A 576,716-nucleotide genomic window follows, 5' to 3' on the forward strand; every position below is an offset into this window, starting at 1 on the left:
ACTGCAATGCCTCATGGGACTTGTAGTTTGGTAACAGCTGGAGGGCCACCAGTTTGACAACCGTCACTAGAGTAACCAAGAGGCCTCCACCCACTCCAGAGTGCAAGGGAATAGTAGACCATTGTTATGGCAGTAAAATAGCGGTCTACAAATCCAGAAAAAAAAAAAAACATAATATATAAGCTGAAAGACAAAGGAAAAAAGGGGGTGGAGGAAGGGACTGGGCAACCACAATCATTCATGGTAAACGGCATCATATGTGCAGCAACCTAAACCTCAGTTCTAGGCTCATACTAATCCTGAAGGTATTAATCTCATTATGTCTGTGTGTTAACTGCGAACTTCTCCCTGAAGCCGTGGCAAGGCATGTGAAAAAGAACCCTACTCATTCCTAAGATTGTACTCATCTGGCTGCCATTTTGCATGTTTTGCAAACTTCCAACTGACTGCTATAGGCCAGTAGAGCCCTTTCCTGTTGCATAAATTTTAACCATTTCAATACCGGGCACTTTTACCCCCTTCCTGCCCAGGCCATTTTTCAGGTTTCAGCGCTCTCACACTTTGAATGACAATTGCGCGGTCATACAACATTGTACCCAAACGAAAATTTTAGCATTTTCTTCACACAACTAGAGCTTTCTTTTGGTGGTATTTAATCACCACTGGGAAGTAAATTGTTTGCTAAATTAACAAAAAAAACCCGAAAATTTTGAAAAAAAACCAAGTTTTTCTTTGTTTCTGTTATAAAAGTTTGCAAATAAATAATTGTTATTCATAAATTTAGGCCAAGATGTATTCTGCTACATGTCTTTGGTGAAAATAACCCAAATTAGGATGTATTATTTAGTTTGTAGGAAAGTTATAAAGTTCACAAACTATGGTATAGATCTGAAAATTGATCAATCCTGAAGTACTGACGGCCAATCTAATTTCTTGAGGTCCAAGAATGTCAGAACAGTACAGATATCCCCCAAATGACCCCATTTTGCAAAGTAGACATTCCGATGTACTTCATAAGAGGCATGGCGAGTTTTTTGAAGTTGTATTTTTTGTCATAATTTTTCGGAAAATTAAAAAATTAAAAAAATTATTTTCACTATTTTATTTTTACATACTGTCACCAGTGCAGTACAGTGTCATCATATAACTGGCATGGCGGTGATCAGGGACACTGACTGGTGACAGTATGAAAAAAATTATATAATTTTTTTTTTTTTTTTTAAAGATTTTTTTTCATATTTCACTATGACCAAAGAAGTACAATGTTACCATAGTAACATTGTACTACTTTGGGGAAGTGATCAGTAATTTTTTTTTTACACAATTTGCTTATAGCAAAGAATTACTTTGTTATAAGCAAGCATTTACCTGAATGACATCGATTCATTCAGGGTTTTTTTTTTTTTTTGTGCTCATCTGTTATTTGGCCACGGCTAATCACATGACACAGCTGGGCTGTGATTGGCCCAGCTTGTGCATATGATCGCTGTGACCAATCACAGCTAGACACACTAGAATACAATGGATGGCATGAATGAAGCCATCCATTGTATACAACTGTCATGTGACCTGCTGTGACACATGGTACCGGCAACGGGGTCGGTACTCAGATCTGTAATCGGCTGTGTCTAAGGTACACGGCCGGTGACAGATCGCACTGCTGTGCGGCTCTGCGGGGACGCCATATGGTGTCCACCCGGGACGCTGAGGGACTTTGCCGGCTGCCAAACAGCCATTAGCCGGGTGGCAAAAGGTTAATAAATGAGTCTCTCACCTTCATTCATGTCTCTAAATAACTACGTGTACCACTAAAGTTGCACCCACAGTACTCCTCTGGCAGCAAGTGGGCAATTTTTCAATATTCTGTTTTTTATAATAGTTGTATTAGTATATTTTTATCAAACATACTTTTGTAATAGGAAGTATGCTAATTCAATAAGACTGCATCATCAGAAAACTATTCTATAGAATGTATCCTTTTGCGTGATCATTTTTCCTGACATGCATTGTGTAAAGGATCCTGTTCGGATAAACTGTTTCAGTGTTTGGATAATACATGAAAGATAAGCGTCTTCCAGAAGATCAGCAATCAAGAAAAAATGTCTATTTCCTTCAGGCTGATATCTGTCATTGTGCCAGTTATTGCATTATTAAAGGCGGATTGTAGTTTAATCTATGTTGTTTTTACACAATAAATGTAAAAACTACAGCTCTGGGAGGAACCTGCAACATGGTATAAGACAAATTACACACCAATAATTTGTGTTTTATAGTTATCTTAAAGGATTTGTATAGGCATCGCCCAAGTTTACCCCCAAACCTTCCTCACCCCTTCTAGATCATGTTCCAATATTTTTTTTTAATTTATCTGTAGTGAAAAAAAAATGCTTTTATTACTACATGTAACATCATCACCAGGCTAGTAAAATTCTTGCAAAAAAAAGTTCCTGAGAGGAGGGATCAGTATGGTGCCCCAGGTTAGTTCCCATTGATGCACTGATGTCCTGAGAACTATATCAACCATGAGGCCTTTTGCAATACACGGTGTGTGGGTAGGCTCTTGGGAATAATGGCAGCAGCATTGTTTTGCTGGCAAAGAAACCAACATGCAGATGCAACATTGTCAGCTTACTACAGGGAGTTAGGAGCTCATTAGATCTCTGGCAGAATCAGCAAAAATGTTTCTGTACATGAAGCTTTTTTATAGGACTAAAACATGGAGAAATATGAATGCTTTTCAACCCAGGCATACACTTTCAGATGATCACCTCAATTCCTAGGCGCAGGACCCTCAAATCTCTCTTGTATTGAACTGTATTGTTACTGTATTGTCTCCCACTATAATGTAAAGCGCTGAGCAAACCGTTGGCGCTATATAAATCCTGTATAATAATAATAATAATAATTCCTCCCAATCAGTTAGTCTAAATCTGTAAGGCTATAGTTGAATAGTCTTTTAAGTCTTGCTGATGATAAATGCCTATTTTCTCCTGTCCTTGAGATCATCATCGTGTTATTGTACTGGGAGATTTCCAGCTTGTTGGAAGACTTTCCTGTGAATAGGCCTTATCCCTTCATATGCTATGAGCCACAAGAAAGGTTTAAAGAATCCCAAGTACACCATTGTCATTATTGGATTAGTACTGCATTGTGTACAGGCTCTCAAGCAATTTGTACAAGAATGGCTAGATATCTGTCTCTTTCTGGCCAGCCTAAAAGTACCCACTGCAGACAATATCAGCTTTGGACCTCCTTTACCCATCATGGCCTACACCAGCTCTGGCAGTTTCACAATCATCTTCTTGAGATGGCAAGCAACAGGGTAATGCACCTGTGTGACTATAGGGCCCAAAGAACAAACTATCTCCTTGCAAGTTGAAAAAAACTCAAGAGTTTTAAAAGTAAAGTTATCAATGGTATCTACAGATTGATAACTTCTATTACAGACTTAATCCTCACACCTGCTCCAGAACTTGCAATATTAAGTATTGGCACATATAACATCCCAACTCAATGAAGACCATTAACTATACATATATTGATGGCTGCTAGATTAGCTATAACTCGGCGCTCGAAATCCAATGAGCCCCCAAGCATATTGGAGGTTAAAGAACATTTGGTATTAACTATTAGCCGCCTGGCCAATAGCCACTTGGCGGCTGGAAATATGCTTTAGATTTCCGGGTGGACGCCATATGGCGTCCTCCCGCACATGCGCAGTTTGTGCGCTTGCAGAGCCGCGCAGCAGCGCGATCTGTCACCGGCCGTGTACCTCGGACACGGCCGATGACAGATCTGAGTGCCGACCCTCCGTTGCCGGTACCATGTGACCTGCTGTGACCAATCACAGCAGGTCACATGACAGTTGTGTACAATGGATGGCTTCATTCATGCCATCCATTGTATACTAGTGTCTAGCTGTGAATGGTCACAGCGATCACATGCACATGTCATGTGATTAGCTGTGGCCAAATCACAGCTAAGCACAAAAAAACCCCTGATGTCATTCAGGTAAATGCTTGCTAATAGCAAAGTAATTTTTTGCTATAAGCAAATTGTGTAAAAAAAAAAAAAAAAAAATGATCACTGCCCCAAAGTAATACAATGTTACTATGGTAACATTGTACTACTTTGGTCATAATGAAATATGAAAAAAAAATCTTAAAAAAAAGAAAACAAATGTAATAAAAAATTTAAAATAATTAAAAATTAAAAAAAAAAATGTATATATATATTTTTTTTTTCATACTGTCACCAGTCAGTGTCCCTGATCACCGCCATGCCAGTTATATGATGATGCTGTACTGCACTGGTGACAGTATGTAAAAAACAAATAGTGAAAATTATTTTTTTAATTTTGTAATTTTCCAAAAAATTATGACAAAAAAAATACAACTTTAAAAAACTTGCCATGCCTCTTATGAAGTACGTCGGACTGTCTACTTTGCAAAAAGGGGTCATTTGGGGGATATCTGTACTGTTCTGACATTCTTGGACCTCAATAAATTAAATTGGCTGTCAGTACTTGATTGACAGGATTGATCAATATTCAGATCTATACTATAGTTTGTGAACTCTATAACTTTCCTATAAACTAAAAAATACATCCTAATTTAGGTTATTTTCACCAAAGACATGTAGCAGAATACATCTTGGCCTAAATTTATGAATAACAATTGTTTATTTGCAAACTTTTATAACAGAAACAAAGAAAAACGTGTTTTTTTTTCAAAATTTCCGGTCTTTTTTGGTTAATTTAGCAAAAAATAAAAATCCCAGTGATGATTAAATACCACCAAAAGAAAGCTCTAGTTGTGTAAAGAAAATGATAAAATTTTATTTTGGGTACAATGTTGTATGACTGCGCAATTGTCATTCAAAGTGTGAGAGCGCTGAAACCTGAAAAATGGCCTGGGCAGGAAGGGGTAAAAGTGCCCGGTATGGAATTGGTTAACATATGAATATGAAAAATTGTCCCTAATACATATATTTCATGCACAATGGTCTCCTTGGGAAAACGTGAGGTAACCAATTCATGTATTCTAGTGTCATTACAATCCATAGTACCCTTACTACCATTTCTCTTTCCTAGTACATTTAGGGCTAGTTCACACGTGACTTTTTTTCCAACTCCTTCCAAACGCCCCTATAGCGTTTGACAAGCGTTGGTCCGGCGTTTGTGAAGCGTTTTTAACGATCCGAAAACGCTCCCAAAATGCCGTATGCGCGGTTTATCAGCGGTTGTTAGGCTTTTGCCAAGCGTTAAAAATGCCCCACAAACGCCTATAATGAAGTTTGAATGGTGTTAATGCTCTGCAAACGCCTCGCAAACGCCGGCTAGGCGTTTGCGGAGCGGCACTATGTGCTGCAATGTGCAGAATTTTCAGAAGCGTTTGGAAAGCGGTAAAAACACTTCCCAAACGCCTGTCTGCCACCTGCTGACAACGCTAGTGTGAACGTAGCCTTAAAGTGAAGCTCCATGATAAGAAAACACACAGCAGTTTGGTCTTACCTTTTTCTTTTTTCTAGAAAAAAGCTATAAGGAACGTTATGACAAATGTATTTTTTGAGTAGGCCTAACAAATACGATCCTGCTATGCTGTAAACAATTTTAAAAGGTTACTACCTATATTGTATTAACCATGTTTGGCTTGGTAAAATGGATGTGTCCCTGCTATAGCTGACATTGTGTGTACTATTAATCTTTGTGAAAATCAATAAAAATTATTAAATAGAAAAGTAAAGTTATCATTTAACCACTTGCCTATAGGGCACTTACTGTATACCCCCTTCTTTACCAGGCCAATTTTCAGCTTTCAGTGCTGTTGCACTTTGAATGACAATTGCGCGGTCATGCAATATTGTTCCCATATGAAATTTTTATGATTTTTTTCACACAAATTGAGTTTTCTTTTGGTGGTATTCAATCGCCACTGGGTGCTTTATTTTTTGCACTATAAACAAAAAAAGAGCAAATAATTAAGAAAAAAAAAGTTTTTCTTTGTTTCTATAATAACATTTTGCAAACGGGTAATTTTTCTCCTTCACCGATGTGCATGATGAGGCTGCACTGATAGGCAGCACTGATGTGCACTGATAGACAGCACTGATGGACATTGATGACGTGGTATGGATAGGCAGCACGGATGGGCACTGATAGGTGGCACTGATGATGCTGAACTGATATGCAGCAATGATGGGCACTGATGGGCGGCACTGACTGATGGCACTGACTAGTGGCACTGCTGGGTGGCACTGTTGGGCAGCATTGAGGGTTTGCACTGATGGGCACTGGTGGGTGACACTGCTGGGCACAGGTGGTTGGCACTGTTGGGAACTGGTGGGTAGCACTGCTGGGCACTGATGGGTGGCACTGCTGGGCACTGATCATCAGTGCCCTGATGATCAGTGGCGATCTGTTCTCTGACAGCTGCCGATTATTGGCAGTACTTTCCTCATGCTGTGACAGCATGAGGAAAGTGCAGCCGCCAACCGGCAACTGTTTTTACCTTGTGACCTGCTGTGTCATTGGACATAGTTGATCACGTGGTAAAAGGCAGCTGTGATTGGCCTTTTACCACATCACGTGATCAGCAGTGTCTGGAGGCGCATGGGAGGGCATGTTCTGGGAAGATATCATATGATGCCCTCTCAGAACTGGACAACTGTCATTCGGCTATAGCGTGGCTGCCAAGTGGTTAAAAAAGGAATAGACATACAGTATATACATGTAGAGAGCCCCTTTAAGGGTGCATCCAGACCACATCAAAGGCTCCAGCTCTTTAAATTTCATGTATTTGCCCACTCTTTTATGGAGGCTCACCCTCCCAAAGCAGGGAATGTCTCTTGTAGTCCATCATAATCTAAAAAGAGAGTCACATCTCCTGATAAGTAAGAGTACACACATTGATGAATCTGGTGCTCAGGTGAAAATATGTGTCCCCACTTCTCCAGAAGATCAGGAAACAGTATGAAACAAAGCCTTTGCAATCCAGGGCTAAGTATGGGATAGCAGTGAAGAACTGGATGAGATGGCAGGGGATGGAATCCAAGGGGTTGAAAGCCCAAACGGTCTACTCTACTGAAGAGTGAAAGATGATTTGTGTTTGTTGCTACTACACATTGCCATCCACATTCTTCTAAGCTGTTGTAGTGAGATTCCAGGGTAGAGCACATAAAGACTGTGATTACTTTAGCTCGGGTTTTACAATGAGTTGCCTATGGCAGATTCCACCAGTCCTGAAATGCACTCTCTTACACATCCCTCTGGTACCACCCTGAGGTTCCAGGTGGCCAGTTTGGGCCAAATTTAAATACAAGCCCCCCCCCCAAAAATGCAGTGTTTATAGAACGTAAACCCATGTGGGTGACATTCAAGGTCCTGGTGATCATGACCATGTCTCACCGGAAGCTGAATTATTCAGAATGCAACAGATTAACAGAACATTGAACAGACAAGTGCTGCAAGCCAGGGTAGTCTGTTTATATTTAATATAATTGTTTCAGGCAGTGCGGTAGTGGAGTGAGTCAGTTCACTCTGAATTCCAGAATTATGAAGACATCTTATATATTGCTGAGAACAACGAGCTGAGCTGTTCCTCTTATCTATAGTAGCCAGAAGATACAAATGCAAACAAATGACAGGGTTGCCAGAAGCATCCAACCAAATTCTCTTATATTCTAGGGCAGGATGGTTGCTGTGGGCACTACCCATTACTTTTATTTTTGTAGTTTGGATTAACCCAAGATAAGTATTTGTGGAGAAGCTGATACTCCAGCCAAAGTAGAAAAGGTAAATCAGCCACTGCATCAATGCTGAGAACAGGCAAGTCCCACATCAATAAGAGTGCCAAACATATCAAACGCATGGTAAATTCATCCCCTTACATAGTGGGCACAGGCCCACAGACTGGATAATGGACAAATGGGGTGATCAGGGCAAAGAGCATATTGGAGAAACACACCCTCTTACAACAGTACCTTCATTCATTACACTAAAACCACTTGCAACAAAACTTAAAATGAAAAGCAACACTTTGGTCAGTCTAGTGTTGTGGCCAGTTCTAATTTCATTTCTAGTGAGTTTTATTGGACTTAAAAAAAGTTAAAAATATTTTTTCAAAGAGGGTTTGTCCTCACTATCACCCTACTTCACCACTCCATTGGAACCTTTGGTAAATACCCATTTCTTACAAGTATAAGGGAGTATTGATTTCTTCCCAACTTGCAGTGCTTGCGTCCGAGCAGTCAATTACCAGGGGAAGGTGAGTATCAATTGGGAAGGGGGGAAATATTCTTTTAAGAGAACTTGTCACTTTGCCATTCTCTTTAAGCCATTTTTTTAAATTTTGTTCTACAGATAGCAAAATAATTGATATATTTTACATCAATTTGCTTAGTTTATTGCTTGTTTTGTTGTAAAATACAAAGGTCCTGAAAAAGTTTGATCACATAAAATATCTGAAATGTAATCAAGGTGTTTCATAGCCTGAAAAATATTGGGAACCACTGTGGTAAAGCTCATCAATATTTAAGATGGTGTAATAAAGTCATAGCTTCCCCCTCTGGAGGGTCGCTGTGGTTTTTTTTCTTGATGTCCCAGCCAGTAATTTAGTTTCCTTTCTTTTTTCCTTTTAGCTCCTGGGACATTCATCACAGGGGCTAAAAAAAATAAAGTAGTTGAGGGAACCTAGAGGAGGGGTCTATAGGTTGTCTCATTCTATATAAAAAAAAAACACACACACATATATATATATATAAACAGAAAGAAACTGCATTGCAATATTCTCCCTGCTTTCCTTTTTGAAAAATGATGCCCCTTTGCTTTTGGTGCATCTTTGCATCTACAACTGACAGGCAAGTTAGAGAGGCATACTGGGCCACAGAAACACAGCTGGTTCTTACTGAGGTATTATTGTGTTGGTTGTGTTAATTATTTCCCTGTTGAAGTGTATGATTTGCTGGGTAATTTGTATTATTTAGTTAATGTGCCCAGCACAGTGGTGCTGCCTGAGATGTAAGGGTTAACCTTGCTGTTTAGGTTTTCCTGGGCTTTTCTGAGAAGTACCACCCTCTGCTGGACAAAACATATAAAAAGGCACACTGTAGCTAGGTCAAGGCTCTTGTTGGTTGCTCTATGTATGGGAAGAGACGAGTGCTGCTGAGGGATGTAATTATCACTTTGTTACTTTACCACCCCTTGTGTAAGTCCAGTTGAGGACTTTGCTGCCAAATGGACTAAAAGACATTCTCACCTAATTCAGGTATGACTTAGGGCTCGTTCACACTTGGCTGTTTTACCAACGCTTGCCAAACACCCCTATAGCGTTTGGCAAGCGTTGGTCCGGTGTTTGCGGAGCATTTTTTAATGCTCGGCAAATGCTCCACAAACGCCGCATGCGTGGTTTAGCGGCGGTTGCTAGGCGTTTGGCGAGCGTTAAAAACGCCCCTCAACCGCGTGAAGTTTGAATGTTGTTACAGCTCCGCAAACGCCCGCAACCGTGTCGCAACCGCACACGCCGGACAGGCGTTTGCAGAGCGGAACCATAGACTAGAGTAGGAGGCTTCAACGCCTCCTGACTCAACCAGAGGCTTCCGTTTTGCCGCACCGTGCCGCGACGCTACTGCTCCCGTTAGAACAGCACCATGTGCTGCAATGGGCAGAATTGTCCGAGGCATTTGGGAAGCAGTAAAAACGCTTCCCAAACGCCTTTCTGCCGCTAGCAAACAAGGCTAGTGTGAACGTAGCCTAACTCATGGGGCAAAAGGGAGCACCAGGAACACACTAAATGAGCACTTAGAGGACTTTGTACAGGAAAGTGTATGGAAGATGTTTCTGAGAACTGCTCATCTGTTACATTTAATATGTTACTAAACCCACAACAATAAAATCAGCCTGTATATGCAGTAAAGCATGCTTGTTATACTTACTGTGGAACCTAAGGGATTAATATTCTGCATTGTGTAAAAAGGCTTTTTGATTCTGTCTTCTCTCCTTCCCTTCTTCTACTGTCCCCAGCTCATCTGCTGATAGTACAGAGCTCTAGTTATCACTCTGTACATGCTCAGTTTAGTGTGTATGGCTAGAGAATTTATTTTCTTTGGGAGGGTCCATGTGATCAGCACAGAGCCAATTAGCACTGTCCAGACAGAGGGTCAGGGGTTATGCAGCTTCATAGAACAGTCGGAGCAGAATGAAAACTCCTCCTACAAGCTTTATTCAGTGCTCAGCTGGACACTGATAGAAGTCACAAGACTGCAATATACTGCTGATAAGAAAAGGTATTTAGCAGTTTATATTTACTAAAATAATTGCAGTTTCATATTGTGTGTACTGCGAGAGACCAGATATAGCAATTGCAGGGTCCTGGGTTTAGTAACATTTTAACTACTTCAGTAAAAGAACTTTGTTGTAATTGAATTGCCTGGTCTGAAGTCACTAAAGGGGTGCATGCATGACATATCAAAGAGCTAGAGCTTTAAAAGGGGAAAGAAGAGAGTGGAGGAAGAAACTGTATCCATGTCTAATAGGAAAGAAGCTATCCAGGGAAAGCAGAACTGTTGCTAGTGATAACCGGAACAGCGGCAGATGCATAAGCAGCCAGCCAGACTGGAAGCGGGTGACATGGCCCAGTTGGCGGGCACCCTAGGAGTAAAGGAGCTTGTGAGCTTGGCTCCATCCCTAGTGATCAGTACCCCACATACTGGGTCCGATATCACAGCTCGGGGTGCCCTAGGAACCCAGCCTATATGTCACACTTGTATGTGAAGTAAAAACTGCTTCATGGTGTTTAAGAATGTTGTAGAAATATAGAAAGGTGACAGCAGAAAAAGACAAAGTAGTCCATTGAATCTTCTTGTTTTCTAAATTTGTTTTGTGTTTTTTTCTTTTGTTTCTATGTTTGCCCCATGCATGTTTGATGCCACTTATTGTTGACTGACTCTGATGGAAGTCTGTTCCAAGCATTAACTACCCTTTCAGTAAAATAATGCTTTCTAAGATTAGTTTTGAGAGCATCAAAGAAACCAGCACCGTGAGAGTTACTTGTAGTTAACCCCACTGGGGGTTGTACCGTTATTGTAACAAGAATCAGTGTGGATCACAAGGGAAAGCTTGGGCTGGGATGGACAACCCGTCTGCTCCTGATGTACTGTGGAGTACTGTGAGGCGGAGAGTGCTCCTGTCACAAGCAGTGAACAAGATTGGCAGTGATCGAGACTGTAACAGGAGCACTCTCCGCCTCGCACTACGCCATCAGGAGCGGACAAGCCGTCCATCCCAGTCCAGGCTTTCCCTTGTGATCCACACTGATTCTTGTTGAAATAAAGGTACACCCCCCAGTGGGGTTTAAACTACAATTAACTCTCACAGTGCTGGTTTCTTTGATGCTCTTGGATTCACTATACAGGTGTTAACACGGCAGCAGTGGAGTGCTCATGTTTATGCATTTCTACACATGGATGGCTCTTTTGTGCGCTTGAATTTATTGACTGTTTAAAATTAGTTTTGAACTTTCCTCCAATTAGTTTAAGGTCATGTCCCCGTGTTCTTGATTTTGGTTTCATTTTGAAAATACTGCCCTCCTGAACCCTATTGACCTCCTTGATGTATGTAAAGGTTTCAGTCATGTCTCCCCTTTCCTTTCTTTCCTCCAGACTGTACACATTAAGTTCCTGAAGTCTCTCTTGATATGTTTTATCCCTCAGACCTTTCACCATTTTTGTAACCCGTCTCTGGACTCATTCTATCTCATCAATATCTTTTTGTAAGTGAGGTTATGGGTAGGTGCAGCGTAGTACGACGGCAGTAATAGCACAGAGTCCAGTTGCAGGTATCCCAAACTTGTATTGAAGAGAATGCTGAAGTTACAGTCAGCCCCGTGGCAGAATACCCCACCAGGAAACACTCACAGTCCTGTGCAATTCAGATATACAGCGGGTAAGATGTACCGACAGTGTCTCTCTCAGAGGGCGGAATGTGGCCTGGCTATTCCAGTCTCAAATGGGAGACTTCGGTTGAAGGATGGTGTATCCCAACTGGTCTGGAACCTTTCCCTGCCACTAATTACTTTCCCTAGCAGACGGGAGCACTTTCCACTTCACAAATGCGTGCCAAAACCTAGGGGTAGGGACTTAAGAAGACTCTGTTGACCCAAGATGGCCACCAGTAAGTACCTGAATGCGAGCACCACCTGCAGTGGAGAAAGCAGACTGCACCTTCCTACAAGGTCTCCAGAACTGGACACAGTATTCTCAATGACGTCTCATTAATGTTCTATATACGGGAATCAGGACCTCCTTGCTCCTGCTGATGACCTCTCTAATTCTAATTTTTTCTAATATTCTAATAATTCTTTTTTGCTTTTCCCACTGCCTGGCCACACTGTTTTGCTCATTTTGCAATCATCTGAGATAAGTACCTCTTTAATGTTGGCTATCACTGTACCCCCAATTTTGTACTCTGTCAAGGGATTCTTTTTCCCTAGGTGCATTATTCTACATTTAGAAAAATTGATCTGCAATTTCCACTGTTTTGACCAATCTTCCAGCAATGCCAAAACATGTTCCAAGTTACAGACACCTCCAAAGGTATAGTATTAACCCTATTTCACACCTTTGTGTTGTCAACAAAAAGACATACTTTACCCAGTGGACAGAACTCACTGGGAGTGAGATGAATGGAATCTGTGCTGGTGGGGTTTGGTGAAAGCTCTGTTAGAAATTCTGTATATAGCGCTACAGAACAGACAATGTACAGTCCACATGTGCTTTTCTCTGCTTCACTGCAAGAAGGAAACAGGAAACTTTATTTAAAGAAAAAACATACAGTTTACCATAGAAGACTATATCTCTACTGAATACTGATGTAGTTGTTGCACAAAATACATGAACACTGTATTCCAACAGCCCCTCGCAAAAACTACTGCTATTAGTCCCATTTAAGATCTCAGTTCTAGACATTTGTTTCTTGTAAGTGGTTTTGTCAAAGCATCTGATCCACTTTTATTTCCCAAGGTATGGAAGTCTTTGCATCTCATCTCATGAATTTGGATCTGGTTTTAAAGCTATTCAAGCAACACAGAGAGACGTTTGGCTGGGATGCTTTTATTGCTTCTGGTGGATTTCCTGATTGAAGCCCCTTGTAGAATTCTATATCCCTTTTGAGATTCAGTGTACCCCACAAGTACCCCTTCCTTTGTGCAAGCATCCCATTGTGTATGTTTTTCATTTGAAAAGTGCACATAGGCTTTGTTTACAAAACATTTTCCTCAGTTGATTTTCCTGGTAGTCAATTTTAGAGATAGCATGCAGTCATAATTGCCTCCCTCCAGTATGTGGTTGGCATATCTGCATCAAACAGCATGGTTACTCCACTCTCACATAGAGTATGGTTCATTCCTTCTGCAACCTCAGTTTGTTCTGGGTTGTATTGTACAGTAGTTTGAAATATTATGTCCAGCTTCCTGAGAATCGCCTGTGTGTTATCTCCTATATATTCAGTTCCATTTTCTGTGTGCAATACAGAGGGAAGTGACGTCAGACGCAAACGAGAAACCGGAAGTTGAGTGGCGGCCATCTCGGAGAGGGGAATACGGACTGTTACAGGCGGTTGGACTCTCCTGGATTGGTGACGGCAAACAAAGCTATGTATACTATGCGATAAACAAGATTTTAACATTATGACGGATATGTCGGAGAGTGGTCTGAGACACTAGTGTGGATGGATCCACATGGTGTTAGGAGGTGGAAGTGAAAATCGAGGATACTGGCAGGAGGAAAAATTCATCCCATCATACAGTCCTCTTGATGTGTGTTTCTAAGGCAAAAGTGGTTTTGGAACATTGGTAAGGGTATTGACTCCTTACTCTAGTAGAAGTGTACTCTGTCGTGTGTTTGGAGCACATAAAGAGTGGTTCACTTGCACAGTTTTGCACTACATCTTGTGTTTGCACATGTGTTTATATATATATATATATCTTTTTGCTTACACTTTTTTTCACTTGGGTGAATTATCACTGGAGGAGCTTTATATAATTTATATTTACTAAGGATAATGCACTATGTGGCTCTTATGTTTTTTTCTTTGAGGTAAATCAAGTTGCTACAAGAGGCTGAGGATTTGAACATAATTTTTTTGGACACAAAATAATTTTGGACACTTGGACTTATTTTTCAAAGGGACATATGACTTTTATTGAGAGCTTTTGATTGCTTTATGGGACTTTATTTTTCACAAATTAGGGTATAGGTTTAATATTATTTATTATTGAGCATATTATTGTTTATAGTTTGAAATATTATGTCCAGCTTCCTGAGAATCGCCTGTGTGTTATCTCCTATATATTCAGTTCCATTTTCTGTGTGCAATACACTCGGCATTTTGCCAGATTTATTGCTTAATTGAGCCAAATACTGTTCAAATTTCTCCGGTACTTCACTTTTGTTGTGTAACAGATATAATTTAGTATACCTGGAGTAACCATCTAAAAAAGTGAGAAAACACCTCTTCTTTCCTGGAGTCAATTTTTCCATTGGACTGCAAAGATCTGAATGAATTAGGTCCAGAGCTCTGCTATTACTTTGCTTTGGAAAGGCTTTGCTTGTCCTTTTTTTCTTTTATACAGCTAGTCCATTTCATTGTTCGATCACATGGACTAATTTTTATTCCACTTGCATAGTCATTCTCAGTTCATTTCTTTATTATGTCAGGCCTTCTGTGCGCAAGTCAACTGTGCCAAGTGTGAATGCAGTTTGAATGTTTTTCCTCCTTGGTATCCACCTCATTGCAGTTCAGCTGATACAGGTTACCATAATTTTGTAATTTATGTAATTTTAGATTTTGCAAGTAAGATATTCCCTTTTGTGATAGCAAAACTGTCACCTTGGAAGGTCACTACATTGCTTTGTTTTCTGAGCTGCTTTACTAACAAAATATTAGGATTTCAAAAGCAGAGGCATACAGGACATTTTTTACAGGCATATTTCTGGTGACACACTAGGAAATAGGACAGTAAAGAAAACCATCTCCTATTACTTCTGATTCAGTTATTATTTGCTCATTAGCTGTGGTATTTTTTTCTGCTTTTCTCTGGTCAAGGTGCAAAAAGACATTTCTGTCATTTGTCATGTGACCTGTAGCGCTTGACTCAACACACAATGCCTGAAAAGATGAGGCGCAACTTTTGGATTGAAAAACATATTCCTTGTCTGAAAAAAAAAATCAGTTTCTTCCTTCACACTTTTGGCCTTTTGTAGTATAGTTTCTTTTTGCATTCTAGCTTTCCAGATTCTGCAATCTATTTTTAAATGGTCTTGTTTCTTACACACAAAACGTCTTGCATTTTGCTGTTTTTATTCCTATTTTTCATTTTTAAAGCAGACTCTGTTATAGAAGCACATCCACTATTAATGCTTTCTGTTTTATTGATATTCATAAGCTCACCCTTAACAAATTCCAATGTCAGTTCATCATCTGGACGTACATCAAGTGCTGTGACAAACATTTCATATCTTTCTGGTAAACCACTAAATAATAGTGCTGATACATGAAAGTCTTTTATTTCTTCTCTCATACCTCTCAGGTATTCAACCATTTTCAAGGTGTGCCTTAGAAAATCCTGCATATTCTATCCTTTCATCAGTTTGGTTTGATATAGATTTCTAATCAAATACAGTTTATTGCTGAGATTAGCTCTTTCATTCACCTTTGGTAATCCTTTCCACATATCTTTAGACGTTTCACACTTACATACAGTATATGTATGATTTTATCATCTATGCTCTATGCTAAGAGAGGTTGTGCACTGAGCTTTCTGATCTTTCTCTATCCACTCATCTGAAGAGTGTTCTGGCCTGCCTTCATTTATACATTTTCACATACCTTCTTGTATTAGCAGTATTTCATCTTGAATTTCAAAAACGGGTAGTTCTGGTGTCACGGTATAGGGACCCCTGCCAAATGGCCAAATTCCATCACAGTGGCTTCCCCCCTCCCGGCCAGCTGGCTGCATGTCCTCCACTAAATTATTTCCTGCACCAGCCTCTCTGATGTCCCCGGGGGTTCAGTGTCATCCTGGCCCCCTCACTGTGTCCCCTGTCGCCAGCCCGATTACCTAGACGACCAGGGAGCATCCCGCATCAGCTTAAGTAGCTGACGCCGGGTACTCTGGGTAGTTGTTCACCACTGCACCAGCCACCAAAGGAGCCCGGCTGCGGCGGGACCTTTGGGGGCCAGACTCTGCAGACCCCCCTAGCCAAACGGGGAACCGCACTCAGCTGCCAGAGACCCCCAGCAGGGGAGAGATTGCCTGCTAGCTGCCCAAGACCCCAAGTCCAGGGGAGGGATTGCCTGCCAGCTGCAAGAGAACCCCAGCCAAGGGGAGAGATTGCCTGCTAGCTGCCCAAGACCCCCAGTCCAGGGGAGAGATTGCCTGCCAGCTGCCTGAGGACTCAGCCCAGAAGGGGAGACCACCCGCATGATCCGGACTCCAACAGATACCTGTGTTCCACTTTCTATCCCTGGGAGACCAGGTACCCTGTCGGATCCGTGAGTATATGCGTTCTCCCTGTTTTACCTGAACCGTTCCTGTACTGACCCCCCACCCCCCCCTGTTGGATTACAGTTGCTACAGAGAATCTCCCTTGGCTCTCGGGGTTGGCCTATAAGTGTTTTAGCGCCTCCTTGCTACCCTGTACTGGAGAATTTACCCTCCCCGCAAGTCCCTCTATTGCGTGACTGTCATCTGTTTGTCTCAATAAAGCTTTTTGCATTTGCCATCTACACTGTGTGTTCTGTCCTGCCTACCCCCTGTCACATTTGTCTGGTTTGTCAGATTTGCATATGAAAGCATTTTTGCGGTTGTGTTGCTGGCCATTACAGAATAGACAGTGCACATGTGTTTTTTCTGCTTCACTGCAATAAAGAAACAGGAAACTTTATTCAGAGAAAAGACATAGAGTTTACCATAGATTCAGCTACAAACTTATCAAAACTGCCATCTACTGGTTGAAGAATATATCTCTACTGAATAGTGATGTAGATGTTGCACTAAATACATAAACACTGTATTCCAGCACTCTGCAGCACCAGCTCAAAATGCTGCAATAATCAAGGGAGAATCCGTGTGGAGTTTTGGCGCATACATGGGACAAGGTGCTGTGTTGGAGTCTAAAAAGTTAAATAAACACATGGTGGAGCCACATTTTAAGATGGAGTGCTGCTTTAATGATGATATAATGTGATAGCAGTCTCACCCCACCACTAGGGGCACTAGTGAGAGTCCACTCCAGGTTCCCCAACTGGGCACATTGAGCCCTGTCCACATGCTGGCCATGTGGATGCAAGGATGTGGTGACATCAGTGCTATTTGAGAAAAATTAAAGAGGTGTGTTGAGAAGCCCAGCCATCCAGTGTACAGGGAACTGGCTTGGGAGACCTGTACCAATTCAAAATAAATCAGTTGCCAATGCACCAGCAGGGACCTGCACTATTTTTCATGACACAGTGCACCAAAATGTCCAATAGTGCAAAATGAATGACACCACAACATATCAATCTGTGCACAAGGCAGTATGATGGGTTGCTGAAGCCTGCTTGTTACCATAATACAAAGACGTGAAAGACCTGAAGCCATTCTCACAGTGTATCTTGCACTAAAAATGTGAGGTCTGCTTATTTACCAAAGGCCCACTTCTCCATGCCAAAATACTACATTACAGTTAAAAAAAATAAACCATGACTTAGTGGTTAGTCCTTCTGCCTTGCAGCACTCTGGTCCTTGGCTTGAATCCCAACTAAGACAGCACCTGCATGGCGTTTGCACATTCTCCCCATGCTTGTGTGGCTTTCTTCTGGGTACTTCAGTTTCCTCCAACATTCCAAAGACATGCTGGTAGGTTATGTGGCTCTTGTTTAAATTGGCCCTAGTATGTATGTATGCATCTAAGATACTAACCTTGATAGTAAGCTCCTTGAGGGCAAGGACCGATAAGAATGTACAATATGTTTTTCTTAAATTGTTACTGCTATAAACGTACCTGTGAAAAATAATGTAAAGGCAATTTTTTTTTTCTTTTATGGATAGAGAAGAGAAGTGTTAAACCTTTTGTCAAGTTTCAATTGCTGTCTGTGTCACCACTGAGGATATTCACCCCTTTATTTCTCCTGGTGTCACCGAGAGAAAAAATGTTATAGCTGTCATTAGATCAAGAGTTGCAGGAAACCTTTATCTATCTCAATAAACAATTGTCTGCAGCGCTACCCCCCACTTGTATTTTTGCCCTTGTTTCCCCCTTACTTCACCCAGCAGCCAGGCACAGTGTATTTCTTCAGCCAAATACACACACATTTCCGCTCATTGTCCTCAATGACCAGTCTAGGGTATATTTGTTTTTGGATTTTATTGTAGAACTAGGGATAGGGGATTTAGTACGATACCCCAAAATTAGAACTATTCATACTGAGGATAGCTGAATTTATTTCTTAGTTGAGCAGTATTATTGTTATTATACAGGATTTATATAGCGCTGACAGTTTGCTCAGCGCTGTACATTATGGTAGGAGACAGTACACGAGACAGTACAGTAACAATACTATTCAATACAAGAGGGGTTTGAGGGCAGTATTGACTGAAAGCAGATAGCAGACTTCTCTTTAAGGTGTAATAACAAGTAGTTTCAGGAGTGAGCAAAGTCCCTTTAGCAGTAGTAGTAGTTGCAGGGCTGAGCTCCTCAGGTACAGGCCAATTACGGTGGACTATAGCAGTCCAGAAGTAACAGAACTGAGCAAAGTCCTTTGCAGTAACACCAGTTGGACAAGCTCTTCAGAACACTAAGCAGTGTTCCCTTTTATCAGACCCACATTGACTATCAAGCTCTAGAGGGATAGCTAAGCACACAGAGTCCCCAAGATCTCTCAGTGTGTGTACAAGTCCAAGGACAGAATGGTTGCCCTTGGTTCTCTCCAGTGATACCAGACAAATTTTTGGCAGTCAGCTACCCTCAGTCAGCGTACTGTAGAACCAGGGTCACTCTTTCTAACCTCAGGCCCTCAGGTTGACCCCTCTGAGGCCGCATGGCAGCAAGTGCCAGGAGAGGCAAGCCTGCCTCCAGCCTGGCTTGATGCAATCCACTCCAAGGAAAGACACAAAACCCATGTACTCACAGAACATAAATACCGCTCCCAGCATGTAACGAGACCACCCTCCCCTGTAATTGGCTAGGGCTGTATCCATATTAATGCTGTTCATTTGTCTAACCCCTACCCATGATCTGGAAGGCTCTCATAACTTCCAGAAGGTAGGCAGAACTCAGACAAACTCAACAGCACCAGCGCATCATAAGCAGACCTAAGTAATCACAGCACTTTGTTAAGCAGAGAAACACAGCTATGTTTAACTTAGCTATACAAATCCTAGCACCTGACAAGGAGGGTGCTACATGTCTATGGCCGATTTCACACTGCTGCACCAAGGTTTGGTCGCAGTGTGGGTGTACCCACACTTTTCCTGCCGTTAACCCAAGGTTTCCCTTAGACCAGGTGTATCAAACTCAATGTTGCAGGCCGCATCAGCATTACAATTGCCCCCAAAGGGCCGGTTGTATCTGTAAGACTAGATGTTCAGTGCCCCACACCCCCCTTACATCAGATGCCCCACCACCATCAGAAATCAAAAGTCCCTCCCCTCCCTTACATCACAGTGCATCCCCCCATTACCTTGTTCTGCTGTCAGGAAGAAGTAGAGGGCAGAGCTGGGAAGCAAAAAGTGCAGAGTCTGGAGGAGGACTAGAAGAGAGCTGGAGTTGACTGGTGGAGTCTGATGAATGCCAAGACCAGGGGAAGCGGAGACGAGGGATTGCTGTGGAGGCACAGAGAGGCGCAGGATCTGCAGGAGGAGATCTGTCCTCCTCTCTGATGCCAATTTCTGAGACTGCTGCAGGAGAGGTGCGAGGGCCAGATGAAATGTCCTGGCAAGATGGATTCGGCCTGTGGGCCTTGTGTTTGACAATTTGCCTTAGTCTTTCTATTAGATTGCATGTTTTCCGAGCTTTTTTCTGAAAGCGCACCAAAAGTCGTTCATGCTGCATCTTTTCTGCGCTTTCAAAAAATGCACAAAAAACATGCAATCTAATAGAAAGTTTATGGGAAACCACAGGTTAACCGCAAGAAAACTGAAGGTATACCCACGCTGTGGCTAAACTGCAGTGCAGCAGTGTGAAACTGGCCCAAGAGTGGAATTCCCTGTTTGCTATTACCTCTCCATAACAGAAAGTGAAATGTTCTCAGCAGCACACAGGCTGCAGACAATAACTTGACTTTCTAATCTGACTTCTTCTTCCAGGTTATTGATTTCTAAAGATATATATTTTATAACTGGGGGACAAACAAATCTTTTTATTGGCAGTATTATACTCCAAGAATTGTCTATATGACAAAAAAGTGAAAAAAAAAAGTATTTTTCCAGTTTGACCATAATAGCATTTGTTACTGTAAATACTAAGCATAGATTTTATTTTGAAATATGCAGGGGCACACGTACAGGGGTCACAATTGTGACGAGGCCACATACTCAAGTGAGCCTGTGCGGCCCTCTGTATTCCTGGATAGGAGGGGCAGCGGGGTCAGCATGTAGAGAGACCAATCCCCTCCATTTTCCTCCTGCAGCCTTTCAGTGGCTGCAGGTGAAAAATGGAGGGGATCGGTTCTACCACATGCTGCCGTGCTGCCCCTCCTATCCACCTCCTGCTGTTATCAGGTTCCAGTGTACTTCCCCGGCCCCCCTCATACCCCGCAGTGCTGCCAGGTTCCCCCTTCCCCTCTCCTGCAAACTGCTGTGGGGGATCTGTCAGGATGAGAAACAGGGAAGGATCTGGTAAAGAGTCATTTTCCGGCCCCTTCCTTATCTTAATGAATAGAGTCAATGATCTGTACTGATCACTGGCTCTGTTCATTCATAACTGAAGCATAGTAAACTGTACACAGCTATTACTGTTCATTCATTCTGTGCAGCTGAGGCTGCAGAGAAGGAGATTGAGGGCTCTGTCTTTAATCTCCTTTCTCTGTCTCAAAGGTGAAACATCAGAGGTCTGTTTAGAACCCTGATATCTCACAAAAGCCCCCAAAGGGGCTCCTATAAAATTGTAAAAAATAATAAAAAATAAAATACTAAAAAAATAAAATGGTAAAAAATAATAAAAAATAAAATAACAAAAATAAAACACTACTGACACCAGTGGTGGAACTACCAGGGTCTGAAAGGTCTCACTTGCGGCCGAGCCCCGATCAGTGGTCAGGGGGGCCCTTTATGGTTTTTTGCACCAGGGCCCTGAAGGTTGTACAGTGCCTTGAGAAAGTATTCACACCCAGGGGCAGACTGACCGTTCGAGCACTCGGGCACTGCCCAAGGGCCCGGGGTCAGTAGGGGGCCCCATGAAATGCCCCTGGTACCTTTGTTATAGGCTTTTTTGAGTGTGGGTAAGGACACAGGGGCCCCATGATCCCCTATTGCCCGGGGGCCCCATGAGTTGTCAGTCAACCCCTGTTCACACCTCTGAAATTTTCCACATTTTTACATGTTACAACCAAAAACATAAATGTATTTTATTGGGATTTTATGTGATAGACCAACACAAAGTGGCACATAATTGTGAAGTAGAAGGAAAATGATAAATGGTTTTCAAAATTTTTTACAAATAAATATGTGAAAAGTGTGGCGTGCATTTGTATTCAGCCCCCCTGAGTCAATACTTTGTAGAACCCCCTTTCGCTGCAATTACAACTGCAATTCTTTTTGGGGATGTCTCTACCAGCTTTGCACATCTAGAGAGTGAAATGTTTGCACATTCTTCTTTGCAAATAGATTAAGCTGTCAGATTGGATGGAGAGTGTCTATGAACAGCAATTTTCAAGTATTGCCACAGATTCTCAATTGGATTTAGGTCTGGACTTTGACTGGGGTATTCTAACACATGAATATGCTTTGATATAAACCATTCCATTGTAGCTCTGGCTGTATGTTTAGGGTCGTTGTCCTGCTGAAAGGTGAACCTTAAGTCTTTTGTGGACTCTAACAGGTTTTCTTCTAAGATTGCCCTGTATTTGGCTCCATCCATCTTCCCATCAACTCTGACTAGTTTCCCTGTCCCTGCTGAAGAAAAGCATCACAGAGCATGATGCTGCCACCACGTTTCACGGTGGGCAGGGTGTGCTCAGGGTGATGTGCAGTGTTAGTTTTCCACCACACATAGCGTTTTGCTTTTAGGCCAAAAAGTTCAGTTTTGGTCTCATTTGACCAGAGCACCTTCTTCCAAATGTTTGCTGTGTCTCCCACATGGCTTCTCACAAACTGCAAATGGGACTTCTTATGGCTTTCTTTCAACAATGGCTTTCTTCTTGCCACTCTTCCATAAAGGTAAAATTTGTGGAGTGTACGACTAATAGTTGTCCTGTGGACAGATTCTCCCATCTGAGCTGTGGATCTCTGCAACTCCTCCAGAGTTACCATGGGCCTCTTGGCTGCTTCTTTGACTAATGCTCTCCTTCCATGGCCTGTCAGTTTAGGTGGTCGGCCATGTCTTGATATGTTTGCAGTTGTGCCGTACATTTTCTATTTTCGGGTGATGGATTGAACAGTGCTCTGTGAGATGTTCAAAGCTTAGCCTATTTTTTATAACCTAACCCTGCTTTAAACTTATCCACAACTTTATCCCTGACCTGTCTGATGTGTTCCTTGGCCTTCATGATGCTGCTTGTTCACTAATGTTCTCTAACAAACCTCTGAGAGCTTCACAAAACAGCTGTATTGATACTGAGATTAGATTACACACAGGTGGACTTTATTAATTAGGTGACTTCTGAAGGCAATCTGTTCCACTAGATTTTAGTTAGGGGTATCAGAGTAAAGTGGGCTGAATACAAATGCATGCCACATTTTTCATATATTTATTTGTAAAAAATGTTGAAAACCATTTATCATTTTCCTTCCACTTCATAATTATATGCCACTTTGTGTTGGTTTATTACATAAAATCCCAATAAAATACATTTACATTTTTGGTTGTAACATGACAAAGTGTAGAAAATTTCAAGGGGTATGAATACTTTTTCAAGGCATTGTAGTTACGCCTCTCGTAATATGTCCCATTTATTGTGACACTAAACTTTAGTAAAACGTTGTTTTATCCATGCATGGAGTTTGCATGTTCTCTCTGGGCCTGTGTGATTTCTTAAATATATCATTGAAAGTGTGTTGTTTTATCCAGTGGTGTATTTTTGGTTGTGTGCCGCCCTAGGCAAGAGTAAAATTTCACCCCACAATGCAAGCAGTGAAAGTACTTTAACTTGACATGGCTTCAGCCTCTTGTAGTTCCTGAGAACTTAGGGTGGGAGAAAAAAAAGTGGTACAAGGAGGTAATCAGTTTATGTCTGGGGTAGGCAACCTTAAAGAGGTGGAGCTCTACCTGAACAATATGCGAGAAGTCAAACAGCACAGTGTTGCCTCCTTACTCCTGATTTAAACCTCTAATTGCCGTACTATTGTGTCACAATCATGGACATTGCAATCATGGGTTTAAATCAGGTGATGAGGAGACAACATATTGTCAAACGGCAGCAGCAGCCAAAGGTGTACACATGCCGCAGCAGGAATTACATTCACCTATTGCTTTTGGTGGGTGCTACCGCCTGTCAACCGAGACCCATTCAAGTAAGTGGGCCATTCTGCAAGTGCTCTGCAACTGCATGCTTCTGCAGGGTCCAAGGGCTTAAAGCAGGTGGTGAAAAAGTGACACACTACTACCTGTTTAACCCCTTGTTTGCTGTACTGCACATGGTTGCGGGACAGTTACAGAGTGGTCTCATTCACTTGAATGGTCATGCTTGGCAGGTGCTACACCCACCAACCATGACAGGGCGTATGAGCCAGTGCTACAGAGGAGACATTGGCTCATGATGCTTTTTCTCCCTACTACAGCTCCAACTTTACAAGTAGTTCCTCTGCATTGCATTCTGATGCTCTGGGATGGTGTGTCAGCAAGCCCAGACCGAGATCTACCAGTCACCTGGTAATCTACTGTTAGATCACGATCTGCTGGTTGCTGACCCCCGGTTTATGTGCTGACAAGGAGCATGCTTACATATAGTTACATAGTTAGTCCGGCTGAAAAAAAGACAAAAGTCCATCCAGTTCAACCATAGGAAAAAAAAAAGAAGTTATAATCCTATACCCACAGTTGATCCAGAGGAAGGCAAAAAAACCCCAGCAAAGCACGATCCAATTTGCACCTGCTGGGAAAAAAAATTCCTTCCTGATCCCGTGAGGCAATCGGATATTCCCTGGATCAACTTTACCTATAAATATTAGTATCCAGTTATAGTCTGTGTATCCAAGAAAGAATCCAGGACTTTTTTGAAGCAATCCACTGAGTTGGCCAGAACCAACTCTTGAGGGAGTCTATTTCACATTTTCACAGCTCTCACTGTAAAGAAACCTTTCCGTGTTTGGAGATTCAATTTCTTTTCCTCCAGACGTAAAGAGTGCCCTTTGTCTTCTGTGATGACCTCAGGGTGAATAGCTCTACACCGAGTTCACTATATGAACCACTGATGTATTTATACATGTTGATCATATCCCCCCTAATCTCCTCTTCTCAAGAGAGAATAAATTCAGTTCCTCTAATCTTTCCTCATAGCTGAGCTCCTCCATGCCTCGTATCAGTTTGGTTGCCCTTCTCTGTAATTTCTCCAGTTCCCCAATGTTCTTTTGTGAATTGATGCCCAAAACTGAACTGCACATTCCAGATGAGGTTTTATGAATGATTTGTACCGGGGTAATATGATATCTCTCTCTCTGGAGTCTATACCTCTTTTAATACAAGAGAGGATTTTGCTCGCTTTAGAAACCGCAGCTTAGCATTGCATGCCATTATTAAGCTTGTGATCTACCAGAACTCCCAGATCCTTCTCCACCATTGATTCCCCCAGTTGTACCCCCCTAGTATGTATGATGCATGCATATTCTTAGCCCCCAAGTGCAGAACCTTACATTTATCAACATTAATCCTCATTTGCCACATAGTTGCCCAATTAAACAGTGCATTGAGGTCGGCTTGTAAGTTGAAGACATCCTGTAAGGACGTTATTCCACTGCACAGCTTGGTGTCATCTGCAAAGACTGAAATGGTATTTTCAATCTCAGACCCTATATTGTTTATAAATATATTAAAAAGTAAGGGTCCCAACACTGAACCTTGGGGTACACCACTGATGACCCCAAACCATTCAGAGTAAAAAATCATTAACCACTACTCTCTGAATACGATCTTTTAGCCAGTTATCTATCCATTTACATATGGATTTTTCCAAGCCTGTAGACTTTACCTTACACATTAGCTGTGTGTGAGGTGTCAAACGCTTTTGCAAAATCTAAGTATACCACGTCCACCGCTGTATAGGAGGAGAGAACAGAGTGGCAGAGAGATGAGCGCATCACTTGCCAGTTACTAACTGGGGCTGGTCCAGGACAGTCTGGGGTCAGAGGAAGTGGGCTAAATGATACTGGCCATCAGATTGAGGACATATAGCGGAAAAAAGAAGTTCTTTGGAGCAGAGCTCTGGATTGAAAGTAACTCTTTTAACAAAAGTTGCTTTTATTATTTTATTTTAAGTTATCCCTAATGGGCTATCCATCTTTATCTTATTATTTTTGACTGGAGGAGTTGTACTTTAAGGTTCTTTATTTTACTTTACTCAACTCCACAGTAGTAAATCAGGCCCATAAAATTATTTTTACTATATTCTACAAAATATTCTATTGGTTTTTAGAACATACAAAAGAAGAACAATACCAGTGAAGTCACAGAAAAGGCTCATTTACAGTCATATGACAAAATTATTTTTACTTTCATGACAAACTAGCAAAAGTGTGCCCATTTGGAAGCGCATGTCACTACATAGACACCACACACAGAAGTCCATATTGGTACAGTGGCAGCGAACACAGCGTGCACAAGTGTGCATTAGTACAGTGGTGGCAACACAGGTACAGTCAGTTGCAGTAGTGGGAACAAAAGGAGAGGATAGAGGTCATGATGGGGTTCAGGTGTAGCGTTGTGGCAGAGGAGGGGGATGGAAGTCATGATGGGGGTGAGATATGCTAGTGAGAGCAGAGGGGGAGGATGGGGGGACATGATGGGTGTCAGGCGAAGTGGTGAGGCAGACGGGGAGGATGAGGTTCATGATAGAGGTCAGGTGCAGTGATGAGAGCAGTGGGGATGGATGGGAGTCAGGATGGGGATCAGGTGCAGTGATAGGAGCAGAAGGGAAGGATGGAAGGATGGGAGTCATGATGTGGGTAACGATGGGGGTCAGGCACAGTGGTGAGAGCAGTGGGGGAGGATGTGGGTCATGATGGGGGGTCAGACGCAGTGGTGACAGCAGAAGGGAAAGATGGGGGTCATATTGTGGGTCATGATGGGGATCAGGCGCAGTGGTGAGAGCAGAGGGGAAGGATGGAGGTCATGATAGGGGTCAGTTGCAGTGGTGAGAGCAGAGGGGGAGGATGGGGATCATGATGTGGGTCATTATGGGGTTCAGATGCAGTGGTGAGAGCAGAGGGGAAAGATGGGGGGTCATGATGGGGGTCAGGCGCAGTGGTGAGAGCAGAGGAGAAGGATGGGGGTCATGATGTGGGTCATGATGGGGTTCAGGTGCAGTGGTGAGAGCAGAGAAGAAGGATGGGGGTCATGATGTGGGTCATGATGGGGTTCAGGTGCAGTGGTGAGAGCAGAGGGGAAGGATGGGATCATGATGTGGGTCTCGATGGGGTTCAGGTGCAGTGGTGAGAGCAGAAGGGAAGGGTTGAGGTCATGATGTGGGTCATGAAGAGGGTTAGGCGGAGTGGTGAGAGCAGAGGGGAAGGATGAGGGTCATGATGTGGGTAATGATGGGAGTCAGGCGCAGTGATCAGAGCAGAGAAGGATGGGGGTCATGATGGGGTTCAGGCGCAGTGGTGGGAGCAGAAGGGAAAGGTGGAGGTCATGATATGGGAGCCATAATAGGGTTGAGACAAAGCGGTGAAAGTAGAGGGGGAGGATGGGGGCCATGATGGGGGTCTGGCGTAGTGGTGCGCGTAGTGGGGGTCATGACGGGGGTCAGGCGCAGTGGTGGGAGCAGTGGGTAAAGATGAGGTCAGGCACAGTGTTGAGAGTGGGGGAATGGGGCTGTTGATATACAGGTTTCTATATATGAAAATTGAAGAAGAGCACAAGCCTCACTTCCTGTCCAGATGAAAGACGTCACACAGAACAGGAAGTGAAGAGTAATTTCCTCTATGGGGACAAAGGCAACATTAAAGCATGACAAGCTTTATCCCTTCCCCTTTCTATCCAAAACTAAAAACTTTACCATTTTTTCATTCATTAGCAATTATCGTTGTACAGAGAAAATGAGAGCTGTCTTTGCTTTTATCATATCTTCATTGAATTGTACATGCAATCACCCAACGCATAAGCATCTTTCAGCCCCATTATGCTCCAGCCTAGCTGGCTCCAACGTCGGCGTGTTCTGTAGCTGCAGCACACCTGTGATATGGAGGCAACCATCCAATGTGAATTAGCATGAAACAAACTAATAACTGATTGCTGGCCAGGAATGTTTATTTTGGGTAAAGGCAGCACATTCCATGCAATAATACAAATTACTGCCGGCTTATTTTCACATTACGCCACAAGGAATCTCAATGCACAGAGCCGCAGACAGTCTGAGGAACGATATCCTCACAAACACTGCACATTGTTGTTATAATCAGAGCCCGAGGAAACATCTGATTTCTACCCAGGGCAGAGAGAATGGAAGGTAAACATTCGCACAACTGCCCTGATTTAGGTTTTCTTTGTTTCCCCGGGCTCAAGCAAATAAACGTTTGTAGAGGAAAAACATTTGGACCTATTTTCTAATACTGGAAAGATAAAAATGTTCAGTTCAGAGCTACTAAGGCCAAATTTGTTAATGAAGATATGTAGATACATCCGTACATAGTGGCATCTGATTCTGCAGAATGCTTTTGGCCTTTGGGACCTTGCATCTTGAACTTTTTTTTGTTGGAACAATAATCGGTGTACCATTGTTAATTAAAACAGTCCTTATGGCCCAAATCTCTTTTATATTCTTCTAAATGAGGGATTCCCATAGCTCTGATATCTGGCAGTATGATCATACTTTGTGAGATACTTACTGTAATGTGACACTAAACAATATATTTATTCTGCACTCATAATCCATGCATGTCCGCTACTTAAAGAAGAACTCCAGGATAGGCAAAAAAAAAACTCATTAGTACACCCCTACACAAAACACTAAACATTTAATACAATTCTGAAAATCCTTACCATTTAGGAGAAAAGTCTAATAGAATTTCATGACATCATCTCTGTAATTCTAAAGATAACAGCATCTGCTCTGGAGGAGGTGTAACAGCAGGGATTACATCATATCCGCTCCTCTCTCTTTGCAATAAAAGGAAACTACAGTCCCCATCAACCACAGGGAATTGTAGTGAATGTAGGCAAGTACACTAGGCCTGTACATGCTGAATGTGTCTGAGAGTCCCAGTCCACCCACCAATGCAAGTGGGGCTGAATGACATCACTGCTTCCTGGATAAAGAACTACAGAAGGGATGTGCCAAGACCAATGGCTGGGGGAATAGGAGGCATAGCAGCCACTGGTCTTACAGACAGGAAATCAAAGAGAATTAACGGTATGATCTGAAAATGAATAGGCTATTTCAGAGCAACTACTGAGTGAACCAGAAGATGGAGGACATATTCAGTGAAGGTAGGAAATCAGCAACAAGAACATGTAAAGACGTTTTTGCCCAGAGTTCTGCTTTAACGGCCCTGTTATCTATTTTTAATTAAATTGTTTCTTAGCATTTTTTTGGCTCCAGTCCCAGCAGAGAGTGTAGGAATGAAGGAATGGCACAAGGATGATGATGACACTGATGGCATTGTGTGGCTGGAGATGATAGGAAATGCAAGTCACTAGGGGGAAGTGTCCAGGAAAGGGACAAGGTCAGCAACAGTCAGACAAGATGGTAACCAAAAAGGAGATAGAGGCAGAGTCCGGAACAGGCCAGGTTAGCAACTTATGGGCAACAAAGTACTCATAGCAGGCAGAACTCATGGCCAGGGACATGCCACAGTCAACAGAGGAGCGGAACAGTAGACCAAGAGGAAGCACAGAGTCAGGGAACAACCTGGGTTTATAACAGTAGATCAGGATCAGATGCAGATTCACAGGGCACAGATAAAGAGCTCTCAGCACTAGAGTCCTGCAGGTGTTAGCCTTAAATTAATTGTAAAGGCTTAACTTTTCTTTTAAATACTAAATATGTTATACGTACCTGCACTGTGCAATGGTATTGCACAGAGTGGCCCCGAGCCTCCTCTTCTGGGGTTCCCAGCTGCCTCCTTCTCTTCTGTAAGTGCCACATAGCAAGCCACTTGCTAGGGGGGCACGCCCGTGGGCTTGCTCCAGAGAAAGGCTGTGTGTGTCCATAGTCACACACACATAGTGTGACTTAGCCCCGTCCCCTGCTCCCACCTCACAGGATTTGATTGATAGCAGCAGGAGCCGATAGCTCCCACTGCTGCCTCTGTGCCCTGTGAGGAGAAGAATAATATCAGCGCCACTGCAGATGGACCGAGGGAGGACTCAGGTAAGTATATTGGGGGTGGGCGGGGAGGCAATACTAATATTGGGACATTTTTTACCTAAATGCAGGGAATGCATTAAGGTAAATCATATCTTGCCTTTAGAACCACTTTAAATAACACACCTCACTTCACTATATGTGGTGAGCGTGCATGTATGCCCATGCACGTGCTGCAAGACGTGCATATGAATGCACCTGCTCACAGATGGGCGGCCATACACAAGTGGAGTGGCTAGAACTTCCTGACACTTTGCCAAAAGCAATCTTATAGCTAGCAAACAATCTTCTGTGGTGGTTGGACTACATGGTCTTCTACTGCACATTGTTGCAATGAGCCATGGTCACATTAGGTGGTGAGGGGTACTTGGCCTACAATTTGGTATCTGAACCTGCAGACTCATGAGATGTAACAGGTGGAATACGACTAAACAACGGCACCAGCTATTAAGCTGTCTGTTACCAAAGGCGCTATTTGATCTATACTGTACACATGGAATACGGTTGGGTATGGGCGTTTGGAGACTCATCACCACTACTGTGCAGGAGAGTATAGTGTGACTGTATGAAACAATGCTGTTCAGAGGTTTTTTTCAATCTATGGTGGTTGTATTATAACTATGTTTTATGAATTTTGTATGCTTACATTTTTTGTGATCAGTAGTTAACTCTTTGAACAAATAATTATTATTTTTTTTACTAGTTTAAAGATTTCTCTGTAGCACCACCACAAAAGGAGCCACCATAGCTTGAATGGTTCTCTCCCTGCAGATTAGTGTAGGGGCAGCCAGGCACCCAGCATTTTCTCTCTCTGGCTCAAGTAGTCTAGGGTCTAGGGGCTATCTTTTATGCTCTTTATTGCTGTAGAAACTTTGATGGGGTCGTGAAAAGCATGGGATACCCCAGGAACACTAGATAACAGGAGGACACTTCTCCTTCTCTAAACAGCCTTTGTACAAAGGCCAAGAAGGGTAACTGAAATCAAGTTCTCAAAAAGGGCCACCTCAGCCAGAACAATTACAAAGGCCTTTTTAGGGATAGAGAGAACTGCAAACAGTGGGGGTTGATTTACTAAAACGGGTGCACTCAGAATCTGATGCAGCTGTGCATGGTAGCCAATCAGCTTCTTCTTCTTGTTCAAATAAAGCATTGACAAAAAAAAACCTGGAAGCTGATTGGTTTCTATGCAGAGTTTCAGCAGATTTTGGACTTTCTAGTTTTAATAAATAAACCCGTCACTAGGTTTCTAAATTCAGGTTGGTACTCACAATGCCACAGGATCACCAGCTGCCTCCTTCTGATATCCACCGGGCACTCTTCAGTGCGGGAGAAAACAAGACCCACAGTGCTACAGGGTAGTTAGCCACCCCCTTCCAACTTCCACTGGGCACTCTTCAGTGAGGGAGAAAACAAGGCCCACAGTGCTACAGGACAGTTGGCCACCCCCTTCTAACTTCCACTGGGCACTCTTCAGTGAGGGAGAAAACAAGGCCCACAGTGCTACAGGACAGTTGGCCACCCCCTTCTAACTTCCACTGGGCACTCTTCTGTGAGGGAGAAAACAAGGCCCACAGTGCTACAGGACAGTTGGCCATGTTCTTCTAACTTCCACTGGGCACTCTTCAGTGAAGGAGAAAACAAGGCCCACAGTGCTACAGGACAGTTGGCCACCCCATTCCAACTTGCACTGGGCATTCTTCAGTGAGTTCTCCAGACCAGGACCCCAGATGAAACCCTTCACATATTCCCCACAGCTATGCTACAGCTGGGACCTCAAAAAGCATATGGCAGCCTTCCAGAAAACTGCCCTTATGGGTAGGGACCCCTCAAGTGAGGGACTCCTTCTGCAGGACTAGATCCAGGACCAACTCCTTCTCCAGGCTTCAGACTATTTATTGGCTCTCCAACCACCTATTGGACACACCTTAACAGGAATTGCCTGGGCCTCCATTAATATTCAGAATGCCCACCAGCCTTTCCTCCGTTGTAATGCAAGAACCCTCTAGAATGCAGGGGGAAATTTCCAGACCGGCAGTCTGTGACACACTGAGCAGGCTAAAGCAATCAACAACTGCTCCACTGGCTACAGAGCAGCCAGACTATATATACCTCTCATCCTATACTCTATCCAGGAGGGTGCTACACCTCTATAAGCAGTTTGTGTTCTTTACAATTACTGGTACCTAGGCAGGACTGTTGATTCTTGCAATTTCTGTATATATTCAAAAGCCATATAACTGAACCTAAAAATAAAATACAAAAATAGTGCACTGGACAATGCAAGTAAAAGACCTTTTAATGAAAAAAACTGATAAAAGGATGACTTGATATGACTTGATCAGGACAAAAAATCAGGAGACACCTTCCCCATAGAATACAGGGACACATCTGCAGGTGCTGAACTCACTCTCAATCGGCAGCCAGCAAAAAGAGAGATGAAAGCAAAGATGGAATACACTGGGGCAAAATTAAATGTTATTAGGTTACTTTCCTGCCAGGTTAAATGATATTCATTTATAGAATAGTTCAGGAAAATGCCACTAGATGGAGCTGACAATCATAGTAAATAAATATTTATGTCCTATGATCAGCAGCACCATCCAGTGGACATTATAAGGTATTTTCCTGATTCACTATATTCTATATAAATGAATAAAATTCATCCTGGACAGAAAATAGCCTAGTAACATTCAAATTTGCCCCCATTCCAACAGAACAATTACATGCAGTTTTACAGGATGAATAAGTATATGTAAACCTAAACTTGAACTTCTTTTTTTTACTCCTTTTGGTCTGTTACATATACCATTGAAAGTGTTAAGCACAAAAAATATCTGAGCTGTTAGCTTCTTGTGCTGTCTTGTCATTTGGTACATTGTTTCCAGCTTTCTCTGAGAACTACAGAGCCCCCCCTTTCTCTGAGAACTACAGAACCCCTCATATTATTGAGTAGAGGGGTGGAGTCTTGTAGTCCTATCCTGTATTTGTTTCTTTATACAGTAGGGTGAGTGAGTGTTGATACCCTAGATTAGTAAGTGTGATACTGGCAGAATCATCAGGTGAAAATAATGGAAGAAAAAGAAAACTAATACAGCCACCACATCTAAGGACTGGTAAGCTGCAATACATTACATTTTTATTTTGGGATTTAGATACACTTTAAAAGTTTCAAATAAATAGCATTTGTGTATTTAAATATGCAGAAATATGACATTTGAGGTGCCCCAACGTTTGCCATGGCTGTAAATATGCTAGTATTATGTAGGTTTACTGTTAACATTGATCCAGGCTGGAGTTCTCCTTTACACAGAAGATAGCCAAGTAGATGATTTTTCACTGTTAGCTTCCCAGCAATTGCACATGAGAACATACAGGGGTTAGACAAAAAAGGACATTGTGCAGGATTGTGACCCGGAATAAGAAAACAACTGCTGCAAAAGTGGCTGCAGAGCTCAATTTCAGTCTTCATGGGATGCAAGAGAAATCGCCTGCAGGAATAAAAGCATTTTATCTGCAATCCACTGATCCTGGTTGCTATCGCTTGCAGGATCCAATGAAAAAAAAAATTTAATGTACATTTTTTATTATTCAGTATGAGTGCATTTATTAATATTATTTTTTTTTTCAAATTCTGGAGCACAAGTGACATTATTATTATACAGTATTTATAAAGCGCCAATAGTTCACTCAGCGCTGTACATTACAAAGGGGGACAGAACATGTGACAGAACAATAGCAATACAATGCAAAACATGAGGGGATCGAGGGCCCTGCTCTCACTGCACTTGTAGTCCCTTGCTACCACAGGAGAAAAAGCCTGCAGGAGCAAGAGCATTGCACCTGACAGCGGTTGTAATGGTTTGCAGGCTCCAATGCAAAAAAATATTAAATGTTCAATTTTTTTTTAAATCAGTATGCATGCACTTATCAAGTCCCTTGATACTTACCTCATAGAGACCTGCTGGAGAAGTAGCTTGCAGGAGTGAGAGCACCGCACACACGAAACACTGATAGTAGTTGCAATGCTTTGCAGCCTCCAATGCAAAAAAAAAAAAATATTAATTAAATTTACTTTTTTTATTAATCAATATGGGTGCATTTATTATTATTATTTTTTTTATCAAATGGTGGTGCATAAGTTACATCACTGCACTTGTAGTCCCTTGATATTTAATTAAATGTACATTTTTTTCTAAATCAGTAGGGGTGCATTTATTGCTATTTTTTTAAAATGCTGGAGCACAAGTGACATCACGTACTTGTAGTTCCTTGATAATTAACTCATTACAGCCCTGTGGCTGGAGAAATAGCCTGCAGGAGTGAGAGCATTGTACCTGCAATCCACTGATCATGGTTGCAATGCTTTGCAGGCTCCAATGACAAAAAACATGAAATGTACTTTTTTTTTTATTAATCAGTATGGGTGCATTTATTATTAATATTACTATTATTTTTTTTATCAAATGGTGGTGCACAAGTGACATCACTGCATTTTTAGTCCCTTGATATTTAATTAAATGTACTTTTTTATATAAATCAGTATGGGTGCATTTATTATTAATTTTTTTTTATGAAATGGTGGCACACAAGTGACATCACTGCACTTGTAGTCCCATGATATTTAATTAAATGTACATTTTTTTTTATAAATCAGTGTGGGTGCATTTATTGCTATTTTTTTCCCAATGCTTGAGCACAAGTGGCATCACGCACTTGTAGTTCCTTGATAATTAAATCATTACAGCCCTGTGGCTGGAGAAATAGCCTGCAGGTGCGAGAGCATTGTATCTGCAATCCACTGATCATGGTTGCAATGCTTTGCAGGCTCCAATGAAAACAAAAAAAATTATGGGTGCATTTAATATTATTTTTTTGCACTGCACTTGTAGTTCCTTGATAATTAACTCATTACAGACCTGCGGCTGGAGAAATAGCCTGCAGGAGTGAGAGAACTGCACCTGCGATTCACCTATTGCAGTTGCAATGCTTCAGGCTCCAATGCAAAAAAATATTAAATGCACATTTTTTTATTAATCAGTATGGGTGCATTTATTATTATTATTTATTATTATTATTATTATTATTATTATTATCATATGCTGGAGCACAAGTGATATCACTGCACTTGTAGTCCCTTGATATTTAATTAAATGTACATTTTTTTTATAAATGAGTATGGGTGCATTTATTGCAATTTTTTTTTCCAATGCTGGATCATTACAGACCTGCTTTTGGAGAAAGTCTGCAGGAGCGAGAGCATTGTACCTGCAATCCACTGATCATGGTTGCAATGCTTTGCAGGCTCCAATGAAATAAAAATATTAAATGTACATCACTGCACTTGTAATCCCTTGCTACTTAGTATGGACCAGTGGCTGGAGGCATAGCCTGCAGGAGCGAGAGCACTGTAATCCCCCCCTGCAAATCCATCGCAGTTGCAATAAAGCAGGCTCCAATAATAATAAAAAATTAAAATTAATTAAAAAAAAAAATATATATATATATATATATATATATATATATATATATATATTAAACGCACATTTTTAATTAATCAAAATAGTTGCATTTATTTTATTTTATTTTTCAAATGGTGGCCTTTAAGTAAAAAATTCCCTAAAACCAGCATGGGAAGAAGAAAAGCATAAAGGAGTCGTAAGGATTTTGTCAGCCATTGTTTTGTAGAAAGGGCCAGCCTGTTGAGTCATCCTCCGAAATTCCAGGATGACTGGTCCCCACCACCAGGAGATGGGAACGGTCGCAGCCGCAGGTATCGCCTGAGCAGTGCCCTCTCTCGCCCACTAGGGGGCGCCATCCACCCTGTCTGCCTCCCCTTCGCAGCAGGTTATTAAGACAATCTTAGGAAAGCAACGGGGGAGTTCCCAAAGTCATCAAACCCCCTCCAAGTCTCTCATTCCCTAGCAGAGTGCACTGATAAAATGGATCTAAGGAAGGCTGCCGCTCTGTGTCTTGGGCTGTGGAGCGCCTGGCTCTGGGCTGCTCAGAGCCCCCAGGCTGCAGCAGTGCTGCCCGGCGCACACAGGCAAGGAGCCGCCAGGAGGGCGCTGCCGACCAGCCAGGAGACTGGCAATCCTCACAGGGATACCCACCACCACTTCACCTCCAGGAAGGAGAGCTGTGCCAGGGCTGCCGTGGTGCCCCATGAGTACATGCTGTCCCTCTACAGGAGACTATCCCGCAAGGGACACAGAAACAGCACCCGGGACAGGGCAGCTGCCAACACGATTGCCAGCTTCGTGGACCAGGGGCACGGTGAGTGTGATGTCAGGGTGTTGGTTGGGTATTGGTGTCAATGGCAGAGCCTCCTCTGAATCACAAATGTAACAAATAGGCTGACATCCAGGTGGCATAGTAATTCTAGCAGGGGCACTGCCAGCTTGGGTCACCCTATCTGCCTATAGACAACACATCCACAAGTCTCTCATCATCCTCATACCATTGGTCATTTAAAGGGGATATCCACATCACCGGTCATTAGGGACATCCGAAATCTCCCTACAATCCACCTGTCACCGACCAGCCAAATCCGACAGATAATAATGGGCACCAGGATGGCAAAAGCCAAAGCGGCCAGTGCCAAGGAAGAGGTGACACCTGTCCTGTGTAGTGCCCGGTCTGCCGACACCTATGCGCCTTTACAGATCGGCTGCTTCAATCCACAGCCTGTTCTTTATTACTAGTCCATATGTATAGTATAATGACATATCATCATATTCACAACTAAATCCCATCAGAGGCTCAGGCTGGGGTCCCTGGGAGTCTCGGGAAATGAATGGGTACCCTGGATGGTAACTTACCTTAGGCATGTATGCTTGGAGTGACCTTAACATGTACACAAATGTGCAGTGATGACATATATATGACATTTGTATATGCTTTTATAGAGGAGTCATTGAGACCCTTAACCCTTTATATATATAAATGTTCTATTGTACTATAAACATAAATGTACTAAACAATTAGAATTTACTATAAACAGAGAAAGAGTAGTAATATACTCATATATATGTCGTATACATAGATGCAGTATGTACTATAGAGTAGTGATGCAGTGATGGTATAGATACTTATCATTAGTCTTTATAGTACACACACACATATATATATATATATATATGATGAAGGTAAAAAATAAATAAATATATATATAAAATCATTAGTCTATTTATATATAGAGAGGGAGATCGATCTCTCTCTCGCTCACTCTATCTATATATATATCGCCATCTCTCTCTATATATATATCCATCTCTCTCTCCCCGTATCTCTCTCTATATATCTATATCCACATCTCTCTCTCCCTCTCTCTATCCATCTCTCTCTCTATATATACCCATCTCTCTCTTTATATATAATATCCATCTCTCTATCCATATATCCATCTCTCTCTCTCTATATATATATCCATCTCTCTATCCATATATCCATCTCTCTCTCTATATATATATATATCCATCTCTCTTTATATATAATATCCATATATCCATCTCTCTCTATATATATCCATCTCTCTCTATATATATATCCATCTCTCTCTCTATCCATCTCTCTCTGTATATATATATATCTCCACATCATCTCTTTCTATGCATCTCTGTATAAATATATATATCCAAATGTCTCTCTCTCTCTCTCCATCTCTCTCTTTATATATATGTCTCCATCTCTCTCTCAATCCATCTCTCTCTCTCTCACTATCTATCTTTCTCTCTATATATATATCCACATCTCTCTCTATCTATATCTATATATATCTCCATCTCTCTCTCAATCCATCTCTCTCTCTATATATATATACATACATATTTATATATATATCCATCTTTCTCTCTCTATATATATATCCATTACTCTCTCTCTATAAGCCTCCAGTAACTGTCCAGATTGTATATTTCACCATCTTAGTCATTTCAGCGCAGTGGAAGCCAATGGCTTCGTGGATGCTGTGGCTTAGTGCACGTTTTACTATGATAAGTGTATATAGAATAGTATTTTTGCTGTGGATTTTAGTGGTCTTGCGTCTTCTGTTTGTATATAACGTCATTCATTGAACATAGGTAGTGTTCCTAATAAATGCAGAGAAAGGTGTTGGTGTTTTCTCACCATCCTGATGCCAGCATGGCACTTTGCTCCCCATGTGATGCTTACGGTTATTGTTTTAGCTGCAGTTGTTTTACTTTTTATAAATTGTTTTCCACTTTATATATCATTTTACCTGATAAGGTTACTGAGGTTTGTAGAGAGAGAGTTTAATAATTGATTTGCCGCTTTTCCCATCCTTGTAGCATTTTATTGCTCTTTTATATATATATAATAAATAGGGCAGTCTTAATTGATATACCAGGGCAAAATGTAAGCCCTCCTAAACAAACACATTTCAGTATACTGTAGTGAGTTAAGGGGTCACTTCTGATGAGTTGGGGTGGGTTACTGAATTTTGGGCATTGCTATGAATAAACCACATAGAGAAGGTTCAGCGATAGTGGTTCATCCCCCTACTCTTGTGTATTTGGACTATTTTACTGCTTGTTGTTCCTTGTTTTGATGTTACATTATCAGTCCGTGTTAATGGTTGTTTTAGCTCTTTGTGTAGATGGCAAGATGTAGTAAATTAAATCTAGAGGACTCCAGGTTACTGTTGGGACATCTGTGGTTGCTGTAGAGTTCTCCTCCCTCATCTGGCCGCATTTATTGCTCCTTCTGGTGGGAACATTGCACCTAGGGGTAGAAAGGCATCCCTGTGTCCATATGTCCTCTCTTCCTGTGTGGCTGGGATTGGCTTGACCTGATGCGCCTCCTGTTGGTTTTAAATTGCAATCGTGAAGATTTTGGTTAGGATGCCTGGAAAGCCTCACACTGTCACCATGGAGAGCTTCAGCACTCAGCCCATTCCCACCAGCAGGTTCTCCCCCTGCAGATAACCTGAGGGGCATAGTGCCCTGTTCTGCTACCGTGTCACCTCCCCCTGCCTCTACTTAATGACACTTCCATGGGGTCCCCTGACTCTCATCAGTCTCAGCTACAAGAGCTGCCCCAGTGTTGTCACTGGGATGACCATATATGGAAGGTGCGCTCTGTGCTGCGCACCTGTGACCCCAGCCAGGGCAGCAAAGGAAACCTGTATAGGGGACAGGTAGAGAGCATAGTACACATGCAAAATAATACGATATATATATCATTTTTTTTTCTTAAATATCATTTTTTATATAAAACTTTAAAAACTGTAGAGGTTCAGGAACTCAGTCAATTCTTTTTTTTCATGTTGCAAGCAGTCTCAAAACATATCGGCAATACAAAATGGAATTTTATATTGTGCGACTATATATTTTTTGTGTAATACATTTATGTTTCTGAGCAATTTTTTTAAATTAAAAAAATCATTTTTGAAATCCTGTAACCCAGGTGGATGAGGTCCACGTTGTCAGGTATCCGTTTATGTAATTTGTATATACTGTATATATTGTTCTAATATAAAACATATATTATTATTTTTTCTCCCGAATCCTTTGTTACATTTACATACAGTGCTTGCCACACTATCGCACAGCGATCACATAGGAGGTATTCTATGTTTCCAGTCCATTTTAGATTAGAACCGGCCGATGTCATTGAAGATTTCCAAAGGCACATAGGGACGATGTGTTCACAGTTGATTATTAACAAATAAACTGGAATACCTATCCGAAATTATCCAGTTATTTCCTTTTTCCCATACGCACATGTACTTGTGTACATTTTCCCCACACACAGATCGATTTTTTCTTGTATGTAAAGATCTGTGAGATCTGTCATTTCAGGGGATCCCCAATGTAATGGGATTGATTTACTAAAATTGGAGAGTGTGAAATCTGGTGTAGCTGTGCATGGTAGCCAATCAGTTTCTAACTTCAGCTTGTTCAATTAAGCTTTGACAATAAAACCTGGAAGCTGATTGGTTTCTATGCAGAGCTGCACCAGATTTTGCACTCTCCAGTTATAGGAAATCTCCCCCCATTGTGCGGCAGAATACGGGGAATATCCCTCTTTTTTATTACAGTGCAAAGGACAGTAATCTCACGTCACTGTATAGGATATATATGTATCCCAGCATATCCAGTAATCTCACCTCACTGTATAGGATATATATGTATCTCAGCACACCCAGTAATCTCACCTCACTGTATAGGATATATATGTATCTCAGCACACCCAGTAATCTCACCTCACTGTATAGGATTTATATGTATCCCAGCATACCCAGTAATCTCACCTCACTGTATAGGATTTATATGTATCCCAGCACACCCAGTATTCTCACCTCACTGTATAGGATTTATATGTATCTCAGCACACCCAGTAATCTCACCTCACTGTATAGGATTTATATGTATCCCAGCATACCCAGTAATCTCACCTCACTGTATAGGATTTATATGTATCCCAGCATACCCAGTAATCTCACCTCACTGTATAGGATATATATGTATCCCAGCACACCCAGTAATCTCACCTCACTGTATAGGATATATATGTATCTCAGCATACCCAGTAATCTCACCTCACTGTATAGGATATATATGTATCTCAGCACACCCAGTAATCTCACCTCACTGTATAGGATTTATATGTATCCCAGCATACCCAGTAATCTCACCTCACTGTATAGGATATATATGTATCCCAGCACACCCAGTAATCTCACCTCACTGTATAGGATTTATATGTATCCCAGAACACCCAGTATTCTCACCTCACTGTATAGGATATATATGTATCCCAGCATACCCAGTAATCTCACCTCACTGTATAGGATATATATGTATCCCAGCACACCCAGTAATCTCACCTCACTGTATAGGATATATATGTATCCCAGCATACCCAGTAATCTCACCTCACTGTATAGGATATATATGTATCCCAGCACACCCAGTAATCTCACCTCACTGTATAGGATATATATGTATCCCAGCATACCCAGTAATCTCACCTCACTGTATAGGATTTATATGTATCTCAGCACACCCAGTAATCTCACCTCACTGTATAGGATATATAGGTATCTCAGCACCTCCAGTAATCTCACCTCACTGTATAGGATATATATGTATCCCAGCACACCCAGTAATCTCACCTCACTGTATAGGATATATATGTATCCCAGCATACCCAGTAATCTCACCTCACTGTATAGGATATATATGTATCCCAGCATACCCAGTAATCTCACTTTACTGTATAGGATATATATATATATATATATATCAGCATACCCAGTAATCTCACCTCACTGTATAGGATATATAGGTATCTCAGCATACCCAGTAATCTCACCTCACTGTATAGGATATATATGTATCTCAGCATACCCAGTAATCTCACCTCACTGTATAGGATATATATGTATCTCAGCACACCCAGTAATCTCACCTCACTGTATAGGATTTATATGTATCCCAGCATACCCAGTAATCTCACCTCACTGTATAGGATATATATGTATCTCAGCACACCCAGTAATCTCACCTCACTGTATAGGATTTATATGTATCCCAGCATACCCAGTAATCTCACCTCACTGTATAGGATATATATGTATCCCAGCACACCCAGTAATCTCACCTCACTGTATAGGATTTATATGTATCCCAGCACACCCAGTATTCTCACCTCACTGTATAGGATATATATGTATCCCAGCATACCCAGTAATCTCACCTCACTGTATAGGATATATATGTATCCCAGCACACCCAGTAATCTCACCTCACTGTATAGGATATATATGTATCCCAGCATACCCAGTAATCTCACCTCACTGTATAGGATTTATATGTATCTCAGCACACCCAGTAATCTCACCTCACTGTATAGGATATATAGGTATCTCAGCACCTCCAGTAATCTCACCTCACTGTATAGGATATATATGTATCCCAGCACACCCAGTAATCTCACCTCACTGTATAGGATATATATGTATCCCAGCATACCCAGTAATCTCACCTCACTGTATAGGATATATATGTATCCCAGCATACCCAGTAATCTCACCTTACTGTATAGGATATATATATATATATATATATCAGCATACCCAGTAATCTCACCTCACTTTATAGGATATATAGGTATCTCAGCACCTCCAGTAATCTCACGTCACTGTATAGGATATATATGTATCCCAGCATACCCAGTAATCTCACCTCACTGTATAGGATATATATGTATCTCAGCACACCCAGTAATCTCACCTCACTGTATAGGATTTATATGTATCCCAGCATACCCAGTATTCTCACCTCACTGTATAGGATATATATGTATCCCAGCATACCCAGTAATCTCACCTCACTGTATAGGATATATATGTATCCCAGCACACCCAGTAATCTCACCTCACTGTATAGGATATATATGTATCCCAGCATACCCAGTAATCTCACCTCACTGTATAGGATTTATATGTATATATATATCAGCATACCCAGTAATCTCACCTCACTGTATAGGATATATATGTATCCCAGCATACCCAGTAATCTCACCTCACTGTATAGGATATATATGTATCCCAGCATACCCAGTAATCTCACTTTACTGTATAGGATATATATATATATATATATATATATATCAGCATACCCAGTAATCTCACCTCACTGTATAGGATATATATATATTGATTAGACGTATTTATAATGCCGCGCTCCTACTATAAATACTTAATAATGTATTGTATATCACTCATATACATCAATAAACTAAATAAATTAATAATAAATATTAATAAAAATCAATAAATTAATTAATGTGATATAGTGAATGAAAAATCAAATCATGAATATGCTAAATTGTGCCATTAGTGCTCAAACAATATTGTCCATGCCATATTCCAATTTCATGATTAAATAAAGAGTCTTTTATATCTTTGTGCAAAGGTGCATACAGAAATGAACAGTCTTATATATCTTTGTGCAAAATGTGCAATGTGCAGGTGAACTCCTTAATCCCTCTTTCCAGGTGCCGTGTAGTCTCAATATGTGCTCACCTTAATATTTGCCCAAATAAATTTAGGCAAATAGACTTGTAGTCCTTCTAGGACTGGTGGGATAGTGCTCCTTTATGCAGTATTCCAGATAGATGTGCAGACCTGCTCAGATCCTCCTCCTATAATCTCCTCTTAAATCATCCACGTGGCCACTCATAGATAGATTTTTGAAAAGGGGGTATCAGTATCTCCTATTTCCCCTCCTGGGGACACCTCCTTCTTATATCCACCTTTCCTCAATGTTGAGTATATAGATCAGATGGAGCAAAAAAAGACCATGGTGTCTTATCCTTTTGAATAAGCGTATTTATTGCTACCAGATGCGGTGATACAAGCATATGAGGCACTTATCTTATGCAGATATGCAGAGCTGGTGATTCCCTCTGCCTCTCTGTCTGCCTCTGCTAGAGTCGCCGAGCCTCTCCGATGCAACGTCGTGACGTCAGAGCCCCTCACCTACGCGTTGCGTCACAGGGTCACGTGACTTCATCAGGGGGAATTTGATTGGACATCACAACTATCTTGTGTTGGTATATATACATAGCGGCCGCCATTTTGTTGAAGACCGCATGGGCGCGGCCATTTTCTAACTGATTTTTCCTATGTTGAATTAACACAGTATTATCCCAGGTGTATGTTAATTTTCTGCCTGTCAGACGTTGCTACTCGGATCAGCTGCATGCCATACTCTTATATCTAACTCGGTATCCATATATAATATATGATCCAGCAGATTTGTGCCTCATAATCTGATTAATATACCTAACATTAAAATGATAAACTTTAATATGCCTCATATTTAAATTTATATAATATATCATAAAATAGCCTTTAATATAAAAAAATAATGAATATTACATAACCTATACATAAATGATCACATACAAAATCCCTCTGGTTTACACCTATTATGTCTATTTTATTACTCTTACATACTATGTACTAATCCTTTGTTACCATATTCATATACTAAGATGTATATTATCCCCTTGTTACAATACTCAATACATGTTTGATTTAATTTAATTAAAAATGATTATTATCTAAAAATCATTATTTACCAACATCTTTATATACTTATTCACATAAATATAACAATAAAAAATATCTTATATTATAAGATTATTTTGTAAAATAATTTTGTAAAATATCCGTGATGTGTAATTAAAAACATACCCAGTAATCTCACCTCACTGTATAGGATATATATGTATCCCAGCACACCCAGTAATCTCACCTCACTGTATAGGATATATATATACAGTATATATATATATCAGCATACCCAGTAATCTCACCTCACTGTATAGGATATATATGTATCCCAGCATACCCAGTAATCTCACCTCACTGTATAGGATATATATATATATATATATATCAGCATACCCAGTAATCTCACCTCACTGTATAGGATATATATGTATCCCAGCATACCCAGTAATCTCACCTCACTGTATAGGATATATATGTATCCCAGCATACCCAGTAATCTCACCTCACTGTATAGGATATATATGTATCCCAGCACACCCAGTAATCTCACCTCACTGTATAGGATATATATATATATATATATATATATATATATATATATCAGCATACCCAGTAATCTCACCTCACTGTATAGGATATATATGTATCCCAGCATACCCAGTAATCTCACCTTACTGTATAGGATATATATATATATATATATATATATCAGCATACCCAGTAATCTCACCTCACTGTATAGGATATATATGTATCCCAGCATACCCAGTAATCTCACCTCACTGTATAGGATATATATGTATCCCAGCATACCCAGTAATCTCACTTTACTGTATAGGATATATATATATATATATATATATATATATATATATATATATATATATATATATATATATATCAGCATACCCAGTAATCTCACCTCACTGTATAGGATATATAGGTATCTCAGCACCTCCAGTAATCTCACCTCACTGTATAGGATATATATTTATCCCAGCATACCCAGTTATCTCACCTCACTGTGTATATATATATATATATATATATATATATACAGTGTATATGTATGTGTTATGTTATGTACTGCAACGCCTCTGCTGCACTGTATAGTATAGCAATCAATATATGATATGCTGTAAATGGGTATGCCAGCACTTCCAGAAATCATACCTCATTGTATAGGATATATAGATATCTGAGCACCCCAAGCATCCACATCTCACTGTATAGGATATACGGGTATCCCAGAACCCCAAGCATCCCACCATTTCACTGTATAGAAGAACTCCCATAAATCACACCTCAAAGTAGTATATATAAGTAGCCCAGCAGCTCCAGCAATCACACCTAACTGTTTAGGATATGGCAGTATTTTAGCACCCCCAGCAAACATATCTCACTGTATAGAACATATATGTACACTAGCACTCCTAGCAATCACACCTTAATGTATAGGATTTATATGTATCCCAGCCCCCACCCTCAGCAATCACACCACAATGCATAGGACTTATAGTTATCCTAGCAATCACACCTCACTGTATAGGATATACTGTATGTATATATCCCAACACCCCCAACAGTCACGCCATATTGTATAGGATATATACTGTAGGTATCCCAGCACCCCCCCCCCCCCCGCTATCACACCTCAATGTATGATATATAGGCATCCCAGCTATCATACCTCAACGTATATGATATATATGTATCCCAGCACCCCTGGCAGCCATACCACTTTGTATAGGATTTATATGTGGTCAGCAATCACACCTCAATGTAATCCCAGCAATGACACATTATTATATAGAATATACACTATATTGCCAAAAGTATTGGGCCGCCTGCCTTTACACGCACATTAATTTTAGTGGCATCCCAGTCTTAGTCTGTAGGGTTCAATATTGAGTTGGCCCACCCTTTGCAGCTATAACAGCTTCAACTCTTCTGGGAAGGCTGTCCACAAGGTTTAGGAGTGTGTCTATGGGAAGGTTTGACCATTCTTCCAGGAGAACATTTGTGAGGTCAGGCACTGATGTCGGACGAGAAGGCTTGGCTCACAGTCTCCACTCTAATTCATCCCAAAGGTGTTCTATCAGGTTGAGGTCAGGACTCTGTGCAGGCCAGTCAAGTTCCTCCACCCCAAACTCACTTATCCATGTCTTTATGAACCTTACTTTTACTTTACTGGTGTGCAGTCATGTTGGAACATGAAGGGCCCCCCACAAACTGTTCCCACAAAGTTGGGAGCATGAAATTGTCCAAAATTTCATGGTATGCTCATGCCTCAAGAGTTCCCTTTGCTGGAACAAAGCCAAGCACAATCCCTGAAAAACAACCCCACACCATAATCCCCCCTCCACCAAACTTTACACTTGGCACAATGCAGTCAGGCAAGTACCGTTCTCCTGGAAACCGCCAAACAAAGACATGTCCATTGGATTGCCAGACAGAGAAACGTGATTGGTCACTCCAGAGAACACGTCTCCACTGCTCTAGAGTCCAGTGGTGGCATGCTTTACACCACTGCACCTGACGCTTTGCATTGCACTTGGTGATGTAAAGCTTGGATGCAGCTGCTCGGCCATGGAAACCCATTCCATGAAGCTCTCTATGCACTGTTGTTGTGCTAATCTGAAGGCCACATGAAGTTTGGAGGTCTTTAGCTATTGACTCTGCAGACAGTCGGCGACTTCTGCGCACTGTGTGCTTCAGCATGCCTGATCCCGATCTGTCATTTTACGTGGCCTATCACTTCATGGCTGAGTTGCTGTTGTTCCCAGTTGCTTCCACTTTGTTATATTACCACTAAGAGTTGACCGTGGAATATTTAGTAGCAAGGAGATTTCACGGATGGACTTATTGTACAGGTGACAACCTATCATGGTACCACACTTGGAGTCACTGAGCTCCTGAGAGCGACCCATTCTTTCGCAAATGTTTGTAGAAGCAGTCTGCATACCTAGGTGCTTAATTTAATACACCTGTGGCCATGGAGGTGATTGAAACACCTGAATCCAATGATTTGGCGGGGTGTCCCAATACTTTTGGCAATATAGTGTATATGTATCCCAGCTCCCCCAGCAATGACAGCACAATGTATAGGATATATAGGTATCTCAGTACCCCCAGCAATGACACCACAATGTATAGAATATATAGGCATCCAAGCTCCCCCAGCAAAGACAGAACAATGTATAGGATATATAGGTATCCAAGCTCCCCCAGCAATGACACCACAATGCATAGGATATATACGTATCCCAGCACCCCCAGCAATCACACCACAATGCATAGGATATATAGGTATCTCAGCACCCCCAGCAATGACACCACAATGTATAGGATATATAGGTATCCCAGTACCCCCAGCAATGACTCCACAATGCATAGTTTATATAGGTATCCCAGCACCCCCAGCAATGACACCACAATGTATAGGATATATAGGTATGCCAGTACCCCCAGCAATGACAGCACAATGTATAGGATATATAGGTATCCAAGCTCCCCCAGCAATGACTCCACAATGCATAGGATATATAGGTATCCCAGCAATGACACCACAATGCATAGGATATATAGGTATCCCAGCACCCCCAGCAATGACTCCACAATGCATAGGATATATAAGTATCCCAGCACCCCCAGCAAGGACACCACATTGCATAGGATATATAGGTATCCCAGCACCCCCAGTAATGACTCCACAATGCATAGGATATATAGGTATCCCAGCAATGACACCACAATGCATAGGATATATAGGTATCCCAGCACCCTCAGCAATGACACCACAATGTATAGGATATATAGGTATCCCAGCACCCCCAGCAAGGACACCACAATGCATAGGATATATAGGTATCCCAGCACCCCCAGCAATGACTCCACAATGCATAGGATATATAGGTATCCAAGCTCCCCCAACAATGACACCACAATGTATAGGATATATAGGTATCCCAGCACCCCCAGCAATGACTCCACAATGCATAGGATATATAGGTATCCCAGCACCCCCAGCAATGACACCACAATGCATAGGATATATAGGTATCCCAGCACCCTCAGCAATGACACCACAGTGTATAGGATATATAGGTATCCCAGCACCCCCAGCAATGACACCAAAGTGTATAGGATATATAGGTATCCCAGCTCCCCCAGCAATGACACCACAATGTATAGGATATATAGGTATCCCAGCACCCCAAGCAATGACACCACAATGCATAAGATATATAGGTATCCCAGCACCCCCAGCAATGACACCACAATGCATAGGATATATAGGTATCCAAGCTCCCCCAGCAATGACACCACAATGTATAGGATATATAGGTATCCCAGCACCCCCAGCAATGACACCACAATGTATAGGATATATAGGTATCCCAGCACCCCCAGCAATGACACCACAATGCATAGGATATATAGGTATCCCAGCACCCCCAGCAATGACACCACAATGCATAGGATATATAGGTATCCCAGCACCCCCAGCAATGACACCACAATGTATAGGATATATAGGTATCCCAGCACCCCCAGCAATGACACCACAATGCATAGGATATATAGGTATCCCAGCACCCCCAGCAATGACACCACAATGCATAGGATATATAGGTATCCCAGCACCCCCAGCATTCACACCTTACTGCTCATGTTCACCGATCCCCAGCAGACACTGACAGGTCACAGTGTGCAGGGCTGCACCAGGCAGTAAATCCAGCCAGTGAAATGGCTCATCAGGCTTAGTAAATCCAGGAAAAAGTATGTGGAGATGGCTTGTAATAAGATGATAGAAGAGAGGAGGCATTGTTAACCAGTTGTGTGTCACCCTTGACTGGTGGCCACCAGTGAGAGCACTGCATGGTGAACGTTCCTGAGCAGGAAGGGTTAATGAGGCCAGCTCTGACCTATCTTTTCCCCATTTAATAGAAAATGAATCCAGATGACCCTTCAAAGGACTCCTTATCTCCAGCATTGCAGGAATGTCAGGCTGGGGAGGAATGGATGACACAGAAATTCTGCCTGTTGTAGTGTGTGTACATTCTGCAGAGCTCACACCTCTGGGTATCCTCACCTGACTACACACACATAGCTGGAATTACTGCCTGCTGGCCTGGGGACTGTGTAATGCCTCTAATGGAACGATTGGCCGATTTAGCGATCATTTCAAAAGCATCTTCTAAAACTGGCACACTACACATTACAATCAGATTGTACAATCTATTTAAGATTTATCAGCAACTATATTTGGTGAGAGCCTACTGGATTGTATGGATTATTTGGGTTGGCCCTCACACCACATGTGTTGGTATATCTCAAGGTGATTGTATAGAGATTGTACAGTCAGATTGTAATGTGTATGGCCAGCTTTTGTTTTACTGAAAACCGTGTAGAGCGAGGGACTACCTAGATATAACTATATTGGAGCTGATTTACAGAAGGAGTGGGGCAGTGGTTCCCAACATCAGTCCTCAAATGCCCCAACAGCTCGTGTTTTCAAGATTACCTTTCAATTTGCACAGGAAATTTTAAATCAAAGTCAATGGCTTAGGCTGGTCATACAGGAGTCACTTTTTTTTTTTTCATTTAACCAGCGGGATGAATGAAAGAAGATGACTGGATTCCCCCATCCACACATTCAATGTTGATGGGGGGAATCCCACCCACTGAGCTATTGTATTCTGACAGCAGGAAGACTTCCTCACCATCAGAATACACTGATCAGCACCTCCAGCTATGGCCGATGGCACTGACTGGGAGACATTTTTTGATCAACTTTTCTGATCAACTTGTGTACAACCAATCTGCCCATACATGCATCAAATGTGGTCAGTTCACCAGTGACTGTCTGAATTTCAGTCCATGTGTTGCCACCTTTAATATTTATGACAGCTATCTTAAAGCGACAAATAAAGCTTCCTTTTTTAAAATTAAAACAACAGTCAGGTCTTTACTTACCTGCTGTGTACGGTGGTTTGATCCTGATCCTCTTCTTCTCGGGTCCCCCCCGCTTGCCAGTGTTGTATTTAGCTTTTGTGCTGCCCTAGGCAACACAAAATTTGGCGCCCCCTTCACCTGCAGAGCCTTCCACTACTACTGCCTCCCATACACCAGCCATCATCCGCCATGGGGAGACAGAGAAAGACACTCGCCTTCACAGCTCCGGACATCCATGGAAACAAGAGTGGGGCTGTGCATACACCGTCATGAAACCCGCAGCCTCTCTTGGAACCCACCAGATCACCATGCCACGTTTGTCCCTTCTTCAGAGGGACAGTGCTGCCCCCCTTGAAAAATGCCGCCCTAGGCAAATGCCTTGTTTGGCTTGTGGTAAATACACCCCTGCCACTCACGCTCCTGGTTCCTCCTCTTCAGTGAGTGCCTCCATTGAAAGCCTCTTTCCATGGGGGCACCTGAGTGGGCTTGCTCCTGAGCCATCATGTGTGCGTCCATTGACACAGAGCGGCTATCAATCTGTCTAGGGAAGAGGGAGACAGCGGCGAGATCGGGTTCAGGTAAGCAAACGGGGGGGGGGGGAGACTTGGGGGGGGTGGTATTCTGCAACACAGAAGGTTTTTCACGTTAATGCATTAATGAAAAACTTTAAGGCTTTAGAACCACTTTAAGTAATGCTGGCCATAGATGGTTTCACCCGAAAAACAAATCGGCCGATTTTCGCACTGTTAGTGGGTTAATTGGTCAGCCGTTTTTCTGCCCAGTTTTTTTATCGTTCATGATTTTCACAATCGACTGATTTTCCCAGCAATGATGGGCAGATCGGCCGATCGTTTAACCGATTAAAAATCTGCACATGAGCCGTGAGCTGCAAGGTACAGAAGTTATGGAGTGAACTTTATGATTTAGTCTGCCGTTTTTTTTTATCGTTGGTGATAACGTCGGCCGAACAAACGACCGTTTTTTTGGGGTTTTTTTGGAAAAATCGGCCGATGTTCGACCCGTCTATGGTCTGCATAAGGGAAATGTTCAACACGTGGCTTGTTGGGGGAAGAAAACGAGATTTGGTAAATAAAGTGAACCTCCTGTGTTTTCCCTGAATACCCATCTCTGTGCTAGATAAAGAAAAAAAAACGCTATCACATGATTGGATGATTGAAATGAAGCTTCACCCTATTTAATAAGCTCAGTGAGCATTGCAAAGTGAATAGTCTCTACTCTTTTCTGGTAAATCAGCCCCATTGCTTACCCCAGGTTCACACCTTTTCTGCAGCGTTTTTCAGAAATGCAGTACAGTCCATTTACCATGATTTCATATTATTATTATTATTATACAGTATTTATATAGCGCCAAAGGGTTTACTCAGCGTTGTACATTATAGTGGGGGACAGAACATGAGACAATACAGTAACAAAACAATACACAAAGGGTTCGAGGGCCCTGCTCTTTCGAGCTCACAATCTAGGAGGGACATAGGACAGGTTCACATCTGTGCGTTTCCACCTGGTGCGTTTTTTGGAAAGGGTCAGGGACTTTTTTTTAATGCAAAAAGTTGCGTTTTCGGTTCTATAGACTTCAATGGAAATGCTGCAGAAACGCACGTATTGCAGTTTTAGTGCGTTTTTTATGTGTTTTGCTTTTTAAATCTGCCTAGCAACAAGCAAAATAAAAAAAAAATCAAAACGTAGCAAAACGCAGGAGCAAAAATGCAAAACGCAGTGCAGAAACAGCTCAAATGCAACCTGCATAGGTGTGAACCTAGCCTTAGGTAATTTTTTGCACAACTAAATGAGGTTGTAAAATCAGATTGCAATGTGTGTGGCAATCTCCGTACTGCCCAGATTCATACTGATTTAGATGATTAATCAATTCCATACCGGGCACTTTTACCCCCTTCCTGCCCAGGCCAGTTTTCAGGTTTCAGCGCTCTCACACTTTGAATGACAATTGCGCGGTCATACAACATTGTACCCAAACTAAAATTTTATCATTTTCTTCACACAACTAGAGCTTTCTTTTGGTGGTATTTAATCACCACTGGGGTTTTTATTTTTTGCTAAATTAACAAAAAAAGACCAAAAAATTTGAAAAAAACACACGTTATTCTTTGTTTCTGTTATAAAAGTTTGCAAATAAATAATTGTTCTTCGTAAATTTAGGCCGAGATGTATTCTGCTACATGTCTTTGGTGAAAATAACCCAAATTAGGATGTATTATTTAGTCTGTAGTAAAGTTATAGAGTTCACAAACTATGGTATAGATCTGAATATTGATCAATCCTGAAGTACTGACGGCCAATCTAATTTCTTGAGGTCCAAGAATGTCAGAATAGTACAGATATCCCCCAAATGACCCCTTTTTGCAGAGTAGACAGTCCGACGTACTTCATAAGAGGCATGGCAAGTTTTTTGAAGTTGTATTTTTTTTGTCATAATTTTTCGGAAAATGAAAAAATTATAAAAATTAGTTTCACTATTTTATTTTACATACTGTCACCAGTGCAGTACAGCGTCATCATATAACTGGCATGGCGGTAATCAGGGACACTGACTGGTGACAGTATGCAAAAAAAATTTCTTTTTTTTTTTATTATTTTTTATCACATTTATTTTCTTTTTTTTAAGATATTTTTTTTCATATTTCACTATGACCAAAGTAGTACAATGTTACCATAGTAACATTGTACTACTTTGGGGAAGTGATCAGCATTTTTGTTTTTTTGTTTTTACACAATTTGCTTATAGCAAACAATTACTTTGCTATAAGCAAGCATTTACCAGAATGAAATCGATTCATTCAGGGGTTTTTTTTTTGTGTGCTTAGCTGTGATTTGGCCACAGCTAATCACATGACATGTGCATGTGATTAGCTGTAACCATTCACAGCTAGGCACTAGTATACAATGGATGGCATGAATGAAGCCATCCATTGTATACAACTGTCATGTGACCTGCTGTGATTGGTCACAGCAGGTCACATGGTACCGGCAACGGGAGCCGATCTGTCATTGGCCGTGCCCGAGGTACACGGCCGGTGACAGATCGCGCCGCTGCGCAGCTCTGCAGGAGCGCAATCTGCGCATGTGTGGGAGGACACCATATGGCGTCCACCGGGAACGCTGATGACATTTGCCGGCTGCCATTCGGCCATAGGGCGGGCGGCAAATGGTTAAAGCAGTGTTAAACCCAAAAACAAAAATGTATTATTTCGCAGCTTGCCAATTTTTAAAGTATAACTATTATTATACAGGATTTAGATAGCGCCAACAGTTTGCTCAGCGCTTTACAATATAACGGGAGACAATACAGCAACAATACAGTTCAATACAAGAGGGTTAGGAGGGCCCTGATCCTTATAGGAATAACCTTTTTTTTTGGATAGGGTGGAGAAGGATTAGACCCCCTGCTTTTATTGTTGTCTGTGCCCTTAGGGAGATTCCCTCAATTTTTCCTGTTTACAAAAGGAGAGATTGACGGAGGGATTCCCTCAATTTAGACAGGTTTCCTCTCACTTCCTGTTTTGGCTATGGTACAGGATGTGAAGGGAAATCTCCCCAATGGGACACAGATGGCACAAAAGACAAGGATTATAACCCTCCCTTACTGTATCCAAAAGAAAAAAAGTTTGCCTTTGGTTCTACTTTAAGTGTGGCAGCAGCATTAGTTTTCTTTTTTACGATTATTTTCTTTTATTTTCACCTGGTGATCTTGTCAGTAACTCTAATAATTTTCAACTTCTTTTAACAGACCAAGATGTCCAGCAAAAATGTCCATTAGAGGGTTTTAGAGGATTGAGACACACCATTTACCACTGACAGGGGTGCTTACAATGATCAGCTTTTATTTCTTTATATAAAGCCTTTATCCCAAAAGGAAACAAAGCACTCTGTTACTGCAACTGCTTAAAAAGTGTTAGCTGGAGTTCAGTTTTATTTGTTCGTTAAGTCCATCTAAAACTGCTGGTTCCTATCCCTGGACTGACAATACTTCCGTCCAAAGGTGTCTCCATTGCTCCTCCAATGGAGACACCATAAGGCTAAGTTCCCACCTACGCAGTTTGCTTTTGATCTGTTTCTGCAGTGCTTTTTGCATTTTTGCACATGCGTTTTTGACGTGTTTATACTGTGTTTTTGAGGCTTTTTCTTCAACTTGTTGCTGAGCAGAATAAAACGCATCAAACACGCGTCAAAAACGCACTACATACTTTTCTGCAGCATCTTCATTGAAGTCTATAGAACCAAAAATGCAACGTTTTGCATTTAAAAAAAGTCCCTGATCCTTTTCAAAAAACGCACTGGATTTACATGTGAACCTGTCCCATAGGAAATCATGTTAAATGGACTGTTGTGCGTTTCTGAAAATCGCAAAATGCAGCGGAAAACGCTTAGTCGTGAACGTAGGTTAAGGCTAGGTTCACACCTATGTAATTTGCGTTTGATACGTTTCTGCAGTGCGTTTTGTATTTTTGCACATGCGTTTTGACGTGTTTTTGCCACGTTTTTGAGTCGTTTTGTTTTTTTTTTCTTTTTTTTCAAATTGTTGCTGGGCAGAATAAAATGCAAAATGCATCAAAGACAAATAAAAAACGCACTACATGCTTTTATGCAGCATTTCCATTGAAGTATATAGAACCAAAAACGTCCCTGACCCTTTCCAAAAAACGCACCGGGTGAAAACGCAGAGATGTGAACCTGTCCCATAGGAAATCATGCTAAATGTACTGCTTTTGCGAAGCGCAGCGGAAAATGCATAGGTGTGAACCTAGGGTAAGACAGGAAAGTGTATTACTGGCCAGATCAACAGGTGAAAATAAACTAAGAAAAGCCTAAAAAAGAAAGCTAATGGAGCCACCACATTTAAAGTGGTTATGAAGTTAAAACTTTTTTTAATTCAAAGCGGTTGTTCACTCTGGAACCAAAAAATGAAAAGTCAGCAGCTACAAATCCGACAGCTGCTGACTTTTATTAAAAGGACACTTACCTGTCCAGAGATCCAGCACCATCCTCACCTTCGGGTTCCTGGCACTGGCATCCTAACTGTGGGCAGCTGGCTATTCTGCTTGCGGCTTCATGGCAAGCTGCCTACTGCACATGTGCAGGTTGTGTTCCACTTTGTGAATGGTCCCGCAGTCTTCAGGGACCTGTGAGGTGTCCCAGAAGACTGTGAGGAGGGAGGTAGGGAGGAGAACTTCCTCTCAAATCGCTCCCTAGTGGGAGAGGGTACCTGTCAAATCTAGGTACTCCCACCTCCCCTCCAAAAATGACATGAGACTCTGAGAGCAGCGGGGAGGCATTGGCTTCTGTTGCTGTCAGTCTGTGAGGAGGGAGTGGCTGAGCTGCGCTGTGTATTTCTATAGATGCATAGAGCCTGGCTCAGGAACGGGCGGACTGACAACTCATGGGGCCCCTGGGCAATAGGGGATCATGGGGCCCATATGTCCTCACACACACTCAAACCACACCCAAAAAAAGCCTCTGAAAGGTACCAGGGGCATCTCATGGGGCCCCCTACTAACCCTGGGCCCTCGGGCAGTGCCCGAGTACTTTAATGGTCAGTCCACCCCTGCATGGGTGCCCCCAGAACACATGCCTTGCTGAGGGGCTATCCACAAGAAGAAGGAGGAGCAGACAGTGGAGGACCCCAGAAGAGAACATTCAGGGTGACTCTGTGCACAACCATTGCACAGAGCAGCATCTTTTTTATTTTTACTAAAAATTAAACAAAAAAACCCCTTTAATATTGCTTTAGGGATTAGTAAACTGCATTATAATCAACTTTAGCTTTTGGGTTTAATACTGTTTGAAACGATCAGTTTAAAATTCTGAATCCAACAAGCCTCCATCACTTTCAACCAATAACACAGGATCAGATGAAAGATGAAAGCAATCTGATGGGTTTGGGAAGTCCTTTCATTTTTCACCCTGCTGTGTGATGTATGGAGCAACCCATTCATTCTTCCTTTTTCAATAAACTTTTGATTTTATCGTGGTTGGATCGATGGCGATGGATTCACCATTTGTGTTGCATTGAATCGTTGTCTCAGACAAACAATTGTATAAAAATGCTGATCTTTTGTACAATGAATGCATTTATAGGTGATACTACTTATGTGCCAAATAATTAAACTGATCAATAAAAATCATCAGGAAGTAATAATGATTTTTGTCCAAAATCCAATCAAACTGTAGCAAATCAATCCATTTGTTGTGTCAAACAACAGACTTTAAACGCAACACAAAAACGGGTCTCCAAACTTTCCAAACAAAGTTCAAGTTCACTGTCCTTCAGACTTTAGGTAGGGAGGCCGGACTGTGCCCAACGGGAGTAATCAATACCTCAGACTTGGTATTAGGGGGAGAAATAGTGCCCCATCATTGGTGTCAGTGGCAGGAATTATTCCCCACCATTGGTTTCAGTGGGAGGAATTATGCCCCAGTTTTGGTGTCAGTGGGAGGAATTATGCCCTATCTTTGTTGTCAGTGGGAGGAATTGTGCCCCATCATTGGTGTCAGTAGGAGAAATTATGCCCCATTTTTTGTGTCAGTGGGAGGAATTATGCCCCATTTTTGTTGTCAGTGGGAGGAATTATGTCCCATTTTTTTCAGTGGGAGGAATTATGCCCCATTTTTGTTGTCAGTGGGAGGAATTATGCGCCATCTTTGTTGTCAGTGGGAGGAATTATGCCCCATTTTTGTTGTCAGTGGGAGGAATTATGCCCCATTTTTGTTGTCAGTGGGAGGAATTATGCCCCATCTTTGTTGATATCAGCGGGAGGAATTATACCCCATTTTTGGTGTCAGCTGTTGGAATTATGCCGTTTTTGGTGTCAGCGGGAGGAATTATGCCCTGTTTTTGGTGTCAGTGGGGGGAATGTTGCCCTGTTTTTGGTGTCAGTGGCAGGAATGATGCCCCATCTTTGGTGTCAGTGGGAGGAATTATGCCCCAGTTTTGGTGTCAGTGGGAGGAATTATGCCCCATCTTTGTTGTCAGTGGGAGGAATTATGCCCCATTTTTTGTGTCATTGGCAGGAATTATACCCCATTTATGGTGTCAGCTGTTGGAATTATGCCGTTTTTGGCGTCAGCGGGAGAATTATGCCCTGTTTTTGGTGTCAGCGGGAGGAATGATGCCCTGTTTTTGGTGTCAGTGGCAGGAATGATGCCCCATCTTTGGTGTCAGTGGGAGGAATTATGCCCCATCTTTGGTGTCAGTGGGAGGAATTGTGCCCCATATTTGGTGTCAGTGGGAGGAATTGTTCCCCATAGTTGGTGTCAGTGGGAGGAATGATGCCCCATCTTTGGTGTCAGTGGGAGGAATTGTGCCTCATAGTTGGTGTCAGTGGGAGGAATTATACCCTATTGTTGGTGTCATTGGCAGGAATTATACCCCATATTTGGTGTCAGTGGGAGGAATTGTGCCTCGTTTTTGGTGTCAGTGGGAGGAATTGTGCCCCGTTTTTGACGTCAGTGGGAGGAATTGTGCCCCATAGTTGGTGCCAGTGGGAGGAATTATACCCTATTGTTGGTGTCATTGGCAGGAATTATACCCCATTTTTGGTGTCAGTGGGAGGAATTATGTCCCATTTTTGGTGTCAGTGGGAGGAATTATGTCCCGTTTTTGCTGTCAGTGGGAGGAATTATGTACCATTTTTGTTGTCAGTGGGAGGAATTATGCCCCATCTTTGTTGTCAGTGGGAGGAATTATGCCCCATCTTTGATTTCAGTGGGAGGAATTATGCCCCATCTTTGTTTATATCAGCGGGAGGAATTATGCCCCATTTTTGTGTCATTGGCAGGAATTATATCCCATTTTTGGTGTCAGCTGTTGGAATGATGCCGTTTTTGGTGTCAGCGGGAGGAATGATGCCCTGTTTTTGGTGTCAGTGGGAGGAATGATGCCCCATCTTTGGTGTCAGTGGGAGGAATTATGCCCCATCTTTGGTGTCAGTGGGAGGAATTGTGCCCCATAGTTGGTGTCAGTGGGAGGAATGATGCCCCATCTTTGGTGTCAGTGGGAGGAATTGTGCCTCATAGTTGGTGTCAGTGGGAGGAATTATACCCTATTGTTGGTGTCATTGGCAGGAATTATACCCCATATTTGGTGTCAGTGGGAGGAATTATGCAATTCTTTTATGTGTCAGTTGGAGGAATTGTGCCCCGTTTTTGGTGTCAGTGGGAGGAATTGTGCCCCATAGTTGGTGTCAGTGGGAGGAATTATACCCTATTGTTGGTGTCATTGGCAAGAATTATACCCCATTTTTGGTGTCAGTGGGAGGAATTATGTCCCATTTTTGGTGTCAGTGAAGGAATTATGTCCCGTTTTTGGTGTCAGTGGGAGGAATTATATCCCATTGTTGGTCTCAGTGGCAAGATTAATGCCTCAAGTGCCTTCATCAAGGCAAGCAAGGGTCCGCAGTTTGGAGACCGCTGGTCTAAACAATAAAATATATGATCATTGTAGGCCAGCACTAGATTTAATGCATATCTATAGCCAGATTTGGTTAGATTGGTGAGGGAACACCAAGCTTTTTCTTTCCTTCTTCCCCTTTAGTAACAACCTCTGCTTGTTACTGAATGTGATGGGAAGATCCAAAAGTTTGAGTTTTCACCAGGACAGGAATATTGGGGAACTTGTTCTGGTGTCTGCTCTTGAGGGGAATTACCTCACTAACAGGGGCAGACTGACAACTCATGGGGCCCCCGGGCAATAGAGGATCATGGGGCTCCTGTGTCCTTGCCCAAACTCAAAAAAGCCTATGAAAAAGGTACCAGGGGCATCTCATGGGGCCCCCTACTGACCCCGGGCCCTCAGGCAGTGCCCGAGTTTCCAATGGTCAGTCCGACCCTGCTCACTAAAGAGCTTTACTCTCACCTTCTGTTGTGTCTACAGGACAAGAAGTGAAGGCAAATCTATGAAATGGGATAGAAAAAAAAAAGCAGACAGGGTATTAAAGTAGAACTCCAGTGACCACCGAACTAATCTTAAAACTGCTTCCTCCGTCCTCTAACACCTATGCTGACTAACCTGTGTAAGAATCTGTATACTTACCTATTTTCAGCCCTCTCAGGTCACATGATCTCCCCTGTGTCAGCCAGCGCTGGCTGCAGAGGAGCTAGAAGAGTGAGGACAATGGCTGGGAAAGCTGGGAGTAGTGATGTACCCATAGGCTTCAATGTTCAATCTGTTATTGGTGCTTCCTCCTCTCCCCTGCAGAAGTACTGGCTGCCACAGGGGAGCCGGATCACGTGACTGGGGCAGCCTGAAAATAGATAAGTATACAACTCTTTCATATGCAGATTAGCCATAAGGGAAGGGGGAGGGAGTTTGCCTGGAATGCTAATTTAAAGCTGAAGTTTAATCTCCTCAGATTTTGCCTTCCCTAGTTTCTCTCTCCCCCCTTGTCAACACGCTAATGTAATTTGTAAATAAAATATTTTCTTATTTTAGACCCAATGATGACATCACTGGGTCTCTGTGCTTTTCTATGCAGTGCAAGCAGATTATGGCTGGTGGGAGGGGCTGGCAGAGCGCTGTGCATTGCTTCCTGAAAACATCACAGCACCCTGCCTTACTATTCCTCTCAAGTGCTGATGCTAGCAGTGGGCTGAGTTTTGGAAGGCGTATGCACATAGAAAAATGCCTTGGTGGGTGGATATTGGCACTGATGAGTGGGTGTTGCTAGGCAGAATATATTTGAGACCACTCTAGGTAGCTCCCAGATATAATGCTGAGCCTTCATGATTGAAAGAATTGAAATCCAATGAAAGAAAGGGGTGGGCCAAGGACAGTCAGGCTTAGGAGGAAAGACTTAGATGATGCTGGACATTTTGCAGGTAGGAAATGATCCAATTTGCTGCAGCTGCTAATGCACACTATGAAAAGCTCACAGTGTGCAGTAAAGCAATTTTATTACAGGAGAGGAGCCTGTGCAACTGTGCAAGACTGACGGTAAGGCTGGAGTTCAGCTTTAACTCCTCCTTACTCTATACCAGGGTTTGTCAACCACGGTTCCCGGGAACCCTAGAGCTCCTCCAGAGGTTGCCAGGGGTTCCTTGAGCAACGAGCAATATCCGCCTCTCAGATAGGTTCCTGCTGACCCCATTGATCTTTTTAGCAATCTATAAGGAGGTAATTCTTCTCAATGACCACAAGTGTAAGGAACATTCTTCCCACCGACCATCACACGAATGTACCATGAGCTGTAGATACAGTCATTTTTAGCAGGGGTTCTCCGAGACCAAAAAGTCATTTCAAGGGTTCCTCTGTGTTGAAAAGGTTGAGAAATGCTGCTCTATACAAAAAGAATTAAAAAAAGTTTTGGCTTTCCATTTATAGTTAGGACTACAAAAAAAAATAAAAAAAATGTTTTCTTGTTTTTAGGTAAATACGAAATATTGCATCTTATTAGTTTGCCCTTTGATAGCCAGGAGGTGGTACTCTGGCTCCTTTTCATGGAGGTGCCATCTCCTGCAGCCTATAGAGAAAACCAGATGTGCACAGAGATGGATAGCTCAAGCTGCAATTTACAAACAGAACTGAATGAGTCTTCCTCATAGTACGGTGGGAGTCCTGTGTCTTGTATGAAATGTTTATTTGTTAAGAAAATATCATACATACTGTAACTATATGAAGTATACAGATTTAAAACAACAGTGGACAAACTCATGTACTTAAAAAAATGACAGGTTCTCTTGACAAGGCAACCTTCTCTTTGATACCTTCCCTGTGCTACTCCAATACTCCATTCATCCGTCAGTTCCCTGAGTCTAAATTATGGGTGAGCTCCATTCCATTCTGTGTAGAAGCTTACATGGGGTTAAAAAGCTTCTCCCCTCCTTACATCACCAACAACGTTTGGGCCTGATGATTTGTCCCTCAACCCCAAGCAAAGCATTTTTGGAGTAATGAGGAACAAGTCACATGTTCCCCCATATCTGGAAGTACTGAGTATTACTGGGGGCAGTACAGTGATGGGGAAACATGAAACTGGTACCAGTGGGTATGGGGAGGTCTATCAAAAGAATCTGTCACTTTGTTGGGAAGTGGGGTGCAGTATGGCTTAATAGTGACAGGCCTACAGGCAGAGGCGTATTTTCCACAAGGCAAACAAGGCACTTGCCTAGGGCAGCAGCTTTCAGAGGGGCAGCACCTAGCACTTCGCCCAGAAGAAGGAATGAAAGAAGGGACACGTTTGCCATGGGAACCAGCTGGGATCCGAGAGAGGCTACGGGCTGCTTGATGGTGTATGTAGAGTCTGACTATCGTTCCTGGGGAGCTGTGAAGATGAGTGTCTTTTTCTCTATCGCAGGGGAGGGGGGGGGGTAGTGGAAGGTCAGTGTCAGCATTGTCAGGTTCTCTCTGCGGGAGGGGGAAGGGGGGTGATGCTGGTCGGTGTCCATGTGAGCAGACGATTTTTTTGTTGTGTAGAGCAGCACAAAACCTTAATACACCACTGCCTACAGGGGATAACATTTTACCATTATGGCTCTCCAAACAAACAGCAATGACTGGCAAGATGCAGGCAAAAAAATGGCAATTGTTGCAATAAGTGGCAACAAACAGCAAACCACTACAATGTGTGTACAATTGGTGGGCAACAAACTTTTGTTTGAAATTACGACAGTTCATGGCAACAAACTGGACATTATTACAATAGATGGGCAACAAACAGGACATTATGACAGTGAATGGCAACAAACTGGACATCATTACAATAGATGGTCAACAAACAGGACATTACGACAGTGCGTGGCAACAAACAGGACATTATGACAGTGCATAGCAACAAACTGGACATTATTACAATAGATGGGCAACAAACAGGACATTATGACAGTGCATGGCAACAAAGTGGACATTATTACAATAGATGGGCAACAAACAGGACATTATGACAGTGCATGGCAACAAACTGGACATTATTACAATAGATGGGCAACAAACAGGACATTATGACAGTGAATGGCAACAAACTGGACATTATTACAATAGATGGGCAACAAACAGGACATTATGACAGTGAGTGGCAACAAACTGGACACTATTACAATAGATGGGCAACAAACAGGACATTATGACAGTGAATGGCAACAAACTGGACATTATTACAATAGATGGGCAACAAACATAACATTATGATAGTGAGTGGCAACAAACTGGACATTATTACAATAGATGGCAACAAACAGGACATTATGACAGTGTATGGCAACAAACTAGACATTATTACAATAGATGGGCAACAAACAGGACATTATGACAGTGCATGGCAACAAACTGGACATCATTACAATAGATGGTCAACAAACAGGACATTACGACAGTGCGTGGCAACAAACAGGACATTATGACAGTGCATGGCAACAAACTGGACATTATTACAATAGATGGGCAACAAACATAACATTATGACAGTGAGTGGCAACAAACTGGACATTATTACAATAGATGGGCAACAAACAGGACATTATGACAGTGCGTGGCAACAAACTGGACATTATTACAATAGATGGGCAACAAACAGGACATTATGACAGTGCGTGGCAACAAACTGGACATTATTACAATAGATGGGCAACAAACAGGACATTATGACAGTGCGTGGCAACAAACTGGACATTATTACAATAGATGGGCAACAAACAGGAAATTACGACAGTGCATGGCAACAAACTGGACATTATTACAATAGATGGGCAACAAACAGCCAATCATTACAATATCAAATCAAAATAAGTCCACACTAGGCCAAAGACAATCCAAAAACAGTGTATAAGCAGCTGCTATGCAATTGTGATACTAATTAAACCATTAAAATAATAAATAAAACAATAAAAAAAAACAGCGCTCAGTAAACAAATAAATCACAAACACAATATCATATATGAAAGTCCATAGCAGTCCATGTGTAGATAAATAATCAACATAAACAATCTAGTCCCATGTGAATGTGCAAATGTAATCACTTCACAAAAAGACCTTGTATAGAAAACCGCAGCTCATCCGTTGAGTAATATCCCACCTTTAGACTTGAAACTCCACCATCGTGTATCAGAGAAGCCTCTTCCCAGATCTGGTGGACCATAAAGTTCTAAATGGTCAAATTTGCTTAAGTGGTTTGTTCCTTCAATGGCTCCCATCTCGTCAATGTGGTTGAAAACAAACGTCCATTTGACTCAATTATGGTTAGAAAAACAGACAAACTTTCTTAGAACCTTCCTTTCAAGGAGAAGGATAGAAAGTTTTTCTTGAACAAACAAATTCCTAACAGTGAATGTGGTTTTCGTTAGATAAAGTCCATTCATTCCAAAATCCAGATGTTAAAAGCAAACAAATCTTTTGAATGGCAAGTGAATGTTCTACGAGTTTTTGTACAATTTTCTAAGACTTTTTCTAAGAATTTTAATTTGAAATTCCAACCATCTTTGCCAGCTTACATGTTCCAGATGTTTGGAGGTAATCGGGAGCTAGGAGATGGGCCTTAGGTTGTTCAGACTGGTGGATGAAAATGTGAAAATGTAGCCATCACATGTCACTAACATGACCTCATTCTAAACCAGGGTTCTCCAAACTTCCTAAGCAAGGGGCCAGTTTACTGATCTTTAAGCTTTAGGAGGGCCAAACTGTGGCCAGTGAAAGGAGAAAATGCCCTCCTTCAGTGCCCCATCATTTGTTTTAATGGGAGAAATAATATCCCATTGTTGATATCACTGAGATGTATAGTATCCCATTGATGGTGTCAGTAGGAGGAATGGTATCCCATCATTGGTGTCAGTTGGTGGAATAGTGCTCCAAGGGCCAGATAAAGGCAAGCAAAGGGCCACATCTGGTCCCCGGGCCGCAGTTTGGAGACCACTGTCCTAAACTAATCATTTACTGGAATGTAACTTTGAAATTGGAAAACAGTTATCCAAAATAAAAAGCTTTTTCATTCCACTATGTTACATATAAATCAAATTTATGTAATGTTCTTTTAGTCAAAAGGCTTTGTAGATAATACTTCGGGGCAAATAGATGGGGCTGCACCAATTAAGGTAAAATTAGGAAAAATTACATGAAAATTAATGTTTCTCATAATTTTGACTATCTCTACCTATAAAATATATCCAAATCTGCTACCAAAGCCTGATGTGTCCCAAAAATGATGTATAATATGTTAGACTACCAAAGCCAAATAATACCATCCCAATAATTCATTTACAAATGTACAAAAATGAATCTATCTTGTTGCCCTCTTAGCATGCCAATCTAAAGTGGTTCTAAATGCAAAAGGTCCTCCTTCGATCCAGCACTGTGCCCATCTGCAGTGCTGCTCTCTCTTCCTGTATTCACAGGAGACTCTGAGAGCAGTGGGTCATGCTGTTGAAGAAAGGGGTGGCAAGCTGTGCTGTGTGTGTCTATGGACGCACACAGCCTGACTCAGAAGTGCAACTACACGTGTGCCTCTCAGCATACAGTTTGAAGATGAGGATCAGAGGGGGGGGCCCCAGAAGTTATTATTTTTATTAGAGCAGTATTAAACCCTAATAGATTGTAAGCTCCAAGGAGCAGGGCCCTCCTATCCCTCTTGTATTGAACTGTATTGTTGCTGTATTGTCTCCCGTTATATTGTTAAGAGCTGAGTGAACTGTTGCCGCTATATAAATCCTGTATAATAATAATAATAATCCCAAAATCAAAAATGAAATTGCAGATTATCAAACATTATTTGTGGTGGCTGCATTAGTTTTCTTTTTTTAAGCTTTGTTCCCTCTGTTTTCAGCTGGTGATCTGGCCAATAACACACCTTCTGTATTAGAGCGCCCCTACTCTGGATTACAGCACAGGAGCACAGGGGCACCATGGGACAGCAGCATTGTCAGTCTAGGGGGAGGATAGTGTTAATGTACTAGCAGATTTAAATATACACTAACAAACTGAAGCCAAACCAAAACCAAAGCCAAACTCCAGCTCACAGCGAAGTTACACAAGCAGTTACCGCAACAGTTTTGTTTCTTTTGGGATAAAGGCTTTACATAAAAAAAAAATGAAAGCTGATCATTGTAAACAATCCTGTCAATGGTAAATGGTTTGTTTCAACACATGTGTAGGAAAGCTTGTTCTTTTGAAAACCAACAGACTTACTGACTGGATCACCACTAATGCTGGTGTGCAAAGGTTTCTGTGTTGCTCCTCCATCCAGAGCACCCTAAGACATGAGCTGTGTTACTGGCAGGATCACCAGGTGAAAATAAAGGAAAGAAAGCATTAAAAGAAGATGAATGCAGCCTTCAGATCTAAGAATTAGTAAGCTGCAATATAATAAATGCTTTTTTGGGTTTAATACCACTTAAAAAAACACATGCGCACAAGAGTTCACAAGAGTGTAGTGTACAATGCACAGGTAAGAAATAATCCTTCTCATTCTTTATAATGTATGTAGGTTATGAGTCAAATGCAAACCTTCATAATTAATTATATTGCACTACTGAGATACCCTAAATCGTAAGTCAATTTTTCTATGAGTGAAGGAAAGGGGGGCAGCTCTCGGGATAAGGTACGTATTGCAGTGAAATCTGCTTTAAAAAAAAAAAAAAAAGAAAAGAAAAAAACTGGTGTTTAACTTTAACATAATCCACCCATTAGACTCAATTTACTAAGCCATAATGCATGTGTTATATGCCATAATGATTGTTATTTTCAGCCTTCATTACTTTCTTTGCTGAGAATAATTGTTGTGGGAGATTATGATCATTTAGTGCATTCAGCCAGCTGTCAAAATCTCTTTGGTGGTGGCAGTCATGTGACATGGCAGAGTTAATCCCATGAAAGTGTATACTCGACGCTCAGAAGAGATATTGAGAATACTACATTGCCTAAATGTTCAGGTGACTTTAATATCTACATACAGTATTTAGCACTCAACTCTAGGAATTATCTTTTTTTTTAAACTTTCATTGCTCTAGCTTGGTTACATCTAAGGCCCCTTTCACATGGGCATTCCATATGTCCTTTTTTCATCTGTTCGTTTACAGATGAAAAACAGACACCTGTGTATTTCTGTGGACTAGTATGTAAACGGATGATTATCTGTTTACATCCATTAATGTCTGCATCCGCTAACATCTGTTTTTTTGTTAAAAACCCTATTTTTCTTTCGTTAAAAAACTAGCACAGACGAAAAATAGATGTAAATGGTCAAGAATGGATGTAAACAGACAAAAAATTGATGTAAACGGACAAAAAGGGATGTAAATGGCCAAAAAACAGACGTAAACAGACAAAAACGGATGTAAATGGACAAAAATTGATGTAAACGGACAAAATGGATGTAAACGGATGAAAAACAGCTGTAAACGGATGCAAACATATGTAAATGGATGAAAAATGGATGTAAAAAGACGAAAAGATGCAAATGGACAAGAACTGATGTAAACAGACAGAAAACTGATGTAAACAGATGAAAACCGATGTAAATGGACAAAAAACTGATGTAAACAGACAAAAACAGATGTAAATGGACAAAAAACGGATGTAAACGGATGAAGACAGATGCAAACAAACAAAAAATGGATGACAAAGCATGTAAATGGATGAAAAACTGATATAAACTGATGAAAAACTGATGTGAACTGGTGAATAACTGATGTAGACTGATGAGAAACTGACGTGAACTGATGAATAACTGACGTATATTGATGAATAACTGACATGAACTGATGAAAAACTGATGTGAACTGATGAATAACTGACGTAAACTGATGAAAAACTGATGTGAACTGATGAAAAACTGACGTAAACTGATGAAACACTGATGAAACACTGATGTGAACTGATGAAAAACTGCCGTAAATTGATGAATAACTGATGTGAACTGATGAAAAACTCATGTGAACTGATGCATAACTGACGTAAACTGATGAAACACTGATGTGAACTGATGAAACACTGACGTGAACTGATGAAACACTGACGTGAACTGATGAAAAACTGATGTAAATTGATGAATAACTGACGTGAACTGATGAAAAACTGATGTGAACTGATGCATAACTGACGTAAACTGATGAAAAACTGACATAAATGGATGAAAAACTGACGTAAACGAATGAAAAACTGATGAATAACTGACATGAAATGAATAACTGACATAAACTGATGAAAAAGTGACATGAACTGATGAATAACTGACATAAACTGTTGAATAACTGATGTAAACTGATGAATAATTGACATGAACTGCTGAAAAGCTGACGTAAACTGATGAAAACTGACGTAAACTGATGAAAAATTGATGTGAACTGATGAATAACTGACGTAAATTGATTAAAAACTGACGTAAACTGCTGAAAAACTGATGTGAACTGATGAAAACTGACATGAACTGATGAAAACTGACATAAACCGATGAATAACTGACATGAACTGCTGAAAAACTGACGTAAACTGCTGAAAAACTGACGTGAACTGATAAAAATTTATGTAAACTGATGCAAAACTGACGTGAACAGATAAAAACTGATGTAATCTGATGAAAACTGACATGAACTGATGAAAACTGACATGAACCGATGAATAACTGACATAAACTGCTGAAAAACTAACGTAAACTGCTGAAAAATTGACGTGAACTGATACAAATTGATGTAAACTGATGTAAAACTGACATGAACAGATAAAAACTGATGTAAACTGATGAAAAATGGACGTGAACTGGTGAAAAACTGATGTGAACTGATTTTTCTTGGAAAAGAAGTGACTGAACTGATGAAAAACTGATGTATATTGATGAATAACTGACATGAACTGATGAAAAACTGATGTGAACTGATGAATAACTGACGTAAACTGATGAAAAACTGATGTGAACTGATGAAAAACTGACGTAAACTGATGAAACACTGATGAAACACTGATGTGAACTGATGAAAAACTGACGTAAATTGATGAATAACTGATGTGAACTGATGAAAAACTCATGTGAACTGATGCATAACTGACGTAAACTGATGAAACACTGATGTGAACTGATGAAACACTGACGTGAACTGATGAAAAACTGCCGTAAATTGATGAATAACTGACGTGAACTGATGAAAAACTGATGTGAACTGATGCATAACTGACGTAAACTGATGAAAAACTGACATAAATGGATGAAAAACTGACGTAAACGAAAGAAAAACTGATGAATAACTGACATGAAATGAATAACTGACATAAACTGATGAAAAAGTGACATGAACTGATGAATAACTGACATAAACTGTTGAATAACTGATGTAAACTGATGAATAATTGACATGAACTGCTGAAAAGCTGACATAAACTGATGAAAACTGACGTAAACTGATGAAAAATTGATGTGAACTGATGAATAACTGACGTAAATTGATTAAAAACTGACGTAAACTGCTGAAAAACTGATGTGAACTGATGAAAACTGACATGAACTGATGAAAACTGACATAAACCGATGAATAACTGACATGAACTGCTGAAAAACTGACGTAAACTGCTGAAAAACTGACGTGAACTGATAAAAATTGATGTAAACTGATGCAAAACTGACGTGAACAGATAAAAACTGATGTAAACTGATGAAAACTGACATGAACTGATGAAAACTGACATGAACCGATGAATAACTGACATAAACTGCTGAAAAACTGATGTAAACTGCTGAAAAACTGACGTGAACTGATACAAATTGATGTAAACTGACATGAACAGATAAAAACTGATGTAAACTGATGAAAAACGGACGTGAACTGGTGAAAAACTGATGTGAACTGATTTTTCTTGGAAAAGAAGTGACTGAACTGATGAAAAAAATGGAACGCCTGTGTGAAAGGGGCCAAACTCTTTCTATCTCCTACCCATAGGGCTGCTGGGGATGCAGAAATTCAGTGTAGGAGCCTGTGCTACATACAGCCAGCGCTGGTCTCTTCGCCCCGGGAGTTCACTATACACAAAGCAAGTCGCTTGAGCAGCATCAGTTACAGACCAACTCTGACTGTATGTAGCTCAGACTACAACACTGAATTTCTTCATCTCCAGCAGCCCCTTTGAATGGACTACCATGGCCACATTTCCTGTAAAAAGGTTCCTGTACCATTCTATAAATGCAGTGGCTGGGAAATCGCATGCTGCTTTTGCACCATGAGACTTCCCTGCAGCTCCCGCACCCGCAAATGCGCTGCGTTTTTGGATGCATGGGGGTGCCACATAATTAATGGCAGCCTTGTGCATTTTCAATCAGCAGCGTGTTTTAACTTCAGGTGGGAGAATCGCTGCAATTCCCGTACCCGTAGCCACCCACATAGATGTGAACCAACCTGACAGAAATGGTCTGCCACACCACCTCTGTCTACATACAGTACTGAAGTAGGGAACGTTAGAAGGCGGCATTTTCACTTTATCCTTTCTTATACAGATCTTTTTTAAGTGTAGATAAAGTACAGACGGCCTTTAACCTCTTGGCGTCGGCCGCACACAAATGTTCGGCCTCCTGGCATCTGGGCCTTGACGCCGAGCGGCCGCACATTTGCGTGCAATTAAGAAAAACATATGTGCTGAGAGCACGCACCCTGCATGCTCCCAGCACAGATGTCCGGTGCTCACGGAAAGGTCCCAATCTCCTCTTGCAATCGGGACCTTTCCCGATCATGTGACCCCTGTGACAGCGAATCACGGCAGTCACATGACCCTAAAATCCCGCCCCGCCTCCAGGCTTCTGAAACCCTGAAAGGGCTGGGAGGTGCCAGCGCCAAGGGGTTAAGTTATTTCCAAGCAGAAAATTGGTTGCAAATATTTCCACATAGGGTGCAGGAATATATAGCGATACAAAAATGTGGGCTTTAATTAGTGCATGTCCAAGACTCTTCTGTTAGTGAAAGATTATCTTTCATTTTGTCTTTTCTCTTTTAGAAACAGTCATTCATTCATCTTTATTTCCAAATTACTTAAAGTGGACGTCCAGTGAAAATGTAAAAAAAATAGAAGCCAACAGCTGCAAAAACTGTAGCTGCTGACTGAAAAAACAGCCACTTACCTTTCCCTTGATCCAGTGATGTCCTCACCACCACTGGTTTCACCAGCCGTCTTCTCTCCCTGGCGCCAGCATCTTAAGTGTGGGCACCCGGCTGTGACAGCTTGCGGCTTCACAGCCAAGTGCTCACTGCGCATGCGTGAGTATTGTTGCACCTTGTGAATGGTCCTGTAGTCTTCTGGGACCTGTCACCTGCCCCAGAAGACTGCAGGAAGGGAGGGTGGACAACTTCCACTTCCGATCGTCTAGGCAAACGCAGCAGAAGTGAGAGCAGGAACCTGTCAAAATCAGGTACCCACTCCCCAAAGGTGCCAACCCTTAACAGGGAGTGGGGGACAAGGCCTTAAAGCAGAACCTCCCCTTTTGAATGGAGCTCCACTTTAAGTAATTAAAGTATTTTTTAATCAAATTAAAACAGCCCTGACCATAAGCAGGCCTGTACACAAAGTGCAGTATGTTCAGTACAAGTAAAAAATATTGAAAACAGCTTTTCTTCTTTAAAAGAAACATCCTACCTCTTGTGTACATGGCATTCTCCAAGGATGAAGTTTGGAATTCTTGGAAGCTTTTTTAAGCATCAAATGGTCAGCTGTTGGACTAAATTTGCTGGTCCAGCCAGTCTTAGATAAATTAGACACTTATTCATTTTTCTTACAGTGCAATTATTACCTTCTATGTATATTTCCTTTTGCCATACATAAAGTTATAGAAAAGAATTCCAAGCTATATGTTTCGGTAAAATGAGAAGCAGTATACTATACAAATTACAAAAGTCAGGACCCAGAAATCATAGGTCTATATTACTCAGATACCACTCAGATACCATATCATATTGTCAGGGGCATATTTACCACAAGGCAAACAAGGCATTTGCCTAGGGCGGCATTTTTCAGGGGGGGCAACTCCGCCCCCTGGAAGAAGGGACACTTGCAACATGGGGACCAGGTGGGATCAGGGAGAGGCTGCGGGTTGCTTGATGGTGTATGCAGAGCCTGACTCTCATTCCCAGGGATGTCCGAAGCTGTGAAGATGAGTGTTTTTCTCTCTCTTGCCAGAGGGGAATGTATGTTAGTGGATGACTCTCTGGGGGAGGGGCATCCAATTTTTGTGTTGCCTAGGGCAGCACAAAACCTAAATACGCCGCTGCATATAGTGGGCTCTTAGGTTGCCGCCCATGTAAATACGGCAGCCACAGTACAAGATACAGCTATCATGGTTTGTTGTGGCAAGTCATAGTTATATTGTGCGTTCAAGCCAAGTTATTGTTGGTATCATGCAAGTGAGGAATGTGGAAAAGGGGCAATAGTGGGAAACATAGGCAAAAGAGGGGGCTGTAATAAGAAAGGCTAACAGAGGTAAGGGACTGGGTAATGGGTACTGCACCATGTGGAACACAGATCCTTCAAGAAAGTTCTGAAATAATGTCACGAAAGCAGGATGAACCCAAGAACACAATCTAAACGGTCCATGTGTGAAATACCTGTCATGACTTTGTGTCGTTATGTAGCACTACCCCCTTAGGAGTTGCTGAAGATTTGGGTCCCTCTATAGTCCTGCACAGCCAGGCATCACGCAGTTTCACAACAGCTCGCATCCTGATTCAGAAATCAGTCATTAAGCTTTGGTTTTGTTTTTTTTTTTTTTGAGGGATTTAAACTGTGATAGGGTTAGGGGTGTACAGGATTCCCAAGGGTACCGATCAACTGAGGACAACTTCATGGAACTATTTACAAGCCTTCTCTGTAGCACAATGCTTGTCGGAGAGCTAGCGAGTGTCTCCTTAGTTTACCACTCCAGACCCTAGATGAACTTCTCTTCACCCACAAATCTGGAGGTATCCCTGAGCAGGGGATCCAGCTCATGTACCTTTAAGGAGGTGAACGGTCACAAGTAGGGGGCTTATCTGGTTTCCCACCATAGTGCTGCTTCCCCTATCCACCTCACTTAGATCCTCTCTGTACCGCTTGTGGGTTGGCTGCTGCTACCAGGCCTATCAGCTGGGCTACTCCTTCTCTGCCATACAGGTGGTCCCCTCTTAGGGGGCCAGTGAGTTCCAAGCTTTTCTACCTTTCCAGCTCCAGGCCTGCAGGTGGGCTTCATCCTACTGGGCCTCCTTGCAGCCTCCTTCCTCACGGCCTCACATCTTGCCCTCTTCTTCCACTCTCTCCTTACTGGACAGGCTCACTCATATTTAAGGGCTATTCTGACCTTTGCCAAGCCACCTGTTGGGGATACAGTGGTGGAAGAGTGGTGCTAGGGTGAGGCAGAAGTGGGCATTGGTAGATGAAAGGAGCAGAGAAAAGTGGTGAAGTAACAGAGGTGCAGATATTATCAGTGGTGAATGAGGGGGTGCAGGGGTGAGCAGTGGATGAAGGGTACAGAGGTCATCAGTGGACAAGGGGGTGAATAGATAACTGGTGTATAAGGGGGTGAAGAGGTAAGCAGTGAATGAAGAGATACTGTGGAGAACTGTGGCCAAGACATGGATGAGGGAGTGCAAAGGTAAGGGGTAAGCTGGGGTTTACAGATGATAGGCAAGGGGTGCAGAAGTGAGCTGTAGTTATTGTCTGTAGAGGTGAGTGATGGACTGAACAGTAGAAATTTTCCTTTGGGGAGAGAGAGATTTTTTGGGGGGTAGGGGGGTAGGTTTGCTTGAGAAAGTTTTTTTTTTTTTTTTTTTTTTTATGATGGGTGGGGGGGATTTTTCCAGGGAAGATTTTTTTCTGGAGATGGTGAGATGGAAGAGGGTTGGAAGATTTTTTGCTTAGGGGTGGATTTTGGCCTGAATATCAATATTCTGTGCTGTGTGTTACAAAGATAGATGTGTCACCTTCTTGCCGCCTGTCAAACTATTTCAGTGGAGAGGAGGTGGCTGCTGCACATGTGGGTTAACCCTTAAGGCACCCTGCTGGCTGGATTTTATGCATTGTTTATGCTTTTTATGTATACTTACCTGTATTGGATGTCTTCTGGCCAGTCACATGATTTGCTTGTGGGTGGTCCTTGATAATGAAGAGTGGTGCTGACGTGATGACATCAGTGCTGGTCTTTGCCTCAAAGCATGTTTTTCTGCTGTCTGGAGGACATTTAAAAAAAATAGCCCAGAGTTTGACTTTAAATAAAAATGGATGCATTTAGTAATACAGAAAGGTGGATTTTACACTATCAACATGAATTGTAGCATAACTGGATACTTTCTCAAGAAAGGTACAGGTACAGGAACAGTTCTGACAAATTAACACATGGTGTATATATGTAGAGTATTTCAAAGCAGGAGAAAAATATATTTTTGATATTATAGTCTCTACATAAATATGTTCAAAAATACACAGTGAAGCCATTGTTGTACAATATGTCTGGGCAAATAAAAACACATTCAGTACATGATGAATATTTCCCTGTTTTACCCCTCTAAAACGTCCGGACTCTAGAACACCCCATACTCTAATCATCTCTATAATGTAAGGTAGACATGTTCTGTGGGTCAGCAGGAGAGAATTGAAAGGGCTGACAACACTGCTTGGATGTCAGTGCAGCAGAAGCATGTTGTCAGTTTAAACAGGAAGTTAGAAGCTCATTGGATCTCAAGCAGATCAGCGGGTGTATTTGTTTCTGTAATTGTAGTGTTTTTAAAAGACAAAACATTGGAAATGTGCACATATTGCAGAGATATACTGAACGTGCTTTTTTTTCTTTTTGCCCAGGCAAAAAAAAAAAGTAAAATGGGTAATGGTCAATGTATAGGATTACACATTTTAATCTGATTTCTAATTCCTATAAACCAGATTGTAATATTTACTTTTATAGTAGAATGTACAGTGGATAATGGTAAACATCTGATTGGTTCCAGTCAGCAAGCTCTCTAAGTGGGTGGTAATGTGGTTTTGTGTTTAACAAACCTGTCATGCAGCACTGGTATCATAGGCTCACATTCTAACACTACCTGCATGAAGTTTGTATGTTAATCTAGAGATTTGTATGAATTTTATTTTCTATGTGTGCTTTTGATTTCCTTCATAATATAAAAAATAAATGCTAAGAGGTTAAAGCAAAACCCCAGTCAGATGGCTAAATTCACAACTGATTTATGTTTACATGTCAAATAATTTTACATTCTGTTTGGCCAGTTTTGTGGTTTATACACATCTGCCAAAATGTACAAAAAGCTACCGTAGTTGTTTCCTATTTAGCTTCCTGCGTCACTTGAATGCTCATTGGACAGTAAACTAGCCTTATCAAACTGCAGAGTAATTGTCCAGTGGTAGGACAGCTGACCTTGGAAGCTGCACGGGTGAAAAAGAAAGTAGTCATGTCATCAGGCTTTTAAACACAATACTACTCGAACAGAGTTATAAATGTTATGCCAGGTAAAACAGCTCTCATGCTTAAATTTCAGCTTTGTATTTAGGTGTTTGCATGTAGAGTAATTATGTGCGTGCAATTGTATGACTGTGGTAAGGGCACTGTAACCTCCTTTAGGACAGAGGGTAGTGTCATGGGTCCCCTATACTCTATAAAGCATGGTGGGATGTCAGTATTACTAACATGATGCAAACAAATTAATTTGAATATTAAGGTTCTGTGTTTATACCTTTCCAGATAATGTTCCTCTTCAGTCCCTGGAGCAGAATTACCTGTTTGACACCAGCACGTTGTCGTCCTTGGATGAGATTGTGGGTGCTGAGCTAAGGATTTTACGCAAACCTCCAGAAAACATAAGCCTTGTGGTATCAGACTCTGGGAATGTTGTTCATCTTCACCTTTTCACTTGTGCTACCACCTGGCAGGAGCCTATCCTCTTAGATTCCCGTTCTGCTGACCTGATTGCCACCTTCTCCAAATGGGAAGTATTTAATGTATGGAAAGCCATGGACAACAGGAAGAGTCCTGGTGAGCCTTTGTGCTTTACCTTAAAGATAGTCTCTGATCTCACAGACCAAAACTTGCCACCAGCCCAGCTTGGATTTAATCGCCTGGGCTTAGCAGAACCGGAAAAAGCTTTGCTGGTGGTGTCCTCCTATTCTAAGAGGAAGGAGAATCTTTTCAAGGAGATCAGGGACAAAATTAAGTCAATGGAGAACCCTAAAGGATTAGATCCTCCTGATCATGACCACAGATCTGTCATCAAAAGAAGAAGGAAAAGAACAACATTGCCAACCAGGACAAGTCACAACAAAGGACAGGGCAAGAGGGCTAAAACAAGGTGTAGTAAGAAGCCTTTGCATGTCAACTTCAAGGAGCTTGGATGGGATGACTGGATAATAGCCCCATTGGATTATGAAGCTTACCATTGTGAGGGTATGTGTGATTTTCCTCTAAGATCCCATCTGGAGCCTACCAACCATGCCATAATCCAGACCTTAATGAATTCAATGGACCCTGAGTCCACGCCACCCAGCTGCTGTGTCCCATCCAAACTCAGCCCCATAAGTATTCTATACATAGACTCTGGCAACAACGTGGTCTACAAACAGTATGAAGACATGGTTGTAGAAAACTGTGGTTGCAGGTAGCACTTACCTATGTATTGCCAAGAATTGTGTTTTCTATACTTTGTTAGTAAGAAAAACATTCAGACATAAAAAGGCAAAGAGAGGTAGACCACAAAGTGTTAAGATTCTCCTGTGTGTCACTAAACAGTTCTTCCAGGTTTAAAGTATAACCTGATTTTGTAAGGGAAGGTAGTAAAAAATGTGCTTTCTATGTGGTATTTATTATGTATCTTATTCCTTTATGGTTGTAAAGGTCCTTAAATTATTCATTGTGCCCAGTGGGAAGAGTTGAACCTTTGCTTGTTGCCAAATGAAACTGTGGACACAGCTGTCTACACATTACACAGTACACTGTGTGTCTAAAGTTCCTCAAGGCAATAAGCAAGATTCGAAGTCCCGAACACTCTGTTACCTCCTCTGAGGACCACAGGCATATACCACATTATCACCGCATGATCACCATAAGATGTTTCTACTCCTTTTTGGCCACCAGATCTCACTCAAGTCTCCAGGACTTCTCTCGTGTTACTTCCTTTCTTTTGAATGCCTTTCCAGGTGTCAGTCAGTTTTTTCAGTAATCCTTCAAGTCTTAAAGGGTGCATTTAGCACATCTTTTTCAGGACAAAGGATAACCTTGATCCACAACATCCAACATCCCAAAAGAAGTTTTTCTGATCTTCTCCCAAAACTAATGCTTTTCCAAGCTTTACTGGCATACTTGTATCTATAACTTGTATCTATTCCGTCTATTAATCTGCAAGCACATTTGGACAGAGATCTTATTCCCATTGCTTTACCCATTTAAATGACAACACCCATACATTCTTACTTTCTACTGTGCTGTTGAAGATGTTGGCATTATATAAATCAATATTTACGAAAACAGTAAACATCCTATATAAAAATAATGGAGTAAGATACGTAACAAAAGAAATAATTCTTCCTGTTAAAAAATTAATGAGTTTTGCTGCCATGTCTTGCGTGTCAAATGTGGAAGAAACATGGTTTGGGGATTTACAGAGCAATACCGGGCACACGTGAAAACAATCAATAAATTGCTAATATTGTCCAGGAGGCACTGCAATAGTGCTAGAATCAGAGAGCATCCCCCTTTGTTTAATCGGACAGTGTTAGCACACATTTCTGTGCAGCACTGCAACCTCCTGGGCCATACAGGTTCCATATTATGTACCAGTGTGTATGAGTAAGGCTGGGGTAAGCTAAGAGGGTACTGCTTGGAACCCAGGATCCTCAAAGATCACAACAAAGACTTAAAGCCTTGATCACACTGGCAGCAAATTTACCACCCCCCTGAAAAGCAAGCTGCAGTGGTTCAATTTTCTGAAGTTGCTAAGCAGCACTTTGCAGGTATATAGGAGGCAAATCTGATCATTTCCAAAAAAATTGTTGCAAATTCATGGTCAGAGCAATGTAAATGGACTTGAGCAGCCACCATGTTATTTTGTAAGTGGATGGTAAAAACCTGCATCAATTACTTGTTTTTACTGTACTGTTCATGTGAACTCAGCCTTATGCAGGCCATGCATGGGTCAAATTCTGAATGAATTTGCTTTAGAAAACCTGCAATGTTGTGCATTTTGTAATCCAATGGTGCCACCAACCAAGCCTTCAATTTCACCTCATGTTGCAACAGAAAATAATTTTTGTGGCTGGGAATCTTCTTTTTTTTCCCGGTCACAGCTCATGCTCATTTCTTTTTCGATTACATTTCTCACACAATTCTCCCATCATTGATTAGAAATTTGTTAATTTTTCCAAAAATTTCCAACATGCCCGATCACTCAAATTTGATGGCCACGTGAAAATTGGCCGATGCTGTGCCCACTAATGGTGCGAAATTCGAACGAAAATTCATAGTTATGATTTTTAAAAGAAAATTCTTTCAAAATTTGACCCATGTATATCCTGCGTAAGTCCAGTTTCAGCCCATCACTAACTGCTTAGAACACATGCGTCAAACACAAGGCCAGAGGCCCGAATATGGCCCTCCAAGCCATTTCATGTGGTCCTTGCACCTCTCCTGCAGCTCCTCCCCCAGCTTCTTCCCAGCAGCAGCACAAGGTAAGGATGGGCTGCACTGTGATGTAAGGCAGGGTGGGGGATGCTTGGCTTCCGATGGCGGGGGGCTCTAAATATCTGTTTACAATTATTACGGGAATAATACAATCAGGGGCGGACTGACAACTCATGGGGCCCTTGGGCAATAGGGGATCATAGGGCCCCTGTGTCCTTGCCCAAACTCAAAAAAGCCTATGAAAAAGGTACCAGGGGCACCTCATGGGGCCCCCTACTGACCCCGGGCCCTCAGGCAGTGCCCGAATTTCCAAATGGTCAGTCCGCCCCAGAATACAATTCTATGCCAGTTGAAAAGGAGGGTCACACACAGATTGTATCATCCACATGAAATTTTGATGGAGAATGCTCAGAACATGCTCACCATGGCAGAACCATGTTCTGTCTATCCAGCCTCCAATAAAGTTTCTAGTGGATAATACCAGTGGTGTGCGTCTCTCCTTTTTAGACTTCATCTGTTACAGGAATGTGAGGGGACTCCATGCCGGTCTGCACCTGCCCTTCACGGCTTGAGTCTTCAGTTATTACTAAAATCAGTAATAATCGAATTCAGAGGCAATTATTTATTATGATAAAGAGTAGATACGTTTATATAGTCTTACAGATACAACTGGCCCTTTGAGAGCAACCATAAAGCTGATGTGGCTCGCAAGGAAATTGAGTTTGGCACCCCTGGCTTAGAAACACCTGCTGTGTGTTTATAATTAGAGGGCTGGCAGGTTGCCAAAATCTGCTCTCCATAGCAAATAGCTGAGGTTTCAAGGCCTCTTTTGAGCACCTTAGACACAATGCCTATAGCTACTGAGATGAGTAACAGCTTATTTTAAAGTAATTTTACTGCTTGATAATTTGTAAATATTTAAGTGTGCATAATCTGGGCACAGGTACACCTTAAAGAGACTTTGTCACTTTTCCATTAAAAAGCGAAGGGAGTCTTTTTCAAATAGGTAAAGCTGAAAAGGGGGCAAATATAAATCTTTCATGAGTAACCTTGCACAGTTATATTTATTTGAGACCGAATATTTCTATTCTTGCACATGTGTACTTGTGTCTGGTTATCTTTTGTGTTATCGGTAAGATTTTTGTTTTCTTTAGTGTAACGTTTCCCGAGCATTACAATTTTCGATGAAGTATAGGTCCCAGGTATATCAACAAATTCATTTCCAACAGAATATTTTTCCTTATTTGCTAAGAATCTCTTATGAGTGGCTTGACAAAGCCTGCCAACTGATCTCATCTGTCTATGGGGTGGATTCAGTAATGACTGCAGTGTAGGTCAGTGTTGGAGGGAAGGGCTTGGTGTCTCTACAGGATATTCTGTGTTAATCTCCATACAGAGCAGGTTAGGGCAAGTCTTGGACTATAGTGCAGGAAACACCTGGACGATGACATGCGGGCTTGGCTGGAATACACCAAACACAAGCTATACTCATACATTGGAGACTCAGGATCATTAGGTATATTTTAGGGCTTACACACCAAATCTCAGGGTCACCAGTACTAAACCTTATTTTTCATTGTTTTCTCTCTTCCTTGGCATCACATTTGTTTAAAACTTTCATAACTTTTTCTTCATTTTTCCTCATTCTGCATTTTTTACATATTGTTAATAGTAATGTACTACCGTTTGTGGTTTGAAAAATACTTATTTTTCTTTCTAGCTGCCAATGGCACAAGTCTAGAATGTCTGTTATGGAAAACAAAGAATATGGTTTAATTCGAAGTTGAGATTGCAAGACTTTTCCTCCTGTAGTCCCCTGTGATGAGCTCTGCCCACTCACACAGTTGCAGTATAGCCGCAGGGGGTGGTGTCCTAATGTACATAACAAGGGATAGGCTTGGAAAGGTCACAGCTGGTCCTGTAGAGTTGAGCAAAAGTCAACAATTTACACTGAAATTCTGCAAATGGTTTACTGAGCTGACACAAAATCATGGTTTGCAGTCCAGTGCTGTTGTGGCACTGCCCATGGATAAGAAAGGACTTTTCCTCCAGTATCCGCTTGTACTGAAGAGTAAAAGCAAATCAGAGCCTATGGTCGTAGACATCAAAAGCCAGCATTCCCAGCACCTACACCTAGAGAGTGTATAGAGCACAGGTGTCAAACTGGCGGCCCTCCAGCTGTTGCCAAACTACAAATCCCATGAGGCATTGCAAGACTGACAGTTCCAAGCATGACTCCCAAAGGAAGAGGGACTTGTAGTTTCACAACAGCTGGAGAGCCGCCAGTTTGACACCCCTGTTATAGAGCCAAATGGCCAATACACCATTAAATATGCATGAGCATGTAAGTCACTCCCCTTCCTTTCATGTGAAAGCGCTGGTGATTAGTGATTGGCCCAGTCAGGGGCGGACTGACAACTCATGGGGCCCCCGGGCAATAGGGGATCATGGGGCCCCTGTGTCCTTGCCCAAATTCAAAAAAGCCTATGAAAAAGGTACCAGGGGCATCTCATGGGGCCCCCTACTGACCCCGGGCCCTCGGGCAGTGCCCGAGTTTCCAAATGGTCAATCCGCCCCTGGGCCCAGTATTGTCACATGGGGTTGGAAAGGGAATCCTCAATCCGAGCTGTGTAAGCGCCAACTAGAATGTCTCAGAGCTTCTACAGGGCTCTTTCCCTTCACGTCAAGCAGCTGAATGGAGCAGCAGGGAGTAAAGGGAAAATTATTATATGCTGCTGGTAAAGTTAACAGTTAAAGAGACCCTGTTGCCACAACATTTTAGAGGAAAATCTTCCCATAAGATTATATGTGCATTTAAAGTATTCAGTGGATGCTTTTTTTTTTTTTTACCTGTAGAAGCTTTATTTGTGTAGACATGCAAAAGCTCTGAGATTGCTGCTGGGTGCCGTCATCTTGGGTGTGATGACAGCAGCACCAGTAGATACAGAGCTGTCCCGCAAGTGCCACTCTATAATATTTTACCTTTCTCATATCTGCCTCTGCAGCTACATAAATGGTTATATAAGAGATGATTGCAGGTATATATAAAGCCATGAGCCACCTCTTGAGGATCTGTAAAACCAAGATCTCCTTGCCAGCTTTATAAAAGGAAAGGCTTGTCTACTACTGCTAACACGTATAATGTGGATGTATTTAAGTGTATATATAATAAAAGTTTGTTTTAGATTTGGATACAGTAGGAAAGAGTTAGACTCCTGACAGGTTATTTTTGCTTTGCATTGGGGATATTTCCCTTTCACATTCTGTTCTTGAGATGCAATAGGAAGTTTAAGGAACCCTCCCAAAATGAGGATTTTTAGCTTTGAGAAGTGCGTAATGTGCATGTGTTGGTATGTGTTGTACACACATAGGGGTTTATTTACTAAAGCTGGAGAGTCCAAAATCAGACTCCCTTCTGCATAGAAACCAATCAGCTTCTAACCTCAGCTTGTTCAATGAAGCTTTGGCAATGAAACCTGGAAGCTGATTGGTTTCTATGCAGAAGGGAGTCTGATTTTGGACTCTCCAGCTTTAGTAAATAAACCCCATACTGTCAAGCACTGCAATGTGTAGTCAAAAGGCATTGCAGCACTTGCTTCTCTTTTCTTTTTTCTCACAGCTGTATGTAATTGTTATGCTCTACAGTGTGTTGTGATGCCTTACAGCAAACTGAAATGTGTTGTGCAAAAAATGCAACATTTTTTTTTGGTGCATACAACACAGTACATTGGTGTGAACTGAAGCAATTGGGCATAAATAAGCTTCCCTATGCATTGGGACTGCATTGGGCAGTGCTACCCAACCCAGCCCAACTGAGTTGGTATGCACATGCCCTTCCTGGAGAACCTGTCCCCATTTGAAAAATTCCACTTACCTCTTGTTTAGGAGACAATATTTTGGATTTCCCCTCATCTTCTTTATGGGTGACAATGGGCACCTGTACAAATAGAGGGGTGAACATCAGCAATGTAGGCACAGATGGCAATAAAACTGGGCCTAACCCTTCCTCACTTCCTCTATCAAAAAATGTTTTGCCTAGAGAAAGATTTTAAGAATCCTTTTAAGTACATATTTAAAAAGACTAATATTAAATGAGCCTTTAACTATTGAGTGAGGGAAATTGGTTGTACCAGCTGTGTGCAGTGGTGTCATTGCACGTACAGAATGTGTGTATGAGCCATAGTTATAGCTCTTGTACTGTAAAATACTTATGAATGTGGAAGGCCTCTGGACTTTTCTTCAATGCACCCACACTAGTGAAAGGCTACAGTCTCAACATATTTGGATGATCAAACCCCTATCTGTGGAGTAACTTACAATGTAAAATATACACTCACTGGCCTCTTCATACACTCTTGTATGCCTGTTCAATTGCTTGGTAACACAAATTACTAATCAGCCAATCATATGCCAGAAACTCAATACATTTAGGCATCTAGATGTGGTGAAGATGACTTGCTGAAGTTAAAATGGAGCATCAGAATGGGGAAGAAAGGGGATTTAAGTGACTTTGAAAGTGGCATAGTTGTTGGTGCCAGATGGGCTGGTCTGAGTAATTCAAAAGCTGCAGATCTACTGGGATTTTCACACACAACCATCTTTAGGGTTTACAGAGAATAGTCCAAAAAAGAGAAAATATCCAGTAAGCAGCAGTTGTGTGGACAATAAATGTCTTGCTGATGTCAGAGGTCAGAGGAGAATGGGCATTTGACTTCAGCTGCGACATTCAGATAGTAGGGTCAGAATTGGGCATAAACAACATGAAAACATGGATCCATCCTGCATTGTATCAAAGGTTCAGGCAGGTAGTGGTGGTGGATGTTTTCTTGGCACTAGCAAGGTGTACATAGTAAAATGGCCAGTGAGTGCAGGTTTTATTATTGCTTATGTTGCTACAGAGTATGCAAGGTAACCTGGAAGGGCCTGTACTACAACCTACATTGTCTACCACCAAAGAATGTCTAAAAACCACATGACTCTGGAAAGGGTGCCTCTGCAGGTGGGTCACCAAGAGATCCACCGTGTATATTAATGATATGTGGAGCTTCTCTCTGTCCAAGTGCAGAAATTCATGGCAGTGGCATCCTCTCCAGGAGTCTTACTATTATGAAGATATGCCCATAGAAGATGCTGCTATTTCCTTTATATGTTAACTGCAGGGGCGGACTGACCATTTGGGAACTCGGGCACTGCCCGAGGGCCCGGGGTCAGTAGGGGGCCCCATGAGATGCCCCTGGTACCTTTCATAGGCTTTTTGGGTGTGGTTTGAGTGTGGGTGAGGACACAGGGGCCCCATGATCCCCTATTGCCCGGGGGCCCCGCAGGTTGTCAGTCCGCCCCGGTCAACTGTATAAATTTCATGTAGCTCAGATAAAACTTTTGAAACAGACTTTTTTTTAAAGGTCCTTTTATCAATATAGTATAATTGTTACTACCATAAAGAATATAATATATATGTAGACCTGAATGTTGTGGAAGTAAAAGTGCCTAACAGATATAAACATTCAACATTAACATTTACTGTGCATTGGAATGATCACCATTTAGCCCTGTCCACTAAAGGGTAAAACCAGCCACAATGAAACATTTTGTACTTGGAGATGTTTGAGCTCCCAATTAAAACTGAATTGTATCTGGAAAAGTCCCATATGATGCTTTGGTGTCTGTTCTTTCTGTCTGTGCAGAGAGCTATCGTGAACAAAGATTGATGGGAAATCATCTGAATAGCGTGATCTAAAGGAGGCTGGTAGCGTTAGTAGAACATCTATAGTGTTGGTAGACCACTTATATGTACATATAAGCTTTACTCTCCATGTATGTGGAAAAAGTTTGGTGTCACAATGATGTTCTGAGACATAGTAAGACAACAGAGCATACCACACCTAATCATACAACCAGAGTAGTCTTTCAAAATGACCCTTCCAACATACACCTTGAAACCATTGGAAATTGTCAACCTCCCCCACCCCCCATTCATCGCAACATTATGATATTTACTACATGGACTTAGTAAGTTCACTGATCGAACCATGATTATGCTACATGACGAACCCCGATTAGGCTGCAACTAAGCTTCCACTAACAAAAAAAAGTCTTGCTATCTAAAGATTTAATGAAATATAACACAGTTGTGGGTGTATTTATCCTTTCAGTGCCTATTTTTATTATTTAAAAATGTTACTGTATCATCTATAATGAATTGCTAATTTCCTCAGTCATGTTTAATTCATGATAGGACATGGTGGCAGAGCTTATACAAAGAAAAAGGGCTCTATTGTTAAGCAATCACTTGGTCTTTTGCTTTCATTCCCAAAAATACACTAGAAAAATAAAATGGAAACATCCAATTGGGTGCTATGGGTTAAATCATTAAATGGGTTCTTTAAACCATACTGGAGAATTGTCTGCATAGCAATGCCCGGCCTTCCTCACAGTATCAAGCCTCCTGTATAGGTAGGCTATTATATATTAACAGATGGATTTCAGATGCACATACGTATGGAGCATTGCTTGCAACATTCAGATCAGAATCTGGCTATGTAAAGGTTACCTACAGTATATGTGATACACTTTAAGGGTATGTTATACATTTATATTCAATGTTTGAGATATTAGGATGCCTTTATACAGTTTGGATCAGGGGCGGACTGACAACTCATGGGGCCCCCGGGCAATAGGGGATCATGGGGCCCCTGTGTCCTTGCCCAAACTCAAAAAAGCCTATGAAAAAGGTACCAGGGGCATCTCATGGGGCCCCCTACTGACCCCGTACCTTCGGGCAGTGCCCGAGTTTCCAAATGGTCAGTCCGCCCCTGGTTTGGATAGAATGAGGATTTTATGAGGGGTGAATTTTTATTGCTGCTAAAAGTTCCTGCTCTCAAAATATGGCACCTAACTTAAATCTCTAAGAGACCATTTACACTTGTGGCACCACAACGCATTGCACAGTAGAGCACGGTGCACAACCCACCAGAGCCCACAACAACTCATATACTATACATTGTGGTACACTGCATTTTTAAAAAGGGTCATGTATGTTCTTACATCCGTTGTAGTGTGTTGGCAGCCCATTCATAATGATGTGTCACAACACAATGGAAGGTTTATGTATGAATGGACCTTCAAAGTTGGAAATGTGTGTTTTCACATAGAGTGATTTCCAACCTAAAAGCAGTATAGCCACAGCGGCAGTCTCCTTTATGCTGGGTCCATGCATGGTGATGTGATCAAAGATGGGCACATCTTGCCATCTGTCATTCTTCATGAAACATCTGCACATATTGAATAGAAGCACTCAAAGCAGCCTAAACTGGAAAAAAACATTTTTATATTTTGTATTAGTGCTTGGTCCTTGTCTCTGAAGACAGTTATATTACAGGGTTATTCCACTTTAACTACATGCCTTTAAAATTATTATTATTAAATGTTTATGAACATTTGGTTTCCAGTGACTCACAGGAGAAAATGTTCTAAAAATGTCAGCAAACTTATTTATCAAACCTGTCTAATTTATTTATCGTACAAGGCATAGTAACATTTCGATACACAGCTGTGGGATTTTCAAATCACTCGCAGCACGATTTGGATGGAATAATATATTTTGCAGACCTCCCAGTGTCTTTTGCCTCTTCTACCTGTGTTAATATAATGTAGGTGAACAAGTCTTTGTTTAATATATATTCATGCTACACTAGGGGGTCTTGGACTTGGAAATGTATACAGTTAGTCAACCAGAGGAAGTAAAATACGAGGATGTAAATGCATTGTATGTATTCAAAGACTGTACATATTGAAATGTAAATTATCATTCTATATTTTCTCTATATACTATATAGTGGGATATATTTTGTCAATTAAACCTTGCTAAATAATCTTCTTTTATAACCCATTTTTTATATATTTTGTACAGATACTTTTATTAAATATTTTATGATTAAACATAGCATTGCATTTGATTTCTTGATCATACAGTGGGGTATAGTGACAGGTTTTTTGGGGTTGAATATTCATGTCCCATCACTATTGTTCTTACTCCAGATAAACCTGTGAAGAATGTCTATTTAGAGCCCCTCCTCTGATTACATGGAAAAGCAAGTTTATGTCATTATGAAACAATTCTTCAGGTGAAAGGTATTTTGGAAGTTGGTTACACCTTTTAGGTAGTTATAGGCGTACACTGTTTAGCTTTGCTTAAACGTCTCACCCCTTTTTCAGGGCTTGTTTTAATAAGTCCAATTTGTGCTGTTTGACCATCTTGGTTGAAATGTTTTTCAGAGGACTTTCTTTTGCTGAACTGCGTTGACTGTATTATTCTACTACTTACTGATAAAATCTGGAACCAAACCACTTCTCACTTGAGGTGCTCCTCACCAGACCAAACTTCAACCAGAGGAACCAGCATCTTGCAGGGTACTTGAAGAAATAAAGCAGCTCAGGACCCAAACATAATGCCATGCAATGTCCCCAAAAGCCTTTTTGCTTTTCCCTTCCTCATATTATGGTCCCACCGCAGAAGAGCCACTAAGCTAAAGCTCCAACACCTGGGTAAAAAATTGTTGTACATTTTCTATTATACACATGTTAACCAACGATTCATTTAGTCTGCCAACAATTGCGAATCTATTTGCTCATCAGGAAAATTAATTTGAGTGCAGTTTATAATTACACAATCTCTCAAGGAGATTTTGCCAAAACAGCTAGTGAAGAGTGAATGAGGAATACGCTGATCTGACACGGTGATTGCTGGAACCAGAAAGAACTTTTAGAGGCGGCTTTCTGAATGCTGGAAGTCAGAGAAATCCATGGGTACAAGTAACAGCCTCTCTATCTATCCCCACCTCTAGCATATTCTGGCAGCAAAAAAGGTCATAAGATGGGTCAGTGATGGCCACAGGTTCCAGAGTTTGCTCTCCCAGTCCACAGAATCCTGTTTCTTCAAAGCCTGTATATCAAACAGGTTTAGTAAAAAGAGCCTAAAACATGTTCTAGACTAACATTTATGATTAAAACATAATAAACAGGGAGACTGCTTATAATTCAAACAAATTGGTCACTTCCACCTGCATGCACATTAGTTTGCTAAGACAAAAATCAATGGAGCAGCCATTTATCTATCTAGAACTGAAAAAAATTGCTTAGACTCTGTAAGCAACAATGGAAAGGTTGGGAATTAATGGTGCTTTCAATTAAAACAATACCACATTTCCTTTTAGTCGGGGTAAAAAATAACAGCTATTCTATCACACCCTATATAGTGCTTGCATTTGAGCCTAACCAATTCCCTTCAACATGTTCATAAATAAAGATGAGAATCTAATACCAGTACTGGCTATGACCATGTTTTTCCCAGGCATGCTTGTTAAATAGATGAAATCTGCTTATATTTTGATTTCAATGGTTCTTCCCTTTCCCTGCTCACTTACTTGCTAATGAAAATCCTAAATAAGATTTTTTTTATTTTCCCAACATATGTTATGTTGATCCAAGTGGTGTCCCTGAGCTTCTCTATGCAATGCAGGCAGATAACTGCTGGTGAGAAGGGCCAGCAAAGTGCTTCCTAAAAACATCACGGCACCCAGCCTCAGTACTCCTCTCAAGAGCCCTCATGAAAGCAGTGGGTTTGCTCTTGGGAAGAATTATGCGAATGTAAAATGGCTTGCTGGGTAGAAGTCAATCTGAAGGAGTGGAATTCAACAGAGTAGCAAGTCAACAGAGAAAGCAATTCAGTACAGGATGTGTAACCCTGTACAGTTGTGTAAGACTAAAATTTGTATTTATTACAGGTACTTATATTTCACTTTTAATTTATGCAGCGCTTTACATTTATATTGTAGATTCACATCAGTCCCTGCCCTCAAAGAGCTTACAATCTAAGGTTCCTAACTCACATTCATACATACATGGGTCAGTTTAGACAGGAGCCAATTGACCTACCAGCATGTCTTTGGAATGTGGGAGGAAACAGGAGTAACTCATGCAGGCACAGAGAGAAAATGCAAACTCCAGGCAGGGAGTTTCGTGGTTGGGATTCAAACCAATGACCCTAGTGCTGCTAGTCAGAAGTGCCCCTTAGCCACTGAGCTGCCCATTTTAAGGTTGCAGTTCAGTTTTCAGTGGTAACAAAACAGTGTTACATTGTAGGCTAGGTTCAGAAGACTTTAATAATAGGAACAGCAGTATCTGTGAAACTACGTGGATTTAAAAAAAAAACTATCTCTGGCAAATAAATTATATTGGAAAATTGTATAATTTTATCTGACTGATGGATCATTGAGATAGTCCAAATAGGGATACGAGTCAGAATTTTCCACGAACACTATATTTTGTCTTCTGCACACGTCTGTTACTATACTTATACTTGGGACTATTTGACCTCTTGCATCATAGAGTTAATACCACACAGAACATGTTTACTATGAGACGACCCATTACAATTCATTTGCCTTATCAGTCACACAATGGTGGAAGCTACTGGCATCACTTAAAATAATATTTTTTTGGCTACTCCCCATGAAAACTATTTTCTAGACTATTTCCTGTTTACAGCAGCAGCCCCATGTTTGTGTAAAATTAGAAGCATTTTATGCGTAGTTACTTGACCAGAAAACCACACTCGCATTTTATAAATTAGTAGGAGACTTACTGTACTTCTCCATTTGGCATCATGAAAACTGAAAATATTTGCTTAAAGCAACTTATTTCAGAATCTCTTTGGCACACAGAACCTGAACATTGCTTAGGAGAAATATCACTTCTAAGAGTTTATATTTCAAAGAAACGTATGTGTTGAACCTATATGATGATTCCACTTAAGCTCAGCTGTTAAAAGTAGAATTTATGAGAATAATTGTCCATACATTTGTTATATCTTTAGGTCTTTTCAGATTTTTGCTTCTACCCTTGATAAATATTGGTGATTGGCAGGGCAATAAAATTGTTGTGTACACAATGAGTATATTGTTCCGTTGGGCCTTGGTGTGGTTGGAGCCCTACTAGTGCTTCTTAGATGTTGAAGTTTGATGCCACAAACATAACTCCTTTGTCCTGAAAAGTTCTAGATATAAAGTGCAGAACAAACAACAGAGCATTGTTTATAGACATTAATAAAGTAGTTGTAAGGGGCCAACCATCCTTCATTTTAGATGGCCACTGCTTTACAATCTTCCCCTATGACAGCCACCTTTTAACTTTGTTTGTTTTTGCCTCAGGACTTACCTGGTCTGAAAAAAGTTGATCTTTCTCCAGTGGGTAATAGAAGGGTTCAGGCTGGACAAAATATAGACTACCAAGGCTAAGGCCAATACCTGAAACACAGCACAGTTTCAGGAGGGCAGGGGAAGCATAGACAGGTCAGAGGTTAAAACTAGGCCTATCTTTTCAGAAGAAGTAAAACCAAAAGACAGCACAGGCCAGGGCAATAATGAAGAGCACTGTTCACAAACGCACCCTCAGGAACAAACTACACTTAACAATGAGCACAGACTGCCAATAATTTAGTGCCAGCCAACTACTGGACACGCTAATGTGTTACAATATGTACACAAGTTGAAGAATACAGAAGGCATGTGTGCACAGTTGATCTTTATCTGTGTACCTTGGACTAAGTGTATGGATCTATCAGTCCCTGCAGAACTGTCAATACTCAGCCAAAAAAACCTGATTCAAAACCTAGCAGTTGCATCTGATTTATCACTCACCATAAACATATTCTTTTCTGCAAATGATAATTCTGAATACGCATTAGTGTGGGAGGGCCCCAAAGTCACCATCTGAAGAAATGTTCAACTATTGCCTTATATGAAAAAGGAAAGATATCAGAAATAAAAAAGTCATACAAAAGATTAGCCAGGCAAATAAAGAATATAGCTACCCCATCCTCTAACACAGCCTTTCTCAATCTTTTCACCATGGAGAAAACCCTGAAATAACTTTCTGATCTCAGGGAGCCCTTGCTAATAATTACTATGTCTACAGTTCACAGTATTGTGATGGTCACTAGGAAGAATGCTTCTTACATGGTTATAATGTGTGGAAAATCTCTCCCTAAAGACAACTAAAAGATCATAGTTGTCAGTGGTTACTTATCTGAAAGTCAGAAATGGTTCTTTGGTCAAGCACCCCTAACAGACTCCGGAGGATCCATTGGGTTCCGTGAAACCCTGGTTGAGAAGGTTTACTCTAACATATGAAAGTCTCCATAGACTGACATCACAATCAGCCCACGTAGAGCACTCCCTCTTACTTGATGAATCTAGTTTTCTACAAGTAATGCTATAAAATATGCATGTTTTGCTAACATATTAGGAGATATAAAGAAACAACATACAATATAATCTCTAATAATGGTAAAGCCAAAATCATGTATAATTTTTGTTAATATTGGTAATACTGAAATCCTAAAAAATCAGGATGTCCCCATCCATAAAACCTAAGTATTAAATGTTTGCAATCCTTCTGTTCCTGCAGTGGAACTAGGCTTCTTCCTATTATACACCCTTAATTAAGAGAAGAATAAACTGGTCATCGCTACTATAAAAGATCAAATGCCCAGAAAAGTCCTGGAGCTAGGTGTATTCACCTTCACTTATTAAAGAGTCTTTGCTCCTCTCTGTCCCAAACCTATCAAGCTGTTCAGAACTTTTTTTTATGTAGGGTAAACTGATATCTGCTTCCAAGTCTAAGAAGTCAACGGTTACTATTTATTACTAGTTATTATTTCCAAACTGTTATTACTCTGCCAATCCCATATCTGTGCTGATTAGCTGGTTTTGTTTAGGCCAGGTAGACTTCGTAGTTTGCACAAACCATGCAAAGATGCTGTAAAAGCCTTTGCCGGGCTTCAATAGAGTTTCATGTTTTCAACTTTCCATGTTATCGGGTTAGGATGGGAACTTATAAGAGCGTTTACCAGCCATATTCTCACCCTAATACTTTTCTAAAAGTGATCTTTGGTTCCTATTTTTCCTATTTCCAACAGGAGCTGATAAAGGTGCCTACTTCTCCCTGCACTCTGGATTTAGCCTCTTCCAGCATTCTGACAAAAAATTAGCACATACAAAGTCTTAGGAAGTTAGATTCTCATTTCTACTTGAGGATGATGTCCTCTTAAAGCCCACCTAAACCCAAGAACAAAAAATATATTGCAGCTTACAAATGCTTAGATGTGGTTGCTGTATTATTTTTCTTTTTTCAGGCTTTATATTCACTTTATTTTGATTCCTGCCAGTAACACACACCCTATGGGATGACAATGCTAAATCACGTCACTTTATTTATGGAAACGCTGTCCTGAATTGTACTACAAACAGCTGCCCCTATAGTATTTCCAAAAAATGGGGGAGAGCTGTTCTGTAATTTAAAAAAAAACCAAAAAGGCTGATAGCATTGTTTGAGATCTCAGTTCAGTACAGTAAGTTACAAGGACACTGGATTTCTGACAGCATCATCTATTTTTTCTGTACCTGAAGAAACTGTACTTGGCTTAAAAAAAACTGAATTCAGCCACCACATCTAAGGGCTGGTAAGCTGCAGTATACTACATTTCTGTTCTTGGGTTTAGATACACTTTAACTCTGCCCAACCCAACAGTGTTTCTCCCTGACTACCAAATCAAGAAGGATCTTCTTACATGAGAGGAGTACGCTTTCTCCTGGATAGGGAAAATGATCTGATTTAAGATGAACTCTCTTCTGAAGTTTTAAATCTTCTCTGTAGCCTTCATAATAAGGTTCTAAAACAAGCAGTGAACACATTGCTGAGAACTCTCCTAATATGAAGAATAAACCCCTTATTTTGGAGAATTCTGAATGAGACATACAGATATCTTCTCTTTTAGGAAGATTGATGAGAATGAACAGTAAAATGTAATCACTGAGCATAGCAGGAAAGACATCAAGCATGGATAGTCTCCCATGTATATATCTATTTACAATCAAAAGAGCTTTTTAATATACTATTGTTTGTTAAAAGACAATCTTGAAACATATTTATAGTAAGCAAATGACATTTTAATTTTTTAGATGAAATATTAAAAAGTGTGACACACAGTGTTCACTTTTGTGTTATGATAGTTTATTTTTTGCATTGCATTTTTGTTCTGACATGTATTCATCTTAATATGAGACAGTTTTTCATGATGAAAAAGGTTGCTTAATATATCATTTGTATTTAGATATATATTTTTTGGTAGATTTGAATTGGACTGTGACAAACTGTAAATTGTCTGCTGGGGCAGGACTGATGAAATGAATGTCTAAAGGAGAGAAAGTGGAAATTTAAAGTCACCCCCAGGAAGAACCTGAGGTTATACTTGTGATATCAAGTTTGACCAGCAGGTGGTAATACCTTCCAATCAATCTATCCATATCTTGAACAGAGGGGCAAATGTAGTTTATGGCCACTGTGTTTCTAACTGTGATTTTATTTACCCAAACTTTCTTAGAAAATCAGATTGTTTTGGAGTCAATGAAGAAGGCAAAATTAATTAAGAAATTAAGGGCTTTAACCTCCCTGGCGGTATTCCCGAGTGTAGATCGGGGTAAAGTTTCAGTACCACAAGCGGTAACCCCGAGCTACACTCGGGTTTACCATGTGGCACTGCTCCGTGATCCCTCGATCACTTACCTTGTCCTGCGCTCCCGCGATGTCCCTCCTGCAGTGTCCCCGGCAATGTAATCCGGCGGATTCCGGCATCTGTCATCTGGGTTCCGTCCCCGGCGAACGTCGGGACGTACGGGGGACGGAATGGTGGGAAATTTGAAAAACACAAAAAGTGACATTCACTAAAATCACTAAACTCACATAGTATAACATTACTGTATCAAACCATTTCACATACATTTTGTCCCGAGTGCTTTGTCCTGTGCCCTGCCTGCATTTTTACTGTTCTTTCTGCCTGGAAACTGAGAAACATCCATGGTGTCCAAAAAGCGTCCCTTTAGGTCAAAAGCGGTTTTAGACCAGCTAGAGAACAGCGATAGTAAATCAGAACCACTTGCAGAATTGAGTGATAATGATTTGTGGGAAAATTCGTCATCAGACACTGAAAACGATTTTGCGACTGTGCTCAGTGATGTGCGAACTTGGCGCTGTTTTTCAAATTTCAGTGTTTTTGTTTTTATTATATTATTGAATTTAATTTATTATTATTATATTATTATTTTTTATGATTATTTATTAAATTATAATTTATGATTTCGTGTTTCAAGTTTTATCCTACCCGGGATGTTTACTAGACTCTTGTTTGGACAGATTTCAGTGAGTTATTCCTAAAAATTACAGGCCTACAATAAAAAAAATACATATTTCCATGCAAAAAAAATGTACCGCTTTGAGCACAGAAATATGGACATAATCAGACCGCTAGGGAGGTTAAATGGCTTTCTGCGGGTTAGGAAAGCTCCTTTAAACCATCCTGAACCTGTGCTTGTACCAAAAAACACCCCCTCCATAATGCTTTTTTCTTTTTTTTTGCGCAGAGAAAAAAAACCCAGAAAGCATTAAAAAAGTAATTTAAAATATTTAATGCAACAATAATCACCAAATGCACATAAAAAGGAAAAAATCCCTTTGGTCATGCAATGTCTGCAAGTTCCCTTGCTGATGTTGACATGTTTTCCTCGGATTCTTCTGGGTTCGGGGTCTTTGACTATCTTAATTGGCTGGGCTGGAGGAGTTCATTCATTCTGACACTGAGGCATGCCCAGAATGTACACGGAGCTGCGCATGCGCAGCTTAGTGCACATTATAACATCATGCAAGGAGGAAGGTAAAAAGTATTGCAGAGGAGTAACAGTGTGTCTCTTTCATAATAAAAAAACTTCCAGCTCGAAAGTTTTTTCAATCAAAGCTAAGTTTTGCTTAATTTTATAGCGTCATTAAACCCATCCAGACAACTTTATACAGGTCATCAGCATATGCACCAATAAAAGCAATGCCCTATAGTACACTTCACTATACACGTCAGAGATACCTTGTTTCTGGTGCCATATATGGCGGTCACTTGACATGCCAATATTGCTTACAATGCACTAAGAGCTAGAGGGAGGAGAAAGCAGAAAGTCTATAGACATTTGTACTCACATCACTCCTAGGAGTTTGTATTGAATGCCCATTGGCACTGTTACGGTCATTATAGTTCTTTTTAATGGTGGAGGTGGAGCTTGTGTATATGCACACAATCAGGTGAGGCAGAGAGCAGGGGAGAGGGACGAGCTGTCATTCTTCATGCTGGAGCAGCCCCTCAAACTGACAAAAATAGTCCCATGAGGTGGCTGCCATGTATGCAGATTTAAATGCTGGTTAGTGAGACAGATGCTGCCTCAGCTGGAAGGGTAACAGTTAACCTGTTTCCTGTATTTTTTGCTGAGCTCTGCCTCTCTCCCTGTGCTGCTAATAAAAGGGAAGAAGACTCTGCACAGACACACAGTCTGCAGCATGGGAAAGAAGACACAGACAAGCCACAGCATGTAAACTCCAGCTACTTACAGAGAAGAGGGAGCAGTTCCACCTCAGACAGCAAGCCTGCCTGCTGTCACATGCACCATGTACAGCGATTACTGGAACTTGCAGTCCTCCCTGAAGACACCAGTTCTGGAGATCTGCCACTATGAACTCTGCCATGAATGGACTCTCATTCTGTACAGGTATGCTGGAGCAGCCACAAGCATGAGTTAGGGATTAGGGATGTTAGGAAAAGATGGTGCAGCTGAAGTTGTAAGCTCTAAACTTTCAGTAAAGCTTTTGAAACTTTGTCCTTGCCTGGCCTGAATGTACTAATGAGGTGTAATAAAAGTAACTGGCACATTCTGCACTTAGTCTACAACTTGGGTCAGTGAAGCACTTCCAGGTATGAAAACAGCAAGTGGTTACCAAGGGTAACGGAGGTCTAGCATGCAGCCTGTCATGAAGCTTGTACCTGTGATCGATGGGATGTCCTCTAGAAATGAGGGAGTTGTGGTTGGCCCTCTCCTTGTGTGGTCTGTCTCCCATAGCAAGGCAAGCAGTTCAGCGCTCAGCCTGCGCACCAGGTACACCAGAGAAAGAATTAAGTGAGAGAATGCATGGTCCATTGGTCCATGGTAGGAGCACAGCAGGGTTCCATTCTGCTACTGGGAGTAAGGTAGTGGAGATACACTGGACAGGTGGAGTGGGCATAGGCTCAGCATGCCCCTCCTAAATGCAACAAGTGAAGTAATGGTTCATATTAACATCAGAAGAGAGTTTATTGGACTTCAGTCATCCTTTCAAGTAAAGGTGCCCCATGTGTAAGGTGCCTAGCGTAACCCAGAAGAACCCACCCCAAGGTAGGCCTTCCATCGCCACAAACAAGAAGGAAGCCCATGGAAATGGCAAGATCAAGCAGGTATTTAATAACTTGGGCAAATGGTGTCAGAATGTCCACTGCAGTCCCAAAGTCCCGCCATAAGTCGCTGATCGCCGCCATTATTAGTATAAAATAATTAAAAATTCCAGTATATATACCGCCATTTGTAAACGCTATAACTTTCACGTAAAGCAATTAATTTACACGTATTGGTATTTGTTTTAAGCAAAGACATGTCGTAGAATACATTTTGGCCTAAATTTATGACAAAATTTGATTTTTTTAAATTTTTTTGCTGGACATGTTTAATAACGAAAAGTCAAAAATATTGTTTTTTTTCTCAAAATTGTCGGCCTTTTTTTTTAAAGCGCAAAAAATTCAAAACACACAGGCGATCAAATACCACTGAAAGAAAGATTAATTCGTGGGAAAAAAAGGACGTAAATTGAACTGTATTGTTGCTGTATTGTCTCCCTTTATATTGTAAAGTGCTGAGCAAACTGTTGGCGCTATATAAATCCTGTATAATAATAACTGTTGGGCAGGAGGTCATTCTGCCGCATAAAGTGAGGAAATGCAGCAGAGAAGAATGCTGGAATTCAGAAAGCTTTTTATCACACTGGAACATTTTTGCAGTAGGGACCAACCAGAGGGTCCTCCAGTTGTCCACGCTGAACCTCACTGTCACATGCTCTACCAGTGGAGACTACAAGTCGCCCTGTTGTTACAGTCAGCAAAAGATCATGATTAGAAGTGACCTGTTGCTGTATGGGAAGGAGTGGCTGTTAAATCAGGTTTCCACTGACCAGAACCAGCTCCTCCAAGAAAAAATGTAAAAGAAAAAATAATAAAATTTGTTAAAAATAAAATGTTAATAAACGTGCTTGCTCCGGCAGCACATATACTAAAATTGGAACGATACAGAGAAGATTAACATGACCCCTACGCAAGGATGACACACAAATTCATGAAGCGTTCCATATTAAAAAAAAAATTGTTAATAAACCACCTCTCCCTAGGCCCCAGAAAATACATTGGATGCTCTGGATGACCTATGCTTTTACTTGTGTGAGCTTCAAAAAGTTAACATTTGCAAACCTGTGAAAATGACATCATCAGGTTAATTTCTACTCATGTAAACTTATCCTAATGTGACATTAATGTTTTACACAAATTATTTTTTCTTGCTCATTTTAAATTAGAAATGTTGACATACAAATCAACCTTTGCGTTTCTATTAAAGTATATATTTAGTTAGTCTGGTTCACAGCATGCTTTCAGGTCAGCTCACTCCAGGTCTTCCTAGTCCTAGTGCTGAGCTGACAATGTGAGGCTGCTAGCCTGTCTGTTCTCTATGGGATAGCTGTGCACGCTCCAAGTAATGAACTTGTACCTTGCAGCAACAACAGCAGAAATGAGCCGTAATTATCATGAACTGTGACATAGCATGACGATCTCTTGACCAGGAAGGGAACAGAACGAAAGAAAACTGATGCCTCTATGACCAACAAATGTTTTTACCCAGACCCTTCATCCACCAGGAGCAAAAAACAGCCTAAAGTACAAAGCTGCCCATTACAGAAACAACAAACATAAACCAGGGACACAACAGACTGTAGGACATTTATTGCTGACATGTACATGACTTATTTCAATTAAAAACAATTAACAATGACTTAAACCGTATTTTCTTCTTCCTTAAGAAATGCTTTTATTGTTTCAGAGACATTGCTTGAGGTCCTGAATAAATGCCTGGCACAGCTTGTTTCTAAGAGGAAGTAATAAATTGCTCCATAAAATTCTGATTAGCCTGAAAGTTGAAACATCTGATAATCATAAGAAGGTATTTTGCAGAAAGAAAAGTATTTACTAGTAGTTTTTTTCATAGTAAGTTGTCAGTGGCATTGCAATGGGATAGAAAAGTGGACTTATCATTAAAATTCATATGGGAAATGAATCAGTAGGGCACAAGTGATAAAGTAACATTAAATTATATCCTTAATCTCCAAAAAGATTCCATACAAATTAATTACTTAAAAAAAAAAATTAACTACACTTAAACTACCTCCTCTCGTCACTCTTTTGCACTGCTGTTTAAAAAAAAAAAAAAGCCATGTGTGCTGATGTGCCGCTGGTCTCTTCCAGGCATTTGTGAGCTGTCAAATAACAGCGGCATGTCTGTGCATGCATGGCAGATTCCCACGCTTGTGCACAAATGCTGCCAGCTTCTGGTGGATAGCACCATAGCACCCCGACATTAGTGTGCATTCATGAAAATCCACCACACATGTGCAGCCAACTTGCAGCTTAGCACTTACTGTTTCCTAGGATAACTTTGACATAGCAATCCCAGGAGACAGCAGAGCCAAGCCGAGGAATCTTCGGAACTGTGATTGAGCTCTGCAGTCACTTTTGCAGCAGTTGTTTTCTCTTTCTGGGTCACAATCCTGGGACTGGGCTCCAATGACTATCGCGGTTTGCATGCGCTGATCCACATGCAGATACGCCAATGTGTGCCGAGCGCCTATACACATGCGCACGTTTGCGCAAATCAGTACAGCCATACTGGGCATTGCCATATTTGCCAGGGCTTCTCTGAGTTCCTCCCTGACACTCAGAAATTTTTAGGGGCAGTCTTTTTTATTCACACTTTTTTTGGTTAGAAAGCATAGTGACCCCCAACTGCTCTAAGTGCTGTGTAGGCTATTGCTTCAATGAAAGCTATTATATGAAAGCAGTGCAACTTCAATTCTCTCTGTGTTACCCATGAAAGCTCTAGATTACTGTCAGGGCAGGAACGATAGAATGGGCAGGCAGGCCTATGGTACGGTCACGCCGCGACTGACGACAGCCACTACCCACAGACCAGAGTCCCTCAGGGCGCGGAGTCTAAGCCCCAGGCTACCCTTCACCAGGGCCCCTGATGGTGGGGATGGACTTGACGCAGCTTGAGACCAGGTCGCGGCCCCCGAGTGACCCCAGCTGCGGTAACGACTGTCGCCAATGGCGTACAGCTGGTGGGAGCTAGATGGGAACACGTGTAGTGTAGTCAGACAGGCCGGGTCAACAACAACAGAGCAGACAGTACTAGACGGTAGGCAAAGAATAATCAGGTCATGGGCCGGGTTCAGCAACGGGAGGTCAAGTAAAGGGTCAAAGCAGCAAATAGTCTTGTCCAAGCCGAGTCGGTTACCAGGAGAACAACGGGAACAGTACAAGAGCTTGAGACAAGGGAACATACAGGACACGAATGCGGAGGGCACTTGCAGACAGCAGGTTTAAATGTGCTCAGCCACACCCTTCTGAGGAGGAGCCGCAAAAGCCTGAAGGCATAAAGGTTCCCACCATGTTTTGCAGAAACCCAAGATGGACGCCAGCACATGGAGATGCACAAGAAAGGTAGGACCTTGACAATTACTCATACATGTACACAGGGCCGGTGCTAGGCTATTTTGGGCCCTAGGCAAGACCAGCTACTTACACCCCCCAACCCCAAGGAATAAATAAATAATAATGCTTAAAATCAGTAGAAAATATTAAATCAACAAACATGAAACTGCTAAATTTCTTTTAATTTGCAAAAAATAAGTGTCATAAGATCCCACCAGCACCAATATTAAAGACAAAATCAGTGTCACGGACAGACTGACGGGGGACAGTTGCAGTTGCAGTGAGTGGAGGATGATGGATCCACACTGTGACAGATCCCAGGCTGTAATTCCCCAGGCAATAGGGGGGAGATAAAACTCAATGACAGCAGGCAGATGAACTGAGAGATCCCATACAATGACAGATCCGACACAACACACCACCACCAACACTGACACAGATCAGCAGGCCCAGCAGGCACTAGAAGAGCAGGCTGGGGGATCATGATGATGTCATCAGTCACTGACACATTGCACATGTGATGGATGTCCGCCCAACTGGCTGGGTCACACTCACACAGAAACGAGACATCAGAGTCAGACAATACCTTCCTCCTCAGACGCAGCTCTTCCTCTGCTGATGAATGGGAAGAGAGGGGCTGGAACTCCATAGTGATCAGCAACCACCAGCTGGCTTGCAGTAAGGAACTGAGTCTGAGAGGAACACTGGAAGGAGCAGCAGCTCAGCTGCTATACTGGCCCCAGACACCAGGCATCCACCCCTTCTTTCAGCTGAAGGATCATTCATAATGTGGCAATGTCTTACATATAGAGAGTGGCGGTCTGAGCTGCGCCCAGGCACCCCTAGGTGGCAGTGCATCTTAGGCAGCTGCCTACTTTGCCTAGTGGAAGCACCGGCCCTGCATGTAGAATTTTGGAAAGTGGTTAACTCTATATTTCAGTTTGTAGAAATAATATTGTCCCTTAAAAACTTTTTTTTTAGCTTTTTAGCATTTGGTGAACTTACAAGCATGAGGCCACTGGTTCCCAAAGTAGAGATGCTTGGACTGACCAGCCATGGGAATCAACAGCTGGAAGTATTGGCAGAAACCAAGGTATGCTTCATTTTGGTAGAAGTGCAGTTTGCACTGATAATGCACTCATGGTGACTTAGGCAATTGGCATGTCTATTTCAAATTCACAAAGTCTAACTGGGACTGAAAAGGAACAGAGGAAACAAAAAAAGTTCTCCCTAGAAATTGCAGCATCAGCAAACAAAGATCAGAGCCCTCACTGCCTGGAGTGATCCAGATAATTGTGAGTTAATAGTTGGAACAAACCAACAGCTTTGAGGCATTTCATGTAGAGACAGCTCTGCTTACAGAGCATAGAAGTGAGGGGTAAGAGGAACACAGCCTGCTCCGCTCATGCAGCAGGGAAGCTGGGGGTGACAGGAACACAGCCTGCTCCGCTCATGCAGCAGGGAAACTGGGGGTGACAGGAACACAGCCTGCTCCGCTCATGCAGCAGGGAAGCTGGGGGTGACAGGAACACAGCCTGCTCCGCTCATGCAGCAGGGAAACTGGGGGTGACAGGAACACAGCCTGCTCCGCTCATGCAGCAAGGAAGCTGGGGGTGACAGGAACACAGCCTGCTCCGTTCATGCAGCAGGGAAGCTGTGGGTGACAGGAACACAGCCTGCTCCGCTCATGCAGCAGGGAAGCTGGGGGTGACAGGAACACAGCCTGCTCCGCTCATGCAGCAGGGAAACTGGGGGTGACAGGAACACAGCCTGCTCCGCTCAAGCAGCAAGGAAGCTGGGGGTGACAGGAACACAGCCTGCTCCGTTCATGCAGCAGGGAAGCTGTGGGTGACAGGAACACAGCCTGCTCTGCTCATGCAGCAGGGAAGCTGGGGGTGACAGGAACACAGCCTGCTCCGCTCATGCAGCAGGGAAGCTGGGGGTGACAGGAACACAGCCTTCCCTTGAAGTGAACTTGTGCTTTTCCCATGCAAGGCAAAGCAACTGCTTCCCCTTAATGCTCACCTCCTCAAAAGCACAGCTGTAGATTGTAAGCTCTTATGAGCAGGGCTCCCCTAACCCTCCTGTAATAAATTGCATTGTAATTGTACTGTATCCCTGGATTTTGTAAAGTGCTGAAAAAAACTGTTGGCACTAAAATAATAATAATAATAATTATTCTGAAAGAACAGAGGTTAGAAAACACTGGGGTTGATTTACTAAAGGCAAATAGATTGTAATTTTCCCCAGAGCTTAGTGAATGAGTTGAAGCTCTGCTGACTTCCATCATTCAATCAAGTGCAAGCAAAAATGATGTTTTTTTTTCTTGAACATAATTGGCTATCCTTTACAAGGTCAAAATGCACCACACTCACTAAGCTCTGGGGAAAATTCCCTTGCAAAGGTCAACTTCCCTAGCAAAGTGAACAGCCAATTTTGCCTTTCGTAAAACAACCCGTGTCATGGCTTCAACTGACTTTGTCAAACATTGATTTAAGTAATTACCTGTACATTTGAGAAAAAAAAACCCCTCAAAACATTGAACATTTCCTACAAGAATGACCATGGCTTATTTAAATGGTAATACCTATATACTGTACTGTGTGTAATATTCAAGAATAGCTTTGCTACATACACTCTGTGCTATGTTCAATCCTGTGTTGATTTCGGAAATCTACAAACCTTTCTAGGAAAACCTTTTTTACAACTCTGTCAAGAAATATTGTGGAATGAATTTTTGTTCCCACTCGTTAGCATGCCACAAGCACCAGCCAGGAAAAAAAAGCTCTGTTCTTTTAATGGAAGCCAAGCATTCAGTGGTTTGCTGTGTGTAAACTGGGTTTTCAATCGGCATGCTGGAAGGTCCAGGCACATGGTGTCCAACGTTGTCCTCTTTAGCACAGTTCATAGGGCCGATGCTACTGCTTGTGGTCATGTGACTGGCTGCCTTGGGGTAAGTAGTTTCTGCAGTAAAGAAAAAGTTTTTTTTACACCTTTTAACCACTTCCTGTCCGGACACTTTTACCCCCTTCCTGTCCAGGCCAATTTTCAGCTTTCGGCGCTCTCACATTGTGAATGACAATTACTCAGGCATACAACACTGTATCTAAATGAAATTATTATCATTTTTTTCAAACAAATAGAGCTTTAATTTGGTGGTATTTAATCATCACTGGGGTTTTTATTTTTTGCTAGAAAAATGAAAAAAGACTGAAAATTTTGAAAAAAAACATGTTTTTCTTAGTATTTGATACTAAATTTTGCAAATAAATATACTTTCTTCATAAATTTAGGCCAAAATCCATTGTGCTACATTTTGTTGGTAGACATAACCCAAATCAGTGTGTATTATTTAGTCTTTGTGAAAGTTATAGAGTCCACAGACCACGGTATATATATTTGATATATTTGAAAATGTATTAATCCTGATGCACGGACTACCTATATAATTTCTTGGGGCCCTAAAATGCCAGGACAGTACAAATACCCCCCAAACGACCCCTTTTAGGAAAGTAGACAGTCTGAGGTATTTAATGAGAGGCATGGGGAGTTTTTTGAAGTTGTCATTTTTTGCCAATTTTTTAAGGAAATGATGAAAGTAAAAAAAATTTTTTTTTTTTCCCACAAAGTCGTCATTTAACAAGTTCTTTCTCTCACACGGCATAGGCATACTTGCAATTACACCCCAAAACACATTCTGCTACTCATCCTGAGTATGGCGATACCACATGTGTAAAACTTTTTCACAGTCTAACCACATAGAAGGGCCCCACATCCAATAAGCACCCTTAGGCGTTCTAGGGGCAAAAATTACACATCTAATTTCTTGACTGTCTATCACAGTTTTGGAGGTCCTGGAGCACCAGGACAATTGAATTACCCACAAAATGACCCCATTTTCGAAATAAAACACCTCAAGGTATGTTTTAAGAGGCATGGGGAGTCCTCTGAAGACTTCATTTTTTGCCACATGTTTTTGGAAAATGTGAAAAGAAAATGAAAATGTATTTTTTTTTACGCAAAGTTGTCAATCTATGAGATATTTCTATTACACAGCATAGGCATACTTAAAATGATACCTCAAAACGCATTCTTTAACTCCTGCTGAATATGGCGATACCAAATGTGTGAGACTTTTTCACAGTCTGGCCACATAGAGGGGTTCCACATCCAATAAGCACCTGTTAGCGTTCTAAGGGCAAAAATTACACATCTAATTTCTTGACTACCTATTGCCGTTTTGGAGGTCCTGGAGCATCAGGGCAATGGAATTATCCACAAAATGACCCCATTTTGGAAAGCAAACACCCCAAGGTATGTTTTAAGAGGCATGCAGAGTCTTCTGAAGACTTCATTTTTTGCCACAAGTTTTTGGAAAATGCGAAAAGAAAATGAAAATGTATTTTTTTCTACACAAAGTTGTCAGTCTATGAGATATTTCTATTACACAGCATAGGCATACTTAAAATTACACCCCAAAACACATTCTCTAACTCTTCCTGAATATGGTGATACCAAATGTGTGAGACTTTTTCACAGTCTGGCCACATAGAGGGGTTCCACATCCAATAAGCACCTGTTAGCGTTCTAAGGGCAAAGATCGCACATCTAATTTCTTAACTACCTATTGCTGTTTTGGAGGTCCTGGAGTATCAGGACAATGGAATTATCCACAAAAAGACCCCATTTTGGAAAGCAAACACCCCAAGGTATGTTTTAAGTTCTCCGTCACTCTCATCTGTCATACTCAGAATTTGAAATGCCTCCTCGCTTGTATATGATCTTTTGGCCATATTTTTGACACTGATCAGGACCCACTGGTATGGCAGTGATCAGGATGGTGTTGCAGTGAGGGACAGATATCTGGCTGCAGTTGGTTCACACTAGTCACTGTTGGGCAAAAATCAGAGATACAGTGAGGTGGCTGGCAATGTTTTGTGAGTGTGTGTAAACTCTGTGCAAAGGCTGAAAATTACTCACAGTTAGCTGTACTGGATCTCTCTCCTCACAGACGATGGCAGTGAACAGGATCCACTGGTGTGGCAGAGATCAGGGACACTTTATGAACAGGCACACTGTAAGGTGATCAGGGACACTGATTGGGCCACTGTATGGTGATCAGGGACACTGCTGGGCCACTGCGGTGATCAGGGACACTGCTGGGCCACTTGTGTGGCGATCAGGGACACTGTGGCAATCAGGGACACTGTGGCGATCAGGGACACTGCTGGACCACTTGTGCGGTGACCATGGACACTGCTGGGCCACTGCGATGATCAGGACACTGCTGGGCCACTTGTGTGGCGATCAGAAACACTGCTGGGCAACTGCGGTGATCAGGGACACTGCGGTGATCAGGGGCACTGCTGGACCACTTGTCCGGCAATCAGGGACACTGCTGGCCACTTGTGTGGTGATCAGGGACACTGCTGGGCCACTTGTGTGGTGATCTGGGCCACTGCGGCAATCAGGGACACTGCGGTGATCAGGGACACTGCTGGACCACTTATGCAGCAATCGGGGACACTGCGGTGATCAGGGACACTGCTGGGACACTGCGGCGATCAGGGACACTGCTGGACCACTTCTGCGGCGATCAGGGCCACTGCTGGGCCACTGCGATGATCAGGACACTGCTGGGCCACTTGTGTGGCAATCAGAAACACTGCTGGACTACTGCGGTGATCAGGGACACTTCGGTGATCAGGGGCACTGCTGGACCACTTATCCGGCGATCAGGGACACTGCTGGGCCACTTGTGTGGTGATCAGGAACACTGCTGGGCTAATGTGGGGATCAGGGACACTGCTGGGCCAATTGTGTGGTGATCAGGAACACTGCTGGGCCAATGCGGTGATCAGGGACACTGCTGGGCCACTTGTGTGGTGATCAGGAACACTGCTGGGCCAATGCGGTGATCAGGGACACTGCTGGGCCACTTGTGTGGTGGTCAGGGACACTGCTGGGCCACTACGGCAATCAGGGCCACTGCGGCGATCAGGGACACTGCTGGACCACTTGTGCGGCAATCAGGAACACTGCGGTGATCAGGGACACTGCTGGACCACTTGTGCGGCAATCGGGGACAATGCTGGGTTACTTGTGCGGCGATCAGGGACACTGCTGGGCCACTTGTGTGGCGATCAGGGACACTGCTGGGCCACTGCGGCAATCAGGGACACTGCGGCAATCAGGGACACTGCTGGACCACTTGTGCGGCAATCAGGGACACTGTGGCGATCAGGAACACTGCTGGACCACTTGTACGGCAATCAGGGACACTGCGGTGATCAGGGACACTGCTGGGCCACTGCGGCGATCAGGGACACTGCTGAACCACTTGTGCGGCAATCAGGGACACTGCGGTGATCAGGGACACTGCTGGGCCACTGCGGCAATCAGGGACACTTCTGGGCCACTTGTGTGGCAATCAGGGACACTGCTTGGCCACTGCGGCGATACTGCTGGGCCACTTGTGTGACGATCAGGGACACTGCTTGGCCACTGCGGCGATCAGGGACACTGTGACGATCAGGGACACTGTGGCGATCAGGAACACTGCTGGGCCACTATGTGGTGATCAGGGACACTGACAATCAGGGACACTGCTGGGCCACTTGTTGGGCGATCAGGGCCACTTGTGGGCAATCAGGGCCACTTGTGGGCGATCAGGACTTGTGGGCGATCAGGGCCACTTGGGGCAATCAGGGCCACTTGGGGCAATCAGGGATACTTGTGGGGGCAATCAGGGACACTTGTGGGGGCGATCAGGGCCACTTGTTGGGGCAATCAGGGCCACTTATTGGGGTGATCAGGGCCACTTTAGGGGCAATCAGGGCCACTTTAGGGGCGATCAGGGCCACTTTAGGGGCGATCAGGGACACTTTAGGGGCGATCAGGTGTCACTGAGGTGGAGGGCAGTTAGCTACAGCCCTTTTCTTCGCTGTTTCTCCTCTCACAGACAACTCCGTGAGAGGAGAAGGAGGCGGAAGCCGCACCATGCGGCTTTTGTTTACACTTAAGCTGTGTCCTTATTGGACACAGCTGATCACATGGTATGGGACCGATTTCATTGGTCCCATACCATGTCACGTAATCCACCGTGTCCGTCGGACTCGGCGATCATCGGGCTCGCGGGTGCGCGCTCTAGGAGCCGCGCACGAGCCTCAGATGCAAGGTGCCGTTTAGAGACGGCAACCCGCTCCTGTAGGTGTCCCGTCCTGCCGTTTATAAACAGCGGCCGGACGGGAAGTGGTTAAGATTTTTAAAGCTCCAGTATATGAAAACTGCAAACGTGTTAATTGAATCATATGTGTCTTACCTGCCAAACAATTCAGTATTCTCTTTGGCTAGTCTTGTGATCTATGCACTGTTTATATACTACAGTTAGAGCTGATTCACACATGTGCGGTGCGGATTGAAGTTCAGGTTTCACAGCTAATTGACACAGTAGTTGTTCAGCAGTTCATGTCAGGTTTACATCAGGTTCAGGACAGGATTAGCTCAGGATCTTATCCTGTTCATACATACTGTAAGTGGTTTAGGAACGGTTCCCATAGAAGTCAATAGCCTGTAATCTGCACCTGAACCTGAAGGCATGGCTCGGAAATCGCACATGACTCTTTTTCAAACCGCACTGAATCCGCACCGCCAGTGCACCGGACATATGTAAACAGGCACCATAGGAAGCAATGTTATTCTACATGTCATTCGGATTGGATGTGGTTCAAAACGCATCCAATCTGCAGATATGTGAACCGGCACTTAAAGCTGTTATAAGACACAAATTAATGCAGCTCAGTATTCATTGATACATTATTGAATGTGTTTATTTTAAATACAAACAATGGAGGTGCCTACATTTATCTAGAGATTTGTGCCTTGCAATCCCTTGTATAGCAGGGCTTTAACTAGAAGGAGAACCAGCACAACTGACAATCAGTTGTGCTGAAGTTAGTGGTGAAAGCCAGATCAATGCTGATAGGAGAAGAGAATAATAACAGGGGGATGAGCTCATCAGTCTGCTGCTTCTCCTTCATGTCAAGGCTGGTAAAAGGGACGAGAGCTGTTACTTAATTACAGTGGGAAAAACTAGGCTTCTGCCCTGCCAGACAGGGCTGTGCTGTGTGACATAGTTGTGTAAATCTCAGGATTGGATGGATAGATGTACAAATTCTTTGAAAGGTAAGACAGCTTCTATATATATATGGATTTTTTTTATGTAATTAGCCATCTGCCTGAAGGACAGCTTTAAAGCTGAACTCCGGGAGAAGCAGAGATTGTCCAATGGCGTCTTCTTTGAATCTTGGTGTAGTTGGTTTATTTCTTTCAGATCTGTGTAGTAATCTAGTGTGAAACTTCCAATCTGTGCAGGAGCTTCCTGTAATAAAGATCGCTTACTGCTGATCTTTCTCCTTGTGCAGGGTGACTGGTCTGGTCTCCACCCCCTCCTGTAGTTTTCTGCAGGCAGCCTGTAGTGGGTGGAGCCTGCTGGGTCCCTCCCACAACTCTGCTCTCTGCACAGTCAAATTGACATTGTTAATTTTACAAGGTAATAACTGGGTTTCTGGAGGCATTTGATGTGCAAAAAGTGGATTTATATCCTTTGTGGCTACTGAGGAATATATTTAAAGGCAAAGTACAGCCAAAGCTCGTTTGGCTGTACTTAACCTGTGGATCACAGGAGTGCAGTTTGTTCTGCACTGCTGTGACCCATTCTCAGTGGGCTAAAGTCCGCTGTCAGCTGATGTCACTCAGCCAGTCCAGATTGGGGAAAGATCCTGACTTTAAAGGATAAGTTCACCTTTGGGAACATGTCACATGTTCCGCACGTTTTTAGGTGGGAACATGTAACATGTTCCCATAGCTGCAGCCGCGCCCGCTGTCCCCCCTCCCTCTGACAGATAGTACGGGGAAAAGTTTCCCCATACCTGGCAGAAAAACAGCGCGATCGTACGGAGCTCCGCCCACATGGCCACATCCTTCATTCAGAGTTCTGTGAATGAGTGCCTACAAGTCCCGGCAGCCTTAGCGGCTGTTAGCTTGTAGTTTTCAATGAACTACCACAGTGCTGTGGAACATCTTGTATGGCAAGCAGATATTCTGACAGGTCTGCAGGAGACCTGCATGGCATCAGCAATTTACTGATCGCTGGTGCAATGCTTTCTAGGCTCCTGCAGACAAAAATAATAAATGCACATTTTTTTAACTGCAAATATAATGTGCATTTATAATTTTTTACCAAAAGGTGAACTTATCCTTTAAAGTTGGTATCCACTCAGATGTCCTGACTAACACCTGGCTCAGCCTTTCTGCTAGCTGTGGAGAGCCTGAACCAGCTGCCCCCTCCACAGCCTAAAACTCCATTGAGTGCTGGGGAGGGGGGATTGCAGAGCAGAGAGTGGTGACAGACAGTCATTGATCTCTACTCAGAGAGACAGGGAGAACTGAGCAATCAAAGGTGTCTGATTGCTCAGTTCTCACTCTTAGAGATAGCAGAACACAGATGCAGGATCAGATCGATGCTGCATCCACCTAGAACAGTCTGATTACAAAAAAAAAAATAGTCCAATACTTCTCTTTTAAATAAATGCTTTTTTTTCCAAAGTTCAGCTTTAAACAGGATTGAATAAAGATTCATTATGGTTTGTAATTGATCAATAAAATGGCACAACACTGAGGTCATCCCTATGTTCTCTCTTCTTGATGCCTCCCTTCTTTCAGTCTTGGGGGTCCACACACAAAATATGTATATAGGTCATATATACGACCAAATCTTTTAAAACAAGTATTGTTACTATAGACAAAGTATGTTTATGTACAATTATTTACAAATGAATTTAAGATTTTTTTTTATTTTTTATATGCGTTTTATTTTTAACACTTTAACAATTAGATTGCCTGAATGTGTATTTATTTAATACTTATAACTGAGAGAAAGGAGAGTTGAAGGACAGTCATGGCACTAACTTTTCACAGAAGGAGAAAGTTACAATTAGTTATAGTTATTATTATTATACAGGATCTAACAGATGTTGGCTTTAGGGGCTAAGATATAATGAAAGGCTGAAACACTTACTTTACCTGGAGAAAACGCTGCACCAGTCCCCCTTCATTGCTGCTTCTACAGCCAAAAGGCCAAGGCAATTTGGTGTTGTGACCTCTTTTAACCTCCCTAGCGGTCTGTTTATGTCAGTATTTCTGTGCTCAAAGCGGTACATTTTTTTGCATGGAAATATATATATATATTTTTATTGTAGGCCTGTAATTTTTAGGAATAACTCACTGAAATCTGTCCGAACAAGAGTCTAGTAAACATCCCGGGTGTGTTACAATTTGAAACACGAAATCATAAATTATAATTTAATAAATAATCATAAAAAATAATAATATAATAATAATAAATTTAATTCAATAATGTAATCAAACCAAAAACACTGAAATTTGAAATATAGCGCCAAGTTCGCACATTGCTGAGCAAAGTCGCAAAATCGTTTTCAGTGTCTGATGATGAATTTCCCCACAAATCATTATCACTCAATTCTGCAAGTGGTTCTAATTTACTATCGCTGTTCTCTAGCTGGTCTAAAACCGATTTTGACCTAAAGAGACGTTTTTTGGACGCCATGGATGTTTCTCAGTTTCCAGGCAGAAAGAACAGTAAAAATGCAGACAGGGCACAGGACAAAGCACTAGGGATAAAATGTATGTGAAATGGTTTGATACAGTAATGTTATACAATGTGATATTAGTGTATTAGTGAATGTCACTTTTTGTCATTTTCAAATTTCCCGCCGTTCCGTCCCCGTACGTCCTGACGTCGCAGGGAATGGAAACCCAGAAGACAGATGCCGGAATCCACTGGAGGACATTGCCGGGGACACTGCAGGGCGGACATCGCGGGAGCGCAGGACTAGGTAAGTGAAGAACAGATCCCGGAGCAGTGCCGCATGGTAATCCCGAGTGTAGCTCGGGGTTACCGCTTGTGGTACCGAAACTTTACCCCGAGCTACACTCAGGAATACCTCCAGGGAGGTTAAAGGGGATAAAGGTTCAGGTTTGCAGATTCTCCCGTTGAGAAGAGATCACATAACCAAAGACCCTTTTTTAGGTTGTGTTGGAAGGATAGGGAGCCCAGAATAGCATTCATTCTTTATGTATATACCCCAGAAAGGCTATTTTAACATTTTAGCATATGGTAGATGACAATATTACACCATATTTGTCACTTTGGTGCTGCTTGAAAACATAATGAAACAAGATGGAATTTCCCATTAGTTCCATTCCTCCTTCAGGTCTTTTTGGATATGGTACTGTTGTTTCCAACTCTTTTTATCTATAGAGTAATATACTGGGATTATTCACCACTATTGGCAAACAGCAAATTCTTGCTGCAAATCTCTTCTTTATTTTCCTGCTTTGAACAGTTTTTTCTTTCTTCATTTGGGTCAGATTCACCTTCCCAAAACTCTCCACCCAGCACACAATTTACACATTTCCCGAGTGTCACTTCAGGGCCTAGTGTGCAGCCAAAATTTCAATGGCAGGAAGTCAACTGTGTTCAGACTAGCAATGAAAGAGCTGTAATTCACTCGAAAATATATCTAAACTGCAATAAAAGCCCTGTCTATGTGTAATCTACATTGCCGGAGAAACATAAAACTGAATTACAACTTGACAAAAACATTACAAACGTATAACATAATTCCTCTATTAAGCAGGAGCCTCCGGTCTGATCAAGCTTCTATGGATTGCTCGGGATAGAATTCTGATCATGAGGTTATAATCTAAAGTAATTGCATGATTGGGCAAAACTATTGGGAATTGGGCAGCAGAGCTATAGGCACATTTTAATGTTATTTATTTAACAAATTAGGCATGGATAAAAATCTAGCAACTGGCTGAGGCTTTTCATTTAGAAATGAGGGAAAACACTTCTTTGATAAATAATTAAAAATAATTATTTTTCCTGTATATTTGTTAAAAATCCTCACTTAGATGTTCACAAATTCACACTTTGATTTAAAAAAAAAGAAAAAATGTACTTAAAACCCTTTAAAAAAAAAAGAAAATCTCACTTATAATGTAACACCCTGTAAGCAAATTATTTACCTATTCCCTTAATATGTAGTTAAAGTTTAAAACATTTTCTTCAGAGTGTTTAAATTGTAAAGTCTTTGAACAAGTCCTCAAAACCAACCTGGTGCCTGTTCTGTGTAACTTCATGTCTGTCTGCTTCATGCATCGCCAGGTACAGTCAAACTTTCAAGGCAGTTCTGAATAACATTGGTGACTCATAGAAAAAACTTTTAGTAAGGTTTTTTTTCCCTTCTACATCAGGCAAACTGTATGTGGGATGACCATATAGTTTATGCCAGGTAGACTGGAGATCGTGGGCACCACATACCATACAGTATATGCATAGAACCACAGAAAGAAATGAAAAAAATACAGATTTTTTTTTTAGGTGCCAAACAATTAATCATTTATAAAATCATACAAATATTTGTTACAAAATTACATATGTTAAAAGACAACCACAAATGTGTGACTTGATATGTGCACCCTATTCAAAAATCTTTTTGGTTTTTTTTTTTGGTTGTCCCTTGGGGTGGGGGGTCTAGGCAGCCATCGTGCGCCCTTGAGGGGTATTTTTCTCCTTTTCCTTTCTTTTTGTCTTCTGCCCCTTCTCCTTTCCATTTCACCTCTCTGGAGGGAAGGTGCCAGATGTTGATTCCCTCTGTGGCATCCTCTAAGCCAAGAGTTTTCTCTCCTTTGTCTCCCCAGATAATTTCAGCCTTCAGGCTGTGGTGTGTGGATGAGCCTAACTTGGCTTGTGGAGGACCTGCTTTAAGTGCGGTGTGACAGGGTGCGGGAACTTCCAAAATGGCACCTGTGTGTTGCAGCAATGTCACTACCGGTGGGCAGGATTTGATCTGGGCGTCCGCACCCTGCCGATGACATCAGACACCGGTGAGGTGGAAGGGATATATAAGCCAGCCATGAGCTGGCCTGCATACTGTGGTCCCAGTCTCTATTGACCTGCCAGAGACGCTGCCTGTGTCCACCTTGCACTTTATGGTATGAGTCATGGCTTATTTATACTAATGGTTGCGACATGTTTTCACATGTTTTGATTGGGTAGTTTTATTTAAACGTTTGTGACTTTTAGAGGCTTTATTTGGACATCAGGCTCTAACCAACTTTTTGCCCTTTTGGGGGTCCTACTTGGTATGCTTTTGTGGGTGGATCTTTTGTTGTTATTTGTGAAAGAAGTTGCTTCTCCATTTCATCTGTGCAATAGTGGTAGGTTTCTGGCAGCTCTAGTTTGGACAAAAAGGAATATCATTACACATGTTGCTATGTTTAGAAAATAAAGGGCAATTTCTGTTCTTTTAGGATGCCTTTTAGGAAGGTTGGAATGCAGTTCTTGTCCCTCTGATGGTCTGCCTGATCCCTTTGAGGACAGCCTTCTTGGGTGCGTGGATTGACAGTTTTGTTTTAACCTGGAACATACCTGGTAAGATAGCTCTCACAGGATAATCATTGTGACTTTAGGTATAAGTAAACAGGTGATTAAGATGCATTATATGTATGCAGCTTGTTTGTTTGATTGTAATTATTGTTTTTTGTTTCTAGTGGCAGTTGTATGAAATAAATCTGTAAATCTCCTGAAGAAGCCAAAGCATTGGCGAAACATGTCGAGTTGGAATTGTTGCATTGATGCTTTTGAGCCACATGAATTCCCTTGATGGTTTTAATTGTACAATCACAAATTTGTTGTCTTTTAGCATATGTAGTTTTGTAACAATTTGTAAAAATTTGTATGATCTTATGAATTATTCATTGTTTTGGCACCTAAAACCCCCCCATTTTTTAATTTCTTTCTGGTGTATGTGAGATGAAGCAAGCAAGTACCAACATTACCAGCTAGTGCAGTTGTTGCTTCTTTGTAGCCACTTCCTGTGCACAATTCAGCGATTAAGATTTCCTGAGGTGATTTTACTGGACCTTTAAAGTGGTTGTATGGGCTCATTCTATGCATGAAAGTAAAAAAACCTTTTGTGTGCAGCAGCCCCCCCCAAATACTTACCCAAGACCCATTGCGATCCAGCATTGTGCATGAACCCTCGGCTCTCCAGGAACTCTCCCTCTTCATTGGCTGAGACAGCAATGGGAGCCATTGGCTCCAACTGCTGTCATTCACAGCCAGTGCGCCAATGGGGAGAGAGAGTGGGTGCTCTGTGTGTGAATGGAAATGCAGAGAAGCGGCTCAGGCACAAGCCTGCTTAGGTGCCCCCATAGCAAGCTGCTTTCTCTGGGGGCACTTGGCAGGAGGGAGGGGCCAAGAGTGCTGCCAGGGGAACCCGAGAAAGGGAGGATTGGGAGTTCTCTGTGTAAAACCATTACACAGAGCAGGTAAGCATAACATGTTTCTTTTTTTTTTTTTTAATATCACTTTAACCACTTAAAGACCGCACCGCCTGCAATGTACTGCGGATGGGGGGCAGCTACAGGACCAGCGGCATACCCGTACATCACAGGTGCTCTAAAACTCAGGGGGGTACTGCAACACTCCCCCCCCCACAGCAGAATGATCCCGGTAATCAAAATGCGGTGATCATGTAAGCACTATGCAATCTTATCACAAAGACAACAAAGCTTTTATGAATCAATCTGATTCATAAAAGCTTTGCTTCTGTTCCTGGAGAGCCCACCTGATTGGCCCACAGCTCTCAAATGGTACATGGGGCCAATCACAGCACCATGTACCATGTGACCAGCTGGTGCCAATCAAAGATCACTGTATTTTACACCGTCATAAATATAACCCATTCATGACAGTTCAAAGCAAACATTGCATTGCAGGAGCAATAATCTTTATATATTTATAACTATAAAACAAACAAAAAAAATCCCTGATCACCCCCCCCCTCGCCCCCCAGAGTATCACAATGTTACTATGATAACATTGTACTAGTCTGATGAAAGTATTTTTTTGTAAAAAAGAAAAAGAATGTTTTAGAAAACTAATAAACAAAGTTTAAAAAAAATTAATGAGCTTATTTTTTTTTTCTAACTACTTGCTGCCCTTCCATCCGCCTGCCAACAATGTATGAATGAGTGGCAGCTCTGGGCAAAGCAATGTACTCTTACGTCACTTTCTATTTCCAGGTGTGCGTGGGCATGTGTGCGTCCCCCACTGACCCCTACGCTGTCCAGGGAGAGAACACTACATTTTACACACATTAGATTAGCACATTTAACCTTATGATCACCCTGTCACCCAGCCAGTGCAATTAGTACAGTGTCAGTATACAGAATTTTTCACTGATCACTGTATTACTGCCACTTGCGACATTAGACAGCATCAGGGCCTGTAAGCTCCCTTCCCAGACAGGGTCAGCTAGCGTTAGATTGCCTGCACACTATCGCACTCACACTATAGTTCGCTAATCGTCGCCATTACTGGTAAAGTGTTCATACGGACCAATATATTGATCACGAACAAATCTTTACTAGTGCCTCCTTAGTATAGTGTTCCCAAGAACGCAGTGTTCGCAGGATCAGTTGCGTTCGCTGCCAGCCGCTCTGTTGTTTTCCAATGAAGATTTGTATCAATTGATTGTGGGTCAAAGCAATTTATACACAGAACAATACATCACTGCCCACCCAAATTCAGCTCTTGCCAGACAATTCGCATGGAAACCTATCACGGTTTCCGAATTTGAAACTTTTTTGGACCTAACCCTCAACATGGGCATTAAAAAAGAGAATGATTTGCGGTCATATTGGTCCACAGACCTGATTCATCATATGTCCATGTTCTCTGCTGTTACATACACTATATTGCCAAAAATATTGGGACACCTGCCTTTACACGCACATGAACTTTAATAGCATCCCAGTCTTAGTCTGTAGGATTGAATATGCAGTTGGCCCACGCTTTGCAGCTATAACACCTTCAACTATTCTGGGAAGGCTGTCTACAAGGTTTAGGAGTGTGTCTATGGGAATGTCTGACCATTCTTCCAGAAGCACATTTGTGAGGTCAGGTACTGATGTCGGACGAGAAGGCCTGGCTCACAGTCTTTGCTCTAATTCATCCCAAATGTGTTCTTTCGGGTTGAGGTCAGGACTTTGTGAAGGCCAGTCAAGTTCCTCCACCCCAAACTCACTCAGCCATGTCTTTATGGACTTTGCTTTGTGCACTGGTGCGCAGTCATGTTGGAACAGGAAGGGGCCATCCCCAAACTGTTCCCACAAAGTTGGGAGCATTAAATATTTCTGTCACAAATGTTTGTAGAAGCAGTCTGCATGCCTAGGTGCTTGATTTTTACACCTGTGGCCATCGAGGTAATTGGAACACCTGAATCCAATTTGGGGGGGTGTCCCAATAATTTTGTCAATATAGTGTATATGCCCAACATGGATCAACAACATACTGGTACATTTCTGGTGGTTATACCGGGATGATGCCCGCAGCTACAGGAATCATCCTGGTATTGATATTTTTCAGCTGGCGGTTCGCTTTCATGTAAAAACTATCTAGCTGCTGGATCGCTTTTACAAGCTGCGGGAAGGGACATCCCCTCCCCCCCTACCATCTTCCAAGATTTTCTTGGGCTCTCTTGTCCCACAGAGACTGAAATGCCTCCAATCATCTGTATGGTCTAAGAGACTGGAAGCTATGAGCATTTCATCACTTCTGCTTCGCCAGATATAAACAACACCATTTTAAAATTGGGAAAGCATCTGATCAAACTGATCTTGGTGTGATCAGATGCTTTAGGGGCAGAGGAAAGATCTAGAGTCTAATAGACCCCAGATTTCTTCAGAAAAGAGAACTGTCACTGTCTATTACTATCACAGGAGATATTTACATTCCCTGTGATAATAATAAAAGTGATAAAAAAATGTGAAAAGGGCAGTGTAAAAATAATAAAAACGAATTTTCCCCCCATCCCCGTGCTAGCACGCAAAGACAAACGCAAGGGGTGGCCCCGTGTTGGTATATAAATAGAGATTGCATGCATGTGAGGTATCACCGCGAACGTCAGATCGAAGGCAGTAAGTCTAGCACTAGACCTTCTGTGTAAATCTAAAGTGGTGACCTGTAAAGGCCATTAAAGCATTGCCTATGGATATTAAAAATGGAAAACAAAGAAAGAAAACAAAAATGTATTTTTTCTTTTCCTTTTCAAAACCCTATGATACTCACCATGCCTCTTATCAAATTCCTTGGGTTGTCTACTTTACAAAAAGGGGTCATTGGGGAGGGGGGGTGTTTGTACTATCCTGGCATTTTAGGGCCTTTTAAACTGTGACAGGTAGTGAGGAAGTGATATGAGGAAATATGCCCTTTGAAAGCCTGGAGACAGGTATTGAATTTTGGGAGCCTGTATCTATGTAGCTAGGCTGCCAAAAAGTCACTCACATTTGGTATCCCCATACTTACGAGCAGTAGCAGAATGTGTTTTGGGGAGTTGTTCCACATATACACATGGCATGCGTGAGCAATATATCATTTAAGTGATAAAAAAAATGTTGTAATTTTCCAAAAAATTGTGGCAAAAAATAAAATGTTCCATGGACTCAACATGCCTCTCAGCAAATTCCTTGGGGTAGCTACCTTCCAAAAAGGGGTCACTTGGGGTTTTTTGTTCTGCTCTGCTATTTTAGCACCTTAAAAAATGTGATAGGCAGTCGGAAAGTAAAAGACGCGTAAATTCCAATACATATACCATAGTTTGTAGATGCTATAACTTTCACACAAACCAACTAATATACATGTATTAGGATTTTTTTTACCAAAGACATGTAGCGGAATACATTTTGGCCTAAATGTATGACTAACTTTGAGTTTACTGCATATTTTTTATAACCAAAAGTAGAAAATATCGTTTTTTTTCCCAAAATGTTCGGTCTTTTTTTCTTTTAGATCACAAAAAAATAAAAAAACCAGTGGTGAGCAAATACCACCAAACGAAAGCTCTATTTGTGTGAAAAAAAGAATACATTTTGTTTGGGCACAACAAAATTTGCATGAGCGCGCAATTACCAGTTGAAATAGCGCAGTGCCGAACAGCAAAATATGGCATGGTCATTAAGGGGGATAAATCTTTTGGAGGGCAAGAGGTTAATGTGTGTTTGCTATCACCATTAGGAGAACCTGTAACACAGTGAAAAGGCAGGAATAAATATAACTGGGAGACAGGGATAGAACGTTGGCACCCTTTAACATGAAGTGTCTGAATAAGGTCCTTCATGGCAAGATCACCAGGTAATATTTTAATGAATGCTGCAAAATTAAAAATATTGGAAGTATTCGATTTTTGAATGAATATTAAAACGCTAAAGCTTATATGAGATTTTGCTGATTGTGTTTATGTCTACTACAGTAATGGCCACAAATATTGGCACAACTGCATTTCTGTGTCAGATTTGGCTTTCAGTTTCTCCACTTTTTTGTGTCAGACCTATACAAACAAAAGAAATAAACATAAGAATGCTGAAACATTTGTATCTGAAAGAATTTTCTGAGAGAATCGGTGTATTATCTGACAGAAATGCAGAGGTGCCAATATTTTTGGCCATGACTGTATATATTGTGGCACTAAGATCCATCATGTTAAATTTGCAATCCACAAAAAAAAAACAAAAAACAACATTTTACATTTAGTAAATAGATGTATTTTATTGCCATTTTGCATCACTGATAATATCATTATTATAAATTACATATAAATACAGCATAAACATTGATCATATTTGCCTTTTCTTCCTGTCATCCAGCTAAAAGGAAGAGACAAGACAGCAGAACTGTGGGGTTCAGAGCCCTCAGTGTTTACACCACTATATATGAAATGAAAGCCACCCCTTCCAGCTTCTGACTGGTTGCTGGTGATATGACATGAAAGTGAACCTGTCCTCTCTTTTAAATGTTTAGAAGTGAAAGTAATGCTTGATAGTGGATGTCACAAGATGTTTATTACCTGCATTAGCCATAAAAGCCTTGCCCGTGTGTATGATTTAGTTTCTCTCCGGTACTGGGATCTTTGACATTACCTTGATTTCACAAGCTTAGCTCCAATTAAGTGTCTCCTTGTTCAATGACAGTACGCTTGCTGTGCTCCTGAGGCAATATCACTCAGTGCAATGGCATTTGGTAGGGCTTAAGCTGGCCATACATCAATCTTTATGCTAAGAAAATGTGTAGTATCTGTTGTTGTCAGTTTTAATGAACACAGAATGCTACTATCCCTTTAAGCACAGTGGAGGGGGCACTGGCAAGTTATTCTTGATGCAATAAAGTGGGTACTGTGGGAGGGATCCATTCCGAGGTTGAATCTGAAATGGTGTACCAGGCTTGTCCTTGATTGTAGACATGCTCTCGCTAAGTGCTAATGCCTTTCTGGTAGGATCGGGGATGCTCTTTTCTGGCCAGGGCCTGGGAAGCAGAGAGCCTGCAGTGTCAGTGCCCCCTGAGGAGCTTTTATTATCCCTATGGGTTTGGGACCCCACTATGAGTAGTACTAAGACACGGTACTACAGCTTTTTTCCGCACTAAATCAATTTTTGTTACCGTGCCACACAGTCTAGCCATTGTCTCACACATTGACATTTAATGACTTATCCTTAAGTCTAAGGTGAAGATGTGTGGCCCCTAGGTCCCTGTCTTTGCGGTCTCTCTTTGGGGGAGCCTCTAACATAGTACACAATGGTCAGCTTATCACAAGGAGAGGGGCCACCAGGCCTTTTGGCTAGGGAGACCAAGGTGTGTCTTGTCCCCATCAGGATTCTTGCACCCTGGGAGGGACAGGGAAGGGTCCCTCTTCTTCAGGAGGGGACCATATGGTACAAACTAGTGCTCTTTTTTGTGTGTGTTCACATGTTCTTTCGCCATGCATCATGAGCTTGAAAACAATACACTAATCAAATTTAGAACAGTGTGTGGCCTGCCCACTCAATAGAAGTCTATTGTTTAATCAACTTCAGTCAAAGGGGCATGTCCATCCCTGTCATTAGTGTGGATCACTAGTCTCTGCGGCCTGGGGGCTGAATGTGGCCCTTTGCTTGCTTTTATACGGTCCTTAGGGCATTATTCCCCCAACCTTCAGCAACAATGGGGCATAGTTCCCTCCACTGACGCCAACAATAGGACACTATTCCTTCCACTGACACCAATAATGGCGCATTATTCCTCCCACTGACACCAATAATGGGGCACTATTCCTCCTACTGACATTAATGATAGGACACTATTCCTCCCACCGACACCAATGATGGGACACTATTCCTACCACTGACACCAATAATGGGGCATTATTCCTCCCACTAGAACCAATGATAGGGCACTATTCCTCTCACTGACACCAATGATGGGACACTATTCCTCCCACTGACAACGATGGGACACTATTCCTGCCACTGACACCAATGATGGGACACTATTCCTACCACTGACACCAATAATGGGGCATTATTCCTCCCACTAGAACCAATGATAGAGCACTATTCCTCTCACTGACAACAACGATGGGACACTATTCCTCCCACTGACAACAATGATGGGACACTATTCCTCCCACTGACACCAATAATGGGACACTATGCCTCCCACTGACACCCATAATGGGGGACTATTCCTCCCACTGACACCAATGATGGAGCACTATTCCTCCCACTGACACCAATGATGGAGCACTATTCCTTCCACTGATGCCAACAATGGGACACTATTACTCCCACTAACACCAACAATGGAAACTATTCTTCCCATTGATACCAGTGATGGGGCACTATATTTCCCTTTAATACCAATGATGAGGCATTGTTTACTCGCACTGATGCCGGGACATTTTCTTCTCCAACTGGCCACAATACGGCCCCCCTAAAGTCTGAAGGACAGTAAACTGGCCCTGCGTTTATAAAGTTTGGAGACCCATGGTGTGGATGAAGGACTTATTTTTTTTAAATCAGCTTGTTGGCTGAATGAAAAAAAAAAAAAAACTATGATTGGCCATCTTTACGCACGATAGTCAGGCCCTGGTAAGAGATTAAAACTAAATCAGAGTGCACAGAGGATTTTCTGGCTAATAAAAAATGCAGGTTTTGTTGGTGTCTGTTTTTAGGCAGAACTTTTACTTTTCATAGTTGAAAGCTAAACTCCCGGAAAAGCAAATATTGTCTACATAGAAGAAGCATGCGTATTGTTACTTGAGTCTTTGTGTGCTTTGTGAATTTCTTCCAGATCTGTGAATTAATCCAGTGTGGAACTTTGCCTATGTGCAGGAGCTTCCTCTAATAAAGACTGGTCACTGCTGCTCTCAATCCTGGTGCAGGGTGACTGGTCTGGTCTCCACCCCCTCCTGTAATGGTTGGACCCATTGGGACCCTCTCACAGCTATGCTCTCTGCACAGGCTACGTACCCAAACAGTGATGATGGCGCTGATACCTTTACAAGGTAATATTGGGGTTTGCAAAGGCAATTGGTGGATTTATATCCTTTTTGGTCATTAAAGTGTTACTTTAATTACCCACAACAGTAAAATTAGTCCGTATATGCAGTAAAGCATGCTTGTTATACTCACTGTGGAACCTAAGTGGTTAATCCTCTGCATTGTGTGAAAAGGCTATTTTATCCTTTCTTCTCTGCCCCTCCTCTTGTTGAAATGACCACCTGATACAGACTGAACCCATGGTCACATGCACATGCTCAGTTTAGTGTGTATTGCTGGAGATGCTCCTACAAGCTTTAACCAGTGCTCTGCTGAAGTCACAAGACTGCTCTAACTGATGATGACTAAAGGTATTTAGCAGTTTATATTTACTAAAATAATTGCATTTCCATGTTCTGTGTACTGTGGGAGACCAGATATAGTGAATGCAGGGTCCTGGGTTTAGTAACACTTAAAACAAAATATTTAAATAAAAAAGTTTGTGTTCGGAGTTCAGCTTTAACATGTAGTACATGCTCACTTCCATGTCATCTATTGCTATTACTCATTTACCTAGCTATGTTAGCTCTCTGTGGTCACCAAGAATTTAGTCTAAAAAGAAATGGATGTAAAACAAAATAATAGAGATGAATCAACAAAAACCAAGGTTAAAAAAATAAAAACTAGAAAAATGATGAATAAAAAAAAAGATTAAAAACATAGCTAGAAAATGGATACAAAATTGATGACGGATAAAAAATTAATCTCAAACTAACTGGAATTTTTAAATATTTCTTCTTTCATCTATTAAAGAGAACCAGTCACAGCAGGATTTATGTATGAATCTGAAATTTTGTGTAGGCTTATGGATTAAATATTTACATCAACCGCCCCTATTTTACTTTATTTTTTCTGTCTGCCTGGTTCTGACATTTAATCCCACCTTTTGGTTGGGTTATCTCCACAGTAGAGCAGGACAGTAGACCAGGAGCCCTCCTTCCCCTTAAAAAAAAAAAAAAAAGAAATCAGTACATATATCTTTCTTGAGCTTCTTCGTCATCTGGCCAGTCACATGATATGCCAGATCCTCTTCACCTTCTGCAGTGGTGGACAGTCATGCATTAGGAATGGCGCTAAGGTGATGATGTGAGTGCCATTCTCTGCACCCTTCTCCTGTAAGCCCAGGCTGGTGTGATGCTGCATCCCCAAGGGGGCAAGTCCATTACAGGTTCACAGGAAGTGGGCTGAATGACCCTGGCCATCATTCAACCCAGAAGAAGAGCGATGCTAGACCCTGAAGAACAACTTTTGGGAGGAACAGTGCCAGAGAGGAGCTTCATTTTTTATTTTCATATCATTTTACTCTTTATTTAAAGCTAAAGTTCAGCTTTTAGTAAACGAAAGAGAGAAATCTAAATCTAACAGTTGCCCAACAGTGAAGCAAAGGTGATCTTTCAAACTAAATAGGGGGGCAAATGTAAATATATTATAAATAACCCAGGAAAGTGCAATGATTTAAAACTAAATATTCAGATTCATATATAACCTCAACCACGACTGTTTTTGTGTACATTTACTTATGTAGACAATCATACTGTAAAGGAGGCAGGTAGGGAAGGTAGACACCGCACTTACTTTATCATTGTTAAAGCCTTGTCTCCTGTAACTAAGCCCCACCTCCTGTACCGCCAAGCCCCACCTTCCTTGTCAGGTCTGATTCACACATCACTGATGCCCTAAGACAGTGAATGGGCCATGTGGCCAGGATTGAGCTGCCAGTTGTTGCATGAAGGGAGTCCATGTAAGTGTTTGGATATGCAGTGGTGTGTGTCCGCAGATGAGTGGCCCTGAACACAATGTGAGTTTTGGACTGCTTGCCTGTACACCTGTCAAATTTGTATGAGCAGCTGTGTCCGTGCAGCCTCTGCATCCCCGTACACTTATATGGGCTGCCAGCATGCAGCACCTTGTGGCTAAAGCTGCATAAACAAATGGCCCATTCACAGTCTATTATTATTATTATTATTTATTATACAGGATTTATATAACGCCAACAGTTTGCTCAGCACTCTACATAATGAAGGTAGACATTACAATTACAATACAGTTTGGTACAAGAGGAAACAGAGGGACCTGCTCATTAGAGTTTACAATCTAGGAGGAAGGGTTGAGTGATACAAAAGGTAATAGCTGTGGGGGATGAGCTGATGGAGGAAATAAATGGGGGTTTACTAGGTATACGCAGGATAGGCTTCTTTAAAGAGAAAGGTTTTCAGGGATCGTCTAAAGGTGGATAGATTAGGAGACAACCAGACAGATTGGGGTAGGAAGTTCCATAGGATGGGAGACGCTCGGGAGAAGTCCTGTAGGCAAGCATGGGAGGAGGTGACATGGGAACTAGATAGTAGAAGGTCTTGGGAGGATCGAAGAACGCAGTTTGGTTGATATTTTGAGACCAGGTTGGTGATGTAGGTGGAGGCAAAGTTGTGGATGGTTTTGTAAGTTGTTGTTAGTATTTTGAATTTTGTTCCTTGGGTGAGTGGAAGCCAGTGGAGGGATTGGCAGAGAGTCTACAGGCCTCAGTGCCATGTGACTGAGACCTAAATGATAGTCTACAGGCCTCAGTGCCATGTGACTGAGACCTAAATGACTACTTTAAACTAGTCATATACAATTAAAACTGTACTCCTTATGCAAGTTGTACTTAGTTTATTGAAGTCATTTGGTTATAGAGGAACTTAACCTGAAATGAAAACCTGCTAGCAGATAATTATGTTACAAGAGGCTCTGTAAGTCTCTTCTATTATAAAACCTTTCCACCTGCCTGTGTTGTAGTTTTTTTTTTACGAATTGTACACTGACAGCCATGAATGCCAGAATGAATGAACTCCTGTGCACATGTGCAGGAGTTATGCCATCCTGGCCCATCCAATCAATGCGGATAAAGACTCCTGATCCTGGAAGGAGACAGAAAAAGAGATGGAAGCACCAGTGATGATTCCATGAGGAAGCTTGTGGATGTTAGAGCACTAGAGAAGGGCACTTTACAAAGTAAGAGTGACATAATGTGCAATTATGCTGTTTATGTTGACATATTATAGCAAAAGCTCAGAGGATACCTGACAAATTCAACTTTGCTTCAACACACTAGGGTGCAAGTCTCTTGAGGAATGCTGATCAGCCTTTATGGCATTTTAGCTTGGGTGTGTGTCCTGAAATCCTTAAGAGAAGTCTGTTTTAGCCTACACTAGGGGTTTTGAACAATATTTATTTTATTTATTTATTTATCGAGTTTATATAGCGCCAAAGGGTTTGCTCAGCGCTGTACAATAGAGGGGGACAATACATGAAACAGAACAGTAACATCAAACAGTACACAAGGGGTAAGAGGGTCCTACTCAATCGAGCTTACAATCTAGGAGAGAGGGGGTAGAGGCACAGGAGGAAATGGCTGTGGGGGATGGAGTGGTAGGAGGAGGGAAGGGCAGCGGCTGTTAGGTGAGGGTGGGGTAGGCTTCCCTGAAGAGGTGGGTTTTCAGGGAGCGCCTGAAGGTGAGGAGGGAAGGTGACAGTCTGATGGATTGGGGTAGTGAGTTCCAGAGGATGGGGGAGGACCTGGAGAAGTCTTCTGTCGTGCGTGGGAGGAGGAGACCAGGGAGCAAGATAGAAGGAGGTCCTGTGAAGAGCGAAGGGTACGGGTAGGGTGGTACCTGGGAATCAGGTCGGTGAGGTAGTTAGGGGCAGTGTTGTGAATGGCCTTATAGGTCAGGGTGAGCAATTTGAATTTAATGCGTTGGGCAATGGGGAGCCAGTGGAGGGAGAGGCAGAGGGGGGTGGCAGAGGTGGAGCGGCTGGTGAGGTGGATGAGTCTGGCCGCTGAGTTCAGGATGGTCTGAAGCGGGGAGAGCCTGCACTGGGGTAGGCCGGTGAGGAGGGAGTTGCAGTAGTCAAGGCGTGAGATAATCAGGGAGTGTACGAGTAGTTTAGTGGTGTCTGGGGTAAGGAAGGAGCGTATCTTGGCGATGTTCCAGAGGTGGAGCCTGCATGTGTTTGTGAGAGATTTGATATGAGGTTGAAAGGAAAGGTTTGAGTCCAGAATGACGCCAAGGACCTTGGCTTGCTGGGCGGGATTGATGGTGGTGTTGTTGGTAGTGATGGAAAGGATGGGGGGGGGGGGCGCGGGAAGGGGGAAAGACGAGAAGCTCGGTTTTGGAGAGGTTGAGTTTGAGGAAATGGAGCGACATCCAGTCAGAGATGTCGTTTAGGAGGTGAGTGATGCGGGCGGAGAATGTGGGGGTGAGGTGAGGGGTGGATAGGTAGATTTGAGTATCATCAGCGTAGAGGTGGTAATTGAAGCCGTGGGAGTGTATGAGTTTGCCAAGGGAGGAGGTGTAGATGGAGAAGAGAAGGGGTCCAAGGACAGAGCCCTGGGGGACCCCAACAGAGAGGGGGAGGGAAGAGGAGGTGGTATCGTTGTAGGAAACGCTGAAGGAGCGTTGGGATAGATAGGACGAGAACCAAGAGAGAGCGGTGTCTCTGATGCCAAGGGAGAGTAGTTTATTAAGGAGGAGGGGGTGGTCGACTGTGTCAAAGGCCGCGGAGAGGTCTAGGAGGAGGAGGACAGAGTAGTCGCCTTTGGCTTTGGCGGTTAGTAGATCGTTGGTGATTTTGAGGAGGGCAGGAATATAAAGCTCATTATCAAGATATGCTAGACTCTGAAAGTGTTTGCAGGGATCTTCCATGATGGCAAATGACAGTTGATAAAGTGGGCTATACAGTACCGTAAGGTGAGGTGAACTGCTTGTTTTGGTCTAATGGGAACATAAACAGCAGTTTTACCTTTCCTCGTTCCCTTCAGCAGCTTCTGCTCTCTTCTTCCTTTCCAATGATCTCTGTTGTGGGTAGACCCTTGCTGTCCTCAATTACAATGCGGAGCTGTCAACTCTGATGTTACGGTAGAGTTTCAGTGTTGGTAGAATATTAAAAAAGTCTCCAACTTATTACTCCCAAATGGGGTATAGTAGTTACTCCCATTTATGCATTTTTAATATAAGATGGAGACTTTTTATACTCTACCAACACTGAGACATGTATACAATTTTAGTTTCCTTCTGCGTGGGGGGTAGAGAGTGCCTCTTTTAAACTTTACCATGGTTTTTGAGATATGGTTTGCGTACAATAAAACTGAAAAGGTGAAATGGGGGACAGCTTCTTTGTGGCATATATTGGGTAATATTTTGTTTGTTAAGTCTATAAGACAGGAGGTAGATTTTTGGGAACTATATTCTGTATGGTACCAGTGATTCCAAACCAGCCTTACAAACTTTTTTTAATGATTGTTTTGGGGATCTAGAGTCGATCAGTATTATATTTATTATTAGTAAATCCAAGAAGAGTGTCTACCTTCCCTTCTCCATCACAGCACTCTGTCTATTACGTCAGTGCAGGTGCACTAGAATCCGATGTACCTATAATACCTTTCCTATCATGTCTATGATAATGGAGGCCACTTCTTTGCTCGAGTCCAGAACAAAGGCATGTCTGATTCCTCTATTGCATAGCCATATATCACCGTCTGGAAAGTCCTTCTTCAGGTCTTTATAATACTGGACCGGGCACCAGTGGTCAGAGGCCCCATAGTAGAATATTAGCTGAGGAAAGAGGAAAACACATGTATTTTTAGGTTTTCAAGCACAATACAACATTATGTATGTGTTAGTTATGCATAATACTTTTAGCTTTGGTTAAAATAAAAACAAATGGCAGGTCTGGACTATTTAAAAGTCAACATGGTTGCCAAAGTCCTGGAGGCAGAACCTGGAAAATTTTATGAATGTTCACACATACATTCTGATTACAAATGGAAATTGATATTGGTAATCAACAAGCAGAAGCACATGGCCTAAATTCAGCAATGTTATCATTCTCTATATAGCTTACACATATTGATTGAATTTATACTATTTATAATGTACATCTATGTCATAAAGCGCTTTGCCTGAATTATTTTTGCATGAATATTAACTTCTGCCGTTAAGAGTTTTCACATAACTGTAAATTAAAGCTTAGTCAAAAAAAATCAGCAAAAGTCAGCAAAAAGGGACATTACTTACTATCAAATTGGGGGACAGACTAAAACATTTAATGTGAAAATGGCTTAATGTAGCTTAACGTGCAATAAACTGTCTAAATCTCAATCAATTGACTTGAAACTTTGCACAGCCCAAGTTCTCAACGTCCCAAACATGTCCTAGAAGTTGCATAGATTTCAGCCTTCCACAAAGAAAATGGGGGACATTAAGCTTGTTTTTTGGGGAGCTTAATGTAGCTTAACGTACAAAAAAGAGCTTAGATGTTGACCAATCTCCCCCAAACTTCACACAGTAGAAGACCCTATCTATGGCAACATATTCTGAAAATTTCAGGTCATTTGGTAAATCACATCAAAAGTTATTCACATTAAGCTATATTTTACAGTGCTAAAACATTTAATGTGAAGAGCTTAATGTAAAAAGAGCTTAACGTACCATAATGTGCCTAAACCTCAATCAATTGACTTGAAACTTTGCACAGCCCAAGTTCTCAACGTCCCAAACATGTCCTAGAAGATTCATAGATTTCTGCCTTCCACAAAGAAAATGGGGGACATTAAGCTTGTTTTTTGGGGAGCTTAATGTAGCTTAAGGTACAAAAAACAGCTTAGATGTTTACCAATCTCCCCCAAACTTCACACATTGGAAGACCCTATCTATGGCAACATATTCTGAAAATTTCAGGTTATTTGGTAAATCACACCAAACGTTATTCACATTAAGCTATATTTTACAGTGCTAAAACATTTAATGTGAACAGCTTAATGTAAAAAGAGCTTAACGTACCATAATGTACCTAAACCGCAATCAATTGACTTGAAACTTTGCACAGCCCAAGTTCTCAGCATCCCAAACATCTCCTAGAAGTTTCATAGAGTTTGAACTTCCACAAAGAAAATGGGGGACATTAAGCTTGTTTTTTGGGGAGCTTAACTAGTTGCCGACCGCAGATAGCCGAATGACGGCTTCACTGTGGCCGGCCAGTTCTGGGTGGACGTCATATGACGTCCCCCCAGAATGCGCTCTCCTGCGCGCCCCAGGGGGCGCGCACCCGGCGATCTCCGTGAACGCTGTGTCCTACGGACACAGCTGATCACGAGATGTGGTAAAAGGCCGATCATACCGGCCTTTTACCACGTGATCAGCGGTGTCCAATGACACGCTGATCAGAGGGAAATGCAAGTGCCGGTTCTCGGCTGCACTTTCCTCACGCTGTCAGATCGTGAGGAAAGTACTGCCGAGAACCGGCAGTTGTCAGAGCGAGGATCGGCACCGATCATCAGGGCCACTAATGATCAGTGCCCTGATGATCGGTGCCCAGCAGTGCCACCCACAGGTTCCGCCCACCTGTGCCCAGCAGTGCGCCCACTAGCTCCGCCCACCTGTGCCCAGCAGTGCACCCACCTGTGCCCAGCAGTGCACCCACCTGTGCCACTCTGCAGTGTCACACACCTGTGCCCAGAAGTGCCACCTACCTGTGCCCAGCAGTGCCACCCACCTGTGCCCACCCACTTGTGCCCACCAGTGCCACCCACCTGTGCCCACCAGTGCCACCCACCTGTACCCACCCACCAGTGCTGCCCACCAGTGCCACCCACCAGTGCAGCCCAGCAGTGCTGCCAGTCAGTGCCACCAGTCAGTGCCCAGCGGTTGTGCCAGTCAGTGCCGCCAGTCAGTGCCCAGCAGTGATGCCAGTCAGTGCCATCTATCAGTACCCATCATCAGTGTCACCTATCAGTGCCGCCTATCAGTGCTGCATATTAGTGCCGCCTATCCGTGACACCTCATTAGTGCTGCCTATCAGTGCCGCCTATCCGTGCCACCTCATTAGTACTGCCTATCAGTGCCCTTTAGTGCTGCCCATCAGTGCCGCCTATCAGTGCCCATCAGTGCTGCCTCATCAACGCACATCAGTGAAGGAGAAAAAATACCTGTTTGAAAAATTTTATAATAGAAACAAAGAAACTTTTTTTTTTTTTCAAATTTTTTGCACTATTTTAATTTATAGAGCAAAAAGTAAAGCGCCCAGTGGCGATTAAATACCACCAAAAGAAAGCTCTATTTGTGAGAAAAAAATGATCAAAATTTCATATGGGTACAATGTTGCATGACCGCGCAATTGTCAATCAAAGTGCGGCAGCGCTGAAAGCTGAAAATTGGCCTGGTAAAGAAGGGGGTATAAGTGCCTGGTAGGCAAGTGGTTAATGTAGCTTAACGTACAAAAAACAGCTTAGATGTTTACCAATCTCCCCCAAACTTCACACAGTAGAAGACTCTATCTATGGCAACATATTCTGAAAATTTCAGATCATTTGGTAAATCACACCAAACGTTATTCACATTAAGCTATATTTTACAGTGCTAAAACATTTAATGTGAACCGCTTAATGTAAAAAGAGCTTAACGTACCATAATGTGCCTGAACCTCAATCAATTGACTTGACACTTAGCACAGCCCAAGTTCTCAATGTCCCAAACATGTCCTAGAAGTGTCATAGATTTCAGCCTTCCAGAAAGAAAATGGGGGACATTAAGCTTGTTTTTTGGGGAGCTTAATGTAGCTTAACATACAAAAAAGAGCTTAGATGTTGATCAATCTCCCCCCAAACTTCACACATTAGAAGACCCTATCTATGGCAACAAATTCTGAAAATTGACCTCAATCAATTGACTTGAAACTTTGCACATCCCAAGTTCTCAACTTCCCAAACTTTTCTTAGAAGTTTCATAGATTTTGAACTTCCATAAAGCAAGTGAGTGACATTAAACTTGTTTAGCCCCTACCACCTTGTGTAGTGGCCGTAGCGTGGGACAGCCAATGGGGGAATATTATGAGTGTGTGTTTATAGCTCACCAGCCAATCACTGGGGATTTCTGGCTTGTGGTGCATGCTTGGGAAGTGCATTCTTCCAAGTTCCAAATACCAGTCAATATTGGCACAAAACCTTTAGGCTTCTGCTAGAAAGCTGAACATGAAGAGGAACTTCATTTTTCAGCATGACAACAACCCAAAGCATACATCCAAATCAACAAATGAATGGCTTCACCAGAAGATGATTAACGTTTTAGAATGGCCCAGCCAGAGCCCAGACCTGAATCTGATTGAAAATCTGTGGGGTGATCTGAAGAGGGCTGTGCACAGGAGATGCCTTCGCAATCTGACAGAGTTTAAGAGTTTTTGCAAGGAAGAGTGGGCAAATATTGCAAAGTCAAGATGTGCCATGCTGATAGACTCATACCCAAAAAGACTGAGTGATGTAATAACATGAAAAGGTGCTTCAACAAAGTATTAGTTTAAGGGGGTGCACACTTATGCAACCATATTATTTTAGTCTTTTATTTTTACTTCCCTCCACCAAAAAGATTTCAATATGTTTTTCAACTGAGTTGTACAGTTTATAGGTCACATTAAAGGTAGAAATTTTTCTGAAATTATTTTTCTTTGTCTTCTTATTTTCTTACATCACAGAAACCTGACTTTTTTAATAGTGGTATGTTGACTTTTTATATCCACTGTATATATTCATGAGAATTGCTATGTGCTCAATCTTAGTACAGTCTACCTCCAGGCTTGGCCTGGGGAGGTAATGCTTATGTGCGGGAAAGGTTTGACTAGGCCTCAAGCCTAGAAGGGGCCTCACATGCTGATTGAGGAGGAGAACGAGAGACGTTGGATGGCTACTGGAGGTACCTGGTACTAGAATGGACCTAAGGGGCAAGTCTGTCTGACCTATTGAAGATCACATGACTATCCATATTTAGCTGTTCCTCTAATAACCAGTGCCGGCTTGTGCTCCTATTGATTCTGCACTGTGAAATACTGAAAGGGTCTGGTGAGTCTGAAGTTCTTTTCTAATATAGTTTTGACATGAATGTTCTAAACCCTATGTCCTCTCTCCCAGTTATGAAGTTCCCCAATAAAGAATTCAAAGATGTACTTAAACTGACTGGCGCCTAACTTTTCTTTGATCGCACATCCCTTCACAGGCCTAGGATCTGCACGAAAACAAAATGTCAGCCTTCCCTGCCTTTGAGGGTCAAGGGGGTGCTGTACTTATTTTTAGGGGAACTAATTGTGGCTTAAAGTACAAAAGAGAGCTTGGATGTTATCCAATTTCCTCAAAATGTATACAATAGAAGACTCTATCTATGCCAACATATTATAAAAATCTCAGGTTGTTTGGTAAAACAGACTAAAGATTATTAACATTTAAAGGAGAACTCTGGGCAAAATCTTTTTTTACATGTTCTTGTTGCTTATCTCCTGCCTTCCCTGAATATGTAATCCATTTTCTTGTTATCTGAGTAGTTGTTCTAGTAAGACCGATCACTGCTATGCCTCATATTCCCACAGACACCGGTCTTGGTACATCCCATCTGTAGTTCTGTTCTCCAGCAAGCAGGGATGTATTTCCATCCCTGCTTATTGCAGTGGGCGGACCAGGATACACAGACCGCCGGTATGTACCGTCCATGGAGGTGGTGTCCTAGGAATGACAGCCCCCCTGGGCTGCTCTGAAGGCTGCATCCAAGGGAGTCTGTAACCCTTGCTGCCTGCACATTGGGGTAGCATCACAGCTGGCTCAAAATCCTCTGTTTGCTGTACCATCCAAAGACCAGCTTTCGGAAGACCAGCTTTCTGGTTCTGGTAGCCGCTGCCCAATGTCCCCCAGTGAAATCACTGGTTGCTAGGACCGCCTGGTATCTAGCAACCAGTGATGTATATGCAAAGCCACAGAATTCACAGCCAGGAGGCTCCAACTTTATTCTATTGAGCTGCTCCACCTCCTCCATTGTCTGCCCTGCTTACCATGACTATGGAAGAGTCTGAGAGCTGTGATTAGGGGAGCCAGGAATAGAGAGACAGAGGATGGCATTCTGTGCTGGAGGAACAAGAGAGTGTAACTAGAGATGGGTGGGGGGGGGGCAGAGCAAACAGCTGGAGAAAGCAGCTGAACATCCTACACTGGCAGACCTGCAATATCCTCCGTGAAAATTCTGCCTCCACTGCTGTTCTGCACCAACAGCCCTTCTCTGCCTTTACTGACAACTGAGAGTACGGGAAAGGCTGACAGGCTTTAGTGATCACTTTGCTTCGTCTCCTTGTGCTGTGAGCTGAGCAATTGGAGCCAGTCAAGCCTTGATATGTAGTGGCATTGAGAGTCTCGTCCCCCCCCCCCTTCTTTCTCTCTCCCTCTCCCTCTTCCTCCCTCTATGAATAACTTTTGGCATGTTTTATGAAACAACCTGAAATTTTCACAATTTGTTGGTACATGTAGAGCAGGTTTCACAAGTGATAGTTCAGTCTGGACCTCAGCCGTACCACCTAGCAGCCTGAGCGGACTCATTTCCTCCCACCACTGCAGATGTTAAGGATTATTGTCCTGCAGAGGGTGGGAGAAATGGCAAGGTGGACGGGGACCTGGACCCCCCATGCACCCGCCCACCGCAGCAGAGCGGGTGGAAGGAATGGAAGGTCTACAGGGGGAGCAGCAGTTGCCCGACCCCTCCCCCTGAATACACTTGTCGCCACTGAACCCACAGCAAGGAGAACCTGAATCCCCTCCCCCCACATTCACTCACCTGCCACCGCTGTTGAAGTCACAGCAGAGTGGGTTGGAGGAAAGTAAGGTCTACAGGTGTATGCCCAACCTCTTCCCCCCAATGCCCTCGTCCACCACTGAACCCACAGTAAGGAGGAGGGCAGGAGGCACGGAGCCTAGTGGCAGCAGCAGGTGTGCACACCCAGAAGAGGAGTCTAACTTGCCACTCTCCCAGACCTCCACAACACTGAGTTAAGCTAGGGGGAGATTATGGGGGGGTCTGTGATGTCAGAGAGGGAGCTGTGATATGGGGGGCTGGGAAGTGAGAGGAGGGAGCTGTGAGGGGTGAGCTCTGATATGAGTGGCTGTGAGAGAGGGGAATTGTAATACTTGGGGAGCTGTGATAGGGAGAATCTGTGATATGGGGGGCTGTGATGTTATATAGGGGACTGTGATGTGAGAATGGGGAGCTGTGATATAAGGGGCTGTGATGAGAATGGGGGGAGTGCTGTAATATAAAGTTTTGTGACAGTGGGGCAATAATGTGAGAGGGAGAAGCTGTGGTATGGGGGGCTGTGATGTGAGAAGGGGAAGCTGTGATGCGGGAGGGGGAGCTGTGATATGCCGGGCTGTGATGTAAGATGGGAGAGCTGTATTATGGGTGGGCTGTGATGTGATGTGGGTGGCTGTAATGTGAAAGGGGGGCTGTGATATGAAGGGTTTGTGATGTGAGGAGGAGGGCTGTGATGTCAAGAGGGGGTGAGCTGTAATGTGGGGGGTTGTGATTGCAAAGGCGACTGTGATGTGAGGGAGGGGTCTATGATTGCAAGGGGATGTGATGTAAGTGTGGCTGTAATGTTGGGGGCTCTGATGTGAAAGGGAGTTGTGATATATAGAGGGGTGTGATTGGAAAAGGGGGACTGAGGCAATTAATTGAAAAGGGGCTGTGACGTTAATGACCTGAGTCATAGAATAAAAATGAGATTCGGAACTCTGCAGAAAAAAAGGATTAAAAACTGGACCTCCATGAATTTTAATTCAGTACCCGTGATGTAGATTCTTGTATTTTGTAAAGTTTGGGGGAGATTGCTAAACATCTAAGCTATTTTTGTACGTTAAGCTACATTAAGCTCCCCAAAAAACAAGCTTAATGTCCCCCATTTTCTTTGTGGAAGTTCAAACTCTATGAAACTTCTAGGAGATGTTTGGGACGCTGAGAACTTGGGCTGTGCAAAGTTTCAAGTCAATTGATTGAGGTTTAGGCACATTATGGTACGTTAAGCTCTTTTTACATTAAGTTGTTCACATTAAATGTTTTAGCACTGTAAAATATAGCTTAATGTGAATAACATTTGGTGTGATTTACCAAATGATCTGAAATTTTCAGAATATGTTGCCATAGATAGGGTCTTCCAATGTGTGAAGTTTGGGGGAGATTGGTCAACATCTAAGCTCTTTTTTGTACGTTAAGCTACATTAAGCTCCCCAAAAAACAAGCTTAATGTCCCCCATTTTCTTTGTGGAAGGCTGAAATCTATGAAACTTCTAGGACATGTTTGGGACGTTGAGAACTTGGGCTGTGCAAAGTTTCAAGTCAATTGATTAAGATTTAGACAGTTTATTGCACGTTAAGCTACATTAAGCCATTTTCATATTAAATGTTTTAGTCTGTCCCTCAAATTGGATGTGTTCTTCTGGTGCGGCAAGAGTTAATAGAGCTGAGGGACCTATCATATGCAGACTATGCCTGTCTTTTCCACCTACCTCCTCCATTCATGAAAGCTGTACTATAGTTGTGGGAGGAAGATTTCAACTAATGCAGGAGCCAGCAGCATCATTGATTTTCATATTTTTTTTTTTACTAAATTTAGTCTTTAAAATAAATGTAAAGTGAATGAAATTTAGTTTGCTAAAGCATTGTGAATAATAATAATTGACATTTTTTAAAACCGAATTTACTTGTTTTCACAATTTTTCCCCACTGTTGCTGATCTCCTGCAGCCTCTTCGCCTGCTGACCCCCTGCAGCCTCTTTGCAGCTACTGCCTGTCTACATGCACTCCAGTTATGGCTGGAAAAGTGGCGGGTGTGGTAACATGAAGTGTCGTCATCCCTTGTAAACCATATATGGAAGACCCTCTTTTTTATGGGATTTTTAAGGCACAAACAAACCAATGCCTAAACAGGGCATGCTGAATACCACTTCACATTGCCACCAGCGTGATAGGTAGGACATTCCAAATTCAAGGATGAGGATGTACAAAATCATCCTCCACATGTTGAACCATACGTTGTTGATGTCCACTGGCATGGAAAAGTTCCCTTAAACTACTGGATCAAATGTGCGGGGGAAATAGAGTCACCTGTCCAATAGCTGCATGTGCACGAAATTTGAATTTGGAATGTCCTACCTATCACCCTGGTGGCACTGAGAAGTGGTCACCCTTGGAGGCAACTAGGGCAGCGTCTTTTCCCATACTCTCTCTTACATCAATCTGGGAGGACTTGGGAAACAGTGGCTACACATATGCTTTTTGGTTTTATAATAAGTGGCGGTTCTTCTATTTTTGTTCCAGTGCCTGGTTATGCATCATGCCCTGTTTAGGTACTTCTGAGGAAGAAATTGTTTGTTGTCATGATCTGAATTCCACCTTCCTTACCTGTGCAATTACTGTAACAGATATGTAATGTATAGCCGCCATATTGTGTATGTCTATGTATATTTTAATATTTCGTGCAAAAAAAAATATGGTTCTATAAATTCAACGGCTCTACCTGGTTTCTTTGTGCCTTAAAAATCCAATAAAAAAGAGGGTCTTCCATATACAAGTTATGGGTGGTGATGAATTAGCCACTTGTAGTCAGCACTGGAAGCCCTTGCCTCCAACAGATTGTTGTCACACTAAAGCAGGAAGTGCCCAAACAAGAAACTTTATAATAGGATCACCAGGTATCATTTTAATATTTTAACCCCTTCCCATCGCTGCCTCCCGGCCCTTTAAGAGTTCTAAATGCAAGAAAAAGGAGGTCAGCATTCCAGTCTTGTGCTGTGATTGACAGTCACATGATCAGAAAGCTCCTGATCGCAAGTAGGCATTGGGAGCTTTTCGATTCCCACTGGTAACTTTGCTGGGAGCGTGCATGCTGCGCACTCAGCACAGAATTGTTAAAATTTGGGATGCATATATGCAGCCTCTTGTTGATAAAGCCCACCAGTCGAGAGGCCACATATGCGTACAGCCAGCAGGAACAGGTTAAAGACCTAAAACTATTGAAAATTATTTTTATTAATATATTATATAATTTATATAATATTAATTTGTTGAAGCTTATATGAGATTTTAGGATTGGGATTATATCTACTTCAAGATCCATATAAAATGAAGGAAGGCTAAAAGGAGATAAGTTATATCTAAATAACATAATTCCATATATAGCAACACATACAGAAAGGCCTTTTGAAATTGATCATTTTGCCATAATAAATAAATAAATAAAAACATAAAAAAGTATATATATATATATATATATATATATATATATATATATATTTATTCCCTGTATAATTTAAGCTCCACCCACTGCCATGGGAAGTCTTGTCCTTTCTACTTTTTGACTAAAATTGAGCCTTGACTGAGGTGAGCAGGACCTATCTGGAAAAGTACTGTATGTTTGTATTTCTGCATTATTCTGTGTTTGTCATCATCCCTCAGTTTTAGTGCATTATTAGGAAAAACATACTTTTTTTTAGCGGTTTACTAAAAAGAACCGGTGAGCATATAAACTTTGAAGTTATTTGCTAAACGAATTACGGACTTGGAAAACCCTGCAATTGTAGCTTTATTAGTGTGCTTGCAGCAAAAACAACTGTTAATGATACTTTTTTAATATGCGCTAACAAAAAATTTTTAGAACAAGCTTTTGGGGTGCTCCATTTTTCAGTCCAAGCAGTACTGATGAGTTAAGTGCAGTTACACAAAAAGTTTTAATCTGGAAGCTGTGTGGTATTCTTTTTTTGCATCTTGGGATACAAAATATTTGTGCAAAAGTACTGCTTGGAAAACACTGTTCCATCATTGCCTTCCCCATTTAATCCTCCCAAAATATTTGTACTTTACTCATCATTTTGATGAAGAAATCACAAAATGATTTTTAGGGGTTAAATGGGGAGGGCAGTGATGTAACTGCTTTGTTCTTAGACTGGAGAAAAATCTAGAAAAAAGTCAGCATTATACTGGCATAAAACGTTTTTCTCTAAATATACTGAAACCCAAATACTGTAATCTTTATTGGGTTATGTGTGCAAACCCTTCCCACTATATTGAAAGGTACAGCTGATCTCAAAGCAAAACAGGGAAAGAATTAAAATATATGCTCGATGAATAGGATGCAACTATGGATCAAACATTCCGATAATGAAATATCGAAATTGGATAAGGAAATTCCAACGTTATTACTATAAATAATGACTTCTTCAGAATCTGTTCTTTACTGAAACAAAGTGAGGATCTACAGTATATAAACATCTAGAACAATATACTATAGATATTATCCAAAAAAAAAATAGAAAACATTTGTAGGAGACCAACTGTTCTTCCAAATGGGAAAAGCTGAGGAAGCACCCCAAACTGAAAATGTCTTCTATTTTTCTGTGCAAACTTGTGTATGAATTCCTCACACACACACTAACTGGTCAGTTGGTAGCAAACCTTACTTGAAAGGTGGTTCGAATGGTAACAGATTCACTCATACACGTAATTAGGGAAAAAAATATGTCTCGTACTGATGATGAGGATATCAAGGTCATTCATAATGAGCAGGAAATGCACAAAATCAGATGAATAATAGTCTCAATTTGAACGAACACCCACATTTTATTACGGCAGGGGCTATTCCAAAATCAAGTTTTAAAACAAGTAATTTTTAGAGACAATATTAAAGGACCCAAAGACAAGGGGAGTACACCAAGGAGAATTTCAAAGGTGGACCAATACACAACAAAGAGGTAATGATATGGAAATTATCAACAACAGCTTTGGTCCAACAAGGGGATAAAGTCCATCTTGTTAAGAACATCCTTCCTTTTGCACACAAACACAATATAGAAGTCATTCATGGAGGGCCAGTAATGCTGTGAAGAACTGTATAAAGTGCTAGAGAAAAAATAGGATGATTTCACGGTAGGAAGTTATTGTTTTTGAAATGTCCCACCCAATTGTGGGAGGAGGGCACAATGGAGGCAAATCCTGAAACTGATTCAGTAAGTGACAGTAACAACAACCCCAGTCGGAAACAATTAAACAACAGATCTAAATAAATGTTCTCCTTTAAATACCAACTCCATTGCTGAACTCTTTGTAAAGTCTGTTTTTCAAGAAGTTGAACCACTACTCTGTTCCTAGGCAACATCATGCAGTAGAGTAATTAAAAATAATGAAATTATAGTCTTCAAATTTGCTAATAAAGGAAAGTATATTGTTGCAATGGATAAAGATAAATACAGAACTACACATTTAAAATAGTTTAATAATGGCAACTAGTATAGAAGGGTTTCTTGGTGCTGTTAGTACATTTCTGTGCTGATTTTGATTGCTTAATTGATTACTACTTAATTGATTAGGGTTTATTCCAAGCCCTCATCACTAAGCAAACTGCTGACTTATTAAAAAATAATCATTCCATGATTCCAACTTTCTATACCTTACCAAAAATGCACAAGAATGCCCAATATCCATAAGGAAGGAAGACCATTTATATCAGGGGTGAATAATCTGACCCAGAGTATCTTAATCAATGACTATTGAGACCACATGTAGAAAGACTGTCATCTTATATAAAAAATATAAATACTTCTGACCATTGCTAAAATTTGTGTATCTTATTCAAGTATACCACATGAAAAGAAAGTAGAGGTCATTTCAATACATTTGCAGGTGTATAATGCAGTTGACATTTCCACTACCTCCAAGTGTAGGGCATAGCGATGAGGACTACATGTGCCATGCTGTATATTAACCTGTACCTGGGGGATGGGAATGATTACTTTTTCTCAGGATAGTTTGTCAATATACCTGTGCCAACTTTCCGCTTGATATCCTGATTCTTTGAAGTGGCCCATGAAATTTGTAGCTTGAATTTTTGTTTATCTGCAGAGCAACCCTTTAACCTTCATTTCCCAATTATGTGCAATGTATCACAGGTCATTTTTTATTAGACATGACCATGTACGAAAATTATTTTGGGTACTAAATTATACAAGACATCTATGGCAGTAAATGCTAATCTGCACGCAGCAAGCTCTCATCCAGCTAATTTAATCCAGTGTATTTCAAAGGGCCGGTATCTACGAATTAAGCAAATCTGCACAAAAGAATACGACTTTAAAGTAGAGGCAAAGAACTTTAAAAATAATCATAACTTTCATACAAAACATATCTCTTAGGAACTGTTTAGTTTCCTGGTCATTTCTCTGTAAGCCTGTATGGGGGTCCATGCCAATTTTTACTCCAGGGTACCCACAGATGTGATAAATGTATAGAGGAGTAATATTAATAAATGGTACAAATTTGATAATGAAGCACTTTTTTAAAGCCTAGTTAAAACTGTCACTTCTACAGCCAGCTACAGGTACAGTCACCTGCCCCCACCATATATTCCAGGGTCCACTGTCGCACCTGTGGGCCTGGAACTGGCATGGTGTGTGTTGGCGGGTGGAACGGTGAATGAAAACAGAAGAGCTAATGGCCCCCCTATGGGATAGGGGAAAAACAGTAAAAAAAATAACATATAATAACAAAAAAAAAGTTTTAATGTCTCCCACCATCACATACATGTGTATAAGAACATAAAAGCATGCAACAGGTGCACTTATGAATGAAAACAAAGATTGTGCCATACATGTGAGGTATCACTGAAAACGTTGAAGTGGGTGAAATAATTGCAGGACAATTATTTGTGGTTAGAGATACACAGCTAACCTGTAATGGCTTTTAAAGCATCACCTATGGATGATTTGGGGTACTAAAGTCTGTTGCCATTTCACAGGTGCACACAATTTTAAGACTTGACATGTGTGGTATCTATTTATTCACTGTAACCTCCTCTTTTATATTTTATAAAAAAATGCTCTATTATATTGTGTGCAATAAAATTAACTTTAATGTATTTTTTTTCAGAAAATTTGCATTTGCTAGATGTGCACTAATATCATATGAATAAAATATTATAACTAGCAACATTTTCTTTTTCAGTGTCTGTTTTCAGAAAATATATGATTTTTTTTTTTGAGGGCAAAGCAATTCAACTTAAGGTCTAAAATGTACATTGTAACGTGTGCAAAAACTGGAAAAAAAAATGGCTCTGGCAGCGAAGTGATTAAAGTATAATTTGAGACATTAAATATATCATATATTTAATATGCAGCGCCCACACCATTTACAGTACATGTACACACTAGTTTTTCTAATTTACCCTACTGTCATATCTAAATTACTTAATGATCCTTCCAGCTTGCTTGTATTAGGGACACATCCTTTAGATGGGTGACAATGTTGAAAAAAGTTGCTGAATGCTGCCAACGTTGTCATCCATCTAATGAATAGTAAATAACTGTACAATGTCAGAATATCCAGTCCTTTTTTTCTGTTCATAGCCTACCAGTGATCAGTCTTGTTCTGCCCAGTCCCACCCCTCCACAACTTGACATTGGGTCAACAGTGGGTCCTAGGAGAAGAAAGCCTGTGAATTTGTACAGTACCTAGCTGGCATCCAATGCTGCAACTGCTCTTGGGAAGTGTAATTTGGAAGAAGCTTGTGAAGTGCCCCAACTACAATCTTACCTATCCTGATGCTTTCTATTGGAAATGACATATAAGCCACATGAACAGTGTTGAAAATGACACTTAGGAACTTTTTGTTAAATATTGCACCCAGCACTTTTTCATAGGGTATGTATGCTTTTACATGCATACTGTACATATTAAGGCCTTGTTCACACTAGTGCATGTCATGCAGCCCACGTTTGGGCTTTGCTGTGCACACATTTCACGCGAGAAAAAGGTGCATGCACCTTTTCAAAAATTGATCTCCAGGGAAACTGCATGGACTTTTGACCATGTGCGATCCCACACCCACGATCGCGGGTTGTGGGTGCGAGAACCAATGTGATTCCTGCACTTGCAACCATAACACACAGAGCGGGTTAGTGTGAACCTATACTAAAAGGGTAAGCCTTGAGATTCGCTTTATCAATGCCCATATCCGCCGACATTAACACTCCTCACACATACCTACCCTATTAGAGAGGGTAAGGGAATTACACTTCATCTATAGCATGGGACTACGCTTATCTCAGGATCACAATAAACAGAGCTCCTTCACAGGGCTTTGGGCTATTTGGACTATACTACGGAATTCTCAGGAATTCCATGACAAATTATTTTTCACCTAAATGTACAGTCCCCTGGGTGACTTTGGTGAAGGAAAGATGTTTTGCCTCGCCCCCTCCATTTCTGCGTCTCTCTCTCTCCCTTACCATGTCACCATTTCCCTATTCCCCCCTCCCTACCCTCTTGCACCCTCCCTTCCCATGAACCTGCCCTTAAACAGGTGCTACACATAGGATCAACAGAAGAACATAGGCACAAACCCCCCTTAACTAATGGTATCTCCAAGTGTAAATTTGATAAACCTTCCACCATATTTTGGAGTATAGGTTCCTTTGAAACTTATGAGGCATGCAGTGAGATGCAGACATTCAGTTACTATGACATATTCAAATGGGTCCTTTTGAGACTCAATAACTCATGCTGAATGTTCTTGACTAAGACATAAGGTATATTTATACTGTACCATTTCTACTGCCCTTCCCCTCTGATTTTCTGTATCCTTGACTTGTCACATTTTCAATAAATTCAGATTGAAAAAAAAAAACAAAATCAAATACCCCTTCCACTATTACACAGACACACACACAAACTAGGGCAAGTGGACCTACCAATATTTCAGGATTGTACAAAATAGAAGATAAAAAAGTGAGACGCTGCACCCAGGACCCAGGCACAGCAAGGTAAGAGTGCTACCCAGTAAATCCAGATTACTGACCAAAAACTGTTTATTTCAGTAGAGAGAAAGCTTTGTTGTTTCTGGTCTCCTAGTTTTTAGATTTGTTTACAGCTTCAACTTCAGCTCTTACACTTCTAGCATGTGAAATCTCTTTACTTTATGGCTGAAAAGTACTGAATTTAGAGTGCGACATCCCCGTTTATATGCCAAACAAGTAAATCCACACATAAAAGCTCCACTTATTCATATTTATCAAATGAGTAATTACTGGCAACGCACCTCTGAAAATTTATAGACCAGCGCGTGCTTATGCGTGGCTTGTACTGACATTTAAATCAAAAGCACATCAAAAGAATAATTAAGCAGAATGATTAAGCAGATGGTATTCTTAGAAACATCAAGACATAAATTTAGTATGATTTGGTTAAGTTTTTCTTCCCATTCTCTAGAGAACACAAACGAAATGTCATGACAATGTTCTGTTTTTGCATTTGCATGGTCATGTATTACGACTTTCACAAAATGCTCAAACAATGAAGCTGCTGCTTATTATGAATGAAAGTAAAATTATTACAAAAAGGGTCAAATTCCCCATCTCCCTTTCCCAAGACTGCTCACCATTGGGAGCAGCTGGAGTGACAAGAATCCACCCTCAGCTAGGCCTGACCTGCCTGCCCAGGCTGTAATAGTAAATTGTAGGGACCAATGAAACCAAAATGATGCAGTGCTACCCTAATAATAAAATAATACAATATGGCAAAAACAAACAAAGTGACAAATATATATATATGACAAAAAATCATTGGATTGATCCTCTCTGGGGATCTCAATATAAAGTGACATAAAATATATATACATGCCAATAAATCAGTAGATTGATCCTCTCTGGGATCTCAAGTGAAAAAGTGACCACACCTGGTATAAAAAACCAGGAACCAATACCCCCACTATCCAAAATAGGATCATACACAAAATAAAAAAAAACACAAATAAGCGTGAATCCCTAAATAGGGATCAATAAATTCATGCAAATGATGGTGAAAATGAGAAGGTGAACCCCTAACAGTGATCAACAATATCATGCAGATTGTGACAAATAATGGCTAAATTAAGCCATATTAAAAGTAAAAAGTGACATAAAATGGATCCCTAAATGTGGGATCAATTAAATACAATAGTGCCAAAAAACACACATACAAAAAGTATATTATGAGCAAACACATCCAAAAAAGTAAGTGAACATATAATAGTCCATAAACATAAAAAAAAAATGAAAAAATAAATAAATAAAAAAACTTAAAACAACCAAGTCCAAATAGGTGCATATACACCAAAAACTTTCCAATTACTCCTAAGTGCAGGTGATATTGTGGATGGAAATAATCCGTATGTGGCTAAAATGCTCCCTCACCTCCTTGATGCGACCCTCAAAGGGCCAAAACGCTTTTGTTATTTGAAACCAGGAATCTTCACTGGTAATGGATATCTGCTCAGGTAGATGATACCCCCTCACTAGGAACAGCCAGGTTTCCTCCAGTATAAAGCAGCCAGCCACCAACTCACAGGTAGGATAAAGATAAAAAGAAACCTTACATAGTGTAAATCCGTTTTAATAGGGACTCTCAAATCACAGCACAGCCAAATGCCCACTCACATTTAGTAAGATTATAACAAGCTGTTCAAAAGACCTCATGCTAAAGGTGTACTTGCATGGGAACTCATTGGGTGCAACACGATGGCATCCGCACCGGAAGTACGTCACCACACTTGCGTCCTACGCGTTACGTCACGCTATCACGTGGCCTTGAAAAAGTCATCTGAAAAGAGTTCTGGGTACGCATACAGATTATTTCCATCGGTGGTGATGCACATCCACAATATCACCTGCACGTAGGAGTAATTGGAAAGTTTTTGGTGTATATGCACCTATTTGGACTTGGTTATTTTATTTATTTATTTTTTCATTTACTTTTTTTTTTATGTTTACGGACTATTATATGTTCACTTAATTTTTTTGATGTGTTTGCTCATAAATTTACTTTTTGTATGTGTGTTTTTTGACACTATTGTTTTTAGTTTTTATTTCCACATGGTATATGGTTAGGTGCTAGCAGCTCCCACTCAACTAACTTATCATGTAATAGTAGCGCAGAAGATCTTCATTATCTAAGTTGTAGGGACCAACGTACATACACATTTTATTGTTATTGTATCTACATTGAATCCTATCCCCTTAACTAAAAACTAAAAAAAACAATTCTCACTATACATACATTTTAAACTACTTTATAGGTTGCTATGCACAGCTTAGCCAGAAATCATGAAAGATTTCTATATTCTCATTTAACGTATTTTTGGAAATCCCCTGTACGAAATTTCTCTAAAGTCCATTTGAATAACAACCTTTATTGCTCATTTAAAATAACAACAGAAACACAGATTCATAATGCAGTACCTGCTAGGCAACAATGTAGGACCTCTCGAGCATATACAGAAGGTAAAAGTAATAATATCACTAACACACTTGGGTGCTCATTGTTGCATACAGAACACGTAGGCAGCATGCCCCAAACCCTCAAAGACAAGTTGCCTCTATCGTCAGACACTGTAACAGGGAGGGTAGGCTGGTCCTAATGCTAGGAAAGAGAGGTATTAGACATCTGGAAGGTAGCACAAAGAGAGGGTATAACATTATAAGTGGGACTATCCAAGGATATCACGGATCTGGGAGAAAAACAGAGACAGGCATAGCAGAGAGACAGCAGGTGGATGGGTAAGAGAGAATAAAGGAGGAGATGGAAAAAGAGAGAGAGAAAGGAAAAAAATAAAAAAAGGGGGGGGGGGCATCTGGCCCAGTCCATCAAGACGTGAGTTGTCAAAGAAATGGCTGAAGTTTGGAACACGCAGAGAAGTCAAAGTAAACCATAGTTGGACAAATTGTAATTACCTATATAAAGACTGGCAGTTAACTCCTCCATCCTCATGACAGAATTCAATTCCTCAAGCCATTCCTTAGTGGAGGGGACAGAAGTAGATTTCCAATGTCTAGGAATGAGTGCATGGGCTGCAGCAATGAGGAGACAGAAGATACCCTTTTTAAGGCGGGCAAAAGACCATGGCATGACAGTACTGCCAGCTCTGAAGACTCTGGCCAAATACGGCCCATGATTAGATGGCTTAAATTGAAAATGGAGGTCCAATAGGGCCTAATACAAGAGCAGGATATTCTTCGCCTCACCACATCACCAACAGCTGTCTGATATAGAACAGGAGATCTTATGCAGACTTGCAGGGCTCCTATACCACCTAGTAAGTAACCTAAAGTTCCTGTTCTGTGCATAACTTGACATACTTAACTTGATTCTCTGAAGTCCAATTGCAACTGAATAGAACCATGATTAACGAGAAGCTATGAGCTATTTCATTGGATACTTATGAAGGTTCCAGAAAACATGATCACCCTAGATTTCATTACCCCAGCCAAATCCAAGAGCCTTAAGTCTCTAATTGTTTAATATCTTTCTGAGACCTGTAGAAGGGAGGGATCCCCCTCTTCTTAACCTGCATCTTTTCCTCCATGCCGACCTACCCTCCAGCCTCCTCTCCATGACCCTTTCATTTTCTTCTAGCAGTCTTCATCTGTGCCATAGGCCCCTCCCCTCCTTTGGGTGCCTCCCGTAGTATGCCAGGTGCTAGTGAGGTACCTATGTATGCTCCCATTGGGTTCCAATGGAGGATGACTGACGCCTATGGCCTGGCTGCCCTCAGTTTCTTCTGTGCAACCAGGAACTGAGGAAAGCGAAGTTGGAGCCAACGGCAGTGACATGGAGCTAGGTAAGTGTTTAGAGACAGGGATGGGAAAGGGGTGAAGGAGTGTAAGACAGGTAGAAGACCAGTATTTATCTTAATGCAGAAAATGAATTAAGGTAAAAAACATTTAGACTTTAGTAATACTATAAGGAGACAGATACCTGTGGCATTAAAAACTGAGGTATGTTCCTGACACTCATTGGAAATGAAGAAGTGGTTTGGATGGGCCGTAAAACATCTTCAACATTACAGACCAAGTCCAGTTGAATGTAACTAACTTCTACTAGCTATATACACTGAAGATTCTGTGCAGTACAATCCATTATAGACCTGTTGCATGTGATTGATGGCTATGACTAGAATACTAAAGACAGTATATTGGCATTCAGTCACACAAATAGATCAAGGTATTCTCCAAAAATACACTGATATAATACAGTTTTATCTATGGTGCAAATTATTGTGCAGTATAGTGCAATATAGACCAGAGGCATGGTGGAAATATGTCAATAAAACAAAAAGTAAAATATCCGGTTTATACTGTAGTGGTGTAGTAGCACAAAGAAGCATACATGTTCAAATAAATACAGAAATAGATAACACACGGAACAGTAGGTAATATACAGTTAATAGAAGTGAAAATGAGACCTACCAATGTTTCAAGGGTATACACCTTTCTCAAGGCAAGCCTTGATGCCTTTAGCTGCTTTTGCAATTAAAAACTGGTTGAAGTTTCCTGAAACTTCGCATGTTTGTGACCATTAAGCTGATCATGCACATGGCAATTTTCAGTCAATTTTAACCACTTTCGAGCCAACCAAAAATACAATACAAAAAACTATGGCAATTTAGAAAAAACATTTTTACGATTTCTTCCAGGCCATTTCAATCCCTGAGGTTGATCAAAACTACCATTTTATATCTTCAATTTCTGGAATCGAGAGTTCGGAAGCTCTAATATATTGTCAGCTTTTGGCTATTTACAGGTAATACCATTTTTGCCAAATCCAACAAACATTCTTCAAATCCACATGAATATCTGTTCAATAATGCACAAAACGATAAACTTGCCATTATTAAACTGATTCCAACACAATCTTCACCAGACCATAGCTAACAAGAGATGTCCAATGTGCATAATCGTGAAACGTAGAAGCATGATGATGTCTTTATAAAACCTGCTCCGTTAAAAGCATAGTAGAATTAAATGACGCTGTTGCATTTCCCAAACTTGATCATTTTTATTCTAAGCACAGATATAATTTCTATGTTTGTCTGCTCCTCGTTGGGTAGGCAGTTTCAGTGTTATTGAGGGGTTCATAAAAACTGGGTCCAAAGGAGGTGGAAGCAGCCTGCATAGGAAGCTGGTTAACGTGCACATTCTAGAGAAAACATTTTCATGTAAATAATTTAGAACAGACAAAACAAAGATTGCAACAGATGTTAGTAGAGATGCTGCCCATAATTTTTATGATACATTAGTCAGAACTTAGCAGCTGCTCACATGAAAAATATGTTATTTTTAATGCATCTATCAATTTCAATACATCTGTGCTGGTGATCTGGGGCATCTGCTAAAATAATAATAGAACAACAATAAATCCTTACAATTAGGAGCTATTAGAACTTTGTGATGAACTGTGCACTGCCATTCCTCTTTTTCTGCCTAACCATTTTTTAGCTGTCTTATTGTTTACATATTTTTATAGGAATTTATATAATTCTATATATGTGTTGTGTCTTCTGAGCAGCAGGAAACACTTAAGTTGATGTGAAGAAACATATAATGATCCACAGTCTAAAGATTGTTGAAAATTTTCTCTAAAGCTTTTAAATGTTTTATCGGGGATGTTTTCAATATATTGTATACATTATTATTTAAAGGGAAACTTAATTTTCTCTACATTATTTCCTATATATAGATTTTATCCACTACGGGGCATATAGAATTACATGTCCCTAGCATCATCATACAAATTCATACTACAGTAATTCAGATGAAAAATTATCATTTTTTTAACCTAAAGCAAATATTAAACTAAAACAAATAGGACCAGAACATAGAAACTGCATGTAAATAGTATTAGTGGTGAGAAATGAATCATGGGGCTCAGTGCTGCAAAGTTAACTCCCTCCCAAAGTCATCATGCTGATTTATTTCAGCATCATTTACTGGATAATAATTCTTTGTGTGAATTTTACATTCACATTTACTTTTTTTCATGAGATTTCCTATGGGTTCTTTCACACTGGTGGCTACGGGCAGTAAAAACAGGTGGCCGAGCTGTGGTTTTATGCCCCCTCCCTCTCTGCCCACTGGAATTTTAACATTACAGTCTAACAAGGCATCATTATTGGGTCTCTGTGCTGGTGGGAGGGATTGTCAGGGTCCTATGCATAGCTTCCTGAAAACATCCTGCATCAGTACTTCCCTCAAGAGCCCTAAGCCTTAATAAAATTAATGAGCTGGCTCTTGGGCAGTTTTTAAGCATATATCAAAATGCCTTCATCTGTGGACCCTAGTCTGGAGGAGTGGATGGTACCAGGAAGGCTGCATTTGCATGCAGGCCATCTTAGGTAACACACACACAATGCTGAGTCTCCAGGATTTTCTTTTAAATTACTTTCAGCAACTTGTTACCATAAAGTTATAATAGTATAAAATTGCTTCCCTTTACCTAAATATAGCATTGGAATTAAATTGTCATTAAACCCAGACTATGAAAAACTGTCATTACATGTTATAAAGCAGAGTGTGCATACTCACCAAGCCACTAAAGCATTTGTTTTCTGTAGAGTGAAATATATCTGTTTGATTCTGTCTTCAACTGTCCCTCCCATCTCCTCTGTGTCCCCACTGCAGCCTGAGATTGCATAGACCAGCTGGTGTCCTCTACTGAGCATGCTCATATTGCAGTTCCCTTCTAGGCTGTTCATTTCCTCTTTTTTCTTATCTATGCAGCCCATGTGACTACAGAGCCACACGTGGGATTATACCCAGTAGTAAATGACACGCCCCTCCCTCTCTCCTCCTCCATGTCCTCCTATTGCTAAACACTATGGGGGCGTGATATAGTATACTGATTGATTACATTCACTAAGATTCACAAAATAGCTTAGTTTTAATATAAATCAGTATTAAATATATCATATGTAATTGCCAATACCTGTAAAGTACAAAAAAGAGCCTTCCGAACAAAATGAAAGCTAGTGTCAATCATCTTTGACTCCACCTACACCATATTAATTCACAAAAAACACACATTTGATGTTCAATAACGATTTATAGGGAGCTGTAAAACAGGTTTTTTTGATAGTTATAATTTAATCTGAACTGCTCTTCTGAAGCTGGGTTTTTTTTAGTCATGTGACTGACCCAGCACTAATCAGGGTTCTTTAGTCACAGACTCACACTATAGAGCGCATACATCAGCAGAGTAATAGAAGTCTCTCCCAAGGATCTTTCTCTGTGGATGCTAAAGAACAGGGAAAGATCATGGGACCAAACAACAGCGCTGTAGGAATAAGGTACTTAGAGGATTAAAAAGAAAAAAAACAAAAAAAAAAAAAACTGCAGTGGCATGATATATATATAATTTATGTGAACAAATTATGGTAATTAACACTTATCTGATTAAAATCACTTTAACCCCTTCGTGCCGATTGTATGCAAATATGCGGCCCCACTGGACTGGGCTTTTTTCTGTGGGGTTGCATATTTGCGTACCTGTCTTTGTGCTGGGAGCTCGCCGTATGGCATGTTCCCAGGACAGAGTGGATCTCACTGAGAGACTAGGGTCCCGTGGAAATGATCAGGACCCAGAACTCCAGATTTCGGGTCATCTGATTGCTGTGATAGCATAATAATAATAAAAATAAAATAAACATCCCTAGATCAAGGTTTGATCTAGGTCAGTGCCAGGGTTAGTGTTTGGGACAAGGTCAGGGTCAAGGGTCAGAATTTTTTTTTAAGTAGTATCAATGTCAGTGTATTTTAGGCAGGATAAAAAAAATGCAAAATGCAAAATGCACACTACTATTTCTGGGCCGTTCTAGGGGTACAAACAACAATTAACATACACATTAGTGGTATCACTGCGATCATCAGGAGCAGGAGAATTTATTTTGAGTTGTTCTTTGGTGGTAGGTTATGGTAGTAGCAAGAAAGCTTTTTTACTATTTTGGGCAAATTTTCCTTTGATAAAAAAAAAAAAAAAATCAAGGAGATATCCATTACCATTCACCACCAAATGAAAGCCCAATTTGTCCTGAAAAACACAAGGTATAATCCACCTGGATGCAGAAAGTAGTTGTGATGATATGTACGGTTTTACTAACACATGTCAAAGTTGCAAAATTGTGCTTAGGCATTTAGATTTGTTTTACTCTTAGGTGCGAAGGAGTTAAGGTACAATGGTGGGAAAGAGTAGTAAGATGTTGAATCTACTGGAAAACTTAGAAGAAACGAAAATTGTATACATTTCTACTCATTCCAAAGGTTGGAAGTTTTATAAACAGATCTGTATAATGCCCAATGAGGTCAACTTTGAGCTGGTAGTTCACTGCACTATTGCTGATGGACAGGTACCCACAGGTATGTATAAATGAAGTATTGTTGGATGGGGATGGTGGAATTTGTGCAGCATGAGAACAAAGCTATTCAACAATTTGAAACCATCAAAAAAGCTATGGGATATGGAACAGTATGAGAGAAAGTTTAATGAATACCACTTATAGAATGATATTGGGTCTATGTTTTAATGCCATAACCGATTTACCTGGGTTATTTTTAAAATATGTGCTTGGATGAAATAGATTAAGCATTTAACGAGTGCATGTTTGACTATTTTGGCAATAAATCAAACATACGCATGAAAAGAATGGAACGGTGTTGACATTTGATTTTCTGCAAAGACAGGGAATGAGAGCCAATAGTTTACGAGCAGTGCTGATCTCCAAAAATATTCATTGAAGGTAGAACATATGTGCGGAGACCACAGAGGTTGCAGCAAGACAACCAGAAACCCCTGTTCTGGGAGAGTATGCATTCTTTTATACACAAACCCTTGGAGGTGAGAAGAAATCTGCGTTAGGGGATAAATACTTATGCTGCCGCAGAAGTCAATCAAATGTTACAGGGGCTTGGCAAGGGGCGATGTGCCATAATTATTACATTGATTTGTCTGTCCCTGTGGGCATATCTCATTTGTATTCCATACGCCATGGCTCATTAGTATAGTGTGTTGCAAAGGCTTTGACATTTTTGGCTGAAGTGGCTTACGATTTGGAAGAGTTCCTCCTCACTGAGCCGGCTTATTTTAGAGAATCATGAAAACGTGAAATGTTACAGAAATGCTATCTGATTCCCACTGTTGGTATAATGTTTCATTTTGAAACTTGTCTATAGAATCTCCTAGGACTTCTGGATTCATATGACAGAAGTGACAGCTGCTGAACTGAGCACTGTAATTGGACGAATAGAATAAGTGTATTTGATGTATTTTTACACTTACAGAAAACTGATCTGTAAATGTAGTAAGTTTATCTGCAATTGACCTCCTTCTGACCCGCACTTGACTCACTTTAAGCTATATCAACCTTACGCTGCTTTGCAATGTCATTGATTTGTATGGGGAGAGAAGCAGTTCTGACGCAAACAAAAGTCTGATCTAAGACAGTAATGAGGCGGCATGCCCAAATCTGTTTGAAGATCACGTGAAGTGCAATGGATCCTTATATGATAAGGATCAATGGAGTAGGACAAAACACAATAAATCTCTAGCATATACACTATTCAGCATGTACTGTATTACACATGTGTATTACTTTTCTACTTTCTGTGAATGGGCATGGTCTAGAGCAGACTTTCTCAACAATGGTTTTGTGGACCCTCGGGTTCCCCCAAAGCTTACATGGGGTTCCTTGAGCAATGAACAATGATATATTGACCTCCCACTTACTACACTTACTATGACCACTAATGTAAGGGAACAATTTCCAACTGACATTCAATGAAAGGGGTCACTTCTGCACTAATGTAAGGGATCTCTTCTTTCCACTGACTACCAATATAAGGGGGCATTTGTCCACTGATAACCAGTATAAGGAGGCATATGCCAACCGATAACCAGTAAAAGGAGGCATATGCCCACAGATGATCAATGTAAGTGTGCATTTGTCCACTGACAACCAAGGCAAGAAGCCATTTGTCCGCTGGCGACCAATGTAAGGGGACACTTTTCTACTGATGACTATTTTTGTCAAACACGGCAAGTGTTGTAAAATTATCCGTTCTGGTTGTCAAATATTCTGGGTATGCAATATTTAAAACTTTCTGATCATGCTATTTTACTGTGAAATAGATATATTTTTTGAGCAGGGATTCCTCAAAACCTTAAAATAATTTCAAGGTTCCTTCAGGGAAAAAAAGTTAAGAATGGCTGGTCTAGAGACTGACTGCAATGCGTTTCTGACACTGGTTTTATTGGATTTCTTTTCAGTTAAGATAAAAACATAGGGACTACAGTTATTTACAGTACGCTGGTTTCTACCCTATACACAGATTGGTGTGGCGATTAAAATTAATAGGGATTTATCCACTGACAATTTTGGTAGGGAAGCCTCTCTTTCAAAGTCTTCTTATTTACCGGTTTTCCTTTCAAAGGTCTACAAAAAACGATGACTTGAAGAAATGGTTTCAGAGACACTTCTCTGTTTTCCTATAGAAACTGAAATATGAGATGGCTGTTGTCTAATTGACCGCTTTCAATCAGATGGCTGTTACACAAACATATGGTCAAAAACAAGTGTGTACATTTTTGGATACATCTCCAGCCATGCTCTGAGTACAATGGTTCTTACTGAGGATTTCATCTGTAAAATTATACAGCCCAAGGTACTAAAGGAGAGTCATATATTTTACTGTCCATAGAGTTTTTTTTAACAAACTTTATTGGCAGATGGTGGGGAAAAAAGTAAAAAGAATGTTAAAAGATAAACAACCAAAAGTTTTGAAAACCTTACCCAATTGTTACTGTTCTTTCCAGCACCAGAATTATTTGTGTGTGGCTCACCCTTCCTTCTCCAGTGCCTCTTATTTATGAAAGGAAGTGGCTAAAAAACATTGTGAGCCAGTTGAACTTTGTGTTCCAATTGTTTTCTACTGTCTAAGTCCATATTTGCATAAGGAAAGGAGCAGTCATACATTATCAATAACAGTGGAAAATCTCATCATTTTGCAGGTACATCTATCCCACTGGCAGGTCATCAGAAGAACTGATATTAAAAAGACACAGAACATAGTTTTATTATCACAAAAGAAAGAGACACAATAGTAAACCTGTACACTTGCCCACATATCCTGCATGCCACTGTAAGGCTACCACCGATAACATTGCTTCTCAACCCTGGCATCATCTGCTAGAAATGTCCCACCTTGGAAACAAAGTTGTTTTCAAAATCAGGCGAAGACTTTTAAAGAAAGTCAGGCTGTATTGGCAAGTACTAATAGTTTAGGAAACTCATTTCAGGTTCTAAGTGGGACATCCTCATTGCTGAAGAATGGAAAGTAGAGAGGGAATACAGATTTCCTTCTGAGTTTGAAAAACATCTACAAACCAGCCAACTTTCTAGATGAACTACTAACCTTGTATAATACTTTACCATCTGACTAGTCGTAAATGATTTTAGATAGCACATTGATAGTTGCTTAACTTAAAGTGGAGTTCCACCTGAAAATAAATAAATAAATAAATAAAAGTCAGCAGCTACCAAAATTGTAGCTGCTGACTTTTAAAATACAGCCATTTAACATACTATTTGTATACTTATCAGAAAACCAATAAAAATTGTTAATATAAAATACAGCCACTTACCTCGGTCCAGCAGTGTCCTCACCACCGCTGGTTTCACCAGCTGTCTTCTCTCCCTGGCGCCGGCATCTTCAGTGTGGGCACCCGGCTGTGACAGCTTGCAGCTTCACAGCCGGATGCCCACGGCGTATGTGCAAGAAGCACTGTGCTTTGTGAATAGCCCCGTAGTCTTCTGTGACCTGTCACGTGTCCCAGAAGACTACGGGGGGGGGGGGGGACAACTTCCGCTTCCGATCGCCTAGGTGATCACAGCGGAAGTGGGAGCGGGTACTTGTCAAATTCGTGTACCCACGCCCCAAAGGTGCCAACCCTAATGGGGAGCAGGGAAAAAGGCTTAAAGTGGAACTTCCCCTTTTGGGTGGAGCTCCGCTTTAAGGTAGACATAGGTTCTTGTACACAGTATTATAGTCAGCTTAAAGTGTTACTAAACCCACAACAGTAAAATCAGTCTATATATGCAGTAAAGCATGCTTGTTATACTCACTGTGGAACCTAAAGGGTTAATCCTCTGCATTGTGTAAAAAGTCTGTTTGATCCTGACTTCTCTGATTCTCCCCTTCTTCTACTGTCCCCAATCCATCTGCTAGAGTACAAAGCTCTAAGAGTCACTCTGCACATGCTCAGTTTAGAGTATATAGCTAGAGAGGTTTTTTTTTTCTTTGGGAGGGTGCATGTGATCAGCACAGGGCCAATCAGCACTGTCCAGACAGAGGGTCAAGGGTTATGCAGCCTGATAGGACAGTCAGAGGAGAATTAAAACACCTCCTACAAGCTTTAACCAGTGCTCAGTTGGACACTGATAGAAGTCACAAGACTGCTATATAAAGCTGATGAGAAAAGGTAATGGGGAGCGGATGCCTCTCAGAACCAGCCCAGGAGTCCAGTGTGTTTAGTGTGTAGAGTGGCACCGCGCTAGCTATGCTCTCTGATGCATTTCACCCTGCCCATCGGGGCTTGGTCACAGAGGTGAGAGGAGAACAGGCTGCTAGGGGATATATTCTTAGCATCATTGGCTGTGAAGTGAATCAGGAGTGTGTGTGTGTGTGTAGGTAGGAAAAAAAAAACCCAATATAAAGGGAATAAAAAAAAAATTGTTCTCTCACTGAAGATTTTGAAATTAATGCTAAACAAATAGAAAATATGTTCCTGGAGCGGGGCTATAACAAACATTTAATCACTTAAGCTTATCAATCAGTGGAGAATACACCTAGAGAAGATCTGCTGAGCAGTGAGAGGACCTTTAGTAAAAGGATGAAAACCAAGGCAGTTTCTACACCTTTGGTTTTCTCAACACGGTATAGCAATCAATACCAGAACTTAAGAAGTATCATCTCTCAATATTTACCTATTTTATATGGAGACCTTGATTACAAGACCATTTTATCGGACGGACAAAGTGAAATTTGTGGCTAGAAGGCCAAATCTATAGGAAAAATACCGTAGTTTCACCCTGCTTGTTTCTGTCAAAACAACCTGAATATACCTGGCTACACACTACAGGTTTTTGCAATGCTATCGGATGCTCAAATTGTCAGTTTTTTGGGGATTCCCACATTGTTACTTCTTGTACTAATGGCAAGGACTATAGTATTAGACAACTTGTTTATTGTCACACTTGATTCATAATATATGTAATCACCTGCCAAGCCTGCAATGTACAATATGTGGGTCTCTGTGACAGAATGCGTGATCACTTATCCAATATAAAAACCAGTAAAGAAACAAATATTTCCAGATACTTCAGATTACATCACAATTTCAATGACCAGTCTCTTAAAGTGCAAATTATTGAACGCACAGATCCGCATAACAGAGGGGGTGATCAATTCTCTCTACTCTGCAAAAGAAAAGTTTTTTGGATATTCAAACTTGAGACCCAGATACCCAGTTTTGAGTGGGATGTCACCCACTTTTATGAGTAAGTTCATTAATACAGCAGCCTTTCCATGGGCAATAAACAAGAAAACAAAACAATTTTTTCTTCCTTGCCTAAGAAAAACTTTCTGTATGTCCTAAATTATTTCCCTGATCAGGACAACAGAGCTTTGATATTAAATCACACTTTTAGCTTTGGATTTTTTTCCCTTTTCACATTTTTTCTTCACACTGCCACCCCCCTTTTTTTTCCTTTTCAGTTTTTCTTCTCCTCCTTCCCCCTTTTTATGAAAGTTTTTTTCTAATAATTTTTATAATTTTTTATTTTCTTTCTTGAATCTTCCATTATTCTTTTACAAAATTTTCACAGTATATTCTTTATATTATTTCTTCAATTTATATGACTTTATTTAATTTATTCTATTTTTCTTTTTTCTTCTTTTCTTTCTTCATCCTTTATTACGATTTTTTACTGTGCGCTTTTTTCTTTCACTTTCCCCTTTATTTTTTATTTTTCTTCATTATTCCATCTAATTATTTTTTGCAGTTTTGTATTTGCTTGCATTATTTATCCTACTTATTTTATGAATTCTTATTTTTAAATCTTCTTACTATTTTTTATTTTTGTTTCCATTCTTCGTTCCTTTCCTTTTTTTTTTCTTTATTCTGATTTCCTTTGTTTTGGTATATTTTTTCCTACCTACGCACACACACACACACACACACACACACACACACACACACACAAACAAACACAAACACACACAACTGATTCACTTTCGGCCAATGATGCTGAGAATATATCCCCTAGCAGCCTGTTCTCTCATCTCTGTAACTTTGCCCTAATGGGCAGGGCAAAACGCATCAGAGGGCCTGGCTGAGGCCACTCTACACACTCAACATGCTGGATTCATGGGGCTGGTTCTGAGAGGCATCTGCTACAACTTGCTGTACTCTAGACACTGGAACGGACCCAGGACGCTGCTCGCTTTACTCCTATGCCAGCGGAATGATTGTTTTCTGTGAATCCGGCTGATAAGAATAGGTATTTTGCAGTTTATAGTTACTAAAATAACTGCATTTCCATGTTCAGTGTACTGCGGAAGACCAGATACAATGGATGCAAGGTCCTTGGTGTAGTAGCCCCTTAAGTTCCTTTCTTGTCCATGGGATTGTAATATGGATACATATCCTGAATACGGCAGCCAGGCTCATCCACCTTACCCACCGCTCCATTTCCGCCACCCTCCTCTGCCAATCCCTCCACTGGCTTCCGATTGCCCAACGGATCAAATTCAAAATCCTAACTCTGACGCACAAAGCTGTCCATCATACTGCCCCGAACTACATCACCGACCTAATATCCAAGTACCAACCTACACGCATTCTCTGCTCCTCACAAGACCTCCTTCTCTCTAGTTCCCTAGTCTCCTCCTCCCATGCCCGCCTCCAGGAATTCTCCAGGGCGTCACCCATACTCTGGAACTCCCTACCCCAATCCATCAGACTATCATCTACTGTCCTCTCATTTAGGCTCACCCTGAAAACCCACCTCTTCAGGGAAGCCTACCCCACCCCCTACTAATTGCCGATCTCCTCCACTCTTCCAACCACTCCATCCCCCACAGCTATCTCCTCCTGTACCACTATCCCCGCCCTCCTAGATTGTAAGCTCGAAAGAGTAGGGCCCTCGAACCCCTCGTGTATCACATTGTATTGGTATTGTTCTGTCACATGTTCTTTCTCCCTTTGTAATGTACAGCGCTGAGCGAACTATCGGCGCTTTATAAATACTGTATACTAATAATATCCTGGTGTGTTAGCTTGTTTTACAAATTTATTAGAACCTGTTCACACCACATGCTCTGGCCAACACAGTCCCAATGTATGGACAAGGCAAAAAGCCTAGTTTTGTATTCTGTCTTATACTGTATATACTACAGTGTGTCCCTAAAGTCTAGTCACATAGGCAAAATGCATATTTAATCTGGGAAGAAAAAAACATATAGTTAGTGATATTTCCTGTGTGTCCAGGCTTTAGGACCACCCTGTACAATGCATAAAAACAAGGCATAGCAGTGCATGCAAATGCCCCACTGCACAAACGGGTTCCAGTTTTTGCACCTAAGCTAGTGTCGCCTAGTCTTGGGTGTGATGCCCAACTATAATACCTTGGTCCTGTGTCCCAGTGGCGAGGAAACAGTCCTCTGATGGAATCACCCAATGGAAGTGACAGGTGGCCCTTCACACCTACCTATTGGACCAGCAGTCATGGGAGGGATGGGGGCATAAGTAAGCAAAGTCCTGCTCCTCTATCTTATATTACTCAGTACTGGGGAATATATCAGCTGCATGGTGCCTTTAGGCAATACTGGTGACTAGCCCTTAGCCCTCTGCTTTCTTTTTATGGGCACAGCTTTCATAGTACAGGTCCTTTTTACCATCAAATCTATGAAATAAAATCCTGCAGTACAATGACTTTACAGGTCCTCTTTAACGTCAAATCTATCAAGTAAAAGCTTGTTTACACGTGTTCAGACAAGTGTAAACAAGCAAAGCAATAATTCACAGGAAAATCTGCATTAGCCAACTGCTTAATATTACTGGTGTGTTGGGAAATTAATACATGGATATTACATAGAGGCAATGGAATCATTAAATTGATACCATTCCATTACTAATGAATATCTGGTAAGTATGGAATGAATTAAAAAATTGTTGACAAAAGAGAAAGAGCATAGACTTGGAGTATTTAAAACTGTAACACAAGGAATAATTCTTTAGCATTATTTGTATAATATCCACAAAATATATGTACAAAACCATCCCTCGCACATGGCAAAGTGAGAATTCTTTCATAGGTGGCACCCTCCAGGGGAGACATGAGGCAAGGCACCTTGCCCTAAAGTTTCTCAGCTATATTCTACTGCAAGAGCTGCAAAAGCAGTGTTTATAGTGGCAAGAACCACCCTTATCCTTAAGGGTGCTCTATAATGAGGTGGAATGCTCCTACACTTACACAGTATTATAGACAGATTTTCCACCTCTGTTATTGGGAAACCTTTTTATCCTGTCAAAGTCTACCTCTAAAAAAATCAAAATATTTGACCTCTACTAGTCGACCTCTATTAGTCAACCACTGGATACCAGGTCCACAGGATATATACATCAAGAATAATTCTATAAAAAGTGAATGGTTTAAATAACTGGGGATGTCTTGTAGCAGAACCTTTGCACCTTCCTAAATACAATTGACCTGGTCTGAGAATGGTAGAGCATCTTCTCTCAAGCCTCTGTTAATGTGCTCACCCACAATGGAGACACGTTTACTTACCCTGACTACAGGTACAGTGGTCCTGAAAGGGCTAACCAACCTACGAGAGAGGACTGAAAAGGGCAGGAAGCAGTCAGCAGTAGTCAATTAGGTGTTGTGAGGAGCAGGACAAACTTGAGGGAAGGAGCTGTGTACTGTTTGGGCTACTAAGACACTGCTGAGCTGTGGTATCCTCGCTTTGGACCCCTGGAGCAGCCAAAGACTTTAAACCCTGCTATGGGACAAGGTTTTGCTGGTGGTGAGCCAAAGGCTTGCTTGATGGATTGTTCTGTTTGTTTTAATGCTGAAAGTATGCTAGTTTTCATTTACCTTTTGAAAACATGGTTCAAACACAGTTGGCTGGTGAGCTGGACACCCCCCAAATACCACACATGTAAGAAATAGAATTGTTCTGAATAAAAAAACAATAACTACAAAAAAGTTTACTACTGCAGACATTGTGTCTGCTCTACATATTTAGAAGTATGTAATATGTTCATTAAGGACCAATTAGGGTCCTTAGGATGTTATGGACACATTTGCTTTTACTGTATGTAGCAGTGTGAACACTGTAAGGCTTGTACTGCACTTTAAAAACTATGGCTGCACCTTCAAAGTATCCGGCCACCTCTTTTTTGGGGGCAGTATTATGTGTCCTCATCCATGCAATTAGGTACAGAGAATGCACTGCAGATGACATGTCCTAATTTATTTTGGAAACGTACATATTAACCAGCACACCACGGATCTCCAATATGGTCCAAAAAAGGTTTTTAATCCAAAAAGGTCACATCACAAAAGAAAGTGCAACGTTTCAGAGCCACACAGCACCTCTTCGTCAGGCATGTGATAAGGATTTATTCTGGCACAAAAGGTATTACGGACTAAATAAAAATGAGAGATAGAAGGGGAATAACCAAAATGTAGTATGAAAGTAAAGAGGCTCATATCAGCATGTGGGACATAACAGTAAGTTGAACCCCTTATGCCGTAAATTGATTGTGCATAGCGTCTTTCCCCCCCCCCCCCATTACCACGAACTGCAGTAAGCAATATCTAGTTCTTGACCTTCCACACAATAACCTCTCAAAAATGCTTCCTTGGCTCACACAAAATAATCAGGGACTTCTATGTGCACTTAAGAAGAAACAGTTAATCACTATGCTGTGTAATAGTCTATAAAAGATGTTCTCCATCTCAGGGGAAGGATTATACTCTTTCAGCAGCATATATGGAAACGTGGCCAACTGGACCAACTATGCAGGTTCAATGGTGCTTACAGTCTCTAAATGGCTGCAGCCCTCAGCAAATGTTTCCTTACACTTGTTCTGACTGTGCAGCACTAAATCAATGCATAGATATGAAGCCAGGCTAAAGGACTGCACTGAGACATGGGATAGGGAGACTGTCTCTGTGGCTAGGGCTACCTAAAATCTTGAGAGATCTGTTATTCAAAAATGGACCACAGCTTTTGTGGTTGATCTCTGGTCCTACTTCTCCTCTTTTTATTTCCCAGTGAAGCTGTATATCTCAATTGGTAGTCAATAGGAAGGTGAGGAAGAGGAGGTGGGTCACAGCACGACCATATACTCTGTGCTTTATATTTGCATTAGAGAGCATTCAAGTATTTAGTGATCCCAAGGTGCTTTGAAAATAGTCCAACAGCCTAGTAAATGCCTGATCTGTGTACTTGGGCCATACTTCAAGGCAAGGTGAGTTTACTTTAAGGAGGTGTTCTGTAGCCTTGGTTATTCAAAGCAATTTTTCTGTATTACCCATAGTGTCAATTTACACTGATATTCTTTGTAAGTGAAAAATAAACCTTCCAGTCTTTCAGTCCCACCATATTACATGCTTTTGCACCAATAACATTGTTCTTTCAATCTTTACAAATAGATCATGACCATAGGTCAATATGATCACAGGTGAAGATTACGCCACATGGATTGATTTTTAACCTATAAGCCTCTTTCATATACTCAGTTCTTACTACAGATCAATACACCATCACTGGCCAATGGGAATGTGCATTAGGCATAATAGAGTGGCCAAGCTTCTACACAACTTGGTAGGTATTTGGTTGCAGCAGAGGGGCCTGGAGGATGCTGCAGGTAAGCACAGACATCTCCAGGTACCATGCACTTTATACCTATTAGTAGCATTTTTTTTTTTTTGTATGTGCATATTCTCATTCCCCTTATAAAAGTGTGCAAGAGAAAAGAACTCTTTCAAATTAAGGTTGAGAACTGCAGTGTTTCTTCTGGAAGATCAGTTTAATCATCAGGAAATTCTCTTCTCCAGTTCCCAGGCGTAAAGTTTCTCTAGAGGATGAGATGTGTATTTCCCCATATGCCATATGGTCTCCTCTATCAAAGTCCATTACCATTACTATCAGTAGCCATCGTAGCGGCACTGAACTGCCTTTCCATGTAAAATTTGAAGACCTGCATTAGCTGTGCTGTACTAACACTGTCCAGTAATTTCAGCATCTCTTGATTGATTATGGAACTTGTAACCATCCTGCTAAAAAGGTACTCTTGTGGCAACTTCAGACTGGATTTCTCACCATCCAGGCCTTCCAGAATTGCCCACACTGGGTCCATGTAATTTTGTGAGTTTCTAAAAGTGTTCCTTCTAACATGTAATAAATTAATAAGTTATTGTCAGCATTATCTTAATTTGTTTAGTTTGAGCAAGGTCTGATCTTTTCCTTCAAGGTGGAAATTTTATCTCGTGTTTCCTTATTCTTCCCATTCCCAGGCTTTTTTTTCTTCAATTGTTGTTGCTGCTACCTTCCTGCCCTTCTACCAACTCTCTGCTGAATCAATAAACCCTTCTGGGAGCCACCCTTAAGGTCTAGCTAATAGTATTGAGTCACATTCAACTGGACTTGTTCTGTAATGTTGAAGACGTTTTGTACCTTATACAAACCACTTGTTCAGTTCGATAAGTGTCAGGAAGATATTGCAGCATTTATATGCACACCTTAAAGAGGAACTTCAGTCCCTGTAATTTGGTCTTCCCCCCCGCCACCACATTTACAAATTCAGTGCTCATGCAAATGAGGGTTTGCCACACATGCCCAGTCACCTGACACAGGTATGAGGTGCAGATCCGTCATCTCATACCTGTGTCGACGTCACGCCTGGGCAGAAACCCTGAACATGTGCAGATGTGCTGAAGCTTTCCAGTGGGTCCCAAAGCCCCTGCAACAATGGAAGGATCCCATTGCAGTGGATGATACATAATCACAGTGGAAGGCTGAGGAGCAGGAAGATCTCACCTAATCAAGCGCTTTTGACCTACTCAGATACAGGGGATCAACATATTGCAGTGAGTGCTGTTCTGGAGGGGGAGCATGAGTGTCAGCAGGGATCACTTGTCATATCATTTGGCACCACGTATATCACCAATTCACTAATTTTTGTTAGGGATGTGGAAGGTGTTGTGTGGCACTGGGACATTGCTTATTCAAAAACAAGGAATGAACTGGTTAAACCATTGGACATTGTTTTTGGATGTATGGACATTTGCATACACTGTGACAGGAGGAGGTGCATTATAGCACCATATCACGGATACAATTTATATCATTTAGTCGATGTGTTGTTTGGTATAATTATTGCTTCACTTAGCACAAATCTTTTTACAAGTGGGGGAGGTGCATTATAGCACATCCACTAATATACATAGTTAGTCTGGCTGAAAAAAGACAAAAGTCCATCCAGTTCAACCATTAAAAAAAAAAGTAAGTTGGAGACATCCTGTAAGGACGTTAATCCACTGCACAGCTTGGCGTCATCTGCAAAGACTGAAATGGGATTTTTAATCCCAGACCCTATATCGTTTATATATATATATATTAAAAAGTAAGGGTCCCAACACTGAACCCTGGGGTACACCACTGATGACCCCAGACCGTTCAGAGTATGAATCATTAACCACTACTCTCTGAATACGATCTTTTAGCCAGTTTTCTATCCATTTACATACAGAATTTTCCAAGCCTGTAGACTTTACCTTACACATTAGCCATGTGTGGGAAACTGTGTCAAACACTTCTGCAAAATCCAAGTATACCGCGTCCACCGCCACCCCTCTGTCCAAGGTTTTGCTCACCTCCTCATAAAAAGAAATCAGATTTGTTTAACAACTTCTGTCTTTCATGAATCCATGCTGTCTGTTGCTTAAAATATTTTTTTTCCAGCAAGAACTCATCTATGTGGTCTTTTATTAAACTCTCCAGTATCTTCCCAACTATAGAAGTTAAACTAACAGGTCTATAATTACTTGGTAAAGATTTTGACCTCTTTTTAAATATTGGCACCACATTGGCCTTATGCCAACCCAGTGGTACTATGGCAGTCAATAAAGAGTCCCTAAAAATTAGGAACAATGACTTTGAAATGACAGAGCTCAATTCTTTAAGGACCCGTGGGTGTATGCCATCCAGTCCAGGTGCTTTATTTACCTTTATTCTGTCTAAATATTTTTGGATCATATCAATTGTGAGCCAATGTGGATCATCTGGAGCTGTGTCAATACTTTTTGGGTATTTCAATTGTAGTTGCATGTAGGTAGAGTTGTTCACTTATACACATTCTCAGCAAGTTGGGAGGTGTTTTGTAGCATATTTACACAGACTCTTTATTGTGGTTTTCAAGAAGGAGCAGGATTGGCAGTGCAGCATTTATTCAATTTCACATATCAAACTCATGTCAGGTGCTAGCAGCAGCCTTCATATCCCTACATACCATCCACTGTGCAGGTTTTCTTTACTCAACAATAATAAACTGTCCATTATCACTAGACACAGTTTATCAGCATACGTATTCCTCTTTACCTTGGAAATAGCAAGATTGCCTGAGCTATATTAAATACCGTATTTTCCGGGCGTATAAGGCGACTGGGTGTAAAAGAAGAACCCCCTTATTTTCCAGTAAAACATAGGTTTTGGGCTATACTCACCGTATAAGACTACCCCCCTTCTGAGGCAACACCATTTAAAAACATCAGGTTTTTTAATTGAAATGGTTATGACTTATCGGTAGTTAAAATCCTTCAAAATCCTCATGTTCATCCTCTGACATCATAAGTTCATGAATGACATCTTGTGATACATTTGTAAGACAGTCATCATATGGATCAAATTCCAAATCAGATGGTTACCGCTGGATGTGCGGTAATACGGTAGCTTCAGCTACATACAGTATACAGTATATATACAGCCCGCTGGATGTGCAGTAATGTACATACAGTATACCGCGCTGAGCCAAGCTGGCTCAAAACAAATGTCCCTATGAAAGATTAATCTGTCAGACCCCTGAATGTGCGGTATATACAGTATACTGAGCCAAGCTGTTTCAAATGTACCGGTACGTCCCTACTGTAATCAGCCCGCTGGATGTGTGTATGTACAGTAGCTGAGGCTACATACAGTATACGCTGGGCCAATCACGGCGAGCGATGTATTCTACTAATGAATACAAAGCCTGCTCGGATTGGCTGAGGTTGTGACATCATCAGCCCACCTCTCTGATTTAGCCAATCCGAGCAGGCTTTGTATTCATTAGTAGAATACATCACTCGCCGTGATTGGCCCAGTGTATACTGTATGTAGCCGCAGCTACCGTACATATACGCATCCAGCGGGCTGATTACAGTAGGGACGTACCGGTACGTTTTGAAACTGCTTGGCTCGGCGCAGTATACTGTATATACCGCACATCCAGCGGGCTGACAGATTAATCTGTCATAGGGACATTTGTTTTGAGCCAGCTTGGCTCAGCACGGTATACTGTATGTACAGTATTACCACACATCCAGCCAGCTTGACCCAAACAAACTCAAGGTTCACATTTTATACCTTGCGTATAAGACGACCCCCAATTTTTGGGGTATATTTTTAAGTATAAAAAGTAGTCTTATACAGAAAAAGAATGTGGTTCCTGGTAGCATTTGTATTGCTTTATGATTTTAGAGTCTCTAAAGCTGTTTAATTACTTTAAAATGCCACAAATCTGAGTTTCCAATTGTTCCAAACAATCACAATGGACTCTTTTAATCCATGAAGCTTAAGCAATATGAAAACCATTAGCTGCTTAGACCAGACATATGTCATAATAATTTTCAATTATGCCTTATTTTTCTTGTTCAAATTTATTTTCTACAGTTAATAATAAAAGCTGTATTTTATTAGAGATTTGTACACAACTGCTAATTAGACATGACTAGTTTAGCACTGATGTTACTGCGCCAACTACCAATATCCTCTTAGGTTGCTTATATTTTTATTGTTTGCCACAAGACTGTACTGGGGCTCTATAATTCAATACATTTAAACTTTGTGTTATGGCAATCATTTTTAGTACTCAGCCCACAATTAAATTATTAGATGCTTTTTTTGTGATGTGTTTAATAGCATTTAATTTGTGATACTGCTCGAGTCAGAACCTTAAGATTATATATTTGCTAAATTACTCATCATTGACAAGTCTTTTTATTAGAAAAATGTATTCCGTTGTCATAATTTAGAGTGTGCCATAATGTACAAAATATTTCAACCTCAAAAACCGGCTTTATTAATAAATAATGTTTTGGTTAACACGTTTGGTAGCTATTTTTCAAATTCTGTCATTATAGTCTTCCTCCCTTCATGCATCTTAGTTGGGGTTGCAGAACATCAGACTAAGGCAGCTGTTCTAGTTAAATTTCACTCTCAGATACTCTAAATACACAAATGGAATACATATATTCTAGAGGATTTGTGTTTTCCTCCATTGGTTCTATACGTATGCAGGACAAGAGACATGATTTTTCTCTGCCTCGGTTAAGTAACAATGCCCTTGTCACTGTCAGTCTGTGGCTAGACAATGAAAGGAATAGCAGCAGACTGATGACCTCATCTTTCTAACACTCTGCTCTCTCCTCCTATCAGCATGTTTCTTGGTTGCAAATGAGCACTGCAGTACAGCTGACTATAGAACTGCACTAAAGTGCCTCCCTCCCACGCATGCTCTGTCAGGGGAAATTAAGCTTCAGAATGAGCAGCTGACTGCTTTGAGCAATCTTACAGCCAGCAAAGTACACAGAGCTTACAGAGGGAGGCGGATCATTGTATATTAAGAGAGCTAACCAGACTCCCAGACAATCTACAGACTGATGATTCCATGCAACATCACAGGAACAGTCTGATTCAACAGATCTTCCACTAAACTTTCAGTCAATAGACACTGCACAGTCTGTACTACCTTCAGTAGTCGTCGTGAGTACCAGTATTTTGGACTCTAAGGGTGGGAGAAATATTTCTGGGGGGCCTCTGAGCCCACCATGTGGGATGTTTATCTGCTTATGCAGCAGTGTTCCACTTCTATTACACTGCTTATTGGTCAAGTGCGGACTGTGAGGGAGGATGTTACATTGATCCGTCAGTATGCAAAAATGAAGGGAACACACTCTTGAAACCTGGCTTAGGGATATTGGAGAAAATGTTTCTCCGCTTGAGACTGAAGTTAAAGTTGCCATGAATAAGATCAATGCCAATATCACTAAGGTAGAGGATTTTGAATATTGGCTACGCCAAAATAATGTACATATTGTGGGCCTTCCAGAACAAGTTGAAGATAATGACCCTTCTGGGTTTGCTGAGCATTGGCTCCTGGACACCTTTGGTAGGGACTGTAAATTTTTGTTAAATAAAATAAACTTAATGCTGATCTGTTAATGTAAAATATACATACAAAATCATCAAACAATTGAATATGAAAACATCAAATATACATAAAATATGCATAAATCATAAAAATGAAATGTCCATAGAAACAAGTTCATGTGCATATAAATTAGAACAGTGAATCGTGGTTATAGCTTTACATCAACTTCCTTCACATGGGATTTCTCAAGTGCTCATATAACCAACACCATCTCTTAAAGTGCTGCAAAACATGCAGATTGTGCCACCTCAGTGCTCACAGAACTCTCACCTTAGGAAATTAGAATGCGCTTAAGATAATAAATAAATTGGGGTTCTTCCACCGTTTTAGAACCACTTAATGCCCTCTTTCCTTTCATTTGATCTCCGAACCAGAGAAAAAAACGGTCCCTTTAAGGGTCGCTTAAGGATCAAATCTCTGGACCTGATCAGATCACTCCTAGTGGCGGCAGATCTTGGACAGACTTGTAGCTCCATTCATTGCTGTGGAGCATGCCCATCAGGTCACCAGGTCCACCAGGTAATCTTCTGAGGCCTTTTCTCATTTGACTTTTGCATTTTCGAGATAAACAAAATATATTGTGCAGGGCTAGGACCCTGAAAGAAATCAGCTACAATAGCTCCAAAATTATGTATTTTCCTAATTTTTCTCTGAAGCTGCAAAAATACCAGGCTCATTTCCAAAAGGTTAGAAAGTGATTGCAGCAGCTGCAATATTCCATGCTATACCCGGCCTGCCTTTGGGTGGTTTATGATGGGGGGTGTATTTTTTAGACTCTCCTCAAGCTGCCAGAGGTTGGCTTGATTGCCATTTTAGCCACTGTACCATGGGCTACAGTTATCTCTGTGAGGTGCCTCAGGTTTTAGACCTTGAAGTTTGGATTTTTACTGTAGCTATTGTGACAGTGCAAGACAGAGTTTGCATGTCTGCTTACTGCAATGTTACAGAGCATAGACTTGGAGCGGAGAAAATTGCTTTTGCAGCTTTCTCCAGATCTTGGTATTGCTGGATGGGGCTCTGTAGTGTGAAGATTCCTAAGAGTCTTGGGTGGGACGGAATCTCCAACCCTGTGTCCGGGTGTTGTGGATAACCAGCAAGGTGTGTGACCAGGTGCACACAGCCCTTATAATGATGGGCTTGAGAGAGCAGTTGGTGGTGAAAGTTGGAGTGGCTTGAAAACAGAGCCCTGTCAGAACAGCTGTGGGTTGCTGGCTGGAGACTACAACCCATGTAAGGGGGATTCTGGGCCCAAGGACGTTGAAAGTCTGCCAGCTCTGAGTGACTAGCGGCGAAGGAAGCTGTGTAGGCCAGTGACTCCAGGGGGGGCTGGAGAGAATCCGAAAGTCTCTGGTAGGTGCCAGCTGGGGATGCTGGGAAATTCCTGTCAATATGCCTTGTGGGCCTGAACAGCAAGGTTCTGTCATCTCTGTCCGAGAGAGAGAGAACGCCTGATTAGCGAGTGGTCTGGAAGACCAAAACAAGCAGAGGTATTGCTAACCAGAGAGCCAGTTGGCTTGGTATTTTTCATTTGTTTCCTGTTGAAACCCCTGCGTGGGGATCCTGGATGGACTTTTGTGTTGCTTTATACCTTTTACTACAAGTGGGCTACCAGGCCCTTAGCTATAATGCCTGTGTGAAATGGACTCACTGTATAAAAATTGCATCAGCCACTGAGCTAAACATTCGCCATATCACACTATGCAATCACTACTTTTGATGGGCTCTCAAGATGATGGAAAAAGAAAGGAAAGAATAACTTTTTTCCTCTTTTCTTTCTTTCTTTTTCCAGTCTTAAGCTTTTGAGTCTGCCGGACTCCTATCTAGCTGGTTTCTAGTTTAGTAAACCCTCACATTGTTTTCCCACAAGGAGTCCTGTTTTTGGTCTATGTATGAAGTGGATGCTGGCTGCAACTGTGGTCGGGTGTCTGCAATGTTTTGCTTTGGGGCACGCCGATTTGTTGTCACATGGAATGTTTGAGACATGACTTATGACATATGTGCTTGTATGGCTGGACAGTCTAAAACAATTAGTTATTATTTTTGATTATGGCTAAACAAACTATCCGTGTTCTATCTTGGTATGAATAGTTTTTTACTATTTAGCTTCAATCCGTCCTTCTGTGGTCTGCTTGCAGGAGTCCCCTGCTACTCAGGACACTACCAGATGGTTGCAATGACGTTTTGTTTGGTATGCTTATCATCCCATTTCTTGTTCCTATTCTCGAGGAGCGCCCATTCTAATTTATAGTGGGGTGGGATTCTCCTACACGAGAACCTTAGTGGATGAGAATGGCAAATCTGTTTTTCTTCAATGTCATATGGGGAAAATAATTATTTGATCACCTGTAGATTTTGTAAGTTTGCCCACTTACAAAGAAATTAAGGGTCTATAATTTTTATCATAGGTGTATTTTAAATGACAGAGACAGAATATCCACCAAAAATCCAGAAAAAAACCACATGATACAAATGTTATAAATTGAGTTGCAGTTCAGTGAGTAAAATAAGTATTTGATCGCCTACCAACCAACAATAATTCTGGCTCCCACAGATTGGCTATGTGGTACACAGATTAGTCCTGTAAATTTAAGAAGGTACTCCTAACGACAACTAATTATGTGTATAAAAGACACCTGTCCACAGAATCTCTTTCTTCCATTCAAACCTCACCACAATGGGCGAGACCAAATAGCTGTCAAAGGATATCAGGGAAAAGACCTGCACAAGGCTGGAATTGGCTACAAGGTGTTAGTTCACCAATGCCAGAAGTCTGCCAAGCAAAATAGGTGAGTTGGAAGCTTTGTTGCATCAAGAGAACTATGATTTAATTGGTATTGCTGAAGCTTGGCTTCATTCTTTGCATGACTGGGCCATTGATATTCCTGGCTATGTTCTCTTTTGGAGAGACAGAGTAAATAGGAAAGGCAGTGGTGTCTGTCTCTATGTGAGAAGTGATCTTAGAGTGAGCATGAAAGAGTACCTAGTTGATGGAGAGTGTGATGAGACTGAAGTATTATGGGTGCAACTGCACATGGGGGTGCATACTACAAAGGTAATCATTGGAGTTTGTTATAGGCCTCCCAGTGTTAATGAGGAGGTGGAAACTCAGCTCCTTGCACAGATTGAAAGGGCTGCAAGGGATGGGACAGTGATAATAATGGGCATTTTAACTACCCGGAAATTGACTAGAGTAATGGTACTGCAGGAACAGTTAAAGTGCAAACATTTTTAAACCTACTACAGGACAATTTTATGGTACAGTTCATAGAGGCTCCTAATAGAAATGATGCTCTGCTGGACCTGGTAATCTCAAACCATGCAGAGCTTATTACAAATGTCCATATAAAAGAACATCTGGGTAGCAGTGACCATAACATGATTTCATTTATTGTTAGCTGTAAACAGTAAGCACATATGGGAAAAATTAAAAAGCTCAATTTCAAGAGAGCTAATTTTCCAAGACTGAGAGCTGCTCTCCAAGACTTAGACTGGGAGGGAATATTGGCATTGATGAACACAACACAGAAATGGGAGTTCTTCAAAAAGACTTTATGTGAACACACTGCAAAATATATTCCCATGGGCAACAAGTTTAAAAGGCTAAAAATCAAACCTATGTGGCTTACGGCCAAAGTTAAATAGGCTATAGATAATAAGAAAAGAGCTTTTATTCAATATAAAAATGAAGGAACACTATCATTGTTTAAACATTACAAAGAATATAACAGAATATGCAAAAAGAAATAAAGGCTGCAAAAATTGAAAACGAACGACAGATTGCAAAAGATAGCAGGACCAACCCCAAAAAATTCTTCAAATATATTAATTGTAAAAAGGTTCAGTCTGAGCATGTAGGCCCTTTACAAAATCATCTAGAGTGGGTGACTGGGGACAAAGAGAAGGCAAATTTGTTTAATATCGTCTTCAGCTCTGTGTATACAAAGGAGCATGGGGGAGCTCTTGTCCATAATGGGCATGGTATTGACACAGCTCCAGATGATCCACATTGGCTCACAATTGATATGATCTAACATATTTAGACAGTATAAAGGTTAATAAAGCTCCTGGACCGGATGGCATACACCCACAGGTCCTTAAAGAATTGAGCTCTGTCATTTCAAAGCCATTGTTTCTAAGTTTTAGGGACTTTTTAATGACTAGCATAGTACCACTGGATTGGCATAAGGCCAATGTGGTGCCAATATTTAAAAAGGGGTCAAAATCTTTACCAAGTAATTATAGGCCTGTTAGTTTAACTTCTATAATTGGGAAGATACTGGAGAGTTTAATAAAAGACCACATAGATGAGTTCTTGCTGGAAAAAAAATATTTTAAGCAACAGACAGCATGGATTCATGAAAGACAGAAGTTGTCAAACAAATCTGATTTCTTTTTATGAGGGGGCGAGCAAAACTTTGGACAGAGGGGTGGCGGAGGACATGGTATACTTGGATTTTCCAAAAGCGTTTGACACAGTTCCCCACACACAGCTAATGTGTAAGGGAAAGTCTACGGGCTTGGAAAAATCTGTATGTAAATGGATAAAAAAATGGCTAAAAGATCGTATTCAAAGAGTAGTGGTTAATGATTCATACTCTGAATGGTCTGGGGTCATCAGTGGTGAACCCCAGGGTTCAGGGTTGGGACCCTTACTTTTTAATATATTTATAAACGATATAGGGTCTGGGATTAAAAATCCCATTTCAGTCTTTGCAGATGACACCAAGCTGTGCAGTGGAATAACTCCTTACAGGATGTCTTCAACTTACAAGCTGACCTCAATGCACTGTTTAATTCGGCAAAATTGTGGCTAATGAGGTTTAATGTTTATAAATGTAAGGTTCTGCACTTGGGGGCTAAGAATATGAATGCATCATACATACTAGGGGGGGTACAACTGGGAGAATCAATGGTGGACAAGGATCTGGGAGTTCTGGTAGATCACAAGCTTAATAATGGCATGCAATGCCAAGCTGCGGTTTCTAAAGCGAGCAAAATTCTGTCTTGTATTAAAAGAGGTATAGACTCCAGAGAGAGAGATATCATTTTACCCCTGTACAAATCATTAGTAACACCTCATCTGGAATATGCAGTTCAGTTTTGGGCACCAATTCACAAAAAGAACATTGGGGAACTTGAAAAAGTACAGAGAAGGGCAACTAAACTGATACGAGGCATGGAGGAGATCAGCTATGAGGAAAGATTAGAGGAACTGAATTTATTCTCTCTTGAGAAGAGGAGATTAAGGGGGGATATGATCAACATGTATAAATACATCAGTGGTTCATATAGTGAACTCAGTGTAGAGTTATTTACCCAGAGGTCATCACAGAGGACAAGGGGGCACTGTTTACGTCTGGAGGAAAAGAAATTTAATCTCCAAACATGGAAAGGTTTCTTCACAGTAAGAGCTGTGAAAATGTGGAATAGACTCCCTCAAGAGTTGGTTCTGGCCAGCTCAGTGGATTGCTTAAAAAAAGGCATGGATTGTTTCTTAGATACACAGAATATAACTGGATACTAACATTTATAGGTAAAGTTGATTCACAGAATATCCAATTGCCTCTCGGGGGATCAGGAAGGAATTTTTTTTTAACTGGATGGACTTTTGTCTTTTTTCAGCCAGACTATGTACAGTGGGGCAAAAAAGTATTTAGTCAGCCACCAATTGTGCAAGTTCTCCCACTTAAAAAGATAAGAGAGGCCTGTAATTGGCATCATAGGTAGACCTCAACTATGAGAGACAAAATGAGAAAAAAAAATCCAGACAATCACATTGGCTGATTTGGAAAGAATTTATTTGCAAATTATGGTGGAAAATAAGTATTTGGTCACCTACAAACAAGCAAGATTTCTGGCTCTCACAGATCTGTACCTTCTTCTTTAAGAGGCTCCTCTGTCCTGCACTCATTACCTGTATCACTGGCACCTGTTTGAACTTGTTATCAGTATAAAAGACACCTGTCCACAACCTCAAACAGTCACACTCCAAACTCCACTATGGTGAAGACCAAAGAGCTTTTGAAGGACACCACAAAAAAATTTTAGACCTGCACCAGGCTGGGAAGACTGAATCTGCAATAGGCAAGCAGCTTGGTGTGAACAAATCAACTGTGGGAGCAATAATTAGAAAATGGAAGACATACAAGACCACTGATAATCTCCCTCGATCTGGGGCTCCACGCAAGATCTCACCCCGTGGGGTCAAAATGATCACAAGAACGGTGAGCAAAAATCCCAGGACCACATGGGGGGACCTAGCGAATGAGATCTTGGACCAACGTAACAAAGGCTACCATCACTAACACACTACGCCGCCAGGGACTCGGATCCTGCAGTGCCAGACGTGTCCCCCTGCTTAAGCCAGTACATGTCAGGGCCCGTCTGAAGTTTGTTAGAGAGCATTTGGATGATCCAGAAGAGGATTGGGAGAATGTCATATGGTCAGATGAAACCAAAATAGAACTGTTTGGTAGAAACACAACTCGTCGTCTTTGGAGGAGCGAGAATGCTGAGTTGCATCAAAAGAACACCATACCTACTGTGAAGCATGGGGGTGGCAACATCATGCTTTGTGGCTGTTTCTCCGCAAAGGGACCAGGACGACTGATCAATGTACAGGACAGAATGAATGGGGCCATGTATCGTGAGAATTTGATTGCAAACCTCCTTCCATCAGCAAGGGCATTGAAGGTGAAACGTGGCTGGGTCTTCCAACATGACAATGATCCCAAACATACCGCCCGGGCAATGAAGGAGTGGCTTTGTAAGAGGCATTTTAAGGTCCTGGAGTGGCCTAGCCAGTCTCCAGATCTCAACCCTATAGAAAACCTTTGGAGGGAGTTGAAAGTCCGTGTTGCCCAGCGACAGCCCCAAAACATCACTGCTCTAGAGGAGATCTGCATGGAGGAATGGGCCAACATACCAGCAACAGTGTGTGCCGACCTTGTGAAGACTTACAGGAAACGTTTGACCTCTGTCATTGCCAACAAAGGATATATAACAAAGTATTGAGATGAACTTTTCATATTGACCAAATACTTATTTTCCACCATAATTTGCAAATAAATTCTTTCCAAATCAGCCAATGTGATTGTCTGGATTTTTTTTTTCTCATTTTGTCTCTCATAGTTGAGGTCTACCTATGATGCCAATTACAGGCCTCTCTCATCTTTTTAAGTGGGAGAACTTGCATAATTGGTGACTGACTAAATACTTTTTTGCCCCACTGTAACTATGTACAAGACCATCAGCAAGAAGCTTGGTGAGAAAGAGACAATAGTTGGAGCGATTATTCGCAAATGAAAGAAATTCAAAATAACTATCAATTGCCCTTCGGCTGGAGCTTCAAGCAGGATTTCACCTCATGGGGTAAGGATGATCATGAGAAAAGCGTGAAATCAGCCCAGAACTACACGGGAGGAGCTTGTGAATGATCTCAAGGCAGTTGGGACCACAGTCACCAAACAAACCATTGGTAACACAATATGCTACCATGAATTTTAATTCTGCAGTGCCCACAAGGTCCCCCCTCCTCAAGAAGGCACATTTACAGGCCCATCTGAAGTTTACCAATGAACTTCTAAATGATTCAGAGAAGGATTGGGAGAAAGTGCTGTGGTCAGATGAGACCAAAATTGAGCTCTTTGGCATTAGCTTGACTTGCCATGTTTGGAAGAAGAAAAGTGCTGACTATGACCTTAAGAACACCATCCCCACAGTCAAACACGGAGGTGGAAACATTATGCTTTGGGACGGTTTCTCTGCTAAAGGTACAGGCCAACTTTGCCGCATTAAGGGGACAATGGACGGGGCCATGTATTGTAAAATCTTGGATGAGAACATTCTTCCCTCAGCCAGAACACTGAAGATGGGTCATGGATGGGTCTTCCAGCATGACAATGACCTAAAACATACCAAGACAACAAAGGAGTGGCTCAAGAAAAAGCACATTAAGGTCCTGGAGTGGCCTAGCCAGTCTCCAGACCTTAATCCTATAGAAAATTTATGGAGGGAGCTGAAACTTCGAGTTACCAAGTGACAGCCAAAAACCCTTAAGGATTTAGAGAACATCTGTAAAGAAGAGTGGACTAAAATCTCTCCTGAGATGTGTGCAAACCTGGCAACCAACTGGCAAATGTCTTACCTCGGTGCTTGCCAACAAGGGTTTTCTCCACCAAGTACTAAATCATGTTTTGCTTGGGGATCAAATACTTATTTTACTAACTGAACAACAACTCAATTTATAACATTTGTACAATGTGTTTTTCTGGATTTTTGGTTGATATTCTGTCTCTATCATTTAAAATACACCTATGATAAAAATGATAGACCCTTAATTTCTTTGTAAGTGGGCAAACTTACAAAATCTGCAGGGGATCAAATAATTTTTTCCACACTGTATAAATAATTTAGAATTGATTTTTGGAGCTATTTATATTCCTCTCTCATAATTCAGATGTGTTTCTTCGGCGTATTCTGTTTGCAAGGGTTTCCTCTCTGCTTCCCATAATAATGTGATTACTCCAGATTGTGATAGATTTACACCTACTCACTCTCTCTCTGTGGATGGTCTCTCATCTTTAGGGAGACTCTGCAGGAAATTAGGGCTGCAGGATATGTGGAGGAGGTTTCACCCAGATGGTCATTCATATACTTGTTACTCCAAAACGCATAACAATGTCTAGAATTGACTTGGTTTTGTGTTCTGAAGTTCTTAACCCAGCCTTTCCAGACATGGAAATAGAGCCTAGGGGTATCTCTGATCACTCCCCTTTGATATTTGCTATTGCCTCTGGGCATTCGGAGAGAAGTATGCCATAGCGTTTGAACCCATTTTGGCTGGATTTGTTTCCACAGGAAGATTCTCTGCCATCCTCAATGGAGACCTTTCTTTCCCAGAATGATGGTTCTGCTTCTCCAAGCATTGTATGGGATGCTGTTAAGACTTACCTCCAGGGCCTTTTAATCCAACAGGTTAGCACTATTAAAACCTTTATTCGCAGTGAGTAAAACATGCTAAGGTGATGCTTCTGCAGCTGAAGCTAAATATATTTTGGACACCAATCCAATTAATAAATCAGAGTGGATGGCTTACCAAACCAGATTGACCTCACTGCTGGCAGATAGAGCCTGAAATAAACAATTCTTCTAGAAAAGACGGACCTGGACCAAAGAGGAGGTATCCAGGGGGCTGTTGACCCAAATAATTCATGCTCAATCTAATCCTACATTCGTATTGGCTTTGAAGGACCGAGAGGGCAGAGTGTTTATTCAGTCAAGTTCTATTCTGACTATGCTGCAATCTTTTTGGCAGGAATTGTATGCATCTCTGGCAGTATATACCCAGGTTGAGTTGTCTGCCTATCTTAATACTATTACCCATTATCACAGTTAATGCCCCTCCCACTTAATATGAATTGAAAGTGGCAGTAGCCAGTTTTTTTTAATGGTAAAGCATCATAGGTAGACAGTATCCAGATGAAAATTTATAAAAGATATATTGTGGTGCTGTTGGTGTCCCTTCTTCATCCATTTAGTGTGGCTCTATTAGAGGGCCAACTACTTGATTCAATGTGTGAGGCCGCGATATTATTCATACTGAATAAAGATAAGGACCCATTATATCTGGAGTCATATTGGCCCATTTTGTTATTACCAACTGATATTAAAATATTAGCAAAAGTTTTAGCTAATAGGCTGAAAAAGGTCATAACACATATCAATAATCCTGATCAAGCTGGCTTTATACCAAATCTCTCCACAGCTGTAAATGATAGACGTGTATATATTAATATGCATGTGTCATCTCCCAATTCAACGAATCGTGTCTTTTTGGCTTTGGGTACCATGAAGGCATTTGACGGGGCCCTGTGAATGGGCTGTTCTATACAGCCCCTAGGGCTTCCATCAGTGTCAAAAGCCTACAGTCCTCCCCTTTTAAGCTCTTCTTTGGCACTAGACAGGGGTGCCCTTTGTCACCCCCTGCTTTTTTCCACTGCTATTGAGCCTTTGGCCTGCTCCAGATGTTACTGGGTTGGTTAGAGGAACCCTGGAGGAAAAAATTGTGTTATATGCAGATGATGTTGTTTGTTTTTATCAAATTTTCAGTAGTCTCTGCCAGCAGTAATGAATTACATTAATGAGTTTGCAAGGTTAGCTATCAATTGGGAGAAGAAAATAGTTTTGCTTAAATACTTGGGCACTATGACTGCTTCCCCATCGACATATACAGTATATTGGATAATATTGCCCCAAAGTAAGGTTTGGTGTAAACTCCCCCTTTCCGTAGTAGGTAATTTAAACTTAAAAAAAAAATTATTTGGATGCCGCAGCTTTTAGATTTTTTACATAACTTACCAGTATGGATTCCTTTGAAAATTTTTCTATTAAGGTCGATGGTATATTTAGAAACTTAATTTGGTGGAATAAGGTTCCCTGCATTAAACCGAAAGTATTCTAATTTCCAAAAGATGCTGGGGAATTAGCAGCTCCTAATCCACAACTTTACTTTCTTTCAGGTCAGTTGCAGCATCTGGTGAGAAGAGACTCGGAGGCGTTGGCAAGCGTCTCACACCGCCTAATTTCATGGGTACTTCAGGGTCGCTCACCTCTGCATGCCTTTGCAGGTTTGTTAGGGTGCTCTACTCTTAATAATATACCCACCTGTGTTCTGATGTACAAGGTATGGGACACTGTAAAGAAGTTATTAAGGGTTTCTTCACTTAATAAATATAGCCCAATAAGCAGCAATGATAGGCTCCCTGAGGTTTTTTATCCTGCAGGGCTTTTAGAGGTGAGAGTGGGCAGGAGTTCATACTATTATACAACATATGGCTCTCTTAAATTCTTTGAGCAGCTGATGATGGAATTTTCCCTGAACCCTAAGTGGATTTACCAATATTTTCACCTGCGTCATGCCTTTCAGGCTCAATTTTCTTCCTCCCCAGTTTAGTTTTCCTCTGTGCCAGTTCTGGATAGAGTGGTACAGGTTACTCTCACCACAGGCCTAGATGTGAACCACCATCAACATCAGTTGATCCACTTACATGTTTATTAGGCTATGTTGATTTTTCGGTGCTCAATTCTCCTGTGCGGATTATGGTTGTACAAGCTCTGTAGTTCACAAATTACTTTTAAGTGGACCTGTCCGCATCCACCGACCCTGTCTGACTGGATTTTTTTCTCTTTCAATATTTTTATTTTTATTAAGGCATAACAAAGGAACAAGTAGACAATAATAGCCCTTGTAGACCCTCCAAAGCTTTACAGTATAACCTTGCAACGCAGGCGAAGCTCATAGATACAAGCAAATCATATATGACAGTGGAAGTAGAGATTAAAACACGATCCTGTAGCTCAGTCCACGTGCAATAGGAGACCGTGAAACGGGTCTCCAGCAGAATCAAAGGGGTAGAAAGGTTGGGACCGTGGAAACGATCTCAGGGTGCCAATGCTGAAATACTGTAATCCCCTACATCAGGTATAAAAGAAAACACCATACCATACAATGTAACTATAGCATGCAATAAGACAGCAAGCCATCAGAGGGCCGAGTGATCAGAAAACAATAACAGACTGGGAAAAAGAAAAGAAAAGGTAGAAAAAAGTAAATAGAGAAATAAAAGAGAATAGGATAGAGGCTACCCACGCGACCAAGCCCCACTGAACCTAAACAAATCATATATCAATATTAGAACCCAGTTCGCAGGTATTCAGTCCATGAATTCCAGACCTGCTCAAACTTGCAGTATGTTGACCATTTTCTCATTAACCATAATCCAGGAGAGTTTATGTTTCATCAATGTCAAGTCAACCACTGGGCCCTTCCAAGCAGTAGCAATCGTGATTTTAGCTGCTAGGAACATAAAATAAATTAAGGTCTGAGCGGACCTGGAGACGCCAATAATAGGTTCGTTAAGCACAGCAGTTCTGGGGTTTTTAATAACATTAATCATGGTCACCGGAATAGGGAGTGAACTCAAATCCAGAATCTTCTAACCTTAGGGCACATCCACCAAATATGGAATATCGTGCCTACTTGCTCACATCCCCGAAAACAGAGCGGGGAGGAGCCAGGGTACATTCTCGATAATCAATTCAGGACTAAATACCAGCGAGAGAGGACCTTATAACTCCACAAGGGAAACATTCATAATGCTTCTGTGTACTCTAAGGGACCAATCCTTCTCCTCTATTACCTCTCCTATGTCCCTCTCCCAAGCTAGCATATATGATAATCTACCGGAGTGAGACACAAACAACTTATACAGACTTGAGATGCCCCCCCTTTGAACCTTGCCTCGCAGACATCTGCTCCCAAACGCTGACCGTGTGCGAGCTTCAATGACATTCCGATGTAAGGAATGGATAAAATTAAGAATTTGCTGCAGATGATATTGTTCGGATGCAGGCATCCCAAGCTGTTATATAGAATGAGAAGCAGAGTATATCCCCCTATGACCCAAAAAGTGACCCACCTGGTACAAGCCTTTATTTATCCACCAGCAAAATTCCTGTGGCTGCAGACCAGGGGGAAACTCCAGGTTTTCAAATATAGGTGCTACAGGAAAATTAGGGGAATGGAGAGCCACCTGTTTGCAGACAGAATCCCAGAGGTGCAGGGAATGGGATAGTGTGGGGCAAAGGTTTGCCCGCCTTTGCTTAGGGGAGATCCACATTAAAAGATCAAGGGAGAGAGGCTCACAAGCTTGCGCCTCCAGCACCAGCCAATCCGGTTGATAGGAAGTATTGTAAATTTCCAACAATTGACTGATCTGAGCTGCCCAATAATATTTCCTAAGGTCCAGCACCCCCAACCCCCCAGAATCTCGTAAGACATATAGCGTACACCGTTGCAATCTATGACTTCTACCTCCCCAGATAAAGTGTATCAACTTATTCTGGAATCTACAAAGGTTGGCTGCCGGAACACCTATGGGCAAGGTGCGAAAATAATAAATAATTTTAGGCAGTACAACCATCTTAAATCAACACAATCCTACCCATCCAAGACAAAGATGCAAAAGATGACCACTGTTCAACTTTCCTCAACAAGTGTGCCCATAGAGGTGAATAATTTGCCTTGTAAAGCGTCGCTATAGAAGAAATAAGCTTAACCCCTAAGTATGGCAGAGAATTAATCTGCCAAGCAAAGGTAAAGTGGTTCTGTAGGTTCTGAACAGTATCCCCCGGTAAATTGATGTTGAGAGCCTCAGACTGCTTCCAGTTCACAGCCAGGCCATAGATGCTATGAAATCGAACCAGAAGGTCAATGAGAGATGGTAGGGAAGTGTGTGGGGACGTAAAGGAAAAGGAGTATATCATCCACGAAAAGAGCGCTTTTGTGTTGTCTATGCCCACTGTCTATACCCCCGACTGGACTTTTTATATGATTATGTGTATCTCCTATGAAAGATATACTTTTTTTGTTTAAAACTCATTAAAGAGGTTTGAGACAATCTGGTCATTTTGGCTTGATCATATGAATTCGATATTGAGTTAGGTTTTAAATTTCCCCCACCTTTTTTCTTTCTGTAGGTTGATATAAGGCCATGTATATACTTAGGGTTATAGTGGATTTTAGGTAAGCTCCAAGGGTATGTCTGTTAGTATGGGGTTTTTTTTTCCCTTCCCCGTGCGTGGCAAAATCTGTTTGTATTGGTTGTCTCTGTGAATTTTAAAACTTTGTTAACCACTTGCCTACTGGGCACTTATACCCCCTTCCTGCCCAGGCCAATTTTTATATTTCAGCACTGTCACACTTTGAATGGCAATTACACCGTCATACAACACTGCACCCATATGAAATGTTTATAATTTTTTACACAAATAGAGCTTTCTTTTGGTGGTATTTAATCAACGATGGGTGTTTTATTGTTTGCGCTATAAACAAAAAAAGAGCAAAAAATTTGAAAAGAAAAAAGTTTTTCTTTGTATCTATTATAAAATTTTGCAAACAGGTAATTTTTCTCCTTCACTGATGTGCGTTAATGAGGCTGCACTGTCAGGCAGCGCTGATGGGCACTGATAGGAGGCACTGATGATGCTGCACTGATGGGTGGCACTGCTGGGCAGCACTGATGGGTGGCACTGCTGGGCAGCACTGATGGGTGGCACTGCAGGGCACAGGTGGGTGGCACTGCTGAGTAGCACAGGTTGGTGGCAATGCTGAGTGGCACAGGTGGGTGGCACTGATGGAGGTGGGTGGCACTGATGGGCAAAGGTGGGTGGCACTTATGTGTACAGGAGGGCAGCACTGCTGGGCACAGGTGGTTGGCACAGATGGGCAGCACTGCTGGGCACTGATCATCAGGGCACTAATAATCAGTGCCCTGATGATCAGTGCTGATCCCTTCACTGACAATTGCCAGTGCTCTGCAATACTTTCCTCACGCTGTCAGGAAAGTGCAGCCAATAACCGGCAACTGTATTTACCTGTGTCATTGGACTAAGCTGATCACGTGGTAAAAAGCCGCCGTGATTGGCCGTTGACCATACCACGAGATCAGCTGTGTCCATAGGACATAGCAATAACCGGCAGGGCCGGGTGCGCGCCTCTGGGGGCGTGCAGGGGGGCATGTCCTGGAATGACGTTCATGGACGTCGTCCAAGTATTACACAACCGCGCTGTAGCCATCCTTCGGCTATAGCGTGGTTGGGAACCAGTTCAACAATGTAAAATAAAATCTGATTTGAAAAAAGTGGTTGTAATAGTGGTTGTGTATACTTACCTGAGCTTGATCTCAATCCAGCAATGTGCATGAGAGCAGTCTCTCTGTGCTCTATCCCTCCTCATTGGATTAATCACAACAAATGAGGAGGGAGCAGGGGGTGGGTCAAACTGTGCACTGTGTGTGTTACAGATACAGCCTGTGCAGAAGTGAGCATGCAGGTGAGCCATGATAGGAAGCAGCTTCCTATGGTGGCACACCAAGAAGAGGAAGAGCCAGGATTGTTGGCAGGAGAACAGGGAAGAGGAGGATTGGGGCTGCTCTGTGCAAAACCATTGTATAACGCAGGTAAGTATAACATGTTTGTTATTTTTAAAAAATATAAAAAAACTGCCTTTAAAATCACTTTGATTTGTGTATTATGTCTGCCTCATATTCAGTGTTAGATTATTCCCTCTAAGGGCTGGTTCATACCATTTCTGTTGAGCGGCAAAGATCAATGAAGGCTCAATACAAGAGCACATAAGAAACAATTGTTTTCTGTGTGTCCTGTTCACACCATATACTTGGTCTGTCCAGAAAAAGTCCAGCCATTGTTATTATGGTATAAGAATGGTATGTACAACATTAATGTAACCAGGCACCCAAGGAGAGTGGACTGGAATGCACATGCATGAACAATGACAACTTCACTGTACTAGTCAGTGGGGGCACCAGACGCCGTTGAGTGAGCGATGTGGTTGTCGCATTCAAAATGACTGAGCAAGTAGAGCAAAGTATCTGCATCAAATTTTGCATTAAAGTTGAACATTCTTCCGTGGAAACTATTGAGATGATTTAGAAGACTTCTGGGAACGATGCAAACAGTGCAGTGCAAATAAAAGTGTGGCATAAACGCTTCAAAGATAATCGACAATCTGTTGAAATTTGCTGAAAGTGATCCACATTGTGGAAGGTCTGAAACAAGTAGAACACTGGAGAGTGTTGAATGTGTATGGGCTGCAGTCAACAAAGATTGTTACCTGTCAATGCAATAGAAGCTGATCTGGGGATTCCAAAAACTACTGTGTCTGAGATTTTGTGTGAGGTCCCAAGATGCCTACTTTGAAGGGGACTGAGGATTCATTGTCCTATGTACGTTTTTTTTTATTTTGCTTCTTTTATATTAAATGTCTCCATTTTTCATACTGCATGGCTGTATACTTTCCGGACAGATCACATATGTTTGGTGGTGTGCACTGCATACAAATGCAGCATGTAAACATTTGTATGCAGTGCAACTCACCACATGTCCCCATGCTGTAGTGCCGATGCCTGGAACTTTTAAGTGTCATATTGGAACACTTCAATAAACTAAATAAAAGAAAGAAAAAAATAAACAGCCTCTCACTGCCCCTACAAAATATACACCAGGGTGCACATGTTATAGCATACGGCTGGTGTGAACGAGCCCTAAGTTCTAATATAAAAAGAAAGGACAACGCCCTTCAGTTCTATAAACAGTAAAAAGTGTGTGGCTTGAGGGGATGAACTGAATTTATCACACATTATCTCAACACACAATAATGCATGGCACTTTGTGCTGCAGTTCTATTATTTTTTTATGGCACCCCAACACAGTACAGTAGATGCCAATAGAGCTGCACTGCAGAGCATCATATCGCACTTACCGTGCATTGCACTGCATGAAAAACGTGCAAATCTGTATTCTGTTCAGCTGCTGTGCATTGACAGTCCATTCTAAATGAATAGGCTTCCTTAACGCAACAACGTTAACCTGCGCAATGCTGCAACGTAACTGTAAAGGGGCCTTAAACGATGAGGTTAAAACAAACTTGCTAAATAATCAAAATAATAAGAAAATTCCCATTAAAAACACAATGGAACATTAAATTGTCTCATATAAAATGTACTGAACCATGGAAGGAGCAGGAGCTAACATTTATTGAACTAATTAGCGCAGCTATATTGGGAACACCGGATCTCAAAGGAAAATATTTTCAATCAGTCGGCTGCCAGCACTAAGTATTCCTAAACCTGCGCTCAGTGTGAGATTGGAATAATTTAGTGCCTCATCTCCCATCAGCCCTAGAACACAAGATGAAGGCATGATCCAGCAATAACTTTTTTTCTATTTCATTGGCGTTGGCACAACCAGGTGTTAAGATTGGCTTTTAACTTATGATCGCTGTAACTACTAAACACTATAAATTTTTTTTTTTCTTTCAGAGCAGTAACTTGCCAACTGTAAAGCAACTTGGCTTTTATTACTTGTTTTTATAAACTTCCAACCCGTATAATTTTAACCCACTTGCCCTGTCTATAAACTACAAATTAAAAAGGTTGCCAGTTCCCTTTTTCCATCTAAAAGCTTTTACCCAATTAAACAGTTAAAGAGAAAGTTTCCAAAGCGAGTAAGCGCTCTGGAGTAAAATTTCCCAGATAGGAAAGAAGAATATTTCTTGGGATTTCCAAACTAAAAATAAGAAAAAAACAACCTCTTGTGTGACTGGAGCCCACTGACTAGCAATAAATTTGAGTTCCCACCTATCATAGCCCCTTGTAAACAAGGGTGGGACTACTATCCTTCTACGGATAAATAAAATGTACTGATTTCCAAAAAGAACTGGTATATTTTGTAGTCAAGCCACATCAGGCTAAGTCAAAGGTGAGGCTGCAAACAAAATCTGTGATTGCAGTGCACTGGGAAAATCTTTATTATTGTAATCAGCATCCTTTCAAATAACTTGGTTGGCACATTAGGAATAAAAATACATAATTTGGACACAACTGTATTATTAATATAAAAATGATCAGTGAGTGTTCACACCAAAGCATAAAACATTTGAGGTTTTACCATCCAGCAGCTGTCTAAGCTCTCAAGTAGCAGGACTCTCAAACACAAAAATGAGTGCATTCAGCTCTGCTCTGCCGTGCTTAAACATCACAAAGTTATTCTTTGAATTAAATCTTTTTTAAATGTATCCTTTTTCCTGGCACTTTTTGGTTTCCAGTAAGTGATTGGTGACAAAGCCCCAGCCTAACAGGTGCTTCCTGGGAAAGCTATGCCACTAGTGCCTTCCCAGGTGATCTTGTCTGTTCTCGTTTATCCATCATACTTCAACAACAAAGGTGGTTACTTTCATGGACCATAGGGTATGTACCTGGATAGAAAACTGGTTACAAGAGCGTGTCCAAAGGATAGAAGTTGGTATAAACGACTCAATTGCATCTTGCTGATGATACACAGCTAAGAGGGCAATAATTTCACAGCAGGATACAGAAACCTCAGAAGAAGATCTCAATAAATAAAGGGGTGGGCAACCACATGGCAAATTAGGTTTTTGTTGAAAAATTTAAAGTGATGCACTTGGGGATAAAAATATGAATGCAAGTTACTCGCTAGGTGGAGAACCTTTGGGGGAATCATGCATGGAAAAGGATCTGGGAGTCCTAATAGAGCACAGGCTCAGCAGTGACATACAATGCCAAGCTGCAGTAAGCAGAATATTAGCATTCAAAAGGGTTTTTACTCAATAGATAAAACTATAATTTTACCACTTTACAAAACTCTGGTCCGGCTGCATCTTGAATATGCCATCCAGTTCTGTTCACCAGTCCTCAGGAAGGATGTGATGGAGCTGGAGAGAGTCCAGAGAAGGGCAATAAAGCTAACACGAGGGCTGGAGGATCTCAGTTATGATGACTATAAACATTAAACTTATTCTCCTTGGAAAAGAGACACTTGAGAAGAGATATGATAGCGATATATACAAATATCTCTATAGTGATCCTAGCATAGGGGAAAAAAAAGATTCAGTTTCAGGGAGCTTAAGAAGACACACGGCCACTCAATGAAATTGGAAGAGCAGCCGTTCAATCTTATACTGTGTAGGAGGTCTTTACTGTCAGAGCGGTACGGATGGGGACCTCCTTTTCACAATCGGTGGTGTCAGCAGGAAGTGCTCCTAGATGGGCAACTTAACAAATGCAATATTCAGCGATATGGGAAATGGTATACACACACACACACACATGTTGAACTGGATGGACTGGTGTCTTTATTTAACTTTACCAACTATGTAACAACGTAAGCCATGCCAGATCACATAAGGTGCATGCGCTGTACAAGATCTGGAATGTTTTTTTATTGTTCAATAACAAGTCAACCCACATTTTGTATGGAGTGTGCACCAGATCTGACACAAAATCATCACTGGGCCAGCACAGAAAAAATCAGAGATTGATTTTTTTTGTTTTAAAAATGGGCACACGAGATGCAGAGCCCAGAAGGGAAGAGCCTGTGGGAAAGGAGCAGGTAAATAAAGAAGTATGTTCCTATTGATTAGTTCTTGCTTCAAGTACACCTTCCCACCAGCATCCAGAACTTCTGTCATGTTTTTTGGGGTTTAATAAAGCTTTGACCATTCTGACAGTAGAGCAAAGCTTGGAACAGCCAAAACAAAGTGATGGGAATATCACATCTGTAACAGATTATACAAAAAGATCTATTTGGGTGCTCCATAGGCATTTGTTCAGTATTCTCATTGATGCAGCTCTCAAGGCACCCTTTAAATGTGTGGACACCCCATTCTAAAATGTAAAAAAAACTATTCTCATCAACACCCTCTCCACCTGTCCTTGCCGGCTCTTCTCCACTTTCAAATCCCTGCTCTCCCCCCCCCCCCAACCTCCACTCAGTACCTCACTCACCGCCCACGAGATTGCCAATCATTTCCAAAACAAGATTGACGCAATCCGTAAGGACATTGTCAATTCACAATCTACCTCTCCACCTAGCCTCCCTGCCTCCATCACCCCCTCAACTCTCCCCTTCCACGACCTCGCAACCGCTCTGCCCCCCACCATACCCAACGCCCTGCACACTATAACCTCCCCAACACTCCGCTCCTTCAGCCTTGCTACCACTGAGGAGGTCACTAAGGTCTTCACTGAAGCCCGCCTCACCACTTGCCCCCTGGACCCTATCCCCTTACAACTCCTCCAGTCACCCCCCTCCTCTATCATTCGCTCCCTCACCCACATCTTCAATCTCTCCCTCTCTACTGGCGCATTCCCCTCCCCCCTAAAGCATGCACACATCAAGCCCATACTCAAAAAACCCTCCCTTGACCCCACGGACCTAAACAACCTTAGACCCATCTCCCTGCTGCCATTCACTTCCAAGCTCCTTGAGCGCTTAGCCTACAATCACCTAAGCGCCCACCTCACTGATAACAACCTCCTTGATCCACTACAGTCTGGCTTCTGTCCCCTACCTGTCCCCTACACTCCACCGAAACCGCCCTACTTAAAATCTCTAACGACCTGCTAACCACCAAAGCTAATGACCACTACTCAGTCATCCTGCTCCTCGACCTCTCTGCGGCCTTCGACACAGTCGACCACCCCCTCCTCCTTACTAAACTGCACTCCTTTGGCATCAGGGACGCTGTTCTCTCCTGGTTCTCCTCCTACCTATCCCAACGCTCCTTCAGCGTTACCTATAACGCTGCCACCTCCCCCTCTCTCCCCCTTTCTGTCGGTGTCCCCCAAGGCTCTGTCCTCTGACTCCTCCTCTTCTCTATCTACACCTCCTCCCTTGGCAAATGAATACATTCCCACGGCTTCAACTATCACCTCTATGCCGACGACACACAAATTTACCTCTCTACCCCTCAACTCACCCCCTCACTCTCCGTCTGCATCGCCCACCTCTTGAACGACATATCAGACTGGATGTCGCTCCATTTCCTCAAGTTAAACCTGTCCAAAACCGAGCTCCTAGTTTTCCCCCCAGCCTGCACCCCCCCCCCCATCCTCTCCATCACGACTAGCAACGCCATCATCAATCCCACCCCACATGCCAAAGTCCTGGGTGTCACCCTGGACTCAAACCTTTCCTTCCAACCTCATGTCCAATCACTATCAAAGTCATGCAGGCTCCACCTTCGCAACATCTCCAAGATATGTACGTTCCTCACCCCAGACACTACTAAACAACTCGTACACTCCCTCATTATCTCATGCCTGGACTACTGCAACTCCCTTCTCACTGGCCTACCCAAACAAATGCTATCCCCACTCCAGTCTATCCTGAACTCAGCGGCTAGACCAGCAATGGGCAAACTACGGCCCGCGGGCCGTATACGGCCCGGCGGACCTTTTAATCCGGCCCGCGGAGCTAGGCTCCCGCAAGGCCAGTGGTCGGCAAGCCGCGGCTCTTTACAATAGATGCGGCTCTCCTGTGTGCCGGGCGCCCGCTCCCCTCCCTCCTCTCGGGCGGGCGGGCGGGCGACCTCCTCTCCTCCTCTCCCCTCCCCTCCTCTCGGATGGCCGCCCCCCCTCTAGGATGGCCGCCCCCTCCCTCCTCTCGGGCGTCAGGACTCTGCAGCTGTCAGGATGTAGGCGGGGCAGCCAGGATGTAGGCGGGGCAGCGTGACGAACTCTTCTCTCACAGTCCTCCCTGAAGACCAGAACGGCGCGGGAATACGAGAGGAACGCGCGGAGGAGCAAAGGTAAGTGAATTGACACAGGGGGGACTTACTATATGGGGGACTTACTATATGGGGAATGAATTACTATATGGAGGACTTACTATATGGGGAATGAATTACTATAGGGGGGACTTACTATATGGGGAATGAATTACTATATGGGGGACTTACTATATGGGGGATGAATTACTATATGGGGGTCTTACTATATGGGGAATGAATTACTATATGGGGGACTTACTATATGGGGAATGAATTACTATATGGAGGACTTACTATATGGGGGACTTACTATATGGGGAATGAATTACTATATGGGGGACTTACTATATGGGGAATGAATTACTATATGGGGGACTTACTATATGGGGGACTTACTTTATGGGGAATGAATTACTATATGGGGGACTTACTTTATGGGGAATGAATTACTATATGGGGGACTTACTATATGGGGAATGAATTACTATATGGGGGACTTACTTTATGGGGAATGAATTACTATATGGGGGACTTACTATATGGGGAATTAATTACTATATGGGGGACTTACTATATGGGGAATGAATTACTATATGGGGGACTTACTATATGGGGAATGAATTACTATATGGGGGACTTACTATATGGGGGACTTACTATATGGGGGATGAATTACTATATGGGGGATGAATTAATATGGGGGATGAATTACTATGTGGGGGATGAATTACTATGTGGGGGATGAATTACTATGGGGGATGAATTACTATATGGGGGATGAATTACTATGTGGGGGATGAATTACTATGGGGGATGAATTACTATATGGGGGATGAATTACTATATGGGGGATGAATTGCTATATGGGGGACGAATTGCTATATGGGGGACGAATTGCTATATGGGGGATGAATTACTATATGGGGGATGAATTACTATATGGGGGATTAATTACTATGCTTACTATGGGGGAATATTACTATACTTACTATGGATGACACATACACATCATTCATCTACTCTTGGTCCGGCCCCCGGGTCCAATATATGAACCCATTGCGGCCCTCAAGTCAAAAAGTTTGCCCACCCCTGGGCTAGACTCATCCACCTCACCAACCGCTCCATTTCTGCCACCCCCCTCTGCCAATCCTTCACTGGCTCCCGATTGCACAATGCATTAAATTCGAACTACTAACTCTGACATACAAAGCCATTCACAACGCTGCCCCAAACTACCTCACCGACCCGATACCCAAATACCACCCTACCCATAATCTTCGCTCCTCACAGGACCTCCTACTCTCCAGCTCCCTAGTCTCCTCCTCCCACACCCGACTGCAGGACTTCCCCCATCCTCTGGAACTCCCTACCCCAATCCATCAGACTGTCACCTACCCTCCTCACCTTCAGGCGCACCCTAAAAACCCATCTCTTCAGGGAAGCCTACCCCACCCTCACCTAACAACCGATCTCCTCCACTCCCCCTACCACTCCATCCCCCACAGCCACTTCCTCCTGTACCATTATCCCCTCCCTCCTAGATTATAAGCTCGAAAGAGCAGGGCCCTCGAACCCCTCATGTATTGTATTGTCTCATGTTCTGTCCCCCACGCTAATGTACAGTGCTGAGTAAACCCTTTGGCGCTATATAAACACTGTATAATAATAATATTCTAATAGTTTTACATAATGCATCAACACACACATAGGACACCCAACGTTGGAGGTGATTTGTTCTTCCAAATCTAATGCACTTTTGCACACTGATACTGACTAGTATTCCAGTGTTTCTCTTCTCTCAGATTTTCTCCATCACGCAGCTAATGTGACCCCAGTGCTGACAAAGAGGGGCAAGGGAGGGGCAAACAAGGATGCTGTGCAGGCAACTGACATCCTCTTTATCAGCTGATGATGTCAGTTGTCTAGCTGGTGGCAAGAAGGTCGTAATGGTGCACAATGAAAACCTGTGGCTTTGTGTAACTAAAAGACAGGCTTGATCCACCTGCTGGTTTGTATACAATTTTTGGGCAATTTTTAGGCATTTTTCCAAGGCACACCTGACGAAACCTCAAAGCACCCCAGGGTGCCTGGGTACCCTGGTTGAAAAAGGCTAGTCTAAACAATACATGCTTACATCATAATTACTGACAAAAGCATTTTGGGCTTTGCACAATTTCTGAAAAACGGCTGTTATGTGGTTCCCATACGTATGACATCCATTACCCACACTACTTATTCTTGTGACATGACAAGATCAAAAACCTCCTTTTTAAAGTCAAAGACAGGAATAAATACCTGACAAAATTTCTGACCATGCAGAAAAGATACCAATAGAGAAAGCGCCAGATAAAATGATAAAAGAGTAAAAATTAATTTACAACAAAAATGACCAACACGTCAGAGATTATATTATATTGTTTTGTTGTAGTGTCTTCTGGACTCCAAAATGGATTTTTTTGTGTAATGTAAACCAATAAATTAATTTGAAAATACAAGGAGAGAAAAGGAAGCAACTCCTTCTGAGTGTAGTATTGCACACAAAGGAATTTATTAACACGATTGGGAACACACAAAAGAACAGATAAAAGGCGCTCATCAAGCAAAAATCACCACTGTCATCACACTGGTCTGGTCCTGCTGCACATATGCATCACAAACGCTGCCCCCGGCTGTGCTGGTGGCTTCTAGTGCTTCCTGGTTAGCTGCGTGTTTGAAGAAGAAGGCGGCGTGCTCCTTTTTTCAGGATGAACGCGTAGCCACACCCATCGCCTCGATCACTGGGAAGTGGCATCACTACAGCTCGCCCTGTGCACCCAAGCTGACCAGGAAGCACTGGGAGCCACCAGTACAAACAAGGACAGTGTTTGCGGTATATGTGCTGTGGAACCACACCGATGCAATGATGCTTGATGAGTGCCTTTTATCTGCTCTTTTTTTAGCTGCCACTCATGAGTCAATAAATTCCGTTACGTCCAATACTACACTTTCTTTTCTCTCCTTGTGTTTTCAAATTAATTTATTGGTTTACATTACACAAAAAGCCCCAATAGGTTTTGGAGGCCAGAAGACACTACAAAAAAACAATACAGTATAATTCCTGACACACGTTGATTGTTTTTATTGTAAATCAATAAGTTAATTTGGACTCTTATCATTTGATCTGGCACTTCTTCCATTGGTGCATCTCTTCTGCATAGTTAGGTCTTCTGTCAGGTATTTATTGCTGTCTTGTTCCTAGAGCTAGAAGCAACTCTGCATATGAAAACACAAAGAGAGAAAAGGAAGCAGGGCCATCTGAGTGTACTTTTGGACACAAAGGAATTTATTAACACATGAGATGGCAGCACACAAAAGATAGGATAAAAGGTGCTCATCAAGTATCAATCACCACTGTCATTGCACTGGTCCGATCTCGCTGCAAATATGTACCACAAATGTTGCCCCCAGTTGTGCTAGTGGCTTCCAGTGCTTCCTGGCCAGCATGGGTACATAGGGTGAGCGGTAGTGAGGTCACTTCCCAAAAGGTTGGCAGTGGGTGTGGCTACGCATTCGGCCTGATGAAGAAATAGAAATTCTTCAAGTGCATAGCCAAGCCCACGGCCTCGACCTCTGGGAAGTGATGTCAGTACCATTTGTCCTGTGTACGCATGATGCACAGGAAACACTAGGAGCCACCAGCACAGCTGGAAACAGCCTGTGTGGTGCATATGTGCAGTGGGACCGAACTGGTGTAATGACAGCTGTGACTGATGCTTAATGAGCGCCTTTTATCTGTGCTTTTGTGAGTTGCCAAACATGTTAATAAATTGTTGTGTCCAATACTACACTCAGATGCCACTGCTTCCTTTTCTATCCTTGTATTTTCATATGCAGAGTTGCTTCAAGCTCTTGGAACAAGCTTCCACTAGGTTTATAATGTTGGACTTTAATTTTAGACTGATATCCAGGACTCCTTTGATAGGTTTTATAATACATAAGGGGGCTATTGTTGCATATTATATTAGAGGACACTTGGTGTATAAAATGGACCATTCTCTCTTGGTGCACCAAATCCTCCTTTCTCATAAATAAATAATTTGGACTCTTTTATCATTTGGTCTGGCCCTCCTTTCATTAGTGCATGTTTTCTTCTGTTAACCTGTTGGGTACCCACAGGAGGGTAGTCCCGTTGGTTGTAAGCAGTCTCTGGGCCAGATCTCTGAATGTTTTTGTCCTCTCTCTACTTTGTGTGAACTCATATCAAAGTCTCAGCAGCTCTTGGATGCTTTTTTCTTCAATTTCTAACCCTGCCCCACTCTATTCAAGGCTACAAAAATGGATAGAGTTGGGTTTTACACATAGGGATGACACTTAAAACACCACTGGGTGAAATAAACTTAAATATAAAACTTGATGTGAAATACAATTTCTCGGCAAGCAGAATAAAAACATACTGTAGAAAAAGTCCAAGTTGTATATTTAAACAATGAAACCAATTTTAGAGACACCAGGAGAGTAACTAAACATGCCTCAAGGGGAGAGTAATAATAACTGAACTATATGGCTAGATTTTTGAGTGAGAATTCCTATTGTGGTAAATTTGCCAGGACAGCATCTTGAATTACTAAATAGCCCTGTAAATGCTGGATGTGCTGTAATGAGAGCTCTCACGTCCTATAACTTCAGCAAAGTACTATTGAATGCAGCTCACCATGTTAATGATCTAATGAGGCTGACTTTTCCTTAAATGCTGGCCAGTTCTACAAGTCATAAAGAGCTTGTGTCTAAAAAGTTTCTTAGAACATCTGATGAACATAAGAACCAATTATGTTCTTTTCAAACATACATGGCTTTATTGCTGCTCAATTCTCACTGGAGAAATTTCTACTTACTTCCTATCCCAATAATTACTGTCACTGGGAAGTGTAGGGAATCTCCGCAAATGGGACGCAGTAAAAGCCAATCTCCAGGTTTAATTGCACCCCCTCTGTGCCCCATCATGTGACATCATATTTTACTTTAAATTCTTCTGGGCTACTTTTTATCGAACTACACAAAAAATGGAAACCGTCCCAACCTATAACCAGCGTTATAGGTTGTAGGTTACAGGTTGGGACGGTTACCATTTTTTGTGTAGTTGGCGAATTCGGATTCAGGGATGCACTGGATGCCTTTGCTGTCATTTTAATATAGCTGGGCACCATGTGCATCCCTGTACCTTTAACCACTTGCCTACCAGGCACTTATACCCCCTTATTTACCAGGCCAATTTTCAGCTTTCAGCGCTGCCGCACTTTGATTGACAATTGCGCGGTCATGCAACATTGTACCCATATGAAATTTTGATAATTTTTTTCTCACAAATAGAGCTTTCTTTTGGTGGTATTTAATTGCCACTGGGCGCTTTACTTTTTGCGCTATAAATAAAAAAAGTGCAAAAAATTTGAAAAAAAAAAAAAGTGTGTGACACTGCAGAGTGTCACAGGTGGGTGCACTGCTGGGCACAGGTGGGTGCACTGCTGGGCACAGGTGGGTGATCTGCTGGGCACAGGTGGGCGGAGCTAGTGGGCGCACTGCTGTGCACAGGTGGGCAGAACTTGTGGGTGGCACTGCTGGGCACCGATCATCAGGGCACTGATCATTAGTGCCCTGATGATCGGTGCCGATCCTCGCTCTGACAACTGCCGGTTCTCGGCAGTACTTTCCTCACAATCTGACAGGATGAGGAAAGTGCAGCCGAGAACCGGCACTTGCATTTCCCTGTGATCAGCGTGTCATTGGACACCGCTGATCACGTGGTAAAAGGCCGCTGTGATTGGCCTTTTACCACATCACGTGATCAGCTGTGTCCGTAGGACACAGCGATCACGGAGATCGCCGGGTGCGCGCCCCCTGGGGCACGCAGGAGAGCGCGTTCTGGGAGGCTGTCATATGACGTCCACCCAGAACTGGCCGGCCGCAGTGCAGCCGTCATTCGGCTATCTGCGGTCGGCAACTAGTTAAGGAGGGATGGGCTCCTCCAGGCACACCTGTCCTTTACCTATCGATTTACTCATGTGCTCCTACTATGGAGGCTTTGGAAATTTTAGTAAGGTATACAGTATACAGAGGACCCTTGACGTGGGACTGTGGCTTACGCATGTATTTGCAAATGTGTGCAAAGAAAACCCTCTGTTTTTAAAGCAAACTGTAAGACAGGGCCATATTGGTTGTTTCGCAGGTTGGTTGGTAAGTGTTGCTGGGAAATCCTTTGTTTGTTACTTTTTATTTGCCTCTGTAGATTTTGTCAGAGGGTGTAACCTAGCCTCTTTGGCCCTTCACCTTCTTCTTAATAAATATGTAGTTCACATTTATGTCCAGGATAATGAAAAGCAAAGCTCTTAACAGGATGCTGGAGCTATTGTGCTAGATCTGAACTGTAGGAGAGATTGGAGTCTCGAAGCAAGTGGAGCACAACACACATTTGTAAGGCACATTAGTGTGATTTATAAAGGTGTTGTGGGGTAAGGCCATACTGTAGTTTTTAAGTAGAGCCCTACATTTTTAAAGATTAGAATTGTCTAAGCCAGCAATGGGCAAACTACGGCCCGCGGGCCGTATACGGCCCGGCGGACCTTTTAATCCGGCCCGCGGAGCGTGGCAAACATTGGCTGTCAGGATGTAAGCGGGGCAGCGTGACGAACTCCTCTCCTCTCACAGTCCGCCCTGAAGACCGGAACGGCGCGGGAACACGGCGAGAGGAACGCGCGGAGCAAAGGTAAGTGAATTGACACAATATGGGGAATGAATTACTATAGGGGGGATGAATTACTATGGGGGATGAATTACTATAGGGGGGATGAATTACTATGGGGGATGAATTACTATATGGGGATTAATTACTATAGGGGGGATTAATTAATATAGGCGGGGTGAATTACTATATGGGGGATGAATTACTATAGGGGGGATGAATTACTATATGGGGAATGAATTACTATATGGGGGATTAATTACTATTGGGGATGAATTACTATATGGGGGATGAATTACTATATGGGGGATGAATTACTATGGGGGATGAATTACTATATGGGGGATGAATTACTATGGGGGATGAATTACTATGGGGGATGAATTACTATATGGGGGATGAATTACTATGGGGGATGAATTACTATATGGGGGATGAATTACTATATGGGGGATGAATTACTATATGGGGGATGAATTACTATATGGGGGATGAATTACTATGGGGGATGAATTACTATATGGGGATGAATTACTATATGGGGGATGAATTACTATATGGGGGATGAATTACTATGGGGGATGAATTACTATGGGGGATGAATTACTATATGGGGGATGAATTACTATGGGGCATGAATTACTATGGGGGATGAATTACTATATGGGGGATTAATTACTATGCTTACTATGGGGGAATATTACTATACTTACTATGGATGGCATGGTAGTGGCTGGGCCGGCCAGCAGCTAGTCCGGCCCCCGGGTCCAATATATGAACCCATTGCGGCCCTCAAGTCAAAAAGTTTGCCCACCCCTGGTCTAAGCACTACAAGCAGGATAGAAAAAACATTAACGTCTGAACTTTTGTGTTGGTGAAGAATTTTAAAAATATCCTGGACAGCAAGGAGAATAAACCAGTGGATCCTTCAACAAATTAGGCGCAACATTTCACTTGAAGTGCAGATAACTAAAATGAAGCTGTCTTATTTTGAGCATATTATGAAAGGAACCTACTAACTAGATAGGACAATTACGCTTGGAAAAGTTGAAGGGAAAACAGGAAATGGGCAACCAGCAATAAGGTTCATGGATACAGTCAAAGAAATTATGAATATTTCATTGAAAAGACTTAAGACCCAAATAGAAAAGTGATCAACCTGTAGAAACACTATTCATGTGGACGCCAGGAGTCGATAGACTTGAGAGCACTTAATAAAGTATTCACAGTTTAGAAGGTTGAAAAAAGACACATGTCCACCCATGTCAATCTGTGTGTGTGTAATTTTTATTTGTAACTATTCCCATAGCCCTGTATATTCTGCTTCCTAAAGAAGGCATCTAAAAGTTTTTATCAAAGCTTTCCGTCAGTACCACTTCACAGTAAAGGGAGCTCCACATTTTTACTGCTCTTACAAGAGTCCTTTCCGAAAACCAAGGTTAAACTTCCATTCTTCTAACCTCAAATAGTTGCTGTGTGTCCACTTCAGGAACCTTACAGTAAACAGTCTTTCTCTCCCTCTATATAGTGATCACATGCAGAGTAGTAAGCAAGATGTCACTTCTGACATCATTGCTTACTACGTGTGAAATCTGTGAATGATCACAGAGGTCACATGGTACAAGGCTATTCACAACAGCCTTGTACCATGTGACAAGCTGTGACCAATCACAGCTCACACAGTAGTTCTCAATGGCTGCAAGAATGCAGCTAGAGAGAAGGAGAAATTATTGCTTTTACAGCCTTTATGGGTGTAAAAGAAATCAGTGTAAAAAAAAAAAAAAAAATCTTCATCACCCCCCACAAGTAGTACAGTTTCACCATGGTGACATTGTACTACTAGGGTGACAGTATGTAAAAAAACAAAAAAACAAATATAAAAAAAAGTAAAATAAAATGTTTAAAAATTTTAATTTTTGGTTATAAACTAATTTTGGTTATTTATTATTTTACTAAAAAGGTAACGGAATAAATTGTGGCTAAGATTTATGATGAAATACTATTTATTTGCAAAATTTTATAAGGAAAACACTTTTTTTCAAATTTTTGGACATTTTCATTTACATAGCAAAAAAAATAAAAATCCCAGTGGTGAATAAATACCACCAAAATAAAGCTTTATCTGTCTCAAAAAAATGCTAAAAAATTCATATGGGTACAGTGTTGCGTGACCGCGCAATTGTCAAAGTGTGACAGCGCTGAAAGCTGAAAATTGGCCTGGACAGGAAGGGGGTAAAAGTGTCAGGGCTGGAAGTGGTTAATAAATTGCATAGATTTCAGAACAAACTTCTTTCACGTTGTCATTATGGAGTATTGTTTGTAGTATGTTGAAGAAAAAAAGAATTTAATCCATTTTGGAATAAAGCTTTAACATAACAAAATGTGGCAACAGTTAAGCGCTGTTAATACTTTGTGGATGCACTGTATATGCACAGTAGTTACTGTATAATATATTTGTACATTGTCAATGTCACATCCCCTCTTAAGCTCCTTTTCTCCAGAATGATTAGCTGTAATCTCAGTAAATGATAGCTGATGTCCTCCACCCCCCTTACGAATTTTGTTGCCTTTCTAAAACTGAACTGCATATTCAAGATGAGGCTGAATCGATGTTTTATAAAAGGCGTAGAATTATTCATTTATCTCTGGAATATATGCCCTTTAAATACATGACAGTATTTTTGCTAGCTTTGTTTGTTTCAGCTTGACATTGCATTCTATTCTTAAGTCTGTGGTCTATAAGCACTCCCAGATCCTTTTCCATCATTGAATCTCCCAGGAGAGCCCCTTCAAATGTGTAATTTGCATGTATATTTTTGGCACCCAAATGCATAACTTTACATTTTTCCACATTAAACCTCATCTGCCATTTAACTGCCAAGCCCCCTATGTTGCCAAGGTCTTCCTGTAATGATGCTATATCCTGTGCCAAATGTATTTTCCTACATAATTTGGTATCATCAGAAAACACTGAAATTGGGCACTCAAGACCAACGTCTATATGATTAATAAACAAATTAAACAGCATTGGCCCCCAAGATTAAACTATGGGGTAGACCACTCGCAACTTTAGACCTTTTAGAGGATGAGTAATTTATCACTACTCTCTGGAGCTGTTCATGTAACCAGTTTCCTATCATTGTACATACAATTTCATCTCCAACAGACCTTATTTTATAGACTAAACGTTTATGAGATACAGTTTTAAATGCCTTGACAAAATCTACTTAACCACTTGCCCTCTGGAAGATTTACCTCCCTTTATGACAAGGCCATTTTATTCTATACGGCGCTGCGATATTTTAACTGACAATTGTGCGGCCATGCAAAACTGTACACAAATGAAATAATTTATTTTGGTGGTATTTGATCACCACTGGGTTTTTTATTTTTGTACCTGGTTTTCAGTCAAGTATGGGCCAAAAATATTACAGAGAAAAAAAGTCATGATTTAGAATAATTCTAATCTCAGAAATACTTTTTTGATCAATCAATGGCTTCTGTGGGATACTGGGACCAAGGATGGATTATTTTACACTGGAGATACAATTTATAGGAATGATAAGTAAAAAATATGATTTCAAAGGACTAAAGAATGAGACAGTTTAGGTCTTACAGCTAATGGTCATGTATATGTGCTGGTACCCAAATTAATGTCTACTGGTTTCGAGGAATAGGCATGTGCTACCAGATGGAACAACTGAAGAGGAGTGGAGAGTAAAACAAAAATAGTAACAGAAGACTGCCTCTTCTGTGTACTGACTGCTACTTTTTATATTAGGTAACAAAAGAAAATCTGGAAAAGAAGCTTTTAGAGAGCTGGTGAAAGACGAAGAACAATTGTGATTGAATATACACAACCAGATTCCACAGTATCTGGCTCTTAGTACTCTGTAGCTTTTCCTGCTTGACCTCTGTATTATGCAGCAATGTATGCAAGTGTTACAGCTTTTTTTCTACTTTGTAATAAAAGAAAACAAATGCTTACCTTGTTTAAATTGGACTTAATAGTATCATTATTTCTCTCTAAGACCTTTAGCATTTCTTGACTTCCCATGTACATGGCATTTACTGAAAATAAAATAAAAAAATCTGTTAAAACAACTAATAGAAGGAAATCATTGTTCTACCCCTGAAATATAAATCTAAATTAACCATGACACAATTGGTTAGTCAATGAGTACAGCTGAGATAAATAACTGACACGTACTAGCTTAATATCTTGAAGGAGATACAGTATGTTTCTTCATGTCTGCTGTGACCAGTAACAAGCTTTGTCCTCTTACTAACTATAGAAAATAACAGATAAAACTGGAACTCCAATTTACTGCACTGATTGTCCAAGTGCAATCAGGAAATCATCTAATTAAATTGGGTGAAACATTCCTCTATAAAATCAGGACTAGTGTCTGTTACCTACTTTCAAGTGACAGCTGTTAATACTGCCATTTCATTTTTTTAATTCATTACACCATCCTTTATTAAGACATACAGACACGGTTAGCTGCACATGTGGAAATGGATTGCTGGCAAATGGAGGTACCACTGTAATTTTCACATTGATTTCTCTGTGGGGGCTTTGAGCATTCATTATAAGTAGTAGGATCCATCATTTCCTGAAACAACTTCATATAGGTATTATACTGTATCTTACAATGTAACAGTGCTTACATAGGGAATATTTACTAAAACTGGAGAGTGCAAAATCGACTGCAGCTGTGAATGGTAGCCAATCAGCTTCTAACTTCAGCTTTTTCAAATACGGTTCGACAAAAAACCCTGGCAGCTGATTGGTTTCTACGAAGAGCTGCACCAGATTTTGCGCTGTTTAGTAAATCATCCTCGCACAGTGTATTAAGATTTTTTTTTGAAGGACACATACGGTATATGTTAAAGTGATACTAAATCTACAAAAAAATTGGTAGGCAATAGACTTTTCAACAGAAGAGACTTTGAAAGTGCCGTCTGCCAAAAATCTCCTTCATAGCAATTTTTAAAATGCTTTATCAATCTGATTCCAGTTATGGGAGTTATTTAAATGTAAGGTTTTGGTAGATGTAGAGTTTAACACCTGACAATTTCTTGGATCTCTTAAGACTTTATTAGTCTCATAGTATGTCTTGTGCCTTATCCTGCATATCTGCTTCATTATGAGGAGACCCCAAAACACCCAAAACTCACAGTTTGACGGTAAGGAAGTCAGGATTGAAGCTGGCCATAGATGGATCGAAATTCAGCTGGTTCAGTAGGGACCAGCCAAATTTTGATCCATCTATAGCTGTTTCCGTTCATGAGAAGTTGATGACAGAATTAGATTGTAAGCTCCAAGGAGCAGGGCCCTCCTATCCCTCTTGTATTGAACTGTATTGTTTCCCGTTATATTGTAAAGCACTGAGCAAACTGTTGGCGCTATATAAATCCTGTATATTAATAATAATAATGAAGTGGGAGTCCTGCTGTCAGAATATGACACAGCGGGGAGGATTCCAACATCCACCTGAAACATGTAGATGAGAAAAATTGGATCAGATTTTTTCTTTCACCATGTGCGAAATCATGTATGGCCAGCTTTATAGGGAATGACGAGTCATCCCGTGAGTCATGCCACTAGCTCCCTTTAACTAAACTCACTGTTTGGTGGACTGCCCTTATTATAAATGTATCCTTTTAAATACTGTAGTCTGTTCACTGTTAGGCAATGAAAAACTAGAAAAATATATATTTGTGTTTTGGTGATATCTTCCCTTGTCCTGCTGTCTTTGGCTCTTGCACTTGAATGTTATAAGGCAATGTCAACAAGAAACAACAAGATGCTCCACTCTGGAAAGTCTGCAAGCAAACCAACATTTTGTAAATCATTTCTTATGAAGTCTGATTCCTATTTCTCCCTACTCTACAATATACTCTCTCTACCCTTCCTTCTCACATTAGTGTCCTCAAATTCTTCTTATTTCCTCACTCTCCTTCTTCTTCTAGTCTGGGAACGTTTTCCCTAATCCTGGCCCTCCATTATCTAGCTGCAGAACCCACATCCGGCACCTTCCCTGCTCTGGCAACAGCTGCAATCCACTTTGGTTCTATCTCCTGCTTCCAAACACCAGCCCCCCTTTGCGCTCTCTGGAATGCCAGCTCTGTCTGTAGCAAGCTCACCTCTGTGCATAACCTTTTGATCTCCTGTTCCTTTTCTCTCCTCTATAATATCCACTATCAATCTTGGCGACTTTAACATCTACATTATTATTAACAGCCTGGCAACATCTCAACCTAACTCCATCTTTTGACCTAACGCAATGGATGCACAATCTCACTCACTCCAATGGTAACACCAATGACCTTGCATTATCTCATCTCTGCACTCCTGTCAACCTCATCAGTACCCCTTTACCCTATCTGATCACAAATTCTTCAGTTTTACATTGTCCTTGTCTTCAACCACCTGTCCCTCCAAGCAGCAAATAATTACCCGTAGAAACCTTCACCACTTTAACCCTTTGCTTCTTTATTTTGCTATTGACCACTTCTATGACAAAATCTCACCCCTGCCCTGTCCTAACCTGGCCCCTTCTGTCTACAACAGTTTACCCTCATCCTCAATAGATTCACTTCCTCCTCTGACTACACACAGAATCAGGCCCTAACCATTACAACCTTGGCAAACTGATGACACCAGAAATCTCAAAGAGAAATTGCTGTGTTCTTGAGCAACTGTGGCGTAAAACTAAATCCCTGCAAGACTTTATCCTATACAGATCTGCCTAACATACAAATCCTACTGCATCTTCTCCAGAACTGCCTGGTGTGGCTTCCGTAGCGTTTGATTCGTACCATAGACTTCCTCTTTTGAGATCTCATCTGGAAACACAGGCACCCTAGAATCCAGCTCTCCACACTACAACTATCTAAAGACGGGGGGGGGGGGGGGCTAGCACCACTCAATGTCCGATTGTATTTGTTGCCTATCAAATGCAGCATTGGTATGGTTGGAATAGGCTTAATGTACAAGACCCCATTCAGAATGTTCCTTTGTCCCAGTTCACTGAAACTCCACCTGTTCAATAGATAGTGGCACACCACTTCTAAACTAAACGTAACATCCCTACATTTTATTTATTACACAAGATATGGGAAACCATACACGTTTTTACCATATATGAAGTAGTACATGCTATGTATTTATGCAGTACATGTTGATTTGGGACAATCCTGGATTTCCGGAGCCGAACAAACTAGAGGGTTTCAACTCTTGGAAGAAGGCAAGTGTTAGATTCCTTTATCAGTTATATGACAAAGATATACTATTACCTTTTGACAAGTTGACATAAAGTTATCAGCTATCTAATAAGTTATTTTTCAATACCTTCAATTACGTCGTGCCTTGTCAGGCGTGTACTTACCAGCTAAAATGTAATCCCTTGGTAATTATAAGTATAGCAACTTCCACTTCTACCAACAAACAGGAGCTCATAGGGGATTTATAGTTTACTTTACAAACAGCTGTCAGTGCTTGAGCACAGGTGAATACCCTCCAATCATGGCAACGGGATGTTGAATCTTTGGATGATGAGGAGTGGACCCAAGTATTGGAAAATTTAACGAAGGTCTCTTTATCCCCTTCGCACCTCCTGACTGTTATTCATCATTCACAGAGTACATTATACCCCACTGAAGATTCATTCATGGGGGAGAGTAGCATCTCCACAGTGTCCCAGATGTACTCTGGCCTCAGTTTCTCTCCTACACATGTTATGGCGCTGCCCCAAGCTCTATCAATATTAAGAGTATATTTTTATGATTCTTAATTTACTTTGTTCTATGCAAGTGTTATTAGATCCAAAAATTGCTTTATTGGGAATACTTCCTGAGGATGTGCTTCCCTCTAAAATGCATTTTTTCAAGATGTGTTCCCTTTATTAAGCCCACAAACTCATTCTGCAAAAGTGGCTCTCACCACTGAAATATAATCAATAGCATGAAAGACTTTACTTTAAGGAGAAAGGGGCTAACATATAAACACAGGGGGTGCCCAAAAAAATTTCACAAATGTTGGTATTTGTGGATACAGTCTAACGAATCAACAAATTCCTCCACACTTCAGGAGATGGATGCTGTACATTAAGTAGTTGCCTTGTTGACATGGTAGACAGTACATAAAGATATTTCTGTAACTATTACACTGCAATAGCAATATATGTGGAATTCTTTGCTCTAAGTGGTGATGTCCACTGTGGGATGGTTACACTAGGTACTTTCTAACTTTTATTTGTGTTTGCATGTTCTGAGAGTTAAACAAATTCCCTGTAATGGAATACTTTTCTTTCTTCGTTCTATTTCAACTCAAAACAAGTACTATGTGAAGTCTTTATTTTTCATGGCAAATTTGTATGCTGTAATAATTGTGTTTTCTTTTTTCTTTGTTATTGAAAAAAGATCAATAAAAATGACCTGATTAAAAAAAAATACAATTCCTGTCTCCATGCTTTCAAACAAACCCATTTTGTCACTCTTATTAATACTCTGACATCCAGTCTTCGTCGGCTCTTCTCTACCTTTAACACTCTACTTTGTACTCCACCACCTCCACCTGCTAACCCATTCATTGCCCTAGAGATTGCCAATCAGTTCAAAACCAAGACTGGTGCAATTTGTGAGGACATCTCCACTGTACAGATATCTTCCCTAATTAACATACCCTAACAGCACATTCAGTAATTTCCTCTTTTGACCCTCCTATTACAGAAGAGGTTACCAAACTTCTCTCAGATTCCCACTTAACCACCTATCGATGGATCCTGTTCTCTCAAACCTACTACAGTCACCCTCTTCCTTTATCCTAGGCTCTCTCTCTCATCAATCAGGATACTAAATGTAATCCTGTCTCTGACCTGTCCTTTCAGCCCCAAATCAAATCGCTGTCAAAAGTTTGTAGACGTCGCTTCTATAACATCTCCAAAATATGTCCCTTTTTAACCAATGAAACTACCAAGCAACTTATTCACTGCCTTGTTATATCTTGCCTTGACTATTGCAACTCCTTGCTCATAGGTCTACCTCTACACAGACTATCCCCTTTTCAGCCTACCATGAATGCTACTGCCATGCTGATCTACATTACCAACCATCCACTGGCCGCCACTCCTCTATGCCAATCCCTCCACTGGCTTCTTATTGCCCAAATTAACTAAATTCAAAATACTAACAGCATCATAAAAAGGAATTCACAACTCTGCCTCAAGTTATATAACCAGTCTTTTGTCCAAACCCAAACCACCCTCTTTGCTCCTCTTAAGACCTCCTGCTCTCTAGCTCCCTAGCCTCCTCCTCCCATGTTCGCCGCCAGGATTTCTCCAAAGCCTCTTCCATCCTCTGCAATTCTCTACCTGAATCTGTCTGGCTATGTCCTACTCTGTCCACTTTTAGGTGATCCCTGAAAACTCATCTGATCAAGGGAGCCTATCTCACCTTCATCTAACAGAACTTTTAATTCTCCCATCAACTCATCACTCACAGTTATTACCCTTTGTACAATTTGCCCTACCCTATTAGATTGTAAGCCCTTATGCGCAGGTCCCTCCTAACCTGCTTGTACCGTATTGTAACTGTACTGGTTCCCTTTTTATTGTAATGAGCTGCGCAAACTATTGGTGCCATAAAAAATCTGTAAAATAACAATGTCTCTCTTACCTTCTCATCTTCCCAAGAGTCCGTGATTGCAGTGCCACTTAGGTTGCTTCACTTGAGAAGGCTAACAGAATCTTAAATTCAGTATTTGAAATTTGCTGCATTTAATCTGACTGACGCAGAAATTATAGATGATTCTTATTATGATCATAGTTTTACTGACAAAGAGAACACCACTAAATATAATGCATGCTCTGACAAATGCAGTACCTTGCATCTTAAGGATTAATCAGGCACAAGATACAATAAGTAGTTTGTAGGATCTGTTCTTTTAATATGATTTCAGTTAAAACCTAATTATTTAGCTCCAATACACAAAACAAAAATTATTCTAAGTACTTTACAGAATGTCCTTTTAATTGTTGAAATAATTGAATAGTGTATTCCTGGGAAAATGCAATAAAATGAAAGCACTCAGGGTCTTTATTTTTTTTTTCTCACAATAAGTACACCCTCTTCTCCAATACTGGGTCAAAAATGATGGTTGTAGAATGTCTGGGACCAATGAAATCCAGTGAATTGTAAAGCACTGGGCCATAAATATGTGCATTTTAAATCTTTCTTTACCAAAGAACAGCTTCTTAATTGGTAAGTCCAACCAAAATTGGACTTTTGCAAACTGGTGAATATAGGGGTCATGACATGAAGCTTAAAATTCTTTGAGCATTACAATAATTAAAAATGAGCTTTTATTTACTAGAATTACAACCCCAATTTAAAAAAAAAAAAATTGGGATACTATGTAAAATCTACAAAAAACATAATGCATCGATTTAAAGCTCGCAAAGCCATAGTTTATTCACAAGAGAAAATAGAGAACATATGAAATGTTTAAACCGAGAAAATGTACCATTTTAAGAAATAAATAAGGTCATTTTGAAATTGACGGCAGCAATAAGTCTCAAAAAAGTTAGGACAGGGCCATGTTTACCCTAGTGTAGCATCCCCTCTTCTTTTCAGCCAAATGGTAGCTACATCCAATCAGATGCAGTAACTGTCTGACATCAACGTTCGCAGTGGGAGGAATCAATTTTTTTTTTGGTTGGCCCACAAGTGTGTATGGCCAGCTTTAGTACTTGGTTTATTATTATTATTATTATTATTATTCTACAGGATTTATATAGCGCCAACAGTACAATTACAATAATTTCAGTACAGAAGGAATGTGAGGGCCCTGCTCGTGGAGCTTACAATCTAAAGGAAGGGGAAGGTGATACAAAAGGTGATAGCTGCGGGGGGATGATTCAAGTACAGTTCTTAGGTGGAGGTGGGGTAGGCTTCCCTGAAGAAGTGAGTTTTCAAAGATCGCCTAAAGGCAGACAGGGTGGGGGCTGACCGGACATGCTGTGGTAGGGAGTTCCAGAGAATGGGAGAGGCTCTGGAAAAGTCCTGGAGTCGAGCATGGGAGGAGGTGATGAGAGGGCTAGAGAGGAGGATATCATGGGAGGAGCGGAGTGGGCGATTTGGGCGGTATCTGTGGATGAGGTTGGTGATGTAACTAGGGGCAGTGTTGTGGATGGCTTTGTAAGCTGTGGTTAGTATTTTGAATTTTATACGTTGGGTTAGTGGAAGCAAGTGAAGGGATTGGCAGAGAGGGGCAGCAGTCGCTGATCGGTTGGTAAGGTGTATGAGTCTAGCAGCAGCATTCATAATAGACTGAAGGGGGATAGCTTGTGTAACGGTAGACCAATGAGGAGGGAGTTGCAGTAATCGAGGCGGGATATAACCAAGGCATGGATAGGTTGTTTTGTGGTGTCATTGGTCAGAAAGGGGCGGATTTTGGAAATGTTCCAGAGGTTGAGGCAGCAGGATTTAGCCAGAGTGGATGTGGGGCCCAAAGGAGAGGTCAGAGTCTAGGATTACGCCTAGCACCCTGGCATGAGGGGAAGGACCAATGGTTGTGCTGTTGATCTTAATGGTAAAGTCATGAGTGGGGGATCGAGGAGGAGAAAATATTACAAGCTCAGTTTTTGAAAGATTGAGTTTAAGGTAGTGATGTGACATCCATGCTAATATGTCGCTTAGTAGATTTGTGATACGTGAGGAGATTGAGGAGGTGAGCTGGGGAGTGGAGAGATAGATCTGGGTGTCATCAGCATAGAGGTGGTATTGGAAGCCATGGGAGGTTATCAGTTGCCCAGGAAGGAGGTATAGAGAGAGAAAAGGAGGGGCCCAAGAACAGACCCTTGGGGTACCCCAACAGAAAGAGGAAGTGGAGCAGAGGAGGAGGAGTTGTGACACTGAAAGTGTGCTGAGAAAGGTAAGAGGAGAACCAGGAGAGAGCGGAGTCACAGAGGCCGATGGAGTGGAGTTTACTGAGGAGGAGCGGGTGGTCGACTGTGTCAAAGGCAGCGGAAAGGTCATGAAATATGAGTATGGAGTAATGGTCGTGGGTTTTAGCAGTTAGTAGGTCATTAGTGAGTTTCAGTAGGGCAGTTTCTGTGGAATGTTGTGGGCAGACTGTCGGGGATCAAGAAGGTTGTTGTCGGTGACGTAGCAGTTCATACGGTTGTGAACAAGGCACTCAAGAAACTTGGAGGCAAACAGGAGCAGGGAGATGGGTCTTAAGTTATTCAAACAGGCGGGGTCCAGCGGGGGTTTTTTGAGGATGGGGTAACCAGTGCATGTTTGAGTGGGGAGGGAAAGGTGCCCATGGAGAGTGAGAGGTTGAAATGTGGGTTTGAGAGTTTAGGATAGAGCAGGAAGGAGGCTGCAACAGTCCTGAGGGGACAGGATCCAGGGGACAGGTGGTGAAGTGGGCCTTGGAAAGGAGTTCGGTAACTTCCTTGGTGGTAACAGGGTCGAAGGAGGAGAGTGTTGAGTTTGGTGTTGGGCCTGGTAAGTTGGTTACAGGAGGAAGCTTGACACTGGAGATCTCATCACGAATTGTGTCGATCTTCTTCTTGAAGTGACTGGCAATCATCTGTGCAGTAAGTTGGTGGGTGGAGGCAGTGGTGGGTGGAGTAAGGAATTAAGGGTAGAGAAGAGTTGACGAGGATTGGATGAGAGGGTATTGATAAGAGTTTTATAGTAGGTTTAGTACATTTTACATGTATTGGTAAAAACACAGATCAGCCACAACTTTATGACCACTGACAGTTAAGTGAATAATGTTGAGTATATTGTTGGCATCTGAAAGTTGGTAGGATATATGAGACAGCAAGAAAACATGTTGTCCCTGAAGTTACATAGTTAGTCTGACTGAAAAAAAGACAAATGTCTATCCAGTTCAACCATTAAAAAAAAAAAAGTTATAATCCTTAACCTACAGTTGATCCAGAGGAAGGCAAAAAGAAACACCAGCAAAGCAAGATCCAATTTGCTCCTGCAGGGGAAAAAAATTCCTTTTTGATCCCTTGATCCCCCAATCGGATATTCCCTGGATCAACTTTACCTATGTTAGTATCCAGTTACAGTATATTCTGTGTCTCCAAGTGTCAGAGCCTGGGATCGAACCTGGGCCTTCTGCAGTGCGAGGCAATATTTCTTCTCACTGAGCTACCTGGGATGCTCGACTATACTGTGCCTGATCTATTGGATAATCCTGCCTTGTCTTCTCTTGAACCTTGAACTCCTTGCTCCTCCCATGAACTTCCTATAAAAGCCACATCCAGGAACTTCCTCCTTGCCAGATTATTGTGCCTTCCAGCCAATATCCCGCTCATCCATACTGCTGCCGTTTATATCGTTTGTGACCGACTTTTGGCTTGTGACTGACTTCGCTTTTGTCTTATCCCTAAACTGTTTGATCTGCTCTTGGTTTCCAGCTTGCCCTTTCCCTGGTGGGGTGATCCTGAGACTGCGACCTGGTATTCACATGCAGCCAACTCCATCTCCACCATTAGGAGCTCTGGGGAAGACCGGTGGATACTTAGACCCCACACCTCAGGTGAGCCTGCGTCATTCCCAGGGTGACCTGCTCGTGTACCAATCCTGCTGGTTTCAGGTAAGCCTCACAACTGCTGTAGCAACTGGTCTCTGAACCTGACCCAGACCGTGACAGAATAATCTGGTCCAAACATGGAGACCGCTATGGCAAACGTTAGGCAGCAAATTGCTGAGCTGCAGGAATTCGAGTTACCCATCAGGAAAAAGTTGCCAAACTAGAAAGCATTGTGGATAGGCAACAGGGAGAGATTCAGGCTCTGCAGAGACAACTGCTGAACCAAGATGATCCTAGCTCACATATGCCCCAACCATCTAAGTTTAATGGAGACCGCCGCCACTACAGGGGTTTCCTTAATCAATGTCGCATATATTTCCAAATGTACCCTTCTGCGTTTCCTTCAGAGAAAAAGAAGGTAATGTTTATTATTGGGCTTCTGACTGGGGAAGCTCTAGCATGGGCCTCCCCTTATATAGAGCAAAACCATAGCATTCTGAATGATTTTGATACCTTTTTGACTGCGATGAATCAGGTTTTTGATGATCCCAACCGTTGTGCTACTGCCGAACCAAAATTGCCTAGTCTGCGGCAGAGTAGACGCTCAGTCGCTGAATATACAGCCGAATTCAGAAGTTGGATCACAGATACCATTTGGAACCCTGCAGCACAAAAGAGCCAGTTCCGCCAAGGGCTTTCTGAACAGGTAAAGGATGAGCTTGCCAGAGTAGATATTCCTAATGATCTTGAGGAGTTCATCCAATTATGCATTTGGATTGACCAGAGACTTACAGAAAGGAGAGATTGGGAATGTTTGGAAATCATGGTGGCATGCGTTTTTCTGCTAATCAGTCCAGTCAGAAGGATCTAAACATTTCTTCAGATTCTAACACACCTGAACCTATGCAAGTTGATGCTATCAAGAGATCCATTTCCATTCAGGAGAAAGAGAGAAGACGTTCAGAGAATTTATGTCTATATTGTGGGGATTCTGGTCATTATGCAATTAATTGTCCTAACAAAGTTAGAAGAATGATTGCTGTGACTGATGTGATTGCGCCTGAACAAATAAACTCTATAAGCCAGTCTGTCTCCCCACTGATTCCTGAAGAGAATAAAGTGAATTCATTACTCTCTCATTTTGTTATTCCCATTAAACCTGTATCTGAGGGCCGTGAAATCTCGTGCTCAGCTATGCTGGACTCCGGGTCTGGGGGGAACTTTATTTATCGAGTTTATATAGCGCCAAAGGGTTTGCTCAGCGCTGTACAATAGAGGGGGGGACAATACATGAAACAGAACAGTAACATCAAACAGTACACAAGGGGTAAGAGGGCCCTACTCTTTCGAGCTTACAATCTAGGAGGGAGGGGGTAGAGGCACAGGAGGAAACGGCTGTGGGGGATGGAGTGGTAGGAGGAGGGAAGGGCAGCGGCTGTTAGGTGAGGGTGGGGTAGGCTTCCCTGAAGAGGTGGGTTTTCAGGGAGCGCCTGAAGGTGAGGAGGAAAGGTGACAGTCTGATGGATTGGGGTAGTGAGTTCCAGAGGATGGGGGAGGACCTGGAGAAGTCTTGCAGTCGTGCGTGGGAGGAGGAGACCAGGGAGCAAGATAGAAGGAGGTCCTGTGAAGAGCGAAGGGTACGGGTAGGGTGGTACCTGGGAATCAGGTCGGTGAGGTAGTTAGGGGCAGTGTTGTGAATGGCCTTATAGGTCAGGGTGAGCAATTTGAATTTAATGCGTTGGGCAATGGGGAGCCAGTGGAGGGAGAGGCAGAGGGGGGTGGCAGAGGTGGAGCGGCTGGTGAGGTGGATGAGTCTGGCCGCTGAGTTCAGGATGGTCTGAAGCGGGGAGAGCCTGCACTGGGGTAGGCCGGTGAGGAGGGATTTGCAGTAGTCAAGGCGTGAGATAATCAGGGAGTGTACGAGTAGTTTAGTGGTGTCTGGGGTAAGGAAGGAGCGTATCTTGGCGATGTTCCGGAGGTGGAGCCTGCATGTGTTTGTAAGTGATTTGATATGAGGTTGAAAGGAAAGGTTTGAGTCCAGAATGACGCCAAGGACCTTGGCTTGCTGGGCGGGATTGATGGTGGTGTTGTTGGTAGTGATGGAAAGGATGGGGGGGGGCGCGGGCTGGGGAGAAGACGAGAAGCTCAGTTTTGGGGAGGTTGAGCTTGAGGAAATGGAGCAACATCCAGTCAGAGATGTCGTTTAGGAGGTGAGTGATGCGGGCGGAGAATGTGGGGGTGAGGTGAGGGGTGGATAGGTAGATTTGAGTATCATCAGCATAGAGGTGGTAATTGAAGCCGTGGGAGTGTATGAGTTTGTCAAGGGAGGAGGTGTAGATGGAGAAGAGAAGGGGTCCAAGGACAGAGCCCTGAGGGACCCCAACAGAGAGGGGGAGGGAAGAGGAGGTGGCATCGTTGTAGGAAACGCTGAAGGAGCGTTGGGATAGATAGGACGAGAACCAGGAGAGAGCGGTGTCTCTGATGCCAAGGGAGAGTAGTTTATTAAGGAGGAGGGGGTGGTCGACTGTGTCAAAGGCCGCGGAGAGGTCTAGGAGGAGGAGGACAGAGTAGTCGCCTTTGGCGGTTAGTAGATCGTTGGTGATTTTGAGGAGGGCAGTTTCGGTGGAGTGTAGGGGACGGAAGCCGGACTGTAGTGGGTCAAGGAGGTTTCTGTCAGTCAGGTGGGCGCTTAGGCGATCGAAGACCAAGCACTCAAGGAGCTTGGAAGTGAGTGGCAGCAGGGAAATTGGTCTGAGGTTGTTGAGGTCAGTGGGGTCCAGGGAGGGCTTTTTGAGTATGGGGGTGATGTGCGGATGTTTTAGGGGGGAGGGGAAGACGCCAGTAGAGAGGGAGAGATTGAAGATGTGGGTAAGGGAGCGGATGAGGGAAGAGGGGGGTGACCGGAGAAGTTGAGAGGGGATAGGGTCCAGGGGGCAGGTAGTGAGGCGGGCTTCTGAGAAGACTCTGGTGACTTCCTCAGTGGTAGTAGGGCTGAAGGAGTCATATATAAAAATGATGCAGCGCTAACAGAAAACACATATAATAAACTAAATATGATAGTAGATAACCCACATCCACCGGGGGATATGGGAACAGGCAAAAAACCCTTAACAGGTAGATAATAGTGGCTTAGTGCAAAATGCAGTGTCCATAGTTCATATCTTTAAAACGTGCAGGTGAATCACAGCACACTCCAAACGTGATCCAAGGCAGTCTGGCTGCAATGGCCTCTCACCTCCACTCTATGACCCCACAGGGCCACAAAGCATATTGCAGATCACCTCTGGGTCCTTTCCAACCAGTAGCTCCTCAAAGAGAAATGGCATGGGCGGACATCACATGAATAAGAATAACCTCCAGCCGGACCAGCGGACATACAGAGTGTGCCCTCCTCAGATGTCAGAAAGCTCGTATGCTCATAAATGAGGAGAGAAACACAATCCTCATAGTGTATTACTGATTTTAATGGCCAGACAATCACAGTAAGCCAAGAAAAACAGGAGAGACATACACTTACATAACAGCAGTATCTTTCCCCATGGATTGGGTGTACAGCATGATCAGAAGGTGTTCCAAAATGGCGCCACGCCGGAAATACGTCACCACGCTATAAACGTCGACGCGTTGCGTCACGTAACTCGTGACTTCGTCAGGACAGCGTGATTGGCCGACAGTACTTCCTTATAAAGACCGAGGACCGCACCAATCAAGGACAAGGGGCGGTTCCATCGCGGCCATATTACTGTAGTCCAATGTACACAGATACTTTCCCATTGTGTCTAATAATCACAATAGGACCAAACGATATAGTAATTTGGGAAAAAAAACCAATTACTCTGTAAGGTATGTTAATACTGGGACACAAACATTAAAACCAGATGTGGAAACCACATGCTTTATTAAAAAAGGGATAAAGATAAGATACGATCTGAACGCATGTCCATCAATGCATGACATGCCAAAATACACTACACATTAAACAATGTGTGTAAAAATATATATATAAAGAAAATATTTATATATATAAAAAACTAATAAAATACATAAAAAATATATTACTAAAAACCTTAAAAAAAAGGTAAATCCAAAGAATAAAAAATAAGAACAAAAATATATATAACATAAATAGCTCCCCTATGATCATGCATGGACTCTCACTCCTAATGCATAATAACAGACATAAACCAGCATAAAAATTATAAAAGTAAATTACCGATCACTAATAAAGCAATTCAAATCGAACTCAATATTAAGTCCCATAGGGGCAAACGTATCCATCAAAAAAATATATCTAGATTCTACCTGACTCAAAGACCTCACTTTATGGGTCCCTCTCCAATGTTTTTTGAATTTTGCAACTCCCCAAAATTTAAGACTAGAGGGATCTTGGTTATGGCAAAGCCGGAAATGATTAGATAAACTATGTTTTGGAAAACCCTTTTTTATATTTTGAACATGTTCTCTCAGCCGAACCCACAGGGGCCTTTTTGTCCGTCCTACATATTGCAGACCACAACCGCATTGAAGGACGTACACAACCCCCTCTGTTTTACAAGATATAAAGTCTTCGATCTGAAAGGCCCTTCCATTGCTAGTAGCTGTGAATGAACTCAATCTACGATTAAGACCCCTAGTGGCCTTACAGGCATAGCAAGATTTACACGGGAAAAACCCTTTATGATCAAGAAACGTAACTTTAGGACTCTTAGTGGGGGGGTCTAGTACGTTACGGACTAGTTTAGACCTAAGAGAAGGAGCCTTCCTATATGTGAATTTCGGTATCGGAGGTAATAATTTTGAAAGAACAGGATCTGTCATTAAAATCGGCCAATGTCGCTTAAATACTTTTTCTATTTGTTTATAATTGCTGTTAAAATCCAAAATAATTGCCATATAATCCTCAGAACCTTTTATTTTGGGTTTATCCAAAAGAAAATTGCTTCTCTCCATCTTTCCCACTTCAGCAATCTTATTTTTAACAATAACTCTAGGATAACCTTTACTGCAGAATCTTTCTTCCATAATAGTTGCTTGCTCATAGTAATCCTTAATATCTGTGCAGTTCCTTCTAAGTCTTACCAATTGTCCCTTCGGAATATTCATCAGCCACGGAGGGAAATGGCAACTATCTAGTGGAATATATCCATTCCGATCGACTTTTTTGAAAAAAGTTTTAGTATGCAGGATATTATCTTTAGTAGAAATGCACAAATCCAGAAAGTTGATAGATGTACCGCTTACTTCCCATGAAAGCTTAATGTTTTTGTCATTACTATTCAACTGATTCAAGAACTTCAATAGATCAGATTCCACTCCATCCCAAATAATGACAATATCGTCAATATATCTTTTGTACAGGAGTAGTTGTCTAGGGGGATCACGATATACAGCCTCTTCCTCCCAGTGGGCCATAAACAGATTGGCCACACTGGGGGCAAACCTCGCCCCCATAGCCACTCCCTTCATTTGTCTATAGAATTGCTTCCCATACCAAAAATAATTGTGGGAGAGGCAGTACTCCAAACTTTCCAAGACAAATTTCCTCTGCGACCACTGAAGGTCCCCATATGTACCGATACCCCATCCCACTGAGTCCATTGCATCCTCATGGTCAATGATGGTATATAGAGCAGACACATCTGCACTCGCAAGCAACATACCATCGTTGCTACTAATACCATCTAGAAGTTGTATGAGGTGCTTGGTGTCCCTCAAATAGGCCTTAGTTTTAATCACAAGGGGTTGAAGAAATGTGTCAACATATTGACCCATCCTAGACATAACAGATTGTATCCCATTAACAATGGGTCGCCCAGGTGGATGCAAAGGATCTTTATGCACTTTTGGTAGAGTATAGATAACTGGTAATCTGCATACATCTGGAACCAGATAAAGGGCTTCTTTTTTATTTAGTATCTTATTATCCTTTCCTTTCTTGACCAATGCGACAAGATCCTTTTTAAATTGATGAGTGGGGTCTTTTGATAAGGGGAGGTATGTAGTGGCATCCCTTAATTGGGATTCCAATTCGTTCTCATAGTATTCTTTAGAGAGTATCACTATGCTCCCCCCTTTATCGGCGGGTCTAATGACTATATTATCCCTCTTGGACAACCTCTGCTGTCCGATATACAGTGCTTTATTTTGCCCTACTTTCCCACTCATCAATTTAAAAAGGATCTTGTCGCATTGGTCAAGAAAGGAAAGGATAATAAGATACTAAATAAAAAAGAAGCCCTTTATCTGGTTCCAGATGTATGCAGATTACCAGTTATCTATACTCTACCAAAAGTGCATAAAGATCCTTTGCATCCACCTGGGCGACCCATTGTTAATGGGATACAATCTGTTATGTCTAGGATGGGTCAATATGTTGACACATTTCTTCAACCCCTTGTGATTAAAACTAAGGCCTATTTGAGGGACACCAAGCACCTCATACAACTTCTAGATGGTATTAGTAGCAACGATGGTATGTTGCTTGCGAGTGCAGATGTGTCTGCTCTATATACCATCATTGACCATGAGGATGCAATGGACTCAGTGGGATGGGGTATCGGTACATATGGGGACCTTCAGTGGTCGCAGAGGAAATTTGTCTTGGAAAGTTTGGAGTACTGCCTCTCCCACAATTATTTTTGGTATGGGAAGCAATTCTATAGACAAATGAAGGGAGTGGCTATGGGGGCGAGGTTTGCCCCCAGTGTGGCCAATCTGTTTATGGCCCACTGGGAGGAAGAGGCTGTATATCGTGATCCCCCTAGACAACTACTCCTGTACAAAAGATATATTGACGATATTGTCATTATTTGGGATGGAGTGGAATCTGATCTATTGAAGTTCTTGAATCAGTTGAATAGTAATGACAAAAACATTAAGCTTTCATGGGAAGTAAGCGGTACATCTATCAACTTTCTGGATTTGTGCATTTCCACTAAAGATAATATCCTGCATACTAAAACTTTTTTCAAAAAAGTCGATCGGAATGGATATATTCCACTAGATAGTTGCCATTTCCCTCCGTGGCTGATGAATATTCCGAAGGGACAATTGGTAAGACTTAGAAGGAACTGCACAGATATTAAGGATTACTATGAGCAAGCAACTATTATGGAAGAAAGATTCTGCAGTAAAGGTTATCCTAGAGTTATTGTTAAAAATAAGATTGCTGAAGTGGGAAAGATGGAGAGAAGCAATTTTCTTTTGGATAAACCCAAAATAAAAGGTTCTGAGGATTATATGGCAATTATTTTGGATTTTAACAGCAATTATAAACAAATAGAAAAAGTATTTAAGCGACATTGGCCGATTTTAATGACAGATCCTGTTCTTTCAAAATTATTACCTCCGATACCGAAATTCACATATAGGAAGGCTCCTTCTCTTAGGTCTAAACTAGTCCGTAACGTACTAGACCCCCCCACTAAGAGTCCTAAAGTTACGTTTCTTGATCATAAAGGGTTTTTCCCGTGTAAATCTTGCTATGCCTGTAAGGCCACTAGGGGTCTTAATCGTAGATTGAGTTCATTCACAGCTACTAGCAATGGAAGGGCCTTTCAGATCGAAGACTTTATATCTTGTAAAACAGAGGGGGTTGTGTACGTCCTTCAATGCGGTTGTGGTCTGCAATATGTAGGACGGACAAAAAGGCCCCTGTGGGTTCGGCTGAGAGAACATGTTCAAAATATAAAAAAGGGTTTTCCAAAACATAGTTTATCTAATCATTTCCGGCTTTGCCATAACCAAGATCCCTCTAGTCTTAAATTTTGGGGAGTTGCAAAATTCAAAAAACATTGGAGAGGGACCCATAAAGTGAGGTCTTTGAGTCAGGTAGAATCTAGATATATTTTTTTGATGGATACGTTTGCCCCTATGGGACTTAATATTGAGTTCGATTTGAATTGCTTTATTAGTGATCGGTAATTTACTTTTATAATTTTTATGCTGGTTTATGTCTGTTATTATGCATTAGGAGTGAGAGTCCATGCATGATCATAGGGGAGCTATTTATGTTATATATATTTTTGTTCTTATTTTTTATTCTTTGGATTTACCTTTTTTTTAAGGTTTTTAGTAATATATTTTTTATGTATTTTATTAGTTTTTTATATATATAAATATTTTCTTTATATATATATTTTTACACACATTGTTTAATGTGTAGTGTATTTTGGCATGTCATGCATTGATGGACATGCGTTCAGATCGTATCTTATCTTTATCCCTTTTTTAATAAAGCATGTGGTTTCCACATCTGGTTTTAATGTTTGTGTCCCAGTATTAACATACCTTACAGAGTAATTGGTTTTTTTTCCCAAATTACTATATCGTTTGGTCCTATTGTGATTATTAGACACAATGGGAAAGTATCTGTGTACATTGGACTACAGTAATATGGCCGCGATGGAACCGCCCCTTGTCCTTGATTGGTGCGGTCCTCGGTCTTTATAAGGAAGTACTGTCGGCCAATCACGCTGTCCTGACGAAGTCACGAGTTACGTGACGCAACGCGTCGACGTTTATAGCGTGGTGACGTATTTCCGGCGTGGCGCCATTTTGGAACACCTTCTGATCATGCTGTACACCCAATCCATGGGGAAAGATACTGCTGTTATGTAAGTGTATGTCTCTCCTGTTTTTCTTGGCTTACTGTGATTGTCTGGCCATTAAAATCAGTAATACACTATGAGGATTGTGTTTCTCTCCTCATTTATGAGCATACGAGCTTTCTGACATCTGAGGAGGGCACACTCTGTATGTCCGCTGGTCCGGCTGGAGGTTATTCTTATTCATGTGATGTCCGCCCATGCCATTTCTCTTTGAGGAGCTACTGGTTGGAAAGGACCCAGAGGTGATCTGCAATATGCTTTGTGGCCCTGTGGGGTCATAGAGTGGAGGTGAGAGGCCATTGCAGCCAGACTGCCTTGGATCACGTTTGGAGTGTGCTGTGATTCACCTGCACGTTTTAAAGATATGAACTATGGACACTGCATTTTGCACTAAGCCACTATTATCTACCTGTTAAGGGTTTTTTGCCTGTTCCCATATCCCCCGGTGGATGTGGGTTATCTACTATCATATTTAGTTTATTATATGTGTTTTCTGTTAGCGCTGCATCATTTTTATATATGAGTTCTCATTGTCCTTTTTTTGGTATAGGATAGATGCTGGCGGCTTCTTTTAGCTGAATATTGTATCCACCATAGAAGCGCAGGAGGATTTATATTTACTTACTGGGCTGAAGGAGTGCAGTGATGGGGGGGTTACGGTAGGCAGGGCCTTGGGTGTGGTGGGGGGCAGTGCCGTTGCAAGGTCAGAGGAGGGGAGAGATGAGGGGGTGATGGAAGGGGGAGGCTAGATGGGGAGGTAGATTGCAAGTTGACTATGTCCTTGCGGATTGCGTCAATCTTGTTGTGGAGATGAGTGGCAATCTCATGGGCGGTAAGTGAGGTACTGAGTGGAGGAGGGGGGGGGGAGAGAGCAGGGAGTTGAAGGTGGAGAAGAGTCGGCGAGGGCAGGTGGAGAGGGTGTTAATCAGGTTAACGAAGTAGGCCTGCGTGGAGGGAGGAGGTGTAGGTGAGGAAGGCAGATTTGTAGAGGGAGAATGCATGAGGGGACCTGGTTTTGCGCCATAGTCTCTCCAGCGCACGACTGCGACGTTTGAGGCATTTAGTATGGTCGTTCTGCCATGGTTGGAGTGGTCTGGGTTTGATGTTGCGTGTGGTTAGGGGTGCCAGAGAGTCTAGGGTAGCTGATAGTGAGTCGTTGTACGCGGTGGTGGCTAGGTCAGGACATGACAGTGGAAGGATGCTGTCGTGTAAGCGGTCGGCAGCCGAGTGGAGGGGGGCCGGGTGCAGGTTGCGGCTGGTGATGGTTTGGCGCACGGGGGGGGGGGGGGGGTTAGGGGAAGGGGAGATGGAGAACATGAGGAGGTGGTGGTCGGAGAGAGGGAAGGGGGTGTTAGTGAAGTGGTTAAGGGTACAGAGGTGGGAGAAGACGAGGTCCAGGGTGTTCCCATTGATGTGGGTGGAGGATTGAGTGTATTGTGTAAGCGCGAAGGAGGAGGTTAGGTGGAGGAGTTGGGAGGTAGCTGGGGTGTTGTCATTGATGGGGATGTTGAAGTCCCCGAGGATGATGGTCGGTAGCTCAGAGGAGAGGAAGAAGGGAAGCCAGGCGGCGAAGTCATCCAGGAAGCGGGCTATGGATCCGGGGGGCCTGTAGATCACTGCGATCCTTAGGGGGGTGGGTGAGAAGAGCCGGATGCAGTGAGCCTCGAAGGAGGAGAAGGTTAGGGAGGGGGGTTAGGGAGGACCTGGAAGGTGCTCAGCGGTGATAGGAGCAGGCCGACACCACCACCTTTGTGACCGCTCAGTCTTGGTGAATGGGACTAGACGAGACCTCCATGGGAGAGTGCCGCAGGGGAGGTAGTGTCAGTGGCCTGTACCCAGGTTTCGGTGATGGCTAGGAGGTTGAGGGAGCGGGAGATAAAGAGGTCATGGATGGCAGTTAGTTTGTTGCAAACCGAACGGGCGTTCAGAAGTGCAACCGAGAGAGGGGGGATGGATGCGGGGAGGAGGTGCACAGGTATGAGGTTGAGGGGGTTGCGGCGGCTGGTGGGGGCAGGGGGGTCCCTGGAGGGGGGGTTCCTGGAGGGGGGGAAAGGTGGTGAGGGGCCAGGGTTCGGGGAGATGTCCCCAGCGGATAGGAGAAGGGTGAGGAGGGTGGCATGGGAATGGGAGGTGTAGGAGCGTGTGGGTCTGGTAGTGGTGGCACGTGGGTCGACCGGGGAGTGGAGTACCAGGAGGAGGTGGTGAGTGCCGTAGTGGGGAGAGGGCAGAAGTGAAGGGGCAATGTAGAGCTGTTTTGGGGGGGTGGGCGGGTATAGGGAGGCGATTTTTGGGATGGAGGAGAGGAAAACGAGGAGGAGAAGTGCAGGTGGCATGCTGGGGTGAGTGCAGTGCTGTTCGGGTCAGGGGAGGTGAAGGGATACGGGTCAGGGCGAGGTGATGTGGAGAGTCTGTATCACCGTGGAGGAGTCCACTAGAGTCCTTCTGTAGCTGCAATGTGTGGGTGCAGTATGCTGGCGTCCAAGGGGTCATCAGTGGGTCCGGAGGATCGGCGAGTGGAGGGGTCGTAGGGTGCGATGTCTGGGGGTGTTGGTAGGCACGGCGTCTGGTGATGCTGGCGGCTCGGTGATTGGAGATTCGCTGGGTGGTCCGGGAGATTCGCTGGGCGACGCCTTGATTCGCTGGGTGGTCCGGGTGTTGGGTGTTCAGAGGTGGTAGCTGGGTGCCCGGTAGCTGGGTGTCCAGGGGTTGTAGCTGGGTGCCCGGTAGCTGGGTGTCCAGGGGTGGTAGCTGGGTGCCCGGTAGCTGGGTGTCCAGGGGTTGTAGCTGGGTGCCCGGTAGAGGGGTGCCCGGTAGCTGGGTGTCCAGGGGTGGTAGCTGGGTGCAGGGTGTCCAGGGGTGGGCCCAGAACCGATGTATGGGTTGGGCAGCGGAGCAGCGATCAGTGGGCCTGAGCTGGTTCCTGGTGGTCAGGGATGGACACAGGGCTAGTGGGGAGGGCCCTGCGGAGGCTGGCAGGTCTGTGGGGATCAGTGGTGGCAGCTTACCCGTTCTGGTGGTGCTGCCGTGCAGGTATCCTGGGGTGGTCCTGGGCTGCTGTCAGCTTGGTGGTCCTTGCTTGCTGTTCCTGGTGGTCCAGGGTAGTCAACGAGGACCCAGGGCTGATGGGGAGGGCCCTGGGCAGGCAGGCAGGTCGGTGGTACCCAGTGGGCAGAGCGGAGACGGTCCGGGCGGATGTCCGGCGATGCGGTCCGGTCGCGGCTCGGCCGCGGCAAAAATTGAGGCCCCGGCTTCAGGTGCGCGGGTAGGCCGCGATTCCCGGAGCTCCGGGAAAAGGTCCAGAAGCCTTCCCTGGTGGTCGGGCTGGGCCTGGAGTTTCTTAGGGGCCCCGCTGGGGTCCGCTGCGGGCCGGATGGCAGCGGATTGGGGCTAGGAGCGCAGGAGCTCCTAACGCATGTCTGCTCCCGCCGCCATCTTGGATGACATCTATGGATATAGAGTTTGCCAACAACAATAATATTCAAGCCAGAAATACAGTTACCCCTATTGATATGGAGACAGTTCATGGCTCACCCTTATCTTCAGGACCGGTTACCCATAAAACGGTTCCCCTGGTACTGTTGTTTGGGGCTGACCACTGTGAGACCATCAGCTTTCAGCTGATTACGTCACTCAAGTTTCCCATCATCCTGGGCATTCCTTGATTCTCCACTCACAATCCTTCCATCAACTGGGGAGCATGGACTATAGATTGTACGTCCCCCCACTGTGAAAAATATTGCAAAAAACCTTGCCGACCAAGTTCGTCACTGACCAAGGAAGCGCACAGTGATATAGGGGCTATCCAGTCATATGACAATTTGCCCCCACATTACCATGAGTTCCGGGATGTCTGTGACAAGAAAAATGCAGATCAATTACCCCCTTATCGCCCATATGATTGCCCCATTAAGCTGTTCCCAGGGGCAGAAGTACCTTTTGGCCGCCTTTTCAATGTGTCGGAACCTGAATTAAAAGTACTCAGGGTGTGGATCGATGAAAATTTGGAGAAGGGCTTTATTAGACAATCAACTTCTTCAGCAGGAGCAGCCCTGTTCTTCGTTGAAAAGAAAGACTCCACCTTGCGTCCATGCATTGACTACAGAGACATGAATAAAATCACTAATAAAAACCGCTATCCATTACCTTTGATCTCTGATATGTTAGAAAGACTTCGTTCTGCCAAGATCTTTACAAAACTTGATTTACGAGCGCATATGACCTTGTTCGCATTCGTCAAGGAGATGAATGGAAAACCGCCTTCAGAACCAGGTATCGGCATTTCGAGTCCTTGGCGATGCCGTTTGGACTTTGCAACTCCCCTGCAATGTTTCAGCATTTTATCAGCAATGTTTTTCGTGATTTGTTGGACCAATTTGTAATTGCCTATCTGGATGATATCTTTATCTTTTCCGATAATTGGGAGGAGCACCGCAAACATGTTTGCAATGTCTTTGAAATATTAAGGAAAAATACATTTTAAAATTAAAATGGAGAAATGTGAGTTTGAACAAACCCAGATCCAGTTCTTAGGCTAGATCATTTCTCCAGAGGGAGTGAGCATGGATCCTGAGAAGATCAAAGCAGTGGTAGATTGGTCAGCACCTGGAAATGTTAAGGAGATTCAACGTTTTGTTGGGTTTGCCAATTTCAACAGGAAATTTATAAGAAACTTTTCTAGAGTGATAGTGTCAGGAATGGACTTGCCAATAATGGTGGGACTCACCTGCCTTGTGGGCTGCAGTACCAGGGCTGGCCAGCGGGTGCTCTCAGCAATCAGAGACTCAACCCTGCAGTCAGCCAAACACCTGAAGCTGATTACGGAGGTGTATTTAAGGGATGGCCAGACCTGCAGTCTGGGCCTTGGTGTGTGTTTTTCCATGGGCCCCTGTATCTTGTTACCTGCATTCCTGTTCCTGCCTGACTGACTCGTTGCCGACCCTGCCTGATCCTGACCTCTGCTGACTTCTCCTGTTTGATCCCTGGCTTGTGACCCCGACAATTCTCTGCCTGACCCCCTGTACCTACCTGCCCGTTAGTTGCTGTACCCGGCTCGTGACCTGACTACTCTCTGCCTGCTCCTCCTGTTCCTACCTGCCCGATTGTTATTGACAAGGCCTGCCTGACTACGCTTGCATTGTATGTATTGTTATCTGTGGGTGGTTTGGTTTGGTTCGTTTGCACTGTGTTTATGTTTTAGTATTGCACTGCATTTTGTATTGTTAGTATTAATAAATTATATTGTTTATAACATATCTGAAGCCTGCGTTTCCCTGCGTCAGTTCACATACCTCTAGTCATACCTGGAGCCCTGACAGATAGCACCAATCACACAGCTGACAAAGAAAGGGGTACCCTTCGTGTGGACCTCTGAGGCACAGGCTGCGTTCGAAAAGCTGAAAACACTTTTCACTTCTGCACCAATTTTGGTACATCCTGATCCTGAACTACCCTTTATTGTGAAAGTGGATGCTTCCAATTCTGCCGTGGGAGCTATCCTGTCTCAGCGAAGTGATGAAAAGATGCAGCTTTATCCTTGTGCCTACTTTTCTCGTTTGATGTCCTCAGCCGAAAGGAATTACGACATTGGGAATAAAAAGCTACTGGCAATTAAGGAAGCCTTTTCTGAATGGAGGCATCTGCTAGAAGGGGCTAATCACCCTGTAACTGTTCTCACTGACAATAAAAAATCTGGAATTCATTCGCTCGGCCAAGAGATTGTCTTCTAGACAAGCACGGTGGTCGTTATTATTTTCTAGATTTAATTTTATCATATCATATCGACCTGGATCGAGGAATGGTAAGGTCGATGCCTTATCAAGGATGCTGTTTAAGCCTCCCCAGGAGGGTAACTCCGAGTGTTCAATCCTAACTCAAAAGAATTTCCTAGGGGCCACAAGTGCAAAGACATTCTTGAGTCTTCTCAAAGAGGGGTATGAGAATGACCCACTTCTCAGTGATCCTCCTAGGGACATTAACCTTGAGTACAAAAAAGGCTTTTGGACTCTAGCACATCGTCTCTATGTACCTGAATCTGCTCGGGTGGAAGTCCTCAAATTAGTTCATGACTCCAAATTGGCGGGACACTTCGGGATTTCAAAAACAGATGACCTTCTGTCACGTTCCTTCTGGTGGCCTAGTTATAAGAAGGATATCAAACGCTATGTGGCCTCTTCTCTGATGTGCGCACGTCATAAGACACCCCGAGCTTCTCCTTTGGGGTTGCTCCAACCACTTCCTGTTCCATCAAGAACTTGGGGGTCAATTTCTATGGACTTTATAGTCGAATTACCTCCCTCAAGAGAAATGACTACTATCTTGGTAGTCGTCGACCGCCTTACTAAAATGGCTCATTTCATACCTGTTAACCGTACCTGTACCGTCTGCTGAACAAACTGCCGAGTTGATGGTTCAAGATGTTTTTAAATTACATGGAATTCTTGATGATGTGGTATCTGATAGAGGAGTACAGTTTACATCAAAATTTTGGAAAAGCTTTTGTTCAGCTTTATGGGTAACTGTTAACCTGTCCTCTGCTTTCATCCGCAGTCTAATGGTCAGACTGAGAGGACCAATCAAACTTTGGAACAGTACCTTCTGTGTTTTGTCAGTTATCTTCAGGATGACTGGGTGGACTATCTACCTACGGCAGAGTTTGCCTATAATAATGCTAAACATAGCTCCACTTCCCAAACCCCCTTTTTCCTCAATACGGGGTATCATCCAGTTTTTATTCCTGATCTCCCTATCACAACTCAAATTCCTGCTTTTGCCAACAGATTAACTACCTTGCAGGAGACTCAGGCGAAGTTGATCGAGACCTTGGGGGACAGTTATAAAAGGGCTGCCGACAGTCATTGCAGATCACTTCCTACCTTTCATGTGGGCGACAAGGTTTGGCTATCTACTAAAAATCTGAAGGTTCATGTTCCATCTGCAAAGTTGGGCCAAAAGTTTGTGGGACCTTTCCAGATTTCTGCTCAGATTAACCCAGTCACCTTTCGCTTAAAACTTCCTGACAGTATGAAGATTCACCCTGTTTTTTATGTATCACTTTTCAAGCCATCTCATGAAAATCCTTTCTCTGGAAGAATGCTTCCTCCTCCTCCACCTGTTGAGGTACAGGGTGAAGAAGAATATGTGGTGAAGAAGATTCTTGACTCTAGGATGTTTAAAGGAAAACTGCAATATCTTTTCCAATGGGAAGGATATGGGCAAGAGGAAAATTCTTGGGAGCCTGAGAAAATTGTCCATGCTCCTAGATTAACAAGAGAATTTCACCAGAGGTTTCCCCACAAGCCTGGTCCTATGACGTCCAGGGGACGTCCTGTGAGGAGGGGAGTACTGTCAGAGCCTGGGATCAAACCTGGGCCTTCTGCAGTGAGAGGCAATGTTTCTTCTCACTGAGCTACCTGGGATGCTGGACTATACTCTGCCTGATCTATTGGATAATTCTGCCTTGTGCCTTATCTTCTCTTGAACCTTGAACTCCTTGTTCCTCCCATGAACTTCCTATAAAAGCCATGTCCAGGCACTTTCTCCTTGCCAGATAATTGTGCCTTCCAGCCAATATCCCGCTCATCCGTACTGCTGCCGTCTATATCGTTTGTGACCGACTTTTGGCTTGTGACTGACTTCGCTTTTGTCTTATCCCTAAACTGTTTGAACCGCTCTTGGTTTCCAGCTTGCCCTTTCCCTGGTGGGGTGATCCTGAGACTGCGACCTGGTATTCACACGCAGCCAAATCCATCTCCACCATTAGGAGTTCTGGGGAAGACCGATGGATACTTAGACCACGTACCTCAGGTGAGCCTGCGTCATTCCCAGGGTGACCCGCTGGTGTACCAATCCTGCTGGTTTCAGGTAAGCCTTACAACTGCTGTCGCAACTGGTCTCTGAACCTGACCCAGACCGTGACACCAAGAAAGAATCCAGGCCTTTTTAAAGCAATCCACTGAGCTGGCCAGAACCAACTCTTAAGGAAGTCTATTCCACATTTTAGAGCTCTCACTGTGAAGAAACCTTTCTGTGTTTGGAGATTAAATTTCTTTTCTTCCAGACGTAAAGAGTGCCCCCTTGTCCTCTGTGATGACCTCAGGGTGAATAGCTCTACACCGAGTTCACTATATGAACCACTGATGTATTATACGTGTTGATCATATCCCCCCTTAATCTCCTCTTCTCAAGAGAGAATAAATTCAGTTCCTCTAATCTTTCCTCATAGCTGAGCTCCTCCATGCCTCATATCAGTTTAGTTGCCCTTCTCTGTACTTTCTCCAGTTCCCCAATGTTCTTTTTGTGAATTGGTGCCCAAAACTGAACTGCATATTCCAGATGAGGTATTACAAATGATTTGTACAGGAGTAAAATGATATCTCTCTCTCTGGAGTCTATACCTCTTTTAATACCAGAGAGGATTTTGCTGGCTTTAGAAACCGCAGCTTGGCATTGCATGCCATTATTAAGCTTGTGATCTACCAGAACTCCCAGATCCTTCTCCAACATTGATTCCCCCAGTTGTACCCCACCTAGTATGTATGATGCATGCATATTCTTAGCCCCCAGGTGCATAACCTTACATTTATCAACATTAAACCTCATTAGCCACATAGTTGCCCAATTAAACAGTGCATTAAGGTCGGCTTGTAAGTTGGAGACATCCTGTAAGGACGTTATTCCACTCCAAGTTGGTATGCTAAAGGATAAGTTCACCTTTTGGAACATGTTACATGTTCCACCGGAATTAAGGTGGAACATATAACATAATCCAGCTCCTTCCACCTCTCCCCCCAGTGTGACAGTTGGAGGGGATCTTCTCCTTGCACCCGCTGTCACAATTAAAACACAGCGTGACAATATTTTTCAGGAAAAAATATTAAAGGCACTTTTTTTGTGCAAAATTATGTGTATTTTTTATTTTTTCAATAAAGGTGAACATATCCTTTTAAAGCTGAAAAAATCGGCTTTGCATTGTGTATGGGGCTGTGTAGCTGTAGAATAGTCAGGGTGCCCATGCTAACCTGTGTTCACAGTCAAAAGTGCCTATAATAGACATGTGAGCATCAGAAATGGACTACGGGGCAATGGAAGAAGGTGGCCTGGTCCAGTGAATCATGTTTTCTTTTACATCATGTGGTCGGCTAGGTGCATGTGCGTCACTTACTTGGGGTAGAGAGGGCACCGGGAATACCCTTTGGGAAAAGGCAAGCTGGTGGAGTCTGTGTGATGCTTTGAGCAATGTTCTGGTGGGAAACCTTGGGTCCTGCCATTCATGTGAATGTTACTTGACACATACCACTTACCTAAACATTGCTGCTGACCAAGTACACCCCTTTATGGAAACAATATATCTGGATGACAGTAGCCTCTTTTAGCAGGATCATGCACCCTGCCACTCTACCAAAATGCTTCAAGTATAGTTTGAGGAACATAACAAGTTTGAGGTGTTAACCTGGCTGCCAAATTCTCCAGACCACAATCCAATCGAGTTTCTGTGGGATGTTCTGGATAAACTAGTCCAATCCACTGAGGCCCCACTTTGCAACTTACAGGACTTAAAGAATCTGCTACTGATGGCTTGGTGCCAGATACCAAAGCATAACCTCAGAGGTGTAGTGCATGCCTCGATGGGTCAGGACTGTTTTGGCAGCAAACGGAGAGACCTCTTAATATTAGGTGTATGGTCATAATGTTATGGTTGATCGGTGTATATGGTACTTTGTATATATAATATATCACTTGGAGTAAGGCCCTAATCAAGTCTATGTGAAGTTACTGTGCATGTGCTAGCAGCATTAGATATGATCTCTGCACCAAAGCTGTAAACACCATGGTTGCCTGCCGCTCAAAATAGGTTAGGGGCTAGGAAGGATATTGGAAACATTCTAGTCTAGAATGAACCTGTCCAACCTGGCAAATAAGCTGAAAACAATATAAAATGCCAACCAATGGTGCTTTATGTTACTAAATTCACACTACGCTCAAAGAATTGGTTCAGCCAGAGATCAGCAACAGTGAATATCATACTTTCTTGGGTCACAGGCCGCCAAAATCTCTCATACATAGCAACCAAGCTGCCTGGATAGGAATCTGGAACAGTAATAAAAAATAAGCATTATGTTGCCAAATAGCAAATGAATAAAGAGAGTCAATTACCTGTTTTAAAGACTGAAAACATTCAGAAAAGTTAGCTATAATTTTGGCGGACATCCCCTTTAAGTACATTACTAATTCCTCTATTTAAAGTTGTCTGGAACTCATCTGTCAAACAAGCGCCAAGCTTCTGTTACACCAATGTGATCAGCTCCATTAAAATGTAAAAGTCTCAAGTGTGCAAATTTCGACATATTATAAGACATTTATGTCTTAAACAATAAGTAACTGACTAAAGTGCTGTTATTCCATCCACTGCTGTCACATTTTAAGGCCAATTATTTTTTTTTCCTCCTAAATGTAAAACCCGCACTACATTGTCTAGTTTGGCCAAGCATCTGGGGTCCTTAGTGACATAACATGGATACACAGTGGTGTCATATGAAAGCAGAAATGCCTACAGTCCAAGAAAACATGTTTTATATTGACAGAAACACTTAGCACAGGCAAAGCAACTGAGCAGCAGTGAAAAACTAAAAACAACTAATGTATAAAGAGTACAAAACAATGAATACCCTGGTAGTCTAAAGCAGATGTTTGTCTCTATGTGTTGTCTGTATTGATTTTTATTTTTAAATAAAGTGCATATATAATTGGGTAGTGCAAACATCACATTCATATACAGAATGCTAGACAAGCAATGAGATTTCACAAAGTAGTTTATACCGCTTCAGGTGGATTGATGTAATCCACTCCTCTGCAGATACCAGGTCCTAGCTTGAACTCGCTTCTCCCAAAATAGTATGCTACAAAATGAGACTGCAAGGTCATCTGGTTTATTGGCATGCAGAAGAATATAGCATGATTGCACATTTGTTGATGTAGGCTACTGCACTTTGCATAAAACCCTTACTAGGTAAAGCTAAATGCCTCGCTATCCTTCAGTGATTAAAGCAGGATTGTGGACTTCCGGTTCCGGCGCCACATGTGAGGGACACGGGACTTGTGGCTCCAGGCCCTCCAGCATATAACACCCCACTCCTGGGACTCACACTACGGGCCCCCCCACACATAGCCTCTGCATCGCAGAGCCCCCCTGTATGGAGCAGTACCTTCTGCTGGCTCCTCCCAGCTCTGTATCCACTCCACGGCCCGACATGTGCAACTCTCCCTCCTCTGCAGCCAAGATGGCCGAATGGAGACAGGCACAGCAGCAGCACAACACCACACAGCCACAGCTCCCCAGGAATCACAGGTTCCAGCAGATCAATATGATAAAATAGCTCAGGCTGTGGCTGCACTTCTTTCATCTACTATAACACTAGCTGTGGACTGCGCAGTTTCGCTGGGCATAGATCAAATCAGAAAAGAATTGAGTGAACAAGCAAAACGCTTATCTGAAACAGAACAACGGCTATCGGACCTGGAGGATGATGTTCACTCCATTACAGCAGGAGCACATCAAGTTGCACGTTCGCAGCAATCAATCCTAGATAAATTGGATGATTTAGAAAATCGCTCACGCAGAAGCAACTTGCGCATTGTTGGCCTTCCCGAGTCATTCAATGCAGGCAGTCTCTTGGATCTCTGCTCCACATACATCCTAGTGGCCCTGGGCCTAACTAACCTTGCCATGCATAGTGGAAAGAGCGTACCGTCTAGGCTCACCGTCAAATGACAGACGCATGTCTCGGTCTATTATAGCCAAGTACCTCAACTACACTGACAGACTAGCTATTTTAAATTCCTTTCCCAATTCCCGCTCACTTCAAATTGAAGGCCACAAATTATTGAACTTTGCGGACTATTCACAAGAAGTATCACGCAAAAAAAAAAGCCTATCAACCCATCTGCGCTTCCTTGCATCAAAGGGGCATGAAATTCACCTTCGCCTATCCAGCTACCCTATGGCTCACCACATCTTCTGGTTAGGGCAAAACCTTCATCCTTCGGAGGAAGCACTTCATTTTATACACACCTATCTGGATGACATAACCGATCTACCGAACCCTCAGCATCCCATTCGTGACAAAGGTCCCAGAGATCACCGCAGCCCGTGTAAAGATCCTCCGAAAAGACAAAGAGTGAATCACCTCGCAGGCAAGCTACGACCTCCATGAACCTACCTCGGCCTATCCACAGGCCTTCTTATTCGAGACGCTCCAAGTCTTCACTCTCAAGACCTCTTCTTGCTTCTTGTCTGCTCAATCATCCAACTACGTGATTTCCAGATATCGTATCCTTATTATGCATATACATGAATAATGTACTCTTATATTATACTCTGTTCATGAACAAATTTTGATTTATTCTGCTGCTGTTGCTTGACTTGTTGCATTTCATATGGTCCTCCTTTCTCTAGACACGTCTTGCTGGCGATCTTGGAAAGTCAGAAATCACTTATACCCAGAGTGTGTTCTACACCTTGTATTTTTTCCGGTTACGCTGGTCGTAGTAGGGAGAACCATGCGGAATAAGGTGAAGTCTACCTCAGTGGTTATGTTCACACATTTGTTGGTTGGTGAGCCCCTGTTGGGCCACACTCATAGCCCCCCTTTTTTTCTCCATTGGGAATAGCTGCAAGCTAGTTTTTGCATAAATGGGTGGGTCTTAACCCACTATAAATAGGAAATTGAAATGCAGTTGTCTTATTGGTCTTGACGAAGCTGAGTGAGATACGCCCATCGGCGAAACGCGTTGACGTCATACGTCAGATACGTCACTTCCGGTCATGCGCATTAGGTGGAACGCACGCTGACCTACAAGGAGGAAGCCATTTTCACATGCCATGAGGGAAGCCTAGGCAGCACAGGCGCCGAGAAGAGGCTGGAACCCGCGGTATATCGGCGGATGTCAGCGGTGGTTCCGTGGCCTCCCTGGCCTTGTATGGCAGTACCTATGAAGGACATCTTTTCCTCTCCTATTATCCATTGCACAGGTGGTGAGTGGATTGTTGCAGGACACTAGATATATGGTCCTATGTGACCTATATGACCTATATATCTTATATAGAGTGAAAGCTCTTTCAGTGACTTTCCACATATTGTTTGTTTCACTACAGGATGGGGACATCATGGTGCTTTATATAGGAAACAAGATATACCACATGTATTTCAACAGACAGAAGATCTATTGGGATGTGTCTTGTTTTTCTTACAGAAAGTGGTGTGTAGTCCACATGCAGTGGTGAAGAAACCATTTCAAGCAGTGCGCTGCTATATGCATCTATCCTTCCATCCTGGTAAAAAATGGGGCATATTCTTATTCAAGAGCCCTAGGAAACAGCTGGTAATATCACAGATGAATGGGCCCCAACCACTTGTGCCGGCATAGGAATGTACTGCATCAATTATATGACATTTATGTTTTGTCTCATATAGGCCTAAAGGCATGCCTTCTTTTTGACGCATACTGTGCTTGCTGTAGTGCATACATGTGATACTTATATCCATGGTATAATTTTTTGAAACTCCCTGTTGGGATATAACCATTCTGGTAGTAGCATAATCTATACATTTATAACATGTTTTATGGTATACCTATGGTATAATTTTTGTATACACCTCCTTTGGGAAGTGTTCACCTATGCGCCAGTGCTACAGGGACTTTAGACTCTTGTAGTCATTGTCCTTGTTGCACGTGCATTTAGACCGGTCTTGGTGTCATTTTAAATGGTTTTAGGTCTGTGTGTATTGTCTCATACTGAGGTGATGGTAAACCAGGGCGATTGCCCATATGTCAAATTTGTATGTGTAATAAAGCATAATTTTTGGAAATTTTTCTGAGTATCACATTCTGTTCATAATGTAGCCGCTTTTTTTGTGAATCTCTTTTCACAACCCCCCTCTTTTTGCACACTCATACCCCCCCCCCCTACTTCCCCCTTTCACTCTGCTCATCCCTCTCTTCTCTGAAGTACCTAGGTCCTCATTCCACAAGCAAAAGAACTGAGAACTACTTCCATATTGGCATTGGGAAGTTGAGAAACTATTTCTGAATGACACTAGCTGTACTTTTCAGAACACCACTATCAAACCTCTAAAATGATTTCCATTATATCTTGGAATGTCAAGGGCTTACGATCCCCACACAAGCGCAAGGCGGTATTACGTCACCTATGGCGGCTAAAAGCAGATATAGTGCTACTTCAGGAAACTCACCTAACTAGAGCGGATTTTCCACGCATGAAAAAATGATGGGTAGGTCAGGTCGCGGGCTTCCCCTCTATTAAAGGCAAAGCAGGCGTAGTCATATTAATCCACAAGTGGCTATCCGCTACGATCATCTCTACTGAAAAAGATGATGAGGGTCACCTCGCCACCATTCACATCAAACTAGGCTCCAGGGACCTAATCCTTACTAATATAAACGCTCCCAACTCACCTACTAGGACATTTTTTCAATCAATCTCCTAACAGATGATGACGTTTGTCCACCTGCCCCTCCTGGTGGGTGATTTCAACACCTGTATGGACTGATGGGAAGACAGATCAAAAAACACGGTCCACCCAATGCATTGCCCAGCAGGCTCTTCCCCTGCTTCCTCGGTATTGGCTGACTTACCTGAAGTGTTACAATTGACAGACATTTGGCGCTTATCTCATCCAGACGGCAAGGACTATACATTTTACTCTCATACCCATCTCACCCTTTCTAGGATCGACTACCTCTTCTGCAACCCCCTTCTGTTACAAAATATTACTAGCTCCACTATTCATGATATAGCTATCTCTGATCATGCTCCAATTTCGGTGATCATGGAATACCTGGATTCAGGCACCTCCCCCCGAATCTGGCGCTTTCCCTCATATTTAGCTGATAATAATGATCTCCTCCATGTAGTTGCTACAACATGGGCAGATTTCATGGCAACAAACGAGGCTCATCTCGCCACCCCAAACTTGTTCTGAGAGACAGGCAAGGCTGTGTTAATGGTCAAAATAACAGCTTTTGCCTCGGCATATAAAAATAAATTATTACTCAAATTCTCAGCAGCCAGTGACTGAGATATGCCCAAAGAAGGCTATCAGATTCAAATTCTTTTAACAATAGAAAACTCTGGCTTGAGGCCAACAACCAGTTTGACATGTAGGCTAAAGCACAAAAAAGCATACATCAATCGTATCTCGACCTACAATATCATAAATTCGGCAACAAACCCGGGAAACTTCTAGCCCGCCTTAGAAAACCCTTTGTTCTAACCCATTTTGCAGCCTTGAAAGACTCCCAGGAATCCTTAAAATCCACGCCGAGCGAAATTATTTCAAGTTTAGAACAATTTTATGCACAACTATATGGCCCAGATCCAATACACATCACACGTGCTAATGCGTTCTTAGAACAAATTAGTCTTCCACAAGTTGATCCTGTCACGCTAACATCTCTCAACGCTCCAATCTCTGCTTCAGAAATCACCTCAGCGATACAGTTGTTAGCTAATGGCAAAGCCCCAGGTCCCAATGGCTACACAGCTGAATTCTATAAACTTATGACCAAAATTCTCACCCCAACCTTACTGTCGGTATTCCAAACCATTCAAAACAGAGGTAGCTATATCCCTTCAGGCTGTCAAGTGCATAACAAACTAATAGCAAAAAAAGGTAAAGATCCTACGGAACCAGGCTCTTATCGCCCAATCTCCTTATTAAATCTAGACGCAAAAATCTTATCTAAGATAATCGCCAACAGGTTAGCCTCCATACTGCCCTCGCTCATTCACCCATCCCAAGCCGGCTTTATCCAGGGTAGATCAGTGGCCTCTAATATCCGTAAAGTGCTTGCGGTCCTTAACCACGCCCAGCATAACCCACTTCAAGATTTAGCAATAATATCACTTGATACCGAAAAGGCATTCGACAATGTAAATTTTACCTGGCTTCAAATGGTTATTCAGAAGTTCGGCTTTTCAGGCCCCTTTGTACACCTGATCTGTTCCATGTACTCTAGCCCAACAGCACAAGTCATAGCTGCAGGACTTATGTCCAATTCTATTCCCCTACACAAGGGTACCAGACAGGGATGTCCGCTCTCTCCCCTCCTCTTTAATTTAGCCCTGGAACCTTTAGCCCGTTATCTACTTATTAGCTCTCAGCTTCACGGCATTCATTTAGGACATCAAGAACTCCGTGTCGCTCTGTTCGCAGACGACATCTTGATATTTACCTCTAACCCGAGTTTAGCCATACCCAACATCTGTGATGTTTTCTCTGCCTTCAGACAATACTCTGGCCTTTGCATAAATTTTTCAAAAAGCGAAGTACTTCCACTCTACCACACTAGATCCCCCCCGGGTGCTAGCGACTATACTCACCTTAGCCACTCATCATATTACCTATCTGGGGATCAGAATAGGAAAAACTCTTCCCTATATTCGCTCAACTTTACGCCTACAATAGACAAAATTTTGGGAGAACTGGATATGTGGGCGGGTCTGCCGCTTTCGCTCCTTGGGAAATCGCACCTTTTCAAAATGGCGAGTTTTCCAAAACTTCTATACCCTCTTCAAACCATTCCACTTTTGCTCCGACATGGAGATGTAAACAGACTAAATAAAGCTATTACCAAATTTCTCTGAAGAGGTTGCCGCCCTCGCATAGCGTTACAAAAGTTCTATCTCCCAAGAGGCGAGTGGGGGGTCGGGCTTACCCAACATCCACGCTTACAATCTTGCTTGTTTATTACATATATGCCTAGACTGGTTATCTAAATCTTCTAGTTACTCCAACTACTTGATTTAATCTGATATGGTTTACCCATATAGTCTAGCTGCAATTTTACATTGCAATGTCGACCTGTTCCCACCACATTTGAAAAATAACTCTCTTATACGAGACACTCTAGTAGTGTGGAGAGAAGTCAGGCGTAAACTAGGCGTATCCCCATGGGTGTCCAGCTACCTCCCAATACACAGCAATCCCTCATTCCTTCCCCTTCAACAGTATGTTGCCTATAATATTTGGCTTGCACACAATCTTACACAAGTATCACAACTATTTGACACCTCCACTGATGCTCCTAAACTAATACAACCTACGCTACGGAGTCTGGACTTGCCCTCCCAGCATTTTATACGTCATGCAAGTGTTAAATTATGTGAAATCTCTAGTCCCTGACAAGCTTATTCATTTTCGTTCATCATTGATTGACACCCTTCTGAGCAGAGGAAAATTCAAGATATCAGACATTTACAGCCCATTGAAACAGTTTACCAAACCTTAGCGTTCACGTCAACAACTTCCTGGGTCAAAGACTTCCAAAATTCACTTACAGTAGACCAAATACTTATGGGCTTCAACACCACCTGTGCCTTCACAAATGAATTCTGGCGGGAGCAACAGCTGAAAATTATGCACCGTGCCTACATGCCTTGTGCCTTGTGCCTTCTCCAAAACCACTCCGACAATCTCACAGTGTCCTCTTTGTAACTGTTCTTTGCCAACCCTCAAACACAGGTTTTGGCTCTGTCCTCAAGTCTCAAAATTCTGGGATCAAATGCTTTGTTTCACGCAGTTTGTGACCGGAGTACAACTCCCAAAGTCTCCGATACACCTTCTTTTTGGCAACCTGGAATCCACATCTTTCTCGCCTCTTGTGGAACAAAATGCACTTCTCCGAAAGAACAAACCTTGGCTATCAACCTGCCTGATGGTGCCAAGAAGAGCCATTCTAAAAAAATGGGTAGAGGACGCACTTCCAACTATATCAGATATTAAACAAGATCTTATTCGTCTTTTTCACAAGGATAAGCTTGATCTACTCTCATTATGCCCTTATAGATCTGAATCCTTTGCTCACAAATGGCAATTATATATTTCCAAAACATTTTCATTGTCAGAACAAAGGGATCTCCTAGCAGGTCCTATGGCAAGTCTTACTAATGCCAACCCCCCCCCCCCCCCAGTAATATTACAGCATAACATAATTACATTTTATAGTGCCTGTATATATCTTGCTTAATGTCTTCCTCTGCTCAATCGATGTTGGTATTATTTGGTTGTTAATCATTTGGGTGCTTAACTACTTGACTGTCTAGACACTTGTGCATAGAACTCCGGAAGTAGTATGTCCTCTGTCAATACTTTTAGAGGCCTAGGTACTTGAAACCCAGAACTTTGAGAATATTCGTTATCCCTCTACCCTCCCATCTAGCCTTTTCCTCTTATCCTCCCTTCCTCCCCCCCCCTCCCCAATCCTCTCCTCTCATCTTTCTTCTTTTCTTTCCTTCACTTTCACTCATTTGTTTTCTTCTTTTTTTCTCGCTTTGATCCATATATTCTGGTTATTCTACTCTTGTACGTTGTGGTATTTGAGCATGCAGAATTAGAGTTTAAAACTCCACATATATACCCGACACCTTCTGTAGAGACCTCCCAGCACTTCATGATATGGCTACACTACGTCACTCTATGTCCATACCAGACAACTTATCCATAGTCGAATATACTAATCGGGTATCATTTATTCAATGTCAATTTCATGCTACTTTTCTTTCTTGCCCCATGTGATTGATGTTATCTGTATAACTATTCTGTGCATAGCTGTTATGTATAATTTTAACATGCAAGTGATCTCTGTACAATTTTTGATAAAACCCAATAAATATTTCTTTAAAAAAAAAAAGCAGGATTGTGTAGGCACGAGAAGATTTTGTTGATAAAGCCCTACACTCACCCTGGCCTCTTGACTCCTGCTTTTTAAAAATGTCCTTTAATCCTGGAGTTTTCTGACTGGTCACATGACATCCTCAGCTCTTCCTTTGCTTCTTCCTATGCCAGCAGTGGGTGGTCTTTAACACTGCAGAGAGTGGTGCTTATGTGCCCCCGCTCTCTGCATCATTCAGGATCAGCCCACCATTGGAGGAAGAGGACCTCTGACATCTTGTGACTGGACCTAATTCAGCTGAAAAAGGTTATGCATAAAATTGTAGTTTGACAAACCTGTAAAATCCTTTTCTTAGAGCACATTACAGGACATGGGAAATTAGTCTTAGCTGACTAGATTATTCATCAACCTTTAGATGATTGGAGACTGACAAAGCTGTAAGAACAGCCCCAGCATGGCCCCTCCCACTCCCTGCAAGCATCAGTTTGGTAGAAAGCAATAAGGTGTGACTCCTAAGAAAAGAGAAGAGGGACCTGGGTCCTGTAATGCACACCATGAAAAAAGATTTTACAAGTCAAAAATCCAGTTTTTTTTAGTTTACAGGACACAGGAACTTAGTCTTTGATGACTGGGATGTCCAAAAGCAATGCAACTGAGAAGTGGGCAACACAGCAACAAACACCAATAGGTCCATGTAATTAATGGGCAAACAAAGGGCTCTAAAACCTAGAGAGAGGCCTGAAGAAGCTTACACCTAGTAAAACTTAACAAATGTGTGCACAAAAGACCAGGTGAACGCTGTGCAGATCTGGGAAACAAATTCTGGATGCTGAAAAGCCCACGAAGCACTGACAGAGCTGGTGCTTTAACAGGGAAAGGAGGAACCTTATCCTTCAGAATGTAGGCTTGAGAGATCACTTGTCTAATCTATGGCAATGATGGAACAACAGGCAGGATGCTCCCTACAGGAACCTTTAGGGCAGATGAGAAAATCTGACAGTCTGAAGGAAACTGCAGCCAAGAGGTAGACTCGTATAGCATATACCACATCCACACAGAGGAGAGAATTCTCCCTGGAATGTTATGGAGCAAGACATAAGGAAGGAAACACACCCTGCCCTGGTTAAGGTGGAAGGAGAATACCACTTTGGGACAAAAAAAAAAAGACTTAGGCCTCAAAACAACCTTATTCCTGTGTAACACTAGGACGGGACTGAGGAAAGCAACCTAGCACAAGAGGGAAGATGGGAATATCCTTTACAGGCTTGAAAGGAAGTTTCTGCAGAACCATTAAATCCAAGTTGAGGTCCTACAGAGTCACTGAAAAGCATTAAGGTGGAAAGATATACTGCACATAGGTTTTCACCAATGAGTGAGAGGCAAGCAGAAATGAATAGCTAGGGCCGAAATTTAACTCTTAATGGTACTAAAACCAAATTCCAATTCAGACCAGATTGGAGGAAAAACAGGATTCATTTCACGGAGTATTTTCTGAAATGGAATTACTTAGCCTTGCACCTCATAAGTGGGTAGTACATAACACTGTGATAATTAGATTTCCAAGCTTTCAGGAGTGTAGGAAGGACTGAGGCTGATAGACCTCTTTCCCACAGGACTTGGGCTTCAGCAACCATGCTGTGAAAGCCAGCGAGCAGGAAGTAGGATGAAGATCCAGCCCAGGGACAAATGATGTGACTGAACCTGTACGGCCAACAGAGTCTGCCAATAATCCTAAGAAAGTCCAATTACCATGTCCTCCTGTGCCTATTGTCTTGATCCTGAGTAGTAGATTAGGAAGAAGCTGTAACAAATTTAACTGATCCCATGGAGTCACCAGGGGAACCACTACAAAGGCTCAATTGTCCCTGGTCCTAGCAACAAATCTGTCCAACTTGCTGTTGAACCTGGATGCCAGAAGATCCATGTCTAGTGTCCCCTCAACTGTGACAGAGGTCTTAAAACATCTCCAGGTGACCATTCTCCTAGAACAAGTGATATCCAGGGGGCTTCTGGACCACATGGTCTGCAAATGAGAACAGAGAGTCAGGAACGTATCTGTAAGAAGGAAGATTGTGGAAAAGGCTGTAACCAAAATCAAGTTTAAATACACCAAGCAATGAGTCGGACCCAGAACTGATTTGTGGAGATTGTGGATACAACCGAATTTCTGCAGGGTCTGCACTATTACAGATGCTATATTGCATAGTAAATAATGGCTGCCATATGGTTTATTCATTATATTTTTTTAAACCATGTCCTCACACCAGTGCCATTCCGTTCTGTGCAGCCAAAGGAAAACAAAAAATAATTCCACAGTGAAGTCTGCGCCATAGGTTTCCTACTTGCTCTGTCCCCAATCCCACAGTGCAGTGCAGAGCAGGTGAAATAACATCAAGTGGGCAGGGTATATTAAGAAGAAATAAAGGTATTTAGAAATAGCATTTTAATGTGTTCTACATACAGTTGCTTATAATGATACAATTGCCTTATCACACATGAACTGTTGGTTGTAGGTTTAATGACACCTCAACAGTACGTAACTTGGACACCTCACTCTTTTGCCTCTATGTTACAATTTTAATTATCTTTTGTTAATAAACACTGTAGAATTTAACTCAACACTATAACCTCCAGCCAGAAATACCTCTCTACATTTGCTGTGTTAATCTGAGACATCTGATGTGTTGAACTATTGTTTCTGATGCATCCTTTTGTCTAAGTAAATGTTTTAAAACTATCAACTGGCTTCTTCATTTGGTATTATCCTAAGTGCACACTACTGAAGGAAACCAACCATTTGCACATGCCATGCATCATTAGAACCTTGAAAATATTGTATATAGCAGAGATATTTTGACTAATCATTAATACACAGTACATGCATGGTAAGACTTCTTTGTCACCAGTGCTTGTGTGCCTCACATTGCCCAGAGTCACAATTTCCAGACCAGATGATGGTGGACAGATTAACACAGATAGGAAATCACATCCACCAGTTAAATAATAGCTAATGACTTCACTGCAACATTTTTACAGTCTTCCTGGGATAACTTGGCCTTATCTTAATGTAAACCTTATATAAATACTGTAACCACAGACCTTCTTGTGTTTGCAACTTCCTTCATAAATTCTGCACAATAAAGTTGTACATTCCTGAGGACAATCTCCTTATTCTAGTGTCAACCAACAATAAATTACAGACTTCCACAGTGTTTCTTCTGTGCTGTTTAAATATTCAATGCAATAATCTTTTTAAACACAAATTACCCAACAATATGGTATCTTTCAGTGCACTTGTCTATTATATGTGACTGTATGTTCTTCACTTCACAGTTACTGTCCTGTTACATTTGTCTGTCCTATTATTATCAGTAATAACATCTTTAAAGTAGAACTTTACCCATAACAATTTGATAACAATTAATGTTCTTTAACAAAAGAACATACATACCACATTAATAATTATTCTACCAAAATTAGTGTACGCTGCAAATTGCCTCCAGCATTACTACTGTTTCTTTTTGCTAGACGCTGCCATATTGTTAAGGCTCAGAACAGTCACTTCCTTATTGAAAACTCTCCCCCTCTTCTTGGTCTTAAAAACTATATATCACTTTCTTCAATTAAAATATGTACATTTCCAGCCTTTATTGTATATCCTGGCTCAGTTAAAGAGGAAAGCTGACAAAAGCTTTACAGTGCTGAAGGTCATAAGACTGTCATGAGGGAGAAAGGAGAGAATATAAGGGAGATAGGATAAGATGCTATCCTTGTAAATTTAACTCTTTTGTGTTTCTGGCAGCAGAGTTTGTCCTGTCACCTCTCCTGCTTTTCTTTTCTCCCTCCCTAGCCTGTGTCCCCTCAGCACAGTCTGTGTCACTCCTGTTGCTTTTTTCCCCCTTCAATAGTAAATCATAAAGCTGTCAGCTGATCAGCCTCTTGTAGCCCTGATTTTAGGCACAGTTCCGAAAATAGAGAGCAACTGAGCCTGCACAGAGCAGGATGAGACAATGCATTACTGTATTTTAAACAGCTATACTATACATATCTATATGTAGCTATACTTGCAAAAGGGGCCAGCATTAAGTGATATATCAGGACTTTATTTTCTTACTAAAGTTCCACTTTTTGGTATACTCTACCCATACCAGACTGTTCAGTTCTTGGTGGCTGCCTGTAAGTGCTCAATGATGAAATGCCTTTACCTGAATTCCACCCACCTGCTGAAGCCAATAAAAGGCCAAATGACAGTGACATACTCCTTGGGATCCTCTTTAATGTGCAACCTCACTCAAAAAAAAAGGGACACTGTAAAATCTACATAAAAACAGAATGCAATGATTGGCAAATCTCATAAACCCATATTTTATTCACAATAGAAAACATATAAAATGTTTAACCAGTTCCGCGCCTTCCTATAGCAGAAATACTGCTAAATGGCGGCACAGATGCGCAATTTCACGTATACAGCATATACGTGATTTTACAGTTCCGGGTAGGGGCGCGCACGCGCTCCCTGCTTGCGCCACCATTCACGGCCTTGGCTGTCAATCACCAGGTCCCGACTGTTGATTACTTACCAGCACCCAGTGATCGCCGAGTATCTCTGACGAGGAAGAGACCTGTATATAAACAATACAGATCTCTCTTATGAACAAATGGTGTAGCGCTGTAAATACTAAAATACCATACTGTCAAATCATAATATAAATATTATATTAATTGTAATTGGCCCTTGTATGTGAGAATTAAGGTAATTAGCCCTAGTACTGAAAAGGCTTATTCTGATTTCACTGTCCTCGTGCCTAATTTCAATGTCCTCCAGCCTCATTTTCTGGCTGGAGGACATCCAGCATCATTCTGTTCATTTCTCCTTAGCCTTACTGTCCCTAGACTGCCCCTTTCATTCATTGGATTTATGTTCTTTCAATCATGGAGTCTCAGCATCACATGTGGTTGTTACCTAGGGCAGTCTGAAAGCAAATGCAGATTGACATGCACCCATCAAGGCTTTTTGATATTTGCATAATTCCTCCCAAATTCCTACCCATTGCTTGCCTCAGCTGAGGGTTTCTTACTGAAGTACTGAGGGAGGGTGCTGTGATATTTCCAGGAAGCTATGTACACACCCATAAAGACGCAGAGATGATGTGACTAGGATGAAAAAAAAGGTATGAGATAAAAATGTAAATATCTTCTTTAAAACTGTATTAGCCATTTCATAAAGTGAGAGAGAGGCACCAGGTTAGGCAAAATATAGTCAGATAAAACTTTAGCTTTAAAATGATCTGTTTTAAGTGGAAATGCCAGCACACTTAGGCTCTTCAGTTTTTTTCTGCAGAATGAAGGCTGCACTATATCTATCCTGATATTGAATACCATGAATTTGCCAATCTTCTGTGATGTCATCATGAGGCCAGCTGTTTTTTCTGGGTTCTTATTGCCAGCCCCGATAATGCGCATGCACCACATCACGCTGTCAAGGGGCCAGGTGCATACACCAGGAAGAAACATAACTGGCCCTCTGATGAAGCGCCTTGGCTTATGCACAATCCCAAAGCACACGTTACTGTATTAGAAATACAGTGGGGCAAAAAAGTATTTAGTCAGCCACCAATTGTGCAAGTTCTCCCACTTAAAAAGATGAGAGAGGCCTGTAATTGGCATCATAGGTAGACCTCAACTATGAGAGACAAAATGAGGAAAAAAATCCAGACAATCACATTGGCTGATTTGGAAAGAATTTATTTGCAAATTATGGTGGAAAATAAGTATTTGGTCAATATCAAAAGTTCATCTCAATACTTTGTTATATATTCTTTGTTGGCAATGACAGAGGTCAGACGTTTCCTGTAAGTCTTCACAAGATTGGCACACACTGTTGCTGGTATGTTGGCCCATTCCTCCATGCAGATCTCCTCTAGAGCAGTGATGTTTTGGGGCTGTTGCTGGGAAACACGGACTTTCAACTCCCTCCAAAGGTTTTCTATGGGGTTGAGATCTGGAGACTGGCTAGGCCACTCCAGGACCTTGAAATGCTTCTTACGAAGCCACTCCTTCGTTGCCCAGGCAGTATGTTTGGGATCATTGTCATGTTGGAAGACCCAGCCACGTTTCATGTTCAATGCCCTTGCTGATGGAAGGAGGTTTGCACTCAAATTCTCACGATTCATCTGGTTTCATCTGACCATATGACATTCTCCCAATCCTCTTCTGGATCATCCAAATGCTCTCTAGCAAACTTCAGACGGGCCCGGACATGTACTGGCTTAAGCAGGGGGACACGTCTGATACTGCAGGATCTAAGTCCCTGGCGGCGTAGTGTGTTACTGATAGTAGCCTTTGTTACGCTGGTCCCAGCTCTCTGTAGGTCATTCACTAGGTCCCCCCGTGTGGTCCTGGGATTTTTGCTCACCATTCTTGTGATCATTTTGACCCCACGGGGTGAAATCTTGCGTGGAGCCCCAGATCGAGGGAAATTATCAGTGGTCTTGTATGTCTTCCATTTTCTAATTATTGCTCCCACAGTTGATTTGTTCACACAAAGCTGCTTGCCTATTGCAGATTCAGTCTTCCCAGCCTGGTGCAGGTCTACAATTTTGTTTCTGGCATCCTTCGACAGCTCATTGGTCTTCACCATAGTGGAGTTTAGAGTGTGACTGTTTGAGGTTGTGGACAGGTGTCTTTTCTACTGATAACAATTTAAACAGGTGCCATTGATACAGGTAATGAGTGCAGGACAGAGGATCCTCTTAAAGAAGAAGGTACAGGTCTGTGAGAGCCATAAATCTTGCTTGTTTGTAGGTGACCAGATACTTATTTTCCACCATAATTTGCAAATAAATTCTTTCTAAATCAGCCAATGTGATTGTCTGGATTTTGTTTTCTCATTTTGTCTCTCATAGTTGAGGTCTACCTATGATGCTAATTACAGGCCTCTCTCATCTTTTTAAGTGGGAGAACTTGCACAATTGGGTGGCTCACTAAATACTTTTTTGCCCCACTGTATCTGTATATGTATGCAGGTGCTGCAGCGACCATCGGCTGGAACCGAGAACAGTCAGAGAAGAAGAATGTCACCAACACACTGTGGATCTCCAATGTAGGTCCAAAGCTTTATTCAGCAATCACATTATAACAGCAAGAACACCATTTCGGACTCGCAGGACCCCTTCATCACATGCCTGATGAAGGGGTCCTGCAAGGCTCCAAAAGTTGCTCTTGATGTAAGAATGCGATCGCTGAATAAAGATTTGGATCCACATTGGAGATCCACAGTGTGCTGGTGACATTCTTTTCCTTTGGCTCATGCGCAGTAGCATACCAAGTGGCCTCCTGTGATGCATGACGTTGCTGTGTCAGGAGGCTAGAGGCAAGTGAAATGTCATTCTTGCCTAGATAAGAACCTAGAAAGTGCAGAAGGAATTCTCTAAAAAGGTAATTAAAAAAACAAATCAGCAATTTTGAGAGAGGAAGGGTCTAGTGATCAGAAGGCGGAAAGTGGCTGGGGAGGGCCAAGTTTTTATTGTTCTTAAGGTAAAAACTTAAGTTTGAGGAGAGCCACATCAGCAGCCAACAGTGCTGGTCCAGACTGCTCTACGCAAATATTTTATTGTCATCTGCTGACCCCACAGGCAACAGAGACACCAAAAAAGAATAACAATACCTACTGAACACAATGGATATTGTTTGCTCTCCCAAGAACTGCTAATAACAGAGGTCCACAATCTGATCTGAATTTCTCCAACTGCCTGTGATAAACACACGTCCTGTGCTCCTCATATTATTCATTACTTGTTCCACTGAGGTCAGAACAAACAGAACAATCAGTGGCTTGATATGTGCTGAGCCGCAACACCCCCTCTAATTTTGTTTTAACTAGATCCCAGTTTTTAAATGAAACAATTCTAAGGAAAGTGTTGATACAATGCACACAGATTTTTTTTGAAGAGTAAGTCCTTTATAAAATTGAACTTTCCTACATGTTGTACAAGTGTGTGTTTTATTAAGTCAATATGCACGGGTCTCTGACTGATGAGAAGCCCACCCAACATGTATCACTCAAACTTTCTTCCAGCTGTTGAGGGAGGATTTTAAGATCAGGAATGCTTTTTCTTGTTATCCCTGCTCTTCTTTATTGTACTTAAAATCGCAATTCTACTTAAATAAGCTATAGTCCCGTATTCTGCATAGAGAGGACGTGAACAGCTCTATGTAGTTTTCTATTCAGTGCCCCCTGATACAGACTAGGGTTAATTTACTAAAGGCAAATAGTTTGGTAGGGATGTCTATAAACTTGCCATATGGTAAATATGGTGGGAGGGCAAAGTCATGGTCAAAAGATTAAGAAAGCATTACTTATGGTCATCACTACTGTTGAGGGAGAAAGTAGACAATGGGGTTGATTTTCTAAAGACAAACAGGCTGTTCACTTTGCAAGGGAAGCTGCACATTGCAAGGGAATTTGCCCCATAGCTTAGTGAAAATGGTGATGAAAATGTATTTGAAAAGAATACCCAATTACCCAATACCCAATTATGAGCAAGGAGAATAATAAAAGCAACAGTTTTGTTTTCATATGATTGGATGATGGAATTCAACTGTGCTTAATCTTATTCACTAAGTTCTGGGGAACATTTACTTGCAAAACGAAAAGTCTGTTTGCCTTTAGAAAACCAATCCCATTATCCCTTTTCTCCCCCAACAGTAGTGATGGCAGCAGTGATACTTGCTGACTGTCTTGACCATGACTTTGTCCTCTCACCATATGGCAAGTTTATGGACATCCCTCCAAATTGAGCTCAGATGTTTCCAGTGAAGTGTACTATTATTGCTACAGAATACAAAGACATTTTAGACAATTGTGTGCTGTTAACCTTGTCACAATAGTTTGGGGAAGGACAGTGTGACTCTGCCATTGTACACAAAGCCAGGTCCACAATGACATAGTTTAATGATTTTGGTGGGAAGAAACTCAAGTGGCCTGCACAAAGCCCCAAACTAAGCCCTACAGAACACATTTAGAATGAACTAGAATGCTAACTGCAGTTGTCTCATCCAGGATCAGTACTGTACCTTACCTCACAAATGCACTTATTGGGCAAAATTATCACAGACACTCCAAAATATTGTGAGAAGCCTTTCCGAGAAGAGTGCAAGTTGCAACAAAGGGGTGGAGGGGGTCAAACCCATATGCCTATGGTTTGGGAATGTGATGTCCAACAATATATAAATAAAACATATAACAAAGTCCTGGTGACAGCTTTTGGTGGGGACAGACCAAAATGGGGATGACCCCACCCCTGTGTTAACATTTAGTGACAGGGTTTGGGAGATATCATTCAGTGTGAGTTATTGTGCAATAACTAGATATGCAAGAAGGATCCTTCTACACTACAGAGAAGAAAAATTGGACCCAGTCTCTCAGATGATTAATGTTTCAAGTGAGTATTTGCACTCTTATTTATATTCTTTGAAATAAAAAAGTATGATAAGCTAGGGGTGGGTAATGTGAGAGGGGAAGAAGCATTTTTTAATGTCCGGAGTGGAACTTTAAACAAAATATACCCCACTTTTACTATTCTCAAACCTAATCTGATAAACAACTCTTTGAACTTAGAAATGCCAGTTCTTGGATCTCTATTCCTCCTGATCCTATTGTGTTGGGGAAGGAGGGTATATGACCCTCTAGTACAGTTAGCCAATCAGTGCACACAAATCCTGCACTTTGACAAATGGATTTTCTTTGTATTTGCTTATCAAAAAGCCCTTTGTTTCAGGGGTCGAGTCAATGAAAAGTGTAAGCTGAATTGCTCACTTTAAACTGATAACACCTACATACTGTATGTCTAAACAATGACTGATGTTCGGGTTCTGCCTCCAATGTGGTTGCCTATGGCAATGTAGCAGGGATAAAGGACTGTAAAAGGTGGGTCTCAACTGTGCTTCAGTTTCTTGAAAGTGTGACAGCAAATACTTCCACAAACCTAGTTAAAAAGTAGCAAAGTAAAAAAATGAAAATCTGCTATCCTAAGGAAACATCTTGAAATGTTTACTGTACCTAAGCATAGTAGGTGTATATCTGCAGTGTGGGACCATCTAAGGTAATTCTACCTGTGACTGCTAGTTTCACAAGAATATAGTGATATCACCAATAATGCCCTAGAAATGTTATCGCCCCCCCACCTTCCTTTTTACCTCCCTAAACATTTACCTGAGTCCTCTGTCAATCCAGTGCTGTACCTGTCAGCAGTGGAGATCTCCCCTCTTCTCACAGGACACAGAGGCCAATGGCTCCTGCTGCTGCCAATTAAAACCTGTCAAGAGGAAGCAGAGCCGAGCCATGCTGTGTGTGCCTATGGATGCACACAGCGCGACTCAGGGGCGTGCCCACATGATTGCCCCTATAGCAGCCTGCTTGCTATTGGGGTACTCCTAGAAGAGGAGGAGCTGAGAGCGCCTGTGGAGGACTCTGAAGAGGAGATAAGACGCTGCTCTGTGCAATACCATTGCACAAGGCAGATTAATATAACTTACTTTTTTTACCTTGCTGAAGAGGAATCTGTACCCAAGGACTTATAGTGCAAGGTTCTGCTTAATTCATCTGAGGATCTGTGCATTCTCAGACTCCCCTGTTGTTTCTTTATAATTACCCCCAGCAGCCATCCGACAGACAAGCCCTCTACACATGGACAAGGTGTAGAACAAAAGGTATGGGAAGTCAGTAATGAAGAAAAGATCAGCATGGCTAAAGGATAAAACCTCCACAGTACAGCTCTTACTGTAAAAAAAAGAAAGAAAAAAAAATAGTAATGTTCGCATTCCCTATCTACCTTTTTTGCACCATACCTTTTTCTCCAACATTACAGGTGCTCCTTGACATAACAAAAATGAATTACACTCTTGAGCAGCAGCCCGTTTAACAAGCTATATCAACATTAGTAGCACTTCTATGCACTGTGTGCCTTGCACTTAAAATGAGCTACATCCTGTGCACACTCTGCCCAGCACTGTCATTTTTTGAAATGTTGTTTGGCTGAGGTCCCACAGGAGTTATTTGCTGAACGGAATTGAAGAGGTAGTCTGAGAAAAAGGTTTGGCTTGGGTCCCTCTCCCTCAGCTCGTCACTAGAAACGGATAATAAACAAACCACAGGAAGAGAGGAAAGGTCATCGGCCATCACTCATAGACCTCTTGCAGAGACCAAACGCTCTTTAATAACCTGAAGAAACACTTTGAGAGAAATTACTGAGGCAGAGTCGGAAAAAGTGTAATGGTTCCAGAGATAGTACAGGAAAAGCTAAGGGAGATTTAGTTAATGACAGCAGGATGGTCGCAGGGCAAAGTCTTGGATAAAAAAACAAGCAAGGAAGAAAATTACTGGATCAACGGACGTGAAGTTTTTCTTGTTGGTACCCTCGGACAAGGCGCTGCAGGTGCCGGTGACTCACTTTGAATTACAGGCCAAGTGCCAGTGTTTTTTCCAGCAACAGGTTACACATGTCTAATTCTGTCACATTGGGCTTTAAAGGCACATTTTAGATAACATCCTGCCCTCACATGAACCTGGAGAATTTCAGCCAGCATTTGAAGACCATGCATTTCCTGATATTTTACTTTTGTAATATTGTTGTGAAACCATCTTCTCTAGAAATGCTGAATTTGGTTTCCCTACTGGTTTTCTTCTTAAAGTGTATTTTGCAAAATAGAACTAGATATCTGTCCAGGCACTATTCGTGAGCATTTCTCTACATGCCATATGCACTAGACATGTCTCCAATGCTTCAATAATTGTAAATCAAAGACAGTTATAGATGGCCCAGTAAAAGCAAGTGACTGGACTTCTAATTTATCATTATCCATCAAAGATTTCCACAGATGCAGCTCAAGCATGGGTGTGTGGGTCCAGGTCCAACCTTCCAAAATCCCACCACCACTATGAATTCATATGACATGTACTCCTCATTGATTGGCCACTAGCTGGTTCTTAAAGCGATACTAAACACACACTGTTTAATTCACATTGTCCCTTTTCCTTCTGTATGTGGATGATGGCACTAATTATTTTAGTAAATAAAAAAATCTAAGTACCTTTTTCTTAATCAGTACCCAGCTATCACATGACATAGCTCTTTCCCAGCCTGCCTGAAGGGAAACAGTTGCAGTAGGATCTTCTAGTCCTCTGCTGCTGGTCACATGTAAAAAAAAAACAAAAAAAAAAAACAGCCCATGGAATACAGACTAAAAATAAATAATTCATATCGATGAACTGTTTTAAATCATCATACAAATATATATTTTGAAAACTAAATCTTTATTATTTTTTGACAATAACATGGTGTGGGAAAATTTATGCCAGTCAAGGCTGTGTCACGCCCCTCCAGCCCTGTCTTAGAATAACAGGGAGGTAAAACCTCCATCAATAAAGATATAATATCCCACCCCCATTGTGTTTTGCTAGTCAGTGTTACGGATCCGCCAGGTGGCACCTCTGGCAGCCCACTAGGCGGAATCACCCGGAGCGTGGGGTCTAAGTCCCGGTCTGCATTTTCACCAGGGCCCCTGATGGTGGGGATGGACTTGGAGCAGAACCGGGACCAGGTCACGACCTCCGAGCAATACCACCCGTGGCAGAGGGAGCCTCCGTGGATAGAAGTAGGACAGAGTAGAGTCAGATGTGAGGAGGCCGGCAGGACCTGGCAGGATAAACCGGCGGTTGTCACCGTGGGAAATGGCGTGGTACCGAGACAGTAGGCAGAGAGTGGTCAGGTCGCACGCTGGGTCAGTTACCGGGGTCAGTCCGCAGAATGGTCAAACAAGCCGGGGGTCGGGACAGGAGAAGGCAGCGTAGTCAGGGACAATCCGGGTCAATCACAGGGGAAGGCAGCGTAGTCAGATAATCCGGGTCAGGGCAGGAGCAGGCAGAACGTCAAACAATCCGGGTCACAATCACAGGAAACACAGGTATCAGATCAGACCTTGCGGCGATTTATGACAGTGCAGGGCATCTTTAAATATCGCGCCCTGCACTGCCATTGGCCGCCCAGGACGCGCCCCCGGGCTGTCATTGGTCGCCCGAGGCGCGCCCGCGGCTCCTACTGCGCATGCGCGGCCTCCTGTCAGCCGCGGCCCGCCGGGATCTGGTGCCTGTGTCCCGGCGTGAGCCGCCGCTATTGCGCATGCGCCGGGGACGGAGCCGCGGCGGACCCTGACAGTCAGTGGGCATGAAGGAGGAGGAAAGGAGAGGGCTGTAATTTACCACTGTGTATACGCCCACATTTGTGACTCTATAGTTACCCGGGCTGCTCAGATATGATAGAAACTCCCTTGAAACTGAGCATGTACAGTAGCTGCAAAAACTGCTCTGCTAAATCCCCAACTGCATTGGGGACATGATCAAAAGGGGGAGATAGAGATCAGTAGAATTAACCAGGTTTATTGCAGAATACAGAAAACGAATCCCTTAGTGAATGACTCAGTTGGAACATCATGCCATACATTGTTTATTGATAAGTTTTTCATGATGTGTGTTTAGTGACACTTTAAAACTAACACTAAGCCACTGATCCTAGGAGTTGGGAGAGTGTGACAGTAGTGTGCTAGGAGTGGTAGTGTCAGCAGGGGATGCAGGTATATTACCACGTCCTCGGTCACTAGACAAGTGTGGCACCCAATACCACCTTTTCAACCTAATGCTGTTGGCCAAAAAGTAGGAAAAGTCTAAGTTGGCTTTATTTTATTACATTACCACCCGCACACTGTCAACATGGGGAGGAGAGTTTACCTGACTCAGGCTCATTACCAGACAAACTGCAGCCAACAGAAGACCAATTACAACCACCAGGCATCAGCAGTCAAGTGACCACCAGTGTGAGGAAATTTGGATGTCTGGTAGAACACAGCAACCTACTCACCACTACTGCCAGACATCAAGAAAGCTGCAACATCGTACTCAACACCACCAACCCCAGACTGCCAGCAGTTACAGAAGGAAGGATGCAATAGACAAAGTAAACTTAGATAAATAAGTAAGGATACCAATCTTTCATAAGTAATCTTGAACAATTAAATTAAAAACTGCATATTAAAATTCCTGCATGATTACACATGACTGATTATTTTTAAAGCTACAACCAACTCCCAAATAACTCTTCCCAAATTAAATCTACCTGCCTCCTAATTTCAAAGAAAACTAACTGGTGACTATTTCTAGTGTATTTAGTACAGCCACTGGGCCAAAAGTCAGCTGCCGAGTGTATAACAATCTGTTAATAGTGCTGTTTACATGTGTGGAGGAGGTCTGGCACTTTAGGAGGAAACTGGCTATCTGTAGCTGGACTGGAGTACCACAGCTTGACAGCTTACACTTTCTCTGTAGCTCCTACAGTCTGCTCGATTGGTGGTCCTCCAAGACCAGCTGGCATACCACCTTCCAGCTCTTATAGTGGTTCTCTGTTCAAAGCAAGTTCGCGATCACCTAGATGGTCTCCACCCCTGCAGCCTTTTTGGTGCTGCAGTATTTTTTCTGTCAACTTGATTTCAATAAGCACTGCTAGCTATAAGAAAAACCTTTTTAAATACCATACAAGTCATTCAGCATGAAAAAGGCAAGGATGTTCCCCTGTGATGGCCTTGTAAATTCACCCATGTTTTTAATTTTCTGACAATAGAACAATCCTTGTTGGAAATTAAACAAAAACACTTTTGTTTGAACACTTTTCACACATGACATCATATGCTCTTACATTCAACTAGTAATCTTCTATCAAAGATTGGTAACCGTCACATAAAAACTCCTTCCTGGAAGCCAACTGAGGCTACAATTAACCTATCATGATGGCTTCTTTCTTTGAATTTGGTTAACTGGCACCTGGCCTCAGACCACGGGACTAAGAGGTAATTATCTGAAGTAAGGTTCCACTTTTCTTGAGAAAACAAGAATCCCCTGATGATCAGTTATATACTGTACATTGCAAGGATTTTAGCAAACACAACCACAGACTCTTACTTCATCCTGCTTTTGAATACTGACACATGCATTGCAGTCACTTCCTCTTCCTTGGTGACTATGCTTGTTGAAGCCACATGGTTAGTGCAAATATTCTAATAAGAGGAAAACTGCTTGGAAAAGTAACAAGCAAGAACATTAGAAAACCATAGCTGGCACAGATTTAAAAAGGTACTAAAACCTTAAGGATTTTTACATTAATGCATTCTCTGAATTAAGGTAAATAACCTTCTGTGTCCACATTCACCTACCCCCCAGTCCCTCTTATACTTACCTGAGCTGTGCACGAGAGTGGCTATGCGTTTGTGTCCTTGTTTATGGACAATGGAGTCATTTTGGAAGAGAATGCCGTTTTTTGAGCTAAATAACAAACAAAACAAACCCACCTCCATCCAACCCACAAACTTCAAGACCGATTTTAACTCACCTGAGTATGCTAGCATGCGATCCTCTTTAACCCCTCTACTGGTAGTGAAGATTGGTGATCCCCACTGTACTCTAGCTCCACTGACTGACTTTGGTACCACCGCATCATGACATCATGAGGCTGCCACTTCAAGTCTTCAGAAACCCGTGAGAAGCCCTCAGATGGACTCTTTTTACAGACAATGAAAACTGTCTGGATGTTGGCATGCTCCTGCACATCTGGTGAGAGTTCCCATTGCTCCAACCCTTCTGGTAGGAGGTACACTCCATGATATCTCAGGTGATGACTTAATACTCTGGACTTTTTACCAGCATAAATTCTTATACACTACACCTCTCTTTCTCACAAAGCTTACTTTAAATCACTCAAAATGGTAAACTCTGCTAAGTTATGTATCCCAGTGCATTGGGACATGGACCCCACTCCTTCCTTATTGGAATAGTTCACCCTCCTGCTCAAAATCACAGACATGGAGGAACTCATCTACGTTGCAAACAATTATCCTTCTAAGTTTACATCCACATGGGCTTGCTAGCTCCATTTCAAATGACTGAGAATTATAAACACCTAAAGCGCTAACCTACCTTGGTGCCTAATCCACCTTTCACTTCTTGTATCTGAGTGACCTTTTTTCTCACAGTATCTCTGAGCTGGCTATGCATGATCCCTCTGATAGAGGGGAATGGTCAGGGAGGATCCATGCTGGAGGGACCTCTTGGTTCTTGTTGAGCTCCCTCTACTTTCCCCCCACCTTCTACCCTCTTTTTTTATTATTTCCTTTATCCCCATGCCTATTTAACTCACCACCTGGGCTGGCTAAGCTCAGCACCTGGCATAACCTGTTGTTGGGAGGATCACATTGGCCATAGTTTTTATTTACTCCCAGATAATAGATCTCTGTTAGGCCCTCCCCCTCCTTTTCTATGGGCTTTCCCTCTTCCACGAGTGAGAAGCAAGATGTCCCTTTTCTCCCTTCCGTTTTGTTTTCTTATCTACCTCCATCCTCAAGGAATTTTCTGACATACCTAGTGTTCTCTATGGCTGTATGCTAGGGCGATTCCCTATAACTGACCTTTGATATTTGATGTCCTTTCAACTTCCCTGTGATGTCAGACTGCAGATGTGTGGATCCTTGTAAATGTGATACTGACTATTATGCCTTTGCTTTTGCACTACTACCTTGTATTGTCTGGTTGACATGTATCTCTACTATATGCAATAACTAATTTCAGTTAAATGTTTTTGGATTAAAAAAAATGAAAAGTGTCTACACCACCAGGCTGCAATATGGACTCTTTATACACTGGAGTCCATAAGAAAGGAGGCTCCTGATTCAGTCTGCCAGGTAACTACAAATTCAAGTAAGAAATAGGGGCTTTTAATTTTGTTTTTAAAAACTAACTAGGCGATTAGCTAGACAGAGGTGGGTAGAGTATAGTGGGGTGGGGATAATCTCAGAAATCTTTAAGAGCAGTTTATGTTCATATCGTGACAACCTAGCTTAAAGTGAATCTAAACCATAAACCCATGAACAAAAATGCAATACATTGCAGATTATGTGTCCTTAGATGTGGCTGCTGCAAACTGTCCTGTTTTCAGGCTTCTTTACCTTGATTTTCATCTGTTGGTCCTGCCAGAAACACACTTTCTGTCATAGGATGACAACGCACAATCACTGTACTGCATCTATGAAGGAGCAGTACTGTTACCTTCGAATAAGACTACAGAAGTTTATTTGTTATTTCTGAAGCAAAGGCATTCTGTAGTTCAGAGAAGTGAACTTAGTAGAACAACAAAGCTTGAGATAAAATTGCATGGGAGTGCACAGGAAGTTATGAATTCACTGGATTTCTAGAAGGATCGCCTTGTCTTTTTCAGCCAAAATAAATTGAAAGGTTTTGCTTTGAAGATCCAGGTTTAAATTAGTCATGATCATTAAATTCCAGAAACCAATATATAGTGTGCAAACTATGAGACGCCGCACACCACTAGCTCAACAGGTGAGAAGAAATATGAACATCCTCAGCCTTGAGCTCCGTCTCTAATGTATTTTGCCCCACCCATCAGAGCTTAAAGGATAAGTTCAACCTTTAGCCAAAAATAATAAATGCACATTTTTTGCAATTATTTTCGTCTACAGGAGTCTGGAAAGCATTGCACCAGTGATCAGATCGCTGATGCCATGCAGGTCTCATGCAGACCTGTCAGAATATATGCTTGCCATATGGGATATACGAGCAAGTAGATATTCTGACAGGAAGCTTCAATGAACTACCACGGCACTCCACAGCGCCATGGTAGTTCATTGAAAACTACAAGCAGACAGCCGTTAAGGCTGTTGGGACTTGCAGTTCATTCATTCACAGAAGTCTGTGAATGAATGATGCACCTGTGTGTACGAAGCCCCTCACAGCCGTGCTGTTTTCACATTTGACAGCTACTATGTGGAGACTTCTCTCCATACTATCTATCTAAGGGGGGGGGGGTAAAGGGCACCGGTCGGCGGCTGTGGCTATTGGAACATGTTACATGTTCCACCCTAAAAATGGGTGGACCATGTGACATGTTCCCAAAGGTGAACTTATCCTTTAATCAGCGGTGCTATAAGTGGCATAGAGTATTGTGTACAAACTGTGAGCTTACAGATCAGGCAGTACCACTACGAGTCAGTTATCAATGTTCCATTGTCATATTGTCTACTTAATATGTAATGGCTGAGTTTAGTAATAAAATAAAAACATACAGTGGGGCAAAAAAGTATTTAGTCAGCCACCAATTGTGCAAGTTCTCCCACTTTAAAAATGAGAGAGACCTGTAATTGGCATCATAGGTAGACCTCAACTATGAGAGACAAAATGAGAAAAAAAATCCAGACAATCACATTGGCTGATTTGGAAAGAATTTATTTGGAAATTATGGTGGAAAATAAGTATTTGGTCAATATCAAAAGTTCATCTCAATACTTTGTTATATTTACTTTGTTGGCAATGACAGAGGTCAAACGTTTCCTGTAAGTCTTCACAAGGTTGGCACACACTGTTGCTGGTATGTTGGCCCATTCCTCCATGCAGATCTCCTCTAGAGCAGTGATGTTTTGGGGCTGTCGCTGGGCAACACGGACTTTCAACTCCCTCCAAAGGTTTTCTATGGGGTTGAGATCTGGAGACTGGCTAGACCACTCCAGGACCTTGAAATGCTTCTTACGAAGCCACTCCTTCGTTGCCCGGGTGGTATGTTTGGGATCATTGTCATGTTGGAAGACCCAGCCACGTTTCATCTTCAATGCCCTTGCTGATGGAAGGGGGTTTGCACTCAAAATCGCACGATACATGGCCCCATTCATTCTGTCCTATGTCCTATTTTCTAATTATTGCTCCCACAGTTGATTTGTTCACACAAAGCTGCTTGCCTATTGCAGATTCAGTCTTCCCAGCCTGGTGCAGGTCTACAATTTTGTTTCTGGTGTCCTTCGACGGCTCTTTGGTCTTCACCATAGTGGAGTTTGGAGTGTGACTGTTTGAGGTTGTGGACAGGTGTCTTTTATACTGATAACAAGTTCAAACAGGTGCCATTGATACAGGTAATGAGTGCAGGACAGAGGAACCTCTTAAAGAAGAAGGTACAGGTCTGTGAGAGCCAGAAATCTTGCTTGTTTGTAGGTGACCAAATACTTATTTTCCACCATAATTTGCAAATAAATTCTTTCCAAATCAGCCAATGTGATTGTCTGGATTTTTTTTCTCATTTTGTCTCTCATAGTTGAGGTCTACCTATGATGCCAATTACAGGCCTCTCTCATCTTTTTAAGTGGGAGAACTTGCACAACTGGTGGCTGACTAAATACTTTTTTGCCCCACTGTATGTTCATGAATTAGCATTATTATTAGTGTTAAGAAGTTTTCAGATAAGTGGTTTTCGCAATATTCCCCATAGTAAAATTTTGTAATAATTCAATCACAAGGTGGCACTGTAGCAACTGAACAGCATCATAGTGCTTTCTTGTTTATTTTCCAAATGCAAAATGGAAGACCGTTCAAATTTAGAATAAAATATGCAAATATGTTATTACACATTTACAGAGAACAAACCTTGCTTAAAAATAAGGTATGAGCATGGAATTAATTTCAATAAAAATGCCTAAACAATATCTGGCCCTGCTTTTGGAGTCTGTTTTCCCTAGACTTGGAAATCTGGCATTGATTAATAACTACAATACTTTGAAAGCTGCATCCATTTAGTAAACACAGACAAATAATGCTTGTAGGAGGAAAAAAGCCAGACAGACACAAGAAGCAGTTGTTTTATTGGCCAATGTATATCTAATGTGACTGCAAATAGGGGAGGAAATGCTCTACAGTCCCCTTTACCTATGAAGCTATGATCTGAGGCCCATACGACTAACTGTTATATCTGTACTGATGCTATTTTGGTTGTAACATAGGGTCTCCAACAGTGACCTCATTTTTACATTAGTGAGCCCTGGCAAAAGATCATTGTATGGGCTTTTGTCATCTTTATAAAACAAGACAAAGGGGACTCTAAATGGCTTAATGTTGCCCTTGATTTGACAATAGATAATGTATGGCACTTCTCTTAGAGATCATGATGTTTAGAACCATTGTTGACTATTTTTTGCCATCGAAAGCTCTTGCATTTGCTTACAAAGGTTTTCCAACTTCCCAAGTCCTTCTCCTGCATGCTTAAATATAACCTGATCCTTACCCCCCATCACCAGATGTACACTTAGCCCTGATTTACCGCTTGACACTCAAAGCTCCAAAATGCTCACCGACCATATTCCCATGCTTTTAACTTTTGCCTGTTCATGTGCCTGTAGCTTAACACTTCAAGCTTTAAAAAATATATGAGCTATTTCTGAAGCAGAATGGGTCATTTTTTACCCCATATACTTCAATGGGAGCACCTGAAAAATGCCTCAAAACATGCATATTTCAAGCAAAAACAACAAGGCTGTAATACGGGCACTTGAAGAAGGACCCTTTTACAATGGAGTCTATAAGAAAAGGGGGCTCCAGATCCAGTCTGTCAGGTGACTACAATTTTAAAGAGGAAATTGGGCCTTCTAGTTTTATTTTTTAAAAGCTAATTAGCTGAATTTGAGGTGGGTAGAGTATAGTGGGGTGGGGGTTATCTCAGTAATCTTTAAGAGCAACTTATGTTCATACTGTGACAAATGCCTAGCTTATAAGTGTATCTACACCCTAAACCCATGAGCAAAAATGTAATATATTGCAGATTATGAGTCCTTCGATATGGTGGCTATATAATGTCCTGTTTTCAGGCTTCTTTACCTTGATTTTCACCTGGTAACAACACCCTTCCTGCCAAAGGGTGACAACACACAATCCCTGCAGTGCTGTTACTCTTGAACAGGACTCAAAAAGATACATGAGCAATTTCTGAGGCAGAATGGGCTATTTTTGGTCCCATATACTTCAACGGAAGCACCAGAAAAATATCTGAAAACATGAATGTTTCAAGACAAAACAACAATCTCCTCCTCCTAATAACTAGCTTTCCTTTGTTAAAACAAAAATACTGAAGCCTGAAGACACCTGAAGAAAAATGCCCCAAAATCATCAGTAAATTCTTACTCATTTGTGAAAATAGCCTTACTTCAGTTGGTCGACCATGGTCCACAGGAATTTTTAGCTCCTTGCCAAAATCTTTTCTCTTGGCCACATCTGTGCTCTAGGACCACCCAAACTCCAATGGGATGGTCTCTCAATATAGGAGGAAATTTTGACCAGAGGTGATGTGGATTGCTGTATCCAGAGGTGGTTCAGTTCAGGTATACATCTGGCACAGGGTAATGGGGTGGTTAGTTTAGGTTAGGTCAGGGGGAAAAAGGATAACTGTACTTTCTATGAATGTACAGTCACTCTTTAGTCTGCTGAACCCTAAAGAATCAGGCTCATCTTGGCAAGCACTGCACTAACCTTTACCAGCTCCAAAATTCTCTAATTATTTTAAATGTGAATTATAGAACACTTTTTTGTTTTAATTATCTTATATTTCAGACTCATTTTGTGCAAATACTTTAGCTCTGTTTGAACACATGCTAGCATTACATTAAGTAAAGGTTAAAGGACAAGTATGGTTAAAAATACTGTGTTCTGATAACACAATGGGAGATAACGCTATACATATATTAATAGTATTTAGCAAACAAATTCCTTTTTACATAAGCTTTTATTAAGTGTTCTTGCATGGCAAGACCACTTACTGTTATCTCACATATATATTCTTATTATTATAGCTAAATTTACAACCCTAACTCCTCCCACAGTTTTTACACTACATAGACAGTAATATACCGAAACGTGCGGATTGTTCCCGATTGGTGTGCTATTACTTTGTGGAATGTTTCGCCGAATGGTTCACGAAATATTGGCGTTTTTGTGGTGAAATTGGTCCCATAGGAATGAATGGCAGAATGTTCAAAACTAGAGTGGGAGCTGACAAAAGCTAGAGTGTGAGCTGAAAAATCAGGACATGATTTCTAAATTGCCATCACTCCCTCATTTTCAAGCCCATCTACACAAATCTTATATCAAAACGTTCAGCTATCTCTGCTGCCACTAAAAATATCCACTGCTAAGCCATAGTCCTGATAGTTTTCACAATATGACCATTTGTTTGCAACTAACGCCGCCCATTGACATTCATTAAAACTCCACTCTAGCCACCTCAAATTTGAAGGGCAATTTCTAAATTACAACTGTGCCTTCATTTTTAATATTTCAGAGACATACCATGCATCAAAATGTAGGTCTGGGTCTTGTTATTCTCACAATATAAAGCTCGCCAGTGAAATGAGCAAGTTGGAGCAGTTTGTTTTTAACTGCTCTTCTCTGCCCTTGCTGTAGAGTGAGTTGCCATAGGAACCCAGGTGTGTGAGCAGGCAGCAGAGTTACAAGACACTCCACCCAGTTACTCCACCCACTCCAGTTGTAGACTGGTGGAGGCAAGAACACTTCACACAATTTCCCCAGAAATTGTAGCTTTTCTAGTTTATATTCTTCTTTCAATTAGCATACTGACCAAGATGTCCAGCAAATGTGACAGTTAAAGGGGTTAGGACAAACACTGCCAAGGGTACTTACAATGGTCAGCATTTATTCTTGTGGTTTAAACCTTCTTATTTTCCAATGAAAGAAAGAAATGAAAAGCTGCTGTAACTGTTTAAGGGCGGGCTCATGCACACAGACAGAAAAAATGCCACTGCTAGGGGAGCAATTTAATGTGGCCATTCATGTGCAGGTGTTTATGTATTTGTGTGCAACATTCAGGGGCATTACAAAACCCCCACAAAGCTGCATTTGGAGAGGGTCTTATGAACATAGTATACGCTTGTATGCACATGAACACGTCTAAATGCGCACATATGCATGCAAATTTATTCTAGTGTCTAGAATAAATTAAAGTTTAACTAAAGAGAAAACTTAATTTTTTAAAGAGTGCATAGGGTTTTAGAATGCTTGTCAGTTTTTATTACTGTCTGTGCCTCCGTTGAGGAAATTCATCCTATTTGTCCTGTTTAGCATTGAAAGTGAAAGTAAAAGAAACTCCAAAGTTTGGGTTATCCCCAGAAAAGTAATAGAGAGAAAATCTTCCAATGGAGACACTAGTTTTGGTGACCTGGGGGTCCCCAAAGAATTCCCTTCATTTTCAGCCAAACAGGAAGTGAAGGGAAATTTTTCCTATAGTTCTACTTTAATATTTGGTGCTACATAAGTACCTGTTATAAATAAATAAATAAAACATACTAGGCAATAGAATGAGTTTAAGCTTGTACATGCCATACACCTGTAAATGTGCATAAGTATGCGCATAAGAACACGCAAATACATGAGATTAGAGGCATTTTTTCTACCAACTACTGGCAGCATATTTGGAGCATACCCATGTGCTTGAGGCCTAGAAGTGTTAGCTGGAGTTGGACTTTAATGTGTTTGTTGATTTTTCAAACATCAACAAAAACTACATGTCCATCTAAAGCCTCGTACACCAGATAAGAAAATCGTCTGAAAATTTTCATATCATGACCGATCGTCCGATAATCGGATCGTTAGTATACAGCTTTCAAGAGCCGATCACGACAATTCATGCGACGATATCCGAAGGGATAGTGCAAACATTTTTCTCGTACAATACCAGATTGTACAATTTTCATTTATTCAGTACAGTAGTCGTCTGAAAATACAATACAAATACATTGTATCAATTTTGAAATTCATTTCCTTCGTACGAGAATTTTCGTATCTTTAGTAACCTTTCAATTTCGATGTGAGACTAGCAGGCGAAAAAAAACGAACAATTGTTCGTCCGATATTCTCATCATGTGTACAGGGCTTAAGGCTACTTTATCCACAGGGTGAGCATACAACAGTGATTTTCTTAAAAAATTAATAGCGTTGTCACCCTATGGTGTGGAATAAATCAATGGTATGGTAATAAATCTACTGGTAGGATCAACAGGTAATAAAGTTATGTTATATGTGGATGAGGTGGGGAGGGGGGCTCAGAAAAACTTGTGCTACAAGTGACAGCTGAATAATGATATTTGATTGACCTTTTAATTTCAGCATTTAACATGCTTATTAACTAAAGTGTTTTGCTGACTTTTTTTTTCATTTGTGTGGCTCACCACTACTCTTTGGAATGTGGTTCAGAATTTGACAAAAGTTGTTAATCTCTGCTGTCACCATGGAAGCAGGCTGTGGCCTACCACTTGGGGAGAGGTAAAGCTCTCCAACTGCTTGTGGTAGGCCTTGACAATCTCAGCTTGGCCCGCTGTAGTAATAGCTGCTTTTATTCTAACACCATAGCAGTCTTTCTATCCTGTGCCCAGGCCTATATTTCCTGTCTAAAAATCTATGCACATAGAACAGAGGATGTGTCTGAAGAACAGAAATGCCTCCACTCCTGGTTCTTAGTGACAAAAAAAGGCTGATGTATTTGCTTACCAGAACATTCCACTCTGAAGAGGTCCAGCGAAGCGGTCACTGAAGCTTCATCTACTGATTTAATTCCACGCAGGGCAAACTTCACCAGAGATGCCTTTACGACCTCTGGTAAGAAAGAGAGCAGGTACAGGGGCATGTAGACAATGTACCGTAGGCTGCACAGAATCGGAGTCATAATCTTGCCTTGTGGTGACTGAGCCATTCTTTCAATAGTAGGAAACAGCAAAATTGACTTTAAAACCTGAAAAACATATAAAAAAAAATCAAGATTAGAAAAACTTTTGCAAGGTGGTAAAAATGACCCCTGGAATCTCACTGGCAGCAATACAGTTCTTCTTTTAGACAGATGATGCTACTAATGTATCATTACATTCTTTTAAGAAAGACATGTTTAAGTGTTTGGCTACATAGAGTGGTGCTTCAAAGATTGTATATTCCTTTGGAATTTTCAATATTTCTGCATAAATATGGCCTAAAGCAGGGGTATCCAACCTGCGGCCCAAAACGGCTATGAATGCAGCCCAACATGAAATCGTACAGTTACTTAAACTTGATTTATAAACAAAAAATTTTGTAAAAATGTGGCCACAGAAAAATTTGATGGTGTCTCTTTACTGGACTTTTATAAGTTTTATCTTCTCAAAGAAAAATCTCCAACTCTTCACAATCACACCTTATTCATGTCATCAACTTTCAGCAGCACCTATATTTGTGAGCAACTACTGTGAAGCATAAAGCACACGAGGGGCAAAATTAGAACTGAAATAGCACCTTGAGATTTCATTGAGAATTGCTACTCCATCCATCGAACCGGATATTGATGTGTTAGTTTTCAAAAATAGTGTCAAATATCGCACTAGTTTTATTTTGCCCTGTTTTACTTTTATAATAAAAAATGAAGTTTTATTACTCAGATAGGTACATTATCTATATCAGTGATCGTTAACTTGCGATCTGCCCAATTTATTCTGCTCATCAGCTATCCTTATTGCTAAAGAATTCTATGTGTGGCTCAAGACACTTCCTCTTCTTCCAATGTGGCCCAGGAGAGACAAAAGGTTGGACACGCCTGGCCTATAACATGTTCCCTTTTTTTTTTTTTTTTTTTTTTTTTTAACACAAGCCTTAAAACTAGATAACTAGGATTTAACTATAGGATTACAGTATACTTGTTAATTTATTTACTGAGAATGATCCAGGGCTATATATGCATGTGGGGATATATGGAAACCTCTAGGTTTCTCTGTTCTTTAGAAGGGAAAATTAGAGTAAGGTGTTTCAATCAATGGCATAATAATCAAATGAGAGCATGGGAGGTCCTGTCTCACTTAAAGAACAGAAATTGACTTTTCAGATTTCTCGAAGCAGGGCTTTATCATTGTGACAAAATGCCACTTATTGTTCCTTAGTACTAGCAAAAAATATGATCACATCTGAAAAGAAAGGCAAGTGTCTGACAAAGTATGTACCACTAGAGGGCAAAGTACAGATAACAATCACTTGGTAAAACCCTAGATATATCTACAAGCACAGAATTTTACTTCCTAGGAAGGAATGCTGCAGTAGTGAAAATATTGTTTAACAAAGTTTACTGACATCCAGGCATGCAAATAAAGGTCATTCATGAAGCTGCATAACTGCTCTTAATGAACTTCAGGAAAGAGACCTACTGGAGACATATTCAGCAGAGCTTTAGAGTTCTCACATCAGCCTTTCTCAACCTTTTTTTACCCTGGAACAACCTCTAAGAAAAAATCAGGACTCTGGCAACCACCTGCTAAAAAATTATATCTCCAACTCATGGTACATAAGTGTTATGCATACTGTCATTTGCACTTATAATATATAAAAGAATAAGGCGCGTTGCATACTCAGTGTACTTGACAACTAGAATGGAATTTTGCTAACATCTTCCCTCCTCCTATATGGCAAAATAATTTCAGTAATAAATCACGAAAGAAAAGATTAATAGTAATAATGACAATGGCCAGCTTCATGCAGAAAGTGAGTGAGCGAAGCTCTAACACTTATGGTTAGTAATAAAAAGTTCCTTTACATTTGTGGTCAAAGTAGCGCCTTCTTAGATTGTTGGCAATTACTTTACCTAAAAAAATAAGAAGCAAGGTGTAATGGTTGTGTGCAGTAGGCACATGGAGGCTGTAGGCGACAACCACCTTGTCAGGTCTTGGCCATTTTGCTTTTCCTGAGCCTAGTGATGTTACACCGTTCCTCTTCCTGCAAACTATGGAATTCATAGCTTTAATGTTTAACACACTTCAAAAGAGGCTGTTATCTCAAATTAGGGACAGCAGACGCCAGCACACAGGCCTGGGTCAAAGCTGTAAATGATTAATTGAGGCCTGGCAGGATATTTGTTTCAACAAACCATAAAAAAAAGTCTACAGAATAACTTCCCTCTGACCTATCGTAAAACAAAGACAAAATCCATCAGTTGTGTCACACATGACGTGTAAGGAAATTAAAGTTCTAAGAATGCATAGTGTGCCATAAAACGTCTACCGAAAAAGCAGCCAGACAAGAATGACCTCTCTGAGACCTCTGCCCAATTCACAATTTAACAAAATCCACAAACAATTCATAAAATCCAACAGGACCAAGACACATTAACATTAAGTACATATTTGAAAGGGGAATATCATACCGAACAAATCAAGGTCATACATGACTAAACTAGCACATAACGGGAGAAAGCATTCTCCTATCTCCTGGGTGACAGACCCATTCAAAATAATCTGTGCTTGGTATCCCTGGACATTAAATATAATTCTAGGGGTAGAAGCAGAAAAATGTTCTGGTGTACTGTAACAGGAAACCACAGCAACAACAAGGTGCAATGTAGATAACATTCCCTGGTGGGAGTTGTTCCCAGGATTCTGGTACAACATAGCATTTTATGGCATATATCACCATGTTAAAATGGTGCTCTTTTTTACATTAGGATCAAGCTCTCCTTTCAAGACCACATTGCAAGTAAAGAGAAGCTATGTTCCATAAGGATCAGTAACAATGGTGCTTTTGTGAACACTATATTTTACAGTGGGATTTCATAAGAACACACACAATAGCTGGGTGAAAGGTTTTGGGTAGTAAACACTGTTGGTAACTAAAAGTACACTTTTTTTATAAAGGTACTGTACATTATATATACATCAGAATAAGGAGGACAAAGAAGGATGGAGGGATTTGATTCCAAAAGAGGGTCAGTCCTTTACATTAAAAACAAATGCATAGATTACAAAGGCAAATGAATAAACTGTTTATCATTTAAGATTTTATCATTTTAAGATTTTCTAAAAACCTCTATATTTACTACAATAAAAATATATGTAAGCATGTTAAAATGTGAAAGCTAGATGAAAAGATAAAGTGGTTCTAAAGCCTGGACATTTTTTAACTTAATGCATGTCCCAGTAGTAGTATTGCCCCCTCACCCCCCCCCCCCCTTTATACTTACCCAAGTACTATCGCGATCCAGCAATGTGCCAATCTGCAGCAGCTCTCTCCTCTCTCTCTGCTTAAAGAAGAAGCAGTGGGAGCCATTGGCTCCTGCTGCTGTCAATCGCATCATGTGAGCAGAGAGCAAGGGGTGGGGCTGAGCTGTGCTATGTTTATTAATAGAAGCACACAGCCCGTATGTCTGCCCCCATAGCAAGCAGTGTGCTATGGGTGCAAATGAAGAAAAGGAGGAGCAGACAGAACAAGCGGGGGACCCCAGAAGAGGAGGGTCGAGGCCACATTGTGCAAAAACATTGCAGACAGAAGATAAGTATAACATGTTTATTATTTTAATTTAAAAAATCCTTTACAAATGCTTTAAAGTTGTATTAAACCCAAAAGTTAACATTTATATTATTTCAGCTTTTTTGGGCTTTCTTTAGGGGTCTATTTGACATGGGCGCTTTACTGCGGGCCCCATGCAGGTTTGTGTTTTCCCAACACACGGATGTACAAGTGTTGCATGCATCCCCATGCCTGCATCCCATTCATTTTGAGACATGCGGCTGCAGAGACACAGCCAGTGTGTCCTCATTCAACATGTGGGTGAGTGCAGGTTGGGCACCCAGTATGCCCTGTTTTGCACAAATGCAAACATCAGCATTGACCTGTGCATCTGCAATTTTAAGGAACAGTGTGCAATTGCTACTCTATGCCACCTATTTCTATGATATGGATTGAGCTGCATACTCAGCTTCCAGTAAATAGAGCCAGACATTGGTACATGGTACCTTGTACATTGGTACAAACAAAATTTTGTTTGCTTTTAACAATCGATTTTGGAATGAATGGACTTTACCGAATGAAAACCACATATACAGTTAGAAATTCGATCAGTCAAGAAACATTTTCCATCCTGCCCCTTCAACTTTTCTCATCACTACGCTCAAAAACGAACATCAATTTGTCCTCACTATTGACCAGAAAAATTAGCAAATGTTAAAGAAATAGTTCTTAAAGCTAAAAGTTAAGTAAGAGTTATTTCTCTTTCGTGATGAAATAGTGTTTTCTTTGAATAGATTGGGGAACAATTAGAACTCCAGTTAGATTATTGTGTCCTGCATCATTATCACCAGATCCAAACTCAAAATGATATGCCTGGCATTGGAAATTGTATAATAGACAAACCAGTCTCATAGTGGATTGTCCTTAAATTTGGAGAGAATTCCTGGTGTTTCTCTAGGACAGAAGTAAAGATAAATTATTTTAAATGAAAAGCACTACATGTTGCAAAAGTTGCAAAAATGCTTGTTGATCAGCATTCGAAGATGCAAGCCATATTTACAATAGAGTGAGTATATAAATATATAAATTTTACTCTCTGGACATTGTTGTCTAAATTCAGCAGCAAAACTAAAGAAGGAGGGGCTGCAAAAAAGTAGTCATAATTTTCTCTTGATCTAACAATTAATTCCTCTTGAACAGGCTGTTGTTGATAAATATTTGCCCAATCAGCTGATCATTCTATTTTGACAGCAGGGGAGTCCTTGCTGTGAGAATACAATAGTGCAGCAGGGAGGATAACTCATAATCATCTCACCTTTCTTATATCTACATAAAGTAGACAGCATGCTACCTAAAATAATCAGGTGGAGCTTTCAGAATGTCATGTCATTGCTCACATGTGCTTTGGGGACATACACTAATATACATAATCCCAAGAAATTTAAAATTAAATAATTACAAATATTTAACAAGGGACATTTATAATCTGCATTAGCAATAATAAAAGACTTTTTAATCTCCGCATCGGGCAGAGTCTGTTGTGACGTCATTGTGCTAACCTGAAGTGAACTGGATGTACACTAGTAACACGATTTCTGAAGTTTTGGATGGTTTTTACAGCACTGTAAATTACTCATCATTTGTGAGTGCAATTTTATTTTTTTAAAATTAAATATATACAGTTTTTACACTGTGTGGAGTGGATGATCTTCTTTTTCAGGGTACTCACCTGCAGGCATAGACCCCTATGGTGGATAATGTAGAAGAGGTAGAAGGAGAAGGAAGAGCAATTTTTCCTGCATTTTTCCAGTGATATCCCTTCCAGAAGGAAGGTGGAGCTGTTCCAAGTGAGATGTTCTTCATAATGCATTTTTGACTGTTGTTGGTTCTAAAGGTCAATGATATTTGGTAAACAGATTTGGATTACTTTTTCTTGGTGGTGGATCACAGTGGAAGGAGTTTTATCTAAAGAGTCAATTGGACTGTGTCACAAAAGACTCCTTAATCATTCAGACTTATATTTATGGTTTTTTTTTTTATATATAAATTTGTCACTACTGGGTGTGGTGTAAAGTTCACTGTAACATAGCACTTTTTGTTATATAATTTTTTGCTATGATGAATATCTCATAGTGTGCTGGCAGCTCTGTTTTTTGCAAACATTTCTTCACAACCATGAGGACTTTCCTTGCATATAACAAGTGCTTAATTCAGGCAGGAAAGGGTCTCTGACCAGGTGTAAAACTGATAGGTGACAGGTGGGTGTTGCCTATAAAAGAGTGTATTCTCTAGCCAGTCACTGGTACTATGTGCTTCAAAACATCCTAAAGACGGACATGCGGGAAAAACAGGTCCAGGTCTGTCAGGCCTAGACAGACAGTCCCAGAGAGTTGGAAATGGTGAAAGGCAGTTTACCTCCAAAAAAAAAAAACAGTGTGCCTGACCTAAGCAAGTAGCAGTCTGTATGTGAGCAGACAAGAGGTTCTCTCTGCTGACTGAATGAACCTCTTAGGCAAAGAGGCTAAGAGTGGGGTATCTCTATCCTAAGGTGGAAAAGAAAGAACTGTGAGACAAAATGGCCAGGAGGCCAATAGAGATTTGTGTTTGTTGTTTTGCTAAACAACCCTGTGGGGGAAGAACACTATGACCTTTTGATGAATCAAAGTGGGCAAAACCCTTGAGTCCTTGGAACAGTCTCCATTTGCAGCTAAGGGCTCATGTACACGGGGCGTTTCGAAAACACTTCTGAACGATGGAAACTGACTGCTGGAAAACGTAGGTTAAAAAACGTCTGTTTAGCCGCATTTGCATAACACGCTTATGCGCGTTTATGAGCGTTTGCGTTTAGAAGCGTTTTTTAAAGATAACCTCAGGAGACCTTCCCAAATGCCCAGAATGCACTGAAAAATAGTAAAAAATTAACTATTTAAGACATTTTAAGAGAAATAGAGAGAGCAGAAGCAGAGAGAGCAGTACGTGTTGAGATTACCTGTCTTTTCTGGTTCACTATGGATCCCATCATGAGCATAATGCAGCACGTTCTACCATTTTTCCTTCATGCAAAACCTGGAACTGACTGCGCTGGTGTACTAGGTTCATTTGAATACATGGAAAACGCTTTGTATGCATTTCTGATTATGAAAAAAGGCTCTAGACATGGAACAGTTAAAAAAACGCTTCTAAACGCAAACACTTGTAAATGCAGTTAACCGTTTGAAACACCAGTAAAATCTGCTCCTGACCGCAAGTTTGGTGCGTTCAAAAAAATGACTGTAAACTCAACTGCCTGTAAATGACTGTAAACGACTCTGTGTACATGGACACATAGGAAAACATTAGAGACCGTTCAGGGGCTGATGAAAAAAACACTGAACATGTAAGGCAGAGTAAAGCGAGCGCTACCAAAATTCCAGCTGCTAGGACACCAAAAGGTAACCAAAAATCCTCTAAGAACGAGTAACATACAATTGGGTGCAGCGCTGTTGTTACAAATGTACAAAAGGTGCTTATTTAAAAAGTTAAATGATGATAATATAACCCACCTCATACAAGTATTCTTAAATACGAAAAACGCAGACAATATCTCAAACTTGCGCCATAAATACGAAGACAATATCTCAAACTTGCGCCATAGATATTAATTATAAATTTAAAAAAAAAATAAATATAAAGTGTAAAAACCACATATGAGTGGTTATCGTGGTAAATATGTGAAAGTCCACAGAATGAACTTGAGGATCAAAGCAGATCTTAACAAAAGTGTTCAACTTCTCTAAATCAGGAGTGACGGATGGTGTGACTAATAATAAGCGAATAGCGCACTCACCAGATGTGCGCTATAAACGTGCATTTGAGATCACTATTGTCTCATCAGGTCAGCCAGATCATCCACTCCAAGGTATGGTCAGGTTCCTGTTTCTGTTCCCTTCAAGGTCCCTCGGTTGGTATCACTGCATCAAGTCACCTCTAAAGTAGGCTCTGTGAATGATAAGACTCATAGAGAGCCCAAGAAGGATGCCACATAGCATGATAACTTTGCATTTGTCAGTATCTTCTCTTTATGTCACACAGTTCCAAAGGACCACTCTTTCCAACATGTCTAGAAGTTAGCTCATTATGGTTACAAAAATGTTCCTCCACAGAAAAAGCCCAGACGGTAAATGAATAATCTCGCAGCTGCCGAGACCGGAGCAGAAGTATGTGCGCGCTCCCGCCCTCTGTGCAGGGTTCACAGTGCACGCCGTCGCCTGCTCAGAACGGCAGTTTAGGAGCTGCAGTGTACATGAGTCCTAAATCTCACATTAGGTTTAAAGCTAAAGTTTAATTTCAGGCACTTCCCACCACCCCCTCTACTTGCCAAGAAAACTGCAGCATCAAGATGTGCTCGGTAAAAAGTCTACTGTACAATGGATTAACCAATAATGCCAGCCAGAAGAAGCGACAGCAAGACACACAGAGGATTAAGGCGAATAGAAAAAGCTTCTCACAGGCATATTTTGACAAAGAAAAAAAACCGGCTGAATTTGTGAGAGGGAGGAATGAGAAGAGATGGTCTTTAAAGGAAGCCTGCAATTAGAGAAATAAGAACGGATTCCATCGCTGACCTCCTATTGACATGCTAGTAGTAGACTTTTCTGGCTTCAGAATTCTCTATGACATCGACTTAGAACAAGCTTGCAAGTCATAAGAATCAAAGTGAAATTACATCTTCTAATCTGCATATTACGGATTATGACTCCAAGTACTCAAGCTAATCGATTACCATGACAACCATGAAACTAAGATTTTTAGAAGGGGAGGACAGATGTGGCAGCCTTCACACAATCCCTACGTTAAAAAAAAAAAAAATGACAATATAAAATAGGAAGCAGAGGAAATCTCAGACATACTCATTATATATAAAACAGACTATGAGAAGATTTATGAACAGCAAAGGCTGTTTGTCTGTCAAAAGCGAACACTAACTTTGATATATCTGAGTACATCCCTTGCTTTGCTTTCCTTTTCTCCTCTCTTGCTTGAGTGGAGGGAGGGGGAAAAAATTATTATATCTGTTAGGTGAAACCTACTACATTTTTGTCAGATAACATAATGATGTACTTAACAGTAATATAATGTCCAAATTTGACAGTGTGTCACATTCATCAAAATTGCTTCTGCTCAGCATGACGAGACCTGGAGGCAAAATCACTGGGGTCAAGGAAATACTCTTAGCTTTATTAACACAGCTGTGCTGAGAGGCCATCCAAGTTAACGCACATGACAAAACAGACACAATTCTCTCCCATTTCTCTAGCATCAAAGTGGGCCCATCTAGGATAACACATTCGAGTTGCTCTAAGGCAAGGCTGTAACACGTTCCATATTGTTGTTTGAAATCTATACACTTTTAAGCCGGAGCTACTTGGGTTATAAACATATTTGTTAAACATTAGAATGCCTGCCTGCTTTTTTTTTTTTTTATTCGGATTTTGCTCAAGGGGTAGAATTATAAACTCCCACTCTTAACAGTTCAGAAAATTGACTTGCCTTAGATGTTTGGTAACAATACAAGGGGGATTAAATGTTTTCGGCAAGTATCTGAGGACCACTTTGAGGATCGGTGTCCTGGAGAACGGTGTGTGCTGAAGACCGATTGTGTGCCAAGTAAACTCTTGGGTTTAGATATATTACCTGTGTGTTATCATTGGCTTGCATTTTCATGGCCAGTAAGAATTGTTGGCACAGGACAAAAATATTTCATAGCTTTAAAGAAAAATACAGTATCGAGGCATGTGCTTATAACACTGCAGAACATTTGACACAGAAACAAAACAAAAATCTAATAAAAAAAAAAAAACAATTTATACATTGACCGAAATGGCAAGGATTGGCCAAAAACATGTCAAGAAATCAAAAACAACCAAATAGGATATTTACCAAGAGACAAAGTACTGCCAGCATGAACCATTTTCTTTGACAATGTGAAATGTCAAGTTCCACATATTGGCTGATTTGAAACATAATAATATGGAAGTATGCAGAGAAGTCAATGACAATGCTATAGTTACCTAAAAATAATAATGAAAAAAAAAAAATAATACACATACAGTATCGCTAGTTGGATGAATTTCTTCCTACTGGAGTTTGACATGGCTGCTCTTGCTATTGTTGTCTTTGATCTTCTACCCTTTGACAACAAATTTATTCCCATTTTTTCTATTTCACTGCAGATTTCACTTTTTTTAATGGCTTCTCTTTTTAAATAAGTAGATCAATACACTAAAATGAAAACAGTGCAAATTTTGTTTTTATAATATTTAAAACATCAATAAATATAAGTGAAAATTGTCTTCAAAAAGAGATCCATCAAGGGTCTGAGATGTTTCAGAATGAAAATAATGCACTTTGCCTGTGACTGTTTTCAAAAGCAATGGTTCTTAATACTGGAATTGGGGCTGGCATTGGACGATATGGCTTGCTGTTTAAAATTTTACCATGATGCCTATTCTAGAGAGAACCCATTGCACCCAAACTTCCCTCAAAAACACAAACTTACAAACAGATCAGTGCCTAGCACACACGATCAGAAAAACGGATGAAAAATACCGCTTTTGAAGCGATCGTAAGTTTTCGAGAGGCGATTACGACAGTTCATGTGTAATTACCCGAAGCTACAATCACAAAATTTTTTCTTGTATGATACCAGAACGTACAATTTTCATTTATTAAGTACAGTATTTGTCTGAAAAAAATCAGAAGATCAAGACCATGCATGCTAAGACACATTACAATAAAATACAATACATTACATCACTTCGAAGTTGTACTCTGTTGCACAAGAATTTTCATAAGTTAAGTAACCTCTTCATTTTCAATACGAGACTAGCAAGTAAAAAACTAAAAAAAAAAAAGAAAGACCATTCACCCGATATTCTCATCGTGTGTATGAGGCTTTAATTTTTGTGTACGAGGCTTTAATTTTTGTCCTCCTTTATCTTTGCTCTGCAATACAAGCCAATACAATCCAGCAGCATACAGAGCTTAAATACCAGTACAAGCCCATTTGCCAGTGCTGACAATCAGAAACTAGCAGCATGTACATTACCACGCATGTTACAAATAGAAATAGAAAGGTGGCCTTCCATTAAAGTGTTACTAAACCCAAGACTCTGCATTCACTATATCTGGTCTCCCAAAGTACACAGAACATGGAAGTGCAATTATTTTAGTAAATATAAATTACTAAATACCATTTCTCATCAGCAGTTAGAGCAGTCTTGTGACTTCAGCTGAGCAGAAACTCAATGCATTTAGGCATGTAGAAGTGGTGAAGACGACTTGCTGAAGTTTAGACTGAGCATCAAAATGGGGAAGGAAGGGGATTTAAATGACTTTGAACGTAGCATACTTGTTTGTGCCAGATAAGTTGGTCTGAGTATTTAAACAACGGATCTACTGGGATTTTCATACAAAACCATTTCTAGGGTTTACAGAGAATGGTCCAAAAAAGAGAAACTATCCACTGAGCAGTTGTGTGGACAAAAATGCCTTGTTGATGTCAGAGGTCAGAGGAGAATGGGCAGACATTCAGATGGTAGGGTCAAAATTTGGCGTAAACAACAAGAAAGCGTGAATCCATCCTGCCTTGTATCAATGGTTCAGGATGGCGGTGGTGGTGTAATGGTGTGGGGGATATGTATTTGGCACTAGCAAGGTGCACCTAATAAAGTGGTTGGTGAGTGTGTGTGTATATATATATATATATAGTTTAGATCATACACACATGCATACATGCATTATAGAAAGTATTTCCATAACAAATATTTATGTAGTTATGTTGCCCAATTCCTGTAAATTCAGATAAATTTAATTTTATTACTGAACCTTTTAAATTGAGTTAGTAAAAAACTGGTTATTTAATAGGCATTCGTCCAATCTAATATGGAATTTGGAGACATCCCAATGTGTTCAATTAAAACGAACAAAAAAAAAAAAGCATGTAGATAAAAAGGTCTGGACACAGGAGAATGAGTGGGACCTTGTCCACTTCTAATCAGCTTTACCTGGCCAAATTGTACACGCTCACCTGCAAGGCCATCAGTACTGTTCCAAAGTGATCAAATACAGTGAGGAACAGAAGTATTTGAACACCCTGCAATTTTGCAAGTTCTCCCACTTAGAAATCATGGAGGGGTCTGAAATTCACATTGTAGGTGCATTCCCACTCTGAGAGACAGAATTAAAAAAAAAATTCAGGAAATCACATTGTATGATTTTTAAAGAATTTATTTGTCTTGCACTGCTGAACATAAGTATTTGAACACCTAAGAAACAGCAAGAATTCTGGCTCTCAAAGACCTGTTACTGTGCCTTTAAAAAGTCCACCTCTACTCCACTCATTAATCTAACTTAGTAGCACCTGTCTGAGCTCTTTAAAGACACCTGTCCACCCCACAGTCAGTCAGATGCCAACTACTACCATGGGCAAGACCAAAGAGCTGTCCAAAGGCACCAGAGACAAAATTGTGGACCGCCACAAGGCTGGAAAGGGCTACGGGGCAATTGCCAAGCAGCTTGGTGAAAACAGATCAACTGTTGGAGCAATTGTTAGAAAATGGAAGAGGCTAAAGATGACTGTCAGTCTCCCTCAGACTGGGGCTCCATGCAAGATCTCACCTTGTGGGGTATCACTGATAAGAAAGGTGAGGAATCAGCCCAGAACTACAAGGGAGGAGCTGGTCAATGACATGAAGAGAGCTGGGACCACAGTGTCAAAGGTCACTGTCGGTAGAACACTACGCCGTCATGGTTTCAAATCATGCATTGCATGGAAGGTTCCCCTGCTCAAGTCATCACATGTCCAGGCCCGTCTGAAGTTTGCCAATGACCATCTGGATGATCCAGAGGAGGCATGGGAGAAAGTCATGTGGTCAGATGAGACCAAAGTAGAACTTTTTGGTCTAAACTTCACTCGTCGTGTTTGGAGGAAAAAGAAGGATGAGTTGCATCCCAAGAACACCATCCCTACTGTGAAGCATGGGGGTGGTAACATCATGCTTTGGGGGTGCTTTTCTGCGAAGGGGACAGGACGACTGCACTGTATTAATGAGAGGATGAATGGGGCCATTTATTGTGAGATTTTGAGCAACAACCTCCTTCCCTCAGTCAGAGCATTGAAGATGGGTCGTGGCTGGGTCTTCCAACATGACAACGACCCGAAGCGCACAGCCAGGATAACCAAGGAGTGGCTCCGTAAGAAGCATATCAAGGTTCTGGAGTGGCCTAGCCAGTCTCCAGACCTAAATCCAATAGAACATCTTTGGAGGGAGCTGAAACTCTGCGTTGCTCAGCAACAGCCCTGAAACCTGACAGATCTAGAGGAGATCTGTGTGGAGGAGTGGGCCAAAATCCCTGTTGCAGTGTGTGCAAACCTGGTCAAGAACTACAGGAAACATTTGACCTCTGTAATTGCAAACAAAGGCTTCTGTACCAAATATTAACACTGATTTTCTCAGGTGTTCAAATACTTATGTTCAGCAGTGCAAGACAAATAAATTCTTTAAAAATCATACAATGTGATTTCCTGAATTGATTTTTTAAATTCTGTCTCTCAGAGTGGGAACGTACCTACAATGTGAATTTCAGACCCCTCCATGATTTCTAAGTGGGAGAACTTGCAAAATCGCAGGGTGTTCAAATACTTCTGTTCCTCACTGTACATTGCTCCTTAGCTACAAACGATGTACATCTTAAGGTCATCACTCCAAAGCAATGATGTGAGCTGGGAAAGAAGGCTGTGCTCATCATGTTGTGTGAGAAACACCTAGATTTAAGCTATATTTATTATCTTATTTATTTATTACAGGTACATTGCCGTCAATTTACGCAGCGCTTTACATATATATTGTACATTCACATCAGTCCCTAACCCTCAAGGGGTGTACAATCTAAGGTCCCTAACTCACATTCATACGTACACATACTAGGGCCAATTTAGACAGGATCCAATTAACCTACCAGCATGTTTTTGGAGTGTGGGGGGGAAACTGGAGTACCGGGAGGAAACACACGCAGGCACAGGGAGAACATGCAAACTCCAGGCAGGTGGTGCTGTAGGCCTGATTCCACACAAAACAGATACTTGATTAACCAAACAGGTTTAATGAATATGAACTGCCCTTGTAGGCAATAAAATAAATACTGGGAAGATAGGCCTATGTCAATTTGAGTACATCCTTTCATAAGACAGTCTTTTCTTACAGGTTACAACCTGTCACAGAGCATGAAAGGGGTGTACACTTGATCTCAGATTCCAATCAGCCATGGGAGGTATTGGGCCTCTCCCTTGTTTTGTTATTTCACTGTTATTTGTTTTTATGCTTTATAGTCTGTATATATATATATATATATATATATATATATATATATATATATATGGAACCTGTAGCTATATGTTGTATAAATCTTGAAAGATCTGCAAACTTAAATTACTTTGTCAAAATTCAATAAAACGCTTTATGGGGAAAATACACTTTAAAATAACCCCCATTAGCCTTTGTAGCTATTTACATTAAGGAGATATTCATTTTCAATGTTCACAACAAATGCAATATTTTCCACAGAGCGGATCATGGCAGCACGCCAGCCCTCTAATGTGCCCCCACAGCAGATGATTCTAAGCTCTTAGAAATTGACTGAAACACAACTTTATTTTGTTTTTATTATTGTCTTTGGGGATCTTATAGCTTTTTTTACTGCTATGTAAAAACATTTATATACGTGTGCACTTTTAATGTTTGGAAGAAAGACTACCATATGACCTCTTCCCTTTGAACAAGTATGTTAATATAACAGAAGGACTTAGGTTTTGGCTTTTCCCAAACAAGCCACGGCTGGGAGCCCCAACTGGGCAGAATCTACAGCCTCTGAAGGGCAGTGACCTGATCATTATGGTGGACCTGCAGGCATATGACCAATAAGCTGGGCACTGGCAGCAATGCCTAGTTGAGAAAATAAAGCCCTCAGCAGTGGTAGGCTATATTTCTCAAAGAATCAAAAAGTATATCCGCACTTGTGTCAAATAATACATGGCAGCTCTCATTAATAGGCTGTATAACAAACCTATACAGATATATAAGAAATCAAAATAGTGGCACTGGACTATTTTGATTTCCTATATTTCTCATTGAAAGGCTTCACTTTCCAATTTGACTTTGATGTACCTTCAATGTTCTACAAAACAATTTGGGCCTTATTCCACTTGCACTGCTAAACTGGCAAAGAAAAATAAGGTTATGTGTAGTCCAAATATACCAAGTTTAGTCCATTTCTTACCATATAATAATGGATCGTGTCACTAAATTTTACTATGTTAGTGGTGTCATGACGCTTCTCTGTTAGGTTTGTTAATGTGTGCCAACATTTACCCATATTTATTATGCAATCCATGACAGTTGTTTTTAGTGGAATCCACTTTCAAGTTGGCACAGCTTTTAAATCAGTATTTTAAAAAACCTGTTTAGTTTCTTTGTAAGATTTTTGATTATCTTGTAAATTGATGAGTACAAATTTTTTATGAGCCAAGTGTAAGAATATACAGGCTGACAGAACTGCTGGCAGGGGTCTAGCAAAAGATTCTAGCATTATTACATGATGATGTAATTCATATCCAGATCATGCAACCTGGCACTGGCACGCATTATCTGCAAGCCACAGGACCAGTTTGTGGCCATCATATTTAGGGGATGACCCTTACGCCATAGCAGGCACTTACGGGTGTGTGTTGACTGTTCTGTGACTGTTATATATTTTTTAGCTCAGTGATCACCTTTTTGGCCAGGACCAGAACGGTCTTTTCACCGATTGTTCCCCATCCATATATGGTAGATGATCAGAAAAGTCCTGGCAATACCAATCAGGACTAACAGATATCCCTCTGCTTATCGTTCTCTTGTATAAGGACCAAAAACAAACTATCTGCATGCATTATAGGGATGGAATATGTCAAGGTAAATAACTAGCCGCAAAGAACACTGAATACCAGAAGCTTTGGTTACTGTGTACCCAAAACGTCTTGTCTGTTGCTGTGCAGCCAGCATTTTCTACTATCAGTGTCTCCTATGATGTTTCACACGGAATAATAAAAAACTTGAACATCTTAATCAATGTATCACAGCCCCTCTTATTAGTGTTTGCTTGAATGATGCCTCAACTTTGTGTCTAGGTTCTTCCACTCCCTCTACTCTCAAGGGTGGAAATATGAAAATAACACACTTGCAGTTAAAGTATGTAAATATTTAATTTAGGATGTAAACATTTAGTTTGCTCAAGCACTCAAACAACTCTACTATGCTTTCACCTTTTAGAAAAATTCTGTTTTTACATCTCAGTGCTGCTGATCTCCTCCATGCTCCTTGCAACCCCTTCCTGTAACCACTCACTCCAGCAGTGACTGCATGTCATCGCTTGCAGCGGGCTTCTGCATGATGATATTTGTGGTCCAAGGCTGTGCAGTGAGCAATGGTTTGGCAGTTTATAGTCTCAGAAGCTAATGTAATATAATGACAAAGCAGGAATGCTGCATATTTGAAATGATTAGGAAAAATGACTGAATGTAGCCCCCTGTACGGAGGCTGGTATTGCTGCCTTTGTCTTCTGTACAAGCCTTGCCATGGGTTTAGCCTGTCTTCCTGCCACTGATAGCACAGTGCCACAGGAATAGGGAAGAAAGAATTGGGATGAGCTGGAACTTAGGACAACCCTTCCTGCCCTCCCAACCCCATAGAGCGCAAAGGAGGAAAGAAGAGGGAAAATTGATAATGCAGAGTAGTACTGACCCCTTAGAGGGCCTCCACTCTGATGATGTGCTCTGCACGAAAGGCCTAAGGAGGAGCCAACAGAGCGTGACATCACAGCCGCCTGGAGCCATGAGGAGGCCCAGCGGCCATCTTAACTAAGGGGTCTGTTATACTCTGCATTATCAATGTGTTTTATGAGTGATATACTACCCTGTTTTTATCCATTTTGATCAATAAAATTGTTGAAACTACTACACTATGGGCATCTGTCCTTTGGTTCCTTTTGGAGCCTATTAATTTCCAGGGCACCCTATAATTATCCACTAACACCGGAGGGAGCCCTGTATCCAGGCTGTGCACCTATCTTAACCTTAGGGGGACCTCTGGACCTAGCAGTTTAACCACCAAGACAAGAATATTTATTCCTAGATGGAAGCTCACCCATTCCGCCCGCCTAAGTGACTACGGTGGATATTGATTACATGCGCATTATCCATGCATGTCTTCTGGTGAGTGCGCATTTCTATTATTTGTTCCCGCCACAAGTCTTGGTATTTCTCCTGTAACAAGCTGACCACTTTCTATGAACTATACATTTTTACTTCAGCTTGTGTGTGGACAATTTTTATTATTATATATTTGAGAATATTAGCGCTGCACTTTATTTTATTGATTATTTTATGAGGTTTGCTGTGATCACCTTGAGTGCATTGGCCGCTGACACGAGAGCGCTCATTTTTTAAAATTTATTTATTTATATTGGTATGCATACCAGCACGTGGGGGCCATACAAACTACTGAGTACCATTTTGAGTTGCTGCAATGAAATTTCAGCAAAATGGACTAGCCTGCAGCATTATTTTTTTACTTTGATTTTCGGGGTGTCTTTGAATTCAGTCCTCTGCAGGTTGATAATTTTAATTTCCATCAAACGATGGGGCATCCTTACCCCAGAACACCATCCGTCCTCTCATTAGGAACATGCCCCAATGTTGTCTGGCATGCATACCAGCACGTAGGCGCCATACAAACTACTGAGTACCATTTTGAGTTGCTGCAATGAAATTTCAGCAAAATGGACTAGCCTGCAGCATTATTTTTTCACTTTGATTTTTGGGGTGTCTTTGAATTCAGTCCTCTGTAGGTTGATCATTTTAATTTCCATCAAACGATGGGGCATCCTTACGTTCCTAACACATTACTTAGTCCATATCAGTATAGATATCCAGCATGATATTTTTCCCCATTGAGATCTGATGTGTTTTCAAAGTGTTCCTTTAATTTTTTTGAGCCGTGTATGTATATGTATATATATATATATATATATATATATATATATATATATATATATATATATATATTTTTTTTTTTTATTATTATAAAGAAATATATATATATATCTCACATATACTGTATTTATACTGTATGTGCATATATATAGATATTCACTTTTAGTTATTTTTTTTTACAATTCAGTCACAAAACATGAAGCAATTATTTTTTCAACATCTGATCAATTAAAAGTCACCTGGTCTGAAACATTAGTTCCCATGTAGCGTTTCACCCATAATTGCTGATCCTAGCCATTGGAGATAAATTCCATAACATACGCACAGACCTCACATTTGGTAAACCTAATACACTTGCAAAACCCAAATCCCTCCATCATTATTCCCCTTTGCATCTGGTCCAATGCAAACAATTGTGGATAATGTAAAATTTTACAGCCTAGTCTGTGGGTGGATGTGGAAAGTTTGAATTTGAATTTACAAGAAGTTTTAAACTAAGTAGCGTGAATTTAAAACAGACAGTAAAATAACAGTTTCTTCACCAAAATATTTTTATGCTTTTTTCAGATATTTTACATAAATGTGCTTCACATTTAATTAGTAGTAGAGTATGTGGACATTGTACTAAAAATTAGATGACTGAAAATAGTGAAACAACAGTTTACCAACATCTAAAAAAATATATAGAAAATACCTTACTTATTACCTCTATGGAGAAGGAAGGGTTTAAGAGCCCTATTAGAGAAAAATTAGAATTGAGTTTGGTTGTTTTATTTTGGTTTTCTTTTTGCTTACATTTCTATAAACGTATGTACTGTATTACATTTTTATAAGTTGCATAAAATCTCTAATTTACAAATAAAAATGTAATACAAGGTGCTATCATATTTTTTGGTAACCATGCTGGGCTTTCTAACAAGAAAGCCCAGCACTTCCAATTCATTTGTTGATAGTTTTGATAGAGTTGTGACCAAAACAGCAGAAGATCATATTATAGCTGCTTTTTAAGATATTCATAGTATATTATAAAAGATAGCATGGTGAAATTAAAAAAAAAAAAAAAAAAAAGCAGATGCCATCTATGGAGTGCCAAATGCTGGCTTTAAGACATTACCACACTAGGGGGGACATTTACTTAAACTGGAAAGTGCAAAATCTGGTGTAGATCTGCACAGAAACCAATCAGCTTGCAGGTTTTATTGTCAAGGCCTAATTGAACAAGCTGAAATTAGAAGCTGATTGGCTACCATGCACAGTGCACCAGATTCTGAGTAAATCTCCCCCTCAGCACTTCCTGCATGCTTGTTGGCAGCCACTGTATAACTGACTAATGTTAGACATCCTCTATCTGCATAAAGAGAAAAATGTGATGTTTCCTTCCACAAAGTCATTCAGCATTAACCTGGTTTCTCCTGCTATGCAGCTCTTTTTTCAGCTGATAACAACCAGAATCCTGAGAAAGGTTGTCTAGAACTTGTCAACTGCTGGCAACACTAAGGGGCATATTTATAAAGCACTATTACCAAACATTTACTCGGGCAGAATTAATCAATGTCATCTAAAACACATGCACCTGGAAAATTAGCCTGCAGTGCATATTTGGTGAATGCTGGATTTACTGCCTTAACAATATGACCCTAAGTGAATATTAAATGTTCCTGTGCAGTATTTCATTTTATGTTACTGAAAAGAATGTTACATTTTAGTTATGAATATAATAAGAAAATGTACGCAGTCAGTAAAGCTGCCAATTATAATGTTGGGCCAAAAGAACGTGCGGAACAGGTCAGCCTTCAACAAGGAAGTCCTGACTTCAGGGTGCTGCCTGGGGGCTTTGGTGGTTACCTAGATGTGTTAGTTGGCAATTTTAGCTGCCTGGATTGCATTGTGAAAGCCTGCTCCTTACCCTTAGGGCAACCAGAAAGCTTCTCATGTGATCACGTTGATGAACTAGCCATGCTGGCCCGTGTCCACAGCCAAGAGCACCTAGAGTGGGCATGTGAGCATCAGAACTGCACCATGGAGCAATGGAAAAAGATGGTCTCGTCTAATGAATCCTTTTACATTATGTGGGGGCTAGGTGCGTGTGTGTCACTTACCTAGGGAAGAGATGGCAATAGGATGCATTATGGGAGGCATGCTGGCAGAGGCAGTATAATGCTTTGAGAAACCTTGGGTTCTGCCATTTATGTGAATGCTACTTTGACACACACCACCTCTACCTAAACATTATTGCTGACCAAGTACACCCCTTCATGAAAAACAGTATTTCCTGATGGAAATGGCCTCTTTCAGCAGGATAATGTGCCCTGCCACACTGCAAACAAATGGTTAAAAAATGGTGTGAGGAACACAACAAGTTTACTGTTGTGAATTGGCCTCCACATTCTCCAGATCTCAATCCAATTGAGCATCTTTGGGAAGTGCTGGAAAAACAAATCCAATCTATGGAGACCCTACCTCGCAACTTGGATCTGCTACCGAGGGTTTGGTGCCAGATACCAAAGCATACCTTCAGAGGTCTAGCGGCATCCATGCCTCGACAGGTCATGGGTCTTTTGGCAGCAAAAGGGGAACCTATTTAATATTAGGTGGGTGATCGTAAAGTTAAAGTGTTAATAAACCCAGGACTCTGCATTCACTCTATCTGGTCTCCCACAGCACACAGAACATGGAAGTGCAATTATTTTAGTAAATATAAACTGCTAAATACCTTTTCTCATCAGTAGTTACAGCAGTCTTGTGACTTCTATCAGTGCCCAGCAGAGCACAGGTAAAAGCTTGTAGGAGGAATTTTCATGCTGCTCTAAGAGGATGCAGAACCCCGGACCTCTGTCTGGACAGTGCTGATTGGTCCTGTGCTGATCACATGCACTCTCCCAACAAAACAAAAAAAAAACCTCTCTAGCAATACACACCAAATGAGCATGTGTAGAGTGACTCCACACCATATGTCTTATCAGGAGATAAGAGGGGGACACTGGAAGAAAGGGAGGGTCAAAGAAGTCAGGATCATACAGCATGTTTATACAGTGCAGAGATTTACCCCCTTAGGTTCCACAGTGAGTATAACAAGCATGCTTTACTGCCTATACAGACTGATTGCACTGTTGTGGGTGAAGTGACACTTTAACCACTTTCCCACCACCCTATAGCAGAAATACTGCTACAGGGTGACAGGGGTGCGCAAAACAACGTGTATATATACGTGATTTTGCATTTCCAGGTATGGGGCGCGCACAAGCCGCACACATGAGCCCTACCCACGCCGCCATTGGTGGCCTCACCTGTCGATCACCGGGTCCTGGCCTGTGATGCCCCGCTGGCACCCGGTGAGCACCATGTGTTACAGACAGGGTAGAAGACCTGTATGTTAGCAATACAGATCTCTCCCCTGTCAGTTCCTGCACACTGCTTTGAATGGCTCTGCATAGCAGAGCCATACAAAGCAGTGTGCTTACAGTGTAAAGCACATACAGAACTCAGTAAACCAGCGCCCAGTTAACGCTTTGATCACCCAAGATGTTAACTCCTTCCTGCCAGTGTCATTAGTACATTGTCAGTGCTTTTTATTCACACTGATCACTGTATTAGTGTCAGTGGGGATGTCAGTGATAGTTAGTCAGTTCCCCCCTTCAGTGTCAGAATGTCTGCCGCAGTCCCGCTATAAGTTGCTGATCACCACCATTACTAGTATATATTAAAAAAAGAATTTCAGCATTTATACTGCCATTTGTAGACGCTATAACTTTCACGTAAACCAATTTTTTTTTTTTAGCAAAGACATGTAGCAGAATACATTTTGCCCTATATTTATGCCGAAATTTGATTTTTAAAATTTTTTTAATAGCAAAAAGTCAAAATTATTTTTTTTTCTCAAAATTGGCGGTCTTCTTTTTTTTATAGCACAAAAAATAAAACCACAGAGGCAATCAAATACTACCGAAAGAAAGCTCTATTTGTGGGGGGAAAAGGGACATAAATTTAATTTGGGTGCAGTGTTGCATGACTGCGCAATTGTCAGTTAAATTAACGCAGAACCGTATTGCAAAAAATGGCCTGGTCAGGAAGGGGGGTAAATCCTCTGGAGGGCAAGTGGTTAAGGATGATCAGTGTATATATCTGTCACAAGAGAAGTATCAGAGCTGCCATTGTTGACCTCATCTTCTAAAAACGACTATTTGCCTGGATGAGAAAACTGTCAAGCCATGAAATGGCTGGTGTCATAACTGATGGTTTACTTCATATCAAACAGAGGCTAAGCTTCCTTGGCTGTAAAGAATAGGAGGGTTCAGTGCCATTTTAATTCAGTTAGGTAACTAGCACTTTCTGAAGAAGGTCAGCATTGGTCATCATTCTGGCAACGTTTAAAAGGTTTCTCTACAACAGGTAACAAAAGATCTCTCAACGAGGACATTGGTGATGGTTAGTTTTAGTTGAGTGGATTAGTGCTGCAAGGCTTCTATCATCTTGCACCAGCCACTCAGTCATTGCAACGGAGGCATGTGATCGCCAGTATATCATTAAAAACACATTTTATAAATAATATTGAACTTTTAACACTAACCATATTTTCTGCAAATATTTCTCATTTTTCGCATTCTGAGTCATTCTGAGCCAGCGTAATTAAGCACTCTTCCACCTGAATCCATAATGAATAGTGACAGGAAAATCATAACTTGGAACAAATATATTATCACTGTATCTCTGGAGGTTAGGAGGTATTGTATAACTTACACGGGAGGAACCTGCAAAACCTCCTGCAAGTGTAAAGATAACAGAGTACATTAAAGGGAAACTCCGAGCAACACGTAACTGCTTATTCAGGATGCTGATGGCAAAACCTACTCAACAGGCAAGCAGGTAAATAAAGCTCTAAAATACACACAAACAGTATGTAAACTGCTTTATCTGACAAAATATCAGTAATTCTGCCCAGACACGGATTCCTAAACCCATCACACAGCTCAGAAAGGTGGCAACACTAATTCATACTGCATGTGAATAATAAAAGAGAATGACCACATAGTGCAGAGGACCTCTCTGGGGTGTCCTTCTGTAAGCTGACAAGGCGGCTCCCCCAACACCTGGAAATTGGTTCAATCAACTGTCTAAAAATGAATGCAAGGCATTATTTGAAAGATTTGTGAGCAAAGATGCTACGTACTAACCCCTAGTATATAACCTCACTTCTAAAAAAAATGTTAGTGCTTTGAGATAAAAGTTACAGAAAACAAGTTTTCAGTTGAGGCCTGGAGCAGTGGTCTCCAAACTGTGGCCCTTTGCTTGCTTTTACGCAGCCCTTGGGGCATTATTTTCCCCACTGACAGCAATAGTGGGGCATACTGTAGTTCCTGCCACTGACACCAATAATGGGGAACTATTATTCCTACTGACACCAATGATGAGGCATAATTCCTCTCACGGATACCAATGATGGGACACTGTTCCTATCATTGATACCAATGATGTGGCAGAATTACTCCCACTGACATCAATGGTGGAGCTTTATTCCTTCCACTAATATGAATCATAGGACATTATTCCTTTCTCTTTCACCAACGATGGGGCACTATTCCTCCCACTGATACTAATGATGGGTGACTATTCCTCCCACTGACACAAACTATGGGTCACCATTATTCCCACTGGCATCATTACTCCCACTCCCATTACTCCCACTGATTCCACTGATGGGGCAACATTACTCCCACTGATACCAATGATGGGACACTATTTTTCCCACTGACAGCAAAGATGGGGCATTGTTTACTCCCACTGACACCAGGACATTTTGTACTCCCACTGGCAACAGTCCGGCCCCCTAAAGTCTGAAGGACAGTAAACTAGCCCTTTGTTTAGAAAATTTGGAGATCCTTGGTCTAGAACATTTAACCCAAGGATTGCTTTGTTTTTTTTTCCTCAGGGGTACCAACCCACCAATATACAGTTTAAATACCATGGAAACACCCACCGCACATTTAGGACTTTAGATGTACCCTCCAGGAAATTACTTATAGTTACATACAAAAAGATACCCATTATACAAAGCCACAGGTTTTCATTGTACACCATTTCAACCTTCCAGCGACAGGAGTCCTAACAACCAATGACATCTTCAGACACCTACACAGCATCCTTGTTTGCTCCTCCCCTGCACCTCTCCGTCAGCACTGGGGTTACATTAGTTGAGTGAGGCAGAGAAACTGAGGGAGAAGAGATACATTAGAATACTAGTCAGTACCAGTGTGCAAAGGTGTAGTTGCTTTGGAAGAATAAAAAATTACTTCTAATGTTTGGTGTCCTACATGTGAAAATGTTGCAGAACTTATTATTGTTATGCAAAACTTGGTTTACTTTTTTACATTTTAGAATGGTGTTCCTTGAGATTGTCCATAATTTAATGGGTGCCTTGACTGAAAAATAGTACAGAAACACTGGGCTACTCTACAGATCCTGTGTATACATTCAATAGATCATAAGACTCATTTCACGGCCCACCACCACTTCTTCACGCCTGGGCAACATAGAATAATGTAGAACATATTTTTAACTGACCTCTGTAGAAACAGATAAATATAAGATACATTCTATAGTTTTATACACCCAACAATTAGTCCAATTGTTTTAGTTTACACACATTACTTACATATGAGATAAACTATCAAGCAAGTGGGTAATGCTTGGACCTCTGTCTGTCCAAGGTAGCTCTATATGGTCCCAGACATGAAAACAGTAAAAACAATAAACAATCAAAGATAAAGGCTTCACTTACTCTTATTCTGGTGCCTACTGAACTGCACAGCTCTATTTAGACACACTGCACAACTGCTGTAACTGGACAGTAGAGGCAAGTCTATGAATGGTATGGCTATGGCAGTTCTTGGTTCAATGCCTATCTAACTGCATATCTATTTCTTTAATTCAGAAGCACAACTTTAATTAGGTTTCAGTTAACTGATCTTATGGTCTAAAAGGCAATATGTGAACTTTTATATACTCCATTACATTTTATTTCCTAAAACTTAGGCTATAAAAAGCCCACAGGAAGAGAAAATGGATGAAGCGATAAGAAGAAAGAGAGAGTTCTATCAGGTGCCAACAGACAAGATGTATCTGAGAATAGCTGCAACTGCAGGCAACATTTAAGCAGGAAATGGCTATTGTACCGGGGCCAGGTCCACATCAGGCTATAGATGCAACTTAATATGGACGCAGTAATGTTTTCTGTTCAAATATGTTATGAATTGTTGTGAATTCCAATTTGCTTGCTTTGCAAATCTCTGGAGGAGAGTATGACTGAAGCCTGGCTACCACCTCGGTCTGGGATTGCTGTTCTAATTTGACCCTAGAAAGGACACTTTTTCATTAAAGAAAAACAATAATAAATTCACAAAGAGATCAGTTTCAGCATGACGTAGAGCAACAGGGCTACAGAAAATAAAAATACAAGTTTCGAAACTTTAGAAAAGCATGAGGCATGTGTGCACTCATCCATGTAAAACGTTGCCATAGTCAGTTAAATTCAAGCTGTATATACATTCCTGTCATCTCCCATAATCCTCTATTTACCTGCTGCTGTCAGGCTATAGACTCTTTTGGTGAAGGAGGAACTGACCAAATATTGGTTCTGTCTAAATATTGCTTTTATTTTAATGTTATGTATTATTTTATGTTTTATTTTCTCTTCCACCAATAATTTGTTTTTGGATTTTCCAAATATAGCTCATCTTCCTAAAGAGAAAATCCATGAAATAAAATGAGAAAGAGTCTGTGATTTAACTTTGATCTGGAGTTTGTAATGTTTCTGCAAGGAATTATAAAAAAGTACACTTAACCTGCAGCCATTTTGTCACATAATGTTGTAGCATCCCTGTTATGTTCCAGGAGGCTCAGTACGAACAAAGCAACAGGTTAACTTTAAAGCCCCCCTCTCCAGCTCCCTTGCTACTCCATTCATCTACCGGGAATGATGGAAGGGAGTCACACTCTGTAAGCTCTGAGTCGCTCTTGTAAGAGTTCAGAGTCCATTCCTAGGAGTATTTGGCCTGAAGTGGACAGGCTTGTGTCCTGCTGTTGACATCTTCTAAGCTGCATTAACATGCTTCAAGCTGCTTTTGCATTCCCACTGACTTGTTTGAGACCACACATAGCTCTGACGCAAACAAAAGCCCATCGACAGGGGTCCTAAGCATCCCTTACAAATATGCATGTTTGTGCCAGTCTTGTAAACGGTGCAGGGAACAACATTTATAATGCATGATAATAGCATAAGAATAAATGCAGTGTATCTATGACACGTTTTTCTATCATTTTTGGTATTATGGAGTGAAACGCCATTCAAGAAATGTTTTTACCAGTTTTGGATAAATGAGAAAAGAAAAAAAAGAACAGTCAATGTCATTTTGGACATTGTTTACAGTGGGGCAAAAAAGTATTTAGTCAGCCACCAATTGTGCAAGTTCTCCCACTTAAAAAGATGAGAGAGGCCTGTAATTGGCATCATAGGTAGACCTCAACTATGAAAGACAAAATGAGAAAAAAAATCCAGACAATCACATTGGCTGATTTGGAAAGAATTTATTTGCAAATTATGGTGGAAAATAAGTATTTGGTCAATATCAAAAGTTCATCTCAATACTTTGTTATATATCCTTTGTAGGCAATGACAGAGGTCAAACGTTTCCTGTAAGTCTTCACAAGGTTGGCACACACTGTTGCTGGTATGTTGGCCCATTCCTCCATGCAGATCTCCTCTAGAGCAGTGATGTTTTAGGGCTGTCGCTGGGCAACACGGACTTTCAACTCCCTCCAAAGGTTTTCTATGGGGTTGAGATCTGGAGACTGGCTAGGCCACTCAAGGACCTTGAAATGCTTCTTACAAAGCCACTCCTTCGTTGCCCGGGTGGTATGTTTGGGATCATTGTCATGTTGGAAGACCCAGCCACGTTTCATCTTCAATGCCCTTGCTGATGGAAGGGGGTTTGTACTCAAAATCGCACGATACATGGCCCCATTCATTCTGTCCTGTACATGGATCAGTCGTCCTGGTCCCTGTGCGGAGAAACAGCCCCAAAGCATGATGTTGCCACCCCCATGCTTCACAGTAGGTATGGTGTTATTTGGATGCAGCTCAGCATTCTCTCTCCTCCAAAAATGACGAGTTGTGTTTCTACCAAACAGTTCTATTTTGGTTTCATCTGACCATATGACATTCTCCCAATCCTCTTCCGGATCATCCAAATGCTCTCTAGCAAACTTCACCCGGGCCCGAACATGTACTGGCTTAAGCAGGGGGACACGTCTGGCACTGCAGGATCTGAGTCCCTGGCGGCGTAGTGTGTTACTGATGTAGGCTTTGTTACATTGGTCCCAGCTTTCTGCAGGTCATTCACTAGGTCCCCCCCGTGTGGTCCTGGGATTTTTGCTCACCGTTCTTGTGATCATTTTGACCCCACGGGGTGAGATCTTGTGTGGAGCCCCAGATCGAGGGAGATTATCAGTGGTCTTGTATGTCTTCCATTTTCTAATTATTGCTCCAACAGTTGATTTGTTCACACCAAGCTGCTTACCTATTCAGTCTTCCCAGCCTGGTGCAGGTCTGAAATTTTGTTTCTGGTGTTCTTCGACAGCTCTTTGGTCTTCACCATAGTGGAGTTTGGAGTGTGACTGTTTGAGGTTGTGGACAGGTGTCTTTTATACTGATAACAAGTTCAAACAGGTGCCATTGATACAGGTAATGAGTGCAGGACAGAGGAGCCTCTTAAAGAAGAAGGTACAGGTCTGTGAGAGCCAGAAATCTTGCTTGTTTGTAGGTGACCAAATACCTTTTTTCCACCATAATTTGCAAATAAATTCTTTCCAAATCAGCCACTGTGATTGTCTGGATTTTTTTTTCTCATTTGTCTCTCATAGTTTAAGATTTACCTATGATGCCAATTACAGGCCTCTCCCATCTTTTGAAGTGGGAGAACTTGCACAATTGGTGGCTGACTAAATAGTTTTTTGCCCCACTGTAACTGCTGTCTTTGTCCCCATTGGGGAGATTTTCACTTATTGACTGTTCCAGAAACCAAAAGGGTTCAATCACATTTTGCCATTCTTGTGCGTGGTGCCCATTTATTCTGAAGAACATATGAAAAAAATTCATTTGTTTTTCCAAAGTGTGTATGTCTGAGCTGCATTGGAGTTTCATTCAAGATGTGTGTGTTACTATAATGCACGCAAAGTACAGTGTGAATCTATGCACCTTAGCAGTGACCTGTGTTGTTCTATGCAGAAAAAACACAGGTCACTGCATATCATGTGATCACGCTTTCATGGACTGTTCTTACAATGTGTGTTGGGATGGGTTGGACAACATAGTCCCAATGCCTGGACAAGTAAAATGCCTTGTTCTCTATTGTGTCAGTTTACACTAATGTGCTATGTTAGTGTGCACAAAAAAAAAAGCGGGCAGCATTTTATCAAGGAAATGTATTCTGTCTCATGCAATGCACATGTGCTGGCACGCACATTGTGGAATGACCCTGTTGTAAATTAATAAATAAATGAGCTTTATACCTGAAAAGAAGACTGTAAAAACTAACCTCATCTGCTGCCAAACACCACTCTTTTGCTGAAGAAATGTCCCCCTGAAGTCTGATGGGAAACCAACATTTCTGAGAGTATCGATCCCTTTTGTGTCTTTAAGTATTCAACTGTTGCTCCTGTTGACCTCTACATCCCTACAACACTTACTAGTAATGTGAAGTTCAACAGGAGGAACCAGTAAACCGTTGGCGACAAAAGAGAATGAAACTCCCAGGAGTGTTGCTTATCTAGCTGACTTCGAGGGACCACGGTGACATTCAGCGGAGCAAGGCAGCAGCAGAGGACACTTTGACATTGACAGTCCTCATCTTGGACCACCCTTAAGAAGGGGGCTTTCTTCTTAGCACTTGGTCTGAGAGCTGACACAGCCCATAAAACCCCTGACAACCAGATTTGAAGTGGCAGTAAGGAGGAATAGTTTGAGGCAGATAATTTTTATGTCCAAGCTTCTTTTACTGGTAACACATTTATTTTGAATTTAGCATCAGGAACAGGGTCACCTTTACAATAGAGTATAGCTCTACTTTAATAAACAATACTTTCCAAATCTTTTCACAAGAATCAGCTTCTTATTGGCTGCCAAAGGTTACAGCACACCAATGCTCTTTGAACTGTCTCGTAAAAGAAAGCCCTGTTTATTCTGCTCTACTTAATTCATAGATCTCCTGTCCAGATGGTTTATTAATAACGATAATATCCCTGCTTTTGGTAAGATTTCACTCAAAAGCAAAAATTACTGCCCTGTCAATAAATGCTTTCTACAAACCCTTTTCGTGCCAACAAAAAGATACAGCAAGTTCTATGGTTCCGTCTATTACCCAACCATATATCTAACATTTTTCAGTGAGTGATCATACTGGGTAAATATTTATCCAACGCTACAAAAAAACGACATTTCAGAACTGCCAAGATGAATTGTATGAGCAAGTGTCTGCAGGGGGTAAGACCACTTTCAAATCTCTGTCTTTAGATCAACAGAAAACAAGAAATCTCTATCCTGTTTCTACGGAGCCAGATGTTTGTATGTTATGAAATTATTTTTACACAAGAACTTTTTACACAGCTTAACACCTGTACAGGCCTGGCAGCAAAGTAGGCAAACTGAAAAACTTACAGAAAACAATGTTAAATCTGAATGAATTACGGTAAAGACTGATCTCAGGATTTGACCTGGTCAGTAAGGTTCGTTGTAAATGAAAGAATCAATACACCTACATAAAAAGGCTATTTTATGTTGTTAGGCATAGATAAAAACAATGAGAAATGCTGTATGTACAAACCAAAATATATAAAAGTTCCTATTTAGAAATCTAAATTAGAAATATAACTTTATTTCACTATGCTACTGTTTTATGTTAAACAGCGGTCCCAAACTCTTTAGCTCTTGGATACTTCCATGACGTTTACAACTTTTTATTAACCCCCAAACATTTATTATTTGCAAATAACTTATTAAATACTAATTTAAATAATATTACCATTAATAATAATTAGAAAAATATATTAAATAATATCTCCTGAATACTGTCCACACTTCCTCTTGGTATCAAAAGCTGCCATTATGGTTGTTACAATGCTAAAGCAGAACTCACTCAAAAAGTGAAGTACAGATAATTCTCTCCCTTCCTCCAGCCTCTAACTGATTTACAGGTTTTTTTTTTTTTTGGGGAGGGTTTGAGTACTTTTTTTTGTCGGTACCCGCTCCCGATTCCTCAATCTTTTTCTAGCTGAGCCAAGGATGGTGACATTTGTTCCGCTCCTTCCTTGGTCAAAGCCTGCTGGGACACATCACACATCCCAGAAGGCTCCAAGATCAGTCTGACTGCTCTTTGCAAACTCACGCCTGTGCAGTGGGAAAACGGCTGTGATTCATCAGGAAGTTACAGCCAGCTACCAAATCCAAGAAGGTGTCACCAAAGACCTGCTGCAATGAGAAGAATCGGCTTCAGAAAGAGAGAGCTGGAATCCACTGACTGGTAGGTACCTGATTTTTAAAAGTCAGCATCTGGAATATTTGTGTTTGTTTTTATTGTTTTTTTAAGTATGGATGGCGTTGCTTTTTAATATTTAGTAAATGTATAGAAATCAGTTCTTTGGCAACACTCCTATAGCTATGGATATAATCACTGGCTCACCAACAGAGTTTGAGGTGGGGTGTGTACACTCAATATGGTAGTGGATGGAAGGTTACAGACACACAACGCAAAGCACATTGGTATATGAGGTCAGTCACAACACAAGGCTGCGCTGGCTTGCTGTTAACTATCCAAATGTAGCTAATAGTGTCTTTCTGCTAGTTAACTCACCTTTAGGACTAGGTTTTGGTGTGAATATCTACCGAGATCTCAAATAATTAAATCTAATCAACCTATTATTTAGCACCCATAGGCACCTAAAAACTTTCAACACTTACTGAGCCCTTTTGACCCCCTTGGACTATCCAGCCAACCCTTGGGAATCAAAACTAACTACTTTTGGGAACACTGTGTGTATCCAATGCTAATGCTATTCTAAAGTTTTCAAATAAAGGTATACCTGTTAAAAAACGTCAGTACATACACCCCTTTCCTGCTACTAATGTAAATTCTTCAGAGAAACTGATTCTTTGGGGAGTGTCAATTTACTGGGGACCCCACAGTTAACACTGGTTCCTCCTGCTGACCTCCACATCATTAGGGTATACAGTAGTGATGTTAAGTCAGCTGAAAGAACCAGTGATGGCTGTGAAGACCCAGGAGATTGACACTCTCAGAAGTGTGGGCTTCCTAGAGGACTTTGGGAAGCCTAAACTACCTACCTTTGAAAGGTATTATACATGTTTAATATTCAAAGCAAACTCACCCACCAATTCATGTCTCCATGCTTTATTTTGCTGAGTAATCATTTTATACAATTAAAACATTGTTAAAATGACAAAAATGGTTGCCATATGTGATTGTACGTGTTAGGCGCATGTATATAGTTCCACATTGTTGTAGTGGATCGATGAGTTTCGCGATGGTATCGCTTCCTCAGGATCCACGTCCTTCTATATGCAACCAATATTAATTAACAAAGATGATAACAATATATAAATATACAATAAACATACAGTAGATCCAAGGATTCATATAATAAAATACACGGCTGTATACGAAAACATCCAACCAAAATAATCATCCTGCAATTAGGTATCTAGAGAGAAGAAATAAAAAAAAACAAAAACAACAACAACAACAACGTAATATATTGCTGCTTACTGCGCAGCAGCTTCATTAGTATTAGTAATGTTTGGTAACAAGGGACATGCTGAGAGGAAGATATATGAGAGTGGAAGGAATGTCTGTGGATTTCCAGCCTGATGGAGGAGAGGGGAGGGGACCTGTAGCAACTCAATCACGCGTCTTAAATGACAATAATGTGCAAACTATACCTGTGAATGCTTCAGCTGGGATCACAAGTGTCACAATTGATGGTGGCTGAAAGACAGGCTGAAATGATTCAGGGCTCTCTGAGGCTGTAAGCGTGTATCCGCATGTACCTGTGCATCCAGTAGTTACCTCCCGTTAGGAACAAATGTCTGCCTCTGGAACGCTGAATGTGTAAATACACATACTTGCGGCACTATGATCACTTAAGACGTGTAAATAAATGTTACTTAACTGCAGCAGAAAAAAAAATCAGGTCCCCTGTCCTGCCAGCCAGGGCTGCGATGTGTGGTGGAACTGTGTAGACATCACAACTGGATAGACTGTAACACAAAATATTTTACATATACATATTTCATCTGTATATTTAGCCGTTTCTCCTGAGTTCTACTTTAAAAGCAGTGTCTGATGGCTCCAAACAATATCTGCTATTAAAACCCAACACCAGCTTTCTGTCACCTTAAAATAGTTATTTTGAACCAAGTTGGTCCAAATGAACTATTACCTTTACTAATGGATGCACCTGCTGTGAGCGCTGTATAAACTGTACATAGTATCATCTACATACAGCGCTTTGTCCTGGCAGCAGGATGGGGACTTCCAGTTCTGCTCCTGGAACAAAACTGAGTCATGCTGAGAGCTGCTCAATCATTCACAGGAAGCTTTATATTTTCTGATTGAATATAAGGTTTCCTCTACTTGGCTGAGGTGTAGCTCGTGACATCATCCACCTGCATCTGTCATCCTTATGAATATTGGAAGTATCCCTCAAAAACTGGCCGTCACAGTTAGAATTTAGATTTAAATGTTTCATTTTCAAAAATGTTTTTGATTTTCTAATGGTTAATGGGGACAAATCAACAACTTGTTTTCCAATATAGTGATGACAAAAAGGTGAGGGATAAAATTCTATTTGTTAATGTGGCCCTCAATCAGATAAAATCATAGTTATTGTACTGTACATGTGGTAGAAAAAGGTTCATCCAAAATTAGACCTTTCATGGCCATTAACATTCATTCTTTTAAGCAATTTATCTATGACTTAGGAATGTATGAAATATACAGTAAAAACAAAGGTTTCAGTACGATGTATGCAAAATTGGATTTATAAGTAGATTCTAGTATACACTATATTGCCAAACGTATTGGGACACCGCTCCAAATCATTGGATTTCAGATGTTCCAATCACCTCAATGACCACAGGTGTACAAAATCAAGTACCTAGGCATGCAGACTGCTTCTACAAACATTTTTGAAAGAATGGGTCACGCTCAGGAGCTTAGTGAATTCAAGCGTAGTACCATGATAGGTTGCCACCTGTGCAATAAGTCCATCCAAGAAATTTTCTTGCTATTAAATATTCCACAGTCAACTGTTAGTGGTATTATAACAAAGTTAAAGAAAGTCAGCCATGAAATGGCAGGCCAAGTAAAATGACAAAGCGGGGTCAGTGCATGCTTAAGCGCACAGTGTGCAGAAGTCATCAACTGTCTGTAGAGTCAATAGCTAATGACCTCCAAAGCCTTACATCACCAACTGCAATGCAAAGCATTGGATGCAATGGTGTAAAGCACGCTGCCACTGGACTCTAAAGCAGTGGAGATGTGTTCTCTGGAGTGACGAATCATGCTTCTCTGTCTGACATTCCGATTGATGTGTCTGGGTTTGGCGGTTGCCAGGAGAATGGTACTTGCCTGACTGCATTGTGCTAAGTGTAAAGTTTGGTAGAGGGGGAATTATGGTGTGAGATTGTTTTTCAGGGGTTGGCCCCTTAGTTACAGTGAAGAGAACTCTTAAGGCGCCAGCATACCAAGACATTTTGGACAATTTCATGCTCCCAACTTTGTGGAAACAGTTTGGGGATGGCATCTTCCTGTTCCAATGTGAATGCGCACCAGTGCACAAAGCAAGGTCCATAAAGACATGGATGAGTGAGCTTGTGGTGAAGGAACTTGACTGGCCTGCACAGTCCTGACCTCCACCAGATAGCACACCTTTGGGATGAATTATAGTGGAGACTACAATCCAGGCCTTCTTGTCCGACATCAGTGCCTGACCTCACAAATGCGCTTCTGGAAGAATGGTCAAACATTCTCATAGACACACTCCTAAACCTTGAGGAGAGCCTTCCCAGAAGAGTTGAAGCTGCAAAGGTGGACTAACTCAATATTGAACCTTACGGACTAAAATGGCATGGCGATTAAAGTTCATGTACAGGTATACGCAGGCATCCCAATGCTTTTGGCAGCATAGTGTATATTGTGTTAGTGCTAGGCCCTGCCACGGTGTGAGTTTAGGAAACTGATATAAGAATACCCATACCTTCCAACTTTCTAGGATGGAAAAGAGGGATGCCTGTTAGCAAAAAGATGTAGGCATAGGGCACAGCCCTTGCCATGTGCCCTAAAGGAGAATCATAAAAAAATGATTGGTTAAACCCACAACTGCTCTTTTTCAGCACTATTATTCCTTTATATTTTAAATTTAAAAATGTAACAATTTATAATCTGGATGAAAGCGTTAGCCCTGAAAAATAATTTTTGTTGATAAATAGTGCATTTTATATACAGTTTTATAGATCAGACCAAAATGAGTGACAAATGAGGAGGAAAGAGGGACAGAGGGACTTTGTTCCAAATGAGGGCCAGTCCCTCAAAATTAGGGACAGTTGGGAGCAATGAATTAACACAGGATTTGTACTAAGGCGCAGTGCAAAAGTTCCTGACTATTGTTTCTGTGCAGAGAAGACTGGGGTTTCAGCTTTCTACAGTTTTTTAGTCTTTGGTCGGGACCTGGAGGTTGAAGGCTTCAAAGTGTCCTGGGTGGAACAGAGCCTTCAATCCTTTGTCCAGCTCTTATTGGAGGCTTGCAAGTCATGCGAGTACAAAGTTGTGCATGCGAGTGCAAAGTTGTGCATGCTCGTTATAAGCAAGCCTGACCATAGCTCATGGCTCCCATTTGCAGACAGAGCTTTTGTTGGAGGATAAAAGTGTGCTCCAGCCAGGAGAGGTAATCTACTTTGGAGACAAGACTCCATGTTGGAGAGATTCCCTACTCACAGAACTGGGAAAGTTGGGACAGCTAAGCGAGTTCAAAGAAGACTGAGACAACTAGTGAGTCCAGGGGACTGGAGGGGGATCTGTAAGTCTCTGGGAGAGTGAGAGAGCTGAGGGATGCTGGGAAAATCCTATCTAGAGGCCAGAAGTGGGCCCGTGCAGTGAGGTACTGTAACAAGGGGCCGAGTGAGCCAAGACCGCTAGGGAGCTGAGAACCTGCTGAAGCATGGCCAAATGGCTTAGTATTTTTCGTTGTTGTTTTGCTATATGAAGAAGATGCTCCACGTGGTAAAAAAACCATTCGACTTACATACAGCTCATACTTAATAACGGAGGCAGCGTTGCTCCTGAAAACCGCCAGGCAGCCACCTTGCTGCTTACCCATGCTGCCACCTACTGTCCAGCAGACCTGTCAGCAATCGCACATCACTACATGGCCAGCTAACCCTTCCCTATAACAGCCAGTAAGCCAATGAGTAGAGAGCGGGGGGGGGAGCCATGGCTCCGTGTGTCTTATGTCTTATAGACGCATAGAGCAGTGCCTCAGGCTCCTGGGGGCACTGCTCGAGGAGGAGGAAAAAGAACGAAGCTTTAGCGTCACTTTAAGAAAAAATCTACAGAACCCATCTTGTTCGTAACCTGGGGACTGCCTGTATATCGTCTACAACCCATGGTCTGACAAACATAGAAAGTATATTATTATTATTATTAATATACAGTATTTATATAGTGCCAATAGTTCGCTCAGCGCTGTACATTACAAAGGGGGACAGAACATGTATGTACTGTAAATATACTTTTAAATATGCAATATAGTTATAAATTTAAAGCAACTTTGCTTTGCTTATTCTTGTCTTGATTTCACAAGCAAAAAAAGAAGCCTGTTTAATATGTCTAAGAATCTATTCAACTAGCAGATCTGGACTCAATTTTTAAAAGCTTTCGAACTATATTAGTTGGCTCGTTAATGCCATCACTTGATGAACAATTTTTCAGAATTTTGCCCGTTCGTTTCGAACAAAAATCTAACATGTACGGCTAGACTTGGATTCTGGGTCCAAATTACCTTATGAATATTGAGACACATTGATCATATAATTTACAACAAGCTGATCTTTCTTACATGTATATTTAATACAAAGACTGTATATGTTCCCTTTAGTTCATACATTCAGCTTTATTGAAAAAAAAAAAAAACCTCATGAAATGAATAACGACGTGACATAAAAAAAGAGAATCAGCAAGCAGATGTGTCTAAAAACATCATATTTCAAACTTTCTTAGTTGCCTCTGTCACTATTGTACTACCACAGATGGAGATAAGATAATTACTTCAATAGATAACACAAACATTCTTTTGAGGTATTACTAAGGATCTGTCAAGTGCTCCAGCCGATATCTGGTTATCCAAAACAGACTCAGAGATCTAAAGTGAAATGCGGCAGCACAAGCCTGTTTCATGATCTCAGATTACATAATGTGAAAACCTAAAGTATGCTGGAAACCTAGCCCTGAATGTTTCTACAGAGAAGACGAAATAGCAAAGATTTATATGAAAGAGTCCTTCATTGATACTGGACACCATACTTTGGTATTTCTGGTCAGTAGGAGCACGTGTGACCATCTCATACTCAACACTGTTCTCACTTTTCCATCTTACTTTTCTCTCTTACATACCTACAGTGCAGTTTGCATGTTCCAAGTTATATTTAATCACTTTTGTGATTCTTAGAGGTAAAGTCCAGGCAGATGTTTAAAAAAAAAAAAGTAAACCAATGCAGTTCTGTACCTATATCATTATTTTAAATGAGAGCAGTATAAAGCTTCATGCACACTGAGCTGAACAAAACATCGCTTTTACAGGTGTTTTGTTTTCAGTCTGTAAAAGCACCTCTATGTTAGCCTATGTGTCCATGCACACATAGGCTTTTACAGGAGTATTAGAAGGGGAGCGTTTACAGGCCGACAAAACACCCATAACCAGCGTGTTCAGGAGAGGGGCAGAAAAAAGCTTGATGTGCCTAAACGTGTGCCTATAGGCACCTTTGGAGCCTGAGCATTCCTTCATTCCAACGGCCAAAACAAAATAATATTCTGACCACTGGAATCAATTAACGCTCAACTTGCAATTCTCCGTACAGCAGAGTTTAACCTGGGAGAGGACAACACAAGAAGCCAAATAGATGGGCTGCAGTGTACGTGTGCTAACAAGGAAAACGCTGATAGGAGGAGAAAGTAGAGTAACAAAGAAATTAGAAAATTGATGTTCTGCTTCTCCTTTCTCAGTCCAGTCCACAAACTGATGAAAGAACACGATCTTTAACTGTTACTTAAAGTATTTACTGGTTTGCAAGTAGTTAAATCTGAGATACAACCGGTACCACTGCCTGTTATTTCCAATTTACATTTTAAGGCTCCGTGCATGCTGGGCTTAAAAAAATGCCAGTTCCCTTGACAGAAAAAACAATAATATAGAGCATTTGTGTACACAGTTTAGGCAAGTTTAACGTTTTTTTTCCTGCCAGAAAGCTCCAATGAAAAACGCAAACCAGAAGGGTTTTTATTTTACTGCCTCTAAACGTTGAGCTTAAAATATGACTCTAATCGTGCTAATGTGAATGGACATATAGGATATCACTGAGCTGATTCTACAGGCAAAACACAAAACTTCTGTAGAGGCAGTGATTTTTGAGTCAGTGTGCATAGAGCCCTATTGAGGGAAGAGAGTATCTTTTGCTATACTTCCGGTACTCCAAAAGCATATTTGCAGCTCTCCTACACAGCAGCCATCCCATCCACCTCTCTTCTCCCCAGTGCATTCACAAAACACTTTGTTTTTTGTACATATCATAGTTTACAGTATACAAAGCTTTCTGTGATTGCACAAGAGAATGGGCTGACAAAACTGAAGAGCTGTTGCGTATGGGAACGCAAATCTAATGTTAGAGCACTGCAAGTATAGCTAAAGCCATACTATCACTGCTCACTCAAAAAGTAAATTGTAAATAATGGGCAACAACCCAGGAGGTTGCATACACCCCCTGAAATTTAACTATTTGTAATCCAGTAGAATTCCTCTTTTATAAATGTCCTGGTATTCAAGTGGTTAACACAAACTCATGGCTTCCGCTTGATATTGTTTTTTTCAGCCAGTGATCTGCTTTTATGTAAAAGTGATCCAAGCGACTTCACTTTTAAGGGGCTCTGAAGGTGCCTCTGGGGAGTCCAGAACCATAATAAAATAACTCAGTATGGAGGGTGGAAGAGCTTGGGGAACATCCATTTGTCAATCTCCTCTACAACTAATAAACCTGGGAAGTGACAAGGATTTTGTCACTTCCAGGTTCTGAGCGGTCATTCCCTGGCTACTGTGGCAGGGTAAGCAGCTAATCAAGCTAATCTGTGCTTGACTGGCTGCAGTGGAGGGCAAGGGAGACATCAAGGGGTTTATTTACTAAAGCTGGAGAGTCCAAAATCAGACTCCCTTCTGCATAGAAACCAATCAGCTTCCAGGTTTCATTGCCAAAGCTTCATTGAACAAGCTGAGGTTAGAAGCTGATTGGTTTCTATGCAGAAGGGATTCTGATTTTGGACTCTCCAGCTTTAGTAAATAAACCCCCAAGGGTCTAATAGATCTGTCACCTACCCATGCTATCACATAGGGGGCTTGTGACAGTAATAAAGGTAAATAAAAAGTGTTAAAAAATAAATGCAAAAGTTAAGGAGAAGCCTAGAAAAGAAATTTAACTTGCATTGGCATATTAAATTCTTTGAGCGCTACACTGAGGAAAATATTAATCCAAGAGGGTTACGTTTCAGATATTTCCCAATGTTAGAAATATAACCATGGAATTTAAAACAGCATGGGAGAATACCTTACAAAGCTGCTCTAGAAATATGGTGCAATTACTTCTTGCACAATATAAGGAAATCAATGAGATTGATGAGGAGGTTAAATTACTCTATACCCAACATCAAACCCTCTGTTCACATCCCGATTTTGTTATTAAAAAAAGGGAATTACAGGAATATCTTGAGCAGTTAAATATTGACTTAAAACAACAAAAAGAGCAAACTTTTCTGAGAGATAAAATGGCTTTTTCCAGTAACTATGCATATAAATGGCTGGAAGGTGGACATAGGCGCACGTGGGCTCAGAGAAGAACACAGCTTAATAAAAACTCTTGTGTACAAGAACAGGACGGGATAGAATCAGACTCTACTAATGCCTCTACTTTATCTCGCACTTCACAGGGCACACATGCTGCTCATTAGAGACACCACTTATCTCGTAAGAGACCTAAAGATGGTGATGGTAATCTAGCATCGGTTGCGAGTGGTAAGAAAAGATTGGTAGAACAAGGGACGTTATCCCTTAATTCCAACACACTCCACTCACAATCTAAATCTCCACAGATGGGGGCAGTTGCCCCCAACACTATTAGATTGAACACAGGAGATGGTACTCCTGATACACCGTTTCCTACTTCACAATTGTCAGTTCATTTCGAACATACACAATCTATTTCTAATATTGATTCTAACACAGATCCCTCTGAGAATTTTTTTAGGACCACAACTACTGCAGGCATAAAAGACAAATATACCACTCTCACTCACAGGCACCGTGGATTCATTTCTTGTCAAGATGACACCTCAGAATTAGGCCTGACAGCTATCAATCTTTCTTCACATAATCTCACCACAACTGAAAATGAGGTACTTAGTTTGGGTCTGACTTTATGTCCCATCCAACAACTAGATAATTTTGAGGTTACTAAGGATATTTATTTATCTGCACGGAAACTCACCTATAATTATCTATTTGATGAGGAACGTAAAAAGAAAAAAAGTGATAAAGTACTCAAAGATCAGTGGAAAGATTTTAAGGTTAGAGATTTCCATGCTTTAAAAGATCTCCTGGATCTATTAGAAGAAAATGAAGGCTCGGACAGGGCACTAGAACAGACATCTGTGTCTGACTGCCCACCAACAGAGGTTGCACATGATCACATTCCGAAGATTAAAAAGAAATCGTTTAAGTTTTCACCTCTGCAAACTAACCCCAATATTATGGCATTTGTAACCCAGGTATCCAAACAAACTGAACAAATTTATACGCAGGGCTATCACTCTGTCAGCGGATCAGGCTCAAGCCTTACGTGAATTGAGTAATGACCATTTAATTGTTATCAAACCTTCAGACAAAGGAGGTAATGTGGTCCTTATGGATAAGGACCAATATTGACAAATGGGTTTAGACATTCTTCATAATAATGAATGGTACAGACAAATTTATAGTGATCTATCTCACAGATTTCAGAGTGAATTTTTGGAGCTTCTACTGGCAGCCTACCATAACGGGGCTATTACTAAAAATGTATATGAGTCTCTTCTAGTTAAATTTCCATGCACACCTACATTGTACACGTTACCAAAAACTCATAACAATTTACATCATCCCCCAGGTAGACCCATAGTTTTGGGCATTGGATCTTATACTGAATTAGCCAGTCACTTGGTTGATACATACCTACATCCTCATGTTATAACAGTACCATCTTACATCCAAGATACTCCTGACCTACTTAAACATCTGGAAGGGATACAGGTGACCCCTAATACAAAATTGGCTGCAATTGATATAGAAGCTCTTTATAGTAGTATACCTCATTCTAAAGGCCTATCTGTGATCAAATGTTTTCTTAGCGAAAGACCTCAGGAAGCACATGCGTACAGTGATTTCATAGTGGCTCTATTGGAACACATTATAACTAGAAATGTTTTTACGTTTGATGGTTCCCACTACCTCCAGGTGCAGGGCATGGCAATGGGGACATGTTGTGCCCCATCATACGCGAACCTTTACCTGGGGTGGTGGGAACGCATACGATTCTCGGATGAGAGGTTTAGTAGATTTTCACCATATATAATATTGTGGTTTCGCTACATAGATGATGTGATCATTCTGTGGATGGGATCCACTTAGGAATTTTCTGAATTTATGTCTGCATTAGGTACAAATGACTTCAACTTAAAGTTTACCTCTCACATTAATGATAAATCCATCTCATTCTTGGACATTCAAATTATGATACAGGATGATGGCACCATTTGTACCACCCTAAATCGCAAATCAACAGCAGGAAACACTATCTTACACGCAGATAGTTTCCATCCGAGGCCACATAAACGCAGTATACCTTACAGTCAATACCTGAGACTCCGACGCATTTGCTCGAATGATCAGGATTTCAAAAGAGAGGCAGATGCACTACGAGATAGGCTGTTACAAAGAGGTCACTCACATACTACGCTTCGGAAGGCATATAATAAGGTATATCGATCTTTCAGTGAGGAAATTTTGTTTTAAAAAAAAAAAAAAAGATACATTCCAATTCGAACACAGACAGAATAATTACCCCATTCACTAGATAACATGAGTTAATACAACAGATGCTCCAACAACATTGGTACCTACTTACCAAGGACACTATCCTCAGAAAATATGTCAAGAATTATTCAGAAATCACTTAGAAAAGAGTCCAGTCTATTAATAGGGACAGAATTACAAGGAGTCATTTTGCACAGGAAAAACCCATAAAGGATTGCCAGGTATGTGGTACTTGGAAATGTGGCAAGTGCAATTTCTGCAACTGGATTTATGAAAATCAATCATTGTACTTACCTAATGGCCAACTCCACTCTATTCGACATTATGTGGACTGTCAAACTATTGGTATAGTTTACATCATGTTCTGTGAATGCGGAGTATTTTATACTCAAACCAAATGCCAATTTTGGCGAAGAATTAAAGATCATGTCTATTACATCAATAATAACCTACTATCTACTCCGATAGGTAGACACGTAGGACTATGTCGTAGAAATAAAACCGAGGTAGTGAGGTTTGCTGCACTGGAATGTAAAAAAGAAAATTTGAGAAATATATCTTGCAACGAGAAGCATGCTGGATATATCGCTTAAAGGCTACCACATTCCCTGGTTTAAATGAAACTTTAAGTTGTAAACCCTTTTTGCAACCCATAGAATATTGTGGGTCTATTATCACACTCACTTTAATATCACCTTTCTTTGATATGCTGTGAAATGTACCCAATATCAAGCTGTGCTCTATTTTATTTGTATTTTTGTTATGGAATTAGATTGATTTGTGTTTATCAAATTTTGCGATTTGTTGTAATTGTCAACTTGATATGTATTATTTACTATGTATTATTTTTGTTTTCCCTTTTGGGCCTTCGGTCTCCTATAGGTGGTTGTGGCAGCGAGTGTTGGTCTCGGGGCGGGCATATATGTCCGTCTACTTTCCCATCTTGGGATTGTAACACTGGAGCAGCTTGCTATGTCCCCGGTTCATCTGTGGGTTGGCCGCCATGTCCCCTGTCCGTGCACCTGCGCTTTTGGTCTCTGGTGCATGCGCATCACTATGCTGGCGTGGTGTGTGTCTAACGTCACTTACGCAGCCACATTTATGACGGACATACGATGCGCCATCATGGCGACTGCCCACGGTGTTATATACGCAGCAGGCTACGATTGGCACTCCAGGGTACTCGGTTGCGGTGCTTGGTGACAGACTCTAGGTATGGGCTGCTTTATCTTTTTGCCCTATTGCAGGTCTAACATACATGGGTTTGGCTGTTTTACTGGGATAGATACATGGCTCCTAATGCACTATTTATGGTCCTTTATGATACTTTTTATAGGAACTCTGTAAAAGGATTTGGTGCAAGTGTATTACATTGTTTTTCCATCTGGATCACCCCTTATGATCAAAAAGAAGGTGACATATTATGTTTAGTAATACATATAGTGAGCCATTATTTTTACGTCACATGTACATCCCGAGTGTTTTATTTTGTTTTAAGGTATTATAGGTAAAATTTTTCATATGCACTACTATAGGTTCCTTGATCCGGAAGTCTATATATTGGAGTATATATTGTTTGCCCATTAGACCAATTCCATTATGTCCTCCAGCCACACCAGTAAGTTTGTGGTCTTTTTTGAAATATGATATACGGCTTTAATCCGGGTTTAGCCCATCTTTTATATATAGTCATTTTCTTTAGGCTTGTCAACGTACATTTGATCCTTATTTCAAATTGCCACCATCTTCTATGTTTTGAGTGTTTACTGTTCTAGTTATATGTGGGCACAATCTATGATCAATCTATGAGTATGAGTCCATATATTTGGCCTAAGCATTTGTTAACTACTTGCCTACCGGGCACTTATACCCCCTTCCTGCCCAGACCAATTTTCAGCTTTCAGCGCTGTCTCACTTTGAATGACGATTGCGTGGTCATGCAACACTGTACCCATATGAAATTTTTTTAGCACTTTTTTCACACAAATAGAGCTTTATTTTGGTGGTATTTAATCAACGATGGGTGTTTTATTTTTTGCGCTATAAACAAAAAAGAGCAAACAATTTGAAAAAATTGTTTCTATTATAAAATTTTGCAAACGAAATTTTTCTCCTTCACTGATGTGCGTTGATGAGGCTGCACTGATAGGCAGCACTGATGGGCACTGATAGGTAGCACTAATAGGCGGCACTGATGAGCTGGCACTGATGATGCTGCACTGATTGGCGGCATTGATAGGTGGCACTGATCATCAGTGCCCTGATGATCATTGCCGATCACTGTTCTGACAATTGCCAGTTATCGGCAGTACTTTCCTCATGCTGTGACAGCGTGATGAAAGTGCAGCCAATAACCGGCAACTGTATTTATCTGGTGATCTGCTGTGTCATTGGACACAGCTGATCAAGTGCTAAAAGGCCATATCACATGATCAGCTGTGTCAGTAGGACACAGCAATCACCGACGGCGCTAGGTGCATGCCGCTGGGGAAGCGCAGGGGGCATGTTCTGGAATGACATCCATGGACGTCGTTCCAGAACTAGACAACCGCGCTGTAGCCATCTTTTGACTCTAGCACGGTAGGGAAGAGGTTAATCAGTATATTGAGATTTACAACACAACTATACTATTTGCTGGTGGCACTATGTGCTTCTTTTTATAGGACTCGTTATGTACTATTGAGTTCCCCGGTCTGTTGCCTGTGTTCCGCACTCAGGTCTCATATGTCCGCCCCCCAGACTATGGTGTCCGTTTGTGAACCAGCGGTAATAGATTGCTGCTCAGTTCTCCGGCATTCTCGGAGAACACAGTTCTCCTGTGAATGCAGTTTATGAAGCAGTTCTCCGAACGAAGGGAGAACGGTCTCCAAACGCTGGAGAACGCTCTACAAACTCTGAAATACGGCTCATTTTACTATAATCTCTCGAGATTATAGTAAAAGATCAGTTTACTAAGCAGAGGTAAACTATCTCTGCTTAGTTTGCGGTCCCTCTGATTCTCCAGCTCTGGGCTGGAGAATCTGGAGGGAGAACACAGATCTCCAGAGAAGGGCTGACATGATCTCCTCAGTGTCATAAACTGTGAATGGCTGAGATCTGTTGAATCGCAGCTATTCTCTGTGTCATAAAAGGACACCTATATATCGCTGACTGCTGCGTTCCTATGTAAGTCCAATGATTGTTTTTGTCTATTATATGTATTTTCTACTTTGTTGCATATAATTGATTGTGTATATATTGTTTGTGCTCTCTATATTTTATATATAGTAGCACTGATCTCCCTTACACAGAAGTTACGGTCCGGAAGAAGCCAGATATATAGGCAAAATGTGTTGACCATTTTCTATTTCTCAACCTTACTTTTGGAATCATCTTCCATCTGTTATAGGTGACATGTCGGTGTCATATGTTAAGGGATAGGTGATGTACCAATCTTTTTTTTCCCCTGTTGTGGTAGGGGGTTGTGTAGTATTTCTTGTTCTAAAAAATGATTTTTGTGATTATTTTATGTTAATAAACTGTGATATTTTTATACGATAGTGTGGTCTCTTACTGTGCCTAAAAAATCTGCTAGTTTAATTTTTTCCTTACATTTTTAGGATGTGGCACTAGGAAGCATTATGCTATTTTCTCTGTTAAAAAATTATAAAATAAAAATAAAATTGGAAAAGCAATTCTGTCCCTCCCATGTGAGGTATCACAACGAGCATCAAAGTGAGAGCAGTTATTCTAAGGCCATAATTCGTGGTGAACTATAAAATGATAACCTGTAAAGGCCTTTAAAATGTCACCTATGGACAATTTTGGGAACCAGATTTTTGTGAAATTTCATGAGGAACACAATTTTAAGGTTTGACGTGCTTGGATTTGCCCAACACAACCCCATGTTTTATATTTTACCAAAAATTGTTATTGTATTGTTTTTTTCTACGCATTTGATAATCCGTTCTGAAAATATTGTGCAACTTAAATTGCAGCTGCCACCATTTTATTCTACAGGGACAGCACAGCAAAGGCAGAGTTGTCAGCTTAAACAAGGCTGAAAATGTCATTGGTCCCAGCTGCTTTTAGAAAATGTATAACTGTGGGGATTTAAAGTATTTTCTAGAAAAAAATGCAGATTTTAACACGTGCAAACATTTTAAAACATTTGTAGAAAAGTGGTTAAAGTGTATGAAAAGGCTATTTTTTTAATTTTGTATAGGTAGGATAGAGTTAGATCTGTTAAGTTATTACTGACATCTGTGGCCTTGCTGTGGAGATTTACCCCTCTTTGTCTTGAGGATCACTTTGTCACCAACACAGAAGGTTAGGGGAAGTTGTGATCACAGCAAAAGAAAACGTTTTAGCTTTACAAACACTTTAACTGCAGCATAGCAAATCAGGTCTCTTGTCTTTGAAGACAGAGCTATGATTTGATGGCAGAGCTGTGGAAATCTCAAAACTGAATGGACAGGAATACAAATCCTTCGGCAGCTCCATTATAAGTTTTTCATCATTGAATTCAGCTGTTTGCTTGGTGTTCATCTTTAACATATACATTAGGCATATGGTGGTTTAACTATTAAGCAGTTTTGCCGAAGCCTTTCCATTCTGCCAGCGAAGGATCGCATGAACCTGAAGCAAAGTATCATGTTCAGGGCAGACTGCTGTAATCCAGCACAGCTCATAGCTGGTGGTTTCATTGCTGACTCGCCAAAAACTTCACACAAAGGTCAATGGGGTTAAACAAAAACCTTCCACTTGTAGAGCCATGTTAAGTATCTGCGTTAGTAACTAGGCCACCTTGTCTTACATGTTCCTATTAGAATTGACTTAAATATAGTGTTACCTGTCACCCCATGCATTCTGTCCATCTCCTCTTAACAATGGGTGATTAATTACCTTGAGCTTCTCTAAACTGACACTAATGTTACTTGTTACTCACAAAAAGAGGCCTGCGTATGTGTTCTGGCATTATCTGGCGAGGGGTTAGGCAACCTTTGCCACGCCAGATGCTACCAAACCAAACTCCCTCCGTCCTCTATCACTCTAGTAATCGGTCCGCATCTGTTCCAGAAACACATTTTTCTCCTCAACCTCATAGCACTTGTCATTTGGAAATTGCACTTTAATCATTTTAAATTTACAAAAAAAATTATATGGCTAAGATTTGTTTTGTCAAGCACAGTAGGCAAATTGTTTACTGAACAAATTCTTTGTGCGTTCATTTAAGGGTATGTTAAAGAAGAACTATGAGCAAAAGTAAAAACTATAGTAGCACTAGCATTAATACAGAAAGTATTATTTATCAGAGCCTCTGTAACATAGTTTTATTACATGTTGATCCCACTAATAAGTTATTGATTTTTTATTTAAGCTGGACATACACCAGTAGAATTTTGTTCAAGCATTCAAATAGAAAGTCAGAAAAATCATTCATCTCAGCATTCTACGGTACCCCTCCATTTTCCCCCCTTTTTGGGAGGGAAAAAAGTGCGTCTTATGGAGCGAAAAATACGGTACTTACCAAAGTGCTTATAACCTATTACAACATTAAGGTCCAACCAAGAGGGTAAGTGAGTATATGAAGGGAATAATTCACTTTTTGCTAGAATTAGAGATTAGAAAAATTTTAGTTTGGATTTCAAACAATATTTATTGCACAATTTGATAATGGACTTTTGATATATAGTTTATGATTGTGCATATTATTATTATACAGTATTTATATAGCGCCAAAAAGTTTGCTCAGCACTGTACATTATAGTGGGAGACAGTACATGAGACAATACAGTAACAATACAATACACGAGGGGTTTGAGTGCATATATATATATATATATATATATATATATATATATATATATATATATATATACACACACACACACGATTCTTATATATGTATATTAATTATTTGATGGATTTTTTTTTCATATGCAATTTTTACTGTATTTATGATATAAGGGGGTGCTTGACTATTTACACGCTATACATTTTTTATATAAGTACACATACTGGGTGCAGGCTGCTGTAGATGGTTTCTTTTTTGAGGTGAGATTGAGAAAACACAGAGATATATAGTTGGATATAGAGGACACACACAGAATAGGAATGATTGCCAATATTTTTCCAAGTAACAAAAGAAATGGTATCATTCAGCCACATACTGGGAATTACACCCAGTGTAGCACTGGATTGTTAGGTCCTCCTACTGTTCCTAACGATGACCTACCCCAACTCACTGACGCACCAGTAGTGATAAAGTGGGCTTTATTTAAGCAGGAATAAGCCCTGTAAGGGAAGTTCTGTGTAAATGGTTTCAACAATGGCAGAGTCAACCTGCTATCAAACACAAGGTCTATTTTTAATTTACCATGGAGAAAGGCCTGGCCAAAATGCAGTAGTAGTAGTAGAGGGGAACGACTCGGCTCATAATAATGATATAAACATAGTAATGAATGGAGGTGAACATAAAAGGATGCAATAAACAATATGGCACGTCTACTATTCTTAGGCCTCGTCTTCCACTGGCCAGTGGTGTGAGATGTACAAAGTCTGCCAGTGGTGGGGCCCTAGGATTCTGTTGCAGTGTTCACCCTCCAAGTGAGGGCACTTTTAATGCTGGGATAGCAGAAATGCTTCCAAAGCATCCTTATTTCTTTGGAAAGGTGAGAAGGAGTGCTGCAGTCCCTCTTTGGGCATAACTCTGCTGGTGGTCTTAAAATTTACAATGCCTAGAGACAATTTGAATGCACACAGATGTGACCAAAAGGTCTCTCACTACTTCAATGCTGCATAGATGTCCTAGATGTCCTGATGGCAATAAGTCTGGCAAACACTGTTCTATGGAACCCTTTAAGATCGGATCTCGCAGTATCTTCCTTGGTGGCCTTGTGAGTCATCTGCTTTGCTGCCAGGCTGCACCCTTCTCTCTTCTTCAGAGTTTGTAGTCCACGTTCCTGGCAGTTTCTATCATTCTGGTGTCCTCAGGGGACACTCTCTCTCCCCACACAGTGATTCTCGCTGCAGGCTTTACCTGAACCACTTTTCATAGATCCCGGCAGCAAAAACTCTCTCGTGTCACACTCCGCCCCACCTTGATGCTCAGTTCCTTCTAGCCTGGTGACCACTTTCACCATACAGACAGTTCAGCAGCGCTAGCCTGGTCACCTTGGAGTGGTCTACTGGAGGCTGCTGAGCATCAGGATATTTGTAACATCAATAAGTGTTACTAAGTGCTGAGTGAGGTAGAGTAGGACAGAAGCTTGCTGCCTAAAAAGTAAGTTTGAGATTGCATGGATAGGAAAGCATGTCGGGACTTAAAATTGTAGCACATGCTTATACTTTAAATGCCTGTCACAAAAACACGTAAATCAATCCATCCTCCACAGCAATGATTTTTAAAATAGAGGACCAGGCAAATTACAGTTACTTTAACATGTTTATATTGTTACAGCTGAGCATTGAAAAAACAGCCAAAGACACAGATGAAATATATATGAAAGCTGTTTTATCTGCTAAAAACATTTGTATTTCTGTCATTAAGGCCTAGTTCACACTGGCTTTGAAAGCAGGTGTTTGAGGGGAATTTTTAACGCTCCTCAAACACCTATGCAAATGATACTATGGCGTTCACATTATCAAAACATGAAGAGTTAGTATCGCTATAAAAATTGAAGACTCATGTCGAGTCAGGAAGCGTTCAAAGCCTTTCAACAGCTCCCAATCAAGTCTATGGTGCCACTGCTCAAACAGGCGTTTGCAAGGCATTTGCGATGCGGTTGTGGAGCGTTAAATACATTACAGTTTATTTAGATTGTGGTGTAGTTTTAACGTTTGTCAAATGCTTATAAAATGCTTCAAAACTGCACATAGGGCATTTGGGGAGCATTTTTAAAAAGCCAGCTCATTAACGTCTGGCCCATACTAAAGCTCACTAACATCTGTCTAAAGCCCATACAAAAGCTCATTAACGCCTGTCAAACGCCCATACTAAAGCTCGTTAAAGTCTGTCTAAGGCCCATACTAAAGCTCATTAACGTCTGTCTAAGGCCCATACTAAAGCTCATTAACATCTGTCTAAGGCCCATACTAAAGCTCATTAACTTCTGTCTAACACCCATACTAAAGCTCATTAACATCTGTCTAAGGCCCATACTAAAGCTCATTAACATCTGTCTAAGGCCCATACTAAAGCTCACAAACTCTTGTCTAATGCCCATACTAAAGCTCATTAACATCTGTCTAAGGCCCATACTAAAGCTCATTAGCATCTGTCTAAGGCCCATACTAAAGCTCATTAACGTATGTCTAACGCCCATACTAAAGCTCATTAACGCCTGTCTAAGGCCCATACTAAAGCTCATTAACACCTGTCTAGCTCCCATACTAAAGCTCATTAATGTCTGTCTAACGCCCATACTAAAGCTCACAAACTCTTGTCTAATGCCCATACTAAAGCTCATTAACATCTGTCTAAGGCCCATACTAAAGCTCATTAACGTCTGTCTAAGGCCCATACTAAAGCTCACAAACTCTTCTCTAATGCCCATACTAAAGCTCATTAACGTCTGTCTAAGCCCCATACTAAAGCTCATTAACGTCTGTCTAAGGCCCATACTAAATCTCATTAAGGTCTGTCTAACGCCCATACTAATGCTCATTAACACCCGTCTACTGCCCATACTAAAGCTCATTAATGTCTGTCTACCTCCCATACTAAAGCTCATTAACCTCTGTCTAACGCCCATACTAAAGCTCATTAATGTCTGTCTAAGGCCCATACTAAAGCTCATTAAGGTCTGTCTAACGCCCATACTGAAGCTCATTAAGGTCTGTCTAACACCCATACTAAAGCTCATTAACGCCTGTCCAACACCCATACTAAAGCTCATTAACGCCTTTCTAACGCCCATACTAAACTAATCAGTGCGGTTTTAAAAAGAGTCATGTCAGATTTCTGAGCAGTGGCTTCAGGTTCAGGTGCGGATTACAGGCTATTGACTTGTATGGGAACCATTCCTAAACCATGCATGTGTGAACAGGATAAGATCGTGAGCTAATCCTGTCCTGAGCCTGATGTAAACCTGACATGAACCTGTGAACAGCCACTGTATCTATTAGCTGTGAAACCTGAGCTTCAATCCACACCACACATGTATTAATCAGCTCTTAGGCTACGTTCACACTAGCCTTGTTTGCAAGCAGCAGGCAGGCGTTTGGGAAGTGTTTTTACCGTTTCCCAAACGCCTGGGAAAATTCTGCACATTGCAACACATAGTGCTGTTCAAATGGGAGCGCTAGCGTCGCGGCAAAACGGACGCCTCTGGTCGAGTCAGGAGGAGTTGAAGCCTCCTATTCAAGTCTATGGTGCCGGCCGGGCATTTGCGAGGCGTTTGCGGAGCAGTAACACCATTCAAACTTCATTATAGGCGTTTGTGGGGCGTTCCTTATTCTGTCATTCTGCTCTTTCCTCCTATCAGTATGCTTCTTGCACTGTAACACACCTGACTGACTGCATGTGCGGCTTATTCCTTTCCTCTCTATGTTCTTCTGTACAGAATATGCATTAGACTGCAAGAGGCTGATACGTTCATTTTAGAAGCACATATAATGATGTATTAGGGCTCGTTCGCACCAAGGCGCAGAGACATTCTTTCTGCACGCGTTCTGCAAGCGCACAATGAAATCAACTGTTCTCTATGTGCCCTGCTCACACCACAAAACTGGTATCGCATGCAGATTTTTTCTGCACAGAAATCTGCAACATGTATAAAACTCATTGAAGCGTGCATGAAAACTAATGTAAACTGATGTCTCAGCAAGTGAAATCTGCACGTCAGTTTCCATCAGTTTTTCTGCACGTATGGTATGAACAAGGCCTTAATAATTATAGAGCTGCATTAACTTGTAGTACCTTTAATATCCATAGGGAGTTTGGCTTTACCATGCAGAACTACAGGATAGCAGGTTGGATTATATAGAGCTTTTTTGAGTTTAAGTTGGACCTTGAAAAACTTTAAGCGGCAGTTCAACGGTAAAAACTATTTCTTCAGTTAGCAAATTAGTATGATCAAAAAATGCATATGAGCAGATGACACAGATGGCTGATGACTGATGTAATCCGGGGAATATCAGTAGTTGCTAAGGACCCGTGTAAATTATTTTGAGCCGTACATGTCTTCCAAATCTGTGGTAAGGGTGGTAATTGCTACTAGTCATAGAATGTGAATGGGAGTTTGTTCCCTCCAAGAAGAATACCAGATGAGCCATTCAAACAGGAGAGCAATTTGTTTTCTGAAACAATATGAGTTGATGACGTCTTGTCCCAGCCACAATAACTAATATGAGAAAAAATCTAATTGTCTTCTGCTCAACCCACAAAAAAAAAAAAAGGTTCTACTAATATATCCTTTTCTCGGAACACTGCGGTTCATGTAAGGATCACTAAAGAACAAAAAAGTAAAGTTAAGAGAAAGTCTAACTGAAACTAGGCAAAATGTTGTGTTGTCCCAACTTCCACAGGGATAGAGTCTTTGTCAGTTTTTGTTGCTGTCTGTATGTCCATATTGGGGATGTTTCCCCCAACTTCTAGACTTTCTAGAAGGGAAGTGATGAGCTGTCTCCTTGGGGGAAACAGTAAAGAGCAAACACATACTTTTAGTAGGGTGGGGTAAGGTCAGAACTTCTGACAATGTTTTTGCGGTCTGTGCCTTCCTGTTCCAGCCATTCCACCATGACAGCCATACCACCCTCATTTCTTGCTCAAGTGTCAAAGGGAAATAAAATGATAGAGCATACTGGATTCCTGGCATCTGAACAGATATTTTCCTGTACTTGCAGCATTTTATAAGAAATTAAAGTGTGGGAATATGTGCAGGTATTGCAGGCCTGACTGTACAGAAAAGAGTTTGCAGGTTAGAATGACCATTATGATAAATAGAATAGGTATTAGTGGACGCAATAGTGTCCTATCTTTGGTATTAGTGGGAGGAATAGTGCCCCATAGGGTCAGTAGGAGAAATTGTGCTCAATCGCTTATATCAGTGGGAGGAATAATATTCAGTCGTTTATATTAGGGGAAGGAATAATGCCCCATCACTGGTGTCAGTGGGAAGAATAGCGACCCACTGTTAGTGTCAGTGGGAGGAACGGTACCTCATTGTTAAGTGTCAGTGGAAGGAATAGTGACTCACAGCAGTGGGAGGAACAGTGCCCGAAGAGCTGGATAAAGACAAGCATAGGGCCACATCAAGCCCTTGGGCCACAGTTTGGAGACCACCAGTGTAGAGGAATAAGGCTTTGCTTCCTTAAGAGTTGCCCCCCCTCCCCTAGAAACTGATGACCTTTTATTAAAGTGAGCTTTAATAAGTACCTCCTATCTTGCATCTCCTGGGAACACAGGAGTAACCTCCACGGGCACTGTGAGGAGCTTTTTAAGATAGTAGAAGTGCCCATTTCTGAAGAAAACTTTCCTCAATAGGATATTGTGGGTTGAAACATTTTGGAGGAGAAAAAAAATCTCCAGGTGAGGTCAGCTCTCATACAGGATGAGTAAACCAGAAAGGTCCTGGCTGGTTTAATGAATTTAAGTAACTCCCGTAGTTGACAACTTGGGGTGAGAAAACGTAGGCTGTTGCAACACTAAGCAAGAGCATACGACATCAATAAGGGTAGCTACAGTATCCTTTAGCTTGGCAGCAATCTCATTACTAGGTTGTCATCCTGATCTGATGCTTCAGAGGGTGAATGATTCTCCGTATCAATATCTGCCATTTCCTCTTAAGGGAGGTGAGGCTGGAACAGTTATGATCCCTGCTGTCCATGGCCACAATAAGGCCAGAATTTCTGTCCATAAAATCTGACATTGTGGCAAAAAATCCCTCTCTAGATAAGAAAAAGGAGACTAGAGTGGTTAGAAGATCAGATGAATGACCAGGAAGGAATAGAGTTAGAAAAGGGTACTAGAGTCCTGAACAGAGGAACTACCACCCCCTACTGGACTAAACACTGAGCCTGAACTAGCAAGTCCATCTGCTCTTTTCTTTCTTTCTGTTTATGAACTGCCATTTTCCTGAATTTTATCCCCAGAGGGGTATGCTCAACTCGGCAGCAAAAATGGAGGGAGGGCAATACCTCAGTCTCAACCACCTGTGGGTCGAAGAAAAGTCAGGTATTTCAAATTAAATTGCCTAAGTGCCCAAAAGGGGAGACTAGCAGATGTTGCCAGCTCAAGGATTTCATACAAAGAGGAACAGCCAGCGGGACGCAGGTATAGTAAGCCCCCAAAGGCCAGATGGTGCAGTGAATGCTCTGTGTCACACATGAGCAGAAGCATCAAGACTGCACAGGCCAAAAAAAAGTTCTCAAGGACCTGCGCACAGGTGCAGTAAAGCCCCATATGTGTGTCTACAGAGGTATTGGTGCCAAATAAAAAAAAAAAATAGGTTAATGTTAAATTTGTCTATTGCTGTGTTGACCCACACCCCTGCATACTAAAGGGAATCCTAGTGACATTAATGTTTAAAGAGCTTCTACCCTTACCATGACAAACGCAGAAATTAGGGGGAATTTAACCTTTCCTGGCTTCACCCTCCATGGTGGGCATAATCCCCCCCTGCCCCCCAAGGAGTTTTAAGGGGCAGGGCACCAGACAGGCCTAGACCTGTAAAGCACCCTGTAGATAAATCCACATGTTGCACTATGTGCCAAAGAGACTGCTCACAGCAGGATCCAGTGCATCGCAACATTACAGGCTGGCCCTGTGTCTTCTTATTTGGTGGAGTCTGGGCATGGTCTCTCGAAGTTCTGCTGGGGATTCAATAAACCTTGGAGCTGCATAAACAACTGCAGTGTCTATGGCGCAGCCATATCATGATAGAAGAATCAATTTAAAAGAAAAATCCAGGGAAAAAAACCTACATACTGTATAAGACGTTAAGCTTTTCTCAGTTGAAAGAAGAGACACATCACCTAAGGCTAGGTTCACATCTGTGCAGGTGGTTTACGCTGCTGTGCGCATCTCTTCCCGCAGCTGCAACCACACGCACAGAAAACATGCTGGATGCGTGCGGGTGCCACTAATCATAGTGGTATGACGCAAATACTGGAAATAGCTCCCAATTTGGGAAAGGCACTACACCTGCAGTTCCCATGCAGACTGTGATTTTTAAAATGCTGCAGGGACCCTTTTCCTGTGTTTCAGGAGGCATGCTAGCCCATTCAAAGCATGGGCTGCCATGCCTGAGCAAATCTGTGAGCCATGATAGTGTGAACCTAGCCTAACGACTCAAATAAATTGAGGCTAGCTGGGAGTAGAAGGGGTTTCATGGTGGATCACCCCTTCAACTTTTTTGCCAGTATCCAATCACCTGAAGGTAGTAGCACATAACCCATTTGTAATTATTTAAAGAAGCCTGTGGCCTGTACTTTACAATCAGCAGAGTAAACAAGGAACACCTAAACAATACCCTCAAACATTTACCTTTTGTCTGTAATTCCTACTGAAAAATAACAGCAGTGCCCTTTCCCTGTATGCGACTGCTGTATATCTGCAGTGTGAAATCTAAGGTACTGCTGCCTCTGACTGCTTGTATCAGGGGACAGAGTGAGATTTGGTGATGTTACTACTGTGCTGTGCACACAGAGAAACAGCGCAGAACAAGGCATGGTATGTCAGCAATGTGGAAAAGCCTACAGGCAATACTGGAAACCAGTCCATTGCCCACTGCTTGCTTTTTGTGCAATGCTTCTACAGTTCAGTTTCCCTTTTAGTGGCTCTACGGAAAGTGTATGACTATGGCAATGGCAGGAACACTGTTCTGTGAATTCCTTTGTGAAACAGATATTGATGTGCTTCAATATTCTTTTTTAAGCATGAAATAAAAATTGATATATAAAATTTAGCTGATCATGCATACAATCAACCTCCCTGCACCCAAAACTCAATTGTTTAGTTTATGTTGGGACAGCCTTTTAAAAAAAGTCTGCTACCTAGAACTATAAAGATTATGATACCTAATTGCTCATATCTTTGCCAGTAAATCAGCCCGTGTATGGTTAAGGAAACCTAACATATCACTATGGATGCAGAATGATTAGAAATCCTGCACGATGTTCTACAAAGGTCAGGATATACAGTATGCATTCCTGGTGGAATGAGGAATGAGTTCTACTATTTCTGCTGTTGTATGAGTGCCTCGCACACAAGAATTTGATGTAATTTAGAAGGTGCTAAAATAACACAATGACTTTTCACATCCAGGGTGATATTTCTTCAATACTCCTTTGTGTTCCTCAGTGAACTCACTGTGATCTTCCACAGCACCATCCAATATAGAACCTTTTAATAAAGTATCTTAGCCTCAGTCATCCCACATATGAAGAATGTGGGTTTACCTCGCACGTCAGCAGGGCTGGGGAATATCCACCCAGCGACCAAGCTCCACAACAAATAGAAATAAAAGATCTGTCTCTCCAGTAATGATACGTGAGGTGTGTAGTGGGGGGAGCTGCCTCAAGACACTGAAGGCAAACATAAGCAGGGATAATAGCAATGGTTACTTGCTTTTCCATAGCAACCAATTAGGTTTTAGTTGACTATTGTGATTCTAACTGAAGTTTATTGATGCAAGAGACTTCTCAGCATCTGTAAGATGTCAAGAATGGAACCAGGTGTTGGGATACTGTAACTCTAGTGTATATCAGTGGTCGCACAATGGCCAAACAGAGAACACACTGGATGTAGAAGAATAGAAGATGATGACCATGTCTGGAGCAACAAAGGAAAGTGTGGACCTCACATTGCTGGAGAAGGACACACTAGAGGGTAAGTCTGCTATAATGTACAAAATATGTTTTATTGGTTCCAAGATTTTAGATTGAAGATGGGTTAAATCTATCTAGGGTTTCAGTGACTGATCATCTCAGTTTCTTGGAATGAGAGGCTATGAATGCAGTTCTGCCTGGCATCCTTTGGTCATCTCAACCGCTTCTTTATTGAGAGGAACCAACAGGTTTTAAGATGAACTTGTACTCTATTTTAAACTTTAAAATTCTAGTCTAAGAGCTGACATCATAAGATGTCTTTTACATTTATTATTCGGGAAAGCTTCAATACGCCCCTTTCTAACACACCATCTGTCCAGTGCTCCAATCACAACGCTGCTCAGGGAGTAGGAGCCCTGCTGGTTGAAGCACTGTGCAAGATGTGGATCAGACTGTTGGAGACCTGGACCACTGCAATCTGTGTTAAATGGAGTTCTGGCTCTCTAACATCCTGCTAGCAGAGGGAATGTTATCCCTTACTGCAGCAAATAGTAGTGTTAAAAATATATAAAAAAAATCTTTATGTATTACTGCTTATGCAGCCTAACCTATTTAGAGTAACAATATAGATAGGCTCAATTGAGCTATAACAGAGAAATGCTTTCATCATATATATGTAAACGTCCCTTGGTTGGTGAAGCATGTAACCTTTTAGAGATAGTGATACAGAATTCTTATATGTACATGAATGTAGTTCTTAGAGTTTTTGTGTGGGTTGTACATGTCAGAGAAAGTCACATCTTAAGATAAGTGTACCTTTTAGCCCATGAAGCCTGACTACGCTCAAAATGAAGACTCCCATTATTCTCGAAGGGACTGTTCACTCCTAAGCACTGTGGCACTTGTTGACTGTCACGTAAAGGTCAGCAACGTACGTGAGCTTCTTTAGGGCAAAATTAAGTGTGTATGGCCCCATAGACTTTAACTGGAGTCCCTGAAATATTCTTAAAAACCGTATATGTTTACACACATTTTTCAAGCGCTAACATTTAAAAGTATATGGGGCCAAAGACTCACGATCCTGCTGTAGTACAAAGCACCTTACTATGTGCATGCGAAGTGCGAATAAGAGCTAAAAAAAAAAAAAAAAAAAAAAAAAAGGTCACTTGCAGCTGGCTAGTCTATGCAGGTGTGGTTCGGCATTAACATTCTCTGGTACATTAGCTTGTAATAGGGGTGAAAGGAGAAATGTTACCCCAAGACATTCAGAGAGGAAGTGGAGCCTGTGTCAGCCATGAATATTGTCCAAAACAACACAGACTCCTTTCCTTCAGCTTGCAATTTATTGAACGTGTATGGAGCAACATAAGATATACAGTATATACAATGGCAGTAGACAGTTGGACTTTCCTATAAGGAGAGTTATCTGTTCATATTAAAGACATTACATTTTTAAATATGTTAAATATTCTATTCTACTGTAAGTCAGGTTTCTACATAAAAGGCTTGTACATCCCACAAGTGAGATGCAATGACAGCTGAGTTCCATAGGATACTAGAAAAGCACTAGCTCTGCTACTAACATACACATATCTTGTTCAGAACATTAGAGGGGACCCATATTGCAGCAAAAATAAGAGAGACCTAAACATCCGTTTTTGATTATTACACTTCATATGTCATCCAAGTTAGCAGTTAAACTTTTATTGGCCATAATAAAGAAGTTGCACAACACTCTGCTAAGATGAAATATTATCTATTGTTAAGAGAAGTTGGAATAAACTTTTTCATTTTCTGAAAGCTCCAGCCACACAAGAACTAAGCAGTTTCTGCACACAATGAATGAGCACTTTTCCTGGACCAGTCTACATATACAGTACAATGGGTTACAGGGTCGATCAAGCATATCAAACTAGACTGATCTTTGGTCTACAATGGCCACATAAGCATTATCGGCATTTTAAAAAAGATACAGCTTTTTCTGACAAAAATAAAAAAAAGTTTGTGGTCTCCACTAATGTCTATACTGTAGATATAAAGCAACTTGAATTTTCCACTATGCTTCCTATACAGAGTTCAATAAAGAATAATGCATGCAAATGCAAACACATGCACTAATGGCATTATCACTTGTTATGACTTTTTAACAATGAATATTAGGTGAAAAATATCTCTACAGCTTTAGTCATATCATTTACCTGTAACGGAGTATGTCCCAAGTTGTGCAGGCAGTTGGATCTCATGGAGAAGTCTTCACTGCAGGGATGCCCTATCCTCTTCCGGTCTCTGTTCACAATTGCAGCACCAAAAGTTCAGCTACGGGTCTTCAGGCAAAACAGCAGTAAGGATGGTCCGACGGGAATATGACCCCTACTTTCTCCTTCTCCATTGAGAAAAGTTAATTCATTGATACTGCTTGAAACATGATCTGTGAATGGATGAAAGTCTGGTCAGTCACAGGATTCTCTTTCTCATTCACAGATCATGCTTTTTTTCAATGGAGAAGGAGGAAAGAGGGAGCATGTCCCATCACACTATCTGTACTGCCCAAAGCTATTAATCACGCTGCACCGGAAGGTAACAGACAGGAAGAGGACGGGGCATCCTGTAGTGAAGATTTTCCCAGAATCCAGCTGTCTGCACAACAAAGGACATATTTCATTACAGGTAAGTGATGTGACTAAAGATGTAAGTCTTTTTTTTAGGCTTCAGCTTTGAGCATTTATTGTATGTTCTGTATGATCTGAATTTATTGTGAGCATATTATAATACTGACATCTGCTGTACTTTGTATGTGACAGTGACGTTACGAAGATTGTCTTGTGGATTATTACTTCTTAACAACTTGAGACCCTGGGCCTTTTCCCCTATAACACCCTTGAGTCCCAGTGCATTCTGTTAGTTTCACTGATGTCCCTGTTCCACAACTTATATTTTTTTAGTCTTTTTATATATATTTTTTTTTTTTTACTTGTTTGGTTTAATTAGGAAGAAATATTCAAATATTAAAAAAAGGCATTTTCCCGTAATTCTTTCCACCAAGAAATTTAAATTATTAGCACAGCACCAGATTTAAATGGCAAAGTCTGCTGATTAACATGATTTCACAAGAATGTAATTTTAATATAATGTAAAGAAATAGCAAGACTCAAAGCCCCATAGTGCAACACTTCTGGGCTGATATAGGCAAGATTATTTCTACCCTAATGGCAACTGAACTAGTTCCAGATCCTCTTTCAGTCCTACTAAATTTGCGACCTCACAGCTTAACACAGGTTGGACACAAACTATTCCTCCAAGTGACAACTGCTGCCAAACAAACCATCATGAAAGCCTGGAAGACCAACTCTCTTAGTATTGTGGAAACAGAAAATAGTGTTACTAAGGCCATGATCCACACTAAATTTGATGAGGTCCTACCAGCTAGTGTTGAATATCACACTAAACTATTGCAACCTTGGGTACACCATTTTCCACCCCTGAAATTTGAGGATACCTTATTGTTACCATGAATTTTTATAGCCAATCTTTTCTTCTTTATTTAACCTCCCTAGCGGTCTGATTATTTCAGATTTTTGGTGCTGAAAGCGGTACCATTATTTTGCATGGAAATATGTAGTTTTTTTATTGTAGGCCTGTAATATTTAGGAATAACTCACTGAAATCTGTCCGAAACAAGAGTCTAGTAAACATCCCGGGTATGATAAAATTTGAAACACAAAATCATAAATTATAATTTAATAAATAATCATAAAAAATAATAATATAATAATAATACATTTAATTCAATAATATAATCAAACCAAAAACACTGAAATTTGAAATATAGCGCCAAGTTCGCAGATCGCTGAGCAAAGTCGCAAAATTGTTTTCAGTGTCTGATGACGAATTTCTCCACGAATCATTATCACTCAATTCTGCAAGTGGTTCTGATTTACTATCGCTGTTCTCTAGCTGATCTAAACCCGCTTTTGACCTAAAGGGACGCTTTTTGGACGCCATGGACTTTTCTAAATTTCCAGGCAGAAAGAACAGTAAAAATGCAGACAGGGGACAGGACAAAGCACTAGGGACAAAATGTATGTGAAATGGTTTGAAACAGCAATGTTTTACTATGTAAAATTTGTTTTGAAAAAAATGACATTTGTTTTTTAAATTTTCAAATTTCCCGCCGCCGCCGGCGCCCGTACGTCCCGACGTCACAGGGACCGGAACACAGAAGCCGGATGCCGGCATCAGCCGGAGGAGATGGCCGGGGACGCTGCAGGGGACACATCGCGGGAGCGAAGGACAAGCTAAGCTCTGCAGGGAATCCCTATGCAACGCCGCATGGTAAGCCCGAGTGTAGCTCGGGGTTACCGCTTTTGGTACTGACATTTTACCCCGAACTACACTCGGGAATACCGCCAGGGAGGTTAACACTTAGCGATAAGGTTTATTTCAACTTTTCAAGCTTATCTTCCTCGGGACCTTGTGCCTTGTGCTGCATCGAAATAAACCGTATCACTGAGTGTTAACCTTTCAAACCCCTTGAGAGCCACCTCATCCACTGTATTATATGTACTTTACACTTTGCTGAGCACCCAAGCCCATTTTTTCTTATTTATTTATTTGAGGTACTTATATAGCGCCATCAATTTACGCAGCCCTTTACATATATATTGTATAGTCACATCAGTCCCCAACCCTCAAGGGGCGTACAAGCTAAGGTCCCTAACTCACATTCATACCTACACATACTAGGACCAATTTAGACAGGATCCAATTAACCTTCCAGTATGTCTTTGGAGTGTGGGAGGAAACCGGAGTACCCAGAGGAAACCCACGCAGGCACAGGGAGAACATGCAAACTCCAGGCAGGTGGTGCCATGGTTGGGATTCGAACCAACGACCCTAGTACTGCCAGGTGGAAGTGGTAACCATTTAGCCACTGTGCTCTTGGCTACATGTGCACTGACAACTAGTGGAAAATATAATAAAATGTACACGCATACACACACACACACACATATATATTACATACCTACTGAAACACAATTATTTTTTATTTTAACAAATTGGTTGTAAAGGCAGAAGGTTTTTTACCTTAACGTATTCTCTGTATTAGGGTAAAAAAATGTTCTGTATGCAGAACCCCCCCCCCCATCCCCCTTAAATACTTACCTGAGCCCAATCTCAATCCAGCACTGTGCCCAAGAGCAGTGGCTCTTTTGTTCTCTCTCTCCTCACTGGACAGTGAGGCAGCTGTGAGAGCTACTGGCTCCTGCTGCTGTCAATAACAGCCAGTGAATAGAAAGCAAGGGGCTGGGCCACGCCCCACTCTGTGTGCTAATGAACTGCTTGCTATGGGGGCACTTGGAAGGAAGGAGGAGCCAGGAATGCCAATGGAGGGACCCAAGAGGATGAGGATCAGGGCTGCTCTGTGCCATTGCACAGAGCAGGCAAGTATAACATGTTCATTATTTTCAAAAAATAGGTTTACAATCACTTTAAAGTAAACTAAAGCCAACATTTTTTTTAGTTTTGGATAGAGTGGAAAGGGATTAGAATACCAATCAGTTGTTATTGCTGTCTGTGTCCCCATTAAGGAAATTCGCCCTCTCTATTTGTCCTGTTTACCATAATCATTGAAAGTGAAAGTAAAAGAAAATATCCCACATTTTGGGTTGTCTGCAGAAAAGTAATAGAGGGGAAATCTTCCAATAAAGACACTAGTTTTGGTGACCTGGGGTCCTAAAGGAATTCTCTTAATTTGAGGGGATTTTCTCCCACTTCCTGTTTGGCTATGGGATAGGAAATGAAGGGAGATCTCTGCAATGGGACAAAGTTGGTGAAAAAAAAATCTAACAGGGGTTATAACTCTCCCTTATTCTATCCAAAATCCAAAAAAACCCAAAATGTTTTGCCTGTAGTTCTTCTTCAACAGCTTCCCGACTGCCCTATAGCAGATATACTGCTACAGGGCAGCATGGGTGCACAAAATCACGTATATATACAGTCAAGTCCATAAATATTGGGACATTGACACAATTCTAACATTTCTGGCTCTATACACCACCACAATGGATTTGAAATGAAACGAACAAGATGTGCTTTAACTGCAGACTGTCAGCTTTAATTTGAGGGTATTTACATCCAAATCAGGTGAACAGTGTAGGAATTACAACAGTTTGCATATGTGCCTCCCACTTGTTAAGGGACCAAACGTAATGGGACAATTGGCTTCTCAGCTGTTCCATGGCCAGGTGTGTGTTATTCCCTCATTATCCCAATTACAATGAGCAGATAAAAGGTCCAGAGTTAATTTCAAATGTGCTATTTGCATTTGGAATCTGTTGCTGTCAACTCTCAAGATGAGATCCAAAGAGCTGTCACTATCAGTGAAGCAAGCCATCATTAGGCTGAAAAAACTAAACAAACCCAATCAGAGAGATAGCAAAAACATTAGGCGTGGCCAAAACAACTGTTTGGAACATTCTTAAAAAGAAGGAATGCACCGGTGAGCTCAGCAACACCAAAAGACCCGGAAGACCACGGAAAACAACTGTGGTGGATGACCGAAGAATTCTTTCCCTGGTGAAGAAAACACCCTTCACAACAGTTGGCCAGATCAAGAACACTCTCCAGGAGGTAGGTGTATGTGTGTCAAAGTCAACAATCAAGAGAAGACTTCACCAGAGTGAATACAGAGGGTTCACCACAAGATGGAAACCATTGGTGAGCCTCAAAAACAGGAAGGCCAGATTAGAGTTTGCCAAACGACATCTAAAAAAGCCTTCACAGTTCTGGAACAACATCCTATGGACAGATGAGACCAAGATCAACTTGTACCAGAGTGATGGGAAGAGAAGAGTATGGAGAAGGAAAGGAACTGCTCATGATCCTAAGCATACCACCTCATCAGTGAAGCATGGTGGTGGTAGTGTCATGGCGTGGGCATGTATGGCTGCCAATGGAACTGGTTCTCTTGTATTTATTGATGATGTGACTGCTGACAAAAGCAGCAGGATGAATTCTGAAGTGTTTTGGGCAATATTATCTGCTCATATTCAGCCAAATGCTTCAGAACCCATTGGACGCCACTTCACAGTGCAGATGGACAATAACCCAAAGCATACTGCAAAAGCAACCAAAGAGTTTTTTAAGGGAAAGAAGTGGAATGTTATGCAATGGCCAAGTCAATCACCTGACCTGAATCCGATTGAGCATGCATTTCACTTGCTCAAGACAAAACTGAAGGGAAAATGCCCCAAGAACAAGCAGGAACTGAAGACAGTTGTAGTAGAGGCCTGGCAGAGCATCACCAGGGATGAAACCCAGCGTCTGGTGATGTCTATGCGTTCCAGACTTCAGGCTGTAATTGACTGCAAAGGATTTGCAACCAAGTATTAAAAAGTGAAAGTTTGATTTATGATTATTATTCTGTCCCATTACTTTTGGTCCCTTAACAAGTGGGAGGCACATATGCAAACTGTTGTAATTCCTACACCGTTCACCTGATTTGGATGTAAATACCATCAAATTAAAGCTGAGAGTCTGCAGTTAAAGCACATCTTGTTTGTTTCATTTCAAATCCATTGTGGTGGTGTATAGCGCTAAACATGTTAGAATTGTGTAGATGTCCCAATATTTATGGACCTGACTGTATATATATATATATATATATATATATATATATATGTGATTTTGCATTTCTGGGTAGGGGGCACACGCGCCCTAACCGCGCCACCATTTGCAGGCCGCGGCTGTCAATCTCGCCAGAGCCCAGTGATTACCGAGCATCTCCAACGGGGAGGAGAACTGTATGTAAACAATACAGTTCTTCTCCCTGTCAGTTTGTGCACACTATTGAAGCAGAGACACACAGACACAAGTAAATACAGCACACAGTTAACCCTTTTAATCGCCCCTCATGTTAACCCCTTCTTGCCCAGTGCCATTAGTACAGTGTCTGTGCTTTTTTTTAGCACTAATCACTGTATTAGTGTCACTGGGGATGTCAGTGACACCAAGTCAGTTCCCCCCAGTGTCAGAATGCCCACCGCAGTCCCGCGGTCCCACTATAAATCGCTGATCGCCGCCATTACTAGTAAGAATAATGAAAAATTCCAGTACCTATACCGCCATTTGTAAACGCTAAAACTTTCAAGTAAACCATTTCATTTACACGTATTGATATTTTTTTTTTGCAAAGACATGTAGCAAAATACATTTTGGCCTAAATTTATGACAAAATTTTATTTTTTAAATTTTTTTACTGGACATGTTTAATAACAAAAAGTCAAAAATATTTTTTTACTTCAAAATTGTCTTTTTTTATAACGCAAAAAATAAAAACAGCACAGGCGATCAAACACCACCAAAAGAAAGCTAAACTTGTGGGAAAAAAGGACATAAATTTAATTTGGGTGCAGCATTGCATGACTGCGCAATTGTCAGTTAAAGTAACGCAGTGCCGTAATGCAAAAAATGGCCTGGTCAGGAAGGGGGGTAAATCCTCAGGAGGGCAAGTGATTAAGCATTGCGTTTACTGGATCTGCTACAAGTGCTCCCATGGAAGGCTGTGTAGGAAGATTAGAAGCTAACACGCTAATTGTATCAGCTCCTAGGTGCTGACAGCCAGTAGTTCCAGCCTACATTCCAACTGGGACCCCCAGGAGCTGTGGAGTCCTGATGCCATTTTAAAATGGCACTGGGGAACTAGTCGCTGTGGTAAAGTACTGCTAGCTTTTAGCAGGCAGTAAAGTATATCTAATCCCAAAAACAAAAATGCAATATATTACAGCTTACCACTCCTTAAATGTAGTAACTGCATTCATTTCTTTTTTTCAGGCTTGTTCCCAGCTCTTCTTGAGAACTACAAAACAAATGCTTTGGTGGAAGTACAGACACATAATCTCTATGGGTTCTGAGTCTAGTACGCTGCTTATTTTTCCACTCCAAATAGTAACTAATTGCTTGTAAAGAATAATTTAACTGGTCCATATTGTCACGCTCAATGTCCAAATAAGGGAGCCCCGTAAAGTGATCACTTTTACCTGAAAGAACTGCCAGCTTGAAAAGTCAATACCATTCTGCTGCAATGAGCTTGCATTAACCTCTTGACCCCCAGGACATATTATAAACTTACCTTGATAGACAAAAGGTTTAAGTGTATCTCTAGGCAAAACTTTTTAGTTTTGGACAGAGTGGGCAAAGGTAGACCCTTGCAGGGGAGATTCGCCCCTCTATTTGTAGTTGGGACCTCTGTCACAAAGAAAGAAAATGAGAGGAAATTCAGAATTTTTGAAATGTCCGTAGAACAAGAGGTAAAGGGGGATCTTCCAATACTGACATATTCCCAAACCAGGACAGGCCAGGACAACTGTGTAAGAGGGGAATCCCCTCACTTTGGGAGATTTCTACTAACTTCCTGTTGCATCTCCAGGGTAGGAAGTGAAAGGAAAATTCTGCCAGCATAAAATAATCTGTCAAGGGTTTGAATCCATACCTACTCTAAGCAAAAAAGGATTTCATTTACATATACTTTGTATTTATTTAGACATCTGCAAAGAATAATTGAGCTGGAAGAAATAAGAAGTCTGCCATTGCTCACATCCTTGTAAAAATGCTGATTGCCTGGATCTAATGCAGATCCTGTAACCCAAAACAAGAATGTTCAGAAGTTCTGACTGATTTTGCCACGATTGTCACGTGACAAAAACATGCAGAATTGTGTTGAAACGCTTGTGAAAAAAACGCAAGAAGCTCATTGCTCAAAAAGGTGCAGGAGCTTCTTTGGTGTATGTGTGGTGCATAGGGCAGCCCATTCAAGCGCCTTGCATGTAAATGTGGTAAAACCGCGCAAAATAAAACTTACAGTTGCAAGAAAAAATATGTGAACCCCTTGGGATTACGTGGAGTGTTGCATGAATTGGGCATAAAATGTGCTCTGAACGTCATCTAAGTCACAACAATAGAAGAACACAGTCTGCTGAACATAATACTACACAAACATTAGATGTTGCCATGGTTTAATTGCACATAACATGAAAACATTCACAGTGCAGGGAGGAAAAAGTATGTGAACCTTTGGACTTAATAAGTGGTTGACCCTCCTTTGGCAGCAATAACCTCAACCAAACGTTTCCTGTAGTTGCAGATCAGACCTGCACAATGATCTGGAGTAATTTTGGTCCACTCCTCTTCACAAAACTGTTTCAGTGTAGCAATATTCTTGGGATGTCTGGTGTGAATCGCTCTCTTAAGGTCATGCCACAGCATTTCAATCGGGTTGAGGTCAGGACTCTGACTGGGCCACTCCAGAAGGCGTATTCTGTGCTGTTTCAGCCATTGTTTTGTTGAATTACTTGTATGCTTTGGGTTATTGTCCTGTTGCATCACCCATCCTATGCGGAGCTTCAGTTGGCGGACAGATGGTCGTACGTTTTCCTGCAAAATGTCTTGATAAACTCTGGAATTCATTTTCCCATCAATGACAACAATCCGTCCAAGCCCTGAGGCAGCAAAGCAGCCCCAAACCATGATGCTCCCTCCGCCATGTTTTACAGTGGGGATGAGGTTTTGATGTTGGTGTGCTGTGCCTTTTTTTCTCCACACATAGTGTTGTGTGTTCTTCCCAAACAACTCAATCTTGGTTTCATCTGTCCACAGTATATTTTGCCAGTAGTGCTGTGGAACATCCAGGTGCTCTTTTGCAAACTTCAAATGTGCTGCAATATTCTTTTTGGACAGCAATGGCTTCCTCCGTGGTGTCCTCCCATGTACTCCATTCTTGTTTAATGTTTTCCTTATTGTAGATGTGTCAACAAAAATGTTAGCATGTGCCAGAGATTTCTGTAGGTCTTTAGCTGACACTCTGGGATTCTTCTTTACCTCATGCAGCATTCTGCACTGTGCTCTTGCAGTCATTTTGTACAGGACGGCCACGCCTAGGGAGAGTCGCAACAGTGCTAAACTTTCTCCATTTGTAGACAGTCTGTCTTACGGTGGACACATGAACATCAAGGCTTTTGGAGATATTTTTGTAACCCTTTCCAGCTTCATGCAAGTCAACAATTCTTGATCGTAGGTCTTCTGAGAGCTCTTTTCTGTGAGGCATGGTTCACATCAGACAGTGCTTCTTGAAACCAGTAAACCCAAAACAGGTGTGTGTTTTTTAAGGGCAGGACAGCTGTCAGCAACACATCCAATATCATCACACTGATTGGAGTCAAGGTTGGCTCACTCCTGGCTCCAATTAGCTCTGGGAGAAGTCATTAAGCTAGGGCCTCACATACTTTTTCCTCCCTGCACTGTGAATGTGTACATGTTATGTGCAATTAAACCATGGCAACATCTAATGTTTGTGTAGTATTATGTTCAGCAGTCTGTGTTCTTCTATTGTTGTGACTTAGATGACGTTCAGAGCACATTTTATGCCCAATTCATGCAAAACTCCACGTAATCCCAAGGGGTTCACATACTTTTTCTTGCAACTGTACATAACTTACATAAACAATAGAGGCTTAAGGTTGTTTTTAATGTTTTAAATAAATAATGTCTTTCTGTGTGGCTAAAATGGGGAATGTTAGTACATCTGTCAAGTGTTTTTTATTGCTGTCACTGTTCTCCCTAGGTGGATTCCCTCTCGTTATCTGTACTGTAAACAGTGATGAGCTCAGGCGTCTTTGGACACGAGTCCAAACCCACCTGAGCTATCCTGCCAGAAAGCTGTCCTAGCTGAAAGCCAACCATAGGCAGCAGAGACATTCCCTGCCCTGCAACCACACATATTTACTAGAATAGTTATTTGTGAGCCACCAGGAGTTAACTTACTCTATTATTAGTGTTAATTGTGTGCTTAAGTGAATATTTATTAAATATTGGATCGCCAGGCACTAATTACACCCTCTCTAGGTGTATGAAATTAAACTATGAATTCTTATACTGTACCGCGCTCCAATATTATCAACCTTTTGTGATTAACCTTTTTTGGTTGTGTGAATTTCTTAATATACCACCTATAATCCAATCATTACTTACTTCTATGGTGCTTAAATATACAATTAACATAAATTAATTTATAAATATGAATTAAAAAATTATATGTGATTATAACAAATATTAATAAAAAATTAATGAAAAATTGGAATGTCAATTCTATGTGAATAAAATAATAAAAAATTAATAAAACATTTAAAAAAAAAAAAAAAAGGGAATGTCAATTATTTTCTTTAAATTTGAGATGGTGTTGTTATTCAATTTAGTTAATGTGATAAGTCTGTGTTGGACTGAGGGGGGAGGTATAGTCATACTGTCCAAAACATTTTATGAACAATCTATGGAGGATATGTTAAAAGATGAGAGCACATATCAAGAACTTAAGAATAATCCAAATAAAGAGTATAAAAAAGAGCTAATAAAGATAGTAAATTATGGTAATAAAAAGCACATATTGAATGAAAAAGAAACGAAGTATTTAGTACCAACAGTATGCAAACTACCCGTAATATACTCAGTACCTAAGATCCATAAAAATCCTGTGAATCCCCCAATTAGACCTATAATAAATGGGATAGATTCTTTAACGGCAAGGATGGGAGAATATATAGATCAATATTTACAACCATTAGTGGTACAAACGAAGGCATACCTGAAAGATACCAGGCATATAATTCAATTAATGCAAAATCTAACACTCACTGATGATAGCATATTAAGTACAGCGGATGTCACCTCATTGTACACAAATATAGACCATGATGGGGCTATTGAAGCAGCAAAGTGGGCATTAGAAAAGTATTCTGATTTGAATAAAAAGCAGAAAAAATACCTTATTAAGTGCCTATTATTCTGTCTCAAACATAACTTCTTCTGGTATAACAATAAGTATTATCTGCAAACCAAGGGAGTAGCGATGGGGGCACGTTTTGCCCCCAGCATAACAAATTTATATATGGCACAATGGGAGGAGGATACAATATTCAATAATCACAAACAAGAACTCATAGCATACTATAGATATATAGATGACATAATTCTAGTATGGAAAGGTAATGAAACGTCACTAGCGCAATTCTATAAGGAATTAAATAATAATAATCATAATATATCACTTAGCTGGAATAGCAGCGATAAAACCATTAATTTTTTGGATATATGGCTAGTGAAAGAGGGATTAAAAATCTCTACAAAAAATTACTTTTTTTTTTACTAAATTCAAAAATACAGACAGAAATTCATATATACCCACCCATAGTTGCCATCATAAAGCATGGATAAAGAACATACCCAGAGGGCAGTTTATGAGACTGAGACGAAATTGTACACATGATATTGATTACCAGGAACAGAGTGACATCCTTATAAAGAGATTTATTAATAAAGGGTACAAAAAAGAATATATAGTAGAAGAAAGAGAAAGGGTAGGAGTACTAGATAGAAACAAATTACTAACAAAAAGTCAGAATAACAATAGTATGGACAATGTTATGACTATTATAATGCCGTACAATAAGCAATATAAAGATGTGCAAAGAATAATAAATAAACATTGGGACATATTAAAGCTAGATAAAGATTTAAAAGATAGTATCCCAGAAAATCCAAGATTTATTTATAAAAAAGCCCCCAATATCAGAGACAAGATAGTGAAGAACGTATTAAATCCACCTAAACAAAATACACTTACTTTTCTTCAGGAAATTGGATTTTATAAGTGTGGAAGATGTTATAGTTGTATCAGAACAAAAAATAACCCCAGAAAAAGAATGCATTTCACTAATTTGATAAGTGGTAAAACATTTAAGATAAAACAATTCATATCATGTGACACCAAGGGGGTAGTATATGCATTGAAATGTCCGTGCAATAAAATTTATATAGGAAGAACAAAACACAGGCTAAAAGAGAGAATAAAGGAGCATGTTCGGAACATTTCAAAAGGTTATAAATACCATAATGTATCATTACATTTCAAACTATACCATGAACAAAAAACAGAAGGCCTAGAATTTTGGGGAATAGAGAAGCATAAGGCACACTGGAGAGGAGATAATCTCATTAGAGAAATAAGTAAGAAAGAATCCCAGTGGATATATCTAATGAATTCCTTGCATCCTTTGGGATTAAACAAGGAATTTGATTTAGCTTGTTTCTTGAGCGATTATTAAATATAGAACATAATAAAGGGGAAAATAGAAGGATTAATGATAAAGCATACAATAGCATATACAAGCATTTCAAAGTAGTATTTAAGTTATTAAGTCCGCATAATATTAAACTTAAAGAATTTTAGATAAACATTTTTAATTTTTATTTTTATTTTATTTTATTTATTATTTATTATTTTTATTGTAATTTTTATTTTATTTTTTATTTTTTATATTTTATTTTTATTTATTTTTTAATTTTTATTTTTTTATTTTTTATTATTTTTTTATTTACTTTTTTTTTTTTTACTTTTACTTTTATTTTAATTTGATAAATTCCAATTTTTTTTTTTTTTTTGCATTATTTCATTATAATATTTATTTTTATTTTATTTTATTTTATATATTTTAATTTTGTTTATTTTGAATAAATAGTAAATTTTCAATAAATTTTATACTCTCCATTATTATTGATTTTTTATACAGATATATGTAATTTTATTTATTTAAATTTATTTCATATTAAATTTAAATTGAGTGTAGGGTATATATATATTTTTAAGAATTAAAAGTCTGAATTAATAAAGTATGGTAAATATTATATTTAAGTTAAATTTTAGATATTAAAAAACTTTGTGGAAAGATGATCAAATATAAGATTGTAATCCAGATTGTGAGGGGTGTGGATGTAAGCATTAAGTATACAGCCGAAGGATGATGATGCGCACTTTGTATATATACAATGAATAATATTGAGATATAGTCTGAACTCCAAAGTAATGGAGAGGTAACGAATAGTTAACAAATCACAGCAAAAATGGAGCTGGCAGGATATAAATAGCCTCTGTGAATGATGGAATGCAAATCCACATCCCCCAGAGGAAGCTAGGAGTCCCTGTAGCATAACGCATAGGGGAGGGGCGGTGACGTTATCACGCATCCACAGAGGAACTGCGAGTATATTTACTGCAAGCAAACACATCAGCCAGGCTGTCTGAAGCACGATCTTGATACATTGTATGCAAAGCGTTATTTACATTTACACAATGTGAGTGGGAGATCAAAGAGAAATAAATCACTTATATCCCGGATAAGACACTATGTTTCTTTTCCCTTCTCTGCATGTTCCTTATATGGAGGAATAAACAAAGCAGCCAGTGAAGAAAGCACAATTGAGAAAGCTGAGCTGAGGAGAGAGGAGAGGAGACAAGGGAGAGGTTCAAGCTGCCAACACAGACTTATCACATTAACTAAATTGAATAACAACACCATCTCAAATTTAAAGAAAATAATTGACATTCCCTTTTTTTTTTTTTTTAAATGTTTTATTAATTTTTTATTATTTTATTCACATAGAATTGACATTCCAATTTTTCATTAATTTTTTATTAATATTTGTTATAATCACATATAATTTTTTAATTCATATTTATAAATTAATTTATGTTAATTGTATATTTAAGCACCATAGAAGTAAGTAATGATTGGATTATAGGTGGTATATTAAGAAATTCACACAACCAAAAAAGGTTAATCACAAAAGGTTGATAATATTGGAGCGCGGTATAGTATAAGAATTCACATATATTTACACCCCCCTGCATGCATGCAGTTTCAGGGCAGGGAAAGCTTCCGCCATTTATGACTGACTGTTGACTTTAGCTTCTTGGCAGAATAGGTCAGAAGGGGTCAGGCTTGTGTATGAACAGGCCTGAGCTCATCCCTACTGCTGACCATTGTCAATGGGGCTGAAAGTGAAGCATAAATTATAATTATGAATTATCAATGAAACAGGAGCAGAGAAGATATCTTCTAATTAGGGCATATGTTTGGTAACAACTTGCTAAGAGAGGATTTTTTTTTATTTTTAAGAGGTTTTCTCTTACTACCTGTTGTGTTATGTCCCATAAACACAACAGGCAAACACTTAGGGGTTGATTTGCTAAAACTGGAGAGTGCAAAATCTGGTGCATCTCTGCAGAGAAAACAATCAGCTTCCAGGTTTTATTGACAAAGCCTGATTGAACAAGCTGAAGTTAGAAGCTGATTGGTTTCTATGCAAAGCTGCACCAGATTTTGCATTCTCCAGTTTTAATAAATCTTCCGGTCATTGTCCCAATAAGTAAAAATAATTATTTCCAATGATACACAAATAGCCAAAATTAAAAATTGACAGGAGTTATAAGTATTGTAAACTCAACTCAAACCTAAAAAAAAATGTTTAACTTGAGACACACTTTATAAAACCCACAGTTTATATATAAAAAAAAAAAACTTGAAAACTCTTCCTCCTTTTTGGTGGATTTCTTCCAAAGCTACTGACTTACCTTAAGACCAGGTAATTGCTTCATCATCTCCAGTATGATGTAGCATCCAATGGAATGACCGATAAGAATCAGTTTCATGTCAGTTGGAATATTCTGCTGCAGGAAAGACAACTTATGTTCGATTTGTCCATTAAGGCCAAACACATCTTCTATCTGGATCGAATCTATGAATTAAAAGGAATGTACATTATTCAAGGACTGATGCAAACACTTTAAAGGAAAACTATAATGATTTGGGTTTATGCTATTATAATTTTGTTTAAGGTTTATATGTTTTTAACCTGATGTTTTTGTATTTTTTTCCATGTAAATACGATTTTGTTTTACATACTAACATCTGATAAATGACAAAGGATTCATAAAGCACTATGGGTTATTTAAAGAGAGAGCACAGCAGAAGCCCCTGTCTTCAGGCACAATGGGGTTTATTTACTAAAGCTGGAGAGTCCAAAATCAGACTCTCTTCTGCATAGAAACCAATCAGCTTCTAACCTCAGCTTGTTCAATGAAGCTTTGGCAATGAAACATGGAAGCTGATTGGTTTCTATGCAGAAGTGAGTCTGATTTTGCACTCTCCAGCTTTAGTAAATAAACCCCAATGTGTCTGACTGAATTCTTGAATAGAGCCTTCTGATAAGGGAGGAGTGTCTGCTCACCTGTGTATGAAAATGTAAGCTTAAGCTATTAAGCTCTGTAAACAATATTTTCTTTTATTCCTGTCCATAAACATGTAAACAAACATAAAACAACCATTTATTTCTTTTAACCCTGTTCTGCTTGCTCCCCCCTCCCCACCAGGTCTTTAAGAAACGACAAAGGCACTTCTTGTGATTAATGATCATGTGATCACTGTGATTGGCTGTCACAGTGACCACATAACTGGGAGTCTGTTGGAAGGTTACTGGGAATGGTTGGTGACAGATTAGACACAGTGTTAGCGGAGCACAATTAAGTGTGCTCCCAGCACAACACAGAAACACATCTGCTGCAGTTCAGTAACATTTATAGGTAATGTCCCTCCCTCAACCTGTGTCTGGACAGTAAAAAAAAGAAGTAGGAGCTTATCTCTGTCACTCTGCTCCCTCCTCCTATCATCATGCTCCCTTCACTACAGTGACTGGCTCCTTGGGGTGCCTGTCGGCTTGCCATCTCTTTCCACAACTTACTAGATTTTCTGCATGCTTCTCCTCTACCACTTACTTTAAATCTCTAAGTACTACATATCCCATGGTACTTTGCTGCCTGAAAGCAGTGATTCCTGTACTGACTCCTGAAATGCCTCCCCTCAGCAGCTCTGTAGTTCAGAAGGCAGGCTCTGTGAAATGAGTGACACAGCAGAGCCTGGTCACAGGGCATAGTGATCTATGGAAGTAAATATGTGGGGATCTTCACAAAATAAATTTGAAAGCTTCATTCAGATTAATAGGAGTAGGCTAGAAATAACTGAAATACAACATGAAAATGAATATATGATTTTACATTTTTACTATAGATATGCTTTTGGTTCATACTGTATGTTAAGTTTAAGAGGAACTGTGTGGTTCCTATTGTGGTTGTATAATTCTTTTGAAGCTGAACACTGGGATAAACAAATATTGTCTAAATACAAGAGTATTCCTAATTTAATCTTGGTGTGCTTTGTGCATTTCTTCCAGATCTGTGCGATAGTTCAATGTGCAACTTTACCCCTGTGCAGGTGCTTCCTGTAATAAAGACCGGTCACTGCTGCTCTGTTTCCTTGGGCAGGGTGACTGGTCTTATCTACGCCCCCTCCTGTAGTTTTTTGCAGACAGCCTGTAGTGGGTGAAGCTTTTGGGCCCCTTCCACAGCCCTGCTTTCTCCATAGGTTATACACAGCGCAGTAATGATGCCACTGATACATTTGAAAGGTAATATTTGGTTTTGCAACAGCATCTGGGGCACACAAAGATATATATATATATATATATATATATATATATACATACATACACACACACACTATGTGGCCATTAAGGATTAAACATAGATGAAAGCTTCTGTGCCCAGAGTAAAGATTAAAAGCTGAAGTTGTTTGCAAAGTTTTATTGGTTCACCTTGGACCAATGTAAGTATGCATGTGCCATACCTGGATGATCTTCAAGGAAGCTGGAAGTCACTTTAGTAGGCACCACTACTGCAGTGATTGCTACTAGCTTCCAGGTCCCATGCCAAGCGGCTGCCCTTCTGCATAATGAACACAGGAGGTCACTTACTCTGCAACGGCACATTCTGAGAATATTTACATTTTCTAAATGAATGCAAGGCATTCTGTGATTGGACAAGTGGAGCAGTGATATCACAACCTCTACCTCATCTACCTCATCTAATCAGAGAACCTTTTCCATTCATTGAGAAAATGCAATGTGTTTTCTTATTGGTGCCCATGCCAAGTAAGTGATCTCCTGTGTTCATAGTGCAGCAGGACAGCTGCTTGATATGAAAACCCAGGAGCCAGCAGCAATCACTGTATTAGTGGTGCCTACTACAGTGATCCACAGGGATCTTCCAGGTATGACAAGTGCATGCTTACATTGGTCCAAGCTGGACCAATGTGACTATACAAAATGATGCATACCTAAACTTCAGTTTTATCCCCTTTATATTAAAAGATCTATCTGTTGCAAACTGCTCTCAGTCAGGGCTACAGATTAGGCAGGGTCAGGTTCTTATCATGTGACCAATGTGATAGTGGTCACATGATTGCCAATCCTTCCCACCCCACAGGTGTTGGATGTCAAAGTGGGCAGGAAGAAGTTAATGTATTTCTGATTAAGAAAACAGCATAAAACAGTTGCAGAAATATTATAAGAAGCATGAATACTATGTTTTACACTCACCAGCCACTTTATTAGGTACACCTGTTAAATTGCTTGGTAACACAAATTGCTAACCAGCCAATCACATGGCAGCAGCTCAATGCATTTAGGCATCTAGACGTGGTGAAGAAGATTTGCTGAAGTTCAAACCGAGCACCAGAATGAGGATCAAAGGGGATTTAAGTGACATGCTTGTTGGTGTCAGATGGGCTTGTCTGAGTATTTCACAAACTGATCTATTGGGACTCCATCTCTATGGTTTACAGAGAATGGTCAGAAAAAGAGAAAATATCCAGTAAGTGGCAGTTGTGTGGATGAAAATGCCTTGTAGATGTCAGAGATCAGGGGAGAATGGGCAGACTGATTTCTGATGGTAGATTCAGAATTTGGCATAAACAACATGAAAGCATGGATCCATCCTGCCTTGTATCAACAGTTCAGGCTGGTGGTGGTATAATGGTGTGGGGGCAATTTGATTGGCATTAGCAAGGTGTACCTAATAAAGTGGCCAGTGAGTGTATATCTCTGCTTTCACAACAAATACATTAAATGAAGAGGTCTTTAAGAAATTTTCCAAGTCAGAATTTTTCACTGGAAAAAAAAAAAAAATCTGTCAGCTTGGCAACCTATAAAACAAAAGAAGCAACAACATCCTTGAATCAGATGTCTGGCTGCTGTGAATTAGATGGGCAGAGATGTGGCCGAAGTTAAATATGCGCTATGAAAAAATGTATAAAGTCAGATCTGGACACATTTGAAAGCAATGAACAGTGCAAAGATCATCCTGCTTATAGCTAATTCATGTTCTCTCAGTTCTGCTGGCACAGTATGTCAAACGAAGACACTTGGTGATGTATTAATTGCAGGATAAGGCATCAATCTCAGGCTGTTTGTAGTCCAGCTGCTGTTTGGTTGCCAGGACCTCTGCAGTGGAGTAATACAGTGTATCATACTATGCAGAGTATCTGGCACCAAATCACCTCCTGGACTGCGGATGCTTCATTCTGCAATTAATACATTACTAATGCTATAAGAAGTGTATGAAAACTTAGGTCCAAACTGGGTCTATCATTAAAATTCACCTAAATGAGAAAAGCACATGTCAGCATTACCAATTCAAATAGTTATTCAAAGAAAAAAATATGTTTTGCTTGCCATTAAAAAAAACAGAAATGCTGCTCCAGAACTGCCTTGTTTGGCCTGAAATCTAGGTAAACTCTCTAGTTTGAGACAATCTCTAGCCACCATGAGAATTGTGGTTGTTTCACATTATTAGGCATTACTAAAAATCTATCATTAACCAAAAAGACCCTATCTGGTAGATTTTCAGTAAGATAAGATGACCACAAATTATCACCAATTCTCTTCCACCCATCATCCTGAGCAATTTGCACAAATCCTGGGCTCCCAGGAGAGTCACAGTCACTAATCAAATTATAGCAATAAAGGAAAATACAACCCCAATTCCAAAAAAGTCTGGACACTGTATAAAATCTGCATTAAGGGCCAGTTCATGCTATAGAAACGCAATCCAGATGCGTTTCGGATGCGTATTTGAATGCTCATTTTTGGTGCGTTGCAGAGCATTTTTGATGCGTTTTGGATGCATTCCAGTGTGTTTTTAATGCATTGCAGTTCAATTTTTACCCTTTTTTTTTCAATTTAAATACGGACATGTGTGTTCCAGTGCGTTTTTGGTGCATTCCAGAGTGTTTTACTGCATTCCAGTGCAGTTCTGTGCAGAAAAAATGCAGCATGTTCTACTTTTTTTTCTGCTACTGGAACACACTGGAACTGCAAGCACTGATCTGAACTGTGACATTATAACCTACTTTCTGTGCGTTTTGGTTGAAGACAAAAAGCAACTGAAACGCATGTAGTGTGAACTGGCCCTAAAACAGAATGCAATCATTTGCAAATGTCATAAACCAACATTTTATTTACAACAGAAAACAGAAAGCATATCAAAGCTTTAAACTGAGAAAATATACCATTTTAAGAAAAAAATAAGGTATTTTGAAATTGATGGCAGCAACACATCTCAAAAAAGTTGGGACAGGGCAACAAAAAGCTGGCAAAGTAAGTGGTACAGGAAGAGCTGGAGAAACATTCTGCAACAAATTAAGTTAATTGGCAAAAGGTCAGTAACATGACTGGGTATAAAAAGAGCGTCTTAGAGAGTCAGAGTGTCTCAGAACCAAAGATGGGCAGAGGTTCACCAATCTGTGAAAAGCTGTGTTTAAAAATTGTCTTACACTTGCAAAATAATGTTCCTCAATGTAAATTTGCAAATTAAAATATCTACAGTACATTATTTATTTATTTCAGATACTTATATAGCGCCGTCAATTTACGCAGTGCTTTATATATATATTGTACATTCACATCAGTCCCTAACCCTCAAGGGGCATACAATCTAAGGTCCCTAACTCACATTCATATACAAGGGCCTATTTTATAGACAGGATCCAATTAACCTACCAGCATGTCTTTGGAGTGTAGGAGGAAACCGGAGTACCCGGAGAAAACCAACGCAGGCACAAGGAGAACATGCAAACTCCAGGCAGGAGGTGCCGTGGCTGGGATTCGAACCAACGACCCTAGTACTGCCAGGCGGAAGTGCTAACCATTTAGCCACTGTGCTGCCTCATAATATCATCAAAAGATTTCAAGAATCTGGAGAAATCTCTGTGCGCAAGGGACAAGGACGAAAGGCAATATTGGATGCCCATGATGTTCAGGCCCTCAGACGGCACTGCATTAAGAACAGACATGATTCTGTTATGAACATCACTGTATGGGCTCAGGAAAACTTCTAAAAATCACTGTCTGTGAACACAGTTTGCCGAGCCATCCAAAAATGAAAGTTAAAGCTCTATCATTCAAAGAAGAAGCCATATCTGAACATGATCCAGAAACACTGTCATCTTCTCCGGGCCTAAAATGGTCTGTTGCAAAGTGGAAAACTGTCCTGTGGTCAGATGAATTGAAATGTGAAATTCTTTTTGGCAACTATGGATGCAGCATCATCCGGACTACAGAGAAGAGGGATCTTCCAGTTTGTTATCAACGCAAAGTTCAAAAGCCTGCATCTCTGATGGTATGGTGGTGTATAGGATGGGCAGCTTGTACATCTGGAAAGGCACCATCAATGCTGAAAGATACTGTATATCCATTTATTGTAGCATATGCTCAGGCAAGAATGAGACAACATTCCTCTCCCAATATTCCAGAAACTGGTCTCCTCAGTTCCCAGACATTTAAAAAGTGTTGATAAAAGAAGAGGGGATGCTTTAATGTGGGAAAGATGGCCTTGTCCCAACTTTTTTGAGACACGTTGCTGCCATCAATTTCACAATTATCTTATTTTTTCCTTAAAAAGGCACATTTTCTCATTTGGTATGTTTTCTATTGCATACAAAATATGGATTTATGAGATTTGCAAATCACTGAAATATGTTTTTGTATACATTTTGCACAGCTTCCCAACTTTTTGGGAATTTGTGTTGTATAAGTAATCTGCATCATTGTAGACAATGAATAAGTGGTAGCCACTCAAAAGACTTTCTCTGTGTATACAGGACCCAGAGCAATCAGCATTTAAAATTGTCAGCAGGGATCACAATAACAGAAAAAAAAGACAATATGTGAAAAGGAGGACAGAAGGGTTTCTATAGGTTACATGTGAAACATATTGTGAACTTGTGCTTTAAAAAAGGACCTTTCTAGACGAAGCTGTCACTCCATTAACGCAATGTGATTCTTTCCCGCTGTACAACAAAAGGTCACTTGAGCACAGTCCCTGCTCGGAATACATCGCCTAGAATATAAACTAACATCACCAGGTCTCGGGCTTTGAGTATCTCAATGACAGATAATATATTTTCTCAAACTGTGTTTATTCATCTGCGCAACATCTCCACATCACTTTATAAAAATTGAATAATACTTAATGTAAACAGAACTAATATGTTTAACACCGAGTGTGTTATTTTATTTTATGTCTACTGTTAACGTGTTTTAAATTACCTAAAGCAACCTTTCTGTTCCCGGCGTATAATACTTAATAAATCTCTCGGCCTTTCAGGATTCGAGAGTAATAGCGAAGAAAATGCAACAAGTCATATACAAAATACAAATAGAACAAAATAAAACATTGTCCCAGTGCAATTCGCCTCTCCAGTTCTGGCAGAGGTCACGGAATGCCTTCTTTTGAACAGAGTTTGGAACTGACAGTGAAACACATGCAGACACTAATAAATGAGATAAGAGGCTGTTTAGCCAAAGGGGATCTTCTTTTTCTATATTAATTATATGCCAAAACCTCTGAAATTCCCGTTGGCTAACACGTTGTCCTTCCTTGTACTATTTTCATCGCACACAGGCATGTACACAATATACAACAATCCAACTGGCTAGGAAACAAAGAGATGCATAATAACACAATGGAAACCCACTTTGAGCGCAAATAAGGTTGGCCATAAAATCCCATGCTTGGCTGCAATATGGTCCATTTACGTTTATCCTAAGGGGGTGATAACAGGCGCTTGCAATTGTGATAAGTTATCATGATCACTCCCATAAACTATTCAACTTGTTAGAAATTTCTGAACTACCCAGCTGAAGACAGAAGGAAAGTGGTAAAGCGACTCCTTTGCCACAAAAACTAAAATAACAGCTGTCTATGAAAGCAAAGGAACCATCAACCCACAAACTGGATCTTCAGTCTCTCAAATGGTAAAGTAGGCTACAGTAAAGAAACTTCAGTATCTGACACATTTTCAGGTGTGTTGGATGCCCAGTCCCTCACAGTGCAAAGCAGGGGACCAGGCACCCAACTAATGGAAGTGGGTTGGATGCTAAAAATGTTTCAACTGTTGTAGCTCTTCAATAGAGGAATGTTTCGAGGCATGGCCATCTGGATTGCTGCAAATTTACCACTTTGGTCCAATAGCCAAGTCACACAAAAAAGCAGCAGATCCCAGGGCTACAGAGAGAGATATTTGCCCCTAATATTATCAGGAAGGCTGTTGCAAATGTGATGCTTAGGTCCCCTAGGCAAGTCATACAAGAAAAAGAAGGAGATCCTAGGACTACAGAAAGATATATTTGTACTCATTATTGTCAGGAAGACATTTGCTCATCTACAGTGAAGGAAATAAGTATCTGATCCCCTGCTGATTTTGAATGTTTGCCCACTCACAAAGAAATGATCAGTCTAAAAATCGAATGGTAGGTGTATTGTAACACTGAGAAACAGAATAGCAACAAAAAATTCAAAAGAAATGCATGTCTAACAAATTATGTACTGATTTACATGTTCATGAGGTAAATAAGTATTTGATTCCCTTCACAAAATATGACTTAGTACTTGGAGGCAAATCCCTTGTTGGCAATCACAGAGGTCAAACGTTTCCTGTAGTTGGCCACCAGGTTTGCACACATCTCAGGAGGGATTTTGGCCCACTCCTCTTGGCAGATCCTCTCCAAGTCTTTAAGGTTTGGTGGCTGATGTTTGGCAACTCGAACTTTCAGCTCCCTCCACAGATTTTCAATCGGATTAAGGTCTGGAGACTGGCTAGGCCACTTCAGGAATATTAATGTGCCACTCCTTTGTTGCTTTGGCTGTGTGTTGGCTGTGTGTCATGCTGGAACACCCATCCACGACCCATTTTCAATGCCCTGGCTGAGGGAAGAAGGTCCTCACCCAAGATTTGATGGTACATTGCCCCATCCATCGTCCCTTTGATGCAGTGCAGTTGTCCTATCCCTTAGCAGAAAAACACCCTCAAAGCAGAATGTTTCCACCACCATGTTTGTCAGTTGGGATGGTGTTCTTGGGGTCATAGGCAGCATTCCTTCTCCTCCAAACACGGCGAGTTGAGTTCATGCCAAAGAGCTCAATTTTGGTCTCATCTGACTACAACACTTTCAATCAGTCCTCCCCTGCATCATTCAGATGTTCAGTGGCAATCTTCAGATGGACCTGGACAACAACTGTTGTCACCTTCTCACCAAGCTGCTTGGCGATTGTTTGGTAGCCCAGTCCAGCCTTGTGTAGGTCTACAATGTTGTCACTGACATCCTTGAACAGCTCTTTAGTCTTTGCCATGGTGGAGAGTTTGGAATCTGACTGATTGCTCCTGTGGACAGGTGTCTTTTATACAGGTTACAAAATGAGATTAGCAGCACTCCCTTTAAGAGACTTCTTCTAATCTCAGCTTGTTACCTGTATGAAAGACACCTGGTAGCCAGAAATCCTGCTGAATGATAGGGAATCAAATACTTATTTCCCTCATGAACATGCAAATCAATGCATAATTTATTAGACATGCATTTCTTTTGAATTTTTTGTTGCTATTCTGTCTCTCAGTGTTGCAATACACCTACCATTTGATTTATAGACAGATCATTTCTTTGTGAGTGGGCAAACATTCAAAATCAGCAGGAGATCAAATATTTATTTCCTTCACTGTATAACCAACTTAAACTGGCCACATACCAGTAGAATTTCGTTTGAAAATTTTTATTTTTTGAACATTTGATTTTCTAATGGTTAGTGGGGTCAAATGGTTTTCGACCATTGTGACAAGAAAATCTGAAGGCGCAGAATGGAAAACTGTTCTCAAAGGAACAAATTCTAATTCTAAATGTGGTATTCAGAAAAAAAAATAAAATAAAAAAAAATCATATATTATAATGAAACCTGTTTAATAAAAAAAATTTCAAGGGCTTTTAAACAAAATTACTTAATTCAATGACAAAAAGAATGTTTTGGTGAATGATCTTTCTACGAATATTCAAACGGAACTTTAACTCTGAAGCGAAAACAAACAAAGAGCCCACCAACCTTGCACATTACCTCAGTAAGCCAAAATTTATTAATTACAGAATAATACTCACAAACACTGAAGTATATCATGCACGTAAGTCCTCAAAGGGACTAAGGATAAAAGCAGCCTGCGCGAGTCCCATCAGAGGAGTGGACACTCAGGGAACAGCTGATGCATTTCGAAGGACGAACCTTCTTCATCAGAGCTCTGATGAAGAAGGTTCGTCCTTTGAAAAGCGTCAGCTGTTCCCTGAGTGTCCACTTCAGTGTTTGTATTATTCTGTAATTAATAAATTTTGGCTTACTGAAGTAATGCGCAAGGTTGGTGCTCTCTTTGTTTGTTTTCGCTTCACAGTATTGGTCGGGCTTCCCCAGCCTTGTTTGGAGCTGCACAACCCCATCTGCACTGGTGGTAGAAACGTCCAAGTCCTGACTCCATCTACCTACCCCGTGTTGGGTCATAGAGCGCAAGAGAGTTAGTTTTCTTTCGATGGAACTTTAACTCTGTTTGGTCAGCTTAAGATAATTCAAAGCTTTTCTTAAAGTTTGTGTCTCAACTGAAGTACGAGTAAGGATTCACAGAAAGAGAAAGCCACCCACTATTAAAGGCCTAATGTGTTTCACTCTGTCTGGAGCTCACCTTATGAGTAATCTCTGGGTGGAGTGGAACGTGTTAAAGCTTCTGTGAACCAGGTGGAACAGTTTGTATATTGGAGACTTTAATAAACTCAAAGAAGGCTTTTAATGGCAAGCGGCTTCCTCTTCTTTCTGTGAGACTGCATCTGGAATCTTTTAAGTGGTTTCGTTAATACCAAAACAAAATAATAAAAACCTGGTTAAGACTCAACTCGAACTACAAAATTACCTTCATTTCAACCTGTCCTCTGTACCAAGACAATTCAGCAATACCATTTCCATGGTTCAATGATGTTACTGATGCACATCAGATTATAGCCATATTTCTATCTTATCTATCAATTTTACTACATTCAAATTAAAGAGACACTGTCATATTACCCATTCAGGGCAAAGTTACAGTGGTCTGTGTAAATGGGCCTCCCAGGCCACTGATACCCATAGTACAAGTGGCAGTAGTCCCCTGAAGCTTCTTCCTCTGTTTAGCCAGCACTAAAATAATCCCCAGTCTTGGCTGTTACCAGATGCAAGGGGTAAAGGGTGACGTAATTCACTCTGTCACATGACAATGCCTAGTGACTGGCTCCTATAACCAAGCAATGTCAAATGGGAGAAGGTACCTTGCTCTCTAATCCCCCAAAGTATGGGGTTTTTCTTCTGGCTGCAATGAACGGGGAGTGTAGGGACAATGATGGAAAGGCATCAGTAGTGTTTTAGACCTGGGGTAGGCAACCTTAAAGAGGTGGAGATCTACCTGAACAACAATTGGAGAAGTCAAAGATCACTGGGCACAGTGTCGCCTACTCACACCTGATTTAATCCTTTAATTGCTATACTACAATGTCACAATTGCGTGCATCTCATGGCAATCATGAGTTTAAATCAGGTGGTGAGGAGGCAACACACTTGTATCACTTTTCAGAGGAGCAGCAGTGCCCTTAGCTGCATTCGGCAGAGGCACCCTTACAGCTCGTTCTCATATAGAGTTGGGGGTGGTAAAACCTTGCAGTTTAATCATGGTTCATCGCCCCTGATCCCTTTCCCCTTTAGCTGCTGAGGCAGCAGGCAAAGGAGTACAGATGCTGCAGCAGGAATTAAACCCCTTGTTGCTTTTGGTGGGTGCTACTGCCTGCCAATCACAACCCATGCAAGTAAATGGGGCTACTCTGCAAGTGCCCCGCAAATGCATGCTTCTGCCGGGGCCAAGGGGTTCAAGCAGCAGGTGGTGAGAAAGCAACACAACGCTGCCTGCTTTAACACCTTGCTTGCTGTACTGCACAAGGTTGCAGGGCACCTACAGAGCGTCTGCATTCACATAAATGGGTCATGCTTGGCAAGTGCTACACTCACCAATCATGACAGTGCATACAACTCCTGTTGTGGCTGCAACATGTGTACAACCCTGGCCACTGCAGCTAAAGGGAGTGGGGTCGGGACGCAGGTGCTAAAAACAAGTCTTAACTATGGGGTTTTGCCACCCCCCAAACTGCAAATGAACCCTTACTGTTCTGTGCCCCCTATAAGGCGGTTTTCACACTGATGACACAGTTTACCCACACCATGGGTGCAGCACAATGCATCTGCAACTTTCCTGGGTTACCTGCACATTGCCATTGACATCCAATATATCCTGCAGGTGTGGTGCACTTTCTGAGAGCGCACCAAACTTCCCGCATTCAGGAATTTTAGTGTGCTTTCAGAAAGTGCAATAAACCCGCAGAATATAATAGATGTCTATGACTAAGCGCCTCAAACCCACAGGAAAGCTGCAGATACACTGCACTGTACCCGTAGTGAGGGTAAACCGCAGCACATCAGTGTGAAAGCAGTCCTATACTATTACGCCCAGTGTATTGCTTCACACTGACCTGAAGATCTCCTCTTTCCTGCTGCTGGCACCACTATGGAGACCACTAGCCGGGATAAGAGGTGGAGTGCAGTTGGTATCACTCCGCATGGGACAGAGGCCAGCACTACAGAGGAGGCATCAGCTTGTGCTGCTCTTGCTCCCTACTACAGCTCCTTCCAACTTTACAAGTAGTCCCTCTGCATTGCTCTCTGTTTGATGCTCTAGAATAGTGGGTCAGCTAGCCCAGACCGTGATCTACAAGTCACCTGGCCGGGATATACAGGTTGCTGACCCCTGTTTTAGAGGGACCTTTTGCAAAGACACCGTTACTTTACTCTGAAAAGGCGAGGTGATGCCTGTTTAATATAAGATATTTGATGAATGATGTTGAAATACTATTCCCACGTTATCAAACCAATTGATAAATTAACTGCCCCAGTCAGCCTATGCACTTCAACTCTATAATGTATCTTTGTGGTGGACTCAAATGCAAAATACTGTATATTCAATGGGTAAAAATTTACTGTATATTTACACATCAAGCTTCAGGGTTATACCATGACAACTGGAATTGTAAAAAACGTCTCCAATATCAAAGCCTAAAGTACTGTATATCTAAAGCCAAAACCTTTTATTTTTCATTTTGGATATGGAATCTTTGACTCTCAAAACTATAGCGTTAGGACCGCAGTATACAGAGGAGGCTTGGCTAATGAAGACCATACACGGGTCGAATTCCGAACAAATTTTCTTTAGAAAAACTGAATTTTCGTGCATTTTGTAATTCGATGGCGCCACCATTGATTTTGAAATTCAACCAACCAAACCTTTAATTTCACCTCATGTTGCTACAGAAAAGAATTTTTGTGGCTAACAATTTTCTTTTCTTTTTAGGTCACAGCTCACACTCATTTATTTTTCGATTACATTTTTTGCACGATTCTCCCATCATTGATTAGAAATTAATTTGTTTTTCAAAACATTTCCAACATGCCCGATCACTCAAATTTTATGGTTGCTGGAAAATCGCCATTGCTGTGGCCCACTAATTGTGCGAAATTCAAACAAAAATTCTTAGGAAAGATTTTCAAAAGAAAATTCTTTCAAATTCAAGCAGTGTATGGCCAGCTTAAGGCATTGTGGCTTCCACTTATATTTGCAAATGTTTGCAACTAAATCCTCTCTTTTTAACCTGCATTGTTAGGGTCATTTTGGTTTTTTAAGGCTAGTTGGTAAGTGTGCAGGGAATTTTTTGTTTGTTTGTTTTTTCCAGATTTGTCCTTCATTCAAGAGATTTTAATATACATCCTGCTCTGTAGACACATCTGGAATTAAGATGTTTCTACACCTTGATTGGACTCCACCTGTGGTAAATAAAATTACTTGGACATGATTTGGAAAGGCACACACCTCTCTATAAAAGGCCACACAGCTGACAATGGACACTGCATCAGAGCAAAAGTCATGAGGCATTCTGATTCTGAAAAAAATTATAAAAATTTCCCCTTGGGATTAATAAAGTATTCTGATTCTGATGAGGTCAAACCTCAGAGCCTGCCGAGCTCAGAGAGAGGATTATTGCAAAGCACAGATCTGGGGAGGGCTACAAAAATTTCTGCTGCACTGAAGGTGCCCAAGAGCACAGTGGCCACTATAATTCTCAAATAGAAGAAGTTTGGCACAACCAGATCTCTTCCAAGAGTGGATCACCTGGCCAAACTGAGCAATTAGGGGAGAAGGGCCTTGTGACCAAGAACCCGATAGTTACTCCAAAGATCCTGTGTGGAGATGGGACAAAGTTCCAGCAGGACAGTCATCACTGCAGCCCTCCATTGATCTGCGCTTTATGGCAAAGTGACTAGACGAAAGAGAAAGTGGGAGACTGGTCAGGGGAAAAGCTGAATAGAGCAAAGTACATAGATATCCTCAATAAAAACCTGTTCCACAGTGCTCAGGACCTCAGACTGGACTGAAGGTTCACCTTCCCACATAACAAAAGTCCTAAACACACAGCCAAGACAACACAGGAGTGGCTTAGGGACAACTCAGTGAATGCCCTAGAGCAGGGTCTCCAAACTTTCTAAATGAGGGGCCAGTTTACTATCCTTCTGACTTTAGGGGGGCCAGACTGTGGCAAGTGGGAGTAGAAAATATACCAGTGTCAGAGAGAATAAACAATGCCACATCTTCAGCTGGATGAATTGTGCTCCATCATTGGCCTCAGTGGGAGGAATAGTGCCCCATTATTAGTGTCAGTGTGAGAAATGGTGCCCCATTGTTGGTGTTAGTGGGAGGAAAAGTGCCCCATCATTGGTGTTAATAGGAAGAATAGTGTCCCTTTCTTGGTGTCAGTGGAAATAATTATTCTTCTATTAGTGGTGTCAGTGGGAGGAATAGTGCCCCATCACTGGTTTTAGTGGGAGGATTAGTGCTCCATTGTTGGTGTCAGTGGTAAGAATTATACCCCCATTGTTGGTGTCAGAAATATAAATAGTGCCCCTGGGCCACAGTATGGAGACCACTGTCCTAGAGTGGTCCAGACAGAGGTCTGACTTGAAGGTACTTCAGCAAAGTACTGGGTAATGGACCTGAATACTTAAATACATGCAATATTTCAGTTTTTTCTTTATAATACATTAACACACATTTCTAAAATTCTGTTTTCATTTTGTGATTATGGGGTACTGAGTGTAGAGTAATGAGAGAAAAAATGAATTCATCCCTGGTTCACACCGAATGCAGCTTTTAAATCGCGCTACTTCAGCTGAAGTAGCACAATTGCAAGACTGCCTTTCCGTGTGATTTCATGTGTGGCTTGCTGACATCTGTGTACCTTTATGCACAGATGTCAATGCAAGTTGCACATGAAATCACCAGAAATAGTTCAGGAACCTTTTTCAAAATCAGTGCAAGTCAGAATTGCATTGATTTGAACCGTTCCATAGGCACAAATAGGGTGCAATTTGTCACATTGGTGTGAACAGGGGCTCAAACAAATGTAGCATCAGGTCGCAATATAAGAAAATATAAAAAAGTGAATGGGGTCTGAATACTTTATGAATGCACTATACAGCGAGCTGCACATGCACAGTTCAGTGCACATTCTAAAGCATCTTTTGAGGAGGAAGAAAATTTTTTTTTGCAGAAGAGACACAGCTCTCATTTATCACCAATAAAAATCCTTTCCGATCATGAATTTCTACAATATGAGGTATTTTCTGCTCTAAACCAACTCAAACCCACAATGACAATAAACAATCTCTGTATGAAGAAATGTTATAATTCACTGTCCTCTGACCTTTGCCCTATTAAAGAGCTTAGCCAAATGAAGATACCTCAGCATCCAAAATATTGCCGACAAATCCGGTCCCCCCGTTGCATGCTGTGGTTTCACCCGATGGTTGCCACTTCACCACTGTATCCAGTAGTAACTTGGGGATTGGTGGACAAACCATTAAATGCAGTGGGGGACTAGGGGGTTGACACTCCCAGAAGTGCAAAGACTTGCAAACCTGACAGTGATTTACTAGAAACATTGCTAAACTTCAGAACTTAGTATCCTCATGGAGGTCCCCCTGGAATCTGGGGCCCTAAGAAGCACATCCTTTCTGTCCTTATTATAACCAGCTAGGGAGTCCAAGGATTACAGGTGACAGGTCAGTCTTCCTAATATGAGAGTGCCCTAATTGTGAGCGGGATAGCTTTTTATAATGCAATGTCATGCTAAGATTAAATGTTTATTGCATTGGCTAATCTCCAGACTATCAAATATTAACAGCACAGCACATGAGAACAGAAGAGCCAAAAATAAAACTAGGTTCAAATTTGTACACCGTGAGTGTATATGCAGATTCTTTGTAAGAGGGTCAATGTAAGAACAAGTTCATTTACTTGTAACAAGAGATCGATTTTCCATTTGTAGCACATGAACCTGTCCTGACAAAATTTCCCCAGGAATTCCAAGAAAAACATATCAACTGCGATATTTTTGGGTAGGTGCCACACCTGTGGACGTGTTTCTCTGAGCACAGTGCTGCGTTATACTGCTTTTCATTTCATTCTAACATCCTAGCCGAGTGATTATTTACCACTACTGACCTATATGTGAAATGAAACAACCTCCACCCTGTGTTTCTTCTCTTTATTTCATTATTCCAAGCCAAAGTTCCTGTCCTGTCTTCTGTTTGCACCCAGTTCATGGTCGCATGTATCCAGCACCAGGAATGCAAAAGCATAACAGGTGTCTTGTCGTTCACATAAAAATAAAATTACATAGAATCACAGCTAATATTTCTAATAATTCTAAAATGTGATGCACACTTTTTTTCCGAGGTGCAACTTTTTTGCAGTGAATCACTTTGCTGGGTTTTCACTTGTGCGGTGCGGTATATCGCATGTGATTTGCACAGGAACTGCATCACAATCCTGTGCAAATCACATATGAATTCTGTGCGGTGTAATGGGAGCCATACATTTTGTATGGCTCAAATCGCAACGCATCTGCATCAAAAAGGCGCAGGACACTTTTTTTGGTCTGCACTAGAATTGGATCACATGGGTATTCACACCCATGCAATCCGATTCTGCACATCGCACCGCGTTTTGCGGGTTGATTTCGGGGTGTTGTCAACTTAACATACACACCTGCAGCGGTTTGCATGAACGGGGTGCTATTCAGAAAACACTGCAAATTCCACACTGCATCAGTGTAAACCCAGGCTAAAAAACCTGTCTGTAAAAAACATGTCTAAAACATGTATGCACAATGCGATTACATTTGAATTTAACAGTGTAGAAGTAGCATGAAAATTGTTCACTGTGCTTCCACATAAAAAAGAAACAAAGGGCATCTAGGGGGATGTTTAGAAGGTCTGAAAAAAAGTGAGCAATGTTTTTTTTGGTAAACTTTTGTTCTTTGAAAGCTTTTGTGTCCAATTTAAAAAGCATTTTTCAGATCACCACTTGACATTTTTAGCATATTTGTTTGTATTAAAAAAGGTCAAAAACATAATTGTTGTGGTGTGTTGTGTTAATTGTTTTCTATTGAAAAATATGGTGTTTTGAGCTGAAATTTTTGAAAATTCAGTCACCGTTTTTCAACAGCACCAGTGAGCTGTGTGGCAGAAAGCAGGTGGAAAATAAAGTACCAAAATTTATATACAAGGACATGATGAACGAATTTCAGTACTCTGCATTTCTTTAAAGCCCAGCTCTGGGTAAATTTGTTTTTTTCCCCTATGCAGTGGGGCTGTGCCTGCACAGTAAAGGTCAACTGCTTGTTTTGTGTAGGGGTACGCAGTAAGCTTACATTTACCCAATCCTTCGATCCTCCAGAAAACAGCGTTCCCCAAGGTTCAGCAGGGGATTGTTCCTGGTCCATGGAGCCTGCTCTGGACAAGATGATGTCAGGAACAGTCCACTATTCAAGACCACTGGAACGCCTGGACCAGTCTATTACTGGAAGGATCGGAGGATCAGGTAAGTATATCTCTCCTAGAAAAATAAAAGCAGTTAACCCATGCAGTGCAGGCACAGCCCCAGTAAATGGGAAAAACATTTTAACCCAGAGTTGGGCTTTAAAATATACATGGAGATGCATGAGATCAATTTAAGTTATACAAAAATCATCAACAAGTTTTGTTTTCTATGCATAGTTTGTTGGACTTCCATATTTGTTGCCATGGATCTTACTTAAAGTAGTAGTAAACCATCCAGGTTTTTTTTACCTTCATGCATTCTATGCATGAACGTAAAAAACTTTCTGTGTACATCAGCCCCCCGATACTTACTTGAGCTCCATCTCGATCCAGTGATGTGCATGACAGTAGTGGCTCTTCAGGGTCTCTCCTTCCTCACTGGCTGAGACAGCAGTGGGGGCCAATGAGGAGGGAGCATGTGCGGGGCTGAGATGAGCTCTGTGTCTAAATGGACAGACAGAGCAGCGGCTTGGGAGCGAGCCTGCTCGGGTGCCCCAATAGCAAGCTGCTTGCTATGGGGCACTCAGCTGGAGGGAGGGGCCAGAATCGCAGGCAGGGTACCTGAGAAAAAGAGAATCGGGGCTGCTCTGTGCAAAACCATTGCACAGAGCACGTATGTATGACATGTTTATTATAAAAAAAAAAATAAACCAGCCTTTAAAGGATAAGTTCACCTTTCATAACATGCTGCACCCATATTCAGGATGCAACGTGTTATGGATAGACCGGTCCCTTTGACAGCTATTGGGGGATCTTCTCCTCCCGCTAGCGGTCAAAATTTTTTTTAAAATGGCCATGTGGGGCTCTGACCGCCGGCCGCATCACTCATTCACACTCCTCTGTTAATGAGAAACTACAATTCCCAACAGCCTTAGCAGCTGTCGGCTTGTGGTTTTAAATGAACTACGGGCAAGCAGATATACTGACAGGTCTGTAGGAGACCTGCATGGCATCAGCAATCTGCTGATCGCTGGTGCAATGCTTTACAGGCTCCTGCAACAAAAAAAATAAAACATTTACATTTTTTTTACCTGGAAAAAAATGTGCATTTATTATTTTTAGCAAAAGGTGAACTTATCCTTTAATACCACTTTAACAAGATGGCAATAGGGCAACTACTGACAAAAACAAGTGAGGTGAAGTAGCACTACAGCAATACCCAGTTGGAAAGCTAAATTCCTGAGCTGATGGTCAGTATCTCAAGGTTTAAGTTTCAATTTTGATTGAAAAGTAATTTTAAGGTACTGTATAGGCTATGCATTCTATTTGATATGGTAAGACAAATACAACACGAGATTTATTCATCATTCAACAGTAAAGGGTGGAGGCAAGCAGTTTCTTTATGTCCCTAAAAAAAAAACCCACACCTGTATGGTCATAATGGCACCCATCCTAATCAACATACTCCTGGGTTCTCAGAATTAACTGTAAAAAGCTCTTCAAGACAAAGGCTTTCCTTACTCGGCTCCCCCAGTGAATATTAGAACAGCTGCACCTTGTAAAAATATTAATCTAAAACTCCTGAGTATCCCAAGCCTCAGCATTCCAGCAAAAATCATAATATACAGACCTCCGAAATTGTGCATTGCAGGTGGGAATTAACACCTATGAATATCATTTTGTGAAAAGCACATGGCCCAGGGCGACTAAAGCCTCTCATACAGTGAAAAGGTGTTATTTACACTGTGCAATGCTCATATGTGCTCCATAACAAGTTCTGTCTCTTTACAGAAGCAATAAAAATATTTGTTGAATAAAGCACCATTTGGTAATGCCTACTGGTTAGGAGATTCACCACTCAGTCTGTAATTTGGTTCTACTTTCAAGCTCTGGAGCATAAAAAGTAGCAAGCATATAAAAGACTTCTTCTACATACTCTTTCTGCTAGCCAATCCTCAATATCAGCAAGCCCAAACAAACTATTTAAAGTGAACATAAACCTGGAGTTCTGGTTTAAATGGTAGTGAGGGCACACACATGCAACATGATTTCTATGGACTCCTAATTTCCTTACAGCAAGGTGACACAAACAAAAAATTCTGGTTCTTTATGTCAAGGATGGGTATGTCAAGGATGGGGAATCCATTGCCAATAGGGTGGGCTGGCTGACCAGGACAAAGTAATAGCACCTTGGGCTAGGGGTTGGCTTGGACCACAGAGAAGACACAGAGAGCCTTACAGAGTCGTAGAAAGGACAATGCAGAGACTCGATACCCAATGACACTGAAGGGAATGGTGTCAACATGCCCACTCATTCTGCGAAGATAAGATCCATTCAAAATGCTGAGGCACAGGGTCTAAGGAGCCACCTGTTCTTCACCAGAGCACGCTTCAATGAGTGATGGGTTTTGCTGCTGACAACTCCTAGGTTGTGGCCCTCACAGTCACAAACCATGTAGCTACCAGAGACTGAGCACACTCAGTACACGGAGGAAAGTCTATTGCAGCACTGGGGTGCTGGGCTTATTAGGATTAAAAGTTACAAGTCTCTTTTAGCGCTTTTATTCTGGACACATGGAATGTGTGGAGTGTATAGGAGACGCACAAGTATATGAAGACTGGATGCAGCCAAGAGTGTTCAGAGAATCACTTAGGTGCTAGTAGCAAGTTGAAGGCTGAAATGCACAGGGAGTCATAGCGAATTTCTGGAGTCAAGTGCACTTGGAGACACTGGTGGTTCAGCAGTTAACATGGCAAAACAGTGATCAACACAGAACAACATGTGTACCAGCCCTTAAAGACAGAGCCTGGCCACAGATTGGTTGCAGCGCAAATGGCTGCTTATTGCCTGCACACCAACCAACTCGTACAGGGGAGAGGACCTGGAGCTGAAACAGGGCACAGGTGAGTGTGACACTATGGTTTAGTTTACAAGCTGAGATATAAAAGTATCTGCACTCCCTAAAGTGTCTCAAACCCATAAACTCTCCCAAATTTGAACCCTTAAGGACAATCCAATAAAAGTTATTTTTTAGTTTTACATGAAACCTGGTCAACCACTGGGTTTTTATATGTCTTGGACACTTTAACAGTGTGATCTCCCTGCCAACATTCTCAACTCCTGTCCACCTTGGCGTATTAGATGCACTACTGGCTTTTGTGTTCCTGTATTTCCTGTTACAGCAGGGAGAGTGGGAAGCCGTCATTATGGACGAAGCAGGTGTGCAGACCCAGGAAGAGCAGGGATCTCACCATTACAGTTCTACAGTGACTACCAAAAACAAAAAAAACAAAATATAAAAATATCAGATTTATGTGGCCTGACCCTATCTTTTTTTTAAATTATTTAGTTCCAGATAGGACAAAGTATGTGCAGTACTTTTTTCCCATCTTCCTAGACTACCGCAGCCAGCAAGGAGGCTGCTTTGATACCAAACTAGTAGGCGCCTATCTACAGCTCCCAGCACATGTCCGAGGAATGCAAAGGGACGTCATGTGTATAAGCCTCACCTCCCTCTGCATTCCTCATGGTGGTTCTTGCCTCAGGCTTGTGCTGGGAGCTGTAGACACGCATTAGCAATCAAAACAACTGTCCCCTTGATAGCGGCATTGTCAGGCCGCTGTGGGCCAAGTGGGCATAACAAGCGTTTTTGGAACCTAAGAAGATGGGACAAAGTGTTACATGTACTTTGTCCTATCAGGAACTAAATAATGTAAAAATGTGTGATATTTCTTCCGTAATCCCCTGCCAACACTTAACCTAGCCCATAACACGACCCTAACAATTTAACCTCTGAAATGAGCCCTTAATTTTGAAAGCCCATCTCCAGGTAAATTTTTTGTTTTTTTCACTAAACCTTCCACCAGCCTCTAAAGATTCCCTTGTTTAAATATTTTTTTCCCCTAAAAGAGCAATGTAAAACAAAAGTAAAGTCTGAGGCACATTTGCACCCAGTTTGCTTTCTCAGAAACCAATCATCTTACCTAGCACCATAGGGAGAAGGTGATACCATATGCTATATAGGCACCTTAAAGAACTAGTGGGCAGCATTGCAGAGACAGGTCACCCAGAGCACAGACAGCAAGCTGGGGTGACCAGTCTCCTTAATAGGAAATACTGGTAAAAGAACAGACAGTAGGACATGGAGGGAATTTCAAAACTAATCTCAGAAAGTACTATTTTATTGAAAGAGTAGTTGATACTTGGCATAAGCTTCCAGCAGAGGTAGTGAGCCAGTCAACAGTAAAAAGTTTCACACATGTTGACACGGGACAAGCACAGATCTTTACTGAGACAAAAAAGTAAAAAAAAAACAAAAAAAAAAAACAAACAACCCCCCCGCCCCCCCCAAAAAAAGGGCAGATCTGATGGACCACTCAGTAATTTTCTGCCATCACTTTTCTATGTTTGTATGACATATTTAACTATGCGTTGTATGCATTATATTAGAAAAAACAAATGTGTTCTGAGCCCAGCTTTAACCCCTCGGCACCGGCGCCTCCCAGCCCTTTAAGGGTTCCAGAAGCCGGGAGGTGGGTGGGGTTTTAAGGTCATGTGACCACCGTGATTTGCTGTCATGGCAGTCACATGATCTGGAAAGGGAAGATCAGGACCTTTCTGTGAGTATCGATCGTGTGTGCTGGGAGCGTGCTCTCAGCAGATATGTTTTTTTTTTTAATAGAATGCAAATGTGCGGCCGCTCGGCATCTAGGCCTAGATTGGACCAATGTAACTGTGAAAAAATATCCATAAATTAATTTCTTCTTTAAAGTTTTACTAAACCCAGGACTCTCCAGCAATACATACCAAACTGAGCATGTGCAGCTTGCCCCCAAGGCTGTGTTCTATCAGCAGCTGGATTGGGGACTGTGGAAGAAGGGGAGGATCAGAGAAAACAGAATCAACCTACTTTTTACACAATGCGGAGAATTAACCTCTTAAGTTCCACAGTGAGTATACCAAGCATGCTTTAGTGCATATACAGACTGATTTTACTCTTGTGGGTTTAGTAACACTTTAAGCTTTAAAACATCCATCTTTTTTTTTCCATCTGTATCCCTTCTGAGAGGTTTCCCTGCATTTCCTTGCCTATAACATGAAGTGAGAGGAAAACTTTCCAAAGTGCAGTAAATCCCTTAGTAGATAGTTGTCACCAAAACTAGCGTACCCATTGCAAGATTTCCTCTTCCATCCTGTTCTGATGAGAACTTAAAATTTTGGATTTTCCATCATCTTCACTTTTGGTTACAGTGATCATTAGGACAACCGGAGAGAGTGAATCTCCCCAGCTGGACACAAAAGGCAATAAAAACATGATCAGGGTTCTAACCCTTTACCACTGTATTCAAAGGAAAAATACGTGTTTTGTGCTGTTTTTTTCTTTTCTCTCTAACTGCTTTAAAAAAAAAAAAGTAAATCAAACACATCTGGATCTTAATTTTACATTTTGCAAGAACAAATTGTAGCTTTTAAGATTTGAGAGCCAATTATGTATAGCTCAAAATACGATACCAACACAATCCTGACAACAAATCAAGTCAAACAAAACTCACTGCACAAGGTTTATTTAGAATGGAACTATTGCACTTTTAAATAAACTTTATATTTGACCACAGACCAACATCCGTACACCATTCCTCTTGAAATGGAACTTTTTCTAACGATTTCCATTTTTGATCTGAAGGCACACGTGATAAAATAATGCTCTGTCAGTGTCCAGGTACAACACCAGCATTGGCAGGTAGCATGTTTTTTCAAGGAAGAAATTGAAATGAACAATTGAGGCAATCTGTGTAGTTTTGATTGTAATTTGCACTTTAAAAGTGGAAAACAAAAATTATGATTACTAAAAATGTTCTTTTGTGTCTTTAATTTACACTTGCAGATGATTAATGTGCAACGACAAGGCTGAATCCAATTACAATGGTCAAAATGGAAACACGTACAGAACATTGCAGTAATCCTGAACTACCATCTCACAGCATTATTTCATGGGGACTATCAAAGCTGGCCAAACCTGGGGCAAAATTTGGACGGTTCCTGGAGAATCAGTCAAAATTTGAGCAGTGGGTGGCCCTACTGACATCCAAGCGGCATCCTTCAACCTAAAAATCGGAGGAGCCAGCTGGAAAATGGTTGGCTGAATAGTGGTGGCTGCATCCAATTATATACAGCCACTGTTCAGGTAATCTAATAGCAATGGGTGCTGGCTGTCAGGATACAATAGCCAGATGAGGAGAGACTCGTCCATCAACGCTGTTTATCGTGGATGGGGAATTGAGTGATTTCTCAAGTTCACCCATAGGACTAAATGGACAGCATACTATGTATGGCCAGGTTAAGGCTGGGTTCATACTTTTCCATCAATGTTCATTTTCAATTATGGACGTTATCTGTGTTAGTTTGTTGTGGCATTCATTTTGAATGGCACCCCATACACTAATGCAAAGCAGTTCCAACACACGTGTTGCAGAACACCACAACCCTTTTGGTGAATTGCCAGACCATTTGGATGGGGTGCATTGATGAAAAGCAAGTTAATGCATGAAAATATGTGCATTAACGCAATGCATCAGGAAGTTGTGAACCCAGGTTACCTTTTGTCATCTTTCAAGAAGGTGAACAGGTGTATTTATTAGAAACCATTTAACTTCTTAAAGTGATTGTAAAATGGTTTTTTTTTTTAAATATTAAACATGTCATACTAACCTGCTCTGTGCAGTGGTTTTGTACGAAGGAGCAGCTCTGATCTTTCTCTTCTGGCATCCCCCGATGGCACTCTTGGCTGCACCTCTTCAGCAAGTGCGCCTATAAGAAGCCACTTCTTCAGACACAGAAAGCATAGCTTGGCCCCGCCCCCTGCTCCCTCGTCACAGGATTTGATTGACACCAGGTGGCTAAGTATGACTACACTCACTCTTTGCACTGCATCTGTAAAGGAGCAGTGTTGTCAGCCTAGAACAAGCCTACAGAATACCTTCCTCTTTCCTTTTCTTCATACAATAGGAGGAACATTTTTTTGTAGCCCATGGAGAACACAAGAAGTTATCAGCACACAAGAATTTGGACAGGCACTTAACAAATATACGAAGATATAACAAAATGCTTGTATTGGTAAATAAGTTCACTATGAGGATTGGTTCACATCTGTGCGGGTGGTGCCACTGTGGGACCTGCACAAAAAACAGCAGCTGCAACCACCCACACAGAGAAATGCGGGACCCGCGGGTGGGTGCCTTTAATCCTAATAGCAAGCAGCCCGCACTGGGAACCTTGTTTCCCACGCAGGCTGCAATTTTAAAAATAATGCATATTTCCTGCGTCCTGGAAGCCCATTGAAATGTTCTCTATACCCGCGCAAATTGTGGTCTGCACAGGTGTGAACATAGCCTTAGAGATCACAAACACTTTAGCATCCAACATAGATATAAGTGTAATAATGATCTAATAAGGAAAAGAGATTTAAGTAATAAAAAGTAGTTCCAAACTATCCAGTAAGATGTAACCACAACTGTAATGCAGTTGTGAATATCTAGCACAGCCATTTTCAACCAGGGTTCTGTGGAAGCCTAAGCTTCCTTCAGAGGTTGTGAGGGGTTCCTTGAGCTATGGCTGATTGATCTCCTATTTGATAGTACTTGCATAGTTTCAGGTTTAACACCACTTGGCAGCATCAGCAGCATTACCCCAAAGATCTTTTTTGCTCTCTGCAAGGTGGGCATTCTTCTCGCTGGCTCCTGAAGAATTAATTTCAGCAAGTCTTCTGTGAGACCAGATTATTATTTCAGAAATTATTTCAATGGTTCATCTTGAGTAAAAAAGGTATAGAAAGGATTAAGTAACCTGCGGTTTTACCAGACTCAGTGTTACTGAGCTGCACTGAGGCCCATTGTGTGTCCATGAGTTCCGCCAGAGATGGCCACTTCAACTGGTCTCATGGCCTTGCTAACTAATAACAGTAGATCTACACTTAAAGTGATTCTAAAGGCTTAAATGAAAAAACAAAAAAACAAACATGTTACACTTGCCTGCTGCGTGCAGGGGTTTTGCACAGTCCCAGATATTCCTCTTCTCGGGTCCTCCCCCTGTGCTCCTGATCCCTCTCTCCTGTTGGGTGCCCCCACAGCAAGCGACTTGTTATGGCGGCACCCGAGTATGTGCACTCCCCAGCCACTGCTTCGTGTGTCCATTCACAGACAGAGATGTGGCCCGGTCCCACTCCTAGTGAGGAGAGGGAGTCCCGGGATAGCCGAGACTCCAGTGCATATCACTGGATCAAGAGGGGGGCTGGGGAGCTGCTGCATAGAGAAGGATTTTTTACCTTAATGTATAGAATGCATGAAGGAAAAAAAAGCCTTGTGCCTTTACAACCACTTTAAACATAAAACAAAAAAGATTGGTGATAAAGATAAATGAGTACACCCCTTTTTAAAAGTAAGAGTTTAATCAATATCTCAATGAACACAAGAACAATTTCCAAAATTTTGACAAAGCTTTTATAGTTTTATAGAACATTTGTTTAGCTCATTACATGGAAGTTAATAATATATCTTAGATTACAAAATCTTCAGTTTTACTCAAATTAGTTGATGCAAAAATGAATACACCCCACAACAAATACTACTACATCTAGTATTTTGTATGACCGCCATGATTTGTAAGAACAGCAATAAGTCTTCTAGGCATGGAATGAACACGTTGGCGACATATTGCAACATCTGTCTTTCTCCATTCTTCAAGAACAACCTCTTTTAGAGCCTGGATGCTAGATGTGATGCTCAACTTGTCTCTTCAGAATTCCCCATAGGTGTTCGCTTTGGTTCAGATCAGGAGACATACTTGGCCACTGAGTCACATTCACCCTGTTCTTTTTCAGAAATGCAACAGTGGCCTTAGATGTGTGCTTTGGATCATTGTCATGTTGGAAAAGTGCAGGGTGACCAAGGGCACGGAGTGATGGTAGCATCGTCTCTTTTAATATAGAGCAGTACATCTGTGAATTCATGATACCATCAATTGACTGCAGCTCCCCAACACCAGCAGCACTCATGCAGCACCACAGAAGGACACTACCACCACCATGTTTCACTGTAGGCACCATGCATTTTTCTTTGTACTCCTCATTTTTGCACCACCATACAGTTTTGAAGCCATCAGTTCCAAAAACATTTTTCTTGGTCTCATCAATCCAGAGTACAGAGTCCCAGTAGTCTTCTTTTTCAGCATGAGCCCTGGTAAATTATAGGCAGGCTTCTTTGTGCATGGGCTTTAGGAGAGGCTTCCTTCGTGGACGACACCTGTGCATGCCATTCCCGTACAGTGTACGCTATATTGTGTCACGGTAAACAATCACCCCTTTCTACTTCTTTAGCTAACTGCAGTGAACTTGCATGGTGATTTTCTTCAACCCTTCTCATCAGAAGACGCTCCTGTTAAGGTGTTACCTTCCATGGACGGCCTGGATGTCTCTGTGAGATGGCTGCAGTTCCAGATTTGTTAAATTTTTGTGTCACTTTTGCTACAGTATTCTGAATGGTAATTATAGCTCTGCTGATCTTCTTTAGCCTTCACCTTTCTAGTGTAAAGAAATTATTTTCTTTCTCAAGCCTTGTGACATTTCTCTTTCATGTGGTGCCATTGCTGACAGCATGAAATGGGAAGGGATTTTCTTTGTTAAGTAACGCCCTTTTATAATCAACTGTCTGCTGAACACCTGTTTAATGAATAATTAGACTCACCTGTAGTTGAATTCTTGTTAATTAGGATTGTTGTTTAAAATGTAGTTTTGCTCATAAGACTTTCACTGGGGTGTATTCATTCTTGCAACATGGTCTTGAAAAATATTAAAAAAATATACAAAAAAATATTTTTGTGTGTGTGCAAATGTTTGTGGGAGTATTTTGTAGTATAGTGTCCCATAGAAAATGTTGATTCTGAAAGGAAAGGAAAGTTTTTCTAACAAATCTGTTGGGGTGTACTCATTTATGCTGAGCACTGTGTGTGTGTATATATATATATATATATATATATATATATATATATATATATATATATATATATATATACACACAGTGGGGATCGAAAGTTTGGGCACCCCAGCTAAAAATTTGTATTAATGTGCATAAAGAAGCCAAGGAAAGATGGAAAAATCTCCAAAAGGCATCAAATTACAGATTAGACATTCTTATAATATGTCAACAAAAGTTAGATTTTATTTCCATAATTTACACTTACACAGGTGAAACTCGAAAAATTAGAATATTGTGCAAAAGTTCATTTTCATTCAGTAATGCAACTTAAAAGGTGAAACTAATATATGAGATAGACTCATTACATGCAAAGCAAGATAGTTCAAGCCGTGATTTGTCATAATTGTGATGATTATGGCTTACAGCTCATGAAAACCCCAAATCCACAATCTCATAAAATTAGAATATTGTATATATATGTATACATATATATATATATATATATATATATATATATATATATATATATACACACACACACACACACACACACACACACAGTTAAGTCTACATATATTTAGGACACAAGCACAATTTAATTTTTTTTCAGGGATTTACCAAAACATATTCAAGCTATAGTTATATAATGGGTATGGGCTGGAAGTGAACACTCTCAAGTATAATTTGAGGGTATGTACAGTGGGGATCGAAAGTTTGGGCACCCCAGCTAAAAATTTGTAATAATGTGCATAAAAAAGCCAAGGAAAGATGGAAAAATCTCCAAAAGGCATCAAATTACAGATTAGACATTCTTATAATATGTCAACAAAAGTTAGATTTTATTTCCATCATTTATACTTTCAAAATAACAGAAAACAAAAAAATGGCAGCTGCAAAAGTTTGGGCACCCTGCAGAATTTATAGCATGCACTGCCCCCTTTGCCAAGCTGAGACCTGCCAGTGTCATGGATTGTTCTCAATCATCGTCTGGGAAGACCAGGTTATGTCAAGCTCAAAGGTTTTAAATGCCCAGACTCATCTGACCTTGCCCCAACAATCAGCACCATGGGTTCTTCTAAGCAGTTGTCTAGAAAACTGAAACTGAAAATAGTTGACGCTCACAAAGCTGGAGAAGGCTATAAGAAGATAGAAAAGCGTTTTCAGATGTCAATATCCTCTGTTCGGAATGTAATTAAGAAATGGCAGTCATCAGGAACAGTGGAAGTTAAAGCAAAGTCTGGAAGACCAAGAAAAATATCAGACAGAACAGCTCGCAGGATTGTGAGAAAAACAATTCAAAACCCACGTTTGACTGCACGATCCCTCCAGAAAGATCTGGCAGACACTGGAGTTGTGGTACACTATTCCACTATAAAGAGATACTTGTACAAATATAGTCTTCATGGAAGAGTCATCAGAAGAAAACCTCTTCTACGTCCTCACCACAAAAATCATCGTTTGAACTTTGCAAATGAACATATAGACAAGCCTGATGCATTTTGGAAACAAGTTCTGTGGACCGATGAGGTTAAAATTGAACTTTTTGGCTGGAATGAGCAAAGGTACGTTTGGAGAAGAAGGGGCACAGAATTTAATGAAAAGAACCTCTGTCCAACTGTTAAGCATGGGGTTGGATCAATCATGCTTTGGGGTTGTGTTGCAGCCAGTGGCACAGGGAACATCTCACGAGTAGAAGGAAAAATGGATTCAATAAAATTTCAGCAAATTTTGGATGGTAACTTGATGCCATCTGTGAAAAAGCTGAAGTTAAAGAGAGGATGGCTTCTAAAAAATGGATAATGATCCTAAACACACCTCGAAATCCACGGGAGATTACATCAAGAGGTGTAAACTGAAGGTTTTGCCATGGCCTTCACAATCTCCTGACCTCAACATAATTGAAAATCTATGGATAGACCTTAAAAGAGCAGTGCGTGACAGACAGCCCAGAAATCTAAAAGAACTGGAAGACTTTTGTAAGGAAGAATGGGCAAAGATACCTCAAACAAGAATTGAAAGACTCTTGGCTGGCTACAAAAAGCGTTTACAAGCTGTGATACTTGCCAAAGGGGGCAGTACAAGATATTAACTCTGCCGGGTGCCCAAACTTTTGCAGACGCCATTTTTTTGTTTTCTGTTATTTTGAAAGTGTAAATGATGGAAATAAAATCTAACTTTTGTTGACATATTATAAGAATGTCTAATCTGTAATTTGATACCTTTTGGAGATTTTTCCATCTTTCCTTGGCTTCTTTATGCACATTAATACAAATTTTTAGCTGGGGTGCCCAAACTTTCGATCCCCACTGTATATCCAAATTGGAGGAAGGATTTAGGAATTACAGCTCTTAAAATTAGCCATCCCCCTTTTTCAAAGCAGCAAACGTAATTGGAGAATTGAATCAAAAGCTGTTTCATGGCCTGGTGGGGGCTACCCCTTTGTTTTTTCTTCATCAATTAAGTAGGTAAAAGGTCTGGATTTGATTCTAATTTTAGTATTTGCATTTGGAATCTATTGTTGTGAAACTATATCATGCATTCACAGAAGCTGTCCATGCAAGCGAAAGAGGCCATTTTAAGGCTGGTAGGCTAGTAGGTCTTTCCTGACATTTTCTTAGTCGCATCCTACAGCAAAAGCCATGGTCCGCAGAGAGCTTCTTAAGCATCCGAAGGATCTCATTGTTAAAAGGTATCAGTCAGGAGATGGGTACAAAAGAACTTCCAAGGCATTAGATATACCATGAAACACAGTGAAGACAGTCATCATCAGGTGGAGAAAATATGGCGCAACAGTGACATTACCAAGAACTGGACGTCCCTCCAAAATTGATGAAAAGACGAGAAGAAAACTGGTCTGCGAGGCTGCCAAGAGGCCTACAGCAACATTAAAGGAGCTGCAGGAATATCTGGCAAGTACTGGCTGTGTGGTACATGTGACAATCTCCCGTATTCTTCATATGTCTCGGTGATGGTGTAGAGTGGCAAGACTGAAGCCTTTTCTTACGAAGAAAAACATCCAAGCCTGACCAAATTTAGCAAAAACACATCTGAAGTCTCCCAAAAACATGTGTGAAAATGTGCTAAGGCGATGAAACCAAGGTTGAACTTTTTGGCAATAATTCCAAAAGATATGTTTGGTACAAAAACAACACCGCATATCACCAAAAGAACACCATACCCACAGTGAAGCATGGTGGTGGCAGCATCATGCTTTGGGGCTGTTTTTTTTTCAGCTGGAACTGGGGCCTTAGTCAAGGTAGAGGGAATTATGAACAGGTCCAAATACCAGTCAATATTGGCACAAAACCTTCAGGCTTCTGCTAGAAAGCTCAATATAAAGAGGAACTTCATCATTCAGCATGACAACGACCCAAAGCATACATCCAAATCAACAAAGGAATGTTCACCAGAAGATTAAAGTTTTGGAATGGCCCAGCCAGAGCCCAGACCTGAATCTGATCGAAAATCTGTGGGGTGATCTGAAGAGGGCTGTGCACAGGAGATGCCCTCACAATCTAACAGATTTGGAGTGTTTTGCAAGGAAGAGTGGGCAAATATTGCGAAGTCAAGGTGTGCCATGCTGATAGACTCATACCCAAAAAGACTGAGTGCTGTAATAAAATCAAAAGGTGCTTCAACAAAGTATTAGTTCAAGGGTGTGCACACTTATACAACCATATTATTTTAGTTTTTTATTTTTACTTCCCTCCACTTAAAAGATTTCAGTTTGTTGTTTAACTGAGTTGTACAGTTTATAGGTTACATTAAAGGTTAAAAAGTTCTGAAATGATTTATCTTTGTCTCATTTTTTTACATCACAGAAACCTGACATTTTAACAGGGGTGTGTAGACTTTTTATATCCACCGTGTATTTGTGTGTGTGTGTATATATATATATATATATATATTGTATATATAAATTGGAGCAGGTTACTCCTGTTATATTGCGGTCCTGCCTGTTGGAAAACCTCGTTAATGAGATGAAAAATAATAAAGAAAAAAATGCAACCGAGATCTCCAATTTTCAAAAAGCCTATTTTACGTCACATATTTCTGCATACAAAATTTAGCGCAGCTACACAGTTTCAAGCATAACACTGCACTTCTTCAAGCTACAATCAATTCAATTGTAGCTTGATGAAGAGCAATGTTAGGCTTGAAACTGTGAAATCGCGCTAATTTTTGTATGCAGATATATGTGGCGTAAAAAACACTTTTGGAAAATTAGAGATTTTGTTCGCATATTTTCTTGGATGTTCTATATGGGTGAAATCATGGGAGCCCACCATTAACAAGATTTTCCAACAAGCAGAACTGCAATATAACAGGAGTAACCTGCTCCAATAATATACAGTATCTCACAGAAGTGAATACACCCCTCACATTTTGGTAAATATTTTATTATATCTTTTCATGTGACAACACTGAAGAAATGACACTTTGCTACAATGTAAAGTAGTGAGTGTACAGCTTGTATAACAATGTAAATTTGCTGTCCCCTCAAAATAACTCAACACACAGCCAGTAATGTCTAAACCGTTGGCAACAAAAGTGAGTACACCCCTAAGTGAAAATGTCCAAATTGAGCCAAATTATTATTATTTATTATTATACAGTATTTATATAGCGCCAACAGTACGCTCAGCGCTGTACATTACAATGGGAGACAATACATGAGACAGTACAATAACAATACAGTGCGATACACGAGGGGTTAGAGGGCCCTGCTCCTTGGAGCTTACAATCTAGGAGGGAGGAAAAACTGTGGGGGATGGAGTGGTAGGAAGAGTGGAGGAGATCGGCAATTAGCAGAGGGCGTGGTAGGGTTCCCTGAAGAGGTGGCCTTTTCCATTTCCCTCCCCGATGTCATGTGACTCCTTAGTTACAAGGTCTCAGGTGTGAATGGGGAGCAGGTGTGTTAAATTTGGTGTTATCAATCTCACTCTCTCATACTGGTCACTGGAAGTTCAACAAGTCACCTCATGGCAAAGAACTCTCTGAGAATCTGAAAAAAAAGAATTGTTGCTCTACATAAAGATGGCCTAGGCTGTAAGAAGATTGCCAAGACCCTGAAACTGAGCTGCAGCACAGTGGCCAAGACCATACAGCGGTTTAACAGGACAGGGAAATAGATGTATGAGTGCTGCCAGCATTGCTGCAGAGGTTGAAGGGGTGGGGGGTCAGCCTGTCAGTGATCAGACCATACGCCGCACACTGCATCAAATTGGTCTGCATGGCTGTCATCCCAGAAGGAAGCCTCTTCTAAAGATGATGCACAAGAAAGCCTGCAAACAGTTTGCTGAAGACAAGCAGACTAAGGACATGGATTACTGGAACCATGTCCTGTGGTCTGATAAGACCAAAAGAAACTTATTTGGTTCAGATGGATTCAAGCGTGTGTGGTGGCAGCCAGGTGAGGAGTACAAAGACAAGTGTGTCCTGCCTACAGTCAAGCATGGTGGTGGGAGTGTCATGGTCTGGGGCTGCATGAGTGCTGCCGTCACTGGGGAGCTACAGTTCATTGAGGGAACCATGAATACCAACATGCACTATTATGACATACTGAAGCAGAGCATGATCCCCTCCCTTTAGAAACTGGGCCACAGGGCAGTATTCCAACATGAGAATGACCCCAAGCACACCTCCAAGACGATTATTGCCTTGCTAAAGAAGCTGAGGGTGAAGGTGATGGACTGGCCAAGCATGTCTCCAGACATAAGCCCTAATGAATATCTGTGGGGCAACCTCAAACGGAAGGTGGAGGAGTACAAGGTCTCTAACATCCACCAGCTCCGTGATGTTGTCATGAAGGAGTGGAAGAGGACTCCAGTGGAAACCTGTGAAGCTCTGGTGAACTCCATGCTCAAGAGGGTTAAGGCAGTGCTGGAAAATAATGGTGGCCACACAAAATATTGACACTTTGGGCCCAATTTGGACATTTTCACTTAGGGGTGTACTCACTTTTGTTGCCAGCGGTTTAGACATTAATGGCTGTGTGTTGAGTTATTTTGAGGGGACAGAAGATTTACTCTGTTATACAAGCTGTACACTCACTACTTTACATTGTAGCAAAGTGTCATTTCTTCAGAGTTGTCACATGAAAAGATATAATAAAATATTTACAAAAGGTTCGCCTGACCTAAATCCAATAGGATACCTCTGGGATATCATGTTTCGGTCCATCTGAGGATGCCAGGTTGCACCTCAGACTGTCCAGGACCTCAGTGATGCCCTGGTCTAGATCTGGGAGGAAATAACATCTGCCGTCTCATTAGGAGTATGCCCCAAAGGAAGGCTATCCACAAGGTTTAGGAGTGTGTCTATGGGAATGTTTGACCATTCTTCCAGAAGCACATTTGTAAGGACAGGCACTGATATCGGACGAGAAGGCCTGGCTCGCAGTCTCTGCTCTAAGTCATCCCAAAGGTGTTCTATTGGGTTGCGGTCAGGACTCTGTGCAGGCCAGTCAAGTTCCTGCACCCCAAACTCGATCATCCATGACTTTATATACCTTGCTTTGTGCACTGGTGTGCAGTCATGTTGGAACAGGAAGGGGCCATCCCCAAACTGTTCCCACAAAGTTGGCTGCATGAAATTGTCCAAAATGTCTTGGTATGCTGACGCCTTAAGAGTTCCCTTCACTGGAACTAAGGGGCCAAGTCCAACCCCTGAAAAACATCCCCAGACCATAATCTCCCCTCCACAAAACTGTACACTTGGCACAATGCAGTCAGGCAAGTACTGTTCTCCTAGCAACTGCCAAACCCAGACACATCCATCGGATTGCCAGACAGAGAAGCATGATTCGTCACTCTAGAGTCCAGTGGTGGCATGCTTTACATCACTGCATCCGATGCTTTGCATTGCACTTGGTGACGTAAGTGGCGAGGTCTTTAGCGACTGACTCTGGAGACAGTTGGCAATTTCTGCCCATTGTGTACATCAGCATGCGCTGACCCCGCTCTGTCTTTTTTCATGGCCTACCACTTGATAGCTGAGTTGCTGTTGTTCCCAGTTGCCTCCATTTTGTTATAACACCACTAACAGTTGACCGTGGAATATTTAGTAGCAAGGAAATTTCACGAATGCACTTATTGCACAGGTGACAATCTATCACAGTACCACACTTGAATTCACTGAGCTCCTGAGAGCGACCCATTCTTTCACAAATGTTTGTAGAAGCAGTCTGCATGCCAAGGTGATTAATTTTATACACCTGTGGCCATGAAGGTGATTGGAACACCTAAATCCAATGATTTGGAGGGGTGTTCCAATACTTTTAGCAATTGACCCACTATATAAGAATCTGTCATAAATAAATTAGGACTTTCCAACAAGATGATGATCTGAAACATAAAGCCAAGTTAACCTTTTATTCACTGCAGTTGAAAAAAAATGAAGGTTCTGGAATGGCCATTACTATCCCCTGACTTCACCATCATGGACTTTAAGAAGATCTCAAACACTGAGCACGCAGTTCATGCTAGACAACCAATTAATTTACAAAACCTGGAGACTTTTTTTCCCAGAAAAATGGGCAGTTTTACCACATAAGAGAATAAAGGGCCTCTATCACAGAAGACTGCATGCTGTCTTTGATGCTAAAGGGGGTAATACACAATGTTAGGAACAAAGGGTACACAAACTTTTAAGCAGGACCATTTCATTTTCCTTTATTGCTATGGTTTGTTTAATGATTGTGCTATTATTGTGGTATTTTATAAGGCCAAATTATTTAATTGGGATCACATTATAAAGAAAAGAAAATGTGTTTGATCTGATCACTCAAGTTTTCTTAAAAATAGTCCACATCTTACAAATTTTCCCAGGGGCAAACTTATGAACACAACTGTGAAAGAAGCATTGTGGGGAAAAAATGTGCATGCAGAGAATATACACACCATACGGTTACTTCTTAACCACTGCACAACTGGCCATTGTAATAAAATGGTGAGTCGGAGGATGTTTTAAAACAAAAATCCTCTGTAGCACAATCACAGGCATTGGAAGCACACTTCTGCTATGTCATCTTGCCTCATGGTCTTCCAAACTACAAACGATGGCTTTAACACATTACGAATACAAAAAATAGACTATCAATTGCACTTTCAGGGTTCCAACATTATTTTTGTTAATATTGCATTCAAATATACACTACTACGCAAACGTTTTAGGCAGGTTTGAACAAAATGCTGTAAATTAGGTATGCTTTTAGAAATAGAAGTGTTAATAGTTTATTTTTATCAGTTAACAAAATGGAAAGTAAATGAAATCCAAATCAAACCAATATTTAGTGTGACCAGTCTTTGCCTTCAAAACATCATCAATTCTTCTAGGTACACTTGCACACAGTTTTTGAAGCAACTCAGTAGGTAGGTTGTTCCAAATATCTCAGATAACTAACCACAGATCTGTGAATGTAGGCTGCCTCAAATCATTGTGTCTTTTCATGTAATCCCAGACAGACATCCATGATGCACAGAACAGGGCTCTGTGGGGGCCAAACCATCACTTCCAGGACTCCTTGGTCTTATTTATGCTAAAGATAGTTCTTAATGACATTGGCTGTATGTTTATGGTCGTTGTCTTGCTGCAGAATACATTTAGGGCCAATCACACGCCTCCCAGATGAACAGGCATAATGGATAAGTATCTGCCTGTATTTGTCAGAATTGAAGACACCATTGATCCTAACCAAATCTCCATCTCCATTTGCAGAAATGCAGCCCTAAACGTGCAAGGAACCTCCACAATGCTTCACTGTTGGCTGCAGACACTCATTATTGCAGCAATCTCCAGCCCTTCTGTGGACAAACTGCCTCCTGCTACAACCAAATATTTCAAATTTGGACTCATCAGCACCTGCTGCCATTTTTCTGCACACCAGTTCCTATGTTTTTGTGCATCATTAGCCTTGTTTTCACAACTGAGGTATGGCTTTTTGGCCACAATTCTTCCACAGAGACCACTTTTGGCCAGACTTCTCCAGACAGTAGATGGGTGTACCTGGGTCCCACGGGTTTCTGCCAGTGCTGTGCTGACGGCATTGCTGGACATCTGATATCAAGGGAAGTAAGCATTATGTGTCTTTCGTCCCTGCATTGTTTCCTTGGCTGACCACTGTGTCTATGGTTCTCAACAATGCTCGTTACTTTGTACTTCTCCAAAAGAGCTTGAATAGCATATCTTGGAACCCCAGTCTGCTTTTACCTGGAGGAGACCTTGCAATTGCAGTATAGCTACCTTGTGTCTTGTTGCTGTGCTCAGTCTTGCCATGGTGTATGACCTGTGACAGGAAACAGTCTTCCACAACCTCACCTTAGTAGCAGAGTTTGGCTGTTCTTCGCCCAGTTTTAAGCCTTCTTCACAGTGGTTTCAGTTTCAACCTATGAAATTGATGATCATTAGCACCTGCTTTGGTATAATTTGTTAATCACACACCTGACTCTAATCCTACAAAATCCCTGACTTTGTGCAAGTGTACAAAGTGTGCAAGTGAAAGAATTGTTGCAGATTTGAAGGCAAAGGCACAATTGATTTGATTTAGATTTTTCTACTGTTCTCTCACTTTGCATTTTGTTAACTGAAAAAAGAAACAATTAAAAAATATATATATTAAAACATTCTTACTTTACAGTAATATACATATATTTACTGTATATAAAGTAAATATACATACACCATATGTATTATCAGAATATATTCAATGGCCTCCACAGTTACCAGATCTCAATCCAATAGAGCACCTTTGGGATGTGGTAGAACAGGAGAGTCACATCATGCATGTGCAGCCGACAAATCTGAAGCAACTACGTGATGCTATCATGTCAACATGGAACAAAATCTCTAAGGAGTGTTTCCAACACCTTGTTGAATCTATGCCATGAAGAATTAAGGCATTTCTGAAGGCAAAAGGGGCTCCACCCAGTACTAGCAAGATGTACCTAATAAAGTGGCCGGAGAGTGTATACTGCCTTTGTGTATATACTGTATAATAATTTTATTTGTATATTTGTCATATAATTAGCCCATGCTATGCTCCTGAAAAAGCAGAATAATTTCCAAGAAACACACTGAAAAAAAAATCTCTTTTACACCACCGCATTAGCATATCTAACAATATACTTTTGGACCATATAAATGAGTTCAATGATACTGGCTAGCTAATGGGTGCTGGAGGGGGATATGCAGTATAATAGTACTTGGGCTTATTAGGATATATTAATTCTACTGTGTATCATAGAAAATTTAAATATATCTTAGTACAATAGTATTAAAAGTCATGTTTTGATTCCATATGTTGTGGCGTGTGGAGTCTATTTTTCGTATTAGTGATAAGCAGATAACTTGGATGCGGTACCTCTATATGAAATTAGCCCGCCCCCATAAAGTTTCCAAAGTTATTAAGTAATGGACCACTGTTGTCACCACCTGGAAATCTACCATTAAGAATGCCATGCAGCCATTGCTGGAGTTCACACATGTAGATGGAAAGTGGCTGCAAAAGGGCTGCAGGAGATCAGAAAAACATATTTTATCCAAAAATATAAATTTTAATTGTTTATAATACATAATGCTTTAGTGAACCATAGATCATACTGTTAAAAGTTTACATCTACTTTAACAATGAACATATTGTTAAGATGTACCCAGCAATACTAAGGATCGCTTATGACGCACAGCTGTTTAGAAGACAAAAGGTGTAAAGAAATTTCCCATCATTAGCCAATTGCTAGAAGGGACAGGCAGGTATTGTCAGGGTGAGAAAGGTCAGATGTAAGAGCTGACACCAAACAACAGTCAGGTTAATATGAGGAGTTAGGTCCGCTAATATCATAGTGATGGCTTAAGGGCAATGTTTCTCTGTCCAGGGCAAAACTTCCCACCAGTGAATCGGTTCATATAAGGCTGAAGTGTTGCCACTTCCCCAGTGTCTGATATCAGCCTGATGGCCAATGACACCGCTAGCGGCTTCTATGTCATCAACTTTTATCACACCTTTTAATAGAAACTTAACAACATTCCATTCTGCAGGGCTGTACAACCCCGTCCTCCAGAGCCACAAACCCTATATACATCCTGAACTACATCAAATTTTAAAAGAAACTGCGGACAAGCAGTAGAATGTTCCTAAAGGAACACAATTTTTCCATGTTAAAAGTTATTAATTCATGCAACCTAGAATGAATCTGGAAAATTCTAAATGATGGCCACTAGATGGAGCAGATGATCACAGGAAAAAAATGCTTATTTACTATGATTGTAAACTCCATCTAGAGGCCATGATGCAATATTTTCCTAAACCACTCAATTATTAAAGCGGTTGTAAAATCAAAGGAGAGGGAAAAAAAAGGCCCCAATGTAGGTTAATGCCCTAATATACAAGCACATTATGGCAGATTTGCCTTTAAAACATGGCCCTCCAATGGTGCGCTGTCACTGCTGTCAGTGTTCCCATCCCAGTCCGGTCTTCCTTCCAGGTTTGCGGTCTCCAGTCGTTTGACTGAGTTGCAATGATATCACTCTTGTGCATGCACACGGGAGACATCAGCACGGCACAGCCCTCTGTATTCAGGGCACATTAGGTCTAGAGTGTCACTGCGCATGTCTAGTCACATCATCAGCTACAGCCGATGTGAATATCTCCTAAAAGGCTTACATTTAGATGATATTCACTATAACTACAGGTACAGTAATTCTTCTTATGAACTTGCCTGTAGGTATAAGTAAAAAAACTCTCTTTACTGCCACTTTATTAAATTAATAACATTTGACCTGGAGAGAAACTAGTCTAATAATATTTAGTTTCCCCAAGTTGCACAGAACAGATGTACATGCAGTTTTACAGGGCTAATAGCTCTGTGAATATTTTATATTCAAATGGTATTTATTGAAAAAATTTTCCAACATACAAAAACATAAACATAATAACAATAAACTGGAAAGGTTCACATGAAGGATCATAATACATGAGTAGAAAATAGAAGTATAGGATCCCCACCAAGAGGCCGGGGATCTTTTAGGTTCTAATTGTATACATGAGAGGTATGCTCATTGTCATGCGAACCGTTCTAGAGGAATATATATATTAAATGGGGGGGGAAATGGGAGATGGGGAGGGAAGACAAGAAGAGAGGGCACCAGCGGAGTACAGGTTACGTGCATTACAATGGGTAGTATTTGTAATCATTTTACAGTGCAATTTGGGTTTTTTAGCCATCGAGACCATTGGTTATTAAATTTGTGAGAGGAGGAGTTTCGGAGAGCTGTCCGTCTTTCCATTTCACATTGGAGCTTAAGATCTGAGAAGAGGCGAGATAAAGGGGGGGTGGTGGTAGAGCGCCACAGTCTGGTAATATTGATTTTTGCAGCTGCTAAGGTGTGTATAATGATGGTCCGTAAATTTGTAGGAAATTTATCTATGCCAATGTGGAGGAGAGCTAAAGCGGGGTTCGGGGTTACTAAGGTACCTGTAATTGAGGAAATTATTTGGAAAATTTTATTCCAATAGGACTTAATGGACCTACAATTCCAGAGTATATGGAAAAGTGTACCAGACTCTCCGCAGTGTCTCCAGCAGGTTCGCGAGTGTTGTGGGTAGAATAGGGCTAATTTAGTGGGGGTTAAGTACCATTCGTGTAAAATTTTTAAATATGTTTCCCAGTGGGATGAACATTTCGAGGCCTTGTACGTAATGGTGAATGTTTTTTCCCCATATACTTGGGGTTATTGATTGGTGGAAGTTTCTCTCCCAATTGGTTAAGGAGGACGTATGTGTTGCAAATTGTGTTTCAAGCATAAGTGTGTAAAAAATAGAAATTACTTTTTTTGGGTAGTTGGTTCTTTGAAAAAAGTGGTGTGCCATTGCAGGAATTTCTGTTGTGTGCGGGATATTTGTTTTTTTTAGTGCATGGGCTATACGTATGTATGTAAATTGTTCGTTTTCGGGGAGGTGGAATGTGCTTTGAGTGGTGTAGAAGGAGTTTAATTTATTTGAGGAGTATAAGTCTTGAATGTGGAGTATGCCAAGGGCCGACCACTTTGTCAAGTTTAAATGGGGAATGACGTGATGTAGGGACAATAGTGGGGTAGGGATTCGGACGTTGTTGTTCTCTAATTTATTATAATCAATAAAATCATGCCATGCTGTTAAGGAGGCTTGTATGCATGGGTGTTTGTGAAGATTTTGAATATGCGCCGCTCGGGGTAAATATAGTACATCTGTTAAAGAATGTGGAAGGTACAGAGATGTTTCCAAGGTGGTCCAGATTTTTTCAGGGGAGGGGTGCCACCAAAAGAAGAGCTGATCCAATAGAACAGCTTGGTAGTAGGACTTCATATGTGGTAGGCCTGCTCCACCTCTGGAGGTTGGACGTATTAGAAGAGTCATGGTGCATCTGGGTTTTTTTGAGTTCCATAGGAATTTGTTTAATATGGCCTGGAGTTTAGTGAAAAATGAATGTGGGACCGGGATAGGGAGTGTACGGAAAATGTATAAAATCTTAGGGAGTATACACATTTTTAGGGTTGCTATTCTACCTAATGCCGATAGAGTAGAGGTACGAAAGTTCTTTAGATCCTGTGGGATAGTTTTGAGTAGCGGTTTGTAATTAGCTGTGTAAAGGTGGCCAGTAGTATTAGTAAGTCTAATCCCCAAATAAGGAATGCTGTCCTTTGCCCAGATAAAGGGGAATTGTTTAGAAAGTAAATCTTGAGTTATAGGAGGTGTATATAAATTTAATATTGACGATTTAGGTTCGTTACGTTTGTAGTATGAGACCGCCGCGTATTCTTGAATGTGTGTACGTATCGTCTGGAGTGATTTGTGTGGATTTGTAATCATCAGTATAATGTCGTCTGCGAAAAGACTGATTTTATGCTCGGTGGTGAGATATTCAACTCCCGTGAATTTTGGGTCATTTCTAAGGTTAGTCGCTAGTGGTTCTATAAGTAAGGCAAAAATTATGGGGGACAGGGGGCAAACTTGTCTGGTTCCATTAGTTATACAAAAGGGTTGTGAGAGCGTGCCGTCAGTTAAAACTCTAGCAGAGGGTGTAGAGTAAAGGGCGAGGATCGCCGACAAGATCCAGTCCTTAATGCCAAACTTTTGAAGTGTTAGCGTCATAAATTTCCAGTGAATTCGGTCAAAAGCCTTTTCGGCATCCAGTGATAAGAAGAGGGAGGGTCGTTTGTCTGTTTCGAGGCGATGTAATAAAGATATAATTCGCCTAGTGGCGTCAGGAGCTTGTCTACCAGGTATAAAACCCACTTGGTCCGGGTGGATCAATGTAGGCAGGTATGGGAGTAGTCTTTGGGCAATTATCTTGGCGTATATTTTTATGTCCGTGTTAAGTAATGAAATCGGTCTGTAATTTTGAGCGAGTTGGGGGTCTTTGCCCGGTTTCGGGATGGTTGTTATTATCGATTGTAGCATGTCAGGGGGGAATTTCCCGATAGATGCTACGTGATTATAGAGGGCAGATAAGTGTGATTTAAGGTCGGGTGCAAATGTCCTGTAAAATTCATTAGTGAAGCCATCGTTCCCTGGCGATTTGTTTAAAGGTAGGGTGGTTATAATTTTCTCAATTTCTGAGGGTGAGATAGGTACCGATAGAGATTCAAGTTGAGAAGGGGTGATATGGGCGAAATTGGTGTTATGTAAGAAGCGTTCGATAGTGGGAATCGTTGGTTGGGTAGTATTAGGATCATCTTTTATGTTATATAGCTGCTGGTAATATGTTGCAAAAGCGTTAGCGATATCTTGTGGATTTGTAAGGGGAGAGCGTGTGGTTGGGTGTTGGATCGTCAATATTTTGGTCTTAATTCGTTTTTGTTTAATAGTCTTAGCAAGAAGAGAACTTGCTTTGTTTCCGAGAGAATAGAATTTGGCCTTTGTTTTTTGGAGGTTAATGTCATAAGAATGGAGTAATAGGGTGCGTAATTTGTTTCTATCACGGTTTAGAGTTGCAGAAATGGAGGCGTTAGGGTATTTTTTGTTGATTTCCTCATTCAAATTGATGGAGGTTAGAAGTTGGTCAATTTGTTGAGAGCGCTGCCTATTTATACGGGAATTTAATTGTATGAGGATACCTCTCATGTAGGCCTTGTATGTTTGCCATAGTGTAGTAATTGAGATATCCGGAGTGGTGTTGGTAGCAAAGAACAGGTTGTGGGCTTCTAAAATATGTTTCTGATTGTCCGGAGATTTCAGTAGTGAAGAGTTAAGTCTCCAAATCGGTGGGAGCGCCGAGCGTCGATCATCGTCCAAGGATATGCTGGTTGGTGCGTGGTCCGACCAGGAAATGGTTCCAATGTTAGAGGAAGTCACATGTTGTAGTGTCCATTTGTCCGTGATAAACATGTCTATTCTGGAGTATGAAAGATGTGCCGGGGAATAGTAGGTATAGTCTCTTTCAGAACCATGTTGGCATCTCCATATATCATACAAGTCGTGATCATGTAGAAATTGATTAAAGGTGTATTTAGTGGGTGGCTTCTTAGAGGATGAGTCCACTAGTGGGTTGCTCATAATGTTGAGGTCTCCGCCGATTATGAGTTTGCCTTGTTTATGGTCAGAAATGGTCTTGTAGAGCGTTCGATAAAATTGCATTTGGTTGTTGTTTGGGCCATATACGTTCACTAATGTGTGGGTTATGTCATTAATCTTGCAAATGAGGATATAACAGCGTCCACGTGGGTCAGCTAGCTGCGAGATGAGGCGGAAAGGAAGAGAGTCTTTAATGGCTATAAGAACTCCGTTTTTCTTTTTGGGATTGGTTGCCATAAATAGCTGTGAGAAATGGTGAAGGTGTAGTTTAGGCGTTTTTTCCGTGGCGAAGTGGGTCTCTTGTATAAAGAGAATGTCGGCTTGGGATTTCCGGGTTTCTTTAAAGAGCAGCGATCTCTTGAAAGGGGAGTTTAGGCCTCTAACGTTCAGAGATGTGATATTAATCATTTATATAAGTTTCTTCAGTGATAATATACCGTCGGGTTGTTGTTTGAGAAGGTCGTGACTTGGTAATCTCTCGGTAGAGGAAGAAGATAGAATAATTGTGGAACCAATAAGGCTCGATTGAAGGTTTAGAAGTAGTGGTCCAAGTAGCCGCAAGGATTACACGCTCGGGAGTAAGGCGGAGTAGCTGGTGGTGCCATAGGAAAAGGTGAGAGGAGACATAGGGGACAGTAAAAATAGTTTTACAAAAAAAGCAAATAAGCCAAGTAGCCAACATCGCTACTTCAGAGCAGCGGGGTATAAACAGGCATTGACCATTGGGAGGGTCATGCCGAACGTGAGCTTGGAGAACGAACTTCATCGAATGTAGGCCGATCGCCAGAAGTGTAGGTATTGAGAAAAGACCCCCGGGGGGGGGGGAAGAAAAGATGTCAGTACCTGGAATGTCCTATGCAACTGCTTATGATGCCTCCATGTGTTGGGTAGAGTTAGAGGTGGTGTCCTGTGTATCTGCAGGGAGGATGTTCCATGTCTTAAGCAGGTCTAAGCCCACTTCCAGGTTTCTGACAGTGAATATTCTGCCTTGTCGTCGTATTATTAATTTAGTAGGGAAGCCCCATTGGTAGGCTATGCCGTGATTCCTCAGGGCCTTAGTGATGGAGATCATTTTTTTCCTGTTAAGGAGCGTGGCTTTGGACAAGTCCGCATAGAGGCGGAGATTTGCGTGTGATGGCGGGAGAGGTGGCGGATTTCTAACCGCAATCATAATTTTTTCTTTCACGTGGTAAAAATGCACTCGGATCAGTACATCTCTTGGGATAGATGTTGGCAGAAACGCCGGTTTGGGCAGTCGGTGGGCTCGATCTATTGCGAGCTCTAGATCTGAGAGCGTTGGGAGAAGTAGCTTGAAGTATTGCTGTATATAGGGTAGCAGATTTTCACTCGGCACTGATTCAGGGATCCCTCTGAATTTGATGTTGTTGCGGCGCGAGCGTTCCTCTAAGTCTGCTAATTTAAATTGATTTGCTCAATATCAGAGGAATGATCTGCGTGAGCGTCAATCAAATCATTATGTGCGGTTATCATGTCGCCCAGACTACTTTCAATATGGCAAATTCTGCGTGCTTGGTGCTGTACCACGCTAGTTATTTGATTCAAAGACGCAAATATGTCGTTTTGCAGAGATTGGCGGAGTGACGTCAGTAGGTGTTTCATAGACACCTCGGTTAGTGGCTGTTCTGCCGCTGGGAATGCGTCAATATCTGGCAAATTTAATGTAGTAGGAGGAGGTATGATGTTTAGGGCTTGAAAATGTATGTCAGGGTCCTGGTCCAGTCGTGGCCTGGATTTGGCAGGGCTGCTAGTCGTGGGGGACAGAGGGGGTGACAACTCACCAGGATCCCCTGGGTAGAGTGATGCTTGCAGCCTCGGATCCCTGTGCTGGGCCCTGTAGTCCTCCTCGTGGCTGCTGTCTCCCTGTGAGTCTCTGCTGCGGGCGCCATCTTGGATTCCCTGCACAATAGCAGGGAAGAACTTTGTTAACTTCCCGGGTTGATCCGGGGCTCTCCTCCTGCGGGGCATGGTGATCGGGATGCGGGCAGAGGCAGGTAAGTTTGTGGTGAGGTTTGTTTCCCCCGGGGCCGGTTAGTGCCGCTCTATAGGTGGCGGGTGGACGGAGCTGAGCTCAAAGCGCGTCCATCCCGCAGCCAGCCGCGCATGCGCCCCTCTGTGAATATTTTATACATACACATACACCCCTTATTTTTACCTCCGCCCTATAGCATTTTTACTGCTACAAGGCGATTCTCCTGTGCAAAATCACATATATACGTGATTTTGCACGTCGACCTCATGGGTCATGGGGGGGCACGTGCTGCGGGCAGATCGCTTCTGCTGCGAACTGTCACAGCAGAAGCCGATCTGAAAGTCCCAGCAAATGGATCTTCGCTGACACCTGCAGATTGTCAGGCAGGGGGGAAGTACAGTTTACATAGGCACAGTTCTGTTGTGACAGGGGAAAGTAATGGATCATGTGTCAGAGAAGAGCTGGGAATCCATCACTTCCCCTTGTACCAGTGCCATCTAGTGTACACCAAGCACACAGCTAGGCACATATTTACCCTTTGATCACCCTAGATGTTAACCCCTTCCCAACCAGTGTCATTAGTACAGTAATTAGTATATATTTTATCACTGATCATGGTATTTGTGTCACTGGTTCCCACAAAGTGTCAGTTAGTGTAAAAATGTCTGCCGTAATATTGCAGCCCTGCTATAAAGTAGCTGATTGCTGTCATTACTAGTATAAATAAAATAAATTCCAGTATATGTCCCATAGTTTGTAGACGCTATAACTTTTGTACAAACTAAGCAATATACACTTATTGGAATTTTTGTTTACCAAAAATATGTAGCAGAATACATTTTGGCCTACATTTATGAAGAAATTAGATTTTTATTGTTTTTTATTGGATATATTTTATAGTAGAAAATAGAAATATTGTTTATTGTTTTTGAAAATTGTCGGTCTTTTTTTGTTCATAACGCAAAAAGTAAAAACTGCAGAGGTGATCAAATACCACCACAACAAAGCTCTATTTGTGGGAAGAAAAGACATACATTTCATTTGGGTGCATTGTTGCATGATCACGCAGTTGTCAGTTAAAGTAATGTCAGTTAAAGCCACATCGCAAAAAAAATGGCCTGGTCAGGAATGGGGGGCGAAATCTTTCAGAGCTGAAGTGGACAGACAGGACCACGGGACAAAACCAGCTCTGGACAGACCTAGACAGATAAAGAATCTGGACCCATGCAGCCTGTCCCAATGTATTGTGACTGGCATCTGGAGTGTAATACCAATCCTATGTGCTAAATGTGCTTGAAAGCCATCTGGGTCTTGTAATTGAAGACATCACATTTTGTTACAATGGGAAACAGGGTGGTAAAATGCTGAATCTCTGAACAGGTCGGATTTATTGGATGTATATGGGCGGCTTTAAGTAGAAAGCTCTCCAAAGCCCAGGTGCCCTGGCTAGGTCCTCTGAACAGTTTCTTAAGGCTAAATTCCAAAAATGCAGCAACTTTGCAAAAAGTGCAGGGACAATATAAGTTAAGTCCAAATAGGTGCATGTCACCTTTGGGATTTTGAAAGGTTTATTGAACTCCCGGAGGATACACTCGGGCTGTGAGAGAAGAGAAGCAACTACTCCTGCCCCTTCCCTCTGCTGTCCATTCACAGAAGCCTTTGTATTTTGTAAATTAATTCTAATACAAAGGCTTCTGTGAATGGGCAGAAGGGGGTGGGCAGGCATAGTATTTCCAGCAACTCTGCTCTTGAAGGAACTGAGACCCACAGTAAGCAGTGTCAGAGCTCTGAAACTTATCTTCCTGGAGCACAATAAACCTGTCAGATGCAAATAATAGTGATAGGTCTACAGGTGACAGGCACCTCATTAGACTTAACTCATGGTATGCCTGCAGTTTTTACAAAGTAGCTGAAATCCTGGAATTTAAAGTTTAAAGTTGGTTAGAATGCCAAGATTTCTTATGTATTCCAGAAACAGTTTATTAGTCACAAAATGTATTTAAATGTATGGGCTTTGGAGGTTTAGTGAAGCTGATTGATGCTGAGCAGGCAAGTAACACAGAAGCGTAACCTACAAATCCCACTCCAAATCTCCTGAGAGTAGCAGTGCTTTAGATCTCAAACTGTAGATCTACATCTATGAGGATATAGACAAAGGAATACCCAGTCACATATCAGGAAGTGTTCTACTATTTATCAGGAGGAATTTCAAAAAACTTACCAATCCTTAAATAACATAAACCTTTTCTATAGCCTTCCCTAAAACTCAAATCATACCCCTCATTCCCAATATATCAAAATGTCTATAATAAAGTCCAAAATTCAAAATCGTCCACACTATTTAATCTTCCAACTGTGAAAATTTTTTTTTAAATATATCCGATTCTTCACTCCAATTTAAGATACCTCAAAAAAAAAAAAAACTAAATATAGTGCATTATCTTTCACAATTAATATTATGTGGTATCATGCAAAAACGCTGGTGATGTAAACCATAATATAAACAATATTAAAAATCAACACGTGAAATGAAATCCACACAACTCCACTAGTGATCTTGTGAAATAATCACTCCAATAAGTGAAATTCAACAAATTCACAATACATGATCAGTGAAAAAGTGTATGAAACCAGATAAGTGCCACCACTCTGCGTTAGGATAACATACTATTACCCTCTTTCAGCTTGCACAGGTGTTTCATAAATACCCATATACCAGATGACTTTCCTCTTATGGGAATATGCAGTGGGATCCCCCGTTCATCATACAGCAAAGGGAAGTGGGATCCCCGTTCCTCACAAGGCAGAGAAGAGCAAACTCAGTGGAGTATATGTATAAAAATCACAAATTTATTATCTGCTTACAATTTCAGTAAAAACCGTCCATCCTATTCTGAGTCCATCCTATGCTGGGACCATCTCCAAAATGGCCGCGCTGCTCCTTCTGGTTTTGCGCCTGACGGCACCAAACTGGCGCGTTTCGTCACTTCCGACTTTTTCTCAATCCTTAAATGTAGTGGCTGCATTTGTTTCTTTTTTTAGCCTTTTCCCTTTACTTACAACAGTAACACACTTCCCCTCTTAGGGTGTCTCCACTCTGTGAACGGGCAATGGAGTCACCTTTTAGACAAGAGCATTGTGAATCTGGGAAGACAATAGTGTTTTATGTACTAGCAGATTTACTGAACTTGACTAACAAATTAAAGCCAAACTCCAGCTAACACTTTTCAAGCAATTACAGCAATATTGTTTTTATTCTTCTGGGATAAAGGTTTTACATGAATGAATGACCATTGTAAGCATCACTGTCAGTGTTAAATGATTTGTCTCAACCCTCTAAGTGCTACTTTTGCTGGACAGCTTGGTCTGTTAAATGAAATTGAAAAATAACAGACTTATTGACAGGATCACCAGGTGAAAATAAAGGTAAAATAAAGGTAAAAAAAAGCATACAAAAGGGAAAATGAATGCAGCCACCACATCTAAGGATGGGTAAACTGCAATATAATACATTTTTGCTTTGTGGAACATTCTAATCAAGTTTAAATTTAAAATGGAGTTCCACTCAAAAGCGGAAGCTCTGCTTATTTGCCTCCTCCCCCCCTCCACTGCCATATTTGGCACCTTTTGGGGGGAGCGGGTACCTGGTTTTGACAGGTACCACCTCCAAACTTCCGGCTCAGTTCGTCGAAGCGAAGTGATTCAGAAGTTCAGCCCCCTCCTCCCTCCCGCAGTCTCCTGGGAACTTTCACAGGTTCCAGAAGACTGCAGGACTAATCAGGAGGCGCAGCATGACTTGCGGATGCGCAGTGGGCACCAGGCTGTGAAGTGGGCAACAGTTGAGATGTCGGAGACGTGGAGGAGAGAAAGGGAGAAATGACTGCGCGGGTGAGAACATCGCTGGACTCTGGGACAGGTAAGTGTGTGTTTATTATAAGTCAGCAGCTACAATTTTTGTAGCAGCTGACGTTTAATAAACACAAAAACAGTTGGAACTCCGCTTTAAAGCGATTCTAGAGGTTGATTTTTTTTTTGGGGGGGGGGAATAAAAAACATGTCTATACTTACCTGCTGTGTCCAGTGGTTTTGCACAGAGCAGGCTGGATACTCCTCTTTTTGGGTTCTCGGCAGACTCTCCTGGCCCCTGCCTCCTATCTGGTGGCCCCACAGCAGCTTCATATGGGGGAACCCGCTGCTCCGTGTTTCCATTTACATGGCTCCGCCCCCTCTCTCTCTACTCATTGGCTGACTGGCTCAGCCAATGAGGAGGCAGAGACCCTGGACAGCCAAGGCTATCATTCACGTCGCTGGGGGCACTGCTGCACACAGAAGGTGTTTTACCTTCATGCATAAAATGCATAAAGGTAAAAAACCTTCAGCCTGTACAACCACTTTAATTGAAAAAAAAATCCCTTCTTGCTCTCAGCCTCCACCAAATCTCCAAATTCCTTTTCCATGCATGTTGAGCAGCAGAGCAGCATCAGGGCCACCCACTGAGCGAAGTTCATCTAGTTCACCAGGAAATTCACTCTGGTTTACACAGTATATCTCACAACAACCTCAAATCCCAATACACACAAAAACCTCTGACGATCAGGGGTGCTGCCTGACTTCAAGAATACGGCTAGTCCTGTGCTGGGCCCAGTCCGCCAATCTCCTGTGTTGGGCCCAGTCCGCCAATCTCCTGTGCTGGGCCCAGCCCGCCAATCTCCTGTGCTGGGCCCAGCCCGCCAATCTCCTGTGCTGGGCCCAGCCCGCCAATCTCCTGTGCTGGGCCCAGCCCGCCAATCTCCTGTGCTGGGCCCAGCCCGCCAATCTCCTGTGCTGGGCCCAGCCCGCCAATCTCCTGTGCTGGGCCCAGTCCGCCAATCTCCTGTGCTGGGCCCAGTCCGCCAATCTCCTGTGCTGGGCCCAGTCTGCCTATCTCTCTTTTCACATTATCCTGAGGTATCTAGACTCCGGCACATGAAGCACTGTCTCCCAGATATATGGCCATTTCAGTAAAATTTTTAAAATTGTTTTTGTTTCTAAAAAAACAATGCTGACGTCTGTTTTCTTTTTAGCCAGATCGTTCAATGCCACTGCAATGACCTGTGTGCCTACTTCTTTCCTACAAATGGTTTATTCCACGGCTTATAGTTGGACACGTCATTTTGAATGTGTACAACAAAGAATATCACCACGCTTTCAGGTAAACATCGGGCTCGGGGGGACTAACCACAGTTTTGGAAATTCATGAAGGAATGTTTACGAAAAAATGAGGAAAATGTCACTGCTTCGGTTTCAAATAACCAGACTAAATGGCAATTACAGAAGAACATGAGCTATAATGTATACATTTACTTCAGCAGGGGAGCCATCTTTGTTGCTTGGTTGCAGGATCTGTGTACAGCAAAACAAACCAAAGAGTACCAATTTTTACAGCGAGCAGCCCCCCCATACAATGGGCTGAGCACTCTATTAATCGACCCATTCTCATTTTGATTTTCTTTTAATGGAAACATTGTAGATAACAACATGTCTTGTGACTTTTTATTTTCATCTGTGTACTTAAAGGGGATTTAGGGATTGTTCCCACGGGCTGCTTTACTGTGCAGGTCCATGTTTTCCTGGCACGGGGATGCACAGGGGTTGTATGCATCCCTGTGCTGGCATCCCATTCATTTCTACTGGGACATGCACTATGTCCTAATATGGGGTGGGTGCAGGTCCCTGAACGCATACAGGGTGCAGTCGAGGACCCGCTCCCGCATTCATCCGCATGTTATATTAGGACAAAATGGCTGTGTCCACGCAGCCACATGTCCCAGTAGAAATATATGGGATGTCAGCATGGAGATGTATGGAGTACCTGTGTGTCCCATGTCAGGAAAACATGTACCAGAATGGGGCCTTCAATACAGCACCCCCTGTGAATGAGCCTTAGGGCTCATTTACACCAGGTGTGGTGAAACTGCGTAGCCCACCACAAAGCAAAATGCCTTATTTCTTATAAGGACAGTTAACACCAGTGGTGTGCACTAAATAAAAGAACTGCATGCCGTACTTTTTTTCAGAGCAGCAGGTTGAAACACAAACCACTGCAGTGACTAGAATTGTTCTGAAATGTAACAAGTGACATTTAAATAAAGTTCTATGACAAAAAAAAACAAACAAAAGTAAACAGTGTGATGCAACAGGATTGGCGAGCTGCACTGACCCCCCCCCCCCTAGGCTTGTTGGTGTGAACAAGCTTATAAAGCCCAATTCTAGAAATTACACGTGCACCCCTGCAGTGGAGTTCTCCCCCCTAACTGCAAGGGTTAAAGTGTTAGTAAAACCCCCCCCCAACAATAATATCAGTCTGTATATGCAGTATAGCATGCTTGGTAACTTAAGGGGGTGAATCCTCTGCATTCTGTAAAAATGCTGTTTGATCTTGTATTCTCTGGTTCTCCCCTTCTTCCAGTGTCCCCCTCTTATCTCCTGATAAGACATATGGTGTGAAGTCACTCTGCGCATGCTCAGTTTGGTGTGTATTTCTAGAGAGTTGTTTTTTTTTGGGAGAGTGCATGTGATCAGCACAGGGCCAATCAGTGCTGTCCAGACAGAGGTCAGGGGTTCTGCATCCTCCTAGAGCAGACAGAAAACGCCTCCTACAAGCTGTAACCAGTGCTCTGCTTGACACTGATACAAGTCACAAGACTGCTCCAACTGCTGATGAGAAAAGGTATTTAGCAGTTTATATTTACTAAAATAATTGCAGTTCCATGTTGTGTGTACTGTGGGGAACCAGATATAGTGAATGCCGGGTCCTGAGTTTAGTAACACTTTAATACCTAATAAACGGATTTCAATAATGCAAGTATTGCAAGTACCTGGATTTGAGCTGGTATCAAACTCTTGCAGTCCCTGTACAGCAGAGCTCACTGTGGGAGTTAAGAGCAGCACAAGGAGCTAATCCGTTGTGCTGTGGTACAGCCAGGGGCAGGACAAGGGGTGGGCAGAAGGGGCATCTGTCCTGGGTGCAATTTTATTATGTGGGGGGGGGGGGGCGTACTGGGAGCTTTCTGCACAGCACCTTCTACCTTCCCTCCAGATCCTTCTGATGTTCTACCATCTCCCTACTACTGCTCTCATCACCTCCTGCTGATACTTCACTCTCCTGCTGACCCAAACACCAGGACTGGAAGGCATGTGCGCTCATGTACATCCCGTTCCCATGTTTCTTTCCTCACACTTCTTCTTCTCCTAACCTCTGGGGATATCTCCCCAAACCCTGGTCCTTCACCACCTCACTCACCTACTAGGCACCCTCCTACCCCCACGAACCGCCACAACCCCCTCAATCTTATACCTGACCCCCTCCTCCCCACATCCATCCCTCCACTTTCGGTTGCACTCCTGAACGCCCGATCGGTTTGCAACAAGCTCACCGCCATCCAGGACCTCTTTATCTCCCACTCCCTCAACCTCCTAGCGGTCACTGAAACCTGGATCCAAGCCACTGACTCCGCCTCCCCTACGGCACTCTCCTATGGAGGTCTCGTCTGGTCCCATTCACCCAGACCGAGCGGTCGTAGAGGTGGTAGGGTCGGCGTGCTCTTGTCACCGCTGACCACCTTCCAGGTTCTCCCAAACCCCCCCCCCCTATCCTTCTCCTCCTTCGAGGCCCACTGCATCCGACTCTTCTCTCCCACCCCTCTGAGGATTGCTGTAATCTATCGGCCTCCTGGACCCGTATCCCGCTTCCTTGATGACTTTTCCGCCTGGCTGCCCTTCTTCCTCTCCTCTGAGCTACCCACCATCATCCTTGGAGACTTCAATATCCCTATCAATGTCAACAACCCGTCTACATCCCAACTCCTCCACTTAACCTTTTCATTTGCACTCACACAGTGCACACAGTCCTCCACCCACACCGATGGGAACACCCTGGACCTTGTTTTCTCCCATCTCTGCACCCTCCACAATCTCACAAACACCCCTTTCCCTCTCTCTGACCACAACCTCATTACGTTCTCCGTCTCCCCGTCCTATAACGCCTCCCCCCCAACGTCAAACTGTCACCAGCCGTAACCTCCACAACCTGAACCCGGCCCCTCTCCACTCTGCAGCTGACCATCTGTACGACAGTATCCTTCCACTGTCGTGCCCTGACCTGGCCACTACTGCGTATAACAACTCGCTGTCAGCTGCCTTAGACTCCTTAGCACCCCTAACCACATGTAGCATTAAACCCCGACCGCTTCAACAATGGCAGAACGACCAAACTAAAAATCTTAAATGACGCAGTCGCGCGGTGGAACGATTATGGCGCAAAACCAAATCCCCTCGAGTGTTCTCCCTCTACAAATCTGCCTTCCTCACCTACTCCTTCTCCCTCCACGCCGCCAAACAAGCCTACTTTGTAACCCTCATCAACACCCTCTCCACCTGTCCTCGCCGGCTCTTCTCCACTTTCAACTCCCTACTCTCTCCCCCCCACCCAGTACCTCACTCACCGCCCACGAGATTGCCAATCACTTCCAAAATAGGATTGACGCAATCCGTAAAGACATTGCCAATGCTCAACCTACTCCCCCACCTAGTCTCCCTCCCACTATAACCCCATCAACTCTCCCCTCCTCTGACCTCGCAACCACCCTACCCCCCACTACACCTAACGTTCCGCACACTATAACCTCCACTCCTTCAGCCTTGCTACCACTGAGGAGGTCACTAAGGTCTTCTCAGAAGCCCGCCTCACCACTTGCCCCCTTGACCCTGTCCTCACACAAGTCCTCCGGTCACCCTCCTCCTCCATCCTACGCTCCCTCACCCACATCTTCAATCTCTCCCTCTCTACTGGCGCATTCCACTCCCCCCTAAAGCACGCGCACATCACCCCCATACTCAAAAAACCCTCCCTGGACCCCACCGACCTGAACAACCTTAGACCAATCTCCCTGCTGCCATTTACTTCCAAGCTTCTTGAGCGCTTAGTATACAATCGCCTAAGCGCCCACCTCACTGACAACAACCTCCTCGATCCACTACAGTCTGGCTTCCGTCCCCTACACTCCACCGAAACCGCCCTACTCAAAATCACTAATGAACTGCTAACCGCCAAAGCTAATGGCCACTACTCAGTCCTCTTACTCCTCGACCTTTCCGCGGCCTTCGACACAGTCGACCACCCCCTCCTTCTTAATAAACTACACTCCCTCGGCATCAGAGACTCCGCTCTCTCCTGGCTCTCATCCTATCTACCCCAACGCTCCTTCAGCGTTACCTATAACGCTACCACCTCCCCCTCTCTGTTGGGGTCCCCCAAGGCTCTGTCCTCGGTCCCCTTCTCTTCTCCATCGACACCTCATCCCTCGGCAAACTGATACACTCCCACGGCTTCAACTATCACCTCTACGCCGATGACACGCACATTTACCTCATCACCCCTCGCCTCACCCCTTCAGTCTCCGCCCGTATCACCCACCTACTGAACGACATATCAGACTGGATGCTTCATTTCCTCAACTTGAACCTTTCCAAAACCGAGCTCCTGATTTTCCCCCCAGGCCGTGCCCCCCCACCACCCTCTCCATCACGACCAACAACGCCACCATCAGTCACACCCCGCAAGCCAAAGTCCTAGGTGTCACTCTAGACTCAGACCTGTCCTTCCAACCCCATGTCCAATCACTGGCAAACTCAGGCAGGCACCACCTCCGCAACATCTCCAAAATACGTTTGTTCCTAACCCCAGACACTACTAAAATACTCATTCACTCCCTTATTATCTCACGTCTGGACTACTGCAACTCCCTTCTCACCGCAGACTATCCCCGCTTCAGTCTATCCTGAATTCAGCGGCCAGACTCATCCACCTTACTAACCACTCTGCTTCTGCCACCCCCTCTGTCATTCCCTCCACTGGCTCCTGATTGCCCAACGCATTAAATTCAAACTACTAACACAGACATACAAAGCCATTCATAATGCTGCCCCAAACTACCTCACCGACATGATACCCAAATACCATCCTACCCGTAATCTTCGCTCCTCACAAGACCTCCTACTTTCTAGCTCCCTGGTCTCCACCTCCCATGCCCAACTGCAGGACTTCTCCAGGACTTCCCCCATCCTCTGGAACTCACTACCCCAATCCATCAGACTGTTTACCCTCCTTACCTTTAGGCGCACCCTGAAAACCCATCTCTTTAGGGAAGCCTACATTATTTAACGACCGATTTCCTCCACTCCTCCTACCACTCCATCCCCCACAGCCACTTCCTCCTGTTCCACTATCCCCTTCCTCCTAGATTGTAGGCTCGAAAGAGCAGGGCCCTTGAACCCCTCGTGTTTTGTTACTGTATTGTTTCATGTTCTGTCCCCCACTATAATGTACAGCGCTGAGCAAACCTTTTGGCGCTATATAAATACTGTATAATAATAATAATGTTCTGGTGATAACTGTAAAATTTTGGATTTCTTATCACTTTCTCAGGCACTATGGTCTCCAGGATTAAATCTGGCCAAATCGACCCAAGGGAGACACAGATAACAAAAAAAAAATTAAAAATAGGGATGCATACACTGTAATGTTGTGTTAAAAAGCTGTATTCAATCTTCGACTTTTTTTAGTACAGTTTGTAGCACCTGTTCACGTCAACAGACGTGTGTTATGTGTTTTTATTTTTTTAACTTTAAAGTATAAAACAAATAAAAATGTGTTGCGCTGCTATCAACAAACAATATTACTAAAAACTAATTTAAAGGCAAACTCAAACATGACTAGAGTCCACACAAAAAACGATGAAAAACAAATTCGTTCAGAATTAAAAAAAAGTGGAACATCTTCCTACTGGTGACTACACCCAGAATCCCAGTGCTGCAAGTCCTCAATGTACGTGAACCACCACAGTGAACATAGAAGTCCAGGTGGACTCTCACCTTAACACGTGGACCTGTATGTGAACACAGGTCAGAAAAACATCTCCCCTATAAGTGGGGGTAACACATAACTTGCTCCTCTGTGATCAATCTTCCCCTTGTGAATCACCGCTGAACCTTCCAATGGCACCTGATTTCAGTACAGCCGGCTCTGTGGGTAAAGCGTAATCTTTTTGGTAAAAACTTAAAACCATACTCCTCAGCTCGCACCTCGCTCCCCAACCAATGCAGACACGCCACTTCGTTGTTTTATCATTTATTTAAAGTATAACTGAATGCAAAGGTTTTCTATTTATGTTTGGATAGAATAGAGAGGGACTAAAACGCGTCAGTTTGTATTGCTGTCTGTTCCCCATCAAGGCGACTCATCCTCTCTATTTGTCCTGGTGACTGTTATTGTCAAGAGTGAAAGAATTTCCCAAATTTTGGGTTGTTAGCAGAACAGTAGTAGAGGAGAAATTTTCCAATGGGATCACTAGTTCTGACAAAAGACAAAGCGCACCAATCTTGTGCATTACCTCAGTAAACAATTTATTTATTGATTTAGGAGATATACTTACAAACATAGTAGTAAAACAAGAATGTAAAGTCCAAAATCAAACCACAAGATAAGGAGACACGGGCACATCCCATTGGAAGGGGAGTTTCGCAGAGCGACACTGAGCTCTGATGAAGAAGGGATTCCCCTTCAAAACGCGTCAGTGTCACTCTGAGAATCTCCCCTTCTGATGGGATGTGCACGGGTCTCCTTATCTTGTGGTTCAATTTTGGACTTTACGCGCTTGTTTTACTACTATGTTTGTGAGCATATCTCCTAAATGAATTAACCGTTTACTGAGGTAATGCGCAAGGTAGGTGCGCTCTGTCTTTTGTTCTTCACTATAGTTTGTATCGAGCTTCCCCAGCTTTTTTTTTGAGCTGCACAGCCTTTGATCTGTCCTGAACGAATCTCCATACTCCTCAAGAGTATTGGTCCATCGGTCCCCTTTAGATCCAGGTCCCTGAGCGCAGGAGGTGTTGCATTTGTGGTACTAGTTTTGATGACCCTGATTTTCTCCCACTTCCAGCTGTAGCTATTAGATGGGAAGTGAGGGGAAATTTCCCCTATTGTACACAGATGGCAAAAAAAACTGATGGGGTTTATGACCCTCCCTTACTCACTCTAAGTCCTCATGCACACTTGACATTTTTACAGCGACTGTTTTTAGCTTTTGATATTTTTTCTACAGCTAGTAAACCCCTCAGCATGTTATCCTATGTGTCCATGTACACACAGACTGTAATCAACATTTTTTGACAGGGACGTTTTTTGGCTGGAAAAAAACCCAAGATTAGTGGGATTCTAGCTGTAAAAATACTTGAATGCTGAAAAATGCAGCAAAACAACACAAACTGGCGGTTTTGGATTTTTTGACCCCCCCCAAATTTTTTTTTCTTGGTATAAAAAAAATGCTAAAAACCGCAAACGGAAAAAATGCTGCTAAATGCGACAAAATGCTGCTAAACGTTAATGCAAAAATGCTACAAAAAATCTGAAAAACTCACGTTTTTTAATGTGACTTTACATAGCTAACGTTACCAGCGTTATCAAAACGTCCCGTGTGCATGAGGACTAAAATGGAAAAAAAAAAAGTTTTGGCTTTAGTTCAACTTTAAAATGAACAAAAATACAAACTTAACTCTATGCTCATTAGCATGTTGCAACACATTATTGTGCATTGTAGAATGTTTTTGTGTGTTGCATAAAAATGAAGCATTGCACACCAACTCAGTTTTATGGTGTGAAAAGGTATGTAGACTGAGGGCAGGGACTGACGTGAATGTTTAAAATGGAAAGTGCTCCATCAATATAGAAAACACTTGCTTCCGTAAGCCTGGGTTGATCAATGCAGGAAATGCATCGGATATGAACAAAACCTCAATTAAAGTGGTTCTAAAGGCAGAACGTTTTTTACCTTCATGCATTCTCTGCATTAGGGTAAAAAACCTTCTGCATGCAGCTTCCCCTGTCAGCCCCCCCTTTATACTTACCTGAGCCCAATCTCAATCCGGCGATGCGCACAACAGCAGAGGCTCTTCCACCTCTCATTGGCTTAGATACAGCAGAGGGGGGCCTTGGCTCCTGCTGCTGTCAATCACAGCCAATGAGGCGGGGGCAGAGCCGAGCCCCGCTCTGTGTGTCTTATGGAGCAACAACACAGGAGTGCCCCCAAAGTAAGCAGCTTGTTATGGTGGGCACTTGGAGGGATCAGGAGCACTGGCGGGGGACCTGAGAAGAGGAGGATCGGGGCTGCACTATGCAAAACCATTGCACAGAGCAGGTAAGTATACCATGTTTGTTATTTTAAAAAAATAAAAGTTAAACCTTTACAATTGCTGGTGATCCAGCCATAAAGTCTGTTGCTGCAATTCCTGTTATGGGATGACAACTTTTTTCCAACTGTACTACAGAGTTATCACCAGGTCGCTTGCACCCCCAGTGAAGACACACATTACTGTGGTTTACTACTGTCACTATCAGTAAATGAGCCCAGAATAGGGATGTGCAGCCAACACTAGGGCTCGCGCACGTAGAGAGGAAGTGGTGGAAGCAGCCTAAAGGCTGAAGTTGATCAGTAGCACTGAAAACAGAATTGTATGGAAAAATCATGGCAACGGTGTTTCAGCAAACTAAATGTCATCAAGTTAGGGTTTTGGATCTATTTTAAAAAGACTACAGTTTCCTGGTAATTATCTAGCAGTCCATTTCTCACCGCCTGTTGTTTGTTTGCAGGTGAGGTCACCAGTACAATGCTTCCTGAGAGGAGTGCCAGTGGTAGGCTTTGATGTACTGTTTTCCCCATAACGGCATAATTTGTGTTTAGTTTTTAGCAAATTAAAGCTGAAGTGTATATTATGACTAAGGTTACTTGTGGAACTGTATGTAATTCCTTCCAAATCAGTGTAGACAGGTCAGTATTTTAAACAGGGCTTGCAACAAGAAACACTGACTTGCCCTAAAGCCATCATCAGAAAATGGTCAAGCCTTGTCAAGAAAAACACAAGATCATTGCGTACTGAACGCCTGCTTCGAAAGATGTTCCCGTGTAGAGCCTGACTAATGAATTTTTACATTTACAAATGCCTCCTTTTTCAATGATATAAAGCAATAAGCAGACTCAAGTCTTTTCACAGGGGACACACATGCTGGTTGCAGATAACATCTAGGCTTTGGCCAATTTTCAGTGAAATCTCAAAGAAAGAATTTGAAGTAACTCAGAACAATTTTTTTTTAGTTGCTCTCCTGGGTAGCTCAATTTCTTTTCAGATGACCACTGCCACTTGATGGGGAGATTCCACCTCACTTCCTGTCCAAGAGAACTGGCAGAGATTCGCAGCTAAGAACATTCATTCCCGACATAGATTCGGGCAAGGATACCAAACTTACTAAATCTGAAGACATAGCAAAATGATTGAAAGACTTTTATCATGCACTTTATAATATCCCACGAAACCTATACAAGATCACTAAGCAGTCTTAAATACAAAGTAATTGTGATTACTTAGCCAGATCAAGACTACCAACACTCCAAAAAACAGATGCAGACCCACAAGACTTCCCTATTACCATAGAGGAATTTTACAAGGCAGTCAAATCATTAAATACAAATAAGGCCCCAAGCTCTGATGGATACTCTAGTGGCTACTACAATTCTAGATGGTCAATCATTCTCCCAAGACACACTGAGAGTGCATACATCAGTCATACCAAAAGCAGGGAATGACCACAAATGTGTGCGCCAGTTACAGGCCCATTTTTAAATGTGAACCTAATGATCTTTATAATAATTCTGGCAACCCAATTAGTATCATACTCACCATCATTTATCCAATTAGACCGACCAAGTGGACTATATCCCAAACAGAGAAGCCTGAGCTAATAAAACAAGGGTGATAAATTTAATTCACCTTGCAAAGCTTCCCAGGCTCCCCATGTGTTTAATAACCATGAATTGAGGAAAAGCCCTTCAACGGGGTCTAGCTCTTCCTCAAAACAACCCAGAAACATATAGGCCTGGGCAGTAATATGAGACAACAGACAGATATCATCTATTCAAACCCACTGGCCATACTCAGAGTAAACAAATCCCTCTCACAACCTTTTCCACTACAGAATGGTATTTGCCATTGATCTTCGCCATAGTTTTACATCACAAAGTAGTTGCATTCGCTGATAATTTTTTTATTTTTTTGCTACCAAACCAGAATTCACACTCAAAAATTTACTAGCAGAATCGGCCAAACACAGACAACTTTTCAATTTTATATTGAATTTACAGAAATTAGTAGCTTTTCATATCCTTCCTGCCTGCCTAACCTCAAATCATCTTTTGCTTTCAAATGGACAAACAATTATTTTATCTACATGGGTACAAAGATCAACCCTTTTCCATCAGACCTATTCAAAGTAAACATCGCTCCTTCACTGAGCCATAAAATAATGACCCACAGAAATGTACCACATATACATTTACAGGGTTTGGAAGAAATTCTATTATATTATAAAAATGTAAATTCTTGCTTGCCTTTTATAAAACTTTTTTTAACCATTTTAGACATTGGCAATAAAAATTCCAAATAAAATGATATTAAAGGCATTTTAAAAAAAAATAATAAACATGATATACCTGCCTGCTCTGTGCATTGGTTTTGCACAGGGAAGCTCCAATAATCCTCTTCTCTGGTCCCCTGCTGGAGCTCCTGGCCCCTCCCTCCTGCCTAGTGCCAGGTCAATCATGCAAGATTATGCCAAGTCATGGCCAGTCTTCTGTTGCCTTATAGGTTCTTTATTCCTAGCAATGCAGGCTTGTGTTTTATATTTAGTATAGTCATTATATCGTGTGTTTCATCCACTGCACAATACAAACAGACATAAAATAATAAAAACCTTACCATCAGACATGTCCATTCCTGGTGGAGGTGAACAGTGACCAGCATGGCTAATGGCCCACACAGGGTATTTCTTGTTATAACCACAATACAAGGACTCCATGAATGTTCTGTAAAATCCTACAACTCCAGGATTACCTACAAAAGAGTAAAATAAATTAAATTATCACTTCTTACCATGACTAGTAAAAATATTGCAGGGAAAAGTAGGGATGTTGTTCCATCAAAAGGACACATACAAGTCCCTAATTATAAAGCACTGCAGAAAATACTGGTTACAGGAACATAAATGGTATCAACAATAATACAAATTCCAAATTACATCTTATACAACTTTTAACATGTTAATTTCAGTTCAAAATAGTTTTCAAACTTATTTATACGTGCAGCTGGTAATTTTGCCATCAAAGTCCTTGTTTTGGCACTACCTGTTATACGGAGGCAATGTTCTGTCCCTGTCTCCAAATTGTGTTACTGTGATGTCACCCTTTGACATGCTTCCCTAGAGAGACTGCAAGCAGCCGTACCAAAATACATTATGCAGGCATGGTTCACCGCTGATACTATCAAGAAGCTGGGTCTGAGCAGTAATCTGCAACCAGTGCTGGTGCAAGTGCATTCAGAGATGTGGATGAAAGAGGCTGGAAGAGATCAGCAGTACTGAGATGCAATAAAAACATGCAAAAAGTGAAGGAAAAAAAAACATGGCGATTCGCATATTTTTCTCATTGTATTGAACTGGAAAATAAATGAAACAGGGTTGAAGAATTGTGAGGATCCTGTATAAAAACCTTTATAAATAGACCTCTAAATGTAATCTAGTTGGAGTTATATTTACTTTAACTTCTTACAGGATCGTTATACCCAGAGCTGATGTTTCAGTATTGGATAACTAATTGCAATTAGATCAATTTATTATTTTTTAAAATCCTGCTTATAACAAAAAAGAAAATATATAACAAATTGCCATACATTCCCTTCAACCCTGGGACAGCTCTAGCTCTGACAATAGTGTTGTGCCTGTCTCACTGACACTTCCTTAACTAATGACACCAATATTGTCAGAAGTACCAAGCATCAAAATCTACCAGCCCCCAGCGATTTGAAGAAGACCCTTACAACAAGTAGAGAACTGTCCCTTAATTTAGGTTTCTAGCAATCCACTGACTATAGGGATTATCAGTCACAAGTTCACAGCATGCAGAAAAATACATCTGGCTGCAGAATGAAATGGAAAGCTAATTTTAAATAAAATTACATTAGAAAAGGGTTTTTCAACCAGGGCTCCTCCAGAGTTTGCTAGTGGATCTTTGAGCAATGAGCAATTTCTGCCTCTCAGAAAGTTCCCACTGACATCACTGCTCTTTTTTAGCTATCTGTAAGGGGATAATTATTCTTAATGACCACAAGTGTAAGGAACATTCTCACTGACCATCACACTAATGTATCATCAGTTGTAGATATAGTAATTACCGTGTTTCCCCCGAAAGTAAGACCTACCCCGAAAGTAAGACCTAGCGGTACTTTTTGAGGTATCACTAATATAATCCTGCCCCCGAAAATAAAACCTACCTCCACCAGGGGCGGACTGACCATTCGGGCACTGCCCGAGGATCCGGGGTCACTGCAGGGCCCCATGAGAGGCTCTGTCCGTCCCTGTATGTGCCGCTTCTGAAAAAAGCAGGCATTGAGGGGACATACACTGAAGCAGGCACTTTGGACACCTCTCCTCCTTGACGTTTCAGCAGAGGGGCGGGTCCACATCCCTGCCACGGGTGCTGAAGTCGGAGTGCTGGAGGGGCGAGCAGAGTATGCAGCAGGTAAGTATGTAATCCCCGGACCCTGGTGACAGCATTGCAGCTTCATGTAGTAGGTAGGGGGGAGAACGAGGGGGGGGAGGAAAGAGGGCAGAGAGAGAAAGGGGGGGAGAAAGAGGGCAGAGAGAGAGAAGGCAGAGAGAGGGAGAGAGAAAGAGGGCAGAGAGAGGGTGGGGCTTGCTTTAAAACGTACCTTTTTTTGGAGCTGGTGGAGAGATCAGTTAGGTTAGATGCCGACGATCGCCTCAGGATGGATCAGATCTGTGGATTGGGGAGGATAATGGATTGGACTCCAATCCATTATGCTCAATCCGCAGATCCGATCCATCCTGCGGGGATCGTCGGAAGGGGTGTCACCAAGTGAATAAAAATAAATAAAAGTCAATAAAAATAACACCTACCCGAAAATAAGCCCTAGTGCATTTTCTAAAATTAATATAAGACACTGTCTTATTTTCGGGGAAACACGGTATTAGCAAGGGTTCCCCGAGTCCGGAAAGTTACTTAATGGATTCTTCTGCGCTGAAAAGGTTGAGAAAGGCTGCATCAGAAGATGGCTTGAATAGTACCAGTATATGAGAGTCATACCAAAAGTAATGCAAAGTGGGCATACATTTTTTTTATTAACGAACATAGGTTGCTTAAATGTCACATATGAGAGTAATTCTACCTCTATATTGTACAACTTAGTTAGGGTTAAGGACTGATGTGAATGTAAAGCGCTGAATAAATTGACGGAGCAATACAAGTACCTGTAATAAATAAAAATAGTAAGTCTTCCTCTTCTTTTTTATTGCAGGTAAATAATGGATTCCTAGCAGAAGCTCATTGAGTTCTTGATGAAGGAGAGGTACAGGCTGTCCAACATTCACAGAAGGCTACAGAATGTTTATGGAGATAACACCATTGACATGAGTGACCAATGATAAAACATTACTCTTGTCAATGGTGTCATCTCAGTAAACATTCTGTAGCCTTCTGTGGATGACAAACAGCCTGCACCCCTGCTTCATGTGACAGCACATTGCTCCTGCTTGGAATCCATTATTTACCTGCAATAAAAAAGAATTACTATAGAGGAAAAGTTACTCTACCAACATGTGAAAGTTGAGTGACCTATGTTACTTAATAAAAACATTACGCCCATTTTGCATTACTTTCGGTACAACCCTCATTACGTGAAATTTGAATGACCTATGTAAGCTAATACAAAAAATAAGCCCACTTTTGCATTACTTTTGGTAGAGCCTTTGTAGGCTGTATCAATTTCTTCAAGTGAAAGTAGATTTTTCCTTTAAGCCCAGTGATGGCTTCTTTAAGCCCAATGATGGTCTTCATGCCAGGAGAGGAAATCTATGCAACACAAAAACAAGGCATTTTAAATAAAATGATAGAAAATAGGAAGGAGTTCAAATTTGAGATAACGTTTTTATTGTTGTCTGTGCCTTCCTGTCACAGTGAGAACTACACCCTCCATTTCTTCTATAGGCATCACAGGAACAGGAATGAAATCCTCCCTAACTGGACTCACAGTCCAAAAAAAGGTTGACAAAAATATAACTGTTCCCTAAACAAGAAAAAAAAAACATTTGAGCTGGAGTAAGGCTCTAATGAGGCATATTTGAGCAAGCGGTCACAAAACAGCTATCAAAAACTGCACTTTGCCCAGAATCTAATCTGTATAAATGAAAGACATTTGTTTGCAATTCAGACAGTAGGAGATGAGAATTCCCTTATTGTTTGTACTGTAAAATCCATGACTTAGCTCACCCGTAGGCTCACCCCACCTCCCTGCGCCACCTTTAAATTTAGTGCACTTTGTGGATTTGTTTTGGCTACAAAGTATTTTTCTTGAAGTCCAAATGAGCACTTCCACGTCTTTTCAAATATTTTGTCGGAAATGTTCGGCATTAAATTCTCATCATGTGAATTTTGCTGAGCAACAGCTGCTGAATGGAAGCAAATGTTCCACAGGCTAGAGTGTGCCTACGAAAGTGAGTGCAAGAAGAGTTGAAGTGATCCGCTCCTGAAAGTGAGACCCCTGTACAATGCATTAAACTGTTTACTGTCAACATTTCGAGGTGACCTGCACACAAGCTCCTCTTCCCTTTAACAGTGCAATTACAATATCCACTTTCAACCAGACACATAATTGTATTATCTTTAAAAGAAGCCTCTCTAATTTCTTGAAAGGATTAACGCGCCCTCAGGAGCTCCGTCAATTTCTCCCGGCTTGGAAGATGTTCCCAAGCTCCAGCGATCATCTGGAGAGGACAGTGAAAGTAAGGTGTGTGTGTGTGCTGCCCACCTGTCAGTTCACAGGACGACCTTTGTACAGACGATCGCACCTGTGACTGATGTTCCTTACAGACAAAAATTTCTTTTATTTTATGTCACGGACTTCCCCCTCCTCCCCCTATCTCTTTTCACTAAGCAAATGGCAAGTTTAATTTAAAAGATTTTGTTCAAAACATCTCGATATGAACATCTGTTCCAGGATGGATTTGTTGGGAAATAAGAGTTGTTAAATGGTTTAAAGTCTTGCTGTTAGTTAAGACCTATTAAAAAAAATATAAAAATACAAAATAGCCAATCATACAGAAAGCATAAAATGAGATCATTTTGAAAAGTCTTCATCAAAAGTTTGCCACTGCTAAGGCTTCCTTCTGAAAATGTTTTCTGGCCATCTCTGGTTTGTCACTAGCTTGTAGTAATAATGCAGATCAAGGGTTCTGACTTCACTAAAAGTCCTTGACTAATCAAGTACTAATATTTTCAGGAGGTCAGCAATGGCAACCCACAAATTCCTCACATAGCGTCTCCTTTAAATTATATACAGTATAAAAGTAATTTGTTTTTATTTCAAATAAAGTAGGGAATGGCTAAAGCAGAACCAACCTTTCTCAACGTTTTAAATACAGAGGATTTCTTTAAATAACTTTCTTCTCTCAGGGAACCCCTACTAAAAGTTACTATATCTCTACATCAGAATGGAAATAATTCTCCTTATATTTGTGCCCATTGGGAAGAAGTATCTCTGTACAGATAGCTAAAAGATCATTGGCATCAGTAGGAATCTGAGAGGCAGAAATTGCTCAAGGAAACCCTAGCGACCGTTTGAGGAACCCTAGAGTTCCATGGAACTCTGGTTGAGAAACCCTGGAATAGACCATTAAAAGATAAAATCAGAAAACCAACGCTTGCTACAATATTCACCTACAATCCAGAGATTTCTTCTGCAGTAGTTTTGTTCTAGTACCAGATGTCCTCAGTCTGAAGCCCAGCATAGTACAACTCACCATTTCTGAGCCCAAGTGTTCCTTGACCTGTCCCAGCCTGTGACTGGACAGTGACAGAGGAAGCAGCACAGTGATGAGCTCGTCTCTCCAGCACCATTCTTTCTCTTCCTTTCAGCATATTAGCACATGAACTTATTGGCTCATTGTTCTTCTTCTTCCACTCATATGCCAGCTTCATTATACAGGGACTTGCAAGAGGTAAGAAACAACTTGCATTCAAAAATGCATTTAAAGCTGAATTCCAGGGATGATATATTTTGTATACTTACAATAGGCCAGCTTGACACAATGTAAGTATGCATATGTGTTATCTGATTAGCCTCTGTGGAAGCTGTCAATCACTGTAGTGCCTTCAGTATTCCGGGTCCTGTGCCAAGCAGCTTCCCTTTTGCACAGCAACCACAGGGATCTGCTCGCTCATGGCTGCCATTCAGAGAGTGCCATGCATTTCTCTCCATGAATGAAAAGCCTTCTCTGACTGGAAGAGCTGGAAAGGCGAGGTGGTCTCAATCTCCACCTCCTCCAATCAGATATCATGCATAGTATACCTATATTGTGCCAAGCTTGCCCAGTGTAAGTATACAAAATATATCATCCCTGAAGTTCAGCTTTAAATGATCATCCAAAGCTTGTTTTTATACTACTTTAGATATGACTTTTATTATAATGACCATACAGCATGCATAGCTTATGGAAGGATCTCCTTAGAGTTCTAGGACTTCACCCAGTGCTTCCAGCATATAATACGAGTACAAAACATTCTTGATAAAGTAGCGGCCAATATAAACATGATGGGTTCTAACCAATCTCTTTCTACACAAACTAAAATAAAAAAAAGTTTTGCCCTTAGATACACTTACAGATTTCAGATACTGATGCAGAGATGTACTGTAAGTGCTGTGGCCTACTCAGTGCCAAGTAATATTTCCAGCACACTAACAGAGCTTTTACTCTACCATCCCTTGCATGAAAGAACTAAGGGTATTCTCAGACTGTGCAATCTTTAAAACCAAAACAGCTCTCATAATAAAGGTGAGGTAAACTCCCCAGAAACAAAGCAGTGAAACAATTTATGCAATTCTTTAGGCCAGCTGAAATTGTTACCTTTTTATTCCAGAAAACAAAAAAATCCCCATAATTTAATGATGGAACCATTTGCTTTGTCAGAGACACTAAAAGCTCTTGTTAACACATTTTGAGAAGCTTGTGTTTACTAAACTGACTATTATATGCCAAGTGCGGAATGCTGACCCAGCATCTGCTGGTGAGAGCTATTAAACAATACAGCATCTGGACAAGCAGAAGTCAGCACAACATGATAAGAGCAATCTACATCTGTTGAAACCAAAGACAAAATACATTCCTTAACTCCAAGGTGCATGACCCAATTGGGGGCTGCTGGAACTTTTTTGAGTGCATTGTGGGGTAGACTGAGTTAGGACACAACTGGCCATCTAAATTGTGCTTCTAAAAGGAAACTATAAACATAGAAGTTTCTGCCAACTTAGCTTCCTCGTGTGGCAGCAGTTTGCTAAACTATGGAAGTCATTAGTGACTAGTCTTCCTCGGCAGCAGACTCTTGTGGCAGTAATTGATGGCGAAGTGGAAGCCTCTGGTATACTGACAGTCTTTAGTAACATAACAGCAGTCAAAGCTGATTTAGCTGCGTAGGGCTGCAGGTATAAACATCGGCTGACCAAATTAGAGGACCCTGATGGTACTGTCAGGTGTTGGCCTACAGAATCAAACCTTCATAAGACCCTGGTGATACCAGTGCGCTGCCTTACTGCATGGTAAATATATGTGTGTGTGGGCTTCCCTTGCGGCTAAGTTCCAGACTCCCCTGAGAGTGGGACAGCGGGAGTTCAGGCCCAAAGTGGCACAGGTCACCTGTAGGAGTGCTGGTTGGTGGTCCACCCAGAAGCACAGCTGATGTATGGAGATAGGTCTGCAGACAGGTGGCGCCTGTGCGAGGTATGCAAGCCCTTCCGGGATTTAGAGATTTACTGGATAGCCGGTTCAAGCCAAGGTCAAGTACCAGGTGGGAATCAGAGCAGACATAGTCAGATGGGATAGCCGAGGTCATACACAGAGAAGCGAGAGAGAGAGTATCCGTAAGTCAAGCAGAGGTCAGATCAGGGGTTAAGCAGAGTAGACAGGTCCAAGAGCAAGCCGAGTCGGTATCAGGAAATCACAGATCACAATAACACAGGAAAAAGGGAACGGGAAACAGGAACAAGGCACGGGGCGCTTTATATCATCCAGCAACTTGAGGAAGTGATGAGCCTCCTTATAAAGGCCGTCTGGCACCAAACTGAGGCTGATGTGTGCTTCTGCAGCCATGCAGGGTATTGATGGAAATGCCAGATCTTCCAGAACTTCTGCTGTGGACAGGACCCTGACAGTGTGTGAAACCAACCATTAGCACAAGGCATGAAATACAATGTGTTGCTATGCCACTCACTTTGAATAGGACACGAACGCGCATAGGTAGCACACTGCAATGCACTTGGATTGTAGTGCACCATAATTTCAGTTGTGAGTCAACTGTACATCGGTCTATGTCCAGTTTAATGAGTGTTGTGGTGTTTTGACAACCTTTTTAAAATGAATAGGCTGACTTAACATGACATACTTTAATGGCCAAATGAAGCACAATAACTGGGTGTGTGGTGCACTGAAATGAAAATGCCTCTAACATACACTATATCATCAAAAGTTTGTGTGGACATCTGATAATCTCCCATACTACAGTATATGGCAAACATTATGTGACACCCCCTCCTAATTATTCAGTGCAGGTGTTTCCAATGAAGGTTCTTGTTAATGTTACAGTATAGAAAGAAATATTGCACAACTGTGTGCTTCCAACCTTGTGATGACAGTTTTAGGACATGACCGTGCCCAAAATTCAGGTCCAAAATGAGATGGTTTGATGAGCTTGGTGTGGTGGAATCTGAGTTGCCTTCACAGAGCCTTGTTATAGCCTCAATGTGTTGTTCAGTTGTGTATCAATGTTCATGGTTTTGGAATGGCATATTTAACAAACTCCTAATATTGTAGTTGTCCACAAACGTTTGACCATATAGTGTATATCACTCTGCTTACAAGGGATTTTATGTGATGTGTTAAGAAATTAGGGAAGGAATCACACTCCTTACTGACTAGTGTTATTACATGAAGTGCCATTAAGTCTGTTTCGACTCTTGGTGACCACAAAGATAATGTTATTCCAAATAGATTTGTCTTGTCTTGTTTGGAACTTGTTTGGAACTTAAGCCTTTGCAACTGCAAAATAACATCATAATTTCAATGACTGTATCTATCCACCTTATTACTAATTGTCCTCCTTCTCTTTTCCCTTGCACTTTTCCAAGTGTTGCAGTCTTTTCCAATGAGTTAATTATTCTCATAGTATGCCCAAAACAAGACAACCTAGTAATCTGGGCTTTCAGTTGAAGGTTGAGTTTGATTTGTTAAATTCAACTTCTGAATCTGCTACATCCTCTTCAATTAAATAAAATAGATTCACATACATTTCCCCCCAGGTGAACTTATATGGTATCTGAACACTACTGAGCCAATTTTATGCTTAGGTTTTTTAATATACCTTAGACTGCCCCTACAGTTAAGTACAACTTTTCTCATCTATGCAAGTGTAATACATTTTTAGAAAATCCTACTTGTACCTATAGAGTGCCTTTCAACAAGTGAAGTTATGTTAGATATAAACAGTTTAAAGTACGTAAAGTAAAGTTTCTTTCCCAGAGCTGGACTATCCATTAGTCCAGGGGTCTACAAACTTTCTAAACAAATGTCCAGTTTACTGTCCTTCAGACTTTAGAGGGGTTGGACTGTGACCAGTAGGAGTAGAAAATTCCCCAGCGTCAGTGGGAGAAAACAATGTCTCAGGCTTGGAGGTCAATGAAAGTTAGCAAATTACAGGGCACCTGTGGTCAGAAGGAAGAGGTACAGTACCCCATTGCTGGTGCCAGTAGCAGAAATCGTGACCCATTGTTGGTGTCAGTGGGAGGAATCATGCCCCATCATTGGTGTCAGTGGAAGGAATTGAGCTCCATCGTTGGTGTCAGTGGGAGGAATAGTGCCCCGTCATTGGTGTAGGTGAGAGAAATGGTGGCCCATCGTAGAGTTTCAGTGGGAGGAATTATGCCTCATCATTGTTGTCAGTGAGAGGAATGGTGCCCCATTGTTGGTGTTTGTGCACCATACCAGTGGGAGGAACAGTGCACCAAGGACTGAATAGAAGCAAGCAAAGGGGCCACACTTTGGAACCCACTGCATTACTCTATCATATACAAACTTCCCAGAAAGCTAATGCATTTTACCTTTTAGATGCAAATATTGTATTAGTATATTTTTAGTTTTATAATATTTGTAATACTTTTAATACATTTGTATTAATTTGCTAGAGCCATTGATTACATTTTAGTGGTGTGTAATATATGTGTGTATGTACTGTATATTGCTGCATATACAGTATAAGCTGGCGTGGATAAGTATATGCATGTATTAACTGCTCTTTTTTATTGCTGAGAACTACCATGGAAAATGTTGTATAGAATACAAGCATAATAAAGAATCTAATCTAAATGGTACCATGCCACTGAAACACAAGTGAAATGTACCTCAAAGCATGTTTAATGCACATAAAAAACATGAACACAAGGTGCAAGGGCCCTTCAAGTGTTTATAAACAATCTGCAGGGAAAGTAGAGCATAGCACATTATAAAGAAATCCTCAACCCCAAAGTTCCTAACTGTAAGCTTTTGGTTAAAATCAATGTTCTTAATTATCAAGGAACACCCACAAGAATAACTCCAATTAATGATACTAACATTTCCTTGACACACTAAGCAACATTTACTTATTTTTATTAAGATGAATAAAGGCACACAATAATGTGCAGTAACCCAAAGCTGTTAAATAGCCATTGACTTTTCTTGTAACTACTGAAAAGCTGAAGATGATTGGTTGCTACAGGTTACTGCATTCTTAATATTATCATTGCCCAGCAATGAGTTTAAAACAATCTCCATTCTAAGGCTAAATGCACCCTGATATTTTCAGATATTAGGACTTGTTTACACCATAGTTTCATGTTTGGAAAACATAAGCCGCACGCATGCATGGGCACACGTCGATGTACAGAAGCATTGGCACTTACACTAGGGCATACAGCCATTCACTTCTAAAGCTGGCTGTACATGCCACCTGCAGCTTCCCAGGCACAAGAAAACCCTTTTTAATGCATTTTAGGCGTGTTTTATTTCTAAAATGTCTATAGGCTGTCGGGCTCTTTCAGATTTGTGGTGTGCTCTGAAGAGTGATCCACGTTCCGGCATGTGAAAGGCAGCAAGGGGCCATTATATCACCTCCACCTGATTTTAAGCAGAACGAAAAAAGTCCCAATGTAAAAACCTGGCTTTTATTGCAGATGCAATATCACTTCTGCAATAAAATGCCCCTACCTGCCTACTCGCCGTCTCCTCCAGTGCTGTAAATGGAACTGCACATTCACAGATCAGCGTACAGTGCCAGGATGACAGCCTCCTGCACATGCACAGGCGTGAGGTCATTCCCTGCTGGTCAATGAAGAGGCTCAAAGACTAGCACTGAGAAAAAGATGCTGGTCCAGGCGCAGGATCATTAGACAAGTAAAGTATGGAGACTTTAGTTCTGCTATAACTCTCTAATGCTGCACCACCCTAACTATGATCATGTGCATCGCATGTGGTTGTGGCGTGACCCTACTGAACTCAATGGGCGAGTTTGACAAAGTGCCACTTGTCAAACTGTGCACCCCAGGTAAAAATGTCATGGCTGCAAAACATTGTGACCACACCATGTGCACAACCCTGTCCATCTGCATTGCGGCAGTTCAGGTGGGGGTGGCAAAACTGGAGCTCGGCCACCTGATTTTTCACTCGTCTGAATGAGCCTTTGTACACTCACTGGCCACTTTATTAGGTAGTGGCAAGAAAATATATTCCACATCATTATACCACTACCATCAGCCTGAACCATTGATACCAGTCTGCCAATTCTCCTTTGACCTCTGACATCAACAAGGCATTTTTGTCCACACAACTGCCGCTCACTGGATATTTTATCTTTTTTGGGCCATTCTCTGTAAACCCTAGGGATGGTTGTGTGCAAAAATCCCAGTAGATCTGAAGTTTTTAAATACTCAGACCAGTTAGTCTGGCACCAACAACCATGCCACGTTCAAAGTTACTTACAGTTGTATTCAAAATAATAGCAGTGTGTTGAAAAAAGTGAATAAAGCTCAAAATCCTTCTAATAGCTTTTATTTCCATACACACAAATGCATTCTATTCCAAATCAAAACATGAAGAAAAATATATCAAATTTGTGTTGTTTCTCTAAAAAAATTGAAGAAAAGTGAATATTAGACTGTTCAAAAAAATTGCAGTGTTTGTATTCTTCTTTACAAACTCAAACATTCACTATATAAACTGAAAAATGTTTGAAGTTTTGCTTTCCTTTGAAATCACTTAATATTTCGTTGTATAAGCACGGTTTTTGAGAACTGCTGTACATCTGTGTTGCATGGAGTCACCCAACTTCTGGCACCTGTGAACAGGTATTCCAGCCCAGGATGATTGGACTACATTCCACAGTTCTTCTCTATTTCTTGGTTTTGCCTCAGAAACTGCATTTTTGATGTCACCCCACAAGTTTTCTATTGGATTAAGATCCGGGGATTGGGCTGGCCACTCCATAATGTCAATCTTGTTGGTCTGGAACCAAGATGTTGCACATTTACTGGTGTGTTTGGGGTCGTTGTCTTGTTGGAACTTCCTCTTCAGGAAAAGGCAGCATGACCTCTTCAAGTATTCTGATGTATTCAAACTGATCCATGATCCCTGGTATGCGATAAATAGGCCCAACACCGTAGTATGAGAAACATCCCCATATCATGATGCTTGCACCACCATGCTTCCCTGTCTTCACAGTGTACTGTGGCTTGAAAGTGTTTGGGGGTCGTCTGACAAACTGTCTCCGGCCACTAGACCCAAAAAGAACAATCTTATTTTCATCAGTCCACAAAATGTTGCGCCATTTCTCTTTAGGCCAGTCAATGTGCTCTTTGGCAAATTGTAACCTCTTCAGCACGTCTTTTTTCAACAGCGGGACTTTGCGGGGGCTTCTTGCAGATAGCTTGGCTTCACATAGGCATCTTCTAATTGTAACAGTACTCACAGGGAAGTTTACACCTTCTTTGATCTTCCTGGAGCTGATTGTAGGCTCAGTCCTTGCCATTTTGGCTATTCTTCTATCCATTTGAATGGTAGTTTTTCGCTTCCTTCCACGTCCTTCAGGTTTTGGTTGCCATTTTAAAGCATTTGCGATCATTTTAGCTGAGCAGCCGATCATTTTCTGCACTTCTTTATATGTTTTCCCCTCTCCAATCAACTTTTTAATCAAGGTACGCTGTTCTTCTGAACAATGTCTGGAACGTCCCATTTTCCTCAGAATTGCAGAGAGAAATGCACTGTAACCAGCATGTACAACATTTGCTGCCTTCCTTCCTTAAATAAGGGCAATAATTGCCACCTGTTTTTCAAAGAATGAATGACCTCACTAATAGAACTCCACACTGCTATTATTTTGAACATGCCCCTTTCGATTAGTGATTCAATTACACAGAATCAGCAGCATGCATGTCATGACTGTTGGGTCTGTTGGATTTATATTACTCTACTACACCTGCTAGTAAATTATTTGCCATGTTGAAATATCATTTCTACCAAAAACAGTGATTGATCAGGTTAGTGATGTCTGACTGCTATTATTTTGAACACAACTGTATATCCCCTTTCTTCCCCATTCTGATGCTCGGTTTGAACTTCAGCAAGTCATCTTCACGTCTAGATGCCTAACTGCATTGAGTTTCTGCCATGTGATTGGCTGATTAGCAATGTGTCTTACCAAGCAATTGAACAGATGTACCTAACAAAGTGGCCAGTGATTTTAGATTTTAAGCCTGTAGGCAAAATTTAATCAAGTCTGCGGCAAGCTGCTTCTCTGAAAACCACTAGGACATTCTTAAGATAGCAACAAGAGAGGATGATGGAGTTAGCTATGGGTTGGTGTTATCCAGCCCTTAGCAACTAAATGAAAACAGGATCAGAAGGGAAGCAAAGAAGAGCCTTTCTTTTCTAACAAAGCTAATAGCAAGTACGTTATAATGCCTGTTCATAGGCAAGGCTTTCAACTTCAATAGTTAATTTTACTGTGTATGTGTCCTTTAAAATGCATTAAAACTAAATTTATAAACGTGCTATTTTTTAATATTGAAAATAATATGAAAGAAATAGTCCTATTTTACGAATGGTTTCCAGAATGCAATCCATCAATATTCCCCCGTTACTTCTTTACACTTTCTACGAGGGATAACACCTGCCCTTGTTGTTGTAATAAACAATAGGTAATCTAGCAGATATGTAGAAGGCAAATCCCAGTACCTAGGACACTGCGCACATTGATTTACCAGAGCAGCTGGGACATCTGTAAGGTATTACATCCCTATGACATTTTCAAAGGACACAACCCATTACAGTGCAAAGGCCTTAATGAAGTCACAGTGATTTCATGCAAACCCTGCGAAATGCGCTGTGAGCAGACATTGGGGAACAAAGCGCAATGTGGTAATATGTTTTATGGTGTCTGAAAAAACATTGCATTTCCATTGTGCTGTAGACATAAATATGTGACAGGCTGAGAATATGATGCATAGAATGTGTAGAAGATTATTCTATACCATATTTATACCAAACGCATACATATGTTACTAAGAAGAATACTGCATCGCAGTGACACCTAATACAAAGTAGGTGAAGTAGTATTACATAACCTCTCCCCATGATAAAGGTTATGTATTGTTAAATTAGAGAAATAAATTAAAATAAAAAAAACAAATCAAATAAATAAATGTATATATATATATATATATATATATATATATATATATATATATATATATATATATATACATACACACACACACACACACACACAATGTAATTCCTGGAATCTCCACGAAGTAGAACTATGGAGTCACATAACCACTCGCACTCGAGCATGTTCTAACTTGTACTCGCCTGGGTCACAGGCCAGTTGATTCAGTCTTTAGAGTGCCAAAACACTGTTGAAATCAAAGGGAAGACCACAGTACCACGTCCATGAAAAATGCATATATAGAAAGATAGGAGAGAACCTTACTCCTTCAGATTAAAGTCTTTATAGGTGCAAGGTCATTGAAGCGGTACACAATTGTCAAGATAAAAACCACTGAAGATTGTATTACAAATACAGGATTAAAATGCAACACGAAATTTTTTAAAAACAACACAGAACATGATGTTCAATAGATCTCACAGATGATAGTTCCAACCATTAAATGTACTGTGTGATGAATCCCTACATGTTTCGCCCATCGAGCTTCCTCAGGGTGTATAGTTGTATCACACAATATCAATCAGAACATGGAAAAACTTGTCTAAATTAGAGGAAAGTGATACCGAGTTATCGCCAGATAATTCAACAGGTCCCCCCACAGATAACGGCAGAGAGCAGTATTCGGTGTGCTGCAGGAGGGACACACAAGGCCAGAACCTGGTAATTATCCTGTATGGGATTATTGGTTTCCAAAGGAGAATAGCCTGTACCTCATGCATATAGGAAACATCCAACAAAAGGCTGAAAAATCATTCATCAACATAGACTTCACTTCAAGGATCTAGCCATAAGTTGATAACAGCGTGTCTCACCACCATTGATGGTGGTGGTAGTGATGGTGGTGGTGGCGAGACACAGTGTTACCAACTGTTGCATTGTGCTAGCAGAAAATGAGCGACAGGAACATCAGATGTTTGTGAATATATATACACACACAGTATGTACACTGCTCCAAAAAATTAAAGGAACACTTTGGAAACACATCAGATCTCAATGGGGAAAAAATCTCATGCTGGAAATCTATACTGATATGGACTGGGTAATGTGTTAGGAACGTAAGGATGTCATATCGTTTGATTGAAATTAAAATTCTCAACCTGCAGAGGACTGGTATTCAAAGACACCCCAAAAATAAAAGTGAAAAAAAAAAATGCTGCAGGCTAGTCCATTTTGCTGAAATTTCATTGCAGCAACTCAAAATGGTACTCAGTAGTTTGTATGGCCCCCACGTGCATGTATGCATGCCTGACAATGTTGGGGCATACTCCTAATGAGACGGCGGATGTTATTTCCTCCCAGATCTGGACCAGGGCATCACTGAGATCATGGACAGTCTGAGGTACAACCTGGAGGTGTTGAATGGACCGAAACATGATATCCCGGGGGTGTTCTATTGGATTTAGGTCAGGTGAGCATGGGAGCCAGTCAATCCTATCAATTCCTTCATCCTCCAGGAACTGCCTGCATACTCTCGCCACATGAGGCCAGGCACCAGGAGAAACCCAGAACCCACTGCACCAGCGTAGGGTCTGACAACGGGTCCAAGGATTTAATCCCGATACCTAATGGAAGTCAGGGTTCCATTGTCTAGCCTGTAGAGGTCTGTGTGTCCCTCCATGGATATGCCTCCCCAGACCATCACTGACCCACCACCAAAACAGTCATGCTGAACAATGTTACAGGCAGCATAACGTTCTCCATGGCTTCTCTAGACTCTTTCAAGTCTGTCACATGTGCTCAGGGTGAACCTGCTCTCATCTGTGAAAAGCACAGGGTGCTAGTGACTGACCTGCCAATTCTGGAGTTCAATGGCAAATGCCAATTGAGCTCTATGGTGCCGGGCAGTGAGCACAGGGCCCACTAGAGGACGTCAGGCCCTCAGGCCTCCCTCATGAAGTCTGTTTCTGATTGTTTGGTCACAGACATTCACACCAGAAGCCTGCTGGAGGTGAGCAATGCCTTCTGATTTTTATTTTATCATTTTATCAGGTGTACTGGTAGAATTTGAAAAGAAAAAAAAAAACATGGATATGGACTTTTGTGTAAACGGTGGATGCACTCACTGTTCTTCATCACTGCATTATTCATAGAATTCATATAAAGAATTATGAATTCAGGACTAGGATAATTTATGTGCATGTAATCAGGAATCAAGAAATATCTGCTATATTTTGTTTCCATTTTATGTTTTATTAGCTTGCACAATTTTTGGCACCAGCTGGAGACCCAAGGGGCAATACCGTAAGGAGTATTTGTCAACAGAGACATGTATATGCATAGATGTACAGAAAAGCTCTTTCTTAGTGGGATAAGACAAAATGGATGTGGTCACAAAAGATATAATCAGGTTCAGTGATAACTGAGGACACATCCTGCCTCAACAGTTTGTTGAGAGCGGAAATAGTGGATACTTATTGGCGGCTTGAAGCATCTTAGCAAAATCCATGGGGAAATTTAAAATATACACTCACCGGCCACTTTATTAGGTACACCTTGCTAATGCCAAGAAAATTTCCCACACACCATTACACCACCACCACCAGCCCAAACCGCTGATACGAGGAAGGATGGATCCATGCTTTCATGTTGTTTACACGAAATTCTGACCCTACCATCTGAATGTCGCAGCAACCAGTCTGCCCATTCTCCTGTGACATCAACAAGGCATTTTTATTCACACAACTGCTGCTCACTGGATATTTTCTCATTTTCAGACCATTCTCTGTAAGCACACCTAGAGATGGTTGTGCATGAAAATCCCACTAGATCAGCAGTTTTTGAAATACTCAGACCAGTCAGTCTGGCACTAACAACCATGCCACATTCAGTCACTTACATTCCCTTTCTACCCCATTCTGATGCTCAGTTTGAAGTTCAGCAAGTTGTCTTCACCATGCCATGTGATGGTGAAGCCAATTGAACAGGTGTACCTAATAAAATGGCCTGTAAGTGTATGTTTCTTCAAAGACTTAGTACCCTCATATCTGATATTTTAGTTCTGAACAGATGCCAGTCGAGTTACCCATCCATTGACTTCTTGTATGTCTTGGAACACTGGTAAGAACTGTGCACCTGAGTTTCTAGCTTCACTTCTTTTTCAATCTCTATTGGATTACTAAAGACCAATAGAAGGCGCAGTTTTTTTTTCTTGTTGTGTGGACATGCTACATAAAAAAGTAAAGAAAAAAATTTTTTCTAGTTTTTTTTTTTTAATAGTTCCTGAGTATGTGTGCTATAATCGGCAGCACACTGGAGAGTCAGAATGCTGCTCTCACACTGGGTCTCCAGGTTGATACCCACAATGCTCCTATCAACAACACTGCTTGGGGAGAAATGCAAAAGAAATGCCATCTCTCTCTCTCTTGCTCTGATATCCGCATTGCATGAATGTTGTCCATACCTGTTGGTTTGTTTATTTATTTATTACAGGTATTTATATAATGTTGACAATTTAAGCAGCACTTTACATATTGTGCATTTACATCAATGCCTGCCCTCAAGAAGCTTACAGTGTAAAGTCCCGACCTCACATGCATACATAGTTATACTAGGGACAATTCAGAAAGGAGCCAATAAACCTACCAGCATGTCCTTGGTGTGGGAGGAATCTGGAGTACCCAGTGTAAAACCACACAAGCACAGGGAAAACATTTAAATGAGCCTTTGATGTATGTCTGCATGATGGATTCATAAATGCACATGTGCACAGCCTGCACATGTATTGATCAAATATTGCTATCTCCGTGTGTATATACAGTACTGTGCAAATTAGTTGGGACAAGCATGCAATCATTGTTTCAAAACTCTACATTGGGTCTATGCAAGTTTAAACTTGCTGCAGATTAATTTCTGCATTTCTAAACTTGTTTGAGAAGTTGCTCTCCTCCTTTTCACTCTTTTACTTCATTCTGAATTGATATCTCTCGCAGAAAGAACGTGATTGAAGTTGGTTCACTATATTCATTATTTTGTTATTTTTATTTTGTAGATGTAGATGGATATCACTCCCCAACAGCAATCGAAAATGATTGCTTTTACAGAAAATACTGAATTAACGATTCGGGAGATAGCAATAGCAGTTGGTGTGAGAAATCAAGTGTGTCAAGGATTGTGAACCTGTAACAAGAGACAGGGTCTGTGGACACTTCTTGGAAAGGACGTTGTGGAAGAAAAAGAAAGATTACGCAGAGGGAAGATGGTCTAATCAGAAGAATTAGCATCATAAACCCAAAGAAGACCAGTGGGAAAATCAGAGGGAAGCTTGTATCTCATGGAGTTAATGTGGACGCTTCCACTGTGCATCGTCAACTCCTCCAGTGTGGTTGCAGAGCCAGATGACCAGTTAAGAAGCAGGTCCTGACATCCGCTATGATGAATAAGTGGTCTTTGGAGAAGTGGAAGAAAGTAAAATTATCAGACAAAACCCAGTTTTATGTTCATGAATACAGGTCAAACTTTGCTTGGCGCTCATCTGGAGAATCTCTTCGATCTGACCACATCCAAGAAGACCGTAAACACCACCCAAAGTCATGTTTTGGGGGTCCTTTACTGCTTATGGACTAGAAACACTTCACCCCATTGAAGGCATAATGGACTGTAATATTTATGTAGGTGTTATGACAGCAAAACTGATCCCAATACTACAGAGGCAGTTACCTAATGGAGGCGGAGTGTTCCAGCAAGACCTAGCTCCCTGCCACAATTAACCAAGGACCTTTTTTTCCCCATCAAATATTTTAAGTACTGGAATGCCCAGGAAATTCACTGGAATTAAGCCTGATAAAAAAAACCTGTGGGCCATTGTAAAGGCTGCTATAAGAAAGATGAATTATACAAAACTAAATTGATAGAAAGTGTTCTCCAAATGTGGTGTAGGGACCCTGAAATGAAGGATTTGTGCTAAAAATGAGTGTTAAAAATCATTGCCTAAGAGGATAAGGGAGGTAATGAAAGCTAAGGAAGGCCATATTAATCACTGACAGATAGCAAATAAATTAGTTTTGCAAACCTGAAATTGTCTCATTGTAATATCCTGTTTGTCCAAAAAAATTTGCACAGTACTGTATAGTTACCAACTAAACTAAAAAAAAGTTTCTAAAAGACATTATTACACACAATAAGATTATGCAAAATTTAAAGAGGTTTTCCTACTGATATTTGTTGTCAGCGCAATCCCAAGTAAGGCTGGCCATACACTATACAATTTTCTGTCCAATTTCTGCTCAATTTCTTTTAGTTTTACCTTCAACTATGTAGTCCAAGGGCCTGCCTAACTGGATACAATTGAAAGTGTTGTTTAGGTTTGACCTCGTATTACAGTGGGGAAAAAAGTATTTAGTCAGCCACCAATTGTGCAAGTTCTCCCACTTAAAAAGATGAGAGAGGCCTGTAATTGGCATCATAGGTAGACCTCAACTATGAGAGACAAAATGAGAAAAAAAATCCAGACACACACTGTTGCTGGTATGTTGGCCCATTCCTCCATGCAGATCTCTAGAGCAGTGATGTTTTGGGGCTGTCGCTGGGCAACACGGACTTTCAACTCCCTCCAAAGGTTTTCTATGGGGTTGAGATCTGGAGACTGGCTAGGCCACTTCAGGACCTTGAAATGCTTCTTACAAAGCCACTCCTTCGTTGCCCGGGCGGTATGTTTGGGATCATTGTCATGTTGGAAGACCCAGCCACGTTTCATCTTCAATGTCCTTGCTGATGGAAGGAGGTTTGCACTCAAAATCTCACGATACATGGCCCTATTCATTCTGTCCTGTACATGGATCAGTCGTCCTGGTCCCTTTGCGGAGAAACATCCCCAAAGCATGATGTTGCCACCCCCATGCTTCACAGTAGGTATGGTGTTCTTTGGATGCAACTCAGCATTCTCTCTCCTCCAAACACGACGAGTTGTGTTTCCACCAAGCAGTTCTATTTTGGTTTCATCTGACCATATGACATTCTCCCAATCCTCTTCTGGATCATCCAAATGCTCTCGAGCAAACTTCAGACGGGCCCGGACATGTACTGGCTTAAGCGGGGGACACGTCTGGCACTGCAGGATCTGAGTCCCTGGCGGCGTAGTGTGTTACTGATGGTAGCCTTTGTTACGTTGGTCCCAGCTCTCTGCAGGTCATTCACTAGGTCCTCCCCGTGTGATCCTGGGCTCACCGTTCTTGTGATCATTTTGACCCCACGGGTGAGATCTTGTGTGGAGCCCCAGATCGAGGGAGGTTATCAGTGGTCTTGTATGTCTTCCATTTTCTAATTATTGCTCCCACAGTTGATTTGTTCACACCAAGCTGCTTGCCTATTGCAGATTCAGTCTTCAAAGCCTGGTGCAGGTGGTTTCTGGTGTCCTTCGACAGTTCTTTGGTCTTCACCATAGTGGAGTTTGGAGTGTGACTGTTTGAGGTTGTGGACAGGTGTCTTTTATACTGATAACAAGTTCAAACATGTGCCATTGATACAGGTAATGAGTGCAGGACAGAGGAGCATCTTAAAGAAGAAGGTACAGGTCTGTGAGAGCCAGAAATCTTGCTTGTTTGTAGGTGACCAATTACCTATTTTCCACCAAAATTTGCAAATAAATTCTTTCCAAATCAGCCAATGTGATTGTCTGGATTTTGTTTCTCATTTTGTCTCTCATAGTTGAGGTCTACCTATGATGCCAATTACAGGCCTCTCTCATATTTTTAAGTGGGAGAACTTGCACAATTGGTGGCTGACTAAATACTTTTTTGCCCCACTGTATATGGTTTTTGGTATCCACAGCAAAATTTTCAAGAAAATTGAATAATGTATGGCCAGCTTAAGACTGCCCACTTATTATCTTTTTTTAATAGGGATTTACTGCAGCAGTGACTAGGCATCTGAAAAACCTGAAAATGTGTTGGGTGTTGAAGAGTCTTTGGCAGCTGTGCTTGATTTGTTGCTGCAAGTGAGAAGAAAATCTGGGCGAGAACACTGACACATTTCTCTGGTTCCTGATAAACCAGCCAAAATTTGCTTTATGGCCCCATCCCAACCAACATTATTCCACTGAAAAATGGTGGTGGAAAATTGTCAAACAGCAGCGCTTTGAGGGTATTCTGACAGCCACTGTCAAAAATCAACAGCCCAGCAGGGGGCGTGTAAGTAAAAAAAAAAGGTAACATCTAATGATGGAGAAACTTAATTTTTCTTATTATGGCTCAATAATTCATAAGAATGCATACCAAGCCTGGTATAGGGATGGTTTTACCTTGACTGACCTAATGCTATAGGAATATCAAGACTATGACCTGACCAACTGAAGGAACGTGTGCGATCTTAAAAGATAATGCTAATTTCCAGTTGTTACAATTGGTCTATACTACCAATTACACCTGTATATACCACAGCCAAAACATGAAATGTTAGTCTCTCACCAGGGCTGCTTCATGCATACTTCTTGTTTGATCATCTGCCAAGCTGTAGAAATGGACAGGACTCCTTGGCGAAAGGCATCTATAGCCGAGTTTCTTTTTATATATTTATAATATTATTATATTTATTATCTCTGTCCATCAATACTTTGCAACACCCCAAAAAATACACATCAGGTAACCGTGATTTTCAGGGAAGACAAAGAATGCCCAGGCACACATTTATGCACCAATGCCAATTGCCCAACAGCCGTGCTCGTGTCAGTGCACGTGCGCACATGCGTGCGTGCACACCTGCCACCAGACTGGCACCAGGCGGGTTATTTAAACTGCAATTGCACTAGGAGTCCTTGCCTTCTGGTCTACCACGTTCCGTTATCTGCTATCTGTTGTATCCTGATCCTGTTGCCGACCTGAGCTGTCTTGACCTCGCATGAACTCCACCTGCACCGACCTAGCTTACCCTTGGACTACGACTTTGCCTGTTCTACTGCTATCTGCCTAATGCTTGCTGAACTTCGACTATCTGCTTGCCTGCTACCTGTACCTGATCCTCGTGATAGATCCTGACTCTGCTACTTCTCCGGCCTGTGACTATTACTTGCTACTAACCGTCAGCAGTTGCCGAGTTCCTGTCACTCTGCTGCTAGAATTTACCAGCTGCTGCTCCTGCTGACCTGCATCCTCTGCTCACCTGCATCTGCAACTTACCTGCATCTTCAGCTCACCTGCATCTGCAGCCTACTTGTGTCCTCAGCTAACCAGCATCCACAACCCACCTGCATCCTCCACTGACCTGCATCCTGGTCGTCTGGACTACCCACCTGTTAGCTGACATCGCAGATCTGCCAGGCACTCGTACCATTCCTGGCTCTCGTGCCTTCTGTTTGCTCTGTCAGGGGCACCGAACAGGCGGTGTAAGAGGACACTTGTGATAAAACAGCTGAACAAAAAAAAATCTATCAGTGTATGGCCAGCTTTACACAGAATTGAGGACTCCCTATGTGTTGGTGCTGGTAAGCCAATCAGCAATAAGGATAATTGCAGCAATAATACTTTCCTAAACTTAAGTAAAAATGCATTGGAGTCACGGAGGAAGGAAAAACAAGGTGTTGATTGATGGTATTTAAGGCTGCAATGGACTTTTAATAGGTCCTCAAAGTTAGAGAAGCTCCTTTCTACTATCCTGGACTTGTTCTTGTGTAGTAAAAAAACCTTCATTTGCCTCATAATTTTACTTTTTATCCACAGAAAGAAAAACTAAGATAGTAAAAGTAAAAAATAATATAAAAACAGTAAACAAATAAAAGCAAATGAAAATAAAAACAAATACAATGAACACAAATTGAAACAAACTAAACTAATCTAAACATTCCCTCCCAGAAAAACTCAGTTTAATATAAAAAGGGCAATTGTTTAAATTCAATTTTGCAACTCAATAGGTAAAATTAAAGGTTTCTATTTTGGTGAAATTTTAATGTTGGCAAAATTAATCTGAGGCTGCTGGGAGACAGGACATTGAAACAGTTACTATTTCTGTGGGCAAGAGGAGTAATGGCAGGGAGATTGTGTTGTCAGAGAATCTAAGAAACGGGAAAAGCTAGGAGCGGACCATTGACTATATACCAAACACACACATTCCCCAGCACTCAACCTGTTTGCCAGCCAAATAAAGCAACTTAAAAACTGCTTCTAATATTTCAACAGAGATCTTAGTTTGCATGCATTTGCACATATGTGAGAAAGCCACTCTATAGCATCACAGCCTGTGTACATTGTGGGCCCTACTCTAATTTAAAAGAGCAACAAGAGCTACAAAATATTCTGGTGTTATGCAAATATAAAACTGTTGTAAAAATAATAAACCTTATGTCAAAGCAGTCTTCCTGAATCAGGAAAAAAAAACCTCAGCTCTGCATTTCAAAACATGCCACTTTTTTAATTTACAATGAGGGTCTTCAATCACCTACCTATCAAAACAAAATGATCTGCTTTGGGGTGGGGTAGACATTGAAAATCCCTTGTAAAAATAAACAGAACGCAAGGCTCCATGTAGCTGCTGTAACACTGGTGGTTTCCCTACATGCAGTCATCACATGGAAATGTCTGGCCATTATCATTTTATTTTCCTTCGTTCCAGATGTGGCCGGCTCGGCAGGTTCTGCTGGAAACGCAAAGAAACCCAACAGCCTTTCGGACAGAACGGCCTGTCAAGGAGTTTAACATCCAGGCGGAGAAAACAAAAGACACGCATAATGGGTTAGGACATCTCGCTTTAGATGATTGGGAAACCCGAGCTCTCAGTAACATGCAAGACACCACCAATTTCCTTCACAAATGTGTCGTTGGGTGCCATTTCGCCAGAAGCAATCCAAGTTGTGTCAAACACAGCAGGAACTCTGGCAAGGAAATAGAAGAAGAGTTGGGGACTGGTGCCAACAGGCAGGGCGATAAAAAGAAAATAAAGAAAAAAAAGAACTCCAAGTAAATGTTAACAACCTCATTAAGACCTTGTAAAATTCATTGAACAACTGCTAAAGATATTTCTCAGCTGTACTAGGTGTACCTGTAATCCTCCTTGAGAGGCAGAACAGGGCTGAATAACACAAGTTACTAGGTGTGGTCTCCTGAATCTGTAACCCTAATGGTGGCAATCTGTCCTGAAAGGCAATGTATGAAGCATGTTTTTTTGACAACCTCAGGCTTCAGGCATGTTCCAGGAGATAATATTGAGACTTTATAGCAAAAGAACCGTAGCCACAAAAAATAAGTCTTATGTTTCAGAGTAAAATATGTTTCCCATGTGACAGTTTTAACACTCTTAATGGGGACTTGCACTGTACCTGTAGTCATTGCCACTGGAAAAATACAGGAGATAAAACCAGGTGCCTGCACAGTTTCAGTTAGCTTCAAGTGTTCCCTTAAAAATCTGGGGTGCTCTACATTACCACTGGCTTGTCAATGTGATAGCTGAAGCAGATCATTCTATATTTGAGCACTCCAAGTTTTGGGTCAACTGTGACGCTCAAAGCCAACAGAAGCTATTCTGCGGCACCAGGAGATTGCTTTAAAGAGACCTTTTCACCAACTTACAAAATTGCTCAGAAAAATCAAGTGTTTAAATTGTAGCTTAAAAGATATTTCCTTTCCATAAACAATATTTTATTGACTTACAACGTGCCTCTGAACTTGCAAGCAAATTTGACTTCTTCAGAAACAGTCAATATCCTTACACAATACCCTTTCATTGTTGCACATCTTAGCTCTTCCCTCTTCCAGGAGTGTATGTGATGGACCAGTTCCTCCACTCCTTCCCTCCCCCCCACATAACCTTTACGCTGGGGAGGATCAAAGAGGAATACTATAGAGTATTACTTGAATGATAGCTCTGAGCCTGCTGGCTTCATGGCTTTTGGATGTCTACACAAGGGAGGCTTTTACAGGTAAACAACATTGCTAAAATAAGTTAAAGTGGTAGTAAACTCACTATACTAACGTGTACAGGTAAGCTTAAAATCAGGCTTACCTGTAGGTATAATGAATATCTTCTACACGTGCACTGTTTAAGATATATTGACATCAGCAATAGCCAATGAAGTCATCTGTGCATCCACAGTGACGCTCCGCATTCAGAGCATACAGTATGCCATAGAATGCAGAACACCGTGCCGTGGCTCCCCAGCGCATGCACAGGATTGACATAATTGCGGCCCTGGTCATTTAAACGGCCGGAGTCCATAACCCTGGAAGGAAGATCAGGTGAAAATGGAAGATCAGGTGAAAATGGAAGACCAGGTGAAAATGGAAGACCAGGTGAAAATGGAAGCCCTGTCAAAGGGGACATAGCGCAGTTGGAGGGCTTTGTTTTAAAGGTAAGTATGTCATAATGTGCTAGCATGTGGTGCATAGTAGCACATTATGGCTTAAATCTGCAGGGGATCCAATTTTTTTTTTGGCTTTCAATGCACATACAACCTTATATGAAGATTGTTGTTGAAATAATGGTCTGGTGACAGGGTCTCTTAAGTAAACCTGTGGCAATCTCCTATAAGATGATCTTTTTGTTTCAATAAATTGTTATTGAGCATATTAAACCAGGGCTATACTGTATCTGAGCACCACTGTAATGCAGATTAGAAATATTCACATTCTGAGAAATAGGGAGAGAAAAAAAACCTCTAAAAGAACATTTGTTACATAAAACTAAATAAGCAGTATGTAAATAAGTTAGCAGATCTGCATAAATGATTAGTGCGTTCCTGTGACCAGAGAGTCTGGAGTTAGGGAGCCCCTCTCAACAGGGAGTATAGAATTCACCAAATTTTGTACCAGGATGGCCAGACATCTTAACATTGCTATTTGGGCTGAGGTCTCTGCTGATCCCAAGGTACAATATAGCAGACCTGTGATTAAAGAAAGGGGTCTGAGTGTTCAGTGTTTGCTCTAGTGATAGGCATGGAGAAATTCTGGGCTGCAGGGTCTCACTAGAACGAGACCAGAAGGAGGTTAGAACTTCTGGGACATATTGTTCTGCATCAGTATATGCTATGAGTGGGACTGATGGGACATGTAGTTCCCCATTGGCTGTGAGCTGCTGTGCCTATCTGCTGCCTTGCTGTGTGTGTGGATAGTGAGCTGCAACTAGGTGCACAGGACCTGTCCACCTTGCCTGCATTGGATTCAGAAGTCTCCTGTGTCCCTCTGATCCTTTACCTGCGATTGGATTACCCCCACAAACTCCAAAAGCCTCAAGTGTGAGTAGTACAACTCTCCGCACTGTGATCATTGCCATGTGATCTGCTGCCCTGTGAACTACTGCCCCTCGCTGTGCCTGAATTGTTAGCGTGTAGCCCTGGATTTAACCCCTGCTGTTCCAAATTGCAGCCTGGTACTCATTTTGCCTGGATTGTTACCCTATGATTCTGAACTAAGTCCCTGCTGTACCAGATTGCTGCCTGTCCCTTGTGTCTGGATTGTTGCTATGTGATCCTGGACTTGCTGTACCAGCTGTACCAGATTGCTGCCTCTGGACTTATCCCTTGATGTGCCCTACTCCCACCCTGTTATATTTCAGCTTGTAACTCAATGTGTTTGGATTATTGCCCTGTGGTCTTCCTCTTATCTGACTCCCTGCTTATTCAGCCCCCCTACCCACTCAAATAAAGGACACCTTGGCCAGGGGTCTAAAACCACTCTTGATCTTCAGGTGTGTTCTGTTCCACCAACACCTTCGTCACAACCACAAACCAAAACACGATTACATTCATTTATAATATTCAAAGCAAACTCATCCATTCATCCAAGTCTCCATGCATCCTGGAATCCATCTGCTCTTAGCTCAAGCATGCAGCCAGGAGGGTGTACCTAGCTGAGAAGACCCCTCCTCCCCTCCTAAAGATTTCTGGAATGTATGACATAATTTGCCTAGGCATGGAAACCAGCAAGTAAAATAAGTAAATATGATCTACTTTCCTATCTATTTACCAATGCTAGCAACATAAAGATTAAAAATAGTTAATGCTGAGAGTGAGGTTTTGCTTTAAAGAATATGCTTAGGTGGGTAGTAGAAGTGTAAGTCGCACACTGAGAAAATACAACGTGTAAAGGGACAGGATCCCTCAGAAAAGTAGAAACAATGCAGGTGAGCTGCATATGACTTCATGGGAGGCATCTGCCAACTTGGAAAAGGTCAGTAAGACCTTCATACTGTTTAAATAACAATTGTGAAATTGTAGCATTAACATAAAAGTAGTGCAAAGAGAAAGAAAAAGCAAGAAAATAGAGAATAAAAGGGAAGGGGATGAGGTGATGGGTTGGAGCTGGGCCAGGACCTATCCCTGCCCACAGGGCAGACCCCAAATGACATATCTGAGCAGGTGAATGTGACTACGATAGTCTAAGTAGTTGAAAATTCAAGTGTTGCATATTTTTTTGATTTTTTTAAATTTTGTTATGTAAAATAGTGGACAGTTTTTCATTGACTAGATACCGTGGCATGTTTTGTTTGACCTGCGCTATAGCAGGGACCCCTGATTTCCAGGCTCTAGCCAAGGTTTGTTTAGCTGCCATTAATATGAAGGATATCAACTTAGATTGGTAAAATTATACAAAGAAGGTCTGAGGTTAAAGTATAACTAAATCCAAAACGTTTTGGATAGAATGGCGAGGAATTAAAACTGCCAGATTTTTATTGCTGTCTGTGCCCCCATTAGGGAGATTTACCCTCTCTATTTGTCCTGAAAGTAAAAGACCAATTTTTGGGTTCAACAGAACAGCAATAGAGGGGAAATCTTCCAGTGGGGACATTAGTTCCAGTGACACCCCAGGATACTTTCGAAGGATTTCCTCTCATGTCCTATTTTAGCTATGGGACAGGAAAGGAAGGGAAATCTTTCCAATGGGAAACAGATGGCAAAAAACTGACAGGGGTTTCAACCCTCCCTTATTCTATCTAAAATTAATTTTAAAAAAATATTCCTTTAGTTCTACATTAGGTAAGGCCTCATATGGGTTTTGGGGGATACAGTCTCCTAGGATTACATTAATCCTAGGATATGTACATTATACAGGTGAAACTCAAAAAATTAGAATATTGTGCAAAAGTTCATTTATTTCAGTAATGCAACTTAACCATTTCAATACCGTGCAATTTTACACCTTCCTGCCCAGGCCATTTTTCAGGTTTCAGCGCTCTCACACTTTGAATGACAATTGCGCGGTCATACAACATTGTACCCAAACTAAAATTTTATCATTTTCTTCACACAACTAGAGCTTTCTTTTGGTGGTATTTAATCACCGCTGGGGTTTTTATTTTTTGCTAAATTAACAAAAAAAGACCAAACATTTTGAAAAAACACATTTTTCTTTGTTTCTGTTATAAAAGTTTACAAATAAATAATTGTTCTTCATAAATTTAGGCCGAGATGTATTCTGCTACATGTCTTTGGTGAAAATAACCCAAATTAGGATGTATTTTTTAGTTTGTAGGAAAGTTATAGAGTTCGCAAACTATGGTATAGATCTGATTATTGATCAATCCTGAAGTACTGACAGCCAATCTAATTTCTTGAGGTCCAAGAATGTCAGAATAGTACAGATATCCCCAAATGACCCCTTTTTGCAGAGTAGACAGTCCGACGTACTTCATAAGAGGCATGGCGAGTTTTTTGAAGTTGTATTTTTTTGTCATAATTTTTCGGAAAATGATAAAATTAAAAAAATTATTTTCACTATTTTTTTTTTTACATACTGTCACCAGTGCAGTACAGCGTCATCATATAACTGGCATGGCGGTGAACAGGGACACTGACTGGTGACAGTATGAAAAAAATATATATATATAGTTTTTTAATTTTTTTATTATATTTAATTTTATATTAAATTTGTGTTATTTTTTTTAAGATTTTTTTTTCATATTTTACTATGACCAAAGTAGTACAATGTTACCATAGTAACATTGTACTACTTTGGGGAAGTGATCAGTATTTTGTTTTTTTTGTTTTTTTACACAATTTGCTTATAGCAAAGAATTACTTTGCTATAAGCAAGCATTTACCTGAATGAAATCGATTCATTCAGCTTTTTTTTTTTTTTTTTTTTTTTTTGTGCTTAGCTGTGATTTGGTCACAGCTAATCACATGACATGTGCATGTGATTAGCTGTGACCATTCACAGCTAGGCACTAGTATACAATGGGTGGCATCATGAATGAAGCCATCCATTGTATACAACTGTCATGTGACCTGCTGTGATTGGTCACAGCAGGTCACATGGTACCAGCAACGGGAGCCGGTACTCGGATCTGTCATCGGCCGTGTCCGAGGTGCACGGCCGGTGACAGATCGCACTGCTGCGCCGCTCTGCATTAGCGCAAACGGCGCATGTGCGGGAGCACGCCAAATGGCGTGCACCCGGAATGCAGGGACACAATTGAAGCCGCCAAACGGCCATTGGCCGGGCGACTAATGGTTAAAAGGTGAAACTAATATATGAGATAGACTCATTACATGCAAAGCAAGATAGTTCAAGCCGTGAATTGTCATAATTGTGATGATTATGGCTTACAGCTCATGAAAGCCTCAAATCCACAATCTCAGAAAATTAGAATATTACATGCAATCAATAAAACAAGTATTGTACATAGAACAATATCGGACCTCTGAAAAGTATAAGCATGCATATGTACTCAGTACTTGGTTTGGGCCCCTTTTGCAGCAATTACAGCCTCAATGCGGTGTGGCATGGAAGCTATCAGCCTGTGGCACTGCTGAGGTGTTATGGAAGACCAGGATGCTTCAAAAGCGGCCTTCAGCTCTTCTGCATTGTTCGGTCTCATGTCTCTCATCCTTCTCTTGGCAATGCCCCATAGATTCTCTATGGGGTTCAGGTCAGGCGAGTTTGCTGGCCAATCAAACACAGTAATCCCACAGTCATTGAACCAAGTTTTGGTGCTTTTGGCAGTGTGGGCAGGTGCCAAGTCCTGCTGGAAAATGAAGTCAGCATCCCCATAAAGCTCATCTGCGGAAGGAAGCATGATGTGCTCCAAAATCTCCTGGTAGACCGCTGCATTGACCCTGAAGACCAGTGGACCAGCAGATGACATGGCTCTCCAAATCAACACAGACTGTGGAAACTTCACACTGGACTTCAAGCATCTTGCAGTGTGCGCCTCTCCATTCTTCCTCCATACTCTGGGTCCTTGGTTTCCAAATGAGATGCAAAAGTTGCTCACATCAGAAAAGAGGACTTTGGACCACTGAGCAACAGACCAGGTCCGTTTTTCTTTAGCCCAGGTAAGACGCCTCTGACGTTGTTTGTTGTTCAGGAGCGGCTTGACAAGAGGAATACGACATTTGAAGTATCCAGGATCCGTCTCTGTGTGATTGCTCTTGATGCACTGACTCCAGCCTCAGTCCACTCCTTTTGAAAGTCCCCAACACTTTTGAATGGCCTTTTCCTGACAATCCTCTCCAGGCTTAAAAGCATTGGGCTGAGGCACCCTTCGTGAATTTAGCCATTCTGGAAGGAACCATATACCACCAAAGTAAGAGCTGAAAACTGGCCTCTAAGAAAGAGGAATTTACTGACCATGTACAGTGGTGTCCCATATTTGGGACTATTGATGTGTCTCCAACAGAGTTTGTATGTCATTTTTTCTTATTGGGCGGTATATAGTAGAGGAGTCGACGTATCTCTAGGCAGGATACATTTGTGGATCAGGGACAGCATGCCTTCAGTCAAAGGATCGCAAGAGTATACGTGCTCGAAAGAGTAAGCAATTTCAGAGTCAGTTTTACAAATTCCTGTACTTAAAAATAGCAAAAAATGTCCGGGGACGGGGAGTGTTTATAGGAAGCTTGCAGAGTATTATAGAGCATCATGTCTTTCAATGCTTACAGACCATATATCCCTCTCCCCACTAACAGGTTCTGTGACACTGAAGAGGCTTTGCCACTGCGCCTTCCAGTAATGCTGAGACTGTGGTTTTATCAGGCTCAGTATTATAGAGCTGCACTGTAGATGTAGTGTTTAGTATGGACCACAGTGCCACCCCTCAACCCTCTAACTTCTGAATAGCTTGGTCTGTTAAAAAAAGCTGAAAAACAAGAGAAAAACAAGAGATCTACTGAAAGGATCAAGAAACAAAAATAAAGGGAAAAAAGCCACAAAAACCCTCAAAAAAACAAAAAGAAAAATAATGCAGCCATCACATCTACAAATTGTTAAGCCACAGGCACGCCTAGACGATCACAGCTGAAGTGGGAGTGAGTACCTGTCAAAATTGTGTACTTGCTCCCTAAAGGTGCCAATCCTTAACGGGGAATGGGGATGAAGCCTTAAAGCGGAACTTCTCCTTCTAGGTGGAGCTCCGCTTTAAAGTGGTTGTAAGCCTTGGTTCACACTGATGCAGTGCGGAATTTGCAGCGTTTTCTTTGCATCAGAACCGCACCCCGTTTATGCGAACCGATGCGGGTGTGTATGTTAACAACACCCCGAAATCGGTCCACAAAACGCAGTGCGATGTGCAGAATCGGATCCCATAGGTGTGAATACCCATGCGATCCGATTCTAGTGCGGACTCAAGAAACGGTCCTGCACCTTTCTGATGCGGTGCAATTTGAGCCATACATAATATATGGCTCCGATCGCATCGCACACAAATCACATGTGATTTGCACAGGAATGCGGTGCGGTTCCTGTGCGAATCACATGTGATGTACCACACCGCATTAGTGTAAACCTAGCCTAAACCTCAGACATGAAATGTGAGCAAAGCATATCCCTCTATAGTATGTACTTGTCTTAATCCAGAGCGCTAAGTGTCATTTCTGTCTGCTGCCTTATCGCCCTGCTATCTGACAAGCGCAGACAAGCTGTATAATGAGAAGAGAAGACTGCTGATAAACAGGTACAACTTATGTAGGAGGATTTGTTTCATCTCTGTGTATCACCTGAGGCCAGTCACTTCACTGGGTATATGTAAGGGTTTACAACCACTTTAACAGACACAGAGAAACGTTATGCTCTGCATCACATAATATCACACAGAGATTAAACATTCTGGTTTAAAAACCACAAGAAAATCATGACTAAATGGAGCTTGTTTACACCACAGAAGTAAAGTAAAATGTGGCGAGATATTGCGATACTGCCGAATTCCAAAGTCTGAATGTAAGAAAAACATTGGTGAGGCTATTTAAATATCAAAGTGAGAGCAGAAATCCTATTAATTTTTCCCCCAATAATAGCAGTGACAAACACAGCACCCACACAGAACCATATGAGGGGACTTTATTCACATGTGACATGGGGGATGAATATATTAGCTGCTTTTAGAATATTAACCACTTGACGACCAACGACGTACCCGTATGTCATCGTGTTTGAGTGGTTATACCAGAGTCATGGCTGCAGCTGCAGTCATGACCCTGGTATCTTTTTCTTCTAGCTGGCGATGGGCTTTAAAGCGAAGTTCCAGACGTTTTTGTGTTTATTAAAAGTCAGCAGCTACAAAAACTGTAGTTGCTGAATTTTTATAAACCAACACTTACCTGTCCCAGGGTCCAGGACGGGTCTCACCCATGCCGTCCCTTCTCTCCTCCATGGTGCCGGCATCTCAACTGTGGGCACCAGGCTGTGACAGCTTGCGGCTTCACAACCGGGTGCCCACTGCGCATGCGTGAGTCACGCTGAGCCTCCTAATTGGTCTCCTAATTGGCAGTCTCCTGGGACCTGTGAAAGTTCACAGAAAACTGCAGATGGGAGCTGAAATTCCAGCTCACTTCACCATGGCAAACTGAGCTGGAAGTGGGAGCGGGTACCTGTCAAAAACAGGTATCCGGTTCCCCCCCAAAAGGTGCCAAATATGGCAGTGGAGCGGGGAGGAGGCAAATAAGTGGAGCTTTCGCTTTTGAATGGAACTCAGCTTTAATGTACAAGCAATCCTTTCAGCTAATTAGCCTCTAGACCACTTACCACAGCGGTGACCAATAACCGGAACGTCCCTGATTATCTCTATGGTATAAGAAACTGGAAGCAACAAGTATTTTGTCCCTTCAGGTTTTTGCTCAGATGTAAAACCAGCCATTACTGGCTTGTGAAAGCATCAGGTCAAACCAATCTGGCTTTCAACCAATGCTTTGGAGGACAGAGGAGAGATTTGGGTTCTAATAGACCCCTGAACTCTCCATAAAGAGGACCTGCCACTGCTCCAGCTATCACAAGGGATGTTGTTTTCCCTTGTGATAGAAATAAAAGTGATAGAAAAAATAAATAAATAAATAAAACATGGAAAGCGCACTCTCCCCATGCTTGTGCGCAAAGGCGGACACATACATAGGCCCTGCACACATATGTAAACGGTGTTCACACCGCACAGGTGAGGTATCGCCGCAATAGTTATACTGAGAGCAATAAGGTGCACATGTCACGTCATATGAAGTCCTCACAGAATAATAGGTCTCCTGCCTGGCAATCACTTTACAATGGCCCGGGAGGGAATTAGGTAATATTGTCTAGACTAAAGGATACATTTTTTAAATGTCCCTTTTGTGGTCAAGTAAGTATGAAACATTGCATACAGATAAGATACATTCCCATAACCATCCTGCAGGGGGGAAGTCTAAAGTTGTCTTTTTCAACCAGGGTGTCCCCTTCAGGGATTCCTTCAAAAATGCCTAAAAATTGCCCACAAATTATCAAAAAGCTAGCAGGTGGATCAAGCCTACCTTTTTTGTTACACAAAGCCACAGGTTTTAATTGTGCAGCATTACAACCTTGGGCACCATGCTGGCCAGCTGCTGGCATTCCAGCATCAGATAATGTCATAGGTTGATATGGAGGACAATAGGGTCTGAGGACATCCTTGATTTCCCCTCTCCATCAACACTAGGGTTTCACATTAGCTGAATGAGAAGAGAAATGCTGGAATACTAGTCAGAACCAGTGTGAAAAGGTTTATTTGCTTTGTAAAAATACATCACCTCTCATGTTGGGTGTCTTACATGCGTAAATGCTGCTGCATTATATAAAACTATTCATTTCGTTTTTGACATTTAAGGGCTAATTCACACTATTTGTGGTGACAGACGTTTAAGCGCAGTGTAAAGAACATACAGGAAACATGCAAGAACATACAGGAAACAATTGTTTCCTATGTATCCCATTCACATTGTAATGCAGCCCAGTATTGCACTGCAACATGCTAAGGTAAAATGCAAACATGCTGCAATTTGTTGAAATGCGCCATGTCAAATCACACTGCAATGTAAGGCAGAGCAGTGCATCACGCTGTCCTACATTGCAGTGAATGAAATGTACTTTTTGTAAACATCACATAAAGTTTATTCAAAACAAAAAAAAGGGAACTGTGTGATGCGGCGAATTGCACACCATATTGCCCCCTACCGGTGAATAGCTCAGGCAGCTCTGTGGTATAGTGTGAATAGAGCCTTAGAATGGGGTGCCCCAAGATTGTGCAGAATTTTAAAGAGTTCCACAACTGAAGAAAGGCTGAGAAACACTTATCAAAGGAAAATGGTTGTGAAATAATTAATATTATTATTTGGTGGCTGTCATTGTTTAATCCTATTAAAAAAAATACTAGTTCACCGGATGTCATGCTGATGGTTTGGTTGCTATATTTTTTGAGCTACTGCCCTGGAACAATAAATAAGAAATATTGTGTTTTTTTTTTTTTGTTAAGTGCAATAAGCAAATTTAGCTGTGTGTGCAGAACCTCTTTAGGACTGTAGCACTACTAAATCCGCCAAGGAACTATTGTGTAACCATGTCTACTTTGTATGACCCCTCTGGGAAATCCAGGTCAGAAAATTTAGAAATTCTATACAAGAAAACCATCATTCTCAGAAATCTTTTTTAAGTCTCAGATTCTGGAGGACTTGTCCAAGTAGTATGAAGTAGTAGATTCCACACGCTGCCTGGTTTATAAACACCTTCTATACTGAAAATAAACAGTTCAATGATCGGAGACTGGTAGAAAAAAAAAAGAAGGAGAGATTGTTGTTGTTTGAGCTACAAGAAAGTCAGGTGACTCCTCGGCAGTCCATATACAACCATCCGTTCTTCTGTCCCCTTTACCCATAAGCATCCAGAGGTGGTCACACAAGGACACAGAATATAAACACAAACACTAATCGATGCACTTTGACACTGGTCTGCAAAAGCCTCGAAGGAATTATAACTTGGAATACTCCTAATATCGTACTTTTATGAAATTTTAATCTAGGACACCCACCAGGAATGACAAGAAGCAGAATTTCCGGAGGGCAATCATCTGTGGTTTTCTTCAAGTCCTTCCATGGTCCAAATTTAAGAACTTGTGTAGCAGCTCCAAGGCAGTAGATGAACTCATCATGAATCGGAATGTGGTCATCAAACATTTTGCTAAAATAGAAGAAAAAAATGAGTGGTTACTGGAAGAAAATAATAACCAATATCATTGAAACATGCAAAAAAAGTACTTCAAGACTAGCACAAGCTACAGATCTATCCACTGGAGGTATGAAGGTTGATGTGACATTAATACCCCTTCCTTCTAAATGTTTCACCAATCAGAACCTTGGGAAAGCTGTAAAACCACTATACAGTCTTTGCTGAGAAAAAAAACATCCTGTATTCTACTTGAAATATATTCGTAACATAGCTTTCAGCCCAAAGACATGCTGACTTACATAACCGAATAATTTTTTTTTTCTTTGCCCAGCTGAAAAATATTACTTGGTGCAAGAAGTCTAACACAAGGCTGCCATGTGTGCAAGTAAACAGCCTTGACAAAAGACTCGTTGTGTCTGCAATCACCATTTACCCTTGGTCTTAAGTACAAAAGTGTCCCCACAATACCAAGTCAGGAGCACACGGGCAAGTCTGAATGTTTTAGTCTCCTTAGCAGTCTTCTGCTCTTCTTGTAAAAGGTAAAGGCTCAGGTACGGTGTCTTCTACAATTAAACTCCCCTAACACTCCACAGATTGTGAGAACAGTATAGCTCGAAAAATAGCATATACAGTTGTGACCAAAATTATTCAACCCCCACTGAAATTGAGTGTTTTGGCCAGTTTGACATTGCTTTTGATCATTCAGTCATCTTGCTTACATTTACATTAAAGAGGCACTTGTAGGTCAGACAAATATAACATAACAGTTATAATGAAATAACCACAAATGTCTTTTCTGTGCTCACAGCATTATCAGTTTTATTCAACCCCCAAGTGACATTCAATCTTAGTACTTAGTACAGCATCCTTTTACAGTTATAACAGCTTTTAAACGTGAAGCATAGCTTGACACAAGTGTCTTGCAGCGATCTACGGGTATCTTCGCCCATTCTTCATGGGCAAAGGCCTCCAGTTCAGTCACATTCTTAGGCTTGCGCACTGCAACTGCTTTCTTTAAGTCCCACCAGAGGTTCTCAATCGGATTTAAGTCTGGTGACTGCGATGGCCACTCCAAAATGTTCCAGCCTTTCCTCTGCAACCATGCTCTAGTGGACTTGGAGGTATGCTTGGGATCATTGTCCTGTTGAAAGGTCCAACGTCTCCCAAGCCTCAGGTGTGTGACGGACTGCATCACGTTTCCATCCAATATCTCCTGGTACTGAAGAGAATTCATGGTACCTTGCACACGCTGAAGCTTCCCTGTACCTGCAGAAGCAAAACAGCCCCAAAGCATGATTGACCCTCCACCATGCTTCACAGTAGGCAAGGTGTTCTTTTCATCATAGGCCTTGTTCTTCCTCCTCCAAACATAGCGTTGATCCATGGGCCCAAACAGTTCTAATTTTGTTTCATCAGTCCACAGAACACTATCCCACAACTTTTGTGGTTTGTCCACATGGCTTTTGGCATACTGCAGTCGACTCTTCTTATTCTTTGGAGACAGCAAGGGGGTACGCCTGGGAGTTCTGGCACGGAGGCCTTCATTACGCAGTGTGCGTCTTATTGTCTGGGCTGAAACTTCTGTACCCACATCTGACAAATCTTTTCTCAGTTCCTCAGCAGTCACACGGGGACTTCTCTCCACTCTACGCTTCAGGTAGCGCACAGCAGTCGAAGTCAGCATCTTCTTTCTGCCACGACCAGGTAGCGTTTCAACAGTGCCCTTTGCCTTGAATTTGCGAATGATGCTTCCTAAGGTGTCTCTTGGTATGTTTAACATCTTTGCAATCTTCTTATAGCCATTGCCCTTCCTGTGAAGAGAAATCACCTCTTCTCTTGTCTTCCTGGACCATTCTCTTGCCTTCACCATGTTTGTAACCACACCAGTAAATGTCTAGAAGGAGCTGAGTATCACAGTCATTTTAAAGCTGCCTAATTGGTGCTTATTATGCTTGATTGCTGCTCGGTGACATCCACAGGTGTTTTCAATACCTGATGGAAAGCACCTGTATGAACCTCTGTTCTTCAGAGTGGTAGTCTTTAAGGGGTTGAATAATTGTGGCAATGAAGAAACCACATAAGAACCATTTACTACTGTATTACATAAACAATTGATGTCATTTTAGTTGCATTTGGGTAGTTACAACGTCCTTGTAGGATTTGATTCTGAATACAATTCCAAATGTACACTATAGTCCCTAAACCCCTTTACAGCATTGGGGGTTGAATAATTTTGGTCACAACTGTAGCTCTCATAATTAAAAAAACTAAAGTTTTGATGTTTTGTTATTTCTGAGCTTTGAAAACTTCTTTTGCAATTACAAAAATTTCTAAACATAATTAAAAAAAAAAATTCTAATGTGCTCATCCACATAACATAGCCATTGCGGTGCAGCCCTATTGATGGTTTCTTCTTGGTGGCGGTACAGCCCGTCATACGCGACAGGGTGTATAATTTTTGCCACAGCCAAGAATTAAAGCATCATGGCCATGTCATGTGTACAACCCCCTCTGGCTACTCTGTTGGTTCAGGATTACAGTCAAACTAAGGCTCAACCGCCAATTTTTTACTGCCCCCTGTATACAAGTTACAATGCCAGGCTCCTTTACTCTATGATATGCTTCACTCAGATGCTGTCAAACATCCCAAAAGGGCAGCAAAGCCACTAATTCTGTCAGGCTGGCACCTCCCGGCCCTTTAAGAGTTTCAGAAGCCAGGAGGCGGGGCGGGGTTTAGGGTCATGTGACCGCCGTGACGCGCCGTCATGGCGGTCACATGATCAGGAAAGGTCCGGATCGAAAGAGGAGATCAGGACCTTTCCGTGAGTACCGGACATGTGCGCTGGGAGCGCGCTCTCGGTACATTCGTCCTTTTTTAATAGAACACAAATGTGTTGCCGCTCGCCGTCTAGGCCCAGAAGCCGGGAGGCTGCACATTTGCGTTCGGCTGGCGTGAAGAGGTTAAGTTAACTGTGCAAGGATTGTACAGTTAGATTGTAACATGTACAATGAGCTTTAGGTGTTCATTTATTAGACAGTCAAATGTTTCAGCCAAAAATTATCAAACATCTAAGTCTATAAAAAGCTGACCCCAGAGGTATCTACAGTGCACCCGCTTCCACATAAAATCACATGATGCAATTCTTCATGTTAAAGCTGAACTCCAGGCATGCAGTTAAATACACAGGTGAAATATACACTACACCGACCTCTTTATTAGGTACACCTGTTCAATTGCTTGGTAACACAAATTGCTAATCAGCCAATCACAAGGTAGCAACTCAAAGCATTTAGGCATGTAGACAAGGTGAAGACGACTTGCTGAAGTTCAAACCGAGCATCAGAATGGGGAAGAAAGAGGATTTAAGTGACTTTAAACATGGCATGGTTGTTGTTGCCAGGCGGGCTGGTCTAAGTATTTCAAAAACTGCTGATCTACTGGGATTTTCATGCACAACCATCCCTAGAGTTTACAAAGAATGGTCCAGAAAAGAGAAAATATGAAAATATCCAGTAAGCAACAATTGTGTGGAAGAAAATGCCTTGCTGATGTCAGAGGTCAGAGGAGAATGGGCAGAATGGTTTGAGATGACAGAAAGGCAACAGTAACTGAAATAACCACTCATTACAACCTGGGTATACAGAATACCATCCCTGGATGCAGAACACATTGAACCATGAAGCAGATGGGCTACAGCAGCAGAAGTCCACACTGAGTTCCACTCCTGTCAGCTAAGAACAGGAAACAGAGGCTACAATTCACACAGGCTCAACAAACGTGGACAATAGAAGACTGGAAAAATGTTGCCTGGTGTAATGAGTCTCGATTTCAGTGCAGCATTCAGATGGTAGGGTCAGAATTTGGCGTAAACAACATGAAAGCATGGATCCATCCTGCCTTGTATCAACCATCCAGGCTGGTGGTGGTGTAATGGTGTGGAGGATATTTTATTGGCATGCTTTGGACTCCTTGGTACCAATTGAGCATCGTTTAAACGCTACGGCCTACCTGAGTATTGTTGCTGACCATGTCCATCCCTTTATGACTACAGTGTACCCATCTTCTGATGGCTACTTCCAGCAGGATAATGTCACAAAGCTCAAATCATCTCAAACTGGTTTCTTGGACATGACAATTAGTTCATTGTACTCCAATGGCCTCCACAATCACAGATCTCAATCCAATAGATCATCTTTGGGATGTGGTGGAACGGGAGATTTGTATCATGGATGTGCAGCTGACAAATCTGCAGCAACTGCATGATGCTATCATGTCAATATGGACCAAAATCTCTGAGGAATGTTTCCAACACCTTGTTGAATCTATGCTATGAGGAACTAAGGCAGTTCTGAAGGCAAAAGGGGATCCAACCCAGTACTAGCAAGGTATATCTAATAAAGTGGCAGGTCAGTGTATATTATGGGACATGCATACATATATAGAAACTGCCAAAGGGTCTGTATTTCTGTCAATCTATCCGTGAGATTAACACCACAATGCCACAAAACACAGGGCAGGAGACCTAATTTTTCTGTCCTGCAGTTTTACTTTTACTTGTAGGTCTTCTCCCCAACCTAGCCTGTGATGGCACCGTGAAACAAGAATCAATACAAGCTCATCCTTGGTGCTCTGCACTCTCCTTCTATCAGCATGCTCCAAGTTGGCACATAAGCATTACAGCACACCCGATTGACTCCTTGCATTGCTTCTACCTCTTCCAGTCTGAGTCCTGCTGTACAGAAACAGCAAGACGCCGATACCAGATCAAATTTAGGTACTTACACTGCTTACATTAAAAAACACTGGGTGAAGTGATAATGAATACAAAGTTGCATTACTTTGTGTCTTTTATATGTGCCTAGAGTTACGCTTAAAAAGGCAAACTCCAGGAAACTTGAAAATGTTTCCCTTGCAGCTGGACTGTACCCATGCTGGAAGTGTTAAATGCTGGTTTAGGTTCAGGGGCATCGAAAACTAGATCTACCTACCTGATCCTCTGTGCTGCTAGACCGGTCCCTGCAGCATCTTCTTCCCCATGATTCGGCAGTGTAAGGTCCAAATGTCATCAAGACCAAACTAGGTTCCATAGGCCTGCAATGGATATGAGGATCCCGAAGGACAGACCAGCACCATGTGTGGGAGTGCGCTGTCTGCCTGGGGAGTGGAGGATCAGGCAAGTAAAAGTGCTTTTCAAAGACCCTAGACCAGGAGTAGGCAACCTGCGGCTCTCCAGCTGTTGCAGGACTACAAGTTCCATCATGCCTCTGCAAGTCATAGCTGTAACTGTCAGTTTTGTTGCAATGCATCATGGGAAATGTAGTTCCACCACAGCTAGAGAACCGCAGGTTGCCTACCCCTGCCCTAGACTAAATGAGCAAATAACCTTTACAGTGAGGATGCATCCCCACTACAAGAAATAATTTTCAGGTTTTCCAAAGCTGAGCTTTAAAGTGATTCCAAAGTCTAAGGACTAGTTCAATCTAGATGCAGTCCAGTGCGGGTTTTTTTCTGCATCAAAAATGCATGCACAATGTTTTCCATGTATTCCAATGGCCCTAGTTCAGACTAGTGCAGTCAGTTCCAGTCAGTTTCCAGTTCAGAAAAAAAAAGTACAACATGCTAAATTTTTTCTGCACAGAACTGTACTGGAACATAGCAAACTGCATCAAAACTGCACCAGAATGGAGTGTGGTGTGAACTGTAAGCAAAAATGTATCTGGAATGTGCATCCGGAATGGTGTGAACTGGCCCCAAAGGTTTTCTTTTTCTATCCTAAAGCAGTCTCTGCATTAAGGTAAAAATTGTCCCACTATCTATCCTACCCCCCCCCCCCCATCTCTAAACACTTACTTGGCTCCTTTCACCGACCGCTCCAGAACCACTTGCCTTGCTTCCTGCTTTCACAGGAGAAAAGGAGGAAAGCAGAGTCATAGACTTCTGCTGCTGTCAGTCAAAATTCTGTGAGGGGGTGTGACTTACCAGCGCTCTGTGTATCTATAGATGCACACAGCCTAGCTCAGGACAGCGCACAGATGGGTGGATTGCTAAGGAGGCACCTGAAGGAAGGAGAGGCCAACCGCGCCAGCAGAGAACTGCCATAGAAGGAGGTAAAGGACCTTTCTGTGCACAGAATAGGTAAGTACAATCTCTTTTTTATTTAAACAAAAAAAAAAAAACTATAGCTTTTAGCATCACTTTAGAGAAACAATGGAGTTCTTAGGTGACTTACAACAGCTGAAATTCTGAGTGTCTGATGGCCTTTATCAATTTAGAGATTTGAATTGTTATTTCATTGCAAACTACACAAACCATCAGTTAGACTGGACTTTTTTCACAATCCCTTATTCTATGCCAACAAAACTTCAGAATTCAGTTTTCACTGCCATCTACAACATATCTTAAGGCAACAGCAAGGGCTTCTATCGCCTGTCGCTTGAGCATATAGTTTAGTTTGGCTTTCCTCTGTTTTTATGGAGAAAACTTTATCAGCCATTAACTGCCAAATGACATTTTAACACCTGGAGATGTTTTTAACACCTCAAACCCAAATGGTTTAGAATGGTTTTCTTCTCCTCAAAAAGGCCGATTCTAGGGACTCTAATGAGCTTTATCCATCAATCAAACACCTCTCACCCCATGCTTAATGTGAAGCTTGTTTGTAGAAGACTTTATTGGTCCCTTGTACAGTATTGTAATAAGAGTATGATGAATAAGCATATCTGATTATTCAGCTCACACTAATACTTTGTAGTTCGCCCACTAACTATGGCTGTGGTTTTCTTACAAGCTTTCTTCAGTGGTGTGGATTTAAAGGTATACTCCGATCAAACAGGAACATTTGTAATTTTGAAGAAACTGTACAGGAGAAAATATATACAGTAGGCTTACATTATTGAAAATTCTCTGAAAATGCTAACTGCTTGGCTGACCTTCTAGCTTGACCAGGTACAAATATGGAGATCAGAAGTCATATTTTCCCTCTGCATCGCATTCCAAATCTGTTTTCAGGACCACTGACCAAAGATATTCCTGAAAGAGGGAGTTCCACCTAAAAAAAAAAATAAAAGTCAGCAGCTACAAAAACTGTAGCTGCTGACTTTTAAAATACAGCCACTTACCTGCCCTTGGTCCCATGGGGGTTTATTTACTAAAGCTGGAGAGTCCAAAATCAGACTCCCTTCTGCATAGAAACCAATCAGCTTCCAGGTTTCATTGCCAAAGCTTCATTGAACAAGCTGAGGTTAGAAGCTGATTGGTTTCTATGCAAAAGGGAGTCTGATTTTGGACTCTCCAGCTTTAGTAAATAAACCCCATGGTGTCTTCACTACCATTGAATTCACCAGCCATCTTCTCTCCCTGGCGCATCTTCAGTGGGGCACCCGGCTGTGACAGCTTGTGGCTTCACAGCCGGGTACACAGTGCGCATACGTGAGAAGCACCGCTCTTTGTGAATGGCCCCGTAGTCTTCTGGGACCTGTCACGTGTCCCAGAAGACTACAGGAAGCGAAGGGGGGAGGGTACCTGTCAAATTCAGGTACCCGCTCCCCAGAGGTGCCAATCCTTAATGGGGAGCGGGGGACAAATCCTTAAAGCGGAACTTCCCTTTTGGGTGGAGCTCCTCTTTAAAAACCAGGAGAGAATTTATAGCCGAAGTACACTGCATCTGAGCACCACAAACCAAAAACACCATTTAATTCATTTTTATTATTCAACGCAAACTTCCCCATCCATCCATGTTAGTTAATCTGGCTGAAAAAAGACAAAAGTCCATCCAGTTCAACCATGAAAAAAAAAAAAGTTATAATCCTACACCCACAGTTGATCCAGAAAAAGGCAAAGAAAACCAGCAAAGCATGATCCAATTTGCTCCTGCAGGGAAAAAAAATTCCTTCCTGATCCCCCGAGAGGCAATCGGATATTCCCTGGATCAACTTTACCTATAAATGTTAATATCCAGTTATATTCTGTGTATTCAAGAAAGAATCCAGGACTTTTTTAAAGCAATCCACCGAGCTGGCCAGAACCAACTCTTAAAGGGAGCCTATTCCACATTTTCACAGCTCTCACTGTGAAGAAACCTTTCCATGTTTGGACATTAAATGTCTTTTCCTCCAGACGTAAAGAGTGCCCCCTTGTCCTCTGTGATGACCTCAGGGTGAATAGCTCTACACCGAGTTCACTATATGAACCACTGATGTATTTATACATGTTGGTCATATCCCCCCTTAATCTCCTCTTCTCAAGAGAGAATAACTTCAGTTCCTCTAATCTTTCCTCATAGCTGAGCTCCTCCATGCCTCCTATCAGTTTGGTTGCCCTTCTCTGTACTTTCTCCAGTTCCCCAATGTTCTTTTTGTGAATTGGTGCCCAAAAATGAACTGCATATTCCAGATGAGGTCTTACTAATGATTTGTACCGGGGTAATATGATATCTCCCTCTCTGGAGTCTATACCTCTTTTAATACAAGAGATGATTTTGCTCACTTTAGAAACTGCAGCTTGGCATTGCATGCCATTATTAAGCTTGTGATCTACCAGAACTCCCAGATCCTTCTCCACCATTGATTCCCCCAGTTGTACTCTCCCTAGTATGTATGATACATACATATTCTTAGCCCCCAAGTGCAGAACCTTACATTTATCAACATTAAAAACATGTCTCCATGCTTTATTTTGATGAAAAATCACTTAGCATTTTTGGCCATGGCCATCTTGAGTAAGGGCAGATAATTAATGTGTTATTATTATACAGGATTTATATAGCACCAACAGTTTGCGCAGCATTTTACAATGTGAGGGCAAACAATACAGTTATAATACAAGTGAATACAGAAGGAATCAGAGGGCCCTTCTCGTTAGAGGGCCAAGTGATACAAAAGATAATAACTGTGGGGGATGAGACAATGGAGAAAATACATGTGCAGTTGTGGAAGCAGGGTAGGCTTCTCAGAAGAGAAAAGTTTTCAAGGATCTCCTAAAAGTGGACAGAATAGGAGATAGTCAGACAGATTGGGGTAGGGAATTCCATAGGATGGGAAGGCTTGAGAGAAGTCCTGCAGGCGAGCAAGGGAGGAGGTGACATAGGAACTAGAGAGCAGGAGGTCTTGGGAAGAACGAAGAGTGCGATTTGTTTGGTATTTTGAGACTAGGTTAGTAATGTATCTGGGTGCAGAGTTGTGGATGGCTTTGTAAGTTGTTAGTAATTTGAATTTAATTCAAAATACTAGCATTTACTTCCTAGAATTAATCTGCACTTAGCTCAGGCGTGCATGCAGAAGGGCATGCTTAGCTGAGAAAACCCCTCTTGAAATTCATGGGATGTATGACATCATTTGCCTAGGCAGGAAACCAAAGAAATGTAAAAACAAATAGTTTAAAACAACTATATATACCATCCTATTTATTTACTAATGCTAGCAGCATAAGGATTCAATTGATTAATTAAAAGTAATTCAGTTATGTCCAAGTACAAACACTTACACACTACACATTAATGGGGAAGAAGTCAGAGATGGAGGTGTAAGAGCAGTGTTTGTGATGTTCTGAACTCTCTTAGGATCTATAAAATACAACTGTGGTTAAACAATGAACACCCCCTCAGCCACAGAAGCCTTGCAAAAGGAAAATGTCTCGGTGCCAATCAGGCAGAATGTGAAGGAAGGTCTTGCTGCTGGACACCAGATACCTCCTAATCCCTGTTGAGTGGCTGGGGAGATACAAAACACCCACTGTGACCACAAAAATCTCCCCATTGGGCAATCAAGGGAGGAGAGAAAGTGAAGGCTCCCTTCCTGGTCCAGACCAAGGGAAAGACATGGTGTGAAATTATTTGGGATAGCAATTTTGCACCTTCCCATACTACTTATATTATAATTGGCAAAGGATTTTAATATGAATTGGATTCATTTTAAGAATGTTTGTTATCAATAAACTTTATACTATTTTACTTTACTGTTATTTTATGACTTTACAATGAGTGCTGAATTTAAAGTCCCACAAAATGCCTTATTATTTATCTTTTTTTTATAATATGTTACATTTAGAGATGAGCGAATTATTCAAAAATTCGATTTGGCTGATTCGCCGAATTTGCGGGAGAAATTCGATTCGATGCGAATTTATTCGCCGCGAATTTAACTTATTTAAAGGGTTTCTAGGCTTCAGAGAGCCTTTATATTAGTGCAGAACACTGTACCTTTAATTTAAATGCCCTTGGAGTCTGCTGGGGAAGAGAAATAATACTGTCAGTCAGTATGACATGCAGATGAGTGCCGTCGATCTTAGAATCACCGCACACTTCACTCATTTGGGCAGTCACGGGGCACGACGAAGAAGAAGAAGAAGAAGAATGAAAAGAAGAATGAAAAGAAGAAGAAGAAGAATGAAAAGAAGAAGAAGAATGAAAAGAAGAATGAGAAGAATGAAAAGAAGAATGAAAAGAAGAAGAAGAAGAATGAAAAGAAGAATGAAAAGAAGAAGAAGAATGAAAAGAAGAATGAAAAGAAGAAGAATGAAAAGAAGAAGAAGAAGAATGAAAAGAAGAAGAAGAATGAGAAGAAGAAGAAGAATGAAAAGAAGAAGAAGAATGAAAAGAAGAAGAAGAATGAAAAGAAGAAGAATGAAAAGAAGAAGAAGAATGAAAAGAAGAAGAATGAAAAGAAGAAGAAGAAGAATGAAAAGAAGAAGAAGAAGAAGAATGAAAAGAAGAAGAAGAAGAATGAAAAGAAGAATGAAAAGAAGAAGAAGAAGAATGAAAAGAAGAAGAAGAATGAAAAGAAGAAGAAGAATGAAAAGAAGAAGAATGAAAAGAAGAAGAAGAATGAAAAGAAGAAGAAGAATGAAAACAAGAAGAAGAATGAAAAGAAGAATGAAAAGAAGAAGAAGAAGAAGAATGAAAAGAAGAAGAAGAAGAATGAAAAGAAGAATGAAAAGAAGAAGAAGAAGAAGAATGAAAAGAAGAAGAAGAAGAAGAATGAAAAGAAGAAGAAGTAGAATGAAAAGAAGAATGAGAAGAAGAATGAAAAGAAGAATGAAAAGAAGAATGAAAAGAAGAATGAGAAGAATGAAAAGAAGAATGAGAAGAATGAAAAGAAGAATGAAAAGAAGAAGAAGAAGAAGAATGAAAAGAAGAATGAAAAGAAGAATTAAAAGAAGAATGAGAAGAAGAATGAGAAGAAGAATGAAAAGAAGAATGAAAAGAAGAAGAAGAAGAATGAAAAGAAGAAGAAGAAGAATGAAAAGAAGAATGAAAAGAAGAAGAAGAAGAATGAAAAGAAGAAGAAGAAGAATGAAAAGAAGAATGAAAAGAAGAAGAAGAAGAATGAAAAGAAGAAGAATGAAAAGAAGAATGAAAAGAAGAAGAAGAAGAATGAAAAGAAGAAGAATGAAAAGAAGAAGAAGAATGAAAAGAAGAATGAAAAGAAGAAGAAGAAGAATGAAAAGAAGAAGAAGAAGAAGAATGAAAAGAAGAAGAAGAATGAAAAGAAGAATGAAAAGAAGAAGAAGAAGAATGAAAAGAAGAAGAAGAAGAATGAAAAGAAGAATGAAAAGAAGAAGAAGAAGAAGAAGAATGAAAAGAAGAAGAATGAAAAGAAGAAGTATTCCAGTACAGCAAAAAGTGTATCTGCAGAGAGCTCCGCTATTTCTGACAGTTCTCTAACAGTTCCTTCACATTTACAGCGGTTGAAACATTGTATCTATTTATTTCCGAATAAAAACATCTGTATCCTAAATGGAAACAAATAGATACAATGTTTCAACCGCTGTAAATGAACTGTCAGAACTGTCAGAAATAGCAGAGCTCTCTGCAGTGACACTTTTGCCGGCTGATCGGGAAAAATTCGATTCGTGCACCCGAAGTTTGCTAAAATTCGGATTCGATGTGAATCAAATTTTTCCTGAAAATCGAAACGAATTCCACTTCGCCAGGTTCGATTCGCTCATCTCTAGTTACATTGTATGGGCATCTTTATTCTAGACAGCACGTAGGATACATCCCAAAAGAAACACATTCCATCAGCCTCTCTTTGTAATTCCTAAAGGTTTGGAGATGCCAAGCTAGCACATGGTTTCCATTTCTAAATGGTCCCTTGGAATAATTATATGGCAATTTCAATGATCAATGGGAGATTACTTCCTATTACAGATGCAGTACAAGGGCTGTATCAAAAGTAATACAAAATTTGATATAACTTTACAAGTCTTTCACATTTCACATGTTGGTAGAGTACCTCTTCCTCTATAGTGATTCTTCTTTTTCAAACAGGTAAATAGTGGATTCAAAGTAGAAACAACATGCCATCATTGAGTTCTTGACGGTGGAGGGCTGCAGGCGGTCCGACACGAATGGCCTCCCACTGCATGGTTTGTCTTCAGCGCTGGTTCCCCTTCTTTAACCACTTGCCTACCGGGCATTTCACCCCCTTCTGATAAGCATAAGCGTGGTCGACATGGTCAACTGACCGAAAGAGACAAAAAAGACATTGCTCAGGATTGTGATGCAGAACAAGAAAAAAACTGCTGCAAAAGTGGCTGAGGAGTTAAAACTCAGTCTTTACAGGATAAAGGCCTGTGCAGCAAGTAGGATAAAGCCCACCATTTTTGGCTGCAGAACATCCACCACCATCTAGCTGTTCTTTCCTTTCCAGCCTGAAGGCTTTTTACCTTCATGCATTCTTACCCCTCCCCCCACAACCCCCACTTAAGCTTACCTGAGCCCGATCGCGATTCAGTGATGTGCACAAGAGCAGCAGCTCTCTCGGCTCTCCCACTTCTCATTGGCTCAGAAACAGCAGTTACGTCAACCAGAACCAATGAGGAGTGTGCAGGGCCAAGCTACCCTCTGTGTGTCCATGGACACAGAAGGCGTCTTGGGAACAAGCACAAATGCCTCCAAAGCGAAAGGCTTGCTATGGTGGTCACTCACTGGGGGGAGGAGCAAGGAGCGCTGACAAGGAACCCAGAAGAGGAGGATCAGGGATGCTCTGTGCAAAACCATTACACAGAGCAGGTAGGTATGACATGTTTGTTATTAAGAAAAAAAAATATGGGTTTACAGTCACTTTAACCACTTTCCCTCTTGAGGATTTACCCCCCTTCCTGACCAGGCCATTTTTTGTGTTACGGCGCTGTGTTACTTTAACTGACAATTGCGCGCTCATGTGATGCTGCACCCAAATAAAATGTATGTCCTTTTTTTGGGGGGTATTTGATTGCTTGTGCGGTTTTTAGTTTTTGTGCTAGAACAAAAAAAAAGGCCGACAATTTTGATAAAAAAACAATATTTTTGACTTTTTGCTATTAAATGTGTCCAGGAAAAAAAATGTAAAAAATCAAATTTCATCATAAATTTACACCACAATGAATTTTGCTACATGTCTTTGCAAAAAAAAATCCCAATACGTGTAAATTAATCGGTTTGCGTGAAAGTTATAGTGTTTACAAATGGTGGTATATATACTGGGATATTTTTTTTTCATTTTTACAAGTAATGGTAAAAAAATCGAATGGTAGGTGTATTGTAACACTGAGAGACAGAATAGCAACAAAAAATTTAAAAGAAATGCATGTCTAACAAATTATGCACTGATTTGCATGTTCATGAGGAAAATAAGCATTTGATCCCCTTCACAAAACATGACTTATTACTTGGTGGCAAATCCCTTGTTGGCAATCACAGAGGTCAGACGTTTCCTGTAGTTGGCCACCAGGTTTGCACACATCTCAGGAGGGATTTTGGCCCACTCCTCTTGGCAGATCCTCTCCAAGTCATTAAGGTTTGGTGGCTGACGTTTGCAGGATTTCAATCCTTGTTGGCGTAGTGTGTTACCAATTGTTTTCTTGGTGACTGTGGTCCCAGCTGCCTTTGACAAGATCCTCACATGTAGTTTTGGGATGATTCCTCACTGTTCTCATGATCATTGACACTCCACAAGGTGAAATCTTGCATGGTGCACCAGACCTAGGGAGACTGACAGTTGTTTCGTGTTTCTTCGATTTGCGAATGATTGCACCAACTCTTGTCACCTTCTCACCAAGCTGCTGGGCGATAGTTTGGTAGCCCAGTCCAGCCTTGTGTAGGTCTACTATCTTGTCCCTGACATCCTTGGACAGCTCTTTAGTCTTTGCCATGGTGGAGAGTTTGGAATCTGATTGTTTGATTGTTCCTGTGGACAGGTGTTTTTTATACAGGTAACAAAATGACATTAGCAGCACTCCCTTTAAGAGACTGCTTCTAATCTCAGCTTGTTACCTGTATGAAAGACACCTGGTAGCCAGAAATCCTGCTGAATGATAGGGGTTCAAATACTTATTTCCCTCATGAACATGCAAATCAGTGCAGAATTTCTTAGACATGCATTTCTTTTGAATTTTTTGTTGCTATTCTGTCTCTCAGTGTTACAATACACCTACCATTCGATTGTTAGACTGATCATTTCTTTGTGAGTGGGCACACATTCAAAATCAACAGGAGATCCAATACCTATTTCCTTCACTGTATAAGCTATGACCAATTCCGCAAACTTTCTGCACAATGTCAGTTTCACCTATCTTCACAAGTGAATATTGCCCTTGAAGTTTCATATCTCTCATCTGTTGATAGTGTTGGTCTGTATGTTTAATCCTTTCAATAAAAAGATTGAAATCTAAATATAATGGAGAGCATAAAAAACACATAGCAACTATGCTAAAATATTGTATAGGTGAATTGGCACTTTAATGTAGACCTTCACTCAAAAATGACATTTTGCCCCAATTATCCCCTACCTTACACTTTTTAAAAAAAGCCAACCTTTATGTAATGTACCATTTTCTTGTTTGGGTTTGCCTCTGAGCCCTGACTCCATTCTCGCTTAGACGAGAGTAACGTTTCACTCTCCTCCTGCTGCCTCCTGGGATATTAACGTCACATATCCCAGGAGGCATTACTTCCCCCTGTTCCTAAAATGGGAAAGTAAACAAAGGCGGTGCCAGAGGGAGATCCGACGCGGTGTCTGTTTACATATTGTTCTATGAAAGAAAGAAAGAAAGTAATGCCTCCTGGAATATGCAATGTCGGTATCCCAGGGTATTATTATTATTGATAATATACAGGATTTATATAGCGCCAACAGTTTGCTCAGCGCTTTACAATATAAAGGGAGACAATACAGCAACAATACAGTTCAATACAAGAGAGTTAGGAGGGCCCTGCTCCTTGGATGCCAATAATACATCCCAATCCTCCATTCATAGAGCAATATGTAAAGTGAACACGGCACCAGATCTCTGTCTGCACATGTGCAAAATCTGGCAACACATCAATAGGCTTGCATCGGTCGCGTGTGGTAACATCTGCTAAATCCAACACGCTGTTTTATTTTTGACACAGCATATATACAGCCCTTTGTGGCTTCATGTCCTGATTCAGATGAGTGGTAGGGGGATGGTAAAACTGTAGCTCAAAAGCTTGAGCTTCAAAAATCGCGCGGCAATCACAACACAACGTGCAGCGCATGTTTGGGTGCCATTATCCTTCAATGGCACCCCAAACGCAATCTAGGCAAACCACACCTTTAAAAATTGCAACCGTCCATAGGGCTGCCCATTCGAATGAATGGGCTGGCCCTATGAGACACAGAAAATCACAGAAAAATCGCATTGTCAAAACTGCATAATGGGAAAGCTCGTTCTCGCTGTGCGATAATTTGAACAGGACCTATGAGGCAGCTGGCTTCCCATGATGCAAAGAAAAAGATGGTGGCACAGTACAGGACCTAAAAAAAACAACGAAAAGTAAAATAAGCTACACACCTAAAAGGCTAACCTCAAAAACATAATTTATTATAAGTCAATGGACCATACAAAGTATAAACATAGTGCATTCCCGATGCGATGTGTTTTTACTTTGTATGGTCCATTGACTTATAATAAATTATGTTTTTGAGGTTAGCCTTTTAGGTGTGTAGTCTATTCTCTTTTTCTTTAGTCTTTTCTTGTATTGTCCCAGGTAACATCCTACCAGGTATATCTGGAGGCACCTCACTTTATATTTAATTTTGGTGGACTCCCCAGCTTTTCTCTTCCTTTTTTTGTACAGTACAGGACCTGCAGTAGGAGAGCAGGGCCAGAGAAGAGGCCAACGTTGCATTCCCGATGCGATGTGTTTTTACTTTGTATGGTCCATTGACTTATAATAAATTATGTTTTTGAGGTTAGCCTTTTAGGTGTGTAGTCTATTCTCTTTTTCTTTAGTCTTTTCTTGTATTGTCCCAGGTAACATCCTACCAGGTATATCTGGAGGCACCTCACTTTATATTTAATTTTGGTGGACTCCCCAGCTTTTCTCTTCCTTTTTTTGTACAGTACAGGACCTGCAGTAGGAGAGCAGGGCCAGAGAAGAGGCCAACGTTGAATCTGCTAGACATGTTAGTATATTATTCCAGCATAACAAAGCACCAAAGGTAAGGGGAGAAAAGACTGAAATTTTCATTGGGAGGGTAAAGTTCCTCTTTAAAAATAGTCATACTGAAATCAAACCAGTACAGGCAAATCTTTGTTCAGACTTCAATCACTCACATCCAGTGGAGCATTCAGCTTACATTATATACAATACTGGGAAACTGTTCGTTGGAAGGCATATTAATATTTCTAGCCATCCTGCTACATAATCAAAAGCATAAATGTCACCTAGATAAATGATGACAAATCTGCTTTTCTTTACGGGACCTTTCAACAGGGCTGGAAATGGTAACAGGTGTCTTTATTACATCACTAAGCTCATTAAAAGAGGGAAGGGAAAAAAAAAAAAAAGTTTACCTTTTCTGAAGTCCGAACCGATCACATGACTATCTGTAATTATAGAAGTGTTGTCATGACGCCAGACAACACATTTGGAGGCCGTTCAAGCTTCGCGTTGCTGCCTATACAGCTGTTTTTACATTAAGTCGTCGAAGAAAAAGTGCAGATTTTTTCCAGGCCTTGGTCATCCGAAGTTTACTTTCACAAAGGTGCTCTTTATGCTATACGCCATCTGCATTATAAAAGCCGTGGATGCAAGGATGCACTTACAGTAAATATAGATTTCCCCTCTGCTGCTAAATAATTAGAATGTAAAATGAGAGGGATCGAAGGGGATGACCGCATTACTTATCGTGTGACCACACTGCATGCTGAAGACGCAGTGCAACATTATAATATAATGTATACATTTAAGGTAAACATCTATTGTTACACCAAGAACAAACAAAAATAATAGTGGGGTTTATTTACTAAAGTTGGAGAGTGCAAAATCAGGCTCAGTTCTGCAAAGAAACCAATCAGCTTCCAGGTTTTATTGCCAAAGATTAATTAAACAAGCTGACATTAAAGCGGATTGGTTCCTATGCAGAAGTGAGCCTGAATCTGCACTTTCCAGATTTAGTAAATAAACCCCAAAACCTTACTCAAAGCAAAAATTTGATTGGGTTCTGTTGTATACAGCAGAAGCCACACACAAACTAGTTTAGAATCAAGTTCCAGTTAAAAAGTACAGATTTAAACATGAACAGCAGCCAAACAGCTACATAAACAGGTAAAATATATACACAAGAGTTGTTTTATGTAACAAAGTACCGTATTTTTCACTCCATAAGACGCACCTGACCATAAGACACGCCTAGATTTTAGAGGAGGAAAACAAGAAAAAAAAACTTCTGAACCAATGGACTGCAGACATAGTACTGGAAATAATCAGAGACTGCAGACATAGTACAGGAGATGACCAGAGACTATAAACATAGTACAAAAGATGACCAGAGACTGCAGACATACTACAGGAGATGACCAGAGACTGCGGACATAGTACAGGAGATGACCAGAGACTGCGGACATATTACAGGAGATGACCAGAGACTGCGGACACAGTACAGGAGATGACCAGAGACTGCGGACACAGTACAGGAGATGACCAGAGACTGCGGACATAGTACAGGAGATGACCAGAGACTGCAGACATAGTACAGGAGATGACCAGAGACTGCGGACATAGTACAGGAGATGACCAGAGACTGCGGACATAGTACAGGAGATGACCGGAGACTGCAGATATAGTACAGGAGATGACCAGAGACTGCGGACATAGTACAGGGGATGACCAGAGACTGCGGACATAGTACAGGAGATGACCAGAGACTGCGGACACAGTACAGGGGATGACCAGAGACTGCGGACACAGTACAGGGGATGACCAGAGACTGCGGACACAGTACAGGGGATGACCAGAGACTGCGGACACAGTACAGGGGATGACCAGAGACTGCGGACACAGTACAGGGGATGACCAGAGACTGCGGACACAGTACAGGGGATGACCAGAGACTGCGGACACAGTACAGGGGATGACCAGAGACTGCGGACACAGTACAGGGGATGACCAGAGACTGCGGACACAGTACAGGGGATGACCAGAGACTGCGGACACAGTACAGGGGATGACCAGAGACTGCGGACACAGTACAGGGGATGACCAGAGACTGCGGACACAGTACAGGGGATGACCAGAGACTGCGGACACAGTACAGGGGATGACCAGAGACTGCGGACACAGTACAGGGGATGACCAGAGACTGCGGACACAGTACAGGGGATGACCAGAGACTGCGGACACAGTACAGGGGATGACCAGAGACTGCGGACACAGTACAGGGGATGACCAGGGACTGCGGACACAGTACAGGGGATGACCAGGGACTGCGGACACAGTACAGGAGATGACCAGAGACTGCGGACACAGTACAGGAGATGACCAGAGACTGCGGACACAGTACAGGAGATGACCAGAGACTGCAGACACAGTACAGGGGATGACCAGAGACTGCGGACATAGTGCAGGAGATGACCAGAGACTGCGGGCATAGTACAGATGACCAGAGACTGCAGACACAGTACAGATGACCAGAGACTGCGGACACAGTACAGATGACCAGAGACTGCGGACACAGTACAGATGACCAGAGACTGCGGACACAGTACAGATGACCAGAGACTGTGGACACAGTACAGATGACCAGAGACTGCGGACACAGTACAGATGACCAAAGACTGCGGACACAGAACAGGAGATGACCAGAGACTGCCAACATAGTACAGGAGATGACCAGAGACTGCCGACATAGAACAGGAGATGACCAGAGACTGCTGACATAGTACAGGAGATGACCAGAGACTGCGGGCATAGTACAGATGACCAGAGACTGCGGGCATAGTACAGGGGATGACCAGAGACTGTGGACATAGTACAGGAGATGACCAGAGACTGCAGACACAGTACAGGAGATGACCAGAGACTGCGGGCATAGTACAGATGACCAGAGACTGCGGGCATAGTACAGATTACCAGAGACTGCGGACACAGTACAGGGGATGAACAGAGGACCGGACAAATTTCAATCCATATATGTGGATAGTCTACTGCGATGACAGTTGTTCGGGCTAGACATGACTGGGATCATGATTGATATAACAAGGTCCAAAAACATAAAAGGCAGAATAATGACTAAACTTAAAGTGCAGCAATACAGAAGTATATGCAGTTCCTGAAATGTAGCAAAGAGGTGAAAATCAATTAGGCTCCTTTTACACTAGTGGTAGTGTTTACTGCCCTCTCCCTCAAAAAAGTGATCTGCAGTGGATCATTTTTCCGAGGACAGTGGAAGGAGGTCTGCAGTTATTCTTGAGATGATAATGCTGCCTACTGATTCTGGCTTTTTATTTTTTTTTTTTATTATTGCTAAATGGCAATTTTACATTGTGGGACTGCGCTGAATTCTTGAATCAAGAGTATGGATTGTGGTTACGCCGTAGTCCCATTAGACTCTGCATGCAGCATTAAAACTGCTGCTCCAGATAGAAATCATTGTGGCCGTGGCAATGTGTACTCTTCTGTGTGGCACCATGCCAGCTTGCAGGTGGGTAGTTGGGAAGGCTGGAAGTAAAAACGCTCACCTGGCCACCTGTGTGAGAGGAGCCCTTAATGTAAGAAAACCTAAAGTGTGACAATACCATATAAAAATAATACAGCTAAAAGCCTGACAATGTAGTCATATTCATGTAAAGAAGAGTCAGTGACAAGTCCCGATACTTGTCCACCATTCTGAGCACCAGCCTTTTCTTCTTATTTGCAGAACAGCTGCCTTTGCAAACCCAGATATTATCTTCTAAAAGTAGCAGTGACACCATCACTGTGCTGTACATTGCCTGCGCAGAGAGAAGAGCTGTGGGAGGGGTCCAACAGGCTCCACCCTCCACAGGCTGCCTTTAAAAAAACTAAAAGGAGGGGGCGGAGACAAGACCAGTCACCCTGCACAAGGAGAAAGAGCAGCAGTGACTGGTTTTTATTACCCACTGGATTTCTGGTGGTGGAGATCTGGAAGAAATATACAATACATACCAAAAATACACGTCTCTTGTCTTTAGACAAAATTTACTTATACCGAAGTTCAGCTTTAAAGTGTAACTTCAGCCAAAACTTTTACTTCTTGGGGAGCGTGTCCGGCCGGCGGGAGAGATGGCTGCTTGATCTGGTGCTTCTGCTGTCTCCCTTCTCACAGCAGCCAGTAAAGCAACTTGGGGAGATTCTTTCCACCCATTTTTTGTACCCAGCTCCTCCGGACCTGCATCATGTCCAAATGGAGGAAACAGTCCAAACCGCCTCAATATCTCATACAGACTTCTAATCTGCAGCGGGACACAGAGGGAAGCAAGATGGCCATATACTTAGTGGACGCATATACTGACCAAGAAAACAAGATCCAGCAATTACAAAACAAGATCGCTGATTTGGAAGACTGCTCAAGGCGCAACAATATAAAGTTCAGAGGTATTCCAGAGTAAGTTATTCCGACTGAGTTAACCACATATATCCAGCGCCTTATGAAAACCCTGATTCCAACGCTGAATTATGTATTGACAGAGCACACTGAATCCCCAAGCCTTAATTCCTCCCGGATACTGCACCTAGAGATACTCTGACGAGGATCCATTATTTTCCTGTTAAAGACAGAATTATGGCGGCTGCCAACCAAAATCCAGTAATCCCAGACGGGTTCTCCGGGATCTCTCTGTACTTATATCGCAGCAAACTGCAATCAACCGAAAGAAACTCAAACCACTAACAAAAGCTTTACGGAACTATAATGTTCCCTACAGATGGTGATTCTCTACAAAATTAATCGTCACATGGAATGGGAAAAAAAATTCCAATCTACAGTGTGGAAAAAGGGTTTCAGCTACTGAAACAATGGTGTTTTCTCCCTGCTGGCACTCAACCTGATACTCCCGCTCCGCCTGAGAGATTAAAGATAGAATGATCCTAGGAACATGGACGTCCTTCTCATGGATACAGGAATCTCCCCACTACAGATGAATAGCACCTCTAGTGAGAAGCAAGGAGCTCATATGCTCCATTCCCCCTGCAGGTCGGTATCTTAGATACTACACTGTTTACCCCCAGTTACAAGCAGCTAAGCTGCCCATTTTCCCCTGTCTTTTGATACAGGTTTTTCTTAATATGTGTTTTTTCTTTCTTTTTCTGTTAACCCTCCTGGCTTTAAATGCAGCTCAGCACTATCCGTGGAAGCTCCAAGGCTATACTTTCCTCCTAAAGAATTGCTGCTCGAAAATATACAACAGAACCGCAATAAAACCTGATCATCTCAATACCTGCAAAATCAAAGAGAAAGCTGAATTCCTTCAAGATCAACAACATCTTCCACTGCCTATGAATAGCCTTACCAAGAGACTCTCCACTCTCTACAATACTAATACTGACCATGACAACTACCTTCGAACTGGTCTAGCAATTGCACTTCCTTCAACATGCCTCTAAAAATAATGTCACTGATTGCTAAGGGCCTTAATAGCTCCTTTAAGCAGAACATCCTTCTAAAGGAGACCCATTCTTTAAAAGCAGATGTCTTGATGGTCCAAGAAACTCACTTTGTGACTTTAAAATACCCTCATCTATCGTTTTGACGCTTCCCTAACTTGTATATGGCTAATGGACCAAAGAAAACCTGTGAAGTCCTAATAGCAATCAAAGACTCAATAAATTTCCGCCATATTCGCACGATTTCAGACCCAGAAGGTCTTTATGTAATACTCATATGTGAACTCAACCACTCCGTTTTCACGCTTGTGAACATTTATGCCCCGAATAATAATCAACATAAGTTTCTGGACTTACTCTTTTCCAAACTACTGGATTTACAACAAGGATCTCTTATTATTGGAGGAAACCTTAATACTATCGTGGACCCTGCTACGGACTCCATCACTACACATAAGAGATCTACACAATCTATTTCCTCGTTGCTCAGCAAGTATAATCTCTATGATGTATGGAGATGTTTTTATGGCTCCGAAAAGGACTTTACGTTTATTTCCTTACCACATTTATCTTACTCTCGTATTGATCTTTTCTTAGCTGATAAAATGTTCTTTACAAAATGTCCTGCGATCTGACATTGGTACAATCACTTGGTCCAATCATGCTGCCATTACTCTTGAGTTTGATGACAATCTCCGCAATACTCCTCCTCCTATCTGGAGATTAAATTCCTCACACTCAGCGAACAAACGACTGTGCCAACAGATCAAACAAGAACACCACAACTTTTTCCAGAATAACGACAGGCCTGAAACCAATAGATTTACCCTTTGGAATACCTATAAAGTCTATATGAGAGGTATTCTGATCAAATTAGCAGCCTATGTTAAAAAACTGAGAATGAGGCAGATTGAAGACTTACTCCATTCCATATTCTCCTAAGAACAAACTAATAAAACCAACCCAGATTCCCAAATCTCTCAAGCCATTCTTAAGGATACACAATCCTTACGTTCACTTCTCCTTCGCAAATATGAACCTCACCTCAAATTTCTAAAAGCCAATTCATATGATTTAAGTAATAAGGCTGGTGCTAAACTAGCACGACAATTCAAAGCTCAACAAACCAAACAACAAATTTCCTCTATTGCACATCCTCATTCCAACCATAAACTCTTTAATCCTAAAGACATTGCTAATGCTTTTAGTGACTATTACCAATTACTCTATGACTTACGCAAAGACACTACCACCCCACAACCATCACCAACGCTCATCACTACATTCCTCCAATCCGTGAATTTACCCTCACTTACTCCAGAACAAAATCTAAGGGATTAATGTACCTCATTCCCTTAAATCTACATTGTCTAAACAGTTCTCTTTTATATGGGCACCCTCCTCTATAACCTTCCTAGGAATATAACTAACAGAGTCTCGAACTCAACTATTTCATCTTACCTACCAACCCTTTCTGTCCTCAGTCCCCAAAATTTTGGTCAACCTCTGAACGCATGCTCTATCTATTTCTGGCAAAATAGCAGCTCTAAAAATGATAATCCTTCCAAAATTATTATACCTGTTTCGCACTCTCATCATTATACTTCCAAATTAATTTCTAAATCAACTTTAACCAGTTTGTTTGGAAACACAAACCCCCCAGATGCTCATCCAGTATTATGATGAGACATAAGAAAAATGGAGGTATGGGTCTACCCAATATATACAATTACTACAAATTATGTATTCTAGACCAGCTTAAACACTGGTGGACACTCTCCAGCCATAAACTCTGGACACACATAGAAACATCTACAATCCCCGTAGGAGAATGAAATCTCTCCAATTGCCATAAAATTGGAAACTCTGTACCCCCCCCCCCCCACTACGATCCTACCAGTACTCACGACCTTCAAAGTATTGTCGGATTTCAACTCTCCCTCCTTACCCAATACAGCCACATAAAAGATCTTAGTCCCCATCTTGGTTCTTTATCCCACACATCAACCTTGCTGTATGGCAATCCAAAAGGTATCAACTACGGGTTGGATATATAGAATGGCTACCTCCATACATTTGAATATATCAGAGACCATTTTTCCCTATGCACTTCTTAGGCACTGCCTTTTCTGAGACAGCCTGGCAAAAAGCTTTTTCCCTCACGTACTCCTCCTCCCATTGTGCAACCCACTGGGAAATTTAGGAACTATACCAAAAATCGATACATCAATGTGCACCATATAAACTCTCTAAATTTTACCCTACCTATACTGCCCAGTGCTGGAGGAAATGTGGAGACACCGGCTCTCTATACCACATTTTGTGGAACTGTAAATCTCTAAGGTCCTTTTGGAACCAAATCTTCCAAATAGGGTCCCAAATAGCAGGAACTTCGATAGATTCGGACCCTGCCTTAGCCCTTTTTCACATGGGCATTCAAGACTTTCCCCCTAATGTTAGATTAGTCCTCATACACCTATTTTTGGCAGCAAAACTTACAATCACTAGACTATGGAATTCAAACCAAACTCCCTCGATTCTGGACTGCATATGCACGCTTAACTATCAATGCAAAATGGAGAAATTGTTATCTATTACTAACCTTACTCTTTTCAAGTTCTACAATTCATGGTCGTTATGTTTAAATGACCCAAAATGTACTCTTGACTCATACAGATATGTTACCTATTATATCCTTTAGCAATTAAGTTGTCTAACCCATGGAACTCTATTTGCTGCATGTTATTTCATGAGAGTTACGCTATATTCCCCCCTCTTTCCTACTCCCCATTCCTTACTCTCACATCCCCTTCCCCTCCCCCATTTACCTTGTTCCCTCTCCCCGATCTCTATGGTATGTCTAATCTTGTTTTTTTTTGTTTTTTTTCCTCTTATTTACAAAACTAGCTCACAGCCCTGTTGTACTGGCCACCAGCCATATTATTGTACGAATCTATCTGTAATTATTCTGAGTTCAACCCCCATTATCTGTATATGTACATGTTCCCAATATATCAATAAGGAAATATTTGGGGAAAAAAACAAAACACAAAAACTTTTACTTATTTAATGAGGAATTGAGAAGATTTTGAACTATGGTGAAGATTTTATTGCTGTCCGTAGGGAGATTTCTCCTCACTTTGTGTTCCTGTGACAACAGAGGCCCACTTTAATTTTTTGAGCATACCTCCACTTTAAGAATTTGCAGCAAATATGTCACAGGTAGAGAATGTAGGTTGAACTCGGAATTCACAGAACTCCTCTCAGATCACAAGCTTCAGCAATAAAACTGGTCTCTTAATAACTGTTTACCTGGTTCTGCTTTTTGTTTTACGATGAAGTTTGGCAGAAAATACACATTTCTTCCCTAGAAATTGGCTTGTAAAAACTCCAAATGCCTGTCAGTTGAAGCAGCTTGCCTTCCACTGCAGACAGTGTAGCAGCAATGGGCACTCCTATAAGCTCTTTGGGAAGATACAGACTCTGGAAGCTCATTCTAAACCATTGTGCAGGTTGGAAAGCACAAACAAATGTGTAAAATAAGAAATACAACACAAACAATGTTAATCCCAATCAGCACCCTAGGTGCATCAAATTCCCTTGGTATTTAGATATAAAAATACAGACCCAGCTTCTTTGTCCCAAGTCCTGTCCTTGCACCTCCTGCTATTGGCACGTCTCTGTGACTGAATGCCTCATTTGCTAAAAGTAAGGCCTAGGAGGTGGGTTGGCACAGGCTCTCAAACAGGGTCGATGTCTGTAGACCAGATAGTCCAAGGATTTGAGATTTGTGGTAATTGTAAATCTAAAGCTTTCTAGTAAAGGTTGAATATGATCTTGCTCTTTCCTATCTCTCCAGCTGGAGAAAGGGACATGCTTTTTATTATTATTTCTATTATTACACAAAATAATGATATACAGGTGTTTAGGAAATTAAAAAGGAATTTTACCCAGATGTGTGAAAATTTAAAGTCAGCAGCTACAAATACTGTAGCTGCTGACTTTTTAAGAAACAGATACTTACCAGTCCAAGAAGTTCCATGCTGTACTCTCCACAGCCAGTTGTTCTCAAGGCTGCGGCTCTCCAGCACTGCCATCTTGGATTTAAAAGCTGGCTGTGACTTCCTGATGACTCTCAGTCAGCTCATCACACAGGAGGTCCTGCACCCTTCTGAGATATGTGACATTATCCCAGAAGGTTGTGGGCGGTGGGCAAGGTTAAGGCAATGCCATCCTCTCCTAGGAGAATATTGGGGAAGTAAGAGCAAGTACCATAAAAAAGTACTAGCTAACGAAAAGAAAAACTGCTATTTTGTTAGGGGTTTGGGGGACGAAGAGAATAACGACAACTTTACTTTTCAGGTGAAGGTCTGCTTTAGGCATTTTTTTCTACCTGTTAGTATAAAAGGGCTGGACACGGTACTATCTAGTAGCTTCATACAGTCAAGAGCTAAATAGTAACAAGCAGTAAACTGAAGAAGGAAACCTTCTCTAAACAACTGATCTATAGAAATACACCAACATAAAAACGAGTTCTCATCAGAGAGAAAGACCTTCAATGAAGTTCTAAAGAGAAGGATTTTGATAAATAAGAGAAATCCTGTTTATGCCAACATCCATTAGAGGGCAGGTTGTTCTTTAACCAGTGGGATGTCCAAAATCAGCTACAAAATTAGGGGCAGACAAGTACATCAGAAAAAAATACAATAAGGGGCAATCCTTGAGATACAGTAATTAAAAGAAAGCGATCACACAACTGCCTTCTGGATCTTCTATCTTAAAGAAGCATCCAAAGATGAATAAGTCCACCCTGTAAAACGTAGTGAAAGACCAGGTAAGCAGCCTTGCAGGCCTAAGAATCTGCTGCATGATGTCTGAAGATTGAGACCCCCAAGTTTAGCTCCTAAGTTAAACTGAGCTCTAAAGCATATGAAAAGCTATATTCACTAGAGGGTGCTAGCCCCTTTTGTCAGGGGGCAAACATTGAGACTAAAAGTTGAGTATTAAAAGTAGGTGATCACACAGTGCCTGCTGGATCTTATGTACAAAAGAAGCATCTGTAGGTGCCACTACTACCACATAACAAAACTTAGTTAAAGTGTGGAGGGAAGACCAGGCAAGCAGCCTGACAGAACTAAGATATGGCTACCTGAGATGTCTGCAGGCTGATTATAGAAACCTCTGGGATTAGCACCTAAACTAAACTGAGCTCTGAAACATTTGAAGGTGTAAAGTTACTAGAGGGTGCTGCCCCCTTTTTATATGTATAGAGCTTGATTTACTAAAACTGGAGAGCGCAAAATCTGCTGCAGCTCTGATTAGAAATCAATTAGCATCCAGGTATTTTTGTCAAAGCTTGAACAAGCTGAATTTAGAAGCTGATTGGCTACCATGCATAGCTGCACCAGATTTTTCACTCTCCAGTTTTAGTAAATCAACCCCATAGTGTCCAATCCTCCTAAAGGTAGCAGTATAGGTAGAAGACTATTCTGTGATTTGTCCTCCAATTAACACTGGAGTAAACATCATATGCCCAACAGAGATGTGGAAAATGGAAACAGCCATCATTTCCTTTGGCCAGGCTCAGCACATATGAAGCATTTTAAAAGCCCTGGGCAGAGAAAGCAATGTAAACTTCAGTTTCTGAAAATCAGAAGTATGTCACCACTCTTATATTTTGGAACAGACAAGATGTCTTGTACAGTAAAAGGTGGATTTTAAGGACACAGCAGGAGACAAACCAAATACTTAAAAATGATACACTTTATTATAAACATTTAAAAACATGATATAGAAAGCGGTTTAACAGACAAAAATGGAGTATACCCTTAACAACATGGGGGGCCCCCTTTATAGATGTATTCCCTCTAAAAGTACAGAACTGGAATACTCATTACTAGTACAAAAACACATCCATATATTCAAGATGCTCTTGTCCAGTTCTCATGATCAATGCGTTTCCTGCCACACAAGAAGATAACCCCAACCCCAGTAACGAATGCGTTGGCTTCCCAATAGACCGCCCCAGATCACCTATCCCGGAGAACCAGGGCGGAGACAGGGGGCAGACCCGCCGCAGCACATCATCACTTCTTACCAAGATAGCTAAGGAGAGTGTATAGGATGCATGTGCCCACCCACAGACTGGCAGGGCCCCACTGATCCACCACCACTATCCTGTAGACCAAAATCTCAATCCAAGTACATAGCAAAAAAACATTAATAATCTCAAAAATAAGACTGATCATTTTGGACCCTGGGAGTCACCAACGTACCTCTGTAAGCAATGCAGTCTCTTTATATTGATATAGCTCAATTTTGAAAGATAAGTATAAGTCTAATTTGTATTTTTTTGTTTAATGATAATAGCAGTCGCTACCTCTATGTTATACGGTCGTGAAGAAGCTGCAGCTCACGCAAAACGGGACAGCCCACGAGAACTGGACAAGATTACCTTGATTATATGGACGTGTTTTGTACTATCCAAAGTAATAAGTATTCAATTTCTGCACTTAAAAGGGATTACATATATATAGGGAATTTCCATGTTGTTGAGGATATACCCCATTTTTGTCTGTTAATCAACAGCTTCTTGTATCATGGTGTAAAAAAAAAATAGTGAAAATCGTGCGCTGCCTGTAAAATATACAATAGTGTACTACTTAAACCAAAATACTGAGCTGCTCCAATCACATATAGTGTGTGCTGATTGCATGAAACAATAAATACAAAACCAGTGTAAGGTGTTGTGCTGTTCAAAATAAATCCTGATCCACTCTGGTGAAAACCAAACTGTATAAAACATATAAGTGTGCAAAACATAAACAGCGACTTGACAATATAGGGTAGAAGTAATAGTCCAATAAAGTCTCTTCAAGAAGTACTAGTGAAGACGTTTTCCTACTAGTGAGTGAGCCCACTATCATGGTGCTGTAAATATTTCAAACAGTGTGCACCACTGCAATATCAGTGATATTTAGATGGACCCTCACCTTCATGTATTGACCCATATGCATAGACAGGTCAAACGGGCATCTCCCCTCTTACTAGGGGTAAGGTTTATCCTCTCCTCTGGTTAGAATCCGCCTCTTGTTATGGCCACTGTATCCTCCATGCTATCCCTTTGTCTGCATAACATGCTCTGTAGGTAAGACTCTCAACCATATAAAGCCACCATAGTGCAGCACGTTTTTAAAACTACTGATAGTTTATTAAAATTGCACTCACATTTAACAGTAGAACATCACACAGAAATGTATAACTGCAAGCTCCTGCTGGTAATGTCCAGCGTCTCTGGCTGTACTAGCGATGTTCTGACTCTGATGTCACCTGGCTCCTCCCCACGCGTATCGTCACAAGACTTTCTCAGGAGTAGCTAGGTGACATGCGTAGATTGTATTTATAACCCTGGCTCACTATAATTACCTCTTGTCATGGTAACCAGCCAAAAATTTGGCTTACTGCCAACTAATGGTAAAAATGTATATATATATATATATATATATATATATATATACACACATACACACACATATATATATACACAGTATATATATATATGTGCAGCCAATCCAAAAGGGGTAACAAGCAGATAAAAAAATGGTAAGGTGCTGTCATGAATAAAAAAGGAGAAAAATTTCCATAAAAAAAAGAACAAATGTAATTGGTAAAGAGGACTGGTATTACGTCAAGAGGTACAAAGTTAGAATGTACCACCATGGATACATAATAACAATTCTATGACTAAAATGAAATATCAAATCTATATATGTAGTAAAAACACATATGAAATAAAAAAAATAGTCAAACACTAAAACTCAAATCCAAGAGAGATATTAGGAAGGAGACAAAGCAAAAAGGTATCCATGTGAAATATGCCCCCAAATGCAATGAGGATGATTATTTGGAACCCCCCTAAATGTTAATAAATCTGGTACTCAATTCAATAATTACTAATGAAGCAGTTAGTGTCAAAGTCTACATTTAATCCTTTCGGTGCAAAAGTCTAGAGTTCATAAATTCAGCAGGACTCCTTCTGGCTTTGGACCCTGATTTTATCACTACCTCGACAGTGTTTGTTGTATGCTTCCACCCCCCAAAACTGGAGCCCAGTGGGGTCTTTATTGTTGTGTTTTAAGAAATGTTTACACAGGTGATGTTTAGTAGACCCTTTACTTATGTTCTGAATGTGCTCCTGGATTCTAATTTTGAGTGATCTCTGGGTTCTCCCCATAAATTGCTTTAGACATGGGCACTGGAGTATATATAAACTGCTAAAAAAAATTAAAAGAACACTTTAAAAACACATCATATCTCAATAGGGAAAAATATCATGTTGAATATCTATACTGATATGGATTGGGTAATGTATTAGGAATGTAAAGATGCCCCATCATTTGATGGAAATTAAAATCATGACCTTACAGAAGACTGAATTCAAAGAAACCCTGAAAATCAAAGTGGAAAAATGATGCAGCAGGCTAGTCCATTTCATTGTAGCAATCAAAATGGTACTCAGTAGTTTGTATGGCCCCCATGTGCTTGTATGCATGTTTGAGAGCATCGGGGCATGCTCCTAATGAGACGACAGATGGTGTCCTGGGGTATTTCCTCCCAGATCTGGACCAGGGCATCACTGAGCTCATGGACAGTCTGAGGTGCAGCCTGGTGGCATCGGATGGGCTGAACATCCCAGAGGTGTTCTATTGGATTTAGGTCAGGCGAGCGTGGGCGCCATTCAATGGTATCAATTCCTTCATCCTCCAGGAACTGCCTGCATACTATCACCACACCTAGGACCCACTTCACCAGCAGAGGGTCTGACAATGGATCCAAGGATTTCATCCCGATACCTAATGGCAGTCAGGGTACCATTGTCTAGCCTGTAGAGGTCTGTGCGTCCCTCCACGGATATGCACCCGCAGACCATCACTGATCCACCACCAAAACGGTCATGTTGAACGATGTTACAGCAGCATAACGTTCTCCAGCTTCTCCAGACCCTTTCACGTCTGTCACATGTGCGCAGGGTGAACCTGCTCTCATTTGTGAAAAGCATAGGGCACCAGTGGTGGACCTGCCAATTCTAGTGTTCAATGGATAATGCCTATTGAGCTCTATGATGCCTGGCAGTGAGCACAGGGCCCACAAAATGACGTCGGGCCCTCAGGCCACCCTCATGAAGTCTGTTTCTGATTGTTTGGTCAGAGACATTCACACCAGTAGCCTGCTGGAGATCATTTTGTAGGGCTCTGGCAGTACTCATTGGGGGTTGTCTCATTGTTGCCCATCTAGTGCACCTGTTGTTAATTTCATTAACACCAAAGCAGCTGAAACTGATTAACAACCCCCTCTGCTACTTAACTGACCAGATCAATATCCCAGAAGTTTAACTGACTTGATGCTGATTAAAAAGTGTTCCTTTATTTTCTTTGAGCAATGTACTTGTATTTGTTCTTGAGCATGCATAGCATATTTTACATAGAAAAAATCAGTTCTCCTCCAAAAAAAAAAGTCCATCCTCTTTTTTTCTGGTGGATCTAATACACTTTTAATTATTTTGTCCCTGATAGTAGGTGCTCTCCTGTATATAAACTGAGGCCTCTCTGGTAGCACTTCCCTCAGGTGTTTGTCAGCTTTCAAAATGAGCCATTATTTTTTTTAAATGTTTTCTACCGTCATGTTGGGCATTATAGTCAAGGATAATAGGCAATTTCATCTCTTGCATGTTTGTATTCTTTTTATCTTCTATTAAGGTTTCTCTACTCATTAGTCCCACTTCTCTTATTTTTTCTATAAATGATATCTCCTAACGTTTGTCAATAAACCTTTCACTCATCTGTTGTGCCTGTAATTCATAACATTCCTTTGTTGTAGAGTTTCTTCTCAGCCTTATAAACTGCCACTTTGGCCAGTTACCATGACAAGAGGTAAGTATATTGAGCAGCCGGCTATAAATACAATCTGCGCCTAGCTACATCTACATCTGCACCTAGCTACATCTGAGGAAGTCACGTCACTCGTGACAATACGCGTCGGGAGGAGCCAGGCGACGTCAGAGCCAGAACATCGCTAGTACAGCCAGAGACGCTGGACATTACCAGCAGGAGCTTGTAGTTATACATTTCTGTGTGATGTTCTACTGTTAAATGTGAGTGCAATTTTAATAAACTATCAGTAGTTTTAAAAACGTGCTGCACTATGGTGGCTTTATATGGTTGAGAGTCCTACCTACAGAGCATGTTATGCAGACAAAGGGATAGCATGGAGGATACAGTGGCCATAACAAGAGGCGGATTCTAACCAGAGGAGAGGATAAACCTTACCCCTAGTAAGAGGGGAGATGCCCGTTTGACCTGTCTATGCATACGGGTCAATACATGAAGGTGAGGATCCATCCAAATGTTACGGATATTGCAGTGGTGCACACTGTTTGAAATATTTACAGCACCAGGATAGTGGGCTCACTCACCAGTAGGAAAATGTCTTCACTAGTACTTCTGAAAACACTTTATTGGACTATTACTTTTACCCTATTTTTTCAAGTCACTCTTTATGTTTTGCACACATATGTTTTATACAAACAGTTTTGTTTTCACTAGAGTGGATCAGGATATATTTTGAGCACCACAACACCTTACGGTTTTGTAGCTTTTTATATCATGTTTTTAAATTTGTATAATAAAATGCATCATTTTTAATTATTTGGTTTTTTTCATGCTGTGCCCTTAAAGTCCACCATTTACCGTACAAGACATTTTGTCGGTTTCCTTTTCATTTTGTATGTTTTGGATGTGACACTATTAACCACTTGCCCTCCAGAGGCTTTACCCCCCTTCATGACCAAGCCATTTTTTCGCGATACTGTTCTGCATTATTTAACGGACAATTGCGCGGTCATGCAACGCTGCACCCAAATTAAATTTACTGACTTTTTTCCCACACATAGACCTTTCTTTCAGTGGTATTTGATCACCTGTGCATTTTTTATTTTTTGCGCTATAAACAAAAAAAAACAATATTTTTGACTTTTTGCTATTAACCTCCCTGGCGGTCTAACTAATATATATTTTTGAATGTCAAAGCGGTACATTGTTTTGCATGGAAATTTGTTGTTTTACATTGTAGGCCTGTAATTCTTAGAAATAACTCACTTACAGCTGTCCAAACAAGAGTCTAGTAAACATCCCGGGTATGATAAAGTTTGAAACACAAAATCATAAATTATAATATAACAAATAATGATAAAAAATAATTTAATAATAATAAATTTAATTCAATAATGTATTCAAACCCAAAACACTGAAATTTGAAATAGAGCACCAAGTTCAAACATCACTGAGCTCAGTTGCAATATCGTTTTCAGTGTCTGATGACGAATTTCCCCACGAATCATTATCACTCAATTCTGCAAGTGGTTCTAATTTACTATTGGTGTTCTCTAGCTGGTCTAAAACCGTTTTTGACTTAAAGGAACGTTTTTTGGACGCCATGGACATTCTCAAGTTTCCAGGCAGAAAGAACAGTAAAAGTGCAGACAGGGCACAGGACAAAGCACTAGGGACAAAACTGAGGTGAAATGGTTTGATACAGTAATGTAATCCCTAAAAGATTACAATGTATTGTGTGTATGTCATATTTTTACTTGTATGAATCTCCCGCCGGTTCTGCCCCCCTACGTCCTGACGCTCGCAGGGAACGGAACACGGAAGATGGATGTCGGCATCAGCCGGAGGACATGGCCGGGGACAGAGTGGGAGGAAATAGCAGGATCGCAGGACAAGGTAAGGATCGAGGGATCGCAGAAGAAACACTATAGAGTAATCCCGAGTGTATCTTGGGGTTACTGCTTTTGGTACTGTAAATGAACCCCGAGCCACTCGCGGGATTACCGCTAGGAAGGTTAAACATGTCCAGTAAAAAAATTTTAAAAATCTAATTTCGTCATAAATTTAGGCCAAAATGTATTCTGCTCCATGTCTTTGCTAAAAAAAATCCCAATACATGAAAATTAATTGGTTTACGTGAAAGTTATAGCGTTTACAAATGGCGGCATAGATACTGGAATTTTTGGGGAGTTTTTTTTTTTTTTACTAGTAATGGTGGCAATCAGCGACTTACAGTGGAACTGCGGTGGGCATTCTGACACTGGGGGGAACTGACTTGGTGTCACTGACATCCCCAGTGACACCAATACAGTGATCAGTGCTAATAAAAAGCTCTGACACTGTACTAATGGCACTGGGCACAAAGGGGTTAACATTTGGGGTGATCAAAGGGTTAACTGTGTGCTATTTCACTATGTTGGCTTTGTTTGTGCTTCACTGTAAGCACACTGCTTTGTATGGCTCTGCTATGCAGAGCCATATAAAGCAGTGTGCAGCAGGTGACAGGGGAGAGGTCTCTCCCCGGAGATACTTGACGATCATCGGGTGCGGGGGAGTAATCACCGGCCGGGATCCGATGACTGACAGTCGAGGGTGCGAATGGGGTGCCCCTTACCCAGAACTGAAAAATCACATTATATATATATATATATATATATATATATATATATACAGTGGGGCAAAAAAGTATTTAGTCAGCCACCAATTGTGCAAGTTCTCCCACTTAAAAAGATGAGAGAGGCCTGTAATTGGCATCATAGGTAGACCTCAACTATGAGAGACAAAATGAGAAAAAAAATACAGACAATCACAATGGCTGATTTGGAAAGAATTGATTTGCAAATTATGGTGGAAAATAAGTATTTGGTCAATATCAAAAGTTCATCTCAATACTTTGTTATATATCCTTTGTTGGCAATGACAGAGTTCAAACGTTTCCTGTAAGTCTTCACAAGGTTGGCACACACTGTTGCTGGTATGTTGGCCCATTCCTCCATGCAGATCTCCTCTAGAGCAGTGATGTTTTGGGGCTGTTGCTGGGCAACACAGACTTTCAACTCCCTCCAAAGGTTTTCTATGGGGTTGAGATCTGGAGACTGGCTAGCCACTCCAGGACCTTGAAATGCTTCTTACGAAGCCACTCCTTTGTTGCCCGGGCGGTATGTTTGGGATCATTGTCATGTTGGAAGACCCAGCCACGTTTCATCTTCAATGCCCTTGCTGATGGAAGGAGGTTTGCACTCAAAATCTCACGATACATGGCCTCATTCATTCTGTCCTGTACATGGATCAGTCGTCCTGGTCCCTTTGCGGAGAAACAGCCCCAAAAGCATGATGTTGCCACCCCCATGCTTCACAGTAGGTATGGTGTTCTTTGGATGCAACTCAGCATTCTCTCTCCTCTAAACACAAAGAGTTGTGTTTCTACCAAACAGTTCTATTTTGGTTTCATCTCACCATATGACATTCTCCCAATCCTCTTCTGGATCATCCAAATGCAAACTTCTAGCAAACTTCAGACGGGCCCGGACATGTACTGGCTTAAGCAGGGGGACACGTCTGGCACTGCAGGATCTGAGTCCCTGGCGGTATAGTGTGTTACTGATGGTAGCCTTTGTTACGTTGGTCCCAGCTCTCTGCAGGTCATTCACTAGGTCCCCCTGTGTGGTCCTGGGATTTTTGCACACCGTTCTTGTGATCATTTTGACCCCACGGGGTGAGATCTTGCGTGGAGCCCCAGATCGAGGGAGATTATCTGTGGTCTTGTATGTCTTCCATTTTCTAATTATTTCTCCCACAGTTGATTTGTTCACACCAAGCTGCTTGCCTATTGCAGATTCAGTCTTCCCAGCCTGGTGCAGGTCTACAATTTTGTTTCTGGTGTCCTTCGACAGCTCTTTGGTCTTCACCATAGTGGAGTTTGGAGTGTGACTGTTTGAGGTTGTGGACAGGTGTCTTTTATACTGATAACAAGTTCAAACAGGTGCCATTGATACAGGTAATGAGTGCAGGACAGAGGAGCCTCTTAAAGAAGAATGTACAGGTCTGTGAGAGCCAGAAATCTTGCTTGTTTGTAGGTGACCAAATACTTATTCTCCACCAGAATTTGCAAATAAATTCTTTCCAAATCAGCCAATGTGATTGTCTGGATTTTTTTTCTCATTTTGTCTCTCTAGTTGAGGTCTACCTATGATGCCAATTACAGGCCTCTCTCATCTTTTTAAGTGGGAGAACTTGCACAATTGGTGGCTGACTAAATACTTTTTTGCCCCACTGTATATATATATATATATATATATATATATATATATATATATATATATATATATATATATATATATATATATATATATAGATAGATATACATACACTGATTTTGCGCCTCTGTGCCACCCTGTAGTAGTATTTCTGCTATAGGGCAGCGTGGAACTGGTTAAAGCTACTCTTATATTTTCATTGTGGGAGGCAAAAGGGCCACATTTATCGTATAAAGCCCAACTCCAGACATAAATAAAATACCCTTGCAGTGGGTATGCTTGTTATGTCTAGGGGTGCCGAAATTAGGAGAAATACCTTTTGCCGCACTCCAGCAGGGCCAGCCGCATATAAAATGCAGAGTTAATGGCACTGAATTGTATGGTGACGCAGAGGAACGGCCTACAGACCAGTGCTTCAGGAAACAGAAGACAGAACCAGAGTTAGACAGAACAGGGTAAGTAATCAGGCCTGTTACTCTACCTCCTAGACACAACAAGCATTTAACACTTGCAGTCCGAAGGGGAGGCACTGCAAGGGAAGACTTTTTTTTTCTGGTCCCAAGAGTAGGCCTTTAACCAAGATATAAGTTCAAATGATTGTGTCGGTACTGTTTTATTGTTTAAAAACAACACAAATCTGAAGTTTAGTCCTATAGTATACATGGAGAAACCCCAAAGTTCTCTTCAAAGACAACTGCTGCCCTTATGACCAGTCAGTCCCCAAGGCAGCCGAGGTCTCTGTACAGGCTGGTGACAGAAGCAGGATAATATATCACAGGTACGCTGGGGGACTGAAAGCCCCTATTAGCACTTACTTTTAGGTCATTCTTTTCTGTCTTGTACGTTTTCTCCTCCATTCTATGGACATTTTTATAACGAGATCTGACAGGCGAGTTGTGTTAACCTTTTTCCACCTGCACAGAAACAGCTAGTCATTTTTTCCATTCCTCATTAAAAGCTCGTCTCTGTGCCAAGACGTCCAGATCTCGCGGCAGATCGCAGCGGCCGCTGTTCTCATGGTCTGAGATTGGGGAATAGTTGTTATGTTTATGAGAAAGGAGCAGTCATCACATTTGCAGGCATTACGTAACAAGCTACGCTGAAACCTCGTTCAAACGAAAACACGCGTGCAACTGTCAATAACTTCGAGGAAAACTTTGCACCATGGCAAATTCATCATGGGTGTATTTTTACAAGAATGCTTTAGATTCGTCTGTATTACAAGAACTGCTAAAGCGAAACCACCACCTTTTCACCCCGATTCCCAAGGGCTGAAACTTTTTTCCAAGATATACAACCTATCTTAATACCACCCCATGTTTTCATCATATTAGCATTATAATGCAGTCCCATTTGGAACAAAAATATATTTTTTAAATATTCTTCTCAAATATATTGACAAATTTGAAATACTACAATTTTGGCCATATATATATATATATATATATATATATATATATATATATATATATACATACACACACACTGCATGTTGAAATGCATTTTTTATTACAAAATATATGAAAAATATTTTTAAAAATACATTCCAAATATACTGTATGTCTTTAAAAATACAAATCTACATTTTTGGAATGCATTTACAAATATATGTTCAAATTACTTTTTTATATGTTAAAAAAAATCTCCAGCTATAGCTTCTGGAGGTGTATTGGGGCAACATTCAAAATGAATGGCAGTGCAATGGACTACCATGGGCATGGTGCACTAGTCCATATTGAGGTAGTGTGCACATTTTTAATGAAGTTGTGTGAAATCCTAAAAAAGCAATTAAAAAAAAGACAGTAACCCTTTCAGGGGGTTAACAGAACAACAACAACAGTGCCCTGGGAGGTTAGGAGCATTACATATCTGTCCGGCGGCCATTTACTTGAACCTTCACTCTGTAGCAGAGCTCCAAACACCGATCCTATTGCACTCACTTGAGTGTGGAAGAGCATGTACCCTGTTGGTCGTGGTGGTTCCTCCCGATCAGGGGCGTACTGACAACTCATGGGGCCCCCAGGCAATAGGGGATCATGGGGCCCCTGTGTCCTTGCCCAAACTCAAAAAAGCCTATGAAAAAGGTACCAAGGGCATCTCATAGGGCCCCCTACTGACCCCGGGCTCTCGGGCAGTGCCCGAGTTTCCAAATGGTCAGTCCACCTCTGCTCCTGATGAACCTTACAGCACCACTGATTCCTTCAGTGACTTAACAGGAAGAACCACAGCGGTCAGAGGTGGGACCCTCTATTTGACCAGCCTGCCGGGATCTCAGCTAAAAGCTGTATGCTGAGAAGTGACACCCACTTTATTGGTGACACCCACCCTTTGGACACACTCCCAAGTATTTTCTGTTTTCCTCCCTAATATTAAAGCTGAATTCCCACTCTTCATCACCTTAAAATAGTTTGTTTGGAGCAAGCAGGCCAAAATTAATTATTACCTTCAATACACAGCTACGCCACTCTATGAAGCCTCAACTACATACAGTATACAGCGCTGTGTTCTGGCAGCAGGACAGGCAGTTCCAGTCCTGTTCCCAGAACAAAATCGAGTTGGATTGAGGCTATTTTACAGTCTACATTTCCCAGAGGAGAAAGGGCCAGGTGTAGACCAAATACCTCAACACAACTGGGTGCTAAAGGGTACATCTATAAGACCAAGAAATTTCAGAATTCTGCATGCTGGCATATATGTTAAAAGAGCATAATGCAATATAATCAAAAAGTTCTCTAACACACAGAAGAGATAAGATATATCTAAAACAAATGCGCAAAGTCCATTCAGAAACCAACTTTCTGATAATTAGCAAGTAAGCAACTATCTCTGAGTTAGAGGTTAAGAGATTAGTCCTGGCAATGACCATCTCAATGTCACAGAAACATGCCGTAATACAAAAAAACAAGCCTGTTTTGTCACTCTGCAATACCCATAAAATACTTCCAGCAAGCCTAGTATGTTTAGGCCTCATGAGCACTGGGTATTGAAAATACTACTTGTAAGGACATTTGATGGGTTTTTTTACTGCCTCTAAACACCCCTCCATGTTAGCCTATCTGTCCATGCACACATAGGCATTTACATGCATCAAGAGACCAAAAAAAAAAAAATGAGCCAGCATGTTCAGGTGAGGAATGTTTTGCCAGCAAAAAATGCCTGACGCACCTAAAACGTGTAAATGGCTCTAAATTAGCATTAACGCTAGGTGCATCAAACGCTTGGGCGTTTATTCATTTCAATGGCCAGAATAAATTGTTACTGTTCTGGCCAATTAAATGAATGAACAACCAAGCTCTTGACCTGCCTAAAGGTGTTTTTAAAAGCACAGCATTAGGCGCATTGTTGACTCCTGCCAGGAGAAAGGCCCTTAGAAGAGCTGGGACGGGTGGACATTGTATATGGGCCTTAAAGGTAGAACTATATACAAAACAATTTTTTTTTTATTTTGGATAGTGCAAGGGAGGGTTATAACCCGTCAGATTTTTTATTTTTTTTGCCATCTGTGTCCCATTGGGGAGATTTCCCTTCACTTCCTGTACCATTGCCAAACAGGAAGTGAGAGGAAGTCCCTGCAATTTAAAGGAATTCCGTGGGGACCCCCAGGTCACCAGAATTAGTGTTTGCATTGGAAGATTTTCCCTCTAGAACTTTTATTTTTTTACTTTTACTTCCAATGATAATGGTAAACAAATAGAGAAAGCGAATCTCCCTAATGGGGGACCCAGTCAGCAATAAAAACTGACAAGTGTTCTAATCTCTCTCTCCACTCTATCCAAAACTAAAAAAAGTGTAAAACAGAGAGTAAATAATTACCTCCCTTGTATCCAGAGCTGCTGTACATCACGGTAGTGATGTAGAGTTTGGTCGAAGGAACCACTGAGTGCAGCAGGGGACAAAGGAGATCAGAAGAGATAAAGTGGAGCTCCACCCAAAAGAGGAAATTTTGTTTTAATGCCTAGTCCCCCGCTTAAGGATTGGCTCCTTTGGGGAGCAAGTACCCGATCTTGACAGGTACCTACTCCCACAACCTTGGTGATCGGAAGTGGAAGTTGTCCTCCCTTCTCCCACCTTGTAGTCTTGTTGGGCATGTGACAGGTCCCAGAAGACTATGGCACCATTCACAAGGTGCAGCCCTACTCAACAGTGGTCACCCGGCTGTGAAGCCACAAGCTGTGCCCACACTCAAGATGCTGGTGCCAGGGAGAGAGGACTAGGGCCATTGGAATACATGGCAAACGCTATGCATGTATTCTGGATTCAGTTTAAAGATGCACTGAAAAGGATCTGGTGTGAACTAGGCGTGATTAAAAAATAAAAAAAAGTAAAAAATGTACTGGAATGCATTAAAAATGCATCAACAATGCATATGTAAAAAGGCATCCAGAACACTGAAACTGTGCTGTGAACCAGCCTTCTATGTTAAAACTTGCAAACAGGAAGAATTTTTATTGCAGTAGAGATGTATGATTTCTCTTCTGCCATAAAGGCTTCTTACCTTCCTCCTCTCAAGATGCTTTATAATGTACACGAGTATACAGGTGAAACTCAAAAAATTAGAATATCGTGCAAAAGTTCATTTATTTCAGTAATGCAACTTAAAAGGTGAAACTAATATATGAGATAGACTCATTACATGCAAAGCAAGATAGTTCAAGCCGTGATTTGTCATAATTGTGATGATTATGGCTTACAGCTCATGAAAACCCCAAATCCACAATCTCAGAAAATTAGAATATTGTGAAAAGGTGCAATATTCTAGGCTCAAAGTGTCCCACTCTAATAAGCTAATTAAGCCATAACACCTGAAAAGGGTTCCTGAGCCTTTAAATGGTCTTTCAGTCTGGTTCAGTAGGAATCACAATCATGGGAAAGACTGCTGACCTGACAGTTGTGCAGAAAACCATCACCGACACCCTCCATAAGGAGGGAAAGCCTCAAAAGGTAATTGCAAAAGAAATTGGATGTTCCCAAAGTGCTGTATCAAAGCACATTAATAGAAAGTTATGTGGAAGGGAAAAGTGTGGAAGAAAAAGGTGTACAAGCAGCAGGGATGACCACAGCCTGGAGAGGATTGTCAGGAAAAGGCCATTCAAAAGTGTTGGGGACTTTAACAAGGAGTGGACTGAGGCTGGAGTCAGTGCATCAAGAGCCACCACACACAGACAGATCCTGGACATGGGCTTCAAATGTCATATTCCTCTTGTCAAGCCGCTCCTGAACAACAAACAACGTCAGAAGCGTCTTACCTGGGCTAAAGAAAAACAGACCTGGTCTGTTGATCAGTGGTCCAAAGTCTTCTTTTCTGATGAGAGCAACTTTTGCATCTCATTTGGAAACCAAAGACCCCGAGTATGGAGGAAGAATGGAGAGGCACACACTGCAAGATGCTTGAAGTCCAGTGTGAAGTTTCCACAGTCTGTGTTGATTTGGGGAGCCATGTCATCTGCTAGTGTTGGTCCACTGTGCTTCATTAAGTCCAGGGTCAACGCAGCCGTCCACCAAGAGATTTTGGAGCACTTCATGCTTCCTTCCACAGATGAGCTTTATGGGAATGCTGACTTCATTTTCCAGCAGGACTTGGCACCTGCCCACACTGCCAAAAGCACCAAAACCTGGTTCAATGACCGTGGGATTACTGTGCTTGATTGGCCAGCAAACTCACCTGACCTGACCCCACAGAGAATCTATGGGGCATTGCCAAGAGAAAGATGAGAGACATGAGACCGAACAATGCAGAAGAGCTGAAGGCCGCTATTGAAGCATCCTGGTCCTCCATAACACCTCAGCAGTGCCATAGGCTGATAGCTTCCATGCCACGCCGCATTGAGGCAGTAATTGCTGCAAAAGGGGCCCAAACCAAGTACTGAGTACATATGCATGATTATACTTTTCAGAGGTCCAATAATGTTCTATGTACAATCCTTGTTTTATTGATTGCATGTAATATTCTAATTTTCTGAGATTGTGGATTTGGGGTTGTCATGAGCTGTAAGCCATAATCATCACAATTATGACAAATCACGGCTTGAACTATCTTGCTTTGCATGTAATAAATCTATCTCATATATTAGTTTCACCTTTTAAGTTGTATTACTGAAATAAATGAACTTTTGCACGATATTCTAATTTTTCGACTTTCACCTGTATTTTCCTGCAATTCCTGAATTGCGATAACGATGAAGATAAGGTATCCTATTATTCACTCCTGAGCATTGTGAAACTTGTTGCCTGTCAAAAAAATACATGAGCATTTTTTTTTTGCATCTTTTTGGACCCTCACAATTTATAGTATAACTAAAGGTAAAACTTTTTTTTCTAGTTTTGGATACATTGAAATTGTATTAGAAAATCGGTCAGGTTTTATTGTTGTCTGTGTCCCCATAACCCCAGGTTCACACCTAAGCATTTTCTGCAGCGTTTTGCAGAAACGCGGTACAGTCCATTTAGCATGATTTCCTATGGGACAGGTTCACATCTCCATGTTTTCGCCTAGTGCATTTTTTGGAAAGGGTCAGGGACTTTTTTGAACACAAAAAGTTGTATTTTTGGTTCTATAGACTTCAATGGAAATACTGCAGAAAAGCATGTATTGCGTTTTTTCTGCGTTTTGCATTTTAAATCTGCCTAGCAACAAGAGAAATAAAAAAAAAAAGACACAAAAAACCTGCAAAAAATGTAAAACGCAATGCAGAAATGGCTCAAACACAACCTGCATAGGTGTGAACCTAGCCTTAGGGAGATGCACTATCTCTATTTGTCCTGTTTACCATTATCATTGAAGGTGAAAGTAAATGACAATCCCACATTTTGGATTGTCCCCAGAACAGTAATAGAGGGGAAATCTTCCAATGGGGACACGAGTTCTGAGGACAACAGAACTTCCTGTTTTGGCTCTGGGACAGGAAGTGACGGTAACTCTCCTCTATGGGCCACAGATGGGAAAAAAAAACTGACCAGGGTTATAATCCTCCCTTACTCCATCTAATATGAAAAAAAAAAGTTTTGCCTTTAGTTCTACTTTAATGGGAGTGCCTGAAAATGCATGTTTTTCAGGTACTCCCATTCATGTGGCCAAAACCAAGCAATTCTGCTCCTGTACTGCAAGTTTAAAAAAAAAAAAGAATCACCTGGCTACAATCAAACTAAAGTTAAGCCTTTTTCACCCAGGGTCCCTTTAAGTTTCTTTGGACTGCCTTGGCAAAATGCCTGATAATTGCTCAAAACCTGTATACAGGCGTACCTCAGTTTATGAATTTAATGCGTTCTCCAGGACGTTACGTATTGTGAAAAATTCATAAACCGAAACGCTGTTTTCCATAGCAATGCACTAAAAACCAATGAATCCATTCCGGAGGTCAGAAAAAAGTAAAAAAAAAGTCTTTTATCTGTTCAAAACTCTTTATAAAGTGCACTTTAAAGGCATAAATACTGTACAGGGACAGGATTAAAAATTAATTTGTAAATGCATTGAAAACCAATTAATCCGTTCCGGAGGTCAGAAAACAAGTCTTATCTGTTCAAAATTCTTCATGTACTTTAAAAGCACGGGGCTGGCACTATAAACCTCTCAGACGCAATGCATCCTGGTGAAACTTGCTTCGTATTGCAAAAAATATTCATAAACCGAGCCATTATTTCAATGGATTTTCATTCGTAAATCGAAAATTACGTTAACCGAGGCGTTCGTAAACCGAGGTACGTCTGTATATGTAAGCCAGCCGGTGGATTAAGCCTGCCTTTCATTTACACAAAGCCACAGGCTTTCATTGTGCACCATTACAACCTTCCAGCCATCGGTGTCCTAACAACCAATGACACCATCGGCTGATAAGGGGAACATCAGGTGCCCGCACAACATCCCTGTTTGCAATGGGTCACATTAGCTGAGGGAGAGAGAGAAAGGGCTCATTTACACTTGCTTCGAAATGTGTCATTGGACATGCTTTTTTATAGCGTTCTGAATGCCAATCAAAGTAAATAAAATGGTTACCTTACAGACCTATTTACACTTTGATTCAAAAATTATATAAAATATCGCTTTTATGGTGCTTCAAAGTGTCTCCAAGGCCTCCATAGAAGTCAATGACAAAGCTCACTTACAGCACCTCCAGCTTTTGAGAGACTTTAATTCAGCTTTTGCCTCACTTTATTTTGGAGGTATCGCAGGTATGAGATATCCCAGGATGCACTGGAAAACCAACAAGCAAACCAGAAAAATGTCATCAGAAGTAATTTCTGGTTCATCTGTATATATTCCGGAAGTGTCTGGTGTGGTACATCACATCTGGTGTGCAGTGTGGAGCAGCAGCAGGGACCGGACCACAGCAACTAACAGATGTCCCACATGGTGTGCAAGAAGAGAACACTATAGGAGAAGGTGAGAGGACTGAGCAGCAGAAGATCAGCAGAGCTGGAGCAGGAAAAACTAGCAATATCACATGTGGTGCGCATCGTGGGGGCAATATAGCGGAAGGAAAGCGGGGAACAGAGAGAGAGGAGGGTCAGCAGAGCTAGGGCTTACTACTAAGGGGGGATCAGCAGAGCTGAGAGTTACTACTGAGTGGGGGATCAACAGAGCTGGGGGTTACTACTGAGTAGGGGATCAGCAGAGCTGGGGGTTACTATTGAGCAGGGATCACCAGAACTGGGGGTTACTATTGATTGGGGTTCACCAGAGCTGGGTGTTACTACTAAGTGGGGGATCAGCAGTGCTGGAGGCTTCTAAGTAGGGCATCAGAAGAGCTGGGGGCTACTACTGAGTGGGGCATCAGAAGAGCTGGGGGCTACTACTGATTGGGGCATCAGAAGAGCTGGGGGCTACTACTGAGTGGGGCATCAGAAGAGGTGGGGGTTACTACTGAGTGGGGCATCAGAAGAGCTGGGGGTTACTACTGAGTGGGGCATCAGAAGAGCTGGGGGTTACTACTGAGAGGGGGATCAGCAGAGCTGGGGGTTACTACTGAGAGGGGGATCAGCAGAGCTGGGGGCTTCTACTGAGAAGGGGATCAGCAGAGCTGGGGGCTTCTACTGAGAAGGGGATCAGCAGAGATGAGAGTTACTACTGAGCGGGGGATCAACAGAGCTAGGAGGTTACTACTGAGTAGGAAATCAGCAGAGTTGGGGGTTACTATTGAGCACGCATCACCAGAGCTGGGGGTTACTATTGAGTGGGGTTCACCAGAGCTGGGGGTTACTAAGCAGGGGATCAGCAGTGCTGGAGGCTTCTACTGAGTGGGGCTTCAGAAGAGCTGGGGGCTACTACTCAGTGGGGCATCAGAAGAGCTGGGGGCTACTACTCAGTGGGGGATCAGCAGAGCTGAGAGTTACTACTGAGTGGGGGATCAACAGAGCTGAGGGTTACTACTGAGTGGGGGATCAACAGAACTGAGGGTTACTACTGAGTGGGGGGGATCAGCAGAGCTGGGGGTTTATTACTGAGCGGGGGATCAGAAAAGCTGGGTTTACTACTGAGAAGGGGATCAGCAGTGCTGGAGGCTTCTACTGAGTGGGGCATCAGAAGAGCTGGGGGCTACTACTCAGTGGGGCCTCAGAAGAGCTGAGAGTTACTATTGAGTGGGGGATCAACAGAGCTGAGGGTTACTACTGAGTGGGGGATCAGCAGAGCTGGGGGTTAACTACTGAGCGGGGGATCAGAAAAGCTGGGTTTACTACTGAGTGGGGCATCAGCAGAGCTGGGGCTACTACTGAGGAGGGATCTGCTGAACATGGGTACCAATGAGTTGGGGATCTGTTGAACAGGGGTACTAATGAGCTGGGGATCTGCTGAGTGGAGGTACTACTGAGCTGGGTATCTGCTGAGTGTGGGTACTACTGAGCCTGGTTTCTACACCCTTTTAAACAAACAGAAAATCAACACACACAGGGCATCTGCCACACTTCATTAAAGCTTCACCGAAGCATCAAAAACACGTCACAAATGTTGAAGTGGTGGGCACTTTAATGTGTGTTAAAGTCCAAGCAAGTGTAAATGAGCCCAAACTGCGTGTCGTACTTGTTAATTTTTTTTTCAGTGCAGCACAAGGCACTCCGCTATTTCGCACCACGTGGCCGACAACTAAACTTTTTGAGATGTCTTTGTGACACCTCAAAAAATTTAATTTTAAAAAACCCCAGAAAGAGCGCAATGAGCCGAGATCAACGCATCCCCATATCACCGTACACAGCTGATTTGTTGCAAGGCAGCGGGAGGCTCAGCGCACATTTGGGCACACCTCAGGATGAACAAAGTCCTATGCGCATGCGTAGAAACTGCGTCAGCCCAGCCAATCAAGATGGCTGAAGACCTCGAAGCCGGGAATAGATGCTATCATTGGTGAAGGAACTTGTGGACATTGCATCGCTGGCGTGGAGGTGAGTATAGCAGGGTTCTGCTCTATTATAGGGAGGAGGGGGAGTGCCAGTGGTCAGCTTTTTTTGACAAAAATAATTTGCACATGGCCTGAGCACTGGTGAAGGGTGCCTGCACCTCATTACAAGGAGAATACCTTCTACCTACAGATACAACCTACACACACTACAACCAGATCCTCTCCATGCTGCCATAGCAAAATAATGCAGTCAGTCTAACACTGGAGGTGGAGCCTCAGGCTGTGCATCTGACAGCTGTCAATCACTGGCGGCACCAATGACAGGCGGGCTGGTCCCAGAGGATGAGATCCGTACATTGTATACACACCATACAACCCCCCCACTGTGTAGAATAGGGATCATAGCGGTACCTGTCACCCTCCGCCCGCCGTACCCCGGATGTATCTCCAGGCACAATGGAATGGAACATTCCTCCAGCCGGTCACCTCCAAGACACGCCCACCACACGCAGCGTCCTGACGTAGCGACGAGACCGAAACCGAAAGCATGTGAAGGGGCGGAGCCAAGGTGGTGTCTGTGTGCTGGGCTCTGTTATCTTTGCTGCTGTTTATATGTTTGTATTGTTTTTACTGCACTTTATATGTAATCATTGTTTTACTGCTGCTTACAGTCACAACTTTTAAATGGGTTTTTTTAGGAGCACTAATTGTACCACAGAGCACAACTGTCTTCTATGGAACCCTCTGTGCCTCTTTTATTATTATTATTATTCAATGGTGGCACAGTAGCTTAGTGTCTGCCGTGCAGTAAATGGGTCTTGGGTTCAATTCCCAACCATGGCACCTCCTGCATGGAGTTTCCATGTTCTCCCTGTACTTGCATGTGTTTCCTCCTGGTACTCTGGTTTCCTCCCACACTCCAAAGACATGCTGGTAGGTTAATTGGCTCCTGTCTAAATTGTCCTAGTTTCATCCCTGGGCCATACAGGATCTCCTGCATGGTAGGGGTTGGAAAAAGACCTGGCAACCTACCCTGTAAAATAATTGCTAATTCATGGAAAAAGTCGCTTACGAGTGACGGTCCATGCAATCGCCAAGCGTCGGATACGACTGAATGGATAGATTATTCAAGATTTATATAGCGCCAGTTTACAATATATAAAGAGTACAGTTACAATATAATACAAGAGGATTAGAATTTTACTCTCTTAATCTACATTGACTATTTTTAATCCTTTTGCTGCTAGCAAATAAATAGGAAAGTATATTATAGTTACCTGTGTTAAACCTTTTTTTTTTTTACATATCTTCAGTGACTTCCTGTTTTCCAGGCCTAGGGAAAAATGATGTCATAAATCCAGGAGGGGAAAAGAAGTTTTCTCAGCTAAGCACATTCTTCTGCTTGTATACCTGAACTAAGGGCAGATGGATTCCAGGAAGTCAATGCCACTTGAATCATCTGCCCTTGCCCACTTTTTTCAAAGTGATTTTTCAGCAATTCTGACAGAACTTCTCTTAGATTGTAAGCTCCAAGGAGCAGGGCCCTCCTAACCCTCTTGTATTGAACTGTATTGTTGCTGTATTGTCTCCCGTTATATTGGAAAACGCTGAGCAAACTGTTGGCACTATATAAATCCTGTATAATAATAATATGATAATAATAACTTCGGCAAGCATTTCTCCTGTGAACTTGTGGAGTTTTGCAAGCATAGAAACTATTTGGAGAAGTTGGGAGAGTCAAGGAACTATATCAAATATAAGTTCCAGAGGAAGTTGAAGTCTATGTACAGCTTTCCTATCACTTTGAATAGATTGTTTGGACCAGCTTGCCACCCAGGAAGTCAAGGGGTTGGGGGGGATGATATGAGCAACTCCCTGTATGAAACTCTCTATGACAAAAGAGTTTGAATCCAAACATTTCTGGAATAGAGTGAATACAGCAATAAACCTGTCCCATTAGAGGTCTTAGAGCCAGATGCTTTCCCAAGCAAGAGGTCAGATTTCTGTGGTACTGAGCCATTGTAATAAGCCAACTCAGGGCGTGGTGTCTAAGCTCCAGCCTGTTTCTTCACCAGGGCCCCTGATGCTTGGGATGGACTTGCAGAAAACTGGGACCAGGTCGCAGCCACCCAGCTGACAATGCAGAGGCTACTCACGCATGCAGAGTACAGATGGTAGGGGACAGAAGAGGATCCAAGAAAGGAACTGAAGTCAGGGCAGGTGTCATTCAAGCGAAACCGGTAGATGAAGCCAGGGTCAGTACACGGGTAATCAGGCACAGAGTAAAAGTAATACAAAGCAAACCAGAACAAAGAAACTAAGAAGTTTCTCAGGCAACGTGGGCTGCACTGAGAATGTCTGTATATACGGAAGCAGACTGGGAGGCAAGCCAGGAAGTGATAGCAGGGAAAGGGATATAAATCCACAGTAGAGCAGGTGATGCCCATAGGTGATCACAGAAGCCAGCATCACATTTGAACAAAATCACAGGTCTAGCAAAACCACTGCAGTAAGAAGGTAATTTCACAAACAGAATACTGCAGAACTTCCACCACACTGCTGGAAGGCTAGAGTGTGAAAAATAGAATATTCCCAAAGGTTGAAATGTCTTGTCTTACACCAGCTAAAGTATGTCTTCTAGGTGCATGGTAGACCCTACAAGAGGTGTTTTTTCTCACCTTAAGTAAGGTACAGTCAGAAATGCTCCTGTCTTTGTTTCAACAGCCATGACATTAAAGCCAGCGACTGAGAAGCAGACTGGAACCGAGGGTTTGTAACAGGAGGTCTGGCATATTTGGACGAGGTCAAGGCTCATCCGCCAGGAGTCTGTGTACAGAGTTCTCCTAAGGGTATGAGGATCACTGGAATCCATCCTTCTTCTGCCTTGTAGAGTAGTGAAGGAAGCATCCTCACTGGAGGGAATGCATACACCAGTCATATTGTGCATCAAAGAATCACCAGGACATCCATTATGAAAACCAGGGGATCCCTGGACCTGGCCACAAACATGTCTGCTTTTTTGTTGAGTCTGAAGGCCATGATCTGGTGTTCCTCATTTTTAATAAAGGATCAGGAAGATCTCTGGGTGGAGGGAGCACTCCCTTCAATCCAGCAGAGAGCTGGAATTCAGTTCTCTGCCACAATCCAACCTTTTTCAGGGCTGATTGACTTCTGATACCCCCTGGGTGGTTTGTGGAAGGCCCCAGCTGTGGCATTGTCCAACTGCACCCTGACTGGGTGACCATGTAGGAGAGTCATTCTTATGGCTCTCAATTTCAGAATGTTGATGGGGAGCAGCGACTCCTGTGAAGACGGACGAGGGAAGGAATGATTTCCCAAATTCTAGGGCTGAGGTGGAAATCCATCATGTCAGAGAGATTTTTGCCTGGCTGGACAGCAGTAGTGGGAAATCCAGAGAAAGGATCTGCTTATCCTACATTATGAAAATATTGATCTGCAAAGGTTTTAAGTGGAACTGAGCAAAGGGAACTGCCTTAAAAGAGGCTACCATGAGGCCCAGAATCCTCACACAGAAGGAACTTCTGAGATGCATGTTTAACCTGAGAGTTCGTTACTTAGATCTCAGAGATCTTTTTTTCCTGGGAAAGGAAAATGTTTGCTTGGACTGTGTCCAAGATCAGCCCCAAATATTGTACATGATTAGAAGGCTGGAGGGCAGACTACTTTAAGTTGATCATTCATCCAAGTTTAAAGGAACTGGATTGCTTTTTAAATATTGGAAAAAAGTACAATGGCTGAGGAATCCTTCAGCGGAAGATCAACCAGGTACCCCATGACATGGTTGCACTTAGATCTTAGTAGAACCAAGAGCAAAGCTAGTACTTTTTTGAAGATTCTGGATGAAGAATGGAGCCTGAATGGTAGAGTGACAAAGTGAAAGTGTTGGTCTCCATTTAGGCTTGAGTAGGGTTTTGGAGTCCAGGGCTTTAGATGAAAGGAAGGACATGCTTTTGACTTAGAGGAAGATGTCTGGGTGGAACAAAAAGACCCCTTTCAGTGGAAAGAGATAATAGCCTTAATAGTAGTAGGCTTAACTTGATTTTTGTGTGGTAGAAGCACTTCCCCCCACTAACTTTGACAAATATATCAAGGGATTCACCAAACAGGCATTCACCATCAAAAAGCATGCTTAAAAATGCTTTTTTGCAAACATGTTCAGCCGACCAAGCCTTTAACCACAAAATTCTGTGCATGTTCACAGAGAGCAAGGTCATCCTGAAGACCTAGCGAAGTACATTCTCTAGGACATCAACAAAAAAAAAAAAAAAGCAGAACCAAGGACATGAGCTGACATTTTTCCAACAGAACAGGGTCCTCAAATACAGCATTAATTAATTAATTTGTCTAGTTCCTGTTAGCAACAGTCTTACAAATGGACATTTCCGCTATGGGTGATTGTAAGGAGGACCAGCAACACCCAAATGTGCCTTCAATAGGGTTTCTAAGCATAATTTGACAGAATCCTTAAAGGAGGGAACATCCTCAACCTAAACAGTGAGATGCTTGTTGAAAATAAAAATGGCAGGGTGTCAGGATCCAATATGAAGACAGACCATAATTTCATAAATTCCGTTTCTGTAGGATTTAATTTCATGAACAGCTTTGGTGCAAGGAATACCATTTTAGGATTTAGCCAATCCTCACACAAAGCACAGATTTTTTGTGTGTGCAAGAGAGAAATTTTTCTCAACTTCGCCAATCATTATGTGCCCACAGAAGGTTGTTTAGACTGAGAGGATTCCAGTGCTGCTAGATAAGGCTAGTACGCACCACATCAATAAGTGAGTTCACAATAGAAAGCATGTGGCGTGAAGCCTTAGATTGTGTTTTATAAGATGCAGGAAGTGTGCACCTCACCTTCCTCAAAGAGTTTAGGAGGTTTAGGGTCATACTTTAGAATAGATTCAGGAGAGACTTAAGAGTGCATTTGGGCCCTGGAGACCAAAGGTAGTAGAAAGGCAGAACGTTTTCCAAAGAAATCAGAATTGTTGCAGTGAAAGCTGGAGTCAGAGGGAGCTAGATTTAGAGAAGGGAGCTGTGTCAATATTTGTTCCGATGTAGGGGAACAGCTACAGTATCACCCTGAGCATTTTGCTATTTTTCCTTAGTTTCCACTGTCTGTAGCATGAGTGCCTGATCTCCACTATTGCTAGGTGAGGGAATCCCCTGCTCATGCATTAGATGCAGAGTGAGAGGGTATTTGCCCATCAGGGAAAGGAGCCACAATAACCCAGTTGTTGACCGATGTCCTGTAGCTTTGTCTCTGGAAAAGCACGCAGTCAGGAAATGAACCAATGTGCTTCTTGTATTCTTGACAGAAATGGCAGGCAGAAGTGCTCCAGCCAGAAGACGTACTGCAACTATGTCACAACCCAAGCAGCAATGCTCAGTGGGGAAAACCTGCCATACATAAAAAAAATAAATGTTATAAAAAACATTACCTACCACCAACATAGTAGACTTTTACAGAGAGATAACACACTAAAGTGAACACCCCATATGTAAAAACAGTCGGCATATGCCCAAAGAGGTCTTCAGGGTCTGTTGCCATAGGAGTGGACCACAGCCCTGAAGATGTGTAGCATCCTGCAGCTAACAACAATCATAAGCACAGTGATATTTACTTAGTCACTGTACCCATAGGAGTTATCATTTTTTTGAGACTTTTTTTTTTGTGGTATTTAATCACCACAGTTTTTTTTGTTTGATTTTTTGCTATATAACCAAAAAAGTAAAAAAAAACACTTCTTAGTTTCTGTTATAAAAAATTGCAAATAAATAACCCAAATCAGTGTATATTATTTAGTCCATGTGAAAGTTATGGAGCCTACAAACTATGGTGTATATATTTGAAAATTGATCAATCATGTACTGATTGCCTATCTCATTTCTTGAACTAGAAAGTACACATACCCTCCAAAATGACCCCTTTTTGGAAAGTAGACAGTGAAAGGTATTTAGTAGGAAGCATGGTAAATTTTATAAAAGTTGTAATTTTTTGCCACATTTTTTTAAATAATTAGGAAATTAAATAATCTTTTTTACAAAGTTATTTTAACAAGTTGTTTCTCACACATAACATAGGCATACTTAGAATTACACCTCAAAGTGCATTCAGCTACTCCTTCAGCGTATGGTAGAAAAAATTAAAGTAGCACATTCAGGCTTTCTAAGCCCTTAAATTACCCATATAATTTTCTGACATCTCATTTTTGGAGGCCCTGAAGCACCAGCACAGTATAAATACCTACAAAATAACCACATTTTGAAAAAGAAACACCTCAAGGTATTTTCTACGAGGCATAATGAAACATTCAAAAATGTAATTTTTTGCCACACATTTTGTAAAATGCGGAAAGAAAATGAAAATGCATTTTTACAGAAAGTGGTCCATAAAAAGTATATTTTTAACGTGTATAGGCATTACACCTCAAAACACATTCTACTCCTCCTGATTATGGTGATGCCACATGTGTGAGGCTTTTTTACAGTCTAACCACATAGAGGTGCCCAAAATCCAAGGACCACCTTAAGGCTTTCTAGGGGTATAAAACACTTTAATTTCTTTATTACATATCACACTTTTGGAGGCCCTGGAGCATCAGGACAGTGGAGACACCCACAAAATGACTACATTTTATAGAGTAAACATTCTAAGGTATTTTTTAAGAGACATGGTGAGTCTTTTAATAACTTCATTTTTTTGCGACAAGTTTTTGGAGAATGAAAAATAAATGAAAATTACTTTTTTTTTTACACAAAGTTGTGAGTTTTATAAGACATTTCTCACACACAGAATAGGCATGCTTAGAATTTCACCCCAAAACACATTATGCTATTCCTCCTGAGTATGGGAATGTCACATATGGGAGACTCTTTAAATGTTTGGACAGATTATGTATTGGACATTGTATCTTGTGTATCACAATAATCAAGACTGTATAAAAAACAATGTACTGTAAAGGTCACCGCTGTAGGAGTGATCCGGGAATATAGCTTAGTGTAGTATTGCCTGTAGCAGTCCCTGTTCCTGTAAGCTAAGCAAGCCTAGCTTACTGGTACGTGGCTGCCACCAGGGATGCCATGTGCACTGGCCAGGAAGCACAGGCAGGTCTCAGGAGTGCAGTTGTCCACAGGGGATGGTTGAGCTTGGGGTCTCGCAGGAGCATAGGATGTGCAGATGGGTCAGTTCAGGCAGCAGCCAGTGACATGGTCAATAAACAGGCAAAGGCTTAGTGCAGGCAGAAACATGGTCACTAAACAGGCCAGGGTCAGTACAGGCGGCAGGCAGAGGAAACACTGCACTGGTTCTGGTGACCAGTCGTCAGACCTGTACTGACGTGGTGGAGATCAGGGACACTCTTGCTGATTGCACTGGTCTTGTGACATTGTGACTGGTGTGGCAGTGATCAAGAACACTTTGACTGACTGTACTATTAGGCCTAGTTCATAGGGAGGTGTATCAATGTGTACCCTGTATAAGGGCCATGTTTACCCTCATTGGAATGTACAGGTTTTGCCTGGGATGCAGTGACTGCATGGACACTGAGGATGCCTGGTACTGCATACTGAACTTTTTTTTTTTTAAATGCCCCCACCAGGAGGACATATGCGTATATCCTCCCAAAACACAGAAGCTCCCACCCTGCCACTGTACATAACATGGACGGTGGAGGTGGTCAAAGAGTAACTCCACTTTTGTTGAGAAAAAAAAATTAACAAACTTTATTGCATTTCTGCTTTTTGTTGTTCTGAAGAAATAGCTGTTTGTTTCACTATGCCCATTACAGACTGAATCTGAATGGGATGGTTCATTATACTTACCTGAAGCATTCTCAGTATTCTAATGAGTAAAGCTTCAGGGTCTGTATCCCTTTAAAGCAGTGGTCTCCAAACTTTTCAAACAAAGGGCCAGTATACTGTCCTTCAGACTTTAAGAGGGCCGGATTGTGGCCAGTGGGGGTAAAAATGTCCTGGGCACACCATCAGTAAAAATAACATGGTCTCGGTTGGTGGTCAGTAGGAGGAAGAGTAGTGTCCCATCGTTGGTATCAGTGGGAATAATAATGCCCCATTGTTTCTATCAGTGGGAAGAATAGCGAACCATCATTTGTATCAGCGGGAAGAATAGTGGCCCATCATTTGTATCAGTGGGAAGAATAGTGGCCCATCATTGGTATCAGTGGGATGAATAGTGCCCCATTGTTGGTGGCAGAGGGAGGAATAGTGCCCCAAGGGCCGGATAAAAGCTAGCAAAGGGCCATATCCGGCCCTTGGGCTGCAGTTTGGAGACCCCCGCTTTAAAGTATCTAACCCCTGTGGAGTATCCCACCAAAACTGAAATTCCTATTGCAGGGGATGCCAAAACTTCAATTTGTATCTTATTGTAGACTTCAGTGTGCCAATTACTCAAGCAAGAAATTACAGTTTTGGGGGGGGGGGGGGGGGGGGTTCTGTAAACCAACCCTTCCAAGTAGCCATATTGCATTGAATTTTACAGAAAATTACCGCAGCTGCAGATTGAAAATGAAAGGTCATTTTTAATAACATTAAATTACAACTTTACTTGTATATGCATTTTTTTTTTAATTAGCTTTTTTTAAATACTCCTCAGAAAAGTGGAGTTACCCTTTAGGGCTGAATTTTCAGTTTTAATTCTACGTTTCAAAGAACACTCTAGTTATTTTAAATATATTCACATTGTAATTTGTTACTGTGTCAGTGTATCTCGCTGTTTCATCCCTCCCAGAGAACATTTATCTTTTTTTAAGAAAAGAGAGGAAAAAAGGCTACTCAAGCAAGCATGCTCAGTCATTTCCCCTTGGACGGATAACATTTCATGTATAATGTCCATTTGTAAAATCATTTTTCACATCTGATGAAAATCCTGCAGCGATAAACCACATGTGACACTGGAGAGGATGTAGACATGAAGCAGGGGCTGCAGCTTCGGCCTCATTCATTGGGACCTTCTGCTTTTGTGTGCTTCAAAAATCCTTTAACTGTTTGGCAATCCGGTGTATGCTTCCTGACTGATGTGTTGACTCAGTGTGAACTCACAGAGAACAATAATTAGGAACGAACGTGCTCTAAATCTGTATACATTCACAGGCTTGAGAGGAAAGGAAAGCTTAGTAAGGGTACATAGTGACAGCGAGTTTTCAGCGCAAGTGATTGCACAGCAAATACCCTCTAAGTTCCCACAGACTTGACTATGTTGGTGGTACATGCATCAGCACACCTTCACCTCACTAAGAGAAAATTCACTTTGCTTAGCAAATGAGGTGAAGGTGTGCTGACTTTAATTATCCAATTATATGGGGGTGCAATAACATATCTCCCAACTTTTGAACTTCAGAATGAGGGACGCTTGAGGGAGGAAGTGACCTGCGGCAGGCATAGCCCAGCGCGGCAAAATGGGTGTGGCCAAATGCTTAATATTGGGAGGGGCCTAAGGTACATGGCTAAACAGAACCCATGCTTCCTTGTACTTATAAAATATGCTTTGATAGGTGTGCCACAAGAGCTTCACAGACACAACCCCTAACACAATCATTTAAAAAAAAAAAAGAAAAAAAAGCTTCCATTACAAATGGTTTTGCACAAACTGTGGAAGAGTGTGTTACATAAAGTGTGGAAGGATTGAGGAGTGCACTATGCACAGAGCGCAGGATTGAGGAGTGCACTATGCACAGAGCGCAGGATTGAGGAATGCACTATGCACAGAGCGCAGGATTGAGGAATGCACTATGCACAGAGCGCAGGATTCAGGAGTGCACTATGCACAGAGCGCAGGATTGAGGAATGCACTATGCACAGAGCGCAGGATTCAGGAGTGCACTATGCACAGAGCGCAGGATTGAGGAATGCACTATGCACAGAGCGCAGGATTCAGGAGTGCACTATGCACAGAGCGAAGGATTGAGGAATGCACTATGCACAGAGCGCAGGATTCAGGAGTGCATTTTATACAGATTGCGAGATTCAGGGATGCATTGCATACAGGGAGAAATGCATTACGTACAGAGTGCAAGGTTCAGGAGTGTGTTTCATAAAGAGCGCAGGATTCAGGAGTGTTTCATAAAGAGTGCAGGATTCAGGAATGCGTTTCATACGGAGTGCAGGATTCAGGAGCGAGTTTCATATGGAGTGCAGGATTCAGGAGTGCGTTTCATACAGTGTGCAGGATTCAGGGATGCGGTACGTACAGAGAGGAATGCATTACGTACAGAGTGCAAGGTTCAGGAGTGCTTTTCATACAGAGTACAGGATTCAGGAGTGTGTTTCATACGGAGTGCAGGATTCAGGAGTGCGTTTCATACAGTGTGCAGGATTCAGGAGTGCGTTTCATACGGAGTGCAGGATTCAGGAGTGCGTTTCATACGGAGTGCAGGATTCAGGAGTGCGTTTCATACAGTGTGCAGGATTCAGGGATGCATTACGTACAGAGAGGAATGCATTACATACAGAGTGTAAGGTTCAGGAGTGCTTTTCATACAGATTGCAGGATTCAGGAGTGTGTTTCATACGGAGTGCAGGATTCAGGAGTGTGTTTCATACGGAGGGCAGAAATCAGGAGTGCGTTTCATACAAAGTGCAGGATTTATGAGTGCGTTTCATATGGAGTGCAGGATTCAGGAGTGCGTTTCAGTAGAAAGATACAAAACAAACTGCAAAAAGCACTGGAGAAAGCATCAAACGTAAAATATATATATGCATATGTGAACCAAGCCTTAGGTTCTAAAATCTTGAAAAACAGCATACAGGAACCAAGGCAAGAATGCAGGCATCAGATGGATGACAAATAAGTGCAGCCGAGCAGGACCTGCAGCAGTGTGAACAATGAGAGAGAGTGCAGCTGCCATGTCCAACCTGTGATTTTGGGGATGGGCAGGGACGATATGTGTTTCAGGGGTTTCGGCATTTATACAGTGCCAACTGGGAAAAAGGTGGACCAATTATTATTCATTCAGCTTTAGTATACACCGCTGCGGGTGCACATGCAGTACTTCCAGCTGGCTGTGCCCCTTGTCACCGTTTTTCTGGCCAGCAATGTATAAATGCCAGCTGTTTGGGTATGCAGTGCCTGCTTGACAAAGGGGGCGGAGCCCCTGAAATGTATATCAACCCCACCCATCCCTGACATCACAGGTTGGAGTTGACAGCTGCACGCTTGCTCCATGGCTTGCCCGCCAATCCCTGGCTGTGCTAGATGTTCACACTGTTCATACTGTTGCAGGTCCTGCTCGGTTGGAAGTTAGCATATATAGAGTACACTGGGACTGTGGGACAAAGGTGAACATGCGGGAAAGTCTTGCCCAATCCGGGACTGTTGGGAGGTACGCAGAGCTTAGTGGGACCCAAAATTTAGCTGCCCTCGAGAATAGCACTACATCTGTAAAAATCAGTAGGGAGGGGAAATCAAGGAAACCAATGATAGGTTCAAGGTATCACATAAGCTATATGTGTATTATGATCCTGTATTATGGGCTTAAAGTGTTACTAATCCTAGGACCCTGCATTCAATATATCTGGTCTCCCTCAGTATACAGAACATGGAAATGCAATAATTTTAGTAAATATAAACTAAATAAATACCAACAGCAGTTAGAGCAATCTTGTGACTTCTATCAATGTCCAGCAGAGCACTGGTTAAAGCTTGTAGGAGGAGTTTTCATTCTCCTCTCACTGTCCTATGAGACTGCAGGACCCCTGACCCTCTGTCTGGACAGCACTGACTGGCCCTGTGCTGATCATATGCACTCTCCCAAGAAAAAAAATAAAATTCTGTAACAATACGCACTAAACTGAGCCCCCAAGGCTCTGTTGTATCAGGAGACGAGTTGGGGACAGTGGAAGAAGAGGAGGATCAGAGAAGACAGGATTAAACATCCTTTTTACACAATGCAGCAGATTAACCCCTTAAGTTCCACAGTGAGTTTAACAAGCATGCTTTACTGCATATACAGATTGATTTTACTGTTGTGGTTTAGTAACACTTTAAATCTTAGGACTGTGTGTAAGTAAGTCTGCTTCTCAAGCAAAGGGCTAGAGTCACCTTCCTAAGGCCCTTCTCCTTTAGCATCCCCTCAACGTAGTTTTTGAGTTGGGGGTGTGCACTGGACTATTATGTGTAACCAGGGGCGGACTGACAACTCATGGGGCCCCCGGGCAATAGGGGATCGTGGGGCCCCTGTGTCCTTGCCCAAACTCAAAAAAGCCTATGAAAAAGGTACCAGGGGCATCTCATGGGGCCCCCTACTGACCCCGGGCCCTCGGGCAGTGCCCGAGTTTCCAAATGGTCAGTCCGCCCCTGTGTGTAACGTGTTCTGCAAAGGTAAAGTTGGAGGTTGCCCTCTAGATGCTGCCAGGCCTGGGTGGGTCTGTAGGATGTCAATTGTGAGCAAAGTGGAAATATTAGAGCATCAAAGCAAGGTCTTAGTATGTCCAGTCTGTCCTTTTTACATGAAGGGGGACTCTCTGGTGCCCCTTATATAGGGCTAATAGTGATGGAAAAGCTTTGTAGGATACTGGGCCAGGGTTGGGTCTTTAGAGACATCAAGCACTGAGCATGGAAGTATTGTATTGGTTGTCTAACTAGACCTTTCACACAAAATCTGATATTTCTTTTACTCAGTGTTGTTCTGATGATTTCTATTTTTTAGATATTTAAGACCTAATAGCAAGATGATGTGGAAATAAAGAAGGATTTGGAAACTCTGGTGGAATGTTACCCCAAAAACATGACCACTAGAAGCTATCCTCCGGCGTAATGATCCTAGTTGATGCACGTTATGTAAGAGTATTTATGAAATGGATTTTTTTTTGTATTTTGAGAATGTTACATGAATCACAAACGTTTATTCATGCATATTCCTTAGTGAGGATAATGTTATTCTCTCTTCTTATTCATGTAATCTCTCAATTATTGCTCTTGTACCAACCAATTCTAAAATGCCGCTTAGAGATGCTCTTCCAGCCAAAACAAATATTCAGTCACTCTCCTTGGAAGGTTTTTCCTGTAAGTACCTCTTTAGCACAAAATGTAAAAGTTCAAGCCTGGGAGATTTACTTATTTTTTTCAAGCTGTTTATTTTTCTTCGAACATTTTGAAGCTGCTGTGGGTATGAGTTTGCAAGTGCCATGGTCTGCTGTGAAAGCTCAGGAAATGCTTTAAATTTGGCATGGGCAGTTTAGAATGTGAAAGTACATCCTCTGGATCAGCTCTCGGGGGGCAGAACATTTGGAGTTTATAAGTGGGCTTAATGTGAGCAAACACGACTGGGAGGATGTGATGTGTTTGTTTGCAGGTGTGAAAGCTTGGACTATAGCCGCCATTCCTGGAAATGGGGCTTAAAATAGAGCAGGTTCTTTTGTTTGTACACAGATGTATCACTGCCGAGCTTATCTGATTTGTCTGGTTATAACTTTGGAGCAAACAAGAAGAAAAAAAGAGCGTTGAATCATAAGTAAAGGGATATTGTGTAACAGATGTTATTTTTTCTCTTACTGTTGATAAATTGTTCCTTATGCACATGCAGGCTTAAAGTAGATCTATCTTAAAGCGGAGCTCCACCCAAAAGGGGAAGTTCCGCTTTAAGGACTGTCCCCCCCTCCCCATTAAGGATTGGCCCCTTTGGGGGGCAAGGGGGGGTACCCGAATTTGACAAGTACCCACTCCCTCTTCCGATCCAATCGCCTAGGCGATCGGAAACGGAAGGTGTCCTCCCTCCCTCCCTTCCAGTAGTCTTTTGGGACACATGACAGGTCCCAGAAGACTACAGGACCATTCATGAAGCGCAGCGTTACTTGCGCATGCGCAGTGGGTACCCGGCTGTGAAGCCGCAAGCTATCACAGCCGGGTAACCACACTGAAGATGCCGGCCTCCTGGAATACAGGACGGCCAGTGAAACGGGTTGCGGGGGACACACCATGGGACTGAGGGACAGGTAAGTGGCTGTTTTTTAAAAGTCAGAAGCTAGAGTTTTTGTAGCTGCTGACTTTTATTTTTTGATAGGATGAGTGGAATTCCACTTTAACTCAGTGATGTCACTTTACAAATATGACAAGATACCTTTAAACACTGGTGTGCACCCTCCAGATTTTTCAACAAGGAAGTGCCATAATGGGTGGAACAGTGAAGGAAGGTGGCTCCAGGGGACCAGTGGCACAACATAGTGGAAGTCATCTGGAGTGAGAAAAAGGTACGTATTAAAGCTCATTCTTCTACCCTTAGACTTATTGCACAGTGACGGGAGGTACCCAGAGAGGGGTTTTAAGCTGGCCATAGATGGATCGACATTTGGCCAGTTCAGCAGGGAATGGCCAAATTTCAATCCATCTATTGCCATCCCACCTAACAAAAGTTGATCTAACGATCAATTTTTGTTGAATGCAAAGTTTAAATATTTTCATTCAATCAGCAGCTTCAGCCAATCAGCTGCAGTGCTGATCCGTGTATTATAACAGTGGAGGCACCCTCGCTGTCAGCACACAATAACACTGCCCTCGCTGTCAGAATACATTTCTCCATCAACCTCACTTGTGTGGATGGGGAAATTTGCCTGTTTCTTTTCAATCAGCCCCCTGTCTGAACGAAAAAGAAATGATCCATCTATGGACAGGCTTAGTTTTTCATTGATAAATAAAATGTGAGTACATATAATTGTTTTCTATATTTTAGTCCCTTTTCCTTCATTTCTGATAGAGATGCTAAGACATTTCAATATCAATAGAGTACCCTTTAGTGACATTTACACAGCTTTGATGGCATAACTATGAATCTAGGCACCCCATAGCAAACTTTTGGTGGGGCACCACAGCAATCTCCCTAAAGTAATTTATTGTAGCATAAAGTATATCTAAATAAAATACAGTTAACAAGAGAGCTGTTAGGATAGTCCAGTGGTCTCCATACTGTGGTCTGGAGGCTGGATGTGTTCCTGTGTTTGCCTTTTGAGGCACTATTCCTGCCACTGATACAAGGCATTATTCCTCTCACTGACACCAACAATGAGGTGCCATTCCTCTCACTGACATCAGCAATGGGACACTTTTCTACTCACTGATGCCAATGATGAAGCACTGTTCCTTACCCTGATAGCAACAATGGGGCACTATTCCTCCCACTGATACCAATGATGGGGCATTGTTTACTCCCAGGACATATTCTACTCTCACTAGCCACAGTCTGCCCCCACAAAGTCTGAAGGACAATAAACTGAACATTTGTTTAAAAATTTTGGAGACCCCTGTGATAGTCAACACTGTACATTACTAGTGACCAGAGCTGAGGACAAACTTTGACAGGGAGGAAGGGGCACCAGTGCAGGGAATTAACTATTAATTTTCCAGCTAACCACTCTGTCCTCATTAACTCTCCAGTCTTTTTCAGCATCTCAGATCTCAGGACCTCCCACCCTTTAATTGCCACAGCAAGCAAGTGCTAAAAGCTGTGGTGTAGAAGGCAGTAAAAAGAAAAGAAAACACCAGTGTTAATCTAGCAAATATAATGACCATCACACTTTTATATCCTGACATGTTTGTTAGTATTCCTGCACAGTAGGGATGCACTGATATTGATACCAGTATCGGTGCTGATGCTAGGCATTTGCAGGACTATCAATACTTGTGCAAATGCACCGATACCGGAAGGGACGTCATCTTGCAGGCGGAGAGGGCTACGTTCCCCCACATGGCGCCGGTGAGTTCTTATATGTCCCTTGCTGACTGCTGTACTTCTGGTGTTGAGTCCTGTGCCTTGCTGTACTTCTGACAGTCCTGTTACATGTCTCTTGCTGTAATTCTGTTGGTGAGTCCTGTTACATGTCCCTAAAATAGGTATTGGTAATTGGTATCGGCGAGTACTTGAAGGATCGGTGCATCCCTACTGCACATTACGTTATACAAATTTTTTTAATGTGGGTTCAAATAGCTACAAATATTTGTCAGTTTTGTAGCTGAGGAGACACCATGGGATTTTACAGCTTGAGGAAGACTGTGTTAGGCATACAGGCTTAATTTCAGTGCTGGTCAGGATGACCAGAAGCTCTGAGGGCAATATATCTAAATTACTAACACAGCTACTGTACAGTCTGCAGGGGGAGGAACTGTAACTAGTGACACCATTGATTCTTGGAAATATCATAATGTGTTATCTTCACATGTACACTGATTTTCTATGTTTAAATTGCCTCAACAACCCCCCTAATGGGACCCCTGTCACCCCTAGGCCCTATAGCAGACACATGGCTTGCTATGGCTATTGTTATGCCATTGTGTAGCTTTGAAAGACCCCAAAGATTTGACACATGGTGGCCAGGCCAGAACAATTAACCTCCTCCCACCTGACCAGGGGCAGACTGACAACTCATGGGGCCCTCGGGCAATAGGGGATCATGGGGCCCCTGTGTCCTTGCCCACACTCAAACCACACCCAAAAAAAGCCTAAGAAAGGTACCAGGGGCATCTCATGGGGCCCCCTACTGACCCTGGGCCCCCGGGCAGTGCCCGATCACCTGAATGGTCAGTCCGCCCCTGCACCTGACCTATAGTCAAATGATGGCTGAGCGGCATGTCTCCCATCCAGGGTGGACATCATATGATCGCTGAAGCTTGATCTGTCACCTGTGGTATCTGTGGACACAGCAGATGATAGGTTAGTGTACTGGGCCACTGTCGGTACCATGTGGTCGCTGTGACTCATCACAGCAGATCACATGACAATTGTACACAATGATGGTATTCCATTCATTGTGTACTACTGTATTGATCTCTGTGAATGGTCACAGTGATCACATGGAAAAGACAGAGCCAATCACAGCCCAACTGTACCATGTGATTAAAAGTGGCCAATCACAGCTAATAACAATAGTATACACTGAATGAATGGATTTCATCCAGGAAAAAAATGGTTGCATATAGCAGTGATTATCACTGTTATAAGCAATTATAATGTGTAAAAGAAAATCCTGATCGCTTCCCCAGAGTAGTACAGTGTTACTATGGTTACTATTGCTTCAGTCACGGTAAAAAAAAAAATGTAAAAAAGAAAAACATGTAATAAACAAAAATTTGAAAAATTGAAAAAAATTCATTTTTTTAATCCCTTCATTTTCCAAAAAATTGTGGCAAAAAAATACAGCTTAAAAAAACTCACCATGCCTCTTACTAAATATCGGTCTGCTTTCCAAAAAGGGGGAATCTGGGGGAAATTGTACTGTCCTGACAGTTTCGGGCTTAAAGAAATGAGAGGATGTCAGTTCATCATGACTGATACTTTTTTAGATGTATATACCATAGTTTGTATAACTTTTCTACACACTAAATAATATACAGTGAGGTTTAACTGCAGATTTATACCAGTTTCAGTTTTGTTAGTACCAAGATAGGCAACTGCAGTGACTTCCCCATAGTGGGTGCATCCACCTGCAGTAATGACAAGGTTAGCCCTGGTAGTGTAACAATGAAGACACCACACCTCCTGTAACCCTGTAGACATGTTCCCCAACATATCTTCATAGATAATAGACTTAGTGCAATGAGCATAAAGACAGTGATGGGGATCCCTTACCTTACTTTCTCTGTATAGAATTTTTGTAAAGAACGGGGAATGAGAATTCTGAGATGTTTGGTACACAAACAAGGCACAGCTGTCATGGCTACAAGGAAAAGAAAAACTTTGGCCACTTTACAAAATCCCAGCTGGCTGCAGATTGAAATGGAAAGGTAATTTTTAATAACATTAAATTACAAAATGGCTTGTGTAGTAATTATATATATATTACATCAATTATTTAACGAACCTGGAAACTTCCTTTAAAAAAAACAGACAGGCTTTCCATTTCTTTTCTTTTCTGCATAATCCATGTGGTCACACCTTCTCTCCCTCTTTTTCACCATGTAGAGTACAGAATGTTTCTTAAGTTCACAGTCATACTGGTGCGACTTGTCATGTGATTTGATCATTTAAAATCGCATGAAAAATCGTGCCTTATTGTCCGCAATTGAAGCGGTCATATCGGTGCGATTCTGACTTTGTCACAGTCACACCGATTTTGAAAGCAGTGCATGCACTACTTTTTGCAACTGGAAGAAAGCAAAAAACGGCGCACTCTCCTCATGCATCACCATGATAAAAAAGGATTTATTGAAAATGACAAAAGTATGTACTCACAAACCAAGGGTCATGTAAACAAATGTGACAGTCCCAGAAAATAGTGGTCTTGCGGCAGGGTATGCTAACGCGTTTCCGGAGTCCATCTCCCTTCCACAGAGCTTTGTTATCACTGTAATGCACGAGGAGAGTGCACCATTTTTTGCTTTCTTCCAGTAGTATCAATATTACTCGATCTTTAGAGGCGAGTGACTGAAACTGTGTTCCTGGCTTTTTTTCCAGATTTCTTTTTTTAATGATATTTGCATACCTCTCTTTGTGCTGAGAACGCGCTGCATGGAAAAAGGCAGCAGAAAGAGATAACATTTAGTGCTCTGGATTGAGACAAGTACATGCTATAGAGGGATATGCTTTGTACATATCTCATGTCTCAGGTTTACAACCACTTTAAGCCTTTTTCCCTCTGTTTTCACTTGGTGATCTGGCCAGTAATGCACCTCCTGTATTAGGGTTTCCCCACTCTGGATGAAGGAGCACAGGGGGCACCTTTGGACAACATTAGTGACCTAGCGGAGGGGAGTGTTACATGTACTGGCAGATTTAAATACACTAACACGCTAAAGCCAAAATCCAGCCAATACTTTATAAGCAGTTACAGGAACATTTTTTTTTCTTTTGGGATAAAGGTTTCACATAAATAAATAAAAGCTGATCATTACATGCACCACTGCTAGTGTTAAGTGGTTTGTCTCACTTCTGTAACTGATACATTCTGCTGGAGAGCTTGTTCTTTTGAAAAACAACAGACTTACTGGCTGGGTCATCAGGTGAAAATTAAAGAAAGAAAGCTGGAAAAAAAAAACTAATGCAGCCATCACATCTAAGAAATGGCAAGCTGCACTATAATAAATGTTTGCTTTTGGGTTTAATATCACTTTAAAAAGAACAGATGAGATAATCTCTTTGTTGGATTTTCTTCTTTATCTAATGAATGGTCAGTAGTTGCAATGTGTTTGCTTTCTCAAAGTTGAACTATAAACAGTACGGCACTTGTACACATCCCCCACAATCCCATACAATAATGTAAGACATATGGCAGGGTGTTTGGGGATTGCTCCCTAACTGCTTGCCATAGGATTTACCCCCCCTTGCTGACCAGGCCATGTTTTGCGTTACGCCATTGCATTACTTTAACTGACAATTGCACGGTCATGCAATCCTGCAGTCAAATTAAATATATGTCCTTTTTTCCCCATGAATAAAGCTTTCTATAGGTGGTATTTGATCATCTGTGCAGACTGACAATTTTGAGAAAAAAACAATATTTATGACTTTAAAATTTAAAAAATCAAATTTCACCATAAATTTAGCCAAAAATGTATTCTGCTACATGTCTTTGCTAAAAAAAAAATCCCAATACATGTAAATTAATTGGTTTATGTGAAAGTTATAGTGTTTACAAATGGCGGTATGTATACTGGAATTTGTTTTTCTTCTTTACTAGTAATGGCAGCAATCAACGACTTATAGTGGGACTGCAGGCATTCTGACACGGGGGGAACTGACTTGGTGTCAATGACATTGTCAGTAACACCAATACAGTGATCAGTGCTAATAAAAAGTTAATGGCGCTGGGTAGGAAGGGGTTAACATCTGGGGTGATCAAAGGGCTAGTTGTGAGCTATGTGCTGTTTCACTTTATGTGCTGTATGTGTGCTTTCCACTGTAAGCACCCTGCTTTGTGTGACTCTGCTATGCAGAGCCATACAAAGCAGCGTGCAGGAGCTGACAGGGTAGAGAACTGCATTGTTTACATAAAGATCTCTCCCCCTGTCGGTTATATTCGGCGATTACTGGGCGCTGGCCAGTAATTACCGGCAGGGACCCGATGTTTGACAGCCGAAGCGCAGGTAGGGCACGCGTCCCCTGCCCGGAACTGCAAAATCACATATATATACGTAATGTTACACACCTGTGCCGCCCTGTAGCAGTATTTCTACTATAGGGCGGACGGGAAGCAGTTAAGGCAGGTGTTCTTGAGGCTAATAAATTGTTTCTTTTTCCAAAGTGTGTTTTCTTGGCAGAACAGTGCACAGAATGCGCCAATCCAGATAGCAGGCTGGGCAACCAAAAGGTCCTTCCCCAAACTCCAGGTAGTCTCCCAAGAATATACAAGGCTATCCATAATCTGTTCCTTTTCCTCAGCAACTTTTCCCTTGGCTTAGCCTACTACTCCCTAACTAGCATGTTTCTGGTGCAAGTTCCCCACAAAGACCCAGCTGAGGCTATATATACCTAAGATCGCTGCCTACAACTTGGCAAAGCTGTGGTCAATGGGACATAGGCTCATCCAAGATGGCCACCAGGCTCCCAGTACAGAGGACGAGTTGGTTCTCTGCAAGGTTCCTCTAGTAGCAGAGGTAAGCAGGGATCATTTGATTGCTACTGGCAGCCTACCAGGGAGTGAGTGAGCAATCTGTGGATCATTAATTAGTAAACAAGGGCTATGGGTAACAGCATCAGAGATTGAAGAATTGTAGTAAAGAAGCAAGCTAGCTTGTCTGAGGGTCCTGTGTGCAGGAAAATTGCATGTGCAGCACTGGCTGGGGCTCCTTAAAAGTATATGTGAACCCTTATCTCGTAAAACAATTAATTCAGTTTAAATTAGAAATGCGAGGCAAAATGTGTAACTATAAAAAAATGATAAAATATTTATTTATTAATTTATTGTACAATTGATCCCATGACCTCTTTTCTCAATTTTATGAGGGGCCTAGAGAGCTGGGGGTGGGGATTGCTAGGGGTGTGTCAGCAGGAGGCAGAGAAACAGCAAGACACTGATCTTCCCAGTGAAGAGCTGTGCAAGTGGCATGTCAGTAGAAATCTGATCGTTGGAAGACAGGAATGCAAAGAAAACTGACTACACTGGGAAGGATGTGCTTCCATGTCCTGGCGTGGTCAGTTTGAAATAGGAAAGCAGAGGGACTGGCAGGAGCACCAGGCATTTTACACAAAGGAACCAATACAAAGAGAACAGGATTCTTTTTTTAAATAAATTACAACAGTTATATCAGGAATATGAAATGTTGGAGGACACTTTAATTCTTGCCAAGCAGCGTTGACATAATAGTCCACAGGGTGTTCTTTTTTTCTCTTTACCCTTCTTGAGTGGCAGCAGCAGAGGTAGAGGAGGAGAGACTGAAGAGAGACTGGAACTGTGTGTGAGAGGGTGGAATGGAGGGGAGCTCTAGGGAGAGGTGTGTGTGTGCGTGTGCGAGTGCGTGCGTGTGTGTCTAAGCTGCCGAATATACTGGGGAGACCCACATGGAAGAAAAATATATTTGAAATATATTTTAAAAATATTCTTCCCAAATATATTGCCATATATTTGAAATAGTACAATTTTGGTCATATTCAATATATTTAAAAATATATTTCAATAAATAAATAAATTATAAAAAAATATATATTGCCATATATTTGAAATACTACAATTTTGGTAATATTCAATATATCTCAAAATATATTTAAATAAATAAATACATTATATATATATATATATATATATATATATATATATATATATATATACTGTGTGTATATATATATATATATATATATATATACTGCATGTTGAAATGTGTTTTTATTACAACATATATGAAAAATATTTGTAAAAATACATTTCAAATATACTGTATGTCTTTAAAAGTATAAATCTGCATTTTTGGAATGCATTTACAAATATATGTAAAAATATACATTAAAATGACTTTTTTTATATGTAAAAAAAAATCTGAAGGATATATTTTAAAAATATATATATATTTAAAAATATATATTTTTTAAATATATTCTTCAGCATGCTTTACTCCATATACAGACATATTTTACTGTTGTGGGTTTAGTAACCAGCTGAAGCTGATTGGCTACCATGTACAGCTGCACCACATTCTGAGTGCACCAGTTTTAGCATATCCCCCCATTTTGTTTATTCTTGTGTTTCTGTTTAAATAAATAAATACACAATTTTTTTTCTTTTTTTTTTACAGGGCTTTTTCTTGTTGAATAAAGCCCTTTAAAATGTTCACAAGTGTGTTGTGATGCTACTCTGGTCCATGTAGATGTATGTCATCACAGAGCAAGAGCAGAGGGACTCAATAAAATCTATCAGCTACTTCAGCGGTGGCGCTACACATGAAAACACAGCCATGTTTGTGCTGGAGCCCACATTCCGATACCATCATCGTCTTATATGTAATTCATCACTTTTGTTCCTGTAGCATAGTCCTACTTCTCACTAGTGCAATCCAGAAAACCTATGGATGAACTCAGGAACTCAAATATTATATCACAGAAGTCTGGTGGAGTATGGGGATTGATTTCAGTTAGCAGTTCACATTCTAGCATCTTCCTGATGTGAAGACTATGCAGAATAGGGTGCATGCACAATATCCAATGCTGGAGTCTAAAACTCATGAAAAGAGCGCTGCTCATACATTTTTTTCTTGACAAATATAATACGAGGTGTGACAATTTAATTCCAAGAATGTAATGTAAAAAAAAAAGTTTGCTTACCTATAAACTAGCAGCTGTCGTCTTCAAAGTAGTTCCCTTGTGAAACAATGCACTTTTTAAGATGACTGGGCCACTGCTGGAAACATTCCTGGAATTCGTTTTCTGGAATGCTGAGCAGTATTCAGCAGTTTCAGCGCGCTGGAGGTCCAGAATGTGTCCTGTGTCCTTTTAAGGCATTTTTTAATTTTGGAAATAGCCAGAAGTCGCAGGGTGATAAGTCAGAAGAATAAGGTGGTTGGTCAAGTTTCGTTATGTGTTTCTGGGCCAGGAACTCGCGATCACTTAATGCATCATGTGCAGGAGCATTGTCGGGGTGTAGAGTCTATCTGTTCCGGTCTTTTCCTCTGCACAGTTTCCCGTAACCTTTTCAGAGTTTCTAAGTAACAATGTTGATTGACAGTTGTACCATGTTCTATGAACTCGTAGTGAACTATCCCCTTATGATCAGAAAAACACACCAGCTTGGTTTTGAACTGAGAGAGACATGCACACATTCTGTGGACAAGGTGAATTATATTTGTTTTCTACTGCATGCTCTGGCGTTTTGTTTCCAGATCATACTGGAAACCACATGGGCTAGATTTACTGGTGCACTCAGAATCTAGCGCAGTTGTCCATGGTAGCCAATCAGCTTCTAACATCAGCTTGTTCAATTAAGCTTTGACAATAAAACCTGGAAACTGGTTGGTTTCTATGCAGAGTTGCACCAGATTTTGCACTTTCAGTTTTAGTAAATAACCCCCCATCAAACACCTCTGCATTCTTCAAAAGAGCGGATTACATTTTAGGACGATCTTCTTTTAAGATTCGAGGTGCCATCTTTGTGGAAATCCTTCTCATTCCCAAGTCCTCAGTTACAATCTGCCACACTGTTTCCCTTTTCATGTTCAATTCTTCTGCCATCATTCGCACACTCAGTCTTTGATCTAAGCATATGAGGGTTAGCACTCTGTCTACGTTTGCATCTGTCCTTTGCATTTTTGGCTGCCCACTTGTGTCATCGTGGACATCTTCCCATTTCTCCTTAAACCGCCTAAGCCATTCAGAAACACTTATGGAATCTTCAACATAAGCCTGTTTTAAAAGAGCTAAAGTTTCACTTGCACTTTTGCCGATTTTGGAGCAAACTTTGATGTTAATCTACTACTCCAGACTCCTGTCACTCATTTTCCACCAATAGCACAATGCACGCATGTGTCATTTCTTCTACTCCTTCATGAAGACTGAGTCAACTGGTCTGCATCCCAGGTGAGTGCAAGTTAGAACATCTCAGAACACGCTCGAGTGCAAAGGTCTGTGGGCATTCCAAGAATTAAATTGTCACACCTCGTACAGTCAGTAGCTGCCTTTAAAGTGTAATGCATCTTTGGGGCTGTTACACCTAGGTTAAGTTTAGATGTGCAGAAGACCACCATGTTGCAACCATGCGCATTACATGCAGTTGCAGGGCAATTGTGTCGAAGGACCATTTACCTGAATGTGAATTAGCACTCATTCCTGTGATGATGGGGGAGCACTCAAAGAATTATCCATCTTAGCTTATATGCAGGAAGACGAGGCTAGCTCAGAAGGCTACTTTCTGGGCAGGCTTTGCAGAAACTGTACTTTACATACTGGTGTATAAATTCAAATTAAGCTCATCCTTGTGATTTGCAAACTACTGTGGCCCCTTGACTGCACTGTTAATGTTATTAAAAGGTGAATAAATATTTGTACAGCAAGGGGAATTTTTAATGTGGACTTAAAAAGATGTACTGTGGTCATCAAGGCATTAACCTCCCTGGCTGTATTCCAGTACCAAAAGCGGTAACCCCGAGCTACACTCAGGATTACACTGCAGCGTTGCTCTGGGATCCCTGTTTCACTTACCTTGTCCCGCGCTCCCGCAATGTCCCCCCTGCAGCGTCCCTGACCATCTCCTCTGGCCGATTCCGGCATCTGTCTTCTGGGTTCCGTTCCCTGTGACGTCAGGGCATACGGGGACGGGACCGGCAGGAAATTTAAAAATGTTAAAAAGTGACATTCACTAAATACACTAAAATCCCATAGTAAAACATTACTGTATCAAACCATTTCACATACATTTTGTCCCGAGTGCTTTGTCCTGTGCCCTGCCTGCATTTTTACTGTTCTTTCTGCCTGGAAACTGAGAAAAGTCCATGGTGTCCAAAAAGCGTCCCTATGGGGTTTATTTACTAAAGCTGGAAAGTCCAAAATCAGACTCCCTTCTGCATAGAAACCAATCAGCTTCTAACCTCAGCTTGTTCAATGAAGCTTTGGCAATGAAACCTGGAAGCTGATTGGTTTCTATGCAGAAGTGAATCTGATTTTGCACTCTCCAGCTTTAGTAAATAAACCCCTTTATGTCAGAAGTGGTTTTAGACCGGCTAGAGAACAGCGATAGTAAATCAGAACCACTTGCAGAATTGAGTGATAATGATTTGTGGGGAAATTCGTCATCAGACACTGAAAATGATTTTGCGACTAAGCTCAGTGATGTGCGAACTTGGTGCTCTATTTCAAAATTCAGTGTTTTTGGTTTGATTACATTATTGAATTAAATTTATTAGTGCTATATTATTATTTTTTTATGATTTTTTATTATAGTAGAATTTATGATTTCGTGTTTTAATTTTTATCATACCCGGGATGTTTACTAGACTCTTGTTCGGACAGATTTCAGTGAGTTATTCCTAAAAATTACAGGCCTACAATAAAAAAACAACATATTTCCATGCAAAAAATGTACCGCTTTGAGCACAGAAATATTGACATAATCATACCGCTAGGAAGGTTAATGTCAGATCTAAAGGTTTAAAGAATATAGCAATATAGGAGGTTAATGTCATATCAATACCCAGGTAGGAGTATCATAGCATAAGACTAGAATTTTCATTTTAATTTTATCATTTTAGAATTTTCATTTATCAAAGTATCACTAGTAAGACATTTCTTTTTATCCCCCTTACCAATAACATCACCACCTGTCACTTTCTTGTGTGGTTTTGAGTCTGATTTGTTTTTGTAAAACAGCACAGACAGAACTTTTAACTGGTAAATGAGATCCAAAGTAATTAAGCACAGTGGAAAGTGTGGGTGGAGGACTATGGAAAGTAAGATTAAAAAATGGAGTTTTCCTTTAACAGGTAATGCAGAGCAACTGACCCCAGCCTGGTACAGGCTTTGCACATGGTCTATGTCTTACAGCAGCCGTACTTATTCATCCCTGGCAGCTTTGAACTCAGTTCCTGTTGGCTGGGGAGACCTGACTAATGCAGAGTTTATGCAGTACAGAAGCTGTGGTTATTCCTTGTACCGCTCACCACAGGTGTCCTGGAAGCCGTGGTTATTTGATGTATCAGGGGAAATTCTGCTGTCCTGATTTCATTTTTCCGAAGCCTTCACAGGCCTGTTGACATCTTACTGACTAATGTTCAATATTATTGTTATTCCTTTTAATCATTGCTTTCTTATGGTCGATGGAAAGAAAAAACAGATGCCACTTATTGCTTAATGCTGTAAAAATATATAGGTACTGTACTGCATTTATGAACTTAATGCGGGGTAATGACTGCATCCCTATATAGTGAAAACTCCAGAATTCAACAAAAGTGTTAACATTAACGGGAACCTGAACTCTATTTTATAGTTTTGCCTTTGCTGGACAAAAATTCCATATACTGAAGCTTTCCAGTCCTTTGATGTCGTGGCTGCATTAGTTTGCTTTATTTCAGGCTGTTTTTTCCTTTATGTTCACCAGCAACATACTTTCCATGCTAGGGTGACAATACTCGTTCACCATACTGTATTTATGGAGATGCAACATTGTCACCCAAGGTGAAGAAGTGTTTTAGGACTGTCGAACTTCCCCTTCTTCCCCATAACATAGATGAGAGGTGTTCTGCAGTTACAGAAAAAGCGAGGAACAATACTAACCAGTACTTGTCTGCAGAGGCGGGATCAAGAGAAGTCTTTTTTTAAACTTTACATCAACTTTAAGAAACAATAAAAAGGTGAACTAACACCCTACACCTTTCATCCCCCCCCCCCCCTTCTCGGGTTCACTTACTTCCATGGGTGATAGAGTTTCACCGTCCATGCAGCTCGATGCAATGGGCCCAGGGTTTTGTAAACTGCACTGTTCTTCCTCTTCTTTCCCCAGGGATGCCATGGCAGATCAAACTGGTTCTGATTGGTCAGTGCAGTCAAGTGCTGGTGTTGAACAATAAGAACTGCTCAGGTCCATCCTGGCATTCCTGAGGAAAGAAGAAGAACCATACATTTTCAAACTCAAGGACCATTGCATCAGGCTGTGTGGACAGTGAAACTATATAACCCATGGTGGTAAGTGCAGTGGGAACTAAGGGCTTGAGGAGCGTGTAGGGTGTTCACCTTTTCCTTTTTTCTGAAATGGGGAACTAACCATTTAAACTAAGTTATGTGTGTATTGTTAAAAGAAAAGTATGGCCAAAACTCTTTTGGCCATTTTTCTCTTGTAGGTCACAGGAATGCACTTACTTTTGCTCTCCTGTGACCCAGAAACAGCTGCTAATGTCACAGAACCTCTCCAGACTGGAGGGTTTCTGACAATAATACCGGGATCCACCTAAATGCCCTATAGGCAACTGGCTCAGCCTCTCAGCGCACCATTAAGAGCCTGAGCCAGCTACTTCAACCCCCTCTCCTGCCTAGCACTCTAATGAGCACTGGAGGGACAGAGCATAGAGCAGTGCCTAACAGTCACCACTCTCTGCTCAGAGTTGACCAGAGAACTGAGTGATCAGTGGTCATGTGAATGCCCAGTTCTTGTGCTTGGAGCTGGTGGGGGACAGCTTGCCGCATCGGACTGATGTTGCAGCAGATGAGTATGTATGTATGTTTGTTTTTTTATGTTCCCACACTTCTCCCTTAATGACATAGTCTGCCTATGGCAAAAATGTAATAAATGTACCCATGTTAATATAATAAAAAGTGTAAATGTTTTAAATGTTTGCATTGAAGGCTTTTGCATTGTTTAGCCAAGCCCCCAATCCGAACGGATGTACAAACCTTCTATTATGAGGCTGGAAGAAGTAAACAATAAACTACAAGTGATGTCACTGCACTTGTGCCGCAACAATCTGTGAGTGCGCCTGCTGTGGTGGCTGATGGAACTTAGTCTTCTCATTCACAGATCCTTGTGAAGGGATGAGGCTTGGAGGGAGCAGCACCCCACAAAGCAGAAAAGTGTGAGGGGTCAGGGATTGAGGAATGCAACCATGTTTTATGTTACACCCTAAATATGGGTACAGCATGAAACGTGCTCCTAAAGGTGAACTATGCCTGTAGTTTAAAAAACAAATTAGGCTGCCTGAAAAGAGGCTGTAGCTAAAGACCTTGTCTATCTATGTAGGAGCAGAGTTTCTGTACAGTATTCTGATATGACCCCTGCCTTGTCACTTTGTGGCAGCGCTGCAATTAGCATAGAATGTAAGCTTTGCATTGTAGTGAGGACAATGCAGGAGGTGTATCAGGTAACTGTACAAAATGGGCTTGGGAGTGTTTTCCTGGGGTCATGACAGCTTTGAAATAATTGTATGGTTAGGCAATCCCTGGGAAAGAATGTAATATGGTGCAGATGTGCACCACATTACATTCAGTGGAGCAGAGGAGAGACATGCAGGGTCTTTTAGACCTTGGATGTCTCAAAGAGAACCTGTCACCAAAAATCATCACATAGGGGATTTTGTCCCCTATGTGATGAAAAAAAAAAGTGAAAAAAAAAGTGAAAAAAAAATTTTTTTTTTCTAATTGTAAAAAATGAAAGTTACACCCAAGCACATACCATCACCCCCCAAAAAATATTGAGGCCCCCCCACATATACGCACATACAAACGAAAAGCACATGCTGGGGCACCTACGCATGAAACCGTCGATTGCAATACTCATGTCACATATCGCCACTCACGCCAGGATGAGAGCGATAATTCTAGCACCAGACCTCCTCTGTACACTATACTGGTGACCTATAAGGAGCTTTAAAAGTGTTAACCTATAGAAAATATAGGGTACTGAAGTCTGTCGCCATTTCACGAGCGCGCACAAATTTAAGGTTTGACAAGTTGGATATCTATTTACTGGATGCAACCTCGTCTTTTATATTTTACAAAAAAAATAGGGTACTTTATTGCTTTTTTGTGCCCTAAAATTACCTTGCTTGTATTTTTCACTAAAATGTTGCGGTAAAATCATGTAACATAAAAAATTGGAACTACCACTGTTTTATTCTCTAGGGTCTCTGCTTTCAGAAAATATATAATGTTTGGGGGTTTTATGTAATCTACAGGCTTAAAATTATTTTTGAAACGTGTGCAAAAAACACAAACATGGCTCTGGCAGCGAAGACGCAAAAACGACTGGCAGCGAAAGGGATAAAGGATAAGCCCTGATCCCCGCGTTTCCTGACAAGTAGTCAATCGGTGCTCCCTGGGGGCAGTGCTGGAGACAGGCAAGATGGGGAGGAGCAGATAAACAGCGCAATGTTAAAAACATTACACATTTAAGTTGCAATATAGCCCCTTTTGTTTTTTAAAGCCCCAGACCTTCCTAAAATCACCTCCGATTTAAATACGGTTTTGGTCACAAAAAATTTTTTTCTATCTGGACAAGTAGATTGTCATGAGGGACAAGAAGATTGGGGCCCCGATTTAGTCCCTGGACAAGTAGTTTTTTTTAAAAATGTCCCGTTTATCATCATGGTGGTGCAATTACTTGCATTTAAAGTGTAAGCTCACTTAGCAGCCGCACCTCTGGAAAAAAAAGGAACGTGACAAAATAATGCCATGTTTCTTAAATGTCACGATTTACTGTCATTGCCTGGGGGATTAGCCCTTTGCAATATGCATATTCCACTTACCAATATAGAAACAGTTATATATTGTACTTCCTTCATGTTCTGTGTTGGTCTCTAATCACTTCTTTGCTCTATCACTAACAGATTGGTACCATGCCACTAGGAATGTGTGTAATCAAGAGTTTTTATTTCCCCAAAACAATTGCAAAAATTTGTTAATTTCAACCAAAGGAGAAAGCAAAATTAAGGTGGTCTTTGGTTTTTAACGGTGCAGTGGTCTTAAATGACTCCTGAGGACCGCATTTCGCCAATTTGCGAGCTATAACAGTCCATGCTGCATTGAGCATATGATGTAAGATGCCTTTTCTAATATGTTTAATAGAACCTGGAATTATTGATAGTAAATTCATATGAATATCTAATCGAAAAGGAGAATCTGTAATTTCCTGAAAAATTCTAAATATTTTTTATCAAAATGGAAAGATGAGCGGACATTGATGCCAAATATAAGACATGGTACTCCATACAATTAAACATCTCCAGCAGGTCTCTTGGTTACCAGAATCTATATTATGCAAATCTACCAGACATCAATACCATCTGGCCATGATTTTTATAATTCTGTTCTTGATGTTTAGCTGACATTGATGATTTCAATAGGGAATAGTCAATAGGAAAGCTTTATCCCAATTTGAAGGAGATATCAACATATCCATCTCAGATTCCCATTTGGCCGGAAATACTAAATCAGATACATAATTATCACAAAGCAATAGTTTATATACAGTGGAAAGAACATGAGTCGGTCTCTGCTCCTGTATTAATAATTGTTTGAATTTCATCAAAGGTCTATGTATCGGAGAAATCTGTGATAAAGAACGAATGTATGTAAGAAGCTGACATTTTCATGCTAAATAAGTCTCCTCATCCCTACTTGACACTCTCTTAGGGAGTTACATAGTTACATAGTTAGTCTGGCTGGAAAAAGACATAAGTCCATCCAGTTCAACCATTTAAAAAAAAAGTTATAATCCTAAACCCACCATTGATCCAGATGTAGGCAAAAACACCCAGCAAAGAATGATCCAATTTGCTCCTGCAGGAAAAAAAAAAATTTCTTGATCCCCCGAGAGGCAATCAGATATTCCCTGCATCAACTTTACCTATAAATGTTAGTATCCAGTTATATTCTGTGTATCCAAGAAAGAATCCAGGCCTTTATTAAATCAATCCACTGAGCTGGGCAGAACCAACTCTTGAGGGAGCCTATTCTACATTTTCAGAGCTCTCACTGTGAAGAAACCTTTCCGTGTTTGGAGATTAAATTTCCTCCAGACGTAAAGAGTGCCCCCTTGTTCTCTGTGATGACCTCAGGGTGAATAGCTCCACACCGAGTTCACTATATGAACCACTGATGTATTTATACATGTTGATCATATCCCCCCTTAATCTCCTCTTCTCAAGAGAGAATAAATTCAGTTCCTCTAATCTTTCCTCATAGCTGAGCTCCTCCATGCCTCTTATCAGTTTGGTTGCCCTTCTCTGTACTTTCTCCAGTTCCCCAATGTTCTGTTTGTGAATTGGTGCCCAAAATTGAGCTGCATATTCCAGATGAGGTTTTACTAATGATTTATACAGGGATTAAAGTATTTGTTTGAAATTCCGAGTCAGGGTTCCCATCAGACTCAAAGTCTTTAATTCTGCTGCTGCAACTGGGCTTACATGTGCCATTTCCATGTACACTAGTGCCAACTATGAGCTACATACAGTGGGGCAAAAAGGTATTTAGTCAGCCACCAATTGTGCAAGTTCTCCCACTTAAAAAGATGAGAGAGGCCTGTAATTGGCATCATCGGTAGACCTCAACTTTGAGAGACAAAATGAGAAAAAAATCCAGACAATCACATTGGCTGATTTGGAAAGAATTTATTTGCAAATTATGGTGGAAAATAAGTATTTGGTCAATATCAAAAGTTCATCTCAATACTTTGTTATATATCCTTTGTTGGCAATGACAGAGGTCAAACGTTTCCTGTAAGTCTTCACAAGGTTGGCACACACTGTTGCTGGTATATTGGTCCATTCCTCCATGCAGATCCCCTCTAGAGCAGTGATGTTTTGGGGCTGTCGCTGGGCAACACGGACTTTCAACTCCCTCCAAAGGTTTTCTATGGGGTTGAGATCTGGAGACTGGCTAGGCCACTCCAGGACCTTGAAATGCTTCTTACGAAGCCACTCCTTCGTTGCCCCGGCGGTATGTTTGGGATCATTGTCATGTTGGAAGACCCAGACACGTTTCATCTTCAATGCCCTTGCTGATGGAAGGAGGTTTGCACTCAAAATCGCACGATACATGGCCCCATTCATTCTGTCCTGTACATGGATCAGTCGTCCTGGTCCCTTTGCGGAGAAACATCCCCAAAGCATGATGTTGCCACCCCCATGCTTCACAGTAGGTATGGTGTTCTTTGGATGCAACTCAGCATTCTCTCTTCTCCAAACACGACGAGTTGTGTTTCTACCAAACAGTTCTATTTTGGTTTCATCTGACCATATGACATTCTCCCAGTCCTCTTCTGGATCATCGAAATGCTCTCTAGCAAACTTCAGACGGGCCCGGACATGTACTGGCTTAAGCAGGGGGACACGTCTGGCACTGCAGGATCTGAGTCCCTGGCGGCGTAGTGTGTTACTGATGGTAGCCTTTGTTATGTTGGTCCCAGCTCTCTGCAGGTCATTCACTAGGTCCCCCCTTGTGGTCCTGGGATTTTTGCTCACCGTTCTTGTGATCATTTTGACCCCATGGGGTGAGTTCTTGCATGGAGCCCCAGATCGAGGGAGATTATCAGTGGTCTTGTATGTCTTCCGTTTTCTAATTATTGCTCCCTGTCAAGGTCCTACCTTTTCCCAGAGATTGTGCGGCTCCATGTACTGGCATCCATCTTGGGTTTCTGCAGAGCATGGTGGGAGTCTTTTATGCCTTCAGGTCTCTGAGGTCCATCCCCCAGAGGGGTGTGGCTGAGTACATATAAGCCTGTGATCCGCACATGCTCTTTGCACTTGTGTCTTGTGTCTTTGTGTTGCTACAGCTCTGTGTATACTCTCGTGACTCTTCTGGTATCTGACTCGGCTTGTGACTAGACCATTCTCTGTGTTTTCCTTTGATCTGACCTTCCGTTGCTGAACCCGGCCTGTGACCTGTGATTCTTGTCTACTGTTCTGTACTGTTTTGTCCCGTTGTTGTCGACCCGGCCTGCCTGACTACGCTATTGTCATTCCTACCAGCTACATGCCATTGGCGGCGGCCATTACCGCAGCCGGGGTGTCTCGGGGGCCACGACCTGGTTCCTGGCTGCGTCAAATCCATCCCCACCATCAGAGGCCCTGGTGAAGGGCAGCCTGGGACTTAGACTCCGCGCCCTGAGGGACTTCGGTCTGTTGGTGGTGGTTGTCGTCAGTCAGTGCGTTATCCTGCCACTAGGCCTACCTGTCCGTTCCACAGCCCTGCCCTGACACTCCCACAGTTGATTTGCTCACACCAAGCTGCTTACCTATTGCAGATTCAGTCTTCCCAGCCTGGTGCAGGTCTACAATTTTGTTTCTGGTGTCCTTCGACAGCTCTTTGGTCTTCACCATAGTGGAGTTTGGAGTGTGACTGTTTGAGGTTGTGGACAGGTGTCTTTTATACTGATAACAAGTTCAAACAGGTGCCATTGATACAGGTAATGAGTGCAGGACAGAGGAGCCTCTTAAAGAAGAAGGTACAGGTCTGTGAGAGCCAGAAATCTTGCTTGTTTGTAGGTGACCAAATACTTATTTTCCACCATAATTTGCAAATAAATTCTTTCCAAATCAGCCAATGTGATTGTATGGATTTTTTTTCTCATTTTGTCTCTCATAGTTGAGGTCTACCTATTATGCCAATTACAGGCCTCTCTTATCTTTTTAAGTGGGAGAACTTGCACAATTGGTGGCTGACTAAATACTTTTTTGCCCCACTGTATACTAGATTACAGATGGGCAGCCTCACTAGAGTTAGGGCAAAGCTTGCTGGCTTTTTTATATTCTGGGTCACCAGAGGCAGTAAACCTGTATCTAATCAAACACATTTGAGGGAAATATCAGCAGCTAGTATGTAGCTTATGGCCAACTTCCATCAGAACCTTCTATCCTTGGTGCTTTGCTTCATGACAGATTCTCTTTAATTACCTGCCTATATGCATACTGTTTTTATACCTCCCTTTCATTTCCTTCAAGGTGTATGTTAGCTTTGAATACTGAGGTTTCATTGTATTGCTGTGTCTAGCAAAAACATCTGGTCTTGTATAGTCTTACACCAAGAGTTTTGTATACATTGGGAGGGTATCACAGTTCATATATTATGTTTTGATAGCAGAGAAGTATTGTATCGCATACTTTCATATAGTAATATAATAGTATAATAAACTTGGCTAATAATTTTTTTTCACTTGTGCATAGATGTGCTTTTGTTTTTTTTTATTTTCAGGCACTTTTAGGTGTTAAAGGTACATTGAAATCAATGAGAAATATCAGGTTTTAAACTATCTTATGGGCCATAACTCACTTGCGTAACTAAAATTTGTGTCCCAGTATTCACCTTCTGCAGTTGGGACTCCAATAACTAAATCCCTATAGTTTTAGTATTTTCTTTTTGAATTGCCCTAAAATTTTGTCTCCAAAAATACTTGTTCATGGTATATTTTCTCTGAGGATACTGCAGCCATGTGAAAACTGGAAAGCATCTCACAGGAGAAAAACTTTTTTTTACTGCACAGAATGTATGTTCTCCCAAATAGTTACATAGTTAGGTTGAAAAAAGACACTAGTGCACCTAGTTCAACCAATAAAAAGAAACACACACACAAATAGAAAACCTCCATATGCACTATCCTATACCCACAGTTGATCCAGCGGAAGGCAAAGAAAAACCCAATATAGCATGATGCAATTAGGTCCAGTGGGGGTACAAAATTCCTTTCTGATCCCCCAGCAGGCAGTAGGATACTCCCTGCATCAACATCTGTCATTATTAATCTACATATTAATATCCAGTTACATTTTGTGCATTGAGGAATGCATCCAGCTGTTTTTCAAAACAGTCTACTGAGCTGGCCAGAACCAGCTCTTGAAAGAGTTTGAGCCACATTTTCCGCAGCTCTAACTGCGAAGAAGCCTTTCTGTATGTGAAGGCTAAATCTCTTCCTCCAGAGATAAAGAGTGCCTCCTTGTCCTCTGTGATGACCTTAAAGTGAATTACTCTACATCAATTTCACTATATGGTCCATGTATGTACAGTGGGGATCGAAAGTTTGGGCACCCCAGCTAAAAATTTGTATTAATGTGCATAAAGAAGCCAAGGAAAGATGGAAAAATCTCCAAAAGGCATCAAATTACAGATTAGACATTCTTATAATATGTCAACAAAAGTTAGATTTTATTTCCATCATTTACACTTTCAAAATAACAGAAAACAAAAAAATGGCGTCTGCAAAAGTTTGGGCACCCTGCAGAGTTAATATCTTGTACTGCCCCCTTTGGCAAGTATCACAGCTTGTAAACGCTTTTTGTAGCCAGCCAAGAGTCTTTCAATTCTTGTTTGAGGTATCTTTGCCCATTCTTCCTTACAAAAGTCTTCCAGTTCTTTGAGATTTCTGGGCTGTCTGTCACGCACTGCTCTTTTTAGGTCTATCCATAGATTTTCAATTATGTTGAGGTCAGGAGATTGTGAAGGCCATGGCAAAACCTTCAGTTTACGCCTCTTGATGTAATCCCCTGTGGATTTCGAGGTGTGTTTAGGATCATTATCCATTTGTAGAAGCCATCCTCTCTTTAACTTCAGCTTTTTCACAGATGGCATCCAAAATTTGCTGAAATTTTATTGAATCCATTTTTCCTTCTACTCGTGAGATGTTCCCTGTGCCACTGGCTGCAACACAACCCCAAAGCATGATTGATCCAACCCCATGCTTAACAGTTGGACAGAGGTTCTTTTCATTAAATTCTGTGCCCCTTCTTCTCCAAACGTACCTTTGCTCATTCCGGCCAAAAAGTTCAATTTTAACCTCATCGGTCCACAGAACTTGTTTCCAAAATGCATCAGGCTTGTCTATATGTTCATTTGCAAAGTTCAAACGATGATTTTTGTGGTGAGGACGTAGAAGAGGTTTTCTTCTGAGGACTCTTCCATGAAGACCATATTTGTACAAGTATCTCTTTATAGTGGAATAGTGTACCACAACTCCAGTGTCTGCCAGATCTTTCTGAAGGGATCGTGCAGTCAAACGTGGGTTTTGAATTGTTTTTCTCACAATCCTGCGAGCTGTTCTGTCTGATATTTTTCTTGGTCTTCCAGATCTTGCTTTAACTTCCACTGTTCCTGATGACTGCCATTTCTTAATTACATTCCGAACAGAGGATATTGACATCTGAAAACACTTTGCTATCTTCTTATAGCCTTCTCCAGCTTTGTGAGCGTCAACTATTTTCAGTTTCAGTTTTCTAGACAACTGCTTAGAAGAACCCATGGTGCTGATTGTTGGGGCAAGGTCAGATGAGTCTGAGCATTTAAAACCTTTGAGATTGACATCACCTGGTCTTCCCAGACGAGGATTGAGAACAATCCATGACACTGGCAGGTCTCAGCTTGGCAAAGGGGGCAGTGCATGCTATAAATTCTGCAGGGTGCCCAAACTTTTGCAGACGCCATTTGTTTGTTTTCTGTTATTTTGAAAGTGTAAATGATGAAAATAAAATCTAATCTTTGTTGACATATTATAAGAATGTCTAATCTGTAATGTGATGCCTTTTGGAGATTTTTCCATCTTTCCTTGGCTTCTTTATGCACATTAATACAAATTTTTAGCTGGGGTGCCCAAACTTTCGATTCCCACTGTATTTATACATGTTAATCATATGCCCCCCTTAATCTCCTCTTCTCAAAATAGAATAAATACAGTTTCTCTAATCTTTCCTCATAGCTGAGCTCCTCCATGCCTCGTATCAGTTTGGTTGTCTGTTTCTGCACTTTCTCCAGTTCCCTGATATTCTTTTTGTGGACTTGTTCCCAAACGGAACACTGAGACTGAAGTCTTACTAATGGTTTGTACAGGGGCAACATGATCTCTCTCTCTCTCACTTCTTTTAATACAAAAAAGGATTCTTCTAGCTTTAGAAACTGCAGCTTGGCATGGCATTCTATTATTAGGTCTATGATCTACCAGAACACCCAAATCCTTCTCCACCACTGACTCCCCCAGCTGTGCTCCTCCAATAATGTATAATGCATGCATATTTTTAAGCCCCAGTTGCATAACTTTACATTTTTTAACGTTAAACCTCATTTGCCACATAATTGTCCAATAAATAGGGCATTGAGGTTGGCTTGTAAGTTGGAGACATCCTGTAAGAATGTTGTTCCACTGGATAGCTTGGTGTCATCTGCAAACACTGGAATGGAATTTATAATCCCAGTCCCTATATCATTTATAAATCTATTAAAAAGTAAGGGTCCCGACACAGAACCTTGGGGTACACCACTAATAACCTTAGACCATTCAGAGTATGAACCTTTAATCACTACTCTCTGCATACAGTCTTTTAGCCAGTTTACAATTGTAAACTGGATTTTGGAAGCCCATAGACTTTAATTTACACATTAGCCCAGTGTGGGGACTGTCTCAAACGCTTCAGCAAAATCCAAGTATACTATATCCACAGCCACCCCTTTGTCTAAATTTTTGCGTACCTCATCATAAAAAGAAGTCAGATTTGTTTGACAACTTCAATCTTTCGTGCATCTATGCTGACTATTGCTTAAGATATTATTTTTTAGCAAAAACTCTTCTATATGGTCCTTTACTAAACTTTCCAGTATTTTCCCTACTATAGAAGTTAAACTAACCGGTCTGTAGTAACGTAGTAAAGACCGGTACCGTAGCTTTGATTCCTGTACCTCTGCTACCCAGGCCTTGAAGGCAGCTGTAATCCCTATACCTCTGCTATCCAAGCCTTGGATGTATCTGTGATCCTTTTATTTTTGCTATCCTGAACTTGGAGGTAGTGGTGATCCCTATAATTCTGCTATCCTGGACTTACGTAGAAGTAGCTGTAATCCCGACACCTCTGCCATCTAGACCCTGGAGGTAGCTGTGATCTCTATACTTTTGCTAACCTGACCCTGAGGATAACTGTGAACCCCATGCTTGTGCTATTTAGGCCGTGGAGGTAGTTGTGATCCTTGTACTAATTCTATTCAGCCCTGGAAGAAGCTGTTATTCATACACTTCTATCCAAGCCCTAGAGACAGTTGTATTCCTGCAAACCATGTACTGGAGGTCACTGAGTTCCCTATACTTCTGTGCTTGGAAGTAGTTCTACACCCTATAGCTCTTTTTTCCAGGCCTTGGAGGTAGTTGTAATTCCTATACCTCTTTAATCCAGGCCTTGGAGGTAGTTAAGATCCCTATACCAATTTTATCCCAGCCCTAGAAGTAGCTGTATTTCTTATACCTTCACTATCCATGCGTTAAGGTAGCCGCGATCCCTATACCTCTGCTGTCTAGGCCTTAGGTGTAGCTGTGATCACTTTATTTTGCTATGCTGAACTTGGAGATAGCTATGATCCCTATAAATTTTCTATCCTAGACATGGAGATATCTGTAAACCCTATACCTCTACCACCTAGGCCTTGGAGGTAGCTATGATCCCTTTATGTCTGCTATCCATGACTTGGGAGATAGTTGTGATCCCTATGCTTTCTTCCATCTGGGCTCTGGAAACTGTTGTTTTCTCTGAACCTTAAGAACAGCTGCGATTCTTGTTAGAGTGACTCACTTTCCAAGTGACAGCCCTAGGTTGAGACATTTACACCCTTACCACCCCTACGATGAACATATAGCCAACATGCAATGGATATAAAAACCACTTATCCAAATTGTTATTTCTAAGACCTGTCCATAGCAAAGACCACCAATAACTCATTGTAAAGGAATTTTTAAGGACATCCCAGACTAGGAAAAGATAACACATTTGTTCCATTCAATTTATATACATTAAGTCTCTTCATTTCCATGAAATAATTTTCTGCAGTAAATCTGCAGAGCACTTGGAAAATGGAAAGAAAAGGGAAAAAAAGACATCAGAGATTGATGGATGAAACCAATCAACCACTTCTTGTACCTGTAATCCTTACTGGTTTTCCCCCTCCAATACACAATGATTTAATATCGCATAATGGTCTGCCGTATCTCATGCGCAAACTCGGTGCAGACAAGATGATTGATTCCCATTTACACTGGAGGCTTTAAAGAGGAGGAAGCAATGAATTACCTATGTTTCAGTAGCTTTCCTTCTTCCCAGTCTGGCAAGGGAATGTGTCCAACAGAACCATTTTATTATGTTTTTAATATCACGTCAGCTTTTGGATGGGGGAACAAAATAACAGTGGAAGGAAATAAACTGACATGATCCCATTTGCACTCACTGGCAAAATTAAGTTGAATTTTATGTCCAGTTATCAGCCAAGCAAAAATGTGTGAGAGATGTTTGTTACCCTCAGCATTGCTAATTAATACATTTTTGTAAATGGCAAGAGTCCCAGTTCTAGTATATACTGTCTACCAAAAGCTTTAGGGGCAAGAAACTATGGGAGGAGGACAGTAACAAACGTGCTCACATACTTTCAGCCCGCTGCTTGTTTGTGTACACAGCATTGTTCTGATGAAGTTACAATTGCTCACAAAATGCATTATTTTGCTGTTCTATAAACTCAGTTTTTAATAAGAAGCTCATGACGTCTCTGGACTGATTGTTATTGTCTTTCTGAGTGCCTCTGCCACACAACAGTTTTTTTAGCATTACATCTCTTACCACTTGACCATTCTGAAGCTTCTTGAGTTTAAGCATATTTAGGCCATCTTAGAGTATTGGGAACGACTTTCTCCAAGAACTACATGGAGAGAGAAAGTCTTGTCCACAAGCAAGACACACTAGGTTGTGCATACCACACATGTGGTGATCGACTACTCCCATTTGTTTATCAATAACACAAATTATTGTGTTTGTCGAAATACTACACCAGAAGGGCTCTCCTGCCTTCTCTTTTTTGTTGCATGCTGCTCATCTTTATACCCTGTGAGCATATCGGATCCCAGGGGCGGTAATATAGTGGCTGCAAATGTACATGTGCTTGGATGTGCAATGAAGCTGTAAACTTGTAGTTGTGCATGTGTAACAGCAACATCTCAGTTGCTTCTGAAGGACATCTGAGGCACAAATAAATAATTTAATGTTTTGTAGATACCTTTAGTTCAATTTCTAGGTTTGTTCTCTGCTTTTTACATCTATTTTTTGACCAATGCTGCTGAGACCTTGGTTAGAATCGGTGGGTTAAAGTCTGTCTCTAGGCAGAAACTGGCCATTATTCAGAGAAGTGGAGACCATTACCCAGCACATCTCAAGGACCACTTAACAGTTCACTAAGAGCAGAAAATGCAGTGTCTCCTACCTTCCCTCCTATACTGGAATCCTGCACTCACAGCACAGGCTCCCTTCTTCAAAGGGATCTCTGGACATTCTGTGGGTCTTACTATGGTTTCCATTTTTCAAAGCTTGATCCACCTTAATGACAATGTTTCATGTTATACCCTGTTCAGAATGCTAGGGATGGGTCTTGGACCGGAAGTTATTTTCCCACTATATGGGTTATGGTCTCTTTAAGGGGGGCAACACATTATTAGAATTCAGGGGTTCTCACCATGCAGGGTGAGGGATTTCAGAGTAATCTGGTCGGAGAAGAGAATCCTCATTTGGAACAAAGGCTCAGATAGACTTTGTGTGGAAAACAGCCTCCAAATCCTAATTACTGGGACTTTGGTCCTGAAAGGGACAACCCAACTGCAGGAAAGGAACCTGAAAAGGAACAGGAAAGTCTGTGAGGGAAAGTGGAGTGGTTTACAACTATGAGCAAGGGTGGACTGTTCGGAAACTGAGATGGTTTGCTGAACTCCTGTGGCTTTTAAGTGGTGTGGGATTGGTATGCTGGCCGTGAGTCAATGTGTTATATTTTCATTATATCAGAGATTTGGACTATTTTGAATTTGTTTGCTGAATAAAGCTGTTTTGTTTGTTGGTTCTTGAGAGTGAAATAAAGACTATTTACTTTTACTTTTACGGCTGGCTGGTGCTCTCAGGCTCCCCCCTATTACAACACATATTTAGGGGGTAACATTAAATAATGGTCACAATTCCCCAACCCCCACTCTCACTGCCACCCACTTACTGTACCTGAATTGCAGGTTCTTCTCCTTGATCTTTAAATATCGCTGCATAAGCGATTACATGCGAATGGGCGCAATTAGCAGCGGGAGCAGAGAGTCTCCCATTGCTTTTAATGAGGCTGTCTTTTGCAGCTTATTGCAGGAACCTCCACTGGGGTTCTCGCATGTAATCAGACTGCATGTGCATTAGCCAGCATGAATGTACCCTAAAGGTTACAAAGGAAAACTACAGAGCCCTGTATTTTAAAGTGATACTAAAGTCTTGTGTTTTTTTTTTTTTTAAATAACCAACAACATACTTACCTGCTCTGTGCAGTGGTTTTGCACAGAGCAGCCCGGATAACCCTCTCTGAATCATGTCCATTCAAACACAGAGCTGCAACTTGGCCCCACCCCTTCCCTCTCCTGATTGGCTCACTGGTTGTGATTGACTCAGCCAATCAGGAGTGAGAGTCTCTGGAGAACCTAGGCTCTCGTGGACATCGCTGGATTGGGATGGGGCTCAGGTAAGTGTTAGGGGGGCTGCTGCACACAGAAGGTTTTTTACCTTCATGCATATAATGCATGAAGGTTAAAAAACTTGAGCCTTTAGAGCCACTTTAAGCTATAATTCAGTCAGTACTAATTATTTTTCGTATAAATACTTTAAGCTCAGTATCTCATAAAGCTGGAGTATTGTCTACTCTTTGAGACTCCCTTTTCTGCATATCTGTCTTCTCAGCTGATAAACAGGTCTATAATTTCCAAGCAGCTGAAATTCAGTTTCTCACCCCCAAACCACACTGGGATTGCTCCGGGTCCAAAGCCAAGATACAGGCTGTTTTGCTAATACTGGAATAGGATAGAATTTGGCCAGAGATGTCTACTAGCAGATGTAACCTAGTTGCAGTCATAAGAGTGCAAATTTTACAGCAAGATCGCTGCGCTGGGTGTTAAAATGGTTTGCTCCCTACTGTGAATATAGACCTTAAGTGGCTTATCCAGCTGCCACTTCAACAGCTTGACTCCACTAATGAATGTCTAATATTGTTCTGGAACACATGCGCTGTATTGGCCTTCTTGTTGTGGAAGAGTTATGGGGCTCCGGCCGTCCGCTTTTAACCCTGTAACTGCAAAAATGTGGAGTAAAGAATATCATTTTTATAGGTGAAATAGATCTAAAAAACCCACTCACTAAATTCTCATATATACTTTAACATGGTAATGTAATTTCAAATGTTGTTTTTGATCTTTTTAAATCTGCTGCTTCCATTAGGATCCATGGGGATCCTGCTATAGGGGTCCTTATTTAGACACCTCCTGTTTTAGGGTGACAACTGTAATCCAATTGTGCTTCTGTGTGGTCACCATGCCACATATTTTTTAGATTTGTGATAGAGGTGAGATGCAGATACCTTCTGTCCAGGCTTTTTTTTCTCAGAGAATAGGTGCAGGAACTCCCTCCATCTGAGTTATCCCATATATCCCCACCCTACCGACCTCTAAGCACCATTCTTTGGTTCCACCTCCTATCCCTCTCCAAGTACAGCTCCTTTTAGAGACTACAGAACCAAGTATCATTTTGTGGTGGTTTTGTATACAGGGGCGGACTGACAACTCATTGGGCCCCTGGGCAATAGGGGATCATGGGGCCCCTGTGTCCTTGCCCAAAATCAAAAAAGCCTATGAAAAAGGTACCAGGGGCATCTCATGGGGCCCCCTACTGACCCCGGGCCCTTGGGCAGTGCCCGAGTTTCCAAATAGTCAGTCCGCCCCTGTTACCCATAACAAGAAAGGCAGTAAAATAGATCCCCTGTAGCTAGTAACAATAGACTCCCTACAGCCAGCATCAATAGATCTTCCAGCAGCCAGCAACAATAGACCCCTCCCTCAACAGTATTATTATTATTATACAGGATTTATATAGCGCCAACAGTTTGCGCAGCGCTTTACAATATAACGGGAGACAATACAATTACAATACATTTCAGTACAGAAGGAATAGGAGGGCCCTGCTCATGGAGCTTACAATCTAAAGGAAGAGGGAGGTGATACAAAAGGTGATAGCTGCGGGGAATGATCTGGTGGAGGTGATTCAAGTACAGTTCTTAGGTGGAGGTGGGGTAGGCTTCCCTACAGTAGATCCCTCCCAGCAATGACTGCCCCCCCCAGTAACATAAGACTCATTCCAGCAACAATAAATCTACCAACAGCAATAGATCTTCCCAGCAACAATAGACCCCCTGGCAAAAATAGATCCTCTCCAGCAATATTAGATCACCAACAGCCAGCATCAATAGACCCTCCAGCACCCCTTGCGATTATATGCATTAAGTGCTGAGGTGCAGGAACTGTGTTCTCCTACGTTCCAGCTGAAAAAAAGCCTTGCCTCCTATTTTACAATTTTTCTGCTGTGCTTCAAAAATTGGGTGTGGCCAAACTTTAGAGTGGGAGGGGCTTAAGGGACATGGTTAAACAAAACCCAAGCTTACTCGTACCTCTTGAATAGGCAGGGACTGCTTAGCAACCAGCAACAGTTGAGACAATGAACACTTTGGGGAGAAGTATATATTGTACAGTATAATGTATATAGTACAAGACTGTGTAAAGTACAGCATAGTGTATATAGTGCAGGATTCTGTAAGGCAGAGTGCAGGGGTCAGGTGTGTGCAATGCAAACCCCCATATCCCCCCTTTCAACACAAATCGTCTCCCTTCCTCAGCACAAATCCCCCTTGCAGCACAATCCCTTCTTTTTTCCTATCCCAGTACATATCATCACCACTCTCAATTCCCCTCCCTACACAAATCTTCTTCCCCTTTCACCATATATCCTCCTTCCCCCCAAACTCCCCTCCCAGATTAAATCCTCTTCTGCTCCCCAAATCCTCTTTTCAAGTACAATCGTCCCCCATTCTATTTCCCTTTCTAAAGCCCCCCTGCTCAAATCCTCCTTTCCTCAAATCCCCCTCACAGCGCAAATCCTCTCCCTCACATCTAACACAAATTCTCTTCCCTCTTCCAGCACAACCTCTCTCCCATCCTGGAACAAATCACCCCCCCCATCCTTTTCAGCACAAATCCTCTTAAATTCCCCCTCCCTGCACAACACCCCTTCACCCCAGGACAAATTCTCCCTTTCTCCCCAATCGTCTCCAGCACAAATTCTCCTACCCAAATTTCCCCTCCCAGTACAGCCCCCCCTCAAACACTAGTTCTATACCCCCATCTCCAAACTGTCCAGTTCTTCTGGGACTTTTCCAAGACTGAAGAAAAATCCTGGTATCCCTGACAGAGTCCTGTTGCCCAGCACTAGAACAAGTTCCGGTGCTTGGCTTCACTATCATGCCTGGCAAGGGTGATCCAACATGGGCATCCAGGACACTTGCCCTGTATCTCTTATTGGGTGCCCGGGTTCCCAGATGCCAAAATTGCTCCTGTGGCAGCTGGCATCTCTTTGATTCGGTGGGGGGGGGTGATTTGTGCTGGAGGGGTGCTTTGGTAGTAGAGGGGACTAATGCTAGAAGCTGAGATGGGGAAGGGGGGGGTTAGACACACAAATCCTCTCTCTCCCTTCTAGTACAAATCCTTATTGCCAAATTTCCTGGTTTTGGTGGGAGCTCCCTGGGATTTAAACAAAATCTTGGTGTCACCGAATCTAAGCTGAGTCCCGGGGTGCTTGGTGCTAAAACAAGTTCTGGAACATGGCTCCAATAACTTGGCTGGCAGGGGCATGCCAGTTTGAGCACCCAGTGCAGTTGCCTTGCACTTCTAATGGGGTTACCAGGGTCCCAGATGCTGCAATTGTCCCCTGCCAGGCAGCATCTCTTTGATTTGAGGGGGGTAAGATAATATGTGCTGTGGGTGCACTTTGACAGAGGAATGGACCCCCCCCCCCTTATAGCACAAGTCCTTCCAACCCCTCAAAACACCCCCCAGCACATATCCACATCCCCTCCAATCAATCCTCCAAATGTACATCCATGTTACCTGTCCCCCCACCCCCCCTTCCCTGTCACTGTGCCCCCCCCCCCTCCTCTGTAAGTCTCCATCCACAAACTACACATAGACCTCAGATCATTAGAGTGGCTCATGCAGTGCACTGACCCTCCTCTCTCGTTCCTCTTCCTCCTACCTGTGTACATCAGAACTGAGGAGGAGGCAGCTTCAGTCTGCTGTGCTGTGAGTTGTGCAGGCAGCTGGTAGGAAGATATTTCAGCTGCCACAGAGGAGGCAATTACAATGTGTGGAACCCCAGGCACCCTGCAAGAGATGCCCCTGCCAAGCCAGTTACTAGAGCTCAGTGCCGGAACTTGTTCTTGCATGGGGTCCAGGATTCAGCACAGATTCATAGGGATGCTGGAATTGAAATCAAATCTTGAGACAGTCCTGGCGAATCTGGGATAGTTGAGAGGTATGGTCTAGACTAGAGGAGAGTGTATTGAAGAAATGCTTCCTCTTTCCTGTAACAGACTGATGACATCACCTCAGCCTAGCCAAAGTTTCTGGACTAGAACTCAAATGATGTAGAGCTTTTGAACCGTGGAAGTGTTGCTGTACATTGAGCACATATGATTTTGGGTTTGTCCTGAACTCGAAAGGAAGCTGTCAGTGCAGGCCCAATGAGCTGCAACCGTGGCATATACCAGCTTGCAGCTGAACCTACGCAAAGGGGTCAGGATGCTTGTAACATCATTGACCTAACATGGTCACATTAGGTCAATGATTGACCTGATATTGTCACATTAGGTCAATGATTTCATGAGCATCCCCTCTTTTTTGTTTACATGCAGTTGCGGGAAAGGGAATGCCTCATCTTCTTCAGCTGATTGAGCTGGCACTGTTAGCTCCATTCTGGGTTTGGACTGAACCCAAGCTCATCCCTATATATATTATGTCAGGAATGTATGCATGAAGATAGTGGCTGAAAAGCCCTCTTATAGACTGATCATTTTTGTATTAAATTCATGCTCATGGCATTATGTGTCTCCATCAGCTAAGACAATTTGTAACTGTTTTCTTTTTGCACCTTGCACATAGCAATTGCACTTTGCACTGGCCCTTTGAACCCAATGTGTCTAAAGTGATGTCAACTGTACCCAGGCCTAAGAGAGTGTAGCTACACTCCTGAGTGGTAGGTATTGCATGAGATTCCTCTCCATTTGCTCCTCTCCTCCTCTCCTCCATCACATGTGTGGCTGGACTGAAAATATATAGAAAACAAGAACAGAAAAGTGCAATGTGAAAAAGCCATAAAAAGGGGATCAAAGGATAACATCCATATGTGAGGGAGCAATTTAAAAAGCAAACAATCCGGTAGAAGTGATTGCTCCACTTTGCCTCATATCCCCACTGTTTTTACAGAGGCAGCGTGCACTCTGCTACAGGGAGCTGCGTGTGTCTGAACTCCCGAAACCGTACAAGCAGATGAGTTTGTTTTTCTTGGCCAACTTCATCCCCGAGCAACATGTCACAGCACTTATCAGCTATATTTCTTCCACTCTGGAAAACTGCAATTCTCATTGCTCATCTGGCTTTAATATTTCTATACAGGTTCATCAATTCCCATTAAATGGAAGGATTACTGCGCTTCTCTAATACTTCTGTACAGGCGAATTGCATATTAGAAATAAGACAAGAAAAAAATGCAAGAATATTTTAAAATCTAAGCCCATCCTAGATTGGTATTTCAGTTTTGGACAGATGTACATGGATTCAAGCATTTGCCAGCTTCCTAGGAAGGTCCACTTCCTTGCTAGCCCCCCACCGCCCAAACAAATAAGCTGTAAGTAATAGGGTAACAATAAAGATTTCACAGACAATAAGATGAAAAACGACTCACTTTGGCCCCAGCCTCCGGGTGACATAACCACTCCTCACTGTTGTCTCCTGGCCACTCAAAATCCCACAAGAATGAATTCCTGCAATGGGCTGGGATGCATTCTCACAGGATTTTAAGTTTCCAGCTATCCTAGTAGGTAGCAGTAAGGAACAGCGGTGTCATATGTGCTTCCTAGAAGTCAGGAGGGGTATTTTTCAGGTTTTTTATTTTTATTTTTAACTGCTAGTTTTATTTGGGCTGGTAGGGAAAAGGACCTTGTTATTCATATGAGATTGGCTTTAAAGCCCAACTACGGGCACAAAAAAAATAAATTTACAGTGCTCAACCCCTGCATGGCCTAAATGCTCATTATATCTAGACTCCACACTCCAACATGGTCACTCCCTTATCTTCACCATGACAATGCAGGCTTAACAGACCTGTATTGTACATTATGATGCAGAGGAACTGCCCACAGATCAGAGCTATTGGGAGAAGAGAGCAGCTCTGGATTTATTTATTTATTTCAGGTACTTATATAGCGCCATCAATTTACGCAGCGCTTTACACATATATATTCTACATTCACATCAGTCCCTAACCCTCAAGGGGTGTACAATCTAAGGTCCCTAACTTACATTCATACATACACATATTAGGGCCAATTTAGACTGGATCCAATTAACCTACCAGCATGTCTTTGGGAGGAAACCGGAGTACCCGGAGGAAACCCACGCAGGCACAGGGAGAACATGCAAACTATAGGCAGGTGGTGCCGTGGCTGGGATTCGAACCAACGACCCTAATACTGCGAGGCGGACGTGCTGACCATTTAGCCACTGTGCTGCCCATATATAGGATAGGGGAGTAAGGTAAGTAATTATGTCTGTTCTACCTCTAGACATAGCAAGCATTTAAAGAATACTATATGCAACTCCAACGTTAGGTGCCACTGATGTGCACTGATATGCGGCACTGATAGGCGCCACTGACTGGCACTGCTAGGTGGCACTGATTGGCAGAACTGATAGGTGGCACTGATTGGCATTGATGGGTGGCACTGACTGGCACTGATGGGTGACATTGAAAGGCAGCTCAGATGGGCAATGATATGTGGCATTGATGTGCACTGTTGGCATTGATGTGGCACTGATGGGCACTGGCACGTGACACTGATGAACACTGACACAAGGCACTGATGGACACTGACAGGTGGCACTGCTGGGGCTACACTGATCATCAGGGCACACTGATCATCAGTGCCCTGATGATCAGTGTACATGTCCCCTCTGAGGGATGCCGATTACCGACTCTCCTCTCCTCTCGAGCTGTCAGTGTGACAGCTCGAGAGGAGAGAAATGCCGCTAACCGGCATTTCCCTGTTTTTATGTGGTCAGCTGTGATTGGACACAGCTGATCACATGACCGAGCCAACATCTTCGGCTCTTTCCGTGGATCGGTGATCTGCTGTGTCTGAGTGACACAGCGCACTGCCGATTGCCGCGCTGCGCACTCCCGGAGCCGAGCATGCGCAGTGAGAATGGGAGGACGTCATATGACGTCCTCCCAGAACGAGAGAACCACCTTGCGCCCGTCATATTACTATATGGCGGGCGGGAGGTGGTTAAACTGAATGGGTTGTTTTGCAAGGTAATGGTTTGCATATACTTTATGATTAGACTTTACGTTTTTTCTAATTTCTGTAGTTGGGTTTTAAGGTGTATCTATAGCCACATTTTTTTCTGTGAGGATGTGGGGTGTGAGTGTTTGAAACCCTTTAGGTTTTTATTGCTACCTGTGTCCCCATGGGGCAGATTTTCCCTCTCTTTTCTGGTGACCTTGTCAGAAGGACTCAAAGCAAGGGAATTTTTCAGTTGTCACCAGAACAGGAATAGAGGGGAAATCTTCCAGTAAAGACAACTGTTACCTAGATCACAACTGTGAGCTGGGCTTTTCATTTCCTTTGGTACTGCCTCACCACTGCCTTAATGGTTGTACTGTTTCTCTAGATCAGGACTATAAAGCACACTGGTTGCATGGCAATAATGTAAAGGGTAAGGATTACTTGAGATGGACTGCCACATGTAGTCAGTGGACGAGCAAGAGCCCAAGCTCACCATTTCCTTCCCATGAAAGGTTTCTTTGATGGACTGCCTGACACCCTGACTGGGTATCTCCACCAAACTACAACTTCCTCCACTCTGGAACCATATTATAGCAAATTTTCTCCAAGCATCAGACAGAACCAATATTGGAGTAAAACAGGACTGACTTTATTAACAAACAGCACAGAATTTATACATAAAAACCTTCCCCCTAGGCAGGAATGGCACACATTACAAGTCCCAGGAAAAATTATATTATATAAAGAAATAAACAAACACAAGAAAACAGTGGATTCCTTCCTGGCACCTAGCAGTCTGGACTTTGAAGGTGATTAACCAGTTGCCGACTGCAGGTAGCCAAATGATGGCTGCACTGCGGCCGGCCAGTTCTGGGAGGCTGTCATATGACGTCCTCCCAGTTCTGGGAGGCTGTCATATGATGGCCTCCCAGAAAGCGTTGTCCTGTGGATACAGCTGATCACGTGATGTGGTAAAAGGCCAATCGCAGCGGCCTTTTACCACGTGATCCGCTGTGTCCAACGACACGCTGATCACCAGGAAATGCAACTGCCGGTTCTCGGCTGCACTTTCCTCACGCTGTCAGAGTGTGAGGAAAGTACTGCCGAGAACCGGCGGTTGTAAGAGCAGGGATCAGCACCGATCATCAGGGCACTGATGATCAGTGCCCTGATGATTGGTGCCCAGTAGTGCCACCCACCAGTTCTGCCCACCTGTGCCCAGCAGTGCCCACCAGTGCCACCCACTAGTACCCATCAGTGCAGCCCAGCGGTGCCACCAGTCAGTGCCGCCAGTCAGTGCCCAGCAGTGCCGCCAGTCAGTGCCCAGCAGTGCTGACTATCAGTACCCATCATCAGTGCCAGCTCATCAGTGTCACCTATCAGTGCCGCCTATCAGTGCCACCTCATTAGTGCTGCCTATCAGTGCCGCCTATAAGTGCCCATCAGTGCCGCCTATCAGTGCCCATCAGTGCTGCCTATCAGTGCAGCCTCATCAATCCACATCAGTGAAGGAGAAAAATTACCTATTTGCAAAATTTTATAATAGAAAGAAAGAAACTTTTTTTTTTGCTTTTTTTGTTTATAGCACAAAAAAATAAAACACCCAGCGGTGAGTAAATACCACCAAAAGAAAAAAATTATACATGAGTACAATGTTGTATGACTGGGCAGTTGTCATTCAAAGTGCGACAGCGCTGGTCTGGCCTGGCCTGGTAAGGAAGGGGGTATAAGTGCCTGGTAGGCAAGTGGTTAAACAAAGTGAGAGCTTATCACCTAAACAAAATTACAGCAAACAATAGTTGATGCCAGGAAACCTATAACAGAAAATAAAGTGTCTTACCTCCAAATATGCTGGAATTCACCCCCTGCTCCAGGGTAATAGTACTACTATGCACAGTATGTCAAGGGGTCACAGAAAGTCCCTCCAACCCTAATTGCATGTAAAGGGTAGCTGGTATAATTCAAGGCCAGCTACAGTAGGTACCCATTGAAGTGACATAACCCTCCTGGGGAAAAGGTTCCTTGTAAACTCAAGAGGGGGTGTCTCCTTAGTCCTGGGTCCATAGGTGGTGGGAAGGAGGCTGGACCCCAGGCCCCTCCAAGGGCCCAGGTCATGGTGGTTTCCATGACAGTTTCCTTTAACAGAATTCAGGCAAACCAGTTTGCTGAATGGCTCTAATCACCAAATTTTCATTGAAAATCAGATGTTTTGGTAAAGTGCATTAAAAAATGGTGAAGTTCAAAATTTACAGCTTCCGAACCACGATATAGCCGAAAGACGGCTACAGCGTGGTTGTCTAGTTCTGGAAGGGTGTCCATGGACATCCTCCCAGAACCCGCCCCCAGCAGCATGCACCTGGCACTACCGGTGATCTCTGTGTCCAACGGACACAGCTGGTCACGTGATAAGGTAAAAGGCCAATCACAGCTGCCTTTTACCATATGATCAGCTGTGTCCAATGACATAGCAGAATACAATGTAAATACAGTTGCCGGTTATTGGCTGCACTTACTTCACGCTGTCACAGCATGAAGAAAGTACTGCCGATAACCAGCAGATGTGATAGGGGAGATCTGCACTGATAATCAGTGCCATGATTATCAGTGCTGCCCATCAATGGCCAGCAGTGCCACCCATCAGTGGCCAGAAGTGTCGCCCATCAGTGGCCAGCTGTGTCGCCCATCAGTGCTGCCCAGTAGTGTTGCCCATCAGTGCTGCCCAGCAGTGCCACCCGTCAGTGCCCAGCAGTGCCTCCACTCAGTGCTATCAGTTAGTGCCGCCAGTCAGTGCCCATCATTGCTGCATGTCAGTGCATCATCAGTGCCTCCTCATCAATGTCCACCAGTGCCTCCTCATCAGTGCTACCTCTCAGTGCCGCCTCATCAGTACCCATCAGCGCTGCCTATCAGTGCAGTCTCATCAACGCACATCAGTGAAGGAGAAAAATTACCTGTTTGCAAAATTATATAATAGAAACAAAGAAAACTTTTTTTTCACATTTTTGGCTCTTTTTTCATTTATAAAACCCCCAGTGGTGATTAAATATCACCAAAAAAAGCTCTGTGTGTGAAAAAAATTATAACAATTTCATATGGGTACAGTGTTGCATGACCGCACAATTGTCATTCAAAGTGCAACAGCGCTGAAAGCTGAAAATTGGCCTGGGCAAGAAAGGGGTAGGAGAGCCCAGTAGGGAAGCCAAACTATTTTTTTGTGTTTCAAATAAAGTAGTGAAGGTTTAGCAGTCCAGTTGAATTAATACAGGTTTCTGGATCAGATACTTTTGAATGTGAAAAAACTATTTTATTGGAACAACATACTTCCTAAGTCAACGATCAGTATCTTTATCTCTTAATGAGTAATCTTCTTAATAAGCAGTCTTAAGCCCTGATGAAAAGGAACCCCTTTGAGCCCTAGAAATCTGATTTTTTATTGAACACTACTCCAAATAAAATCAAATTACAGTATGTCAGGCTTTTCTCACAACTCACCAGTATAGTTACGATACAGGGTATGGCCAGTAGAGATTTTTACACCATTATTACACCTTCAACATCAACAACCCGGCTACATCCCAACTCTTCCACATAACCTCTTCTTTTGCACTAGCACAGTGCACACAGTCCTCCACTCACTCTGACGGGAACACTCTCGACCTTGTCTTCTCTCACCTTTGCACTCCCTGCAACCTCACAAACACCCCCTTTCCTCTCTCCGATCACAACCTCATCACCTTCTCCCTCTCCTTGTCCTCAAACACCTATCCCTCCAAACGGCAAACAATTACCAGCAGAAACCTCCAGGACTGGAACCCTGCTCCCTTCCACTCTGCAACTGACCAACTTTACGACAGCATCCATCCCCTATCCTGCCCTGACCTGGCCACTACTGCCTACAACAACTCGCTTTCAGCCACTCTAGACTCGCTCGCACCCCCAACAACAGGAAGCATTAGGCCCCGACCGCTACAACCCTGGCAGACCGACCACACTAGAAACCTCAAATGACATAGTCGTGTGCTGGAGCGACTATGGAGTAAAACCAAATCCCAACAAGGGTTCACCCGCTATAAATCTGCCTTCTTAACGTACACTTCCTCCCTTCACGCTGCCAAACAAGCCTACTTTATTACCCTCATTAATACCTTCTCCTCCAGTTCTCACCGGCTCTTCTCCACTTTTAACTCTCTACTTTCTCCGCCTCCAACCAGTACCTCACTCACCGCCCACGAGATTGCCAACCACTTTAAAAACAAGATTGACGCAATTCGTAGGGACTTCGCCACTGCTTAAACACCCACCCCTCTTAGCACTCCTCACACGAAAACCCCCTCAACACTTTGCTCCCTTGACCTCACTACCACCGAAGAGGTCACTAAGATTTTCTCCAAAGCCCGCCTCACCACCTGCCCCCTGGACCCTGTCCCCTCACAACTCCTGCGGTCCCCCTCCTCTTCCATCCTATGCTCCCTCACTCACATCTTCAATCTTTCCCTCTCCACTGGTACCTTCCCCTCCCCTCTAAAGCACGCGCACATCACTCCCATACTCAGAAAAACCCTCCCTGGACCCCACTGACCTGAACAACCTAAGACCCATCTCCCTACTGCCATTTACCTCTAAACTCCTAGAACGCTTAGTCTACAATCGCCTGAGCTCCCATCTCACCGACAACAACCTTCTCGACCCATTATAGTCCGGCTTCCGCCCCCTACACTCCACTGAAACTGCCCTACTCAAACTCACCAATGACCTACAAACTGCCAAAACCAATGGCCACTATACTATACTCCTATTACTTGACCTCTCTGCGGCTTTTGACATGGTTGACCACCCCCTCCTCCTCCTCAAAAAACTGCACTCTCTTGGCCCCAGAGACTCCATTCTCTCCTGGTTCTCCTCCTATCGCAGCACTCCTTCAGTGTTTCCTATAATGCTGCCACCTCCCCTTCACAGCCTCTCTCTGTCGGGGTCCCTCAAGGTTCTGTCCTCGGACCCCTCCTCTTCTCCATCTACACCTCCTCCCTTGGCCAACTGATAAACTCCCATGGCTTCAACTACCACCTCTATGCCGACGACATGCAAATCTATCTCTCTACCCTTCACCTCACCCCCTCAGTCTCCAATCGCATCACCAGCCTACTAAGTGACATATCGGACTGAATGTCACTCCATTTCCTCAAACTCAACCTTTCCAAAATTGAGCTTCTAGTATTCCCCCCAGCCCATGCCTCACCCCCCCCCGACTTCTCCATCAAGATCAACAACACTACCATCCCACCCCTCACGCCAGGGTACTAGGTGTAATCCTAGACTCCAATCTGTCCTTCCAGCCCCAGGTCCAATCACTGACAAACTCATGTAGACTTCACCTCCGCAACATCTCCAAGATACGACCGTTCCTAACTTCGGAAACCGCTAAGCAACTCATTCACTCCCTTATTATATCACGCCTTGACTACTGTAACTCCATCCTCACTGGCCTACCTCATCGCAGGCTATCCCCACTCCAGTCCACTATGAATGCTGCTGCCAGACTCATTCACCTTACTAACCGCTCTGTATCTGCCACCCCTCTCTGCCAATCCCTCCACTGGCTTCCAATTGCCCAGTGGATAAAATTCAAAACACTAACTGACGTATAAAGCCGTTCATAACACTGCCCCTAATTACATCACCAACCTTATCTCTAAATACCACCCAAATCGTACTCTCCGCTCCTCGCAGGACCTCCTACTCTCTAGCTCCCTTGTCTCCTCCTCTCCTGCTCATCTCCAGGATTTCTCAAGGGCTTCCCCCATCCTCTGGAACTCCCTACCCCAATCTATTAGGCTATCACCTACTCTGCTCTTTTTTAGGCGCACTCTGAAAACCCATCTCTTCAGGGAAGCCTACCCCGACCCCAGCTAATACTGGAATCCCCTACTCTTCCTACCACTCCATTCCCCACAGCTAATTTCCTCTTGTACCACTATCCCCTCCCTCCTATATTGTAAGCTCTAAGGAGCAGGGCCCTCCAATCCCTCTTGTATTGAACTGTATTGTTACTGTACTGTCTCCCTTCATAATGTAAAGCGCTGAGCAAACTGTCGGCGCTATATAAGTCCTGTATAATAATAATTATCATCATGCAGGAGGTTTTGTCAGTTTCCCCAATAATTAAGTGATCTTGCATGGCAAGACCACTTACTGTTATCTCACATATATATTCTTATTCTTATTATAGCCAAATTTACCACCCTAACTCCTCCCACAGTTTTTACACTACATAAGACAAGTAATATACCGAAACGTGCGGATTGTTGCTGATTGGTGTGCTATTACTTTGTGGAACGTTTTGCCAAATGGTTCTCGAAATATCGCAGTTTTTGTGGTGAACTTTTCCCATAGGAATGAATGGCAGAATGTTCAAAACTAGAGTGGGAGCTGCCAAAAGCTAGAGTGTGAGCTGAAAAATCAGGATATGATTTCTAAACTGCCATCACTCTCATTTTCAAGCCCACCTACACAAATCTTATATCAAAACGTTCAGCTATCCCTGCTGCCACTAAAAATGTCCACGGCTAAGCCATAGTCCTGATAGTTTTCACAATATGACCATTTGTTTACAACTCACGCCGCCCATTGACATTCATTGAAAATCCACTCTAGACATCTGAAATTTGAAGGGCAATATTTAGACTGCAACTGTGCCTTCATTTTAAATATTTCAGAGACATACTATGCATCAAAATGTAGGTCTGGGTCTTATGATTCTCACAATATAAAGCTCTTCACTGTAGGATTTATAGTTTTAACTACTGTGTGAAGATGGCAACCACCAGTGAAGCCATGCCTAACCATGCCTCTCCCCTTGCTGTAGAGTGAGTTGCCATAGGAACCCAGGTGTGTGAGCAGCCAGCAGAGTGACAAAAGCTACTCCGCCCACTACAGTTATAGACTACTGGTGGAGGCAAGAAATTGTAGAGTTTCTAGTTACATATGCAATACAATCAACAATTTATTCGAACATGGAAGGCATTTTATTTACCTCCACTTTCCTTATCACCAATTTGGCAGTATTTCCTTATAAATCTGTCATAACAATATAGCCATACAGTAAAATGTCACAAATAGGAACTGCTCAAACTTGTTGCATATGTCAATACTTGAAAAGATTGCAGGGTTTTCATGAAGTTGACAATGAAGTTGGCACAAGGCTTCTGACTACCTACATACTACCAGAAATGTGTCACAAATGCCTTCGGTCCCATTCACATTTAACAACACCAGATTAAATTTTTCCACTCCTTTTTTGCATATTTTTACCACATAGTAGCCCATATCCTTTTATGGGGACAACTTTGGCATGCTTTTGGATAGCGTGATTTACCACATTCTTGCATGTTTTGTCTCACGACAAAAAGCCCTTTTTGGCACGTTTGGAGTGCCATTAAGAATAAATGTCACCCAAATGCGTGTTTCATGTTTTGATGTGATTTTAGCACAAACCAGATTTGCGGGCAAAAAAACACAATTCTACCCACAATCCCAATATTCTAAGGTGTGAACAGGACCTTATTAAAATATCTCCAATGCACATTGTTTAGAGCAGACCTTTCATGAAAATGCAAAGTCTTCTTTTGTTTCAGCCATCTGACAAAAAGACTAGAAAGAATAAAAAGACTCAGTGAAAGTAATAAAACAATAAAACATTTGAATAAAAATTTAAAACATATTTACTTTATACACCATCTTGCAGCTGCTTGCTGTAGGTGAGGGAGATTTCACTGGGCATTACTGCAGGATACTGGGAGAGCTGAGAATCCCAAACCTTCTAAGAAGACATTCTAAGAGCAAATACTCATGGGATCTGGGATCTTCAGCTTAATAAGTACCCTGCAAAAAGTCCAGGTGAGGTCACCTTCACCTAGATAAGCATGCTAGAGGTAAGGTGTGTATTTTTACATCCTCGTTTAGTATTTGTATTCAGGGATGTAAGATGCAAGGTAACTGGGCCTTGCTTTTCCATGTTTTAAAGGAAACATAAAATATGGAGGACATCATTGCTGGCAACCTTCTAGAAATGCCAGTTTCCTGTCTTTCATGATCATCTAAATAGATTTTTTGTCCCTAGAGAATAGATGCAGGTACCCACATCCCCCACCCAATTATTCCCCAATTATGCCCCCCCCCCCCCCTTATGCATATTGCACAAGGCTCAAGGTTCAGGAGTAAGTATTGCAGGCCAGTAAATAATCCAAAATTACCTTCCCCCAACCCACCAGTACAGAGGTCCCCCAGAATATAGATCTCCCCCCAAACAGTACAGAGATACACCACACACTACAGCCCCCCTCCACACAGTACAGAACCTCCCTACACACAATACAGAAAGCCCCACAGCATAAAGCCCCCCACATGCACAGTACAGAGCACCCCAAGGTACAGCAACCCCCCCTTCCTACACACACACACAGAGCACAGAGCCCCCACAGTACAGAAGCCCCTGCGCATTTCAAAGCTGGCCCACAGTACAGAGCCCACCCAAAATATGTACACAGTACAGGAGCCCCCCACACATTACATAACTCTCCCACTACTCTCCTGAAGGTCCCAGGAAGAGGCCTGCAGGAGGAGCAGCGAGGCTTCTGCGTCTAAACTCTTCTGAGCCACTCCAAGAGTTGCGCTGTCACTGGTAAACACAGAAGCCATCAGAGGAAGTGAGTGGTGCTGAAGACTTCTCTAACAGCTTCTGTGTTTACCAGTGACAGATTGGGAAGAACAGGACAATACCAGAGGTGGTGAAACAGAGTTCTGCCACATTTAAGCTGAAAAACGTCTTGCATCTAACTAATGTAATTTAGTACAATGAACTGTCAAAAAAATCATGCAGCAATTAAAGTCAGAACTCCTTATCTGTATGCTTATGTAAGGTCAGCACGTTAGGCAGTATTAAAATCATTTGATGAAAACCAAGCAACTAGGATTTTCAGAGGAAGATGGCAGCCACCATAGACCGTTTTATTTTACAATTATAGGCAGTATACAATATTCCTGTTAGGTTGTTGACTTCCTATTCTAGTTTGTTAACAACCCCTATGTGTTTTTCAAAAGAAAAAGAGTGTGCATTGAAACGTTTTTTTTCAGTCATATAGCGACAATAAAAAACTAAATCAACAGGATGGTTCCTTTCTACGTGTGCCCTTTTCTCAACTTTCCTGTTTTACTCCTTTATTCTTCCAACATTTGTTGTAAAAATATTTATTTTGAAGTAAACACAAGCAATTATATTGGTATGTACTTTGGGCTCACAGCCCCTCCGGTTTCCTTTTTGCCTCCCTCTACCAGCTTTTTCTTGCTATTGACATCCTCTTGCTGCTTTCCAAAATACGCATCTGTGCTGTGTGATCCTTGGGTGTGAACTTGACTAGTGCTGGAGTGTGCCCAATGCCAACATCTCACAGAGAGTTCCTGGTGCTCACTCCATCCATCCCTCTCCCTACACACTCTTCCAGTGACCTCAGGGAAGTATGAAAAATGGCTCAGCTATGCTGAACGCACGACCCACCAGAGTCACAGAGACATGTCGCCTCTGGACTTTCCAGTCCAAAGCTTGGATTTGTTTTCAGCAAACTTAAAGTGATATGCCAAGCAAATATAGGAAACCCACCCTTAAAATTCTAAATGTATCTAGATTAATTATGGACTTTTTAGGCAAGTAAAAACTCAGTACAAAGAAATGTAAACACAATCTTTTAATTTATTAACGTACCATATCTAAAATATATTGAGTATTTAAAAATATTAGTATGAATTGCTCATATAGTCACAGCATTATCCCCCCATAAAGTATAGACATACAATTTCCTATTGGAAATATTAAGAAAATGGTAGACATAATCCACTTCCTTCAAAATGGGGGGGGGGGGTATTTTGGCTGTTGGATGGAGTCCGACATGTTTCGCGATCAGAGTCACTTCCTCAGGGGCTCGCAATGCATCTAGAAAATGGACAAACTTGCAGATAATCAGTACAAACATTAGCAATGGACATCAATACAAATAGAATGCCACCTCTAAGGCACTTACATAAAATTGTAGACAGTATGTATTATATTATGAAAGACTCCTAAAGCAGCAAAACAGGTCCCCACAGCTAATCAGGACGGCAACCCCACAGCGGATGCAGGGGCGCACCAAGCAGGCAACTGAGCAGGAAGCAACTCTCATCGTGAAACATGTTGGGCTCCATCTAACAGCCAAAATACCCCCCCTCACTTTGAAGGAAGTGGATTGTGTCTACCATCTTCTCAATATAACCAATAGCAAATTGTATTTCTACACTTTATAGGGGGATAATGCTGTGACTATAAGTGCGATGCATAATAATATTTTTAATTACTCAATATATTTTAGATATGGTACGTTAATAAAGCAACACTTGTTTTTACATTTTTTGTACTGAGTCTATATGCCTAAAAAGTCCATAATTAATCTAGATATATTTTGATCCTCTAATTGGGACGTGGCACCACCCGATGGTCACCCAACTTTCTCAACTCAACCACTCTTTAAATTAGCTTTGTGTTGGTTCAAAACTCCATAGATGTTTTATAAATATTACTATTATAATATTCTGAAATCTAAAATAAATGTGACCTCTGAACTCAGGCAGCATTAAAGCAGTAAGGGCTCATTTGCACTGACATCATGCTCTGAAGAATGACCCGTATTGGATCACTTTTTATAGGATGTTTGATTGGCAGTGGCAGTTATGTTGCCTTTTCACCACCAGCGTTAACTCCCCAACACAACCATGTGCATTGCAAGTAGTTATGGGGTGGTTGTGTCGCAGCCCCATTCAGTTAAATGGGTCACATACAGAGTTTGGTACTGTTTGCCACATGCAACAGGGGGTTAATTTGTGTGATGCCACAATGCATACATTCCATCCTCGTCTTTCTTGCTTTTTTTTTTTCTTTTACTTTGGCCATAGATGGATGGAAATTCGTCTGGAACCAGCCAAATTTCAATCCAGCTATGGCTGGTCCTGTTTGAGAACAGTCGATCTACTTATCAACTGCTCATAAATGGGCCTGCTGGAAAACTTTAGTTTGATCAGCACTACAGCCAATAGGCTTCCACACTGATCAGTGTATTCTGACAGTGGAGGATTCTAGCTGACTCTTCAATGGTCAGAATACAATGATACAGCGGGGAGGATTCCTGCATTCTCCTCAAATATGTGGATGGTGGAATCAGTTCAGTTTTTTTTTTTTTTAAACTGAGCCATATATGGCTAGCTTAAACACAGGACAGTAACATGTACTCTTTATGGAAACATTAGGGCAGCACCCATAAAGGTATTTGGGCAGCTCTAAAGCCATCTAGATCACTTTTCCAAAAAAACTGACTGCACAAACTTTTAAGTAAAAAACCAGCTGCACAGAGCAAAAACAAGCTTACAGTTGCTACTGCAACCGTGAGCTTGTTTAACCTCTTCAGATGAGATAAGTCCACTGTCCAGTCACAGACTGGAGTGGGTCCAGGACAACCTGGACTCAGTGAAGTGAACTGAATGATGCTGGCAGTCAGACTAGGGACATCTAGCAGGAAAAAAAAGTACTGTAGGAGGAATCTCTGAAGGTGAATATTGTAGCAAAAGCTGATTCTCTCTTCATAGACTATTCATTTTTATCTTGTTATTGTTGGCTGAAGTTCTGCTTAAGGTTTTATATTAAGTTGACAATGCCTCTGCTAACTTGTAAGGCAGTGGGTGAGCATTGTCACCTGAGAACAGGAAGCATCATTCCCTAAGCCGTAAGTACCTGAATGTGAAGCTAATACTGGATTTATCAGCAGAAAATAAATAAAAACAATAGGTCATAACAGTCTATCCGCAACATATTCTGGTTATGGAGGTTTCATTTTTTTGGTTTCCATACAACGTAAACGTGGAACTAGAATTGTCCACTGCTAAATCTTGCTGAGTACCACCCAGACTGCCTTGTCAGATGTGTATCATAGCATACAAGACAACAGAGCTTGATACATTATATGTTTTCTCTTCTCCAACAGTACAAGTGCACTGCTGGCCTTGCCCTTGATATTGGGTAGTCACATCACATCAACATGAGTCCCTCGGGTCTTTTTTGTCTTTGGTTTATTTCCAGTCCCTTTCCATAATGGTTCTGACACACCGACAGGCCATAATTTACACAACCTTTTTGCTTATCTGTCTCTGATCGGAATATGGCAGAGATTTCAAGCCTTGATTGAGTCAAAGCTTCAGCTGTTTTTCTAGCTAAATGGCCGTATTGATTTAATATGGTATCCTTGTGATTTACAAGCATCCCTCATGTAACAACATCTTAGATTCTCTGCAAAAAACTTTTTTTTTTGAAGCACAGTTCCATAGGCTCAGGATTGATCTTGTACAGTTGTTATTCCTGGCACAGGGTCCATTTATGTTCCAGTCGTTCACAAACTGCATTTAGGTGCAAACTATTTTATGCAGCGTCCATAAAGGGGGTGCTGCTGGATGGATATCAGCTGATGCCCTGGAGCATCTCCAAAAACATCAAACCCTTGATTTAATGTTGTTTGGGGAATTCTCTAAGGAGAACTAGGTAAATAGATTGAAAAACTGTCGTAACTAGCCCAAGCAGAATAAAATATTAAAGTAAATCTGTCATTAGAATAAAATCCTAAACCCACACTGGAATAGGCACTCCTCTCACTGACTGACCACCCCTGCTCCCATGTTGAATAGTCACCAGAAACTGCAAAAAATATTTGCAAACTTCATTGCATGTTGGCCCCAATAGTTGCATTGTGGGGATGTAGGTGATGTGCTACCTATTCCCTAAAACACCAAGGTTTTTACAAAAAGCAACAGAGATTGCCATAACAGGGGAGTGGCAGTAAAGGTAAGTATAGGTGCAAGAGATTGCCTAGCATGAGGGGGAGGTTGTTTGTGTGACATGTTTGCTGTACATGTACATTCCAAAGAGAAACATTTTGCAAATAAATTCGCTCAATGGAAACAGTGTATGTGCTAAGTGGTTCTAATTTTCATCCTGCCCTATCCCATATATTTCTTTTAGAATCATTAAAAAAGTTTTCTTACTTTGAAAATGTGTGAATAAGCTCACTTCATCCCCATAGCTGCAGCTGCTGTTTTTTAGCTTTTCATAACAGCCAGCTGGGGGAGTGATACACCAACTGCCTGCTGATTGCAAAAGTGAAAGAGCACATTCTTAGACACCCTTTAGATGTGTATATTTCAGGGTGGGAGCTGGACTCGGCATGGTACAGACTTTAACTATGCCATCTACCAGGGGCGGACTGACCATTTGGAAACTCGGGCACTGCCCGAGGGCCCGGGGTCAGTAGGGGGCCCCATGAGATGCCCCTGGTACCTTTTTCATAGGCTTTTTTGAGTTTTGCAAGGACACAGGGGCCCCATGATCCCCTATTGCCCGGGGGCCCCATGAGTTGTCAGTCCACCCCTGCCATCTACCCATCAGTTGCTTGATTACATTCTCAGACCTGCTTCTGGAATGGTAATCAAGCAACTAATCATTACAACAAAAGCCTGCACCATCCAGTGGCCAGCAGGGAGGAACATGTTTGTCTAAAGGGTTGCCAGGGATGTGTTTTTTCATTCAGGTTTATCACTTGCACTCTCTGCTCCCAGTGCTTCTTAATGTGTGACTAAAAAGGGAGATATTGAGACAGCCATTGAGACAGCCGAATGAGTTGTAGACACAAACAAAACAAAAGGATATTAATGCAGTCAGGGATCTCTGGAATAACTATAGGGTATTTATGGGGACTAAACACAGACATTTAAAGAAATAGGATGAAACAAAATAGGTTTTAAAAATGTGAAGTGAGCCACAAAGGAATAGTAGACTTTCTGGGGGTGCGGTGTTAGTGATAGGCTCTGATCTAACCATTTTGCCCAGTTTTTTCCAATGTTACAGTGTGATGCAGTGCAATGAAATGATAATTTCAGTCTCTATCCAGAAAAGGGAACAATCATTTTCAGTCATCTTCACATTCTATTTGCACTTGAGAATTTACTAATGTAGCGCCCTCATAGTTAGTTAGGGGGAGCTAAAATCCTGATTGTCAGAGAGGAGGGCTCCTGGGTGTCAGGAGGTAAAATGTGGGTCAGAAATGGGAGGTTCTGTAGGCCAGCCCCTCTGGAATGTACCCCTGCTCTAGAGCTTTGGAGGACAGTCTAGAGGCAGTGGGTGGATCTGAGGAGTGGCTGGCTTGTACTCTTCAGGGATCTTGGCTAGTCCCCAACAGGAGGCTTGGCAAGAGACTAGGACAACCCTTAAGGATAAGGAAGCCTGTTTAGCAGTAGGAAGAAGAGGATGGAGAAGGAAGAGAGAGGTTGAGGTGCAGAAGCCTGGGAGGTAGCCCGAGCTGGAAGAGGCTAGCCTCCAGAAGTGAAGCTGAAAAGGAGGAAAGCTGTGGACTTCACTGGCCCCCTAAGAGAGGACCACCTGGCATCTTGGAAGGAGCAGCCCAGCTTAAAGTCCTGGTAGCAGCCATCGACCTTACAGCAGCACAGGAGAAAGACTCAGAAAGTACACCTACAATCCCCAGTCCAGAGATGGGAGAGAGCATTTGGGTGGGAAATCTAAGTTGCTTTGCAGCTGGGACTATTGCCCTTCTAGTATTAACTACTGGATCCCCTTTCCAGGGATTCCTCCATACAGCCAGATTGAGGTGCATTGGGAGATGCTGGCTATCTCTCCAGAAAAGGATTTCTGTGTAAAGACTTGTAATATAGTTTAGGACATTTGTCCTCTGTTGCCATTCTCTTGGGAATCCCATACACCCCTTACCCCATCCAAGTTCCAAATCCCTAATAAAACTTCAAATACAGCTCAAGGACTGGTTTCTGTCTCCTGGTACAAGTCTGAATGGAAAATGCATATTGCTTGGCTGTGCAGGACTATTGGGGGACCCAAAACTCTAGTGACTCCTAAGGGAGTAGTGCTAGGGAGTACCTGTTATCATTCCTTTTCTTCAAACCTCTCATGTCAATTTTTTTTTATTGAGCTGTCTATAGTCAGCCTGATATATTGATGTTTCATCGCTGTACGTTTAGTACCTTATCCTTAAAAATTAATAAAAAAGTCATTTGATGTCATTCTCCAGTGTTATTAATGTCATTTCCGTGAAACAAGGCTTTCAGCAGCCAATTTGGAAGGGTAATAGTATATGGCACTACTCCATGGATGTTGTCATTTGTTTGTGCACATTTTGACCAATTTGTCTGTGACAGAAAAGAAACGGCTTGGAAGGTCAAGATAAATTTTTTATTGGTTCACCTTGATTCACAAGGTTTATCTGTCCGTTTTTCCCGAAAGGCCATCTGAAAAATATCCAGCAACAGGTCGGTTATTAGTCATTATACAAATAACATCCCACGCTGTTTAATAAGGTTCTTGTGAGTAAATACAGGTTTGTATCAGTTTCTTTTAACTCGTAGTTGTCTGTTTATAAATGTTTTTACACATGATTTTGAAAAAATTCACCTAAGATTCACACATTCTCTAATCTGTGTCATTTGGAAAATTGTGGAAACACTGGGTAAAAGTTGTGTGAAGACATTAATAAATAGTCAAACTAAAAAATTGGCCCTTGCAGGGGGCTGCTCCCGTGCTACAAGGCTTTATTGCTTGTATACAGTAGGTCTAGGGAAAATGTCAAAGAAGATTTACTTACCAATCCTCTGATCTGTCATATGATACAAAAGAATATTGCTGTGCCTTCTCTATATGAACAAATCAACTAATAAATCTCCTCTACTGTGTAATATAAATAAAACATAGCTCTAATAGTATAATGTCCATGTAACATTTAAAAAAGATATATACTGTATTTAGGTCCATAAGTAATGGTGAATATCCTCATAAGTTGACAGTCTCATTGCAAACTTAAGCCATGCAGTTCTTTCCACTGTGTCACACGTCTTGTATTTCGTAGGTGCGTAGTGATATCCACCACAATTCATCACTGCTCTCACCTCAAATGATGGACCTGTCACTTTCTAGGTCCCAACGTGCCTATTTCCTTTTAATGGGACTCCTTATGGTGACTCCATTCCAATATACAGTGCCTTGAAAAAGTATTCATACCCCTTGAAATTTTCCACATTTTTTTCATGTTACAACCAAAAATGTAAATGTATTTTATTGGGATTGTATGTGATAGACCAACACAAAGTTGCACATACAGTTGCAAGAAAAAGTATGTGAACCCCTTGGGATTACGTGGAGTTTTGCATGAATTGGGCATAAAATGTGCTCTGAACGTCATCTAAGTCACAACAATAGAAGAACACAGTCCGCTGAACATAATACTACACAAACATTAGATGCTGCCATGGTTTAATTGCACATAACATGTAAACATTCACAGTGCAGGGAGGAAAAAGTATGTGAACCTTTGGACTTAATAACTGGTTGACCCTCCTTTGGCAGCAATAACCTCAACCAAACGTTTCCTGTAGTTGCAGATCAGACCTGCACAACGATCTGGAGTCATTTTGGACCACTCCTCTTCACAAAACTGTTTCAGTGTAGCAATATTCTTGGGATGTCTGGTGTGAATCGCTCTCCTAAGGTCATGCCACAGCATTTAAATCGGGTTGAGGTCAGGACTCTGACTGGGCCACTCCAGAAGGCGTATTCTGTGCTGTTGCAGCCATTGTTTTGTTGAATTACTTGTATGCTTTGTGTCATTGTCCTGTTGCATCACCCATCCTCTGCGGAGCTTCAGTTGGCGGACAGATGGTCGTACATTTTCCTGCAAAATGTCTTGATAAACTCTGGAATTCATTTTCCCATCAATGACAACAATCCGTCCAGGCCCTGAGGCAGCAAAGCAGCCCCAAACCATGATGCTCCCTCCGCCATGTTTCACAGTGGGGATGAGGTTTTGATGTTGGTGTGCTGGGCCTTTTTTTCTCCACACATAGTGTTGTGTGTTCTTCCCAAACAACTCAATCTTGGTTTCATCTGTCCACAGTATATTTTGCCAGTAGTGCTGTGGAACATCCAGGTGCTCTTTTGCAAACTTCAAATGTGCTGCAATCTTCTTTTTGGACAGCAATGGCTTCCTCCGTGGTGTCCTTCCATGTACTCCATTCTTCTTTAATGTTTTCCTTAATGTAGATGTGTCAACAAAAATGTTAGCATGTGCCAGAGATTTCTGTAGGTCTTTAGCTGACACTCTGGGATTCTTCTTTACCTCATGCAGCATTCTGCGCTGTGCTCTTGCAGTCATTTTTACAGGACGACCACGCCTAGGGAGAGTAGCAACAGTGCTAAACTTTCTCCATTTGTAGACAGTCTGTCTTACCGTGGACACATGAACATCAAGGCTCAAGGAGATACTTTTGTAACCCTTTCCAGCTTCATGCAAGTCAACAATTCTTGATGGTAGGTCTTCTGAGAGCTCTTTTCTGTGAGGCATGGTTCACATCAGACAGTGCTTCTTGAAACCAGTAAACCCAAAACAGGTGTGTGTTTTTTAAGGGCAGGACAGCTGTCAGCAACACATCCAATATCATCACACTGATTGGAGTCAAGGTTGGCTCACTCCTGGCTCCAATTATCTCTGGGAGAAGTCATTAAGCTAGGGCCTCACATACTTTTTCCTCCCTGCACTGTGAATGTTTACATGTTATGTGCAATTAAACCATGGCAACATCTAATGTTTGTGTAGTATTATGTTCAGCAGACTGTGTTCTTCTATTGTTGTGACTTAGATGACGTTCAGAGCACATTTTATGCCCAATTCATGCAAAACTCCACGTAATCCCAAGGGGTTCACATACTTTTTCTTGCAACTGTAATTGTGAAGTGAAAAGAAAATGATAAATGCTTTTCAGCATTTTTTACAAATAAATATGTGAAAAGTGGGGAGTGGATTTGTATTCAGCCCCCCTAAGTCAATACTTTGTAAAACCACCTTTTACTGCAATTACAGCTGCAAGTCTTTTTGGGGATGTCTCTACCAGCTTTGCACATCTAGAGAGGGACATTTTTTGCAAAATAGCTCAGGCACTGTCAGATTGGATGGAAAGTGTCTGTGAACAGCAGTTTTCAAGTCTTACTACAGATTCTCAATTGGATTTAGGTCTGGACTGTGACTGGGCCATTCTAACACATGAATATGCTTTGATCTAAACCTTTCCATTGTAGCTCTGGCTGTATGTTTAGGGTCGTCGTCCTGCTGGAAGGTGAACCTCCACCCCAGTCTTAAGTCTTATGCAGACTCTAACAGGCTTTCCTCTAAGATTGCCCTGTATTTGGCTCCATCCATCTTCTCATCAACCTTTTTTCAAGCCACTGTACCAACAGTATTAGCACTCCTGTAGTTCCTGGAAATGGGATCTGTGTGTCCCCATGTGCGGTGGTATGGCCCTTTAAATCACAATCTCCTTCTCTCTACAATGTTCTCATGCAAGATTGAAGTATCCCATAATGTAGTATATTGTTAAAATGAATTTGATTAAATTAATTGCACGTACATATAACATTTAAAATGCAAGCGTTACACATAGACAATGGGACAGGGGCTCCCGCATCATTTCTGATTTCAGCAATCCCGACACCCAGCTCCGCCTATACGCCTAATCTTCTGCTTTGCTATACTGGTCGCCGCAGCATCTTCTTTCCCACATTCCAGCAGTCTAAGGTTCTGACATCATCAAGGCCAGTGCAGGGTCCGGTCCATAGCCCTGCATTGGACCTGAGGATGTTGGAGTAGTTCCATCTGCTGGGGGAGCAGAGGATCCTAAAAGTTAACGTGCTTCTCCTCTCCCCTAGAAAAAACAAGCACTTAACTCTTGCACAGGCTCAGGCGCATCCTCACTGCAAGAGATAATATCAGATTTCTTAGAGTTACGCTTTTAGTATATCCAAACCTAAAACCACAAATTTAATATTGGGTGCTTATATTGCAGCTTACTAGTCCTTAGATGTGGTGGCTGCATTTGTTTTTTTTTTTCTTTGTTTTTTTTTTAGGCAAACTACAGAACAACAAATACAACAGAACATTTCCCAGCATCCTTACCAGCTGGCCTGCAGCAAAACCAAATTAGCTCTGTCTTACAGTTTGTGTTAAAACAGAGGGTTTAGTTGCACCAATTTACAAAAATACATGAAAGCCTATAATGGGGTAATGGGGTCCCCTGTGTCCCCGCATACACTCAAGCACACCCACACAACACCGTACCTACATATTGCAGCTCAGCTGCATAGAAGGAGCATTTAAATATTTACTGCAGCAAAGACTGCAGGAATGTTCCCGGCTTCTTTCCGTAGAAGCCACTGGGCACTTTCAGGTTTAAAGATGGCTGCCATGTGGGGGAAGTGAAAGAGAGAGGGGAGTGAGAGGGTAAAAAAGAGGAAGAGAGAGAGAGAAGGAGTAAGAGTGAGAAAGGAAGAGATGAGAGAGGAGGGGTGTGTTTTAAACTGCGCTACAAATTGGGCATGGCTTAAAAGGGGTGTGGTTAAATAGCGTCTGAGATGACTTATATAGTGCAGAATGAGGTAATGTTAAATAGGGAATGTACAGTGAGGAGTGTATGACAGTGGATAGTATGTACAGGGAGAGGAGTGTGGAGTGTATGACAGTGGGTAGTATGTACAGGGAGAGGAGTGTGGAGTGTATGGCGGTGGGTAGTATGTGTAGGATGGTGTCAGTAGGTGGTGTCAGTAGTTCTTCATTTTTATTATTATTATTATTATTATTTTATTTTGTTTTACAATTGTATTCATTTTTTTTACAGATTAATGTTTTATTATTTTTCTAATTTTTTTTCAAAATGCTTTTGGGTGGCCAGTGGATGGTGTGAGTAGAGCAACGGCGTGGGTGTAAAATGTTTTTAATTTGTATTATTTAATTTTGTAATTATTTTTTACAATTTATTTCTGTATTATTTTTTTCACAATGATTTTGTGGGGGCAGTGGACAGTGTCAGCAGGGAGTGAACAGGGAGCACTAGTATATGTTGGGCTGTCATTAGATTGGGATGAATAAACAGAACCTGTACCCCCTTATATCGGAAGGAAGGGAAAGGATGGAGGGAAGGAAGGAAGGAAGAAAGAAAAGGGAGCAAGGGAATGGATGGAGGAAGAAAGGGGAGGGAAGGAAGGAAGGGTGGGAGGAAAGAAGAAAGGGAGGGAGGGAATGGATGGAGGAAGGAAGGAAAGAAAATGGATGGAGGAAGGAATGAAGGAAAAGGAGGCAAGGGAGGAAGTTAGAAAGGGAGGGAGGGAATGGATGGAGGAAGAAAGGGGAGGGGAGGGGAGGGAAGGAAGGAAGGAAGGAAGGAAGGAGGGAAGGAAGGGGAGGGAAGGAAGGAAGGGTGGGAGGAAGGAAGGGAAGGAAGAAAAGGGAGGGAGGGAATGGATGGAGGAAGGAAGGAAGGAAGAAAGAAAAGGGAGCAAGGGAATGGATGGAGGAAGAAAGGGGAGGGAAGGAAGGAGGGGTGGGAGGAAAGAAGAAAAGGGAGGGAGGGAATGGATGGAGGGAGGAAGGAAGGAAAGAAAATGGATGGAGGAAGGAATGAAGGAAAAGGAGGGAAGGGAGGAAGTTAGAAAGGGAGGGAGGGAATGGATGCAGGAAGAAAGGGGAGGGGAGGAAGGAAGGAAGGGAAGGAAAGGAAGGAGGGGTGGGAGGAAGGAAGGGAAGGAAGAAAAGGGAGGGAGGGAATGGATGGAGGAAGGAAGGAATGAAGGAAGGAAAGAAAATGGATGGATTAAGTAATGAAGGGGAAGGAAGGAAGGAAGGAAGGAAGGAAGGAAGGAAGGAAGGAAGGATTGAAGGACGAGGAGGGAGGGAATGAAAAAATGAAGGGAGGCGATAGAGGAAGGAATGAAGGTAAGGAATTAAAGGGAGGGAGGTAATGTAGGAAGGAAGGAAGAAAATGGATGGAGGAAGGAATGAAGGGGAGGGAAGGAAGGAGGGGAGAGAGGGAGGAAGGAAGGAAGAAAAAAGAGAGAGGAAAAGGATGGAGGAAGGAAGAATGAAAGGAAGGAAGGAAGGAAGGAAGGAAGGAAGGAAGGAAGGAAGAAACAGGAGGGAGGGAATGGAAAGGAAGGAAGGATGGAAAGAAGGGAGGGAAGGAAGAAAAGAGAGGGAAGGAATGGATGGAGGAAGGAAGGCATGAATTAGGGGGAGGGAAGGAAGAAGGAAGGAAGGGAGGAAGGAAGGAAAATAAAGGAGGGAAGGGAGGACAGAATGAAGGGAGGGGATGGATGGAGGAAGGAAGGAATGGATGGAGGAAGGGAGGAAGGAAGGGGAGGGAAGGAAGGAATGAAGGAAGAAAGGAGGGGAGGGAGGAAGGAAGGAAGAAAAGAGAATAAATAGCGAAAGGAAGGAAGGGAAGAGAAGGGAAGGGAAGGAAGAAAAGGAAGGGAGGGAATAGATGGAGGAAGGAAGGAAATGGATGGAGGAAAGAATGAAGGAAAGGGAGGGAAGGGAAGAAGGAAGGAAATGAAAGGAGGGGTGGGAGGCAGGAAGGAAGGAAGGATATGAAAGGAGGGGAGGGAGGAAAGAATGAAGGGAGGGGATGGATGAAGGAAGGAAGGAATGATTGAAGGATGAGGAGGGAGGAAATGAAAAAATGAAGGGAGGCAATAGAGGAAGGAATGAAGGTAAGGAATTAAAGGGAGGGAGGTAATGTAGGAAGGAAGGACGAAAATGGAAGGAAGAAGGAATGAAGGAAGGGGAGAGAATGAAGGAGGGGAGAGAGGGAGGAAGGAAGGAAGAAAAAAGAGGGAGGAAAAGGAGGAAGGAAGGAAGGAAGGAAGGAAGGAAGGAAGGAAGGAAGAAACAGGAGGGAGGGATGGAATGGAAAGGAAGGAAGGAAGGAAGGAAAGAAGGGAGGGAAGGAAGGAAGAAAGAGAGGGAGGGAATGGAAAGGAAGGAAGGAAGGAAGGAAGGAAGGAAGGAAGGAAGGAAGAAAAGAGAGGGAGGGAATGGATGGAGGAAAAAATTGTAAAAAATAATTTAAAAAAATATTGTAAATAGATAAATTAATAAAACTTTTTTTTTCTAAACTACCGACACCAGGACTCCAGTAGGGGAAATACCAGGGCAACAAAGGTTGCACTTGTGACTGGGCCTTGGTCTACCACCACGAAGTTCAGAGGGAAGGGCCCTGTTTAATACTGTACTAATGGAAGGTACTCCGGGAAAGCTAAAAGTGCACAGGTTAAGGGGTGAAAATGACTTGTCTTTCCCCTGGCGCTGACAACCCATGCTACACCGCTGGGATGAGGTGTTGGTAGTTCAAATCAGGACAGCAGTCTAGGATGACAACAGTGCTCCTCCATAAATACAGTAGAGTGAGCATTGTCACGCTAGGACAGGAAGTATGTTCACTAATGCAGCCACCATATCCAAGTACTGGTAAGCTCAGAGGCGGATTGACAACTCATGGGGCCGCTGGGTAATAGGGGATCATGGGGCCCCTGTGTCCTTGCCCACACTCAAAGTACACCCAAAAAAGCCTATAAAAGGTACCAGGGGCATTTCATGGGCCCCCTACTGACCCCGGGCCCTCGGGCAGTGCCCGAGTGCCTGAATGGTCAGTCCGCCCCTGGGTAAGCTACAATGTATACTTTTTGTGTTAGATTTTGATACATTATAAACAACTCTTTGCACATGGCAGTAGATATAATGTAGTAAAGGGAAGGCTGGGATAGGACAGGGTTTGTACTTGCTCTTTTCAGTGGAGGAAGTGTTTGTGTAATTTATCAAGTATTACATTTTATTATTGTAGGAGAGTTACATGTCAGCGATAAAGGGACAGAGGAAGAAAGAAAAAGAGGAAAAAGTATGAAAATGTGACTCTTAAAATTCTACCAGCACGCTGGTAATAATGAAAATCCTTCAATCCACACACAAGCTGCCATCACTTACAAATGAAGGCCTTGCACATTGTAGGCTCTTATAGTTAGAGCAAATACATATGTTTTTGCAAAAACACGCTGCTTTCTCTGGCAGTTAAAAGGACAGCTAAACCACCTTTTAGGGCAAGGGTATGGAATTAAAATTCATGGAGGTCCAGTTAGTACATTTTCTTCCAGCAGAGATCCAAATAGAATGTTTGTGCAATGACTCAGATCCTTCACATCACAGTCCCCTTCTTGCATCAAAGTCCACAGTCCACCTCTCACACAGTTTCCCCCTTTGTATGTCACAGTCCCCCCCCTTTATGTCACAGTCCCCTCCTTTATGTCATAGTCCCCGCCCCCACTTATGTCACAGTTCCCCCTTCACATCAGTGTCTCCTGCCCCCATTCATCTTTAATAGTACTGTCCTCACCCCCACTACCCCCTCCACCTTTTCATAGCAGTGTCCTCAGTTCAGAGCACCGTCCTCACTTCCCCTTCATAGCAGTGTTCTCACACCCCCATTCACCCCGCTACAGATCAGTGTTCCCTCCTTTCCCTTTCACGACAGCATTTTCAGCCTCCCCTACATTGTTACTCACGATTCCTACCTTATACAGGGCTGGTCTGAACAGAGGGCGAGAGCTGCCTAACTTTTCTTTTTAACAAGCCAGTGATTGGTTGCTAAGACCGCTCAACATCCTATCAACCAATCACTTGCTTGAAGCTCCTACCCACCATCCAAACCTGCCACCTCTCCCTTATTCTGCCCTGCTGTAAGGATGATAGTGTGGCGGCTGGATGAGATAAACAGCAGCAAGATCTATAGGGTGACCAGGGGAAAGAGCAAGGACCAGGGTCCTAAGTAGAGTGACCACGTTGGACTGTCACTCGGTCCACATCTGGACCACAGTCAGCCATTTAGTGATGCCTGCTATAGGGTTAGCATAGATACGTACATTAACAGGATGTCTCTCTCTCTCTCACCACATCTGTGCCTAATTTCCAGCATTGAAAATTGAATTATTACTTTAAACGTATTAGCCTGAACAGGTAGACAATACATACTCTTTAGGAAAAAATCCTCCTGCACTAAACAAATGATAAATAAATAAATCAAGCTGCTAACACCCTATTCTATACCTAAAGGTGCAATAAATGATAGACAATAATATTGGTGTAGCGCTACAATAAGTGAAATATTATATAAATATATTCAATAAAACAATGTATAAACATAAATAGCTGATGGATCCTTCAAGGATCTATATGAAGTGAAACAACAAGTGCTAAAGTGCATATATATAACTGGTCCCAAAAATGGACCCTAAATAAAGTGCAAAAACGCCCAATCCCAAATTGGGATAAATAAACAAAGTGACACAGTGAATCCCAAATAATGGGATAACCATTAATCAAAAGTGACTAGTGCTGAAACCCCAAATATATAAACATATATCAAATACACATGGCAAAGTAATAAACACAGTGAACAATGTAAATAAAAACCACGTAAAAAATGTATTATAAAAAGAGTCCAAAAAGTGCAAAAACTGTGCAAAAAAACACAAATAGATGTGCTTCTGAGGAAGTCACGTGGGGAGCGTGAAGTAATGCGTAGATGCGCGGTGACGTGTTTCCGGCGGACGCCATCTTGCTACACCCAGTGTTCTACAGAATACACCCATAACATGTGGTGTGACTGCTTGATTTTATCATCCCTAATGTGAGTGTCTATTTGGCGTTTTTACCCTTATTTATTACTATTAAATGGTGTTTCACTATGGGGGTCTCTCTTGTTTTTTCATGGCCTTAATATGGTATACATGAACAAGTGAGCTGTACTGCGGTGATCTACCTTTGGAAGGGGAACCGATGCTGTAAGCAAGTTACCATTGAGGGTATGTGAAGCCACTGGAGCCTGTTTAATGTGAAGCTGTATGGTGTGGAGCTATCTGCTGTGTAGGATCCAGGGTGATCCATAAGGCGTTTTGGTCGCGATAAGGAGGTGAGGAGGCATTTCTGCCATTTAAGGATATCTATCCACTTGCGTTTGGCACAAGCACTACAAACACCTGTTGTTGAAGATTGAAGCACACCGATTTGTGTTTCTTGCACAGTTTTTGCACTTTTTGGATTCTTTTTATTATACATTTTGTACGTGGTTTTTCTTTACATTGATCACTGTGTTTATTACTTTTGCCATGTGTATTTGATATATGTTTATATATTTGGGGTTTCAGCACTAGTCACTTTTGATTAATGGTTATCCCATTATTTGGGATTCACTGTGTCACTTTATTTATCCCAATTTGGGACTGGGCATTTTTGCACTTTATTTAGGGTCCATTTTTGGGACCAGTTATATATATGCACTTGTTGTTTCACTTCATATAGATCCTTGAAGGATCCATCACCTATTTATGTTTATACATTGTTTTATTGAATATATTTATATAATATTTCACTTATTGTAGCGCTACACCAACATAATACATACTCTTTAATTTTCTGTTTCCAGAGTGTTTGACAGAAATTCTAAGGCCTGTCATTGATTGGTGATTGTGCCTGGGAGGTAATTGCTTCAAGTATCACTCATCATCTAACGGATTAGGAATTAATATGCTGAGAAAAAAAGACAATAGAGAGACTGCTAATAGGGAGTGGTTAAAGATGAACTTCTCCCCCCTTTCTTTCCCCACTTACCTTGTTTCCTAGATTATTCTTGAAACACTCACACATCTAGCAATTCAACATTGTCCGGCTGTAATGTGTTCTGTAAACTGGATCAGGTGCCGCCATCATCTTCACTTATGTCATCAGGAGCCAGCTATCTCTCCCTGATTCTTCCGGCCGCTTCCTGAGCATGCATGGCTACATATGTTCAAAGTGTTTTCTAGATGGCTCCGATGCCTCCTGGGATGCATAACATGAGTATCCCAGGAGGCTTTAGGCAGCTGGGGGCGTCATTCTCATCTTGGTGAGAAAGGCAGCAGTCTGGGCTGCATTCCTCTCAAAAAAGGTATCCCCCCCCCAAAAAAAAAAAAAAATTCTGTAAAGAAATTTGGGTGAAAACCTATACAGCTACTTTGTTATTCCTACTCCTTGGAGGCTGCTAGCACTGTGAACCATAAACCCCCTTTAAGTGGCTAACAGGATTTTTGTGATAAGTACAATGAAGTGATGCGCTCCCCTTATATACAAGGGGTGTTCAAGGCAAACCAGGATATTTGAGTTTATAGTTTGAGTTATAATAAAAGAACAACTTTCAAGGAGTGGAAACTGCATTTATTTTTCGACATACTCCCCTGCTACATTTATACACCTACCCCAGCATTTAACTAATACCTGGAAAGCTTCAGCATAGAAAGATTTGTCAGTACGCCTGAATCATCCTATGACAGAATGATTCATCTCTTGTACAATTTTACGACAGGTTATGCGCTGATTATCCAGGATCAGGCGTTCCGCACACTGAATGTTCACAGGAATGACTGCTGTGGGCTTGGAACCACCATGGCCAGAATCGTCACTGATGAAAATCGCAATCAGTGCATTATAACTGGTTTGTTTGAAAGGTATAACATTTACAAACTATGGTATATATGCTAGAATTTACGCAGCTATAGACGTTATACTGTAATGGCAGTGATCAACGACTTCTAGTGAGACTGTGATAGGGTGGCGGACAATCTGGCACTAACAGACACTATCTGGGAGGGTCTCTAACTGATATCACTAGTGACATACAGTGATCAGTGATAACACTGTACATTGACACTGTACTAATGGCTCTGGCTGGAAAGGGGTTAAGATCTTGGGACAGATCAAGGCATTAATTGTGTGCCTAACAATGTGTAATGTGTGCTGCTTTTACTTTACTATCTGACTATTCCCTGTACACAGATTTCTGTGTTTTTGTGCTTGGACATAGCTGATCAGCTGACTTTATCCAAAATCATTGGCTGAAATGAGCTGCCAAACTCATGCTGTGTCCAACAACAGCATGGATCGGCAGTAGGGTTGCCACCTCAACCCTTTGAAACTGAAAACATACTAATTACACAGGTTCTGAGGCTAATTTATTGCAGATAAGGCATTAAGTGAATTTAAATACCACCTTAATCAGCCACAGAACCTGTGTAATTAATATGTGTTCAGGTTTAAAGGGATGAGGTGGCAACCCTAGGCGGCAGGGAGCGTATGCATGCGCGCCCCAAACCCAGAGTCAAGCCGGCAAGGTACAGGTACGCTGTCTGGCCTGCCTGTGTTGTCTGTCTGCAATAAGTCTGCTGTGGGCAGGCGGTAAGTAGTTAAAAATACAGATGCCAACATTCAATTTTACCACATTTATCCAAGATGGTCCCTACTCCCCCAGCTTCCTGTTTGCTTCCTGCATGTGTTCCACAGACCAGAAGTGATGTAGGCAGAAATGATTTCACGATGATTGGCGCCCCACCCATGGCCTACATCTGACTACATCTACCTTTTCTCTAGTAGCAAGGTTTAGCCCCAGCTGCACATTGGCCTCTTCTTGTAGTTATTGGCCCACCTAAGTTCACGAGGTGGGAGCCAGAAAGTGTTCAGTGCTCCCCTGCGTAGCTATTTGTTTTAATGCCACCCAAGAATGAATGACGGCAACCAAACATGAATTGTGTGATCAGAACCCACAGAGCTTCTTCTGCTCCTCTACTCAATAAATAGACAGCAGATAACCCTATGTTTTGCTAAGGCTCCGTACATAGTGAGCTGACTGTTTTTCAAGCGTTTTCTTTCACGCATCTTTGAGCGTTTTTTTTTAGCAGATTTGCAAATTTTATAAACGTTTTTTCAGGTGTTTTGTATTTAGGTGTTTTTGCTGTGGCCAATAGAAATAGAAATAGCTGTTGTTTGAGCTGAAAACGCCTAAAAAAAAAACACTTGAAAAAATGCTCATCCCTACTGTTCAGGCATGTTCCATTCAAGTCTATGGGGACAAAATGCCCAGATCAGCCTGAAAAGTAGCGCAAGTACTTTTTGGAGCGGCAGGTGTTTTGCTATAGGGATCAAAATGCTCATATGTGAATAAAGGCCATAGAAATGAATTCGATTTTGCTTGTTGAGTGTTTCTGAGCGTCAGGCGATGAGCTGAAAAGCGCCCTAGTGTGAATGGAGACTAAATTTCCCAGCAGTTCCTGTGCAAGAGCGCCAAGTTATATCTGTTGCCACAAAAGAAATTGTATGAGGGTCCATGTGATATTAAAAAAGGGACTGAGGGAGAGTTGTGGAAAAAGAATAAATTTATTACTGTTGGGTAGTGCCCATTATACAGTAGGTGTTTCAATTAGCAGTTGTTGACATCAAGTAAAATCAGTAGAAAACATTGCTAATGCTCTCTAAGAAGTATTGGAATTATGTTTAAAGCAATAGTCACTATTATCAGCTTCTGCCATGACAAATAAACATAGGGCGCCAATACTGTATATATCACTTACTGCCTCCTGCAACAGTTAGAAAACCCTAAGCAAAAATACTATATCAGGCTCTCAACTCAGCCACAAAAATTGACACTTCCAGGAGTGTCGGAGTGTCTAATGTTTGGGCTGTCCACAATGCCCCTGGCTCCTCCCTTGGGCCCTATGTAATCCAAGTTTTTCTGCTCAAAGTTTAACAACCTCATAGGATGTGCACTAAAAGATGCTGCATAATAAATGATGAAAGTAGATTTACTATGCAGTGGCTTTTAGTGCTGATTATTTGAGATTTTTGTACTTTCAGCAGAAACACTCTGATAACATAAGGATTGGGTGTGGGCAAACACTGTGGGTAGTGTGAAAGTTTGACATTTTGCCATTCCCAGAAGTGTCAATTATCTGGCTGAACCTCAGGTTTAGGTTTGTTCACACATACTATAATACTTTCAACTATATTGATGAATTTATGAGAATAGCCAAGTTCAGGAAATGAAAAAGCATAAAGATTGGAGTCAGCTAATGGGTACTCAGCATCCCCTTTGTTAGTTGCAAAATGTTGGTCTTACTGGAGTGTTCCTTTAGAATCCCAAAGTGGAAACTCAAGTCCTCCTGCATGAGTTTGGGCATGCAGGTTCAAAATGGCACACCAAGTGCCATCTATTGCAAGATGTCTTTTTTTTTTGTTTTCCTTCAAATTGCCCCATACTGTGGGGAATTTTGTTTTCTGTATTATGGAAACACATCTGATAGGACGAGGAACCTTCCAGGACATTGACATAATTCCCCAAGAAGCCTGGAATAGGGAAGTGCATAGGGAGCTGTCCAGCAGCTGCAGCTTCCATGATTCAGCGGTATGAAGAAGCTGCCAGTTGCATTCCCACCTGGGCTGATACGACCCAATAATAGACAGTGCTGACAGTTGCTGTTCTAGTGAGTGCTGATAACTTAAGCGCTGTGTTGTAACAAGTGTTATGCTGTATTAATCTAGTGTTTAGCATTTGCGAGGAACGCGTGTTCACTTCCTGTGGGTCACTCTGCGGTCACTAGCATTGTTTACGTTAAATAATTCGAGATGAACCCTGATGAAAGTTAGACCATTTTGTACATTGGCCTGTATTAATCCACTGGGTATACGCAATTGGACAGTCATGCGTTTTAGAAAAAAAATCAAACTGAGCAGCTAAACAGCTGCATTTAAACAAGATTAGTCGCAAATGGGCTCACTTTAATGGCCATGATAGTGCAACCTTTCAGATCAGGGATAGCTATTTATTAGACGTGCACAGTAGAAAATGTTTCATTTTGTTTCAGATGCATTTGTTAGGTAGAAATTTTGTTTAGTCGCGTTCATTGACTCGGGCCGTTTTGTTTTCAGGATTTGTTTCATATATTCCTGGATTTGAAAAGTTTTGATAAGTCTAAAATCTATAACAGTCTAAAGTCTATAACATTCTATTTTCAGATGGATTTGAATTAATTGTGAATAATAGCTGGTAATTAGGAGCAGGCAGCCATCGCATCCTTAACCACTTCCTGTCCGGACACTTTCACCCCTTCCTGTCCAGGCCAATTTTCAGCTTTCAGCATTATCACACTTTGAATGACAATTGCGCGGTCATGCAACACTGTACCTGAATTTTTTACCATTTTTTTGAGACAGATAAAGCTTTATTTTAGTGATATTTATTCACCCCTGGGATTTTTATTTTTTTTGCTATTTAAATGAAAATGTCCAACAATTTTGAAAAAAAGTGTTTTTCTTATAAAAATTTGCAAATAAATAATATTTCATCATAAATCTTGGCCAAAATTTATTCCGTTATCTTTTTAGTAAAAAAAAAAATAACACAACTTAGTTTGTAACCAAAAATTATAATTCTTTTAAATTTTGTTTTAAATTTTTTTATATTATTATTTATTTATTTTTTTACATACTGTCACCCTAGCAGTACAGTGTCACCATGGTGACACTGTACTACTTGTGGGGTGTGATGAAGATTTTTTTTTTTACACTGATTGCTTTTACACCCATAAAGGCTGTAAAAGCAATCATTTCTCCTTCTCTCTGGCTGCATTCTTACAGCCATTGAGAACTACTGAGTGAGCTGTGATTGGTCACAGCTTGTCACATGGAACAAGGCTGTTGTGAATAGCCTTGTACCATGTGACCTCTGTGATCATTCACAGATTTCACACGTAGTAAGCAATGATGTCACAAGTGACATCTTGCTTACTACTCTGCATATGATCACTGATTGGCCAATCAGTGATCACATGATCGGGACCTCACACAGTGGTCCCGTCCGACGATCGGTGTTCCACTGTGTCCGGAGGACACAGTGGGCACCGGATAGCGGTGCTAAACGGCTCCGAGGGAGCGCGCACAACTAGAAAATGCAGGTGCCATTTATGAACGGCAACCCGACCCTAGAGTGACATTGTCCTGCCGTTTAAAAACAGTAGGCGGACGGCAAGTGGTTAACAATCATCACTTATCTGCTTTTAGCAGGATTCCCGGTGCATTATAGGGGAAGCCCCCTCCCTCACAAAGCAACCCCCACAAAAGCTACTCCTACCTTGCCACCTAAAGAATAGCTGATACTTGTAACAGAGTTCCAGCAGAGGTAGTAAGTCAGTCAACAGTAGGTGGATTTAAACATGCTTGAGACAAGCAAAAGAAAGTTAACAAAAATAAATAAAAATATAAAGAAAAAGAACAAAAGCGTGAGAGGCTCAATGGACCACTTTTTCTGCCCTCACTCTTTTATGTTTCTAATTAATGTAATTAATGTGAAATGATTGGCTTAAAGTGATATTAAAGACATTTTTTTAAAAATAACAAACATGTCATACTTACCTGCTCTGTGCAATGATTTTGCACAGAGGTGCCCTGATCCTCCTCTTCCTGGGTCCTCCTCCAGCGCTCCTGTTCCCTCCCTCCTGCCTAGTGCTCCCAGAGCAAGCAGCTTGCTATGGGGACACCTGAGCAGGCTCACTCACGAGCCACTGCTCTGCATGTCCATTCACACACAGAGCTGTGACTTAGCCCCACCCCTCCCTCTCCTCATTGGTTCACTGGCTGTGATTGACAGCAGCAGGAAATGGCTCCAACTAGTGTCTCAGCCAGTGAAAAGGAACAGTCCCCGGAGAGCTCTCATGCACATTGCTGGATCATGATGGGGCTCAGGTAATTATTACGGGGGGGCTGCTGCACACGGAATGTTTTTTACATTCATGCATAGAATGCATGAAGGTGAAAAGCCTGGGGCCTTTACAACCAATTTAACCCAATAAATCATGGCTCTTCAAATAATAATTGCAATTATTTAGAGCAGGGGCAGGCAATTCATTTTCCCAAGGGGTCACATGTAAGACTGGATGAACACTGCAGTCATAAATGCACAGACATGTCCCTAAGGAGATACAGTCAGGTCCATAAATATTGGGACATCGACACAATTCTAACATTTTTGGCTCTATACACCACCACAATGGATTTGAAATGAAACGAACAAGATGTGTTTTAACTGCAGACTGTCAGCTTTACATCCAAATCAGGTGAACGGTGTAGGAATTACAACAGTTTGCATATGTGCCTCCCACTTATTAAGGGACCAAAAGTAATGGGACAATTGGCTTCTCAGCTGTTCCATGGCCAGGTGTGTTATTCCCTCATTATCCCAATTACAATGGGCAGATAAAAGGTCCAGAGTTCATTTCAAGTGTGCTATTTGCATTTGGAATCTGTTGCTGTCAACTCTCAAGATGAGATCTAAAGAGCTGTCACTATCAGTGAAGCAAGCTATCATTAGACTGAAAAAACAAAACAAACCCATCAAAGAGATAGCAAAAACATTAGGCATGGCCAAAACAACTGTTTGGAACGTTCTTAAAAAGAACGAACGCACCGGTGAGCTCAGCAACACCAAAAGACCCGAAAGACCACGGAAAACAACTGTGGTGGATGACTGAAGAATTCTTTCCCTGGTGAAGAAAAACACCCTTCACAACAGTTGACCAGATCAAGAACACTCTCCAGGAGGTAGGTGTATGTGTGTCAAAGTCAACAATCAAGAGAACACTTCACCAGAGTGAATACAGAGGGTTCACCACAAGATGTAAACCATTGGTGAGCCTCAAAAACAGGAAGGCCAGATTAGAGTTTGCCAAACAACATCTAAAAAAGCCTTCACAGTTCTGGAACAACATCCTATGGACAGATGAGACCAAGATCAACTTGTACCAGAGTGATGGGAAGAGAAGAGTATGGAGAAGGAAAGGAACTGCTCATGATCCTAAGCATACCACCTCATCAGTGAAGCATGGTGGTGGTAGTGTCATGGCGTGGGCATGTATGGCTGCCAATGGAACTGGTTCTCTTGAATTTATTGATGATGTGACTGCTGACAAAAGCAGCAGGATGAATTCTGAAGTGTTTCGGGCAGTATTATCTGCTCATATTCAGCCAAATGCTTCACAACTCATTGGACGCCGCTTCACAGTGCAGATGGACAATGACCCAAAGCATACTGCAAAAGCAACCAAAGAGTTTTTTAAGGGAAAGAAGTGGAATGTTATGCAATGGCTAAGTCAATCACCTGACCTGAATCCGATTGAGCATGCATTTCACTTGCTGAAGACAAAACTGAAGGGAAAATGCCCCAAGAACAAGCAGGAACTGAAGACAGTTGCAGGAGAGGCCTGGCAGAGCATCACCAGGGATGAAACCCAGCATCTGGTGATGTCTATGCATTCCAGACTTCAGGCTGTAATTGACTGCAAAGGATTTGCAACCAAGTATTAAAAAGTGAAAGTTTGATTTATGATTAATATTCTGTCCCATTACTTTTGGTCCCTTAATAAGTGGGAGGCACATATGCAAACTGTTGCAATTCCTACACCGTTCACCTGATTTTTATGTAAATACACTCAAATTAAAGCTGACAGTCTGCAGTTAAAGCGCATCTTGTTCATTTCATTTCAAATCCATTGTGGTGATGTATAGAGCCAAAAATGTTAGAATTGTGTCGATGTCCCAATATTTATGGACCTGACTGTAATGAAAACTGTCATCAGTAATGAAAAACCACTGCTGCCATAGTAGATCACATGAGTGAATCCAGGAATACTGACAAGAGCCAGGCACTGTGGCGTTTATAATCATATAAAAACACCTTTTTTGGAGGTGTGCCTTTAATAGAAGAATGGAGCATAACAGGGTAAAATACGGTAAAATGCACAAGCCTGTGGCTTTAAGACGCCAGGTATCCTGAAGGACAGCCCGTCCACTCAGAGGGAAGCTGTAGAGCCTGTCAAGCAGGGACCACATGGTCGCGACGTCCCGGGTGATGTCACCGTGATGTCAGGGAGACGGATGTCCCGGGTGACGTCCTGGGTGACATCACCCTGAGGTCAGGGAGACGGATGGGAGGAATCCACGCTGAAGCCACAGCTTAGGAAGAGGAGGCCGGTTGCCAGGAGAACATGTTTTGCGTGCATGTGCATTTACCGTATTTTACCCTTTATATGATTATAAACTCCACAGCGCCTGGCTCTCGTCAGTATACATGAGAGACTGGGACTGTTGTGGAGGGCCAAACTTAACTCTGCTCAATATTAATTTAGGAAGGTCTGTGAGTACATAAACATATAGAAAATAATAATAATAAATTGACCTCATCCAGAAGAGTTAGGTCGCACTCCCAGTCAGTAAAATAGCACATTCCATAGTTCTAGCAATGTGACAAATTGCAATATGAAATCACAGATGCATGATTATAGTCAACATTTAGGAACTGGTGGGGGAGACAAGCCCAAAACCTCATTGCATTTCCCAGAAACAGGAAAAATGAGAAAAAGGAGGAAATAAGTTGACAAGTCATACCAATTTCTTTCCCTCTATTGAAGCATGCAGGGCACTGGGCCTTGTAGTTGTCCAGCATCTGGATCCACACAGATAGGAGGAACCACCTTGCATGGACCAGCTTGATCCAAAAGCATCAAATAAAAGGGAAATCTGAATGTAAACAGTTTGTGTAAAATGAAGTCACCGTTGTGAAATCTCACTTTGCACACCAATTTTCCTCCAAGCTTTCCCAGCAGACCTGTTAACTTATCTAAAAGAGCATTGCACCTGAATGTATTTACTTTTCGATCCTTGTATCTCCTTGCCAAACATCTGCCAGTGGCCCAGCCTAGAAGCTGAGTGTGATTTCTCAATATTTTCTACCTTCCCCATGACTGTATTTCCTTTCCTCTGTTAAAAAAAAATCTGCTTCTCTAATATTCCTCCATAGTCTGGCATCTTTTCTGGATGCCTCCCAGTAAACTGTGACTTAAAAGGATGTTTTTTTTTTTCGCTCATTTCTTTTTAGTTCAGCAGGAAGTGTATGAAGTTCCATCCAGATGCAAATTAGATCATGAAAGAAGTAGGGGAAACAGGATGAGTCCTCATGAAATACCTTTAATTAAGAACTTCAGTCTAATTAAAAAAAAAAGTTAGAAAGTTTTGCTTAACCACTTTTTTTAACAGGAACAATCTTTATTGTCTCAAAGTGACCTTTCAGATTTAAACTGACCTTGTCGGTGTAGCAAAAAAAATTCTAAAAGAAGGTGCCCTGCAAGAGAAAAACTGATACTCACTTCTTTGGCAGATCTTGGGGAACATTTGCTAAATTTGTCACAGCTGTGCATAGTAACCAATCAGATTCTAACTTCAGCTTGTTCAATTAAGCTTTGACAATAACACCAGGAAGCTGATTGGTTACTATGCACAGCTGCACTAAATTCTGTGTCCTCCAGTTTTAGTAAATCTCACCCCATGTCTTCTACCTCTGTGCCAGCATTGCACCATCTATCAGTTTCTTTGCAATTCAACACGTCTGGGAGTGTTGGATGCCAGTGCCCCACGAAAGGATTAAATGGAATATAACCAAATCCATTTTGTATACACTAATACAAGATGCTTGTTTAACATACACATATATATTAAATTTGTACACACTAACAAAACTGTCTATGCCAGCTTCATGTAGAAATAAGTGTTTTTGCAAACTTTACAAAAAAGGAGATAAGCTTTACTCTCATTTCTGAAAAGTTGCAACCACAGCTTGGGTGTTGGGTCAGATTATAGCCATGGTCTGTGCGTTAGACCAGATATGGTATGAAAGATAAGGCAGAAGAGTGTAAATGCAGACCTCATACAAATAATTGTTGAGTTAAGGTAAAAATAATGTACATGTATTTGATTGGATGGTCTGAAGGTGTGTCTGCCCAAAGACTACAGTATAAAAACCTTGATGTTATGCCAATAAAACTGAAGTGTTTTGCAATCGCAACTGAGGTGACTTGAGTGCATTCACTTTACGAGATCTCGTAGCTGTGTCAAGGTGTGACCATTGGTATCTTGAGGGAGGCCCCCAAGGAACAGGAAAAGAGGAAAAGACCACCTACCTACTTGCACCCCATGCCCTGGTTTCACCATTCATCCCCAAGGTCACTAGAGTACTTTATCATTCTCCAACCCAGAAATATAAAGAAATTCAAATTCAGTATATTTTTCTGACTCTTGTGTTCCAAAACAAATTTCTAATTCTGCCAAAAAACAAAAAAAAATGGCTACAGAGTAAGACGAACCATTAATCCCACAGAAAATGCCCTCTACTGGTAAATCCCTTCCCCTAACAATTAATACCCCCCCCCCGCCTTTCCCACATACACAACTAATATCTCTAGCAATTTAGAAGAAAAACATAAGGGGTCCTGAGTGTTCTCTTTCCTGGATTGCAAAATGGGAGGGTCCTTCTTCAAGGTGATAACTTTGCTGCCTAGTGAAGTGAATACTTACCATTGGCTGGCCAACTATAAAGTCTTTACAAGTCCTGCAGACCTCAATGGTGGATTGGTAAGATAACAATTAGGGATGGTGACAAGTCACAGCAGACTCAGACCGCAGCATTGGATGACCAGTCAGTTGGGTCAGGTTAGAGGGTTTTGTGAACAGGTGGTAGAGTGATGGGAGTGAGAGGAGAAACATATTTGCCCTGAGAAGTGCTTTAAATGCTCAAAGCTGAAATGTTAAAGTCTTCAATTTCTGACATCCAGCTGGTAAAATTGATTTCTAGTGCCAGGTCACGTGATGCATTGGTCAAGCTCTTGCATGAATTCCTGGCCAAACATGTTAATCAGTTGTCTGCCTCAACATGAAAGCTTCTGGGTACACCCTACAATTACAAATAGCAACTTAAGCAGAGTGCAAGAACCTCCAGTTGCAGTTTTATAACTCATTTAGCAAGTTATGCTATTGTCACGGTGTAAAAGGTTTTGTCAAATTAGCGATGGAGCAAGTCTCATTATTCCCTTACAGTATCTCTACTGAAGGAACAATGTTTCGTTCACATGGAGAACCATTTCTGCTAAGCATTTCCGTATGTCTGTGAAAAGCCAAAGAAATGATGGTTTTAAACCACCAAGTTTATATAGAAAGTGTACAAAGTGATAATATAAAACAGCGGTAACATAAAGCAGTATCCAGAATTAGATCTTCCTCTTCACTGAAGAAAATTAGACAAAGAACATTTCTAAAGTTTCTTTGACTATAGATGAAGATGATATCATATTCAAAGTTTGTTAACAGAAAACAGAGATGTGTTCAGGTGCACACCATAGCACTGGGGAATAAAGCTTCCAAGCTGATGGTACGGAGACAATTAAACCACATGTAGGGTGAAGCTGGGTCTTTAGTTACACACACAATGACTCACATGTGAAAAGAAAGAGGTGGATAATTAGGAGGATACAATGAGATGCTTCAGTGGCATCCCATCATAAAACCCACCATTTTATCCTCTTGCAAGAAATGGGAAAACCTAGTGTGACGTCTCTGTGCTAGAACAATGCCTCTAATTAAGGAAATGCGTGCCAGCCGGATGTTGGATGCCAGCTGCTGGTAACTACTTGCACATTGGGTTTTATGGTTTGTAGATGTGATTGGCCAGCTCATTCCACTCAATGTAATGCAGAGCTCTTAAAATGATATAAAGTTTTACGCTTTTGTAATAAAGTTAGGCTGATAATAAATGCACAATATAACATCTTACTTTACATTTTTTGGCCTAGAATACTGCCTTGTGAAGTCTTTTTTCTAAGGATTGTCTAAACTCAGTGGAGGCCTTTTTACCTGTACTACCTATCTTTTTGCTAGCCATGATGATAACCTTCTAATGTCCATATACATACTTGCGGAATGTTCCGTGGGAACACAGACATGTTAAAAACTTGGCAGATGTTCTAACACTTACCCACAAACCAGAAAAAAATAAAAACTGGCCTGGATATGGCTTAAAGCATACATTACTAAATGGCAGACCATGGTCCAGATCTGGACTATCCACTCCACTGTCCCATCCGGACCCATGGTCGGCCAATTTAGGAGCTTCTTCTTCAACCCATCAACACTACCATCCTCAAGGCAGAGCAGAGAGTGGGAGGCAGGATTGTGTTGCACAGAGGATGGGAGACACAGCCGCATTGCATGAAGGGTAGGAGTGAGCTGCATGAGTTAACTCCTACCTTACACAGATTGGAGAGCAGGAGGCACAGTTGCACTGAATGCAGGGCAGAAGCGGGAGCTGCATGAGTTAACTTTCCAGATTAATTAGCAGGTGTTTGTTCTGATATGTGCTCCTATTTTCTTCTGATCTTGAAGGTATATGTCCGATTTTAATAAAATGGATTTTTAAATGATTTAACACTATTGTGGCTCCCTTGGCCTTTCTTTGGAGGGACATTGCTAAACTATGGTTGGAAATGATCCTTTACACTTACTTGTAACAATGTAGTTATGAAGTGTCGGATGGCTGATGACAGCTTGGAGAGTGCATTTTAAAGATCACATAAGCGTGTATTGATCTCTTTGCATTGCGATCAATTAATCCGGTAACAGCAGATGGTGCTAAACAGAGGGGAACTCTATGCCTATGAAAGGACACTGCTATTCTGTGGCTGGAACTGATCCTTTCCTCTTACTTGTAACAATGTGGTTGTGAAGTGCTGGATGGCTGATGACAGATTGGAGAGTGCGTATTAAAGATCACATAAGTGTGTATTGATCTCTTTGCATTGATATCAATTAATCTGGTAAGAGGCTGAAAATATTTGGTGGAGGAATCAGGGTGATATCACACAGGTGTTGAGTGGTTTTTATCTCGGAAAGGATCTGGATATACACTCAACGGCCACTTTGTTAGGTACACCGGTTCAATTGCTTAGTAGCACAAATTGCTATTCAGCCAATCACATGGCAGCAACTCAATGCATTTAGGCATCTAAATGTGGTGAAGACGACTTGCTGAAGTTCAAACCGAGCATCAGAATGGGGAAGAAATTAAATTTAAGTGACTTTGAACATAGCATGATTCCTGGATCCAGATGGGCTGGTCTAAGTATTTTAAAAACTGCTGATCTAATGGGATTTTCCAACACAACCATCTCTAGGGTTTACAGAGAATGGTCTGAAAAAGAGAACATATCCAGTGAGTGGCAGTTGTGAGGATGAAAATGCCTTGTTGACGTCAGAGGTCAGAGAAGCAGATGAGCTACAGCAGCAGCGGATGCCTCTCCTTTCAGCTAAGAACAGGGAACAGAGGCTACAATTTGCACAGGCTCACCATAATTGGACCATAGAAAATTGGAAAAGTGTTGCCCGGTCTGAAGAGTCTTGATTTCAGCAGTTACATTCAGATAGTAGGGTCAGAATTTGGCATAAACAACATGAATGCATGGATTCCATCCTGCCTTGGAGGTGTAATGGGGTGGGGGATATTTTCTTGGCACACTATTGGCCCCTTAGTACCAATTGAGCATTGTTTAAGTGCTACAGCCTACCTGAGTATTGTTGCTGACCATGTCCATCCCTTTCTGACTACAGTGTACCCATCTTCTGATGGCTACTTCTAGAAGGATAATGCACCATGTCACAAAGCTCAAATCATCTCAAACTGTTTTCTTGAACATGAAAACGAGTTCACTGTACTCCAATGTCACTCCAATCATCAGATCTCAATTCAATGGAGCACCTTTGAGATGTGATGGAATGGGAGATTCACATCATGGATGTGCAGCCGACAAATCTACAGCAACTGCTTCATGCTATTTTGTCAATATGGACCAAAATGTCTCAGGAACGTTTCCAACAATTTGTTGAATCTATGCCACGAAGAATTAAGGACGTTCTGAAGGCAAAAGGGGATCCAACCCTGTACTAGCAAGGTGTACCTAATAAAGTGGCCGGTGAGTGTATATTGATATTGTACATGCAGTGTTTCAAATGCCATGTGGTTGGACATACATTTTAAGAAATAAAAATTCAGAAGTCCTCATTTACCCCTCCTGTCAGTTCGGCAGACTCATTTGGGAGAGAAGACATTCTGCATCAAGCAAAATAGTTGCTCAACTCTCTCCAGGCGACACCTCTGTTCCAATAATGTCCTATTTGTGGAGAATTGTTTACATCGGTTTCATTAGGATGTGAATAATCATTAGCAATGCCTTGATTTTAAAATGACAATAGATTCAGACATTCATTTGGTCCTTCTCAGGAAAGAAACAGATGCGTTTCACATTTGGGCTTCTGGGAAGCGTGCAAGTGGTAACAATGTGTTTAGGTATGAATCACCAAAAACAGGTTGTGTGTATTAATTATGCGATTGGCAAAACAATAACTTTGGTCTATTTTTTTTTTTGGCTAGACAAATGAAATTGTTTTCATATTTGTACTTGTTTTCAATTTTAATGAATAATTCTACAACAGTATTACATTTCAGATACAACTCTGTAAAAATGCAAGTCAGTCAAACATGGATATTTTGTATGTAACTTCATTATGGCCTACCTGCTGAATCTCATATAAACTTTAACTTGTTAATGTAATTTTCAAAGTTATTTGGAATCTTCAGCTTTTTTTAAAATAATCGCTGGTGATCCTGCAATAGAAGTCCTTGTTCAGGCACTTCCTGTTATTCAGTGACAACACTCTGTCTTGTTTCCCACATACTCCTGCACTGTCATCCTGTCAGATGCTAAAGGGGTTGTGGTTCACTCTTGTTACCATTAGAAAGCCATCCTAAGAATTGCCATGTAGCCATTGCCGGAGTATATGTAGAGAGGAAGTGACACGCTACACTTTAGTCTAAAACCCGAAGGCATGAAGCAAAACTGGATATGTTGTGAGGACTTGAGTGAGTCTATAGGAGAGTTCTGCTGTGCAGTGTGCCCTGACTTTGGGTCTCTACCACTGAGAAGGCTGGACCTTACAGCCACCAATCCACCCCTCTGACAGAACCTCCATCACCGGCCACCACCATCTCCTCTACCAAACAGGCTGCTTTCTCCTTCTTTCACTTGTCTCTCTGTTACTTAGGAAGGTACTGCGTATGCAAACACTCCATTTTCTATTCCCATACACTGTAGAATTTTACTCAGTATTCTCAAGAAATCAGACCATACGATTCACTTACCAAGCAACTCTGTTTACTGAATAAAGCTGGCAAAACATATATAACTTCTTCAGGCAGTTTAAGTTTGGGGGGTTAGCAGTTCATTAATTGGACTGGGCCTTATACTGTGGTCCGTGCTACCACAAATATGTGTACCTTTGTTTGCACTGGAATAATTTGCTGACAGCTCCTGGTCGTAGAGTAATGATTAGGAGATGGGAGGACTGGTTCCTGATCAAGTGCTCAATGCTATCGCCAATCACAGTGATCAGTTATGACTGATCTTAATCTTTACAGCCCTCCCCTCGTGGTCCTCTTGCAGTTTGATTGTGGAATGAAAAGGCTGCTCTGCTAGCTGTGTGCCCTAAATTAACTTCTGATTGATTTATTGGCAAACTCCAAAACCACCCACCACACTAGATCACCTCTACGGGGGAGGCACATGTCGGGGGGGGGGGGGCACATACCAGGGTGGTGCATGTTGGGGTTCTTTCAATAAAGTGAGGTTCGTTAATTAAGTGGTACTTCCACTCTTGCACTTCAGCGATTGAACAAAGCGAAAATCAACAGCAAGATACTTTGTAAAACATCAGACTGCAGGGGAGCTTGTTTCCCCATTCAGCTCTCCTTCATCTTTGTAACATGCTCTATCTGCCTTTCCTTTTTACAGTTGTGTCCTCTCTTCTCAAACTCTGTTTCCTTCACCCCACAATCTGTATATATCTCCCTCATTTCTGTCCTCCCCTTACCGCTGCACTCATCATCTCTTCCTAATTCTAATCCCACATGCTAATAAAACCCCAGGATGCTGAGGCATGTCCCCTCATATAAGTCGTGCTCTCATATTACCACTCTCACCCATCTGCTTCTCTTAACCTCTGGAGACATATCCCCAAACCCTGGGCCTCATTTAATTGTAACCAACGCATCTATCATCCTGCACCCTCTGGCAGCAGCCACAATCCACACAATTTAGTCTCCATTCTTCTTCTTTCTAAAACCAGTCTACCCTTCTCCTGTGCCCTCTGGAATGCTTGCTCTGTCTGCAACTCACCTCTGTTAATGACCTCATGTACTCCTTTAAACTACTTGCTGTCATCGAAACCTGGCTTCATGAATCTGACACTGCTTTACCTGCTTCCCTGCTTCCCTCTCACATGGTGGTCTCTGGACTCACTCCCCCAGACCCAGTGGATGCAAGAGAGGTGGAGTGGGAATCCTCCTATCCCCACAGAGTACCTTTCAGGTTCTTCACTCTCCTCTCTCTCATCGTTTGAAGCTCACTGTGTACGTTTATTTTCTCTCATTTCTTTAAGAACTGCTGTCATCTACTGGTCCCCTGGACCATTATCAACCTTCCTTGATGACTTCTCTTCCTGGCTACCCTACTTTCTCTCTTTTGAAATTCCAACAATCATTCTTGGCAACTTTGACATCCCTGTTAATACTATCTCCCTGTCTTCCACCCCCGATCCCTCCAACCACCTAACAAATACCCGTAGAGACCTTCACCATTTTAACTCTTGTCTTCTCCACTCTGCTATTGATCACTTCTATGACAATATCTCACCCCTGTCCTGCCCCAGTCTAGCCACTTCTGTCTACAATAGATCCCTGTCCTCTGCCCTGGACAAGCTCACCCTTCTCACTACACACAGAATCAGGCCCCGCCCCCCACAACCCTGGCAAACAGATGATACCAAAAGTCTCAAAAAACGCAGTCGCACTCTTGAGTGTCTCTGGAGTAGGATTCTGCAAAGACTGCAACCATTATAAAACTGCCCTCCAAAAATACAATTCTTGCCTCCACACTGCCAAGCAGACCTATTTTATCACTCTCATTAACACCTTCTCATCCAGTCAACTCTTCTCTACTTTTAACTCTCTCCTCCACTGCCTCCACCCACTAACTCACTCACTGCCAAGGAGATTACCAATCACTTCAAAAATAAGATCGATACAATTCGTAATGAAATCTCCACTCTACTGATAACTCCCCCACTTAACACCCCAGATGTGGTTGCTAAACATCTTTCTAATGCCCACCTAATCACCCTTCCCCTGGACCCTATTACCTCTCAAATACCTCTCTAACTCACATCTTCAATCTCTTCCTCTCATCTGGCACCTTCCCGAATACTCTAAAACATGCACTAGTCACCGCTATACTTAAAAAGCCTTCCTTGGACACCAGCAATCTTAACAGTGTACGCCCCATCTCCTTGTTCCCCTTTTTCTCCAAACTCCTTGAATGCCTGGTCTATAACCAACTGAGCGACCACCTCATCAAGAATAATCTTCTTGATCCCCTTGAGTCTGGACTACGCCCTCAACACTCCACAGAAACTGCTCTCCTAAAACTCACAAATGATTTATTAACAGCAAAAACCAATGAATGATATTCTGTACTCATACTTCTGGACCTTTCGGCTGCCTTTGATATGATTGAACACACCCTCATCCTCAAAAAACTTTACTCTATGGGTATCCATGACTGTGCTCTTCATTGGTTCTCATCCTACCTATCCCACTGCACCTTCAGTGCCACTTACAATTCTACTTTCCCCTCTTCCTTTTTCCATCAGGGTCCCCCATGGTTCTGACCTTGGATCTCTCCTATTCTCCATCTACACCTCATCCCTGGGTCAGCTGATAGCCTCCCAGGGATTTCAATATAATTCCTATGCTGACGACATCCGAATCTACCTTTCTATCCCTTAGCTCACAACATCAGCATCCTCACATATCACTAACTTACTACCCAACATATCAGCCTGGATGTCACGCCACTTTCTCAAACTCAATCTATTCAAAACCAAGCTCATATTATTTCCTCCCCCACGTGCCCCATCCCCTCACATCTCTGTCATGATCAATAGCACAACCATCAACGTGTCCCTGCATGCCAGGGTGCTAGGCATAATTTTGGACTCTGAATTTTCCTTTCAGCACCACATCCAATCACTTTCCAAAGCTTGCTGTCCCAACCTCTGAAACATCTCCAAAATATGCCCCTTCCTAACCAATGTCACCACAAAGCTCCTTATTCACTCCCAGGTTATCTCTCGCCTCAACTACTACAACGCCCCACTCATTGGCTTACCTTTACTAAGCTATCCCCCCCTCCTGTCCATCATAAATACTGCTGCCAGACTCATCATCCTTACCAACCGTTGTGTCTGCTACCCCTCTCTGCCATTCCCTTCATTGACTGCCACTCACAAACAAATTAAATTCAAAATACTAACAACAACCTACAAAGCCATCCACAACTCTGCTACATCACTAACATAGTCTCAAAATACCAACCAAATCACACTCCTCCTGCTCTCTAGTTCCTTTTTCACCTCCTCCCATGCTCTCCTGCAGGACTTCTCCCGAGTCTCTCCCATCCTATGGAATTCCCTACCCCTATCTGCCCGACTATCGCCTACTCTGTCCACTTTTAGGCGATCCCTGAAAAAGTTTCTCTGCAGAGAAGACTATCCTGCCTCCACCTAAAAACTGTACATGTATTTTCTTCGTCGGTTCATCCCCCACAGTTATTACCTTTTATATCACTTGACCCTCCCCTTTTAGATTCTAAGCTGTAACGCGCAGGGTTCTCTGATTCCTTCTATATTCAATTGTATTGTAACTGTACTGTTTGCCCTTACATTGTAAAACGCTGCGCAAACTGTTGGAGCTATATAAATCCTGAATAATAGTAATAATAACTAGACAATCTACAATTTCTGGGGAAATTGTGTAAAGTGTTCTTGCCGCAACCTTTACCAAATGATTGATGAAATGTAAGCAGTGCACATTGCAAGCCTGATAGTGAGAAATGCATTTCAGCTTGTATTTTGAAGCTCACAGTCCAGCCTCGTGAGTCATCTGCCTCTTGAGTGACCTTTGGTTGCTGCACCTGGAGAGGGCGGAGTAGGCTCACTGTGCTGAGACAGCTGGGTTGCTATGACAACTCACTCTGAGAGGAATGTCAGCATGCCTGTTCTAAACAGGCTTTTTAAACTTGCCAAGTTCAATTGCGTGCTAAAATTAGTATTAATTAAATATTAAAGAAAAGAAACATAGTGTCTTATCCGGGATATCAATTATTTATTTTTATTTTTATTTTTTTTTTATTTTAATTTTAATTTTAATTTTATTTTATTTTTAATTTTATTTTTATTTTAATTTAATTTTAATTTTATGTTAATTTTAATTTTATTTTTATTTTTATTTTATTTTAATTTTAATTTTATGTTAATTTTAATTTTATTTTTATTTTATTTTAATTTTATTTTATTTTTAATTTTATTTTTATTTTAATTTTATTTTTATTTTATGTTATTTTAATTTTATTTTTATTTTAATTTTTTTTTATTTTAATTTTAATTTTTATTTTATTTTATTTTTAATTTTATTTTTATTTTAATTTTATTTTTATTTTTATTTTATGTTATTTTAATTTTATTTTTATTTTAATTTTTTTTTATTTTAATTTTAATTTTTATTTTATTTTATTTTTATTTTATTTTTACTTTTATTTTAATTTAATTTTAATTTTATGTTAATATAATTTTTTTTTTTTTTTTAATTTTATTTTTATTTTAATTTTATGTTAATTTTAATTTTATGTTAATTTTGATTTTATTTTTATTTTATTTTAATTTAATTTTATTTTTAATTTTATTTTTATTTAATTTTTTATTTTAATTTTAATTTTTTTATTTTAATTTTTATTTTTATTTTTAATTTTATTTTAATTTTAGTTTTATTTTTTTTTTATTTTAATTTAATTTTTATTTTATTTTTATTTTTATCCAGACTGAATAATAATACCATCTCATTTATACAGAAGGAACTGTCATTCCCACTGCAAATATTTTTTATTTATTTTAATTTTAATTTAATTTTTATTTTATTTTTCATTTTATTTTTATTTTAATTTTAATTTTTAATTTTATTTTTATTTTAATTTTATTTTATTTTATTTTTTTATTTTAATTTTATTTTATTTTTATCCAGACTGAATAATAACACCATCTCATTTATACAGAAGGAACTGTCATTCCCACTGCAAATATTTTTTATTTTTTATTTATATTTTGCATTCATAGTTTTTGTTTTTTCACATTGATAAATTAATTTATTTTATATATTTACACAAATCATATATTTAAGTATAATTAATTGATGTAATTATTTGATTATCGGTGGTACACTTATGAATTCATTATATCACATAAGGTAGAATATATTGGAGCGCGGTACACTACTGGCATCCGTGAACATTTTTAGTGACAGCAGGGTTAGCTGAACGTTTTGATATAAGATATGTGTAGGTGGGCTTGATAATGACATAGTTATGGCAGTTTACAAATCATGTTCTGATTTTTCCTTTCACACTGCAGCATTCTCACTCTAATGTGACTCAGCTGCCCCCTGAGTGACCTTTGCTTGCACCTGTTACCTCAGTCAGTCACAGGTGTGTGAGAAGGTCTGCTCTAAACAGGCTATTTAAACTTGCCAAGTTCACTGGCGATTGCCATTTTCAAACGCTTGTAGTTTTAAAAGTATAAATGCTACCGTGAAAAGGTTTATATTGCGACAATCACAAGAAAAAGGCCTAAATTTTGATGTATAGTATGTCTCTGCAATATTAAAAATGAAGGCACAGTCGCAGTTTAAAAACGTCCCTTAAAATGTCTGGTGTCTAGAGTGGAGTTTCAATGAAAGTCAATGGGAGGGGTGATGTGCAAACAAATGGTCATATTCTGAAAACTATCAGGAGTATGGCTTAGCCGTGAACATTTTTAGTGACAGCAGGGTTAGCTGAACGTTTTGATATAAGATATGTGTAGGTGGGCTTGAAAATGAAAGAGTGATGGCAGTTTACAAATCATGTTCTGATTTTTCTGATTTTTCCTTTGCACACTCTAGCTGTGCTGTGCTGCTCAATGCATTCCTATGGGAAAATTTCGCCGCAAAAACCGCGATATTTCTTGAACGATTCGGCGAAACGTTCTACAAAGTAATAGCAATCCGATCGGGATCAATGCGCACGTTTTGATATATTACTTGTCTTTGTAGTGTAAAAACTGTGGGAGGAGTTAGCGTGGCAAATATGGCTATAATAAGAATAAGAATAAGAACTAGACAATCTACAATTTCTGGGGAAATTGTGTAAAGTGTTCTTGCCGCAACCTTTACCAAATGATTGATGAAATGTAAGCAGTGCACATTGCAAGCCTGATAGTGAGAAATGCATTTCAGCTTGTATTTTGAAGCTCACAGTCCAGCCTCGTGAGTCATCTGCCTCTTGAGTGACCTTTGGTTGCTGCACCTGGAGAGGGCGGAGTAGGCTCACTGTGCTGAGACAGCTGGGTTGCTATGACAACTCACTCTGAGAGGAATGTCAGCATGACTGTTCTAAACAGGCTTTTTAAACTTGCCAAGTTCAATTGCGTGCTAAAATTAGTATTAATTAAATATTAAAGAAAAGAAACATAGTGTCTTATCCGGGATATCAATTATTTATTTTTATTTTTATTTTAATTTTTTTTTTATTTTAATTTTAATTTTAATTTTATTTTATTTTTAATTTTATTTTTATTTTAATTTTATTTTTATTTTAATTTTATGTTAATTTTAATTTTATTTTTATTTTATTTTAATTTTATTTTATTTTTAATTTTATTTTTATTTTTATTTTATGTTATTTTAATTTTATTTTTATTTTAATTTTATGTTAATTTTATTTTTATTTAATTTTTTTTTTAATTTTAATTTTATTTTTATTTTAATTTTAATTTTTAATTTTATTTTAATTTTAATTTAATTTTTATTTTATTTTTATTTTTATCCAGACTGAATAATAATACCATCTCATTTATACAGAAGGAACTGTCATTCCCACTGCAAATATTTTTTATTTATTTTAATTTTAATTTAATTTTTATTTTATTTTTCATTTTATTTTTATTTTAATTTTAATTTTTAATTTTATTTTTATTTTAATTTTATTTTTATTTTTTTTTTAATTGTAATTTTTTTTTATTTTTATCCAGACTGAATAATAACACCATCTCATTTATACAGAAGGAACTGTCATTCCCACTGCAAATATTTTTTATTTTTTATTTATATTTTTCATTCATAGTTTTTGTTTTTTCACATTGATAAATTAATTTATTTTATATATTTACACAAATCATATATTTAAGTATAATTAATTGATGTAATTATTTGATTATCGGTGGTACACTTATGAATTCATTATATCACATAAGGTAGAATATATTGGAGCGCGGTACACTACTGGCATTCGTGAACATTTTTAGTGACAGCCGGGTTAGCTGTACGTTTTGATATAAGATATGTGTAGGTGGGCTTGAAAATGACATAGTGATGGCAGTTTACAAATCATGTTCTGATTTTTCCTTCCACACTGCAGCTTTCTCACTCTAATGTGACTCAGCTGCCCCCTGAGTGACCTTTGGTTGCACCTGTTACCTCAGTCAGTCACAGGTGTGTGAGAAGGTCTGCTCTAAACAGGCTGTTTAAACTTGCCAAGTTCACTGGCGATTGCCATTTTCAAACGCTTGTAGTTTTAAAAGTATAAATGCTACCGTGAAAAGGTTTATATTGGGACAATCACAAGAAACAGACCTAAATTTTGATGTATAGTATGTCTCTGCAATATTAAAAATGAAGGCACAGTCGCAGTTTAAAAACGTCCCTTAAAAATTCTTGTGTCTAAAGTGGAGTTTCAATGAAAGTCAATGGGAGGGGTGAGGTCCAAACAAATGGTCATATTCTGAAAACTATCAGGAGTATGTCCTAGCCGTGAACATTTTTAGTGACAGCAGGGTTAGCTGAACGTTTTGATATAAGATATGTGTAGGTGGGCTTGAAAATGGCAGAGTGATGGCAGTTTACAAATCATGTTCTGATTTTTCAGATTTTTCCTTTGCACACTCTAGCTGTGCTCTGCTGCTCAATGCATTCCTATGGGAAAATTTCGCCGCAAAAACCGCGATATTTCTTGAACGATTCGGCGAAACGTTCCACAAAGTAATAGCAATCCGATCGGGAACAATCCGCACGTTTTGATATATTACTTGTCTTTGTAGTGTAAAAACTGTGGGAGGAGTTAGCGTGGCAAATATGGCTATAATAAGAATAAGAATAAGACTAGACAATCTACAATTTCTGGGGAAATTGTGTAAAGTGTTCTTGCCGCAACCTTTACCAAATGATTGATGAAATGTAAGCAGTGCACATTGCAAGCCTGATAGTGAGAAATGCATTTCAGCTTGTATTTTGAAGCTCACAGTCCAGCCTCGTGAGTCATCTGCCTCTTGAGTGACCTTTGGTTGCTGCACCTGGAGAGGGCGGAGTAGGCTCACTGTGCTGAGACAGCTGGGTTGCTATGACAACTCACTCTGAGAGGAAAGTCAGCATGCCTGTTCTAAACAGGCTTTTTAAACTTGCCAAGTTCAATTGCGTGCTAAAATTAGTATTAATTAAATATTAAAGAAAAGAAACATAGTGTCTTATCCGGGATATCAATTATTTATTTTTATTTAAATTTTTTTTTTATTTTAATTTTAATTTTATTTTATTTTTAATTTTATTTTAATTTAATTTTAATTTTAATTTTATTTTTATTTTAATTTAATTTTAATTTTAATTTTATTTTTATTTTTATTTTATTTTTAATTTTATTTTTATTTTAATTTTATGTTAATTTTAATTTTATTTTTAATTTTATTTTTATTTTATTTTTAATTTTATTTTTATTTTTATTTTTATTTTAAGTTTATTTTTATTTTTATTTTATGTTATTTTAATTTTATTTTTATTTTAATTTTTTTTTTATTTTAATTTTAATTTTTATTTTATTTTATTTTTATTTTATTTTTACTTTTATTTTATATTAATTTTAATTTTATGTTAATTTTAATTTTATTTTTATTTTAATTTTATTTTTATTTTAATTTTATTTTTATTTTTATTTTATTTTTATGTTAATTTTAATTTTATGTTAATTTTAATTTTATTTTTATTTAATTTTTTATTTTAATTTTAATTTTTTTATTTTAATTTTTATTTTTATTTTTAATTTTATTTTAATTTTAGTTTTATTTTTTTTTTATTTTAATTTTATTTTAATTTTATTTTTATTTTTATCCAGACTGAATAATAATACCATCTCATTTATACAGAAGGAACTGTCATTCCCACTGCAAATATTTTTTATTTATTTTAATTTTAATTTAATTTTTATTTTATTTTTCATTTTATTTTTATTTTAATTTTAATTTTTAATTTTATTTTTATTTTAATTTTATTTTATTTTTTTATTTTAATTTTAATTTTATTTTATTTTTATCCAGACTGAATAATAACACCATCTCATTTATACAGAAGGAACTGTCATTCCCACTGCAAATATTTTTTATTTTTTATTTATATTTTTCATTCATAGTTTTTGTTTTTTCACATTGATAAATTAATTTATTTTATATATTTACACAAATCATATATTTAAGTATAATTAATTGATGTAATTATTTGATTATCGGTGGTACACTTATGAATTCATTATATCACATAAGGTAGAATATATTGGAGCGCGGTACACTACTGGCATTCGTGAACATTTTTAGTGACAGCAGGGTTAGCTGAACGTTTTGATATAAGATATGTGTAGGTGGGCTTGAAAATGACATAGTTATGGCAGTTTACAAATCATGTTCTGATTTTTCCTTCCACACTGCAGATTTCTCACTCTAATGTGACTCAGCTGCCCCCTGAGTGACCTTTGCTTGCACCTGTTACCTCAGTCAGTCACAGGTGTGTGAGAAGCTCTGCTGAAAACAGGCTGTTTAAACTTGCCAAGTTCACTGGCGATTGCCATTTTCAAACGCTTGTAGTTTTAAAAGTAAAAATGCTACCGTGAAAAGGTTTATATTGTGACAATCACAAGAAAAAGACCTAAATTTTGATGTATAGTATGTCTCTGAAAGATAAAACATGAAGGCACAGTCGCAGTTTAAAAACGTCCCTTAAAATTTCTTGTGTCTAAAGTGGAGTTTCAATGAAAGTCAATGGGAGGGGTGAGGTCCAAACAAATGGTCATATTGTGAAAACTATCAGGAGTATGTCCTAGCTGTGAACATTTTTAGTGACAGCAGGGTTAGCGGAACGTTTTGATATAAGATATGTGTAGGTGGGCTTGAAAATGGCAGAGTGATGGCAGTTTACAAATCATGTTCTGATTTTTCTGATTTTTCCTTTACACACTCTAGCTGTGCTCTGCTTCTCAATGCATTCCTATGGGAAAATTTCGCCGCAAAAACCGCGATATTTCTTGAACGATTCGGCGAAACGTTCCACAAAGTAATAGCAATCCGATCGGGAACAATCCGCACGTTTTGATATATTACTTGTCTTTGTAGTGTAAAAACTGTGGGAGGAGTTAGCGTGGCAAATATGGCTATAATAAGAATAAGAACTAGACAATCTACAATTTCTGGGGAAATTGTGTAAAGTGTTCTTGCCGCAACCTTTACCAAATGATTGATGAAATGTAAGCAGTGCACATTGCAAGCCTGATAGTGAGAAATGCATTTCAGCTTGTATTTTGAAGCTCACAGTCCAGCCTGGTGAGTCATCTGCCTCTTGAGTGACCTTTGGTTGCTGCACCTGGAGAGGGCGGAGTAGGCTCACTGTGCTGAGACAGCTGGGTTGCTATGACAACTCACTCTGAGAGGAATGTCAGCATGTGTGTTCTAAACAGGCTTTTTAAACTTGCCAAGTTCAATTGTGTGCTAAAATTAGTATTAATTAAATATTAAAGAAAAGAAACATAGTGTCTTATCCGGGATATCAATTATTTATTTTTATTTTTATTTTAATTTTTTTTTTATTTTAATTTTATTTTAATTTTAATTTTTATTATTTTATTTTATTTTATTTTATTTTTAATTTTATTTTTATTTTTATTTTAATTTTAATTTTATGTTTATTTTAATTTTAATTTTATTTTAATTTTAATTTTATTTTAATTTTATTTTTATTTTAATTTTATGTTAATTTTAATTTTATGTTAATTTTTATTTTAATTTTATTTTTATTTTAATTTTTATTTTTAATTTTATTTTAATTTTAATTTTATTTTTTTTTATTTTAATTAAATTTTTATTTTATTTTTATTTTTATCCAGACTGAATAATAATACCATCTCATTTATACAGAAGGAACTGTCATTCCCACTGCAAATATTTTTTATTTATTTTAATTTTTTTTTAATTTTAATTTTATTTTTATTTTAATTTTTATTTTTATTTTATTTTTAATTTTATTTTAATTTAAATTTTATTTTTTTTTTAGTTTAATTAAATTTTTATTTTATTTTTATTTTTATCCAGACTGAATAATAATACCATCTCATTTATACAGAAGGAACTGTCATTCCCACTGCAAATATTTTTTATTTATTTTAATTTTTATTTAATATTAATTTTATTTTTAATTTTTATTTTGTTTTAATTTTAATTTTTAATTTTATTTTAATTTTATTTTATTTTTATTTTTATCCAGACTGAATAATAACACCATCTCATTTATACAGAAGGAACTGTCATTCCCACTGCAAATATTTTTTATTTTTTATTTATATTTTTCATTCATAGTTTTTGTTTTTTCACATTGATAAATTAATTTATTTTATATATTTACACAAATCATATATTTAAGTATAATTAATTGATGTAATAATTTGATTATCGGTGGTACACCTATGAATTCATTATATCACATAAGGTAGAATATATTGGAGCGCGGTACACTACTGGTATTCGTGAACATTTTTAGTGACAGCAGGGTTAGCTGAACGTTTTGATATAAGATATGTGTAGGTGGGCTTGAAAATGGCAGAGTGATGGCAGTTTACAAATCATGTTCTGATTTTTCTGATTTTTCCTTTGCACACTCTAGCTGTGCTGTGCTGCTCAATGCATTCCTATGGGAAAATTTCGCCGCAAAAACCGCGATATTTCTTGAACGATTCGGCGAAACGTTCTACAAAGTAATAGCAATCCGATCGGGATCAATGCGCACGTTTTGATATATTACTTGTCTTTGTAGTGTAAAAACTGTGGGAGGAGTTAGCGTGGCAAATATGGCTATAATAAGAATAAGAATTAGATTTCAAATATGGCAGAGAAGAGCGGTTAAAAACAAACTGCTTCAAATTGCTTACTTCACTGGTGTCTTCACAATTTCTGTGGAAATTGTGTGGTGTTCTGGCCTCCACACAACTGGAGTGGGCAGGTTAGCTTTTGTCTCTCTGCTTCCTGCTCACACAGCTGGGTTCCTATGGCAACTCCCTCCACACCAAGGGCAGAGTCATGGTTATAAACAAACTGCTCCAAGTTGCTGACATCACTGGCGATTGCCATCTTCAAACGCTTGTAGATTTAAAAGTATAAATGCTACCGTGAAAAGGCTTATATTGTGACAATCACAAGAAACAGACCTAAATTTTGATGTATAGTATGTCTCTGCAATATTAAAAATGAAGGCACAGTCGCAGTTTAAAAACGTCCCTTAAAATTTCTTGTGTCTAAAGTGGAGTTTCAATGAAAGTCAATGGGAGGAGTGAGGTGCAAACAAATGGTCATATTCTGAAAACTATCAGGAGTATGTCCTAGCCGTGAACATTTTTAGTGACAGCAGGGTTAGCTGAACGTTTTGATATAAGATATGTGTAGGTGGGCTTGAAAATGACATAGTTATGGCAGTTTACAAATCATGTTCTGATTTTTCCTTTCACACTGTAGATTTCTCACTCTAATGTGACTCAGCTGCCCCCTGAGTGACCTTTGCTTGCACCTGTTACCTCAGTCAGTCACAGGTGTGTGAGAAGCTCTGCTGAAAACAGGCTGTTTAAACTTGCCAAGTTCACTGGCGATTGCCATCTTCAAACGCTTGTAGTTTTAAAAGTATACATGCTACCGTGAAAAGGTTTATATTGTGACAATCACAAGAAAAAGACCTAAATTTTGATATATAGTATGTCTCTGCAATATTAAAAATGAAGGCACAGTCGCAGTTTAAAAACGTCCCTTAAAATTTCTTGTGTCTAAAGTGGAGTTTCAATGAAAGTCAATGGGAGGGGTGAGGTCCAAACAAATGGTCATATTGTGAAAACTATCAGGAGTATGTCCTAGCCGTGAACATTTTTAGTGACAGCAGGGTTAGCTGAACGTTTTGATATAAGATATGTGTAGGTGGGCTTGAAAATGACATAGTGATGGCAGTTTACAAATCATGTTCTGATTTTTCCTTTGCACACTCTAGCTGTGCTCTGCTGCCACTCTAGATGCACCATTCATTCCTATGGGAAAATTTTGCCGCAAAAACCGCGATATTTCTTGAACGATTCGGCGAAACGTTCCACAAAGTAATAGCAATCCGATCGGGAACAATCCGCACGTTTTGATATATTACTTGTCTTTGTAGTGTAAAAACTGTGGGAGGAGTTAGCGTGGCAAATTTGGCTATAATAATAAGAATAAGAATAAAAATAAGAACTAGACAATCTACAATTTCTGGGGAAATTGTGTAAAGTGTTCTTGCCGCAACCTTTACCAAATGATTGATGAAATGTAAGCAGTGCACATTGCAAGCCTGATAGTGAGAAATGCATTTCAGCTTGTATTTTGAAGCTCACAGTCCAGCCTCGTGAGTCATCTGCCTCTTGAGTGACCTTTGGTTGCTGCACCTGGAGAGGGCGGAGTAGGCTCACTGTGCTGAGACAGCTGGGTTGCTATGACAACTCACTCTGAGAGGAATGTCAGCATGACTGTTCTAAACAGGCTTTTTAAACTTGCCAAGTTCAATTGCGTGCTAAAATTAGTATTAATTAAATATTAAAGAAAAGAAACATAGTGTCTTATCCGGGATATCAATTATTTATTTTTATTTTTATTTTTTTTTATTTTAATTTTAATTTTTATTTTATTTTATTTTTAATTTTATTTTTATTTTAATTTAATTTTAATTTTATGTTAATTTTAATTTTATTTTTATTTTAATTTTATTTTTATTTTAATTTAATTTAAATTTTATGTTAATTTTAATTTTATTTTTATTTTAATTTTATTTTTATTTTAATTTTATGTTAATTTTAATTTTATGTTAATTTTAATTTTATTTTTATTTTATTTTAATTTTATTTTATTTTTAATTTTATTTTTATTTTATGTTATTTTTATTTTATGTTATTTTAATTTTATGTTAATTTTATTTTTATTTAATTTTTTGTTTAATTTTAATTTTATTTTATTTTTTAATTTTTATTTTTATTTTATTTTAATTTTATTTTAATTTAATTTTTATTTTATTTTTATTTTTATCCAGACTGAATAATAATACCATCTCATTTATACAGAAGGAACTGTCATTCCCACTGCAAATATTTTTTATTTATTTTAATTTTAATTTTAATTTAATTTTTATTTTATTTTTCATTTTATTTTTGTTTTAATTTTAATTTTTAATTTTATTTTTATTTTAATTTTATTTTATTTTTTTATTTTAATTT

The 576,716-nt window shown here is 41.3% G+C and overlaps 2 protein-coding genes, 1 non-coding gene and 1 pseudogene across 4 annotated transcripts; 2 read left to right on the forward strand and 2 right to left on the reverse strand.

The window, feature by feature from the left end:
- The first annotated feature begins 35,639 nt into the window (after positions 1–35,639).
- On the forward strand, positions 35,640–85,225 carry GDF7 (growth differentiation factor 7). Its single transcript, XM_089657354.1, has 2 exons — positions 35,640–35,980; positions 74,360–85,225. Exons 1-2 carry the CDS (start codon positions 35,647–35,649, stop codon positions 75,271–75,273), a joined length of 1,248 nt encoding a protein of 415 aa, XP_089513480.1. The 5' UTR covers positions 35,640–35,646; the 3' UTR covers positions 75,274–85,225.
- Positions 85,226–95,490: 10,265 nt separating this feature from the next.
- On the forward strand, positions 95,491–95,597 carry LOC149441436 (U6 spliceosomal RNA). The gene has a single exon (XR_016307375.1). It is a non-coding gene; the product is annotated as a U6 spliceosomal RNA (small nuclear RNA).
- Positions 95,598–116,670: 21,073 nt separating this feature from the next.
- On the reverse strand, positions 116,671–473,484 carry LDAH (lipid droplet associated hydrolase). 2 transcript variants are annotated; one of them, XM_089657355.1, is made up of 7 exons: positions 473,394–473,484; positions 426,530–426,678; positions 391,257–391,391; positions 330,337–330,500; positions 257,867–258,107; positions 196,571–196,653; positions 116,671–125,092 (listed from the first exon to the last, which is right to left on the reverse strand). In XM_089657355.1, the coding sequence occupies exons 1-7, from the start codon at positions 473,450–473,452 to the stop codon at positions 124,910–124,912; spliced, it is 1,014 nt and encodes a 337-aa protein (XP_089513481.1). In that variant the 5' UTR covers positions 473,453–473,484; the 3' UTR covers positions 116,671–124,909. The 2 variants fall into 2 exon arrangements, with proteins under 2 accessions (XP_089513481.1, XP_089513482.1); XM_089657356.1 differs by lacking the exon at positions 473,394–473,484 and adding an exon at positions 463,470–463,615.
- A 22,990-nt stretch (positions 473,485–496,474) lies between these two features.
- On the reverse strand, positions 496,475–499,868 carry LOC149441438 (protein GVQW3 pseudogene; annotated as a pseudogene).
- Positions 499,869–576,716: the final 76,848 nt, after the last annotated feature.

This window comes from Staurois parvus, unplaced genomic scaffold, assembly GCF_062004578.1.
Source record: "Staurois parvus isolate SC_StPar_1 unplaced genomic scaffold, SC_StPar_1.0 ptg000985l, whole genome shotgun sequence".
NCBI lineage: Eukaryota > Metazoa > Chordata > Amphibia > Anura > Ranidae > Staurois > Staurois parvus.

Excerpts from the sequence above, each read along its gene's own strand:
- LDAH (XM_089657355.1), bottom strand. The coding sequence starts at position 473,452 with ATGTTCCATTCCATTGTGCCTGGAGATACATCCGGGGTACGGCGGGCG. Across the intron at positions 330,501-391,256 it reads AGGAATGGACATGTCTGATG|ATTCGATCCAGATAGAAGAT; the intron begins GTAAGGTTTTTA and ends TTTAATTCATAG. Across the intron at positions 125,093-196,570 it reads TTAAGTCCAATTTAAACAAG|CTAATATTCTACTATGGGGC; the intron begins GTAAGCATTTGT and ends CTCTTTCCTCAG.
- GDF7 (XM_089657354.1), top strand. The coding sequence starts at position 35,647 with ATGGATCTAAGGAAGGCTGCCGCTCTGTGTCTTGGGCTGTGGAGCGCC. Across the intron at positions 35,981-74,359 it reads CTTCGTGGACCAGGGGCACG|ATAATGTTCCTCTTCAGTCC; the intron begins GTGAGTGTGATG and ends ATACCTTTCCAG.